The 435,862-nt window shown below is 48.4% G+C and overlaps 169 protein-coding genes and 10 non-coding genes across 179 annotated transcripts; 79 read left to right on the forward strand and 100 right to left on the reverse strand. All coding sequences in view use genetic code 12, as the record gives it.

Moving 5' to 3' along the window:
* Positions 1-1,088: 1,088 nt before the first annotated feature.
* OP4 (Op4p) lies at positions 1,089-2,072 on the reverse strand (the record flags this gene model as incomplete). The annotated part of the gene is made up of 1 exon (XM_025480238.1): positions 1,089-2,072. One exon carries the CDS (start codon positions 2,070-2,072, stop codon positions 1,089-1,091), a length of 984 nt encoding a protein of 327 aa, XP_025334538.1.
* A 3,915-nt stretch (positions 2,073-5,987) lies between these two features.
* CXQ87_001707 (uncharacterized protein) lies at positions 5,988-8,168 on the reverse strand (the record flags this gene model as incomplete). The annotated part of the gene is made up of 1 exon (XM_025480239.1): positions 5,988-8,168. The coding sequence occupies one exon, from the start codon at positions 8,166-8,168 to the stop codon at positions 5,988-5,990; it is 2,181 nt and encodes a 726-aa protein (XP_025334539.1).
* Positions 8,169-8,652: 484 nt separating this feature from the next.
* PRE10 (proteasome core particle subunit alpha 7) lies at positions 8,653-9,469 on the reverse strand (the record flags this gene model as incomplete). Its single annotated transcript, XM_025480240.1, has 2 exons — positions 8,653-9,420; positions 9,467-9,469. The coding sequence occupies 2 exons, from the start codon at positions 9,467-9,469 to the stop codon at positions 8,653-8,655; spliced, it is 771 nt and encodes a 256-aa protein (XP_025334540.1).
* Positions 9,470-10,361: 892 nt separating this feature from the next.
* On the forward strand, positions 10,362-11,531 carry CXQ87_001709 (palmitoyltransferase; the record flags this gene model as incomplete). The annotated part of the gene is made up of 1 exon (XM_025480241.1): positions 10,362-11,531. The coding sequence occupies one exon, from the start codon at positions 10,362-10,364 to the stop codon at positions 11,529-11,531; it is 1,170 nt and encodes a 389-aa protein (XP_025334541.1).
* A 411-nt stretch (positions 11,532-11,942) lies between these two features.
* PRX1 (thioredoxin peroxidase) lies at positions 11,943-12,608 on the forward strand (the record flags this gene model as incomplete). Its single annotated transcript, XM_025480242.1, has 1 exon — positions 11,943-12,608. The coding sequence occupies one exon, from the start codon at positions 11,943-11,945 to the stop codon at positions 12,606-12,608; it is 666 nt and encodes a 221-aa protein (XP_025334542.1).
* A 796-nt stretch (positions 12,609-13,404) lies between these two features.
* CXQ87_001711 (uncharacterized protein) lies at positions 13,405-14,277 on the forward strand (the record flags this gene model as incomplete). The annotated part of the gene is made up of 1 exon (XM_025480243.1): positions 13,405-14,277. One exon carries the CDS (start codon positions 13,405-13,407, stop codon positions 14,275-14,277), a length of 873 nt encoding a protein of 290 aa, XP_025334543.1.
* Positions 14,278-14,334: 57 nt separating this feature from the next.
* On the reverse strand, positions 14,335-16,692 carry CXQ87_001712 (uncharacterized protein; the record flags this gene model as incomplete). Its single annotated transcript, XM_025480244.1, has 1 exon — positions 14,335-16,692. The coding sequence occupies one exon, from the start codon at positions 16,690-16,692 to the stop codon at positions 14,335-14,337; it is 2,358 nt and encodes a 785-aa protein (XP_025334544.1).
* Positions 16,693-17,043: 351 nt separating this feature from the next.
* On the reverse strand, positions 17,044-18,240 carry ILV5 (ketol-acid reductoisomerase; the record flags this gene model as incomplete). Its single annotated transcript, XM_025480245.1, has 1 exon — positions 17,044-18,240. The coding sequence occupies one exon, from the start codon at positions 18,238-18,240 to the stop codon at positions 17,044-17,046; it is 1,197 nt and encodes a 398-aa protein (XP_025334545.1).
* Positions 18,241-19,319: 1,079 nt separating this feature from the next.
* On the reverse strand, positions 19,320-20,702 carry CXQ87_001714 (uncharacterized protein; the record flags this gene model as incomplete). The annotated part of the gene is made up of 1 exon (XM_025480246.1): positions 19,320-20,702. One exon carries the CDS (start codon positions 20,700-20,702, stop codon positions 19,320-19,322), a length of 1,383 nt encoding a protein of 460 aa, XP_025334546.1.
* A 1,755-nt stretch (positions 20,703-22,457) lies between these two features.
* CXQ87_001715 (glutathione peroxidase) lies at positions 22,458-22,943 on the reverse strand (the record flags this gene model as incomplete). The annotated part of the gene is made up of 1 exon (XM_025480247.1): positions 22,458-22,943. One exon carries the CDS (start codon positions 22,941-22,943, stop codon positions 22,458-22,460), a length of 486 nt encoding a protein of 161 aa, XP_025334547.1.
* Positions 22,944-23,228: 285 nt separating this feature from the next.
* Positions 23,229-23,945, reverse strand: CXQ87_001716 (uncharacterized protein; the record flags this gene model as incomplete). The annotated part of the gene is made up of 1 exon (XM_025480248.1): positions 23,229-23,945. The coding sequence occupies one exon, from the start codon at positions 23,943-23,945 to the stop codon at positions 23,229-23,231; it is 717 nt and encodes a 238-aa protein (XP_025334548.1).
* A 768-nt stretch (positions 23,946-24,713) lies between these two features.
* On the reverse strand, positions 24,714-25,301 carry OCA1 (putative tyrosine protein phosphatase; the record flags this gene model as incomplete). Its single annotated transcript, XM_025480249.1, has 1 exon — positions 24,714-25,301. One exon carries the CDS (start codon positions 25,299-25,301, stop codon positions 24,714-24,716), a length of 588 nt encoding a protein of 195 aa, XP_025334549.1.
* Positions 25,302-26,384: 1,083 nt separating this feature from the next.
* CXQ87_001718 (dolichyl-diphosphooligosaccharide-protein glycotransferase) lies at positions 26,385-26,855 on the forward strand (the record flags this gene model as incomplete). Its single annotated transcript, XM_025480250.1, has 1 exon — positions 26,385-26,855. One exon carries the CDS (start codon positions 26,385-26,387, stop codon positions 26,853-26,855), a length of 471 nt encoding a protein of 156 aa, XP_025334550.1.
* Positions 26,856-27,245: 390 nt separating this feature from the next.
* RAS1 (Ras family GTPase) lies at positions 27,246-27,968 on the reverse strand (the record flags this gene model as incomplete). Its single annotated transcript, XM_025480251.1, has 1 exon — positions 27,246-27,968. One exon carries the CDS (start codon positions 27,966-27,968, stop codon positions 27,246-27,248), a length of 723 nt encoding a protein of 240 aa, XP_025334551.1.
* Positions 27,969-29,198: 1,230 nt separating this feature from the next.
* Positions 29,199-30,200, reverse strand: PHO23 (Pho23p; the record flags this gene model as incomplete). Its single annotated transcript, XM_025480252.1, has 1 exon — positions 29,199-30,200. One exon carries the CDS (start codon positions 30,198-30,200, stop codon positions 29,199-29,201), a length of 1,002 nt encoding a protein of 333 aa, XP_025334552.1.
* A 1,734-nt stretch (positions 30,201-31,934) lies between these two features.
* Positions 31,935-32,789, forward strand: CXQ87_001721 (uncharacterized protein; the record flags this gene model as incomplete). The annotated part of the gene is made up of 1 exon (XM_025480253.1): positions 31,935-32,789. One exon carries the CDS (start codon positions 31,935-31,937, stop codon positions 32,787-32,789), a length of 855 nt encoding a protein of 284 aa, XP_025334553.1.
* Positions 32,790-34,609: 1,820 nt separating this feature from the next.
* GPD1 (glycerol-3-phosphate dehydrogenase (NAD(+))) lies at positions 34,610-35,759 on the forward strand (the record flags this gene model as incomplete). Its single annotated transcript, XM_025480254.1, has 3 exons — positions 34,610-34,891; positions 34,915-35,613; positions 35,634-35,759. 3 exons carry the CDS (start codon positions 34,610-34,612, stop codon positions 35,757-35,759), a joined length of 1,107 nt encoding a protein of 368 aa, XP_025334554.1.
* A 236-nt stretch (positions 35,760-35,995) lies between these two features.
* SET2 (histone methyltransferase) lies at positions 35,996-38,186 on the reverse strand (the record flags this gene model as incomplete). Its single annotated transcript, XM_025480255.1, has 3 exons — positions 35,996-36,902; positions 36,938-37,594; positions 37,615-38,186. The coding sequence occupies 3 exons, from the start codon at positions 38,184-38,186 to the stop codon at positions 35,996-35,998; spliced, it is 2,136 nt and encodes a 711-aa protein (XP_025334555.1).
* A 405-nt stretch (positions 38,187-38,591) lies between these two features.
* Positions 38,592-41,717, reverse strand: CXQ87_001724 (uncharacterized protein; the record flags this gene model as incomplete). The annotated part of the gene is made up of 1 exon (XM_025480256.1): positions 38,592-41,717. One exon carries the CDS (start codon positions 41,715-41,717, stop codon positions 38,592-38,594), a length of 3,126 nt encoding a protein of 1,041 aa, XP_025334556.1.
* Positions 41,718-42,716: 999 nt separating this feature from the next.
* UGA11 (Uga11p) lies at positions 42,717-44,222 on the reverse strand (the record flags this gene model as incomplete). Its single annotated transcript, XM_025480257.1, has 1 exon — positions 42,717-44,222. One exon carries the CDS (start codon positions 44,220-44,222, stop codon positions 42,717-42,719), a length of 1,506 nt encoding a protein of 501 aa, XP_025334557.1.
* Positions 44,223-47,196: 2,974 nt separating this feature from the next.
* Positions 47,197-48,498, forward strand: CXQ87_001726 (serine/threonine-protein kinase; the record flags this gene model as incomplete). Its single annotated transcript, XM_025480258.1, has 1 exon — positions 47,197-48,498. One exon carries the CDS (start codon positions 47,197-47,199, stop codon positions 48,496-48,498), a length of 1,302 nt encoding a protein of 433 aa, XP_025334558.1.
* Positions 48,499-50,619: 2,121 nt separating this feature from the next.
* Positions 50,620-51,984, reverse strand: ADAEC (Adaecp; the record flags this gene model as incomplete). The annotated part of the gene is made up of 1 exon (XM_025480259.1): positions 50,620-51,984. One exon carries the CDS (start codon positions 51,982-51,984, stop codon positions 50,620-50,622), a length of 1,365 nt encoding a protein of 454 aa, XP_025334559.1.
* A 7,718-nt stretch (positions 51,985-59,702) lies between these two features.
* CXQ87_001728 (putative metalloreductase) lies at positions 59,703-61,208 on the forward strand (the record flags this gene model as incomplete). Its single annotated transcript, XM_025480260.1, has 1 exon — positions 59,703-61,208. The coding sequence occupies one exon, from the start codon at positions 59,703-59,705 to the stop codon at positions 61,206-61,208; it is 1,506 nt and encodes a 501-aa protein (XP_025334560.1).
* A 106-nt stretch (positions 61,209-61,314) lies between these two features.
* Positions 61,315-61,386, reverse strand: CXQ87_001729. The gene has a single exon. It is a non-coding gene; the product is annotated as a tRNA-Cys (tRNA).
* Positions 61,387-61,622: 236 nt separating this feature from the next.
* On the forward strand, positions 61,623-65,214 carry CXQ87_001730 (uncharacterized protein; the record flags this gene model as incomplete). Its single annotated transcript, XM_025480261.1, has 2 exons — positions 61,623-63,880; positions 64,284-65,214. The coding sequence occupies 2 exons, from the start codon at positions 61,623-61,625 to the stop codon at positions 65,212-65,214; spliced, it is 3,189 nt and encodes a 1,062-aa protein (XP_025334561.1).
* Positions 65,215-65,920: 706 nt separating this feature from the next.
* On the forward strand, positions 65,921-66,991 carry MNN10 (alpha-1,6-mannosyltransferase; the record flags this gene model as incomplete). The annotated part of the gene is made up of 1 exon (XM_025480262.1): positions 65,921-66,991. One exon carries the CDS (start codon positions 65,921-65,923, stop codon positions 66,989-66,991), a length of 1,071 nt encoding a protein of 356 aa, XP_025334562.1.
* A 1,712-nt stretch (positions 66,992-68,703) lies between these two features.
* SWI1 (Swi1p) lies at positions 68,704-72,219 on the forward strand (the record flags this gene model as incomplete). Its single annotated transcript, XM_025480263.1, has 1 exon — positions 68,704-72,219. The coding sequence occupies one exon, from the start codon at positions 68,704-68,706 to the stop codon at positions 72,217-72,219; it is 3,516 nt and encodes a 1,171-aa protein (XP_025334563.1).
* A 285-nt stretch (positions 72,220-72,504) lies between these two features.
* On the forward strand, positions 72,505-73,830 carry CXQ87_001733 (uncharacterized protein; the record flags this gene model as incomplete). Its single annotated transcript, XM_025480264.1, has 1 exon — positions 72,505-73,830. One exon carries the CDS (start codon positions 72,505-72,507, stop codon positions 73,828-73,830), a length of 1,326 nt encoding a protein of 441 aa, XP_025334564.1.
* A 1,155-nt stretch (positions 73,831-74,985) lies between these two features.
* Positions 74,986-76,796, forward strand: PEX5 (Pex5p; the record flags this gene model as incomplete). Its single annotated transcript, XM_025480265.1, has 2 exons — positions 74,986-75,295; positions 75,322-76,796. 2 exons carry the CDS (start codon positions 74,986-74,988, stop codon positions 76,794-76,796), a joined length of 1,785 nt encoding a protein of 594 aa, XP_025334565.1.
* A 945-nt stretch (positions 76,797-77,741) lies between these two features.
* HIS4 (trifunctional histidinol dehydrogenase/phosphoribosyl-AMP cyclohydrolase/phosphoribosyl-ATP diphosphatase) lies at positions 77,742-80,306 on the forward strand (the record flags this gene model as incomplete). The annotated part of the gene is made up of 1 exon (XM_025480266.1): positions 77,742-80,306. The coding sequence occupies one exon, from the start codon at positions 77,742-77,744 to the stop codon at positions 80,304-80,306; it is 2,565 nt and encodes an 854-aa protein (XP_025334566.1).
* Positions 80,307-80,892: 586 nt separating this feature from the next.
* CXQ87_001736 (uncharacterized protein) lies at positions 80,893-82,116 on the reverse strand (the record flags this gene model as incomplete). Its single annotated transcript, XM_025480267.1, has 1 exon — positions 80,893-82,116. The coding sequence occupies one exon, from the start codon at positions 82,114-82,116 to the stop codon at positions 80,893-80,895; it is 1,224 nt and encodes a 407-aa protein (XP_025334567.1).
* Positions 82,117-84,107: 1,991 nt separating this feature from the next.
* CXQ87_001737 (uncharacterized protein) lies at positions 84,108-85,805 on the forward strand (the record flags this gene model as incomplete). Its single annotated transcript, XM_025480268.1, has 1 exon — positions 84,108-85,805. One exon carries the CDS (start codon positions 84,108-84,110, stop codon positions 85,803-85,805), a length of 1,698 nt encoding a protein of 565 aa, XP_025334568.1.
* A 44-nt stretch (positions 85,806-85,849) lies between these two features.
* On the reverse strand, positions 85,850-86,881 carry MDH1-3 (malate dehydrogenase; the record flags this gene model as incomplete). Its single annotated transcript, XM_025480269.1, has 1 exon — positions 85,850-86,881. The coding sequence occupies one exon, from the start codon at positions 86,879-86,881 to the stop codon at positions 85,850-85,852; it is 1,032 nt and encodes a 343-aa protein (XP_025334569.1).
* A 1,575-nt stretch (positions 86,882-88,456) lies between these two features.
* Positions 88,457-91,198, forward strand: CDC54 (MCM DNA helicase complex subunit; the record flags this gene model as incomplete). Its single annotated transcript, XM_025480270.1, has 1 exon — positions 88,457-91,198. One exon carries the CDS (start codon positions 88,457-88,459, stop codon positions 91,196-91,198), a length of 2,742 nt encoding a protein of 913 aa, XP_025334570.1.
* Positions 91,199-91,403: 205 nt separating this feature from the next.
* CXQ87_001740 (uncharacterized protein) lies at positions 91,404-91,838 on the reverse strand (the record flags this gene model as incomplete). Its single annotated transcript, XM_025480271.1, has 1 exon — positions 91,404-91,838. The coding sequence occupies one exon, from the start codon at positions 91,836-91,838 to the stop codon at positions 91,404-91,406; it is 435 nt and encodes a 144-aa protein (XP_025334571.1).
* Positions 91,839-91,957: 119 nt separating this feature from the next.
* Positions 91,958-93,082, forward strand: CXQ87_001741 (uncharacterized protein; the record flags this gene model as incomplete). Its single annotated transcript, XM_025480272.1, has 1 exon — positions 91,958-93,082. The coding sequence occupies one exon, from the start codon at positions 91,958-91,960 to the stop codon at positions 93,080-93,082; it is 1,125 nt and encodes a 374-aa protein (XP_025334572.1).
* Positions 93,083-93,153: 71 nt separating this feature from the next.
* Positions 93,154-95,118, reverse strand: GSG1 (Gsg1p; the record flags this gene model as incomplete). The annotated part of the gene is made up of 1 exon (XM_025480273.1): positions 93,154-95,118. The coding sequence occupies one exon, from the start codon at positions 95,116-95,118 to the stop codon at positions 93,154-93,156; it is 1,965 nt and encodes a 654-aa protein (XP_025334573.1).
* A 1,881-nt stretch (positions 95,119-96,999) lies between these two features.
* RAX2 (Rax2p) lies at positions 97,000-100,971 on the forward strand (the record flags this gene model as incomplete). The annotated part of the gene is made up of 1 exon (XM_025480274.1): positions 97,000-100,971. One exon carries the CDS (start codon positions 97,000-97,002, stop codon positions 100,969-100,971), a length of 3,972 nt encoding a protein of 1,323 aa, XP_025334574.1.
* A 309-nt stretch (positions 100,972-101,280) lies between these two features.
* On the forward strand, positions 101,281-101,352 carry CXQ87_001744. Its single transcript has one exon. It is a non-coding gene; the product is annotated as a tRNA-Trp (tRNA).
* A 113-nt stretch (positions 101,353-101,465) lies between these two features.
* PEP1 (type I sorting receptor) lies at positions 101,466-107,418 on the reverse strand (the record flags this gene model as incomplete). The annotated part of the gene is made up of 3 exons (XM_025480275.1): positions 101,466-106,095; positions 106,905-107,288; positions 107,321-107,418. 3 exons carry the CDS (start codon positions 107,416-107,418, stop codon positions 101,466-101,468), a joined length of 5,112 nt encoding a protein of 1,703 aa, XP_025334575.1.
* A 463-nt stretch (positions 107,419-107,881) lies between these two features.
* Positions 107,882-108,307, reverse strand: CXQ87_001746 (uncharacterized protein; the record flags this gene model as incomplete). Its single annotated transcript, XM_025480276.1, has 1 exon — positions 107,882-108,307. One exon carries the CDS (start codon positions 108,305-108,307, stop codon positions 107,882-107,884), a length of 426 nt encoding a protein of 141 aa, XP_025334576.1.
* Positions 108,308-108,375: 68 nt separating this feature from the next.
* Positions 108,376-108,457, reverse strand: CXQ87_001747. Its single transcript has one exon. It is a non-coding gene; the product is annotated as a tRNA-Ser (tRNA).
* Positions 108,458-109,270: 813 nt separating this feature from the next.
* Positions 109,271-111,763, forward strand: ARC19 (Arc19p; the record flags this gene model as incomplete). The annotated part of the gene is made up of 2 exons (XM_025480277.1): positions 109,271-110,995; positions 111,251-111,763. 2 exons carry the CDS (start codon positions 109,271-109,273, stop codon positions 111,761-111,763), a joined length of 2,238 nt encoding a protein of 745 aa, XP_025334577.1.
* Positions 111,764-111,889: 126 nt separating this feature from the next.
* DAL81 (Dal81p) lies at positions 111,890-114,694 on the reverse strand (the record flags this gene model as incomplete). Its single annotated transcript, XM_025480278.1, has 4 exons — positions 111,890-112,095; positions 112,119-114,138; positions 114,171-114,413; positions 114,443-114,694. The coding sequence occupies 4 exons, from the start codon at positions 114,692-114,694 to the stop codon at positions 111,890-111,892; spliced, it is 2,721 nt and encodes a 906-aa protein (XP_025334578.1).
* Positions 114,695-116,959: 2,265 nt separating this feature from the next.
* Positions 116,960-119,807, forward strand: CXQ87_001750 (glucan endo-1,3-beta-D-glucosidase; the record flags this gene model as incomplete). Its single annotated transcript, XM_025480279.1, has 3 exons — positions 116,960-118,356; positions 118,383-119,049; positions 119,199-119,807. The coding sequence occupies 3 exons, from the start codon at positions 116,960-116,962 to the stop codon at positions 119,805-119,807; spliced, it is 2,673 nt and encodes an 890-aa protein (XP_025334579.1).
* Positions 119,808-119,854: 47 nt separating this feature from the next.
* CXQ87_001751 (palmitoyltransferase) lies at positions 119,855-120,964 on the reverse strand (the record flags this gene model as incomplete). Its single annotated transcript, XM_025480280.1, has 1 exon — positions 119,855-120,964. One exon carries the CDS (start codon positions 120,962-120,964, stop codon positions 119,855-119,857), a length of 1,110 nt encoding a protein of 369 aa, XP_025334580.1.
* Positions 120,965-121,057: 93 nt separating this feature from the next.
* On the forward strand, positions 121,058-121,972 carry CXQ87_001752 (uncharacterized protein; the record flags this gene model as incomplete). The annotated part of the gene is made up of 1 exon (XM_025480281.1): positions 121,058-121,972. One exon carries the CDS (start codon positions 121,058-121,060, stop codon positions 121,970-121,972), a length of 915 nt encoding a protein of 304 aa, XP_025334581.1.
* An 831-nt stretch (positions 121,973-122,803) lies between these two features.
* Positions 122,804-124,435, forward strand: TRM1 (tRNA (guanine26-N2)-dimethyltransferase; the record flags this gene model as incomplete). The annotated part of the gene is made up of 1 exon (XM_025480282.1): positions 122,804-124,435. One exon carries the CDS (start codon positions 122,804-122,806, stop codon positions 124,433-124,435), a length of 1,632 nt encoding a protein of 543 aa, XP_025334582.1.
* A 1,001-nt stretch (positions 124,436-125,436) lies between these two features.
* On the forward strand, positions 125,437-127,347 carry PLB3 (lysophospholipase; the record flags this gene model as incomplete). Its single annotated transcript, XM_025480283.1, has 1 exon — positions 125,437-127,347. One exon carries the CDS (start codon positions 125,437-125,439, stop codon positions 127,345-127,347), a length of 1,911 nt encoding a protein of 636 aa, XP_025334583.1.
* A 4,553-nt stretch (positions 127,348-131,900) lies between these two features.
* CCE1 (cruciform cutting endonuclease) lies at positions 131,901-132,866 on the forward strand (the record flags this gene model as incomplete). The annotated part of the gene is made up of 1 exon (XM_025480284.1): positions 131,901-132,866. One exon carries the CDS (start codon positions 131,901-131,903, stop codon positions 132,864-132,866), a length of 966 nt encoding a protein of 321 aa, XP_025334584.1.
* Positions 132,867-132,928: 62 nt separating this feature from the next.
* Positions 132,929-135,202, reverse strand: CXQ87_001756 (phosphopantothenoylcysteine decarboxylase complex subunit; the record flags this gene model as incomplete). The annotated part of the gene is made up of 1 exon (XM_025480285.1): positions 132,929-135,202. One exon carries the CDS (start codon positions 135,200-135,202, stop codon positions 132,929-132,931), a length of 2,274 nt encoding a protein of 757 aa, XP_025334585.1.
* A 1,433-nt stretch (positions 135,203-136,635) lies between these two features.
* Positions 136,636-137,136, forward strand: CXQ87_001757 (signal peptidase complex catalytic subunit; the record flags this gene model as incomplete). The annotated part of the gene is made up of 1 exon (XM_025480286.1): positions 136,636-137,136. One exon carries the CDS (start codon positions 136,636-136,638, stop codon positions 137,134-137,136), a length of 501 nt encoding a protein of 166 aa, XP_025334586.1.
* A 1,319-nt stretch (positions 137,137-138,455) lies between these two features.
* CXQ87_001758 (uncharacterized protein) lies at positions 138,456-139,481 on the forward strand (the record flags this gene model as incomplete). The annotated part of the gene is made up of 1 exon (XM_025480287.1): positions 138,456-139,481. One exon carries the CDS (start codon positions 138,456-138,458, stop codon positions 139,479-139,481), a length of 1,026 nt encoding a protein of 341 aa, XP_025334587.1.
* Positions 139,482-139,571: 90 nt separating this feature from the next.
* CXQ87_001759 lies at positions 139,572-139,644 on the reverse strand. Its single transcript has one exon. It is a non-coding gene; the product is annotated as a tRNA-Thr (tRNA).
* Positions 139,645-139,653: 9 nt separating this feature from the next.
* Positions 139,654-139,727, reverse strand: CXQ87_001760. The gene has a single exon. It is a non-coding gene; the product is annotated as a tRNA-Asn (tRNA).
* A 758-nt stretch (positions 139,728-140,485) lies between these two features.
* CXQ87_001761 (uncharacterized protein) lies at positions 140,486-143,714 on the reverse strand (the record flags this gene model as incomplete). The annotated part of the gene is made up of 2 exons (XM_025480288.1): positions 140,486-142,738; positions 143,052-143,714. The coding sequence occupies 2 exons, from the start codon at positions 143,712-143,714 to the stop codon at positions 140,486-140,488; spliced, it is 2,916 nt and encodes a 971-aa protein (XP_025334588.1).
* Positions 143,715-143,906: 192 nt separating this feature from the next.
* CXQ87_001762 (cysteine protease) lies at positions 143,907-145,331 on the reverse strand (the record flags this gene model as incomplete). The annotated part of the gene is made up of 1 exon (XM_025480289.1): positions 143,907-145,331. One exon carries the CDS (start codon positions 145,329-145,331, stop codon positions 143,907-143,909), a length of 1,425 nt encoding a protein of 474 aa, XP_025334589.1.
* Positions 145,332-146,812: 1,481 nt separating this feature from the next.
* CXQ87_001763 (uncharacterized protein) lies at positions 146,813-148,852 on the forward strand (the record flags this gene model as incomplete). Its single annotated transcript, XM_025480290.1, has 1 exon — positions 146,813-148,852. One exon carries the CDS (start codon positions 146,813-146,815, stop codon positions 148,850-148,852), a length of 2,040 nt encoding a protein of 679 aa, XP_025334590.1.
* Positions 148,853-148,908: 56 nt separating this feature from the next.
* Positions 148,909-150,537, reverse strand: CXQ87_001764 (uncharacterized protein; the record flags this gene model as incomplete). The annotated part of the gene is made up of 1 exon (XM_025480291.1): positions 148,909-150,537. The coding sequence occupies one exon, from the start codon at positions 150,535-150,537 to the stop codon at positions 148,909-148,911; it is 1,629 nt and encodes a 542-aa protein (XP_025334591.1).
* A 110-nt stretch (positions 150,538-150,647) lies between these two features.
* CXQ87_001765 (uncharacterized protein) lies at positions 150,648-152,687 on the reverse strand (the record flags this gene model as incomplete). Its single annotated transcript, XM_025480292.1, has 1 exon — positions 150,648-152,687. One exon carries the CDS (start codon positions 152,685-152,687, stop codon positions 150,648-150,650), a length of 2,040 nt encoding a protein of 679 aa, XP_025334592.1.
* Positions 152,688-154,774: 2,087 nt separating this feature from the next.
* CSP37 (Csp37p) lies at positions 154,775-155,905 on the forward strand (the record flags this gene model as incomplete). The annotated part of the gene is made up of 1 exon (XM_025480293.1): positions 154,775-155,905. The coding sequence occupies one exon, from the start codon at positions 154,775-154,777 to the stop codon at positions 155,903-155,905; it is 1,131 nt and encodes a 376-aa protein (XP_025334593.1).
* A 322-nt stretch (positions 155,906-156,227) lies between these two features.
* PRS (putative proline--tRNA ligase) lies at positions 156,228-157,703 on the forward strand (the record flags this gene model as incomplete). The annotated part of the gene is made up of 1 exon (XM_025480294.1): positions 156,228-157,703. One exon carries the CDS (start codon positions 156,228-156,230, stop codon positions 157,701-157,703), a length of 1,476 nt encoding a protein of 491 aa, XP_025334594.1.
* A 2,084-nt stretch (positions 157,704-159,787) lies between these two features.
* Positions 159,788-161,896, forward strand: PIN4 (Pin4p; the record flags this gene model as incomplete). Its single annotated transcript, XM_025480295.1, has 1 exon — positions 159,788-161,896. The coding sequence occupies one exon, from the start codon at positions 159,788-159,790 to the stop codon at positions 161,894-161,896; it is 2,109 nt and encodes a 702-aa protein (XP_025334595.1).
* A 544-nt stretch (positions 161,897-162,440) lies between these two features.
* On the forward strand, positions 162,441-163,928 carry PTC2 (type 2C protein phosphatase; the record flags this gene model as incomplete). Its single annotated transcript, XM_025480296.1, has 1 exon — positions 162,441-163,928. One exon carries the CDS (start codon positions 162,441-162,443, stop codon positions 163,926-163,928), a length of 1,488 nt encoding a protein of 495 aa, XP_025334596.1.
* A 1,329-nt stretch (positions 163,929-165,257) lies between these two features.
* SAS3 (Sas3p) lies at positions 165,258-167,735 on the forward strand (the record flags this gene model as incomplete). Its single annotated transcript, XM_025480297.1, has 1 exon — positions 165,258-167,735. One exon carries the CDS (start codon positions 165,258-165,260, stop codon positions 167,733-167,735), a length of 2,478 nt encoding a protein of 825 aa, XP_025334597.1.
* A 28-nt stretch (positions 167,736-167,763) lies between these two features.
* Positions 167,764-168,909, reverse strand: CXQ87_001771 (3'-5'-exodeoxyribonuclease; the record flags this gene model as incomplete). The annotated part of the gene is made up of 1 exon (XM_025480298.1): positions 167,764-168,909. The coding sequence occupies one exon, from the start codon at positions 168,907-168,909 to the stop codon at positions 167,764-167,766; it is 1,146 nt and encodes a 381-aa protein (XP_025334598.1).
* A 37-nt stretch (positions 168,910-168,946) lies between these two features.
* Positions 168,947-169,555, forward strand: CXQ87_001772 (uncharacterized protein; the record flags this gene model as incomplete). Its single annotated transcript, XM_025480299.1, has 1 exon — positions 168,947-169,555. The coding sequence occupies one exon, from the start codon at positions 168,947-168,949 to the stop codon at positions 169,553-169,555; it is 609 nt and encodes a 202-aa protein (XP_025334599.1).
* Positions 169,556-169,663: 108 nt separating this feature from the next.
* Positions 169,664-175,305, reverse strand: CXQ87_001773 (ATP synthase subunit beta, mitochondrial; the record flags this gene model as incomplete). Its single annotated transcript, XM_025480300.1, has 3 exons — positions 169,664-171,059; positions 171,744-171,821; positions 172,823-175,305. The coding sequence occupies 3 exons, from the start codon at positions 175,303-175,305 to the stop codon at positions 169,664-169,666; spliced, it is 3,957 nt and encodes a 1,318-aa protein (XP_025334600.1).
* A 593-nt stretch (positions 175,306-175,898) lies between these two features.
* PRO3 (pyrroline-5-carboxylate reductase) lies at positions 175,899-176,729 on the forward strand (the record flags this gene model as incomplete). The annotated part of the gene is made up of 1 exon (XM_025480301.1): positions 175,899-176,729. One exon carries the CDS (start codon positions 175,899-175,901, stop codon positions 176,727-176,729), a length of 831 nt encoding a protein of 276 aa, XP_025334601.1.
* A 100-nt stretch (positions 176,730-176,829) lies between these two features.
* On the reverse strand, positions 176,830-177,255 carry CXQ87_001775 (uncharacterized protein; the record flags this gene model as incomplete). The annotated part of the gene is made up of 1 exon (XM_025480302.1): positions 176,830-177,255. The coding sequence occupies one exon, from the start codon at positions 177,253-177,255 to the stop codon at positions 176,830-176,832; it is 426 nt and encodes a 141-aa protein (XP_025334602.1).
* A 146-nt stretch (positions 177,256-177,401) lies between these two features.
* SUB2 (ATP-dependent RNA helicase) lies at positions 177,402-178,913 on the forward strand (the record flags this gene model as incomplete). Its single annotated transcript, XM_025480303.1, has 2 exons — positions 177,402-177,628; positions 177,836-178,913. 2 exons carry the CDS (start codon positions 177,402-177,404, stop codon positions 178,911-178,913), a joined length of 1,305 nt encoding a protein of 434 aa, XP_025334603.1.
* Positions 178,914-178,977: 64 nt separating this feature from the next.
* On the reverse strand, positions 178,978-179,844 carry CXQ87_001777 (uncharacterized protein; the record flags this gene model as incomplete). The annotated part of the gene is made up of 1 exon (XM_025480304.1): positions 178,978-179,844. One exon carries the CDS (start codon positions 179,842-179,844, stop codon positions 178,978-178,980), a length of 867 nt encoding a protein of 288 aa, XP_025334604.1.
* A 1,034-nt stretch (positions 179,845-180,878) lies between these two features.
* MET15 (bifunctional cysteine synthase/O-acetylhomoserine aminocarboxypropyltransferase) lies at positions 180,879-182,191 on the forward strand (the record flags this gene model as incomplete). The annotated part of the gene is made up of 2 exons (XM_025480305.1): positions 180,879-181,265; positions 181,286-182,191. The coding sequence occupies 2 exons, from the start codon at positions 180,879-180,881 to the stop codon at positions 182,189-182,191; spliced, it is 1,293 nt and encodes a 430-aa protein (XP_025334605.1).
* A 37-nt stretch (positions 182,192-182,228) lies between these two features.
* CXQ87_001779 (uncharacterized protein) lies at positions 182,229-182,907 on the reverse strand (the record flags this gene model as incomplete). Its single annotated transcript, XM_025480306.1, has 2 exons — positions 182,229-182,272; positions 182,295-182,907. The coding sequence occupies 2 exons, from the start codon at positions 182,905-182,907 to the stop codon at positions 182,229-182,231; spliced, it is 657 nt and encodes a 218-aa protein (XP_025334606.1).
* Positions 182,908-183,227: 320 nt separating this feature from the next.
* Positions 183,228-184,886, reverse strand: ECM7 (Ecm7p; the record flags this gene model as incomplete). Its single annotated transcript, XM_025480307.1, has 1 exon — positions 183,228-184,886. One exon carries the CDS (start codon positions 184,884-184,886, stop codon positions 183,228-183,230), a length of 1,659 nt encoding a protein of 552 aa, XP_025334607.1.
* Positions 184,887-185,937: 1,051 nt separating this feature from the next.
* CXQ87_001781 (uncharacterized protein) lies at positions 185,938-186,360 on the reverse strand (the record flags this gene model as incomplete). Its single annotated transcript, XM_025480308.1, has 1 exon — positions 185,938-186,360. One exon carries the CDS (start codon positions 186,358-186,360, stop codon positions 185,938-185,940), a length of 423 nt encoding a protein of 140 aa, XP_025334608.1.
* A 1,624-nt stretch (positions 186,361-187,984) lies between these two features.
* CAR2 (ornithine-oxo-acid transaminase) lies at positions 187,985-189,277 on the forward strand (the record flags this gene model as incomplete). Its single annotated transcript, XM_025480309.1, has 1 exon — positions 187,985-189,277. The coding sequence occupies one exon, from the start codon at positions 187,985-187,987 to the stop codon at positions 189,275-189,277; it is 1,293 nt and encodes a 430-aa protein (XP_025334609.1).
* An 83-nt stretch (positions 189,278-189,360) lies between these two features.
* CNH1 (Cnh1p) lies at positions 189,361-192,018 on the reverse strand (the record flags this gene model as incomplete). Its single annotated transcript, XM_025480310.1, has 3 exons — positions 189,361-190,630; positions 190,699-191,939; positions 191,983-192,018. The coding sequence occupies 3 exons, from the start codon at positions 192,016-192,018 to the stop codon at positions 189,361-189,363; spliced, it is 2,547 nt and encodes an 848-aa protein (XP_025334610.1).
* A 1,233-nt stretch (positions 192,019-193,251) lies between these two features.
* On the forward strand, positions 193,252-194,016 carry CXQ87_001784 (gamma-glutamylcyclotransferase; the record flags this gene model as incomplete). The annotated part of the gene is made up of 1 exon (XM_025480311.1): positions 193,252-194,016. The coding sequence occupies one exon, from the start codon at positions 193,252-193,254 to the stop codon at positions 194,014-194,016; it is 765 nt and encodes a 254-aa protein (XP_025334611.1).
* A 53-nt stretch (positions 194,017-194,069) lies between these two features.
* Positions 194,070-194,153, reverse strand: CXQ87_001785. The gene has a single exon. It is a non-coding gene; the product is annotated as a tRNA-Tyr (tRNA).
* A 423-nt stretch (positions 194,154-194,576) lies between these two features.
* CXQ87_001786 (uncharacterized protein) lies at positions 194,577-196,922 on the forward strand (the record flags this gene model as incomplete). The annotated part of the gene is made up of 2 exons (XM_025480312.1): positions 194,577-195,692; positions 196,008-196,922. The coding sequence occupies 2 exons, from the start codon at positions 194,577-194,579 to the stop codon at positions 196,920-196,922; spliced, it is 2,031 nt and encodes a 676-aa protein (XP_025334612.1).
* Positions 196,923-197,061: 139 nt separating this feature from the next.
* Positions 197,062-199,530, reverse strand: CXQ87_001787 (putative zinc metalloprotease; the record flags this gene model as incomplete). Its single annotated transcript, XM_025480313.1, has 1 exon — positions 197,062-199,530. The coding sequence occupies one exon, from the start codon at positions 199,528-199,530 to the stop codon at positions 197,062-197,064; it is 2,469 nt and encodes an 822-aa protein (XP_025334613.1).
* Positions 199,531-200,960: 1,430 nt separating this feature from the next.
* On the forward strand, positions 200,961-202,732 carry CXQ87_001788 (uncharacterized protein; the record flags this gene model as incomplete). Its single annotated transcript, XM_025480314.1, has 2 exons — positions 200,961-200,984; positions 201,014-202,732. 2 exons carry the CDS (start codon positions 200,961-200,963, stop codon positions 202,730-202,732), a joined length of 1,743 nt encoding a protein of 580 aa, XP_025334614.1.
* Positions 202,733-202,928: 196 nt separating this feature from the next.
* Positions 202,929-203,488, forward strand: SPC2 (signal peptidase complex subunit; the record flags this gene model as incomplete). Its single annotated transcript, XM_025480315.1, has 2 exons — positions 202,929-202,957; positions 203,005-203,488. 2 exons carry the CDS (start codon positions 202,929-202,931, stop codon positions 203,486-203,488), a joined length of 513 nt encoding a protein of 170 aa, XP_025334615.1.
* A 23-nt stretch (positions 203,489-203,511) lies between these two features.
* On the reverse strand, positions 203,512-206,692 carry CXQ87_001790 (uncharacterized protein; the record flags this gene model as incomplete). Its single annotated transcript, XM_025480316.1, has 3 exons — positions 203,512-203,575; positions 203,659-204,405; positions 205,002-206,692. 3 exons carry the CDS (start codon positions 206,690-206,692, stop codon positions 203,512-203,514), a joined length of 2,502 nt encoding a protein of 833 aa, XP_025334616.1.
* An 84-nt stretch (positions 206,693-206,776) lies between these two features.
* On the reverse strand, positions 206,777-210,472 carry MUC1 (Muc1p; the record flags this gene model as incomplete). Its single annotated transcript, XM_025480317.1, has 3 exons — positions 206,777-209,800; positions 209,839-210,097; positions 210,141-210,472. 3 exons carry the CDS (start codon positions 210,470-210,472, stop codon positions 206,777-206,779), a joined length of 3,615 nt encoding a protein of 1,204 aa, XP_025334617.1.
* Positions 210,473-210,576: 104 nt separating this feature from the next.
* On the reverse strand, positions 210,577-211,041 carry CXQ87_001792 (nucleoside transmembrane transporter; the record flags this gene model as incomplete). The annotated part of the gene is made up of 1 exon (XM_025480318.1): positions 210,577-211,041. One exon carries the CDS (start codon positions 211,039-211,041, stop codon positions 210,577-210,579), a length of 465 nt encoding a protein of 154 aa, XP_025334618.1.
* A 2,996-nt stretch (positions 211,042-214,037) lies between these two features.
* Positions 214,038-214,730, forward strand: CXQ87_001793 (uncharacterized protein; the record flags this gene model as incomplete). The annotated part of the gene is made up of 1 exon (XM_025480319.1): positions 214,038-214,730. One exon carries the CDS (start codon positions 214,038-214,040, stop codon positions 214,728-214,730), a length of 693 nt encoding a protein of 230 aa, XP_025334619.1.
* Positions 214,731-215,999: 1,269 nt separating this feature from the next.
* Positions 216,000-217,556, forward strand: CXQ87_001794 (uncharacterized protein; the record flags this gene model as incomplete). Its single annotated transcript, XM_025480320.1, has 2 exons — positions 216,000-216,700; positions 217,019-217,556. 2 exons carry the CDS (start codon positions 216,000-216,002, stop codon positions 217,554-217,556), a joined length of 1,239 nt encoding a protein of 412 aa, XP_025334620.1.
* Positions 217,557-217,948: 392 nt separating this feature from the next.
* CXQ87_001795 (mitochondrial 37S ribosomal protein uS17m) lies at positions 217,949-218,677 on the reverse strand (the record flags this gene model as incomplete). The annotated part of the gene is made up of 1 exon (XM_025480321.1): positions 217,949-218,677. The coding sequence occupies one exon, from the start codon at positions 218,675-218,677 to the stop codon at positions 217,949-217,951; it is 729 nt and encodes a 242-aa protein (XP_025334621.1).
* An 89-nt stretch (positions 218,678-218,766) lies between these two features.
* HIS5 (histidinol-phosphate transaminase) lies at positions 218,767-219,966 on the reverse strand (the record flags this gene model as incomplete). Its single annotated transcript, XM_025480322.1, has 1 exon — positions 218,767-219,966. The coding sequence occupies one exon, from the start codon at positions 219,964-219,966 to the stop codon at positions 218,767-218,769; it is 1,200 nt and encodes a 399-aa protein (XP_025334622.1).
* Positions 219,967-220,467: 501 nt separating this feature from the next.
* Positions 220,468-221,316, reverse strand: CXQ87_001797 (uncharacterized protein; the record flags this gene model as incomplete). The annotated part of the gene is made up of 1 exon (XM_025480323.1): positions 220,468-221,316. The coding sequence occupies one exon, from the start codon at positions 221,314-221,316 to the stop codon at positions 220,468-220,470; it is 849 nt and encodes a 282-aa protein (XP_025334623.1).
* Positions 221,317-221,744: 428 nt separating this feature from the next.
* SEC72 (Sec63 complex subunit) lies at positions 221,745-222,350 on the forward strand (the record flags this gene model as incomplete). The annotated part of the gene is made up of 1 exon (XM_025480324.1): positions 221,745-222,350. One exon carries the CDS (start codon positions 221,745-221,747, stop codon positions 222,348-222,350), a length of 606 nt encoding a protein of 201 aa, XP_025334624.1.
* A 218-nt stretch (positions 222,351-222,568) lies between these two features.
* CXQ87_001799 (translocase) lies at positions 222,569-225,983 on the forward strand (the record flags this gene model as incomplete). Its single annotated transcript, XM_025480325.1, has 2 exons — positions 222,569-225,952; positions 225,978-225,983. The coding sequence occupies 2 exons, from the start codon at positions 222,569-222,571 to the stop codon at positions 225,981-225,983; spliced, it is 3,390 nt and encodes a 1,129-aa protein (XP_025334625.1).
* Positions 225,984-226,049: 66 nt separating this feature from the next.
* Positions 226,050-227,294, reverse strand: CXQ87_001800 (Golgi transport complex subunit; the record flags this gene model as incomplete). The annotated part of the gene is made up of 1 exon (XM_025480326.1): positions 226,050-227,294. The coding sequence occupies one exon, from the start codon at positions 227,292-227,294 to the stop codon at positions 226,050-226,052; it is 1,245 nt and encodes a 414-aa protein (XP_025334626.1).
* Positions 227,295-227,896: 602 nt separating this feature from the next.
* On the forward strand, positions 227,897-228,946 carry CXQ87_001801 (H(+)-transporting V0 sector ATPase subunit d; the record flags this gene model as incomplete). Its single annotated transcript, XM_025480327.1, has 1 exon — positions 227,897-228,946. One exon carries the CDS (start codon positions 227,897-227,899, stop codon positions 228,944-228,946), a length of 1,050 nt encoding a protein of 349 aa, XP_025334627.1.
* Positions 228,947-229,147: 201 nt separating this feature from the next.
* Positions 229,148-230,446, forward strand: CXQ87_001802 (uncharacterized protein; the record flags this gene model as incomplete). The annotated part of the gene is made up of 1 exon (XM_025480328.1): positions 229,148-230,446. The coding sequence occupies one exon, from the start codon at positions 229,148-229,150 to the stop codon at positions 230,444-230,446; it is 1,299 nt and encodes a 432-aa protein (XP_025334628.1).
* Positions 230,447-230,601: 155 nt separating this feature from the next.
* CXQ87_001803 (uncharacterized protein) lies at positions 230,602-231,471 on the reverse strand (the record flags this gene model as incomplete). The annotated part of the gene is made up of 1 exon (XM_025480329.1): positions 230,602-231,471. One exon carries the CDS (start codon positions 231,469-231,471, stop codon positions 230,602-230,604), a length of 870 nt encoding a protein of 289 aa, XP_025334629.1.
* A 113-nt stretch (positions 231,472-231,584) lies between these two features.
* CXQ87_001804 (uncharacterized protein) lies at positions 231,585-233,255 on the reverse strand (the record flags this gene model as incomplete). Its single annotated transcript, XM_025480330.1, has 1 exon — positions 231,585-233,255. One exon carries the CDS (start codon positions 233,253-233,255, stop codon positions 231,585-231,587), a length of 1,671 nt encoding a protein of 556 aa, XP_025334630.1.
* Positions 233,256-233,799: 544 nt separating this feature from the next.
* On the reverse strand, positions 233,800-236,245 carry CXQ87_001805 (uncharacterized protein; the record flags this gene model as incomplete). The annotated part of the gene is made up of 2 exons (XM_025480331.1): positions 233,800-234,144; positions 235,031-236,245. 2 exons carry the CDS (start codon positions 236,243-236,245, stop codon positions 233,800-233,802), a joined length of 1,560 nt encoding a protein of 519 aa, XP_025334631.1.
* Positions 236,246-239,366: 3,121 nt separating this feature from the next.
* On the forward strand, positions 239,367-240,110 carry CXQ87_001806 (uncharacterized protein; the record flags this gene model as incomplete). Its single annotated transcript, XM_025480332.1, has 1 exon — positions 239,367-240,110. One exon carries the CDS (start codon positions 239,367-239,369, stop codon positions 240,108-240,110), a length of 744 nt encoding a protein of 247 aa, XP_025334632.1.
* A 901-nt stretch (positions 240,111-241,011) lies between these two features.
* On the forward strand, positions 241,012-242,088 carry CXQ87_001807 (uncharacterized protein; the record flags this gene model as incomplete). Its single annotated transcript, XM_025480333.1, has 1 exon — positions 241,012-242,088. One exon carries the CDS (start codon positions 241,012-241,014, stop codon positions 242,086-242,088), a length of 1,077 nt encoding a protein of 358 aa, XP_025334633.1.
* A 134-nt stretch (positions 242,089-242,222) lies between these two features.
* Positions 242,223-243,151, reverse strand: CTP1 (Ctp1p; the record flags this gene model as incomplete). Its single annotated transcript, XM_025480334.1, has 2 exons — positions 242,223-243,089; positions 243,134-243,151. 2 exons carry the CDS (start codon positions 243,149-243,151, stop codon positions 242,223-242,225), a joined length of 885 nt encoding a protein of 294 aa, XP_025334634.1.
* Positions 243,152-243,565: 414 nt separating this feature from the next.
* On the reverse strand, positions 243,566-244,639 carry TFA1 (transcription factor TFIIE subunit; the record flags this gene model as incomplete). Its single annotated transcript, XM_025480335.1, has 1 exon — positions 243,566-244,639. The coding sequence occupies one exon, from the start codon at positions 244,637-244,639 to the stop codon at positions 243,566-243,568; it is 1,074 nt and encodes a 357-aa protein (XP_025334635.1).
* Positions 244,640-246,662: 2,023 nt separating this feature from the next.
* Positions 246,663-248,186, forward strand: HCM1 (Hcm1p; the record flags this gene model as incomplete). The annotated part of the gene is made up of 1 exon (XM_025480336.1): positions 246,663-248,186. The coding sequence occupies one exon, from the start codon at positions 246,663-246,665 to the stop codon at positions 248,184-248,186; it is 1,524 nt and encodes a 507-aa protein (XP_025334636.1).
* Positions 248,187-248,275: 89 nt separating this feature from the next.
* Positions 248,276-248,722, reverse strand: BUD31 (U2 snRNP complex subunit; the record flags this gene model as incomplete). Its single annotated transcript, XM_025480337.1, has 1 exon — positions 248,276-248,722. One exon carries the CDS (start codon positions 248,720-248,722, stop codon positions 248,276-248,278), a length of 447 nt encoding a protein of 148 aa, XP_025334637.1.
* A 55-nt stretch (positions 248,723-248,777) lies between these two features.
* Positions 248,778-248,870, reverse strand: CXQ87_001812. Its single transcript has one exon. It is a non-coding gene; the product is annotated as a tRNA-Ser (tRNA).
* Positions 248,871-251,945: 3,075 nt separating this feature from the next.
* On the reverse strand, positions 251,946-252,038 carry CXQ87_001813. The gene has a single exon. It is a non-coding gene; the product is annotated as a tRNA-Ser (tRNA).
* Positions 252,039-254,488: 2,450 nt separating this feature from the next.
* Positions 254,489-256,128, forward strand: CXQ87_001814 (uncharacterized protein; the record flags this gene model as incomplete). The annotated part of the gene is made up of 2 exons (XM_025480338.1): positions 254,489-255,862; positions 255,889-256,128. The coding sequence occupies 2 exons, from the start codon at positions 254,489-254,491 to the stop codon at positions 256,126-256,128; spliced, it is 1,614 nt and encodes a 537-aa protein (XP_025334638.1).
* Positions 256,129-257,973: 1,845 nt separating this feature from the next.
* On the forward strand, positions 257,974-260,268 carry CXQ87_001815 (uncharacterized protein; the record flags this gene model as incomplete). Its single annotated transcript, XM_025480339.1, has 1 exon — positions 257,974-260,268. One exon carries the CDS (start codon positions 257,974-257,976, stop codon positions 260,266-260,268), a length of 2,295 nt encoding a protein of 764 aa, XP_025334639.1.
* Positions 260,269-260,514: 246 nt separating this feature from the next.
* Positions 260,515-263,877, reverse strand: MET10 (sulfite reductase subunit alpha; the record flags this gene model as incomplete). Its single annotated transcript, XM_025480340.1, has 1 exon — positions 260,515-263,877. The coding sequence occupies one exon, from the start codon at positions 263,875-263,877 to the stop codon at positions 260,515-260,517; it is 3,363 nt and encodes a 1,120-aa protein (XP_025334640.1).
* A 1,310-nt stretch (positions 263,878-265,187) lies between these two features.
* On the forward strand, positions 265,188-266,930 carry CXQ87_001817 (FAD-binding oxidoreductase; the record flags this gene model as incomplete). The annotated part of the gene is made up of 1 exon (XM_025480341.1): positions 265,188-266,930. The coding sequence occupies one exon, from the start codon at positions 265,188-265,190 to the stop codon at positions 266,928-266,930; it is 1,743 nt and encodes a 580-aa protein (XP_025334641.1).
* A 339-nt stretch (positions 266,931-267,269) lies between these two features.
* Positions 267,270-267,671, forward strand: CXQ87_001818 (uncharacterized protein; the record flags this gene model as incomplete). The annotated part of the gene is made up of 1 exon (XM_025480342.1): positions 267,270-267,671. One exon carries the CDS (start codon positions 267,270-267,272, stop codon positions 267,669-267,671), a length of 402 nt encoding a protein of 133 aa, XP_025334642.1.
* Positions 267,672-269,309: 1,638 nt separating this feature from the next.
* Positions 269,310-269,786, reverse strand: CXQ87_001819 (uncharacterized protein; the record flags this gene model as incomplete). The annotated part of the gene is made up of 1 exon (XM_025480343.1): positions 269,310-269,786. The coding sequence occupies one exon, from the start codon at positions 269,784-269,786 to the stop codon at positions 269,310-269,312; it is 477 nt and encodes a 158-aa protein (XP_025334643.1).
* A 93-nt stretch (positions 269,787-269,879) lies between these two features.
* Positions 269,880-272,345, forward strand: CXQ87_001820 (uncharacterized protein; the record flags this gene model as incomplete). Its single annotated transcript, XM_025480344.1, has 1 exon — positions 269,880-272,345. One exon carries the CDS (start codon positions 269,880-269,882, stop codon positions 272,343-272,345), a length of 2,466 nt encoding a protein of 821 aa, XP_025334644.1.
* Positions 272,346-272,491: 146 nt separating this feature from the next.
* On the forward strand, positions 272,492-273,091 carry SNL1 (Snl1p; the record flags this gene model as incomplete). Its single annotated transcript, XM_025480345.1, has 1 exon — positions 272,492-273,091. The coding sequence occupies one exon, from the start codon at positions 272,492-272,494 to the stop codon at positions 273,089-273,091; it is 600 nt and encodes a 199-aa protein (XP_025334645.1).
* A 120-nt stretch (positions 273,092-273,211) lies between these two features.
* On the reverse strand, positions 273,212-273,577 carry CXQ87_001822 (uncharacterized protein; the record flags this gene model as incomplete). Its single annotated transcript, XM_025480346.1, has 3 exons — positions 273,212-273,226; positions 273,249-273,371; positions 273,416-273,577. 3 exons carry the CDS (start codon positions 273,575-273,577, stop codon positions 273,212-273,214), a joined length of 300 nt encoding a protein of 99 aa, XP_025334646.1.
* Positions 273,578-273,707: 130 nt separating this feature from the next.
* DJP1 (Djp1p) lies at positions 273,708-275,129 on the reverse strand (the record flags this gene model as incomplete). Its single annotated transcript, XM_025480347.1, has 1 exon — positions 273,708-275,129. One exon carries the CDS (start codon positions 275,127-275,129, stop codon positions 273,708-273,710), a length of 1,422 nt encoding a protein of 473 aa, XP_025334647.1.
* A 655-nt stretch (positions 275,130-275,784) lies between these two features.
* Positions 275,785-276,747, reverse strand: CXQ87_001824 (mitochondrial 37S ribosomal protein uS5m; the record flags this gene model as incomplete). Its single annotated transcript, XM_025480348.1, has 1 exon — positions 275,785-276,747. The coding sequence occupies one exon, from the start codon at positions 276,745-276,747 to the stop codon at positions 275,785-275,787; it is 963 nt and encodes a 320-aa protein (XP_025334648.1).
* A 115-nt stretch (positions 276,748-276,862) lies between these two features.
* Positions 276,863-278,269, reverse strand: CXQ87_001825 (glycerophosphocholine acyltransferase; the record flags this gene model as incomplete). Its single annotated transcript, XM_025480349.1, has 1 exon — positions 276,863-278,269. The coding sequence occupies one exon, from the start codon at positions 278,267-278,269 to the stop codon at positions 276,863-276,865; it is 1,407 nt and encodes a 468-aa protein (XP_025334649.1).
* Positions 278,270-279,550: 1,281 nt separating this feature from the next.
* On the forward strand, positions 279,551-280,672 carry NOP13 (Nop13p; the record flags this gene model as incomplete). Its single annotated transcript, XM_025480350.1, has 1 exon — positions 279,551-280,672. The coding sequence occupies one exon, from the start codon at positions 279,551-279,553 to the stop codon at positions 280,670-280,672; it is 1,122 nt and encodes a 373-aa protein (XP_025334650.1).
* A 2,425-nt stretch (positions 280,673-283,097) lies between these two features.
* Positions 283,098-284,216, forward strand: CXQ87_001827 (zinc-dependent alcohol dehydrogenase; the record flags this gene model as incomplete). The annotated part of the gene is made up of 1 exon (XM_025480351.1): positions 283,098-284,216. One exon carries the CDS (start codon positions 283,098-283,100, stop codon positions 284,214-284,216), a length of 1,119 nt encoding a protein of 372 aa, XP_025334651.1.
* A 203-nt stretch (positions 284,217-284,419) lies between these two features.
* SLK19 (Slk19p) lies at positions 284,420-287,248 on the reverse strand (the record flags this gene model as incomplete). The annotated part of the gene is made up of 1 exon (XM_025480352.1): positions 284,420-287,248. The coding sequence occupies one exon, from the start codon at positions 287,246-287,248 to the stop codon at positions 284,420-284,422; it is 2,829 nt and encodes a 942-aa protein (XP_025334652.1).
* Positions 287,249-288,170: 922 nt separating this feature from the next.
* On the reverse strand, positions 288,171-288,243 carry CXQ87_001829. The gene has a single exon. It is a non-coding gene; the product is annotated as a tRNA-Ala (tRNA).
* Positions 288,244-288,252: 9 nt separating this feature from the next.
* On the reverse strand, positions 288,253-288,326 carry CXQ87_001830. Its single transcript has one exon. It is a non-coding gene; the product is annotated as a tRNA-Ile (tRNA).
* A 1,328-nt stretch (positions 288,327-289,654) lies between these two features.
* Positions 289,655-294,193, forward strand: MDS3 (Mds3p; the record flags this gene model as incomplete). The annotated part of the gene is made up of 1 exon (XM_025480353.1): positions 289,655-294,193. The coding sequence occupies one exon, from the start codon at positions 289,655-289,657 to the stop codon at positions 294,191-294,193; it is 4,539 nt and encodes a 1,512-aa protein (XP_025334653.1).
* Positions 294,194-294,623: 430 nt separating this feature from the next.
* CXQ87_001832 (aldo/keto reductase) lies at positions 294,624-295,496 on the forward strand (the record flags this gene model as incomplete). The annotated part of the gene is made up of 1 exon (XM_025480354.1): positions 294,624-295,496. The coding sequence occupies one exon, from the start codon at positions 294,624-294,626 to the stop codon at positions 295,494-295,496; it is 873 nt and encodes a 290-aa protein (XP_025334654.1).
* Positions 295,497-296,054: 558 nt separating this feature from the next.
* CXQ87_001833 (acetyltransferase) lies at positions 296,055-296,747 on the forward strand (the record flags this gene model as incomplete). The annotated part of the gene is made up of 1 exon (XM_025480355.1): positions 296,055-296,747. The coding sequence occupies one exon, from the start codon at positions 296,055-296,057 to the stop codon at positions 296,745-296,747; it is 693 nt and encodes a 230-aa protein (XP_025334655.1).
* Positions 296,748-297,322: 575 nt separating this feature from the next.
* On the forward strand, positions 297,323-297,787 carry CXQ87_001834 (uncharacterized protein; the record flags this gene model as incomplete). The annotated part of the gene is made up of 1 exon (XM_025480356.1): positions 297,323-297,787. One exon carries the CDS (start codon positions 297,323-297,325, stop codon positions 297,785-297,787), a length of 465 nt encoding a protein of 154 aa, XP_025334656.1.
* Positions 297,788-297,813: 26 nt separating this feature from the next.
* CXQ87_001835 (uncharacterized protein) lies at positions 297,814-298,182 on the forward strand (the record flags this gene model as incomplete). The annotated part of the gene is made up of 1 exon (XM_025480357.1): positions 297,814-298,182. One exon carries the CDS (start codon positions 297,814-297,816, stop codon positions 298,180-298,182), a length of 369 nt encoding a protein of 122 aa, XP_025334657.1.
* A 152-nt stretch (positions 298,183-298,334) lies between these two features.
* CXQ87_001836 (pepsin-like aspartic protease) lies at positions 298,335-299,629 on the reverse strand (the record flags this gene model as incomplete). The annotated part of the gene is made up of 2 exons (XM_025480358.1): positions 298,335-298,409; positions 298,433-299,629. 2 exons carry the CDS (start codon positions 299,627-299,629, stop codon positions 298,335-298,337), a joined length of 1,272 nt encoding a protein of 423 aa, XP_025334658.1.
* Positions 299,630-301,298: 1,669 nt separating this feature from the next.
* On the reverse strand, positions 301,299-304,702 carry CXQ87_001837 (uncharacterized protein; the record flags this gene model as incomplete). The annotated part of the gene is made up of 4 exons (XM_025480359.1): positions 301,299-302,309; positions 302,342-302,629; positions 302,865-304,595; positions 304,625-304,702. The coding sequence occupies 4 exons, from the start codon at positions 304,700-304,702 to the stop codon at positions 301,299-301,301; spliced, it is 3,108 nt and encodes a 1,035-aa protein (XP_025334659.1).
* Positions 304,703-305,078: 376 nt separating this feature from the next.
* Positions 305,079-306,626, reverse strand: CXQ87_001838 (E3 ubiquitin-protein ligase; the record flags this gene model as incomplete). The annotated part of the gene is made up of 1 exon (XM_025480360.1): positions 305,079-306,626. One exon carries the CDS (start codon positions 306,624-306,626, stop codon positions 305,079-305,081), a length of 1,548 nt encoding a protein of 515 aa, XP_025334660.1.
* Positions 306,627-307,235: 609 nt separating this feature from the next.
* CXQ87_001839 (uncharacterized protein) lies at positions 307,236-308,525 on the reverse strand (the record flags this gene model as incomplete). The annotated part of the gene is made up of 1 exon (XM_025480361.1): positions 307,236-308,525. The coding sequence occupies one exon, from the start codon at positions 308,523-308,525 to the stop codon at positions 307,236-307,238; it is 1,290 nt and encodes a 429-aa protein (XP_025334661.1).
* A 595-nt stretch (positions 308,526-309,120) lies between these two features.
* CXQ87_001840 (protein serine/threonine phosphatase) lies at positions 309,121-311,584 on the reverse strand (the record flags this gene model as incomplete). Its single annotated transcript, XM_025480362.1, has 2 exons — positions 309,121-310,925; positions 310,984-311,584. The coding sequence occupies 2 exons, from the start codon at positions 311,582-311,584 to the stop codon at positions 309,121-309,123; spliced, it is 2,406 nt and encodes an 801-aa protein (XP_025334662.1).
* Positions 311,585-312,380: 796 nt separating this feature from the next.
* CXQ87_001841 (uncharacterized protein) lies at positions 312,381-314,213 on the reverse strand (the record flags this gene model as incomplete). The annotated part of the gene is made up of 1 exon (XM_025480363.1): positions 312,381-314,213. One exon carries the CDS (start codon positions 314,211-314,213, stop codon positions 312,381-312,383), a length of 1,833 nt encoding a protein of 610 aa, XP_025334663.1.
* A 239-nt stretch (positions 314,214-314,452) lies between these two features.
* CXQ87_001842 (ubiquitin domain-containing protein DSK2) lies at positions 314,453-315,505 on the reverse strand (the record flags this gene model as incomplete). The annotated part of the gene is made up of 1 exon (XM_025480364.1): positions 314,453-315,505. The coding sequence occupies one exon, from the start codon at positions 315,503-315,505 to the stop codon at positions 314,453-314,455; it is 1,053 nt and encodes a 350-aa protein (XP_025334664.1).
* Positions 315,506-316,769: 1,264 nt separating this feature from the next.
* ASH1 (DNA-binding transcription repressor) lies at positions 316,770-317,996 on the reverse strand (the record flags this gene model as incomplete). Its single annotated transcript, XM_025480365.1, has 1 exon — positions 316,770-317,996. One exon carries the CDS (start codon positions 317,994-317,996, stop codon positions 316,770-316,772), a length of 1,227 nt encoding a protein of 408 aa, XP_025334665.1.
* A 2,776-nt stretch (positions 317,997-320,772) lies between these two features.
* MTR2 (Mtr2p) lies at positions 320,773-321,352 on the forward strand (the record flags this gene model as incomplete). The annotated part of the gene is made up of 3 exons (XM_025480366.1): positions 320,773-320,806; positions 320,866-321,308; positions 321,341-321,352. 3 exons carry the CDS (start codon positions 320,773-320,775, stop codon positions 321,350-321,352), a joined length of 489 nt encoding a protein of 162 aa, XP_025334666.1.
* Positions 321,353-321,397: 45 nt separating this feature from the next.
* Positions 321,398-323,122, reverse strand: CXQ87_001845 (uncharacterized protein; the record flags this gene model as incomplete). The annotated part of the gene is made up of 1 exon (XM_025480367.1): positions 321,398-323,122. One exon carries the CDS (start codon positions 323,120-323,122, stop codon positions 321,398-321,400), a length of 1,725 nt encoding a protein of 574 aa, XP_025334667.1.
* Positions 323,123-323,587: 465 nt separating this feature from the next.
* On the reverse strand, positions 323,588-324,376 carry RPS4A (40S ribosomal protein eS4; the record flags this gene model as incomplete). Its single annotated transcript, XM_025480368.1, has 1 exon — positions 323,588-324,376. The coding sequence occupies one exon, from the start codon at positions 324,374-324,376 to the stop codon at positions 323,588-323,590; it is 789 nt and encodes a 262-aa protein (XP_025334668.1).
* A 634-nt stretch (positions 324,377-325,010) lies between these two features.
* Positions 325,011-326,930, reverse strand: GYP5 (Gyp5p; the record flags this gene model as incomplete). The annotated part of the gene is made up of 1 exon (XM_025480369.1): positions 325,011-326,930. One exon carries the CDS (start codon positions 326,928-326,930, stop codon positions 325,011-325,013), a length of 1,920 nt encoding a protein of 639 aa, XP_025334669.1.
* A 174-nt stretch (positions 326,931-327,104) lies between these two features.
* On the reverse strand, positions 327,105-328,319 carry CXQ87_001848 (uncharacterized protein; the record flags this gene model as incomplete). The annotated part of the gene is made up of 1 exon (XM_025480370.1): positions 327,105-328,319. One exon carries the CDS (start codon positions 328,317-328,319, stop codon positions 327,105-327,107), a length of 1,215 nt encoding a protein of 404 aa, XP_025334670.1.
* Positions 328,320-329,989: 1,670 nt separating this feature from the next.
* Positions 329,990-330,790, reverse strand: GAL4 (galactose-responsive transcription factor; the record flags this gene model as incomplete). The annotated part of the gene is made up of 1 exon (XM_025480371.1): positions 329,990-330,790. The coding sequence occupies one exon, from the start codon at positions 330,788-330,790 to the stop codon at positions 329,990-329,992; it is 801 nt and encodes a 266-aa protein (XP_025334671.1).
* Positions 330,791-331,783: 993 nt separating this feature from the next.
* Positions 331,784-335,763, reverse strand: SGS1 (ATP-dependent DNA helicase; the record flags this gene model as incomplete). The annotated part of the gene is made up of 2 exons (XM_025480372.1): positions 331,784-334,831; positions 334,870-335,763. The coding sequence occupies 2 exons, from the start codon at positions 335,761-335,763 to the stop codon at positions 331,784-331,786; spliced, it is 3,942 nt and encodes a 1,313-aa protein (XP_025334672.1).
* A 3,280-nt stretch (positions 335,764-339,043) lies between these two features.
* On the forward strand, positions 339,044-339,667 carry ZSF1 (Zsf1p; the record flags this gene model as incomplete). The annotated part of the gene is made up of 1 exon (XM_025480373.1): positions 339,044-339,667. The coding sequence occupies one exon, from the start codon at positions 339,044-339,046 to the stop codon at positions 339,665-339,667; it is 624 nt and encodes a 207-aa protein (XP_025334673.1).
* A 2,330-nt stretch (positions 339,668-341,997) lies between these two features.
* Positions 341,998-342,602, reverse strand: CXQ87_001852 (uncharacterized protein; the record flags this gene model as incomplete). Its single annotated transcript, XM_025480374.1, has 2 exons — positions 341,998-342,017; positions 342,053-342,602. The coding sequence occupies 2 exons, from the start codon at positions 342,600-342,602 to the stop codon at positions 341,998-342,000; spliced, it is 570 nt and encodes a 189-aa protein (XP_025334674.1).
* A 1,244-nt stretch (positions 342,603-343,846) lies between these two features.
* Positions 343,847-351,963, forward strand: GCN1 (Gcn1p; the record flags this gene model as incomplete). The annotated part of the gene is made up of 3 exons (XM_025480375.1): positions 343,847-345,394; positions 345,511-345,873; positions 345,901-351,963. The coding sequence occupies 3 exons, from the start codon at positions 343,847-343,849 to the stop codon at positions 351,961-351,963; spliced, it is 7,974 nt and encodes a 2,657-aa protein (XP_025334675.1).
* A 233-nt stretch (positions 351,964-352,196) lies between these two features.
* On the reverse strand, positions 352,197-353,690 carry CXQ87_001854 (uncharacterized protein; the record flags this gene model as incomplete). Its single annotated transcript, XM_025480376.1, has 1 exon — positions 352,197-353,690. One exon carries the CDS (start codon positions 353,688-353,690, stop codon positions 352,197-352,199), a length of 1,494 nt encoding a protein of 497 aa, XP_025334676.1.
* Positions 353,691-356,254: 2,564 nt separating this feature from the next.
* Positions 356,255-357,301, forward strand: RBT1 (adhesin RBT1; the record flags this gene model as incomplete). Its single annotated transcript, XM_025480377.1, has 2 exons — positions 356,255-356,296; positions 356,339-357,301. The coding sequence occupies 2 exons, from the start codon at positions 356,255-356,257 to the stop codon at positions 357,299-357,301; spliced, it is 1,005 nt and encodes a 334-aa protein (XP_025334677.1).
* Positions 357,302-357,459: 158 nt separating this feature from the next.
* Positions 357,460-360,339, forward strand: JAB1 (COP9 signalosome catalytic subunit; the record flags this gene model as incomplete). Its single annotated transcript, XM_025480378.1, has 3 exons — positions 357,460-357,548; positions 357,572-358,739; positions 358,894-360,339. 3 exons carry the CDS (start codon positions 357,460-357,462, stop codon positions 360,337-360,339), a joined length of 2,703 nt encoding a protein of 900 aa, XP_025334678.1.
* Positions 360,340-361,169: 830 nt separating this feature from the next.
* Positions 361,170-363,069, forward strand: DOT4 (ubiquitin-specific protease; the record flags this gene model as incomplete). Its single annotated transcript, XM_025480379.1, has 3 exons — positions 361,170-361,675; positions 361,702-362,749; positions 362,794-363,069. 3 exons carry the CDS (start codon positions 361,170-361,172, stop codon positions 363,067-363,069), a joined length of 1,830 nt encoding a protein of 609 aa, XP_025334679.1.
* Positions 363,070-363,467: 398 nt separating this feature from the next.
* Positions 363,468-364,091, reverse strand: MOH1 (Moh1p; the record flags this gene model as incomplete). The annotated part of the gene is made up of 1 exon (XM_025480380.1): positions 363,468-364,091. The coding sequence occupies one exon, from the start codon at positions 364,089-364,091 to the stop codon at positions 363,468-363,470; it is 624 nt and encodes a 207-aa protein (XP_025334680.1).
* A 1,196-nt stretch (positions 364,092-365,287) lies between these two features.
* On the reverse strand, positions 365,288-366,154 carry CXQ87_001859 (mitochondrial 54S ribosomal protein uL22m; the record flags this gene model as incomplete). The annotated part of the gene is made up of 1 exon (XM_025480381.1): positions 365,288-366,154. One exon carries the CDS (start codon positions 366,152-366,154, stop codon positions 365,288-365,290), a length of 867 nt encoding a protein of 288 aa, XP_025334681.1.
* A 1,240-nt stretch (positions 366,155-367,394) lies between these two features.
* On the reverse strand, positions 367,395-368,012 carry CSH3 (Csh3p; the record flags this gene model as incomplete). Its single annotated transcript, XM_025480382.1, has 1 exon — positions 367,395-368,012. One exon carries the CDS (start codon positions 368,010-368,012, stop codon positions 367,395-367,397), a length of 618 nt encoding a protein of 205 aa, XP_025334682.1.
* A 1,232-nt stretch (positions 368,013-369,244) lies between these two features.
* Positions 369,245-369,838, forward strand: RAC1 (Rho family GTPase; the record flags this gene model as incomplete). The annotated part of the gene is made up of 1 exon (XM_025480383.1): positions 369,245-369,838. The coding sequence occupies one exon, from the start codon at positions 369,245-369,247 to the stop codon at positions 369,836-369,838; it is 594 nt and encodes a 197-aa protein (XP_025334683.1).
* Positions 369,839-369,998: 160 nt separating this feature from the next.
* Positions 369,999-370,658, reverse strand: NOP6 (Nop6p; the record flags this gene model as incomplete). The annotated part of the gene is made up of 1 exon (XM_025480384.1): positions 369,999-370,658. One exon carries the CDS (start codon positions 370,656-370,658, stop codon positions 369,999-370,001), a length of 660 nt encoding a protein of 219 aa, XP_025334684.1.
* A 116-nt stretch (positions 370,659-370,774) lies between these two features.
* Positions 370,775-371,092, forward strand: CXQ87_001863 (uncharacterized protein; the record flags this gene model as incomplete). The annotated part of the gene is made up of 1 exon (XM_025480385.1): positions 370,775-371,092. One exon carries the CDS (start codon positions 370,775-370,777, stop codon positions 371,090-371,092), a length of 318 nt encoding a protein of 105 aa, XP_025334685.1.
* A 38-nt stretch (positions 371,093-371,130) lies between these two features.
* On the reverse strand, positions 371,131-372,564 carry CXQ87_001864 (uncharacterized protein; the record flags this gene model as incomplete). Its single annotated transcript, XM_025480386.1, has 1 exon — positions 371,131-372,564. The coding sequence occupies one exon, from the start codon at positions 372,562-372,564 to the stop codon at positions 371,131-371,133; it is 1,434 nt and encodes a 477-aa protein (XP_025334686.1).
* A 1,248-nt stretch (positions 372,565-373,812) lies between these two features.
* On the forward strand, positions 373,813-375,177 carry CXQ87_001865 (putative oxidoreductase; the record flags this gene model as incomplete). Its single annotated transcript, XM_025480387.1, has 1 exon — positions 373,813-375,177. The coding sequence occupies one exon, from the start codon at positions 373,813-373,815 to the stop codon at positions 375,175-375,177; it is 1,365 nt and encodes a 454-aa protein (XP_025334687.1).
* Positions 375,178-376,178: 1,001 nt separating this feature from the next.
* Positions 376,179-378,626, forward strand: NPR1 (serine/threonine protein kinase; the record flags this gene model as incomplete). Its single annotated transcript, XM_025480388.1, has 1 exon — positions 376,179-378,626. The coding sequence occupies one exon, from the start codon at positions 376,179-376,181 to the stop codon at positions 378,624-378,626; it is 2,448 nt and encodes an 815-aa protein (XP_025334688.1).
* Positions 378,627-378,865: 239 nt separating this feature from the next.
* MRPL19 (mitochondrial 54S ribosomal protein uL11m) lies at positions 378,866-379,299 on the reverse strand (the record flags this gene model as incomplete). The annotated part of the gene is made up of 2 exons (XM_025480389.1): positions 378,866-379,168; positions 379,207-379,299. The coding sequence occupies 2 exons, from the start codon at positions 379,297-379,299 to the stop codon at positions 378,866-378,868; spliced, it is 396 nt and encodes a 131-aa protein (XP_025334689.1).
* A 996-nt stretch (positions 379,300-380,295) lies between these two features.
* Positions 380,296-384,603, reverse strand: CXQ87_001868 (uncharacterized protein; the record flags this gene model as incomplete). Its single annotated transcript, XM_025480390.1, has 5 exons — positions 380,296-381,196; positions 381,222-381,340; positions 381,389-381,416; positions 381,452-382,320; positions 383,278-384,603. 5 exons carry the CDS (start codon positions 384,601-384,603, stop codon positions 380,296-380,298), a joined length of 3,243 nt encoding a protein of 1,080 aa, XP_025334690.1.
* Positions 384,604-385,757: 1,154 nt separating this feature from the next.
* GCV2 (glycine decarboxylase subunit P) lies at positions 385,758-388,829 on the reverse strand (the record flags this gene model as incomplete). The annotated part of the gene is made up of 1 exon (XM_025480391.1): positions 385,758-388,829. One exon carries the CDS (start codon positions 388,827-388,829, stop codon positions 385,758-385,760), a length of 3,072 nt encoding a protein of 1,023 aa, XP_025334691.1.
* Positions 388,830-389,786: 957 nt separating this feature from the next.
* On the reverse strand, positions 389,787-391,163 carry TEF2 (translation elongation factor EF-1 alpha; the record flags this gene model as incomplete). Its single annotated transcript, XM_025480392.1, has 1 exon — positions 389,787-391,163. One exon carries the CDS (start codon positions 391,161-391,163, stop codon positions 389,787-389,789), a length of 1,377 nt encoding a protein of 458 aa, XP_025334692.1.
* Positions 391,164-391,675: 512 nt separating this feature from the next.
* On the reverse strand, positions 391,676-393,217 carry SDS24 (Sds24p; the record flags this gene model as incomplete). Its single annotated transcript, XM_025480393.1, has 1 exon — positions 391,676-393,217. The coding sequence occupies one exon, from the start codon at positions 393,215-393,217 to the stop codon at positions 391,676-391,678; it is 1,542 nt and encodes a 513-aa protein (XP_025334693.1).
* Positions 393,218-396,256: 3,039 nt separating this feature from the next.
* Positions 396,257-398,703, forward strand: OLE1 (stearoyl-CoA 9-desaturase; the record flags this gene model as incomplete). The annotated part of the gene is made up of 2 exons (XM_025480394.1): positions 396,257-397,701; positions 398,553-398,703. The coding sequence occupies 2 exons, from the start codon at positions 396,257-396,259 to the stop codon at positions 398,701-398,703; spliced, it is 1,596 nt and encodes a 531-aa protein (XP_025334694.1).
* A 665-nt stretch (positions 398,704-399,368) lies between these two features.
* CXQ87_001873 (uncharacterized protein) lies at positions 399,369-399,895 on the forward strand (the record flags this gene model as incomplete). Its single annotated transcript, XM_025480395.1, has 2 exons — positions 399,369-399,473; positions 399,518-399,895. 2 exons carry the CDS (start codon positions 399,369-399,371, stop codon positions 399,893-399,895), a joined length of 483 nt encoding a protein of 160 aa, XP_025334695.1.
* Positions 399,896-400,562: 667 nt separating this feature from the next.
* On the forward strand, positions 400,563-401,609 carry ADH2 (alcohol dehydrogenase; the record flags this gene model as incomplete). Its single annotated transcript, XM_025480396.1, has 1 exon — positions 400,563-401,609. One exon carries the CDS (start codon positions 400,563-400,565, stop codon positions 401,607-401,609), a length of 1,047 nt encoding a protein of 348 aa, XP_025334696.1.
* A 212-nt stretch (positions 401,610-401,821) lies between these two features.
* Positions 401,822-403,850, reverse strand: TKL1 (transketolase; the record flags this gene model as incomplete). Its single annotated transcript, XM_025480397.1, has 2 exons — positions 401,822-403,743; positions 403,775-403,850. 2 exons carry the CDS (start codon positions 403,848-403,850, stop codon positions 401,822-401,824), a joined length of 1,998 nt encoding a protein of 665 aa, XP_025334697.1.
* A 1,692-nt stretch (positions 403,851-405,542) lies between these two features.
* OPY2 (Opy2p) lies at positions 405,543-406,727 on the reverse strand (the record flags this gene model as incomplete). The annotated part of the gene is made up of 1 exon (XM_025480398.1): positions 405,543-406,727. One exon carries the CDS (start codon positions 406,725-406,727, stop codon positions 405,543-405,545), a length of 1,185 nt encoding a protein of 394 aa, XP_025334698.1.
* A 958-nt stretch (positions 406,728-407,685) lies between these two features.
* Positions 407,686-409,485, reverse strand: NOT5 (CCR4-NOT core subunit; the record flags this gene model as incomplete). The annotated part of the gene is made up of 1 exon (XM_025480399.1): positions 407,686-409,485. One exon carries the CDS (start codon positions 409,483-409,485, stop codon positions 407,686-407,688), a length of 1,800 nt encoding a protein of 599 aa, XP_025334699.1.
* A 269-nt stretch (positions 409,486-409,754) lies between these two features.
* LTP1 (tyrosine protein phosphatase) lies at positions 409,755-410,189 on the reverse strand (the record flags this gene model as incomplete). Its single annotated transcript, XM_025480400.1, has 1 exon — positions 409,755-410,189. One exon carries the CDS (start codon positions 410,187-410,189, stop codon positions 409,755-409,757), a length of 435 nt encoding a protein of 144 aa, XP_025334700.1.
* Positions 410,190-410,645: 456 nt separating this feature from the next.
* Positions 410,646-414,108, reverse strand: MED15 (Med15p; the record flags this gene model as incomplete). The annotated part of the gene is made up of 2 exons (XM_025480401.1): positions 410,646-413,444; positions 413,488-414,108. 2 exons carry the CDS (start codon positions 414,106-414,108, stop codon positions 410,646-410,648), a joined length of 3,420 nt encoding a protein of 1,139 aa, XP_025334701.1.
* A 1,517-nt stretch (positions 414,109-415,625) lies between these two features.
* Positions 415,626-418,558, reverse strand: DIP2 (snoRNA-binding rRNA-processing protein; the record flags this gene model as incomplete). The annotated part of the gene is made up of 2 exons (XM_025480402.1): positions 415,626-418,036; positions 418,069-418,558. The coding sequence occupies 2 exons, from the start codon at positions 418,556-418,558 to the stop codon at positions 415,626-415,628; spliced, it is 2,901 nt and encodes a 966-aa protein (XP_025334702.1).
* A 471-nt stretch (positions 418,559-419,029) lies between these two features.
* On the reverse strand, positions 419,030-421,189 carry PLB5 (Plb5p; the record flags this gene model as incomplete). Its single annotated transcript, XM_025480403.1, has 1 exon — positions 419,030-421,189. The coding sequence occupies one exon, from the start codon at positions 421,187-421,189 to the stop codon at positions 419,030-419,032; it is 2,160 nt and encodes a 719-aa protein (XP_025334703.1).
* A 1,479-nt stretch (positions 421,190-422,668) lies between these two features.
* Positions 422,669-424,358, reverse strand: CXQ87_001882 (uncharacterized protein; the record flags this gene model as incomplete). The annotated part of the gene is made up of 2 exons (XM_025480404.1): positions 422,669-423,049; positions 423,114-424,358. The coding sequence occupies 2 exons, from the start codon at positions 424,356-424,358 to the stop codon at positions 422,669-422,671; spliced, it is 1,626 nt and encodes a 541-aa protein (XP_025334704.1).
* A 1,857-nt stretch (positions 424,359-426,215) lies between these two features.
* On the forward strand, positions 426,216-428,717 carry SSY1 (Ssy1p; the record flags this gene model as incomplete). The annotated part of the gene is made up of 1 exon (XM_025480405.1): positions 426,216-428,717. The coding sequence occupies one exon, from the start codon at positions 426,216-426,218 to the stop codon at positions 428,715-428,717; it is 2,502 nt and encodes an 833-aa protein (XP_025334705.1).
* A 178-nt stretch (positions 428,718-428,895) lies between these two features.
* DCK1 (guanine nucleotide exchange factor DCK1) lies at positions 428,896-435,022 on the forward strand (the record flags this gene model as incomplete). Its single annotated transcript, XM_025480406.1, has 2 exons — positions 428,896-434,538; positions 434,783-435,022. The coding sequence occupies 2 exons, from the start codon at positions 428,896-428,898 to the stop codon at positions 435,020-435,022; spliced, it is 5,883 nt and encodes a 1,960-aa protein (XP_025334706.1).
* Between the last annotated feature and the right edge of the window lie 840 nt (positions 435,023-435,862).

Below are 435,862 nucleotides of genomic sequence, written 5' to 3' on the forward strand. Positions count from 1 at the left end.
GACTTACGAGGGTGGTGCCGACCGGCTCCTCGCATGCTAGACCCGTAGGCCACCTGTTAAAGCCGCTCGTCGCAGGTGACGGTGGTGGAATGTCGCGGTAGAAGGGGGTGTCACGTGGAGGGAACTACAGACTTCGTCAAGCAGGCCATTCCCCATTGGGCGATCAGGCCTACCAATCGGGCCCTTCAAATGCACGGGCAGACGCCGGGCTTTGACTGTGCTGATCTACGGGCTGTGTGTCGCCGTGAGACACCAATGTCTCGTTGAGTCATGTGCGTAGAGGCACGTGACCAAGTCAAGGCAGCATCTTCTCCGCATTCGATGGAAGCTTCGCTTAAAGGGGCACCTTTGTTATGCACCCACCGATGCACATGCATCACCATACATTCCCCGATTAGGCAAAGGCTCACACTGTACGCCTATTCGAGCCATGATCTCTAACCCATCTAAGCGAAAAAGGATTCAATCCTACAGTCATGAGAGTATCTGGGCAAATTCCCCATTTCGACTCTGCAAGAGGTTTCTAACCGAGCTCGTAAAAACCTAGCAAACCCGCCCTAAGCCTCTGGTTTTTCTTTTTCTTTTTTTGCAACCACAGTGTGGATAGACTTTTGGCAATTGGCCCATTGAACAAGAATTATTGTGTCGTATATTTTAAAAAAAAGTACATGTTTTTACCGAAACGAGAAATGGCCCCTATGTCACCCAAAGCGGGCAGGTCCACAATCAACTAACACAAAGATGAATGTTCAATAATAGCCGAAACACAGGGAGTATTTTTAAATTCCACCAAAGCGTTTTTCACGATGTCGAGGTTGCTGGTGTTATATTCTTCGTACTTGTGTGCCCCGATTTTTCGTAATGTCGTGCCACAACAAGCATTCCATTCTAGAAATAAACTTCTGGCTAAAAATATCCGATCCCTGAAGAGCACTACTCAATTGATTAAAGAGGCTTGGTAAAGAACCTCTCTCGCTTGTAACAATGGATCCACAAATCTCTACAGTTCTCTTGTCCAATCATAAATTACTACCTAGGCCGAATTAACTGCGTCGAAGAAAACCAAAGGGTATGTGCTCACCAGGAGCCTAGTAGAGTCTTCTCTGCACCATGGTGGTGGGCACAGATCTCTTAGCATTGGCAGAAGCCGTCTCGGTACCGGATTTGCCAGAAGCATTGTCAATGTCAGACACGGAGGCCTCGCCGTTCTGGATCTTCTTACCCAAGAAGTTGGCAATGTCCTTGGCAAAGGATGGGCCGTGCTCAGAAATGAAGTTAAGACCAGCCTGCAAGATACCGTTGTCCTTGGACCAGTTGAAGATGTCTTTGGCGACAACGACACCGTTCTTCAAGGCAGACGTCAAGAAGGAGATGGAAGCCTGAGGGTCGGCAAGAGCCTTCTTCACCAAGTTCTGGACAATGCCAGTCTGTCTGATGGCGTCGACGACGGTCTGGGCAACGGAAACAAGGTCACGCTTGTCGTAGTACACGTCAGGGTTGAAGTTGTGCACCTCTGGGAGCGCCTCTCTCTTGTCGTTGTTGCTGTTGTCTCTGTTGGCAAGGAAAGTTTTCAAAAGGTTCAAGCCAGAAGAGAAGACGGCCTTGGCCACGTTGAACAAGGCAGATCTCAACTCCTCGCTGTTCCAGATGTCCGAGAAGATCGTCTGGAGCAAACCAGACTGCCACACGGCCTTGATCAAAGCGGGGCCATGGGCAATGGCGCCTCTGACGGCGGATTTGATCAAGTCACCCAAGACACTCTTGAGCTGATCGTCCTTGGTGAGAATTTGCCACACATCGCCAATGATGCCCGAGTTGGAAAGAGCAGAAAGCAAGTCGCCAAGCAAGTTGTCGGCTCTCTTGGAGAGCTCGTGGATCTCGCCGTCGTCCTCAGACAAGGAACGCTTGTGGTTCAAGGAGGCGATTTCATCCAAAATCAGCAAAGCCTGACCGACATCCTCCTTCTTGACCAAAGAGTGGGTGAATTCGGTGTTGTCAATGGAGGTTGGGGCGGCAGAAGCGAAGGAAGCTGAGGCCAAGATGGCCAAAAGAGTAGGGGTGGAGTATTTCATGATAGACGGGGCGATGTGAGGTGGGAACAAAAAACAAAAAAAGGCGAGGGATCCTGCTGCTTAAGTACCTGTGGAAAGTGGGGACGATCTGCGGGCGGTTTCTGCCGGGTGTTTCAGAAGAGGATAAAAGGGTATGGGCGGTTGGAGATTTTGCAGCACTTCCCGAAGCGGTAAAATGAGGTGCGTGGAGGTGCGCCATGGCCTGTATATAACCAAATGGACAATCCGCGCGTATGGGATTTTGGCACCGCCTGTGTGCAGTCCGCATTGTACCTTCCGCATCGGGCAAACATCAGCCGTGGCCAGGCACGACACAAGAATAGCCAAGCAGTAACCGGTGTCGAGACGGCACGAGGTGACGGCACCAAAGGGTTTATTGTGGTGCACGGGTTTTGTGTTTATTATGGGGATTCAATTATAGGGGCCTTCTTTGCGGCTATCCGAAAGGAGGGGCCCGCCAAAAAACCCCAGGGTGCCAAGAGCCGCAGCATTGTTCGATTTCCAACAGACGGGAAATCTCGTCACAAAAGGCAAGCGAGGCGAAACCTCCATAGTGATTTTGCTGGATCGAGAAGTCGCTCGTTTTGCGTGTTTCCCTTTTGGTCAGCCTCACGGTCTCAATGTCGTTTTTGCTGTGGTGTGGCTAATCGCCCAAAGAAGCAACGATCGTGAAAAAGGAATACCCGGCTTAGAAACGGCGACAGATTGTGATATTAGAGAGGTGATATTTTAAGAGGTTTAGAGATGGAAAATCAATGAATGAAAAAAATCAATAAATGAAAAAAAGTAGAGAACCGGCAGAAGGTACCAATTGATGGAAAGGAGGTGCCAGAATTGGAAGAAATGGCCGCACGGCACTATTGCCTTTTGCAGATGGACCAGATGCATGATGGAGGTGACAGAGATGATAGACGGTGAAATGTCGTTCTTTTAATAGAAGGGTGTAGGGAATTTAGGGAATTTGAATTTGAGAAGAAATTTCCAAAAGTGCTCAGATCAGCTGTTTCGGATTCGACGCTGGTGGCTTGCGAGATGAGGGCATTTTTTCCATTCCTAAAATGTCCATGGTGAAAGAGGGGCCTTCAGTCGCTAATCTAGGCGAATTGCGCTAATCATCAAAACCTCCTTTCGGGATATGGCCCATGTGACGACGGTTATGGTGCCTGTGGACGATCGTTTTGGAAATTCAGACGTACGGCGCTGGTTGGTCGTTTGGTAAGGTCTGGTGTGGATTTTGTGATTGCTTTTTTGGGAAAAGAGCTGATGGCTTTGATGGAGATTTTTCTGATTGGGTGGTTGGTTTTGTATGGTCTCCTTTGAGATGTCTTATGAGATGCGTTGACGGTGAAGCTTAATATCCAACCATGGAGGATTGACGATTGAGAAGAATGGGTCGATGGAATTTATGAGGCTTCTTGTGAAAGCTTGATTTTAAAAGCTTTGGGCCAGAAAGGACTCAATTCCAAGCCTCGTGGTCAAGCCACCCAAAGCCACTGTAATATTGCTACTTTATCCGGATGTGATGCCGGTGAAGATTTGTTTGTTCTTTTTGGAACGATCGATATGGTTGCTCTTGGAAATAAGATCTGATTTTGTCCTAGTCCTATCCATGGTCAATTTTCACCTTTCTACTCAATTGAGCTCGTCAGCTATACCCGTTGAACATCCATAAATTCACAATGTAATCAGCTAGGGGCCAAACCCTAAGGATTTCCTATCCAATCCATCCAGAATCTCCCCAAAGCATACCTTAAACTCCTACTACCTAAATCCTCTTCAATTGGACCCCACTAAACTCTCATCCACCTCCTTCTAACCATCCATTTACTCTAACCGTCCCAACCAATCCTAACCGCCTCCTATTACCCTTCATACCCTCTAAAACCTCCACAACCTCCACATGTATCCATGACAACATCACGTTGTGTGCCCTTGCATCGGATCTTGAACCCCGATCGATATTCGTATTTGCACCCACAAAAACCTCTCCCCAATTCGCCTAAACTAACCGAAAACGACTATCCTGAGCTGCTGGCTTCCAGAATCATAACCAAAATGCAATTCCATCTCGTATATCCCAAAAAGGAGATGCGATGGAATATAACGCCTTTTGCAACTCAATACCAGTCAACCCTGCCATATCCTCTTGCTTCCTTTGGTTTTTTTTTCCTTTCCCAATAACCAACCACCGTACCTGGAAGGCTGCTTTAATATGGGGCATGTTACTCGAACAAAGCTGCTCTGGTCAAAAAAGGCATCAATTCTGCTTGGCAAAAAGCGGAACAACCGACATCTATGACACTTCGGTCTTGGCTGTATTGTTCCGTGATGGGTTCACGCTGAGGGCCACTAGTTCGATTTTTTTGTTGTCACGATGGTGTTTTGGGAAATTGACCTAGTTCCGTTTTGGGTAGTTGTGTTGATACGATAAGTCTAAGCGATGCAGCCATCGAACGATGGTTTTGGAAAGCGAGACCAATGGAGGTTATGGAGTTTGATTGCTGTTGATGGTTTGGGGTATGTGTTTTTGGTTTCAGAATTGGAGGGAGCTGTTTCAAGGCCAATATTGAAGCGGTCGGACTTGTTTCATAATAACCGCCTTGTCACTCTGAATGTCTCGTCAAATTCAACTACAACATGTGAAACACTATTGTTGACGGGCCAATAGTAGCTTGGTAAGTGCAGTGAATGTTCCATGTGGGATTCTGATAAAAGAGCCTCCAGCGCCTTTAAAGCGGGATGGTCCCAGAAATTTGGAAGACTGTTCTAAGTTGCATTTTGCTGCCATGTTCAAGTTCTCCAAGAAAATGACCAAGGTGGACTCGAAGATCGATGATATCCACAACAGCTTGAGTGTGAGGTACAAGACTCTCTGGTTTAAGACACTCTTGAGGTCTGGGATTCTGAAAGCCTTTGACGATGGGTTAGCAGCCACAGGAAAGCCAGCAAAATAGGGACATTTAGATCTCGAGGCATCGGTTCATGCTTTGCTCTGTCAAAGTTGGTTCATGATCAGATCTCATTTGGCTCATATGATAGGCCCATAGTCACTCATTCAGGATGAATAGAGCCATTTGCTATTTCCAAAAAGCTCTTATCCTCAACCCCTATAAATTGAAGGAACCGTTGTTATGGCTCTTTCTTTGGTAAATTGAGTGAGGAGTCCATCTCGACAAATACCAGTGAACAAAATTCAAGGACGCTTCTTCCAAATCCACAAAATATCCAATTCTTGCCACTTCCAAATAGGATTCAGTGGAGCACCTCTGCTTCACTTAACTACAGTGGTGTCTGCACCAGACAACAGAGGCTTTGACACCATTCCAACCGCAACTACTCAAACAGCAAGGGCTCTTTTCAAAGGGGCTTTCTGAAAATACAAATGTCACAGAATGCTTCGTTTGCAAGATTTGCGGATCTTCCACGGCACATTCCACATTCTAGAAGAGGAATTGGCCCAGCAGAATGAGCCAATGCCGGAGATGTGGATGTATGAGGTGATGATTTTTGATTCTTTTTAGGTCAAATACGCTGTGGTGGGATTGCATGTTTCTTGGGAAGAAAATTCACTTTGAGGTTCTGAAAAATTTACAGTGGTTAGCTCCTTCAGATCTTTCTATTCTAGATCTTTTTGTTTCCTTCTTATCAAACAACTAATCCAAGCCACGGCTCAATTTGGTTGTCAGGATGCGTGGCAGCTTATACTGCCTATGCCGTGTGAAGAGGTATGTGAACCAGGTATGCACTAGGTATGCACTTACGATGCTGTCAATCGGGCTCGAAGCGGGCCGCTTCGGCATTTATAGTAAATTTGGAAAAACACAGAAAATGAAGGATCAGGTTCCCCGAAGCCCATTCTCTGTCCATTTCTTAAAGTACGTCATTGCTTGACCATGCCAGCATTAAATTTTTCTTTCAAGCATTTTTGCCCACAGCTTCTCTAAGACGGTTGATTTCTTCCTCAAGCTCATTAAACCTCCTCTTTGCCAGTTTATTCTCGTAGACTCTGGCTTCACGTTCTGCTTTCCACCTAGCTGTGAGCTCCTCAAGCCTGAGGTCGTATTCAGGACTGCCATCTCCTTTTTCATTTTGTCTTGAAAGCTTGTCATTTTGCTCTTCTAGTTGCACAATTCTCTTGCTAAGTTGATCAATGTGCTGCTCGTTTTCTTTCGCTCTCTGCTCTTTTTTGAGCAAAAGAGTGATATGGTCGTCAACAGAAAGATCAGCTGCCTTAGCAAAGTACTGAAACAACATCCTATGACATTCAAGTAGATCCGAAATCACATCGTCAGAATAGTCGAGAATCGATGCATCACTTTTAGTGAGGAAGTCCTTAATCGTTCTAATCTTCTCAATGGGCTCATTGATAGAACTATCGTCAACCAAGCGATCAAATGTATCAGCAAGTTTGTTAAGCTGATCTATGTCAAACTGATAAAGCTGGTGGAACCTGGCTTTGGCGTCCTCATCAATGGTGGGCTGCGCAATCTCATCGTCAAGGTGAGCATCTTGCAATTTCTCAGTGAGAATGTCAATGTTGCCTTGTAGCTTACTCTTCACCTGATTGAGTTCTTCAACCTGGTAAGAGAGTCTGGTCTTCTCTGACTGAAGCTTCCGTTGCTTCTCAACAGCTGTGTTTAGGCTGATCTTAACATCCTCTAGCTCAGATACCCGATCTCGAAGCGCTAGCTGTTCCTTCTTCCTATTATTGAGCTGTGTTGTTAGAGATGTGATGGTTGAGCTCATGTTTTGTTTCGTCAGCTTAAGCTCCATCTTCAACTCTTCATGCAAGCGGAAAAGGTCATCGTATTCCTGGCGAAGATCATCAAGCTTCCTACTCTCCGAGTTAGCGTAGGTATTATCCACCACGGAGCTTTGTCTGCTGGAGTCTTCACGCTGGTTGATTTGCCTTTGGAGATCATCAATCATAGCCTCGTATTTGTTGAACCTGGCCTCGACATCTTTGCCAAATTTGTGGGGTGTGACATCCACAGCTTCCTGAAGCTCCTCGACCTTGAGCTCAAGATCACTGTATTTGGCCTTCCATGAGGCGATCTCCTCGGTTTGTTGGCCTAGAAGCTTTTCAGTCAGTCGTGCTTCGGTTTCGTAAACCTTTATCTTCTCTTCAAGATCTGCCACTTCCTGACGTGAGCTCTCGGAGTCTATAAGGGATCGAAGCAAGGGGACCGCCAGGTTTATGTAAGATGCAGAATCATGATGCTGGACTAACTTCTCTGGAATACCAGAAGCCAGAAGAAGCTTCGATATCTCGTCCTTCAAGTCCTCGAAAGAATTGTGCAACTGATCGGCCCTCTGGTCTGCTTGACGCCATTTTACCTGACTTTCCTCTAGGTTAGCGTACAAGTCTTCCACCAAGGTCGACATCTCCTCGTTTTCCTGTCGAAGTTTCGCCACAGTCAGCTCTCTCTCCTCCCATGTTTCGTGGAAATCAGTGATGTCCTCGGCATCAATCTGCTTCTTGTCGATCAAGTCTTGGAGAAACTTGTCGTAGAGCTTCAACTGAATCTTGCAGTCTGTGAGCTGCTTCACCAAGTCTTCATGCTTTTGTGTCGAGGAAGAATCAGCCACGGTTCCCAAATTAGACCTGTTGAAAGCCAGGGCTTTTCTGATAGAGCTGATGCTTCTCTCTCCATTCGTCAGAAGCCACAGCAGGAGCTTTCTTGCGTTTTGAGTAAACTTCCCGTCATCGAGATCAATGGCCAAGTCAAATTGGGCCTTTGTGTCGTTCATAAATGATGAGTTCTGGAAATCTTGACTATTCATATCCTGGCTGGAACGTGTTGAACTCTGAAAGCTCACCTCAGCTTTAGGTGGTGACACAAAAGGTGACAGTGTTGGTCTGTTTGGGGAGCCTCGAGAAAACAGTTTTGAGAACGACTTCCTCACAACACTCTCGTTTGCAGCATCGTCGGAGTCGTCAAACTCAGATTCGTCTTCTGTTTGGTTACTTGGTGCAGCTGATCTGGAAGGATCCGTAAGAAACGAACTCAGCTGGGTCAGCGGCACCAGCGACTCAAGCGCTCGGTTGCTATTGGCTAGAAAGCCAGATTTGGCCTCTTCTGCTAGGCTAGTCATAGCAGCTTTTGTGTGAAGTTGTAGCAAACGGGTAGTGGTTGTAGCGTGGTGATGTTTACTTTTCGCACCCATATACCCAAATACCCCAGACCAGGCATCGGGAAGGACGTAAGGTGATTATTGGCAGGTCCAGAAGGAAAAACAGTAAAGGGGCTTTCTAGATGAGTAGCTCTGGAAAAACTCTTCAAAATAGTGAGAGTTTTGCGTTTTTATCTAAAACTTTGCATGGTATTCAGCATGAACGCAATGGCATGTTTCGCAGCCAATATTAGCACTCCGATACACCAATTATATGGAAGAAGCATAAAGGAAGTCATGTTGGATCATCTCATAATGCCAATCCTTGATTTCCGTCATCATCATTGCAAATTGTAACCCATAATAGCCTCACTCTAGCCGAAACCACTTCTTCCAAATCGGCTAGCAACTCCCCTCTCTCGCTATTTCTACACTTCCGCTCGTCATTACATTTAATCATTCTACACTAGCTGGCCATCTCGGTGTCCTCGTCCTCGTCGTCCTCGTCGTCCTCCTTGGCAAACTTGACCGCCTCCTCAAACAAGTCCTCGGGCACAAACTGGTGCAACCCATTAGTCTCCTCCGTCAGACACCACGACATCTCCAACTCGAAATCCTTGTCCTTGTTGTCCTCGTGGGCCTGGTATATGATTCTGGCGGCATGCTTAGCAGCCTCTCTCACTGTCAAGTTTTCGAAGTCCAATTTCTCCAACTCAGACTTGGCAGTTTGTCTGCCCTTTCCTGTGGCAGCTCCCGTGTAGCCCCAGTAGGTTCCACTGGGCTCAATCATGTACAAGTGGGGTCCGTTATCGTCAACACCACCCAAAATCGAAACCACGCCAAACGGACGCACAGAGTTGTAACACGTGTAGTTCTGGACGTAGATACCCAAACGGTCCATCAAATGGGGCACACTGACAGGGGTCTTATATATGTTCTTGAAGGATTCAGCCTCATCACGGCCTCTGTTCACGAAATGACGTCCATCCGGTAACAACCCAGAGTAGGCCACACCAATGTGTCTATCTATGGTCTGGATTCTCTTGTTTTTGCCTGGAACAAGCAACTTGGAGTTGACAATCTTCTCCACCGCCAACACTATGCCGTCTTTGGCCTTGATGCCTATGGAAGTACCTCCGTTCTCCACTGCCTTCATGGCGTACTCCACCTGGAAGTTTCTGCCATCAGGAGAGAAGACCGAGTTTGAAAGGTCGTAGCCGGTTCCGATGGAGGTCTGGATGTTAGTGGTTTTACAGGTTTGGCTTGTTCAATTGACATACCATGTTATCGTTGAAGTGTAGAGATCGCCACTGTCGATATTTGAGAACTTGGTGCCAGAGAGGTCATGTGACCCACTAGGGTGGTGCTTTCAAAACAGGGTATTGGGCTGAATGAATGGGAAAACTTCTTGGGGGGTATAAACAAGAGAAGACAGAAAAGTCATTTTTGTTCTTTTTCGTTGTGGCTGTAGTATTGTACCATGGTGTTCTGGGTTGAGGGTGCTCAAGCAAGGTTGAGATTTACCAAGCCACCGCTGGGGAGGTCAAGACGATATCTAAAATAATCAAAAATAATTTACAGTAATATATCGAGGTTTTTTTGCACCAGAATTTAACTCTTATGCTTTTTGCATTCTATCAAATGTACGGTGCCGTAGCCAATCAATGGCTGCAACTGTACACTTTCACACTATCAAAACGTATCGCTGAATGTAGCTGACAGAAGTCAGCCTTATTCCTTGGTGGTTTCGAAAGAGGTCACGTTTATCAACAGCAAGTCACCATTGTTACAATTCTGACCCGCCCATCTTGGCTATATCAATCTTACCATAGACAGTCGCATTAGCCTCAAGAACTCGTAATCAACTTCACCAAGTTCCAAAACTAACAAACCCCTTTTCCTCCTTTCATGTGTACCCCCTTTCCCTGAACCAAAAAAGACCAAGCCTCCCCACCAAATTCCGCCGTTACCGTGAATCTGACGCACCCTCGGACTACTCCATACCGAATCGCACATTTTCATCTCCATCACCATGTGGCAGTTCAAATGGCCCTGGCTCGGCGTGGCCGTATGTACTCAAATCGCTACATTTACGAAACTTTCTAACCACAGATTCCACTGCTTCTTATTCTGGGCATCGGCACAGGCTCGTTGTTCTTTGTCTTTAGACACCATATGACATCAGAAGGTCAGCTCGCGTACTTCGGCCTTATGGTGGCCGTTGGGTTCTCCTATTTTCTAGCGGTGGTCACTTCGCCAGGAAAACCACCAAAGGACTATAAACCACAGAAAAACCAATGGAAGGTTTGGTGCAACAAGTGCAATCTTTACAAACCTCCTAGAACCCATCACTGCAAACAGTGTCAGACGTGTGTTTTGGCAATGGACCACCACTGTCCGTGGACAAACAACTGTGTTGGTCATGGGAACATGCCCCATTTCATGAGATTCTTGTTTTGGGTCCTTGGAGGAACGGGATACACGTTTTACTTGCTTTCACTTAGAGCCCTCGAGTTCTACGAGGACCGCGATCTCCCAGCGTACCTTGTGGACCGTTCCGAGCTTGCCGCGGTTATCATTCTTCTTTTGGTCGATGGCTTCGTCTTCTTTGCCATTTCCATTTTGGCTCTTCGGTGTGTTTTCCATATCGCCAGCGGAAAGACCCAGATTGAGGTATGGGAGATGGAGCGGATCGAGGCCCAGTTCCATACCGAGCGTCTCTGGTACCAGATCAGGAAGAATTACAAGGAAGTTCACGGCGAGGAGCTTCCCGAACTCACTTCATGGAACATCAGTGCACGTTACTACGACGGCGATCCTTTGGAGGTTGACGAGGACGTTCCATTGAGAGAGCTCGGGCAGGAGGCCGAGGAGGCCGAAGCGTCGCTTATTCCCGAGGCCTTCACTCCCGACGACGTTATCTTCCCTTACGATCTTGGCTTTTTCAAAAACTTTGTCAACGCATTGGGCTACCCATGGAGTTTCATTCTCTTCTGGGGCCTGCCTCGAGGAAACGGCTACGAATTTGAGTGCAATGACGACGACGACCAATTGAATCTTCCTTGGCCTCCAGATGGAGGTTCTACAGACTTTGTGGCTAGGGAATACACCGATGACGAATTGCGTGAGTTGGGTAACCCAACACTTATCAAGAAGCATTTGGACCCTCGCAGCCGCATGCCTCGGAGCGAGTGGACCAACGACATGGGCGAGACGCTTCAGGACTTCGGTGTGGACGTTGACGGAGAGGACGATTTACAATTGGAGAAGGGCTCAATTGGAGACTGTGAAGAAGAAAGCGAAGCGGGAAACACCATCAATGCGGCCGAAGTGGGACGCACGTAATTTACGGGTTTGGTAGTGCAAAAAGAGAGTCTGTTCAAGGTTGCAAACTGTGGAGTCATTGTGCAAACAGAAGAACGCAACAGCGGTGCAGCTTGACGTGTTCTCGCGCAAGCGAAAATACTAATTGAGAGAGAGACCTGAGGGCAGCCACCTACCTCGAAAACACCACAACACCATAACACGAGCATGTAAGGTGAGTGAATTCCTCGTGGAAATCACGTAATTCGAGCATGACGCTTTTCTTTCAATTTTATCGCTTTTTCTTGGGCATTGCTGAAGGATGCTGGGTGCACTTGAGTGCGTTAATAAAGTGATGGCACGTGAGTGCGGGTGATTTGGACAGAATGGCTGCGAATTCTCCAGCCTGCGGTATAAAAACGCTGGTCGGTCCCATTGCTTCATTATCCAACCATGACTGAAAAAACCACCTTGAGATTGGGCTCCGTCGCCCCAGACTTCACTGCCGAGACCTCCAACGGCTCAATTTCTTTCCACGACTTCATTGGTGACTCCTGGGCCATTCTCTTCTCCCACCCAGACGACTTCACCCCAGTGTGTACCACCGAGTTGGGTGCTTTCGCCAAGTTGCAGCCTGAGTTTGAGAAGAGAAACACCAAGCTCATTGGTTTGTCTGCCAACGGTACCGAATCCCACAAGGCTTGGATCAAGGACATTGATGAGATCACTGGCTCCCAGTTGACTTTCCCAATCATTGCCGACCCAGAGAGAAAGGTTGCTCACGCCTACGACATGATTGACTACCAGGATGCCACCAACATTGACAACAAGGGTGTTCAGTTCACCATCAGATCCGTGTTCATCATTGACCCATCCAAGAAGATCAGATTGATCTTGTCCTACCCTGCTTCTACCGGTAGAAACACCGCCGAGGTGTTGAGAGTCTTGGACTCTTTGCAGACTGGTGACAAGCACAGAGTCACCACCCCTATCAACTGGGTTCCAGGTGACGATGTCATTGTCCACCCAACTGTGTCCAACGAGGAGGCCAAGACCTTGTTCCCTAAGTTCCGTATCATCAAGCCATACTTGCGTTTGACCCCATTGGAGAAGCAGTAAGTGCTATTGACTAGCCCTCTGTATAGATAATACGTATTTTGATTGCAGTGTAGAGCTGGGACGTAATTGATGTGACGATCGCGCCACAGTTTTTCGTCCCCAGAAGAAGGCTTTGGACTCATTGACATGGTACATAAGCTGTAGGAAGGTTTAGCCGTGCTTCCATTGATGCCTTTGGGAATATCTCCCCGCATTGAGTTTACGGCATCTCTATAGCACTAGCTCGATGGTCCTATAATAGTATTGCATGAGTCCACAAAGCAATAGACTAAAAATGGGACGAATTTCTTTTGAATGCTGAATCAAAATCTAGAAGAAAACCATCGTGTCCGATTTATGCTTCTTTTTTGTCACGCCAAGTCAAAAGCTGTTGTATGCTTCAGTGCTTCAGACTACTGATAAGAGTGGCTGCGAAAACCACAACCTCTAAGTGTAGCTATCATGAGGCAAAGAAAGGCGAAGCTATTTAAGGAAACCGTTCCACTCAATGATTAAAACCAGATTGATTAGAAGAGTTCTACACCTTGTCTTACGTTAATTATCTTGTCGGTATCCTTGGCCGGACTACAAAGCTCCTATACAACCTAGAAGACACTCATCAAGGCAAGTTGAACCAGACCAGGGCAATTGCCCAAAATTACTTTCTCTTCCTTTTGACCGAATAAAATATTTCCTCTTTTCCTGAATGATCACAGTCATCCCAACATATGCCCTGTTCCTTCCTCTCAATCCCAGTACTGAGCATTTTCGCACATCAACATCACCACTCCACTCTCATCAACTGAACCAACAAGCCATGAGGTCCACATTGCGGCGCTGCCTGCTCCCACTCCGGAAAACAGGCTCTTTTAGGAAACTGCTCCGTCCTCTAGCGCTGGTCGCCCTACAATTACCAAAACCGCTTCCTTTGCCTTCAGGTCTTCACTGTATAAATGGGCTACCCCAAGGGCTGGTTGCTTTCCTGGAGAAAAACGACTTTGATCCCGAGGAGCAGGAAAGAAAGGCCAACTTGGGTGCTCTAGTCGACGAAATGCGCCTGCTTGTGCCCGGAATGGTTCATGAAACGCTTCCAAAAAGCATAGTGCTGCCCGATATAATGCTACGGATCTGCCCTTCACATTTCGACCAGATGAACGCTTTCTTACCGAATATAAAGGGGCACGTTTCGTATTACGCCACCTGCAAAGCACTCCAGTTGTTCATGACGTCGGTAGTCGTGAACCCTAATGTTCAACTTCACATCCAGAGCTTACGAACCACCACCGCCTCAGACTTGCCTTGCGTTTACCCACACTCACAGAAGATCATAGTGAGATGGACAACCTGTCCAGAAGGCTGTACTCACCTAAGAAGAAAGGTCAATGGTAGCCACAAAACAGGAGATGCTAAGCTAGGCAGCCACCGATGGTCCAGAATCGACACTGACAAGTTTGTAGATGCTCAGGAGAACCCATACAACTGGCTGCTTTCTTCATCGTTGGCTGGTCTCACCAAAGGCATTATCGGGCTCAAAAAAGAGGAGGAGGATTTGGAGAGGGTGGTGCTGGGCATCTTTATCTTCGAACTTAACACAAAAAACGATCATATCGTCGCACATACCATTGAGGATATGGATGTTATCGAGCGCAGGGAACTGCAAGGCGTTGATGGCAAACTACGTGTGTGCTAGGCTTCAAAGACCGTGACGGCTACTTTGTATATAGAACCATCTCATCGTATATAGCATTCAAATGAGACCAAAGAATTTGGATCGCTTCTCCTCCTCTTCTCCTACCAAGAGAAGAGCTCGTCTAGCCAAATATGAGGCTCGCTCATGTTTGCCGAAGGGCCTGCCTTCAAATTTCGAAACAGAATCCCAAAATGCCTCACTGTTCTTGTCGCTGTCAACTTGGAATCTATCTTTGGTTTGTAGAACACCGAGAAGGTTTGTTGTGAGTGCAAGCTGTCTGTTCATCAACGTTCTGTTTTCCAGCAAATCGAGCATGATCTTAAACTGGACAAGCAAAAGCATTGAGAGAAGAAGGCTTCCCACGGTAGCAAAAATGCCAAGCGGTGAAGTGAATGAAAAAGAGACCTTCTCCTTCTTTTTCTTTTGCTTGACCACTTTCGGTTGTGGTGCCACTCCCTCCTCCTTCTCCGCCGCTTCGACATCAGCCTTAAGCGCTGGTGGGCCAGAAGCGAGGAAGGTGTGGTCCGAAATCTCCTTGTGTAACAGTTCTATTAGATCCTTTGCAGCGGCTGCTTGTGCAGATTGCGTCAGGTTTTCAACCATCTTCTTGATCCAGGAGGAGCCGGTCCACTTGACGTGGTATGCTATGCGGACTCTCGTGGTATTGGCCTCACCCCACGTGAAGTAGTATCTTGTCCTCACAGTGAATGCTCCTCCAGAAGGCACATCTGGAGTAGACGTCACAGAAAGTAGCACAACATAGTCTGCAAAATTGAGATGCTCAATGATTTCACTCACGATACATCGCGTGGACTTGGGACCAATCGAGTAGCCCAAAGCTCTTTTGTAGACATACTTCCTCTCCAACTTTGTGGGATCGTCTTCCATGGGATGGTAGTCGTCGTACTTTGTGATTTCTGAGGCATCATGAGTCTCGAGGAACTTCGAGTGGAAGCTTGTATCGTTACTTCCAAACAAGATATCAAAAACCGTTCCCATAGGAGCCGATATTGTGGCCTGGCAAATCTCACTCTCGAGATCGCTATCTTCGAAAGTTTTGCTCACGCTAGTTGGGTGGTGTGTTTCTGGACCCATGTTCTTGTAAGAACTGTCAGGTTTCAAGCGCTGAATTTTTGTCGACACTATTTCTGATTCTTGTGACGGGGCATCATCATCTAAGCTTTGTTCCGTTTCAGGAGAGTCGAGCGGTGTCTCCGAGTTGCTATAATCGCTCTCCTCGTCACTCTCAGATTCTGAACTCGACAGCGCATTAATTTCGCCATTTCGAATCTCTGGAGCGTCATCCTCGTCTATAGAATTGATGTAAGAGTCTATCTTTCCCTCCGTGCTGGAGGAAGGGTTATCCTTTGATTTGATGGGCAAGGGTGGAGAGGAGTCAAGCTCGGATTGTTCTTTGCCTGTGGATGCCAGCCACACTGTCCTAAGAAAGTCGTATGTCGAGTCTCGGGAAAGGAAACTGGCAAAGTTGTGCTTTGCCTCCTTGGTCTCGATGGAAATGCCGTTGGGAAAGAGACCCGCAGTCGACTTCTTGTCAATGCGCTGAATATCTTCAAACGGCACAATGAGACTGGTGACCCAGCCCAACAAGTTCGAATTGAAGCAAAGCGAGTGTTCGGTGACGTATAGTCTTCCTTGTAGCAAAATCTCTCTGCTCAAGGCACAGGCAAAGTCGTCCAAGAGCCGGTCAGTCAAGTCAAGACTTCGAAAAAGCTGGTGAAAGTCCACATTTCTTTTCATCGTAGCGTACCTGTAGTGTGTGTCCTTGTACTTGTCAGCCACGTACAACTTCGGATCGAACTTGTCTCTCTCTAGCTCGTTCTGCTGGTCGACAAATGCCGGCCCGAGACCTTCGGACACGGTCTTCTTATGGCCCTTTCGGTAGGCAATAATTTTGGGTGATGCGGCGAAATCGCCTGAGCTTTCTAGTGCCGCTGCCGCTGCCATTTCGCTGAGCTGAGCGCTCTGGGAGTCCTGCTCCTGCTGTTTCTGCCATATTTTGATAGAATTGCTGAGATCTGTTTTCGGCGTTAGCGGCGGGCTAGAAGAGCCGTCGGCCAAGGCGTTGGTGGAGCCCTCCTTCGACATGACTGAGCTGGCATCTTTCTTCGTTGTGTGGGGATCAGCAGGCACTGCTTTTGGCATGAACCCGCTTCCCTTGCCGATGGACGCTGAAGACGGGCCCGGCAGACTGGCTGACACGGAACGAAACAGCATGATATCCGCTTTGTTTGTGGAATTTTTGGGTAGTTTCCGTCCCTCTGGCAGTTCAGGCCCGGGTTTATGGCCATCACTGACAGACCCGTCGGGACTATCCTCACCTCCTTCGCCCTCTAGAGGTAAAAGTTCAGTAGAAGGCGGAAACGAGTAGGACCATGCATCGTCATCTTCTTCCATGGCGGTTAGTGAGAAGAATCGTAGTACGTGGTATAATGGACTGAATCAGAGGTGAGTCCGTATCATTGTGCAGACCGCCTAGACAGAGCGAATGACGTTTTCTTGGGTGCGATTCACTTGACTACCACAAGTGAAGTACTACCACTAATGGTGACTACCACAGTGAAGTACCACCACTAATGGTGTTCTACAAAAAAACTCGTCGGACTGTTTATTCAACAAACAGGTAGTCCTATGCAAATTAAATACCTCAACCAAAGCCTGTAGTATAAAAAGAAAAGGCATGAGCAGAATTGAAGGGCCCTGCTAGTCGTTCATGACCATGGCAGGAAAAGAGCGCCACAAAGCAGCTTACTGGTTCTCGGGACGCAACTTTCTCACCTCCTTGCCGACCTTCCAGATCTCCATGTTTCTGATGGTCTCCAACTCCTCCTCCAATCTCTCTCTGTAGTCGGGGGCACCGTTGAAGTCCAAGGATCTCTGGGTCTCGGTACCGTTTCTCACAGACTCGTACAAGTCGCTGAAGACTGGCTTCAAGGCATCCTTGAATCTTGGGTACCAGTCAAGAGCACCTCTTCTGGCGGTGGTGGAGCAGGCGTCGTACATGTAGTCCATACCGTACTTACCAATCAATGGGTAAAGAGACTGGGTGGCCTCCTCAACGGTCTCGTTGAAAGCCTCAGATGGGGAGTGGCCGTTCTCTCTCAACACCTCGTACTGGGCCAAGAACATACCGTGGATACCGCCCATAAGACAGCCTCTCTCACCGTAAAGGTCAGAGTTCACCTCTCTCTCGAAAGTGGTCTGGTAAACGTAACCGGAACCAATGGCAACAGCCATGGCAATGGCCTTCTCCTCGGCCTTACCGGTCACGTCGTTCCACACGGCGTAAGAGGAGTTGATACCTCTGCCCTCGAGGAACAAGGATCTGACGGTTCTACCGGAACCCTTTGGAGCAGCCAAGATGACATCAACGTCGGATGGTGGCTCAACCTTGGTCAAGTCCTTGAAGACTGGGGAGAAGCCGTGCGAGAAGTACAAGGTCTTGCCCTCGGTGATCAAGGGCTTGAGCTCGGGCCAGGTCTCGGACTGGGCAGCGTCAGACAACAAGTTCATGATGTAGGTACCCTTGCCAATGGCCTCCTTGACGTCGAACAAGTTCTCGCCTGGAACCCAGCCGTCCTCAATGGCGGCCTTCCAAGAGGCACCGTCCTTTCTGACACCAATGATGACGTTGAGACCGTTGTCTCTCAAGTTCAAACCCTGGCCGTAACCCTGAGAGCCGTAACCAATCAAGGCCAAGGTGTCGTCCTTGAAGTACTCCAACAATTTCTCTCTTGGCCAGTCGGCACGCTCGTGGACAATTTCCTCAGTGCCACCAAAGTTGATGGTTTTGAGGCCACGGGTGGCCATTGGGGCGGTTCTGACAGCAGTCTTGGTGGTGGCTCTGGTAGCCAAAGCAGCAAGAGATCTCTTGGCGGCCATCTGCTTAGCAGCGGCACCGGTGGCCTGGCGGGCCATGCGCATGGAAGCGTTTCTGAAAGACATGATCAGTAAAAAAGTTCTTGTTGGTGGGAAAAAAAAGTCCTGGGATTGGGCGCTCTTTATATGTCGACGAGGCCTGGACAGTGAAAAACTTTCCTCCCCGGTGCAGGCCCGGTTCCGGCCCCGCAGTACCGCAACGCAGCGGACGCATTTTACAATCGTGCTTCGCCAATTGGAGGATGTCAATGTGTCATGTCGTGTATTTTCTGATTTCTGAATGAGGTTTTATGAATTATGAATGTGTTTGACATCTCTTCAAACACCGCTGGGCCGCGTCTATTACTCATGCTTTGGCTGCAGGCTTGTAACCCGGATGTCCGGTGATTTTGTGTGACTTTTCAGGTGTTGATGAATTGAGGTAATGGTGATGGTGGTGATCTGAAGCAGAGAAGGTTTTCCCAATTGTTTGTCTTTTAGTATGAAAGTTGCTTGAATGAGTAGGCTGGATCCGAGGATGCATGCGAATGATTCACAGAGCGAGGCGATGATATCTTAATTACAAGCATATGCTTGACTTTTTCTAAAAAAGAACGGTTTTGATATCATAAGTGGTTCTCAAGTGTCCATATCATTACTTTATGTTTCAATTATTTCAGCTTTCTACATTGTGAAGGCACTTCGTGTCTATGCTCTTAAACGTCTAGATCAGAATTCTTTGCAAACTACAATCACGGCTCAAGCGTATTACGCCGCATCTTAATAAAAGAGCTCTAGTGATCACTTCGAGTTTTAAATCACTTCAAGTTTAAAAAGAATATGACTCTTTCACGTGGACCCTGGCAGTCATTGTTCAATGCGTTGATAGGAATCATCACTTGCACCTGTCAAATCCTCTGAACTGATTTTTCACTTATAAACCCATCAATGCAGATAAGCCCCGCCTCGAAACCAAAACCGCAGTATTCAGAATATGAATATATTCATCAGCTCCGCTACCGCAAACGGCCCGATTAGGCATGAGTCACCTGGACCGGACCAGGTTCTGTGCATTATCAGCGGACCGGTACCGCGCCGGTTGTGTGGGGTCTACGCGCTGTTTTTGATTCATCATTCATTAGGGCTTCGTTACTGTCATAAATGCCTTATACCATCACCTCCTTCTCCACTATGCGAATGTTCCTGCCATCCTCATCCACTGCCTTGTTGCTCTCTTCGATTGGCATTGGAGTCACGCTCTTAGTGCTCAAGCTGGAAAACAACTTGTTGAACTCAGTGTCGTCTAGCTCATCCTCCAAGTCGTACCACAGCTTGGGCTGGTACGTCGACTCCACGAGCGACGGCACAGGAATGCTATGCTGCTTGACCAGCGGAACCTCGACCGCAGCCACCGCCTGGGTGCTCATGTAGGTCTCGCTGGCCTTAGTATCCTTCTCTTCGATCTCCTCTTCTTCCTCATTGTACTCCGTTCTCTTGGTAGAATTGGTGAAGCCATCCATATCAAAGAGGTCCTCTATGCCATCGTCTTCGAGGTCATAAAGCTCGTCTTCCTCCCACACGGTCAAGCCATACTTCCAATTCTCCTCAAGATCATTAATAAAAGCTTCGAGGTCTCTGCGCTCGATCTTGCGCACGTAGCTATCAATATCTTCGTCAACACCACCCACCTTCAAGAGGCGGGTGAAGATTCGAAAGCAGTTCTCGTTCATCGACGGGTAAATGTCGTACAACACCTCGGGTTTGTTGTACAACACGAAGTTCTTAAAGTTGAAGTCACTCTCTAACGACTTCTTAACTGACTTGTTCTTGCGACGGAAAGTGTCAGCCGAGCCCCAGACGTCGTCGTTTGCACGAACAGGCTTGAAGGGACTCGTGCCGAACACAGCCGTCAAAAGCGTCACGCCAAAGGACCAGTAGTCTGTGTAGCGACAGTCGATCTTGTAGGACGACTCTGCGAGAGCACTGTTGGCAAAGCACTCAGGCGCCATGTACTTCTCTGTGCCGACGTTGAAGTCGCTCAGAAGACGAGAACGTGAAGCCAACCCCCAGTCACAGATCTTGACGGATCCGTCCAGGGTAAACAAGATGTTCTCCGGCTTCAAGTCCCGGTGGTAGATGCCCTTGGAGTGGGCGTAGGACAAGCCCAGGTACATTTCCCTGGCCAACTTCCATACGTCCACGGCACGCGGGTGGGACGCCAGCTCGGCGTGGATCACATCGTACATATCGCCGTTCTCGCAGTACTCGAGCACCAAAACAATGTACTCGTCGGTTTCAAAGTGGTCCACGAGCTGGCAGATGTAGGGGTTCTCCGTTCCCAACAGCTTGAGAATGGCGGTTTCGTGGCGGGCCATTCTGGCCACCTCTTTGCTAGACTTGAGCATGGCCTTCAATGCGACCTTGGTTCCTGTCCTGACGTCATCAGCTAGGGTCACCTTTCCGAAGGAGCCCTTCTGGATGTTGGACACGAAGCGATACGCATCGTTGAGGAGGCCCTGCTGGGCTTCATAAGCGCTATGGGTGGTCATGGTGGAAGAAGTCGATTTATGAACAGGAAAGTGTGCTGGGTATTAACAAGGGAAGGGGCACCTATGAACAAGTGTATCGATGAATGACGTAGTTGGATTTGATTGAGTGAAGGGCTGTAGTGTGATTGATTGATTGATGATTTTGTGATGGATTCGAGGAATCCGATCTTGCCAGCAAGACGATATATATGTGGAGGGGAAGTGTAGGTGAATAAGTGCGGGTGCGATGCTATATATCTGGGGTGGAAGATAGGAGAAAAGTGTGGAACCGGGAATGCAGATTAGTCACAAGAGTGCGGATCTGGACCGATAACGGCTCCACCGTTGGGTCAGCAAATAGACGAAAAGAATAAGAGTTTTGATACTTTTGAAAATGTTGTGTTTTTTCTGATCTCCCAAAAATCAAAAACCGCTACGTGTTTCCCAGTTGTTTGCCCTTTCGGCATGGATCGGAATATTGCATTTCGGTGGGCTGACTGTGGGGCAGATAAGCTGGTCTAGTGCGCCTACACCGGTCCGCTTTTTGGGTCTCAGTACACAACATTCTGGGTGCTTCCACCGGGTTCCACGACGTCTTGTTTTTTCATGTGGTGTAGTTTTTCGTTTTTTGGAGAGTTTCAAAAATAGCTATTCTTCAAAAATAGTCGATCTTTTGGGGCGGTTCTTCGAGAATCCATGGCCTTCCTCCCCTCCTCAATCTCATCTGAATGCGCTACCGGTATGGCTCAGAAGCCACAGGGGTGCTTGCCACAGCGCCACGGAGGTCATGAAACGGTCGACTGGGCCAAAAAGGTGAAATTACAGAAAATCAAAAAAATCGATCGGAGCTTGGCCTTTTGTGCTCGCACCTTAGGCTGTGGTGCTTCTTCGCTGCATGCTGGCTTACAGTGAATCGCCGTAGGACGGAGGTGAAGAGGTGAAAAAGAAACAAAATGAGCAATCCAGCCAATCGCTTTGTTTGCTTGAAAACGTGTCCAGGGATTCCCAGGTCATGTCTTTGTTTGATCCAGCTTTCCTCATTGTCTGGCTAAGGGCTGGCTAAGGGCTTATCAGTGCATCGGCCTGTGAAGTTTGGCGATCCGCATAGAGCATCTGCTAACGGTGCCAGGTGGTGGTTCATTTATGGCTACGTCTTTTTTTATTTTCTATTATCATTATGACAAGTTCCCCTTTACCCCTTTTTGGCTCGATTGTTTGAATCGCTTGTTTGGCTCCTTCGACACGGATCATCCGAGCCGCGTACGAACGTTAGGAGGTGGCTTGGGGAAATCGCTTATCGCATTTTGCACCCAAACAGATAAGTGGATCTGGCGGTGGGGACCAGGAATCCGGGAGGTTATTTGAAAAGTGGTGGTTTTTGGATTTCTTTCCAACATCTTGTGTTTATAACTTGCCCAGATTGTGTTTTTTGGTGCACCGCTTATTCCTTCTGTTGGGCCAAGGTGGACTGATTCTGATGCACGGGCATTTGGGATCGCTCGGTGACGAAAAGCCTATATTTCGAAGGTTACCCAAAATATAGACCAAAGAATTGATTGAACTCTTGATTCAGCCAAAGTATCGAGTTTTCGATTTTCTAAGCTACTCTGTATTCACAGCCTCTCTCTAAAAACTCCGTTGCGCAGAAAAAAGCTGGAAGCATGACTCCTACAAAATATCTCAAACTTAGACCACCACGTAAATCTACGTCACTTTTAGCCATTCTACAGTCAAAAAATAACACAATTGTCCATTGACACCACTAAAATACAAACATTAGGCCTTCAACAACGCCTCGATCTTGGGCTCCAACGACTTGGGCTTGGCAAGCGACGAGAAACGCTCCACTACATTGCCCTCCTTGTCAATCAAAAACTTCTCAAAGTTCCACTTGATTCTCGAGAGGCCCAAAAGACCGCTCTTCTGCTCCTTCAACCACTTGTAGACAGGGTCAGCGTTGTCGCCGTTAACCTCAATCTTCTTGAGCACTGGGAACGACACACCGTAATTGAGCTGACAGAAAGATGCAATCTCCTCGGAACTGCCGGGCTCTTGACCACCAAACTGGTTACATGGGAAACCGATGAACTGAACGTCCTTTTCGGCGTACTTCTTGTTCAATTCCTCCAACTCCTTGTACTGTGGAGTGAAGCCGCACTTGGAGGCGACATTGACAATAACAACGACCTTGCCTTTCAAGTCGGAGAAAGGGAATGGCTCGTCTCTGGCATCCAATGGTTTGAAATCGTAAAACTTAGACATTATTCGAGAATTAATATAGCGCACTCGAGTAGAAATGATGGTGGCAAGATTGGCTTATTTATCCTGAGCGCTTCGCTTCCATTGTAGGGATGAGTAAGCGTGACCTCACCGCACGTGCATGGGGGCCCCACGCAAGTTTAGCCTTGGAAGCTTGACTGCTGAATCCGGGATTTTCAAAAAAATAGTAATCAGTGATTCATTAAGCTCGTTTGTTCATTGCAGATACACTTAAACACATGCTATAGCTGCAGTTGTGCGTTTACGAGTAGTTCTTCCCTGCAGCACTTAGTGAAGGAAGTACTCTCCCACAAGACCAATGGCACTAACGACGAATGCAGCACTGGACACAGCGAAAGCAGTCTTGTAAGAATTGCGTTCTGTCTCCAAGTGGTTGAGGTACTCCTTCTTGCTCAACGCCTCTTCGACCTCCTGCTCAATGGCTGAGGTGGTTGGCTGGATGTCGGTTGCTGGCTGCTCTGGCGAGTTTGGCGTGCTGCTAGCAGGCGTAGTAGTGCTAGACAGCGAGTCGCTCACATGGATGTATGATTTGTCCAAGGGGCTGTCGTCACTAGAGCGCACAGGTGCAACGGGTTGCTCGGACTTTTTCTTCTCTACAATCTTCTTCTGGAGACAAGCACGCTTGACGATCTTCACGTCGGCGCCCAATGTCTGTAAGTGGTACAGGGCTGCCGCCAAGGGGGCGCCCAAAGCACAGTACAAAAGATATGGGTGTCTGCCAGATGGAGGCGAGTACTTGTATGCTGTGGAGAACAAATAGGCCGACAAGGTCGCCAAAAGGATGTTTGCAGTTCCAGAAACAACCACATTCTGCATCACCAGCCTCAACACTGATGCAGCGGCTGTGGAGGAGATCGAAACCTGGTTGTTGATCTTACTGATCAAATCAGGGATCTTTTTATACGACTGAAATGCCAAGTTGCCGCTCAAAAGCCCCAAGGAAGAGGCCCCAACGACCTTAATCACGGTAATGCAGGTTCCCATCTTGGTGTTGTGGGTGGAATTGTAAGGGGATGAAGCCAGGGGGGTGACGCTGTAACTTTGAGGAGACGATAAACGAAAAAACTGTTTAAATAGTCTTTGTTAAAACGGCACTGGAATAGATATAACCGCTATTTATGGATTTACTGTCTTTCCAACAAGCAGTGTGAAGCAAAAGCAAATAAGATATCGAGGGGTGGGTTTGCCTCCACCGCGAAGATGAGGGTGGTGGTGCACGGGTGTAGATATGGCACCCCAGATAGAGTCCGACCGGGGCAGTCATCTCTGTGGTGGGAGAAAGAGTCAGCGAACGAATTGAATAAGCTGTATGTGAATAAATTAACTTCGTTTAAGATTGTTGATGGAAAAATGGTGAGTTCTGGTCCCAAGAGGCGAAGAATGACCAGAGTGTAGAAGGCACCTTATTAAGCCGATTTGCTTTTGTCTGTACATGATATCTCAAGCGGTCACCAGCTTCGAGACTAAGACGAAGGTTCGAGCATGCTAAAAAGGGCAGCTGCAAGTAATGCAATGCCTCTTCCACAAAACCAAGCGTATAGGTGTGTGTTCTGTTCAGTGTTGAGCGATTGGTAGCTTCCGATCCGATCCGGTCCGATCAGAACATCCAGCTTTTCCGAAAAGCTCGTTAATATCCCGAAAAGCTCTTTTAATTCTTTGTAACTGCCACGAAGCTAATAGAAGACGTGACAGTGGATAGCAGAACCAACTGTTGCCTTAACTGTTCAGATCAACGGAATCTCCTTATCGCCTCTACCTCAAGTACTCTGGAAGCTTCAGCGGCTCGACTTCAACCGTCAGCACGTCAAAACTCTCTATGAGAAGCTCCACCAAGATCCTTCCGCCACGAGCACCCGCAAAACGACGATATTCCTCCGAAACACTAGCCAAGTTCCATCCTTGCAATCTTCTTAAACAACCAATCACAGCGCCCGTCCTATGACGGCCCATTCCACAACAAACTAAAAGAGGGTAATTCTCTTTATTACACACGAGCTCCAAGGCGTTCTTAATCGTCCTTTCGTCCAACAGGTCCCACGGGTTGATGTTGGAGTAATTGTAGTCGTTGATCATGCCGACAAACTCTATATTGATATTCTGACGAGAGCAGTAGTCCAAAAACTCCTCTGCTGGTTCTTCACTAGCGAGCCATATGATCGTTTTCAAGTTCAACTCCTGTAAAAAGGATTGGTTTATCACCAGCGGTTGGCCAGACCGATATAGCTGTTTTTCCACAGGGCAAAAGTTTAATGGCGGGATAATTCGCAGCACTGGCGCCGTGGTTATGCGCTTAGGCTGTAAAGGATCAACAGGGTGGTCTTCCAGGGCTATTTGGGACATGCAAAGATTGGTAGGTATGGATTGGAGGATCCCAAGACTCGGCTCGTATTGAGGCGGGTCACGTGGGGAGGAAGCAAAAATCGGGGTAGGTCAACGGGGGTGGGAAATTTACATAAAATATTTATTTTATCGAAGAGGTTGAGGTGGAAGTTTCTGGCTGGACTGGGGAGGTATTGTGTAATGGTGGTTGATGGGTGGAAGGTGGGCGTAGTTAATGACAGCATCCTGGGTATAAGGTGAGGCATGGAATAACCTATTGCAATGGCAAGGGAGTTGACAAGAAGTGGATCAAAATGAGAGATTTAATTGATATCCGATGGTTTCTATGTTGTTTCAGGACATTTCTCGTTTGGACTATGAAAAAAGGTGGAGTTGGTGGTGCAAGGCGAAACTGAACACTAACATGCGTAAGCAATTCTTGTGCAATTGCTCATTGATTTCACTAATAAATTGTGAAAACTGTTCCCGACATTGCAATTCGCTATAAGCACTGTAGTCCTCTGCCTTGCATTAGCAGCCATGTAAACCCTGTCTTTCGGATATTCGAAGACTTAAGATGCCCAGATAATCCCATGTCTGTTTCGCCCTTTTTGGCCCTGAATTAGAAATACTATTTTATAGATAAGTCATCCTCTTGAGAACCATGAAGAGGCCTTTACTAATGTAGAAGATTACAGTGTCCTGACTGGTCAAGCACTATCATGGACATACCTAAACAGCAAATCAAGTGCCACTTCTTCAAAAAAATTTCATACCAGGAGCTTAATGGAGCATATTTATCAAAACTATCCTATCCTCTTCTCAGCACTTTCACCGTCTCTACACGTCTATGATACCTCCACCATACAACTTTTCGCAGCCACCTCAACCTTTCAGCACCCTCCAACAACAACCATTCAACAATTACGATATAAAAAACAACCCAAATATACCTTATGTTCAGCCAGTCCAAATTAACAATTCTATTAAAACCATCCTCCCTTTAACCACCTCCCACTTAAACAACCCCCCCCCCCCCCCATTCTCGTGCACCGCACTACCTTCTCACTTAACACGCTGGGACCGTGTTCTTCAAAAACCACCATGGCCAAAAAGGACGGATCCAAAAAGGCGGCTGCAGCGGCCCAGGCGGCGGTTGCAGCTAATGCCAAAACAGACGATGAGATCGTCACAAAATCAAAACAAAGCTCGGTGCTGGGCTCTGTGAATGACGTGGTTGGTGCTGTTCAGGCAACCTACAAGGACTACCTCGAGACGTTAACGCCTCGCCTCAAGTTGATCGACACGTTTTTGGTGTTTTTGGTTGCCGCGGGCGTGTTGCAGTTTGTGTATGTTCTTTTGGTGGGAAACTTCCCCTTCAATGCCTTTTTGGGTGGGTTTATCTCGTGTGTGGGTCAGTTTGTGCTTACGGTGAGCTTGCGTTTGCAGTATGCCACTGCCGACAAGGACCGTGCTAGCAGTGTGTTCAAGGCGATATCGCCCGAGGTGGCGTTTGGCGAGTACATTTTTGCCTCGTTGATTTTGCACTTTATCGTGTTCCACTTCATCAACTAAATAGAGATAAACGGATATGTGAGATAGTGTAGGGGCTGGAGGAAGAGGGGGTTTATGAGCGATTGGCTAAAGGCACATTGATGACATCTGGTTAAAGTGGGATCTCAAATTTTTCCAAACGGAGCTATACTCTTTTTCAAGATCTATATGCTGTTGGATAGATCTGACGATCACCAGCCCAATCTTTCGACCGAATCGTGTCAATTGAAGCCCTCATTAGTTACCGGAGCATAAAGCTCAAATCTAACTGCTACACTCAAGCCTTTCACTCAATGTATATTGCAAAGAAACTCACACGAGCGGAAGGACGACAAATCCACCATGCCTCCGGCTCGCAGATGAACTTTTATTATTAATACACTTGCCTCGTCAGTCGTACGGCACAGCCGTTTACACAATCACACAGCAGCCGCTCTTTTCCTTGGGCTGCTGCGCCTGGGACAGGCTCTGGGCGGTTCTCCTCTCAGAGGCGGCCGCTGGTTTGCTGGGCTGCGCAGGCTTGCTGTCTTCAGCCTTGGACGCCTGGACAGCGTCGGTGTTAGCTGGCGTGGAGTCGTCAGCAGCCTCTGGGGCTGCAGCAGGCTCAGCTGGTGGACTGGCGGGAGCGGTCTTTTCGTTGATGGAGCGCACCAACCCGTAGAAGGCCTCCTCGACGTTGATTCTCTGCTTGGCCGACGTCTCTAAGAAGGGGCAGTTCAAGGCCTTGGCGAACTCGGCACCTTCCTCGTAGCTCACCTGTCTCTCAATCTCCAAATCGGACTTGTTGCCGACAATCAACACGGGCACATTGTCGGAGTCCTTGACACGCTGGATCTGCTCGTAGAAGGTCTGTAATTCCTCAATGGAGTTTCTAGAGTTGATCGCGTACACCAACAAGAAACCCTCGCCGGTTCTCATGTACTGCTCTCTCATGGCCAGGTACTCCTCCTGGCCGGCGGTGTCCAAGATATCCAACACCACCTGCTCGTTGTCGACCGTGCACTGCTTACGGTACGAGTCCTCGATGGTAGGGTCGTATTCATCCACAAAGTGGGACTGGATAAGCTGGATGGTAAGAGCCGATTTTCCGACACCACCGCCGCCGACAACGACCAACTTGTATTCTTTTACCATGACGAAATGCTGCTTGTGGAGTTTGCGCAAGAAGAAACGATTGACTTCCTGATAATAATGCCTTTGTTCCAGGTGGTTTAAATCCCGATCCTATGTTGGCGCACCATGGGAAAAAAATGCTACAGAGGTACGGGTGTGCTGTCGTTGGTCTGTAAGCCCGCGAGCCATTCCAAGCTTATTGCTGTGGAGCAAAACCACATTGTAGCTGTAATGAAGGCATTGCTCAACGAAAATGCTGCAAATTCGCCTTCTCCTGACCATTACCTGACAATATTGAGGGGCAATTCTTCTGGGCCCCTATCCAAATGGAGAAAGGTTCACACGCCTGGCGCCTTTTTCTCCCTGCACGGCACATGCATGGACCAAAGCCAAGAGCAGACCATTTTAAGATACCAGCCTCTTGAAGGTAATCGACGAGATCTGGGAGCAATATCCGGCCGATAAGCCAAGTTTTGGAAGTCAATCATAGTAGATTTCGCAGTTGTCGAGGTCCGTTTGGCCCCACAAAAATGCTTGGATAGTGGTTTTTGGAGAAGTACATAGACGCCTCAGACGCCCAAAGTTGACGACGGAGGTGGGGCTGGTTGTGGCTTGTTTGCCGAGCCGTGGCATAAACTTTACCGTTAACGCTTTGAAAACCGTGGACACGGCGTTCTCTATCGCGATAACAACGCCAGGGTGTGACCATTTCGCAGCCAAATCGCCCAAACTTTCCATGCGGCTTTTCAGCACAGCCAAGGACATGCGTGGAAGAGTCATCTGTGGGGATGGTAGGTGGAGGAGGGGTGATGTTCCAGAAATGAGGCGTAATCGTGCGGTGGAGCAGACAGTGGGTTTCTAGGTTGGTTGCAACGAAAGTGGGCTCACGAGGTTTCGTGTAACACGCCACAGGAGGTACGTCACTGAATGGTTAATGGTCGTTGAAATGTTGCCGATACGGTGTATTGAAAAATCTGGGCGGTTTGGTTCTGAGCTGTTCTGCCAAGGTAGGTGTAGATTGAAGGGCGATAGGGTAGTAAGACGATGAGGAGATAGGATTCATGGAACTGTTCGTGCGGGATTGATGCATCAGTTGGCCAGGGACATGTCCAATGGATAATTTCCCGTCCAATTGATGCTCACCGAATCTCACTTTCATCCGAAACTTCCATCTGGGCACTGGCTTCAATTGGAGCTCTTGAGCCTCAAAATTTCCAACACTTATCCCACGCTCCGTCAGACTCCACCCCCTCATGCCCTCTGTGGCTTCCGCTTCATCTTCGCCAAACACTCGTCACAATACCACTTACCCTTGGGTGGGTTCTTGAATCCAATACACGGCAAGTGGAACCATTCTCTCTTACAGGTCTCTCCGTCGCAACCCACCATCTCGCCAAACGAAACCTGGTCACAGTAGCAGTAGGTAGGCTCGCCCGAAGGACCCAGGCCCTCGTCGTCGCCTCGTCTAGGCTTGTTTCCTGCTCTCTTCTTCTCTGGAGGTACCAGACTCTTATCGTCCTGCGCTCTGCGCTTTTTGGACCCCACGCCGTTACCGTTGACAGAAACAGACTCCAAGGGCGTCGTCTCGCGACCATTGCCTCTGCGTCTCTTGCCGTTATCTTCATCGTCGTCCTTATTTGCTTTTCTGGCTGCAAGAGCCTCTCTACGAGACTCCAGACGCTGCGATTGGGCCAGTTTGGCTGCTTCGGCGGCCGCGGCGGGATCCTGAACCATAGCCCTGTGGTTCAATGGCCCTAGCCTCACCAGCTCGGGGATCTCGTTGTTGCCAATGATCACCTTGTAGTCGTTGTTGATTCTGTACATGTGCTTGGCCATCACGTCGGCGGCCACCGAGGTCACATGCATCTTCTCTTCCAAACACGGAATGACCTCGAAGACCCGCTTGCGGATCCGTCCGAGCCGTTGTGTCTTGTCTTCTCTACTAAGACCATCCTGAGCTCCGTCCTTGTGGAGATCTTCAATGTAGCTGGCGACTTGTCTGTTGATGGCCGGAATCGAGTTAATGCACTTGGCGTCGATCTCCTTGAGCAAGGTCATGTACTTGACCAAATCCATGGGCATGGCTTCCAAAGCGTCCAGGATATCGTTCAATCCTGGGAGAAGCTCATTGGCGTTTGTGATGTTGCGTGGTTTCTGCTTGAACAGGTTGAAGTACTTTCCTGCACCCTGCTCGGCCTTGGCCTTGTTCACTAGTCTCTGTGACTTTTGTCTGGCCGGAAGATCGTGGTGCATGGTTGGAGGTTGATTGAGAAGAGCCCCGGCTTTTCAGCATCACCAAGGTCGTGCGCTGCCCAAAACACGTTTGGGTTGGGATAGAAGCAGGGGAAGGCAAGACATTGGTATTTTTTATATTTTTGACGTAGTCGCTTGAGGGGCATTTGGGTGTTGGCTTGTTTTGTGGTTGCTTTGTTGGCGCATTGACGAGCAGTTGTGTGAGGAAAGGGAAGGTGGTAGATGTAAGTGATTCGAGATAAACTGGTGTTATTTTAAGATTGCGATTATCGCCCTATTATTTTTCACTTCGTTACGGTACGAAAGAGGATCCTTGGTGTGGTATCAAATTGGAGTGGAGCTTTAAATTAGTACATGGCTGCGAAATAAGTGCTTCTATGGTATGGTAAATGGCTGCGAAAGGAGTGGGATGGTCAACCCACCATACATCATGACCTCGGGAATCACCTTAATTTCAGAGTGTCTCAGAGAGACGAAATCAACCTGAAGCTAACGACATTCTGTAATGTCTAGTCAATCCCAGCCAATGGGACCAAAGTGCACCTCTTCTTTATACCAGTATGGATCCTAATACGGACGCATACCTTCCAAGAACTACACTATAGCCAGCACAATCAAAAGATCCTCCCAATTTGGACTCACCAAATAGTGGCTGAAGTACATCCACTTGCATCCCGAAAATGCGATCTTCATAGCAGGCTTTCTCCACCGTTGCATGCCGAATGTATGTTTAGCTTCAAGCTTGATGCTTTGAGAGATGTTTTTTGACTTTAAGCTGGCATTCACCAAACAATGCCCTGTCGATAAGGTTTCATGGTCGTCAATCGGGACAGCTGCGGCAACAGTGAAGCGTTTTTTAGACAAGCTAAAAACGTTTGGCTACTAGGTTCAGCCAGCCAAACTATGGACAATGGCTGCAAATAGGTATAACCTCTGACGACATTTTAATGCCTGCAAGGACAAACGACATCAAATAAGCTCCCAACGAGAAGCCAATCTGCACATCCAATAATCCCCATTGGATCCCGCCAATTCTTCAAATCATAGACTATCTCCAGTACCACCTCAGGGATTCTTATCGGAGGAGCTGCATATGCAAGTGATGCAGGAGACACATTGACACATGGTTAAGATACCCACACTGGCGAGGGCACGGCACAAGTCCGAAATACACACTCCCGCGATCTTCGGCATCCACATCACCCCCAGTGAGCCACATTCCGATTGTATGGCGTTTAAACGGTGGCACGTGACCGGTCACGTGCGCAGACACGCGGCTCGTCACCAGAATGACACAATTAATTGCAAAATGTCACGTGCCCTACAGCACACTAGCAGCCTTAGCATTCAAGAAACATGAAATTTGACTGGCCTATGCCTTAGAATTTGCTTCTTTCGCTGTTGCTGTGGCTGTTTTTGTGACATATACCGCACATTTCATTTTTCACCGCCCGTTCGGCTTCGCCACTTACTACACCCGGTGCTTCCGTGAAAAACCAACTCCGAACTCGAAGGCCAGGAGGCAAACAGCAAAAAACTGAAAACAACAAACTCGGTTTCTGGGGATTTCGGAGAATTTACCTCCCCCACCGCATTATCAAATATAGTGCCCCTTTCGTGCTGCTGCAGGGCCAAACCCACGCTGCGAGCCACAGTTCCTACCATATAACCTGTCCCAGCAGCAAAGTATATGCCTCTCGAGCGACCAGATCTTTATTTATTACTTAGTTCACTATGAGCTTTTCCATGTTTGGCGAGGACTCCCCACGCAGCATCCAGCTGCCGGATAATTATCTAGTGGGAAGAAATAGTCCTGTGGTGGTGGAGCAGAATGTCAGTTATACCAGGGGAAATCCTACTCATGGGGTTCAGCAGAGTCTGCTTCCGCTGGATCCACGCAGACTACCGAGCAGATTCCGAAATAACAGCGAAGCTAGGGAAAACGGGAACGGAAACGGGAATGGAAATGATGAGGATGCAAGATTTCTTCGTTTGGCCCATGAGGCCTTAGTAGCTTCCACGGCCAAGCTGGATATGCTTGTGGATCCGACGATCGAGGATCTTTTAACGAGACTTCAATATGCGCTGCTGCCCCACGGGAACCCGATAAAACGGTCTCAGAACATCACAGCTAACGAAAATGGTCAACTTATGATTCAGAACTTCTACGATGGGTTCCCCAACATGAGCAACGATATCTTCACGGGCACGCACAACCACCCGCTGAATTCTAATAACTCAGGCTGGAACTTCCTTCTAGACGAAGAAAAGAAGAAAAGTGAGATCAAACAAGAGGCCGAGGAAGAAGAGGATAAGGTTCCGGCGCTAGACAGAAAAAACAAGCTTCAAAGAAAGTTCCCGTGCCCGGATTGCGATATGCTGTTCCGGAGAAGCAGCGATCTCAAGCGCCATGGAAAACAGCACTTGGAAATCCCAGCCAATATCTGTCCTTCTTGTGGCAAAGGCTTTGCTCGAAGAGATGCTCTTAAACGGCACCAGGGCACGCTTACATGTAAGAGAAACGAGCTCAAGGGCTTGTACGAGAAGAACTTGACATATCTACGAGAGCAGCAGCAGGATAAGCGATAAGTTGGGAGAATTGAGGATGCGTAAGTCACGTCAAGTGCTTGTTTCACGTCAAGTGCTTGTTTCACGTCAAGGTGGGCTTGTTTCACGATTGCCTGCGGACAATGCGTTTTTCGAAAGGCGCTAAAGATTCCGTGGAAGCATTGCTTGAACGCAAAATCAAGTGTGGCTCACTTTGGATTCTGGTGCGGTGGGATTTGTGGCAGCGGGACTTTCGGTCCTGAAGCGAATTGAAAGATTTCAGAGAAGCAAAAGGAGAAGTCATTGTTGGGTGATGGATCACATAATACCCTGGGGTTGTTGCGAGACCGCCACAGTAACAACTTCGAGATTGTGAGTTCCAGAGATGCAACGGTGATGCCAAAGCTAATTCAGCAAATTCACCAAACTCTCAATTACCAATCCAATTGAGGTGAAGGGAATTGGGCGTTGTCCTACGTTTATCGGCTCTTCAGGTTCCTACAAATGCCCGTCGCCTGGCTCAGATCCGGCGATGGAGTTGCTAAACCTTTTAGCCAGATAAGCTCATTGTAAAGATCACTGCAAAATTCACACTTGGCGTCTCCACCCGGCTTCACCCGATCAGATCCAAGAGAAGATCGGCTATAGGCTGCTCGGCGATAGGCCACGCTGCAAAGTATAAAATAATCCACCATCCCCACCTGCAAGTCGTAAAATCACATCTCGATCAAAACCCAGGATTCATCCACGGGTGACAGGGTCTATTTTCATAGGCGGTTGCTTTGTAGGGTTAGTGCACTTTTCGCAGCCAATTAACGTTATCGGACGAATGGAAGCGGGCCCATCCAACGGTTCGGGAGGTTGTTCCGAGCAACAGCAAGGACTAAGGACAGAATAACAAAGCACAAGAAAAAAAAAAAAAAAAAAAAAAAGAAGGAAAAACGTAACAGCAGCGCTTCCCCTCCGCCGTTGGGGCACGTCACATGGCATGTCACTCACACGACACCGAGGCCGACTGGCGGTTGTTCCGTTTTCGCTGCGTTGAAAAAAAAAAAAAAAAGAGCCAAAATCACACTCGCGCAACGTCATTATACGCCCGGATAAACCACCAGGGAGTATCCATCTAACCAAGTTTTTTTAAAGAGTAGTGAAAAATCTGTTGGCTTCACTGAACAGAGCGGCCCGAATTGCCCCCTAGCTCCTTTTCCCCATCTTTTTTCCTATCCTTTTCCCCCTTTTAGACCACATTCGTGGACCCTCCCTCTGACTTCCTCGGTGCACTGGACCACGGCTTTTCACTTGGCAAACCCTCCACATTCACCTGTGCACCTGTGTTCCTGAAGGGCCCCAGGTCACGCTGACCCCAGAAACACCCCGGAAACGGCCCCAGAAATCCACCTTCAAAAGGGTCGCCGTCGGTGCTACCCAACCACAACCCAAAAGGCAACCCAAAAAGCGTCCCCTCAGTCACGGGCCCGGCGTCAGGTGGTGGTTTTTCCAGAACAATGTGGATTTTTTTTTCTTCTTCCAGGGTTTGTTAGTATCGCCTGTATTGTGTAGTGACGTCTAGGCGGGCCATGCTGTATTTCGCAGCCATCCCTGGGACCCCAGGCGGTGGAGACCAAAGCAAATGAAACCAGTTAAAAAAAAATAAAGAAAACGGTGGGAAATCCCCGTTTATATACTGCCTCTCCTTACTCCACCCTTAAAAGTTTAACACTTTTCTTCTTTTTGGATGGTCCCTCCTGCCGCCTCCGTTGTGCCGAGGTCGGTACAGATTCCATGGAGCCCGGTGAGTTTCTGTTTTCCCGCGCGGCACTACTTAAACGGCTGCCTTGCCGGAAAAATCGCACCTTATCATCATGTCTACTCCAGCTCAGAGATTGCAGCATCTTGCTCAGATTATTGGTTCCAGAACCCTGGCCGAGAGCCTGTTGCTGCCTCCTTCGCCTTTCAAGATCGCCGTCATCGGCTCCGGCAACTGGGGCACCACCATTGCCAAAATCTTGGCTGAAAACGCTGCCGCCAGACCTCACTTGTTCAAGCACTTTGTCGACATGTGGGTGTTTGAGGAGAAGGTGGACGGCAGAAACTTGACCGAGATCATCAACACCGACCACGAGAACGTGCGCTACCTCCCTGGCGTCAAGCTTCCCAAGAACTTGAGGCTCTTCCTGATGTCGCCAAGGTGGCCGAGGATGCTGATCTCTTGGTGTTCAACTTGCCCCACCAGTTCTTGCCCAAGGTGTGCAAGCAGTTGAAGGGCAAGGTCAAGCCCACCTGCCGTGCCATCTCGTGCCTCAAGGGTCTCGAGGTGACCCCTGAGGGTTGTAAATTGTTGAGTACCGTCATCACCGAGGAGTTGGGTCTTGCCTGCGGTGCTCTTTCCGGCGCCAACTTGGCCCCTGAGATCGCCAGAGGCAAGTGGTCCGAGACCACCGTCGCATACACCATCCCCAAGGACTTCCGTGGCGCTGGCTATGATATCGACCTCAACGTGCTCAAGGTCGCTTTCCACAGACCATACTTCCACGTGAACGTTGTTCAGGACGTGGCGGGTGTTTCTGTGGCTGGTGCCTTGAAGAACATTGTCGCTTTGGCCGTCGGCTTCGTCGAGGGCTTGGGCTGGGGTGACAATGCCAAGGCTGCCATCATGAGAGTCGGCCTTTTGGAGACCATCCAGTTTTCCCAGACTTTCTTCCCTCAATCCGAGTCTGGCACCTTCACCAAGGAGTCCGCTGGTGTTGCTGACTTGATCACCACATGCTCTGGAGGTAGAAACGTCAAGGTGGGTCGCTACATGGCTGAAACCGGTGACTCTGCTGAGGTTGCTGAGAAGAAGTTGTTGAACGGCCAGTCCTCCAGGGTATCATCACCGCCCGTGAGGTGCACGAGTTGTTGACCAATGTGAACAAGACCGGCGAGTTCCCCTTGTTCGAGGCAACCTACCAAATCATCTACGGTACCGAGAGTATCGAGAACTTGCCCAAGTTGTTGGAGACTTGCGACTAGATAGATAGAGAGGAGCTCTGCTCCGGGTAATTTATATAAGAATGATAGAAGACGAAACAGGAAGTTTGGTGGAGTAGGGAATATTTGGGAATTTTGGGTATTGGGTTCGGTTGTACCCCAAATTTTTCACCCCACATTTTATTGCACATTATGTGCGGCTTTGGGTGCGAATATATGAACTCCATCATCTGACCCTCGTATATATTCTACAGAATATTATCAATAATTTATATTTTTTACGGCTCCTCATGCCGCCTGCTCCCTCTGGTCCTCCCCTTTTCTGTCTTTGGCCGCTTGTTCCTGAACTTAAGCAAGAACTTCTCCATGAAGCTGCCGGTGAAATCCTTGAGTTTTTTCACTTTAGCCTTGTCGAGCTCCTTGGGTGGTGCCGTTTCCTTTTTGGCCTCTTTGCTGGCGAGAATTTTCACCAAGTCTCTGGCACAGCCCTTGACGTTCTCGTGCCCGATTTCGGCCTCGTGCTTTTTAATCATGTTGGGGATGTAACGGGCCAAGGTTTTCGTCCAAAGTGCCTCCACAGACTCCTTGGTGAGCGGTGTTTTGGACTTGGAGTAGGCCATCTCCAACTTTCTTCTTCTTTGCTTGATTTTTTCGAGTTTGTCTCGTTTGGCCTGCTCCGCAAGCCTCTTCTTCTCCTCGGCCTCCTGCTGCGATTGTTGAATAAGATCTTGGAGCATCTTCTCTCTTTGACGAATCTCGTTGTACTGCTCTTCCTTGAGCTTTTGTAGTTTGCTTTCTTCAGACGAGTAGTCGTCGTCTCGCTGCATGGGTTTGCCGTTTTTCTGTTTAGGCTTGCCAGTTTGCTGCTGCTGAGGCTGTTGCTTGACTTTACTCTGCTTAGGACCCTTGGGAATAGAAGGGCCTTTTGGCACAGAATTCGTGGGTCTCTCCCATTTCGAAATACCCAACTCAGAGTGATAATAATATGGTGTGTTGGTGTTGGGGTCGACAGCTTGCTGCCACCCAGGAGGCAATTCCTCCTCCTCTACTTCACTGTGAGGCAGCTCATGAGTAGTAGGTTCTGTGACATCCTCGTATCCCCAGGTAGGAGATGCCAGACGGCCAGCTCTTCCATACAATGGAGACATGGACCCTCTGGCGACATTTTCGTTCTTTCCTGTGTTGCTCCTGTTCTTGGGATTCTGTATGCCATTTCCAACTTGCTCCAGTCCGCAAGAAGCTCAGATCCGGTTTCTCTGATTTCATCATTCAGCGTATCCGCCACGATCTTCTTCACCACATCCTCAATCTGAGACAGCTCGATTTTGTTTCTTGTCATTGAGGGCCATCTCTTCAAGATCTGGAGCACCTTTTCGGTCAAGTCGTCCTCATCAGAGGAGTGGTCCTTCAAAACCTGTGAAAGCGTCTTGTAACCGTGAAGACGCACAATGATGGAATTGAGCTTAGCATCTTCCGTCAAATACACACGGTCGATGATCTTGGCAATGATGTTACGATCCTCTGCTTTCATCAACGCAGCCATAGCCTTGTTGACGTCGTGCTCGTTCAATCCCTCAACTTCTAGACTCTTCACAAAGTCTTCATTGATGATGGCATCTGGGTCCTGCTGAGCAAGACGAGCCTGCTTATTACGCTTCAACCAGGCCTTTTCTTGAGCTCTGGTCACACCCAAAGCTTCGGAAATGCCTTCAGGAAGAAGAAGTGCAGCATCCGTCTGCGTCTTTCCTCCCATCCAGCCGAGACAGTTGGAAGAGCCACAATAACAAGGCTGCAGCTGGGCACCATAACGGTCAACGTTATAATCGAACGTGATTTCCTCGCCTTCTTTGATCAGACGCTTAGCGAAAATACCCATTCTCAATTTGTCGCCAACGACCCACTTATCAACATAAGCGTTGGGGAACAAGAATGGTTGCAGAATCTGGCTAAGGATCCCCTGTCGGTGGCATCAATGAAGGCATCTTTGGTGAGCATCATAAAGTAGAAATGGCGTAGTTTCCTGGTGTCGTAATCGATCATCCTCTGTCTGAACGTCTCTTCGTCCACAACTTCGCCAATATACTCGTAAACAAAAGCACCCTCTGAGATTGGCTGCTCAGCGACCAATCCATAGCCTTTTTTCTCTGTTTGGATCACCTTGACATCACAGTACTGCTTTTTCTGAAATCGCTGGTTCTGGCAGTCTTTGCCACAGAGACACAGTTTGTTTGTACATTCAACAGACGTGATTCTGTTGATACAGTGGCTGTGTTCGCCACATGCCATGTTCATTTCCTTTTCATCATCCCAGTCTTCTGAACAATCACATGCCATGAGCTCCTTCAGGCCTATGCTTCCTAGGCTTCTTGATAGATACGAGCATTCCTGAATTTCTAGGAATTTCGACTTGGCCTCTTCTGTTTTGTCTTCGGCATCTTTGAAGAGCAGCGGCGTCAGCTCTTTGGACATGACGTATGCTGGGTGTGACTGGATTTGAATGAATGAATGGAAACAGAAAGGAAAGGTGTTTAATTAGCAATCCAGCAGAAAAGAAATGGGGAAATGTGGTTTTTAAATAGATCTGCTGTTCGGACAGTTGTATAGCCGGTTTTTCTTTTCCTGTTTTTCTCCAGTTTTCCAGTTCGCGCTTTTGGATACATAATTCTCGAGGCGAGCTTGGATCACCAATAGGGAGTATCACGAGAGAACATCGAGTTTCGTGGTGGTTTCATTTTATTACATCATTAGATCCAAATAGTTTGCTAGTAGCATGTTTTCGGCGATCACATAGGCTCCAAGGCAGAGAGCATCATAACATGGAGGATAATCAACGGTCGTGATCGACCCGCTTTTCTCATTTAGTCGAAGAACCACCTACTGAAGGAGGTTCCCAACTGTCGCAAACAACGCAAAGTTCAAGTCTTTCATGGTTTCATCCGAGGCGCTCTCGTTGTTGCAAGCGTTGATCTTCGCAACTACTTCCGTCAATCGATCAAGAAGCAGCTCTATTTTGTTTATCTGATCTCTATCACCGCTGTTTCGATGCGGCGTAAATACCTTCCTGATGGTAGTTTTATAGCTAGTGCCTTTGTTGGACTCGTTGCTTCCGTTATTGTTCTCGAAGCCATGGAAGTACGACGAGGTCGGAGAATGTGAAGACACTGGGGGCGTGGTATGGCCATGGCTGAAAGCTGGCGATGGTGCCATCCAGCCAGATGCCGTGGACGACGACCTCGACTTGCCCTTATCTCCTATATTCATTTCAATCACCTTGATCTCTCTCGCACGTAAACTGATCATCACCGACCTTGTTGTGACTCTAGAGTAGCCGCAGTCATTATGGTAGAAAAGCAAGTCATTCTTCATAGCACCCATTACCTGGGTCTCGATCTTCAGACTTATTGGGCACAGCTGCATGGTGTACTCTGGTCTAAACTCCTCGACGAATGCGACATTCGGAAGCAACGTCTTCTGCTTGTACACTTTCTCGTCGTTGTGAGCCTCATACTTTACTTCCATCGTGTTGCTGTTGACGCTTTCATACTTGAAATTGGCATTGACGACGTTTTCACACTTCTTGCGAATAGTGTCTCTGTTTGCGTCAAGTAGACTATTGGCACGGTCATTGGCAAGTGGTACCACCATCGAGCATCTCGATCTTTTGAGATTAAGGGATGGAAACTCAGTTGGATGCTGTGATTTACCACTATCATTGGATGTGAGATTGTGTAGATCAAGCATAGACTGGGCCCTTGAGAGCTTCGCCCGGCCTCTTCCAGTAGATGTTGTGGCAGCGTCCCATTGGAAATCTTCTTGTTCAACTGCGGGGGAAGGCGAATTGAGCGAATGATAAGATGGTCTTTTGCTTAGATCTGGAATGTGACATGGGTCATGGGTATCGTTAGCATGATGATTAGGCTCTTGAAGATTATGCTGCCCTGCAGCAAACGAGTTTCGCCATTTATCGAGAAATGACGATCCAAACTTCGAAAATGAATAGTTTGAGGCGCTTGAAGAGAGTGACGAGTTAAGCGACGATGAAAGGTGTGCCATGGATGATGAAGTTGACATAGCTGGCTTGCCGTGAATGGGTATATGCTGTGTAGTTGAGTACGACATTTCCAACAGAGGCTTCTCCACAAATGAAACACTCGCCGCTGGGCCAGACTTGCCTGGTACTTCCCAACCTTTCTGGGAAGAAACCAGGACAGACAAGGAGTCATCTGACGAATCTGCGATGCTGTCACGAGTTGGATGGCCCTTCTTGATTGGAATCGGCTGTGCCATTGGCGTACTGCCTATTTCAGGAGTACGAGAGAGTTCTCTGATGGAGGCGGTTTCTGGAATAGAGCCAGGAGTGGCCGACGGATCCAGAAATGGCGTTGTCACACGTTTGGGCTTCTCTGCTGCGCTGTGGCTGTGATTATAAAACGTTTCTTGAGAAGAAGGGGAGGTGTAATGCTCCACTTCCGCTTCATTGGGATCAACGTGCTGCAAGCTTTTCTTGTAGTCATCGTCGCTGATGCATGCCTCGAATTGGGCATCGGGTATAAGTCCATTAAGAATAAATATAAGCTTTTTGGCCACCATTGAGTTGCCTGTTACAACCAAGACTCTGGTGAGTTCCTTGGTGCCATTGGTTTCTGCGCTGTCAGACCTTTGGGATAACGAGTCTCTTAAAGAATGCAAGAGGGCAAACAAGCTGGCCAAAAAGGTGTTGGAGGGCGTTCCTTCGACTTCGTTGTGAACACCATGGGAATGTAGGTGGTGGGTATGCAGATAGTTGTGGAAATGTGAGTTTGATGCAAAGTTGGGGTGGTTGTTTTGTACAATGTTCCGTCCGTCCTTGAACTCTAGCCAGTTGATCACTTCCAATGCCCAGTTGACCAACAAGGCTTTGAAATGAGAGCCTGTGTGGACGGAGGAGTACCGCATGATACTGTTTGAGTTGATCAAGCGTGGGGTGTTGTAGTTGAAGTGGATTAAGCGGTAGAGCTTGTGGAGCTGGCGTGGGAGGTCTGAGTCGGCCTGGAGAAGCTCTGAGGGAAATGATACTCTGCGATTGGCGATGTAAGGACACATGCCGTTGACCGTGGAGTACTTGATCAACATCAAGAGTTTCTTCGTGACCATTGTCTGCAAGGAAACGAGGTACTGCGACAAGGCCTCCCAGTTCTGGAGCACCACTTCGTCAACCGACTGGTCCAGCGAGTAGGGTATCACAATGCCGATGGCGAAGCGGCTGTTGACGGTGTATTTCGACACGCCTAAGGAAGGCAGATCAGGCGAGGACGACGCAGGCGTGGCCATTGACAGCGGGAAGGCGTAGGTGGTTTCCTTGATCGGGTAGGTTGGCTTAGGCAGCCAGCTGGGGTCATCCTCGGTCAGCGACTCGCCCATGGCGCCTCCGGTATCCGGAATCAGAAACAACTTTGTCACCAACACCGCCGAGAAGGATCCGTGCACGGAATTAAACTGGGGCAAGAGGTGCACTTTGGTAGCAGTGTGCGTTTCCGACGAAGGAAGGCCTCTTCCGAACATGTACTCATTGAGCTCCGAAACATTATGGAGCAATTTCGACGTGAGGATGTTCTTGGACGAGTGGTTGCGGGAAAACAGCAAGTTCGAAAGCGTCTGGGACAAGTCCTGGCTCGGAGAAGCCGGAGTACTGGTCTCCTGAGACCGAGGTCGTGAAGGCAGCGGCGCCTCCAGTTGATGGGCAGAGCTGGGGTTCGAACCAAGGTCCTGGCGGTCTGCGGAATCAAAAAGCACCTGTTTTGCCCGCAAGTTCCCGCCGTCCTGGGCCACAACTAACCGAAACCGCCTTCTGCTGAACTGGTGGGGCCGGATTTGCCCGAGCCTCAGCAGCCCATACAAAATCTCCCTTGTGTACGAGTCGTCATGAGAATTAGCCGATGCAGGGGTCTTGGGAGCCCCCTGAGGCGGATTGTGTGGTAAAGGTCCAGGCAGCTGTTGCTGCTTAAAGAGACGTCCTAGCATGGTGAGCCATTCTGGAAAGGGGAGATTTGGACGAAAATGGTAAAAAAAGGGGTTTTCCGGGGAAGGAAATGCAGGAACGTGGGATGTAGACGTGATGTCTCAGAAAAAGGTGTAGTAGGGTACGTAGATATCTGCCCAATCGGGACGCCTAGTAGTAGGTTCCTGTGCAGGACGTGGTATCATGGGTGGGTTCAGAGGGTCAGCCAGATTGGGCAATTCCGAGAGGAGGCCTATTTATTGAAAGTTGGGGATATGGGGTTTTGGTGACTTGTAAATTCTATAAAGTTTTCTGGCGTTATAGGTTAAACGGGGACCCATGGTCACGCGACCGTTACGAGCCGTTGAGATAAGCGGCTTTTCCAAGACTTTTTCGTCTGGGGTAATCCAGAGCACGTTTCCGATAGGTGACTAATAAATAGAATCTCGAAATTAGCCTCGAAATCTTCGCTGGTGATGTCATTGGTGTTATGCTCGAGAAAGAAAATTTCTGTTTCTGGTGACGTCTCTAGTTTTGCAGCCAGCCGCAGCCATCTAAGACATGAGGCCTTTTTAACCGCAGAAAGACGTATGGGCGGTGACATTTGCGCTTCCATACGGACCAGAACAGCACGGTGACCTCATCCCTGCGGCTTGATCTGTCCTGGAACATGCTGCAGATGCAAGAGATGCTTGAGGCTGGTGAGTATCTGTGAAGCCTTTGAGGTAATGAAGAAGGCATGAATCTGGTCATTCAGGGGACATGGAGGCAATGCCATTGTGGCTGGTGTCCGATTTTAAGGCTTTGGAATCGGACAGAGATCTGGGGATTTTCACGAATTCATCAAAAAAGAGAATGGATCGTTGCCTGGATGCCCAGTTTTAAAATGTAGTCGGAATTTGGCACAATCGTCTATACTGAAACAACAATCCAGGTTACTCCCCTCACGCATGTCTTACATCTAGCGAGGAATCTTCACTCTATTCAAGCGTTGATCAGCTCCATTTTTAAAAACCAGACGCCTATATTTGGAGAGCATGCTCCAAAGCGTTCAAGAACACATTGGCATGCGAAGGCTCAAACACCAAAGAGGGCCTCAAACGAACAGACCTCTCGCCACATCCTCCAATGTTCACACCAGCAGCACGCATCTTCAACAACAACTCGTTTCTATGAGTAGGACTCTCACAGTCCCAAGCAATGAAAGTACCAAAGTTCTCGCCTCTCAAGTTGAGAATCTTGTCCTCGTACTTCTCGGCAAGCCCCTCGAGCTCCTTGTAGAGGTAGTCACCGGTAGTAGCGGTTCTTTCCACCAAATTGTTCTTCTGAACCTCCTGGTAGATGGCCTTGGCAAGAATAGCCTTGGATGGGTCGCCACACCACGTGTTGAATTGTCTATAGGGCTGAGAAGGCTGCAAGTTGGGGTCTGAGAAGTAGAATCCGGCAGCCTGGAACTTCTTGGAAAAAGTCACCATGTCTGGAGGGTCCTGGAGGTTCCAGTGTTCATGGGCCCAGAACTTGCCCAGGGCACCCACACCGGTCTGGACCTCGTCGACAATCATGAGGATCTCGTGTTTTCTGGTGAGCTGTCTCAAGCCGTGGAAGAAAGCAGGCGATGCGTGGTTGTCTCCACCTTCAGACTGAACTGGCTCCACGATGATAGCGGCAATGTAGCCTGGAGGGTGGCTTGTGACGATTTCCTCGAATTCAGCCAAACAGCGCTCCTCCTCGGCAGCGTTTTCCCTGACGTGGTCCTTCAATGGGTACTTGAGCTGGGGGAAAGGTGCCACAGGCCAGTCGAATGCAGGGATATCCAACTTGTGAAGGGCCTTGGAGCGTGTGGTGGAAAGAGAGCCAAAAAGACGGCCGTGGAAGCCCTTTTCAAAGGACAAAATGGCTTTGTCTGGCGAACCAGGTGCCTTGTTGAGCATCACAGAGCGCAACTCCTCGTCGGTGAAATCCATGGCTCCACGTGCTCTGGCAGCCTGGTACATGAACGCCGCCTTGTAGGCAGTTTCATTAGCACACGAGCCGGAAAGCGCCGTCCACACCTTGGTCATTCCTGGCGGAGCAGCGGCCAAAATACCCTCCTCGAGAATACCCGCGTAGTCGAGCTGAGGAAAACACGCCAACGCGGGTCTGTTGACCAAAGCGGAGGCCATTTCGGGCGACGTGGCCGCGGCGTAAAGCTCCGGGTTGTTGTAACCCAAGGGAATCGACGAAATCTGACAGTACACGTCAAGCAACTTGTTGCCGTCTGCATCAGCAATGTAGTTCCCCACGGAGTTGTAGAAGTCTGTGACAAAGTACGCGGCTCTGTTGTCGAAAACCGATCCCAAGTGTTCGTTTGCCGCCAACAGCTTGGGTCCTGGAACCGACTCGGTGATCAAGGAGGGACCCTTTGGCTCGTTGGGGTAGTATTTTGCAGCCACGGAAACCGAGCCGCCAGGTGTTTCTGGCGCGTGTGTAGCGGCGCTGGCGTGGCCCCGCACGCTTCTGACAGCAGCACGTGTCACGTTTCTAAGCATTGTGGCAGTTTTGAAGGAGAAATCGTTGGAGATTAGAGGTTGCTAAAGGGAGGTTTATATAGCGCTGATAAGGACCTGCACACAAGGCGGTGAGGCGTCGTGGTTAGCGGGGGTCGAAAATGGGCCACCGATTCCGAGCGGACGAGGGATCCCGAAGGGCTGTTTTTTGAGTAGAAAAAAAGAGAAACTCGGGATTTCGGCTCCGTTTGGGAGGCAGTTTGGAAATCACGCATATTTCCGAAAAAAAGTTGTTTTATTTCAGGCAAAACCGGTGGATCTCGGTTAGCGAGAAAGTGGTACGGCTGAGCTGCGCTAAGAAGTGGGCTGTTTTGGCTTTGACTCTGACGGGCAAAGACTTGCCAAACTTGGAACAAAAAGATATGAACAAGTTCAAATACACATTTATTTCATTTGCTATATATACAGTTTTGTTGGCGGCTATATTCTACAACTACTCCAGTCCACTATGTGTCCACTGTCGGCTGGCTATGTGCTAGATTCCGATGGCTGCAAATGCCCAAACGGGAAAGACGAGCAGCCACGAAAATCAGTCCTATTTGAATTCTTGACTTTATCCAGTACCATACCTCTACTTTTTTTTTGGAACAATTTACGAAAATGGGCCGCTCCCGGGGCTTTTCACCTTTCTGCTCCCCTCCCCATTGTCCTCCATGATAACCATGTCTTATGTAGGTAGGTCTAGATGGTTTTGGAACACCGCTGGAAAGACGCTTGTTGATCTAAGTTTTCAAAAAAACCTTTGTCACAATGTATGTCTCGGGCTACACTAGAAATGTCCGTAGCGGTGCGTGGTGACGAGCTATGGCCGCATTTCAACAATGGTTTGATTGTCGATGCACAGCTAAGGGGAGGCACAAGCGTTGCATGTCAGATCAGGTAGGCTAGGCTTTGGCGTGCATTGTAGGGTTCACCCTGAGGTCATTTGTGGAATTTCGAGACTTTCCACAGGCTGTTGAGATTTGGCACTTGCTAGGATCAGAAATTGGGAAATTTTCAGTGATTCTTGTTTTACACTTCAGCTTTTTTTTTTTTTTTTTTTTTTTTTTTTCTTCGTGCTCCTGTCATGCGGAGATCTAAAGCGGCGCTCAGAAAAGGCCGTCCTTCCATTACCTACGCAAATTGTCTGTAATTCTGTTTTCTGCTGAAGCTCTTTGTTCACACCAATCTGAGATCTGCCTTCGAGCAAGACGATTCTCCAAATTTCCTGCAAATATAGCACTTTTGGAATTGATTCAGTTGGATATGCTCCAAGTCTCAATTAGCTTACCGCAGTAACGTAGCTTTCCCTTATGATCAATGTAAGGATGATCTGGTTCCTCTTTTATGGCATTGACCAAGTCTCCCATGTATTTAGACGTATCGGAGACAGGCTCCATGGCTTCAGAGAAATGTTATTTTACTCTCAAGGTGGACATTTTGTTTCTCATGTAGTTTCTCATCGCATGAAAAGCTGAACGACAGCAGTAAGCTGGGAGCTGGAAATTCTGAACTTTGAAGAAGGCTTTTTTGTTTTATTAAAAGCTTCACAATTTCTTCTGAACCATATTCCGTAGCTCAACAATCTAGCAGGCCGTTTTTCTCAGGTGCATTGAATAGGTGAATGTCACCAACGACCAGCTAACTAAACAATTTACCTGACGATAACTAAAGGTATAATTTTAGAAAGCGAAGCTACTACTGAAATGACTATTAAGAGCTCTCCAGCGCCTCTTTTGGAAAATATACCGAATATTTCTCGCTAACTGTAACATGTACATCTACAGAAGAATGACGCTAGATGCTCTTACATCACGTAAATGCCGGTTTTTAATGCAAGGCACTGTGGCCGAAGGGCATGGGACATGATTGCTTCATAAGGCTTTTCGAGGCAGGCGTACGAAGTGCATGCTTCATGAGAAGCACGGCCGGTTTCGAAAGCATAAGTTTTGAAAAGCTCAAGAAATGAAAAGCTCCAGAGATGAAAATTGTCAAGGACGAAAAAGAAAGAAGAAGAATGTTGAACATTCTTCTTTTTGGAATAACCTTTTCTTCCAAAATCTCAGAACTCCTGCCAAAAAATGTTCTTCATCAAAAGGTCAACATCTCTTCTGTCATACATTTTGAACCACGTAAGAAAAACACCACATCTTTTCTTTTCTTCTGTTTTGTTTCCTCTTCTTTATGTTCCAGCGCATAAACATTTCTTCGAGGCAGCGTCCACTTGTCTGTCGATCCGCCATTCTTTTTCTCAATGGATCCGTCGCTTCACAAATGAGGCTCACTTAAACAATCACGTTGATGATGCTTCACGTTTTCTATGCCTGATACTCCATGCAAAGTTGGCTGCAAAAAGCTGCAAACGCCCTCGAAGCCCGCTCGTCATGCTACCCATTGGAATATTCGTCTTTCTCATAAACCATGAAGCTACGACTTTGCTGTTGCACGGTTCTAGTGTGGCTTTGCCAACACAGTAAACCAAACCAGGAGTACTGGAATCGAAGACAAAAAAAGACAAGCATTTTGGGTTTGTTGGCAGAAGTGAGGTGAGTAGAGGAAACGATTATTGACGAGCCTGTGGGGAACATCCGGAATCCCAGCAAAATACATCGAAAAAAAGACTGAATATGGTCATTTAAATTATGATTCTTTTGTTGCTCATGGAGCTTTTCTTTTTTTGCCGATCACCTCCACCGGCGGATTCGACCTTTTTAATTTTCATCATCTCCACATGTCATGATGGCTGCAAAAGGCGCAGTGAGGTCCCCATTCATCAAACCACCAAACCTAGCAGCACAAACCGCGCACCTGGCAAACCATAATCAGCTTTGATCCAAAAATGAAGATATTCTCCAAAACTGCAAAATCACACCCAACCGATCACTTCGGATCCATGGTTGGTGGTTGTGGCTGAGGCGGGTGCAGGACGGCAATATCAGCGTCACTATCGCAACCAACTACTACTCTACTTTTTCCAATGCCTGAGGACGGACACATCAAAAAGTTCATCAACAAGATCAGCGGCCAGCCGGAACTGTACTCCCGCAAGGCACGCTACACGTTCGGCAAGACCTTGGGCGCCGGCCTGTTTGGAATTGTTCGTTATGCTAGAGATAACCAGACGGGCGAGGACGTGGCGGTCAAGATCATTTTGAAGAAGGCGCTCAAGAGCAAGGAGCACGAGCAGTTCATTGTGGACGAGCTTTCCTTGCTCCAGGAGCTCAAGCACCCACACATTGTTGGTTTTAGAGATTGGTTTGAGTCCAAGGACAAGTTCTACTTGGTGACTCAATTGGCTACAGGCGGTGAGTTGTTCGATAGGATTGTGCAGCAGGGTCGGTTTACGGAACGTGACGCGTCCGTGGTGGTGATCCAGATGCTTGAGGCGCTCAAGTACTTGCACGATAGGAATATCGTCCACAGGGATATCAAGCCTGAGAATGTGTTGTACCTCAACGAGGACGCCGATTCCGACGTTGTGCTTGCGGATTTCGGTATCGCCAAGAAGCTCCAGGACCCGAAGGAAAAGCTCATGTCGTCGGCTGGCTCTTTCGGGTACGCTGCGCCAGAAGTCATCACCGGAACAGGTCACGGAAAGCCGTGCGATATCTGGTCCTTGGGTGTGGTCACCTACACCATCTTGTGTGGCTACTCGCCCTTCAGAGCCGAAAACGTGCAAGACTTTATCGCCGAGGTCAGGCACAACAACGCCGTGGTGTTCCACGCGGACTACTGGAGGTCTGTTTCGAAAGATGCACGTAGATTTATCATCAAGGCGCTCCAGTACGACCCGGAGCGCCGTGCCACGGCCGACTCGCTCTTGGAGGACCCCTGGCTCGTCAGCGCCAAGCAGCACAGCGAGGCCGATTTGTTGCCCAACTTGAAGCAGAACTTCGACGCCAAGGGCAAGTTCCGCCAGGCGATCGAGGTGGTCAAGTTGGCCAACCGCATCAAGAAGCTCAAGGACTTGCAGACCGAGGAGGACGACGACCCCAACGAAATCAATCTTTTCGGCGACGGCGGGTCTGTCGTCAGCGACAGCGAGCTTCCAGACACCAAGCTGGGCGAGGCCCACGACAGTGAGGTGAAGAACAAGAGCGGAGGCCTTTTCAACTGGAAGAAGATTAGCGAATCGCTTGCCGAGGCTGAGGGCAAAAAGCCCAAGGACGAGGATAAGTCGGCGCTCACGTCGAGCGCATTCATCCAGTTGGTCCAGGCAGCGACAGAAAACAAGGAACGAGTCACGGAGTACCAGAAGCGAGAAGACGAGGCCAAGTAGACAGGCCCCGGCTCCGAGAGAAAACCCGGTCGTTTTGGAAAATAGAGAAAATCACAATACATGCATGCGGAGCTGGCGATTGCTTTCTCTACTTTTGTGATTTCGGCCATGTTACACAAGCCTTGTAACAACCCCTCGGTGCACAGCTTCAAAAGGTGAAACCCCTAACGCCAGAATCGGGTTCAGGGATGTGTTGTGAACGATGCATTTCACGTGAGACAGCTTTTGAACCCTGCCAGAGCAGTTTAGCCGGGGTTGCATGGTTTAGGTGAGACAGCGTCAAGCAGGGTGCGCTAAGCAGAGACAGTTGAAGAGTGCCGCTACTATTTCAGAAAAAAGTCCAGACTCCCGGCATAATCGGGGAGTTCGACTCGTGGGAGGAGAAGGCCTAGCTTTTTTTTTTTTTCAGTTTTGAGCCTCGAAATTTACTGAGGCCCACGGAACAAGCGCTATTAACCTGGTTAGGCACTGCGTCTGTGGGCCACCTTTAATTTTAAGGTTTCCCTTTGTCCCATGCGGTATTTGGTGATCATCGTTCGGCGGCTGCAATGGGATGATACCACCCTGACCTCGATTCAGGAAATAACGGTTTCGGTTTGAGGCTGGTGAAGCTGTAGCGCCCTACATGGATAACTTCCGCCAATGTCCCGATTTGAAAAAATGGGCCAGCGGCAAATTTGCAGGGCAGGCGCCTCGGGATTCCTCTGGCTTCCGTTTCGTGTCTTACCCAGCCACGGCGGGTCTTGGACAGGTGCTGGTCGGCTAAAGAGAACGCAAAGTGTGTTTTGCTGCACGGCGGCTCAACCCAGCCTGCAAAAGAGCCCTGTTACTTGCCACCGTTTAGAGAAATATTCGGGAGGAGGTGTAGAGGGGTTAAGACGATTTGAAGCATGGTGGTTATGGCCAAAATCCGTGGTGTTTCACTGTCGCTCTTCGCCTAAGCGTTTGCTCAATGCATGTCGAGGATGTCATTTGGAGCACAGACACACCAAGGCCAAAGCATTGGATGCTAAACGGGAAAAAAAAATGCTTAAGGGTCACTGCCGAGTTTGGAAGTGTGGCTGGAAGGCAGAGAGTTGGGTGCTGATCTTGATGGGGACGAAGGGCTATAAAGCTTAATTGTGCTTCTACGGTTTTTAGTCTTTTTTTGATTTCTTTTCAAATCGTGCAAGCCGCCGGGTTTCCGATTTCCAAGGCGGTCTTGTCTCAAACCTACGGGAAGCTCCCAAGCACCGAAGTGAGACACTGGGATTTAGACGCCGATTGCACATTCGACGCACAGTGGGTACTTGTGGATTCACGGTGAGGTGACGAGGATCCCCCGGAACTCCGGCCAGAATAGGCCCATTTTGTCGCCTCCGGGATCTCGCTATGTATGACTGTTTCATACGTAATTTTTGCTCAGAGGCTGCGAGTAATTAGCTGATTTGGGTGGATTGGGTTTGGATGGGAGTTTCGGTTAAGTGATGCACCAGATGCGTGCAACAAGCGGAAGAGCAATTACGGTACAGTGAATGAAATGGGTTTCAGTGGGTTCAATGAAATGGAGCTTTTTTTGTGGTGGTTTTGGTGGTTTTGGTGGTTTTGGTGGTTCTGGTTTTCGAAGTTGTGGTAGTGAGATCGTAGTCTCACACTGGCCAGTATGGCACCAGCACCAAAATCGACTAACAAAAAGTGCCACCGTCGATTCTAACTTAATAGTTTAACCTTCACCCGAATGAAGTACGCTAAGTAGTATTTTTCAATTCTTCCATCTCTTCTAGTCTATCTTCTAGTCTCTATCTCTATCTTCTAGTCTCTATCTTCTAGTCTCTATCTTCTAGTCTCTATCTTCTATTCTCTATCTTCTAGTCTCTATCTTCTATTCTCTATCTTCTGGTCTCTATCTTCTATTCTCTATCTTCTGGTCTCTATCTTCTAGTCTCTATCTTCTATTCTCTATCTTCCAGTCTTTACCTCTATCTTCCTGAATTTCTCTCTTCTGGTCTCTATCTCCATAATTTCCTCTCATCTACACTTCGCTGTCATTAGCCGTGAAATTAGTCTATAAACCGTACCGTGCCAGAGGCCCAAGTCGTAATCAATCAAAACCAGTCGTAACAGGCAGAACCAGTCGTAGGCTCACAAGCCCACGTTCAACATCTCCGTCAGAAGACCCAAGTTGAGTGCATCGTTGAGATCCGAAGCATCGGGCTCCACCTTCAAGAAATCCTCGTCCAAGCCGCCAGTGAGGTCGGTGCCGGCACCGCCAAACACATCGGTACTGTAGCTGCTGGCGGCACCAGTAAAGTCCGCCATGTCGCCAAAGGGCATTTCTTGCATTTCCGGAGCAACGCCGGGAGGCGCCATGCTGTCGTCAAAGTGGTAGCCCAAGGAGCCCTCAGCGTGCTCGGGCATGGTCGCCAACTGCGGCATCGCCAACGAGTCTTCGGGGTAGTAGTTGGGCTTCAGATGGGAGAAAAGCGAGTAAGGCCTCTCGACACCGCCAGCGGCGCCGCCACTCACGTAGCCCTTCTGTGGCACTTGTGCCGCCATGGTCAAGTCTGTGTCGCTAAACGCTCTGGAGGCACTGAAGTCGGTGGGGTTGCCAAACTCCGTCTCGTCGAGCGAAAAGGCAGGATTCACCATCGTAGGCGGCATGTGGGGCGTCTGGTACTGGGTGGTGAGCTGTCTCTTGGGCAGCGGCGTCACTTCGGGCGTCTGTTCCTTGAAGTCGGATCTGGCTCTCTTGCGGGAAACAGGCAGTTCCACAGAGGAAACCGACGACGCCGCCAGCTTGTCTCGGAGCAGGAGGCTCAGGCTCAGGCTCAGGGCGGAATTGAGCCCCGAGGGTCTCTCGTCGTGGAGATACTCCCAGCACATGTCGCCGTAGGTTTTGGGGGTCATGCCGGTAACGGACTTGAACACACGGTGAAAGTGCCAGGCGGAAAGCTTGGATTTGGCGGCAAGCTCCTTGAAGCCGAGAACGCCGCCTCTTCTCTTTCTCTTCTTCTTGCCGGAATCGGAGGATCCGTCATCCAGAGCAGGCGAGTTGGCGCTCGAAGGCAGTGGGTTCATGATGGAAACGGCAGCTGCAAGCGCCAAGTGGCGGCAGGCGAGATCCACAAGACGGTAGTGTTCCAGGTTGTTTTTGGACACGGTGCCCACAGGCTGTCTCAAGTCCTTCTCGTCCTTTTCGTCCAAAGCAGGGAGCGAGAAGCCAATCAGGGCATTGACGTCGTTGACCGTCTGGATAAGGAGCTTCACGTCAATGTGAGGAGTGGTAGTAGGGTCGCAGTGTTCACAAGGAAGGTAGCCGAGGTCCATGGCTTGTTGGCACTCGTCAACAAACTCAATCTCCAGCTTCAATTCTGAGACAGGGTAGGCGTCGCAGTCGGGGCGGCAGAACCTCTTGTATGTCTTGTTGCAGACAAGGAAGGAGTTTGCGGCAAAGGGATCCAGAAACTGGTAGGCCTTCCACTTGGCGGACTCAGAAGAATATACCATGGTAGTAGGGGGAATGGTCGGGGAGAGTGTGGTAGGAGATGGGCACTTAAGATAGACACTAGGAATAGATGGGAGTCCAAGGGGGTTCGAAGTGTCGATATGGTTCTTGAGGCTGAGGAGAAAAAAAGGTGCAATGGGGATTGGGGCGGTATTTATATATTGGGTAGCGGGAGCTCCAAATGTGGGACAAGGAAAACTGTAGCTGCGGGAGGACGTGCATGGCTGCTGCGTGCATGCATGCGTATGGATGCGTGCATACGTATGTACGCATGGTGAGCATCTCCAGAGGGCCTGCAGCGCGGCTGTGATGGCGGGATGCATGAGCTGCCCAGGGCCCGCTGGGGGTTTCTCCAAATACGACAATGACACTCGTTGCAAGTGCCCCACTACGTCCCCAAGTACGGTCTGCAAAACTTTTAGGAATGCCTCACTTTGGACTTCATATGAGGCGGGTCGCACACGGGTGACCCCGGGAGGGAGGGGGGGTGCTGTGCCATCATGCTACATGCAGGACGCCTCTCCTTCTGCCTGGAAACATGCGAGGTGCACCTTCTGCATATATTGTGGCATCTCAAAAGTCTCTCACACTCGCTGCACGTCGGGCGGCCTGCACAGGCCCCACAGCCAACATAACCTCCCAGCGTAAACTCCACGCCCTTACCTCTCCATAGCAGGAACGGGGTCTTTTCCGCGTGCAGCCGATAAATAAGCTGTGGCCATGCTTTCCCCCAAATCCGGGCCGTCCAGCCGCATCCGCCTCAAAAAGCCCTCCCGCCCATGCTCCACATCCCGCCATTGTCCGGTGCCCGATCCGCCCTGGCCTGTCCTCCCCCATTGTCCTCTTGAAATTGGCTGCAAATACGCCTTCTCCCCACCAGTTTGCAACTTGTCTCACCTATTCTTACCCTCTCGCCCTCGCCCTGTTTTTCTCCGCCCAGTATCCCGCCAGCGTCATCGCAATGACATATAGCCGACTTGCAGCCATGGCATGTTCCACTCTTGCATGCTCGCCTCGTGGCTGGTGATGCACTGTCTCACGTACGTGTCTAAATTTTGCACGGATCCCCGTTTGTCTTACATGGATTTGGCGGTGGCGACGCATGAAGGGCACTTTCAGGTGCTTGACAGACGAGCCGTAGGCGGCAATACTTACACAGCTACCTTTTTCATTTGTTGAGACGCATGTTTTAGGCGGCTACTCTTTTCGGTTAACCTGTACTACAGACTTGTGGCTAGGGCCGATGGGCGCTAAGGGGAAACATAGGGTGAGACATAGTATGTATTGAAGGGAAGGCTGAAAGTGGACTCTGCCAAAAACGCCCGCAGGGTCCGGGGAACCCGACAGTTAAACTTTCAGGGTTTCGGGAGGTGTTGACGGCGTGGCTACAGAGACAGGATTCGGAAATAGGGTGCTGCTCAAACGGCTAAATGGCCCCCCAACCCGCCACAAGCAAGCAGTGCTATAGGCGCCCAACGAGCTAGAGCCGCTCTGCGGTGAAACAGCAGGAAGGAGTGCCCAGGAAGCCTTCTCCATTTGGTTGGTTTCCAAACTACCAATTTTTCGGTGTCCGCCCGAGTTGTAGGTGGATTGGTGATGGTGAGGCGGGAGGGGCACGTACATATCTCACTGTCAGTGAGGGCAGAGGCTTGTGGCGGCCACTGCACCTGTGACGAAATTCCCACGCACCCTGCCATCGTGCATGGGGCTTGTGGCTTGTGGAATGTGGCTATGTTTATCCGGCCGCACGCCTGCGTCGCTCCTCTTACGTGAAAGAATGGCGTGTACTGCATATAGGCCGCTGCCCCAGCATGCTTCCATCTCCATTTGTATTGTCTGTGGCGGGTGCCTAGCGGCGGCTTTTCGCTATCGGCTGTGGCGGATGGCTTCAGTAGTACAGGGCTAACTACTCGATCCGGAGTGGCACCGTGGAGCCGCATGTCTCAGATCTGCTACAACATCTCCAACGCACTCCAGCTCGAGATAACGGTCCCACCTCGTACATTGAAAACCCTCAACTCACTTGCGGTGATTCCCTCCGCAAAACACCCTCCAGGCCAGCCAGTGACGCAATTAGCCACACGGCCCGGTGGAGCGGTACAAGCGCTTATTTGTCCAGCCCAGCCTAGGCCCTCAGGGTGCGGCACAAATCGGGAAAACCCTGCCTCCACGAGGCAAGCTCAACGGCTTTAGCCATCGCTGCGTCACCACCGAGTCGTCGCTTTTAGCACTTGCCACAGCGCACTTGCCACAGGCGCTGCCCAATTGAGCAGCCGAGTCGGCTATGACGTAGTGGAGGAAACAAAAGCGACGTAATGGCAACAGAAATGACAAACGGCGTCTTTTCGATGACGCCAGCGGCCCGGCGCCGTGGCTAGCGGGTTTCACTGCCTGCCGTTTGTGGCGCCTGTATCGAAACCAGGGCTGGTTTGTAGTAAGGCTTCTGCCTGATGAGCTGGGGACGGATTACTTGTGGCTGTGAAGACATGGTTCACCGGGAGGCTCAAGCTGCCATAGGAAGACGAATTTTTGCTGGGCCACATGTGGCGGGTGGGACCAACTTATATACGTTTGGCGCCTCCTGTGGCCTGGTTTCTATTTGGTCCGGCGTCTCGGAACACCGCCGGAGTCCGAGGGAGTCCGTGCCGCCCACCGGAAGCCAAACGAAGCTTTGGTTACTTTTGGTTTTTGCTTTGTTACTTTTAATTAAGTTAATATTTGATTAAATGGTGGTGGAGGAGGCCTGGGGTAGTGGCTGCAAATTGAGGATGGAGGTGGCTTGGTTGCGACGTGGCGCCCGGTTCGCTTTCTACATCTACAGTAGCGAATGTGTAGAAACCGGCTTGCAACGACATACTTCACAATGGGCGGACCACTTGTGAGATAAAACGACTTTCTGCATCGGACTGATAAATGGCCCCGACTCTGTATCGGACTGATGGCCACGACTTTTCTGTATTGGACTGACGGCCACGACTTCTCTGTATCGGACTGATGGCCACGACCTTCTGATAACGTGACCGCTTGAGGCTGGTGAAGGTTGATTAATAATCACACTATCAAGGCCATGTGGTGTGGCTAGGGTCCTGGGGAAGAGGCCGGAACCCCGAGGCACCGGGGCCCCGGAAGTGATTATTTTTTAGGTACGCCCACGACACAAAGAGATCGAATGAGATGTATGCGCATACATGGGCCTCGGAGTTCCGAAACGTCGTGGAAGACGAGCGCAGGGCGTGCATGAGGGGAGGCCGGTTTTGATAGAATCTTGCCTCAATAATAAGGATCCCACATCAATGGGGTGTGTGTGGCTTATTGCATCATCGAATTCGATAGAAAAGCGTTCAGCCTCCATGTGAAATTGTCTCCTCCCGCTGGTCACACCCTTGAGAGCGTGCGTCATGCCGAGCTGTGTCATCATGCACTCCCGCTGCAGTCCTCAAGCAACCGTAAGCGACACCCGGCCGCATCAATAGCTTAGAAGCTGGATCCTGAGTTCCCTGCATGATCGATGGTTATTACTCGCCATCTGTTACGGTGCTATGTTGAGCGCCTAAAGAGAAATATTTTCTTAGGCTTCTCGGCTTCGTCGAAAATAACGGTTCCCGCGCATTCCAGTGGAATTCCGCATTTTCTTGTTTGGTCGAATTTCAGCACGTCATCGTCGCAACGCCTTTTCCGACCCTGCCCACTTTTCCGACTTCCGATATGGCTCCAAGTGGTATTATCTATGGCATTGTCCAAGCCCGCAGATTTGGCACATTTCCTATTGTCACTGTGGTTACTTATGCGCGTGCATGCAACTGAAACGTAAGGCCGCTTACATCCCATTGATGCGGCCGGAGTGGTTTCAATGGGCATTTCTTGTGTCCATTGTCAGGGTGGGTGTGTATATGCAGGTCGCTCTTTCGGCCAAAATTTCGCTAACTCCTAGAAAAAAAAAAAAGTTTACTCCATTCTGCAGTATGTTCTAGAAAAGTATCGAAGATAAGAGAAAGAAACTCGACGTGGGTAAAAATCAAGCTGCTCACTGTCACATTTGATGTTCCACATGCAAGGGCTTATGTTTCACTGGATGCAAGTGAAAACCATCGGGCCACTTTATCAAGCTTATCCTCAAGCAGGCATCTTTAGGCGGTAGGGTGGTTAGCACGATACCGGGTATTCTAGCTCGAAAGGGATTGGTTCCTAAGACAATGCAGTTTCGGGGTACTAAGCACTCAATTGCAGCATCAATGGAGGGAGTATACAGCTGGATAGGCGTTGTTTTACAGCTCCGACTTGGCAGACGCAATTGGGTGAAGTAGTCGGTGGTGTATTCTTCGAAGAGTCTATAGAGGTGTAGCTGTAGCGATTTGGAGGTAGGGTGTAATGCTTAATTGGGAAATGTTGGGGTGGGCTCAAAAGACATCCAATCAAAGCTCAATCTTTCAACGTTTCTTTTTTCTGAAACTTTCTTCTAGAAGGTTGTCAGACCACTTCTCAATCAAAGGCTCCACCACACATAGCCAATGCTCCTATCCAAAAACAACAATGTAGACTCGAGCCACACAGACCAGTTTGCTTCTTCAGCAAACCTTATCTCCATCGTAGTTGTCGTGGGCTATCCATTGTGGATTGATCTGGAACAAGCTAAGGTAATGAGATACCACCTGTTTGTTTGGGTCTCCTCCAGCACAGTAACCGAAATGGACTTTAAATCTACAATCAACAAATCCGAGACATTTGCATCCCCATTGACTCGCCCCTCTCGTTGACTGGACCTCTAAAGTCATCGCTACTCACCCTCCCATGTGGACATCGCCCAAATAACTCTCCCATGTGGACACCGCCCAAAAATAAAAAATCACGGCACTGCCGGCGGTTCAAAACCCTATTGTCGCTGTTTGTTCTGCCGGAAACGCCTCCTTCTCTTACACCTCCCGAAACCTTCCTGGGCTCGGGCGATCCGCCTCAAATGTGCTTCCAAATATCCTATTGCAGTGAAGTCATGCAATGGCACCATGCGACTACGAACCCTTCCTCCCCATCTGAGAAAAAGTTGCCCCACCGGTCCTGCCCCGGGCGGCGTCTTTGTCGTTTTGCATCCTCGTTACAGAATCCGGAATTCCGGGCATTGTTCCCAGAAGGCTTCATCCATGGGGCGGCACCGAAACATATCCACGGGAGCGGCGAGGCGGCCGCCGGTGATTTTTGGGGATTCAAGGCGGTCAAACATTCGGTAAAAAGAGGGTTTCTGTAGGGTTGCCCAAGTGTAAACGACAAAGTGGGCGATTTTGCACAAGTGAGAAATTGTCTACAACTACTTCAACTGAGGTGGTTCTGGAAAAGGAGGGAAAAATTCCAGGAATGCAGAATTTTATTTTCCAGGCCTAGACTGGAGCCCCAAGCCCTGGTAGGATTGGTGACGTTACCATTGGCAATGTGTGGACCATGACGTCGAGGATTCCCCATTTTTCTTGCAAGAATAATAGAAAATTTTTTTGCCAACAACCAGCCACTCTCGTGATGTCCGGGCACGCCAGGGAATACTCGGGGCTTGGTAGCGCTGAGTGAGTTCTTCCAAGATATTCTTCATTTGGTCTCTGGGTGGTGATGGTTTTGTGAGTTTCAAAACAACCAATACTTCATTGGCCCAGCGCCACTGTGGATTACTAGGCACCAAAGTTACGGGATCATTACTACGGTCACTAGTTCCAGAATCCATCAGCCTGAATTGCGCCACAACAGGAAGAGGCTTCCGTTGGTGCTCTACTTGGGCCGTTGGAACTCACACTCAAACTTGAAGATTTATGAACCAATCAGGAAGAGCCTTTCAAACCAAGGAAGAGCCTTTCAAACCAAGGAAGAGCCTTTCAAACCAAGGAAGAGCTTTTCAAACCAAGGAAGAGCTTTTCAAACCAAGGAAGAGCTTTTCAGAATATGGAGAAACGGCAATTGAAGTGCCCCAGTGGTCACTACCACAGACACCTACAAACGGGGTTTTGTCAGTGACGCTTCAAGACGTCAATCGAGGCTAAAAAACACCTGACATTACCAAACAAGACATACCAGGATAGCTCATCGAAATGTGCCTCTTCATAGCCACCCATGCAAACAGACCGACTGGACCATTGAAATCCACATCTTCCTCTATCTAATACGGGTGACTCCCCGTGTACAAGCCAACTCGACATACATCCACCCGATTCGACATACATCCACCCTCCCGGTCCATATGACCAGACCATCGGCCGTGACGTCCGCCGATAAGCCTACTCAGCCTACAAAACGGAAAAACACCAATTTCCGAAAACGCAACGCTGGCTGTGTCCCCAAAAGTGGAGGATAGCTTGCAGCTACAGATATTAGCATTCTTCACTTGCAGACCAGCGGGGTTTCTCCATACTCCATACTTTCAAAATATCATGGATAGGAGAACCTTTCCCATGTGACCAGGGATCTACCCACCGTTTCACCTAAAGATCGACGGATTACGCCATACCGCTTGTGGCCACATGGTGCAAGCAGATCTTCAAGATCGGGACCACTAGTCGGATCGACACCAAAAGCTTCGCTGGATCTTTTCTTCTTCCGGTGTAATACCGGAATCTCCCTAAAGTTACCCGATGCATATACACTAGTTCAGCAATAAGCCTCGGCGTGGCCCAAAGGGTAAGATAAGGGCGGGTTGACGAAAAGAGGAAAATGCAGAGCGTATAACACGCTGGAGGGTTTTTACATTTGGCTCCCCAAGGAATACCGACGGTGTCGAAACAAAAATAGATGCGGCTCTCCTGCAATAGGCGCCCAAGCTGTCAATAGAGTTTAATTTCTCAGGTAGTCGTGTGGGGAAGTCTCACTGACGTCACAAAAAGTTCTGGATTTTTCCATACCATTATATAAGCTTTCCTGGACCATCACTCCATGATAATGCAGTTCAGGGTTCAGGGTTCAGGGTTCATTCAGGATTCTGCTGGAAAGAAGCATGGAAGTTTGGTTTGCAGAGGAATTGCAGGGCGCATTCGCCACAAGTGGCGCAGGCTGCACGCATCTGTATATGCATGCACCTGTGCGTGTAGACAGCGTACTTGTGGCTAATTCAGGGGAGGGCGGCACGCTTAGGCCTGTACTTGTGGCTGGGGCCCTGCCGCGCTTACATGCCTCGGAAGTGCGTACTAATTTTGGGGTATGTAGGGTGGGCCCTGTGCTTGTGTGAAACGTCATTTCTTGGGGCGTATTTATTTATTTTTTTTGACGAAGAAACAGTGGAGCCTTGGAACGCCAGTTTTGTGCAGGATGGAAGATTCTTTCCACGGGGAACGGAGTCGATTCACCGCACGACACCCGGGAACTTTTCCTTCACGAGAACATCCGTACACCACCCCTCCACCAAAAGGTCGGCGCCGGACCGGCTCGGAAGTCGGGAATCGGGAAGGTGAGCAAATTGTTGGTCACGTGATGTGTCACGTGTGTTCCACTTTGTGGTCTATGTGCAGTACTGCAGCTCCAACCAACCCGCCATTTACAGCGCCCAGTGCCAGAAAATGCATCAATTTCCTCAGAAACCCCATTTTTACCCCCTACAGTGCCCTAAATCTGCCGATCGGCTTCTTTCGCCCCGAAACCCCAACGGTTACACTTTGTACCACGAGCATTGGCTATAGCGAGGCGCCGCATGCAGGTTCCAAGAAGCTCCAACACATAGAACCCCATTTCTTCACCAAAAAACCCCCAGATTCTCATGTCTTTTGAACCCCGGCATGCCGGTCACGGCCACGGCAACCACTTTGCCAATGTCAAGTACGGTCACATCATCTTTGGCATCTCGGTGGCCTACGCCCTCTATGTCTCTGTGGCTCGTTACCTATATCTAAGGAAATGGAACAAGCAGGCTAAAGCACCCACGGGGTTGGTGAGATCCGCCGCTTACGGCAACTTGTGGGTCAGCGTGGTGTTCTGGACGTTTCTCATTCTTTTTCTTTCGTTCATCAACGTCGAAAACCTCGCCCTGATGTGGATCATTGTCATCAAGCGCTTGGGTAGAGTAGGCTACTGCTTGGTTCCCTTGGATGCGGTTCTAGCGCTCCGGCCTGCGTGCCTCGGGCCCCATGCGCTGTATTTGGAGCATTTGGCGTTGCACAAGTGGCTTTCCAGGGTCATTGTGGTGGCTACCACGGCTCATGGAATCGGATACTGGGTCAAGTGGATCATTGAGCTGCGGTTCTGGGCGCAAAACGTCAAGTACAAGAACTTCCTTGGCGTGGTGCCGTTTTTGATGTCAGTGCTTCTTTTGGCCGTTTCGATCAGACCGGCTAGACGGAAGATATATGCGTTTTTTTATATCTGGCACAACGCCACGGTTTTTGCATTCACCTTCTTCATGCTCTGGCACGCCAGGCCGGGTGTCACCGACGTGCTAATTTTCAGTTTCTGCATCTACGGACTTCAGGTTTTCTTGCGGATCAAGTTCACCCATCGTTTGGAGAAAATGACCATCGTGGACCCGGAAGACTCCCAGTTGCGTTTGGTGAAACTCCAAAAACCGGCAAACTACCCTGCAGAATGGATCCCGGGCTCCCACCTCCGTATGTCCTGGAAAATCACCAATTGGAAGTACTGGGTGTACCCTACGCACCCGTATTCGATCGGATCCTTGCCTGGTGATCCCACGATAGATTTGGTGATCAAGAAAGGGTTCCGTTTTGAGATGTTCTCGTCATTGGAGTACTCAATCTCGCTGCCGTACTGTTCTGTGCCTCCACCGCTCTACCAGACCGCCGACAATGTCCACGTTATCTGTGGTGGTTCTGGTATCTCCTTGGGTGTGCCTATCTATCGCTATCTCAAACAGAACTCCTCAGTTATCACGAATATGACGTGGTGTGTGAGGAACGACAACGACGTTTTTGTGCTTCCCAGCACGATGGACCCTATCGACGTTTACGTCACAAAAGCTGAGACTACGCTTTTTGTCAATAATAACCAAGAGGAGGACCACGGCCTTTTGAACAAAGACGTGGAGCTTGAACTGTTAGATGGCTCGGGCACCTCCAGCCCGCCAGAACTGGCTGTGAATTTCAAAAAAGGACGGCCGATCTTTGACGAGATCTTTGCCCATTTTGGCGATACTGCCGAACCAGACAACAAGTGGATCGTGGTTTGTGGACCTAGTGCATTAATTGAGGCTGTGAAGAAGTGGGGCAAGGTCAACCATGTGCATGTTTTCGAGGAGTTGTACGATATGTAAATAAAGTAATGGACTGGTTGCAAAAAAATCACGTCCATTTTTTCGAGGAGCTGTACGATATGTAAATAAAGTAATGGATGGTTGCAAAAGGCAAAAAAAAAAACGAAGCTCGCACTCAGGTTCGAACTAAGGACCAACAGATTTGCAATCTGCTGCGCTACCACTGCGCCATACGAGCTTTCTTACAGGCAGGAGGACGCAGGAGCTATATGTTCAGGCTTCAGACGTTTTTTACTAAAACGTGGAATCTCCAATTTTCGAGGATACCATGATAAACCTCATACTTTCAGAAATCTGAAGTTCAAATTTGAGCCCCCCAGACCCCCTGAATCCCAAGTTATTCCCATTATCACCAAACGGGTTCGCACTATCAGACCACCCTTGCTAACTACTACAAATCCAACCACACCAGCAATGTCGGTTCTCGAACCGTCCATACCTCCTGCACAGCTACATGCCGTGCCTTCACCGTCAAAGCTCACCTTCCAAGACCTACATATGCTCCAGGATGTTCTGCTGGCGTATAAACTGCCCCTAGCTGTTATAGCGCATGTGGATCTCAATGCCTTCTATGCTCAATGTGAACAGATACGCCTTGGAAAGACCATCGATGACCCTGTGGTGTGTGCACAGTGGCAGTCTCTAATTGCTGTTTCCTATGCTGCCAGGAAATTCGGCATAGGACGTATGGATACTTTGCAATCTGCTTTGGAGAAATGTCCAGGTCTAGTGGTAGGCCATGCTGCTGTATTCAAGAAAGGAGACTCCCATTGGCAGTATCTCAAAGAAGCTCCCGACCAGGGAGTGCACAAGGTGTCGTTGGATCCTTATCGGAGAGAACTGAGGAAGATCTTCAAGGTGCTACTGCGTGAGTGTGATTCTGCTGAAAAGGCCAGTGTGGACGAGTGTTACTTGGACTTGAGCCGCATGGTGCTACAAGAAGCGAGGAGCCGGTTTCCCGTTTTGGATAGCGTTTTCGAGAATTCCAAGATGCAAGAGGCTCTACCGTCAGTTCCTGGTTTGGACGACCCAGGATATGAAGGATTAGCCTGGCTGGGGAGGATTTACGAGACTGAAACAGAGGCCAAGGCTGCAGAGCTTGACTTGCCGCAGGAGTCGTCCAAAAGAGATAATTGTGCTGTTCCTCCAGAAATCAACGACTGGGATGATCTCTTTATGCTCATTGGAAGCAAACACCTCTGCAGAATCCGCCGCTGTGTGTACGATGAGCTTTCTTTCACGACATCCGGGGGCTTGTCGTCTACCAAAACTATCGCCAAGTTGGCTGGTGGTTTCAACAAACCTGACTTTCAAACAATCATACGACCTTCTGCAATCTACAGTTTTCTCAAGAACTTCGAATTGGCAGATTTCACCCTCATGGGCGGCAAAACCGGCGAAGTCATCGTTGAAAAGCTCGGAGTTCCTCCAGAACAGAACAGTATCACCTACATCAGAGACAACTACACTCTACCTGAGATCCGTCAGACCATGCCATCCGATGAACTGCTTATGGCGAAGGTCTATGAGCTCGTGAGGGGCATACATCACCAAGAAATGAAACCACGAACGGTAGTAAAATCCATGATGTCGAGAAAGAACTTCCTACCGAGAAGGCCTGTCAAAACCTTAGCTGACGCCTTCGACTGGATCAAGGTCTACATCGGTGACTTGTACGGCCGCTTGATTGAGCTTGACGACGAAAATATGAACTTGTCCATGCTGCAGGGTGATGGCAAAAATCAACGGTATATTTATAGGCCCCGTACGGCCAGTGTTCAAATCACCACGCAGCTGTGGCTGAAGCATTCCAGGCAAACTTCGTTCCCAGTTTTGAAAAGTCTAGATAAGTTGCGGCATTCCATGGAAACGACGGGATTCAGATTGCTTGCCGAGCTTTTGGATGGCACCAAGGCAGCAGAGATGAATCCGCTGATCAATTTCAAAGAGCTTCGGCTCAACGACAAGCATGATCTCTCCAAAATAGAGATTCCCTCTTTGGCAAATATGGGTTTTGTCATCACTAACTTTGTGAAAACCTCCGATGCCAATTTGATCGATTCATACGGTGGATCCGGAGCTGCTGAAATACCCACGCAAGAGGCAATAAGGCAGGCCTTCGAAAAGGCCGAGGAATATAAGCCAAAACCTCCCCCACCGCCGCCTCCACCGAAAGTGAAAAAGAAGACTGACCTATCCTATGTCAAGAAGCTCTTTGAGGATTATCACAAGGAACTGGAGCACAAGGAGGTTGAGCCTCCGAAACCCGTGAAAGCCGTCTCTGAATTTAAGGAGGATAAGGAGTACGTCAAAAAGCTATTCAATGACTACAAACAAGCTAGTCCAGTTCCCATCCAAGAGGCCGTTTCAATTCAAAAAGCTGTTTCGAAAACCCCCTCTCGATCTGCATCGCCTGAGTCCGAGCAACCCAAAAAGCAGTCCGACCCGCTTCTCAAGGAGCTTATCAAAAACAGATTTTGCTCTCTTTGTGGTACTGCTGTGGAGGACGTATTCGAACATAAGGACTATCATGTCGCTATGGAGCTTTCTCTGAAACTTAACGGAGACCAACCTGCGGCGCCGGCGCCAATGGTCAAGACTCCACTGGTATCACCAAAAAAGCCGAAATCCAAAGGAAAGAAGAAACAAAAGCTTGATAAGGGTCAGACCCGGTTGCCTTTCTGAGGTGCGATTTGCAGTCACTGCTATGGGGTTACACCACATCAAAAAAGATTCACTTCTCACAAATTCCTACTTTTGCATTTACGAATTACCTAATATCCCTAATTTCTAATTACAATATTGACGATGTCCAGACAATTCTGTGATCTCCAGATCTGGGGTCTACTCCACTCAACCATTTACCTGCAGTCCACTCAGTTCTCAGACCTCGGAAGATTTATCGAGCATCCAGATTCAATCACTACTACTTAATTCCAGAAATGTCCAAGGCGAACGAAAACGCCTTGCCGTTCGCCGACGCGGCAACAATAGGTATGTGGATTTGAAAATGATTTTCATTCGGGGGTTCTGAATTTCCGTTTTTTGAGTGTGGGGTACTAACATCATAGTAAGGGCAAACCAGAAGGATAGCTATTTTGAAAACCTGCTCCGGTCACAGGTAACCGATGCTTTACACATATTCAAAGGACAGAAGTTTGTCAACATACATCCTGAAGAAATCGGAGTGGCAACAAAGCTGCTCTATTTCCTCTTGACTACCCTTATCGGTGCCAGAACCTTGGGTGAGGAGTACGTGGATCTTGTCTACGTCAACAGAACAGGTAAAAGACTCCCCAAGTTGTTGCCCAGGGTGGGCTTTATTTTGCTGTATGCATTGTTGCCCTATGTGGTGACGAAGATCATCAAGAAGCTAAAATCTAGGTGGGGCTCGGAAGACTCAAAGAACGAACCCTGGTACAAGCAGCTACTCACGTCATATCCAAAGCTCTTGGATACTATCATCAATGTGCATGTGGCGGTCTTCTACTTTGAAGGTTCGTTCTACTCCATCTCCAAGCGTATCTTTGGTCTTCGGTACGTTTTCGGTCACAACAAGGACCCCAAGAAGCTTCAGAATACAGGAAACTACTCTGCTTTAGGTGTTATTATCTTGCTTCAGTTCGCCATCAAGCTTCTCATAAAACTCAAGGAGTACACTGACGAAAACAGCAAATCAGAGGAGGAAAAGAATCTCGCTAAAGCAGATGCTGAATCCCACGACAACTTCAAAAGAGTGCAGCAGCTAGAGAGTTTGAGACAGCATTTTGACGACGACATGGACGAAAAGATCAACATTGATTTGAATGACCCTAAGCAATTGCCTTACCTCCCAGAGAGTGCAAGAAGCTGCATGCTTTGCCTCTCGCCTATGGTCAATCCGTGTGCCGCCAATTGTGGTCATATGTTCTGCTGGGATTGCATTGTCGACTGGACTCGTCAGCATCCGGAATGCCCGCTTTGCAGGCAGGTTTGCCTTGAGCAGAACCTCTTGCCGTTGCGGTGAGCTCGCCCTAATGGAGTTTTGAGATAAGCCTTCAACTGTCTTGATTCTTCGTCTTAATTATGCGCCGCCCAGGACACTGGGTATAATTGGATTTGCCTTGTTAGGCCATTGTGCTCATCTTATCGTTGACGCCCTACGGTGGACAAAACCTGTGCTGCATGGGCTTGACAGGGCATTTACCCTCATATGATGGACAATTATATCTTCAATGGAGACTAGATAACGAAAGATGTCTTTTAGCTCAAGGATCTCAAGGAACTCAAGCATACCTACACAATGATAGTTCTCACTCTGAGTTGGCGACACGGATTACGTCCTACAGGAAATAGTATCTATCACGTTCACATGAACTCTCTTGGCGATTGAGTCGTAGAGTAAGCAATGTGCATCGTTTTATTGCTTCAGAAAAATAGGCTACTTATATGATTTTTGACGATGGTCATAAGCCGTCTGCCTTCTCTACTGAAGCTCTTGTCTCACCATTCCCTTCGCACACATTGAGTTGCTTCAATCGCTATATTCAAACATGGCTTTTATAAATACCTTCTGTTCACCAAATTTAAAGGAAATATTCATTTACTTGACCCTCCAAGCTACAATAAATCACGATTTCTTGCAGCCATTTGGTTCCTCCTGCATACACCCCCATGAACATCAACAGATCAAAAACCAAAGCGCTCAACCAAAAATATCACGAAAATCCACCATGAGTTTTCCGCTTGAGCACTCGCGAGGTTACGAGCAGGAACGTGTTGAGTTCACCGTGGGTGACGACACGTACCTGAATACGTATAAACCTCAAAAAAAGCTGTGGACGCTGGTCCCAAAAAGGATACTAGGAGGAGTCGCTGAGGATCTTTCGGATTTGATCGTCACACACAAAAAATTCACGCTATTGGTGGCGGTTTTTCTATTCCTTTCGTTTTTTACACTGATGCCTTACGTGCCACATTTGTTTAATCAGGGAGATCCCAAGGTAGTGATCATATTGGCTGCCAATGAGGGTGGAGGTGTTTTCAAGTGGAAAGGCCCTCAGGAATGGTCAGTCGAGCGTTCGCTGATTGCTAATAAAAAGGCATATGCCAAGAGACACGGCTATGGTCTCACTATCAAGGACATGACGCTGAAGAAGCGTTATTCTCATGAATGGAGAGAACTGTGGGAAAAGGTGGATTTGATGAAACAGGCCATGCGCCAGTTTCCCAACACTGAGTGGTTCTGGTGGATTGATTTGCATACCTACATCATGGAGCCCCACAAGTCGTTGGAGCTGCACTTGCTTGACCGCTTGGACAATGTGACTTACCGTACGTTGGACACGTTCAACCCTATCAATTTGAAGGTGCCCTTGCCGTACGTCGACTACACGGCGCCTGTGGATATGGTGATCACGCAAGACTGTGGTGGCTTTAATTTGGGCTCTTTCCTCATGAGACGTTCAGAATGGTCCGACATGCTTCTAGATATTTGGTGGGACCCAGCCATGTACGAGCAGATGCACATGCAATGGGAACACAAGGAACAAGACTCGTTGGAGACGCTATATGAGACTCAGCCGTGGATTCGTGAGCGTGTTGGCTTCGTCCCGTTGAGGGCTATCAATGCATTTCCTCCAGGAGCCTGTGCCGACAAGGCGGACGATCCTCAATATTTTTACCACCGTGGCGATTTCCTCATCAACATGGCTGGTTGTGAGTTTGGAAGAGACTGCTGGGGTGAAATGGAGCACTACAAGGCGCTCCTGCGGAAGCTACAGAAGTGGTGGAGAATCTGGTAACTTCTGCTAAGGCCCATGAATGGATATTATAGAGTTCAATGGCCTTGAAATATATTCAATGCAATGGATTAAGACAAACTGTGTCTCTGATGAGAATTTTGAAAAAAAAAATCACAGCAATTATGAAATGGTGGATCATGCCGACAAGCCCGATATTGTGCTTTACCTCCTGAGACCGACTATAGCGGGGATTTAAGGTTAAGTCGAGGTACCTCTAATTTCGGTTATGAAGCGAAGGGCTTCGAGTGGCATTGTTCTGGAAGTTCGACGGCCCTACGACTTTGTCAAAGTGCATTGCCGTGCATTTTCTATTGTCATGCAGCACATAACCTTGTGGTTTTGAGGTGGTTTGGAGCATCTTTACTTGAGCGCGATGCAATGCCCGGTTGTGAATCATGAACGCCCAGTCTATCGTAAACGCAAATTCTGTTCATTGGCGATCGGAATGCATTGTATCCAAAGTTAAGGCGTTGCTGTTGCCCAGATCGTTTCTTTTACCGGCTTTTCTTGTTATTTCGATCTGATAGGTATTTGGATTCATTCTTCTTGCATCGGCCTTACGGTTGCGATGAGGTCAAGAGCTCAGCGATTCGATGTTAATTGCTTTCGTTTGCAATGCTGCAAATCCGATGGTCATGCTTGATCAAGGCGGGCCGATCCTCTTAAAGTGACGGACCGATCCTCTTAACGCGACGGGCCGTTGGCTGATGATGCGACGAGCTTGTCTGTCGAAACTTGGCTGAGCTGCGTTCTTGGCTTGTTGCACACTCTGCACAGGTTTTACACTATTTCAGATGACCTTTTTTGAAGCATGGCGTGCATCGTTTCGACCCTAGAGGTTGTAAGGCTGTCAAGGTGGCGGGCATGTGAAACGTGCTTCAGGAGGTGATCGAACGGGAAGCTATGGACATTTTGTGTTGTGTTACATGATGCTGTGTCAGTTGAAAGTGGCAGACACTGTCGAGCGCATCGCTTTTATTGAGAAGATGAGTATTTTGCTGATGCTACGATGGAAGCTCCTTTTTTTGGTCGTCTCTCGGCCTTCATCGCTCGAAAGGAAAACTCCAATTCATGACTTGAACGCTCGGGATATTTGTTGTTTTACTTCCTGATAAGGTTAATTCCCTGGAATGCATCTTCGTCTTAGAAACCTTTCTTAAGGTAGATTCACAAAGAGGATGTTGCAGTCGAGCTCAAAAGGCGAAGAACCCTCTGCTTTTGACAAACCTGTTGATGTCTCACTCAGATGTGTTGAGTAACTGCCACGCCATACAACCTCCAACCACGCCCCTCAAAAATATCACCCCACAACAGAACATAATCGGCTGATTTGCGTTCATCGAAAACTAAATCCAAATTTCAATCCCCATGCTCGTGATTTTTCCACCCCTCTGGTTTCTGCATCAACACGGTTGCAACTCAGCCGCGCCTCGCATATAGATACATCAACACGGCCAAGCCGAGAACCCACAATTTGCGGCTTTCACCCACGAATCACAACTAATAAACCCCGTTCTTACTGCCCTAAAATAATCTAATATTCAAAATAGTAAGCCGTGTTCTCCAAACTACAAACCCGGTGTGGTCACGTGACCTCGCACGGTCTTTTCACGTCAAACTCCTCCAGTCAAAACCAACAACCACCATCCAATGTCCAATTTCTGGTTCAAAGACGACGCCTTCCAAGGCCCGGGCAGCAGGGAGACAATGACATGGTAGGTCCCATCTTTGACGAGCCGCTTCCGGGCGCCAACAACATGGCACCACAAAACCACCAAAAACAACCTCAAAGCCAGCACGAGGCCAATTTGTTTGCACAAGGCGACCAGGGTCTCGGGGATTTTGGAATGAACCAGGGAAACCCGGGCATGGACGGGAAACTGCCGCAGATGTTCATGCGGAATAACGAAATGATGGAGGGTAACGGTAACTCGTCGCAATTGGATAGACAGAAGCAAGAGCAGCTTTTAAAAATGAGACAGCAGATCATGCACCAGCAGATGGTCCAGAACCAGCAAAAGGCTCAGCATCGCCAGCAGCCCGAGTTGGCCGGGGCCCGAAGCCTGTCTGGTATGAACAGTGAAGGTCAGTTCCAGGGCAACTTTCCTGGGAATATGGGCCAGAACGTCGGGCAGAACGTGAATCAGAACGTGAATCAGAACTTGAATCAGAACTTCGGCGGCTTCCCCGGCTCTGGACCCGGCATGGCGCCTCAGGGAGCCCAGAACATGCAATTCATGGGTAACCAGATGAACCAGATGGGTAGAGCTTCGCCTGCCATGAACCAGCAGAAACCGGGCAACAACCAGGGCTTGGGCCCGAGCTTGGACGGCAAAATGAGCGCAAACCAGAATCTCTCGCAAAACGTCAGTCGGGAGAGCTTGGAAGCTCAGGGCCCAATGGGTTTCCAGAACCAGGCTCCGAAGAACTTCATGGGCCAGGCTCCAGGAGGTACTCCGGGTGCTGAGAGCTTCCCGGGAAACGCCCAGGGCAACCCCAACGCTCCAAAACTTACACAGTCCCAATTTGCTCTGTTGCAGTATGAGCTGTTGCAAATGACGCTTTCAGACTTCATGAACCGCCGTGGTACACCCATCACGCAGCCTCCCATGGTAAACAACAAGAAGATCAACTTGCTCATACTCCACTTGTTGACGAGAAAAATCGGAGGCGCCCAGGTCGTGCTCAGACACCTCCAGACGTTGAACCAGCCTTCACCGCAAATCACCGACTGGACTAACTTGTGCAAAAAGTTGGGTCTACTTGAAGGCATCGATGTGCTGAGTAACCTAATGGCCAAGCAACAGATCGAAAAGCTGGTTGGTACCGTCTATTTGCAGTATATTCTTCCGTATGAGCAGCACGACCTGACAGAGGAAGGACGCAAGGAGCTCCAAGCCCGTCGTGTGCAATTCCAGAGACAGCTATACATGCGCTTCCAGCAACAGCAGCAACAACTTCAAAGACAGCAGGGTCAACAGCCCCAGAATCAGGCCGCCAACCAAAACCTACTGCAGAGACCTCAGCAGCTCCAGGAAGAGCAGATGAAGCAACAAGAGAGAAACCTGCCTAATGTTAATCAATTCCAGGGCCCACCTGCCCAATCTCCTCACACCGGGTCTATGCCCACCCCAGGTATTCCTCAATCCGGCAGAATCTCTCAGCCTGTGGATGTCACCCAGCCATCGCCCGGTCCTGGTGCTATGCTGAGAAAGCAGTCGCAAGTTGGCAGGTCGAATCAAGGCTCGCCTGCTGTTCTTCAATCTCCCTATCTTCAACAACAAGGCCTCTCTCGCTCTGGAAGTGTGACGCAGCGCCTGGCCTCAGCCCAGCTGAGATATGAAGCTTCTGGAACACCAAGAAGACTGGTGGTTGCTGAGCCAGCGCCTGAAGTCGTCAGCGGTGACCCCAACACTATCAAGAAATACGTTCCTGTCAAGGAAAGTACCGATACCTACGGAGCTGTCACTCTCAAGAGTGTGTCTGATATCTCAGCGGAGATAGAGCTTACAAAGCCGGTGTTCTTGTTTGCGCCAGAATTGGGCTCCTTGAATATCCACGCGCTTACAATGTCCCTCAAGAACTACTCGGTGACGAACCCAGGTGAGATTTACTCGGCGTTGAACACATTGCTTGTGACTACCACCGACGCTAACTGTCAATTCAAAGTCTCCGATAGCCCTGAGCTTCTAGATGCGTTGACTAGTGTGGGTCACAAGGTGTTGAGTCAGGTTACTAAGACGGCTGGAAAGCCCGAGATGTATGAGGATGTGAAGGCTCAGGCTAAAGGCCCAATAGACTCCATCTTTGAGAAGTACGTGAAAGCAGGCGAAATGCAGGGAGAGGATATTGTCTACAATGTCGATTCCTTGACTGCCGAGTTGGTGGAGGACGAGGACTCAGACATCGAGGTTGATGATGTCTTCTCTCCAGAGCAACATGAGTCAGAGCTGCCAGAAGTCACCAACGAGTCCACCGATTACAGTGACTTCAATGTCCCTGATTTCCTCACGGGTTTGCTCGCCTTCAGAGAAGAGAATAAGCACTACTTCAGCAAGATTCAAACAAAAAGTGCCACCGACGAACAGATTTTCCTCGTGGATTTGTTGATCACGGTGACAATGACCTTGAGAAACCTCTCCTTCACTGGTGACAGCAGAGCTCTCATGGCCTCAAACGCTTCATACCGTGAGTTGATCTTCAAAACAATCAAGGCTGTCTTTGTCCACCCAGACTATTTTGTTTTCCAAAGAAAGAGGTTCTGCTTGCTTAAAGACTCTCTTGTGATGTTGGACCAGATCGCATTCCACATGGAACTTGGCAACCTTGAAGAGGCATTTTTGACATTTTTGCTTGTCAGTGCCTTTGCGCCAAAGCTTAATGAATTTGAGGATCAGCCAGGCAAGAGTTGCTTGATTCCTGCTGCTCAGATCGATGTTCACACGTACTTGCCATATGGAGTTGACGCATTTGCTAAGCTCTTGGTCAGGGAACCAAAAAGCAGAGCTTATATTCAAGCCGTGTTGACTGGCTCCCTTAATGTGATCTCGTCGTCAGATCACCCCAGTGCTAGTTCAGTGGTTGTTACTCCTGAGGATCATCACGAAGCTAAGAAGATGGTCATGGCTTACTTCAAGGGCGATGAGCAAGCGCTCAAATCGGGAACGTTGATTACAAGGGCATTCAAACTTATGATGAGTATTGTGCCTTTCACAGTGAGCGGTATCGAATTCACCAGATTTGCTTTGCAGCGCTCTTCCACAACCTTACAAGCGCTTTTTGGCGCCAAACTTATCATTGATTTAATTCCGTCGGATGAAGTGAACTCACAACTCAACAGGCTCCCCCTTTGGTGGTTAGCCGACAACGTACAGCTGCTCATGTTTAATTTTACCAAAAACACTCTCTCGCTTATCACGGAATCGGTCAAGTTCCCGAGACAAACCCAAGAGCACAAAATTCTTTCATGCGTCGGAACTAGGTCCCTTAAGGTGGTGAACAGCCTTCTTGGGAATGCCGCAAATATCAAGAGAGCGTTAGACGATGGAGAGATTCAGGACGCTACGGAGAGGGAAAATATTGAGAATGCTTTGGTCAAGTTGAAGGCACTTTACAGGGTTCAACCAGAGAGTGAATTCGTTCTTAATACGCTTTTAGCAGCCTCGATCGATCCAGACGTTGCGCAGGAAGTGGTAAGACTTCATGGATTACTTGACCAATTCCAGTAAACAACCTATCAAGACATTATAGATAAGCGGCAACCCCCAAGCAATGATAAGCCAAATAAGGCTGTCAAAGAGGGCCGAGCGCACAACGGACTATCTTCAACGGAATAATTGATTTAGAGTTGCACCCGTACACCTACTATCAACGAAGGACTCTGCTGCTCAATATGGTAATGGCTCGCGGCGCCGATAAGAATGGCTGCAAATCCGACTAATATATATATACGCCCGCCCACGGGTCAGACCAATCTCCAACGTCTGAATTGATACATTCTCACAACATCAAAAATGGCTACAGCTCAAGTTTCCAAGCCTGCTCCTCCTCCTATGGACGATCCAAAGGAGTCTCTTTTGCCTGGTGAACACACTCTTCCTGCCTCTTGGTGGACCTCCGATAAGGTTTTTGAATTGGAGAAGAGAGCCATTTTCAACAAATCCTGGTTGTTCTGTATCCACGAATCCAGATTCAAGAAGCCTGGCGACTACTACACCTTCAACTTTACCGGCGTCAACTTTTTCATTATCAAGTCCAAGACCGACGGTAAAGTGAGAGCTTTCCACAATGTCTGCCGTCACCGTGCCTACCCAGTTGTTCAAAAGGGGAAGGGTTCTTCTACTGTTGTTGGTTGCAAATACCACGGCTGGTCATATAACTCTGATGGTCAATTGACTAAGGCTCCAAATTTCGACAATGTTGAGGGCTTTAAAAAGTCTGAAAACTCCTTGTTCCCCATCAAGACCCACGTCACTCCACAGGGCCTTGTTTTCGTGAACTTCTGCCAGGACCCTGAGCAGTTCATGGAATTTGAAGAATTCTTTGAGGGTGTCACCGAGGAGATGAACGAGTTCGATTTCACCGACTACGAATACCACATGTCCTACGAGTTGGACGGCGACTTCAACTGGAAAACCTTGATGGACGGCTACCAAGAATGCTACCACTGTCCTACTGCCCACCCAGGCTTGAACGCCGCCTTCAGAATGGAAACATATAAGGTTGTTCCAAAAAACAGATACTGCCGCCACTATGCCGAGATTGTCAGAAACGAGCCCAAACAAGAAAAGGCTCCTGAGAGCTCTGGCTGGTTTAACTTTGGAGGTAAGAAGGCTGCTCCCCCTAAAAAGGAAGAAAAGAAGAACGTTGGTGGTGAGTTCAACGGCTTGTGGGTGTACTTGTACCCATCCAACGGTATCAACTGCTACTCTCCAGCCTGGTACTCTATCCGTGTTCTTCCCATCAGTGCCACTCAAACGAAATTGCAGTACGACATCTACACCAAAAAAGGCCTTCCCGAGGACGAGAAGGTGCAGTTTGTGGACTTCTTGCAGTTGGTCGAATTGGAGGACTTCCAGTTGTGTCAATTGACGCAGAAGAACTTGAACCAGGGTATCTATTCCTCTGGTTTCTTGCACCCACAGAAAGAAAGAGGTGTGTTGCACTACCAGGGTCTCGTGAGAGACATGGTGAAGGACCACTTTGCTCTTGAAGAAAAGAGAGGCGGATTGGTGAACCCTGCATTTTTGGGCGGCTCCACCAATGAGAGCGTCAGAGAATTGGAGGCTCTTTGCAACAGGCTCGAGTGTGAGAGCGGCGGCAAGGAGGTCGAGTGGTGATGAAGTACGAAGGCGCAGGTTTGCTGGTTGGATCTGCCGAACAGGGAAATAGTTGTTTGTGTTTAGAATTGAATGATACTTGATGAAGATGGAGAGTAGGGCGTTTCGGTGTTGTATTGACTGAACAAAAATATAGGAGGAATGCGTGTTTTTACTATCGTTCTGTGGAAATCTCTAGATTCTGTGAACGCTTTGAATCAGCCAAAGATCGAAAACTTACTTCTAGATCTAGAATCACGCTGACACATCACTAAAGTCGGATATTTCTTTGGATGGATATGCGATTTTTATGCAATACAATAGTTCTAGTCAATTGAGAGCAACGTGCAGAAGTTAATCGAATTTCTTTCTATTCTACTAAGTTTTTCAGAACAGAGCTGCCTACTACCGTGGGTTTCAACTTTGCATACATCACACACCAAACGTCACAAAAATAAATGCCCTACCCAAAAATCAAAAACTTTCTCCACCCTCAAAATTCGAAGACCGTAAATATCCCTCAACCTTACAAAAACCCTCTTAAAAGAAAAAACAGAATTAACCAGCTCCCCTCCTTTGCATCCTCGTAAGCATCACCCTGAACCGCCCATTGTTGTCTGCACATTTGATTTGACACAATTGACACAGCGCAGTCGATCAGACAATCAACTAAAAAATTCAAGCCCCATACAAAAACCCCTTTGAACGTTTTTCTATAAAAATCCATCAATTCCCGCAACTTCCCGAGATCTCTGAATCGTGGGACCATATTTTTTCGCAGCCATTCCTACACGGTCTTCCGTGATGAGTAAGCGGATCCAGCGATATTTAGAATTTTTTTTAGCATGGTAAAGAATAAAATGATAGTTTTTTGAAAAAAAGGTTTTTCCCGGTAAAATCAGCCCTAAATCCGCCTTATCGGTTGCACCCGCCCTTGTGTCAATTATCACAGGCTCTGTTTGGTCGTGCGCGGTTCAAAATATGGGGGTCTGGAGTGACGTTTTGCCTCGGGTGTGGAGATCACCACCGAGGCGATTTTTCTATAAAAACCACCCAAGCTGTCTTTTTTTTTTTCTAGAATCGGTCAAAACCAAGATTTATTAAAAGTCAGCTAGCGTTCCGGAAACCCCCGCTGTATATTTATTTTCCAAACCGAAACATCTTTACTAATCAAGAATGTCCTTTTTCGGTGGAGCTGACTGTTCGGTCAACGGCAACGCTGTGGCCCAGCTCAACAAGCATACTCAACAAGACCGTTCTCTCCAGAGACAGACAAACCAACCTGGCCAGGTTTCGAACCAGGGTTTCAAAAATGACAAGATGATGAACCAGAGAGACTTGGAGCAGTTCATGGGAAGCGGATCGCCTTCGCCACTGCCTTTCCAGTTCCAGCCCATGCGTCACGAACTCAACCGAATCCAGAGTCTGCTGCAGCCCTCTGCGGCGGCAAACCAGCAAAACTGGCTCAACGAGTTCAACGCTCAAAGTCAGCCGGTTCAGCACCACAGCCAGTCTACAGGCACCGTCCCAGAACCTTGAACAACACACAGTGGGCTTCTGAATTCGGCCAGGCCCCTCAGGCTCAGCACCAGCAGAACCACATGCAGCAGAATAGAATGCCCATGATGAACTACAGACCCATGATGGGTATGGGCATGAACCTGATGGGTTCGAGTCTGATGCAACAGCAGCACCAGCAGCAACAGCCTCAGGCTGAAACCGCAGATGCTTCCGTGGACTGGGACAACCAGTTTAAGGAGATCGAGCAGCTCAGTGCTGATGCCTCGGCTGCTGAAGAAGTGGCTGCCGAGAAGGAGGATGTGGAGGCCGAGCCTGTGATTGACGACAAGTACCAGGCCACATTTCAGGAAGTGTGGGACCTGTTGAACCTGGACTCGATTGAGAACGACTTCATTTCCCAGCAATACGAGGAGTTCAAGAACTCCCAGGGCGAGACCTACCCTCCCAGTATGTCACAGTGGGAGAGAGACTTTGCCAAGTACGCCTCCACCAGAGCCCACTTTGGTGATTACAAGTTTGAGTCGAACGAGCAAAACCAGTTTTTGGACTTGCCGCAAACTGAGGATCCTTATCAGATTGGTCTCCAGTTGATGGAGAATGGCGCCAAGTTGTCCGAGGCTGCATTGGCCTTCGAGGCCGCCATCAGCCGTGACCTGAGCCACGTTCAGGCCTGGCTCAAGCTTGGTGAGGTGCAGACTCAGAACGAGAAGGAGGTGGCTGGCATCACCGCTCTCGAGAAGTGTCTCGAGTTGAACCCAGAAAACTCCGAGGCCTTGATGACCTTGGCCATCTCTTACATCAACGAAGGCTACGACAACGCCGCCTTTGCCACCTTGGAGCGTTGGATCGCTACCACATACCCCGACATTGCCGAACAGGCTCGCCAGGAGAACCCAACTATCTCCGACGAGGACAGATTCACCTTGCACAAGCGTGTGACTGAATTGTTCATCAAGGCTGCTCAGTTGTCGCCCGAACAGGCCAACATGAACGCTGATGTTCAGATGGGTCTTGGTGTGCTTTTCTATGCCAACGAGGACTTTGACAAGACCATCGACTGCTTCAAGGCGGCTCTTTCAATCAGACCAGACGACCCAGTCTTGTGGAACAGATTGGGAGCCTCTTTGGCTAACTCAAACCGCTCCGAGGAAGCTGTGAATGCATACTTCAAGGCTTTGGAGCTTAGACCCACGTTTGTGCGTGCTAGATACAACTTGGGTGTTTCGTGCATCAACATCAGCTGCTACAAGGAGGCAGCAGAGCACTTGCTCAGTGGTTTGGCGATGCACCAGGTGGAAGGACAGGAGTCGACGCTTAGTCACAACCAGTCGTCGTCGTTGATGGAGACGTTGAAAAGAGCGTTCATTGCCATGGACAGAAGAGATTTGGTTGAGCTCGTCAAGCCAGGTATGGACTTGGAACAGTTCAGGGCGAGTTCAGCTTCTAGTGAAGTAGGTAGTAAATAATGCATGATATCAGGATGGACTTGTAGGGTCGGTTGGAGGCTGCTCAGCATGGCTAAAGCAATTTCATTGCCGTAAGTTTATCACAAGATTCAATGTAACGCAGAAAAGGACGCCGATATTGAAAAGTTGTAATTAAATAAAATCCCGTGGAAAATGACTTCCAAAAACCTCTGATTTCATTTTCCAGAGGCGAGGTGCTCATGGGTTTTACTCATCTTTCGCAGCCTGGCCACGAGAGCTTACCAGTATCAAGCAATGGCATGGTACATAATAGAATTCGAATCACCAAGAAATAAGAAGACATTTCATTTGGGAAAAAAAATATTTCAATGTCTGGAATTTGAGTAGGTTGCCTAAATTCATAAATCGGGCATCAACGGCGATGATGTAATACCCTTACAGAATCCGATTCGTCAATCACCTAGCCACCTCTCTCCCATCAAAATACAAAAACCAAGTCTTCTCTTACTCATTGAAAATTCAATTCCAATATAAATGGCCATCACTGCCTTATTCAACCCACCATGGAAAACCCCCAGCACCATCCTGTGAATACCACCCCACATGGACCCACATGGCCTACGCAATCACCAAAATCCACAACGACACCTTTATCCTCTTCAAGTAATTCTTTTTTTATTATAATTTCCAAAACCTATCATCACTCCCTCCACCACCGCCCTCCCCTCTATCCAACGGTCTCATCGCTGACGCTCATCTGGCTGCGAAACGCCCAAGTCTCCAAAACCTCCCAAATCCACGCCAAAAACACCCCGTGAAAACCCCACCAAATCTGCCCAACCCAATTCCATTCCCCTCCGCCAATCAAATTCCCCTAAATTCCCCTGCCAACCCCCTTCCCACCATCTCTCCAAACCTCGATGACTCAGAGGCCGCGCATATCTTATCTATCTTGGCTGAAAAATACCCACAACTTCAACCACCATGACGTTTCCCGTGCTCCCACTAGCAGCCACGGCCGACGACGCTGCTGCGTTTGCGGTCACTGGAAAAACGCTTGTGCCGTTTTCCGCCGTGAAACCTGAAAAATACCTTCTTGCCCGTTTTCCTTCCTCGGTTACGGTGTCGGTGGATGCCTCCAATGACGCTGTTTCTGCCGACGAGGCGATTGCCTTGTTGAACGTGGGCATTTCGCAGATTTTCGTTGATTTCGACCGCTTTGCCGCCTTGGTCGCCGCCGGCGTGCCTCCAGCCCGTCTTGCGGTGGAATCGTCTGCTCCAGAGGTGCTCCAGCTGAAAGCTGCTCTCGTTGTCAAGGAGCCTTTGGACAAGGACACGCTTAAGAGTTTCAGCAACAGCGGCAACAGAGAGGTCTTCTACAGAGGCGCCGTGGACCAGAACAGCGCCCAGACCTTGGCCGCTCAGGGCTACACTTTGGTGCTTCCTACTTCTCAGTTGACGGTGGCCCCAGAAGACCCCGCCCAAATCTCCATTTCGTCCGTTTTTGTCGCCACCTTGACCACAGACAGACCCGACGGGCTCTACACTACGCTTGTCACGACCCCTGCGCCGCTGTATACGGCTTTGGGAGTGGTATACTCCTCTCAGGCTTCCATCAAGGCCGCTATAGCTGAGGGTCAGGGTGTATACCAGTCCAGAAAAAGACCAGACGAGTTGTGGTACAAGGGCAAGACGTCTGGCGCCACACAGAAGCTCGTCAAGTTGGAAAAAGACTGCGACAACGACGTGGTGAAGTTTGTGGTGGAGCCTAGATCGGGCTACGGTTTCTGCCACTTGGAAACCAACTACACATGTTTCCAGGACGGTGAGCTCCGGGAGCTGGCAGACTCGAGCGGTGTGGGTTTGGCCAAATTGGACGCCACTTTGGCCCAGAGAAAGGCCAATGCTCCTGAAGGCTCCTACACCAAGAGGCTCTTCAACGACGATAAGTTGTTGGTTGCCAAGATGAAGGAGGAGTTGGACGAGCTCATTGAGGCTGGCGAGAAGAAGGATAAGAACGAAGTGGCGTGGGAGGCTGCTGATTTGTTCTACTTCGCCATGACCTGGGCTGTCAAGCACGGTGTCTCTTTGGCTGAGATCGAGAGAAACTTGGACATCAAGCTGATGAAGGTGACGAGAAGAAAGGGCGACGCCAAGCCCCAGTATGTGGACGAGCCTGCGGCGAAGAAGAGAAGGACGGAAACGGAGGAGGAGGTGCCATCTTACAAAATGAACATCGTCAAGGCCTCCGAGGCCTCTTCTGAGGAAATCACCCAGGCTTTGACCAGACCCAACCAGAAGACGTCGGATATCATGAAGTTGGTGCTTCCGATCGTGGAAAACGTGCAGAAAAATGGCGACAAGGCCTTGGTGGAGCTCACGGCCAAATTCGACGGTGTGGAGTTGAAGGAGCCTGTTCTCAAGGCACCTTTCCCAGCAGAACTCATGGACATTTCTGCCGACATGAAGGAGGCCATCGACTTGTCGATGCTGAACATTGAAAAATTCCACAAGGCCCAGCTCCCCAAGGAAGAGGTCATGACCGTGGAAACCGCTCCTGGTGTGTACTGCTCTCGTTTTGCCAAACCCATTGAAAACGTCGGTTTGTACGTTCCTGGCGGTACCGCTGTGTTACCCTCTACGGCCATGATGTTGGGAACCCCCGCTAAAGTCGCCGGCTGCAAAAACATCATCCTTGCATCTCCTCCACTGCGTGCTACTGGAAAATTGACCCCAGAGGTCGTCTACGTTGCCCACAAGCTCGGTGCTTCTGCTATTGTCATGGCTGGAGGCGCCCAGGCCGTCACAGCATTGGCTTACGGTACGGAGTCCGTGGTGAAGTGTGACAAGATTTTGGGTCCAGGTAACCAGTTTGTCACTGCTGCCAAGATGCATGTTCAAAACGACACTCAGGCGCTTTGTTCGATCGACATGCCGGCTGGTCCGTCGGAGGTGCTTGTTATTGCTGACGAGCACGCCGATGCTGACTTTGTCGCTTCTGATTTGTTGTCCCAGGCTGAGCACGGTGTGGACTCTCAGGTGATTCTTCTTGGTGTTGGTTTGAGTGACGCTAAGCTCGCTTCTTTTGAAGAGGCTGTTGCCAGACAGGCGGAGGTGCTCCCCAGAAAGGAAATTGTGGCCAAGTGTTTGGCCCACTCCACCACTTTGCTAGTTGAGACTTATGAGGAGGCCTTCAGATTGAGCAACCAGTACGCACCAGAGCACTTGATTTTGCAGATCGAAAACCCAGAGTCTTTTGTTCCTGGCCAGATCGAAAACGCCGGTTCCGTGTTTGTCGGTGGGTTGTCGCCTGAATCCTGTGGTGACTACTCCAGTGGAACCAACCACACATTGCCCACATACGGTTACGCCAGACAGTACTCTGGAGTGAACACGGCGACATTCCAAAAATTCATCACGTCACAGAACGTCACCGAGGAGGGTTTGAAGAGCATAGGCAAGGCTGTGATGACGCTAGCTGCCGTGGAGGGCTTGGAGGCCCACAGAAACGCTGTTCAGGTGAGAATGGACAAGCTTGGCTTGCACTAGGATTGCGGTACATATTATGTGAATAGAAAAGTATCAGATTGAGTTAGGCGGGGTGTAGTGGGGAGGTGTTGGATAGGCTATGTGATGATCGATTGAGGAAGGGTGTTGGATACTTCAATGAAACGTTAGGCTGACGCTTTGCGGTGTCAATTAATAAAGAGATGAGAATCCATGAAGAGATCCAAAAGAAAAAGAGATGAATTAGACGAGTGAATGGAATCCAATTGAGGTGTCATTTGGATAGCAGAATTCAACCATGCCATTAAAGAACGACTACAATATAAACAAAAAGTCTGAGATGTCTTGATTATCAGTACCAGCTTATTCGCTTCTGTGCACCAAATTACTCTTTTCTGTTCAACTTTCATTTTTCATCAATATTTCATATCCAGCACTGAACTTCCATTTTTCATCAATATTTCATATCTAACACTGAACTTCCATTTTTCATCAATATCTCATATCTAACACTGAACTTTCATTACGAGTACACTCTCCACCTCCACTAACTCCTCATCCAAGATTGCTCACCTACAAGCCCCACTCTAGATTCCTTATATTGTCATAATGCTACAGACACACTGCCTCAGAGCTTGCCACGGTTCTTCTCCTTCTTCTCCGCCTCGTACACAGCATTCTCGTACCTGATGTACCCAACAAGACATGGCGAGTCAAGGTATGGGAGGATCTGGCACCCAAAGAAGCCTGCAAGGTCATTCTCAAAGTCAATCCAGAAGTACAAGCTCGCCAAGCCAGCCCAGTAGATCGAGCCCTTGGGCCGGCCAGTGGGCAAGTCATTCATGTTGTACGCTGTGCCTGTGAGGGTGAAGTTGTCTGGAACAAAGTCGGAGGGAGCCTCGCCGGTCATGGCTGTATCGAGCTCCACATGGACTCCTTCAGGTAAATGAGCCTTGATGGCGTATTCTACTGTCTCTTGCTTCAAGATCCGGGCACCGGTCTCCACACAGAGACCCTTGTTGAGCCAGATTCTCATGAATTGCAAGAAATCGCCCACAGTGCCAAAACAGCCCTGGCCACCCATGTCAATGCTGGGTTTATGAGGAACAGGCTTCTTCTTCAACACACGCAACGAGCCGTCGTCACGACGCATACTCACAGGAACCAAGGCGTCCTCGTTCTCGATACGGAAGGTGAACGAGGAGAGGCCCGCTGGGTCAAAGATGTTCTTCTGGAGGTAGTCAGAAAACTTCATTTTCGTAGCAGCCTCCACCACCAAACCCAACCAGTCCAGCGAATGACCATAGCGCCACAGCGTGCCTGGCTCAAACACCAAGGGCATCACGTCGGTGGAGAACATGCGTAACGAAGGAGTAGCGCCGGTGTGTTCTCTGTGCTTGTTCATGACAATGTTGAAGTAGTCCGGGTCGGTGAACATGTAGGCAAACCCCGCTGTGTGGAGAAGCAAGTGGCGGACGGTGACGTCGTTTTCGGGTTTCCTTGGTGGCGTCTTGAACTCGCCTGTTTCGTCGTCCACCTGGCCTGGATCTATGAGGCCGATTTCACCGATCATGGGGAGGTACTTTTTGGCTGGAGCGTCCAAATCAATGACCCCCTGCTCGTATAACTGTAACACAGCCATCGCCGTGATGGTCTTGGTGCAGCTGAAGAAAGCAAGTCTTGTGTCGGTGGTGACGGGGTCCAACTTATCGAACCGCTTGACGCCTTTTGCAGCAAGGTACTTTGTTTTTTTGGAATCCGTGTAGCCGGCAACAAGGCCGTTGATGTCCAGAAGCAGGTTTCCATCGTGGGGGAGCACGAGCTCCTCGAGGAGGTTGTCCACCTGGTTCATGAAGAAGAAGTAGTAGGTCGGAGGAATTCACACGTGAAAGGCCGATAAATCTGGGGTAGCCCAAAAAGACGGTGTCTGGGTGAAATAAGGAAGGGAGAGTTTTTGGGAAAACGGGTCCTCGGAATACGAACAATTGGTCGTTTTGAGGCGATTTCGGGAATTTTACGTGTTTTGGTAAAGTTGGTGTGATTTTTCAACTGAGCCAGTGTGGGGTTAGGCTGGATTTGGGCGCACGGTATGGGAGATAAGGTGGGCGGTTTTAAAACAGAACTAATTCCGAGGGCGAGAGGATAGAGATTTTTGCATTGTGTGGGAGGGCCTCTTTTGTGATTTGCTTAAGGTTTGAATCTCGGGGATTTCGTGGGTTTCGTAGTTTTCGGATTTTTCATTTTTTCACCGGCCCGGAAGACTGGCACTGAGGGGAGCATGAGATGCTGAAAAGTGCAGTGTGAAAATTGGAGGTGAAAGTCAATTGTGAATTTTGAAGGTATGGAAGGGTAGTTTTAAAATCCAGCAACTTCACGCTCCAAAAGGACGGTTACCTTATCGTACGTAATCTCCGGATGTGGATGTGCTTCCTCTTCCGCTTTGGGGAATGGTCTCACGACCGAGGGTGGCCAAGTTCATAAACTTGTTTCAATTTAGTACTGCTTTGTATTGCTGAGTAATAGGCGTTTTGCCAAATGGATGATGTGAGTGTTTTGAGTGGGCAGATGGTGGATATCAGGCTCATTACAGGAATCTAAGTAGGGGTAGTCACAAGGAACTGTCTTCTGCTTTTTAAACAATACTCGGAATTTTGAAATTGGCAAAAATAGCTTTCTTTAATTGGAAGAGTAGTGTCCTCGATCTCTCAATCCTGGGCTTGAAGGCATACCGACTGTTGCAGACTTCCATTAGTTAAGTTGTAAAAAGTAAAAAAAACGATACCACAAAAGCCTGGGGATAACGATTCATGTCATTTACAAATTACTGACTCATGGCAAGAAACTTCTTCATCCAAAGTTTCCCAATTTTGATGCTGATCTCGGCAGCCAGCTAGCCGAGTATCAATACGTATTCTCTATTTGCTACTGGAAATCTTGCTACTATCTTCTTAGTAATTTCTACGCTTCCGAGCTCCGCTTTGTCAATCCTCTCACATCAATAAGAACCTATTTCAAGAAAGCCCACTCCCATAATTTGAGGAAATCCATCAACTATGCCCCCAAAGGATGAAGCAGCATATCATCACTAACCTCACAATTCAAGTCGATGATTCAAAACCGTTGGCTTGCAAACCTTCTCTCGAGGCTTAGCCGAGACTAAATCAGAATCCAACACATTCATCGTTATGGGCGTTATGGAGCATGCTCTTCATTTGCAGTAACCACCAGCCGAAAGCATTTCTCCATTGGTCGACATCTGATCGTGCAGTGGCAACTGCAAGGAACAGCGCTGGATCTTTTTGTAACCTTATGCTCATGTGATTGGCGTACTTGAACATCGACCTTCAATTCCGAATTTTCACTCATTCAACGAAATAGAATAATTGTAGATGACAAGCCCGCTTTACACTAAATGCTTCTCGGATTAATCCTATAGCAGCATTTCCCAAAACTTCAGCGGACTCGAATTGGGCGATAGCCGAGGCGTCCGCTCAGCGGCTATACCGTCGATAAGGCGGTTTCATATCACGGATATGAGCTAGCGGCTGATTTCCGGTGAAAATTGAAAAACAAAAAATCATGAAAACGAGAAGTTCTCGTCAAATGCACCCCCGTCAAAGCGCAAAAGCTTATCGCTAGCGCAATGCATTGTGGTTCCACATATCACAATGGTAGTTACCCAAAACCGCCTGTGCCATGCTTAGCAGCTGCATCGTGTAGTCAAGAAGCAGGTCCAGACAGCCGACGAGATTGCTTCTTCCGGCGGAAATCGATAACGTCTTTATCAGTCGATGTTCTTCCCATATATATACTGATCAGCATCATCACCACAGAAGCTCAAGCATGATCGACTACTCCGTGGTGCCGGGCACCGGGTTCTTGGTCGACAGCCAAAAGGACAAAATCCACGAAGTCATCCTCATCCCCACGCCATCCGATGACCCTAACGATCCACTAAACTGGTCACCCAACAGAAAGAGACTCCACATGTTCTGCCTTGTCCTTTACACATTTGCCGTAGGAATCCCAGCAACGTGTATTTATTCCATATTGCCTGAGATCTCCAAAGGCACAGGCATCAGCTTGGGAGACCTCAATGCCGGCACTGGGTACTCGTTCTTGTTCATGGGTTTGGGCAATATCATATTTCAGCCTTTGGCTTTGCAAATTGGCAAACGGCCAACTTACCTTATTTCTTGCCTTGGTGGACCATTTTTCAATTTGTGGCAGCCCTACGTCACCTCCAACGGTGAGTGGATAGCGTCCAAGATTCTTTCTGGTCTCTTTAATTCACCCATTGAGGCCTTACCGGAACTTTCCATTTCCGAAGTTTATTTTGAGCACGAGAGAGCCACATACATGGGAATCTACGCCGTGGCGCTCTATGCCTCCAATTATATTGCACCTTTGGTGGCTGGTTTCATCAGCCAGAACCTGGCTGGTATTGCTGAAGGCGGATGGAGATGGGTCATTTTCTGGTCGATCATTTTCGCCAGTGTCAGCTTTGTTTTTCTTTTCTTCTTCATGGAGGAGACGACGTACGAAAGAAAGCTCAAGGTGGCCAAGGACGAGTCTGGAGAAACCTTGGCTGTGGTGACTTCTGGTGGTCAATGGGAGAAAACGAAGCCTGTGGTTACTGTGAACTCGCCTGTGGTTACTGTGAACTCCAAATCATCTCTGTCTGATAAAGAGCTTTTGCAAGCGGTTACAAATATCGGAAACCAGGCGGAATTGGTCTCGGTGGATAATGCTCCAGAGTATCAGCCCACGAAAACGTTTATCCAGAAACTCTCCCTCACACTGGGTATCACGAAAAAGTTCCTCATGTGGGAGTTCATCAAAACCACCATTTACATGTTCCGCTACCCCATTGTGCTTTGGTCAGGTTTTCTTTATGGCTCCACGCTTATTTGGTACACTGTGCTTAATGCAACTTCAGCTATGGTCCTCAGTGCTCCACCATACAACTTTTCCAGTGCCATGTGTGGATTGGCATATGCTTCTCCGTGTGTTTTCACAGTGCTTCTATACTTTTACGCCGGCTGGGTCGTCGACTGGTTGAAGGTGAAAATCGCCAGAAAAAGAGGCGGAATCTCTGAAGCTGAAGATCGTCTTTGGGCTTTGATTCTTTATATGATTTTGGGCCCTAGCTGCCTTATATTATGGGGAGTTGGCGCCTATCACGGCATCCACTGGTTTGGTGTTATTATAGGCTTTGGAGTCACAGCTGGTTTGTGTATCCTTGGTACTGTCAATGCCGTTACCTATGTTGTTGATTGTTATCATGAAGTTTCTGGTGAAGCAATTGCAGCGGTCGTGATTATCAGAAATTGTATGAGTTTTGCCGTCAGCTACGGTATTACGCCGTGGGTTGAAAACCAGGGGTTGCAAAACACCTTTATTGCTGCTGCTTTCATCTGCTTGTTCTGTATTGGAACATTCTTTGTCATGATGGCAACCGGCAAGTACTGGAGATCCAGAACGGGTTCTCTGTACTGGGCTTTGGTCGAAAAAAGGAGAGGTATGGGTATCTACCACTAGAGTATCAATAGAACGTATACCGTCCACAGTCCGTAGTATTAGCACTAAATCTTGGAGCCAGCCACAAAGTTGGTGCCCTGGGCTATCGACAGTTGCAAGCCGCCCAATGCCACCTTGACCAACTCCTTTTCGCCGTCGGTGACCTTGAACTTCAATGGGTCCTCGAAGGACAGAATCTCGCCAGCAAGCAAGTGCACAGGCACAGAGAAGAAGCTCACGTTGTTCAACTGGCTTTGCAAGTCGTCGCCGTCTCTCAAGCCTGGCAAGTATACGTAGGCCGAGTCGGGGACCTTGACGGAGAAGCCTGGGCCGGAGATAGAGTCCAAGATGGACTCGGCAAATCTGTAACCGGCGTAAGCCATCGACAACGTGGCCGAACCAGCACCGTTCTTGGCCTTCACAACCTCGTCACCACCAAACTGAACACGGTGAACGAACTCCTTGTATTGCAGAGCAGAGAGCTTGTCGACCTTGGCGCCAATGGCTGGGTCAATGTGGGTCAAGGGCACAATGGTGTCACCAGAGTGGCCACCAATGACGGAGATCTTGCCCTTCAATGACTCGGGCTTCTCGCCAATGAGGCCGCCCAAAAACGTTTCCGCTCTGACGGAGTCGAGCGTGGTGACACCGAAAAGCTTCTTGGGGTTGAACACGCCCAACTTCTTCAACACCTCGGCGGCAATTGGCACGGTGGCATTAACAGGGTTCGAAATGATCAAGATCGCAGCGTTGGGACACGTTCTGCCGATGTTGGCAACCAAATCTCTCACGATGGAGGCGTTGATGTTGAACAAGTCAGCTCTGGTCATGCCTGGCTTTCTGGGCACACCGGCGGGGATGACCACCACGTCAGAACCCTTCAAGGCTTCCACGACAGCAGTCTTGTCCTCCTTGTTAGCCGGCTGGTGGCCAGTAACAACCGCAGGGGTGTTGATATGGCTCAAGTCGGCAGCCACACCTCTGGCATTGACGATATCGTATAGCGACAACTCCGTCACACGGGTGTTCAATTTGAGCAAAAGGGAAAGAGGCTGGCCGATACCTCCGGCAGCACCACAAACGGTAACCTTAGTCATAATCTAGTAGGGATAGGTTGTCGAGGATTATCTGGGGTAGTAGGTCGTTATATAGTGTTCGCGGCCCGGGCTCGTCACATGGCCTGCACTCCCCTCACCTGGGACCGAGGAGCTGCCAGCCGTTCCTACGGGGCATACCATTAAAAGGAATGGTGTTAGAAAAGAAGAGGGATTTGAGGTTTTTAAAAAGTGCGAGATCCTTTGGTATTTATGGGTTTTTCAGGAAGGGGGTGTTGGATGTGGCTGCGAAAACGCTCCGGGAATCTAGGAAGGCAGGGTTCTATCAATATAAGAAAACGTGCAGTCCCTGGAGTTTCAATAAGCCAAAGAACAAGTTAATGTTTGCATCTTTTTTTTATTTTCTTTTTATTCCTTTGTTTCGGAAGGTCTCGATAAAGATCGGTGTAGAGAGGGGGTACATCATGGCGGAAAAATCGGGAGATTTAGCTTGACCTATAACGGTTATTGTGAGTGGGGTTGGAACCGAGCGGAATGGTCGAGTATGAAGTCAGGTTAACAAAGGTGAAGCATTGATTTTTGAACATTTTGTGAAAACGTCAATCCAATTTGTGAAAAGGTGAATACAATATTCTGTAGTCTAGTATTGGTAAGTGTGGTTCAGGTATTGCCGGGTGAAAAATTATGGCGGCGGGGTGAACAACTTACTGGACTGGCTTTTCGTGGAAGAGCGATGACGTCATGAATTGGATTCTCTCTATATAGACTTTTATTAAGACTCCAAAAAAACACAGGGTTGTTGAATCAGCTGAAGTGACGTTGATAATATGTATAACCTTAAAATTTGTATCGACTGGTAAACTGAGAAAGGTTCTCGTTCAGAGTAAGTTATCGCGAAAGGTCAATTTACACCCAATTCTTCTGTTCATAGAATTACAGACAGCTCAAGTTGGAAGTCGATTGGTTTGCAAGACTCGTCTTATCGCTAATGCTTCTTCAAATAGGCAAGCCTCTTCACATTGTCAAAAGGTCAAAATAGCGAGTTTGAACTTCCATCTTCGAGATCAAATCACACTTCTGAAAGGGTTGCTACCGAGTGAGAGGTCTGCTAAATCTATGACTTCCCCTAAAAATCCTTCAAATGAATTGACTATCCGGATCAATTGGCATGTCGTCACTTCCATTCAACAGCCCCATCTTGTCTGAACTTTTTTGAAATGTCTCTACTTTTACCTCAATTCGAATCTTCATCACTTTTTTGGCTCAAGATCAACCTGCAAAAGCCTCATAAGTGTGTTCTAATATTATGCCTATATCGGAGAGTAAGACACCGAGGCAGCCGCGTCTGTTCAGACGCGAACTTTTCCAAAGTGCCCCATCAATTTTCCGCCGCAATATATAAAGAGACAATTTTTTCTCATATACCCAAATAATACTATCCAAATAATACAAAATCCAATTTCAACCACCAAAAAATCTCTCCCCAGACTCCATACCCCAATCCCTCTCTGCCCTTGCACCTGCACGCACCGCATTGGGATTAATTACGCGCGTCGCGAGAAAAACGTTACTACCTTTCTTCAACCACATCCACTTTCTTTCAAAAACTCCTAAACCATGTCATCTCCGCCAGTGAGTCCTTCTATGGAAGACTCTTCGCCTCCAGCTCTGACGCCTGTGAGACCCTCCAATGGAGACTCCACCCAGGCCCTGGGCTCCTACCTGAATCTGGCTTCCCAAAACCAGCCGCTAGAGCTGGCTTCGTCGCCACTTTTCTACGACCATTCCTCCGATCCCAATCGCTCCTCGGACTCGAGAAAGGTCTCTTCCCCGCTTCCATACACCTCGTCTAGTCGTGGAGGTGCTCCTCTGAGTTCGAGAATTCGTTCAGATGCTCTTACTTCGGACGTTGACAGAATTGTGAGGAGGCCAATCAGATCCGACTTGTTCGGTGACGCCTCTCCTAGAAGAAGAATGTTTGACGGTGCTCAGCTCTCGAGTGAACGGAGTAATCAGCTCGGCTCGCAGGTGGGCTCGTCGCAATTGGGCTCGTCGCAATTGGGCTCTTCGCAGCCAAACCATGAAGATTCGGCTGAACCAGTCAGAGTTATTTGGGGTACAAACGTGTCGATCCAAGATTGCACCAACGCGTTCAGAGACTTCCTCATGCTGTTCAAGATGAAGTGCCGCAAGGTGGCTGACGGCGAGCCTGTTTACCCAGAGGACTCGGAGCTCTACTATGTGGGCCAGCTTAATAATATGAGAGACTTGGGCACCACCAATTTGAACTTGGATGCCGCTAACTTGAAAGCCTACAAAGGAACGAACAGGCTCTACTACCAGCTCATCAACTACCCCCAGGAAGTGATTCCAATCATGGACCAGACCGTCAAGGACTGCCTTGTTTCGCTTTTTCTGGACTCCTCTGCCGTGCCAACCTCCATTGACGATATCGAAACCAACATTTACACCATCAGACCGTACAACATCAATGCTGTTCCTCGTGGTATGCGTGAATTGAACCCAAATGATATCGACAAGTTGGTTAGCGTCAAGGGATTGGTGTTGCGGGCCAGTGCCATTATTCCCGACATGAAGGTCGCTTTTTTCAAGTGTAATGCTTGTGACCACACTATCGCCGTGGAAATCGACCGTGGTGTTATCTCCGAGCCTACAAAGTGTCCTAGACAGGTTTGTGGTCAGGTCAACTCCATGTCCCTCGTTCACAACCGTTCCTCCTTCGCTGATAAGCAGGTTATCAAATTGCAGGAGACTCCAGACTTGGTTCCAGACGGACAAACTCCACACTCCATCAATTTGTGTGTTTACGATGAGCTCGTGGACACATGTCGTGCTGGTGACCGTGTGGAAGTGTGTGGTATTTTCAGATCTTTGGCTGTTCGTGTCAATGCCCGTCAAAGAGCATTGAAGAACTTGTACAAGACATACTTGGATGTCGTCCACATCAAAAAGATCGACAACAAGAAGTTGGGCGTGGACCCTTCGACCATGCTGCAGAGAGCTACTGACACCAACGAGGTTGAACAGGTGAGGCATTTGAGTGCTGAGGACATCGACCGAGTGAAGGAGATTTCTCAAAGGGACGATTTGTACGAAGTGTTGGCCCGCTCTTTGGCTCCATCTATTTACGAGATGGACGATGTCAAAAAGGGTATCTTGCTTCAGCTTTTCGGTGGTGCCAATAAGACTTTCCAAAAGGGTGGTAGATACAGAGGTGATATCAACATTTTGCTTTGTGGTGATCCTTCCACATCCAAGTCCCAGCTCTTGCAATATGTACACAAGATCTCCCCAAGAGGTATCTACACCTCTGGTAAGGGTTCTTCTGCAGTCGGTTTGACAGCTTACATCACTAGAGACATTGATACTAAACAGCTCGTCTTGGAGTCTGGTGCTCTTGTGCTTTCTGATGGAGGTGTGTGTTGTATTGATGAGTTCGACAAGATGAGTGATGCCACCAGATCAGTGTTGCACGAAGTCATGGAGCAGCAGACTATCTCTATTGCCAAGGCTGGTATCATTACGACATTGAATGCCAGAACCTCGATCTTGGCTTCAGCTAACCCCATCAACTCTCGTTATGACCCTAACTTACCTGTCACCAGCAACATTGACTTGCCTCCTCCATTGTTGTCCCGTTTTGACCTTGTGTACTTGATTTTGGACAAGGTCGACGAGTCCATCGACAGACAATTGGCTCGTCACATCACCGACATGTATTTGGAAGATGTTCCAGAGACTGTGTCCGCCAAGACGGTGCTTCCTGTTGAAACCCTCAGTATCTACATTCAGTATGCTAAGGAGAACATCAACCCACAGATTACCAGCGAGAGTAAGGCCGAGTTGGTGAGAGCCTATGTCGATATGAGAAAGCTTGGTGATGATGCCCGCTCTTCTGAAAAGAGAATCACCGCTACCACCAGACAACTCGAGTCTATGGTGCGTTTGGCCGAGGCCCATGCTAAAATGAGATTGAGCCCTACCGTTGACCTCATTGACGTGAAGGAAGCTGTGCGTTTGATCAAGTCGGCCATCAAAGATTATGCCACGGATCCTATTACGGGCAGAATAGATATGGACATGGTGCAAACCGGCACAACGACCGCCCAGAGAAGAATGCAAGAGGACTTGGCTAACGAGGTGCTCGGCTTGCTTGACGACAGCAACAACCAGCAACTCCGGTTCACGGAGCTTGTGACCAAGCTTAATGAGAAGCTGAGTATCAGAATCGAGAACAGCGATCTCAACGAGTGTATCAGAAGGTTACAGCTGGAGGGCAAGGTTGTGGAGACTGGTGATGCGCAAAGAAGAAGTATCAGGAAGTTGGCAGTTGTCTAGAATGGGTTCATAATTAGTATTGGGTAATGTATTTGTATCAGAGTGGATTTGTAGACCTGGGAGGTTGATAAGTCTGAATGCTAAAAGGTCGAGCCTACAGTCAGCTCCATTCGTATCACGTTTACTTTGCTATATATCCTAACGGTCTGACCGTTACTCAAGTATCACTCACTCACCACCTCGATTATATGTACATGTGAGTCCATCAAAGGAACTTTGCCGATTGTGGTTTTTCTGCAACACCCTCACTTGGGATCTCCTGTCCCTCCTTCTTTTCCCCTGTTGACTCCTCCACTGGCTCATCGGCCATCCGAAGGATCTCCTCAAACTGCTCATCCATCTCCACATCAGTCACCGAATTGTACTTATGCCTCGTGATGGCGTTAGCAATCTTTAGCTCCTGAGCAACGTCAACAGGCTCTCTTCTGCGAACCTTCCCCGTGACATCCTCCAAGATTCTGAACTTCGCCTCGTAGGCACCTTTCAAGGCTTCAAGCTCCTTACGTCCTCTAGTGGCCTCAACCACCACAGAACCAAACACCAAAGTAAGAAATAGCGATTTGAACACCAGCGGCAGAAGCAGATCACGCCACGTGGGCCGTGCGCGTGGCTGCACTGTGGTATACGCCCTCCTGAACATTCCGATGTAAGAAGGTGTAGTAGGAATTAAAAGTGTTGATGTCGCGCTGAGGAATCAACACCTTACTTCACTTTAAAGTTCCCACTTTCCGCTTCCACCTCACTCCACCTTAGTTCATAATGAACCCGCCGAAAGTGGCGTCCATAGTCACCGTGGCCGTTTTGCTGCTTCTGCTTCTCAACGCCATGCTCAAGTACTATACCTACTTTCTGCTCATAGTGGCTGCTCATAAGGATGAGCCCACCCTGGACTCTGAGGTTCCTCACCCTCATGATCTATACGTGCCTTTTCTCACGTTTATTCCTACTCGTCTGCCCGTGGCGCTTCGGCCCTGGGTACTTCTTACAGCATCGTTCATTGAGGAAAGCTTCATAGGTCTTGCCTTGGCCGCAGCTTCTATATTCTATTTGGGCTGGTACTTGGAAGCCCGTTGGGGCGCTAGGGCATTTGCAAAGTTTGTTCTTATAGCTGTTCTTGCATGCAACATGGCCCTTTACTTCTGGTACGCCACCAAAAACGCTTTTGGCCAGCTGTCCTCGGTGCCTCCTGTGGTGTCTTCCACGACGCCAATTGTCATGGCCTGCTTGGTTGCCGTCAAGCAGAGAATTGCAAATCACTACATCATTTTATACAAAAACTTGTTGCGGATCAAGGTGACGTTCGTGCCTTTCAGCTGGTACGTTCTCTTGGTGTTGGCCGGTCTCATTTGGCCAGACTGGCATATCTTGCATTGTGAGGCATTGGCCGCCTTCGCCATCTCTTGGACTTACTTGCGCTTTTTCAAAGATGGCGCCAACGAACGCCAGTCCTACTTGATTCCGTTTTCTATAAAAACTCCGCATGTGGAGGCTCCCCTGGCCTCCCCAACCAACCTCAAGTTCGACGAGAACCTACCGAAGGGAGACAGATCCGACCTGTTTGCGCTCTCGACATTCTTCCCCAGCTACCTTGGTCTCTTGGTTAAAAAGCTCAGTGACACTGTGTTTAACTTTGCCGTGCGCCAGGGTTTGCTCAATGCCAAAGACTTTGTTGGTCACGACGAGGACGACGAGCCTCATGTCGGTGGTATGAACTCCAAGCTCTTTAGTTTATCCCGTCTCAAAGGCGCAGAGAATGTCGGTATGGTGCCTGCTGGTGACAGATTTAAAAGCTTCTTTGGCATGAATCCTCAGGACGAGTCCAGCGACAGCATCAAGTTGTCAATGGACAAGAGAAGAAAACTTGCCATTCGGCAATTGGAATAGTCGACCGCTGTTGGTGACATTTGCATTAGTTCTATAAGGAGCTCGAAGCTCGTTGTAAATACGGAAAAAACCTACTTCAGCTTTAGTTTGATGACCCCAAGGAGGCTTTCTGGCCTGTCGTACCACTCTTCGGTCAATTCTGACACTTCAAAGCACTCCGAAACGTTAGTCATAAGCTGCCTCACGTACTCCTTATCCTTGAGCTCTAGCCACTCTCTCATGGCCAAAAGATACCATGCTGCGCTTTTACGGAACCGCGTAAGCCCAACAAGAGCATTGGGCTTGTTTGCATAGAGCTTTTGCTCGTTGACATACAAGTCCTCCTCCGTGTCCTCCTTTTCGTCAGCTATTTCCTGTGTGTCCTCTTTCACCTCACGTTTGGGGAGAGTCTCATGCTTTTCACTTAAGAGCCATTTAAATTCGCCAGGAACTAAATGATTACGACTCGAGGAATAACCGAGTCTTTCGTAAAGCAAGGCCCTTATTACCTGAGGATTTTCCCCAGATGATGCAAGGTGAGAATCGATCTCGCCCATACACTTAAGATAGTAGTTCTCTATTAAGTCACCAAACCACCAGGGAATATTGAACATCATCCCCATGCTGAGAAGTAGTTCGGCAACCACCAAGTAGGCCCTGATGGCGTACGTTTTGACGTTGAGTCGTGACTTGAATGTATAGGAAAGATTGTCAATGTATGGCTCAATGATGTCATGACGGATTTTTCGTAAGGTATTCTTATCGGGTGCTTGTGGTGGAGTGTCTGAGGCAAGCGGCTGGGTCTGTGTCAATAGAAGCGAAATGATGCACATTCCTTGTGTGGATGCAACATAAACCCATGCCTTGTCGTTGATGTAGTCCTTCTTGATGAGGTCATATGTGGAATATGCGTACTTAAAGTCTTTGAGAATGAGTGACCAATCGGCAAGCTTTCTTATCGCTTGTTCGGAACTGGACCTGTGGTAATAGTTCTCTTTGTGATTGAACTGGCTCTTTTCGGTCTGATTGAGATCACTGGAGCTGTTGTTGTTAAATAGTTTTCGTGACACTGAGAAAAATCTGCCCGTAATGGACTTTTTAGGCGCCAATATCAGGTCGCCCCAAACACGGAGCTTAGCTTCCATGTGGGGAATCAAGTGACGGTTAATGAATTCATGGCATCGGCTCTTGAGCACTGTATCTAGGGCTTTTGGAAGCGTGAGGTGTGTGTCGCTATCTGTTAACTCCTTTGAATGCTGCAATTGAACGCTTTGAACCTCCTCCTCGATGGTGGCGCTCTCCAACTTAGAAATCTTCACATATGCCGTGTCGTTTGAGGCTACCATCAGAAGTGGCACTGCAGTTGACGAAACGGAAAGGTTCGTCTGAAGCTTGGTTTGGTATGCATTGACGTCCTGCTCCAGGACCATCTGGGAGTCGTACACCACAAAGATGTGAATCAAAAGGTCAGATATCTGAAAGTACTTTGGGAAATTGTAGTTGCGGAAGTCCACAATCAACTTTCTGATCGTGTCCAAGGTATCAGTGTGGTAATCAATAACGAAGATTTGAGACACTGGGTGATTCAATGTGTCAAACAGGACGATCTGGTTGGAAGAGATTACCATGCGGAAGAGCTCAAGGTAGAGCTTGTCATGCGGCCTTGCAGATATTGAAGTTGGCTGGTTCAGGTTCTTGAGTAGTAGCTCCAAGCTGGATATGCTGAATAGACTCTTGAGCTTCTCTGGAGACGAGCTAGCATCATGCACCATCATTAGTTCTGGAAGCGAGGGCTCAAACCGCACAGGAAACAGGCTATATGTTCTTGTTATCAATGAGGAGTTGGTGATCTTGAACCGCTGGTTTGGCACTGAGTACCTGGCATTATTGCCATATGGCTTGAATACCTGGAGAACCGATAACAGGTCATTGAGGCATTGTCGCTGGAAAAGCACATCTGCGTTGTGGGTGGATTGTACCGAGACAAGCGGCAGGAAATTATGCTGAAGTAAGAGCTGTCTGACCGTAGTGGGGTCAGTTCCAGCAGGAAATAGCATTGCTTTGGGAGGAATCCCAGAGAGCGGTTGATATACGGTTCGGCCTCCGTACACCACGAAGCCGGCGTCACCAAAAAAGGCAGGAAATAAGAGATTAGTGGTTTATTGGTTGTATGGTAAATTTTTTTCATAATTGTTGAAAGATGCTGCTAGAAAGTTGGATCTTGTGAGAGTTGTGGAAGTGTAGGTGGGTTGACTGGGTTGGGAGGAGGCTAGACTGGTGCACGGCTAATTCTACAAAGGTGTAAAGAAAAAAAAGGAGGGCACATTGCTGATCTTTAATCAAGCAAAAAACATCTTTTATTGTTCATTTCCGTAGAAGTCGAAATGGGTTCAGTTGCTGTGAGTCGGCTTCTTTGTTAGGTGGTCAATGGCTGCGAAAACCCCATAAACGAGGAAGTGACGAAAATCGGCACAATGGGCTCAATAGGGAATCTGTCGTATTTCATAGGTCAATTGACTAGTAAATACGCTGGATGATGGACTTTTGGGTGAATCGACTGGGTTTTGGATTTTTGGGAAGGTTCTTACTTTTTGTCACTTCAAGGTGTATACGCTACTGTATTGTAAAACCAAAACCTTATGGTGTAATTTGATTGTTCTTCAAACTGCTTTCTACCTCATACTCTGCTAAGAGCTAATAAGTAAGCTTTCAAACGCCTTTATCGACAGTATTTTGATAGATGGACAATTGGATGCGTCAATTCATACTGGTACCTTGATTCCAGAACACATCTCCAGCAACGGAGCGACTGTTCTCGAACATCCAAAGTTCCGAACGGCGAGCTTTTCGAAATTAGAGTAAATCCATTGATTTACCTTAGTTTTTCCTTATTTAGCTTCTACAGCCGTGTCAGTGTATCTATCCACCTCACTGCAATGTCACACCCACCGAACTCCACCCACCGAGACCGTAGATTCACATTCTTTACTTCTTTCCAACTTCGCCCCAAGGGTCCCGCCTTGAAGTTACCCAAGTATGTGCCGCAGCGTAGCTTCGTGTATCGGCGCTAAGCCAGAATGGTGGACCATTCCGTGCCGAAACCAGCCAATGCGGTGTCGTTTTCCAGCGAGACGGAAGGAAGGAGAATTTGAAGAGAATTTAAAGGGAAGAGAAAAACCGAAATTGTCGACCCGCCTTCAGTGCTTCACCTGAGAATCATTCGGACTCAGTCTAACATTTCGCAGCCACAGCCGCTCGCATTGAAATAGACCATACAGTTAGAGAGACCCCAAAGTGCTAAATGCACGGTCTAAAAGAAAAAGTAGGATTGACGTTATTCTTCTTCAAAATTGAAAAATAAGTTTTGGCACCCTTCAAAAAATCGAAAACCACCCTGTTGACCTCAGGAGAGGCTAAACCTCCGGGTGCACAATGGCACAATGCTTGGTACACGGCGCGGCCTTCCACATACATGAAACGGCACTTGCAGGAGCGCCCCGGCTGGACCTTATTCCTTGAAGGTTCACAAAATCCAATTGCTCAAACACATCATATAGTACAAGTTTTTTTTTTTCGATTTAATGTAACCTTCGAGGGCCTGGTTATACTGCTTAACGCTACTGGTAGTCGCCTCCTGCATACACCCACAGCACCTCGTGTATCGCTGCCTCGGCCTGCGGCATGTTTACATTTTCGCCCAAAATGGCGGACCTGATCCTCGTCAATTCCCACCAGCCGTTCATTGCAAAATTTTATTTTTCCTTTACAAGCCCTCCATTAGATACCTCAAAAAACCACCTGACAAAAAATTGAGGCATTCCTCACTGACACCGGCTGCGAAGCGTCGTAACCTACATATTTTTTCTCACCGCGACATCAGTGGTTTTTTTAGCATCAACATCTTTTCGCTCACAAGGAAGACCCCCCATTCTCTCGTTATGAAAATCCTACCGGTGCTTGTCTCCTTAGCCGCAGCGTTCGAGCTGATCTCCTTGCCAAATATCCACTTTCTGGACCTGGGCGGCGCCATCGGCTTCTTGGGCTCCTTTGACGCCTTGTCCTTCTACTCATACCAAAATGCCTCCTCCAATCTCCTTCCTTCCACAGGGCTGTCGTCCATATACCTTCGAAATATCACCGACAATGCAAATATGAAAATCGGCACCATCGACGGAGGCCTGGTGTCGGAAATTCTGCCTGTGGGGTCCGACAGCGTGCTCCTCACAGGCACATTCACGTCCTTTAATAACGAGTCATACACCCCTCCCATCATATACAACCTCACCAGCCGCGAGGTTTCCAGCATATTTTCTGAGTCCAACAACCAGAAACGAGACACTCTCGACAGCGGCTCCGTCAAGGTCACATATGTCGACAAGGACCTAATCTACATGGGCGGTGACTTTGAGTTCAACAACACCAGAGGCGCCGCTGTGTACGACACAGCCTCTAAAAAGCTCAAGCTGCTTCCATTCAAGGGATTCGGCAACGACTCGGTGGTCAACTCCATCAGCAAAATCGATGGCGAGTCAAAAGATGACGGCTCCATCATATTCGGCGGCTCCTTCGACACCTTGGGCCTCCCCGAACTATTAACACTTAATATGTCGACAAACAGCTCGCATTACAACCACTCTAATTCCACAAATGTGTCGCTAATATCAGCAGAGCAAAAAATCTCTCTAAAGCATGGTGAATTCACCTCCATCAACTCCGACAGTGATCCCAAAGGCATAATATGCCCGGACTCAGGCAGCAATTGGAGAGTACAGCCTAACAGCGGCGGCCAATGGTCTGTTCAACTACCGTCCGCCATGGCAGGCCTCAGTCCCACCAAGGTGAGGCTCTATTTACCTGATGATGGTGAGAACGGTATAAAGACGTTCCGTATCTACACGTATCCAAACAACGGTATCATGAACCTTACCTATGTCAACCCAGAGACCAACGAGCTAGCGTATTGCGACGCTTCTTGTCCCTTGCCCAAATCCAGCGACCTCCAGCTGCTTGTCGATGACAACAAGGACAATGGTGAGGACATGATGGATGATGATGACGACATCTTCGTGAATGAAGATGGTTCATTCTCCATGTATTATGACAGCTCCACAAAGGCCAAGAACCTTGGTTACGGAAGTAACTATATGGAGTTTGCCCTTGTGAATGATATTAGCATCGACAGAGTTGGCTTAACCGTCATTGACTGGTTTGGCAACTATGGTGAGCTTGCTGGGTTTGAGCTCTACACCAATGCTATCAGTGTTTACGGAAACGACACACTCAATGACTCTAACTGTGGTTCAGAAGAGCTGATGTCTCGTAACTCCGCTGAGATTCAGAGCGGAGACTGGCAGTCCGTACGCTCCTTAGTGGACTCCGTCACCGACACAGACTATCTCGTATCAGTTGGAAATGACAATGCCGGCATCACCCTTTACCCAAACATCTCGTATGATGGTGAATATTCGCTCCTTTTATATACCCCAGGATGCCAGGCTGACAACTCATGCGATAAGAGATCAATTGTTAATGTGACTGTCTTAGACACCGAACTGACTGCTTTGGAGAGCAAGTTGATTTATCAAAACAACTACAATGACAAATTTGACTACCTTTTCTTTGGTCACATGAATGGATCTTCTAATGACGATGGCAGAAACAGAATCAGCATCGAATTTCATGATGCTATCGATTCATCTGTCACAGACCCATGGATGGTTGTTGATCGCGCTGTGGCGAATATCGTTTCCCTCGATAGTTACAGTCAAAAGAATCACACAAACCGTACCTCTCTTGAGGAACGAAGAAAGCATGACCTCCAGCACATATACCTCAATGGTTTGTTTGAATACTCGTTGGCAAATTTCTCGCTGTTTTCAGAAGACCTTGTCTACTCTAAGCTGAACAATGAGACTATTATCAAGAGGACTAACCGTTTTGTGGGCAACTCATCGATAAATGAAATCAGCGGAAAGCTTGAGAAAAAGTCAACTGTGGACCAAATGCTTCTTCAGAGTTCTTCATTGCTCCTCCTTGGTGAATTCAGCTCAGACAATATCACACTCCCAAACGGCAACCTCTTGACTTTTGAGATTGACGAGTACAACCTGACTCTGAACCTGACTGAAGCAACTTTGAAAGACAAGAGGTTTGTTAAAAGGGATGACGAGACAATTTCAGGCGCAACCTTCAACTCGTCCATTTCAAAACTTGAGGACGTGGAAGGTGGATTCGTTGCACTTGGTGCTTTTTCAGCTGAGGCTGACGATGATGATTTCAAGAATCTTCTGGATGGTAACAGCTCCACATCGTCGTTCAATAATTTTGCCATTCGCTCTGGAAGCGATTGGCTATCTTTCGGCAACTCGTATATCGACGCGGAGTTTGATCAATTTGTCAATTTTACCTTCGACGGATCAGAACTCTTCGTATTCTCGGCGGATGAGAACAACTATCGAGTATGGGATACGACTGACAGCCGTTTCTTAGATAGAAATGACTTGAATGTCACGACGGCCGCAAGTCTTTCCCAAAAGGAGCAGCAAGTTTTCGGTGGAACTTTCTTCAACTTGATGGACTATTACGGTGCAAATGAGGCATTTGTTACAAACAATTCTCATGTGAACAGCTATGGACTCAATATCACTAGAGGAGAGATTTACAGATCATTTTACGCCAACTCCACTTTCAGTGTATTGGGTGGTAAATTTGATGTCAACAACACAAGAAGAAATATTGCATTCGTGAAAGATAACCAGACTTTTACAATTGATGACTCAAACTGGGGCGAGCAAACTCTGATTGACTATCTTTATGTGGATTCTGATGTCGATTATTTGTTTATTGGAACAAATGGAAGCGTTGAAGCTCAGGGTACCAACGCAACAGGTCTTGTGTTGCTCCATTTGGCAAACCAGTCATTCTCATCAGTTCAACCGGCCGATCTTTCAAGTAACCTGGGCCAAATCCAGGTCAATGCAATGGCCTTCTATGATGATGACGAAAAGTTACTCGTCGGCGGCCGCTTCGACAATGCTGGCTCATTGGAATGCGAAGCGGTTTGCCTTTACGATGTCGCAAACACACGTTGGGAGAGCCCATCGAGTGACGGAATTGCTGGTACTGTTACTGATGCGAAATTCTTCGACACTGATACGGTTCTTCTCAGTGGAAACCTCACGGTGAACGACACAAGTGTCACGTTTGCAATTTTCGATTTCTCATCTGGTCAATTCACTTCGGCGCCTTCAAATCTCGCAGACATTGGTGAATCTAATGACTATGTTCGCAAGTTCATCATCAATGAGCGAAGCAGCAAGAAGTTGGAGAGTAGGATGACCGCTTACGGTGACAACTTCTTGAAAGCATTCAACGGGTCTCTGTGGTCAGACATCACAAACGGTATCGACATCAATGATCAAACCAGCTTCACTGATATGAAGTTGCTCCTGCTCCTGTCCAAAAACAAATCCAGACTGCAAGCTTACTTTGACAACGACAAGATACTTCTTGTATCTGGCTTGTTCAACCTTACTGAGTACGGTCTCGTCAACGCTGCATTCTTTGATGGCAGCCTGTGGACTCCTTACGTTTACACACTGGTGCACGGAAATGAAGCAGGTGTAATTCAACTGTTGCTTGTCAAGGATACCTATTCATTCCGTTCCTCTAAAGACTTGAAGACGAGTTCCAAAAACCTTTCGAAGGGTCAAGTGGTTGGTGTGTCATTGGCGTGTGCTATTGGGTCCACCGCCCTTATAGGTTTACTCTACCTCATCCCAATGATGTATCTCTTCAAGAAGTCGGACAAGGAAGAGAGAATGAGTCAAAGAATCCATGAAGATGAAATGATGAACGTTGTGAATCCCGAGGAGTTATTCCACGAGATTGATTTACAAAGGAACAATTAATAGAGAGTCGCAAATACTATGCATTAATGAGCCGTATTGTGGTGTAGATTCGTCTGGTGCTTTTCACAGATAGAGCGGAATGCACTTTTATCGCCTCAATTTAAGTTGAGAACCCGCAATTTAACAAATATGAAAGAGGATCAAACATTGATAATTAGAGCTCCAGGGGCCGCCAATCAATTTCTGGAGAAGAGAGAGTTTTATATAACTAAAGTTTATACAGGTATCATGTAAAATGTCTAACAAATCGCAAGAAAAGTGTTCACTTTTAACTGCATATATTGAGTGCACTCTATATGTATACTATACGATGCGGTGGCTCAATGGCAGAGCTTTTGATTCCAAATCAAAGGGTTGCAGGTTCGATTCCTGTCCGTGTCATTTTTTTTTTTTGGATGTTGATTTCACTTTCGTATTCGAGTTCTCTTATTTTATACATCAGACCATTCAAGCGTCTTCGTTCTATCCCTTTAGTTGCGCTATATAGAAATAAGTTAATCTTCCGCTCTGCGCGAGGACCGGTCTTCGTCAGATTGGTCGTCGATGTCAAAGAGCCTCTCATCCGCTTCGACATCTTCATCCGCTGGAGGCTCATCAGCGTAATCAGTGAACTCCTCAGGGTCTTCCTGGACGTCAAAGTTCACATCATCCGCATTCTCCAACTCATCTTCGTAGCTATTATCAAAGTTACCAAACAATTCATCTTCATCATCAGGAACACGGACATAACTTCGGCGACCTGGACGGCGACCGAAAAGTGCCAGCGAGATTCTCTCGAACATAGCTTTGTCGATCTTTCTGATAGTTTTGAGTGCAGCCACCGTACCGGCGACAGCTACTATTCCTCCTTTGACAATTTTGTTGACAACGACATCAACAGCGTTGTCTTCGATGGGTTGGAAATCATCATCGTCATCTAGTCTGATTTGACCGAGCCTCTCAAAACCACCGTTACGACGGATTCCTCTCTCGTAAACAAACCATGAGGCAAATAGGAAGGCAGCGATAAAGATGACGATGGGAGCGAAGATTACTCCCAAAATTCTTCCACCACCGAGACCGATGCCATAATACCTGTTATATTCCTCCTCGTGACCAGGACATGGGCTAGTATCAAGCGAGTCGAAACCTTTTCCACCAACGCACAGAGAGAGCGGAATCTTCCTGTAACCTGTGGGCTCGAAATACTGGAAACCGCCTTCTTTCTCACACATCTCTTTCATTCTGTCAGCAGGAGACAAGCCGTCAACTAACTTGCATGTGCCGTCACTGTCTCTGTAATAATTGTAGTCACACTCGTAATCGGCCCTAGTGCACTTACAATTTCTGAGCAGTTTCACACCATCCTTCAAAGGTGCCGCACCAATGAAGCAATCCGTAGTAGTCTTTTTACGACGCAAGTACTTCACTTCACGTCCGAAGAAGCAGTTGTCCTTGGACGAAGGACGTTTTGGACCCCAAAACTCGAAATCACCTTTATCTGGATTATCCAAATCGAGCTCGCATTGTCTGTTGAAATACTTGGTGAAGTCGATCGAAAAGGAGTAGGTCGTATGGAGATCCCTCTTTTCACTTGCAAAGATGACAAATTTAAGCGCTGTGTCACTTTGAACAGTCGCCAAGTCGAGCACAACGACGTTCTTATCGGTGAACTTGAATTCTTGCCACGTTTCTCCGCTATCAGTGGAATAGGTAAGAGTGTTTGTTTCCTTCAATTGGTCAACTAGAAGCAAAACAGTTCCTTGATCTCCAAATTCCCACATGTGCTGACCCTTCACAACTTCCTTCCAAGTGAGGCCGGCATCATACGACATAAAAGTAGCGAGATCGTTTTCTCCCAAGTACTCTCCCACATTACCGACGCCAAAGAGAACTCCGACAGCCGAAGAAGAGCCATAGGTGTCAGTAAAATCAGGTCGTTCCGTAAAGCTCTGCAAGTGTAACGAACACTTCTCAATCTTCAGACCCGAACATTTGTACTTCTGTCCCGCACTATCGACATTAGGTGGGGCCAAGTAGTACCACTGACTACCATCGTTGAAGGAGATGTTAGTCTTGAGTTTTTTCTTCTCATCCTTTCCAGGATTGCTGACAGTGTTGGCAATGATAATTCCTTCTAAGGCTTGAAGTCTATCATAGTCAACAAAACCAAATTTGCCTCTGTTAACGTTTTCTAAGGAAAGAATGTATGATGTTCCATTAGAATTGGATTTAAGAATAGAACCCACTTCCCTATCATTCCTATCATCTGTAGTAACGTGCATGAAGATTGATTCGTCAGCAGAATCTAGGATATTGTAGGCAGTTTGGGCTTCCACCTTGAAATCTTTGGGGAACAAGGAGTCAGCGAATGTAGAGCCGTCCATAGTGACTTTGGCACGCATTTCCTTCATATCGTCGAGGATTGTAGCAACGATCAAGTAGTTCTTTTTGAGGGCATAAGAAGCAACATTATCGAATAATACTTTTGAGTCCTGGAAGAATGTCGTCGAGCTAAGAAGTTGGGATTTCTCTCCTGATGTGAGACAGTAGATCAAGTTTTCATCCGTAGCATTATTCAATGAGACATAATCGCAAAACTTTACTCCACTCTTGAGTTTACGGAAAGTGTCACCCGTGTCCTTGGTATAATATGCTGTTATCTCACAGCTGGGGTTTCCTTGTGGATCACAACCATCGGTGCCGTACCATATGAACTGTGAGGAGTCTTCGGGATGGAAGGATGGACGGAAACCACGTGTGGGGACGAGTCTGCTTGGGGCCTCAAGCTTTTTGAAAGAATTTCCACCATCAAGGGATAAGTAGAAAATATCGTTGTTGGTCACCAAGAGAGCAGTGCCCGGAACGCTTCCAGTTGTGAATGAGATGATCTTTTCATAGGCGGGAACTTTAGTGTATGTTTTGCCACCATTATTGGAGGCATAAATAACATCATTCGACGTTCTGACAAGAAGATTTTCACGAGTTTCATCTTCGGTCTTGACGTAGGCGTATTGCTCGAGACGACCTTCAAAGTCATTTGGTATACTTTCCAATTTCTTTTCCAGTGGCTTATCCACATCCACGTAGTCCTTGCACTTGAATTCTTCTTCTGAAATAAATTTCTGATTGCCAGGTTTACAAAGATTTCCGGCCATGAGTTGCTTATCGGGAAGCTTCACCGTCTTTGACTTCTTACCAGAACATGCCTCCTTGATTTTCACATCATTTGGAACGCACGCACCTTTCGATGAAAGCTGGAAATATTTCGAGCATTCGAAGTCAGCATCAGTGCACTCGCATGGCTCTTCCTTGACCTTTATATCTTCGAATAACTTGCTGACATAACATTTGGCTTCAGGCTTTCTCCTCATAATGCTCTCTTTGTGGCCGTAAACACACAAAGGATTATCATCGACGACACGAGCGTACACTTGCTCAAGGTCTTTCTCCTTACATTTTTTACCGCCGTAAACATCAGAAAGATCAAGCAGATAGAAAACTTCTTCATCCTCATTTCCATTCTTTGGTCCAGTAACAAGGAATTTTCTGCTCAGACCATCAACAGTCGTGATGAGGAATTGTGGCCAGATAGTTGTGTCAAAATTCTTTTCTTCCCATGTGAGACCTTGATCAATTGAGTAATAGTATCTCTTTGTACCAGGCTGAGTAGGGTCCTTCTTGTTCAAAAGCGGTACAGCTATAATGACATTACCCTGATCACCGAAAGAGAACAAACAACCGACGTCAAGAGCTTTCTTCCAGGAGACACCTCCGTCCCTTGAAATGTACGTCTTTACTTCCAGGAAATCAGGCGAAATCTCACCAGCATTTCCAATTCCGAGTACTATGTTAGCCGTTGGCCCAGTAGTACTATAACCCTCACCATCAAATGTCGTAGTATCGAACAAATTTAAGGAACATCCTTTCTCGATCTTACAGCTCTCATCATCAAGAACTCTCAATGGCTCCCACTCCTTACCATCATTGAGCGTAATTTTACTCGAAATGGTATAAGGGGGCATGCCTGGAGGACCAGGAAAGAGGCCCTGGTCCGGTGAGTCGACCCTTCTGAGTTCGGCAGAGAAGTACATACCGTCAAAGTTCTCTATCTTCACCGGACTTGTGAAACTGACCTTATCCGCGATCTGCTCGAAGTTAATACCTTGAGAATCTGATCTGAAGACGGTATTGTGAGGAATTGCTATATCGTTCATCAGCATCACCAGCACAAAAAGGGCCAGCTTAGACGAAGGCAAAAACTTGATAGCACCTCTATTTGTTTCAAAATTGAAATTGGACTTATCGAAAGTTTCACCATCCTTAGACACGTAGAGCGTAACCTGGGCCGAGGGCTTATACATGTCTTGCAGCACTGTGACGACCATGAAGGAAGAGTCGATACGGACATCAAGAATACGACCTCTTTGAAACCCTGAATCATCCAAGATTTGCTCGGACGACTTGAAAAAGTCCTTACTCTTGACGATGCTGGATTTCATCACATGCCCAAAAGAGTTGTGAGTGTTGGTGGCACATATGATGGTTTTCAGGTCACCTTTAAAGTCAAAGTCCTTGTTCTGTTTAGCGAAAGTACACAGATCAGATTCTATTGGAAGTCTCTGGATCAGCTTGAGCCCGTTGGCGGAGTAGAAGAAGACTCTCTTGCATTGGTGATGCTTTTTTGAGCAGTCGGTCACCTCAAATAACACCAAGTTCTTGTCATCGATGTTGAAATGCACAATTGGCTCTCGCATCAATTCAATTGCGTGCCCTTCTGTCTTGAACTCGAACAGCTTCCACGTCTTTCCTTTATCATTGGTGTAGAACTGTTTCGTAGTTCCCGAAAAGGCAAGGGCCCTATCTTTGAAATTTGGATCAGCGTGGAACTTCTTGGTTTCCACATCACTTAGCTGTTTCCATTTGACGCCGTCGTCATACGAACCCCAGATACCGTCGCCTCTGGCAGCCACTATGTGGGACGAATCGTCAAAATAAAGCATGTCTCTTGTGAAGCCCTTGAAGGTACTTTTGGCGACCTTCGGCTCATATGAAGCCACTAGGCTCGCTGTTGCTAACCAGAGCAACAAAAAGAACTGCATGACACTGAACAGTAGAGTAGTATCTGAGTTGGTGATAGTAGTGCTTGGGGTATACAGGACCGGCGCAGTGGACAGATAGGAGAGGATTAGTAGCCATTGGTGTTTTTGTGGTATTTTTGGGAAGGAAGGGATTTAGTGCTTTTAGTTTGTCGAATTTACACAAGTCAATTTTAAAAGGCAAAATTTAGTTGATATTTTGTTGCAGGCTTATTGGTCCCGTGGGGTGAGACTCAGTGAGGAATACAGATAAGGATAACAGGTGGCAAGGACCTCTACAATAGCCATTGGGACGGTAGATTGAAATGACTGTTTTTTTAGTATTGAATAGTTTTGGACCCGGTAAATGGCGAAGGGAGAGAGATCGGAGATTTCGGGTTCTTGATCACTCTAAGCCGTACAAGGCGTATGCGCCTATCTTATGGGCCAGATATTACTCAATCGTCCGCTTTGAATACTGTGATTTTGCTTACTCACAGCTTTCTTGGGAATAATGCCTTGTCGCTTACATTTGCAGATGTATCAACCTATCTGCCTTGCGGTGAGACTGGACCAAATCTCGATATAAGTCAGAGAAGCTAGTGCGCTGCTCCGTCGATCAAGTTTTGCTTTCTGAAGCATTAAATACTCAGAATTCACTTGGTCCACTAGTGTGTGGGCCACGTGGGGGCCTTCAGCCCTCCCATTTCAACTGAGTTCTTGAGCTATCATGGCCCAGCATCACCAGTCCTCTCTTTCCAACGATGAGGATGACGAGTTAATTCTCTTTTATCTGTCTGTTAGCACCACACCCTTTCATTTCAAGCACTATTCAACGTCTAGCGCTAGCTAAGTTGCGCTAATCAAGTGAATCACAAGTCAGCTAAGTCGGAGGTCACAAGCTGGCCAAGGTACGGGCTCGAGTTCTTGACCTTAATAGAAGCATTGGCATCGTATTCCAGCCCGAGGTGATCGCTGAGTGCAAAGTTGAAGCTGGCCAAACTGGTGACAAACACATCCTTGTCTTCAGGCACGATTCTGATCACAGCGTCGAGCGCCGGCGGTTTCTGCTGTTTAGCTAGAATGTCGTAATGTCTAGCTTCGCCAACAATGCCGTATAGTTCCGCTAGAGCTTTGTTTATGAGGGTTCGCCATGTGAGGAGGTCGATATTGAGCTCGTTGTAAAGCTGGGGTCTGGTTTGTTCAAGCGCCGGATCGCATGTTCTGGAGTTAGCATTATGTTCAACAACTAGCTTGAAGCTATTTTCACATACACTGAGAGATGGAGGTACTCCCACTGTGGGGGAATTTCGGAAGCCATGGAGGTGGTTTTGGTGAGTGCAGGAGATGAGTATGGGGTAACTGGGTCAGAGATTGACCAAAGTGGCATGATGTGATTTTGACAGTTTAGAGGGATTTTGGAGTGTAGCGGTTGTTAAGGGCATGAAATGATTGTAATGGAAGTATTTTGATTGTATTTGTGAGTGGTTGGTGGTAGGGTGTGGTTGACCTAATGGGTGCAAAATGCGGACCTAGTGGTCGATCTAATAGGTACCTTCGGAAGAACATTTATGCCCATGGACAAAATAAGTTCTGCTTGATTTGTATACATATATGAGATAATTGAAGAGTTGGTTTCACCTAAATGGCACTCAGTTCTCTGGTACCTTCTCATGGGTTAAAGACCGCCTACAAACCAAGAGGGTCCCGAGACAAGATGATCAGTTTCTCTTTATAATAAAATTGACCCATTATCTCTTAGATCTAGCTTCAACCATTGCTTTCCTGCCCAATCCTTAAAATCCATTTATTCAGTATACCCTATGTTCTTTCCAGCCTCAATATTCACTGAATCACTGAGGCGGAAGCTGGAATTGAATGCTATCACTGGAGGACTCCGATACCATATCAGCAGAAGACTGCTCCTTTGACGAACCAGCCGGCGGTTTCCTCATGTAGGGCTCAAAAAATTCCGTGTATTTGTATTGGTAGTTGGAGTCTCCAGGAAGCGGTGAGGGTGATTTTCTTTCATAACCCCTGTATCGATTTCTCTCTTCAATTGGAAACGGAAGAGGCACAGAACCTTTCGGAAGACGCTGTCCGGGCTTCAATCTGATTATTCTTGATCCTGGAGGAAACAAATCCGGGTACATATAGTGTGGGTTACAATGAGAAGACGGATGGAAGTAACTCAAAAAAGGGCTTTCATCGACGGGAACCTTGTACTCATGACGAAGTAGTTTTAGTTCGACAGCTGTGTACGTGATTTTGGTGTTCATGATGAAGAAACACAGAAATGGGTGCAAACGGAAATGGGTGCAAAAAAGAGGCCAAATCGAAAAAATAACGACAACTGCAGGATTCGAACCTGCGCGGGCAAAACCCAAAAGATTTCAAGTCTTTCTCCTTAACCGCTCGGACAAGTTGTCGTCCTTACTGGGAGAAGTTGCCAATTAGTATAAGTTCATTGAAGTTTCAGCATTTTTGAATTTGGTGATTAAAGTCTGTCAATCAATAATTTGGAATATAACATGTTGATCTGCAGATTTTAAGCTTCTTAGGGCCTCTGTGGGCCTCAAAAATGCGATTTTCAGTCGCGCAAGGAAAAAAAGCTATCATTGAAAGAGTATTGTGAACCTACTACTCTTCTTTTCAGCTCTCTATGTGTCTAGTGATGGAGAGGTTTGACAATCTGCTTTCCTAAAACTCGGTTCTGGAGCAGATGGGGAAGTCTAAGTGACATGCCCACTGTTCAAGGTGAATTGCTAAGAAGTCTGAACAGAATGGCAACACTTTTCAAGCTGAAGACATACAATCTACGACTTCCATCAAATCGGTTGAGCTGCAAGTTGAAAGTAGGCAGATTCTATATCACCCGCTACCAGAGGAGATGCTGTGTCCAAGAAACAAAGTTTCTCGTACTCAGAGAGACATGGCTAAGCAAAGTTTTCTAGAAGATAGGAAGATGTGAATTAACTTGTCGCTTCCGATTTTAGTGGTCTCCATGCGCTACCTTGAAAGTGCCCGCAGTGGTACGAATGCATTTTGCAGCCATTCGCCATGTCTCACACTTCCAAGGAAGATCCACGAAAACCACAAAAACTGAAAGCGGACTTATCAATCACCAGATTCCCAAAGACTGATCAGAAAATCAGAGAACCTCTTCTTCTCCATTGATCAACCCACCCATCGCCTTATCAACATCGCGCGCTCATTCATCTCTACTACAATCAGATCCACAGATGAGTACATGGCAAGAGGCCCAGGACGACCAGGGCCGAACGTACTACTACAATGTTACCACTCACGAGACCTCCTGGGAAAAGCCTGCTGAACCCCTGAGCCTGGGATCGTGGAAAGCCTATAAAACAGAGGATGGAAGAGACTACTACCATAATGAGGAAACTGGGGAAACGACCTGGGAACGGCCCAGTGGGTTTGGCGAGCAGGGGGATGTCAATATGGAAGAGGAAGAGGAGAAACCACCGCAGGAAGAAGAGCTTTCGGAGTTAGATAAGGAATTGCAAACACAGAAGGTGGACTCTGGCGATTTGGAGAAGTACAAGGATGTGCTGGAAGAGGAAGCTCAGGAACTTTACTTTGGCATGTTGAAAGAGAATAATGTCGATTCCACGTGGTCGTTCGAGAAGGTGATTCTGACGTTTGTGAAGAATCCAGCCTACTGGGCTGTCCGAGACCCTCTGAAGAGGAAGCAATTGTACGACGAGTTTCTCGTGAACAAGCTACAGCTCGAAGCTCAAAACAAAACGCAGGCTATAGAAAATGCCAAAAGCAACTTCACGCTGGTTTTGGTGGAGTACCGTGACCAGGGCAAGCTTCATAAACACTCTAGGTGGGTCACATTGAAGGACACATTGATCAAGGAGGAGAATCCGATATTCAAACACTCTGTGCTTGGAGATGGCCAGCTAAGGTCCATTTTCAACGATTTCGTGAAAGAGCTCGCAGAGGAGGAGGAGCTGAAGCTTGAAAAGAGAAAGAGCGAAGCATTGGCTGAACTAGAAACGTACCTTAACCAAGTGGTCCAGAGTCTCGATACGAGTACACTCACATGGGAAAAGCTCAATTCCATGCTACAAAATGACTCTCGTTTCAAAGCCAACAAGCACTTTGCAGTTCTAGATCAACTCGACATTCTCGAACTATACATGGCCAAAGTGTATCCAAAAATCGAGAACGACATCAAGACGCAAATCACCAAGGCAGAAAAAGCCAACTACAGAGCTGACCGTAAGGCTCGTGAGGCGTTCAAGAAGCTTTTGGTTAAACAGGTCAAAATCAATGCAGGCACCTTGTTCAAAGATGTGCTACCGCAGTTCGAGGATGAGGACGCTTTCATAGAACTCTGTGGCCGTAACGGATCCACACCACTTGAACTTTTCTGGGACATTGTGGACGAAAAGAGTCAGGATTTGAAGGTGAAGAAGGATCTCGTGGAAGCGGTTTTGCGTGAATCCAAGATTGACTATGACGAAGTTCTCAGTTCGAAGGAGACATTTGTTGATACGCTTACAAATATCAAAGACGACCGTCTTTCTGCCTTTGATTTGACTGATGTGCTGGAGGACGGTGAGGTGCTGGTAATCTATAGCCAGCTTGTGCACGCTCAAACCATCCTAGCTCAAAAAGCGAGAACGGAATTCGAAAAACTGATAGCAAACAGAGCCCACGACTTGGCTAATTGGCTACAACAGAATCTCGCGGATATCAGCATACTAGTGGTTGCAGAGGAGGAAGTGGACGAGGACAAGACGATCATTTACAAAAAGGGCGACAAATACAGTCTAAAGAAGCATCTCGATGACTTGCAGCAATGGTCAGACGAGCTAAGTAAAACCCCCGTTTTTCAAAAAGCAGAGTCAACCGCATCAAAGGTCTACAAGAACCACCCAGCCAAGAAAGCGGCACTCCTCGGTAAGTTGGTGAAAGAGAGCATCACTGACCTCGTGGCCAAACTCAACCAAAAGCTGGACAGAAAGAGGCCTGCACCAGAACCAGAAAGTGATGCGAAAAAACAGCGACCGGAAGAAAAAAAACCTGTTTTCATCAATTATTAACCCGGTCTTGTCTTCTTCCCACGATAGTAGTGCACATAACCGCTCACTATCAAGACAAGTTCTCCGTTGTATCGCTGTTCTCAAGCACCACCCAAAATGGTATGTCAATTGAAACACATTGATTCGATATGTTACTAACGCCAGTCTCAATCGTTGAAACCTTACTTGACTGCGGTGAGAACATCGTTGACTGCAGCGATCTGTTTGGAGGATTTTTCCTCTCAGCTCGTTGAGAGACACAACCGTCCGGAAATTGAGGTCGACAACAGCCACAACCCAGAGCTCATTCTTAATCCCGTGACGATTTGCAGAAACGAGAACGAGAAGATCTTGATTGAGCCTTCCATCAACTCTGTGAGAGTGTCCATCAAAATTAAGCAAGCAGATGAGATTGAGCAGATCTTGGTGCACCAGTTCACCCGTTTCTTGACACAGAGAGCCGAGAACTTCTTCATCTTGAGGCGAGTGCCTATCAAGGGTTACGACATCTCGTTTTTGATCACAAACTTCCACACTGAACAGATGTTGAAGGACAAGTTGGTGGACTTCATCATTGAGTTCATGGAGGAGGTTGACAAGGAGATCAGTGAAATGAAGTTGTTCTTGAACGCTCGTGCCAGAGTCATTGCCGAAAGCTATTTGACTCCCTTTGACTAGAAAAGTAAGGTTTTGAAAACCTCTATAATAACGAAGACATAGTACGAAATAACGTGTAGTAATACATAGTAGAGCAGGAAGTGAAGGAGGGATGCAGAGAAGCCGTCGGGTAGGGGATCCACAAGATTACTTGCGGTTGGTCAATGGTGAACGGGTCACTGCTGGACTGTCGCCTTTTGAAGAGGCTCCCTCAACATGACTTGCAACCTCAGAAACATGGCTAGTTGAGCTCTGTCTGCGATCAGACTCTCCACCACCGGTTCCTGGGCTGTTGTTACCCAACATGGATCTCTGCTGTGTCATGGCGTCTTTCGGGACATTCCTTGCGAATGCTGTGGGGAATTGTTGATGTGACTGCCTCTAGATATGGAATTGTTGGCACTGAAGCCAGGGGTGTTGAATGCCTGTGGCGAATCGTAGGGTGAAGCCACGACGGGACCAGACTGTCTGTGCTGCTGGGCTGAACTTGGCCTGATCATGCCGTTACCAAAGTTGGCTTCTCTACCACCCTTCTGGAATTGTTGATTAGGAACGTTGAAACGGCCAGCCTGTTGAGGCTGGCGATGGTTTTGAATGGATCCGTTGACGTTACCGTCCACGGATGTTGCTTGTGAGGCAGGTGAACCGCTGTACTGAGAATTGTCAGCTCCCCTAGTGGGGTTCCGCATCTGCTGCTCGTAGAGCTTATTATAGTCGATGGTAGGTACTTGAGGGACCATGCCTGGTTGGTCCTGGGAATCACTGAGCAAACCTGGGATATGCTTGAGAACTAAGTCGAGCTGGTCGAGTGCATCGCCCACTTGAACAAAGCCCTTGGAGGAGATCTTGAGGATCCATCTGTAATTGAATATCTGGTCCTTGTAGAAGTCGGCCTCCTCTTTTGTAGGCGCTGAAACGAACAAGAGGGCGGCAAATGTGCCGATCAAGGTGAAGTTCGCAGATGATGATGAGTGCCAAAAGGAGTGAATATGTTCCGGTTTGAGGTCCCTCACAAACTCGATCGACGCCAAAAGTCGTGTTTTGGCCGCTGTTCTGCAAACATCGACAAGTTCTTTGGGAACTGGTTTATTGTTGACTGTCATCTCATGCATGGTGGTGATTATCTTCCTGTGGAGTGTGAGCTCAGTGGCGAAGTAAGATAATTGCAAGTATCCATTGGGACAAAGCTTGCGGGGCTGAACAGAAGTCATTTGAAGCTCGATTGGAAGAGAGTGATACCACGTTCTTAACTTCAATTGAATGGGCTTAGCAATCTGGAGAACCTCATTGATATCAACAATGTCCTTCATGGCTTTCATGGAATAAAGGGATTTGAGAATTCCTGATAGAATCTGCGAGAGGCGGACTAAATTCATGAAGTTCTTCTTTCCGTTGTTGATATCGGAAGAGCCCTCCTTGAGATCGCCGTCGCCAGCCTTTTCAGGGAAGTCTTCCTCCTTGAGCTCCAGAACCACCCAGTCATCTTCGCTGATATGAGAAGGTCTAGAATTTTTCAAGGACAACCACTTGTCTTCCATAAAGACTGCCCAAGCTAGACGCTTCCTCAAGCCTCTCTCCCATTTCGGTAGTTTCCACTTATCGCAGTCGAGAGCAAGACCAAGTTCTTCAGACATGGCCACAACCTGGGCGCAAAGCACCCAGTCATTGTAGTCCAGATCGGAGAAGGACGAGTTTAACGAGGCGCTCGCATTGGCCACAGAATCTTGGCTGTTGTTGCTGGCGCCATTGGCTTCTCTGAAAATGTGCTTGCACTGAAGCAAGAGAAGACCTGCCTGGACAGCACTGAGTTTAGGGCGTTTGAGAATTTCGAGCATGAAGTTGTTGAGCGCAATTTTGAGCATCATGTCGAGATTTGGTTTGGCGAAGCGGTTCAACTGCGGATCATAGTCCCACCATTGAATAGCCAAGGCGTACACTGCCGCTAACAAAGGAGCGCTGAACTCCCTGTGGGTTCTCGAGTACTTCTCCAAGAAAACCTTTTTATGCAAAATGGGGTACGAAGGGTGGATTATGCGGAAGTAGAGGTCGATCAAGATCTGGCCGTGTGGAGCCACGAACTTCTCGATTGCATCGACATCGTTCGACATGTTTTGGTAAGAATTCGACGACTGATCGTCTTTCAAGATAAACTGGGTTTTGTCGCCGACCCTGCGTAGCGAGATCGTGTCGCTCAAGTTGACCTGCTCAACACGATTGGCCTTTCTCGGGTTAGCAGCCTCTTCCTCGCCCGGCTTCTTCTGCGACAAGATCACATCCAATAAACTGTTGTCGAACAAATAAGATGTGGGTCCGATGTAGAAAGACAGCCTGGGGAACTGGAGTGACAAGGTCTTCTTGAGAAGGGAGTTGTTCATCAGGGAGTAGTCTTGCACGGGCTGAACGTCTCTGATGGAGACATTAGGGGCACGATGTTCATGCCGTAGCCGTTGTTCCGTGCGTACTGATCTGGCGTGGAGACCCTGCTTTTCTGTTCCTCCTGGAGCTTTTTCCGCTTGTTGGGCTCATCGGAGTCCTGTCGAGGCGGCAGGTTGTACGTACACGTAATGGACTTGGATTCACACTGGACGCAGTTATTAGCGCCTGGAGCAATCACACATTTCGTTTTCCTCCGGCGGCAGTGGTCACAAGGTCTGCTGCGAGACTTGTTGGCCTTGGTCCCTCCGGTTTCTGAGGCGGCACGTACTGGTTGTGGATATCCATATTGGGCACGGGGATCTGGCCCGGAAGAGGCACCATGTTCAGCCCGCCGTGGAAGTCAAACGCCAGAAGCACCTCGGAGTTGGCGTCTAGGATCAAGTTCAGGTCCCAGTTGACATCGAGATATTCGGCGCTATTTTCGTCTAGGTGGCCGTTGGGCAAGCCTGCTGTGTTGGAGAGCTCCAGGGTATGGTCGGGCGGCTCTGCGTGCGATAGCCTGTCCTCTGAGTTCATTGGCGGTGATTACTGATTCTGAAACAGTGGCAGATGAGGTGGGATTCTTGATGAACAGTGGAGGTTTTGGGGAAAAAAGTAGATGTCTGGGAAAAAAGACAAAAAGGCGACTGCGTGGACTTTAAGTATGCCAGCTGGACAGCTCTGCTAGTTCCAGGATCCTGGTCTGCCGTGGTCTTAAGGTGAGGTTGTATTATCGATATGATAACCAGGGGGCGCACACGACCATCCAGGAGAGGAACGGTGAAGATCTGAAACACGGTTGGGTGAAAATGGCAAGAGAGGGAGGGAGTTATGGGAAGTTTGATGTTTTTTGAATTTATGGGATTTCGGGCTTTTTGGGATTTGGTTGATGGGGTTGAATGCAGCCATCGGAGGGATGTGACAGACGGGGGTGAAAAGTTGACTTTTCCGAGAAGAAGAAATGATAGGACGGGGGACGATGGAGAGTAAAAAAAGATGATTGAAAGGTGATGAAAAAAGTTAGTCTTCTAGATGAGTTTGAGCTGTGTTTGATGGTACGGTTCCTCTTTCGCAGCCAGTCCTAGAATAGACAATGCAAGGTCACACGGGAGAGATAGGGGGTTTGAAAAACTTAAACTGTTGCACAAAAGCTGGGTTTGAAAAACTTTAAAACTTTTCCACAAAAGCTGGGTTTAAAGGAACATGCCGTTTCTTTTTGTTTTATACCCCTCGTCTGGGGGTTGTCATGGATGAACACTAAGGGCATCGCCATGAGGCGCAGACCCCCAGAGTCCGTAGAAGTGCATTATCTTCATCAGCCGTGCTCTGATCCAGAAAGTGAGAATGATGAAAAAAGAAGCAGAATTTGTAGGAAATTCGGTAGAAGTATGGTGAGAAGTTTAAGAGACTAGACGATGATTGTGGATACATCGTGAGTGTGAAATTTCGAAGGCGATGAGGTTCCGTGTATTTCCGTCGGCTTGGCAAAATAATGGCTAAGGGCTCGACTGAGTATTTTATAGTTATGGGGAAAACACGCAAGTTCTTATGAGCTGATAGGGATGGTGACTGCCCTATTGTAGTAAGGCTGCATGAAGCAGATAAGCGGATGCACCAATCAGATTAGCAGATACGCCTTGTGGACTAGTCCATAGCAGGATGGATTCTTTTGGCTCTTGACTCAATAGGAGGCTAAAGTGGATTTTACTCGGAGTTTTCTTTGTTTGCTCAAACAATGATCCATATCCTCATTTCCCCATGGATACCAATGAGAGCGCCCATCTCCCCAAGGTCACAATTACACTCCTTAAAATTCCAGACTTTTCCTCTCAATCCAACGCTTCTCCATCTTGCAAACTTTCGGCTCGTACCTCGGCGTTCTTGGCAGTCTCGGTTTGTAGCCTTGCACCGTTGATAACCAGGCGGCGCAGGATATTGTGCTTTTGGCCCCTGACAGCCCCAGATGCCAAGACGCTCCGTGCATGGAGAGCTTGGTAGGTTGCTGTTGAATGGATGGTTGGTTGTGGAGGTGGAGGTTTCAAGTATTTGAGGAGAGCGGCAATGAAGCAATGAATTACAGAAAACGTAGCAATGGGACATTCAGGGATGCAAAAGTGGTCCTGTAAGGGTGTCAAAGGAACCTGATGTGAGGGGCTGTAGGCTTTCTAGTATTGGTTGCAAAATACCTGGGTATCACAATGTACAGCTCTGAACTGTGACAAAGGAGACTTGACCTCATAATGAGAAGAGAAGTGATAGTAACAATTGATAGTCTTTAGAAATAAAATCCTGTTCTGCTTATCTGTGTGTCCTTTTATCTCTGACTTGGGATGCCGAGAGCACTTCTGAGACATCACTATGGAACTAAAACAAAAAGCACAATTTATTGCTTCAAAACTCCAGTCGGCAATTGAAACAGCTGCATTGAAAACAAAATTGAAACCAGTTTCGCTACTCCTGTCCTGGATCTCGAGATCAACCTGGATCGTTACTGAGATGTGGCTGCAAACAGCACCAATACAGCTTCCAGACAACCTCCCAACCAAAACCACGAAAATCAACTTTCGAACCCCTAGTAGTAAAATTATCGAAAAACTGAAAACCAAATAACCCAAATCCCACACCTCCCACCTCAAATTCTTAAATGTGCCATCACCCTGGGGTACCCGGCCAGGGGCTGGTTGCGAAAAGTATATAAACCCCAGCACTTCCCACATTCTTTTCCCCTACATACCACTTTTTCTTTCTGGCCCATAGCACTTCTGGCCCCGTAACCCACACCTCTACTTACCACTTCTAGCCATGTCCAACATCTTTGCTTCTGCCATCGCTACCGACGAGCCCATCGATCTCTTTGAACGCAAGGACGGAGAGACCGGTGTACCCAACGGCGTTTCCAAGGACCTGCCACTCCAGACAAACTCGTTCTACTCCAACTTGCTTGTGGAGAATCAGGACTGTGCCGTCTGGACCCACCCCTACAGCGTCTGGAACAACAAGAAGGATAAGCGCTTTGGTCTTGGATTGTACCTTGCCAGAACCTCCGACAGGGTGTTTGGCGAAGGCGATCCTGCCGAGTACTTTACCCATCCTGTTGGCGAACAAAAGCTCGTGCTTTCCTCTTCTGACTTTAAGGAGGAGCCTGAGTTCTCGTTGAGAGACTTGTCCAAATTTGCAGCCACTGCTCGGTTTTCGTCCAAGTCAGAGAAGGACTGTCACCTCGACTGTCCTTTGGTCCAGGGCATGGGATTTGTTACTGGCGTCTACAGCAACTGTATTCCAAAAATTAGCTCGAGTGTCGGCTTCAAGTCCATCGATGGTGACAAGAGTCCTCGTCTGGGTACCCAGAAGTACAAGATTGAACTCGAGGATGGCACCCAGTGGTTCTTGTACGTCACCCTCTCCAACGAGGACTCTGTAAAGTTGGCTTTGAAGGGCAAGAACGACATTATTGCCGAAAAGTCCGTTGACGGTGTGTTCCAGCTCTGCTTTGCTTCGGATGTTGATTCTAAGCACTACGACTCAGCAGCAGGCTGTTACGCCAAAAACGCCAGTATCGAGGCTTCCGCTGACGGCTACAAGTGTTCTTACTCTTTGAAGCTCGACACCGAGGGCAAGCTGAACAGCAACTCTGCTCTTTTCTTTGCCTTGCCTCACCATGTTGCAGCTTTTGACTCAGACACAAAGAACAAGGCCACATCGCTCAAATTGCCCACCACCACCAAGGGCGAGGCCGTTGGCGTTCTTCTGAACAAAATCACCATGGAGGAGAAATTGACCATGAAGGATGTGGCGTGGGATCCAGCCACCACTATTGAAGGTAAGAAGGCCAATTTCTCTGATAATGCTCTCAAGGCTATCAAGGCTGCAGCACAGGAGGAAGCCGACAAGGACGTCAGTACCGAGCTGGACGGCGATTCTATGTATTTTAGCGGCAAGATCCTCGCCAAGTACGCCATTGTGCTTTCGGTGTGTCACAATGTGTTAAAGGATGATGGGCTCACCGACAAGTTGTTGCAGAAGATGAAGGACGCCTTGGACCGCTTCAAGTCCAACAAGCAGAAGTATCCTCTTTTCTACGATACCGCTTTCAAGGGTATTGTGTCGCTGGCGACGGAAAACGAGGACTTTGGCAATGGCCATTACAACGATCACCATTTCCATTGGGGCTACCACATTCAAGCTGCCGCCATTACTGCGTTTGTTGACCAGGAGCGTGGGGCAGGTGGATTGACGAGGTGAAGCCCTGGGTGACGTCGTTGGTGAGGGACATTGCCAATCCTTCTTCTGACGATAAGCACTTCCCTGTGTTCCGTGCTTTTGACTTTTACAATGGTCACAGCTGGGCCAAGGGTCTTTATGCTTCTGCAGACGGCAAGGACGAAGAGAGCTCGTCTGAAGACTACAACCACGCCTATGCGCTCAAGCTCTGGGGTAAAGTGGTGAAGGATGAGAACATCGAGAGAAGAGCAGACCTCATGTTGGCGATCATGAGCAGATCCATGAACAGCTACTTTTTGATGGCAGACGACAACAAGGTGCAGCCTCTGAAGTTTATTGGCAACAAGGTCACTGGTATCCTTTTCGAGAACAAGGCCCACCACACCACCTACTTTGGCACCAACGAGGAGTACATTCAGGGTATCCACATGATCCCCATCAGTCCTGTTTCGTCGTTCATCAGAAAGCCCGGGTTTGTCAAGCAGGAGTGGGAGCAGAAGCTCAAGAACCTTGTGGGTAACTTGGACGACGGCTGGAAAGGCATTTTGATGTTGAATGCTGCCTTGTTTGATCCAGATACGGCCTGGAAGTTTTTCAGCTCGTCTGACTTCAACAAGAAGCATTTGGACGACGGTCAGTCCAAGACATGGTCGTTGGCCTACTGTGCCGGAGTCGGGACATCTTCGTAAGTACTAATCACTGAGCCTTGTGTTTTCTCAGGCTCGGTGTAAAATGGGTGCAAATTGAATGCGAAAAATGTGTAGTAACATCAACACTTCGATGGATGGGGAAACGCCGCCTAGACATTGGAGATATTCAGGACGATGCTGATATCTACGATCGGCTTGTGATCCGGCAGAAGCAGAAGACCAAGAGGCCGAAGAAGCAGGAGGATCCTTATGACGATACTGAGAGGGTTCAGCTTCATGAGAGACTAGAGAGGGTTCAGAACAAGGGGAGGGAGAAGAAGGAAAGGAAGAAGGTGGAGCCCATTGACGATGCCGAAGATCGTCCAGCATTGGTTGAATCCGCAGAATTGGCCAATGAAAGGCTGGTGTACTCAATTCCCAATGTGAAAAGCAGGTGCCGTGAGATGCTAGACAAATACGAGGATTTGGAGCTACACCTTTTGTTTGCGGATAAGCTGGTGAATGACGAGTTCAGGCGGTACCTAGGGCTAGTGGCTTCGGATTCACACGAAGATCCTGGCCTTTCCAAGATTCGAGAAGCCCTCTTCGTGAAGGTACTCAAGGACAGTATAGCCAAGCAAGATGCGAAAAAGAGCATGAAAGAGAGGTTTGTGGAGAGGTACAGCAGCCGGGAGGAGGCAATTGAGGAGAAGCGAGATCCAAGGAGTATTCGGAGGACGGCCAAAAAGTTCAAAGTGCCTCCCAGCCTAAAACAGCTTCTTGAGGGTAAGCCCGGTTAACCTGGGCTCCGTATGCTATTAATTATGCAGTGGTGGAATTCACCCACCTAGGTCGTCCACGGTATCCTGAAGAGCCGGTCCTGGACGTTGTTCCAGAACCCCCGGTCATAGACATTCACCAAATCGTGCTCCACCAGTGAGATCTTCCGTAGGGTGTATTTGGGCTCCTCTTCAGCAGTCAACAAAATGCTCTCGTCGTCTAGAGCAAGATAAGCTTTGGTATAGTCGCCCTTCCGGTCAATCATGGTGGCCTGTTCGGCAAATTGCTCGAGCTCTACAATATAAAACAAGACGCCAAGACGCACAAGGTGCTCGATTTCGCCCCACTTGTCGGCCTCGCTGGTGGTGACGCCCAAGTACAAGTAACGAATGTGCAACACGGTGAATACTGAAGTGATGGGCACGAAAATGGCTGTAAGAATGGCCAAAATGCCCGCTATGCGATTTTGGTCGGTGGTACTCGTGATAAGCTTCCACCAGCCGAGCTGCAGATACTGTTGCTTCTGAGCCTGAAGCATCCAGAAACAGAGAGCACCTCCGTAAGCCATCAAGTTGACGTTCAGAATGAGGTAGGCACAGAACCAGCGGTAGTTCCGGAGGCCAATGCAATTGTTCACCCAGAGGCAGTGGTGATCGTATAAAAGAACACACTTGTGGCACGTGGAGCAGTGTTTCGATCTAGCCGGTTTGGGCAAGTTGCAAGTGAAGCACTGTTTATCGAAGAAGATGAGACCGTTTGGCCGGAATATTGTCGTGGCCTGGTGAACGTTTGATGCAGTGACTCTACCAGGATCCACAAACGTCACCAATGCCGTTGACGCTCCCAAAGCTGCAATAGACACAGCGATCCAGAAGTTGTACAGGATGGAGTTCTTGATCAGAACCGGGAGTTGTCCATACACATTGGCGAAGAACAAATTCACACAGAAACAAATAATCCCCACATAAAATAGCGGAATCAGCCACCGCAAAACCAGCCCGACTATAGGATTCCCAGTGGTGAAGCCGACCACCCAATGAGCAGCGTTCCCATTGGCCCGGTTCACCGCCTTATATAGACGATGTAGCCAGGTTCCTCTGAACCGAGGCTGGTCTCCAAAAAGAAGCACCGCCACAAGCGTCCCAAAAACGATTATTAGCGTGCCCAAGAGAAACATCAACTAGTTGGTCTTCGCATCCGTACATATATGGATTGTCAACACTTCTGCGCGGTTACTACTACTACTACCTACCACTACTACGTCACCACTATGACCGTAAACGACGACATTGTCTCCCAGCGAGACCTTGTACGGCACGTGCTTGAGGCCGTGCCATTTGGCAAGAACGAACAAAGACCCAGTTTCCTCGATGTGTACAATATTTCCACAGAAGACATGGCAGCGTTAGACTTCTCTGAAGCAGCATGGGACCTGCGTTTCCCAATTCAGGTGAATAAGCTTTTGAAATTGGGAATCTCTTTTGGAAACCTTCTCAAGATGCTTGAAAACGAACAGAAAGCTCTGGAGGCTAAGGAGGCTCGTGACGCACAAATGGCTAAAAAGGCTCCTACCCAAACAGTGGACCCGTTCAGCGACGACTACGACGGCTTGAAGGGGAATAAAGTACAGGTATACCATATCCGCTTCGCCCAGAATTTGTTCCACATTCTCAAAAACTTCGACATTGGCACTTCCCCATATTCTGCCCAAAAGACCAAACTAACGCCCGTGGATAGTGACCAAACCTCGGCTAATGGCTCCCAAAACAGTCTGAACGGCGTCAATGCTTCACCTATAAAGCTCAGCTCGCGTCAGTTGCTTATCGAGAAGCTCGAAATTAACATCCGTCTTGACGCGTTGTTCACCTACAAAGTCGTGCTTCTCCTCCTCCTCCAGATCTACGACATCCTCGAACTGCTGCTACGAGAGTTGCCCGAGGCGCCTGAGAAAGGCGGCACGCGTGATGGCGACACTTCTTCTCTATTATCGTATACATCGCTTAACCTGAGTGGTACGCCCAACTCAGAGTTTGTGCTGTCCACAGACGACTATGTGCGTCTCACCAAGGCGATTTTACACCGTGTTGACGCTGGCATCGTGAGTCCTTTCGTGCAGACCTTGGTGACCGAGCTCGTGGACACTAATGTTGCTGGTGCTTTCCAGACTCTCATCACCAACATCTAATTATGGAAAGTACCAATTGGCAAACCTCCTCCAGAGCACATGTGCTGTGCGCCGCCCTAGAAGCTTTCCCACAAGCGGCACTATGACAAAATTGACGAGTCCCTCGATCTGCTTGATAGACTCTTCCCACTGCTCTTGCGCCGTGAGGTAGTATTCCGAATCCAGCTCGGAATAGTAATCGATGTCCGTGTCATCTTCATGGGGCTCTGTTTGAGCGAGATCGGCAAGATCCAGGGTGTCTATTAGCGTGGGATAGGACATGAGTGGTTGTTGAGGTAGTGGTTCGGTTTTGACCACTGAGGAAGGTGCAGGAGACAGCGACCAGGAGACACCCGTTCAAGGTGGATCTCCTCCAAGGCGGTGTACCATAAAAAGAATGAAGGAAGAGCAGCATGGGCAAACAATTACAATGTCGAGTTTATGGGTACACTGATTTTTGCGTATCCACAATTCGACCACGGAGAGGTTTGCCGCATGTTGCCGGTGTGGCTGCAACACTAATCACAAAGAACGCCAGCATTCACGAGAGCAAAGACTCTACAAAGTTCAAAACCCTCTCTTTGCTTTCAGAATGCTTTTGCTATGTTGTTTATGCCGGTTGGGCCATGGGGCCTTGTACTTACTATGTATTATGACATACACGACTATGACGAGCCGTGGAGGGCCCGCCTCCACGTAGGCGGCACATTGTGCCAATCAAACCCAAAACTTACAAAATATAGTACCAATTCATTTCCCATTTTGGTTGGTCTGGTTTCACTCAGTATGGTGATGATCATCGCGATGCGAAAAATTGGTATGCTTCGTTTGATCCCCAGATTCCTCCGCAAAATGGCCATCAACGTCGAGGACTACAACGTGATCAAGGAGGGCAAAGCCCTGGTTCTTGTGCCGAAGCAGGAGACGGTTTTCTACAACCACATCCAGCAATTCAACAGAGATCTCTCTGTTATGGCAGTGAGAGCTTGGTTGGACCAGCATAATGAGACCAGGCTGAAGAAGAGAAAGATTGACGAGAACGGAGAAACCAAGGCTGTCGAAGACAAGAAGTTTGTTCGTATTCTCGAAGCTCTCTCAGCCTCAGGGCTCAGAGCATTACGGTACGGTCATGAAGTGCCCCAAGTATCCAAAATCATCGCCAACGACTTGCTTCCAGCTGCTGTTGAATCCATCAACCGTTCGGCCGAGTACAATGACCTTCTGAAGTTGGTCCAGGGCCACGAAGGCGACGCTATAGCGTACATGGGCTCGATCCCTGAAAAAGACAGATTCCATGCTGTGGACTTGGATCCATACGGAACAGCAGCGCCATTCTTGGAAAACGCCGTGAGAGCCGTATTGGACGACGGTTTGCTCATGGTCACATGCACGGATGCTGGTGTTCTCGCTGGTAACGGGTACCCAGAGAAGTGCTATGCTTTATACGGAGGTAGTAACTTCGGCAACACCAGCTTTGGTCTGGACACCAACCACGAGGCTGGTCTTCGACTTATGCTTTCCACCATTGCCAGCGTGGCCGCTAAGCACAAAAAAGCCATTGAGCCTGTGCTCAGTTTGAGCATCGACTACTACTTCAGAGTGTTCGTGAGAGTCAAGACCAGTCCAGCCAAGGTCAAGCAATTGGCCTCGACCATGATGATGATCCACCATTGCATTGGCTGTGGCTACCGTGTTGAGCAGAGAATGGGCCGCAACACAGGAGGTAAGTTTCAAACCCCAAAGGCAGCTTCTGTGGGTCCTAATTGTCCATGCTGCAACAGTCCTTTCCACGTTGCTGGGCCTATGTGGGGAGGCAACCTCCACAATCACGAGTTTATCGATAAGGTGCTAGAAATCAATTCCAGTGCAGACAAGCAGGTGTACGGCACCACTGAGCGTATCAAGGGTATGCTCATGTTAGCCAAGCAGGAGCTCGAGACGCCGTTCTATTTCAGTCTAGGCCGTCTACCCAGCTTATTTAGAGCATCCACGATCCCAATTACAGAATTCACTCGTGCTGTGGGCAATTTGGGCCACGATGTGTCGCTCACGCATGCCAAAGCCAATGCCATCAAGACCACCGCTCCGTGGGAAGACATTCTTTTAATTGCGGCCAGGTGGCTACGTAAGGGCAACGAAAAGAGACTCGAGGAGCTCAAGGCCAGCTTGGACAATGCCAAAAACGAGGAAAAGAGGAAACAGAAGGAGGAGACCATCAAGCAGCTTGAAGCCAACCCCAACGGCAGCTCGAGTCTCAGCGAGACGCTGGCAGGGTACAGAGCGCTCCAGAAGCTTGAAGATGACAAGAGAGAGGTCGATTTTGACACCAACAACGAGGTGAGCGATAAGATCCACAGGCTCCGGAAAATCAAGATGTTGCGGTACCAGGAGAGCCCGGCCAACTGGGGTCCCAAGGCACGTCCTGGCAAGAAGCAAAAGACAGACAAGCAGGAAGACAAGAAGGAGGAGGAGGAAAAAGAGTAGGCTTTATCTTGACAAACGTTATGTGTCAACGCATGCACCGTGCAGATGGGGCTTAGACGAGGTGTGTTTGGAAGTATTCTCCCCGGCGTCCACTTGATGAATGATCGATAAAAGAAAATAAAAGCGGCCACAGATCAGGCGATATATGGATGGAAGATAAGGAGGGACAATTTGAAGATGGTTGATGTAGAGAAGTTGGATATTCCGTTGGACCTTGGTTGCTGCATTACCAAAGGTGCATCAGCAATTAGAAGCCTGAGCATTTGTAGATCGGCATCAGCAGTAGTCCTGATGCAATGAAATCTAGAAGCGGATTTGGCGAAGTCGGGATAATACCACTACAGCAGCTGAACCGGAAAAACGGCGAATTCTTCAAACGGCCATTTTCGAAACATCAAAGCCGAAACACCGAGCCGCCGAAACACCAAGCCGCCGGAACACAATGCCGCCGAAACACCAAGCCGCCGAATCATCAAAGCCGTAAAAGCCGCTAAAGCCCACTACCACGCCCCGATCCTTCAGTTGCGGTCCTCGCTCACCCACTTTCAGACAAGCGCTGCACCTCCAGTGTCTCAGTTGAAAAAAGTCGATAAAGCTGGAAATCCAATTTTTTATTTTTTTTCTTTTCCACCTTTTCAGTACTTTCGCCGTCAATGGCACTTTCACCTCACTTACAGACGCCCATTGTTCCCAGCCATTGTAACTGCCTCATCGTTCCCCGGACTCAGCCTACTTCACTGCACGGCGCGTACTTCGGGGCCATCGGCTCAAAACGAAGCCCACGAAATGCCAATAATTCCACCAAAAAAGCAGCGGATCATGGTCATTTAAATAGTGTTCCGATCGGGTCCCGGCGGAATAAGCCTGCGTCTTGACACATCGGGTGGGGCCTTCCTCGCAGATATTTTCCTCTGTTGCGCTCTGATGCTTGTCATCGTACATAAGCTTCAACAGCCGCAATCTTTCTTCCACAACATCTCCAATAACATCTCTTCTTTTTCATGAAGTGGCTGGTGTTAGCTTTGGCGTGTGCCGTTCCGGCGTTTGCAAAGTCCCCGACTGACCTGTATGCCCCAGGCGAAATCGACTGTCCTTCTGGCAGTCTTGTGAGAGGATCCCAGAACATCAGTGAATGGGAGGCCGATTGGATCGAAGAACGCAACAAAATCACCGACAACAACCTCCGGTACTTCCTCAGTGAGCTGAACATGACCGACTTTGACGCGGACGAGTTCTTGTCCAACACCACCGACGGCAGATCCATCAAGATCGGTGTGGCCTTTTCCGGTGGTGGTTACAGAGCCATGTTGGCTGGTGCTGGTGAAATGGCGGCTTTGGACAACAGAACCAGAGGTGCCAACGAAAAGGGTTTGGGCGGTTTGCTCCAGGCGTCCACCTACCTCACGGGTTTGTCGGGAGGTAACTGGTTGGTGGGTACCATTGTGGTGAACAACTTCACCTCGGTCCAGGACATCATTGATGAAAACGAGCTCTGGAACTTGAAGCACTCCATCGTCAACATGGGCGGTTGGAACCCCATCAAGATTTACAACTATTATAAGGACTTGGGCGACACCGTGGGTGATAAGCAGGATGCTGGCTATGAAACGTCCTTGACGGATACATGGGCCAGAGCCTTGTCCCACCAGTTTTTCACCGAGGACTCTGGCTACGGCGCCTCTTTGTTGTGGTCTGATATCCAGGATATGAACGCCTTCTCCAACCACGAAATGCCTTTCCCTATTGTTGTTGCCAACGGTAGAACTCCAGGCACCGAGGTGATCTCCGCCAACTCCACCGTTTTCGAAGTGAGTCCTTATGAAATCGGTTCCTGGGATCCTTCATTGCAGTCCTTCTACCAGACAAAGTACCTTGGAACCAAAGCCAAGGAAGGTGAGAACAACGGTACTTGTGTGGGTGGATATGACAATGCCGGTTTCATCATGGGCACTTCCTCCTCCTTGTTCAACCAATTCGTTCTTCAGATCAACACGACTTCTTTATCCAGCGCGATCAAGTCGCTTGTCAGCTCGCTTCTCAAAAAGGTCTCCCACGAGGAGGATGACATTGCTGTCTATCAACCAAACCCCTTCTACGACGTCAGCAATGCCACCTACAGAAGCATTGTCAAGAATGACACTTTGTACTTGGTGGACGGTGGAGAGGATGGCCAGAACGTGCCATTGTACCCACTCATTCAGCCTGTCCGTGACGTGGATGTCATTTTCGCTTATGACAATTCTGCAGACACTGACGCCTCGTGGCCTGCTGGTCTTTCGTTGATCAAGACGTATGAGAGACAGTTTGAGAAACAAGGTAACGGCTCTATCTTCCCATACGTTCCTGACTCGAATTCCTTCATTAACCTTAACCTCACAGCCCGTCCAGCATTTTTTGGCTGTGATGCTAAAAACTTGACTTCGTTGCTTGACGATGACATGGAAGAGGACGACATCTACAAGTCGCCTTTGATTGTGTACACCGCTAACAGACCTTTCACATACTATTCCAACAGAAGCACATTCAAGCTTTCTTATGAGCAGGCTGAAAAAGTTGGCATGATCAAGAACGGTTTTGAAGTGGCCTCCCGTTTGAACTCCTCTCTTGACGATGAGTGGAGAGCTTGTGTGGGTTGTGCCATCATTAGAAGAGAGCAAGAGAGACAGGGCATTGAGCAGCTGGACCAGTGCAAAGAGTGTTTCCAGCAATACTGTTGGGACGGATCTTTGGACGACCGTCAACCTTACGTCAACTTCACCACCGAAGGTACCACGAACGGAACCGAGGATAACGGCAACAGAACCGTCAGTGGAGCTGTCTCTCTTTTCGCAGCCAATGGTGGCAGCTTCGAATGGCTCAAGCCTGTGGGCTATGCCGTTCTTGTGGCCCTTGCGTTCTCCATCAATATCTAGACGATTAGAGCCACATCATTGATTAGAACCCCATTTTTGATTAGAACCCCATTAATATCGAATAGAATCAGTAGACAATAAAACTTTGCAGCCATAGAGTGTAGGCTTCAAATGTATCAAACGGAGGGCTTTGATTAGAGCTCCGAGAATCCGATATTTTCACCGAGACCAGAGCAAGCATCCTGCTTAGGTCCGGTGATTCTTTCGTCACCTATGGTGCAGAATGGTAAGTAGAATCACATTCACCACTTCACCATCCCAACCAATGAAAACGAACCAAAGCGGACCAAATGGACCCAAAATGAACCACCAAAATTAATTGCCAAATTCACCAAAACTACTGGGGCAACCTACCAGCATTATGGGAAATCGCAACTACCACCCAGGATCTACACCAATTACAACCCAGCAAGTGTGACCCACGAGGACCACTTACTCAAAACTTTTGCCCCGACGATCACCAGCCCAACTTGCAGGCTCTACTGGGATCTGGGCGATCAGATCGAAGCCTCCAATTGTTTCCATACCTCAGATACTCACTCTTTAGATGGGAGGCTTGAAAGGTTGCTATTTTCAGCAACACGGCAATGATATCAGAGAACGTCTACAATGAAGGATATCGAGTGGACCACACTTTCATTACGAAAGCTTGCTCATCTCCACATGCACAGACCCGAGGAGTTTTGCACCCTTTAGCTACCCGTCTGTATCTGACTCCACCCTGCTGCTTTTGACTTCTCCGAAAACAACTCCACCCCACTGCGCTGCGGCAAAAAGAGACCAATTTGAATTCAGCCTAGGACCAAAGCTGTAGAGCACATGTAGTGGAAGAATTTATCATACGTTTTTAAAAATTCGATACGCATTAATCAGAAATGAAGAAAAGAAACCGGGTGGGTCGGGCGATTGACAGATGCAGGGCACATAACCGGCTGCGCCGAAAAGTGACTTTTTTGCGGCATGGCTGGGAAAAAAGCTTAAAGGCAGAAGTGTCAAAGCTACCATAAAAGCCTAGAGAATTCGATCGAGCAGCTACTATACAAACTGGATTTGCAAGTAAAAAATGTACAGGGGCACGGCGACCAGCCTCCTGGGGCTGAGCCCGACTTTGCATCTATAATTAACATTTTGTAGTTGGACTGTAGATTTACAGAGGCAGTGCTAAGCGTCAGGTGACAGAGGGCTCACGTGGGTGGGGTCAAGAAGCGTCAGGTTGGAATTCCGGTTGCAAAAATAGGAGGCTGCCGGAAAATCTCATGACAGGGGACGTGCACACAGTCGAGCATTGTTAAAATAGTAAGGCGCCTGCATAGGAGCCCACGTTGCACAAGGAGCAAATTTCGAAATGAAGGCGTCTCGAGCACGCTGCAGGACTCGGTGAAGAGATTTTCGAGCCACAGCTTAGGTTCCGAGCCTTCCAGTAAACACAGACTGGAGTTTCTACACTAACAAACTATTGCCGATTATCCATTAAAAGCTCTATTATTAAATTAACTTAACCCACTTACAACAACATGGCGACACCAGCGGCGGCGGCGGCACCGAAGACACCAGCACCGAAAGCCTGGGCAGCACCAGAGTCTGGAGAGCCGTTGGAACCGTTAGAACCGTTCTTGGAAGAGTTGGTGCTGTTGGAACTGTTAGAAGAGTTAGCAGCGGAGACGGCGGTAGCGGCGGTCAAAGCGATGACAACAGTGGAGAATTGCATTGTAGTTGTGATGAAGAGGAAAAAGAAGAAACCGGGGGATGGGCTCGGGTATTTATAATGAACAGGGCAGGCGCTGTCTGCAGTCCATGTGGTATTGAGGCGGGAGGAACCAGCAGGATGTTGACAGAGGCGGCCACGGTCTATGTGCAGGGCTGCAGATGTTGCAGGAGGCGCAGACGCAAAGTGCTACGCCCTGGGGCCACGAAAAAAAAAAGAAAAAAGAAAGAAGAAAAGAGTGCGATGGAAAAAAAAAAAAAAAATTAGCATACCTTGCTGCAGGGTGCCATAGCGTGGCCGTCACGGTCGCCCAAAGGAGAAAAAAAATTCCAAAGCGGTTAGCGTATCGGCGGCAGACTAGCAACGCCACAAAGCAACCCACCAAGCCAACCCGAAAAAAAAAAGTGAAAAAACAAAAAAAAAAAACAAGAAGCGGCAAAGCCTGAAAGTAAGTTAAACGGCCCATCTGCCGCCTCGTCAAGATGAAACTTCATTCTTTCTTTCGACATTTCCCTATTTCGTCGTCGCCAGCACCGTCACATAAGAAAAGGCACCACTTCACGAAATGCACCTCCGCCTGTTTGGCTGCGAAATGAACCTCCACCATGCGCACATCTCTGAGTCAGACAACCGTGGCTCTGCGAAGCCAATGACGCATTTTCACACCGAACCCGAAAATAGACCAGCAGTGGAGGGCATGGAAGATGCACTTTCGAGGATTCCAGGGGACACCTTGGGGGGCGTATTAGGGGAACACATTAGGGGAACTTTTCGCTGAATGTGTCATGCGCCGGCATTGCACCTTCCACAAAAGTTCAACCCACCTGAGATTGAGGAAGCTGGTTTTCGATGAGATTGAGGAAGCTGGTTTTCGATGAGATTGAAGAAAGCTGGTTTTATTTACCCTCCCCTTGTGAATTCCCTTCTTTTTCTAAATCTCCTCGAAATTTCTCTAACCTCCCTCTTCTAATCTCTCCTTCCCACACCCGCCGTATCTGGTAACCGCCGGGCCTCAGCTCCAAGCCCGTCGCTACTATCTAAGCAGATAGCGCTATTCCAGCAGCCCACCACTGCTGCTTCTACAGAGTAACTTCAGTCACGCCCGGCACAATATGGCACCCCTGTGGCCTCCGGACGTTTTGTGGCATTTCCAGCACCACTGCGTTATCAGCACTGAGTTGAAATTACGCTGAGCCCGAAGTTACGCTGAGCCCGAAATTACGCTTTCGCCTGTTTTTATTTCACCCTATGGGCCTCATTGGTCAGCCCCACGGAACAGCCCCGCCGTGCCCCTGAGGGCTTAACTCGACACCCAGCGCCAATAAGAGCCTACCGTGGTATCTGCCGCCGAGCAGGATGAAGGTTGCTGCACCAAAAGGTCAGCTTTACGGACCAGGCGGAGCAGGCGGAGCAGAAAAAAGAAAACGGTATACAAAAAACTTTGGAAATAACTATTCCTTCTTGGTTTGCCATGTTCCCACTTTTTTTTTGGTTTGCTTATCTGGGCGGCCACGCTGGGCGGTTATACGCCAAATCCAAGGATAGCACCACCGCGTTCACGCACCGTGTCTGAGTTGCAGCCATTTTTTTCTCAGTTTTTGGGCACCACGGTGATTTTTACCTCTTCAGGTAAGGTGGGGCTCCGGAAAAAAAACTGAGCGGTTCCTCCACCTCCACTGTAATTAAGGCATCGAAGCTGCGGGAGCCCCACGCGGCCTTGTTTCTTGGTATTTTTTTCGTTTTTTTTTTTTCTTATCAAAGTCGCTTCTCTGATTCGTCGCAACCGTCCGCTCATTATCCTGCTCTTGGCTCTACGGGATCTTGCAGCCAAGCCAGCAACGTCCGGGCCTCCAGAGCAAGAGATTTTCCGAAAGTGCCGACATCGCCTCCGGATAAACTGGAATTGGCGATTCAGATTTCGAGGCCATAGCAAGCATATTTGATCCGGATTGGGACGTTTTACGGTGGGGTTCCCGAAGTGGTCAGATCAAAGCCATGTTTGTAGATGGAGGTCGTTAAGCCACCAACCAGCCGTTTTAAGTTCTTGGGTTGGTCTTCGATCAGAAGAGATTATTTTGAGATGTAGTTGTGGGCGTTTTGCACAATTGACTCTGGGTATCCTTTGCCAAGGCAGTAAACTGGTAGTTCACGGACGCCTTGATCTGATGGCTCACTTGAGCATAGGGACCAGAAGTGGCTTGACCAGAAGTGGCTTGACCAAAAGTTGTTCCGTTAACTCACACGACGGTATTTGGCCAAATACGAAATTACAGTTGCAGCAGGTCGCTTATGGGGGATTCTCTGGCAGCGATTGCTCAACGTTCTGAAGTTGTGATTAAACACAAAACGGTGCCGCTTTCTGCAAGCTCAAGGGGCGGGTTTGAGGAAAAGCAGATGAGAAAATAGTGGTGGTCTCGAGATTGTAGTTAGTGTCATGTTGCTGGTTGCTTGAGAGTGGTAGTACTTCATCATCATCATCATCGACATGAGCCGAACATCTCATTGAACCATGCATTCCGGCTGCCTTTCGGCTGCAATTCAGCTGCCATTCAGGCTACAATTTATCGAGTTCAATGCTAATGAATCTAAAAATCCCGGGACTTATAGTATAATAGCCATCTATCAATGGCCTCCGCCTAAGGCTAGCCCACACCGATTCCTAACACCCCTATCACCCACCCAAAATTCTCGATTTACCTAAATTCCAAATTCACCAAATCTGTATAAATCCCGTGAATATCCCAAATCTGTATAAATCCCGTGAATACCCCAAATCTTTGTCCCATCCCAAACCCCCATCACTCCACACCCCCATAGTCTATTTACCAAACGCGAAACTCAAAACAATATGCTCCAGCGTCAAAAGCTAGCCACACTCCATGGCCTCGCTCTACATTGTGGATATCCGGCAATCGGCAATAAAACGGCCCGTGTGAAGGCCATCGAAGAGCTGTGCTTTTCTGTAAACACTCAACCACTCAACATCTTGTCTATAGACATAGGCATCAAGAACTTCTCATATGCTAAGCTTCTGTACGCGGGGGTTCCGGCGAAGCTGATCGGTTTGTTCGACTGGAATCACGTAAATTTGCATAATCGGTTTGGTCTACCGGAAGCCAATTCGTCTACACTGCTTCTGAAGTCGTACATGGCCCAGTTGGCTGTTCTGGTGGTGGATCAGATCTTATTGGGCGAATGGGTTCCTTCGTTGATACTTATGGAGAGTCAGAGAACGCGTTCAAATACGAATCTGGCAACTTTGCCCAATGTCTTGTTGAACTATACTTTGGAACACATGATATACGCTGCGTTTGCAGCCAGACAGCATACCCATCCAGCCTTCAAGGATGTGCCCATTGTGGCCACAAACTCCACAAAGATGGTGAATTTTTGGATCAATCGTTTCGTGAATAAAGACAAGAGGATGACTGCAACATTCTCCAAGAAGCTACGAGCTGGTCTCTTATTCGGCTGGCTTTCAGATGCGAAAAGTTCGCCAATCGATCTTTCCGAACTATCATCGAGGCTTCCAGACGACTTTGCCAGCTTCAGCTACCGAAAGAAGGTCTCAGCGTTTTTGGACTCATTTTCGTTCGAGACGCTGCCAGGGAAGGCCGACGATTTGGTCGACTGTCTCTTATACAACATAGCCTCTTACCAGCAGCTCCGACACCACCTTGAATTGCAACCGTACATCAAAGAGGAAAAAGATGTCGAAGAGCTCGTTCATCGCTGGGACGAGTCCCATATCGCTTACGTCAAACCTGTGGTTGATGAGTTCGATCTTGAGTTCAGACCAGAGTATGCCTCATGATCACCATCTGCATTTGCATAATATACACCAACGCTCATTACTTGTCTTTTCTTTGTAGATGATCAGATGATAGATTGTGCTCCTTCGTTGACGGGACTGATTCTTTGGTGGATCTCGTTGGCAACGTCCGACGGCGTATCCTCAGATAACTCGAACATAAGGTCATCATCATTCTTGTCGGACTTAGTCCTCTTTTCTTTCTCTCTCTCGACGGATCCACGTCTGAGATCCTTTGCCTTGACTGTTTCGTTATCTTCGTCTTGCTCGTCGAGCTCATTAGTGTCATCTTGATCGTTCAGATCACCATCGTCGTCGTCGTCATCGTCGTCGTCGTCATCATCATCATCATCATCGTCATCATCATCGTCTTCGTCGTCATCGTCGTCGTCATCGTCATCATTGTTATTATTATTGTCGTCGTCATCTCCATCGTCATCTTCATCCTCGTCCTGCTCCTCCAAAGTCACATCAAGACCTTCCGAATTTCGTTCGGCAAGAACTTGCTTGATTCTAACTCGGAGTCTCTCGACGATATCAATCCACTCACGCATACCACCCATGCCGATGTCACCACACACCAAAACCTTTTCAACTGGCTTCAAAATCTCCATTCCAAAGCCATCATCTGTGGTAGTGATCATCTTGAGCTGCTTAGCTGTCATGGGATGGGTATACATGAAAGTGTTCATAGCAGGAGCAACCAAAATGGGTTTTTTGGTTGCACTTGAGCCAGAGATGGCACCGGTAGGGCCCCAAGATCTGATGATCGACGTCAACAAATTGTCGGAGATACCGTTGGCGATCTTCGCTAGCGTGTTGGCACTCAACGGTGCAATCAACATGATGTCGGCCCATTTACGGAGCTCGTTATGCAAAATCATCTTGTCGTAGTGATTCTTTGACTTTTTAGATGGTGCTTCATAGGTGGATGCAGTTGTAGTGGTATTTGAGTTATTCCACTCAGTGAAATTGGCCCACTCGTCATCGTCTCTCCAAATCTTCACCTCGTTGTGGATCTTCAAACCCTTGAGGAAGTGACCTGCTGCTTTCGTGACCACAAGCTGGATGGAAAGTTTTTGCGTGCCAAATATCTGGAAGAGTTTGTCAATGATCAAAGGCACTTTAATAGTAGCAACACTTCCAGTGCAACCAAGAAGAATATGAAACTTTCTGTCATCTTCCTTGGTCAAATACTCTTGGAATGGAACAGGTGGACCAACAGGAGAAGCCACCACCGTCTTGTTAGACCGCTTGGTGGCTGAATTCTTTCTTTGAAGCGCACCGCTAATTCTGATTGGCACAGCACCTGATTCCGAGTGATGAGCTTGTGGGCCTGGCGAACGACTACCTGACCTCATGCTTGAGCGAGAGCCAAAGTAAGAAGGTCTAGATGGAGGGGGCGACGGCGTGCCTCTGCCATCCAGGTTAGCCGAAACAGGAGAGTCGTTGCGGGACGATCCGAGAGACTGATGCAGTAAATTCAGTGGGTGAGTTGCTAGAGCCGGGTGGGGGTTGGAGAAGTTCTGAGCGTTGTCTGCGTCATGGACTTCACGATTCGTATGGAGCTTTTGGAACTGATTCACGAGCTGTTGCTGCTGCTGGTCAGCATAGTTCTGATGCTGTTGAAGTTGATGAGTGCTGAGGGCAGAGCTGTTTCTGCTGAGGGCCGCTGGGAGACCGTCGCCTCTCAAAGAAGCTTTTCTTGAAGGCGGGTTTCCGGAGTTGATGCTGTTCACTGTAGGAAGCTTTTGCTGCAGTGTCAAGTTGGAGGTCAGAGGCTGCGACGAGATGGTGAATCTTCTTGATCTGTCGGAACCATACTGATCCGAAAAGGAAACCAGGTGGTTTCGAGACCTTGGGTCAAAAACACCACCGGGATTCGTGCTGCCCAATCGTAAAAGCGGCGGCTGTGGAACTGGCGTCTGAGCTTCAGGAGACGGAAGACCCTGGTGAGACGCTGTGTAAGGGGAATGGCAATTCGAGCCGTTTTGTGGCGAAAACAGCAGATGTGTAGGCAGCATCGTGCCGTAGCCTCCCTGATGCAGCCTCTGTGAAGCAGCATGAGATGGCGTTGTTTCTTGCAGAGCATTGTGAGCATTTAGCGATGATTCAAGCTGGGAATGGAACGGGAAATGAGACTCTCTGGTCAGCATATGGAGTTCGCCAGGCGAGGAGACCAGAGACGACAGAGGCAGCGATGTTTGGGAGGCCCAGTGGTTTCTGGGTTGGGGTCTATTGGGTTGAGTTTCATGAACATGGTAGGTGGAGGTGTCGATGTTGGGCAATTTTTCGTGTTTCTCGGGATTAGAGCCGGGCCCGTCTTTGGGGTAATCCATGGTGGCCAGGGCTTTTCTGGTAGTGGAGTGGAATAGAGGAGGTTGCTGGGGAGAGTTGCTGACACTGATTTTGTGAGGAGGAAAAAAGCGCACTTGGTGAGGGAAAGAGCAGTGGTGAAAAAGGGCAAACAAGAAAAAAAAAAAAAAAAAAAAAAAAAAAAAAGGAACACCGAAAGGAGTTATGGAGTCATGAACTTGCGGCCTGGTTTGGGTGGCAATTTGCTTGAATAGTTGAATTCAGGAGGTGGTTCTAACACCGGCTTATTCAGCACCTAGCAAGCTGGTGCTCAGTGATCTATGGCCAATGGGCAGAAGGGAAATCAAAAAAAGGTTTGGATTCTCAGGCATTTCGGTGTGACGAAAAAAAGTCTTTTAAAGTTTACAACACTACAATGGCCTTCTCAAGATCCTCGCTCCTTGGCTGCGAAACAGAGTAAAGTTAAATTCATGAACCACGAACTCCAGAAAGTCGCAACCCCTGGGTCCTCTGGTAACCGTACCGTAATTTGCCCAGACCACCGCAAAGCAACATAGTACAAGCGTATGCTTGTGGGCCTAAATATGGTATACATCAGATCCTCATCCGATCGTCTAACTAGTCCACCGCGGCTTTAACGGAACAATGCACATAGATATTGATTCAGATATGGTTTCCAGGTGAAGTTGGCCGGGTTTTGACCGATCTGAGTCAAGTGCTTAATTTGGAAATTCAATTTTGAATACTCTGAATCAGCGTTCTGGTTCGGTTGCAAAATGCCGCTGAGCCGCAGGGCCGTTAATTCATGCTGGTGCCAGAATTCCCATTGGGTATTCTGCAATGATTCAAAACAGCCGGATTTGCGAGGTAGACGGCTTTAGGCATGGCTTAACTGTGGCTCTCTGTGAGCATGCACCTCTAGGCACTATAGCGCAATTCGGGAGGATATGGAAACAAAACGATCTGAATTGAAGTAATCTTTTATTGGGGCGGCTTTATTTATGTTGCTGTGGTGAGCTCATATTATCTTAGGCACAGAGATTCGGGTATGAGAGTAGCGTGAGCCTAACAGCATAATCACGGCATGTGCAGCATAATGGTGCGTTACATGTCCATGCTGGTGTTTATTCAATGCACTTTCGGAAGGAATATTTATTTGCATCAAGAAAATGTATTGGCCTATGTTTGGAGTGAACATCGTTAAAGCGTCTACACATGGCTATGAGTGCAGAACGCATTCCCTCAATAACACTACCACAAAACTCTAACAAAGTGTACCTCAATCCTCAATCCTCAATTTCTCAATTCCTCAATTCCCTTATTTATGTAATTCTCCGAATTACTTAAGCTTCCAAAACCTCCTGGTCAATCTCCACCCACCCTCTCCCATAGTGGAGTGCCCTCCCTCCAACTGGGCGCGAAAAAAGACAACCAACAGCCTAACCTCAACCACTCCATGAATCTCCGTCAACAATTGACACAGTTCCTCACGTTGGCCTACGTGTTCACGTCGGCTTTCGTCATGTGGAAGGGCCTCAGTGTATTTGCCAACTCCCACTCGCCGATCGTGGTGGTGTTGTCGGGTTCCATGGAACCTGCGTTCCAAAGAGGTGATATCTTGTTCTTGTGGAACAGAGACAGCCAGGCGAAGGTGGGCGATGTGGTGGTCTACGAAATCAAGGGCCACTCCATTCCAATCGTCCACCGTGTCCTCAACGAGCACCACAACGACGAAAAGCAGCTTTTGCTAACCAAGGGTGACAACAACGCATTGAACGACTTGTCGCTTTACGCCAAAAAGCAGGCCTACTTGAATCAGAAGGAGGACCTCGTGGGCACCGTCAAGGCGTACGTGCCTAAGCTCGGGTACGCCACGATTTTGATCACCGAGAACAAGTATGTGAAGTTCACGCTTCTTGGGCTCATGGGCATATCCGCTGTTCTCAGCGGCGAGTAGTAGCATAGATATACGATGAATTGAAGCTTCTGTAGGGGTGGTTGGATTGTGGTTTGACGTGAAAGAGTGTTACATGTGCTGCATTAGGATTTCCACCAGTGCCTATAGAGATGGATGTGCAGATGCCTAGTACATATGGGCACTTAGTGTTTAACAAGATGTGACATCCCAGCAGTAAACTGGCACAGGATTCGATTGGTCGTCGAAATTGACAAAAAGTTGGCTTAAGTGGGGAACTTCACTTGAACAGTAGCCGACATGTGCTGTTTCACTCTTATCGTGGTAAACGCGAGATAAGAGATATTGGACTTGCAGCCATCTAAACGGAAAAAACCCTCAAGCCATGAAACGACAAGTTCACAACCAAAGATTGGAATAATTCCCAACTCACATATTCGAATGCCGATTTGGCCTATTCTGCCAAATGAAGCCATCTTTGAACCTCTAGCCAAATCAACAGCCACCTTTTTGATCAACCAATCCCTTAAACCTAGCCCGCCTGGACCAGACCAAGTCCGACTCGAAACCGGTATGCCCCTTGAAAAACACTATAAAGTTAGCGCCATGCAGCCCGACCCATCAGATCTCAACCCTGCCAATATCCAGCGCCAAGAGATCCATGAGTACCAAAATCGATTACTTAAAAGTAGCGCTTCCAGCGAAATCTTCAAAATTTGGAAAATCCGCCAAATTCGGAACACCGGCTTGGGCGGCTGACTTGAAAGCTTATCTCATGGGAGTCTGACGCATCGGTGGTACCCATGATGGTGCAGTGCGATTTGCAGCCACTGTTCACATGCCTCACCTGAGGCTAGGATGAGCTGATGAAAGTGCCCCAACGTCGAAATGCAAAAATTTCGTAAAGATCAGAAATGTCACACTAGCGCTTTGTAAAATCCCATTTTTGGGTGGGCATCTCCTCGGGTGAGCTTATTTGGCCGTGCCATGTTGCAATGAGCATTTGTTTCTTATTCCAACGGCCGACAGATGCGAACAATGGACTAAAAAAAAGTATGGCGCTTTGATCACCCCGAACCACGGGGACTCGATTCGACATGGTTAGACATTTTTTCAAAAATCAAAAAATACCACCTTCAAAAAGAGCCACGGTTTCGGCGCCAAAGTCGTGTTTATTTTTCCGATCCACCGCGTCCGGACCACTTGGGCTCCCCAGACAGAAGAAAAGAGCGCATGCATGGTCCCGATGTCGGCATCCACACCAGATATAAATCCAAGCCCTGCACTCCTGATAATTCTGTGCTTTGATCTGGTTCTTCTTTTGGACTTTGGGCTGTTTTTCTTTATAGACTCCTCCAGAAATGCCTTTTACAGACCTCCCCAGCGAGATCATCCACATGGTCCTCTCCCAGAAGTGCCTAGGTACCGAGGAGCTCCAGCCGTTCCTTCGTTGCAAGAGAACCTCCACAGCTGCCTACCACAGACTCCTATCGGGGAGAAACATCAGCATTACGTGCCTGGACAAGCACGTGGACATGGCCGACCACTTCGATTTTGGCTTTTACGGGGTATCATCTACTTCAGACGTGGGGACCTTGCAATGCCACTTGCACCACTGCCTCAAACCAGCCAGACTGAGACTCGGGGCTCTCAAGAGGTCTTCAAAAATCACGCTAAACATGCGTTTTGACGGCACCTCCGTTGCCCTCCTCAGAAACTTGACCCACCTAGCATCGCACTTGGCTCACTCAAGCCCCAAGGAGCTCCACTTGCATGTCACATTGGCCTACGAGGGCAACGAACCATCCAAATCCATTTTCTCCGTCCTCAAGTGTCTAGCTGCTATCCCCCACTGCTCCAGCCACCTCAAGTTGTGCCTCCAGGCCCACCACCTTCTGTTTTTCGCAGCCAATATGTCTGAGCTTGACTTGACGAGTTTGAACGTGAAGACCCATGGGGAGTTTGCAGAACTGAAGGAGCCGGTCTCCTTCGATGTCAGCGGTATCTCCAAACTCAAAATTATGTCCAATTACGCCATTCCAAATTTGTCGTTCACTGGCTGCGAAAACTCGGCTCTCCAGACATTGGAGTTCCACCTCCCTATCTCAGCTCACTCCCAGTGGATCGAAGAAAACCAGCTCAAAAATCTTCAATTCTTGGAAGATCTTCGGATTTTCTCCGTCAACGACTGCCACTCCTTACAGGTCTTGTTGTCCGGAACATATACCCTCCCTCATTTACTCAACTTGTACATATCCTTTACTGAGCTGATTCACGATATCGACTGCTTTGATTTCGATACCTTTGCTCCATCCTTGGACTTTTTATTTATCCAGGACCGCCGCTCAACCAAGACATGCAACAAAGTGTGCAAGTACACTGTATAGACTAATTACACACCGTGAGCACCCTCACCGAGATGTAGAATCAATAGCCGCCAACAAAAAGAAAAATAACACACTAGGAGAAAAAAGAAATGCCTTCAGCCAGATTCGAACTGACGATCTCCTCATTACTAGTGAGGTGCCTTACCAACTTGGCCATAAAGGCAGCTCGAAACGACCTCGGTGAGGGTCGAACTCACGATCTTAAGATTAACAGTCTTACGCCTTAGCCAACTTGGCCACGAAGTCTTTCAAGTTGTATGACAGAACCGCGCAAACAGCTATATAAAGCCATTTACATGTTATATGCAGGTGCCCAAATTCGTCTAGACCTTCAGTTTGACCACAGACCTCTAGAAATTGCATCAATGAACATATTAAGGGGCTAATATGTAGAGAGTTGTTCTTCCTAGCATCCACTTAATTGATTAATTAGGTTTCGACAAATTTGTCCAGAAGCACAACCGATCAAAAGGTGGGATAAATTTTGGAAAAGCCTTTACAAGGAAGAATGGCTCAAACACAATGACTTCGGAGCTATTCACCATTTCAACTTCGGATCATATGTGCCAATACATGACAGAGAAAGCTCAGAACAAGAAAAATTACTTGTGTTTAAATCAACAGCTGCTGAATGAAATGCTCTCACACATATACAACGAGTGTGCGGTGTCACGATTCTGGTGGCAAAGAGTGGGGTTTACAAATGAAATGAATCTCAGAGAGATGCTAGCCCCTGAAGACACCTCCTTTGACAATATTCGCAACTTGAACTGATTTGTTAAGGTGGTGAAACTGGATTAGTGGTTGTGTTTCTATAGCGATATAGTTTTCGGCTTCGAGTAGAGGGAAATTCTCTGTCAGAAGTGTCCGGCTAATACATTCTATTAAAAATATAATGGTTTTCAGATCCTGAATGTCTCGAGCGATTTATCTCATATCCTCCAATCAACTGAATTCATCTACTTGGTTCCGTACCCTACCTTGTTGACTATATAATGCTTAGACTAGATGGCTTCAATTCTGGCAGTGTATGAGTTTGTGCAGCCGACGTTTCTGACCAACACTCTCTTGGTATCCTTCAGCTTTGCACTAACGAACCCGATACCAGTTGGATTACCTTCACTTAAATTGAACGTTCCAGTTGTTATAAATCCAATGAGCTCTTCGAGCTGCGGTTCCTTAGCCTTGCCTTCGGGGATTTCGTAGATTCTGGCAGAGTCCCTGATGATACCCTTGCCGGTCAAGGTCACTCTTCTTTGGACAACAGGCAAGGATGGGAACTTCGAGACATCAGGCTTGAACGTGCCCTCAACAATCGCTTTGTGGGTGGGGTCATTTTTCTTGTACCACGTTATTGGAAGCTCGCTCATCTTCATGGGTTTTCCTGAACTCTTCCATTCTTCCCTAACTGCTTCGATAACCGTGAGAACGTCATTTCTGTCAAGAATTTTTCTGAATCTAGCGTCTGTGAATTCTCCAAAAGGATGCTTTCTAATGAAGTCCTTCTCGATAAGAGGGTATGTGAATGTCCACTTCCTAAGGAAGTACCAGTCACCTCCTGCTAATTCAAGACCTTGTTCCATTGGAATTGGCTTTCTTTTGCTGGGCGGCATCTTGCTTCTCTTGATGTAGTACGCCTCCTGTAATGCTTCGTTGTGCTTGTAGCCTTCCGGAAGTAAAGGAAAGTCATGTGGAAATGTTGGTCTTCCTTGCTCAAAGTTAATTTGATGCTCTTGACGAAGTCCACCCGTTTTGACACCAGGAATTTGGACGAGCTTGCTCCAGAGAGGCTGAATCCAGAACCATGGAGCTAACACAGCCCACGTCTGATTAGCACCTTTGGTGATAAGCAATGGGATTTCACTGCTATTCTGAATCCTTTGGGAAAATGGGTCTGCGCGATCAAACTCTCGTCCAATCTGTTTGATTGAAAACATATCCTTGTAGGAATCTGTTCTTCTTTGGCTTTGAAGAAGGCCCGTTATCGCATCAATGTCTATGAACAGTTGCTTCAGGGCAATGACCAGAAGAAGGTCTCTGTTGTTTCTGGGAGGTTGTGGAGGAGTAATTGGCCGTTTCCAGCATCTAGGATCCTCAACGTAAAATGCAAATGTAGTGCCCTCGGGTATGAGAGCAGAGTCGTTGGAGTTGCTAAAGAGCAACCAGTTCAGTGATGTAGTGTCTTTTGCACCTTTTAAATGAATGGTTTTGCTGAGTATCTGGAGAGCTGTAGGGCCCGTCAATTGTAAACTACCAATGGCGTAACGGCAGTCGGTCACGGTTGCTTTTAAAGCTTTGGCGAAATTGACTAAGTGATTGAAAACCTGCTCATAGACAGAGGGGTGAACCCGTAAGAGGAGCAGTTTATCATGGACAATGACCATGCCTGGGCAAATCTTTTGGTTGGCTGCAAAGATCCACCCAGAGTAGGCTTTCTCGCCTTTTAAAAGCCATTGAGGCACTGGCGAGTTGTATTTGGTCAATTCCAGTAAGACAGCTTCGATCCCCGTTATATCCACACAATCGATCACCATCTCACCGTAGTAGGAAGTGTCAAAGAGTACAGTTCCCTGTTTAGCGGCTCGACTGGTAGCTCTGAAACATTTCTGGTTCGGGCTAAAGGGAATTTGGAACCCCCATTTTTTCATCATATGGAACCGCTTGGCATGCCATATATGCGTAGGTTGCCATGTATACGTTTTCTGGCGACTTCCATACTTCACGTTTCCCAGAGGTTTAGGCGCTAATGTGCCAGTAGAGCAGTTATCAACTGCACCGACAATATTATTCAACGGCTTGAGCTTCTTTCGTTGTAAATCAGTCAACTGAACGTTAAGCTCTTTGAGCCTCTGGGGTATAGTTTTCCCAGTGTTTGCCGCTGCAATTCCTCGAAGCTTTTTAATTTTCGAGGCCACCAATAGAAGCTTCTTCTGTTGTTTAAGTCTGTACCTTTCTCGGCCTCGAGGCTGTTTTTCCTTTGGAGGAACGCCATTGATGGTGCTCTGCATCTCTCTCAATGCCTTGTTCCTCATTCTCTTGGGTACTCTCTTCACGTTATGCGAGGCCGTTCTTCGACGAAGTGTCCTGGGAAGACTCTGGAAAACTCGGTTAGACGAGGCATATTTGGTGTTCAATTGACTGTGTTCGAATGCTTTGATCTCATACTCTCTTGATGAAAGGAACTCTGGAATACTAAGGATACCGTCGTTGAAACTTGGATCGACTATCTCTGTCCTAATAGCCCTGCTGTTGTAAAGCTTCGCTTTTCGAGCGTTTACAGGGGTTTTGGTGGCATCTCCTATGGTACAGATATTTGGAAATTCGAGATACTATAGATATTCTCATCGCGCGCAGTATTCACTGATTTCTATGAACAGTTAAAGACGAGCCACACACGCTAGATAAATAGTCATTTCCAAAAATTTCAATTTACGACTTATTGAGTTAAAGCTACAACATTTGGTACCGGAAGCTGGATTAAAATACTTTTATATGATATGACGTAAAGTTAGGCTTAGTCTTCCACTCTGCTGCCTGAATATGCTGATGCTCAAGTTAATAGTACGAAACGCTGTAGAGCGTGGGTAAGTGAACATGGTCGAGCTGCCATTGCGCTAGGATCTTCATGATCTCGTCTTCCATTATAACAGGATACTGGTCCTCGTCGCCCTCGTTGATCTTTCTCTGTTTCTCCTTCTCTCTATACTCATGAATCATCTTGACCAATTTGACAATGCCTTTACCACCGATTTTGGCGTTCTCGTTATCGTCTTTAATGTCCACATTGATCACATGGACTACCAGGCGAACGTCTTTCTCTTCAGCCTCTTCGGGCTTGTTGTTCATTCTCATCATGAGGTCCTCAAGCACGGAATCAAAGCACCTCTCCTCACAAGTAATGACAAGATCAAACTTTCCCGATGCTGCATTGGCGTGCCATTTTTCTGGTGCTTTCTTGACTTGTCTGTTTCTGTCCAACATGGATATTAAGCCGTTTGCCTCATACATCTTTCTATAGTCCTGTGATATCAAATCCTGGTAGATTCTCTCATATGGCGTACCAAATTCGTAAACATTGGGTTTGTCTATTGAAGGTCCTGGAAGTTTCACTGAAGAACCCGTTCCGAATGAGCTGACATCGAATCCGGCGTCTCGAAGTTGTTTATGAGATTCCATGGATCTATTGTTATTAGATGCACAGACCGTGCATATTCTCATAGTGTCGGTAGCCATGAGGGTGTAAAATGTGTTATGATTATTTCTAAGTAAGTAGTATGCTAGACCAATTGGTCTGTTGGTGATGCTAGATACACCTCGAGTAGGGCGTGTGTGCACTACCCAACAGCCACTGCCTTCTGGGACCCTGTTTTGAGCATCATAAATAATAGTTTGAGAGCCGGGCCTGCCGGTATTCCCCTCATTACATTAATTCTCATCCTCTAATACTGTGACTTTCGAAGGACCCTCGACAATGTCGTATTTCGCAGCCATGGAGTGCGATGTATCTTCAGCTCCCTCCTCCTCTGAACCGAAATCGTCCCCGATATCGACAAAATCACTGAGATCACCCGCATTTTCACCCTTTCTGTCAGTCTCGGTGCTACGCTCATGGGTAGAATGCGATACGGACCTTCTCGCAGGGGCACGGTCGTGGAAATGAACGATCTTGTTTCGTCCTTGTAGTTCGGTCTTAAGTGACTGATAGTCATCGTACGATTCAACCAAAAGTCCCACAACCATAGAGGGATCAAGTCCTGATATAGGCACAGTGTTGCACGAGAGCGGCTTGTAAGAACCGTTGGTCTCGTCTACCTGCTGCGAAGAGTGGGGATCCAAGTAAAGAAGCAGTTCACCTTGGTAGCCAAAAAAGTAGTAGCTTGAAGAAGGCTTGCCTCCTGAAATACCCATGGAATTCGTTAACGACAAAAGCTGGAAAAGACTTGGGTAGTAGATCGAGTTGATGGTCTCTATACCGAGACGGATTGGGAACAAGAGAAGAAGCGGACTCATCTCTTTTAGGGCGGTCTTTATCTCGTCATCATGGAGGTCACAGCTCTCGCAAATCATGACATTCAAGCGAGGCACAACCGAGACAGTCGAACCGGAATTCTCATTAGCCTTGGTACAAAGACGTTTAATAGACAAAGATGCGGCACTAGGTCCAAACCACTGCCCTGGTTTCACCTTCAAAGGCAGATGAGACGCCACCCCAACAAAATTATGCAACGAAAAGGGGCTGCTGTAGGAGTCCTGGAACAAGGCAACCACCTGGCTATTGATGGCCAGCCAATCTGGCGTATTACCCTCGGCAATAGCGGCCCGTACTAACACCGTCTGAAGCGTATTAGCTAGTAAACACTGGGCCGTTCTGATCATGCATCCCCAGCCCACGTCTGACTTGAAGCTGTTGTTATCGAAGAAGCCCGTAAAGGCACCATGGGGGTTCACACCGTGGACTATCATCGAGCCTAAAAAGGAAAGTGGACTAGGCCCGTCCAAGGATCGAGGGATAGGTTCGAACCCCGTTCTATAAGTAAACCAGAGCCTGCGTTGGATTGCATGCTCAATCTCCGGCAGAGTTAGATTGCCCGTATAAGAGGTCCCCATGATGACTACGGGGCCGTTAATCTCATCTTCCAGTAGTTCTGGCGATCTGAGTCTCTGCCAGAACTGGGCTAATGCATTTTGGAACGTGTTGGGCTGATCGGATGTGGTGGTTTGTGATTCTGTGGCTGCTTGTGGATTTGTTGCATTTTGAGCAATACCGACATCCTTGCCGAGGCCCGAGACATTTACTTCTGATTCACGTGAGGACGTAGTGGCGTTCTCCTCCAGATGGTCGAGTGACATCGAAACGTGGAGGAAGAAGGTATTGATGATAATAGAGCTGGCTGCGGGAGTGCACGCTTGCCATGCCCTTATCGTTATCAACACCAGGGTCGTTGGGAATGCAATAAATTTTTTTGTATTTTTTAAATGATTAGTATTAATTGATTTTTAAGAGAAGGCGTGGTTTTGTTGGCTGTTTGGTATTCTGACGCTGTTAGTCTGTGGTGGTGGTACTTATCAACCTATACTAGCGAGTGGCGGTGAGCGCTTTATGACCCCCCTACTATCGTTTTATGATATTTTTGAATCTGTAGTGTGAATAATTGGAGGACGTTAATCAATTTTCGAAAGGTCAGATTTTTGGATTAGTGGTGCAGAGTATTTACACACTGCCACCGACATAGCATACTACTAACAAAGTCACTCATCAGCACAATTAATAGAGATTGTGTTAGACATCTTTACCCAGGGGTTCTTTTGTAATTTTTGTTGTCCACTTTGTGTGATGCATTTTAATCGTTAACTGTTGGTGGTCACATTAGGTCATGAACTCGATAAAGTTTACTGGACCTAGCTTGACAACCCATTCAACTCAGATACTTAGTGTCAAAAATGAAACGGTCGAATAATTCTTCAAAAACTTGTCGACCTTCGATGTCGGAACGACTGACCTTTGGGGACCAACGTCCCGGTTTTAGCCATACACCTGAAGCCTGGTGGCTCTGATGAAACACACTTTCTCCTTGTATCCAGCTGCATGTCGAAACTACAAGCGCAATTCTCCAAACCTCGTGCAATTGAAGCCCTGCTTTAGGGAGTTCCGTGTGCGGTTTCGAGCCAATTGGTCCGGTCTCCAAACATACATTCTGCGTGGTAGCCTAACCATTGTGGTACATGGAAGATTTTAAGGGTCAAGGTACCGTGGCTCTTGATCCTCGAGAAGGTCCGGCCAATGGAACAGAAGTAGGAAAAGGGATGTACTGTTTTAGATGGTAGGAAAAAGGATCGAATCTAGATTCGAGCTGAAATCGATGGATATAAGGCAATTGCATGAACCTTAGAAGTCAATTATATCCACGGTGTAGTAAGAAGATTTTAGGCGAGATTCATTTGGAGTAACGACGACCGAAGTTTTAGATTTTATTTAGATCTTTTCAAAAATGAACCTTTTCGACTGTGGAATTGGTTCCAGCCTCTACCTTCAGCTCAGCGACTAAACTGCAGAAACCACATACATCGATGTGACCTCATCGATCCAGGGTCCCCACCTCGAAGTACCATGAACCCGAAATCTACAATTTCAAAGGCAAAACCTACTCAACTACTCCAAACTTTTTTATGCAATTAATCAATTCTTTTACTTTTTTTTAAAAAAAATCCATTTTCTGCCCTTCCACGCTCATGTACCAGCCTCTTGTGGCAGGGAATAATTGCTGCGCGAATACTACATATCGCTATAGTAGAGCCTCTGAGTCCGATAGTGCTACTCTTTTCTACATTACATGCCACGCAAAAAAGGAAATTTCAAGGGAAACGCCCGTGGGGGATCGCTGAGAGGTGGTCGTGGGGGATCTCGTGGAGGCGGCCGTGGAGGAACTAACTACGGCCGCTTCTATCTCAGTAAGTCTGCCAAAAGGAAAGGCAGAGGCAAATTGAATCCCAGATCCCTGGGTGGCTACGAGGACCCTGAACTCATGGACCTCGGCGCAGACGAATATATGCCAGTGGTTGATCTAGAGCCTCCGGCGCCACTGTCGATGAAAGCTCTTTCTAGAAGACCTAACAGATCCATGGTGGAGGAGGCTAGATACACCGATAGACACCTGGGCCAGACTATGAAGGAGCCGCTTCGAAACAAGCCTTTGGTGTTTGTGAAGTCTGTGGAAGTGTACGATCCAAGCAAGTTTACGGTGGACCGTCTTTTGAAGAAGGAACCTTTTGAGATCACCCAGGAACTCGAGCTGCTTAGGGTCGATGACAAGGAGGAGAATGGTGGCGTTGACGAGGACGTGTCAAGCGAGTCTGAAGCTACAGAAGCATCCAGCGAAGATCGTGAATCTGGCGACGAAACTGCCAAGGAGGAGTTATCTGAAAGTGCTAAAGAGAGCGATGGCGAAACGGAAGCAGAGAAGGAGGCACGTTCCTCTGACGACTGCCAGGAACAGGCAACCATCGATGTGGAAATGCATCTGGAATCTGACGACGAGACGACCTCGGTGGAGGCCTCGGACCCGGACGATGATGAGCCCTCCTTCGTTATCGACGATCAAGGTGACGAAACGATATCTGCCCTCTACAGCGCACCAAAGGCTTCTACGAGTGAGGTGATCCAGGAGGCCCGTCTCAGAATGCCCACGTCGGAACCAGATCTGCTCAACGTCGATCTCGCTGACCCCGTGGCCCATCTTGAGCACGATCCATACTTCTCAGTTGGTAAGGTTCTTCTTCGCACAGAGATTGACGAAGATGGCTCTCTTGCAGCTTCCATACCTCGTGGCAACGTCGACAGGAGCGGCACAGGGTTCAAGGAGCTCGACAGCGACTACTATGAGGAATATTCAGACTCTGATTCAGAAGGTGCTTTCGAGGACTACTTGGCTCAAATCATGGGTGCCAATGATGCCCATGACGACTACGACAGCATGAGTGAGGATGGCGCCAACGGAGTGTACTTGAGTGAAGACGATGGTCTCGATGGAGTTCATGTTTCTGATGAAGATGGCCTTGAAGGAGATGACGACGGTCTTGATGACATCTTATCTTTCGCACAAAACCAGCAAAAGAGCTTTGCTGACATTGATGTACCTCCAACAAAGACGCTTCGCGCCAAGGGCCGTACCAAGAAGCTCAGACTCGAATTTGAGGAGGCTGTCGATGCCGAGCTTCGTGAGTCACTCCTCGAGCAATTCCAGTACCAAAAGACATCAAGGCGAGAGAAAAAGCTACGCAAGAAGGAGAGACTCAAGAACGAGGGTCTTGAGAAGAAGGACCTCTTTGTCAAGTATGACTACTCCCTACACATCCAAGACATTAAAATGGAGTTTGAGGATTTCTTGCAAGATGCTGAAAGGGAGAACATGAGCTTCCCGCCCTTGGATCCACATGGTAACAAGACAGTTAACAAACTCGCAAAGCACTACAACATGAAGTGCACAAGGTGTGGAAACGGCCGCCACATTTTCATGAAAATAAGCAAGGCTCGCAAGACTTTCCACTACCTTCCCGACTACAATCTGATAAATTACGTTATGAAGCAACGCCCGATCTTCAAGAGGTCTGACGTCAAGAAACGGACCAGAGAGGAGATTGAAGAGGCCGATGAAAAGGCAAGTGGCAGACGCGGCCCCAAGAACAGAGCGTACGTTAAGGAAGGTGACGTTGTTGGTGGTGAAGCTCCTGAAATTGCCCAGAACAACATTGGTAGACAGTTGCTTGAGAAGTTGGGTTGGGTTAAAGGTGAAGGTCTTGGTGCTCATGGAAACAAGGGTATCAGTGTTCCTCTCATGGCTACAGTGAAGAAGTCCAAGACTGGTTTGAAGTGATGACGGTGGTTGATGCATTATATAAATATAGACATAGAATTTACGACTCCACGACCTTATTTACCCTTCTTCTTAGACTTCTTCTTAGACTTCTTTGCGGTAGCATGGCCCGAATCTTCGATATGCTTGAAGAGCTGATTTCTTGATGCAAATGGTTCGTCACAGACCCCACAAATCTCTGAGGCAACCTTTGGAGCCTCTGGAATGGGCTCTTGTCTCGTTGGCTCCTCCGACTTCTGTTTCTTCTTCTTTTTAGTCTTTTTCTTGCCTGTATCCCAGTCGTCCTCGTCGTCATCTATCTTCATTCCATTAGCGAGCTGAGCAAGCTCATCATCAAGGTTCTGAGTTTTCGCAGAACGTCTTGACTTTGATTTCTTCTTGGGTTTGAGTTCTTCCTCCTCGTCCTCGCTTTCTTCACTATTGATTTCGTCGTCCACTTGTAAGTCGTTGAGATCCGTCTCCATTTTTGGTTCTTCAGACTCGACCACAACCGCCTCAGAAACCTCCTGGTCGATTTCATCATTTATATCCTCCGATGACTCAAAGTCACCCCCATTATCAAAACCCAACTCAACCCCCTCTCGAAGCAATTCTTCTCTGAGCTCTTGCACAGCCTGCTTGTGCTTCTTCGAGCGCTCGTGGGCATCCATTTGGTTCTGAGATTTGAACGTTTTATTACATGCCACGCAGTCGAATAAGTTCTCGTTGGCGTCTGCAAATTCGTCAAACTCGCTATCAGTAGTGGTATCACTGCCCAACTCGTATTCTGCTTTGAGCAACTCTTCAAGCTCATCTAGCTCCTCACTGCTGAACTTCTGCCAGTCCTGAACCTCAAAGTCATTCATCTCTGCGAGCTGCTGGATGCGCTGCTGCTTGGCTTGTTTCTCTAGATTCTCTCGCTCTTGCTTCTTTCTGGATACTTCAAACTTCTCCACACCCTTCTTAACACGAGGATCTCTTTTCTTGACAAATGTGACAAAACGCCTGACGGTCTCGTTGTACTCCTTTCTGGCGTTGTCCCGAGACTTCTTGTTTTCCTTCTCCATGAGCCTTCTTGTCTTTCTATCAGGAGCAGCCGAATACCGGTACTGGTCCATCCAGGAGAACGATTTGACCGTCAGAAAGCCACCCCATGTGCTGTAGAACTTCCTCACAGAACTGGCGTAGTCTGCGTGGGAGTTCCCGAATCTAGGAAACAAGAGGACAGATTCATCCAAGGCAGCCACATTGGGAGAGTCATCCATGTATTTCAGATGGCTGGAGAGCTGCTGGTATTTAGCATGAGCGACTTCTTCGGAGGCCAATCTTTCAAAAACTCTAGAGGCAACACTGTAGAATCCAGCTAGGGAATCATCTATCCTCAGGAAGAAAGATGGATTGAAGTATCGTAGAAGCTCCTGGACGGAGATGCTGGGAATGACCATTTCAGGGACGTAGTCATCGTCAAACTCGTCGTCATCTCGAAGAATCTGTGACTTGTGACTATCGTACCATGCTCTTTCTTGGGGATCTGAGAGAACCTCATATGCTGCTCTAACCAAGGCAAATCTGGCATTTGCTCCTTCCACATCGTGAGGATTTTTATCTGGATGCAACTGGAGGGCTTTTTTCCGGTAAGCCTTCTTTAACTCATTTTCGGTCGCCGTCAGTTCCACCTGTAGAAGCTCATAGTAGCATGTCTTCATGGTGGTGATGAGGCTGGATTTCGTTTATCTACACTTCGCGCTGGATTTTGCAACCACCGGTTACACCTTGGGTTTCCGAAATAATATTTTTTATTTTCCTCTTTCTCTATTTACCAGCCTTTGGAATGATAGTCGTCGTTGTCATCCTCAAACATCAATCTTTCCTGGCCCCCAAATAAATCCTCCTCGCTGATCACCCGCTCAGGTAGCGGCACTTTCCCAAGTCTGTGGTCTATGAGAAGTGAGTCCTTGAGGGAGCCACTCACTTCGACTGAAGGCTCGAAAGTTTTGGTAGGGATCGACAGAGTCTTCACAGACTTGCTCAACATTGGTGGCTCCTCCGATTCCTCTGGCAATGGAGCCGAGGTTCCAGAAGTGGCGGACTTGTCACTGACAGAGTCCTTCAGAGCCTTCAAGCTGTCGTTGGAAACGGTTCTGTGGCCGCCTGGTCTAAGTCTGCGGTCGTGTTTGGACTGGCCAAAGAGCGACGTGAGACTGAGGGAACTCTTAGAGAGGAAGTTCTTGAGAGAGCTGCCGTGAGGGTGAACGTTGGAGTATTTGCTCAAGCTGGATGATATGGTACACTCGCAGTTCTCGCAAGACTTCGGAGCAGAGGCTTCGCTGATGCTGAGGCTGCTGAGGTTTGTGGTCGAGTTGGCGTTCACCATGAAGTTCAGAAGACCAACACTGGAGGTCTGCTTGGCGAATAGAGCACCTGAACTATCTTTGGCGTTTGCGTCCGTGGCAGAATCCTCCTCCTCAACAAAAAGAACAGGCGAACGCTGCGACAGCTTGGAGATATCGGAGTAGGATGCATACCGCTTGGAGAACATGATAGATGGACGGAGTAGCTGCTTCTTATCCTTGGTATTCGAAGAGGCACTGGCGTTAGCCTTGTCGATGGTGATGACGCCCGTAGTGGAGGACCTCTTGAGCACGGGTTTAGGCGCTGCAAGAGACTCCTCATTGAGAGAAGTGGGCTTCTCAGCCATGGAGTTCAAGAACAAGCCAGACAAAAGCGACCGAGGTTTTGCGAGGGGCGATGGCTTCACGGTCTCTGTAGACAAATCAGCAGCATCGCCTGGCGACGAGCGGGCACCTGGAACAGGCATGGGCGTCACCTTGGCGAAAGTGAGTGGTTTGGTGGGCAGACCCTGGAGGTTCTTCTCGTCCTCGGACGATATTGAGATCCACTCGCTCTCGTTATCAGACTTCATGGAGCGGCTCAGCTTGGACACTGTGGACGGCTGGCGCACACGAAGCTCATGCAAATCGTCTCTTTCCTCGTCTTCAGAAAGCTCAGAGGAAGAAACACTGGATACGTCATCTGGAGAAGCTCTGCGGAGGTTCTGGGCCGAGAAGAGCGAATCCTGGCGCTGAAATGGCGCCTTTAGCTGGCTTAGCGGCGGAGCTAGGTCAGCTTTTGTTTCCTCTGGCTGGCCCTCGACTTTTGGAGAAGATGTGTTTGCCTGAAGCGAGCTCGAGATCTCGTGAGTCGTCGCCAGCGTGTGGCCTGTGCCGCCTGAGGGGAACGCCAGCGTTCTGCTATCACTGCTGGAGCGTGCTGGGGAGGGTGTGTTTTCGATGAAGAAGATGTTCTTCTTTGGATCTGGCGGAGTGACTTTCGGCGCCAGCTGGTCCAGCTGCAGCAGGGTCAGCTCCAAGTAGCGTGAGCTACACGGTCCAGAAGGACGAGGAAGCCGTTGCCGTCGACACGACTCGGAACGACTATGGTCCGAGTTGGTATGCAGCAGGCTGAGGCCATGGTAGTTGTGGTAGTCATCGTCTTCGGACAAATCAGAGGTGTCGTCGCCAGAATCGGAATAGTTTTTCGGCTCCTTCAGGAACAAGGACGGGCGGCTGGGCGCCTCGGAGGCGTATATCGTGGGAGCCTTGTGGGAGTCTTTGGACCGATGGGGAAGCGGCGCTTCCGGGAGAGCCATGGCGAACTTCAGCCTGACACGTTCACAAAAAAACCGTTCGTTGAGAAGACGCCAGTGGCGGTTGGCAGCACGGGTGGGTTCACCAGAAACACTGGGCTGGGAGGAATGGGCGTTTTTCCAAAGCTTAAATAACAGTAAGTGGTCTGGGGCGTCAGACGGGAGATCAACGGCAGGCAACGAGGGACAGGGCGTGCACAAGGAGGCCATATAGCCGTTGAGTTTTTCGAAAAAAGGGGCCTTATCAAGAAAATCGAGATGCTGGCGCTGGCTGGGAAGAAATGCCAGTGGAGAATTTTCACAACCACACCAGTGGGCAGCTTGCAGTATCAGTGAGTGATCACCAGGCTGCCTGTATCTCCCCCACGTGAGCCTCCATCAGCACACCAAGCCATGATTTTTTAGGTTTGACGGGTTGGGCGATTTGGTAGTTGCTACGAGAGAAAAGCAGGTTTAACAGTTTTTGAAAATTTTGGGTTTTTTGGCGGTTTTGATGGACATGTTTCGTTCTCGATGGGGTCAGGCGGGCTTCGGGATTCGCGCTATCGCTATCATGACGGGTGAATGACCTTGGCTGCCTCCGCTGCTCCTATGTTACGGGTGTTTTGGGCGGCGCACGACGGACCGGTTTTTAACGGTTTGAAGATTTTGGGAATTCGGTGATTTTACAAATTTGGCATTTTTAGACTTGCAGTGAAGAGAGGGATTTTTACGATGTGGCGGTCTGCGGCGTGGGCGGGTGGATCTGAAAAATTTCTCTAGCAATGCGATGGCCCAGTGAGCCCATCGGTCATGAAGAAGGCGATGCGCCGATGGCTTGTAGTGTTTTCACGTGATAACAGAAGATTTCTTGAAAAGAGGTGGTTTCTTGGTGTTTTTGGTTTGGAGGTTTTTGGAGAGGGTTTGGTTACGGGTGCCTTGCGAATGGTTGCAAATGTGTCAATGTGAGGGAGACATGGTCCAGTGGTGGCCCAACTTCGATCGCACGATATGTGTAAAATTTTCTCATTTATGAATCTCTTTCAAATCGCTTTGATCTCTGTATCCCTGCACCGGCTTTGCTTCGCTTTGTTCTGCTTGTCTAGATCTGTCTACTCTTCTTCCTCCTAATCTAATGCAACCGCTGAGGCTCAGGTTGCGAGTTTTGCACCCACGACACAGGGTCCTGCCAAGCGGATCAACCAATGAAACAAGCGAATTCTAATCAGTTTTCAACAATTGGCATCCTTTAGAGCCACTTCGACTTCAAAAACCCCAATTTCGTGGAAAAGTCTTAAACCTCCTTCTGCCCCTCTTTGTGTGACGATCGCTAAGCGAGAAAATCGAAGCTTTTAGGCGCCGGGACATGGATCCAGGCTTCGCACTTCGTGTTGCCATACTAATTCGAAGCATTTTTCAAAGTTCGATTCACGATTCTATAAGCTTCGTTCTCGGAAAGAACCGGAACGCAAATTGCAACAATAGCGATGGTGACAATGGGGACCACGGGACGAACGTTGGCGACTGCAAAGCGGAGAAGAAGCTAAAAACGCTGGTTATGAAAGTAGCATGATTCAGGTGGGACAGGTGTTTCACTTGCTAATCATCTGGTTATCATGTGCTGGGTTGGCTTAACGGGAAGAGTGTCACCGTTTGCTTCAATTGACAATTACGAGAACGATAGAGAAACAGTAGATTCATAAATTTCAAATCACTCACAAACCACCACAGATCTGCTTCTTTTTTCAGCACCTGTCCTTCTATTTCTCGTCACTGGCCTGCACCTTTAAATAGCTCCAGTGTGTGCCTGACCCTATGACCTCAGTCACAAGAACACGCTTGCTATCCCGGTCCACGAAAACATAAAAAGTAGGTAATTTTCGGGAATGATCCAAAAAGTAGACAATTCCCAAAATCCAGATTCTCGAGCCCAGCGTCCTCGACCTGCCTTTTCCGGAGTTACCCATGGCTGCAAACTAGCCACAACTGCGCCGCACATGCACCACCCGAAAGCAAGCAAACTCAATGGAACCAGCGATCTCCACAATGGCGGGAGCGTTTCGGCCCAAAATTGGCCAAATCACTCAATTGACTCAGTTTAACAAAACGGCGGATTTGCAGCCTTTTATATCCCAAGGTGGCGCCACAATTGGCAGTAGACACCCCCACCTTGCGGTGCGCAAGTCTACCTTAGCAACCATAGGGCCCCTCAGGCAAAAAAGCCGTGCCCTCCAGTGATTCTATGCCTGAGTATAAATAGGACCCGATTCCCGGACCGACCAGCCATCAGCTTTTTGCTAAACAACTTTCCGTAAAACATGTCCAAGAAATTGCTCGCAGGTTTGGTCGTCGTGGGCGGCGGCGTGTGGTACTACGACCAGAACATCCACCCCATCTTCTCCAATGACGAGAAGTTGAAGCACCAGGTCACTCAGGCCAAGAAGGATGCTACTCCAAACGAAGACACCAACAGGGAGCTCCGCAAGCTAGACAACAAGGCGCGTGACTTTGGTTCCCAATTGAAGCAGACCGCTTCCAAGTCCACTGAGGATGTCCGCCACAAGGCCGACTCCACCCTCGACTCGGTCAAGGACCTGGACTTGTACAAGAAGTGGTCCAAGAAGTTGGATCTGTACGGCGACGACGTGAAGCTTGCTTCCGAGGAGATTGAGAAGAAGCCTGTTGGTCACCGTGTAGCTGCCAAGTACATTGACTGGGTCAACTCGTTGGGCCAGACTGAGGACGAGAAGTTGAAGGAATTGGCCAGCTCCAACCCTCGCAGACAGCACGAGATTCGGGACGAATTGAACCGCTCCAACCAGACGTGGGGCGAGTGGTGGTCCGGCAAGAAGGACAAGCTCGACGACAAGGCTGAACAGGCCAAGAAGGACGCTGAGCAGAAGAAGGACCTGTGGTTCAACTGGGGCCAGGAGAAGAAGGACGAGGCCCGTGATAAGGCTGAGCAAGCTAAGAAAGATGCTGAAAACAAGAAGGACTCCTGGTTGAACTGGGGCCAGGACAAGACGGATGAGGCTCGCAACAAGGCCGAGCAGGCTAAGAAGGACGCCGAGAACAAGAAAGACTCTTGGTTGAACTGGGGTCTGGACAAGAAGGACGAGGTGGAGAAGGACGCTAAGGACGCCAAAAAGGACCTCAACCTGACCTGGGACAAGCAGAGCAAGGAGTGGTCTGAGAGCCTCGAAGCTGGAAAGCAGAGAGCCTTGGACGAGTACTACCGTGCTAAGAAGAACGTCGAAGACTTGACCAAGAAGGCCAGCGAGAAGACCTCCAGCGCCCTCGGTAACGACAACAAGAGCCCTGAGGTGAACCCTGACGACCGTTACTTGACCAAGGCCAAGGACGACCTCCAGAACGCTTTCAACAACTTGAGCAAGTACGGTGGTGACTTGGTCGACCAGGCCGACAAGGCCATCCGTGGCGGCAAATAAGCCCCCGGCTAGATGCCATAATTAGTAACAATGTTCATGTAAAGCGAGAGTGTAGATGTATTTGCTTCTATGTACGTGCTGATCATCGCGAATCGCAACTACTATGATTCCATCACTGTGTCTTCGACAGGTCTACAAAAGCGTACCTAGACTATATAATATACCCAATGAGTTGCTTAAAGCAGAATCGCTAGGTCTGGTTCCCACTCACGAGCTAGTTTCAAAGCTAGGTCTCGTTCAATACCCAAAAGCCGGTCTAGTACATTGGCTACCTTCTGGAAATGCCATCAGACAGAAACTTGAAGGGCTTATAAGGAATAAAATGAATGGCACAGGAGCAGAAGAAGTTTCTCTTTCTGCCATTTCCCATTCGGCTCTCTGGGAGCAAACAGGCCGTTGGGGAGGTCATGAACTCTTCAAGTTGAAGGACTCCACAGGTTCACACTACTGTTTAGTTCCGACTTGCGAGGAGGAAATCACCCATTTAGTGAAACAGGGACTTAAATCATACAAAGATTTGCCGGTGACGTACTACCAAATCAACACGAAGTTCAGGGATGAAAAGAGACCTCGTTCAGGGCTACTCAGAGGAAGGGAGTTTGTCATGAAGGACGCATACTCCTTCGACTTGACCGAGGAAGAGGCATTGGAGTCTTACAATAAAATGATTGAGGCGTATGCTTCTGTTTTCAAGAAACTCAGGGTGCCGTTTGTCAAGGCTGAGGCTGATTCTGGCGATATTGGTGGTTCGCTTTCTCACGAATGGCACTACGTTCATGCTTCTGGCGAGGATACACTCTTTACGTGCCTGGAATGTGGCAATGTGCTGAATGTCGAGAGGACATTGTCGTATCCTCATGAGGAGCAGCAACACGACGACGTCAGAGTTAAATACTTCACCACTGACGATGAAAAAACACTAGTGTGTGCTTACTACCCTGGCTCTAGGGAACTTCAACCGCTGTTTTTGACCGAAGAAATTCCTGACATTGACCTCAGTGGAAGGCTCAGTGAGGAAGAGGTGTTGGCGTTGTTCAAGGACGAAGATACCTTGATCAACAAGAAGATCGTGCGTATCATGGACCTGAGGCTCAACCTGCGCCTGAACTTCCCTGACTTCCCTATTAACTTCATCAACCGCTCTTTGATCACCACATTGGCGGACGTTCCTATTGTGGCTGCCGAAGAAGGCGAGTTGTGCCATAAATGCGAGGAAGGCTCATTGACCTCAAAAAGAGCCATAGAGGTCGGTCACACCTTCTACCTTGGCAACAAGTACTCCAAAGCATTAGAGTGCCAAGTGGAGGTACCAGTGGATGGGGCCATGAAGAAGCAGGATGTTCTCATGGGGTGCTACGGAATTGGCATCTCCCGAATCATTGCAGCCATTGCTGAAATCAACAGAGACAGCAAGGGTCTCCGCTGGCCTGCGGCAATTGCTCCATGGGAGCTCACCGTTATCAATTTAAAAGAAGACAGCAGCGATTTCCTTGCTGCGTCTTTTGAAGGCCTCGATTGGAAAGTCGACGCCAGACCCAAGATCGGCTTGGGCCGCAAGATCAAGGATTCACAGATGATGGGCATTCCGCTCGTGGCCGTCGTTGGCAAAAAATGGCCATTAATAGAGATTGAGGAGCGTGGCAAAAGAGTGGCTCTGGAAGCCACCAAGGCGCTCTACGATCAAAAGACGTTCGAATGGGAGCTCACGGGAGACCTCGATTCGGACACTACAGTCAAACATCTCGTGCACAGCGACCACGCTGGCGCCGTTGTGAGAGCTATTCTCACGGACATGTAAATACTAAGCATCAGATTGTTATACAGATTAGGAGAAGAACTTGCCGGAGATCTTGGCGAAAACGTGCAAGATGATGACGGAGAAGATGAAACCGACAGCCAAAAAGAGCACAACCAAAGGGTCGACTCTCAAGCCCTGGGCCTCGTCGGTGAAAAGCTTCAACATCGTGGCGGAGGAGCCTCCAGCACCAGCAGCTCTAGTGGACAAGGGCTGGTCCTTGGACTCCTTAGCCTTTTTGCTGGCGGCGTTCTTTCTCTTAGCGGCACTTCTCAAGCCACCGGGGCCACTGCAGAAGAAGAAGACTGTTGTTAGTTTTGGAAATTAATAGATGGTGGGGAGTTCACATACCATTTTGTAGTTAGTAGGTACGAGTAATTTTCGGTGTTGAGAGATCGTTGGCGTGTAGAGTATTGCATGCAGGACGTGAAGGTTCTCCAGTTCAGAAACCCAGAGAAATCGGTCAATGTAGGGGTGGTGATATTTTTAAAGATGATGATTCTTCAAATTGGGGGCTATTCTGTGCCGATATGACTTTTGTTTTGTAGGTGCTTTGAAGGCGGGGTAGAAACAGGAACTGTGACCTCACCAGTCGTCAGGTGGGAGGCAATAAAGTGAGGCGTATTAACAAATATGGCTTAGTTACGGAGGGGTGTTTAATTGGGAGGTAGTAAGAGCTTTGTGACTCTTCTCAAAACCATGAAGTTGAAAGTCACTGTCAGTCTTTGAAATATGGATCCTCACAATCATAAAAAGTCTAGACCGCTTCTCGTTGCCACAGTGGTCGGATGAGTAAGAGAAGTCAGGTAAACAAACATAAAGACACAATGGAAAAATCAAGAGGAGGACAATTAGACTTTTCAAAGGCTTTGTCGCATGGTCCATATTAGGTTACGAGGTTTGTGGTTGCGAAACCGAAGAATATGCATCAGAAGGGAGTACCAAAACGCCTCCTGCAAACTACCATTGAAAAACTCAAAATATCAAAAGCTCAACCAAGCCCAAAATCAAAATCTACACATTTGCTAAAACTCCCCTCAAACGGTGCACCAGAAACACGGTGCCCTGTTAGACGAGCCGCACTATGCACAGAACCTGTCTATGATAAGCGAGAGAGCGGTGTTTGACACGGACATTCTCGACGAAAAGGTCCTGTTTTTTGCCGAAAAAGTCCTGGTTGAAGGTACTGGAAGCAAAGCTTCCCGAATGTTGCAAATTCGGACGAATCACGGCGGATCCACGATTTTTCAAAAAAGCGGGCCTCTCCAATCCGTCGGCAGCAGCGACGTAGAAATCACAAATTTCTGCACCCTTCTTCCTAGCTCCAAATCTCAATCAATCATCCAAAAATCCCTCTCAAAATCGCCTTGGTGGACCACTTTTTCACCCCCGGTTGTGCCTGCAATGTGCTGTAGCCTGGCTGCGAAAGCTCCTCCAATCACCAGCAAGGTAACTAAGCAGCCTCACGACGGCCTGAAAAGATGAAAATTTTTATAAGATTTGTCCCGAAAACCAAATCCACCGTTTTGGCTGTTCCCCCTACGCTGTGATCCACCACATTCCGGTGCTCCCTTGTTTCTTCCAGTATACGCCTCTGCGTCTAGCTGAGAAGAGAATATCCCCCATCAGTTCCCCCACCTTTGCCCCCAAATCCCCCACGTCGAGACAAGACAAATAAAATGCTTTCACTTTTCCAAAAATCAAATCTCCCTTCAATTCGGAGAACATGGGCACCAGCCACGGCGTTGGTCTTGGGTGTCGTCACGTGCCGCGCCCTTCACTTCTGCATTTACTGCGTTTTGTCTGGCTGTCCGCCTGCCAACCTCATTAAATTTTCTCACCCAAATCACTACTTGGTCTTCTTATTTCCAGAACGCCATACCACTTTTCCCATAAATCTTCAGCACAGGCCGTCGCAAACAGCCTCCTGATCATCCCCCACGTTCCCCCACACACCCCACCTTCACTTCTTTCAGACACTTCGCCTGTCTGACTTGCTAGTTGATCTTTGACAGCTCCAAGCAGCACCAGCAAAGTACACGTTATCGTCACTGTCAGCTCTCCGATTCGCCACTAGCACGGGCCACATGGACTTGAGAAACCTCTCCTCCACGCCTAACCAGTTGGACTCGGTCATGCAACGCAGACCTTCGCTTTCGTCTTTATCCTCCGCATCAGGGTACGCCCTGCTGAGCTACGCCGGCGCTGCCGCTGGTACTGGCCAGACTGGCAACGTGCCTGGCGTGAATCATATGCCCCAGCCGCCCCTGGAGAACCACACCCCTCAGATGGCCCTGTTAAAGCTCAGCGGTGACCAGGGTACGAGAATGTACTCTGGCATCCTGAGCAACCTGCTGAGCACCAACTTGGCCTCTGGATCGGGCATTCCGCCAGCCTCGATGGTCAGTAATGTTGTTCCTTGGGTGGAGCAGCAGAAGCAGCAGCAGTCCTTGACGATGAACTTGGACAGCGGTAAGAAAAACAGAAAAGAGGAGCCCGACGCCTCTCCCAACATCGCCCCCATGACCACCACGTCCGCCAACGCCTCTACTATGGAGGATGATGACGACGAGTTGATCCCCACCGCCATCGTGATCAAGAACATTCCTTTTGCGATCAAGAAAGAGCAGTTGTTGGACGTGATGACCAAGCTTAACTTGCCCTTGCCTTACGCTTTCAACTACCACTTTGACAACGGCGTTTTCCGTGGTTTGGCGTTTGCCAACTTCACATCCACTGACGAGACGTCGATGGTGGTGAACCAGTTGAACGGCCGTGAGATCGGAGGAAGAAAGTTGAGAGTCGAATACAAAAAGATGTTGCCCGCTCAGGAGAGAGAAAGAATCGAGCGGGAAAAGAGAGAGAAACGCGGCCAGTTGGAGGAGCAGCATCGCTCCACATCCAACGCCTCTTTGGCCTCTCTCATCAGTGCTGCTTCTACTACTGCAGCCACCAAGAACCTCAGTGTGAACGGTGCCCAGTACAACTCTCAGACTGAGCGTTTGTTGATGCATTTCCCTCTGGGCAACACCAACATGCCCCCACCACCGGTGGAACTCAACTTCAACGACCCAGACGTGCTTGAGTTGTACTCCCAGTTGCTCACCTACAGAGACGACAACTCCAAGCTCATCTTCGAGTTGGCTTTCCCCGCTAATATCTCATTACAGCACCGCAAGGTGTTTTCCCTCTTGTGCTCCTACCTTAATTTGTTGGAGCTTTACGACAACGGCTTGATCATCATCCGCAGAAAGCCGGGCCAGCAGACTATTCAACAGCGCCAACAACAGAGCGCTACATTCAACCCTCATCTCCACCATCAACAGCAGGGTCAGGCACCAGCAGCCACCACCCCACAGCACGCACAACCCCAACTGCAACAGCAGCAGCCACAACAACAGCAGCAACAACAGCAATCCGGGCAGCAGGGCCAGACCAATGGTGCCGGCCACCCCCACTCCAACTCGATGATGAACATCAACCAGTTGCCTGCTTTGCTTAACGGGTACCCCAGCAACTTGCAAACCCCCAACCCACATGCACCCGAGTTGTTGAGGTCCCAATCCCAGCTGGCTTTGCCCTTGACTAGACTTAGACAACTGAGCTCCACTCCTGTTCAGCAGCAGTACTCTCAGTACCTGTCTGGAGGTATTCCTGGTCACAAGAATGCCGGTTCTTCGCAGGGCAATGCCAAATACCAGTCATTTGTGGGCTACGGCGGCGCTCCATCTGGAAACCAAAATCAGGTGTCGCAGCTCAGTACGCCCAACTCCAGCAGCGCCGCTGCGTTGTTGAGATCCTCCAACAACCGGTCTTTTGTCGATGTCAGAAGCACCCCTCCGCTTACTGGAGCCATGCCATCCCAGTCCGACTCGCCCACCCCGCAGCACCCTTCGACCCATGGTACTCATATTTACCAGGGTCAGCAGGGCCAGAACTTCTTTGGCCAAGGAGCCCAGATCAGTCAGCCAGGTACGCCATTGGGCAATGCTGATTTGAACAACCGCTTTGCTCCGTTTGGCCAGCATGCGCATCTCAACGGAAGCTTTAGCTCTTTGCAACCAACATCCGCCAACAGCGAGGAGTTTTCGCTTGGAGGTGATAACATGGCCTCGAAGTTGAACGGGTTGACATTGGGCAACGGCTACGAGCAGAGCAAAAGCAGCGGCAGCGGGATCTGGGGGCCCAAGAAGTAAAGTACTTCACGAAACTTATAGAACGCCATGAGACACAAACAAAAAGACGACATGACGAGGCGTGGGCCCACGCCGAAACGAGCGATGTTTTATGTTTAATGCACTTAATGAACCACAGGGCGGCTGTCCCCAGACAGCTGTTCTATTTATTGACAAGAGGTGTAGCACCCGTACTTACTCTTCATATATACTTTTAATGACGTATTTTACACATTTTTATGTATGGTCCACTGCTAATATTAAACAAGCGGGGCTAGAAGGGTGGCTGCAAACCAGACACCGGGGTGGTCCCGAGTCACGTGATAAGACGACGTTCCGGAGCCCTACTTAGCCTTATCATGAAATTATACCAAAAAAACCAATTCCAAATTGCCCTCCGTCTTTTTTCATCTGATAATGGAACTTTTTGTATGGCAGCCGGGGGCTCGGTGTGTAGTGCGAGAAAAGTGAGAAAAAAAAGAAAAGCAAAAGCATCGATTGTGAGGCACCTCGAAAAGATAAAAATCCACCGTCCACCCCCCACCACCACCAACACCTCCACACCATGGGCCAGATACTTTCCCAGCCAGAAACAGAGAAACACTCCGAGAAAGACAGCGACAAGTACGTGGCTTACGGCTTGAGCTGCATGCAAGGATGGAGAATCAACATGGAAGACGCCCATGCCACGATTATGAATTTGAAGCGTCAAGAAGGGGACAGCGGCGATGAACACGCAGCTTTTTTCGGTGTTTACGATGGACACGGAGGAGAAAAAGCCGCCATTTTCACGGGTCTCCGTTTGCACGAGTTGGTGGTACTGACCGACGCCTTCAAGGAGAAGGACTACGTGAACGCCTTGAAAGACGGCTTTTTGCTGTGTGACCAGGCCATCTTGCAAGATTACGAAACACGCAACGACGAGTCCGGCTGTGCCGCTACTTCCGCCATCGTCACCCCTCGCCATATCTACTGTGCCAACGCCGGTGACTCCAGAACCGTCATGTCGCTGAACGGATACGCCAAGGCGCTCAGTTACGACCACAAGCCTTTCAACGAGGGCGAGAAGGCGCGTATTTGCGCTGCTGGTGGCTTCGTTGACGTCGGCCGTGTCAACGGTAACTTGGCTTTGTCCAGGGGCATTGGTGACTTTATGTTCAAGAAGAACGACGAGTTGCCTGCCGAGGAGCAGATCGTCACCTGCTACCCCGATGTTATTCACCACGAGATTGACCACGCCAAGGACGAGTTTGTCATTTTGGCCTGCGACGGTATCTGGGACTGCCTAAGCTCTCAGAACTGTGTCGAGTGTGTCAGAAGAGGTTTGTACGAGAGAAAGCCACTCACGCAAATTTGTGAGGAGATCATGGAGCTCTGTTGTGCCCCAACCTCTGACGGCCTGGGCATCGGCTGTGACAACATGTCCATTCTCATTGTCGCCCTCTTGGACCACACCAACAACGAGAGCTTGGACCAGTGGTACGACCGTGTTATCGCCAAGATCGAGAAGCAGCAGGAGACTGTCAAGGCCAACCCTGACTCTGCCGAGGCCGCCAACTACGAGTACGGCCCAATTTCCCCACCTTACAACGACTTGTACAAGGAGATCTTTGGTGAGTTCTACGAGATTGGCCAGCAGGCCAACAACGACACACGCGGTGGCGCCGGCCGTGACTCCATGTTCGGCCAATCCATGTTCGGGAACATGGGTATGCGCAACGGTAAATCTGCTGACGATGATGACCTTGACAGCAACGACGACGAAGAGAATGCCAACTCGGGCCCTGCGGGTCCTGCCACTTCCGCCAGCGACGGCCTCAACAACGGTGCTATTTCCTTGCAGAAGTTGTTGTCCAGCAACGTGATCACCAACGAGAACGGTGTGATCTACTTGGACACCTCCTCCGCACAGTCCTTGTTGGCCTCGTTCGGTATGCCCACCGGCGAGCAACTGGATGAAAACGGATCTGATGAGGACGACAACGTGCACGAAAAGCATATTGAGGAGGTCGACGAGAGCGAGTCCGAGACCCTGAGCAAGACCAACGAGTAGATGAGACGACAAGTCGCTACACGATGACATGACACGACCAGTTATTTTTCCCCTTGGTGCCAGCTTCATAATCGTTTTATTTTCTGTACCCGGTACGTCCATGTATCACTACGTCGCCGAAATTGCAAGGCCACTTTTCTTCCATTCTATTTCTCAAATACTGGTGGCCCATGATTACTAGAACCTGTCAAATAGGGTGATTGCTTTGTATATTTAATGATAACGTCTAATTATATTGAGTAGGCGATAAAAGATCGTCAGTGTAATGAGCGTGTGATAACGATTCAATGGCTGTATCCGAGTAGCTCATTGAAGTGCTATAGAGATTCCAAGACTTTCGGAAATTCGAAAACGGAAAGAAGAATCACAAGCCGTGGAGTAACAGCGCAATGCACTATCTCGCTTACGCATATCGCAGGCCCTTGCATGGTCAATACTTGTGAATTAGCCGAAGAGATAAAGTTGTCAAAAATCTATTCAGTGTATAATAGCGGTCTTATTTGAATCAGTTGGATCTTCAGGTGTATCATACCTCTTCTGGCATTATTATAATCATTCAATAACGAAGACCATCACTTCAAAAGCAACAGAAAGAATGAAGCTTCAAGAACTTTTGAAAATATTTCACATAGTAGAGAAAGATCGTTTTAGTGAGACCAATTGAACTGTCTGCAAAGTAAGGTACCTCAGTGGAAGGCTTCCCTGCAGTGAACCACGAACGCTATGCATAAGAGGGACTCTAAACATACACTGAAAAAGACCATAAAACGCATACTTCCCAAAAGGATTGTCAAATAGACTTTCCGTAGACATTCCCCATATGGATGGTTTCCGTAAAGCCAAACTAGAAAACTCTTCCTTAAGTTCAAATTTCCAACAAACACGAAAATAACCAAAGTGCACTCGAGCTTCCTGCAAGACCACCTTCATCTTTCCAACGGTCTACCATGTATGTTTTCGCAGCCAGATCAATACGCAGCCATATCAATTCTGCAACAGCACCACCAAAACATCAACAGAACCAGCAAACTAAAAAAAAAAAACTAGCTAGTCCAAACAAAATGGAAAAGGTACCTTTTCAATAAACGAGAATATTTTTCCACTTTCAAGAAAGCCAAACCCTATTTTTCTGTTGACTCTCCTCCACCAGTGCCTCACTAAACGCGTAGAAACCACTGGGGGATTTTCTGCAGTACACAGCGCTAGACAAGATCTCACGAGCCATCTCTGAATAACACTCCCACGACAACCCATCCACCCTTATTTTTCAAATCCACCTTTTACTAGATCTTCTGGGCTCTCACATCTTTATGGCCGCCGCCCGTCCCGATGTCCTCGCACCAGCAGAAATTGCTTGATCAGCTCAAGATCACAAACAACAAGATCTATGAGCATTTACCGACGGAGAGACGACGTCCTTCTCTGAGACCGCTACCGAGAAGACGAGAACAGAGGGTTTTGCCGCTGCTACGACAAGAGTCCTTTTTCAGTGGTCTCGAATTCCCCAAACCGAGAAAACAAGGCCGCCCTAGGTTGTACCTGGCCACGGTGATTGAGCTGACAGAATCCTCGTTTGTTGTCAAAATCAAATACAATGTGCGTAATCGCAAGGCGCAGAAGCTTCTTGGGGCTGGCTCCAGGACGCCTGTGGTGGAGGAATTGTCTGCATCGAGAACAACTCGCTCGTTGAATCAGAAGAACCGTCAGGTCAATGGGTCCAGCCTAAAACCGGCGAGAGTCGTGGAGAAACGACTGAGAACACCGAAAATCAGCGTTACACCTGAAATTCCAGAACTTGACGAAACCGAAATCAAAATACGCAAGAAAGTTGCTTCTCCAGTGCCTCGGACCCAGGAGTTGCCCTATAAGGGTGTTCTCCCGTTTCCCGATTGTACTATCAATGAAACTGACCCCACTGCGGAAGATCGAACCTTGTTTGATCGATTTTTGGCTGAAGGTAATCAGCGCAGAAAACAGGCCGAAGCAGAGATCTTCCAGGACTCTGCTACTGAGGACCGCAGCGTGGGGCTCCTCAAGTCTCAGATACAGAAGATCCAGTTCCGTGATTATGTTATCGATACCTGGTACTCGTCGCCGTACCCTGAAGAGTACTCTCGTCTGAAAATCCTATACATCTGTGAGCATTGTCTCAAGTATATGAGATCTCCTGTCTCATTCGAGAGACACCAGCTCAAGAACTGTAACCTGTCCAACTCGCATCCACCTGGTGTGGAAATTTACAGAGATACAGAGAGCAGAGTGGCTGTATGGGAGGTTGACGGAAGAAAAAATATCGAGTACTGCCAGAACTTGTGTCTCCTCGCTAAATTGTTCCTCAACTCAAAAACATTGTACTATGATGTCGAGCCGTTCACCTTCTACGTGTTGACCGAGCTTGACGAAAAAGATCCATCCATGTACCATTTCGTGGGGTACTTTTCCAAAGAGAAGCTTAATAACTCAGACTACAATGTCAGCTGTATTCTCACCTTACCCATCTACCAGAGAAAAGGATATGGAAACTTCCTCATAGACTTCAGTTACCTCTTGTCCAGAAACGAATTCAAATTTGGCACCCCTGAAAAGCCCCTTAGTGACCTTGGTCTTCTCAGTTACCGCAACTATTGGAAGATCACTGTGGCCCACACCCTCAAGCTGATATATGACGAGTATTTGAAGGAGGGTAGAAAGATTGTGCTTTCACTTGAAATTTTGTCAAAGCTCACAGGAATGATTCCGTCTGACGTGGTTGTGGGTCTCGAACAACTTGAGGGCCTCATCAAGAATCCCTGCACTGGAGAGTACGCTATAGCCCTTAACTTGCCAAAGATAGAGGAAGTGGTGAACAAGTTTGCACTGAAGAATTACGTCACATTAAAGCCAGAGTTGATCTTATGGAAGCCAATGATCTTTGGACCCTCAGGAGGTATCAACTCTGCTCCGGCTACTTTAGCACAAGCACCTCCAATTGAACAACTGCTCAGTACCACAGGACAGCCCATTGTGCCACTCAATAACAGTATTTCCATGATATCAGACTTCATGAAAGATGACATCAATAATCCTTTCTCGTACGAAGAGGAAGCTCAAAGAGAAATCGAGCATTACTCCAAGGAGCTCCCAGAGGAAGAACCCTCAAAATTCAATATTAATGTGGACGAGTTTGTGGTGTGTCATCCAGAGTTCGAGAACGGAATTCCCATCAGGCAAGCAAACGCTGGTAATGAGAAGGCCGTCAAGGAAGCAGTCGAGGAGCTTGACATATCGGATGAGGAAGAGCTGAGTGGGGAAGAAAGCGCAAAAGATCCTGGGTTTGACACCGCTTCTGAGGCAGCCTTGGAGGATGAGGATATGGATGAAGAACCTGTTAATGACGATGGCTTTGAGGAGGAGGAAGAGGCTGACGAAGCGGCAGAGGATGATAGTGAAGTTGAAGAGGAGGAAGAGGAGGAAGAGGAGGAAGAAGTGATCAGGCCCAGGTCCAACGGAAGGGTGCTGCGTTCGTTGCGTGGCCAGCTGAATGGCGATGTCTATGATGACCCTTCAGACATTGAAATCCTCAGTGATCCGGAAGACTACCAAGCAACTCCCGAATCTTCGCCAATCAAACCGAAATTACGCCCCACGTCACAGAGAGAACCAGCCACTCCACGCAGAACATCTGCCCGTTTTGCACGCACCGGCACCAAAATCCCAATCACACCTGATCAAACACGCCGGCTTAGGCTGGCAATACAGAATAGCATCAGCAAAATTGCATCGGCCGACACCGTCGGCACACTACGTCGTTCTTCACGCAGAAGATGATGTGTATAATAGTGTCTAATAAAATGTATTATAGGTTGAAAAGAGTGCATGAGTTTTCGTAGACAGTGTCAATGAAGCCCATGATCTCCTCGTCCGTTTTTAGTTCGTAGAGAGAGGCCATAATGCAAGCGACGTGGCCCACAAAGACTGGTTCATTTCTGGATTTCATTAATGGGTAAGCGAATTCGCCAACTTTGGTAGATGGAGCCTCACCTAGATTTTCGAGTCTCTTTTGCGTGGCCTCGGTATGTTTGTAGTAGTTTTCTTTCTTGATCGAAGGATAAGGCAAGAAATCATCAAGCTTTGGCTGTTGCTGTTTTTTGCCTGGTGGCGGCGTCGAAACGTCTGGGACTGGAATCTCAGGGTAGAATAAATTAGGGTAAGGTTTCAAGAACTTGTGAGACGCATGGCTCTTTCTGATTTCGCACCACGGAGCGTCCGTTTCTATAAGAAGACGGTCCATTGGGATCTCTTTGGCGACCGCCAAGTTCTCCTCTGTTTTCAAGGAACATCCGTTGATGCCAATGAAAAAGCCTAGGTTGAGAAGGTTCTGGAGCTCGTCAGTAGATCCAGTGAAAGAGTGGACCACTCCAGTAACGCCGTTTTTCTCGACAAACGGGCGAATAATATCCACAAAATCGTCACAGGCCGCCCGCATATGGAGAAATAATGGGAGCTTTTGCTTCAAAGATACAGCGACCTCCAACTGTCTTTTGAACATTGATTTCTGCTGCTCCACAGTCGAATAATGAAGACGGTCGTAGTCCAAGCCAATTTCACCAAACGCCTTAATGAGACCTCTAGCATGACCGTCCTCAGCGATCTTCTTCAACTCTTCCATCTTGCTCTCTGTAGACTCCAAAGGATCAGCATTTTCCAATGATCCGTAGAACTCCTGAGCAACCGTACAAGGGTGAACACCCACAGTCAGGCCAAAACTTCCCTTGTGCTTTTCCACCAAATCCAAGTGCTCTGTGCTTTCAGCTACCGAGGAAGCAGTGATGAGCATCTTCCTCACATTGAAATCGAAGGCTCTCTCGATAACCTGCTCCACGTCGGCCGGGTGCTTTGGATTGGTGGATCCGTTGTAGCACCCCTGGAACATGGCATCGGAAAAGTTCACGCCAATGTCGAAATACCGTGGTTTCCAGTGCACCATACTTAGTCTTCTCATAAGTAGTAGCTTTTCGCACCCACGATTATCAACAACCATGAGTCTTGAAGATGTGCTCAAAGCGCAGGAGCTGGACTTGGCAAGAGAAGCCGAGGTGGTCAGGGTGCTCAATTGTGCTGAAGGAGACTACTTTGCCGTTTTGCAAATCAACCCGTTGCATGAGCCCAGCAGCATAGATACCAGGGTGAAGAAAGCATTCAGAAGGAAGTCATTGTTGATTCACCCAGACAAGGTGAAACATCCAGAGGCTTCCAAGGCTTTTGATTTGTTAAAAAAGGCAGAGTCGGTATTGAACGATCAGGAGAGCAAAGAAAGGGAGGGTTTGGTTGGAGTATATGAGACCATAGCCAACAGTCTAGATATAGACGTCATTGAAGACTTTGACAGTAAGGAGAATGGCCTAATACGGGAGAAGGTGGCTCAGACTCTAGAGCATCAAAAGAAGGACAGAGAGGTGGAGCGATTGTACCAACAAAGAGAAGAAGCTCAGAAGAACGAAGAAGTCAAGAATGCTGCCAATGATCGAGAACTACGAAAGAAATGGGAAAACCGCTGGGAGAACGACAGAGACACCAGGGTGGAACTGTGGAGAAAGTACAAGGTGGAAAAGAAGAAAAAGAAGAAGCCCAAGAAGGTGCTTGTCTAACGGCTACAAGGTAGATAGTGCTAATGAATATCTTTTGCGAACATCTAGTGAACGTTAAGTTATTTTCGTTTATGGTACGTGGCGTCATACTTAATGCAATCGCAACGCTTATTTGGACTCGGCAGCCAACTTCTCGGCCTTGGCAACAGCGTCCTCGATGCCACCAACCATGTAGAAAGCGTTCTCGGGCAAGTGGTCGTACTTACCGTCCAAGACCTCCTTGAAGGATCTGACGGTCTCCTCCAATCTCACCAACTTACCGGAGATACCAGTGAAAACCTCGGCGACAGCGAATGGCTGGGACAAGAATCTCTGGATCTTTCTGGCTCTCTCGACGGTCAACTTGTCGGACTCGGACAACTCATCCATACCCAAAATGGCAATGATATCCTGCAAGGACTTGTAGGCCTGCAAGGTCTGCTGGACACCGGTAGCAACATCGTAGTGCTCCTTACCGACAACAGAGGCATCCAACAATCTAGACTTGGAGTCCAATGGGTCGACAGCAGGGTAGATACCCAACTCGGAAATACCTCTAGACAACACAGTGGTGGCATCCAAGTGAGCGAAAGTGGTAGCTGGGGCAGGGTCAGTCAAGTCATCGGCTGGGACGTAGACAGCCTGGACAGAGGTGACGGAACCCTTCTTGGTGGTGGTAATTCTCTCTTGCAAAGTACCCATATCGGTGGCCAAGGTTGGCTGGTAACCGACAGCAGATGGAATACGACCCAACAAGGCGGACACCTCGGAACCAGCCTGAGTGAATCTGAAAATGTTGTCAACGAACAACAACACATCCTGACCTTCTTCGTCTCTGAAGTATTCAGCAATGGTCAAACCGGTCAAAGCAACTCTAGCTCTGGCTCCTGGTGGCTCGTTCATCTGACCGAAAACCAAGGCGACCTTGGAGTCACCCTCGAAGTTGATGACACCGGTCTCCTGCATTTCACGGTACAAATCGTTACCCTCTCTGGTTCTCTCACCGACACCGGTGAAAACGGAGAAACCACCGTGGGCCTTGGCAATGTTGTTAATCAACTCCTGGATAAACACGGTCTTACCGACACCGGCACCACCGAACAAACCAATCTTACCACCTCTGGCGTAAGGGGCCAACAAGTCGACAACCTTAATACCAGTCTCCAAAACCTCAGCAGAAGTAGACTGCTCAACAAAGGATGGTGGGTCAGTGTGGATAGGGTTTCTCTTCTTGGACTTGATTGGTCCTCTCTCGTCAATTGGCTCACCAATAACGTTGATGATACGGCCCAAGGTCTCACGGCCAACAGGCACGGAGATAGGAGCACCAGTGTCGGTGACAGATTCGCCTCTGACCAAACCGTCAGTACCGTCCATAGCAATGGTTCTGACGGTGTTCTCACCCAAATGCTGGGCAACCTCCAAGACCAAGTCCTGGTCGCCGTTCTTCAACTTCAAAGCGTTGAAAATGGCTGGCAAGTTACCATCATCGAAGTGGACGTCAACGACGGCACCAATGACGGCTCTGTGTTGTTAGTAATTGAAATGCTACTTGTTGGCGGGAGTGCCGAGACTGGTGAAAAAAGCGCGAAGCTCGCACCTGATTGGTCGGTGACCACGACAACTAGTGGACCGAGCTCTGGAGAAGCTTGGGCAGCTCAGGGGAATGCATTGGGAGTATTGGCGGTGATTTTGGCGCTGAGGATTGATGTTCCCGGCATGATCGGGAAAAGCCGGGTCTAGCGGACGCTTTGAAAAAATCGGATACCGGTCGACGAAGTCGACGAGCCGACAATGAAAATGCCTCCGATTGCATCAATTGGCCTCAGTGGACCCTTAGAATAGGCCTTGTGGCGCTTTGAAGCTGTTCCAGACGAGCTAACAATCATTTTCAGTGGGAAGTTGTTGATGGTCGATCTGGACAGAAGCCGACGAAGAATCGGGCAATCGCTGCCAAACCAGCATTGGCTGGAGCCCAGTTCATGTGGTGATCAATGGGAAAGCTCTCCCGCTCTTTGGAGCTCGTCTGCGTCCATTGAGCTTGACTTTCCATGATCCCACGCCATCAAAGAAAACCGCTCCACAAACCGCCAATCTTCAAACCACAAACACACACGCCACCCCCTGTCGTGTCAATTCACCCCGTCTCTCTTCACTGTGTCTTCTCCACACTCCTCTACCGATCCACTGGATCGTCCATTATACATACCTAACCTTACCACTGCCAGCGGCAGCGGTGGCCAAGGACCGGTTGAACATGAAGTTTCTCTTAGCAGCGGTGAAAGCGCTGCGCGACGCGGTGGAGAACATTCTTGGAAGAACCATCGTAGATTGTTGAACCTGTTTGATGTTTCACGCTAAAGAAAAGAGAAGGAAAAAGAGCGTCCACGGTGGAGTTATATGGTTTTTTCGCACTGTCGCACACCACAGGTGCTCCATACCGGTCGGCGGACATGGGTGCGGTAGGCCTGACCAATGAGAGGAGGTTCTGGCTTTCCGGCCGCGAAGCTGTTTTTCATTGGGCGGGTGCGGGTTACCCGGACGGCTGGTGGAGGTGATACTTTGGAGGTGGAGGCTTGGGCGTGGGCAATTGAGGTCTGGGAGAGGGATATTTGTGAATTTCGGGTGAAATTGAGGGGGCCCCTTTTTTTCTGGTTCAAGGGGCCATGTAGCGCCGGATTGGTGGACCCGAGTTGGACCGAGAGGGACCTACAAGGTGGTGGTGAAAAAGTGGATTTACAGTGGGGAGGGAAGTTTGTAGAATTTGAGCTACCTCTTATGAATTCATGAAAAATTAATTTTCCTTTCCGCTGCCTTGTGACTTGGCTGTGTGGCTTCCGTGGAATGGCTTTCCAGTTTGGCTGCGAAAAACGAGATCGGAACAGCTGCATGAGGCCTCCCGGGTGTTCAGTTATTGGGGTGACGACATTGAAATTTTTTGCAAATTGAGGAGTTTTCTTCTGCTGGGCCTTTTAGTCGTCTGATTGACTCTTTTTTCTTCTTTAGCTAATGAGTTGACTGGATGATGCTTGGCTTCCTCGGTTCAATCATAACAGTACTAGATCATATGTATGCGGATTCATGTCTCAAGGAACATGATACAAAATGGGCATTGATACAGAATATTGAATTACGACGCTAGAATGATCAATTTCATTGGAAGGTACAGAGATGTAAAGTTATTCACTGACTTTTTAATCTCAATAGCTCCCATGATCTGGCTTCCCAATACGCAACTACACTTTGACCAATATCGTATACTTCATTCCTTCATTCCAAATTGAATACTATACCACCTCCGTCTTCACTGTCGTATCAGCTGGCACAGCTACATCTCGAGCCTTCACACCTCCCATCTTCACTTCGTAATATCTTTGCTTGGCAGCAGTCAAGATCTGATCCATTTCTTCAAAAGACTTTTCAAACACCACGAGAGATCCCCGGGGTGCTTTCTTTCCACGCTCTCCGCAAACCAGAACGCAGCATTCGAGACACAACTTGACATTGTCCAAGCGATTGAGCTGCTTGAATAAACTGTTGTATTGAACTTTCTTCATCTGGCTCATGTCTTTGTGCTCAACCACCTCGGTTTCCTCCTTGACTGTCTCAGGCAGCTGACTCTTTTGCAGGATTCTTGAGGAATGCCTTCTTCTTTTGACTCCGGATGCCTCTTCTTCGTCGGCCTTTCTCTTTGCCTGCTTTATGAGTTTGTCGAATTCTTCATTGTATGGCACCTTTTCTTGAAGCTCCCCTAGCTTGCCTGCGGAAATCGTAGACGCAACGAAATTAGCCTTCTCGTCATCGTTAAGCTCCTGGAGTTTATTAGGCGAAGCTTCTCGCGTAAGGAGATCTTTCACCTCTAGCGTGTGAGCCTCCTTCTTCTTTCTGCCTCCATACCATTTACCAAAACGGTGTGCCTGGTTATTTATGTTGCAGTATTGGTACGAAGCGTATGTCCGGCAAACATCACATAATACATCGTCTTCTTCGTCAAGATCAGCGACCCTTCTAGTGCTGACTTCTGGACCTGGGGTGAGTGGGGTGGAGTTGAGGTTCTTCTTTCCTTTCTTCTTGGCCTTGGCTGCCAGGAATCTCTCCTTATCTAGATCGCTCACCAAGCTCATATTTCTTCCCATGATTCTTTCGTAACATCTAATGGACTGCTCCACAAGCTTCATGCGGTCCATCGTGATATCCTTATCTCCTCGGATAAACTTGCTCAAGATATTTTCCACCAATTGACAATGGTCAAAAACATTCTCCTTCTTGATTGATCTGTAATCTTGAATAGACTTCTCCCCTAGCTCTAGCCATGAATCCATGGTAAAGTTGACTGCCTCGTTGAAGTTAAAGCCGCTGTTAAATCCAGCATGGTAAACTCTGGGGAATGTCACCACAAACTCATTGGGTCCTTGGTCAGCATAAACGCAAGGAATGCCCTTTTCAGCAAGCTCACTTGGGGATATCAAAGTGACAAGCTGATGTAGCAAGTCAGGCTGCCTCTGGAAAAGATCTGGTGCAGATTTCTTCATGATCAGCTCGAAAGCGTCAGCATGGCTGCTAGGAAATCCATACCATTTCTTCACATTACCGAAATGGCAGTAGTTGGCGGACAAGGTATAATGGTCCTCCACGTGCCAGCAGAATGTAGAAAGGAGCGAACCAACATAGATCCATGGAACGGTCATTCCAGAGATACTGCTGTTGATATAGTTGAGCAAGGACCCTTCAGCAAATGGAAGCTTGGTCAAATTCCAAGGATCATTGATATAGCGAGAGGAGTCGGCATTTGGGTCGTATGGTGATTGTGGTACCTCAGGGGTGGGGAAACCACTGATTTCTCCAGGTTTGAGATTGTGGATGTCGGCGCCATACTTGACTTTGATGTCGGAGTTTTCCGCCTCCACCAAACTCCAAAAAATTCGTTCAATGTCGTCCAACAGAAGAGGTTTTCCCTCGGTTTGATACTGTGAAAGGAACTTGTCCTCGAATTGTTTGCACTGTCCCACAAAATCCCAAATGCTGTACTTGATTTCGGGTCTTTCCTCAAAACCATAGGCTCCGTTACCCACTAAGCATCTATCGCAGTACCACGATCCCAGCGGAATCTCCTCAAGTGGCGGCTGAAGACACTTCATGTGATAAGGGTTGTTGCAGTGATCACATAATAAGGTCAGAGTCGGAGAATGGTTCTTGCGGCAAACGAGACAAGCACCTTCATCCTCTGGGTCACTTTCTGGAAAGTCAAAGTTCCCCTTGTTGGTAGAGAGGTACTCGGCGTACTGCTTGACATTGTACTGCCACTGATCCACCAAGATTCGGGATTCGGCGTTAAGCCCGAACAAGAGGTTCAACTTTGCCAAATCATCTTTCGAAATATTGTCAAAATCCGGGGATTCCCCATGTTTATTGAGCACGGCCAAGTACAAGTCGTAGAAGTAGAGCTTCTTCTCTCCTGCCCTGAACCACTGCTTCAACTCGCTGCGGCGCATCATTCTGTAGAATCTATTCATATTATCGGTGAAGAATTTTCTGCTTCTTGTCGTTATTCCCAAATCACTGAGCTTTTGAATTCTCGTGTGGAATGTGAAGTTTGGCGATAAGGAGAACGGCGGTCTCCAACCAGAGGGAGGCACGATTTTCAACAAGCCATATTTTTCACCCAAGGCCCGCACGTCAGGGCTAGATAAGTACTGAATAGGACTTTTGAATTCAGCATCGTTGGGTCTGAGAACAGGACAAGGCTGGAGAAGGGACTTGTTGAAGGTCATCCTGGTGGCTGCAAAGGGCCTGTGGCGGTATATAAAATTCGGTAAAAAGTGGCTGGTTATAAAAGTATAGCCCTAAATTGTATTTTCAGATAGTTTTCGGTGTTCAGAACAGCGTGGTTGTGTGGTTTGCCCAAGCGATCTGAAAAGCTTCGTTGAGAACACTCTTGCCTTTTTCAGAAGGCAGATTACTTTTTTGCGTCACCTTGCAGGAGATCTCAATATATGAGACACTCTTTTTTAAATTTTTTGATGAGCTGTTTGAAAAACTGAGCGAAATCAAAAAGCTGATTAGGTCGTGGTGAAGCTTAATTTGTGAAGAAGTGCAAGGGTAATGTCCCGAAATCCGGTCCAGGACTGTCTGGGCCGATTCCGGTGTGCAGACAATCCTCACCCTGGGTCATACGACTGACCTTCATAACTATAATTTTACAATGAATTTGGTATTGTTGTGATCCTGAAGATCCAGGGATTACAGTGGTATAATTTTCATGCCCATATTCTGTCTCTAGCGTAAGTTCACTCACCATTCAGCTTCTCCACGTTCGCGGCTCCACATACACTACAATTTCCAACTACACCTTGCTTTTCAGATCATGGCCATTCAAGACGGATATACCCTTTTGGTGCTCGGCGCCGGCGTCATGGGCACCGCTGTTACTGCGGCTGTTACCGATTCGAAAATGAAGCCATTCCCAGGAAAAGTGATCTTGTGCTCTCAGCTGGAGAAGTCTGAAAAACGTCTCAAGAGCCAGTTCACCCAGGACTTTGTCGAGGTTATTGTCGATGTGGAGAAGAAAAAGAAGGCAATTGAGACTGCTGATGTTGTTCTTTTGGGCTGTAAGCCTTTCCACTTCGAGGCGGTCCATGCCCAGGTCAAAGACAACCTCAAGCACAACCCATTGGTCATTTCCCTCTTGGCTGGTGTCACAATTGACAACTTGTCCATTTTCTCCGATAAAATTGCCAGAGTGATGACCAACACTCCTGCCCAATTTGGCGCTGGAATGGCTGCTGTGGCTCTTTCTGAGAAAGCCAGTGAGTACAAGCAGTTCGTCAACGATTTCGCTGGATGTGTGGGAGCTGCGCTGGAAATCCCTGAAAAGAACATGGATGCCGCTACAGCTCTTATTGGCTCTGGTCCTGCCATGTGCTTGCTCATGATGGAGGCATTGTACGATGGAGGTGTCAGAATGGGTCTTACTCACGATGTCGCCAAAACTGCTGCTGCTAAAGTCATGGAAGGCACTGCCAAGATGGCTCTTGAAACCGGTGAGCATCCTGCTGTGTTGAAGAGCAAGGTTTGTACTCCTGCTGGTACCACCATCGGTGGTTTGTTGAAGTTGGAAGATGCCGGTGTGAGAGGTTCCATTGCCAGAGCTGTCGAAGAGGCGGCCAACATCTCTGCTTCATTTGCCAAAAAGTAAGCTCTGCAAAATACATGAGCCGAGCCTCCTGCTTTCCCTACATGGGTTAATGCAAATGGGTATTATGTACATACTGAATCTCTAGCAATCTCTCGTGCCCTTAATGTTTGAACATCTTCATGAACAGACCCATGTCCTCGGGCGAGATCTTGATGCCAGCTTCGTCAAAGGCGTCCTTCAACTTGGAAATAAGCGCTCTGACCTCCTTATCAGCAAAGAGTCTCATAACCTGGGTCATAGATGGAGGCTCTTGTGGGTTGAAACCTTTCTTAACGATGATCTCCTGAAACTGATTCAACAATTCTCTGATGTGTGGGTGTTGCTGGACCTTGCTGACCACGTCTTGGACCTTGAGGACGTCGTCATCAGGCAAATCGTTCTCATTAGACGAAGAGGCGAATCTGACAGACTGAGTTCTTGGCAACGATCTCAAAGAAACCGGTCTCAAAGCATTTTGCCTAAAAGCCAATCTGGCGGCTGGTCTGGCCACGTTTCTAAATGCCAAATTTGAAACCCTTGAAAGCATTTCTATGATGTACAGCTGATCTATAGTGAGCAATGGCTGGTTGCAACTACTTGTAGTAGTGGGTTGTGCACGACCGCGACCCGCACTATTCTTCGAAAAAAACTATCTCGCTTTACCAGCGCCTAAAAACACTACCATCAGAAACCATGTCTCACGAAGGTCAGGAAGAATTGTTGGACTACTCTGACTCCGAGGAGATCGCCGTTCAGCCATCCGCGGCTACCACCGAGGGCGATGCCTCCAACAACAAGAGCTCCGACAAAAAGGGCTCCTACGTTGGTATCCACGCCACTGGTTTCAGAGACTTTCTTTTGAAGCCAGAGTTGTTGAGAGCCATTGGTGACTGTGGTTTCGAACACCCCTCCGAAGGTTCGTATATTCTATCAGCGAGCTGAGGACGAAGCCGGTCAAACCTAGACTTATGAGTGTCATTTGAACATGAATGGCCACTTCCCACCCCATCAGTGCCATGTGGCGTGCATTACGAATTCACTTCGATTTGGATAAATAAGCAACCAAGGTGATCGGCTTTGCCCGCAGCGCAACGCGTCTTAAACAAATTTCCCCCACTAACATCCAGTTCAGCAGGTCTGTATCCCCAGTCTATCTTGGGCACTGACGTCTTGTGTCAGGCCAAGTCTGGTTTGGGTAAGACTGCCGTTTTCGTCTTGTCGACTTTGCAGCAGTTGGACCCAGTTCCAGGTGAGATCTCTACCTTGGTCATCTGTCACACCAGAGAGTTGGCTTACCAGATCCGTAACGAGTACGCTCGTTTCGCCAAGTACATGCCTGATGTCAAGACCGAGGTCTTCTACGGTGGTACCCCTATCGCCAGAGACTTGGAGAAGTTGAAGAACAAGGAGACTTGTCCCCACATTGTCGTCGCTACCCCAGGTAGATTGCACGCCCTTGTCGAGGAGAAGGGTATTCGTTTGAACAACGTCAAGTCCTTCGTCATTGACGAGTGTGACAAGGTCTTGGACTCCTTGGACATGAGAAGAGACGTCCAGGACATCTTCAGAAACACTCCTCACCAGAAACAGGTGATGATGTTCTCTGCTACTTTGTCCCAGGAGATCCGTCCCGTCTGTAAGAAGTTCATGCAGAGCCCCTTGGAAATCTACGTTGACGACGAGGCCAAGTTGACCTTGCACGGTTTGCAGCAGTACTACATCAAGTTGGCTGAGAACGAGAAGAACAAGAAGTTGTCTGACTTGTTGGACTCTTTGGAGTTCAACCAGGTCATCATCTTCGTCAAGTCCACCTCTAGAGCCAACGAGTTGAACAAGTTGTTGTGTGCCTGTAACTTCCCCTCGATCGCCGTCCACTCTGCCATGAAGCAGGACGAGAGAATCGCCAGATACAAGTCCTTCAAGGAGTTCAACAAGCGTATTTGTGTCACCACTGATGTTTTCGGTAGAGGTATCGATATCGAGAGAATCAACTTGGCCATCAACTACGACTTGCCAAACGAGGCTGACCAGTACTTGCACAGAGTCGGTAGAGCCGGCAGATTCGGTACCAAGGGTTTGGCTGTTTCTTTCGTCTCCAGCAAGGAGGACGAGGAGGTCTTGGAGAAGATCCAGTCCAGATTCGACGTCAAGATTTCTGACTTCCCCGAGGAAGGCGTTGACCCTTCCACTTACATGAACACCTAAGCTGGCACGACAAGCCCCAAAAAGTCTGTATTATCTATAGCTAAAGAATAAAATGAAATGGTTTTCACGCTTTGTAGCGCATGCACACGGTGTCGACGATTCGAAATACCTCTCGTAGATCTGATTTGGGTATAGGAAACCACTCGACGTGCACCTTATATTCGCTCAGTGTCTCTTCCTTGCGTTTGAAGAATTTCAGAAGACGACTACTTCCTTTTTCCTCCTCTTTTGCTTTGTCAATGCATCCCTGGCAGTAAACCGTACCACCGCCGTATCGTTGTTTAAGAAAGCCGTGAATTTCCTGTTCAGCTTGCCAAACGCTTCTCCCAGCGTAAAAGCCTTTGTCCGATGGCTGGAACGTGTGATAAAGATACTTATCTTTTCTGATGCTGAGCCTTTTGAGCTTCTCCACCAAAGTGAGATCCTTTCCCTCGCTACCTGGGTGTAGACACACTAGCTTGTGGTTGCACTGTTTCTCCCATTGCAGAAGTCTCAAGTCGACAGTTTTCGTGGTCATGCCGACTTTGACAAACATGTATTCCAGGTGCTTCGGGGAGAAGTTCACCCATTGTCCTTTCTTCTCCAGCTCGAGGTTTCTCGTCTTGAAGAAGTCCCCACCATCTCTGGTCATGAGCGATGCAAGTGTGAAAATATAGATGAAGCCCGGTTTGTGTATCACATCTTTCCCAGGCCCTCTTTTCTGAGGGGACCTTGATTTCACGGGCAGTCCTCCGTACGGCGTTGCTTTTGCCAGCGTAACCACAATTCTATTTGGCGTCGATGCCCTCAGCTTTTGTGGGGAACCTTTCGGCGTGTATGCTCCATTCGAGCCTGATTGACCTATATGGTAGTGGCAGTAAGCACCGTCTTTCACCATGATCTTACATCGTAGGCCCAGCTTAGCCGTGCCGTTGCATTGTTGGCTGGACATGGAGTGGTTTCTTCAGATCAACGCGTAGTGAAGATCCTGTAGAGATGAGCCGTGGTAGGCCACAATGGGCTTCGAAGACATGGAGTTGCAGATTCGAAAGTGGAGAAAATATTTTTTTAATGTGAAATGATCACTCTTGTTCCTGTGAATCAGCGTTCTTATATTGATTTTCAATTTTTTTCATGAGTAACGTTGGTAGCACTCAACTCTAGATCCCACGCATTTTGTGGTTTTTCAGTTGCAGTTACCGAATCGAGCGATATTCGAAGATACCAATGAGCCTGAAAAATTCGAAATTCTGCAGCTATGGCGTTAAAACAAGCGCAAGCCAGAATTGGGAGCCAATTGTGATTGTACAAAAAAATCAAACCCAATTGACCTGGGTTTCGGAGTCGACTCCGTGGGACCCTGGAGCCACAGACAGGGTACGTACCACACTCGACATTCCCAGAAGCAAAATTCCGCTATTGTCTCCAGAGCCACAACCAACTAAAAGTCAGTTGAACACCCTAACTGGCTTTTGATTAATCCTCTAAGAAAATTGTCACCCAGATGTCAATACTACTATGCTGCACGTCCCTGCGGCTCAAGGCTAATGCATTGGGTGCAAATATCCCATCTGGACCAGCCACAAAGCCCCACTGATGCTTTGACGAGACATCGATTTGAATCATTTTACGAAAAAAGCACTTTTTCTCCTACCGTCCAGAACAATGTCCAGTTTCGAAGCCCCCATTGGCTCTTGCCGAAATGTCGCCGAGCCCGATCGCTCTTCTTCCCTCCATGCAATATACCACACACCCAAACCTAACAAATGAAATAATCAGTACGAAACTTCCATAACCGACCAAAATTACCGTGTCTCTAAAACGCAAATTATTTTTTTCACGTTGGAGCCACCTTGAGCGCCACAGTGTGGCGGGACAATGCACCAAGGTATCGGTCCCAGACAATACCGCCTCACGTGCATTTGCATATTTGGGCCCGGCCCACTATATAACCAGCCGTTTCCCCGATAATTTTCAGCAAAAACCATGCCTTCTCATTTTGACACGCTTCAGTTGCACGCTGGCCAGGAGGTCGAGAAACCTCACGGCGCCAGAGCACCCCCTATCTACGCCACAACCTCCTACGTCTTTGACGACTCTAAGCATGGAGCCCAGTTGTTCGGTCTCGAGACCCCCGGCTACATCTACTCTCGTATCATGAACCCTACCAACGATGTTTTCGAAAAGAGAATTGCTGCGTTGGAGGGTGGTATTGCCGCTTTGGCAGTGGCCTCTGGCCAGGCTGCCCAGTTCATCACCATTGGCGGTTTGGCCCATGCTGGTGACAATATCGTCTCCACCTCGTACTTGTACGGTGGCACCTACAACCAGTTCAAGGTTGCTTTCAAGCGTTTGGGCATTGAGACGCGGTTCGTCAATGGCGACTCTCCGAGGACTTTGCCAAGTTGATTGACGACAAGACCAAGGCTATCTACGTCGAGTCGATCGGTAACCCCAAGTACAATGTTCCTGACTTTGAAAAGATCATTAAGATCGCCCATGACAACGGCGTGCCTGTCGTGGTGGACAACACCTTTGGCGCTGGCGGCTATTTGGTGAGTCCCATCAAGTTGGGTGCTGACATTGTGGTGCACTCCGCTACCAAGTGGATTGGCGGACACGGTACCACCATTGGCGGTGTCATTGTCGACTCCGGTAAGTTCCCTTGGAAGCAGTATCCCGAGAAGTTTCCTCAATTCTCCAAACCCAGCGAGGGCTACCACGGTTTGGTGTTGAACGACGCCTTGGGCGAGGCTGCCTTCATTGGCCACGCCAGAATTGAGTTGTTGAGAGACTTGGGTCCAGCTTTGAACCCATTCGGCTCCTTCCTTTTGCTCCAGGGCTTGGAGACATTGTCCTTGCGTATCGAGAGACAGTCCCAGAACGCCTTGAAGCTTTCGCAGTGGTTGGAGAAGTCTCCTCACGTCAAGTGGGTCTCCTACGTTGGCTTGCCTTCCCACGAGAGCCACGAGTTGGCCAAGAAGTACTTTAACACCGAGCACTACGGTGGTGTTTTGGCCTTGGGTGTCAAGGACTTGGACAAGAAGGTCGAGGACCCATTCCAGGAGGCAGCCGCCCAGGTTGTGGACAACTTGGAGGTCGCTTCTAACTTGGCCAATGTTGGTGACTCCAAGACTTTGGTGATTGCTCCATACTACACTACTCATCAGCAATTGAGCGAGGAGGAGAAGGCCAGCTCTGGTGTCACCAAGGAATTGATCAGAGTCTCGATCGGTACCGAGTTCATTGACGATATAATTGCCGACTTTGAACAGTCGTTCAAGAAGGTGTACGGTTAGACTATGTATGACCATGTGAGGATACAATAAATCCCTGTCAAGAGCGTATGGAACGCAAGAAGGACAGTTGTAATTCCAAGACTCCAATGCAATCCGTAGTCACGTAAGTATGCCTCGATGAAAGGCGAGCCCACTCCATGTCCAAAGAGAAGTATAAGCAAAAGGACAAAGAGAGATCCCTGGAGTATGAGGCTCATTACCTCAAAGACTCTTCTTGCGTTTCCGTTGAAAATAAAAGAAAGCAAGTCCATGAGAACAACTGCAAGAAAATTAAAGGCAGCCACGAGCCACAATGTCTGGATTGCAAGGGAAAGCTCACTAATCTTTTCCAACTGGAGCATCACCAGGACCTTGCTGGAGTCCAAGTTTGCCGAATCTTCAGATTGTTGAATTTGTCTGATGACTCGATTGATTTCTTTAATTGCAGCCTGGTATAGTTCTTGAGTGTTTTCGCCAAACTCTTGTGGATTTTCAACTTCTCCAATCAACCCAACCTGAGTTCCTATGTCGAGCACAAGCATACTGGGAATATCCATACCTCGACCTCTATAACAGTCGAAATCCGAATCCGAATCTTTGAATCGACACATTCCCATTGGACTGAAGGTGTAGATGCATTTTTCGACAGGCCAATCGTGAGGAATGGTCGATTTGGTACTACCACCAAGATCCTCTGAGAAGTACGCAAAAAGCTGGAGACCATCGTTGGCAATCATAGTCCAAGAAGCAGATCCTTCATCAACTTCTAGCTTATTTATAGCGGTAGTATAGGGAGATGGAAATAGACTCCCAAGGAATAAAAGAGATCCAGCAATGAGCCATATCCAGAAGACCACTTGATGAGAGATAGTTGTGTTTTGAGGAATAAAATAGCCATTGCCTCGAGCGGGCCGATCCACTATTGCAAGCTCTTCAAGATCATCTTCCTCTTTCATTTGCAAAAAAAAACTAGTGTATTAGTGAAATATCGATTTGTGTCAGTATATATGCGAGGTATGCGAATAAGTCCCTAGCTCCAATGAGTGTCTAAGACTGTCTAAACGATTTTGTTTATAAATTGATTGTTATCGAGCAACTGCATCTCCTGCTCATCTAGAACAGAGATGTTGTCGACTGATCGTTCATAGCTGTTGTTAGCATCTGGGATCAACATGTTTTGGTGAGGCTGAGATTGGAGGCCTCCGCCTGTGTTACTTCTAGAGTGGTTAGGTGTGTTCAATTTGTTGAGAGTCGATGCCCGAGACAATGACCCACCTTCAGCAACACCAGGTAGCGTTTGTGGATACTGGTGGTTCGAAAAGTGATTCTCTCCGTAAAGAAGATCATGTGTGGTTGACTTCTCCGGAATCCAGTTCCGGTGAGGCGTTTTTTTAGACTTTGAGCTGTCCTTGCGTCTGCCAGAAAACTTGCGGGTGATTGTAGCACCTAGCTTTCGAAGCTCAGTTTCAGTGTGGACATGGCTGCTCAGCTCAGCCCTTTCGGGTTCAAATGTCTGTTCGCGGACCTCGTAGTCATCGGGCGATGCAAATGGTCCGTTGTCGTGGTAGCTAGTGCTTTCCACTGAGGTGGATCTAGGAGGATGGTCATGGTCATTTTCAAAGTTTGCTGCATCATCGAAGAGTCGAGAAATAGACTTCTTCGTCTTGTTACGCTTGAGCTGTCTCGAGACCTGATATGGCTTGACGACGTAGGCGCCGTCGTTATCGTTTGGATCGTCTCTATAGTGGTATGTGATCTCGTCGTCAGAATTGTAGCCATCATCCGTAGGGTTTGAGCACCATAAAGGCAAGGCCCACAGAAGCATCGTGAGCACGGAGAAGGCGAACGTGCACCATAAGAGAGCCTGGAAAACATCTCCCAAGATCATCTTCACACCGTAGCTGGACATTCCCTTTGCAATCTCCTTCTTCATAGATCGTAGTTCGTTTATGGCAATAGAGGAAGCCACGATCATGATTATACCAGCAGCAACAGCTAGAAGCGCCAACCCGTTCATTGTGATAGTGGGAATAGACGATAGGTCCTTGGCGCCGCCTCTGTTGCTGTATAGGACAAGACCGTAAACGATAATGGCCGCCTGGGCCAAAACCTGGAATATCATGACTGGCTTGAGAACTCCAAAACGCTTGTTACGCGCTTCTAATCGATGGGAGTATTCATCGTCCTTCTTGTAACTCGACTCGTACGCGTAAGCCAAAATGATATCAAGGCCAGCCTCCAGCATGATAGCTCTGTAATCAAAGATACCGATACCGTCGTACGACTGGCAGTCCTCCGTGATGTTACCCTTCACGTGGGTGACATAGTCATAGGAGATCATGCAAAATTCATTAGCACCAAGCAAAATGTACTGGGCAGCGTCCTCCACCTGTTTCTCTGTGTATTGTGTGAGGATATGGATTTCGGAATCCGTGAGTTCGTTGTCAACAGGCAACAAGTCCTGATTTAAGGTGCCTGTGGATGAAATGGAGCTTCTTAACGACTTGTACAAACCCAACGCCACATCTAAATGGGCACAGTTGATACGTGCCAAATAGGTGGATTCGATATCGGAGGATGCAATCAAGTAGGCGATACCAAAAGCGATGGTCAAAAGCGACGTTCCCAAACGAAAGAACTGAAGGATTCGTTGTTGGATCGATAGGTTATGGAAAGGCCGGGATACCAGACTTTTTAAGCTTCGAAAGAAGCCCATGATGGATGTCGTTCACCAGCACGTGAACTGTGTTTTTCTATAGCCCTGGTAAAGAGCGTTTATGTGGTTTCTGGTGGTGAGAAGCGCTTAGTAGGCTTGAGGTTCTCGAAGCGAGGAAATGCAGTCCTGTGAGATGATAAGAATAGAACACACCTGAAGAGAGGTCTACAGGGGTAGATTCTTTTGGTGGGTCAGTCCAAAATAATCCTGATTATAGATCGATTCGGGAAAAATTTCATCTATTAATTATTTCGTGGGGGCCCGGGTTTCGGAGCTGTGGCATCGCATGTACTGCTCCAAGTAGGAGGCTCACATATGGGTGCATTCTTGGCAGCTGGCGATGAGAATCGTGTTTGATTGTCTGATTTGACGCAAATAGAAGACATTGTAGTTGGAAAGGGTGAAAAAACCGTCTCAGGGGAATCACCTTCTTTAGACTTTGAGATGCATACGTCAGCCTCACGGAGCATGAATTACACAAAATGGAGCCAGGCGGAGCAGAGAGGTGGTGAAGGTTTAAGAAAATGAATGAATTGCAGACTTTTATAAGTTTTGATTACATTTTTGTTTATACTTTGGGAGGAAGGCTGGCTTGGATGTTGCAGCACTATGCGTGTGGCTTAGGTGTATAGTAAGAGTCTGCCAACGGACCAGTTGGCTTCTAATCGAAATAGTTGGTCTTTGCTTCCTAGGTAACGTAATCAGCATGAATTCTGTTTATTGAATTCTTGGAAGATTGCACCAAGGAATTGCACCGAAGATTGCAAACACATTTTCAAGACTTGAACAGAATCAGCTCTCAGCCACATTCAACGGAGAACACGTTGTAGATACTTGAAACTTTCAAAGAGTTATTCGTGAAAGCCAAAAATAGAACAGAAACACTTAAAGGAACTACGATGAAAAACCTGAATTAGTAGTCTCTGGTTCCTTCGCTCCTAAGACTCCACCACACTCGGCAACACGCCTACGACAAAACTTACGTCAAAAATCTATCTTTATTACCTTTTTAACTTGTTCATTCGTGAATCATATAAAGCAACCGGTGCCACTAAAACTCCTCGTCGAACTTCAACTGGCCGTATGTGCTGTTGTACTGTTCCAAAGAGGGCTTGTTGGTACCGAAAAGACGAGGCTCGTCCTCCTCGAAACCTCTCTTACCATTGCCCTGCAATGGCATCGTTTGGAGTGGCATCGAAGCGCCCCATTCGGAGACATTGGAGCCTGACTGGAAGGTCGAACCCTGATTCGTCAATGGAGGTGGCATATCCATGTTGTTAGGAAGAGGCACTCTGTTGAAAGTACGTTGAGGCATGCCACGGTCGTAAGAAGCCTCGTGGGAAACAGAGTAGCCATCAGCGACCAGCTTTCTGATTCTCATGCCGATGGTAGCCAACGAGGCGATGTCTGGGTTTTCATGCTGAGGCTGGAAGCCCTGAGTCTGTGAGCGTTTCGTAGGATGTTCCATAGTCATGAGAATGAAGGGATTGTTTTTGTTTATATGGGTTGAACGAGGTGTATCAGATGACAGGGGTGAAGTCGAGATCACTTTTTTTCTCCTTCCTAAACGGTGTAAATGAGCACACGTTATGTGGAGGACGCATCATGGGCCCAGGTGTAAGTGGACCGATTCATAAGAGGAGAGGTTTTTGATGCGTTTGAGTTGACTGGGGAATTTGGCTTTCTGAAGTACTAAAATTGAGAAATTATGAGTTTCATGATGTGTTGATGTTCGTGGTGCCAGGTCAATGACGTGCTTTCGCAGCCACCGATAAGGTGAGGCTCATATCGGAGGAGTTACATGAACGGCTCAAGCCTTTGGGGATTGAATTTTTGATTTTTGAAGAGATCACGGGCTTCTGGAATTTGATCAAGTGTATTGCTAGAGGAGTTTCAAAATCGTGCAAAGGTTGACTGGTAATGTTTCAGATGGCGCAGCATGCAAGTGAAGCATTGAGGTTTGTGGATTTGAGATTCTGCCATGAGAGGTGTCGAGGCGATGCAATCTTAGAAAAAGACTTTTTATGGTAAGAGAAAACAGCCCTACGTTTTTCTCGATAGTTGAATTCATATATATGACAACTTTTATCTCGAATTGGTTGTGGGTAGAGGTCTGATTCAGCACGTAAAGGGTACGAAGAAGAGATTTACTCAACGATTCGAGACAAGAAATATCAAAAAAGCGGATTAGAATCTAAGTGGTCTGCAGCGATATTCCTCTAGGGCGTGTGACCTAGACTGTCTTCACAATCAAACAATATTTACCACAGTGACTACCGAAGTGATGACTTTTTGAGGACCCTACTACAAAACCTCAATTAACGTTGTACATCCTTCAACTAAAGCAATCAATTGAGGCATGGCTACGCCAAATTCACGACAATTATCCGAAGGTCATGATGCTTAGCGCCAAGCCCAGCAGCATTCCACAAACGTGGACAGGTAATTCTTCAAAAAGCAAAAAAAGCAACAATACTTCAAATCGATTCGAATATCGACATGCAGATCGAGATCAATGGAGGCGTCTCCCTTCAGATCGGCTCATTCCTGTCAGTAAAACCATATTCCGCTTTCGGATTTCGCAGCCATTCAGCAATACCCAAACGATCTTCAAAGGACCAATTTCCAGTGATCAAAAAGTATTCAAATCACACTTGATTCACCCTCGCTTTCTGAAAACACTCGCTACAGAAAACCCAGACTTGCCTGCCCCTCATAGATCCAGCCCATGTGGTATGGGGCGCATCTTGCTCGGAGTACCACGCAGCGATAACCACCAATACCAGATCTCCAATCATCCAGCATTGATTAAACTTGAAAAGCACCCACACACCACAGACACTCCCACCCCTCTTCCAAAAAGCCAAAACTCAAATTGCCCCAAATCACCACCCAATACGCTTTTTCCAAAAATCCCTCCTCGGGGCTCGCCTTGAGTTGCACCTAGGGGACGGCGATTTCTTGCCGGAGCGATCATGGTTCCCCAGGCGCGCCCAGAACGGCAACCCACGCCGCGCAGTGCACCTATAGGCAAGATAGAGCGATGGAGAACAGTATAAAGGCAAGCCGAATCCCCAGACTTTTTCCCGCAAACCAAAATGTCTATTTCTTCAGCAACAGCCAAGCAGTACGAGGAGGAGTACTCCGCCCACAACTACCACCCTCTCCCCGTGGTCTTCCACAAGGCCAAAGGTGCGCATGTGTGGGACCCTGAGGGTAAAGAGTACTTGGACTTCCTTTCTGCCTACTCTGCTGTCAACCAGGGCCATTGCCACCCCAAGATCACCGAGGCTTTGGTGGAGCAGGCCAACACGTTGACCTTGTGCTCGAGAGCCTTCTCGTCCGACGTGTTTGGCCAGTTCGCCAAGTACATCACCGAGTTCTTCAACTACGAGATGGTGTTGCCCATGAACACCGGTGCCGAGGCCGTCGAGACCGCCCTCAAGTTGGCCAGAAGATGGGGTTACGTCAAGAAGGGCATCAAGGAAGACGAGGCCATTGTCTTGTCCGCTGTCGACAACTTCCACGGCAGAACCTTGGGTGTGATCTCCATGTCCACCGACTCCGAGGCCACCACCAACTTTGGTCCTTACCTCAATGGGGTGGGTCCTCAAATCCCAGGCGAGCCACGTGGCACCTTGTTGAGATACGGTGTCATTGAGGACGTCGAGAAGGCTTTCAACAACGCTGGCGACAAGATCGCTGCCATCTTGTTGGAGCCTATCCAGGGTGAGGCTGGTATCGTGGTACCTCCTGCCGACTACTTCACCAGAGTGCAAGAGCTTTGCAAAAAGCACAATGTCTTGTTGATCTGCGATGAGATCCAGACCGGTGTTGCCAGGACCGGTAAGATGTTGTGCTACGAGCACTACGAGAACGTCAAGCCTGACGTTATTCTCTTGGGTAAGGCCATTTCCGGTGGTGTCTACCCCGTTTCTGCTGTTTTGTCCTCCAAAGACATCATGCTGACCATCACACCTGGCTCCCACGGCTCCACATACGGTGGTAACCCATTGGCTTGTCGTGTGGCCATGGCTGCTTTGCAGGTTGTCAAGGACGAGAACTTGATTGAGAGAGCCAACACCTTGGGCTCCCTCTTGCGCCAAAAGTTGGAGAGCTTGCAGTCCGAGGCTGGCGGCATCATCTCCGAAGTCAGAGGCAAGGGCTTAATGTCTGCCATTGTCATTGACGAGGCTAAGACCAACGGCAGGACCGCTTGGGACCTCTGCTTGCTCATGAAGGACGAGGGCGTTTTGGCCAAGCCTACCCACGACAACATCATCCGTTTGGCTCCTCCTTTGGTCATCTCCGAGGAGGACTTGCTCAAGGGTGTGGCCGGCATTAAGGCTGCCTTGGCCAAGTTGCCAAATGCGCCAAAGGCTGCTCATTAAATAAGATATGTAAAATTACCGGTGGCTGCTAAACCATGGATGTAATGCCAAATGCTATATAGAGCTAATGCTACCTCATTAAATTAACGTTCTTCGTCACTAGCATCTCTTTCGTGCGAGAGTTGTCCCAATGCAGCTAGTCTTCTTTTCTTTTCAACCTCGGTCTCTTCATCCTCCAGCTCGTTGTACTCATCAGTGTCGCACGGCTCTTCTTCCTTGAGGACGACATGATTACTGTCCACACCAGTCTCAGCCTCAATAAGACCACTGAGTTTGCGTTGCATCGAGTTGTTGAATTTTTCTTCATCGTGGTGTGGCGATTCTTCATGGGGGATCACAACTTTCTCAGACTCTCCAACGGGAAGAGGAGAGTCAAGAGCCGATTCTCTGGCTGCATTTGCATCAGCTGGTGACGGTTCTTTGTTTTTGATACCCACAAGAGACAAAGCCTTGTTGACGATGGAACCCAGTCTTGCTCTGGTGGTTTGCTTGTTTGGATTGACGTGCTTGTTGACTCTGTAACGTCTGACGACTTCACCGTCGGAGTTTTCAATAACGATTAAATTATCAACCTGGTGAGCAAAGAATTTCTTGCCTCCATCTTTCTTGACGAACGCCTTCTTTTTACGACTCATTGTTCTTGTTATTTTCTTGCCAATGGATTCACCACTCTTGGAAGAAAGTCCCAGGTTGTGGGACGTGGCTGAGAACTGCGACATATGGCGTCTCAATGAATTCATGGAATGGATACTGACATTTTCTGCATTCGATGGTGTCTCCTGGCATTGTTCAAGAGCTCTCATTGGAAGGCTTTGTATGATTTCACCTTCCTGATCCTCTACTATGATATGGTTGCCCTCCTTATAAATAGCGGCGGGAATTTGGTCAGTGTCTGGATCAAGGTCCTCAAGAGGCTTACCTGAATCGACAGCGATTTTGTTTCTGACCTCTTTCAATGTCTCTTCATTGATATCATTGTCAATGTTCTCGTTCTTCTCAGCAAACGTAGAAGAGGTATCGCCAGAATCGCCACCATCGCTTTTGGTGGGTCCTTGGGAATGTGATTTGCCCAACTGCAAAACCTCAGTTTGAGGACGATGTCTTCCATCGTCGGTGGTTTTGCTCTCACGCTTATTGTGCTTCTTCTGCATTCTCTTCCTCCTAGCGCCTCCAGAAGGTCTAACTTTGGCTCCAGTTTGAGAAGAGGCTGTGTCTTCTGGTTTGAGATCAGGATGGGCCGTGTCGATACTGTGCAAGGAGTAGGAAGTAGTAGTTCTGTCGAGCTTCTGCAAACGAGACATCCAGGAAGGACCTTGATCATGAGTATTGGTTGTGGTCATTGTGATTGCCATTCTGTTCAAACGTTTGCCTAGAGTCAAGACGGCCACCGAGGAGCCATGAACAATGATCGAGGTGATAACGATGAAGCAGACGATAGGCCAGATACATTTGATGAGCTGGTAATGGGGAATGTTTCATCGGTGAGGTTTGCCAATGGGGTCTCCTCATTAGTGTAGTGAGCTTCCAAGTCACCTCTAGCAAGAATGGCGGCGAAAATGGCACCCACACCGATAGGGCCAAAGTGGCCACAGAACAAAGCTTCTCTCCATGTCTTGACATCAGGAGTGAACGGCTTCAAGGCGAGCACGGCTGGAATTCGTCTAAGGAAGATGATGACGAACGCAAGAATGATCAAGCGCCAAACGTCAAGACCGAGATCACTGTTGTTGAAATCAGGCCAAGGGACGATAGCACCAAAGTAAACGAAGAAAGACAAGTTGAGAAGCAAGTCAATGACGGTCGAAACATGCGACTCTTCAGTTTTTCTAGCGAATTCACCGTTCCAGCCGAACGCTGTGCCGGCAGCAAACGAAACCAAAAGATCGTCAACACCAAGCATAGAGCCGACACCGGCAGACACGAAGGCGAGGAAGACGAAAAGCGCCAAAAAGGACTCTCTATCGATAAGATCCTTGTTTTCAGCAAATGCCACCGCCTTTCTTAAAGAGTATCCGAGAAAGACACCCAAAACAACGCCGAAGCAACACTCCCAGAAGATTGTAAGTGTAAACCAGTCCTTGACAACCTCTCTAGCGTGATTTGCCTGAGTGACCAAGTTGAGCGCAAGGAAAATAAACGGAAAAGCCATACCATCGTTACAGCCCGACTCGGCCGTAAGCAAGTTACGTAAATGTCCAGGAACTCTCTCTGCGAACTTACCCTTACCAACGACAGCAGCAGCCAAGACAGGATCAGTAGCAGTCACACAAGCCGCCACCAAAAGACCATCAGCAAAGTTGAAATGCGGTATAAGGGCCCAAATAAAAAGACCAACAACCAACCAGCCACAAGTCATGACAGGTAGCAAGAAGATGGTGACACTGAGCCAGTGTTTCTTCATGTATTTTCTAGGAAGTTCGACCGCCACAGCGACAATCTGGATACACAAGACAATTCTGCATATCTCCAAGGTCAAATGGTCGGAATTCGTCCAGTTGATCGGGTCTAGCCAGTTTAGACAGTGAGGTCCGAAGATCAAGCCGGCGATAGTCGCCACGGTGGCTTCACCAATGTACAACCGTTCCTTGACAAAGAGAGACGCTAGCGAGAAGAGCGTACTGAAGATTCCAACACATGCGTAAGCAATATGAGACTGTTCAATCTGGGGTTAGTAAAAATATGGCACATAAACGGAAAAACGGGACCGACATACCTCTAGCTGGGACCACATTGGTGTACATTTGTTATCGGAAAGACGGTTTTCGTGATGATGTGTGGTAGGGGAGTATGCAGGCCGCCAAGAAACGAACAAAGCTAGAGAAGCCGAATGACAGGTATTTGACGTCTGGGGTTGCAGGTGTACTATTTGAAAGATGCTAATCGAGGAGATTTTTTTTTTTTTTTTTTGGAAACTTTTACTTGTTTTCTTATCAGACGGTTCAATCGGCCTAGGGGTAGTCCGGGGTGATGCATCAGGCAGGCTTAGGTAAGCGCTTATCTAACAATAGATGGTATCGTTTACTTTAGTCCACACAATGGGTATCAAAATCGAGGCGTTACAGCGGTCTATGTGAAGTGTGACTCCTGATCCGAAGACGATCTTTTGTTATTGGCGAGAGATAGAGGTGGAGAATGGAGGGGAATGTACGGGAAGCACGCAAGCAAGGCTGAGGATGTCTCACAGTGAGGTCACCGTACAGAGGGTGCCAATGGAACACTAAAATGGGATGGCAAGTTTTGAGTCGCTTTAAGGAAATTGAATATCTCTCATTTGTGGGTCTGTGATTGGCCGGCGCTTAAATGGTGGGAAGTTGAGGAGGCAAGCAAGCTTGTGCTGGTTTGTAGCACTAACGGTGTTGGTAGGGAAGAATGAACACAAAAGCTTCCGGTGCGACGGTTTGGGAATATTGTTTTTTTTGAATGGGATAGAAAAAATTGGGTTGTTTTGACCTTGCTAGGTACAAGGTGTTCCTTGGAGGAATGGTCACTGTACGTCTCTTTGTTGTAAAACTGTGATGGAAGACACAAGCTGAAGTCAAACGTTGATGAATTTTTTACCTGGTTTCCATTTAAGTTCTACTCCTCATCTAAGCCATCCAGATCTTCCATTTTCATCTTTCCAAAAATAATTCATACATTGACCCTACGCCAACACTTGAGGCATTGTGGGCTAAGTGGCTGCGAAACGGCTGCAACGAAGGTTCACTTGCTTACACCAACACAATACCAAACATCTACCACTTCCTTCCTTGTATCAAAAATTCATGATCTACCCCAACTTATCAAGATCATCCTCGCATGACAAAAATGACTTTGATCTGCCAAACCGTTGGGGTGGTACAGGAGGCACTGGTGTACACGATACTCAGTTGGATCCACAGTTCTATTCTCATCAACTCCACTAATAGATATAGATCTGGGCTAAACCTATACCACAAAGTCAAAAGACCCACTCATAGAAAAACCAGCCCGCCATGACAATAGAAGGAATGTGGATCATCGGCTACGGCCTGCTCATCTTCAAACCTCCTCCACTTTACGACTTCAGAGTCACTGGAACTCTTAAAGGCTACATTCGTCGATTCTGGCAGTCCTCCTCGGACCACAGAGGCACTCCAGAAAGCCCAGGCAGAGTGGCTACTCTCATGTCATTGCAAGACCTCAAAGACCACTCCAGATTCCACAATGACTTGTACACATATGAGCTCAACCCAAAGGTTGGTGAGCTGAATATCGCTACGGAGTCAGTGGCTAATCTTCCCAGCGAGGCTTTGGCGAACAACATTCATGATGTGAAGCACAAAATCGACGAACTTGAGGAGGACGACTTGAAGGTCTGGGGTGTGGCATACTACGTTCCACCGGAACATGTGGAAGAAATGAAAGCGTACCTTGACGTCCGGGAAAAGAATGGATACACGCTCCACAAGGTGAGGTTCCACGTCCACAGTGTTCCCAACGAGGCCGAGGCGGTGGTGAGCAAAATACCAAGAAACCAGGACGGAGACTTATTTATCGAGTCCTTCATCTACATCGGGACTATCGACAATGAGGCGTTTGTTGGTCCTGAAACCGTCCAGGATACTGCTGCGGTTATCAAGAAGAGCAAAGGCCCCAGCGGTCTCAATTTCGAGTATTTGAGCAAACTCACAGAGGCTGTCCATGCTCTTGATCCGCAACTGAGGTCGCGAGACTTCTACCTCGAAGATCTAGTAGCCCTTGCAGCACCCCAACAATAAAATATACTAATAGAGCATATTGAAAAAAAAAAAAATTAAAATGTAAAAAGAAATCTCCCGGGGGTGAGTCGAACACCCGATCTCAAGATTACAATCACATTACAGTCTCGCGCCTTAGCCAGCTTGGCCACCGAGAGGATTTCTGAAAGGCAATGAATGCAGGTTTATTATATCGTCTTTTATAAAAGCAGTATGTATGCAGGATAACATATACAGGAAGCTCAGTATTCGAATATCAGGAGCTGTAGAGCTTTCTTTCTTTGGGGTTCGAAAACGAAACTAGAAAAAAGGATTACAACATCAGTGGAAGTTGTATAAGGGGCAATTGAGCAGATTTCACCTAAGAAAAGAGATGAAAGTAATACAATAATGTCTGGTCCCATTTCATGGGACGCAGTCGCGACCTTCAATCAGATGAGTCACTTGATAATAAAGAAAGTGGCAAAGACCTACTACCCCAATTGAGCATCGGTGGCAAACATTGTGAGTCAAGTGAAATGAACTGTTCAATCAATCGTCTATATATTTCAGGAGAGTCTACCTCTTCATTACCATAGACCATGATTGTCCCATCTGTAAATTCCTTAAGTCCCACTTACGATCACTTCACTGTGGCAGATGAAGAGCTCAAGGTGATGCCTGTGGATGAGATGCAGAAAGCTATAAGTCGGATTTGCATTTCAAGCAGAGCTGTTGTGAAGATGTCGAAGACAAAGGATGAGACCAACTTCTTGCTTCATGGAAGCCAGGAAGGCGTGAAGAAGGCCAGGACACTCATCAAGCAGAAGTTTCGAAGCAAATCTCAGATCACATTTGATATTCCCTCAAGATCACGACGTGCTGTAGTTGGAACAAAGGGAAGCACAGTGAGAGCCATCAAAAGAAAGAACAATGTTGACATCAAAATTGACCGCAGGCGCTTGTGTAAACCATTCGATTTAGAGAAATATCATGATGGTGATCAGCTTGCGATTTTCAAACAAGACCCGTCGGGTGATGTTCGTTATGTCGCTTCGGTGGAAGTGAAGGTGATGGGCAGCCAAGTGGATTGTATGGCAGCAAAAAAACAAATTTTGGAAGTTGCACTGCTACAAGTTGTCGAGTTTTGTCACTTCCCGCACGGATTATATCGTTACGAAGCGAGAAAAAGGGCCGAGGAGTGCTTCAATGATGTATCCATTTTTACTGGCTATTCACCAATTGATACGTTAGCAGTGGAAGGCCACAAGGATACAGTGTATGAAGTTATGAAGCTTCTTCGCTCCTTTGCCGATCTCGAATGTGACTCGATAGTAATTCCTACTGCATTGAGGTACACCGGTTTCATGAGCTCTCTCCAGAATGTTGAAACAGAAGATTTAAAAGAAAATGAAAAGAAGGCCGAAACGAAAATAATAATCAAGGGCCAAAGAGCGGATGTAACGACGGCTTGTCAGATGATTGTTGAACACATTGCAAAATATTTTTCTCATAGACTCATGTTGATAGATCTTCACGGTGGTAACATTGAACATGTTAGGAGAGTGTTGTCGTTGTATCAAGTAAGGGAACGGGCCAAAAGGTTATTGAACGAGAATTCTGTTTTTGGTGAGTATCCAGAGAAAGATTTTCACAACGTTGAATACATCGAGGTGTTTGGACTCCAAGAAAAGGATGTGATGCTTTCTATCAGTCAAGTAGAATGTATCATTGAATCGTTGAAGCCCAGTGACCTTTACCTCTGCTTTGATAGAAATCTCATCTGGAATCTACAGCTTCCAAATGATATTAGAAGTAAGTTGTGGGAAAGTCTTCCTGAACCATGGCGGGAGAAGGCGGTATTTAATGTGGGAAAAGATTTTTTGGCATTACATCGCAGGCATTTGGTATGCCAACACGCTCTCTTTTACAGGCAGCTACCGGAATCGGATTTCAGATCATTTTTGGAGGCATTAAGGCGGGAAGTAGAAAGCAGATCGAAAGTTGTTTTAAATGTCCCTTCAATTACACAGCCGCTTCTCAAGGTGAGCTACCTAACAGATGGATGCAAAATGGAGTTCCATTGTGACGGGGATGAAGATTGCAAGGACATGATAACGTTGTTTGACGAAACTGAGCGGGTGGAGAAGACCGTCACTCTCATCAACCAGATTTTGCAGTGCGAGAAAGAGCAGCAGGTATACACCGTGGTATTCGAAATTCCGTCTTTGTTGGTTTATGATCTCAAGAGTTACTACTATTTGTCTGATTTCAAGGAAAAGTATGGCATAAAACCGCACATAGTTAGGAAGGATGGACAACCCAATAAGCCAACTTGGCTGACGAGCACCTCGGACGTGTCTATTGTCACACTTACGGGTAACCGGGTCTATGTTGATGCCCTCAAATGTGAGATTGAAGAGAAGGTCAGGAAATTCATCCCCTACATGTTCACAGAGGTGTGTGATATCGATGAAAGTTTCTTTGCTCGAGTCAGTGGAAGGGATTTTTCCAACATGCTGGAATTGGAACGGCTGCACAAAGTGAAAACCAGCTTAGGAACAGCCGTGTTGACATATGGCTACCTTTTTAACGATTCGAGTGGCTCTTTCGATGATCATCATCGTGTTCAGATAATGGGAGGATCGAGTACACTGGTAATCCAGGCTAAGGAGAGTCTCCTGAGACTTTTGGAAACAATCAAAAAGTCCACTGAAACAGCTACATTTCGAGTACCGAAAGTACTACGTTACGACATTCGAAATCAACTAGATATGTCGAGATATGATAAGAAATGTTCGGGAGTTGATTGCGAGTTTCGAGATGACGAAGCAGATGGCTTCATCACGCTAGATCTTCATGGGTGTCAGCCCGACCTCAGGAACGCGGTGGAAAGAACAAATAGCGTGATAACAGAGCATATAGAGAAGGAAAAAGACAAAACATAACCAAAACACCGTAATCAAACTGTAAAACACAAACGAAGGGTGGCAGGCATGACAATCTGGTCATCAACCAGCAAAATGCCATAGTGCTACAATCACTTCCCAAAATCCATTCCATTCAACCACACTATGTTACACAAAATTAACCCCTTGGGTTGATCGCCGTACAAGCAGATAGTATCTGACTAGCAACGCGGTCGATCTCCGTTTGAACTTGCCCAAACTTACCCTCAGATGCAGCATCACGAACCATTGGGAAACTATTCCAATGATACTTCAAAGAATCGTCAGTAGAAGGTGCATCAAATGGTGCTCCGTAGAGGTAGTTAGCGTACCCAATTCTCGGGCGCTGAGCATCATTACTGAGGAAGTATGAGTCAAATAACACCATATTTTGATTCATCAGACGTCTGGTGGCTGCAAACACTGGTGGCTCCATAGAGCTTGCGTCGATAAAGTTCTTCCATTCATTCTGCTGAACTCGTAACAGGTGTGCGTCACGCAGGAGTTTGCCGATTGCCTGCTTCAAATTGTCGAAGGTAATCTTCGTATTGACCGGAGAAGGGTATGCATTTATCTGATCCGCAACGTACTGTTCGAGGTCCTTCTCATGATCAGCCAATTGCCGGGCAAGCATTTCAAAGTCGAAGGGGATCATTGGATTCTCAACAAGCTCGAGTCCAACTCTAGCAATCACCTCGACTAATTGCTTATGCTTTTTCACTCCAGGATCAAACTTCTTATCGGTGAATGCTTTAAAGTTATCGACGCATGTTCCTTCGACGAACTCCTCACCCTTGAATGATATATCCATCGCTGGCATATTGATCTCATTTATGAAAGGAATGTAGTTTCTCTCCTCCAACATGCTGTATTCGATGTCGTCTTTGCCATTATTTTGAGCCTTATAAAGATCGTAAAGAGTGCCAAGAGAATCACCCTTCTGAGACTCTGTGAGGTGCACCTTCTTCATAGCGTCTTTGACAATGTTTTGAATAACAGGGTGCGCCTGGATGGACAAGGTGTCTCCAGAGACCAAGCCGTTTATATCGACGTAGGTGTAGCCTTCACTCATGAGCGAGTCTTTACGAGTTTCCACCCACTTAGCACTGCCAGCGAGGTTATTCTCTGTTCCATCAAATGACACAAAATACAATGACCTGGCTGGAGTCCAGTTGTACTTTCTTTGAAGGCCAGAGAAAATCTTAACCAATTCAAGCAATGCGGCGGTGCCGCTAGCGGAAGACATGGTTCCGTAGCATGAAGAATCACGGGCGGCTCCAAAAAGGACACCCTTTTCAGGTTGTTCGCGGCCGGGTATGTGACCAACAATGTTCCAAATTGGATGGTTGATGCGTTCCGTATTTTTAACTTGAAGCTTGATCTTGGGGTTCTTGTCGATGCTACCGGAAAAGTAACCATCGCCGAAGTCAACACCTTTGTCTTTGAGCTTGCTTACAAAGGCCATACCATCCTTCCAGCTAACGGGGATGGAGGGAATCTTGGCAGTCGCTTCTGAATGCTCCCAGTCGGTGTTGGAGAAATACGTAGCGTGTTTCGACCAGCCTGGCCTGAGAACATCACCGGCGCTGTACCTCCAGAGACCGACATTCGTCTTTTTGATAGCATCCTCCTCAACTTCGCCTGCAAACAGCACCTTTGGTGAGATAAATACCACAGCCTTCACGCCTAGTTGGTGCGCAGCATAGACCTTATTTGCCTCAGGAGTGACACCTCCGTGCTTGACGATAAGCACAGTGTTTTTAAGGTCGATCTTAGCGTCCACTATTTTTTGCAAATCTTCAGCATCGCCGAAATTTCCAAAGATGAAGGGGGCCTCAATCTCACCGTCCAGACTAGGTGAGTTTGGGTTGAATGCCATGAGTTGCTCGTGTCCGCTCTGCGGACCCAAGGACGCCCTGATAGACCCGTCGGCCAACCTGACGTACGAGTCACCAGTGGGGAAATTAAGAAACGTCTCGAGCTCGTGGAAGTCCACGTTGTTGATGCCATTATTGTGGAAGTAGCTTTCGACGTACCGAGCCAAGGCCAAATCGCCCATGGTGCCGGCCATGTGGGGCATCGAGCTGAGGTACTCCAAGTTCTCTTGGAGCGTTTTGCCCTCGATGTAATGAGCCAAGGTGTCGCCTAGCTTATCTGTGTCGTAGAAGTGGCCGGAAGAGAAGGCGCCTCCGGAGGTGCCGTTGATTCCCTCGGTGTCCTCATTTTCCGTAATGACAAAGATCAACGTCACCACAAAAAGCACATAGAGCAACCGCTTGACCACCAAGGGGTTCCCGAGCTTGAGCAACTGCAGCTCATACAGCCTCTTGAAGAAACTGTATCCTTCAGCTACGGGCTTCATGCAGCGGACCATCGGATCCACAACCTTGTCTCTGAAGGTGAATGCACAACGTTTGCTGACAAACACGAACCGTTTGATCACGCTGTCACGTTTGACCGGCTCGTAAATTTCGTCGTCATCAATCTCAAACTGTTCAATCGGTGGCACCAGGCTACCTGAGCCCAGCGCAAACGCCGTCTCGTCTTCCTCCTCGTGAACATACGCAGGCGGAAGTACCGGCATATCGTCCACCCTTTCGTAAGACATGAGTTTTTGTTGATGTCAAGGAAAGAAGGAAGGTAGTAGGTTGGGAGATAGTGGAGGGTTGATGGTGCGAAAGTGTAGGCGCAGGTCGGAAGAGGAGATACCGGTTTTCTGGGGGAGCGGTCTAGGAAATAGGGGCGGGGGGACGAGGGAAGAGGGTTTTTGAAGTTGAAGTTTTGAGGTGGCGATTCCTCTATTTATATGTGTTTTCGAGGTGGCTGAGGGCGGTTCGTTGTGGGCTGTACCGAGGGTATAACTGATTCGCAGCCAGTAAGGTGGAGGGTATGAAGAGGCGGTGATGAAAACAATTTCGATGATTATTTAGAGATTTGTTGGATTTATCGAGTTTGAAATTAGAGAAGTTCGGGCTTTTTGGGGTTTAGAGGAATGGTGAGATATATGGTGAATGACCAGAGACCGGGGCATAGTACTGATTGTGGTGCGTCGTATTTAGTAGATGGTTCTTATTTCCTCGATATGATGAGCATAATTGCAAATTCCTTGAATTCAGATATTTTCTGTATGGTTCTTTTGTCACGTTGCAATGTTGTAAAATCAACAGATTCTGTTCAGTATGTTGGCATGTTTTAGCACCACGACAGTAGGATGTCTAGCCAAGCCAAGACTAGCGGCATTTTGCACCTTTATAGCCGGGAACCCGGGCCTCCTTTTTAAAGAGCATTCAAATTGAAGACGACTCCTGCTGTTTCGCAGGTTTCCCGATTTTATTTTCTAAAGTTTTATTTTGTAAAGTTAAATATTGTACGAAAATACTCACTAGGCTGGAATGGCTGCAAACCTATGCAACTGCGAACGAGCAGATACCCAGTTTGGAACAATGGGCACTTAGCAGTAGGAAAGAGGAGACAGAATTTCAAAAATTCAGCCCAAAGAGATAAGATCCCGAAAATAGTTCGTATATTAAGGGAATCATCTCAGGCTTTGATAGAGTCTAGGAGTATGAGCAATTATGGGACTACAGGTGCCACAGCCACTACTTAGCCGATACCACGAAGATCATGAACACCGACAAATCCTCACTCATTCGGTCATCAGAGCATCTACTTAAAAACTCTCTAAATCAGTATCACGAAGAGCACCTGAATCGGGATCTGACTCAGCAAATTGCGACTGATAGCGCTCACTATGGAATCCCCACCACGTCCACTATTTCCATACACCACGATAACTTTTCCACCAAGGTTCAAAAATCCTCAGCCATCCCCTTGATATAAATACCGCCCTTCCCCAAAAATCCAAAAAAACCCACCCCATGGCAATCGGCCTTTGACCTCCAACTCCCTCCCTCGTGGACTCCTGCACCTGCTGCTACTGCCCTTCGCAACCGACTCGAATCAGCTACTCTTCTTGTGCCTCGGCATAACATGAATACTGGGCTGTTATGAGCGACTCCAATTCACATAAAGCCCCGAATGGCCAAGGTTCAGGTGACCATGGTCACGGGCATCGCCATTCTCGAAGACAGAATGGCAACGACTACAAAGCCTTAAACAACGACATTCTGCCTATGGAACGCCAGGCCCGGCTGGGGAAGAAGGTGAATGCCAATCTGCGGAAAAACCAGATCTCCATAAACCACTTGTTGGACTTCCAGCTGTATAGAGACCTGCCTGAGTACCAGAAGCTGCAGAGACCTAGACAGAGGAGACGGAGCTCTAATGGGCCTAAAAAACAGCACTTGTTTCTCCACGGCATGAGATTTATCAACGTGAATTACAAGTTTGTGTTGGACTACAGGAAAAACTATAACGTGCAACAGATTGACCCGAATGTGCCCGTGGACACAGACGATATTCTCCGTATCATAGTACCCAAGGGCAATGCATGTCCGATTTGTCTTCTGGAGGACTTGACCGCTCCGCGGATGATCACGTCGTGTGGCCATATTTTGTGCTTGACGTGCTTGCTATCGCTTTTGGAAAGCGAGGTTCCGGCTCTGATGAAGAAGGAGAGCAAGGTGATTGTGGAGAAGTACAAGGACTGTCCGTTGTGTGGGTCCATCATCCGGCAGAAGGACGTGAAACCAGTGAAGATCGATAACGTGGATGAGCGGTTCGAGGTGCCCAAGATTAAGGACGAGGTGGTGCTTACATTGATGAGCAGACAGCCTCACCGGGTATTTCCGTTACCACGTAACTTTGAAGAGCTTCAGGAAACCATTGATACATTCCCGTGGGCAGCACAACAGGATCCAGATCTAAGCCAGTATCTGCGGTTCTTCAAGGGCGACCTAGCATACCTCGTCAGTATGTACGAGGCTGAAAGGGAGCAGATCAAGGCCGCATATGAGGAGGAGAAGGAACTTTACCAGGACGACGGAAAGTACATGCGAATGGCACTCAAAAACATTGACGACGATCTTGCTCTTTGGTCGTCCAAATTCAATACAGACCTCCCTGAAAACGCAAAGGCACACCAGGCCAACAAGTCGAACGGGCATGGCAGTACTTTTTACTATTACCAGACAGGTTTCAAGTCTTCAACAGTGTACGTGCTTTCGCCTCTTGATATCAAGGTGTTGAAGTCGAGCTACAACAACGACTACGCACAGCTACCAAGCTCGCTAATAGCACAAGTTGAAAATATCAGGTACGAGGAGCTTAGCGCCGAGACGGCTCTCACCAAGTACAAGTACCTACTGCATTTGCCCCAGGGCACAAGTATCGGATTCCTCGAGTGCAAGTGGCAGAATAACGAGTATATCAGCAAAGAGACGTGGAACACCTTCAAGGGCGATCTCACGAAACGAAGCAAGCAGTCGAGCAAGAAGTTCCACCTGGAGGAGTCCAAGAGACGCCGTGCGCTCAACGACGAAGAGAGACGTACCAGGGAATTCTTCAATCGTGAAAACAATCCACACGAGGAACACGACTGGATGCCTCCTGCCAACTTTGGCAGTCTCAGTATTTCCGATTACCGTGACCTTCCAGCGCTCAGTGCCGAGTCTCAGGATCTCGAAAGCTCCCCGGAGGAGCAGGAACAGCAAGAAGCTCAACGGTTGCAAAGAACCGTGTGGGGCACCAGTATTCCACATTCTGAAATCCAGAGTCTTGAAGGCGAGGAATCCTGGGACGCCGAGGAGATGATCCGTAAAGCAAGGGAGGAGATGGAGAGACAGGAGGCCAGTGACACGGGCAAGAAGAAAAAGAAGAAGAAGAAGCTTATCTTACTTTCTTCCACATAGACATAGACAGCATACCCGGAGTGCAATGCATCGAAACTGCAAAGTCTTCGATATACGCTACTACGATTGAAGAGACAATAAATAAACATATTTTGGGCGGTTCCTAAATTTTTTGGGTCTATAGAAATTGTCAGTGTAGGAAAGTCTGTGGTCTCCATATGGAGGTCTGGACACATCGCGAAGTAGTAACTACACCATGTCCAGTGGAAAGAAGGTGAACCTCAAGTATGTAACGCCCATTCTTCTCTGAAACGTTATTCTAACTGCATCAGTTCGGTCACGGAGCTCAGGAATGCTCTTGAAGAGCAGCTTCCGGTTGTTTTTGGCCACTTTGGCTTTGAACAGTCCTTCACCTTGATAGATATCAAACTCGGGCTCGGCTGCATAACCGTGGCGATTGCCGGTTTCCTTTTCTGGTTGGACAAGAATTACCCCTTCAAAGACACATACTACGTCATTGCCGGCGCCGTCGGCTTATATTTCCTTGTGAGCTGTGTTTTGCTCTACTTCACCTCGGGCCCAGGATACAAGAACAACAAGTACGCGGGCACCAAGAAGCAGGACAGAATCGTCTTGTACGGATGGACGACCAAGTACGATCCAATTTACAACGTCAAGGTGGTGCTCAATGGCAACGAGCAGGGCGCCGTGACCAAGGAGATCCCGTTCAACAAGGTGTTTGACCAGTTTGGCTACTTCAACCAGGAAGCCGCCGTGCGTGAGTTTGGCGACTTGGTCGAGAAGAAGAGCCAGTAGTGTATAGCTAAGAATCCGAAAGTTTATCGTCCATCTGGGAGAACCAGCGGCAGAGGTCCTGGAGAAAGAGCGGGAGGACCTTGACCACTGGGAGCCAATTGGCGTAGAAAGGCGAGCAGAATACGCCTTTTTCCCCCACATTGGCTTTTTGTAGAATTTGCCTTGCCAACTGGATATGGTTGACAAGCGGCGCAAAGAAGGTCCGGCTTGGGGTGACGTCTTTGAACATGTCTGTGGTCAACTGACCGGGTGCTACCAAAAGTAGACGAATGTTCGGTAGGCTGGCGATCTCTCTGGAGAAGCTTTCGTGAATTTGGAAAATAGCAGCTTTGGAAGCAGCGTAAACGGACCCGTTCTTAGGAGCCAATGCCGCCAAAATGGACGAGACCGAAACCACATAGAGCTGCAGGTGTTTGTAGTGTCTGATGTGATGGGAAACGATTCTTCGGAGCGCCGTGATTTGGGCAAATGTGTTGACGTTGAAGGTATGGCGAATGTCGCTGTCGCTCAGATTCAAAAGACTGCCGCTGTTTCTGACTCCAGCGTTGTTGATGAGTACTGAGACATGCTCATGTCTAGCATCTAGAGCGTGCAAAACGCCCGTCAACGTGTAATTGAGGTCGTGTTCTCTTGACACGTCGCATCTGTGAAACTCCAACGGCGCCAGACCAAACTCAAACTCGGGTTTCCGAACATCTAGCACAATCACCTTTCCTACCTTGTACTCAAAAAGCAACTGCTTGACCAACTCAAGGCCAAGTCCCAGAGACCCTCCGGTGATCAAAACCACGTCGTTCTGGCCAAGCGAAACCCATTCCAGCGGGAGCTTGTAGGCCTGGCCATACACAGCCAAGGCGTCTATGGTGAAGAGGAGGATGTACCCTAGGACGTAGACCCAGTGGAATCCGCTAAAAATGCTGGGGTTAGTGGGATTGGGAGGAGCAGACGGAAATCACGTACCTAAATAGGAAAAGAAGCGGGTATAGAAGCCAATGGAGCCGCACCGCCTCGTGCACTAGCGTGTCCACTGTCATTTGGTTGTTTCTTGTGGCTGCGAAAGTGTTGATGCGATATGGAGGTGTAGGATAAGTCTGGGCGTGGGAGGGGCATACTTAAATGGTTCATAAAATTTTAGGATTTGAGGTAAGAAATTTATACTTGCTTTTTTATTTGATGATCTGGCCAGGTTATTTTTTTTTCCAGCTACTCTGCTGAAAAGCTGGGTTTCCAGTCAGACGAGTTTTTCAGTGCACTGAAATTTAGAAGGTTAGTAGCCTGGAGCTCTGGTGGAGTAACGCCAAAACAGGTAGACTACAAAATTAAGAAAAAACAGTATTTATTTGAAATTCTATGCCATTGGCTTTAAATCTAATAGTGAATGACGTCATTCACCTGCTTAGTCTCTTGCAGTTACCTCCCTCGATTCAATATACCCACCCATTCGACTCCGACTCTAAGCTCCTACTCCCATTTCCCAATTTATGCTATCACGATCCCATTTCTATAAACTTACCCTTGTTTCTTCGAAGCAACATCGAACTCGTACCCACGAGCAATTCCCGAGGTACCCTCCTCCGCAATAGCTCCGCTTTCGTCATAGTCACTTTCACTATCGTCCTCCTGGTCTCTGAAGTCACTTCCAAGACCTGTCCATGCTCTCTGCTGAAGATGAGTGGCTGAAGTCAGAACGGTGTTTCTAAGCGCAACAGCCAGCGAAAGCTTCTGGACAAGAGCTGTGGAATCCGTTTCCGAGGTTTTTCCCTTCTGAGAGATCTGAAGATGCTGGAGCTTCCGAAGTGGCTTCGAAGCGCTGGTGAATTGTCCCGTGACAGGATCAAAAACAGGAGCATCATCGTCAGAGTCGTCTTCTTCAGCCTTCTCCTCTGGTTCCTCCCCGAGTTCACCCAAAATGCTCTTGAAGTCGGTGACCCACTTGCCTGTCCACGACAATTCGTCGCTCAATGCTAGCAATAATTCATATGGGGTAACAATGGCCTTGAAGTACTCGTTGTTCTGGTCCACGATGATACCTTGATGGTCACATCCGAGAACACACCAAAGGTCAATGGCTTCGAAGTTTGCCAACTTGGCAACATTAGGCTTACCAACCACAAATATGTAATGCTTCTTACCCGCCTCCTTGAGCTTCTTGCCCATTCCATTGATCAATTCTCTCGTGTTGCTCAATGAAAGCGTATTCACGAGAATGCCAATAGTTCCGGCAGTACGAGCCATGTGCATGTATCTGTAACGACGCATGAGGTTGGGGTATGGACCCTGGGAGATGGTGTTTTCTGTAGGGTCAAATAGCGTCACCAGCAGGAACTTGGTGGTGAGTTGGAGGAGACGAGGCGTCTCGGGAGCAGTTATATGGAAAAGCTCGTACTCTCCGAGGATGCTTTCCTCATCCTCTATGCCGTGGAATACTCTGTTGAGAGCCCGAAGTTGGCTTTCTTTACCCTCCAAGGGCTGGTATCCTAGAATAGGCGAAGAGCTTTCCACGTCAGCCACAACCAAGTCTGAGTAATCTTCAAGCTTCTTCTTTGCCTCATGCAAAATGTAGGTGTGTGGGGCATCGGCCATCAAAACAATCTTGGTATCGGTTTCAGGGAACCGCTCACGGAACAGCTTCACCAATTCGTCTGAATCAACAAATGGCTTACCGAATACGTATGCACAGGGGAGTTTGCTAACAGCGTTCAAACAGGCGTCACCAAAATGTATGAGGAGATCCGACTTGACATGTTCAGCAGCAACTTCGTCTACACAGCATGATGAGTACGAAGTGTCTGCGAGAATCCACAACTTCTGGCCCTCACTAGGAGATGTAGTGTTGTCTTTGCAGCATGATGATTCGCCACAGCTTGTTGAACAGCTTTCTGATTCCTTGAGATTAAGGGCTGCCTCAGTGAGACCTAGCTTCCTTTGTAGCTGTTGAGCCACAGCAGCAGCGTCACAGACCAACGAATCAGGAAATTGAAGAGTGGCTCTTTTGTATTTTGGTTCGTCCCCTTCCTTTTGCTCGAGGAATGCCGCCACCTCATCGAGGTTGTAGTAATCATGGATCTTGTCAAGATAGTTCTCCCCCGGCTGGAGATGGAGATGAGTTCTCTTGATCTCAGTTTTGTCTATTTTCGCATAGCTAAACGTCTGTTCGTCCTGGGCAGTCGAGAGCGCCGGCGCTACGAGCTCGGCCAGAGGCATGGTGGGATATTGCTGGGTCTGATGAGATACTTTTTTCAAGCAGAGCATCACTTCGCACTCCACACTCGTACAATATCAACACCCTCACTCAGCCCACCCAGCAGGCATAGGCCTGTAGGCGGCCACAGAACCCTGCGTGATATTGCCGATTTCGTATTCTCCTCTCTTGACGATCTTGACACTGCCCACATTCTGCTCGGCTACATAGATCTTCTCTCCCACCTTGTCAATCACAACAGAGGTATGGTCGGGGTCTCCAGCGGTCTGCGTAGACCCAGTAGCTTTGTTTTCAAACTTGGCACTGTTGAACTGGAGTATGTCACCACGGCGTACCTCGTCAAGTTGTGGACGCATCATCATAGGGCCGTTGGGGGTTCCATGCACTTCAAGTATAGGGAGTCCGTGATGGTAGTATGTGGAAACGAAGGCCTGGTTGCCACATCCTTGCTCCAACGCAAACTTGGCAAGATCCCAACACTCACCACGACCAACTTGTTGACCTTCATGGTGAAGTGAGTAGCCTGCCACGTTCTCACCATACTGTTGACTGTAGGCAACAAGATCAGCATGTTGAGGAACTCTGGTGTCGATTGGAGAGGGCATGTAGTGATCGATAGCCACATTGGCCAGACTGATGTCCTCATTGACCCAGGTGAACTTATACTTGATTTTTGAAAGGTCCTTGAGACGAACGTTCAACTCCCTGGTCGATGTCTTCTTCATACCACCAGGCCCGCCCTGGGTCGAGTACATGAATGAGGTGGAGTAGTTAAGACCTTCAAGGGATTTGGGGAGCAGCATGGGCTTGTCCGTTGCCATATACCATCCCGTGCCCATCTCAAGATCAAGTTGCGGGGGACCAGAAGGCACAGGAGCCGGTTGAGCAGAAGCTGGTTGACTGGAGGCAGCTTGTGGAGGCAATGGAGCAGCTTTCCTATCATAATTACGTTTAGGCGGCACGGGTGCCTCAGGTTGTGCAGCGGGAGCAGGAGGAGTAGGCTGGGCGGGCTGAGCTTGTTGGACTGCCGCCTGACTTCCCTGTGGTACAATTGGCACTATAGGAGGCTGATTAGCTTGGGAGGCGTCAGACAAAGAAGAGTTCGTTGGTTTTGGGGGAATTGCATTGGATGGCGGAAGACCACGAGAAACCGGACCATCGCTTGAATTAGATTGCACTGACTCTCTTCGTGGTAAAACTGGAGGAGCAGGTTTAGGAGCCGGAGTGGGTCTTGAAGCTTCCTTTTCTGTCGTTGGTTTTGGTGCCACTGGCGGTTTTGGTGCAACAGCCGGTTTTGGAGCAACCTCTGGCTTAGGAGCTATTTCTGGCTTAGGAGCCACCTCTGGTTTTGATGCAATCTCTGGCTTTGGCGCAATCTCTGGTTTGGCCAGCGCAGGCTTCAGCTGAAACGATGGTTTTGCAGGCTTTGGTGGCTTCACTGGCTTAGCAGGTTTTGGAGGTGGAACCTTCTTTGATGGGATTGCAGCTTCGGGTTGCGTTTCACCACCGCTTTTCAAACGAGCAATCTCTGCCGCAAAATTGGGAGCACCAGATGGGGCGGCAGTTGGAGCAGGAGCCGCTGGTGTGTCCTCTTCCTGCTCAGCAAGGGTATATGGTGGTGGAGGTGAATTGGCCCGTGGGGCCTCTCTTGTGGGAAGACTAGGAGGAATAGAAGACGCTGAATTCTCGGTGTGAAGCGTTGGCTTTGTCGCCGGTTTTGGAGGAGGAGCCTTGGTTGGTTTATTTGCTGCAACGGAACCCGTGTCCGTTGATCTGTGAGGCAACTGAGGTGGAGGACCAGTAGCGGGTGTCAGGTTTGAAACCGGAACCTGAGGTGGAGCTGGAACCTGAGGTGGTGGTTGCACCTGTGGTGGAGGCTGGGGTGGCATTACCAGAGCAGGCTTGGGTTTTGTTCGTGGCGGAGGCGCCTGTCCTTCTTTCCTCATTGGCGGAGGAGGAGCGAACAGCGTAGGATCTGGGGCCGTGCTCTGATATCTTTTGATAGAACCAGGCTGAGATGGTGCATCTGGCGATTTGGCAGACTCCCTGGAGGGAAGCGAAGCATGCAGACTGGCAGGCGACCTTGGTGTGACAGGAACCGAGCCTCCGTTTCTTCCCTTGTGGATAGGCGGAGGAGCGAACTGAGAGAGATCGTTGTCTCCTCTGAACATGGACACTTTTTTCAGCTCGCCCGTGGAGTCAGAAGAGATTGCCTCTTGAGCTGGTGGCTGCTGAACCTGCGGAACTTGCTGGATCAGAGAAGATGTCGAGTTTTCTCTCGGTGGAGGAGGCGGAGCTCCTCTTTGCTCTGCTCCTGGCGCCTGCGAGTAGGCTGGTGTGGTTGCCGGAGCCTGTGAGTACGAGGGCGTGGTACCTGGAGCTTGAGCATAGGAAGGGGTGGTACCAGGAGCCTGCTGATAGCTTGGAGGGGCGCCCAGTTGCTGATCTTGAGCAGGAGCTTGAGCAGGCTGGTACGGTTGTGGCTGAAACGACTGTGGTTGGTACGGTTGGGGTTGATACGGCTGAGGCTGATAAGGCTGCTGTTGCTGCTGTTGCTGTGGAGGCTGTTGATAACCCTGTTGCTGATAACCCTCTTGCGGTTGTTGAGGAGGCTGGTAGCCCTGTTGAGCGTTCGGTTGGTATTGCTGCTGGGGCTGAGGAGGTAGCTGGGGCTGGCTTTGCTGGCTCAGTTGGCTATCATACAGAGGCCTCTGAGCTGGAGCAGGGTATTTCGATTTCTCTCCTGCCTTAGGCACGTCGTAAGCTCCAACGTTTCTTTTAACTGGGCCAGGCAAGGCAGCTAGCTTCTCCTTGTCAGGAGGCGTGTATTCATAGTGAGCACTGGGTCCAGCTTCGGACTCGGTCTCTCCAGGTGGAGGTAATCCTTTTCTTTTCGCTTCATTCTTCTTATACGTGTCGTAGCCGGCTTTAGACACTGCTTTCGTGCCACGTCCAATTCCTCGGGCGGTGGCCGACCCAAATGCCTTAAAAGAGTCTTTATTATTGTCCAGAACGACATTGTCTGGTTTGGAGCGGTTTTGTTGATGTAGTAGGAGGCGGTACAGATCGTGGATTTCGTGATCGCGCATACCAGTTGGCTGCGGCAGAGGCTCAGGAAGGGTCTAGGTGGGGAGTATATTTAGCCGACGATGGGGATCAAAGGATAACTGAGAACGCTGCCGACTGCAAGTCCGAAGGTTAAAAACACAGTGGCGAAGCCGCCCGCTGCTTCCTTCTCCTCGTCGGTCGAGCAGTTGTCACCGATAACCATGAAGCACGAGGTGCACAATTGGCCATTGGAGAGGCCAAAAAGAAACTGTAGCAATATGTACCAGGAGTCCGACGAGATGAGTGGCGTTGAGCTACCGGGTGGATGTTGCAGGTCAAGAACAACGGGATGAAGACCACTCGGGCCACAGCGTAGACGATCAAGCGGTTCGGGTCTTTTACGAGGAAGGCCGAATTGGCCATGCCGCAAAGCACACGGCCAGCGAGATCGCCGATGTTCCAGATGAGGAAGACGACGGGATGTAGATGCTTTTTTTAAAAAAGAGGTTCTCGGAGTTCTCCCGAACTGATGTCACCGTGGATGCGAAAACAGGGAACACCAAAGTGATGCAGAAGGTGAGGAAAATCGTCATCACAATGAGCTTGAGCTTTTGCCACAACAAGCCGAAGGGGACGTGCTTCTTTGGCGTGATGTTGATGGGTGCTTCCTCCTCGCCCTCTTCCACGGCAACGTAAGCATAGGCATTCTTATAGCGATTGGCCAAACCAAGCATGAAAACGGCGAGAAAAGCCACGAGGCAGGCGCTCAAGAAGTACAAGGTAAGTCCTGCGTTCCGAGACTTGTGTGGGTGTGTTTCCTCTAGTTTGTCCTTGCCAGTTAACAAGATGGAGCAAATGAGGGCAAGCGGCGGAGGGCACCGGCGATGGCCTGTCCGACCATTACACCGTTGGTGTATATGCTTCCAAGCACATTTGCGGAGGCCAAGGCGCCGTTTTGGGCCAAACTGGAGGCCATAGCACTGAGCAAAACCGTGAGCATGAGGAGGGCAAAGAACGTATAATCTTTCATGAAGATGAAGAACTCGGCAAAACACGTCAATGCCAAAAACGCAAAGATCGCCACCGTCACGACCATGCCGACGAATATACGTTTATGGTAGTTCACGCCTTCCTGCTTCTGCGACAAGTAGTAGGAGAACAACATCGTCGTGATTGTTGACACCGACATGAACGTTGATGAGAATGCTTTTGAAAGTCCCGGCGTATCGCTGAATCTGTCTCCATAGTAAGCAGAAGCCGACAAGTAGCAGTTCCACGGCCAAAGTAGCGCTACACCTATCATGGTATAAGCGGCATAAGTCAACGTTGAAAGGCGTAACTGCACTTTTGAATTAAATCTAAAAACCACCGCATCATGGGTGCGAGCACGGTCGTCCTGTTCTGACATGTGCTCTAGTTCGAATTCTTCTGTCAATATATGTCAAAAGAAGAGTAGTACTCTTCGCGTCTTATCAATACAGACGCTGTGATATGTCAATGGTTGATGCGCGATAAGCTGTGTGCCCTACTACTGAAGACTGTTCTTCTGCACTTGATGGAGTGTTTTGTGTGGTGGGTATAGGAAGGCTCTGTTGGATTAATTTCCTTTTGTTTCATTTCCTGATGAACATTGGTGAATGCGGCTTGAAATTGTGACACTATGGCAGTTTGGGGTTCCATGATGGGGTAGCTCATGAACTCCAAGCTGTAGAGGGACCATCGTGGGATTATAAAATTAAGCTTTCTTTGGAAACAGAATTGTAACTCTTCTGCTATCACTCTCAGTTATACAGAAAAACACCTTTCAAGCAGTGAACGCTATTAACATGGATGGTGTGCTACTTAGTACCCTCTTCATCAGCTCTGGTTCTACTCCAGCATCCAAACCACATTTCGCCGATTTAGGATTTAATGAAATCATATATAATGTAGAAGGTGGAGGACTATCCACGAAAGCTTCGGAAAGTTCCATTCATTAAGACGTTAGAATAGGGTCACCTGGTTCCCAAACAACCAATCAGACAATCAATGCAACTCATGACGGAAGTGAAACTGTTTATCACTTCTGATTTCTGGGAGCCAAAGGAGTTGCTTCGATGAACTCTCTACAACTTTCGCCACACCTCATCGAATGCTAAAAGCTGTTGCACCCAAGTATCAATACCGAAAGCTAGACAAATAGGTGAAGTTGTATTGGGAATGAAGTATGTGGTGGTGATCCTCTTAGTAAACGCACCAAGATATAGATTCAAGCACAGAATTGAACCTTGGACAAAACAGATGAGCCCTGCCATCGCAGCCCTATTGTATCATTTATATGCTTCGAAGGTGGCTATCCAGTTAGGAGCCACTCTACTGGGCCGCTTCTCAAGTCTAGACTGATGTTTGAAATAATAATTGGAGACCTCAGCTGTATTTCGGTAAGGGAGAAGCCAGCACTAATAATGGTACAACAAAAATCTGACATTGATCGAGTGAATCTTACTGTTCTAGAGAGTATCTTGTCTGAACAACCGAGGGCTGCGAACTATGTGGTATCTTTTGACTTACCAGAACAATTTCAGTCTCGATATAGCTTCTATTATGTACTATATCACTAAGGATCAATAAGGAGGGGCTTTGTTAATTTACGAGCTATTCAGAGAAATAGTCGTGATTGAGGATCTGAAAGACTCACAGTATCACACACCATCACTGGATACCACTGCAGACCCTACCATTACAGCGCTCTTAGACCATTCACACTAAGATCTCTTTAATTGTTTAAAAGTTCACTCTACCTTGGCTTTTCTATTACCATAGTTTTAATCCAACGTAATCCAAAAGGACTAAGGACCCTTCTTCTCAAGATACTGGTATATCATGCAACAATACCTTTCGACCTACATATACCATGTGGTAGACTTTCGCTACACATTCGCTTGCATGAAGATATTAGGCTGGCTAACAGATTGCCACATATCAAGAATTGAATGACACTATAGCATTGAAACAAGAGTTTCGAACACCGTATTGGTTACTTAATAGAGGGATGGTTCAGTAAATGTGCACTATGGCGAGGAAACCAATTATTATTTATGCAAGGGACCTGCAGCTCGGCGACACACATAAAATCGCTTTTGAGCCACCTGGTTCTCCAAAGGTCATGTCAGCAATCTCCAGAAGCCATAAATAAAGCATGATTGTAAAATCTTTTGACAAATAATACTTAAAGTCAAGTTAATCATCATTGAGGAACGAACTGAACGATGAGACACGCAGCCTCGCGAAAAAGATCTTGCGTCAAACATGCATGTCGGAGCGTCAACCGACAATAAGCTTGCAAACTGCCATACATACGGGTCACAGGGGTTCACAAAATGTCGTGACAAAAGGAGGCTTCGGCCTATTCCTTAAGGTCCCAAAAAATTTGGAAGTTTCTCGGCTATTGGCGGAATTGCCCTCCACAATGTTTATCACACCCTTTAGAATGCGGTTCAACCAAAGGGTCCGAGGCAATAGAAGAGACCAAAGTCTTTTAAAGTTTAAAACCTGAATAAACATGAAAGTTCGTGATTGTAGTATCAGTCTTGAGACGATTCAGAAGCAATTAGCTCAGGACAACGTCGTAGCTCGTGTTAGCTTCTCGTCTCTCTTGTATCACCACATAGAGGAAGGAGCCAGTAAAGCAACTTCGTTGATGTGATATAAACATTCAACAAGAGCTCTTGTCTTATTACCTTCTTAGGATCTCAAGTTGCTTTCCTGGGCGATGTAGAACTTCAACTCATGGACTCAAAGTGGCGCGTATAAAAGCTGCAAAAACAGAACTCTTCTTTCTCTTCTACCTACCACTTCTTTTTTTCTTGTGTGAGTAACTTACACCTCCAACCTCTAACCTGGCTTCTACCTTTGAGTAGTTGGCAGCATCTCTAATTACATCAAACAGCAGGTGTCTTTCGTAAAGATCTAACTTTTAAAATGGAAGGACAAGACCCTCCAAATAGCCCTCAATCTGCGCATGGTTCTACGGCAAGATACTCACGAGGAACAAGCGACAGAGCTAGTGAAAGCGTCGTGCCGTCTTCTTCACAACACGATCAGCCAAACGGGCCGGCTACGCCAGTCACTAGGCCTACTAGAAGGTTAAAGAAGAAGTATAGGACCATTCTCCGTTGTATCGGCATTTTACTTCTTATCATATTCTTGGTACTCGGCTTTTGGACTCAGTTCCGGGCCACGGACGAGAAAATGGTCTCTCGAAAGCTGTTTGAGGTCTATTGCTACGGGCCTTCGATTAGCGAATGCGGTTCTCAACCAATGGTCATTGCTGAAAAGTACAAGGAGAAGATTTGTAACGTGAGCAATAAGGAAACCTTCTGTAACAATCACACAAGCCATGTTTTTCAGGATTATGACTCGGAATTGACTAGAGAAAGTGATAAATGTGCTATCGAAGGTCTTTTCAAAACTTTCGAGGAAAGTCAAGAGCTTGAAGCAGTGTTCATTCCACACACAGTGTTTAACGATCGTCTTGCCATAAGTTGGCGCAATCTTCAGAGCAAGGATGATCGTAATCCCCAAGAAGTTCTCAATGCGAGACCCTGTCAAGAGCAACGCAATTTGGATCGAGAATGCTACAATGCACAATTTTTCGTTTACAAACATTTCTGCCTACTGAATGCTTCAGATGCCTCCGACTCTTCCGACGTATCAGTCACTTTCTTCACCTTGGCTTTCATGATTTTGGGTATCATGATCAACAGAATGGGTGCTCCATGGGCGAATAGACTTATGTTTCTGTTCTTCACAGTGGTAACTTTGTTGGCGGGTATTGTCATTGGGTTCGCCCTTGCGCTGATGGACGAGAAACTGAAACTCTGGATTGTGGAGAAAGTTTTGTTCGCCCTACTTGTTGCATTGGTGCCTTCACTTCTAGCTGTATGGGACAAATGCGGCGAATTCTTGGAGGAAACATACCCGGAATTGTTTGAGGCTGATGTGCCCGAGTAGGCGCGCCAGATCTCCTCAACCAGTAGGTTCCCTCGATTCGAGAACTTGAAAGTTGATTTATGTGCGAGAACTTGGGTTCTGTCGCGCCTCGTCTGGTCTCAAAGTTTAGCAGCTTAGTGGAGATGCTCACCCTTTTTATATGTTATGCGATGTCAATACTATTCAATACTAGCAGAAGTAGAGCCATTTCCATACTCTGGCTTCAAGTCAATGGAGAAGTCACCTTAGTGCAATTGAATAAACGGTGTCTCATCGAATCCGAGTAGAAGTTGAGTACCCATAGTAAAGATCAAATGATTTGCTCCACAAAGATCAGAGAAAACAAGAGAAGTCTGTAAAAGTATCCGCTAGTAGCTTTATGCCCCTACGCATATGCAATGAGTGACACGGCACCATGAAGAAAATTTAATGCAATCTGAAATTATGCGCTTGTTATTTTTTACTGGGTATTTATCTCCTCACCGATACTTCATGGGTTGGATTTGACGGCACACCTTTATCAAGTTACTCCTCGAGGATGAAAACGTTTCTTTTACTTGTCGATGTTTATTTGAATTTGCTAATAGCCTCATGGTTCCGAAAACCATGTAGTTCACACCTTGTTATACCCGGAGAGATACGTGCATTTGACCTCAAAGATGAGGCCTACCTTACATTGCAGGACTAGGAATTGGATAATTGATCATCTCCCGTGAAGATTGCTCACGAAAATAATTCTGGCAGCATTTTTAGCCCTCGTCGGGACTCGTTGAAAATACCCCAAACTCAACACTTGCTTTGGTTTCGAAGACCATAGACAAAATGGATCTTTTCAAGGCATTCAGCGGAAAAACATCAAGACAAACCCCAGAGAAGAGGGGTCCAGTTAAGTTGGACACATATTTCCAAATCAAGAGTTTTGGAACTGATTTTAAACGTTTCGAGGCGGATTTCTCCACGGTGGTAGAGCAGAACCCTTATTCATTCAGAACAAAAGGTGTAAACATCTTGGGAGAGTTACACCAGGTGACAGAAATCCGCCTAGTTGCTGAAGAAGCCAGCTCTTATGACCCTGAGCAAAAAATCATTATCGAAAATGCTCGACAGAAACACGGCGTGACATCGTTCGGGGCAGGCCCCCATCCGGAGCGAAATAGGGTCATGTTTCAAGTCTATCACACATATGTCACCTTCAACTGGACAAACGTCGAAATGCCCAATCCCGCAGTAGGAACTTGCCTTTATGTGGTGGGGAAGGAACGGGTATTTTTTCCCGGCCCGAAGTTCCCAATGTCCCATCTGCTCCGTGGCGAAGGCTCGGAATTTGACATGAGTTCAGTTCACAAAATCACTGATGATGTTTCTCTTGAACTCAATGCCGAGTTCTTTCACCAACCGTGGTTTCTTCAGATGTTGCATCATCGCATAGTACTTCCTGGGATGTCGATACCTGAATTCCTATCACTATCACTCCATCTAGTAGGCGATACAAAGACGGACGATAGATTTATGGAGCCCTTTCACATTTCACAAGTATGCATCGAGCTCCAGGAGTTTGTCAGCGTGCGGAAATATGTTTGTTCGTTTGAGGATGTTCGTACCATGGTAGTCAGCAATACCAGTCCGAACGAATTGGCCAGTCTTGCACATCAAGAAGTCGTCGTCCCACCTGAATGCTATGACTGCAAGCTACCGGAGATTGGCCCCACTTTTTTTACTAATGGTTTCACGAGAAGCTATGGCTTGAAGATCACGATGAAGTTGGTTCACAAGAGCATCCCCGGTATACTTGCGTCCACATTCCTTGAGTTGAATGTGGCAGAAAAGAAAGAGGAACGCATAAACTTTGAAGAATGTCCGGGCCTGGAAGTTTCGGATATCTACTATGATATTGCGCCTCCTTTGAGTCAAGAGGCGCTAGAGAAACACATGGCAAATAATCAAGATCAGTTGCGAAGTTTCAGTGATGACTTTGATCAATACCTGCTCCTGTCCCATCGGAATGGTTCAGCGGGATGCCTTTTGTTTTTCATTGAATCTTCCCGTAGTACTTGCTCGAATCTCGACTCGACAGACTCAAACGGCTTCATTGGATATTTCAAGAAATCGCTAAGGTTATATTATGCAAAGCTAGCGTGCAAAGCATATTTTGGTGGTATATACCAATGTGGGCGGGGAGAAAAACAAAGCAATCCAGTTCCTGGAGGAGATGTGAGTAATTCAAAGAAGCCTTACGCAATGGGTTGCCTAATGGTGGGAAATGATGTTGTCGAAGCAATCCCCCCTGAACAGTTTCATCGACGTGTAAGGGCCTTGGATATTATAGCATTATTGGGAGATGAGAAGGTTCCTCTTGCTTCGCGTATCGTAATGCCTGACGATAAAGTTTCCAAGTCTTTTGGGTTTGATGCAATTGCAAAACCCGGAATGAAGTTGTCTGACATTATCAGTTTCACTTATATTCTTCCGCAAAGTTTCCAAGCCGCTTCTCGCGAGAATCAAGTGGAAGATTACAGCATGAACTTCACGTATGTTGAAGTATGCCTCTTTTCAATCGAAAGATCAGGGTTTACTATTTTGAAAAGCAAGAAGGTGTTGCTTGAGAAAACTAAATTGCCATCGATACGATGGAGTGAGTTCAAGGAGAGCGTACCTGGTAGTCTCTCTGCCTGTGCTTTTATTCTACCAGAAGAGACCTTTGATGCGGTAATTCCCCTTGATCTACAGCCTTCTAAAGTAAGCTTCCGATATTCTCGACAATTCTTTATCGAAGTATGGGTGTATCTCACTGTTAATGGAAAGGAACATGGCAGGCTGCGGAAATTTAACTTGTTTATTGCCAAGTAAGAAGTGCAATGGCAATCAAACGCTTGTCATTCCACCCGAAACAAGACTTATAAAGCGAATTCCTCATAACCTTGACTGGTGTGGTCTCAGTGTGGCTTTGTTGAACAGTCTTGGGCATTTTTATCAAACGCTGATTTCTTTTCCGTTTTCCACCACTCTTATTCCCTTTCTATGTAGTGCTGGCTGCAACATCGAAGAGATAAAGGTGGTTACACGTAGATCAACCATGACTGTGGTTTCTGCATGTCAGATCGAGTCCCCCATGGTAACAGCTCAAGGCTCTGTCCTAACTTCATTTCTCCAATATGTGTAGTTCATGTGACGGTCAGACGAATACTACACAGTCAACAGCTCAGGTAATCCTCCCATTATATGCTACTATTTACAGGTGTCTAAAGGGACACAGGGACATCGTTTCTGGGGTCGAGAACCCACTTACGCAAAATGTTCTTCACCGTGTGTGGCTTCAAGTCGGTGCTTTTGCCCATCTTCTCCAAGATCTCCTTCCTTTGGCCTTCGAACGAGCTGCTCATCAACTTTTCAAGAATGACGTGGATATTGGCTAGTCTGTTGTCGATCGTGCTGAGGTCCCTGGCAGCATTATTGATTGAAAGTGGCACCACTTGTTCGGTGGATGGCCACAGCGTAATGTTGTACCTTCTCTTGATTTCGTCGATCGACTTGAGGTAAGATTCCCTCTCGCCCTCAGGCACCTTGGAGAAGGCCTTGGTCAAGGAATCTAGCTGTTTCAAATCCTCAATCTTTTTGATATCTTCTTCAAACACCGCTCTTCTGTCGTTGAGCTCATCTCTCTTTTTCTGCTCCTCAGCATACACTTTCTTCTTGGCCAACTCCTGGTACTTGGCGAACTGCTGACCCTTATTGATCTTGATTTCCGCAATGGCGAAATACTTTCTTTCGGTCATCTTGGGAATAGACTCGATTCTGACGATATCGCCTTCTTTGCAGAGATCTCCCTCGTCGTGGACGAGGTAGTCCTTTCTTTTGAGCACCTCCTTGTGGACCCTCTTATCGTAACCCTTGGCCTGAACACGGACCTTCACGGTCTTGCTCATTTTACCTTGGGACACGACCAATCCCACGAAATTTTGCCTGGCCATGGTTTTTACTTGGTGTAGGTTGGAGTACCTGAGCTGAAAAAATCTACACTGCGGCGTGCGCGAACCATAAATATCTACATGCCCGTAGCTCACCTCAAGGTGGGAAGAACCAGGGTGATTTTCTCCACCAAGGTGACATTTTCCTCCTCCGTGCCGATTGACAACCTCAAGGCGCCGGTGCAGTTAAGCTCCTTGCCCCTGAACCGCACCACCACGCCGTTCTCAACCGCCAACGTATTGTACAATTTCGCAGCCACCTCGTTAGAGGGTGTGCCGGTAGAGTCGAGAATCTGTATGAGCAAGAAGTTGGCATCCAAGCCGCCGATGTTTTTGCCGATTCCGTCGATTTTCGAAAGCGTCTCCAAAAGCTTTGCTCTCTCCTCCTTGATTTTCTTGACGTAGCCCTGCATCACCTTGAGCCCGTCCTCTGCTTGAGTGGACCGCACCGCTACTGCGGAGGTCAAGGACAGAATGTTGTATGGGTACTTCATGGCGTTGAGGAAGCGGGAAAGGCCAGGGGTTGCAAACGTGATACCAAGTCTGACACCCGCAAGACCGAAAGATTTGGAAAGCGTCTGGAGAACCACCAAGTTGGGGAACTGGTTCACCAAGGTGGATACAGACTGGGAGGTGTTTGGAGCAGTGGGGTCAACAAAATCGATGTAGGCTTCGTCCACAACCACCAAACCGTTCCACGACTCCTGGGCTCTTTTGAGCAAATCTACAATCAATTTGCAGTCGATGAGCTTGGCGGTCGGATTGCCTGGCGACGTTATGTAGATGAGCTTGATAGAAGGGTCTGCGGTCAATTTCGCCAAAATGGCCTCCACGTCGATCTGGAAGTCTGGCGTCGTCAATGGCACCGTAGCCATCTCAACGTCATTGACGGTGGCGCAAATCAGGTACATTCCGTACGTGGGCGGACACACCAAAAGCTTGTCCTTACCAGGCGTGCAAACGCACCTCAACAACATGTCTATGCTCTCATCTGAACCCACACCGAGACAGAGGTTGTCGGCCTCGATTTTCCTGGTGGAGCTCTCCACGAGCTGATTGGGTGCCGAGTTTCTGAAATTGGCGATCTGCTGCTTCAACTCCAACTGGTGAGGGTCTGGGTATCTGTTGAGCTCCAAGGCCAGTTCCCAGGTGGAGATGTTGCTGAGGGCTGGGCCGTGGGTGTTTTCGTTGGCGTCCAACAAGACGCCTTCTTTGAAGTCATCACGTGCACATCTGTAGGGCTCCAAGGTGCGGATATTGGGGCGAATGAGTGTTTCGAGGTTGAAAGACATGATGGTGATAAGTGGTTATCGCGAAAAAGTGGCTGCGAAATCTATGAGTCAGGCGCCAAGGCAGGGCGGTGATGTTGATGGTGCACTGGTCGATTGCCTTGAAGGGTTTTGGAGAGTTGGATTTTGAAAATGGGCTATATTTATGAATGGCTTGGTTTTGTTGATTTTTGGATTTCTGTTGGAAGTTGCATGTGCGGTAGATAAGGCAAGGCTGATCGGACAGGACCCTGGATATTGGTAGGATTCTAGCAACGCAGAGAAATTGTGAAAACACGGAGGTGGGGAAACTCCTCAAACCTACATTTTGTTCAGTTCCAAGGCACTAAATATCAATTCTTGTTCAAACCTCTCGCCTACTTTATGGATCTTCTCACCATACCCCCGCTCAGAACATCCTCTCGAAATCATCACTACCCGATAACGGCGAAAACACATCCTCCTCTGCCGTACCACCAGCGGGCCTATGAAGCTTGTTCAGACCCTCAGAAGGAGAAAGAAACCTCACCTTAAGCCCTTTGGTCCGCTTCTTCCCAGCGCTATACTCAGCTTGAGCTTACCTTTGAGCATATGCATTCTTCTTTTGGCGTTTCTCCATTCACCCCATTTAGTACGTGGCTTAAGCTCCTCATCGGAGGATCTCAAGGCCTCGTGCTTATACCCGTTCCATTCGGCCGGAAGAGTAGAGTACTCGATTTTGGCAGCGGACATGTCCTCGACGTCTGTAATCGAAGGGAAGTCCTCAAGGGTTGGCTGGTGGTTGTATGGCAGAAATACAGACGCCTCTAGCCGATCGGTGGACATTTGGCTTCGGATGAAAAGAGCAGCGAGACTTCTGCTAGTGAGCGATCGAGATCTGGAGGGTCTGAAGTTGCTGAGCTTTTGAGGAAGAGTGGCTGCGTTGGATACTTTTGGGGAACCGCTGGAGTCGTCGTGGGTTGCCGAGTCTTTCGCCCCAACAGCTGTTTCAGTGTGAGGCTCATTGTGGTCAAAAACGTCATCTGTAGTGACTTTCGTGACTTTTCTCTCTGACCATGTGCCAAATCTCATGGTAACGACCCTTCTGAACCAGTGGTTCCGTTCGGTTTTGGGCTCGTCCTCTGCCTTCATCTTGACTTTCGGCAATGGCTTTGGAGTCGTAGAAGTTATGCTTTTCAGTTCCTCTTTTTCAGTATCCTCTTCCTTGTCCAGTTCGTGATCGCTCTTTGGGTTGAGATCCATAGGAAGCTCCTCATCATCTTTGAGTTCGTAAGAGTCAAAAAATTTCATCAAATGGGCTAGCGACAGAGCCAGAAGGCTTTCTGTCGATCCAGGGTCTACTAGGTTCAAGGGTGGTTGAACCACTGCTGCCATATTGGTGATTGTGAACAGAAGAGAAATGGTTGCAAAAAGAGCACTTCGCAGGAAAGGATCCAAATGAGCCAATATACACTTTGAGAAACGTTGGAGCCTGAAAATGACATAGAAAGGCTTTCATCTGATAAATGCACGGTTTCACTGTTATATGTTGATATTATGTTAATCGGCTTCTTTTGATACATACTAGGCTGGGGAGTACCTCCCAACTACTTTCGGAAATATCGTACCTTCAAGCCACCAATGGACAACTTTTCAAACAATGAACTTACTTCCGTCATTCTTGATACCTAAACGACAATAAACCATCTCCTGACTAAATTTGATTTGACCATCCTCCTTCTCTACTGGCCTGGTGACAATTGTGCACCCGTGCACCAGGTGCTCACCTACACCTGTCGAAAAGCTTCACTATCAACTACACCATGGAGTTCGATATTAGATATGACCCTAAAACCAAGGGGGTTGTGTTGGCCGAGGAACCTCAGGAGGTAATTCCTGCCCTCAACCTCGAGCTTGAACAGCTCAGCACGCTCACAACCGAGCTTATTGGCATAAACGACCCATATCCTCCAAAACCCACTGGAGAGTCCTTCAACAAGGATTTGTCCAAAATGATCAAAAAGCTCTATGAAGGCGGTGTCCAGAGCTTCAAGCAGGAGAAGTTTGTGGACCTGGCCAAGCAGTTCACCATCGCCATTGAGGTGATCAACAGAAGAAACAAGTTTGAGGTGTTCCTGGCCACTTTGCAGGAGCTCAGTCTCCTCTTGATGAGCAGAGCTGACGCTTACCTCAAGTGCAAGGAGTATTTGAAGGCTTTCAACGACGCTGACATGTTGATAGGCATGATGATGACGACTCCAGAGAACTTTTTGCGTAGAGGCGTGGCCAACTACTTCTTGGGCAACTACGAAGACGCCAGAGCAGACTACCAGCGTGGCCTTGCATTTGACGAAGACAACGAGAGGCTCATTACCGAGTTGGACATCTGCTTGGACAAGATCCTTGAGGAGAATGGTGACTACCTTTGATCTGCATCAAACATCCCCTCAATCTGGCAAGAAAGAGACCCATGCAAGGTTTTCAAATCAGATGACCCTATGGATGCTGGGCGAGGTATATTTTTACTATTTCCCGCCGTGTACAATAGAACTCCCTATATTTTTCATGTAGTCGAGCTTATCTCGATTCGCACCACATCATATAAACAACTCACATAAACAGGACCAAATAGCCTTGGTTCACGACAATGCTGGTTCGTTCCACCGACGTGATCGTGGTGTCTTCGGACGACGAGAACAACAATGAAAGCTTTCCTGAAACTCTACCGGAGAAAAACAGCATACCTCGTCAGATCAGCTCCACTTCTCAGGAGCCTAATAAATGGTGGGAGCTGCTTAGCCAATACGATAACGAGGGCAAAAGTCATGATGATAGTGCTCTAGAGACGAGAGGAACCAAGAGAAAGGAACCTGATACCCGTGATGCACCAGTAGGAGGTTATGCAAGTGGAGAGTCCTCAGGGGAAGAGAGGAAGTCGAAGTACTTCAACCCACATAGACATCAGGTGGCGCTTGAGCTGGACACAGACTCCGTCATTGTCATTTTATCCAGTGACGAAGAAGGCGATCTGTCCGTGGCAGGTGCTGATTACTCAGGTGAGAAGGAATCTCCAGTTCAGAATCCCTCGCCAGTCTTCCATGATAGAGTTCCATCGCCCAGCGTGGGTAGCTCCCCTCTTTTGAAACAAGCCGAACAGATTCAGCAAAATGGCCGATCTCATAATATAGAACAAGAGCAGGTGGAGCAGCAGGTGCCAAGTTTACAGCAGTTTAACGGTGTACAGCATAGCGCTAATTTAGAGCAGAATCACATCTCCGAACCCACACAGGCTACCGTGGAGGATAACAGCATGGAGGACTCCGACGACGAAATTGCAGTTCTCAGTAAGGAAGAAGCAGAAAGGATGGGTAAGTTCAAGGCCACGACGTTTGAACAGCCCCCAGTGCAGCGACCTAACGATTTGAATCTGGCCTACCAAAATGCTCTCGCAAATACCTCATTCAACCAGCCAGTGCCACTGGTGCAAGCATTTACTCCTCAAGTATACTCACTGGATCCCCTAGAAGCACAACAAGACGCCAAAGCTGCAGAGTACTTCCTTGCTCAGCAAATGCCACAGCTTGAGACACACTCAATGAGCTTGGATGCCCAAATATCGAGGTTTAAGAATATAAGAGACTCGTATTTGAGGCACATGAGTGAGGCCAGAAATAGTATGGCGGCACTTTCGTTGGATGATACCGATCGCAGAGCAGACTTGATCAGAGAACTCAACTCGTCGCTTCAGGAGGCAAACATTGCAATCGAGCGGGCAAAGAAGATCAGAAGGTATAAGAACATCTTGCTTGATGTCATGGCCTACAAGAGAAGAACGATGCACATCAATCCTCGCCAGCATCCGAGCCAAGGTCCCCAAGGATCCTTCTTCAACTATTCCGTTCCCCCATCTCACGCGCCGCCTAATATTCATGCGCCACATTTGCCAGCTTATAGACCAGGTGTTCAAACGCAGAACATTTACGAGGACACTGTTCATCTTCAGGAGCTTTTGAAAGATGTGGGTAATGAGGAGAAGATCGAGGGCATGGCTCTGACACCTTCTGAGCTAAGTGTGCAATTGTTAGATCACCAGAGACGTGGATTACATTGGCTCCTTAAACGTGAAAAGGAGGAACAAGGTAGCATTCTTGCGGACGATATGGGTCTTGGAAAAACAGTTCAGACCATCGCACTTTTGATGGCGAACCCACCATCAGCAGAGGACCAGGATCGGAAAACTACTCTTATCGTGGGACCCGTTTCCCTTTTACGACAGTGGAACGCTGAACTCAGGGCTAAGATTAACATGGAGCACAAACAGAAGGTTGCCTTTTTCCACGGTACTGACAAAAAGAAAATCAACACATTCAAAAAGTTGCAAAGGTATGACGTTGTTTTGGTATCTTACACAACTCTAGCGTCCGAGTTCAAGCAGCATTATGCCCAAGTATTGGAGGAGGCAATGTTATCCCATGGCCAAAATGTCATCCCAGATGCTAACCTGGGAGGAACAGTGTATGCCTCTCCATTTTTCTCTCGTGACGCTAAGTTTTATAGAGTGGTTCTTGATGAAGCGCAGTACATCAAGAATAAGGTCTCGCAAACTTCCAAGGCCACAGCTCTTGTCAAATCGAAGCATCGTCTCTGCTTGACAGGTACGCCAATGCAGAATAGTGTGGACGAGCTATACCCCATTCTTCGATTCCTTAGAACAAGACCCTACAATGACGAAGTGAAATTCAAACGTGATATTGCAGTGCCTATGCGGTCTAATGCAAATGAGGCGGATGAGTACGACAGAAACGTTTCAATGAAAAAGTTGAGAGCAATTCTTCTGGCAATTATGCTTCGCCGGACGAAGGATTCCAAAGTCGATGGTAAGCCTCTCATGGTATTGCCCAAGAAAACTGTCAAGAAGGTTGTCATTAGTATGGATGCAGAAGAGGCTAAAGAATACAAGGACCTCGAGTCTGGAATTCAGAAGAAGGCAGAGCGGCTTCTTAACTCTAAACACAAGAATTCACACAGCAATATTCTTACGTTGCTTTTGAGGTTGAGGCAGATGTGTATTCACGACATCTTAGTTCAAGTTGGAGAGTTAAATGCGGCGGAGAATAAGGAAGGGTATGGCGGAGTTCAAAATTGGAAGACAATGTATGCCCTTTCCCAGAATTTTCCCGAACATGTGAGGCATAGGATCGCAGAAGATTTGAGAAAGAGTGATAGAGTAATGCCCGTTGATCCCGACGATTTTGATGAAGGCAGCACACAGTTGACTTGTCCTATGTGTCTTGACGTTGTCGACGAAACAGCAATTGTTCTACTACATCCATGTGGACACATGATTTGTGATGGCTGTGTTGGAAATTTCTTCGAGCAAGACGCTAATGACGATGGTACAGTGTCATGTACGATTTGCCGGCAACCCGTCTCTGAGAAGTCTTTGGTGAGCTATAAAATCTATGACCAAATCGTCAACGAAGACCTCAGCTTCGACGACTTGAAAGCACAGTACGGCCTGGGAAAGGCGAAGAAGACTACAACGACTGAGAAGATTAATAAGATTATACATGACAATGGTGGGTTTACCTTGTCAGCAAAACTTCAGAAGACGCTCGATCTTATACGAGATGTGGTCAAATCTTCGGACGATGAGAAGATCATTGTCTTTTCTCACTTCACTGGAACTTTTGATCTCTTGGCGAAAGCTCTTCAAGACAGTCACATTGAACACTTGCGCTATGATGGAACCATGAACATTGATTTAAAAAATACGACGATCAAACGGTTTTATCAAGGGAGCGAAAGAGTCTTGCTTATATCACTTAAGGCAGGTAATGTCGGTTTGACTTTGACTTGTGCGTCGCACGTCATTATCATGGACCCCTTCTGGAATCCTTTTGTGGAAGACCAGGCCATGGATAGAGCCCATCGTTTCGGTCAACAGCGACCTGTTAACGTTTATAAGTTGCTTGTGACAGACACAGTGGAGGACAGAATTGTCAACTTGCAGGACAGAAAGAAGGAGCTCGTGAATTCGGCACTCGACAGTACAGAGTTGAAGAAGAGCAGTGCTCTTGGAAGACAGGAGTTGGGTTACTTGTTCGGCTTGAACAATATGGGCCCAGTCAGGACTTAAACTTCTTCAATTTGGCCAAATTCCTGGCCCAGTCTTCTTGCGCTATAAGTGAAGGCTCCTTGACGCAAAGTTCCCAAGTGATGAGACTTTCGAAATCAAGACCGTACTTGGAGAGCGATCTGCATAAGTATATAACTTGCAAGATGACGCCGTCCCTCAAGCTGTTCAACTCCACCTCGTCAGCAGTATTTTCGCCTTCTTGGACCTTTGGAAGATGCGTGCGGAGCTCCTCGACCATCAAATACACCAATTTCTTTATGTACATGTGCAACAAGAGCTTGTCGTCGTTAGTGTCGGACTTTAGACCCGTTGATAAAAAGATGGCGTGATAGATTGATAGCGAATTGTAGAGATGCTCACGGTAGATCTCAATGTAGCGCTTGAGGTACGTGAGTTTCTTTAATTTCAAAAGCGGTTGAAGGCTGGCAACCTCGTTCATGATGAACTTGAACCTCGAGTTGAGATAAATCAATTTGAGCGTCTTGTTGCCAGAGATCGTTTGGTCATTTTCGTCTTCTTCAGAAGTCACAAGATTTGGTCTGTTCAAAATCTGGAAGATCTTCAAGATGTTGGACTGCTTCAAGTTCGTATTAAGGAGCTTTATGAGGCCCCTCACCATGAGCTTCAACTCGTTATCAACCTGGGTTTGTAATTGTTTGAAGGTTTTCAGGTTAGGAAACTTCACGGTTAGCATCTTGACCAGTGTCAGGATTTCCAATGCCTCCTGGTAGTTACCCTGCATTATGCAAAGGCCACAGAGAGTTGGGAGTTCATATATATCAAGGATCGAGTCCATGTTATGCAAAATGGAGTTGTTTGCTGAGATAGCCTGACTGACTTTCTTGACCGCCTTGTTATCAACAGCTATTTTGTTTTCAAACCCCTGTTTCATAGCGGCAATGTTCTTGTTCAAGTCCTCACCAATGGTGTTATGAACGAGCTTGACATCCTCTGTAACACCAACAATCAAGTCTCGGTTTTCGTTTGCGATAGTTGCCAATTGAAGCTCGATCTGACGCAGCTGGTGGTCGAGCTCGGCAATCTCCTCCACTAGGTTCTTTCCCTTGGTTTCAGTGGAAGATGTGAACATCTCAGTGGATAGTAGCTCCGAATTGACCAAAAGCTCCTCAAGGTACTGCTGTGTATCTTTCTTGAGCTCTGGGTCTTTTTCAAGCATCCCAGCAAGCCCTGGATCAAGCCCATCCTTGAGGGTGTCGAGAAGAATCGACGACATGGTTCTTGGGTTGTGGTATGTGGATGTAGCGCGCTGATAGTGGTGGTATACTAAGAAGGGTTGATTTGGTGAGGTACACGAGTGAAAAGAAAGGGGTAGAAAGGGATTCGAAATGATGAGGTACAAAGTAATTGAGTTTCTTATAATGTTAAGTTCTGTCGAATTTTAATGGAATTGACGAAATGTAGAACGTGTCGAATAAGCTGGAGTGCAGGTAGTTATAGGAGGGACCCATGAAGTGAATGATACTGAAGCATACTTAGTGTGATGGCCTCTGTTTTTTCGGAGAAGTTCAACAAATTGCATTCCTGAATGATAAAAAATTTCAATTTAGCAATTGACAATGATTGGGGAGAGTAACAGGCGGAATACCACTTTCACTCACATTTGCAACCATTACCGTAAGATTTCGATTTTGCCATCAATCGACAAATCACATAATCAAATGCCTAAACCAAATGCACGCCAACCCAAAAATTTCAAAAAAATATCAGTTTATGCCCATTGAGGTCGGAAGGCTGAAGGGGCCAATTTAAGGTCCTGCATATAGCCTTGATACTACCCACACATCAATCTGTCCTCACCTCCAGCAAACGTCAACCATGGAGGGTCTCTTTTTCAACATCGACTACGGGTATGTGGAAGGTGTGGTACGTGGGTACAGAAACGGTCTTTTGACACAGTCCCAGTACGTCAACTTGACACAATGTGACTCTCTTCAGGACTTGAAATTGCAGTTATCTGCTACCGACTACGGCAACTTCTTATCGAACTACGGCGGGCCGCTTTCGACCTCAGTGATGCAGGAGAGGCTTCTGGGCAAATTGTACCAGCAGTTTCAGTACTTGAGAAGCCAGAGTGCTGGTACCTTGACCAAATTTTTGGATTTCATCTGCTACGGCTACATGATTGACAATGTCTCCTTGATGATCACAGGCACGCTTCACGAGAGAGACTGTCAGGACATCTTGCCCAAGTGCCATCCTTTGGGCTGGTTCGAGACATTGCCCACTTTGTCCATTGCCACGGATATCGAGTCGTTGTACGACACTGTGTTGATTGACACGCCCTTGGCTCCTTTCTTCAAGGACTGTTTGACGATCAACGACCTTGATGACTTGAACATTGAGATCATCAGAAACAGATTGTACAGAAACTACCTCGAGGCTTTTGTTGAGTTTGTCCAGAACGAGCTCACTGGCCCTGATCAGGAGATCATGACACGCTTGTTGAACTTTGAGGCCGACAAGAGAGTCATCAACATTGCATTGAACTCTTTGAACAACCCAGACTTGACCCCTGAGGACAAGCTCTCGTTGTTCCCCTCGTACGGTCAGTTGTACCCCACATACCACAACCAGCTCTCCACCGCCGAGGACGTGGAGCAGGTGAAGAACATAGTTGAGCTGATTGGCGAGTACAAGGAGTTGTTTGGAGACGCTCTGAGCAGCGGATCCAAGAACATCGAGGACTGGTTCTACTGGTTGGAGATGCAATACAACAAACAGGCGTTCACGCAGCAGTTCACCTTGCTGACGGTGTGGGCCTGGTTGCGTTCCAAGGAGCAGGAGGTGAGAAACATTACGTGGATCGCCGAATGTATCGCTCAGAACCAGAAGAACAGAATCGATAACTACATTGCGGTCTACTAAGGGCCCCAATTGACGCTTGGTCTTCCAGCTCGACTTGACCTGATGCATACTACCGTGTAAGTTGCAATCAGATTGCCTATGGTGAGTTTCACCCTTTTCACCCCTCATAATAACTAACGACTAGAACCTCTTTCAGCAGCACGTCTGTTTCAATAAAATGTTAGCGCGCACCCTGCTACTACTTCTATTCTACTACTCCAGATGTCCCAGCTATTTCTACCGTCTTCGCCAGAACCAGGCCTAGAGTCTACTCAGAATCAAAATATCACATTCTCCGCATCTACATCCCATGTGGGTCATATCGCAGATCTACTAAATACTGTCACCTCCATCAGCTCCCATGCGTTGATGATCATCTCAGATAACGGCATTGTAGTGTTTAGTGAGTACAACCACATCACCAATGTCCAGTTGACGATAGATCTGAGTTTGTTTCTGTCATACACCTTGCATCTGGATCAACATTCAGACGGACCCAAGGAACTACGATTGGGTGTTGATATTCAGTTGATTGCAGATTCATTTACAGCTGCCGCGTCTACATTGGCACCCAAATTCAAAAATTCAGCATCTAAGCCGGAGACTGTTCTTTGCTATATTAAGTATGGAGGAGAAGGCCACCCATTGGTGATTGAGTTTGAAGATAGACTCATGAGCGAGAAGATCGAGTTCGCTACTTTCTACCTTGACATGGACTATCCGTACGATAAGACGGAGGAAAGTGGAGACTTACTTGTTCGTCATGATATGGTTCAATTTGAACTTATCGTCAAGAGCGACCTCCTTACGGTCCTTCTCCAAGACTTGCAGCATATCAATACCGAGAACTTGTACATCTACGTCTCCAACGACGGATCCAACAAACGGGAGACCAATCAGCTCAATTTCATTTCAAGCGGTGCCATTGGGTATCTGAAGCTTTTGTTTCCAAGCGCCAAGACGATGATGGAAAAACTAGAGATTTTCAAGGTGGAGAATGGAACCATGGAGCCTACCAAAGACTCGGTGCTCTCATGCTTCTCCTTCTCACCGTTTATCAAGATATTCAAGGCAGTTAAGCTCCTGTCCAAGTGCAAAATCATGAAGGACGTATCTGGTATACTATCCTTGCAACTCCTTTGCAAACATCCTGGAGTGGCCAACTACCCTGGCTCCCTTATTACATTCAATATTATAGAGAAAGCATTGGTGGGCGACGAGTTCGAACAGCTGAACGCCGCCGACGTCAACGGTGTTTTTGATGACAATCATTATCATTACGTTGAAAACTATGACCAGTTGGTGACTGAAGACGTAAGAGTGGCTGAACCATCGAGGGTCCCAGCACAGGCAACTGTGGAGCCACCAGAGCTCAGCACTCTTTCGTATGCATCTTTCAAAAAGCCTCTGCGGACCGAAACACCGTCAGGGCAAGCATCAAAACGGCAAAAGCCGTCTCGGGAAGAGGACGACCATGATGTGTCGGTCCACGGGCCCGTAGAAATTCCAATCTTCTTATAAATAGGTAATCTTGAACGCCATTCTGAAGGTATCCTGCAATTTCTGGAACACATTGATCCGTCTTGTGCGGATGAAGCGCTGAGCAATGAGACTGGCGATGAATATGATCACTAGAACCGGGTAGTTCTTCTCGCAGAACCTTCTCGTCAAGCGCATTAGGTACTCGAGACGATGACGAAGTTGTTGAATGCTACTGTTGCCGCTGCTAGGGGGCTCCTGCTTCGTCTCTCAAGCTCCTCGGTGCTCTCATGCTCTCTCTTGATCTGCTTCAAGGACTTGTACTTCAAACTGGCATTTTCCTGCTCAGCTTTCTTTTCGGCTTTCTCATCGGCGAGACGTTGGGCCTCCTGGGCTTCACGCTCCTTGGCCTGCTTGTCCCGAAGCTTCTTTTCCTGCTTCTTAACTTCCTGCAACTCCTTGATGCGGTTTCTGCCCTTCTCGGTGTCAACCAAGGGGTTAGAATCGACAAGCTCTTTGGCTTTGGAGAATTCATCTGCATCAGGCAAAACGTTGAAAATGTACATGTCCACAAGGCGCCTCAAGTACTTATCGTTGGAAGCCCCCAGGAAATCGAGAAGCGAGTACAAGTTGTCAAACTGCTTGACCAAGAGGCGCTCATCGCCCTGCTTTATCTCATTCTGACACAGGTAGTTCACAAGAAACACTTGGTATAGCAATTCGGAAGGCACCTTGGCCACGCTGCCGTAGATCTCGTAGAGGGAGTCGAGGAACTGGCTCAGTCTGAGCTTGCCAATCAACTCCTTCTTTTCCTTGCGAGGAAGCTGGAACGTCCCGTCTTTCGAATTCAACAAAAGACCGAGCTCCGTCAAGTACAATGTCACGATCTTGACGAACACGTCCTCCAGGATAGCACCCTTGGCGAATGTTCTGTAGGCAACCGAGTGTAACTTGGATATGATCTGATAGGATTTCTCAAAGTCCTTGTTCATGAAGAACTTGACCGCCAACTTATAGTCGTTGAGGATAACCGACTGTGGCGCCGACGATTCAGATAAGGATTCCATGGTTCTTGTTGAAGAGTAGTTACTCCACAGTACTGTGCACAGTCGACGCTGTCAGATGCGCACTAGCCTCGGTTGGCTGCAAACCCGAAAGTCTTATGACTGATTTTCTCAAACTAGTTTTGGTATTCGTCCTCGTAGACAGGAGGGGTCCAGCCTTTTTTCAAATAGTACTTTTCACGTCCAAAGTAGAAAACGGCGCCGATAAGAAGGCACCCTGTTCCAACCACCGGGAAGCACCAGTATGGAATAGTAGAGTTGACTGTACCCTTGGGAGGGGGAAAGAAGGGCAAAATAGCCAAAAAGACATTGGCAACAAGGAATAGAATAACACACACCCACGACGCCGAAAACGACTTGTGCTTGGTGGTGAGGTGGGAGTGGCTCAGAATGAGGTCGTTGAACTCAGTGAAGCCCGATTCCTGTTCTTGCGGGTTGTATGATTGAATGGATGTGCTGTCCAAGTCGGTATCTGCGGAGGTGGAGACCTCCAGGGGCAACCCTTCGCCGTCTATAATTTCCAAGTCTTCGATGTAGCGCATTCTGCCCCATCCCTCCTTCTCGGCATTGAGCTTTAGGTATACAAGCCCACCTGTGATGGCCACATTGATCCACGTCCCGGGATATATGTACAAGTTGACGACGAATTCGTAGACGTCTGCGCTGGGCGGGCCCACAAGAATCACCACGGTGACGAACCAATGCAAGATAAGAGAGTAGTTGAGGTTTTCGAACGTTTTGGAGAACGGGAGGTAATTGTTGCGTGCAAGCTCCTGGTTGACAATGGAGTGGGCAAACGACACCACCATGACGTTTCCAAGGGTCAGCAAGGCGATCATGAGCGGGAGCATTTTGGAGGTGACAGACTCTCCAAACACTTTGTTGAAGAAAATGCCGGCAACAAGCACACCGCTGTTCAAAAGCTCCTCCTTGGGAATCACAATGAGGTAGCTGATGATCACCAAGAAGTAGAGAATGGTCACGAGGAGAACGGCCATGGGAGCAGCGATAGTAAGAACATGGTAAGGGTCTGCGATCTCAGAAAGCACGTAATTGGCATTTTCCCAGCCCTTGAACGAGTACACAATTTCAAGAAGAGCCACTGAAATCGAGTAGAAGTTGCTCAGAAGACCCGTATGCAAATTCTGAGCTGGGGGAGCCTCCGGAATGCCAATGACGTCTATAGCCACAAGGGAGCCAATGGCGATGATAAGCATCAAGATCACGATTTTGAACATGCCCAAGAAATTGAAAAGCAGCGTGGCCTGGTTCGGGAACTGGATGTGAAGCCAGATGCACCCGGTGATGCAAACCACACCGATAAGCTTAGAAGTCCAGTCGTCATCGCCCACCTGGTTTCCCGAAACAGCGTACCAGATGTATTTTCCGAATGCAAAGGAATTGCCCGAGCTGAAGCCCAAGAAAACCATCTGAAATGCGTAAACACAGCCCGCAAGGCCCTTGGGCAGCTTGAACACCCTCAACAAGTAGTTCTTTTCACCACCGTTCTGCAAAGGGAGATTGAGCGCAAACTCTAAATATATAAGGAGTCCGCTGAAGATAATGAACGCCCCAAGCACCCACAAGCCAAGGTACAACGGCACGTTGCCGTCGCAGTACTTGAAGATGATGGAAGGCGTGCTGAAGAGGCCCGTTCCGATCATCTTATTGGTGATGAGCGAAACGCAAGAGATAGTTCCCAATTTTTGGGTCTTGCGCCGCTCGGAACGGGGAAGACGGAGGTACTGTTCCAGTCCGGTCAGCACCAGCGGAATCAACGTTGGCATGGTAACTGTGGATGGTTGTGGTGGTTTTCGCAGCTATTCTTGCAGATGCAGACACAGGGCTGGTGGGTGATGATGGGGAAGGGTGGAGTTTTTGAAAATTGGAAGGTGGGAGAGAAATTGGGGCTTGGAGAGGTGAAGTTTGAAATTTTGGTTAGAAAATTGAATTGTGTTGGTTGTTTGTGGGTTGTGGTGTCTGCTACAAATGGCTGCAACATTCGCACCGGGCAAGTTGGATCGAGGTTGTCAGGTAGGAGTAGATGAAGATTTTATCGTCGCATGTTTATCCTGTTTCTATGACATAACAAAAAAACGAAATAAATTGTCATATTAGCAATGGAGGCAAGATCTTCTAAATGGGCACTATGACTGGTCTAGTGGAATGCTTGGGATTCTCAGTAGAGTATGCTCATGTCTTGTTATTTCGAGAAGTAAGATGTTTATGTGGAGGCGGATTCGTAGTAAGAAATGAATGATAGCGATCATGCGGAGTTTGAAACCGAATAGCACTGGCAGGATGAATATTGACATACTCAGCCGCATTGCTTCAGGCCAGAAGATCAGTGGAAACACACATGAGCAGTTTGACATTCACAACGTGAGCTTCGGCACCAGTGTACCATGTAAAGCTATACATCTTATAGGCCAGGTTTGTTGTATTTGGTTTCTCAGCACTGTCTGTCTTGTCAACTTGAGTAGAAGTCTTTCCAAGTGGCAAGTTATTCACCAGAACCAGCTTTGAAGTCTCGTTGGCATTCGATTGTTTGTTCTGCCCATATCTGTGATCTTCAATTTTGGGTCTCTTGTTGTTGCTAGCCTTCAGGTAACCCGATCTATCTGGGATTCTCAAAATCTTCCAAGCCAACTCCTTCACCGTCCGTTCAATTGACGTCTGAGATTTGGAGATGCACTGAAACAACCGAGTGAATCGAGGAAATCGGAGAATTTGATAAATCGAGAAGGCAGTATTCTGGGAAATCAACCGTTTTTAACCTCGGCTCCACTTTCATCGAATTATTGGTTCATATCAGACATTCATGGCCATTTCTCTAAACTATTAAACCTGGACTACTCTGATTCGCTACAAGGGTCGAAATCTACTTCTCATAAAAGCTTCCTCTGCTCTGGCCAGATTAGAAAACTTTTCACCCTGCCAATCGATCCTGTCTTCTACCTCTCGTTGGAGCTTACAACGAGCCAACATGCTTGTCTAAGCTCAAGGCTGTGGCTGTTGAAAACAGACTGCTGCTCTGTAGCCCCAATGTAACATGGATTCAGATGCTTTAAAATGTATGCTGACGGTGCTTTGCATGTCGACTTTGGAATGGAATACGGGAAATAATCTTGGTGATTCATTTAGTATTCACGGCGTTGATTGCGCCATAAAGTTGAGTCAACACTGTTTGCTTTGAACTGGTTTATGATTGATAGATTCGTTTTTTAAACAAAAAATACGCCAGCTTCACCATGAGTTCAAGAGCTTCTGTTAAAAAATGTTTCTTCCTTTGAATATTTTTAAAATTAAGAAAATGGTTTGGACTCTGCCAGTAGTCACCCCTATTCGAGTGGAGTGACGCCCAACTTTTGCTAAATTAAGTGGCAACAAAACGGGATGTAAACAAAGTGCACTTCTTCCGCCACCGCCCTTTCAAAATCATATTCTAAATGAAATGTAAATTTATAAAAAAAAAATCTGTCGACTTACGGGAACAGTCTTGGTAAAACCTTATTACAATCTCTTGTTGATGCTCTATTATGTTTATTAATTAACGAGTGACAATGCCAAAGACATCGGGTCCCAAATTGTTGCCCTTGGTGACGTGATTCACAGCCACGGCTATTTCACAACGATCAAGCGCCCGGGCCTCAAGCTTGTTGTGGTAAAGTTGGCTAACATCGTCCTTTTCGTGAAGCCTGTCCTGGACTGAAGGTTGGATGAGGATTGCCAGCAACCTCATGAACTCGAGCTCCAGAAGGGGCTCGGGGCGACCTTCGTCGGACATTTTTATGTATGTAGTTTGGCCCTCGAGTCCTCTTTTTCCGGAAACGTGTGGAACACTGAGGATCTTGCCCAAGTGAGATTCCACCTTGTCGCCCACAACTTGGAAGAAAGTGGGGCCCTTGGCGGTGGCAAGGCAGTGAGAGAACTTGTGGTTCATGGAGGGGAAATTCACGTTGAGCAGGAGAGACAGCGTGAGGGTGGGCTCCACTTCCTCCACGAGCTCGACGATTTTTCTGTTGATGTACTGGACGTTTCTGGCAACAGGGTTGGCCTTGAAGGAGTCCTCGTACTTGGCCTCCTCGACATTAAAGTACCTCTCGTCGCCGTAATAAATATGGTCGTGGTCCTCGCTGGAAACGGAGATCACAGGGAAGCTCTTCAGCTGAGCCAAAAGAGCCAATGCCTCGGCCTGGTTTTCCATTTGTTCGAGGTCCTCCACCACAATGTCTTGTTTAGAATTAGCAGATGTCAAGTGGAGGCCCTCGTTGGGTCCCACAATGACCAAATCAGGAGTAAACGTGGGGAGGTGGTTGGGGAGGATGTCGGAAAAAGCGACCGAAAGAGCCTCGAGAGGCTGAGCATCGACATACCAAAAGTTGGGGTTGAGTGGATCCTGGCCGTAAGCGCCTTCCTGAACGATGTCCTGTTGTTGAAAAGCCTCGTCGAATTTGTCGGACTCCCTCTGGGAGATGGTATTGCGGACCCCACGGGGCACCGTATTGAGCTTTTTGATGTTCTTGTGGTATATCTGCTGTGCTGGCAGGAGGTGGTTGAAGTCGCCTCCTTGTGGGGCGCCCACGACGATTTGTCTTTTCTCCAGCTCCACCGTGGAGTATTCAGTGTTTGGGTTCAACGAGGCCACCACCTTAACATTATGGCCGTCTTCTCTGAGAGCCCATTCCAAGTACCGAGGGCCCTTGGCGACCCACGAGTCTGTGGTTGTGATGAGGATGTTGGCGGCAAGAACCACCGGTAGTAAAAAAAGCTTCATGCTGTTTCAAAAAGCTAAATTGAAGGGCACGGCCTGCTTTATAAAGGGCATTTGATTAATAGCGTTTTTGCATCCACATGGGGCGCCGGGAGTGCATGCAGAGCGCACGTTGTGGATGGCGTATGCAAGCGCCCCAGGCTTCGACAATAAGCGAATTATTAGCCCACATGGGTAGACAGCTTTTCGTGCGCATGATGGTGTCAAAAGACAGAGAGCGCAAATTGGCAGATTTTGGTGAAGTTTTGGAGAAGTTTTGGAGGAAGTTTGAGAGAGTGGGATTTTGAAGATTTTTGAAAAAAATTCTGCTTATGCCGCCGCAGGCTCGCTTCCACATACGTCTGCTGACGGTTTGGGAAGTGCAGCACCGGTTATGTAGCTTTTGCAACAAGGCGTACGGCAGTCGTGGTGGAAAGTGATAAAAAAAATGGATTCCGAGGACTTCGAGAATATCGAAGTAACACGAGATATTTCTATTTTGGGTGGTTTTTATTTTTGGCCAGGGTCTTCAATCATGGCACTCTTCCCTTTCAGGTTCCATATTTGACTTGTTGCGGCTGCCGCTTGCGCCTTCTTTGCCTCTTGAACCACGTCAAGATATAAATAATCCAGTCAGAAGATGCGTCTATTCCGGTAATTGGCTGACAGTTGACTAGAAATGGTGGGCTTACTCATTTTTTGTTTGTTATGGCAAGCTCCTGATTACTATGGCTCACCAGTCTGGACGGTCGGTCATGTTTGATAACACACGAACGGCGTACAGCTAATCCAAAAAAAAAAAAAATAAAATAAAAATAAAAATAAAAACAAATTCATTCAACCGCCTCGTACAAGCCAAAGTCCCCATTCGCCGTTGCCTGCGCCTGGTGCCAAACGCCTTTTCAAGCCTATTCCGAAAAAGGCATGTTTAGCGATCTCGACAAATGCAACAACAACCTTATTTCCCAGCGGAAACCCTAAACCTAACGCTGTCGCAACGACGACGTCAATCAACTGGCGAAAAGGCCGCACAGGTGAAGGGCGGCTAAATGGTCTTTTTGACGCAGCAAATGAAAGAAGCTCAGGGTTCAACCATGGCCTTCTCTAGCGCTGTGCGCCATGTACTTGCACGCCCATTACACAATAAAAGGACAATTCCGGTCCGGGCGGCTGCTTTGACAGGTAGGGGGTGATTTTTGAAAAGTGTAAATTTTTAGTTGGTGGGTCTGATTCTTCTGCGTTGTGTGCGATGACAAGGCGTCGTTTTATGGAAGCTTTTGCAGTGCTTTGAGTCACTTGAGTGTCAAATGACAGCTCCTGAAAGTTGAGATAGCAATATTGTATTTTTTCGTTTTTTGAAAAATTCCGTAAGCTAAAAAGAAACTTCTTCGCCCTTCAAATTCTTCAAAGGCCGGGGCCTCGTTCACTTCAAGTGCAATAATGGTGATATTCATGGATTTTGGAGTTTTCAAATCAAAATCTAGCGATGACCCAGTTTTGCTTTGTGCATTTTGGGGTCTTTTTGATGAGGAATAGGGGTCGGAGGCCATCATAAAGAAGAAGCGGGACAATATTAAGGTGAACTTCGTTCACAGGACAATGATTAATACTGTTGTTTTGAGAGAGACTCTGACTGGTGACTACAGTGTGTGGAGCATATTCTCAATATAAGCTCTCAAACTGAGCTTAATTCCTGTCTCGGTCTTGTCATTGTTAATTTTGAGATACTTTTTAGCGACCCCTAGATCTTTCACTTTGTTGACAGCAACTTTCACTTCCTCCAAAGCTTTCTCACATTCACTGGCAAGTAAAATATCATCAACATATAATGCAAGGTAGGTGGTCTTCCCTTTCTTATTCATAACATAACATGAATCATAAGTACTCCTCGTGAAATCGATAGACGTGAGAAACTTGTCAATATTCTTATTCCACACATATATCACCCAAGGGGCTAATTTACATTTTACAGTTACATAACCGGTGAAATCATAACCGGTGAAATGGTTGCACAGGGCTTCAGCACCGGGCTCCAGACCTTCCCAATAGAGAGTTTTGTGGCCATTGTTAAGCATAGAGTGTACGTCTTGATAACTCGTGCGATACTGACAAAGAGAACCAAGCAAATTCAACTTTAAACGGCTTCCTATTCGACTTAATTGAACACTTTGCTGCTACCACACAACAGCAAGCGACGTAGTTATGCGAGAACAAGTGCTTCGAACACCCACCGAAGCCACAGATAGCAGTGTTCATATGCTGACTTTCGTTTATCCTTGACAATACTTGTATGACTGGAGTATCAGCAACAAATCAGCAAGAGCAATTGAGCAAACAAACTGAAATTTATCAATTTTCTGCTCTACTTATCCTCCAGCTACCATTAAGACCATCCTGGAGATATCGTCCATACACTAGACAAAAGCTGCGCTATGACGAAAATCTCGGAGATAGCGAAGATCCGATAACCCAGGATTTCTTCATACGGTTACTTACACAGCTGGCTGTGAAAGCCAAATGGCAGCATCTGAAAACCATCACTCGCTTGAACCTCATGCTACTATAGCATCTCCACACTTCATTGTGTGAACCTCGGTTCAGACATGTTAGCTCCGGAGGCCGGAGTTTCAACGCAAACAGTCGTCTGGGGAGATCTAAAGCCATTTTTTTTAACTTTGCTAGGTAAAGACCCTCAAGAAATCATTTTTTGAGTTCGGCCCCAGGTTTATTGATGTTGTGCTGAAAGGCTGATCTGTATGGCTTGTGGAGCCTCCTCAACAGCCCAAACCCGCCAAATACGAACCATTCCAACCGAAAAGTAAACTTTTCCATCGAAACAACATCAATCAATCCAAAACATAAAACCATCTTGCAAACTTTAAATCCACTTTGCAGCCATTTCGTCACACTCAATGTATGCGCTGCAAGATCTCAGTAACTTTTTTTCCGGCTCCGATACATGATAAGCACCCACTCTGCATGTGACAGAAAGTATAAAACACCACCAGTCTGCCATTGAAACCCACAAAATGCCCTACGCTTTAGTTTCAGGAGCTTCCTCGGGAATCGGCTATCACTTGGCCTTGATCTTGGCCCAAAGGGCTTTAAGGTGTATGGTGGAGCACCAGAACACACGCTTAAGTTGATGGAGCCATTGAAAAAACACGGAGTGGTTCCTTTTGCTTTGGACATCAGAAAACCAGAAAGCGTTCAGGACGCCGTGAAGTTCTTCAGGGAGCACTCTGGCAGTGACTCCTTGGACATTTTGTACAACAATGCTGGAATTGCTGATGGCGGTCCAGGTTACGACTTTGACGACCAGGCCATGTTGGACATATACGCCGTCAATGTCACGGGCCATGTGTTGATGACCAAGTACTTTTCGCCTTTCGTCATCCAGGCCAAGGGAGCCATTGTGTTCACGGCGTCTGTGGCTGGTATAGTTCCTCTTTGCTGGACCTCTCTTTACTGCAGCACCAAGGCCGCCATTGACGCCTACGCCAAGGGCATTCGTGTGGAACTCGAGCCATACGGAGTTCGTGTTTACTCTGTGATTACCGGTGGTATCGATACGGACATTGCTAAGGCCAAGAAGGGAGACATTTCCAAGAGGATTGCTGATTTGCCTTTCCACGTCGAAGGTCTTGAGGAAAGTGTTCGTGCTAGTGCCGATATGACCAAGGGCGGTACCAAGCCTAACGATTACGCCAGAAGGGTCTTGAACAAGGTGCTTGCTAAGCACAGAGGATTCAATATCTACGAGGGTCACCGTGCTGGTCTTCTCAGGTTTGTGCTGCGTTGGCTCCCGCTCTGGTTGCAGTATTTCATTCTTGGGTCATTCTTCAAACAGAGAAAGCCTTTGGCTGAGCTCAGGAAGCGTTATAAGTAGGTTTAATGATATGGTAGGTCAATGAGTTGTGGGTAGAGAGTTGGTGGTGGAGGGAGTGATCAAGGGCAATGAATGTCGAAAGTGGAGTTGACTGAATTCAAGATGACTTGAACACCTTGTGAACGCATTTCTGATCTCAGGGAAGGTTACGACAGAAAGCTTGGGCTACCTCACGACTAGTAACTAAAACTAAGTAACGACATGTAACTAGGCAAACCAGGCAGTACATATAAAGAGAAGTTATCCAATAGAAAACTTATCAGGCTGTGATCATGGACAGCTATAGTCATTAGCCTACATTACCAGAGAAACCAATCCCCCTACCAGAGATACCAATCTCCCTAAACTAGAGCAGATCTCGCAAATCCTCTAAATAACCAATCTATTCTCGACACCCAGGTAACAAGATCCCATCGCCATACTCCATCTTCCCTGTCAGAAAATGAAAATTCAACTGAACCCTGGTCTCCTCCCTACAATGAGTATGGAACCCCGTCAGACCCAGGGGTACCCACCAACCCCCAATTACTCTATTTTTCTTGAAAGTACCCCCAAATCACAATTCACCACACATATTTCAAAAAACGCAACCCTCTAATATTTTTTCCAGGTTCTTCCCATAATGGCCTGTAGTGTGACCTTTGCGCCCTTGCCCAGCAAAATCACCAGGCAGGCTCAAGGCCAAACCGAGGCCACCAATGACAGCTCGGAACGCTCCAAAAGGGGCCCTTTTTTGAAAAACACCAATATATAAAAAAAGCACGAATCGACCGAAAACCAAAAATCAATTTATTTTTCTCCGACCCTCTGGATGCCCATCCCTAGGCTATATCTACCGCTGCATGCCTGGCTGTGCGCATTATCAACACCTTTCTACTACCGTCTTTCTTATAAATCGCCGATGGTGCCTTCACCCCCGGGGAAATACACAAAGCTTGAGCAGCTGGAGTCGGATCTGGATGCAGAGGATAACCAAAACAAGCCGCTAGTGGGCCTGGAAAACGCCGAATCTTCTCTGGTGACAGAATACGAGGATGCCGGTTCGCCCCCAGGTTCGCCTATATTCGTGCAAGATGCAGCGGAAGGCAGTTCGGCAAATCTAAGAGAACCTGAAACAGAGCCCTCCCGGTCGTCCGATTTGGAGGAGCAGCGGCTGCCGGACCACGTCCGCTTGTCTCCATCGCAGAGGTTCAAGAATGTCTTACACTACATGTTTCCCGTCAAGCAGACATACCAGAGACTCAATAACGGTTTGACCACCGGACGCCTTCAGGCCAACGTGCCGGGTCGCTTTGTCGGCCAGGGAACCGACGGTGTGTTCAGAAACCTCATGGCCAAGCCTGATACCCAGGCGGAGCTCAACACTCAAGAACAGCACCCACCCACATACGACGAGGCTGCTGCAGACAGCACGCCCGAATACTGGGAAACCACGATGATCAGCCCCATGTACGAAAACGAAGTGTTTGTCCAGGGCTTGCCGGTGGGCAACTTGGCCAACTTCGTATGGAACGCCCTTGTCACTGTGGCTTTCCAGCTCGTGGGCTTCATTCTTTGCTACCTCCTCCACACGTCGCACGCTGCCAAGCAGGGCACCAGAGCCGGCTTGGGCCTCATGATCCTTATGTTTGGCTGGGACAGAATTCCCTCCAACTTTGGCCGCGCCGACCAGATCCCGGTCCGCTACGAGCCTGAAGACCCTAATATGATAGATATCACAAAGTCGCTGTCGATCAAGGCCGGCAGCAAAGTGGACGAGTTCCACCTGTCGCTTTTCAACAAGCTGGACTTTGCCAAGTTGGAGAACACCAAGACGCCCTACTTTGCATACGGGCTCATAGCATTCGGCATTTTCATCATGCTCAAGGCGCTGTTTGACTACTTCAAAGTAAAGCAGAAAGAGAGACGCATCTTGGCTCCACAGGGTCTGTCGGAGGTCAACACCACAACCGAACCAGCGAATTCCCAGGAGGAGTGAACCTCCCAAGCTATACTGTAGTGAGGCACTCCGAGCTGGTCTCGTTCCCGCAGCCGTTCTTTACATACGTATAACACTAATGCATCGCTGCCTGGCAGCTAATAAATTACTATTTATGGGGTTTTCTTTTCTTTTTAGTTCAAGAGCACCAACATCTTTTCGTAGATGGTGAACACAATGCCTCCACTCAACATCAAACGGCCCAATCTCGGCGTGGCTCCTTTCCAGAAAGTGAGCAAGCCCTCGTCCTTGAATATTCTGACAAAGCAGTTCATCGTCGACGTATAGAGCTTGCCAGCGTCCAACGACTGCATTCTCGTCTTCACTGTATCTATAGGCATGGTGGTGTAGACTGTGACAGTTCCTGCGATAGCGCCGACAGCAAAGGTGGCTGCAGACGACAACGGTTCGTTGGCATGAGTGTTGGTAGCTTGTTGGACCATGGTCTTGATTGCATTGTAGGAACCAAGACGAACAGCAGAATTGGCACCTTGTCTCATGGACACGGGCACAACACCAGCGTACATGCCCTTGAAACCCAAGTCTCTAACCAACTTGACGGTTCCTGAGAGCAAACCAGTCTGGTACTTGGGCTTGGCTGCCTGCTTATCGTCGATCAATGCGGTCTTGATGGCCTCGAATGGAGTGACTGCAACCACAGACTCCAACAAACCAGCACCCAAACCTGCAAGAACACCTCTTGGTCCAGAGAGCTTGCCGTTCTTGTCTGATAAGAGCGCCTTGATGGAATCGAAACCAAGGAAACGAACAGAGGCCTTAGCGGTGTTACCCACAATGAAAGCAGGACAACCCACGTACAAAGCGCCAACGCCTTGGGTTTTGGCAACGTTGGCGATTAAAACCAATGGATTCCTGGACGCCGTGGATGACTTGCTCACAAGCTGTAGTCTGGTCTTAGCGAACTCGAATGGGTAGGTTACCACACCCTCGACAGCACCAGCGGTACCGCCTGCAACAAAAGATTTGAAAGGATCGACTTGCTGCGGTTAGTTGGAGATCGTCATATTTTTCTCGATCAACATACCTTTTTATCGGATGCCATTGTGGAAGAAGGCCGGTATCGGACAAATTTTCGTTCGCAGTCAACGTTAACTTGAGAAAATTATATGGGGTCTCAATGCGACTGGTGCGGCGCATAAGCGGCGGCTGCGAAATGCCCACTATTACTCATTCTGTGATGATATCCAGATATGATAAGGGATAGCTGGTGTTAAGGCTGGAGGTCATTTGTAAAATGCTGTGTTTAGTTGGAGGAACAAGGTTCAACAAGACTGTGTATTCAACAGAACGTTTCCATCCTGGGATTGTGTGGGAGAGTCCAGTTGAGACCGAGGTTGTGAAAAGTGCTCCTTTGATGAGTTCAGAGCCTCAGTAATGCTTAGATGTTTCGATCATCTAAGGCACTAAAAAGGCTTGTAGCTGCAGTTTCTATGAATCCGCAGACGTTTGATGCCCATCACACATCCTCAAAGTCAAACTCATCGTCGTCCTCATCTTCCTCATCCTCTTCGGCCTCTCTTTCAGCCAAGTCAGCATAGTATGCTGCAAGCACATCCTGTGCGTCCTTCTCTTTCTTAGCAGCAGCCTCAACAGGTGGAGAGGCAGAACCAGCACCGTTTTCTGTCTTGACCTCAGGCTCCTCCTTGATCTCAGTCTTGGCCTCTTCATCGCCATTCAAGTCTTTCTGGCCAACAGTGGATGCCGAGTGCCACGAGGGCAAGGCGTTTTGCTCCAACTTCTGTCTTCTCTCCTCCTTTTCTTGTTGCTCTCTTTCGTAGTTCTCGTCGGAAGCGGTAATCGAAACATGCAAAGTGGCGTTGGCCTTGGAAGCGGCGTTTTGTAAGGATTGCGACATCTGGCCCTTTTTACCAGACCCACGGCCAGACAAGTTGTACAAAGCAGCAGAGCCGGACTGTGCTGGAATGGCCTTGGTGAGCGCAATCTCAAAGTTGTTGTCCTCAATGTTGGAGTTGTCGATTTTCTTCAAGTAGCTGATGATGGGGTCTATTTGGATCATGAGCTTCTCAAGTCTTTCCTGTTTGACGCTGGCCTTGAGGGAGGAGTCGTCCTCGACCAATACTCCCGAACACTGGTCACAAATAAACGACGACTTATCATCGCTCAATAATGAAATCGCATCAAGCTGAGATACCTTTCTTCCGCATCTAGGGCACAAGTACCCGTGAGGATTGCCAAAAGAGGACATCTCATCCTTGATGGTGGACACTATTGAGTGCACTTTCCACTTGATGGCATCGATGGCCTCGGTGATGTGGATGTAGTAGTATGTTCTGTTTGCTAGTCTCTGTTGATAGTTCTCTTCCTTCTGCACGTGCGTCAGAAGAAGTCTGTCCTCTACCAACCTGGCGCAGTAGGCTCTGAGTTCTTTTCGAGGAATGCCCAAAAGATGGATCAAGTCATCTTCCGAAAGAACCGAATGTAGCATGACGGCATCGGCGACGAGAATGCATGGCCGGGAATGGAAGGCACGCACGACAAAGCGGATAAGCGACCTGGTGATGTCGTCCATAAGGAGTGTGGTGGAGTTGAAGAGACTTGATCATTTGCTGTATGTAGGCGCTTTGACGAGCGTCCACTGGGATGGGTTTAGTGGGAAAAAGAGGGTTTTTGGGCAGTGGAGGGGGTTTTAGGGGATGCTTTTTTTTGAATTTTGGCAATTTGTGGAATTTTGGGGTGTTTGAGGGAACGGTCGATTTGTGGTGGTGGATGGTGGTTTTGCGTTGTTCATGAGAATGGCTGCGAAAAGTGAGAATTGAGAAACCTTGTGGAAAAGGAGGTGTGAGTAAGTAAATTTTTTAAAGGATTGGTATATTGAATAAAAGGTGACCAGGAATTGGATTTAAGGGATAAAGAATGATAAATATGCTATATAGTGTGGAATATGCTATACGGTATATGTACGAGGTCAGGTCAAGGTTGTGTTAGCCAAAGTATGATATGGACTACTCTGATGGCTGGTCCTTCATGTCAACAAATTGACCATAGATTGAGAGATTTTAGTTACATTATACCTATAGACTAAGTGTCTACCTGGGAAGACCAATCAATTTTACAAACTGAAATCAACAAGTCTATGGATCACATAGAAACCACCTAAGCGACACAGCCAGTGGGACCACGACTACAAGAACGACTCAGTCCTGCGAAGTACTTCCAAGCACAGCATTGCTGCTGTTGCGCCTTTCCAGCTATTATTTCCAAGAAATTCGCCAAAGTTGCCAAATCCATATCTCCATCTTCAATCGAAAACAAGAGGTGACGAAAACGCATCTACACCATCCCACCATCGCCTGCTCCTCCCCATACACCTTCTCCCAGCTTTCTCATCACAAGACCCCTCGACAATCAAGTACCCCTTGTCGTGAAATACGCATTGCCAGATCACAATAAACTTTCTTCACAATACCAAGAAAGCACATCAATGTGAGAAGAATACAGTGTCGCTGGCGTTTCAGAAACCCAAATAGATAACACCATCTGCCTGAGTCTACACGGCCTCACAGCGCTTAAGTTCACGTCTATCTCCCAGCAGCAGCAAGCAAGCAAAACGGTATACCACAAAATGACAGAATCGTTTCGCAGCCTTCCACACATAAATGAATTAGCCCAATCGATAACCCCTCAGTCAAGCCATAACCTCAAAGCCTGTTTTCGGAAGCTTCCCCGGCCTCGCACCCCAAAATCACAGATTCTGTTGATTCCTGATTTGTCAAAAGTTCCCGAACCATTTCTTCATTCCGTGGCACCCGCCACACATGGCTGCAACTTGCTTATCTGAGACACGCCTTTAAGGCGGGACGCAACGTGATTGGACAAAAGTGCTCCTTCAAGATGCCCAATCTGCCTGAACAAAGAGACGCCAACGTTGTGGGAACATTCCACGAGGCTGCCAATTCGGGCCGATCTAGGCCAGGGGACTGAACAAAGTGACTGAAATTTTCAACAACCCCTTTTTAACGATAGAACAAAACTTGTCTACCATATTCAGTTTCCAAATTCCCTTCCTTTCTTCTGTTCCTAGGGGCTCCCGCCTCATGGCTGCAAAGTTGCTGGGACGCAGAGGAGTTCTTCGCTGCAATCCCCTTCGCTGTGTGCAGTGCGACGCGCTTTATCGTACATGTCCCCCGATTGTCTGGCCACGCTCCCACTGCTTCACGCCGCGCTTCAGCGCAGGGATTGATAGACAAAGACGGCATATAGCGCGTCTGTGTGCACGCCACGCGCCCTCCCGCAAGCCGCACGAACCCAGACCGCGTTTTGCTCTTTTCTAACGGCCCACCTCTTCGCTTCCTTATATCCTACCTTACTTCCAGCATTCGTGCCACATCCAAGAAAAGCTTTGTTATTAACATACCCACATTCAACCAAAAGGAATCATCATATCATCACCATCCTTTGCTTGGGCGCCCACTACGATCCCCATATCTCCCAGTGCTTCCGCTGACCTCCCTTCTGAACAACTCACCAACCTCCCATCCCCTACCTTCAACACTTAGCCCTCCGCAATCACGCCGGCAATCCTGTTCCCTGAGATGTCTAGAAGACCCCTTCACAAACACAGCGTGAACGTGCTCACCGATACTCCAAAGGCACACTCCAAGATCACCACACCCCCTAGATCGGTCCACCTCAAAAGGAACCACACTGTTCTTGAAACGCCTGTCCGCCCAGATTCCCATACCCAGGGCTTGTCCATGAATAACGTGCTTTTGCTGCCGGCGTTTTCGTCGCCTCAGCCGCCACAACCACCCATTTTTGACCACCAACTGCTGCTGTCTCTGTTAGCAACGTCCGATGCCAGCAACACGTCTTTGGCGCCACCTCCACCGTTTGCTTCCACGTTCCCACAGAGCCAGAATTCGTTTGGAAGCTCGTTTGGCAGTGTTTTCGAAGGCCCAGCGCCGCCAGCTCCAAAGAAGAAACTGAGGCCCAAGAAGCCCAGAAGAGAGGCCGCCGACACGTGTTTTTCCATCGATAGCCATGAAAAACCTCCATATTCGTATGCCACGCTCATAGGTATGTCCATTCTTTCCCACCCAGCCAAGCAGCTCACGCTTTCCCAGATCTACACCTGGATCTCTGAAACCTTCAAGTACTACCGCCGTGAGGACGTAGGCTGGCAGAACTCCATCCGTCACAACTTGTCGCTTAATAAGGCCTTCGTCAAAGGTATGAAGTCCAAGGACGGCAAGGGCCACTTCTGGTGCATCAAGCCCGAGTGCGAGGACCTCTTCCTCAAGGCCAAGAACAACAAGAAGAGTTCTTACCACGAGGTGATGGACCAATTGGCCGTGGCACGTCGCCGCAACTCAGTGGCCTCGATCCCTCTGTCGCCCACTGCCGAAGAAGACAGGCGGAAGAACGAGGAACCGGCCGCTAAGAGGCTCAAGACCGAAGACCCACCCTCCAACTCGCCTTTGGAGAACAACCTCCTCAGGACTCCGGTGGTGAAGGCCCAGCAGGATCAGGACAAGCCTATCTTGGCCGAGAAGCACATGGCCTTCACGTCTAGCTTCAGCTGCAACCTGAACTTCGAGCTTCTGCCCGCCCACCCAATGGAAACTGGACCGCTCCTCGAGCCTCTCACACCAGCAGCCATCACCAACGTTGTACTCCAGCAGACTGGCTCTGCCTCGAACGTGCAGCTTCCGTCCATCACTCTCAACAGAGTGGCTCCCCCACATATTCCCCAGCTACAGCCTTCCATGCAAAACACCACCACTCCTCGAACCGCTGGCTCGGCTCGTACACCCATTGCAGCCATCAAGACGCCTCTTCGGACGTTGAAGACGCCTCTGGGCAGCACCTTGGTCCGCAAACTCTGGCAGTCTCCTTCCTACCTCGAAGAGTTCTATCACTCGCCTTTCGGAACCGGCAGAGCATTGCTTAACTCATACGATGACGACGACATGCTCATGCGAGCATTTGACAGCCCAGCCACGTCGCGAGACGGCCGGGTGAATCTCATCAACGAGTTGAAGCGTGCTGACGACGATGAAAAACGTGCCGAGGCGCCTTCGAGCGATGCCACCGATATTGATGGCGATGACGAGTAACGAGCTGCATACTATAGGTAATTGGGTTAATTTTGGGTCTAGCGCAGGCGGGCGCTATGTTTGATTTTGAAATGTTGATTTGTGTATTATTACTCCTTGTCAGTGCTGGCGCATCCCTGGCACCCGCAGGTGATGCAGCCTTCGGATTCCCTCTGCTCTTCCTTGAGCTGGTTCCGTGGCACTCGGCATATACACGTGCTGCCGTGGTTCTTTTCTTTCGCTATAATACAGTTGACGCAGCACAAACGTTCGTAGCCTTGCTTTTTCCACTTGGCGATCAAGTCGGCATTGACGTATTTCTGTCGAAGCAAGTAGTCGTAGAGTTCCTTGGATATGAGCTTTCTTTCGTAGTACATGCTGTAGACATAGCGGCTTATCTGGTGGTTGAGCTTTAGTATGGGCCATAGGGAGGAGTGTTTTGTTTCTGTTTTGAGGGCCTTGCGCTCGGCCTCCTTGAGTTTCACTTGTAGTTTTTCAATTGTGGGTTTGACTTTTTCATAGTCCTCGGGGACCTTTTTCGTCTTGACTTTTGGCATGTTGTTGTTTGGAGATGAGATGTTGATAAGAAGCGCGATGAGTGCAAAAAAATAACGACATCAGCAGGATTCGAACCTGCGCGGGCAGAGCCCAATGCATAGCTCGAGAAGTTCGAGTGCATCGCCTTAACCACTCGGCCACAATGCCTAGAATCGCAGAATTTACTGCGCAGGCTGTAGAGATGAACTAAAATGAACTGAGTTTCTATTCTCATTTTCGCTCAAAAATTGGCAAAACTTCGACAAAACCCTTTTTAGTAAAATTGATAGCCAAATCTTATGATAAACCGGTTGCTAAAGCTGTTGGACCACCTTAAACCACCCAACGACAAGAGTAACACCGGATCAAAGAGACTAGGATGAGGAGAGAGCTGATCTTCCAATAAGCACCATAAAAGTCATAAGCGGCCCTGATTTGCATTGTCTGACCAACCTACCGCTTTTGCGTGCTTTTACGATCACAAGGGTCCCACCAACCGCATAAATCTTGAATAGAAGCACAATGGACACAGCATCCAACAAAGCCGGCAGTGCAAAAATGTCGTCGAAATCAAGAAACCGGAGACCAAGACTTCTGGCACAGGCTTGTGTGGGACACATTCGGCAGCGTAACCAAGCAATTGAGTGATCCATAGAAGCACAGCCTTGAAGTCCGAAGGAGGTTGGGTAGGAAAAAGTGGACAGCATTGACCAAGACGGACGCTCAAGGCGGTAGTATCAAAAGCGACAAAGACAGACCGAAGAGTCAAAGAAAAACTGAAGACTCGAAAATCGTGGTCTACGCCAGGCCGTTCCCATAACACCGAGCTCCACGGCAATTGAAAAGTTGCTGAAAGCCATCCAATGAGCTCTTTTCCGGCCGTTGCTTCTGGACAATCAGACAATGCCGATTGTTCATGGAAGCTACACAGCCTGTCACTCCGTATGTCACCACCGATGGGAACACAATAGCACGGTGGACAAAGCAGGGATCACAAAATCAAGAAAAATGGATTTGAGGAAATCAATGGGGCCTCAGGGTGAGCTGAGCCCTGGAGGTTATGGCTGCGAAACAAGCCCAGACCAAGCCGCCGCCGCCAAAGCCGAAATGCACCGTATATCTGAAGGACAACTTCGAAACAAACAATAAGGCTAGCGAAAACCCATGTCGAAATGACAACCTACAATGCTCTTTCATGTGCACGGCGCCTCAATGGTCGTTTCATCCGGCCCCAGCCAGCTCGGCAACCGTACTTTTTGTATCTGTCATTTTGCAAATCCTTCCTCTGTTTTGCAAATCGAATCAGGTGGTGCCAAAAAGTGCCATTTTCCCCGTGCCGAATCGGGCCCTGTGCCTTCCTGTTTTGCTCCGATCCCAGTGGCTGCGAATACGATCGTCAGCCTAGCCACCTTCTCTGGCAGATGCAAACCGCAACAGCAATTGAAGATTTGCAGATGTCGTCGAAGTTCCTGGCGATCCTATGGAGTGGTGCTTTCCTGGCGGTTCAGATACGGCCGTGGCTTGGGAAGAAGTCTTTGGAGTTGTTTTTGAGAACATCTCTGGGGTCTGTTACTGTACTTCTGGGACTGTTCAGCCTCTGATTTTCGATAGACGGGCTCGAGGTCGGAGCGCCGATTCATGTGGACGGAAGATGTTTTTTGATTTTGCCTGTGTCGGCTGTGCAATGAATTTGGGCCGTGAGCTGATGGTACAGCATTGATCGTCAGGCGACCATGAACGGTTTTCGAGCCGAAAAAAGGAAAGAAAGAGATTTTCAAGATGAACTAGGCAAAGAATAGTGCAATTATGGAGGTTGAGAGGTTGGAAATCAAAACCCGATTTCGTACGACTGGACCGCCTCGGCAATACACGGCGGACCAGGTGCTGTTTACTTTGGCAATTCGCCCTACGCCTCAGGCGGTGCCCGGTTCGCTACAACTTGACGTAAAGGCCCCAAAAAGATGCCCCAAAAGGCGAGTCCAAAAGGTGCCCCAAGCCTAGAAAATGGACCGCATTGTGAGCCAAACAGTAAACAACACGGTGGGTCAAAACCAAACACACCACAAGCAAAACAGCCAAAGCCGAACGGAGATCTAGATCGCTGAGCAGGCGAAGTGAGTCAGTCTAGTCAACAACCAATGCACTGGAAATGGCCACAGTGGTGGGTATGCTGATTCGATCGACCAGTGCATGCCCGGTGCCCATGCCCAGTGCCAATGCCCAATGCCCGTGCCCGGTGCCCGATGCTCATTTTACAGTACCCCCATGATGCCACTCTCAAAATGGCGAAATGGAAATTGGCAAAATAAAAATTGGCAGAATGGCTTTATGCAAAATGGAAAATGGCAGAATGGCTTTATGCCAGTTGGCAACTCGCCCCACGGCGCAAGCCTTGATCTAGATCGCCTCGTAAAAAAACCGCCCGCCATCGAGCCACAAACCCAGCGGTTCCCTCCGCCGTCCATTCAAGCCCTCCTACGCCCTCCCATGCCCTCCTACGCCTCGCTTTGTGCCCAGTTTTCGCCTCTTGCGTGCTGAATCTCTTGCGTGTTCGCGGTTTGCAGCCATTCAAGAAATTCTTCGCCGAGGCCGCGGAGCGATTAGCGAGCCATTGAGAAATTGGCGAGCGAAAATGAGAAATGGCTGTGAAAGTGGGAGCACATTCTCAGTCGCCAGTACCAGTGCCACAAACAAATTGACTATTTCAGTTCACTGAAAACTCCCAATGCATGGGCCCCTGCACTGCTCCATTTCTTCATTTCTTCTTTACCCCTGGCTGCTGCACACTTTTGGCGTCTTTTTCCCGATTCATCAAATACCTTCCACAGGCTGGGCGGCAGATTTGTCCGCGATACGGTTTGGCCCTGGCATTTGAAAAATCCTTCCTTGGCCTACGCGCCTTGAATCTTCAATGGTGAGGCGCGGAACACGAAAATGCAAAAAACGTTTGACCGTGACGCAGACGACATTTTTGCTGGCCAGGGGCCGCAAAACCCTAATTAATTCAATTTCGGGAAATCAATGCTCTTTGTGTGCCGTGGTTACGTCCTTGTAGCCCGTGCTGCTTATGTATACCGATGTGTGGTGGTTCATGGTATACCGCGTAGGCGACAGGCTTAGAAGCACGGTTGGCCCGGCCGGGCGACCAGACGAGATCTAGCTCAGTTTGGCTAGATCCAGCCCACACAATGATTGCAATGCTTTTGCAGTTGGCAAAAACAAGTGTAAAAGATAAAAAAATAACGACATCAGCAGGATTCGAACCTGCGCGGGCAGAGCCCAATGCATAACTCGAAAAGTTCGAGTGCATCGCCTTAACCACTCGGCCACAATGCCATATACAAGGAAATCGTGAGTACGGGTAATATATATGAGGCAGTTTGGACGAGACTCAAAAAGTGCAAATTTCGAAATATTGAATGGTTAGTTGGACTAGTGAAGAACAACTTGTGCGGCCGAGAGCTCGCTAGCGCCAAAATTGGGCGAGATACGAATTTTTCAAGATTTTGGAAAATCCAAGGAAGCCTGATTCCCCAAGGTCCAAACCCCAATGGCTAGTTTTAAGCTGTTTAGGTAAACAGTAAACAACCAATACCCAGCCAAACGAAGCTGGCGCCATTCGGCACCAGATTGACGCTTTTGACTTTCGTAAATCAAACCTTGCACCATGAGCTCCAATTCACCGATAACAGCACAATCATCAACAACACCAGCCTCCCCTCTCTCCCGCAAGAAGCTATTCCACAAAGTTTAATCACTGGAAAACTCTCCAAAACTGGTCTGTGAGGATATCGTTTCCTATCCCATCAGGGTCCAAGGCTTATCATCAAGCCAACGGCACCGTGAGTTTCAGGTGCCCTTCCCGAATTGTGGCCTTGGCTGCCGTTTTTGAAAATAAGAAAAATACAGCCATTACGAAAATGTCGGTCGGGTGGTCAAGGCGGGCCCGTGGGCAAATTAGCCTCTCTACTTTTAGCCTTTGACTAGCCAAGTGCAGCGGCATCTTTTCAAATAGGAAAGCCCAACAGAGGGCCGAAAATAGAGCTTTAGGGGGCTAAAACAGCACAAACATTCGGGCCAGATCGGGCTGGACGGACTTGGAAAACATGGCAATCATCAAGAGTCAGAGTGCAAGTTTGAATGAAAGGGCACAAAACCCCAAACGGCCTTCTTCGGTTCTCGAACCCGACGCTCCGGCCGAGCTCTTGACCATCGACAGCAACAAAAGTGGAAGGCACCGAAGGACCTGGTCCAAACCAGAACATGAAATTTCAAAAAATAAAGCGAGAGTCAATTTAGGATTTGCAAGACATGTACGGTCTTTTGTCCAGGCACCGGGGAACATTAGGGGAACCACGGAACAGAGTTTGAGACCCCTGGCCGTGGTTAGGAGAAATACGGTTGCACAATGGCTCGTCATAATTCGTAATGGTTATGGAATCGGCACCCTGGAGGAACCAGCAACAAAGGGCACCCCTTTTCCACAAAAACCCACTTTCTAAAAATATCGCCTGGCTCGTTGAGGCCTCTAAAAATGTCTACACCCTATCCTTGCTGCCAACCCTGATGGCCGGGGTACTGGGGTCCGAGAAGGCGAGTGGCATGATAGTAGCTGTCGGGAAGCGGAGTTCCAGGCTCTAAGCCTGGACACATTTAGCAACGAGAAGACTGTTTTTGTAACGAACCAAGCAACAAGCAAAGATCCCAGTAATAATAAGCAAAGACACCCAGTAATGTATCTCGCAGCAAATAGGTCTGCTGGGCGCCTAAGCAGCGGTTAAACCGACATTAGAGCGAATGTCGATAAGAACGAGAAACACATTGTAGAATTGTCGAAACTCCGTTTTGGCGTTTGTTGTGATCAACTCTTTTTCTCCAGATCTTGACAGCTTAGCGTATTGTCCTTGGGGGTTGCCAAGGTTTCGCAGCCAATGGGCGGAAACAGAGTAGGAACGGAATGAGCTCGATTGAGCCTTGCTCCATCTCAACAGAACAGAAGATCGTGCAATCCAAGCCCCCTATACGCTGCCCGGCTGTTTACGAGATCAGCAGGCCAAAACATCAAATCCGCAAGAACCAAAAAAAGGATGCCGATTGCAAAAGCCATCCCAAGCCCTGGGCTCGCCCTGGGCTCGATGCCTGGACATTTCAATAGGGGCGTTTGCAAATGGACAGAAAAAATTACGATTGTTGAGGTGCTTTGAGAATTTCTACGCCTGGCTCTGTACGACTTCAAGGCTCGGCAGGGGCTTATACTGGTTGCGGTTGCAAATGGCTATTTTTGACGCTGTTTCGATCTGATGGATGCCAGGCCACTGTTTTCATTTCGCACCGTGCCTGCCTTGGCGTTAGGCAACCGATTCGCAGCCAGCAGGCACGGCCAACAAGCGGCAGAGCTGCGCCTCCTTGGTTCTTATAACTAAAAAAATAAAAAACACCAATACATGAAATTTCATCAATTCGGCAAATTCTGTTCCGCCTGAAAAACCGAGATGTGCAATGTTCACGGGAACTAGGCACCCCTGCCCAAAGCCCCATGTCGCAGCCTCTGCAGGGTGACACGCAGCAAACTGGTCACCTACACTACAATGCGCCTGCACACAGGACCACTGCAGCCCGCACGGCCCACAGCTTGCATGCTGCAAACGCGATCCCACACACACTCCATCCGAATAGCTGCAAAACCGGCCTTCCACTAACTTCTCCCTCCATTATATAAACCCTCCTCCTGCCCCTTTCTTGGGGCTTTTTTTTTATCTCATCAAAACACATCCATTCGCTTTATCATGAAGTTTTCTTCGCTCATCTCTGCAGCTGCCCTCACCTCGGCCGCTATCGCTAAAGATGTTTCCTGCCGTGTCAATGGCCAGGAGGTCGCCCAGGTTGACTTGGACACCGGTGACTGTCCTTTCTCCATCCCAAGCGAGCTTCCTGTGACCTTCAGATTCGACGCTGAGGATGACTACGAGGTTGACGCCTACTACGTCCAGGCTGAGCAGAAGTACTGGAACGACATTGAGAACGCCGGTAGAACCGTTGACGTTCCTGCTAAGGAGTTGTACGGCAAGGAGGCCACCGACTTGTACCACGTTCACGCTGAGGAGTCTCCATCCTCCAACTCTACTGCCGCCTTGAGAAGAAGATTCAACGCCCAGATCTTGCAGGCCAGAGACGAGAAGGATGACCTTATTGCCTCTATCAAGAACCAGGACGGTGAGTCTTCCTCTGTCACTGTTGAGGTTGTCGACATTGACGCCCCAACCACCAGCCCAGCTCCATCTGAATCCACTGCCACTGAGACCAACACCGAGACTACCCTCATCACCGTCACCTCTTGCGAGGACGACAAGTGCCACGAGACCACCGCTTCTGCTACCTGGGGTCCAACCACCACTACTGTTGACGGTACCAAGACTGTCTACACCACCTGGTGCCCTGTTGTCACTGAGACTAACACCCACACCACCATTGTGACTGTCACTTCTTGCGAGGACGACAAGTGCCACGAGACCACCGCTTCTGCTACCTGGGGTCCAACCACCACTACTGTTGACGGTACCAAGACTGTCTACACCACCTGGTGCCCTGTTGTCACTGAGACTAACACCCACACCACCATTGTGACTGTCACTTCTTGCGAGGACGACAAGTGCCACGAGACCACCGCTTCTGCCACCTGGGGTCCAACCACCACTACTGTCGACGGTACCAAGACTGTCTACACCACCTGGTGCCCTGTTGTCACTGAAACTAACACCCACACCACCGTCGTGACTGTCACCTCTTGCGAGGACGACAAGTGCCACGAGACCACTGCTCCAGCCACCTGGGGTCCAACTACCACCACTGTCTCTGGTGAGAAGACCATTTACACTACCTGGTGCCCAGTTGAGAGTGCTCCAGCTGAGACTCCAGCTGAGCCAGCTCCAACCACCAAGGCCGGTGAGACCACCCCAGCTCCAGAGCAGCCAGCTCCATCTGCTCCAGCTCCATCTGGCGAGGCTCCAGCTCCAGCTCCATCTGGTGAGGCTCCAGCTCCAGCTCCATCTGGCGAGGCTCCAGCTCCAGCTCCATCTGGTGAGGCCCCAGCTCCAGCTCCATCTGGCGAGGCTCCAGCTCCAGCTCCATCTGGTGAGGCCCAGCTCCAGCTCCATCTGGCGGTGAGGCTCCAGCTCCATCTGGTGAGGCCCCAGCTCCAGCTCCATCTGGCGGTGAGGCCCCAGCTCCATCTGGTGAGGCCCCAGCTCCAACTGACGAGGCTCCTGCTCCAGGTGAATCCACTGTGGCTGGTCCATCTACTTTGGTGTCTACTCCTGGTGGCGCTGCTCCAACCGAGTCTGCCATCTCCTCCTACGAGGGTGCTGGTGCCGCTGTCAAGGGCTCTTTGCTCGCTTTGGCTGCCATCCCTCTTGCTTACGTCTTGTAAGTAGGCTGACGAGTTCTCATTTCTTTTGCATTAACGCTGACAAGTGTCGGTGAGACATGCCCTTTTCCAGGCTTCACTTTTTATTACGGTTTTCACACATTTTTTCCCCTTTGCCTTTGAGCAGGTTAGCTCATTTACTTTCGGCGAATCTGAACCCCAAAATTCATCCGGAACATTTAATTTCCCCCTTCTAATACACCAATCGGAAAACTTTCCTCGTAGTCGTATCGGTACGCTTGCTACCGTTTGCAGCCACCAGGGCTCGCAACTGTGCGCGATTTTCTGCACCAGCACTGCAGCAATGGTCTGAGTAGGAGACGGGTGTCGTGCGTGACTCATAAATCCACCCACGGGGCTCGGCTTTTCTTGTCCATAGCCAGTGGCTGAGAAATATGCGGATGTTTGAGCGTCTTGGTTTCGGCGGTTTTGTAGAAGCATTTCGGCTAAAATGACCCCAAATTCCGAACGCATGCAACAATGCAAGCAAGTCCGTTAAGGCCCATTGTTCAGTAGGCATTGGCATAACAAGGCGAGGCAGAAATGGCCTGATAGTAAGGTTTGGCACTTTTCAACAATCACGAAAAATAGCGTCTTATCGAATTACTTGGGGATGCACGATAACGAAACGAAAATAAACAGATGTCGAAGAAAAACGGTGACAATGGAATTTTGGGTGTAGCTTAGGGGCTGTGTTTCTTGGATTTATGCGCTATCGGAGTTGCACCACCATGGTCAAGGTAAGATTTGTTCAAAAAAAGCATGAAGGCAAAAACTAATAAACAATAACTTCACAATAAAATCAACCTTCAATAGACGATCAACCTATTATTCGGCTAACCCCTTGTGGCTCGCTGGTGGGGACTGGACAATCGAAAGGGGCCTATAGGACAATGGGAGATATGATCCGAAGAATGATCGGTAATTTAAGGTACGCAATTTAGTGCTGCTTTAGTTTTACCCCTTAGCCAATAGTGAATAGCGATCACGGAGATATTGAAACCTGGTGTGGCTTTGCTCTGAAGGAGCGACACTCGTATTGTGAATCTCACAATGATACCGCTTTCGTGCCGTGGATGGAGGAGGTGAATTCCAGCGATCTGCTAATTGGCATTATTAAATACTTTATAGTGGACACCTCCTTTTTAGCGGACGGTTTCGGCAGGCTATTGTCCCTGGAATAAGCGGCTGAGACGACGCAGACCTCATGGCAGCGATCACCATTCTCGTAATTTGGTTTTAGATTTTCATTTAAAATTAGACTGGGATTTGGGGAGAGTCAAGGCAGTTGCACAATTGAGGTATCCGATAGTTCTATGATAGTTGAGGCACCACGGATCGTGATTTTATTAAATTTTTAACAATCTAGAAGCTTTAAAGCCGGTACTTTGACCAGTATACCCACTAAATGACAGCTGTTTCATGAGAGGACGATAGAAGGATCTGAGCCGCCTTCACTTGGCCCATTCTTGTCCACATTCGTCTCAATCCTCGACGCTTTTGGAGAATGATGCTAATATTAGAAACGACTAATATAACTCAAAACGCTTTTAAAACGACGAGACAGCCTGGACCTTCGTCAATCGGCCTTTTTCATAGGGTTCTCTGGACTGGGTGCAAGCGACCGGCACACAAGCCGGTTTTGAGACAAACGGCTGCAAATAAGGTGTTTGATATTCTGTCAATACTGCATACAACCGTTTGAGAATGGTGAAGCAGCCGATATTTTTTGCAGCCATTTAATTCTCATCTCCCATTGGGAGGTTGATGTTTCAAAATGAGGATTTGAAACTACCGCCCAGAGGTATAAGTAGCCCTTGCTTTTCTTGGATTTTTAACCCAAGAACCATGCTTCCTCTTACACTTCTTCTAACCTTGGCTGCCGCCGAGTACATCACTGAGACCAAAGTTAGAACGCACATCACCACATTGACATCTTGTGCTAACAATGGTTGCAACAATGGGGAGGGACCCCCTGAGGAAGTTATAACCATCACCAGTACTCATGTTGACTGGGAGACCACCACCTGGTGTCCAGAGTCCGAGACTACTGAGGAACCAGTACTTGAGACTTCTGTTGAGGAGCCACCTACTGAAACTCAACCTGATACTCCACCCGAAGTGACAACTGAGTGTGACACTACACCTAACGAGCCTACAATTGAAACTACCACTGAGCCATGCGATGTCTGTGAAACTCCAGAGACAAACACTGAACCATGCGATGGTTGTGAACAGCCTGATACATACACTGAAACCACTTCGTGTGAGACGCCAATTGAGACGCCAGAGACTGAGACTACTTCTTGCGAGACGACTGAGACGCCTAGTGAGACCGTCGAGACTGAGACACCTGTTGAGACAGGTGAGACTGGTACCACTTCGTGCGAGACTGAGACGTTTGAGACTGAGAGTTTTGAAACTGAGACTTTCGAAACTGGCACCACTTCATGTGACACCGAGACTTTTGAAACAATCTCCAGCAGTTTCAGCACTGAAATCACTTCTGAAACAACTGACGAGACCACCTCCGAGAGCACCTCTGAGACAACTCTGACTTTTGAAACTTCCGAGTCGAGTTCCACTGAGACTGAAGTCACATCTTCCATTGAGATTCCTTCATCTCATGGTATTCCAGAGACTTCTTCAGCTCCAGAGACATCTGAGTCTTCTTCCGAGTCTTCTACAACCGAGTCTTCAACTTCCGAGTCTTCCACATCAGAGTCATCTTCGACTTCTGAGTCGTCTTCAACAGAGTCGTCTTCAACCTCTGAGTCTTCTTCAAACCCTGGCACATATTCTTCACCCGAGACTTCGTCGGAGCAGACATCTTCAGTGCCTGCAACTTCCTCCAAGCCTGAAACCTCGTCTGAGCCTGAGACCTCGTCTGAGCCTGAGACCTCCTCCAAACCTGAAACGTCATCCGAATCTACCACCTCATCTTCATCATCGTCAACCTCAACTTCGGTGCAGCCAGTTCCATCGACTTCGACTGTGCCTCCTGTTACAATCACCCTGACCATCCCATGTCAGGAGTGTGACGGCGGAATCACTGTTTCAACATTCACCAGCTCGGTTCCCCCTCCAGAACCCAACACTGTCGTTACTACCGAAACCGAGTCCTGTCTGACCGATGTTCCAGAAACTGAAACCACTCCTGAAACCACTCCAAAATCTTCGAAGCCTCTGACTTCCACCGAGACTACCCCAGCTGAATCGAAGCCAACCCCCGAAGAGTCCACTCCTGCTGAATCTCAACCAGCTCCTGAAGAATCTACTCCAGTTGAATCTCAACCAGTACCTGAAGAATCTACACCAGCTGAAACCACACCAAAGCTGAAGACAACTTCCAACACCACTCCAAAGGCTTCCACTCCAGCTGAGCCAACTCCTGAGACTAGTTCCTCCAAGACCAAACCTGAAACCTCAACGAAGCCCAAGGAAACCCCAGCCGAGTCTACCCCAGTGGAATCTCAGCCAGCCGAGTCAACCTCAGAGAATCCAAAGACCCCTGGTACTACTTCTGAAACACCCGCTGAGACAACACCTGCTGAGACATCCCCAGAAATGCCTTCCCCAGAAACTCCAGAGACTCCCGCTGAAACAACTCCACAAGAAACCACCCCAGCTGAAACCACCCCAGCTGAAACCACCCCAGCTGAAACCACCCCAGCTGAAACCACTCCTAGGAACGAAACTCCAGAAACACCACAGTCTGAAACCCCAGAGACAAACCACACCCCAGACGAACCAACCACATCCTTGACTACCAGCATCACACTGACCCACTACGTTCCCAACGAGACTGGCCATTCTGAAACTGGCAATACCGAAAAACCAAACACCTCCACTTACTCTGAGCCTCAACCTGATGCCACTGAAACACCTACTACCCAAAAATCGTCTTCGTTGAAGGGAGAGGTGACCACATCTGATTCTTTCACCCCATCCACATTGACAAGTGCTCCAGTTCCTAGCTGCTCTGGAGAAAACTGTTGCACTGGAGCAGACTGTGAAACAACTGTTTCTGTTCAAACTTCAATCACTCAGTCAGAGGGTCCAAGCATTTCTTCATGGGAAGGTGCTGCTTCTGGAAAATCCTTTTCCTTGATGGCCGTTGCCGCCTGGGTTTTCCTTCTTTAACTTTAATTCCTGATTGTGCATTCGTTTTATAATCAGTGTTCGCTTTTCGTTTAAATATATGATCTAGAGACGAGCAAGTAGAGATTCACAAAAGTCATACAATAATTAGGCAAATTATCGGTATCATCACGAAAAGCCTTACCATCATAACTACCCCAAATCAAGCTAGAATCATACATTCTTGTCACTCTACTTTCTACACCAAAACTTCATCTGTATGTTGAATACACTGATCTAATAAATAGTCTAGTACACCTCCAAGATGTAACGACCGTCCTCCTTCATGTCCTCCACGACCTTGGCCACATCCTTGATTTCTTGACCGGCCTTTTCAGCACCATGCTTGACAATATCCTCCAAACAGGCAGTGATATCAGGAACAGGCCAGGTTGGACCACAAAGGTAGAACGAACCCTCCTTCTTAACAATGGCATCGGTCAAATCCTCAATGGAGCTTCTGATCTTGTCTTGAATATAAATCTTCTGAGGCTGGTCACGAGAGAAAGCAGCACCAATGTGGGTCAAAATGCCCGCATCCTTATAGGCCTCCCAGAGCTCACCGTAAAGATACTCCTCCTTCTTGTGTCTGGAACCCATGTACAAGTAGATTTCACCAATCTTGTGGCCCTGCTCCTGCTGCCAGATCTTCTCCTCAATGAAGGCCTTGAACGGAGCCAAACCAGTACCCAAACCGGACATGACAATAGGCTGCTCAGGCAACTTAGGCAATTTCATGACAGAAGGCTTGACGCTGACCACCAATTCATCACCGATTCTGAGATCAGACAAAAACTTGGAACAGTGACCATAACGGGTTCTGCCCTTGCTGTCGACCCAGTCAACCACCACAATCAAAAGATGAACCGAGTTGGGGTGCATCTTCTGAGAAGAAGCAATGGAGTACTCTCTTCTCTTCAAAGGAGCAATGATCTTGACCAAATCCTCAAAAGCAGGTCTGGCAGACTTGAACTCCTCAAGAATGTCAACGTAACTAGCAAAGTCGACTTCCTGTCTCTTCTTCAATTCCTCGGCACCAGCACCGCTGGCCAAGTTCTCCAAAGCAGCCTTCTCCTTTTCTTCAGTGGCATAAGGAGCCAAAGATTCGTAGAAACGCTTGGGTGGTTTACCCAAAAAGTCCACATTGTCGGTCAAGGCCTGTCTAGCAGATCTGATCTCCAACAACGAAGAGTCGTCCTTGTTGGTCACCTCAACCAAAGAGTCACCGTCCACACCGTAGAACTCCAAGAAAGACTCGACCTGGTCGGCGTTGTTTCTGCCGTGAATACCCAAAGCCTCACCAATCTCGTACTTCAAGCCGGTGCCGGTGACATCAAACTCAATGTGGAAGATGTTTCTCGAGTATTCAGAAGGAGTCAATCTCTTGTTTTCCTGGACCTTGACGACGAAGTTCTTGACTGGAAGGTCAGGTCTCAAGTCCTTGGTCACACCATAAGCCTCAGGGAAAGCAAGCTTAACAGCGGCATCCAGCTTACCCTTGTGGAAGTTGTCTTCAGCACCAGTGTCTTCAGCTCTAGGGTTAGGGAAGAAGGAAGATTCTGTTGGGAAGAAAGGCAAAGGTTCTGGCTCCTCTTCGGCCTCAGCTTCCTTTTCAGACTTGGTGTCGCCGTTGTGGTCTTCCTTTTCGGCCTTTTCGTCAACCTTCTCGGTTTCAATTTGCGCTTCTGGAACAACTTCCTCAAGATCGACCCACTCCTCTGGAATTTCAACTTCCTTCAAAGCGTTCTTCTCGTCCACAGTAGCAACGAACTTGTCCAAAACGGCAGCCAAAAGCTCGAAATCGTTGCCGTTAGCCTGCAACAACTTGTTGACGATGAAACCGTCCAATTCAGGCAAAGCTGCTCTCCAGAAAGCCACCTGGGTCAAGAAGTCAGCAGAAAAGCCCTTGGTGGAGTCACTGACAGCGTCCAACTCCTCAATCAACGAAAAGTCAATAACAGTCAATGAGGAGCGAGATTTGGCCAAGGTGCGCTTGAAGTCAAGAGGCAACTTCTCCACAAAGTCCTGTTCGATATTGTTGTTGATCTTCTTGTGGTTGGCCAAGACGATTTTAGCACCTGGCTTGGCGGTAGCCAAAATGTCGTAGTGGTTCAAGATGGAGACGTCCTCGATCAACACAACATCGGCAGCATCCACCGAAGTCGAAACAGTGCTGTTTTTGGCAGCGCTGACCACCTGAGCCTGAGCAATTCCGCCTGCAACAGAAGTGTCGTACTTGTTTCTGTACGAAACAGTCTTGGAGTCATCCAACGACAATGAAAGCGCCAACTTGCTGCAAGTCTCCACAATGTCGCTGTTGTCACGAGTCCAGAACAAGAAGGAGCCTTCAGGAGAGGTGTTGGCGGTGATGTTAGCTGGAGGAGCAGTAGGCTGAGAAGCCAAAACAACAGCAGGGTCCACAGAAGCGTATTCGGAAATAACCTTCAAAGTTGGAATAGGAGCCCAGACAAAGTTGGCAGGGTGAACAAACTCCTCAACAGAAACAGATCCAAAACGGCCTCCAAGGAACAAAGCAGCAGCAACATCAGCCTTCAAAGTAGAGCCATTTTCAGCCGAAACAACCACAACCTTACGAGCCGAGGAAGGCACAGAAGCGACAAACTGCTCCTGGTTAAATGGGAAAGGCACTCTGACCTTCACCAAACCGACAGGAGCGGAGGTGGAAGCCTTGGAAATGACACCAGAAAGCTCTGAAGCCTCGTTGGCGCCAAAAGCGACAAAAACGGTTTCTGGGTTGGCGTGGCCCTCGTACTCAAAAGGCTTCAAGTTGGTGCCGGCGACCTTGTTGAAAACCTCAAAAGCAGTGGAAACAGCCTGGTCCAAGGAAAGCTCATTGGCAGCCAAAGAAGAAACCAACTGCTGGTACAAACGGCCCACGTCGGCAACAGACAAAATGTCCTCGTACTTGGCAAACAAGCGGGCGAATTCAGGACCGTCAAAAACGTGCAAAGAAGGGCTCTTGAGCAAAGCAGCCAAAAAGTGGGAAAGCACCGTGGTGTACTGCAACTCCAAAGCCGAGTGGGCATCCACAGGGCCAATCACAGGGAAGCCGAGGTTACGGGCCACAGCCAAGGGAGTGGCGTAGTTGGAGACCAAAGAGCTGGTTGTTTCATCAAAGTCGATAGCTGAAACGTTCAAGCTCAAGGGCAATTTTGCAGCCACAGCCAAGGTAGGCTGCATGTATGGCAAAGCGTTGGCGCCCAAAACGGCCGTGTGGGGGCCAGTCAGAGAAACGTTGCTAGCAGCGTATCCCAAAATAGCATTGGCCGAACCAGCTCTGGGCTCGAATCTGTGGAATGGAGGAACAACACCCACAGCATTCTGTCTCTTGAAGTGCAGAGCCCAAAGCTGCAAATGAGCATCGACCAAGTTGGCAGCGCCCACGGTCTCGTACGAGAAAATGGTGCTGGACAAGGCGTACACAGCCTGGGAAATGATGGTGGCAGGGGAGGTGTAAGCAGTGTTCTTCAACAAGTGAGGATCAACCGAGGCACCAAAAGGGTTGGCCTTGACGACGTGGGAGGACGCGGCAGACGCGTCGGAGGCCGGGGAAGGCGACTTGGTCCCGTTGGGGATCGCGTGGGGGCTCATAAAGAAATGGGTAGTTTTGAGTCTTGAAGTTTTAAATGGAATGGAGCTGATGGGCTGGAAAATTATGGGCGGTCACGTGATATGATGTATTGCACGTGATCTTATCGCTCATAAATGGCTGCGAAAAAAGAAAATCCGGGGGTCGAGGGGCGTCGACAGAGCCTCGACAGAGCCTCGACAGAGGGGTGGATAAGATTTAAAGTGAAGGGATTTGCTTAATTGTATGAGAAATAGCGAATTTTGTGGATTTTCAAGATTTTTGGACTGCACTTTTTTTTTAAACTTCGTTTTGATTTGGCATGGGTCAGCCGTGTGAAAGCAGGTGACTAGAACCAGTTTCAACATGAAAGATAGCAGATACAGCCAGAGATGGTAGGATGGAGAGCTTGTCGGAAATTTCACCCAATCAGAGCTAGACGCTGTTATTTGAAGAGGAGGGGCGGTTTTTCGTAGTTTCGACCAACCAAGTCTCACGACTTGTCTCCTCATCCTCGTGAAACCTCGGCATTACGAAACATTGTATGAAGAGCACCAAACACTTGATCTCTATAGCTTTCTTCAGGTTTTTTCCTGCAATCTCTCCAAACATTATACGGATCCCGTGCCTTGATCTTCCTGAAGCGGGTTCTTAAGTAGCGCCGACAAAGTTTATGAACTTTCTTTACTGTTGCAAATGATGGAAAATGCGTTTTGGAGTCAAAAGTTGCCAAAAAACTCCTCCAATCTCTAAACCACATTTTTATTGTTTCAGCTTTGCCCACGACTAATCAATGACTAATCTCAATCGATTGCCCACTCGTAGCTCAAAAAATACGTCCAGTTGCTTTACCTCCATTTGCCGAAGATCGAGCATTTCACTAACCTTATATTCAAACCTTGTTTGTCCTCGAGCCGCACGGTTTGACATATCTGACATCGAGCCGCAAGCAACCGACGGCAGAAACGGCAAGTTAAAAGGCGAATCAAAAATCCTAATCTATCCAAATACAAAGTCCGAAAGTGATTTCACAAATTCCTTGAACCACCAGATCCTGGCTTTCACTATATACGCACTCATCTCGCAAGCGCGGAATTCTGGGGTAATTTAGTCCATCAAACGGCACCACCAATCAATAAGAACGATACCAACAACTTTTTCACAATAAGGAGCAACTTTGCAGACGTTTTTCTGCACACTTTTCAAAAATCTCGAATGTCACAAAAACCCTCTATTCGGCTGGGTAAGTCCGATAAGTACCGCACTGCATCTATATCGGCCCGGACTGTGGCTGCATACTTAAACTGACGAAATCCACCAGATCAAAACCACCATGTTTTCTCGAGCGTTCCGAGGATCCCGTGCTAGTTTACGGCACTTTTCCACAAAACCGCCTCCAAAAAAATCCCTCCAATGGACGGCAGGCATTCTCCTCTTCTCTAGCGGCCTTGCTGCTGGAGGCTACTTTGCTGGAAGACACCAGAAGAAAGAACAAGTTTCGATCCAGGACTTGCTGGCGTCCACAACGCCACTTAGCTCCGTGGAAACTCCGAAATACGCCAACGACGACGAGTTTGCCGCTGCCCTCAAGGAGATAACCAAGATCGTCGGAAAGAAGAACGTCACCTACGATAAGGATGTACTTGTGGCACACAACGACTCATCCTACAGCACCCACCACCCACCTGAGCCTGAAACACAAAGACCCAGCATCGTCATTTACCCCTCTTCGACCCAGGAGGTGTCGGATGTTTTGAAGGTGGCCCACAAATACAGGGTTCCTGTTGTTGCAAATTCCGGTTTGACTTCCTTGGAGGGCCACAACATGCACACACGAGGCCCCAATTCGATTTCTCTTGCATTTGGCAATCTCAATGAGGTGTTGGAATTCCACCCTGATGACCTTGACGTCGTGGTCCAGCCCGGTGTGGGCTGGCAAGATCTCGATGACTACTTGCTTGATCTGGAAGACGGAAAACACTTGATGTTTGGTCCTGACCCGGGTATGGGAGCGGCAATTGCAGGTATGGTTGGTACTTCTGCCAGTGGAACTAACGCCTACAGGTACGGTACCATGAAAGAGAATGTGGTGAACTTGACCGTGGTACTTGCAGATGGCACTGTAGTGAAGACTCGCCAGAGACCGAAGAAGTCCAGTGCCGGCTACGACTTGACACATATCTTTATCGGCTCCGAGGGCACGTTGGGCATAATCACCGAAATCACAGTAAAACTTCAGCCTAGACCCAAGGAGGAGCTTGTGTGTATTGCATCGTTCCCTACGATCAAGGACGCTGCTTCCACGGCACAGAGCATTATCAATAAGTCGGGCATCCAGGTCAATGCGTTGGAGTTGTTGAACGAGACGACCACGTCTTTCGTAAACGCAGCAGGCACACTGTCGAAGAAGTTCTTGGAGAAACCCACTTTGCTTGTTAAGGTCGGTGGTGTTTCTGCAAACACAGTTAACGAGCAGCTTGAGGTTGTCAACAGAATTTCTGAAGAGAATAATGTGATTCAGTTTGAGCGTTCCCAGAACAAAGAGGAGAACGGTGTTTTGTGGACCGCTAGAAGACAGGGACTCTGGCTGACACTAGACTATGGCTCTAAAGTTTTGGCCGATCCAAACGACGTTAATGTTTGGACAACCGATGTTGCTGTTCCTGTTTCGAAGTTAGCCCAAGTGGTTGACGAGACCAACGAGGATTTGACAAACTCCATTTTCAAAGGCAAGTTCTCTGTCATGGGCCATGTCGGCGACGGAAATTGCCACTTCTTGATTCTCTACAACACTCCCGACTATATGGAGTGCAAGAAATACGTTGACAGAATGGTGGACCGTGCTATTAAGTACGGCGGAACTTGTACTGGAGAGCATGGCGTTGGTGTTGGTAAAAGAGCATACTTGGAGGCAGAATTGGGCAAGAACGCTGTTGACTTGATGAGACATTTGAAGTATTCATTAGATCCAAGGGCTATTCTCAACCCTGATAAGGTGGTCCAGATCGATCCTCACGACAAGCTTGACGAGCAGCTCAACTCTGGTCATGTTCATGAGGTGCAAAAGTGCTGCTAGACGAACCACCAAATAGCTTATAGATAGTATAGTTAGTCTAAGCAGTGCAAAAACAAGGGGTAGAAAAAAAAATACTTTTGATGTGAGGCTGCTGCCTTGGTGGATTGTATAAACTTGACTATCCGATAGAGATTATACAACTGAAGTATGAGTATGCTCAAGTACATAAAACTAACAGAAGGTATGAAAGAGCCTTTTCAAAAAAATGGCTCACTGTTAATTTCGAGATTTACGTTCTTTACTTTTGCCTATACTTTTACTTCTAGATCCACTAAGACCACCTGCCTAGTGCACCTACTACACTGTGCGAATTATCACCACTTTCACCTACAACTCAACATGAGCGATCTGGGCCTGCAAACACCAAGCGACAACACTGAGGCGCAACAGCTCCTGTATATTACCACCAAAGACCACTCTTTCAAGCAACATGCCAACAAGCCCCGTGGCACAAAACGTTACAAAACTTCAAAGCAGTTGATCACCGACGAGATTCGGTACCTTCAAAGCAAGAAGCTTGAAATCGACACGCCCACGTGGACGTCGATCGTTGCACCTCCCAGTTTGAAGCCCCAAAAGCATTACTGTGATATCACTGGTCTTGAAGGTAAATACAAGAGCCCAGCAAACGCGTTACGGTTTCATAACGTTGAGATATACCAGGAGGTGATCAAGCACATGCCGCCGGGCGTTGATCAGGAATACTTGAGTTTGAGAGGCGCCAACGTTGTGCTCAAGTAGTGAGGTTGACTGAGGGAGATGAGAAGGGTTTGGGATGATCCGTCTATTCCTGGTTCGTTGAAGAAGGATGTGATCGGAAGCGAGAGGTGAGCTAGGAGTCATTGAAATTACAAGCAGGCGTAAGGGTGAATGAAAGAGAAGCGGTTGAACGGGTAGGCTGCGAGCTGTTGATTTGGAAGTTCAATTACGCAAGTTTTGGAACTAGAGATTGATTGTAGGTGACGCCTGCGTTTAATGAAGTTACCGCTCAAGGAAGTGGGCATTACTTTTGGAGCAGTATGTTAGGTCACCGCAGTGCTTTGATATGTGAGCCGAATGATTTAAAGTGCATCGGCTAGGGCAAGAATTATATGAATGGTTATTTAAGAGGTGGAAACAGTTATATTTACGCCAATTTGAGAGGCCATTTTGTTGACGACAAATGATGAAAGCAAACCGGCGTGAAGACACTCAGAACTGGTCAGTTGATGCAACAGCGACCAGTATGTCCAACAGCTGTTTCAGTGCTACTTCACCACGGAAATCCCAGCCGATCGTATAGGTTTGTCGTGCAGCCAACTCACTCTGCAGCATACGGTGCTGGCTGTGAAGATACAGATCCAAACAGGTACCGCAGATCAACAAGTGATGAGCAGAAACTATTACCGATCCAGCCCCTAAGCCTAAGGTGAAACTCCTGAATTGCTATGTGGCGGTATTTCCCACAAACTTTCCGCCACATCATACCACAACCCTGCACGCATAATGGTGGTGCCCTGGCTACTAACTATGTAGATCCCCTGCTGTCCAACAGCACTGACATTCGACAGCACTGACAATACTGAAAACTAAAGGCCAAACCTCAAACCCAATGCCTACCTGAGTCCCCATCCACCCACTCCAAAAACTCCAGAAAATCCAATCCATTTGTGTACTTACTGAACCCTTTCCATCCATGCCCAGCCTTTTCAGCCCAATGGAGCTAGCCGCTCATCTGGAACACACTTCCCCAATCCATGTGACTAGATGGTTTCTCGCACCCATGCAGCCAATGACAATGAAAACATATTCGTCCGGGCCGGCTAGGCTCCGCATCGGAATCGCCTAATTTGCACACTGTGCTTCGGGCCGAGAAACGCCGTACCGAACAAAAAGCACCATTTTTTTAATTTGCTTTGTTCTTGAAACTCCACCTTGGCCCTGGGGATTTAGCCAACTGGTCTTGGAGCAACGGGGTTTTTTGGCAGATATCCGCCGATATGTCCATGGGGCCAATGGGAGCCTGGGTGTTTGATTTCATGACCCGAGCGGCTGAAACATCACCACTTCTGCGGTTAGACCGGTACCGCCAAGACCGCATTGTTATCTATTTCATCTTGCAGGGTGTAGCGGTTCCCAATTTTTCAGGAGGAGAAGAGCAAAAGTAAAAAAAAAATTTCAGGGTTATGAGAGCTTTCTCCAATTTTTTGGTCATTGCGCCCTGGGGTTTGGAGTAATTTGGCATCGTTTGAACCGTATCTATGAATCGATGAGCCCGTCATCGCTAACCTATACACCTAGCCGGCCTTCAAAGCACCGCTGCTATTCAGAAATGGCTAGCCGCATGCAACGCTTGCTATGCTAATAAAAAAAAAAAATACCATTCCGTTTCTCCCCCGTTTACGGAGCAACCGGCTTGGCTGGAAAAGCATCCACAATGGCCTTGACACCACTGTCAAACCGCTTCGTCTGCAAAACATCCTCTCCCTTTTCCAAATCCGTGAACGGATTGCAGATCTGCCGCAAGTAGACCTTGTACAACTTGGAAAACACCTCCTTCAAGTCGGCCAGCAATGGCTCACCTTCTCCCACACCCACAACGATCTTCAACCCGTTGTTCGTCTCCATCCCGTAGACCATCACTTCATCTTGAATGAACAAAAGTAGAATGCCATCGTGGCTTTGCGGTTGCTGCTGCTCCCTGAGATTCAAGGACATGGGCAGCAGAAACACGTCTAGCGCCATATGGGAAAGAAAGTTGTATTTCAAAAAACGGTTGGCATCGTCTTTGCCCAAGGAGTCGCCCACATCGAACAGCTGAATGTATAAGGGCTTGTCGTCCCGGGAAATCAAGGAAACAAAGTTAATTTTGGCCATGGCGGGTTTTAGCCAAGCTTCTGTGACTTTTCGCGCTGTGTGGTTGGTAGGACTTCTCCATACTTCGGACTCACATCTGAGGTGTCCTCTACCATGACCGACGTTTCTTCTGAAAACAGGAAAGTCGACGAGTTTTTGCAAACTTTGGACAAGCTTTCACAGGAGAGGTTGATGGACGACCAGAAAAGACAGTGGCAGTTGGAGCGGGACATCGAGGGTCTTAGTAACGAAAGTCCCAAGCGGCCCTCTTTGAGCTCCAGGGCTTCCTCGGCAGGACACGATATCAAGGAATTGGTGTTCAACAGAACCTCCAGTGCACGTAACAAGTTCCAGGACAAGTGGAAAAACAGAGAAAAATCGCTGGAGTATGCCTCGGACGAAGAGTTCGATGAGGACGGCTACCAGCTTCCTTACAGGCCCAGAACCAACAGAAGACAGTCTCGCAGGGCTGCTAATAAGGACATGGAGATCGAGCTTCCTCGGAGAAACAGCTCCTTGACTCATCTTTCTGACGAGGACATGGACCTTGACTTTGGTCTCAAGAGGCCTGTAGCGAGAAAGACGTCATCGTTGAAATCGTGGGTTTCCAAGGAGTCTGAGGAAAGCATTGAGAGTCCTAGGACACCCAAGGGGGAGCGTCCTGGCTTTATGAAGTCGATGAAGGGCTCTTTTTCAGACATGCGTGGGTCCATCTCAGAGATGAATGTGAAGGGTTCGCTTTCAGACATGAAGGGATCGTTTAGCGAGTTGAAGAAGAAGAAGTCCTTTTCGGAGATGAAGGGCACGCTCAAGAAAAAGAGCTCTTTCACGGAAATGAAGGGCTCCTTCACTGACATGGAGCGCAGAATCAGACGCAGAGGTGTCAGCGAAGAAGGCAGGGAGTCAGACGACTCCAGGGAGACCAAGGAGAAGAAGATCAGCAAGAAGGAGGCCAGAAGACAGGCTCGTATCTTGAACCTCGAGGACCGTACCAATGTGTGGAGAGCGGATGAGTCTGAAGAGGAGGAGGAGGTACCCAAATGGAAGGCAATGGCCAGAGCCCAGAGGCAAGACAACTCTTGGATTGCCGAGGAGGACGAAGAGGACTCGGAAGAGTCGGAAGCTGAAATGCCCACCAGGTCTGTCAGGGAGTATCTTCACAGCCGTCAGATGTCTGAGGACTCTGAATTGGAGATGCCCACAAGGGCAAGAAACGGAAGACTCAACCGGGTGATTTCGGAGGACTCCGAGGTTGAATTGCCTACTAGAGGCTCACGAAACGGACGTTTGAACCGCCAGATCTCCCAGGACTCTTCTGAGGTGGAGTTGCCTACCAGATTTTCCAGGAGTGCGCGTCAGAACCAGATATCTGAGGAATCCGAGGAATCTGAGGTGGAGTTGCCTTCAAGAACTTTCAAAGACACTCGCAAGAAACAGGCTGTATGGACAGCTGACGACTCAGACGAAGATCCCATGTCAAAACCACCCAAGCCTGCTAAGCCAGCCAAGCCTGTGAAGCCTGTAAAGGCTTTCAAGCTAGAGGAAAAGGAAGAGCCCAAGGAAGCAAAGAAGCCTTGGTCGAAGCCAGAAGCACCCAGACCACGGGCAGTTTCTTCCACGTCATCCTTTAGCAGTGCCACATCTGCTCCCAAACCAAAACCAGCTTTCAGCAAACCTGAGCCTAAGACGTTCGCTAAACCAGAGCCAAAGGTAGAGAAGCCAGAGCCAAAGAGCTTTGCCAAACCGGAGAAGCCCGAAAAGCCAGCTGTCAAGAGCGTCCCTCCAAAACCAGCCAAACTTTCCTCCAAAGCATACGAAGAGAAGGACTCGCAGGAGCTCAAGGACCGTATACTGAAGCTTTCTCCTACAAAGGCAAGCGCCCCTGCCAAACCAGCTAAACTCTCCACCAAGGAGTACGAGGAGAAGGATTCACAGGAGCTCAAGGACCAGCTTGAAAAGCTCGCTAACAAAAAGCAGCCGCCAGCAAAGCCAGCGAAGCTCTCTAAACCTGCCTTCAAAGACGGCGAGGTAGAGGCAATTGGGGCCTTGCATTCTCTTAAACCAGCCAAACCGGCTGCGTTGAAGACCGCCCCAAAGCCTGAGGCGTTGCAGAAATTTTCATCGATGAAAGCAGAAAAGACCGCTCCCAAGAACTTCCAAGCCGAATTATCTGGTATACTTCGCTCCAGCACCGAACCCTCGTTGCAGAAGGGTCCCACGAACGCCTCCTCTGTCTCATTGACTGAATCGAAACCTCCCACGACGACCCTCAAAAAATCATCGACCGAGCCTACACTGAGCCAGATTTCGCATATCACCAAATCTAGATCCAAGGGCCCTAAGAGAAGGTTGCCCAAGTCCGCATCGCTTACGAGCTCACTGACTTCCGAAAAGTCTGAATCGGAATCTGATCCAGAGCCTAAGTCCAAACCTGAGCCCAAGCCTGAGCCTATGGCAGCCGAGAAACCAAAGGGTAAGGTGCCTCCTGCTAAGCCTGCGAAGAAGCCGCCACCAATCAAGGCCAAAAAGCCAGACATTCTCGCCAAGCCACGTACCGTTAGCGGCGAACTATTTATCTAATTCACCAAAACCAGCCTATCCTGAGTACGAGTTTTGCAACCGTTGAGCCTGGTTTCCTGTACATACCCTCCTACTGGTATTGCTCGGCACCCTACCAAACTTTTGTGTGCGCGGGAATCATCTGCTCTTCATTCCTCCCAATCACCATGAGCAATATCTATGACATCTTGACCTCCGACAATGGCGGTTTTTCTAATACTATAACAAAATGTATCGATTATCTTGAACAGCATGTTCCTGGATACGCCTCTAGGTCCTCGTGGCTGGCGTATTTCAACGACATAGCTTCCACCAGCAGAGAAGAACTCATTGACGACTTTTCCAACTTGAGGGTGACTCCAGCCACAACTACGGTTGTTTTGACGACATTCTTGACGATTTTGGTCGCCAGTAAGCTTTTAGGTGGTTCGCCTCCTCCTAAAGAAACAAAAAAACCAAAGAAGAAGAAGAAGAGTAAGGCCCAGATTGCCAACGCTCAAATTCAGACCATTTTGGACAATGTGGAGGAAACATACGTGGCTCAAATAGATGACTACATTGAGAACTTTGGCCAATTGAGCAAGGACAAGAAGGAAAACACTTACAATTACATTCAGGAAATGTTGTTGAAGGAGCTTTTGAAGCTAGACGGTATTGATATTGCAGGCAACGAGGTGTTGCGTGACAACAGAAAGAAGGTGATTCGCTTCATTCAGGAGCACCAGTCCAGATTGGATCAGTTCAAAAAGGACAACCAAACTAGCTAGAACTCGTGGCTGGCGGCTAACTTGGCACGCCGAACCGCGGTGGCCCAGTCGGATGATCTGGGAAAATAAATGTCTTTAATTGTTTCTTTTCTCCCAACCAGAGGGCGTGCTGTGTGTGGTCTAAAAGATCAAAGCCTGTCTGTGGATGAACCAACACAGATAAGGAGCCGTGGTGCTGGACGAACCAGCTGAGGATTTTGCCAAACACATCCACTCGGGCAACGTCCACCTCCCAAAACAAGTCGTAGTGGGGCCCAATGGCCTTCTCCACCTTCAATTGCTTTACTATAATTGAGCCCTCTGCGGCCTCCTGGGGAAGTCCACCAAGATCTTGTTCTTGAGGGCGTGTGCCTCTTCTGAAGTTGCCTCATCGTAGTAGACGTGGAAGTCCCAGAATGTGACTGGAGCCGTCCACGTTAAATCAGGGTACTTCGGCCTGGTGGCCACCTCGGGATCGTCCTTGTTCAAATGTGTCAAGTATTCCATGTAGTGATAAGGTGATACTGATAGTTTTTCGCACCCAGAGAGCCACACAAGTGTGGCTCACCCAAATTGAAACCTCAGAAAGCTAATTGTGGACAATCAAGACGGACCATAGTATGACTCAGCTCTCTCTCTATTTGGTGGCGTTTTCGGCCTCGGACTTGGCCTCGGCTTCGGCATCCTCAGGTGTCTTCTTCTTTCTCTTCTGAGACGCCTGGGCGACGATCTCTTCGTACATCCTGGCCTCTTCGTCCTCAAGCTCTGTCCTGGTCATTCCGCTGAAAACCTCGCCAACAATTCTAAGTGCCTTGGCTCTTGCAACCCTCTTCTCTAGTGGCACCTCTTCATCGTAGAGTATGTTGTCACATACACCACCGGCAGTGCCCTGGATCTCGAGCTTTGAACCAGCCCAGGCCAAAGCCAACACTTTACCCACAAGGTAGTTTTGCATCTCAGCAATTTCCTCTGGGGTGTGCTTATCAGGAACCTTCTCCTCCTTAGAGGTCTCTGTGACAGTGCCGGCCTTCTCCTTCTCCTCCTGAAGCAGCTGGAGCTTTTCCTCTAACTCCTCCTTCTCCTTGCGGACCTTCTCCTGCTCCTCTGTGGTGGTGGCTGCGGCCTCGGCCTCCTTCTTAGCATGGTACTCATTGTCCTCTTGCATTTTGGCAAACTCCTCGAAAGTCAGCTGGGCCTCCAACGCCGTGGAAACGGTCTTGAAAGTGTCTCTGACCACACTGCCTTTCTCCTTGACGGACCACCAGAGCCCACCAATGCTGCCCAAAAACGTCTGTTTCTTCAAAAAGATCTTGGACCGTGTTTTGTAGATCGACCCAAGGGTATGCAAAATCTGCAAGCCAAACGACTCCATCTTGAGCGACTCGGCCTCGTACTTGAGCTTCTGTCTGAACGAGTCGGCCACGTCATCGGCCATGTCTGTTTCAGTGAACAAGGAGAGCTTATCGACCAATTTCTTGGAGAGTTCGCCTCTCATCTCGGCCCTCTTGACGTTGCACTCTTCCTCGAACTTCTCAAGCTCCTCCTTGCGGCGTTTCTCTTCCTCCTCCTTGTGCTTCTTCTCTCTCTCCTCCACAGTCAAATTCGAGTCCTCATGCTCAAGGTACAACTTGTTCGTTCTCTCGTTGATGTCCGAAATGGCGTCAGTCTCCTTGGCCTGCTCCTTCTCTTTTTCTTCATCAGCGAAGCCATGGAGCTCGGCAGACTTCTCCACCTCCTGTAACAAGCTCAACTCGCCAATCCAGTCCTTGAACGCCTCTCCACCGAAAACCATAGTGAAGAACTCCAGCGGGTCCTCGAAACCCTCCAGAGGAATCAGCTCCTGCTTTCCAAACTTGTCATACTTTTCTCTCAATCTGTCGTCCAGCAAAACCTGGTACGCTTCTCCAACTTCTTGGAAACGTTCTGCTGCGGTAGGGTCGTCAGGGTTCTTGTCCGGATGCAAACGAATCGCCGCTTTTCTGTATGCTTTTTTGATATCGAGCGCTGTGGCCGAGGGCGGAAGCCCTAACAAGTCGTAGTACGCTGTGTCGGCGACCATATTGTGGATTCTAAAATGTGGTGGTCAATGAGCTAGATGATGTGGGTGCGAATCGCTGCCTGTGAATGCTGAAGTACCGAAGATTGTGAGGGTAAAGGGCAGAATGACAAAAAAACGGGAGGATTTTTGAAAGAGGCTGTTTTTGGTAATTTGACGGGATGGAAATCGTGAAAAGTCGCTTTGGTCGTGTGACCAGGCCAATCAGAGTGGTCCCGTTTGTCTGATGCCAAGGGCACATTATGGTAATGTTCAGTATCGTCAGCGTGACCGCCCAGAATGCCAAATATCAAATCATAGAGGAATTGAGCAATTAAAGATTTCTAGTCAAAGGTTTTGATTTTTGAATCGAGATAGTCTACTTTTCTGCCTGATATGTCTATAATACGTGAGTGTTGGGTCGTGGTTCTGTGTGGCAAACCGTGAGCAAACGGCGGTGTAACAATGGGAAACAGAAAAGTGGCTTTTAGAGGAACTTCTAGGAGTAAAACAATATAGAAAATAGTACGGAAAATTTAGGTTGGTCAACCCATCAAATACCTTTTTGACATTTCGCAGCCATTAATCGACAAATGCAGTTACCTCTTTTTTCCCAGGACACTTCACTTCCACCGCCTACATTGTCACCTCTTATTTACATGAATTGATATATGCCATCTTATGCCGAGTAGTACACCTTCCTCAAGTCGACAATCTTCTTGCCTCTGCCGGCAGCCAACTCCTCAATAGGTCTCTCCTTGGTCAAAGCCTCAAAGAAGCCCTTCACCGTGTTCATTCTGTTTCTGGATCTGGTGATCTTTCCTCTGAGATCCTTGATACCAGCAGCCTCACAAACCTCGAAAAGCACTGGGTTCACTCTGAGACCGAAACCAGCTGGAGCAGACTTTAACGATAATCTGACGGCGTGGTACTTGTAGTCAATCTCACCAATAATTGTTCTGTCTTCGTAACGGGCGATAGGCTGAAGGTTCTTCACGGCATTGAAGAAACCCTTCTCCAAAGCAGTCTTCACACCTTGTCTAGATTTACCCTCACCCATACCCACCATACCGTTCTTGTCACCGACAATGGTCATGGCGTAGAAGTTTGGAATTTTACCCTTCAGCGTCTGCAAAGACACTCTTTTGATGAGAACATTGACAACATGCAAACGACGGATGTAGTCTTTGTTGTAGCCGGTTAAAAGAGCCACTTTTTCGATTCTGGCGGCACGGAAGTTTTGCTGTGGGCTCAGCTTCTTCTTCTCATCAACCTGGAAACGCAACTTCAAGTCGGAGGTATCTGGGTTGGCTTCTCTAGGAATATTAGCGTATGGAGTCATTCCGACACCCTGGTTTGGATACATGATGGGCTCATCGAACTTAGGGTCGGTTTCCGTGTATGTCTTGCTGGCTTCTGGAGCAACTTTAGAACGTTCACCCTTTCCGGCCTTTTTCATTTCAATATATGTCTGTGGATCGACCAAGGACTCTGTGATTTTGAGACTCTGTAGCATCTCGGGAGTGTAGAACTTGGTAAGGTATTCATTGGATTTGGCTTTTTGAAGACTCGTAACAGAGCTCGAAAAGAGCCTTATAGGAGCTCTTTCTAGCCCTAGGCGGGTGAAAGACGTCCTGAGCATGGATGGTAGCTTGATGGTAGTTGAAATTTTTTGTTCCTCACAAAATGTCGAGGTGGACTGCAGACAGCACCTACACCCAGGGCCAGAGGTTGCAAGAAATAAATTAAAAGTAAGGTTATTTATCCTTCTTGTCCAGAAGACTGAATTCGGCAATGTGTTCCGTGCTCGAGAGATTGGCACCACTCTGTGGCGAGAATTGTGGTGTCAGTCGCAACAGTTCCTGGCGCTCCACTTTCTGCTGCAAATCCATCATCTCTGACTTGAGACGGTTCACTTCCTTCTCGAACCGCTTGCCAAAGACCTCAATGTAGTAAGTGGCGCCGTTGTAAGCTGACCACACGAAAATAAAGGCCACGAATCCTCCGCATGCATGCTTGTACTTGAACCAAATCGGGCACGGAAGCATTGTGAGCATCTGATATCCGAACTGGATCAAAGTGAAAGCGGCAATTTGCATCCATGTGTAGGGAAGGCCGTTGACAAAACGGCCCAATGTGCTATCACCATTCTTATGCTTGAGATACGTGAAGGACGTAACTTTACCCTTGGCGATCTGGGACCGTTTACGCACAGTGATGAAGTAATGGTAGCACACCTGCCAGATGGTGTAGTAGATTGACGTCCACACAAGGCCGTTGGCGAAGTTCCATTTTTCGATGTTTGCAATGCCGGGGTATCTTTCAGCAATGTAGGCTTCTGGGAGCTCGTGTACAAGCACGAACATTGTAATTGGAGGCATGATGTGAATAAAAGAGCTTGTGGTTTTCTCGATCGAGTGCAACACAAGCGAGTTGCGCCAGGTGATTACGGCAAAGCAAAGCGTTCCCAACGTCAATGAGAAGCATGAGATGAAGAGCGATTCGCTTTGCGGAAACACCCAGATAAATAGCACCACCAAGAGGTTGACGTAGTAGCACAAGTCCGCAAGGTAGTACTGGAACGACAACTTAAAGTAGGTGTAGAAACGAATAGGCATTAGGGAGCAGAAGAGCACCGTGTGGAAAACGGGAAAGTACTTTGGGTACTTGCCAATGATGAAACCTGCTGCAGCGACCAAAGCAACGGCAGCAGCGTAAAAGCCCTTTTCCGTCAGAGAGCTCTGCAAGCTCTCGTGCATCTTAGTGTCAAATTTCGTCAATTTGGCATGGAGAGACTCCTGGTACTTGGCCAACTCCTGCGAGGTGAACTTCCTGTTTCCCTTTCCGTCCGGGGTGAACTTCTTGAAGGTCTGTCTGGTCTTGTCCTTCATATCCTTGAGACGTTTCTTCGTAGATCCACTGACCTGGTCAAAGCCATTGCCGAAATCAAAGTCCGGCATCACCAAGAGCTTGGACAAATCAATGAAGGACACCAGGGAATCCAGGCGTACTAGCTTGCCTGAGCTCACCAGACTCCGATCGTCTAGCTCGGCCTCCTCCTCAATATCATCTATAGCAGAGCTGTCCAACTCGTTTTTCTTGTTCAAGTTGTCCACAGACAAAGGCTCGGCACCCGGTGCCTCTGCTGTGTTTTGGATAGCCATACCGCAAGTAGTTGATAGTTGTTGCGCGCGAGTCAGCAAGATAAGAGGAGGTGGGGGATGACTCGGAAGGCAATATGAGCAAACGGGAAGAAAAAGCACTACAGGAGGAGAAAAGAAAAAAAAGCATGTTTTATTTGTTTTGAGTGTGGAGGTGGCACGTTGGTGTGCACGTGTGGGTGCAAACGGTATCATTGTCGCTTGACAGGTGTGACAGCTGTGGTGCAGACATGGGTAAACAGAGATGAGGGATTTTTATTGGAGTTTTCTGGAAAGAAATTGGTTTTTATTTGCCTTGGGTAGATTCTCTTTCGTTTTTGGCTTTTTTCTGTTTTTATAGGTCGCCGTGTTTCTGTGGTTTCACGGTTTGTGTCATGACAAGCTGCGTGGTCTGCGTTTTGCAGCAGTGGAACCGAGATTGTTGGTGATTGCGAACCACAACAACGTGAAGAACAATGGCAATCTGGTCACGCTAAACCGTGGTTTTCTTTGCAGATCGAGAGAAGCAGCGAGACTTTCCTTATAGGAAATAAAAAAAAAAAAAAAAAAAAAAAGCATGAGGAATTTGTTTGGAGAAAGAGGTGTTTCGTTGCTCGGGTCGAAATTATGCATATATTGCGACGTCAGGGATGTAGGGGATGGTGGCAGTGTTTGGGAAGATCCTGCAAATATGAGGAAATGTATTTGGAGGTGAAGGGAAGAAAGGAAGATGTGGAAGGTGGCTTTATTTGTTCGTTGAGACAAGCTTGTCGGTGTATTCCGGTGGGCCATAGAGTCAAGTAGAGGTCAAATAAGTCCAAGTCAACGAGGACATGGAGTTGTCTTACAATTTAGAAATCAAAACTGGCTTTGGAAAATTTGAATCTGGAAAAACCTTCATATATGGGGGATTCGTATTCGTGCTACAATGCATGGTGTGCTCCGAATGGCTGCAAACTCTGCATTTGGAGCCTAATGATATGAGATGCACCAGGGTTCCATTTATGAAGCTACAAAGTAGAATATGAAAACAGATGGCAGTGAAGTAAATTGGAAAGGTCTTTAAATTAGTATATGGTATAGCTTCAAGATTCTGTCGGGTCCGCATACACGGCCTAACTATGGTAGACACATTTCAGAACAAAAACACCGCTACTGAATTTTGTGCTCTTCAGAGGGATCGAAAGATTAGTTTCAAAAATCGTTTCATCCAATCAACTTCCAAAAGAACCAATTACACCACCACCTCTCCATCGACCTGGGGTACATCCATGCTCATCGCGAAAAAGCTCCATCGCATACACTATGGCTGAGGAGACCAAGAAGGAAAAGAGAGAGCGGAAGGAGAAGAAGAAGCAGTTGAAGGAGAAGAAGGAGGAGGCTGCTGAAGAAGCAAAGAAGGAGGAAGTCAAAGATGAGTCTCCGGCTGCTGAAGACGACGAAGCTGCTGCTGATGAGCTCGAAATCGATTTGAGTGCTGGTGTGCCACTTTCCAAGAAACAGCAGAGATTGTTGAAAAAGGGCAAGTTGAATGTGGAAAAGCTCGCCAAGAAGCACCCTACACCCAAGAGAGCCGACGAGGAGGAGACACCCAAGTCTAGCAAATCGCCCTTTGGTGTGTGGATTGGAAATCTCTCTTTCGACACCACCAGAGATGACCTTGTCAGATTCATTGTGGGCAAGTCCCAGACTTTCGGAGACGACTTGGTGAAGATCTCCGAGGAGGACATCTCGAGGGTCAACCTCCCGAAGAAAAACGGCAAGATCAAGGGTTTCGCATATGTGGATCTTCCCAGCCAGAAGCATGTGGACAGCGTGGTGCTGCTTAGTGAAGCCAACCTCAACGGCAGAAACTTGCTTATCAAGAACTCTACATCATTCGAGGGCCGTCCCGAGGGCGATGGCCAGAAGGCGCTTTCCAAGAACCCACCTCTGAGAATTCTCTTTGTGGGTAACCTTTCGTTTGACACCGCCGAAAGCGATTTGGAGGAGCACTTCAGACACTGCGGTGACATCGTGAAGATCAGAATGGCCACCTTTGAAGACTCCGGCAAGTGCAAGGGTTTTGCATTCATTGACTTCAAAGACGAGGAAGGCCCCACCACGGCTCTTAAATCCAAGTTGGCCAAGAAACTCATAAATCGTCCCTTGAGACTCGAATATGGTGAAGACAGATCGAAGAGAACTCCAAACAGAGTCCGTGAACAGGTTCAGGAGGGTGAGATCAAGGAGGCAGCACCTGTGGAGAGACAAGAAAGACCAGCATTCAGAGAGAGGACCGAAGAGACACCAAGACCTAAAAAGAGAACATTCAACGATACACCAGTTCCAGGAAAGAGACTTAAGTCCTCTGTGGCTCTTGCAAGTGCACAGAGAGCCTCTGCAGCCATTGTTCCTTCTCAGGGTAAGAAGACCACCTTTGATTAGGAGGATAGCATTTTACGAAGTAAGGGTCATTGATTGCTGTGGATAGGACGGTTGTGATTAAAACGTATAGACAAATGCAGGGAAACTAATGTATTACTGGGACTTTGAGCTGCTCTCGTATTAGGTGACATAGTTTATCAAACGCTCAAATTTTTCACAGCACGAGACTGTGAGAGTTTCCAATCCACATAAATATAGTGAACAAAGCAATGTAAAAGCATGTAACTGCTGAAACGGCACCCAAAATCTCTATGTAATCTGAGTGGACAAATGGCTTGACTGGCTCTCCAGACCTCTGCAAATCGAGCCTGGACTTCAAATAAAGATGAACAAAAGCAGCAACCAATAACACCTCTATGAGTCTTCGGATGGAAGACGAGATCATTTCAACCCGTTTTGGTTTCTCCGGAGGGTACTGGATGGCATGTACGACATTGAGTATGGGATTTTGAATTTGTAGAAGGATAAAAGTAAAATTCCAGACACGTATATGCCAATTGTCATCTTCATTTATTAATCTTCCAAGAACCAAAGTCGCAAGGATTGCCGTAGCTAGCTGTTTGAGCTGACCAATTTCGCTCACTGTGTGTGGAGAATTATCAGCAAGCACCATGACAAACCCACCCGATTTTAGTCTTCAACAGTATTTTCGTCACTTGAAGGAGGCTGCCTTGGCTTTTGAAACTCTAGTTCAAGTTCCTCCTCTGTGTTGCAGAATGAAATCAATCAGTCTTGTGGCTCAATTGAGTTGATGTTCCCATATGCATGCAATGTGGACCACAGGGTGCAATTTTTCAACAAAAGTGACCGTGGAATTTGGCATCAGCGGCCAGTCAAGTAAATATTTGCATTTCCAGGGTACGTATGTTGTTGGCCTCAATTGCCGCTGAGCTTTTGTTTACAACTGTTTTACATGGTCGTAGGAGCTACTCAGCAGCTCAAGACTTCAAGCCCGTATATATACAATTATCGACGAACTTTGTGTTTCACAACTTTGGTTCTTCTGTGGAGTTCAGGAGTTGCTGTTGCTACAGCGGGACCGGTAAGTATCATTGGATGGAGAAGCCAAGGTCCTCAAGGTAGGGCATCTGCTTCCATGGAACGATTAACAGAATCTTCCAACTCACTTGAACGCTTTTCCTCCTCGATTCCATCAACCGGTAAGCTTTGCATCTGAGAGTCGAACTGGCCTCTTCCAGTTGCCCACAAAGCGAACCGAATAATGAGGTACTCATAGCCTAGGGCAGACGATATGATTGCCACAACTTCAAACACATCCCACTTCAGTTTTGGAGCCACGAGAACATCGTGAAGTACAGCCATACGCCACTTATACGTAATTGACAAGAAGTCATGTACCAAAAAGCTCGTCGTACATGTAAGTACGAAACAAAAGGAAGCATCTATGCCATGGTTTAAAAAAAGACGATCTCCCTTTCGTTTGCTTTCCATTGCTAATACCACTGCCAGCAGTATGTGGGAGCTTTGATATAAGCTCACCACAAATGTCCATCCCCGTCTGATGAAGAGATCATCGAGAAGAACAGGACCTGGTTCCGTTTCAGGCAGCACAAAGTAGCAGTAGAGGACCGTGAGTCCAACACAAAGGCCTGCCAGCGATAGAGGCAGAGACCTGTTGCTTTTTTGTGTTTGTGGCATGAAGAAACAAGTAGTTGTCAGAAGTTGCACTTTGTCAACGCACGATCGAAGAATGGCATCTGGTTGCGAGCATATGCCACGACGGGACCTGCCTATTTCGCTTTGTTTGATGGGGGTTTATTGCAAATCGGTAGGTCGAGATTTAGGCCGTCCATTGACTTGAACCGGGCGTTATTGAGGATAATTGAAGTTTAGTCTCTTCCACACATTTCCGGTGTATGCCATGCGGCCACAGTTCACCACAATCCATCAAAAGCAACAATTTCCAGAGCAACAAATCACCAAAGCGCCAAATCACCCAGAAAACAAAACCACCTTTATCTCCAGATAAACCCGAAAAATGCCTTTTTCAGTGGCTAAATCCTCCCCTCCATAGTCGAGATGCGCATGATAAGTCCGGGGTATTTTCAGCCGCAGAATCCAGCAGCTCCGTAGTCCACAGAAACTACACACATACAAAATATACTCGTGGTGCCACTATATCAGAAAAACTACAAAAAGCCCAATTTATCCCTCCGCTAGCGTGCCCTGCAAAACGGCCAAATATCCGTAAAATGTGGAAATTCCTAAGCTCTGCCTCGCTAATTCATTCCTCATCTTGCGCCCTAATCAAACCTTCCCTTACATCACTGCACCGATCACGCCAAACAGACCCCTCCTCAATGGGCAGTTCCGCATCCAAAGCACCCCCGCATGCCCCTCCACACTATAAGAAGAGCAGGGTCCCCGGGGAAAACGAGAAGTTAAAAAAATTGCACCGCCTCCGATGCTCCTCTCGTCTATACGCTTTTCGGCCCGCACTGGGCCCGTTTGCAGCCATTCCTTCGTTCGCTTCAAGACCTCCATTCCTTGGTCCCAGAAAGCCGTTGTATACGAAACACACGGTGGACCGTTGCTCTACAGAGACGTGCCGGTTCCAAAACCCAAACCCAACGAGTTGCTTGTGAACGTCAAGTACTCGGGTGTGTGCCACTCGGACTTGCACCTCTACAAGGGCGAGTGGCCGCTCAATGTGAAATTGCCCTTGATAGGAGGCCACGAAGGCGCCGGAGAGGTGGTGGCTATGGGAGAGGCGGTCAAGGGGTGGAAGATTGGCGACTTGGCTGGTGTCAAGTGGCTCAATTCCTCCTGCCAGCTGTGTGAATTCTGTGTTTCTGGCCACGAGCCAGTGTGTCCTTCTCAGGTCATTTCAGGATGCCACCAGGACGGCACCTTCCAGCAGTACACCGTGGCTGACGCTATCCAGGCTGCCAAGATCCCTCAAGGCACGGATTTGGCGGAGGTGGCTCCCATTCTCTGTGCTGGACTCACAGCATACAAGGCACTCAAGAGAACCGAGGCCAGACCAGGCAATTGGATCGCTGTCGTGGGTGCTGGCGGTGGTTTGGGCAGTTTGGCTGTTCAGTACGCTAAGGCCATGGGTTTCATGGTGTTGGGCATTGACGGCGGCAAGGACAAGACTCAATGGGCCAAGTCGTTGGGTGCACATGAAGTGGTGGATTTCACCATGGTACCCGATTTGCCCAAAACAGTCGTTGGCATCACTGGAGGCGGCGCTCATGGCGTGGTAAATGTTTCTGCGTCACTGGCAGCTCTTCAGCAGTCGTTCTTTTACGTGAGACCTACGGGAACTGTGGTTTTGGTGGGTATCCCCGGAAAATCCACCGTCGAATTACCTGTGCTTCCCACCGTTGGCAGAAATTTGAAGATTGTCGGGTCCTTGGTGGGAAACAGGAAGGACACACAAGAGGCAGTTGAGTTTTTCACCAGAGGGTTGGTGCAACTGCCTGTCAAGGTGGCTGGCTTGAGCGAGTTGCCTAGGATTTTCGAGGAAATGGAGAAGGGGATTATCATGGGCAGGTATTCTGTCGATACGTCGAGATAAGGACTCGACGAGGTGTTAGGCGTTAGTGGAGGATTTACGAATAAACGAGATACGAGACATTGCGTAGTGCTACATCCGAAGACGTGAATAATAATTAAACATGTTATATCAGTACAAATGAAATCAGTCCATCGTAACTTTTGGCAATGCATCGGACATGGCAATGGCTGATTCGGTAGAAAAATAGCAAAGCGTCATAGTGCTTACTGTATGAGCTCCTTGTTCTTTTGGAGCAACTTCAAGGCCTCGTCCTCCGCAACCTCAAGGTATCTTGGGTTGCCCTTGTTTCTCTCAAACTCCTCGTCAGAAACCTCCTCGTACACAGAGTACAACTCGGTCGAGCCAGAAGAAACGTCAGCTCCACTGTCCTGGTTAAGGAGACCCTTGCTGTTCTGCTGGGAAGCAGCCTCTTCAGTGACTGCACCGCCAGAGGCACCACCGGTCAAGGCCTTGCTGGACTCACCGGCTTCGTTTTCCTTGTTACCACCAAAGAGCGTCTTGAGTCTTCTCTTGGTCGAGCCCAGCTTCTTTACCTTAGGTCTAGAAGCATCCTCTGCATCCTTGGAGGTGGATGCCTCCTTAGAGCCACCGAGGTTAGGAGCAGAGCTGCCAAAAGTCTTGTCGTCAGACTTGGAGCTAGAACCAACAGCAGCGCCAGCAGCACCACCGCCAAGAGCGCCCAAGGCACCTCCAGCAAGAAGGCCACCCTTACTCTTCTTCTCCTTCTCGGGCTTCTCCTCCTCATTGGATGGAAGAGGCTGACCGCTTGTGGAGACTTCCTTGTTCTGAGGAACAATGGCGGAGTTCACGCCCGAGTCGTGCTTGGGAGTGGCATTCTCAGAAGTGACAGCAGCTTTGGAACCAGCGGCCTTGCTACCGTCAGCAGTGGCCTGACCAGCAGCACTACCGCTAGCAGCTGCGGCCGCGGCGGCACTAGCGTTGGCGTTGCTCTGCTCTTCCTGGGCTCTCTTTCTCTCTTCCTCGAGCTTCTCCCTCTCTTCGTTGAGAAGACGCTGCTCTTCTTCCTGCTTCTCCTGCTGAATTCTTTTCTCCTCGTCAGCCTTCTTCTTCTCCTCCTCCAAGCGGATTCTCTCTTCCTCGAGCTCCTTCTTGTATCTCTCGGTCGCGGCAGCCTCCTTGGCCTCCAAACGCTGTTGCTCGTGCTCTCTGTGCGTTTTTTCAGCCATGGCCCTCTTCTCCTGCTCCCACTTGGCGGTCTCCTGCTTGGCGTCTCCGAGTCTCTTGGTTCTGGACTTCTTGTCGTCCTTCAACTCGTTCAACTTCAGGATGTGGGCAGCAAGAACACCGCCCAAGACGCCGAGCTCACCAGCCAAGGTGGCATGTCTGGCTCTCTTGTCGTCGAGCTCCTTGTTGCTGTCCTCGATCTTCTTGTTCAAGTCAGCTCTGGTGCCGTCATGCTGGGAAATAATGGCAAGCTGACCAGTGTGCTTTTCCTTCAAGTCGTCCAAAGCGCTGGAACGCTCGTTCAACTTCTCGGTCAACTCCTCGAGCTTCTTGGCCAATTCGGGGTTCTTCTCCTCCAACTCGGCCTTCTTCTCCTTCAATTCCTCAATCTCGGTGGCTGTAGTCTCCTGGTTCGTCTTGGACTCCTCCAACTCCTGCTTCTTGGTCTCGGTCAATTCCTCATGGTTCTTGATCAAAGTCTCCTTGTCGGTCTCGTGCTGCTCAACAGCCTTCTCCTCACGCTCCTGGAAGTCGGTCTTTGCGGTTTCGATTTCCTCGTGGGTCTGCTTTTCGAAACGCTCGGCTTCAGTGTGAGCAGCCTGGATCTGGTTCTCCAAACCTTGGAGCTTCTGCTCAATCTGCGAGTCGAAAGTGGCTCTCGTTTTGGCCACCTTCTCCTGATGCTTGCTGAAGTCCTTGTCGAGCTTGCCCTGGTGCTTGGAAACCTTGCTGTCGTACTCCTTCTGTTTAGTGATGTCGTCCTCCTTCTTGGACTTGTTCACCTCCTCGTTGATGGTGGCAATGACGGGAGCAACACGCTTAGAGGCAATTTCCAACAATTGGGCCTGTGTCAAACGCAAACCACTGCCCAATTCGACAACCTTGTTAGGGTCGTCCAAGCTCTTGGCCACAGAGCCAATGGCATCAGCGTTCAACTGCTGGTACTTGTTCAACAACACAGGCTTGTCCTTCAACCTGTCCAAAACCTCCTGGTTGGGCAACTCGACAGACTCGTACTTGGCTCCGTTGGGAACGTCAACCTCAACTGGGTTCTCCTTGACCTTCTCGACAATGTCGTCGTCACCTTCAGTGGTACCTTCAGCGAGGTCCTCGGCCATGAGCTCCTTGACAGCAGAGTGCTCATTGTCGGCAGCTTCCTCGCTTTCCTTGGCTTCCTCGCTGTGCTTAGCAGCAACGTCCTTGCTAGTGGCCTCCTTGTTGGAGCTTTCGGGAGCAAGAGGCTCGATTTTGGCATCTGCCACAGCAGCCTCAGGAGCGGCACCGACGGTCTCCTTTTCGGTCTTTTCGGTTTCCTCCTCGGCAGCCTTCTCCTCGGTTTCTGGCTCAGCCTCGGTGGCCTTCTTGAAAGTCTCTGGAACCAATGGCTCAATCTTGGACTCATCAACCACAGCGGTGTCTTCCTCTGCGGCAGCATGGATCTCTTCACTAAGGTCATTGGCTAATTCCTCCTTCTCGGCGTCCTCGAGGTCAACAGCGCCATCGGCCTCATCTTCGGCCTCCTTGGATGCCAGTTCCTCCTTCTCTTTCTTCTCTTCGGCCTCCTTGGCCTTCTTCTCCTTCTTCAATCTCTCCTTCTCCTTCTTCTCGGCAAGCTCCTTCTCTCTCTTCTGGGCATCCAAGGTCGGGTGCAGGGCGAACTTCTTGGGCACCTTGACCTGGGAAACGGAGTTCAGGTCCTTGAATTCCTGGTAGACGTTTTTCTTACTGGCTGAGCTCCTGAAGGGGGATGACCAGGAGGAAGCGGAAGTTAATTTCTTCAACATGGAGGGCTGCGGTTTACCGCCGATGACGTATTCCTCGCTCTGCTTCAGTTCCACTTCTGACATGGCAATTGTGTTTGAGGAGGAAGAATTGATGGTGGTTTGGGGCAGCAAGTGGTGAAGAAAATTGGGGGTATGTCCCACCGGCCGGAAGTGGCGTGCACGTGACCCGCGCTAACAAAAGCTCACCATTTCCGAGGGCAAAGTCGGGCAATGACGCTATGGTGCGGGTCGGTGATTGCTGGTATGCAACCCAGTCACTTCTCTTTCTATGTTTTCTTCCGCCCATTATGGAAACCGCAATGCGCCGTCTCTTCCACAGCACCCACTGTGCAGGATGGAACATTTTCTGCTGCACTGTTCCGTGGCCCTCCAACCAGGGACATCCAATTTTTGAAATTTGAGTTTTGGAATATGAGAGTTAAAGGAGGAGGGTTGGAAATTTCAAAAAATAATGGAAAAAATTGACGCCAAGGCGGTCGAGCCGTACATGCTCAACAGGTTATCTGCTATCGGTGCGACGCACTCGTGGCTAAGGCCCACTTTGGCGTAATAAGTCACTTACATGGGTTGTTTATTTTTACGTTTTCTTCGAACCTTTTTTGCCCTTTTACCAACTCAAGTAGCGTTTCTCAAAAATAGACTTCCGGTACTCGACAGATAAACTCCAGGCTGAGGCGCATCCATTGTGTTTACCGAGGGAAGCCTTCTGGAATGTATTACGTAATGAGGCGGAAACGATGAATTCAAACGCTGATTCAGCGACACAATACAGCTCAAATCACATGAATTCAAGTAGTTACAAAAAACGGTCATTTCAAAAAATGCAAATGCAATCCTATGCTGGTCCAGGTCGAGGATCATGCAAGAGGCCCGCATTAAACCGGTCGCTGTAGCTGTCAAAGCCACGCTCGTGTTCCATCCAGCACCTGAGAAGAATGTCGATTGAGCTGGACAATAACAATGAGAAAGCGTTCATCGAAAAAAGTGGACGAGTCCGGATTCGAACCGGAGACCTTTCGCATGCTAAGCGAACGCGCTACCAACTACGCCACACGCCCTTGAAGAAATGGTCCCTAGCAGGATCGAACTGCTGATCTTGGCGTTATTAGCACCACGCCTTAACCAACTGGGCCAAGGGACCATTTGTGGTAATGTGAGAACGGAGGTGTTGTATGTCGCGCATTTGGTTGGTGATAGCAAAATCGCGAAACTTTCATAATTTGATGAGCTTCTTATATTTAGTTTTTCCGGAGAAGTTTGCTGACTGAATTTGAGACCCGGAGTGACCATATTGACAGAGATATCGGTATTTAAGGAATCTGGGTGTTTGAGTGCCACTTTCCATTATATCTGTTGTCATCGTACGCTTTGACATCCAGAGATGGATACTGATTGTTCGACAGGGTCATGGAACTCGTAATCACCCATTCTAAGCTGTTTCCAGGGACGTTTGTACGTTGTGGCTTCGACATTTCCTTTGACTCAGCGTAAGGAGCACAACTCGGTCTGGATCACAAATGACACATATCAAAAGAATTTAACTTTAACTTGGACGGAGACGTCAAGTGAAGGTAGATCTACTACTAATTGACACTGAGGTCAGTCTCTGTGGCCTAGAATGTCTCGACACACTGTTAACCCCCATGCTTTCTTTACCAAGGATGCCAGCGTTCGGAATTGAAAAATGTCGATATCATACTACCTTCACCCATTGTCATTATTCCAACTCGCCAATTTCGATCACCAGTCGGCAGCCATCCGGAATACACCTCATCAATGATATGAAATAACGCAGAGACATTACGGTAATGCATCATTCATAAATTCAATGCCGCAATTGCAGGATCTCGATTCAATTGGCTTCCTTCATTACCGCTAAAAAGCCGTTTCGGGAGCCATCCGTAAATGTACCACCCCAGACAATACCCCAAACGCACCCGGAGACTACCGGGTTCTCGGACTTAACGCCGAGCTTCACCCTCAAACACCCACAATAAGACAATAGTTCCGAAATTCTTCGCCAGAGTCACAAAACCGCCAAAAATCCAACCCTTGCTTTCTGGGCCCCTGAGGCTAATCATGAGACGGTTGATTGGCGCTATTCTATGCAAAATAGCCAGCCCTCTACTGGCTGCGAAATGCCCCTTGTATGTTCCCCACAGAGCACGTTTTCGGGACACTGAACAGATTCATCTGATTCTTCAGCATTAACTGAAGGAAAATATAATCGAATCCTCTTCTTTTCCTCTTTCCCTTCACATATCCATCACTCAGACCTTGACCCCGGCAGATCTTCTGTGCGCACTGATAGCCGAAGTAAAAAAAGAAGTACATCTCAGACATTTCGGTGAACTAGCTCCTGGGCTACCATTTGTTTAAAAACATACCACTCCATCATTTGCTAGCATAGCACACCAATCCGCCAATCCTGAACGCTAATTGCCATTTTCTGACCAACCTGTTCATGGAATGACGACCTTTCTACCCACTTCCAGTGCCTGCCACTCGTTGCAGCTACCACCGACAGAGAAAGATGACAGACTCAACTTGAACGTGCGGACAGGTTCCGCTCTGATTCTTCACAATTCTTTGGTCTTTACTTTTGGAGGTCTCACGGTGGGGCTAGATTTGGCCGACAAGATTGATGCAAAGCATATCCTGAACACCTTCCTACTGAAACTTGGACCCAACAAGCTGAAAAAGATCCGCAAGTACCTTTCAGGAGAGCTTTTCTACTTGGATTTGCTTTCGAAGACATGGCTGCGCGTGCTGCTTCCCGAACAGTCGCTTAGACCGAAACCTCGTCTATTTCACGAAATGGCCAAGGGGAACAACTGCATTTATATTTTTGGGGGTCTAGTATTTCCCGATGATGGTGACGAGCTGACCGACGAAATGGCCAGTCGCTTGGTGCCTTGTAACGATCTCTGGCAGTTCGACTTGCGTTCCAAGTCCTGGTCTAGGCTCCATGATGGGCTTGAAGTCTCGGTAGGCGTACCTCTGCCTCGTTACTGTCACAAGATGACGCTAATAAATACGCTTCATTTTGCGAGAAAAAAGGATCACTGCGGTTTGATTATCGCCGGTGGACAGGGCGCAGACTCACGGCCTTTGTATGACAATTTCGCTTACGACCTTGTGGAGAAGAAGTATGTGGATGCTGGCAATCCACTCTTTTTCAGTGCATCGTCTGGAGACAAACAAAAAGATAAGGATAGTGGGCTACTGCAGTTCGACTCTGTTAGCAAAGACAAGAACGTCAATGTGAATTACCTAAACAGTGTCATTGTCAATTTCTCTGAGGAGGTTGAACACCACCATCATCACCTTCATCGTCATACACACGGCCATAGCGAGCGAAGAGAATCTGAAAATCACGGCCCCATCGTCCAAGACATATCAACCGCGGAGGAAGAATCCATCATCCTATACTCCCCAACGACAGATTTGCTGGACAATCCAGACGTCAACCCTTTACTTTCCTTTAGGATCGGCAAGCGTATCTGTCGGGGTAAGGTGATGCCACTTCACAATCAACGGAACAACGAATCCTCCTTCAGTGAGCAAAAAGCTAACATACTACGCCGAACCGTCCCTCATAATCTCAGCTTCCCCACAGGAGGTCTTTTTGGCCAAAATCTTGTCATTGTTGGTTTCTTGCCTAATGATCTTGATATCTCGATCTTCATCTACAACAAGCCCACAGGCAAGTGGTCTCGTCTCAACATATTCTGTCACCACGACTACGGCTCCCACAGGTTTTGGGGTGGCTTTGCATGGACTTCTCATCACAAGGTTGTGCTTCTAGGTAATTACGTGACATCCAGGACGACCAGTAGCGTTCGCTACTTTTCATCCATGATCACGGTCAGCTTGCCTGTCACCAACATACTTGCATCTTTCGAGATGGCGGGTAGTCATTTCCATGGTCCAGATGGTAAGAAGTATCTCACCATGGAAACAAGCTCAGCCGAAGATTTTGCCTCTGCGAGCTCTTCAGCCGAAGATACGTCATCACTAAGCGAGCTTGAAGATGATGATATTCCCGACTTCAATCCAGCCAGAAAGTTCTCGACGATGTCGTCCAAGAGTGACAGCAAGGCACCTGTTAATAACAGAAGTTTCAACGAGTACGTCCACTATGCTGCACCCAAGGTGAATTACACTAAAATCAGATCCGTTTTCCCACCTGCTGCGATCACGCTAGGCAGAAGTGCCTTTGATAGGTATGGTGACATGATGTCTGATTTGGAGTTGATTTCCATTAGCGGCGATAGAATCCCAATCTCCATGACTGTCTTGAGAGAAAGATGGGGCAAGTACTTTATCGATCTTCTTGCCAAAGCATACGTTGGTGCTGTTGACAAATTTGAGTTCGACCAATTGCAAAGCGAAACCTCACAAAAACTAAGAGCTTCCAGAAGCAGTGGCGGAAGTCTGGAATCCAGGAGTACTAGACACGGTGCATCTAGTGATGATATCTCAAGTAATGAACCACTTGCTGACAGACCAGAAAAAACGTTTCATGTATCTATTCCATCGGTGAAGCCATCACAAAAGGAACCCCCACAGTTCAGACTTCCGTTCCAGGAAGCTTCCTCGACAACTTCTTTAGGGTCAAAGGATACAGGGTCAATTGATCCACACAAAAAGGTTGCAGAGCGCAAGGCGTCTGTCTCTTCCTATTCATCGACAAACTCACTCCTTGCCTCGCAGTTGCAAGATATTCCTCCCCAATTGCCAATGCCCAATGAACCATTGCCTGCTGTTCCTGCTACACCCACAACATTTAAGCCTGGATCGAGAAAGAATTCAACTGATGCGACTTCCCCTCGTGCCTCGCTTCTTCATACTTTAACAGTCTTGAGAAATATACCATCCCATGGTGGTAAGTCGCCAAGAGCTTCTCCATTTGCGTCCCCTCGAGGTTCGGTGTCTGCCTCCCTGGATCAGCAAAATACAGAAATTTCTGTTCCAACCATGAGCAAGACAACTTCTCTCAATAAGGTTCAAGATGATACCTTGAGAATGCCAAGCGACACTATTGACTTTGCATCGGAAAGACGTGCGTCCTCTTCCACGAGAGCATCGTCGAATTCAGACTCGCTGATGAAAAAGAATTCTCTGGCAACTCTCACAGCTGAAACACCAGCAACTGCCAGAAGTGTGCATGAAGAGACGTTTGAAGACGAAGATACCGAGGGACATCATCACCATGCCTTGTTGGACTTTGACAACAATGATGCCGAGTCATTCAAGATGGAGCCCTCTTTGATCCCAAGAAAGCTCTACATTCCATTTTGTACGAGCTCGCTTAAGGCTTTTGCTGAGTATATGTATACTGGGCAGGTTGGCAACAAGTGGACATTGAGACCTTGCCTTCTTGATTGTATGCTTATCGCCAGATATTTCAAAGTGCCTTTGCTTTACGATTTAATCAGTGAAGTGTTGTACGGCATCATTGGAAGAAAAGAAGCTCACATTATCAAAGAAGGAAAACGTCTCAAGAAGAAGTACTTTGAATGCTTCCAAGATCTCGGAAGACATGTTGACCTGAACCTCAAACTTCCAATTGATGAGTACGAGGGTTTCATGGACACTGTTGATGACGGATATTTGGATATTGCATTGTTGAGAAAGTCTTCCAGTCTTCACAAAGCTAGTGTCTCGAGTCAAGGTAGCAAAAAGCGGAACACATCGACACAAGCAAGCATTCCAGAGGAGAAGACTAATTTCAACGATGGGGATTACTTCCAATCGAGAAGTAGACGTTTGGGATCTGAAGAGCCAAAGTCGCCAAAGTCAGGCCAACTTGAGCCTTCAGAGCTGACACCAGTCGAAGACTCCAAGTCTGAAGGAGATGAGGACGAAGATATCTATCAGAGTGATATCCACTTCCTTGATTTCAGCGATGACAGGAACTTTGGCGTAAACCCTAGGTCTAAGTCTGTCTTTGATCGTCTGGCCTACGACTCGGTTACGTATTTGACAACCGAGGGCGACGACGAAGAGAAGGAAAAATCGCTTCTGACAACCTTGGAGGTGCTTGTTTCGCCTGATTCACCACCACCGAGTGACTACGTGATTGACCTTATTCACGGTATAGCCTCTGTGTGCACCGATGTCAAGCTCATGTTGCGTGCTCTCAATGTGAAACATATGTCAAAGGCATTGAAGCAGACAGAGCAGGACTACGAGAAGCTTGCACGTTTAGCACGCCAAGCACAGACCTCCGAGGATGACACCCAGCTGCAATTGACTGTATCTCAGCCAGGTTCTGGAAGACCCTCCGTTGCCACATTGAGACCTGCTTCGGGTTCCGGTAATGTAACACCATTTAAGCGTACGCCTACAGCCGAGTTAAGTGAACTGGGTCCTTCCAACGCCCAGCCACAAACCATGAGGTCATCCACCTCTCTCAATACGACGACTTCTGCGTTCAAGTTTACGCCGCTCAAGTCCAGTACAACGGGTGGAAGGACAAACTCAAAGAGTCTGCTTGAGGACAACAAGGACTTGGACAAGCGTATTGCGCAGATCATCAGGCAAGAAGAGAAGACTAAGCAAAAAGCCGCTAAGGAAGAGAAACAGAGAGCTGTCAAAGAAGAAAAACGTGCCGCCAAGGAAGCCAAGCGTGTCGAGAGGGAGAAGGTCGAGAAAAAGGAGCGAGAGCTGTTATCGCAGGTGACGCTGAAGCATGCGGCTACACCGCTTGAGAGGAACAGCACCGAGCCGCAGAATTTCTACTCGTCCAGAACCCGTGACGACGATGCTGCATCTCAGTACTCCAAGCCATCGATTGCCTCGACCTCCAAGGAAAAGAAGGGTGGCTTCATGCTGCGTATTGGACACAAATTCAGACATCCTGAGCCGCCCAAACAGGCTGATTCCAATGACAGCGATGTGAGAAGCATTTCCACCACCCGATCGTCCAGCAGCCAAACTTCCGGCAGCAGCAAGAAGTCGAGTCGTCGGACAGGTTTTTTCGGACTACGCAAGAGAAACTAACCGTCATATAGCAAATGCTGCAACTACACACCATGTAGGTGACGCGATGGTTGATGCTGCACAAAAAGAAGGTTGCCTCACTAAAGCGGTGACATTTGCCTCCAGAACAAGGAGATCCATTGTTGAGCGTTTTGTGCAAACTGTGACATCCCGAGGTCAATCCATATCACAAAAAATCGTGGATTATTCTTCTCGAGGCATCCTCGATGAGAGACCAGACTTGATCAAGAAGCCTCTTCTGAGCCACAAACGCTAGTCTAAAAATCCATACTGTGGTTGCGCCGCACCTAAATCTAGCGCAATTTGCAACCACCGCAAGTCACCACAGCAACAGCAACTGGACCACCACGGAGCTCCGCTCATAACCTGTTTTACAAAGCGGTATAAATTGATCCCGGATTCGAGAAAGTTTTCGGACTAACCAAAAATTATGGCCCCATCTCTCGACAAAACTTCCTTCCCATTGAACGACGGCACCAAGATCCCAGCTATTGCCTTGGGTACTTGGAGAACCGAGAACAAGGACGCTATCAATGCCGTCAAGATTGCTTTGCAGAACGGCTACAAGCACATTGACACTGCCTCCATCTACGGTAACGAAGAAGGCGTTGGCCAAGGTATCAAGGAGTCTGGTGTTAAGAGAGAGAACATCTACCTCACCACCAAGTTGTGGAATACCGAACATGTCAACCCAGAGGCTGCCTTGGACAAGTCCTTGGAGAGGTTGGGCACTGACTACGTTGACTTGTACTTGATCCACTGGCCTGTCAGCATTGAAGAGGAGAGAGCTGCCAAGGCCGAGGACTACGACTTTATCCAGACCTACAAGGCCTTGCAGCCATTGGTCAAGACCGGCAAGGTCAGATCCATTGGTATTTCCAACTTCACCAAGGAGAGAGTCCAGAAGTTGTTGGCTGACAAGGATGTCACCGTCAAGCCAGTCGTTAACCAGATCGAGGCTCACCCATTGTTGGTCCAGCCTGAATTGACCGACTACTTGGCTTCTGAGAACATTTTGGTCGAGGCCTACTCGCCATTGGGTTCCGATGGCTCTCCTGTGCTCAACAACCCAGTTGTGAACGAGCTTGCTAGGAAGTACGGTGCCACCTCTGCTCAGATTCTTGTCTCCTGGGGTGTGCAGAGAAAGACTGTGGTTTTGCCAAAGTCTGTGCACGATCAAAGAATCATCGACAACCACAAGACCGTTGAGTTCTCCAAGGAAGACTTTGAGAAGTTGACCAACTTGAGCGGCAAGTACGGTGTCCACAGAACCAACAATGTTCCATGGAATGTTTTTAACTAGAATGATTAAAGTTACGACCTAGACCAATGAAGTGAAAGATTGAATTGGAACTGTAGATTTTCTTGCTAGAACGAAGTATAGAACGATGTTCTTGAGAGAGATGCTTCAGTAAAGGTTGATGAAGAAAGAATGAAGAATAGCAGTCCATTTTCGTCTCTCAATAAATTTTCACTTCACAAAATAGACTTTGTTCTTTGCGCAAGGAATTGGGTTTAGTGCAGAATTCGAGTAAACACAAGTCAAGACTACTCAAATGCAAAACTCCGCAGTGCTCATACCATTACTAAGTTCAACGTACGACCTTCGTTTGCCCAATGATATTAGACACCGCAAGATGTGTAAGAACCCGTGATTTTCTTTATTTACTGAGTTTACAGAACTTCCCACACTTCAAGTGCCGCTTTAGTTCTCAATCGGAGCCTGGAATAATTGCGGGGCATTCTTGAGTCTTTCCGGCCGAAGCTGCAGGTGGTGCGTTTTTACGAGCCATGAATATCACGATTATTCTTGTCCTTTTCGCCAACGAATACTACTTCTTTTTTTCCCCCATTCCTTGAAATGCCGCAGAATAATACCGAAGTTAACAAAGAGCTCGTCGAGTGGGCCTATGCCAACCTCCTGAACTTGCCCAGAGGCGAGCAGTACGAAAGGATGATTCTGGGTGTTACCTACGATTGCATGAACAAAGAGCTCTGGATGGCTAGAAACCTCAGCACGGAAATGGCACTTGATTACGCCAACATCCGCATGAAAGATTACGACTACGATCTCGAAAAATACTACGCTGCTCGTTATGAATACTTGGGAAAGCTCTTTGGAAAGGTCGAGCCTGATCTTGTCCTAGAGGCACCTTTCTACGTGGACTACGGCTGCAATACCAAGTTCGGCAAGAAGAACTACTTCAACTTCAACATTACCCTCTTGGATTGCACCCTCATTACTTTTGGCGATAACGTGATGACAGGCCCTAACGTGACTTTCACCACGGCTACCCATCCCACTGACCCCACATTGAGAAAAAAGGGCGACGAGTATGCGTTCCCCATTACAGTTGGAAGCAACGTGTGGTTTGGAAGCAACATTGTGGTCTTGCCTGGCGTGACCATTGGTGATGGTTCTGTCATTGGAGCTGGTAGTGTGGTAACGAAGGATGTTCCTGCCAACACTGTGGTGGTGGGCAACCCTGCCAGGGTGATCAAGAAGTTGACGCCCGAGGACAACATCGAGGAGCTCAAGGACGAGTTGAAGTAGGAGCTGCATTCGTGTGTCATTGTATAGAAAGCATCTGCATCAACAGTTAGGCATTGTAGTGAAGAGGATGGTGAATTACCGTAGCTGATCGAAGCGGAGGTTCCAGAAGCCTCAATTGGCAAATGTATGATGCCATTGAGGTTGCCATTATTGTTTAGTGGACGATCCATTTAGTATTGGTTTGACTATGGTACGATGGGCTCTACGATCAGGCACTGTTATGTTTGAGGTGTCATACTTTAGTGGTTGTAGAATAACAAATACTCGGACATAACTCAATCAATGACCTCAAGACGACATTCCAGGGTTTCGATGATTATATTCTATCTGCCATGTACCATGTTCTTGTGATACACCTTCCTACAGTGCACCACAGCAGAACCACCGATAATCACCACAAACCTAAACGCTCTGGATCAAATCTAAACAAATACTTCTTTAAGAAACTCGCCAACCTTCCCAATGAACCCTCTTCATGTTTTGCAATTCACCTTGTGCAACACCACCGCCTTCCAGGCTGACCCGAACCTGCATTCTCCAACCTCACTACTACACCTTTCTTTATTCACCACAACATGTCCAATTACCAAAGCGGCCCAGACCCGCTGGACTTTATTATTCCAGATGAAGCTGCACCCCAGCCTGCTCCTTCACAACCTGCCAGCTCCGGGTTCTCCTGGGCACCAAAAGTTGACCTTTCCTCGGCCTTCAGTCCGTTTATAAAATCACCCCAGTTCCAACAAAACAACACAATCCGTGAACGTCAGTACTCCGGTGGCGACACTTTGGACGAACCCGTGTGGCACACTTTGAAACGTGACTTGCTCCAGATCGGCCGCCGTTTGGCTGTTGTTGTCTGGCCTGCTCAGCTTAAACAATTGGCATACAAGAACCAGCAGAACTTGCTTAATTTTGCCCTGAACAACGGCGTTAGACTTCCTTCACTGCTTTCACATGCTACGCTGGTTCCAGAGGACGATGAAGACTCTCAGGGCCTGGACGACGTGGCCGTTCTAGACTGGGACTTGTGGGACCCTTGACATTTTCATTGGCCTACTCAGTCACCATGGGCCTTTTGGCGCCAAAACTGCAGACCAACGTTGTTTTCTCGGGAACATTTTCTTTTACGTGGCTCTTCTACTTGGTTGTGGGCTTGAACATCCAGCTTTTGGGCGGCACGATCTCCTTTTTGTCGGCAATCTCAGCTACAGGGTACAGCATGTTCCCATTGGTAGTTGGAGCACTCGTCAATGGTCTCCTTATCAAGTGGCGCTTGATCCGTTTGATCATTATGTTCATTCTTAACGCCTGGAGCGTGTATGCTGCCCAGATGAGCCTACGGTGCCTGGGAGTGCTTCCTGGAAGAGTCTTTTTGGCAATCTACCCGGTGGCCTTGATGTATGCTGTTCTTAGTTGGCTTGTTGTTATTACATAGTCTATGAAAGTAACAGGATGAATGCTAGAACCACGAGACAGCTGATGTGCGGGAGGCTGGAGGCCAGATTATGCTGCTCGGGTTGAGATGTGTTGTTGCGAGCTCCAGAGCTCGAAGAGGCCACTGCCACCAGGGATGCCTTGGAAGTTGTGCTACTCAGAGTAGCCGACAGGCTCTTGGTCAGACTCAGGCTTTTGGTCAGACTCAGACTCAGACTCAGACTCAGACTTGACTTCGAAGCTGCTTCCACCAGGTAGCCTTCTACCCTTGGGGCGAGGCCCACACGGCTGTGCTCGAGATCAAAAATCGTATAGAACTCACTGAGGAAACTGGCGCCGAGAATCCAGTTGTCCAAGTCCATGCCTTGCACTTTCGATGCACAGTACCCTTGGAGAACCGTCAGCTCGTATGCCAGAGCCTTGATGTTGCCCACAGGGAGGCTGAAGCTGTGGTTGTCAATGACGAAAGATACATTGCCTGTGGCATTGCACCTGAATGCAAAGTTTCCCTCTGAATCACCAATGTAGTCTGAGCCGAAGATGGCCTCATGGAAAGCGGTGGCGTCTTTCATGGGGAGAGCCATGCCCGTAGTGCCCGTGTCGATGATGGCACTTCTGCAGCCGTTGATGACGCTTTTCTTGTTGGAATGCACTTTGGTGATGTTCAACATCCAGAACAGCTGGTCGTTGGTGAGCACGTCACAGTATTTGATATCGGAAGTTGCCAATTCCGTAGAGTATTTTGTGGCGTCCTTGCCTGCGATAAACAAGCCGCCTAGCGTTGCGTTGGACATTGCTCCATCAAGCACAATGGCGAATTGCATGGCGTCAATGTCGCCAGAGTAGTAGAGCTGGTGAAGCATGTTGGATTTCTCCAGATCGTCGTAGCGGGCCTGGACGCCGAGAATGCCGCTTAGACTGAAATTTTCAAAAAAATCAGGCGCCGTCAGTGCCAATCCGAAGGAGTAGTTGGTGAGTTTGAGCAGGTCACCTAGAACGAACTCGAGGTCGTTTTCAGCCGCATTGACCATCTCGCCGTTGACGTGGCTGCCCGAGTATGAAAGGGAAAATGACTTTGAGGTTTTGACGGGATCGGAGTATTTGACACCGTTGGAACAGGCGCTGCTGGTACACGATTCGTTCATGATCCACGAAATGCCGCTGCCAGTGTCCAAAAGAAGCGGAAACTTGCTCTTCCCCTTTTCGCCGCCGATTTGCAGATCTAGATAGTAAATGGACCTGGCCTTGTCGGTCTTCAACGGAAGCACCGTATCGCTAAACTGAATGGAAGCCTTCAGCGACTGCTGGATCTCCTGGACCTTGTGGATCTCCACAAGAGGCTGGGCGTGCCTGCCTGTCAGGGAGACCGCCTTGTCCATGCCTGGAACACGGAAATCGGCCACTGGAGCGAGAGCTAGCGCTGTGGGGAGAAGTGTCCAGAGAAGCATGGTGGTGAAGGTAAGGTGAAAAATGAGATCAAGACGGGACACGCCAGATCGCGGTTGGGAAGTGAACTGGAACGAAAGGAAGGGAAAAATGCCGAAGAAACGGGGGAAAGTGAAGAATCCGCTGGGTCTTATAAAAAAAAAAAAGAATGTACTACAAAACTTGGTCGCCGTATATGGCGTGGTTGAGGGGCTGGGTCTCTGGCTGCGAGTCAATGGCGCATTGTGTTTGTTTTTGTCTCGCGTAGCGAGGCGGTGGAGCCGCATTCAACGTTCTGCGAGAGGGCCAGGCGTTTATGGTAGTATAGCGGCGGGAAGAAAAAGAGAATTTGGGGTTTTGAATTTCGGAATGCAACGGGGTTTTATAGTGTTTTTCAGATCCTGACTTTTTGCGTTTTGGACGTTGCGGGCTTTTCGATCAGCGTCTTCTGGTCGTCTAGCTGAGCCGTCTGGGTGCGAATTTGGCGCCCAACTAGACCAATCGAGAAAACCCAGCATTGTCCGAACCCCACGGCCAAAAATAGCCTGATCCGGTAGGCTTCGGTGGTTTGAACTTTCTAGTATTCAATCTTTAATCTTTATGGTTTTTAAGAAAAGTCAACCGCCGATTGACTGGTGGTCCCGCACTTCCTGGGGTCTGCGGCGTTCTCACCTACTACGGCTGCAACGGGAATTCGAGGCTGGGCTTCGCTCGGCAATTGCACTTCGACTCGCGAACAAAGATACAATAAACATTTTTGGAACTGATATATAAACAAAAAAACATTGAAAATATCGGAAACACGACCGTCCTAAACTCGTTTCTGGCCCGCTGCCCTGCGATTCTAGAAGACGCTCGGAATAGTAAACACGGTTTTGTGACACTGTGCCTACAGCCGACCCGAGGGCCACTAACCTCTGCTGCCGCCTTGATGTTCTAGAAGATCGTGCAGTGGATGGCCCTAGGTTTGGAGGATTTCTGAATCAATTCAGGATACGGATTGGCGTCATGGTAAGGTCGTTCTCGTATTTCGCTGCCTAGATACTGGTTGATCAGGGTGCAAATCCCATGCTGATCTGTTGTGGTATTGGCTCCACGTGGAGAGAGAGTTAATGGAAACTAGGCTGTGGATCTACAATAATGCCCCAATGAACTACGTTGTTTCCAGGGGAGCTGTGGCGTTGACAGAGGTCCTCATTTTCATAAACTGTTTTTGCATTGCTTTAGATGAGGCTTTGATTCGAAGCCATTAACTGCTATACTGACGAAATTTTCACTATTTGGGGGTGCGAACTTTGAACCGCTATATCTCGCGAACCAGCGGTGCTACACCGATTTTGAGCACACCATCGTGATCGCCACCACGCAATCTCCACAATGAGGCTATTTTCGAAAACTTTCATTCTGGTCAAGTATGGCCATGCCGAATAACTCAAACGGGTGTCGTAGATCATATGATTTTCTTTTGCGTTGGACTAGTCGGTTAGCTCAAGCGCCGAGCGAGGGTTCGACTCCCTCAGCAGAATAGACATTTTATGATGAACAACATGGATGTGAACAATCTCTGAGTGGCCATAAGGTCGCATAGATTAAAACACCTGCCTTCCTACTGAGAATGTTATTTTTTTTTTGATTATTCTTGTTGCTTGTATTATTACACGATGCCAAATGATATGATTAGTTCCTCACAGTCTAGGTGCTCTGCTTCCGCCGCTTCTCTCTCTCCATGGCAGCGATCTTCTTCAAGTCGTCTTCACTGGGCTCGTAGATGTGCCAGATGGTGTAGTGCGGTAAGCCTCCCACGCGGAAGCCCATCTGCTTGGCCATCTTGCCAAACGCCTCGGTCTCAGCATGATTCAAAAATGTAAACGCAGGGAAGTGGACGCCCTGGCGGAAGATCTTGGCCTTGGCGAGAATGGACACACCGCCAACACCGTCCAAGTCAAGCACTTCGTTGGGATTACCATTGGCGTCTCGGAGATAGGCCAAATGTACACGCCACGTTGGGTACTCGGCGTACCCTTCAACAATGACATCATCCTCGTCAAGCTTCTTGGCTAACTCAAGTGCCGGCTCTGACTCAACCCACGAGTTGAGATCGTACGGTTGTTCGTTGCCCAAGAACCCGGGCAATGGTCTCCAAATGTTAGGCACCATCACGTCATAGTCGAACTTCATCAAGTCTTGGATCACAGATCCAGGGCAGGTTTCGATATCAACGTCTCTCCAGTACACCCATGAGTGGTGAGCTCTCAAGGCGCTGGCAGTAAGCCAATTTCTTGCCCGGCCCATCAACTTTCTACGGATACCCTGCACCTTCACGGCGTGTCTATCACTGAAGCCCTGGCCAATCACCTGGCCAAAGTCCTTAACGTAAATGGAAACAGACCGGAATGGCGTTCTATAGCCCTTGTGCCATGTCTCAGGCGAGTTGTACGCCTTGCGCACATTCTCCATATAACCCTGGTCCATGTAGTTCTCATACAAGTCGTTGGTGCCCCGAACAAGGTTGTTGCGTTTGTTCTGCTCTGCAGCTAGAAGCTCGTCGGCCAACGTGCCGTTCTGCAATGAAATGGAGTACTTGAAGACGGATTCCAACGTGGTGTCACCAGGAGAGCAGTCAGAAACCAAAAATGCAATGTCAATCAACGAGTGGTCGTAGGTCAAGTTCATGATGTTTTGGAAGGCCATGGGCAACACATGCTCGGCGTTTCTGAGGGCATCAAAAACAACACCACCTCATTGTGAGCCTCCCCTGCGGTAGTGCCCTGGTAGTCGTTCAAGTCGTGGATGTGAACGGTGTCTTTATAAATCTGCTCGGCCTCTTCGGTGGTGGAGGCATCTTCTGGCTCGACCTTGTGGACGCCATCTTTGGTCACCTTGTATAGGTCGTAATCCTCGGTCAAGACGGCCTTTTCTTGAATGGAAGGGTTGAATCCATTGTTTCTCTGGAAAAACGTCCACACCAATAGTAGGGCAACTGCCCCTATGAGGAGGCCTCGGAGCATTCCCTCGAGGGTCGTCTGGGCCGGAATCGGTTATTGTGGCTGCGGGTTAGAATTCTCCATTAACGAAAATCACAATCAACATACATTGGAAGGTCTGATGCCTTGTCCTTGAAAACCATGGCGTGTGAGACCTGAGTGAGACGTAGACTGGCGAGCCAAACAAACGAAAAGTTTAGAAATAGCAGCCAGATGTCGGGCACTGTCTGCAGGATCCCTTGCGCAATAAAGCCCCCGTCTGAAACCACTACACCACTTCTTGGAGCCCATTCTCTTCCGGCTTAAACCAGTGCTTCTTAAGTGTGTCCCAGCATGCTCTGGCAAGCTTCAGGGCCGCCTCCTCGCTTCCGTTCGACCGACCCTCAATGTACACCTTGAGCTTGGGCTCGGTTCCGGACCCTCTGCAAGTGAAGCGCACCTGCTCGCTAGAGTGCGGTGGTTGCAAAACGGCTGTAATCATCTGAGACAGTGGGTCTACGGGGAGAATCGGAACATGGTCTGGGGTGGACAGCTCATAACCGATAGTCAAATCTCTCCATTCGGTGACGTTAAAATCGCCAAGAGTGGATGGAGCGTCACCCGGGAATGAGTCCCGAATTGCCTGAAAGATACCCGGTGTCTTCAGGGTGTCGAGCTTGTAGTAGCCATTGCACTCCTTGAACCAGCCGTACTTCTGGTAGATCAGCTCCAACTTTTCAATTGGGTCCTGCTTGCCGTCGCCAAACCACTCCTCGTAGAGTTGAAGCCACATCACGGCCGCGGAAATCCCGTCCTTGTCATTCACCACACTGAACATGTACCCGATTGCCTCCTCATAGCCAAACGGCACAAGTTTCCCGGCCTTTTTGAGGTCAATGGCTTTGTTGCCGATCCACTTGAAGCCAGTCAAGGTGTCCTGGAAATGGCATCCGGTTTTTTCGGCCAATGAGCGCAAAAGCTGGGATGACACTGTGGAGTTGAGGAGCCATGTCTCACTCAAATCAGCTTTGCTGGTACGCTCCTCAACGACATAGGCAGCAAACAAAATACCGATTTCGTTACCGGTAAGTTGCTGCCACTTGCCGTTTTTGCGTTTAATGGCCACACTGAAACGATCGGCGTCTGGGTCGTTTGCAACCACAAGCGATAAGCCCTGAGCCTCAGCGCGGGCTATAGCCAAATCTAAAGCACCCTTTTCTTCGGGGTTAGGGAAAGGCACCGAGGGGAATTTGGGGTCGGGGAACGCCTGCTCAGGAACAACATCCACGTCGGTCTGCTTGGCGTGGAATTTCTTGAAGATCCTCGAGAACATCTCAAGACCCACTCCGTGCATTGGGGTATAGACAAACTTGTAGGAAAGCGATGATTTCCGAATAAGCTGCTCCGTGGCGGCCTCCACGTATTTAGCAGAGAGCTCTTCCTTCACAAGCACAAGCTTGCCCTCCTTCAAGCCCTTCTCGAAGTTACCCTTGACATCCCATACTCCGCGGTCTTTCCACGGTTCGAGATTCTCGTCAATGCTCTTAGCAATGCCAGCATCGTGAGGTGGGATAATCTGGCAGCCGTTTCCATAGTAAACCTTGTATCCGTTATCCTTAGCAGGGTTGTGAGAAGCGGTAACCATCACACCTGCTGATGCTTTATAGAAGTCTATGCCAAAAGGGACCATAGGCGTGTGAACGTACGCCTTGTCGCCCTCTCTAGTTTCTGGGTCAGATTCGTCAGAAAGACTCTCTGCTGTTCCCAAATAGTAAACGGTAAATCCGCTAGCCAAAGCTACACTGGCGGTGATTTCAGCGTATCTCTGCGAATGGAAGCGGTGATCGTAACCAACGACCAAAGAAGGGTTTTCCGTCTTTGACAAATACGAAACAAGACCCTGGGATGCTTGCAAGATGGTCACGTCGTTCATGTGGGCAAAACCCAGCTCCATTGACGAACGGAGCCCTGCAGTTCCAAAAGCGATTCTCTTTCCGAGTTTTCCATCCAACTCCTTGTACTTCTGCTGTTCTTGCAAAGTTTGGATTTCTTGACGTGACAGCTCATTGGATCCACGGCAAGCCACTGGGCCACCAATCCGTCAATCTTCTTTCTTTGTTCTTCGGTGTACATTGTAGTATTTCCCAGAAGTTTCGATGCGATGCGCACCTGCAAGAAGCGGTACGAGGTTGACAATATGAGCTGATCGGAGTTGCAAAACATGGAGTATTTATATTAAAGAGGAATGAATGGAAATATACTTTTGTTGAGCAGCGATGATAGGGCTGTCGGCTTGCGGCCAGTAAAGCGGGAACATGTGCTGAATGACACTGTCTTTTGAATTGATACAACGTTACTGCAGCCTCTGAGCCACTCATCCCGCTATTGACTTCACGTCCTGTTTGAGATCAGGAAACCTAGAAGTTATAGTACAAGATAGCTAAGAATCCATAGAAACAAATCATGGGCCGCTTCCAGAGGGTCTGCTATCTTCGGACATGTCCTTACATTAATCATGACCGGGTTGGCGAAGAACAATTCTTCGTATCGTATAGGACGACAAGGCAAGGTATGTGGCAATGCCGTTGTCGTCGTCCACGTATTCAATCAGATGCACGGGGTTTGTGGAATTCAACTTGAGAGTATCAACATCCCACTTCTTCGCCTTCTTATCGTAGGTACTGAAGAAGATCGCCCCTTCGGCTCTCGCAGATACTGCAAGCACTTGAGAAGACTTATCTATAGCAAACTCCACTCTATCGCTGTACTCGAATTGCTGCACCAATGAGTTTTTGCGTAGATCGAACAATTGTACAACACCTTTGCCAGACTCATTGGAACCGACAAAAAGCCAATATCCGTTGTAGGCGAATTGAATCTTATTGACCCGTGGGTACTTTGTGTTGATGCTGGCGACCCTTTCGTTCGTAACAATGTCATAAATCAAAACCTGACCAGGATGGCTAGTGCCAATTGCTAGTAGTCTGCCATCAACATGAAGGGCCTGAAACGTCATTTTAAATGGGACTCTTTCAGACTTGTAGACCGGACGATTGTGGCTGAATACGGTCCAGTAGTCTGGCGAGAACCCAATCGACACTGCGACCGACGGATGGGCGACGATTTTGTGGATCTCGCCCGCCTTGTGGTTAAGAGGCTTTGGTGGAGCTCCGTTGACAGACTGAATGTAGATCGTGCTGTTGTTGCATGCGGCCAAGATCTGGTCTCCTCTGCCAGTGAAGCAGATATTCATAATAGGGGCTCTCTTATGCATCACTTTACCCTCAGGGTAAATGAAGATGGAGTTCTGGCCGAATACGGCAGCCTTGCCTGTAGACCCAACAGGAAGCAGCCCAAAAGGACGCTTTATTTCGTGATCCGTTTCGGTGGTGAAAACTTCCCAGTTTCTGGCATTCAGAACATCCACCGTGACCTTGTTGTTCTTGTGTTCCCTGAAAAGTCGTTCAGCGGCCTCCAAAATGTTCTGAGCAACTTCCTCGGGCAACTCCCTGGTTGAAATACGTCTCTCCAACGGCACTTCTTCAGACAGCCTCGACTCTGTCGTCCTTGAATCTGCTGACTCCTCTGTCTTCTCTTCAACTCCATCACTCAGTTTCTCTTCCACGGGTGGATCGCTCTTTGCAAACGACTGTGAAAGCTCAGTCAACGCCTCACGTGCTTCGTCCCTCTCCTTGAGCGCCTTGTTAGCTACTCTCACTGCAGCATCGTACTGATACAAGGAAGCGCTAAGCTCTTGTCTAGTGTTGTTGAGCTCCTTACGCAAAGTGAATGTCTCAAGAGCCAATGCATCCCACTCGTTCTGAAAAGCCTGCAACATGGTAGGAATTGAGTTGAAAGCGGCGGGTCTGGGTGGAACTATGACTGGATCTTTATTTTGAATCACGATGAGTTCCTCTGCTGTGAGAGCCTCTTCGCTGATGGGATCTTTCCCAGTTGTGGATATGTACAGCTCTATGAGTCTTTTTTCGAAAATGCATCCGCTTTTGGGCGACACGACCGGCTCCTGGGCCTCCTCGCCTGAAAGGGAGCAGAGCATGATGAAGTTGAAAAGATGCGAATTCGCACAGTAGTAGCTGAGGCATCAACACTTGAGCTTGCGGCAACTGCAGTGCCATAACGGGGAAAGTGATAAAAATAATTTTTCGAGATAATTTATTCAATTTGAAATTTGTCTGATTGTTTCGATTCTTTGGGAAAAGTGATGGGCTCCAGAACAGTTTTGCAAGAAGGTGTGGGATAGTGAGCTGATAACTTATGCGAATCTGAGTCAGAATCCACCCTTGAAGATTATTCAAAGAGGAACTTCTGACTGTTAACCTGAGGCTGTCGATGGGATTGGAAAATATATTCAACTCTTTTTGTTTCAATTTGCATGCATTTGATTTTCTGTTTCGTGTGTGAAAAATGGCTGCGAATAACCAATTATTAGCAAAATGTAAACCTCAATGCACGATGACAAAACAGTTCAGTTTTTCAACATCTCCACGAATCGATTTCTAGTAAAGCCAATTTAGAAAATCAAGCTGCTTCTGCGTGAAATGAACGAGTTCACCAGACTTCTACCCATTACTATCCTACAATAATCAAGTCCAAATCATGCCGCATAAAATAAATCTGACAGCTACGCTGCCTAACAAAGGTGACCCTAGTGATACCCCTTGTGTTCGTAAGCCATTGGTGGCTCTTGCACTCTCTTGTATGAGCGTCTGGTTCCTGAGAAACAGCCGCAACAGTAGCCAACGGCTGCGAAAACAATTGCCAAAAATGATGCCACCATGGCAGACCATGCAAACGCATAATATTGCACCGACAAAAACGACTTCAAGCCAAAATCGTCGATCTCATCGTTCACCTCAGACCTCACAAACATGTAGGCACCAGTACTCAAACCGGCGCCAAGAAGTATGCAAATGAAGAAGAGCAACATGAGCATGAAGTTTAGGCATGAAAGACAGCTGTTGTTGGGTGAGCAACAAAGACCAACAGACTGGAAAATAAAGGAAATAAATGCCAAACCTGTACCAGCAATAAGCATGGCCAAAGCTGCCTTCGTGACGTTGTTGAGCAAAGTGAGTTTGTCCTTCAAGTCACCGGGTAAATTGAGGTCCTCGTAGTCCACAGATGCAATGATCGCAAGGAGTTGAGCCTTGATGGTGTTGGAGAGCTCTTGAGGAAGACCGTTGAAACCGTCCACAGAGTTGGTAACAGCGTTAGTCATTTCACGCTTGACAAGGTCCAAAGGGTCGAACTTGAAGCCAGGCTTGGGAGAGCTACACCAGACAAACTTCACATCGTCCTTGTTGAAGTTATCACCAAATTTACCCAAGTTGTCAAGGAGCTCATCGGTACCATTCACGCCGTTCATGTAACCTCTGCAGTAGCCCCAGTAACTGACACTGTAGTAGTCAGCCAATCCCAAGTCACGGTAATCCAATTCAGAAACAACACTCTCAATGTCGATACCATCAGCGAGACCAGCTGCAATGGTTGCCAAGGAATCAGGGATGGAGGCACTAGCTGCCAATTCAGAGATCTTACTGGCAATTTCGGCGGTATTCACGTCCTTCGTGGCAGATGCAGCCTGTGCAGTGAGACTGTCAACATTGATGCCACCCACGGCTGAAGTAATATCACCGCCAGCATTGCCGAGTGCCGACTCAATGTCGCCAACAACGTCTCTCTTGGGGAAAGCAGTCACGAGGGATTCAGTGGCAGTAGGCGTTGGCTTGACATCCACGTATCTAGGCATCTTCGCAAAGTCTCTCTTCAGGTTAGCACCAGCAAAAAGCTTACCCACATCTAGACCGGTTATTTGGACGCCGATCAAGTAGTTCTCAGTAAGATGGCTCTGGTTCTTGTAGGAGCCCACGATGGCCCACGGGCATAGCACAATAGACGCTATGGTAAAGAATAACACCAAACAACGGAAAAACATGGTCGCTTAGATTGATTGATGAAGAAACTCAGCAAACAGCATCTTATATAAACGCTGCTGGGGAGATGCAGACCTGCACAAATAGACCGCGTGCTCAGCGTACACAAATGATTTAAGCTGGATCGGCGAGGCGCGGGGGATGCAAATTGGGATCACAGCGTCATCTCGCTTGCGATCTACCAACGGCTTAGTTGCGACTAACCTTAATAAGGGGAAATTTTCATGAACCTTTTTTTTTTTCGTTGAACATGTCGGTGAACCTTCGACTGTTTGATTTCTGTTCCTGTTCATTGTTGCAATTTTTCTGGATCTAGCCGCGCCGACCATTATTCGTTGCTAGTCTGGGGGCTGGCTGAGTGCGAGTGTGTTGACATGCTGACAAAAATAGAAACTCGGCGCAAAATGGCTGTTCATCATCACCAACACAACTAAGGACCCTCAGCCTGCAACTGTGCTTAACCGGGGCCGAGCCTTCGGTTCAGCCCTGTACCGTTGCAGCTGTTATTAGCTCTGGCCCCTATTTTTAAATTCTTGGTAAATGGAAAACCCCCCATTGTGTAGCGTGCTCGTCTAGCAGAAAGCTTTGATTGTTCCTCTATTCATCAAGATTATCGAGTTCATCCAAAAGCTCTTTCTCGAGCTCGTCGATGTTGTCACCGTCCTCTTCCGTCTTGCGTTTTTTGTGATCACCGTTACTATAGTCATCACTTGCGTCTTCGTTATCACTGTCATTGTCCTCTGGCGCCTTGCGCTTATTCGAATAGAGACTCTTAACGAAAGACATACCTGCGCCATTGCCGCCGTTGTTGGCTGCTTCCATGCCGCCCAGAATTTCGTCCCCCTCAGCCTCGAAGTCGTCCCCTTCTTCATCATCATCACTGATTCCAGCCAAGAAATCATCAACTTCCGCGTCAGCCTCGTTGAAATCGTAGTCATCGATCGAAGATAACGAGCCCTGGCGTGGTCTCGAATCGGCTGCGGCGCTGCGAGCCTGATCTCTTTCCTGTTGTGACCCTAATGCTGTCTGGTATTTCGTGACATCGTTCTCTGAAACATACCAATCCTGCTCGGGAAGCTCTATCAAGTAGTCACTCTCAGCCACAGGCTTCCACAGGCTGAGGCATGCAAAGAGCCAATCTGGGTTGACCACTTTAACTCCGGGAACGGTTTTTTTAGCAATTCGGACTTTTAGTGTGAGTCCGGTCTTCATGTATGAGGCATTGGGGTCACGACAAACAACGTGAGTTATTTCTGGTAACACTTCGTTCACAACCTTCATACCGAATTGGCGACACCAAATGACGATATCAGCGTTGTTCATGTTCATACCCAACGGTAGAATGCCTGAAAGTAAGACAACCACTCCATTCAAGCAGTCAAGTTTTAGCCGCGGTATTATCGTGGTAAGATCAGGGCGACCGAGTGCCTGATTCTGTTGAAAGCTATCAAATGCTTTATAGTACTGCTCGTGAATATAGTCCAATGCTTTTTCGAGGGTGATAAGTTCGGCGTCGTCGTCGTACAAAATGTGTTCTTCCTCCTCTTCCTTATCGGGCTCGGAGTTGTCCTCATGATCGTGTGCTATTTTGTCCATTTTGTGTTGAAGTTTCGCCAATGGCCTGTCATGTTGTTGTTGTTCAAGGTTTTGTGTACGTGATATCAGCTGTTCGAGAAGCAAATTTTTGTTGTTCTCACCTCCGCCTAATTCGACTAGACGATCCACTGGTGAGGAGCTCTCCGAATCTGAATCGTGCGAGTCTGAGTCGCCGGTCTCGTCTGGCGATGAGGATCTTGAGTTCGGCGTGGCCGAGCTTTCCAGACCATTTTTGCCAACATCTGTTGGTTGGTCCTCTTCTTCTTTTGGCTGGCTGCTTCCAGGTTCACTGTCACTGCCGTCATCCATTTCACTGTCTTGTGTTGAGTTCTGGAGGCGATCGTCGATTTCGGCTGGTTTGTTGTCTTTCTTGTCGTCGCCCATGGCCTCTTCGAGTCGAGCAAGGCTCTTTCTGTTTTTTGTGGGACCCACAAGCTGCCCATTTTTCTTTGGCAAAAAGCTGGAGTTGATATCGCCAATGCCAACGAAGAAATCGTACGGAACAACCTTGATAAGGTTAGGGTCCCATTGCCATACATCGCCTCTATCGTCAATAATCACCACCATCAGCTGATCAACAGGGAAAAGTCGTTTAAGGTTTTTATGCGTTAATGAGCCGCTCTCGTCACGACTCAAAATGCGGTCGCCAAAATAGATGCCCTTGGGATCGATAATGGAGGCGATAGCTAAGGCGTAGTTTCTCGTAGCCATTGTGTAGATATGAAGCTCGTAGCGTTCAGCAACATTGGCCAAGAACTCCTTGAGTCCAGGCCGCAACTTGACGTAGTACCAGCATTTCGTGGGTCCTGGTCGGGGCCCATCCAGCCTGGAGGCACAATTGGCTCTTCTTCAAGGCAGAATGACTGCACGTCCTTGACAAAGGGGTAGTTAGGATTCTGGGGTCTTTTTGCCATTCGCCCACAGTGGGGTCCACCGTAGCATGGATCACGGTCTGGTCAAGGTCAACCACCAAAATGAGCTTCTTCTCCTTAGCCAACCGTTCAGTCGCGTTATGTTCGATCTTGGTCGCCTCGTCATAACTGATACGAAGCCCCGTGTTATCATGAGACATGGCTATCGTGGCCCTATCTTCGTAATTGTAGCCAGTGTAGTCCTTCTCGTCTTCCACGGCTTTTCCACAGAGAGCACACAAACCACCGTATTGCACGTCATGGGTGCAAGGTTCACGGATCGAACACACTTCAATGCCGCTGTGAGTGATTTCCTCGCCCACATGAACATCCATCAGGGTGATTTCGCCCTCTATAGGGCTCTCAAACAGACCGATTCTCTCCACACGGATTTTCGGTGGATTTTCTTCTTTCGAATTGGGGTCCTCCTGGTAATCCCAGTACCTATACTTGAGCAAAACAGCATATCGAGACACGATTTCGCCAGGTCGACAGGCAATCGCCGTCACGGTCACTGGGAACGGTGCAGATGCTGGAAGCGATACCGAGGTCATTGAAGGAGCGGTATTTCTCGTTATCAGCAATAAATGAGTTTGGGCTTAAACTATATTATGGTCAGGATGCCTGTTTTCATGGACGTGGCCGGAAGTTGTCAATTTGCAAAATTAGCTGTTAGCTTGAGCTGGGTATCTTGTGTTTGTGCTGCCATTGTGTATGGGTGCACGGGTTTCCTCCCGAAGACCAGGCAAGGCCATTGTGTTACAGCAACCATTTAAGAGGTGTTAGAAGAGTAGGTGTTTAGGAATTGAAGGGTAAGAGGAATTTGTGAAATTTTTTTATTTCGTGTTGATGAGGCGTTTTTGGTGCTGGTGGTGTAGATGCTGGCTGAGACATGAGAGGACACCAAAGGCTTCAAGAAGGAAGCAACAAAAAGGTGCAGTTGAATTGTAGAAGCATTGCGGACTAAAGAGGACTATATGGACTTTGAAGAAGATTTAGATTAATTTGATACAGTCGTTGGGCGCAACGTGATGACTGGAATGTGGCTGCGTTTCGCAACCGTTTCAGGAATAGTAGGGTCCATGGTGGAGAACGGAGTTTTCACAAGGCATTGTGAAAGTAGAAGTGTGACTATTTGATGGAGCTTTCAGAATTTGTCTTAAGGATAAGAAAGGTGGATTTGATGGGTCTTCGGGAATCAGAACTTACTGACCAAGTAAAAGCGCATAATCATCAGTTATGAGCAGATCTGGAAATCGCTTGCTACTAATACAGTGTTGAATACCTATCGCTCATCTGGTAATAGACACCCACATCAATTGCTTGATCTCATGCTTGGTATTATGCTATTTACATGTCGATCATGTCGTCTTCCTCGGACTCCTCAGAGACCTCGGGTGGGAAATTCATCTCGAACGTAGTCGTCGTAGCGGGTTCTTGTGGCTGCGTGATGTTGTTGTTATTGTTGTTGTCGAAATTGAGGTTGCCCACATTGGTGTCTTCGTCACTGTCGCTGTCGCTCAGCTCGAAGCCATCCATTCCATCGTCAAAAGGAATTGGTGCTGGCAAATTCGAGTTCTCGTTCAATGCGTTGTCAAGCTCATTTTCAAGATCTCCCACGTCATCTTCGGCCTCTTTCATATCGAAATCACCCTCGCCCTTTTGCTCTGCAGCTTCACTGATAGGTTGAGCAGTCTGGTCGCTACTGCTGGATGGCCTTTTGCCCGCAACGTCGGTTCTGTTCTCCACGAGTTTGAAGTCATCACCAAAATCGAGCTCACCAACATCATCCTCCTCCTCACTCTCGTCCAGCACATTGGCGTTGGGGTTGAATGCAAAGCCGAATTCGAAAGACCCGGCATTCTTCTCCTGCTCTTTCTCTTGTCTGGCTCTCTCCTCAAGCAACTCGGCGATCTTAGCACGCTTCTTTTCATGAGCTTCCTTGGTCGCCTTGACGACTCGCTTTAGGCTCTTTTGTAGGAACAGCTCGTAGAATGCATTGTCTTCGGCTGTAGGCAAAGCCGTGGCATATGGCGAATACTTCTTTTCGCGCTTCAAGAGAATATCATCTTCTCTCTTCTTTCTATGTGCTGCAAGCTTCTTGGCTGCTCTTTCCTTGGCTGCCTTCCGCCTCATAGCGTAGTCCACGAAATCAAAGCGTTTGGAACTTGTAGGGGGTTTGGGTTCTTCAGGAGCAGGCTGACCTTCATCTTCCTTGGGCTTCTCTTTTGTTTCACTCGCCTCTGCATTTGCCTCTTGAGGTGACTCCACATCAGTTGCATGGCCCTCCCCAGAAACGCTCATGATATCCTCGTCATCTGAATCCAATTCTGAAAGCACAGCCTCCTCTGGCACCTCGCGGTCAATGAGCTTGTACAAGGACCCCTCGTTGAGTCTCAGCTCTTCCACTAACTTAAGCTTGATCTGCTTGAGTTCAGTAATGGTCTTCATATAGTTACCCGTGTTTTGGTATGTGTAGTCCGGCGGAAGCGTGGGAAAATAGTCAGGAATATATGATGGCCTCAGCAGCTGTCTTGGGATTAAGGAGGCCACCTCATGCTGGTCGTTGGCGTGGAACACTGCGGATGGATCGTTTTTATCTAGATGGAACTCTTCAGCGTAGAAGTCATCCAAAAGCTGATTGGCTTGTCTGTCCAAAGTGTTCTTATGCAATTTAGTCGCCTCAGGCAACACCCGGCATCGCTCGTACTCCAGGTACAAAGAACCAGGGCTAATACAGTTATTGTGGAAACAAATATCCAAATCATGAACTCCAGGTCTCTTGTGTCTCTGCACTTCCGTGTACTTGTGAAGCAGCCCTATTAGTTTATGCAAGTATTCCGAAGCCAAGTTCCCCAATTCGTCTATGAACTCTTCTGAAAACTGGGGCTTTGCTTTATGAGTGGTGACAATCAAACCAGCAAACTTCCGTAGCTGAAAGTCCATTGGTTCTATGCAAGCAGTTTTATCGTCGTGGGGAGCAGTGAGATGCAGTAGATGGCCCAAGTGGCGCTTATCTGGTTCCACATAGTCGCTTTTTAGACTTTCCTTGATAATACGAGCTCTTTCCTTATCGAACTTCTTTTTCTCTTGTGCTTCTTTTTCTATTGAATCTCGACGGCCTGCGTTCCGTGTTCTATGCGTGACATTCGTCGGCTCCTGTGGTTCTGGCGATTCTGCCATTATGGTGTTGTGGAGGAAGTAGCTTGAGAGTTTGTATTGGTGATACTTCGGTGCGCGCACACACAGTACTACTAATATTTGGAAAGCCACTGGCTGTATACTTCGTGACGAAATTCGTAGATGTATCAAATTTAGCTATTCGTAGCCCATCCAGAGCATTGCTGGCGGTGAGGCTTCACTAAGGAGGGACACTGGGTTAGTACGCAGAGGCAATTGGTGCAACATTGTAAGGGGAGCACTTAGAATCCACCCGACAACAAGTACTCAATCGCTCCCTGGACACTGCCACCACTTCTCCTGAGCGCAGCGACGTTCTGGTCAAAGTCAAAGAAGCCCATGTCGTTGAGCTGTCTCAACTGAGCCTCGTAACGCTCCTCTGGAGGTCTGTCGTCACGAGGAGGAGCAGCACCAGCACCAGCACCGGCGCCAGCACCACCGAACATGCTGAAAGGATCAGCAGGCATGCCGTTAGGGAAAAGAGATGCAAGTGGGTTGGCACCCACACCTGGAGTCTGACCTGGAGTCGAGCCTTGGCCTTCAGTCTGGCCCAGCGTCTGACTCTCACCACCCTCGTTGACAGTAGGGTTGGCGCCTGGCGCAGGGAAAGCCAGAGCAGCGCCCTCGGCACCGCCGCCTTGCATGTTTCTGAGGTTCATCATGCTGCGCATGGTTTCCGGGTTGGTGATCATTTCACGGAACATCGGCAGCTGGAGCATCGTCCGGACCTGGGGCCCCATGGCACGGAGCTGTGGGTTCTGGTTGATCATAAAGTCCAACATCTGCGGGTTCAGCAAGAGCGAGTTCATCTGCTCTTGGAACATCGGGCTGCTCATCATTTCCAGCATCTGATCTGGGTCTGGCATCTGTCCCATGCCGCCGTCGGGGCCAAACATGGAAGCCGAAGGAAGCTGTGTGTAGCCAGCGTACCTGGCGCCGGTCAAGTCAGCCAATGGGTTGAACGAACCCTGACCAGCAGCAATGTTGGAAGGCACATTCTGAGGAGAGGTGGATCTCTCTGATTCGGCAGCAGGCTGGGTCGAAGAAGCAGCAGCTGGTTTTGGTGCCGACAGCTTGACCATATGAACAGCGTGGCCGTTTTGGATCTTGTAGGAAGCCACGGTTTCCTCGTCCTTGAGGACCTTACCAGAGTAGATCAAACGCTGTCTTTCCGGAGGCACATCAGCCTGGACGGAGATAAGAGCCTTGAGGTCGGCGATGGAAGCAGAGGTCTCCACGGAAATCTCGTACTTCTTGTCGCCCGACGACTTGACGTTGATGGTGATTTCAGACATGGTGGTTGAGATTAGGTGAGATCAAGAGATATAGGGCGGGTGTGCGGGTTTCCATACCCTTCCATAGAGGTTCCACGGGGTGATCTTGGGGGATTTAAAAAAAGAACAAAATGGGTTAGAAGAAGTGGAAGAAGTGGATTTGGGGTCTATTTATATGTTTCTTAAGGAGGTGGCGTGGCTATATCCGGGGTTCTAGGGTCCGTGGGGCGGTTGCAAAATGCGAAAGACTTAGGTGGAGAGGACAGGCAGGTGTTTCATGACCGTGATTTTACGGAAATGACTTTTTATCGATATATGAATTTATTAGTTTTTTAAATTGGCTGTTGTAAACAATGTTCATTTCAATTGATCTGGAGTTGAAACCAGGGATGAATGTAGTATGGTGTGGACCAGCGGTCATGGAGGTCGAGAAATCACCGAATTATCCGACACTTTGCAAAGTACATTCCAGATTTCTTTAAATTTCGAGTCTGAATTTGAATACCACAACTTGGCCTATCCTGGCCCACAATAGGATTGCGCTCCGAAGTTTGCCACTGTCAGATTATGTAATCGTGACATAATGCCGCTGAATGTGAATTGTGGAGCACTTCTAGGGAGAGTATTGACAAGTAGATTTTGGAACATTTGGACGAACTTAAAGCAGCTTAACGGCTCTCAGGCTGAAAGTGTTAGATTGAATTGTGGAGTGGTCATCATAAACTGAATGCATCCCATCTAGCTGTCTCACTTTCGAGTCCAAACTGAATAGGTTGTAACAGACCAAGTGAAGAGATCTTCCAAGCTAGATTGAAACACACCTTTAGATTGAAGGAGTTGTAAATTCTAACGAACGTTTAAGCTAAAGTGCACTGGCTATCAAATCGACCACTAGAAGACTATTCCATTCGTGCTCACCTAGAGATATTCATACGTATCACTTCAGCAAAGCTGCAAAACCAACAAAACCTCACTCCTACCACTCTCCTACTCCTACAACTCATTTTAAAAATCTCTCAATTGAAACATGGGTCGAGAACACCGTTCTCTATGCAAAGAGCGCTGTGCGCTATATTAAAGCCCTGCGGTTGTCTGTGGCAAGGCGACTAATCAATAGTCAATCTCCTAGAATGCTGATAAAATTACCTGAAGTATGGTCACGAAGGGTCATGCGAAGGGCACACCTGTGAATGCAAATCTGAAAAGTCAAGGAAGCATCTCCTCCAATGATGCTTAGTGAAGTAGCTGTAATTGAGCGCCTCCACTGCACCCAATTTCAACCAACTCACTTCACCTCGACCTTCCAGCCGCAGTCCAAACAGCTGTATGCCTTTTCGTCGCCAAAGTCTGCTTTGCCCTTCGTCTGCATCAACAGCCACTCACCTTTGGCTGGAATCTTCTTACACTTTTTGTTCAAGCAACGGGCCAGCGTCTTCTTGTAGCGAAGGCCGCACGAGTTGCACAATTGGCCCTCCTTGATCGACCACGATGGTCTCCAGCATGGCGACTGGTCAGATCCACAGGAAATGCATACTCTGGCAGCCTGCTGGCCATGGCGAGGAGGCAGTCTCATGAGCTCCGAACGAGACTTGTCCTTGACCGAGGGTGGGGTGATGGGAATGAACTTTGTCTTTTGCTTCTTCTTCGGACTCGAGGGCTCGTTTTCCGTGAAGGAGTTTTCTGGGGTGAAGGGAACGGTATTCACGGTAGCCACAGGCGGTCTGTATTCTGGCTGGTAGTAGCTGGCGCCAGCGCCAGCGGGGCGAGAAAGCTGGATAAGCGATTGGGCCAATTCAAGATATTCCGGGTACCGTTCCACGTCGTTCATGTATGTCTTGTTGAGGTAGGTGTAGTTTGACTCGTAGGGAAAGTTGATTTTGCGCTCGGCGAGGGTGGGCAAGGACTTGCTGATTCTGGAGTCAAAATGGGGTTTCACGCCCAGGGAAAGCTCACTGATGGGTGGGAGTTTGACTGGCTCTTTTTGGGTGTTGGGCTGTGTCGCAGTAGTAGCTGCAGTGTCGTTTTTCGCAGCCATTTTCAAACCAGCACCTCCATCCACAGGCCTATTATGAGCATGGGCCTCAAGGTAGCTGTATGAATTGAGAAAAGACGGTTTGGCTCTGATCAGATCCAAAAGCCCGTAGCGCCAGTTTTCGTCGTGCGGCTTGTATGTGTCGAAGTAGTCGAGCAGCACTGTGGGCACAATGGGGTCCTTCGCTCTTTCCAAAGCAGTGGAAAGGCTGGGAAGCGACACTCTTTGCGGTGTTTGTTTAAAAAGAGCGGCGCTTGGAAGCACGGCGGTGGCAGGAGCCGATGGCGGCGAAGGTGGAGCCGTTCTGGACCGTTTGGTCAGTTCATGCTGGGGCTCCGAGTCAGCGCCCAAGTCGCTGTGGGAGCGTTTTTTCGAGTAGTTCAGCAGAAGGCCAGGCGGCGTGAGCAGGCGGAGCTTGAGCAGGTTGAGCATGGGGCTCCTGGGGTAATTCAGGTCGAACATGGGGTGCACCACGCTCATGGGTGATGCAGATATTAGCGAGATGGACCGGCCGATTTAAGGCAGGACAGAACCACGGGGTGGGACAAGGGGGTTGGGATCACAGGTGGGTTGGTGTGATCACAAAAGGGTATGGGTTGGTGTGATCAAGGGTATTGGTGACCGAGTAGCTGCGATTGGGTAGCTTTAATGGTGATGAATGACGGTGTGATCAACGGTGTGATCAATGGGTAGTCAATGGGTAGTCAATGGGTAGTCAATGGGAATGCCTAGTAGCTGAGTGGTCAATGGGAATGCCTAGTAGCTGGTCAATGGATTGTAGCTGAGTGATCAATATATGTAAAGCTAAGTGATCAATGGATGTTGGTGACCAATGGATGTTGAGTGACCAATAGATGTTGGTGACCAATGGATTGTAGCTTCGTGATAATGGATTTGAGTGACCAACTGGTGGTTGAATGCTAGGGTATAAGCGAAAGGAAGGAGTGGGTTTTTCTTCAAGAGAACAAGATGGCTGCGAAAAGCGTGGAGGTGCAGCGGATCCGGCGCCTTAAATCAGGCTGGAGGGCAGATCAACGTCAGATCAAGGGGAGCGGCCGGATTGGGAAAAAAGTGCAGCGAAGAAACCCAGAAGGTTGCCGGAACGCAGGCTAGATGGCCGGAAACAGAAGAAACGCTGGCGAAAGGGCAGGACGCTGGACGCAAGCGGCAGTGGGTGCTGGCTGAAAAAGACTGTTTTTGTGCAATTGACGCTGGCGTTTATGCTGGCTATATATGAGGATGCGGCCGTGGGAGTATTTTTTGGCCAGGGCAACGCAGCATGGCCCGATTCAGCGGTAGGCTCGCTGAATGCGGAAGGTGGTCCCAGCCAGATGCAGCGACGGCGCGGGAGCGTGCTGCTTTCAGGTGAGACGAGGTGGCCTGTATGCAGGACCCGAGAACGGTTGCAAAAATGGAGGCCCTCTCAGACGAGGCTTCCTGGGGAGGTGTGGTTATGGGAATTGGAGGATGGGGAGGAATCGGAGTCTACGGCTATGGCAGTGGATGCTGGATCCCCTGCACATAAGCAATTGGCTAGCCAATTGCCAGAACCCCTTTCCTCTTGTCCACCTCTCGTCCCCTTCCTCCTCTTTGCTGCCCTGGCTGGCTGGATCACGTCACCAGGCACAGATCAGATCGCTTCTCTGGATCCATTCCACAAGCAGTACGCACGGCTCCTGAACTGGCCAGCGTCCTTATCTCATAAAGCCAAATGCGGAATGGAGGCTATTTTTGATCTGGCCCCAAATTCCCCGTTTTTTGTCAATTCCCTTGTTTTCGTTAATTCCCCGGTTTTGGTTAATTCCCCGTTTTTAGTCAATTCCATCCTTTTACGTCCTTCCCAATCCGATCGCCCCAATCCCTTTTGGGCTAGCAAGGGTGAGGCTGGTTCAGGAGCTCTTGCAGCCAGATCGCGAGTATCCCATTTGGTTCGTTGCTGGCACGCCTTCACACACACTGTAATTTCTACACTTTTCACTACTTCATTCAAAAGCCTTCAGTTTAATATTCTATTTTCTAATCCTTCTTCTCGTCGGCCTTCTCCTCGGCCTTATTTGTGGCGGCACCAGCTCCAAGGCCTCCGGCTACTCCTCCAACAATGTGGCTCACCTGACCTCCTCCAACAGCGTCAGCAACCTTGTTTCCGCCGATTGATCCGACAAGTCCAACTCCAATATCCTTAGCTGTGCGTGCTGCGTCACTCATAATGTGCTTGTTGCAAATCTGCTAGGGGGGCCACTTGGGCTTTTTATAGCTGGACCTTGGTTGCTGTCCTGCGCACCGATAAGATGGAAGCTTCTTTGCTACGATGACGTGCTGCCTGTGAAAGGCACAGCCGCTCCGACGATGCAGCCGTGAGGATGCCCGTGGATGTCGTCTTGTGGCTCCTCGGGTATTGAATTAGGCTTGCTGTGGATTTGCGTAGTTTGTGGCGCCTGAGCTTGTAGTCAATTGTGGATTGCGGTGGAGGTTTTTGGTTTTGTGACGTTTGGGAGATAGGGGAATTGATTCGCTTGCAGCCGAGGACAATCGGTGTCAGGCTGGTGGCTGTGGTCCTGGCTCTGGTTGTTGCATGTGTAGGTAGAAGTAGTCTGGTCAGGTTAAGCAGCTGAGGCGTTGCTAACTGCAATTGAAGCAACAGCGAAGCATGTACATGCGTTCACTTTGACCAATGTAGCTGGCTGAAGTAGGCTGTATCTCTTGGAAAGCATTGCAAGAACTGTTGAGTTCGGTGATAGGGTTTGCCATACACGAGGCCTTTTGAGCCATGAGTCATACCAGCCACCCCAAGTGCCTCGGATATTTTCTCCATAAGCCAGCCCCGAGCCGTGGCCAAATTGACTTCTATATGGGCATTGGATCCACCTTTGGTTCGTCCTTTCCTCGAACACTCGATAAGTGCGCCGATTCACAACACAAATGTGCACTTTTGAATTTCTCAAAATTCTTTTCAGCGCATGAGCCTCTTTGAAGATAAATTCGAAACTCCTCTTCATTCAAAGGCCCTTTATCTATGGTTCCATGTATAGCCAGTGTGTTATATGCAGCACCTTAGATAAACACCCACTCAAAACAAGCCATGATCGTGCCAAATAACAAACTCAGGTAATCACTTGTAATAAATGAATCTCTCAATTTCCCTCAACTCCGAACTTTTTTTCATACTTCCCGGCGTGGACGGTTCCATCAAGATATCATCGTACACACCTGCAGTACACTACCCCATCAAGAATTTCCACTCTATCACACAACCACAATGAACTTAGCAGCCAACTCACAGCAAGATCCAAGTATGTATTGTGAATCCCGTGGCGTTCCAGGCCATCTAACCATCCAGCACAACCCATAGAGCCTTTTTTGAAAAGCCTTTTGGCGTCTTTTGACCTTCTGTATTTCCCAAGCGGGCCTAGTGCTCAACCACAATTCCCCAACGTCGAGGCCTATGCTACCCAATTTGGCAAACAGCTAAAACCCGCCTGTGCTATAATATTTGACGGTCACCCGTTGATACCTCAGGCACCTGCTAACGATGCTCGGTTGGAGTTCCAGAAGAAATGGCTTGGATGCCCATTAACCTCACACCAAATGAGCTCCTACGACGCCCATCTAATCCCTGGCACAGGCTTGTATTCCGTTACTGTGAACGGCAAAGTGCGTTTTGACGAAGGAGGCAAATCCAGGCTAGGGGAGTCGGCTGATCTTGTACAGACGCCCAATGGCCCTGCCAAACCAAGACCCATTTGGGGTTCCTGGTACGGTTTCAACATGAACATGGTGATCGATGAGGCCGTGGTCCGCGGGTCCGAGGCCGAGCTCATCAACAGTTTCAACTATAGAATCACGTACAAGCCCGACGACAGCATAATTAGCATTTAAGACAACTAGATCTCATTTTCGGCAACGTAGTCATTGAGTAGCTGTCCCAAGTACCGGTCAGAGTAGAACTCGACTTCTGGGAAGGGGTAGCCAAGCTGCTCAAACACCTCCTTGACGTTGGGGGTGATGAAATCGTAGAAAACTACATCCACTGGTGCCTTACGACCGTTGTGCTTGAGCTCCACGCTTTGCACGACATTGGGGATTGGGTAGTTGATCACGGCCTTGTGGACAGTGTCATCACCCTTGTTGCCAAAGTCATCGTACGTGACGTAACCTTTGGTGAGCTTCTCGACATGGAGGTCTAAATCATCGTACTGCGACAAGTCCATGACCTGCTGATCACGCTTCTGGAAAGCCTTTGGAGTCTGATGAGGAGGAGCTAAGGGTTCCTTGCTAGCTGCAGCCATGATGTAGCCTCCCTGGTTCAACTTGGGGGTAATTTGGACCGCAATATACTTGGGAACCGTCACCTTGACCCATTTATTCTGGAAAGGCGATACAATGTAATGTGTGTCCAAAGTGTATGGGCCCTTGTACAAATCGTACCGCACGGATCCAGTGTTGATAAGGATAAGTCTCTCCTGGCTCGTTTCCACACCCTTCTCTGCCTCAAGTGTGGGAAGCACCTTTTTGGCAAGCAACCTGAACAAATTCTTTGGGTGTGACACGGGAACGTAGTCCATGTAATAGTTGGAATTGTTCACGTAGCCAATGACATCATCAAGACCCAAGTCCTTCCTTGCCAGCGCTATCAAGGACTTAACGTGGTTGCCTTTCTTAGTGTCGAAAGCCTCAACAGACTTGCCGGAGTGGTACCGGAACAGGTCTGTGTTGAAGTCAATGTAACGTCTAGAGTAAACCTCAGAGGCCTCGTTGCCTGTGGCGTTCAAATTGACCCCGAGGAAGCCCACAGTCTCACAGAATCTGCCACTCTGAAGAGCCACCAGCTTCTCGTCGTAAACCACAAAATCACGAATATGGCTGTGGCCACCGAAGTACTCTATCTTTGTCTCTGGATAATGAACCCTAAGCTCGGCGTGCAAAAGCGCCAATTCGTTCCAGTCCCGGTCCACAGGCACATGGGTCACCACCACAACGGTGTCCACCTCTTCGGCAGGAAACTTGTCGAGGATCTCCTGGAACCAGTCCTTCTCAATCACCTCGGAAATTGGCGTGACCTTGGTCTTTTCATTGTACCTGGCAAAATCAAACATAAACCCGAGTGCAAGCACCCTGGTGCCCTTGACCTCTGTCTTCCAGTACCTGTACTTGTTTCCAATTGGCACCCACTTTTCGCCGTCAAGGTACTCCACATTTGTGCTCACGTACTTCTCTCCGTAGTGCTTCGCCACAATTTCGTATTCCTGCTGGGAATTCTCTGCTAGATAGAGCTCATGATTGCCCAAAGTCAAAAGATCGTAGTCCTGTTCTATGAATATCGGAAGCGAGCGGGCGCCATTGGGACTGGTGATGTCCAGAAGCCCATTGCCATCGTGACGGTCTCCGCTGTCCACAAGAAGCAAATCCTGGCCGTTCTGTCGGGCCTTTTGTTTAAGGTGGTGTGCAAATGAGACAAAGTCACCCCAGTCTCCGGAGTAAGTTTTCTGGTTCAAGTGGCCCAGGTACCAGCCGTGTGTGTCTGTGGTGTGGAGAAAGTTGAGATCTCCAAAGGCGAGGTCTCTGAAGGTGGCAAGAGCGGCACCTATAAAGAAGAAGGTAGCTCTCATGGTTATCGATATAGATAAGCGCGAAAGCGTTGATAGTGGAGTGGGGGAGGGACTGTGTTAATACTGCCTACTTTGGCATTTTTTGTTTTGTAAGCTATCAGACAAGAATTCCCCCTCATTTACAAATTTTCTTGTAACTCAAGAATTGCAATTGGTGATTTCATGTATCAATGCAATCTTCACTACTGTGGCTGCGAATGGCTGCAAACCAGGTGGTTGTCATGTCAAGACAGATCTGGGTTTTCGTAAAACGACTATTTTAGTAATTTTTCCAAAGAGCACCAATCGACTCATTCGTCGTACTTTGCGGAGCTCCACTTTCGCTTCATGAACTCTATGGTGACCCATTGTGCCTCATCTGAAGCACTCCTCCCCTTTACTCGAAAGACACTTGCAGCCAAACCTGGCCAATTCGATCTTCTCTACAACTCTCTTAAAAATGTGTTCAGTATCAGATACTTACAATTACAAACCCAGCTGGGCTCTTCTTCTGTCACGCTCCTCGGTGATAGACAACTTGATACCCTTGCCCTTTGGCAAAGAGATGTGGGACTTGCCAGCCTCGTCACCAATGACGAAGACGTTAGTCAATCTGGTGACGAAAGTGTTCTCCAAAGCGTCCTTGATGTGGACCAAGTCGAAACCACCCTCGTGCTTCTCTCTGTGGGTAATAACACCAACTCTACCCATGTTCTTACCACCAGTGACCATGACCAACTTACCAGTGTCGAACTTGATGAACTCGGTGATCTTACCGGTGGCCAAGTCGATCTTGACGGTGTCGTTAGCTCTGATCAATGGGTCTGGGTATCTGATGGTTCTACCGTCGTGGGTGACAACGTATGGAACACCTCTCTTACCCAAAGCGATCTTCCTGACCTTACCGAGCTTGTAGGAAGCCTCCTCAGCGGTGATTCTGTGGACAGTGAATCTACCCTTGACATCGTACACCAATCTGAAGTTCTCGTTGGTGGCCTCCAAGGTGATGACATCCATGAAACCAGCTGGGTAGGTGGAGTCGGTTCTGACCTTACCGTCAACCTTAACGTGCTCTTGCATCAAGATAGCCTTGACCTCTCTGCCGTTCAAAGCGTACTTCAATCTGTTTCTCAAGAAAACGATCAAAGGCAAGCACTCTCTCAACTTGTGAGGGCCGGCGGAGGCTCTTGGGGCGTAGGTGCCGGACAATTTGTCCAACATCCAGTGGGATGGGGCCGCCAATCTCTTAAGGTGCTTCTTAGGTCCTCTAGCCATGATGTGGTTGTGGTATAGTGAGAAAAAGATTTGATACTTTTTTTTTTCAGTCTTGTGCGCAGCGGGCTCGAGCCCTATCACGTGTGTTGTGTACGCAGTCACACTCCCCGAGCTGTCACACCACTACCGTTCCAGGATAATAGAGCGTTTGGGAATAAACTTCAATGTGTAGTTTAGTACAATATATCAGTAACCCATATAAATTTTGATCAACCTCTGGTTATTGAAGTGTTTCATTATGTCCTCCTCCCGGTGCTTATATGTAGGCTTTTGGATGCCTGGACCACTTCATGATCAGGGCCATTTCTTGATATTAGGAGAATTTATTGATGAGTGATATGATTAATGGATTGGTTCAATAAGGCATTTGACTTTCTCCTCTTAATATGTTGTTTGTGGAAGTAATAAGGATTATGCGTGTCTCACTCTTTGGTCTCAGATACACCAGCATCAGTAAACTCAATAATGAACATAAAGCATATTTTAAGAGTCGATATTCTAAGCTTTCGAATTAGATGTTACTTCAAAGGCTCACTTTTTGTTAACTACTGCGTCTACCGTTTACCTATTCCCACCCTTTTCATTATCAGGAAGACATCTCCGTCTTGTCGTATTGCCGATTCGTATGTAATGCTCACCAAAACCATTTCTTGCCTCCCTTCTGCTTCAACTCCGAATCCACAGCCCTGTTCTGCAACGTCAACTCGTGGAACTGCTCTTCAAGTTCGGCAAATCTCTCGGTCTCCTTCGCATTCTCCGTCAAGAGATCCTGAATCTTCGAGTCCACGTCCTGCGGGAGCGACGAGCTCAGCTGTTCGACCTTCGCCTCAAGCTCTTTGATGTCTTTTTCTAGCGAGATCGCTTGTGCTTCTAGGTCCTCGATGTCACCGTAGACATCTGGCAACACAACCTTGGTGTTCACCAACTCCTGCACCACACTCATGTGGTCCTTGTTGATGGTGTAGAACTCTGTTTCGAGTTGCTTGATCTCGTAGCGTAACTGACCATTCTTCGTTCTGTACTCCTCGATCTCCTTGGTTCTGGCTGCATCTTTCTCGCATAGAAGCTCGAACTCCAGCTTGTATCTGTTGATGTCGGCAGGTGAGACCTCTACAAGCATGGCATCCTTAACAAATGCATCAAGCTTGTAGTAGTTGGCCCCGCTCTTGGTAGTGGACTTGCGGCCCAAAAGCGAAAAACGCTTGTTTTCCGGTTTTTCTGTCGACGCCACGAATTCGTCGCTGACATAAATATTAAAAAGATTGAGCTTCAAAAATTCGAGAAGGGCGTCGAAGTTGAGTCGAAGGAGGTTGCTTTCGTTTCTCAACATTAAGTTCACCGCCAAGCGGAGCACGGCCTCGATACCCTGTGTGATCACCATATCAAAGATTCTCAACACCACGTCCAACGGAAATTTATAGCTGAAGAATGTGAGGAACCATTGGGAGGCATACATCGACAGGCGGATGCCCTGGCGCACCAAGTGGTTGTATAATAGCGGCAGGCACTGTTCGAGCAAACGGTCGAACTGGTGGAGCAAGAGATGAAGGCCCTGCATTTCCGGGCAGAAGAGCTCCCGAAGACCGTAGTCCTTCATCAATGTGACAAGCAAGCAGAAGCACTCGGCCTCGTTCATGTTCATCACTAACGGTACCACTATGAACACCATACCCTGAGTGTACCCGACGTCAGGGTCAAAAAGCGAATAGACTTTGATCACGTTGAACAACTCGTCGGCCTTGTTGGCGGCGTTGACGTTTGTGAAGAAAGATGTACGAGACAAGTCTCTCTTGATGGCTCTCTCGTGCACGGAGGTTTCGTTCTTCAAATGGAAGTAGAGCTCCTCAAGCTGGAGGTTCTTGGAGCGGCTCACGAGCTGCCAGATGATGCCACGAAACTCCTTGGGGATCCCGTCCGCCACGGCCCGCTGCACCGTCTGGGGTTCGTCTTTGACCAATTCATCATAGTCCTCTACAACCCTGCCCCAAAACTCCCAATCGATATCGACACCACCCATAAGCTCGGGCGCTGAACCAATCGTGGCCTTGATGCCATTGAACGTGTTTTTGATGCTCTGGCGGCCCAGCTCGATCGCAGAACGTGCTGCTTCGTCTTTGGAGTCGAATTTGATACTAATCTCGTTTTGCCTTGCTGCAAGCAACGACGAAGGCGCTTCGGACGGTGGAGCCGCAGATCTGGGTATACCTGTTTCCACTGCTGTCCTTATCCCGTCCCTGGAAGGCAATTCGTTTGAAGTCTCCTCGGTTACCTGTTCTTTGGGCTCCTCGATATTTTCCTTCTTGGGGCTCTCTGGAAAAGCTCCTGGCGGAACAGACGCCTCCTTGACCTCTTCTTCCGGTTCCTCCGGGGCATGACGCTCCTGAGTATCGGTGAATTCGTCTTCATCCTCGTCGTTGTCCTTTTGAGACCCAGAACCATCTTGAGATTCCGTCAGGGAAAGCTCCTGATTGGTCGCCGCGGGCAGATTTTCGGCATTGGCGGCGCCATTTTCGGCCTGACTTCTCTGCGTCTTCTTCTTTCCCTTTTTCCCCATGAATAGTGGTTGGTTATCAAGAGAGGATTAGATTCTGTGCAGCAGGACCAAGGTGTATCGCTCGGCGTGCCAGGTGCAGGACATTTGCACCCAAACGGGTGGGTCTACAAAGTTAGTGAATATATCTCGTGATTTCATTCTCTCGTAACTCGTACTCGTAATCTCTCAGTTTGCTTACACGGCCCACTCGTGTTCTTCCACGATGTGCACCAGCGACAGCGGCGGCACAGGCTCGAGACGGACTATCCTTTGCAGCAGCTGCAGCGACAAGATATCCTGAGAGCTGGCGGTGCTGCCCAGCGATAGCAGCGGCAGGGGCATGTCGGAGGCGCTGAGGAACCAACTGGTGGTTTCTGAAGGGACCGACTCTCCATACGAGAACTCCAGCCCGGCATCACTCTCGGAGCTGCTGCCAGCAGAGGCTCCCTCGTGGATGACGCCGCCAACGACGTTCTTTTCCACCAAAAGCGTCTCGAGACGCTCTCTGTCGCAGTTGGGGAAGAACACGCGGATCACGCCCTCGTCCTGGACGACTTCTACCGGCAACTCGCCCAACTCACTCAAACGAGCCAAGTCACGCTGTACTTCGGCGAGCTTCTCTCTAAAACGGGCCAAATTGTCCATCATCTCGTCCACCACGTCGGTGGTCAACACGGTCTTGTCGGGGACGGAGAGCCTGGGGGCATAGCGAAAGTCGACGTAGACGCCAGAAACAGCCGGCTCGATCTCCTCGGTGGCCCAGCTGCCCAAGCGCTTGACCAAGTCGTGGTAGTGTGGGGAGCCCTGGATGCTTGTCTTCAACACCGCAGGAACGGCTCTGGAAATGTCTACAGTCAGGTACTCGGACTGCTGCACTGCTGGCTCCTTGCGTTTGAAAAGCTCAGCCACAGCACTCTGGATGCCCTTGTTCCAGCGCTGGTCCTCTTCCTCCTCGAACGCCTGGCAGAAATCCTTGTGTGCCAACTGCGTCAAGGAGGGGATCTTGTAAAGCTTAGAGGCCTTCAGGGAGTAGCTTCTTTGAGCAAAGTTCTGGGAAACAAGACCGGTGCCCACTTTGCGGCCGCTAAACGGACAGAAGCCCGAGAAGAAGCGGAACTGGCCCTTGCACGCCCGAGCCCGGAAGCCACGGCCCATGGTCCACTTGTCAAAAAGGCTCCAGCCAAACTGGTGGTTTGTTCCAAAAAACGTCAGGTAGCCTCTGTTCTGCTGAAACTGACCAATCACGTTCATCCGGCGGAAGCCCTTGGATCTGGGCACCACCACGGGGATTCTAGCAGGAGCCCTCTGGCCCCATTCTTGGCCCAAGTTCTCCTGGAGCTCCTCAAGCGCCTGTCTGAGTCTCTTGTGAATATTCCTCTTCAAGGCGGCGAGGTTTTTCAACGCAGACATGGCATACCAATAAATAGAAGGTTTTGTTTGGGAAGCAAAGTGAAAAAAGAAGGGAAGGTGGTTTTTCCTGGTGTTGCTGAAGAAAAGTGTGGATGTGGTTAGGGTCGTTTGGGTAGAGATGGCTGTTTTCGCACGACTCACTCACCCTTGCTAGCCCGAGCCGGATACCCCGCGGTTCGGTTTTAGGACGGAGGAGGCCAGGAGGGAGAGAAGATTTATTTATTTAAAAATTTTGGGTTTTCGATTATTTTTTCAAATCGACTTTTTAAATATGCTGCTTTTGGTTGGTTTTTTTTGTTGTGGGCCTGCTCTGTAAGACCTGACGTAATGCTCACGGCGACTCAACTTCCATGCTGTTTACCATTCAAGCCCGTGAAAACGGCTGCGGCAGATCCGCTACGCCGTGGTGTCCGGGTTTTTTCAGGGAAACTTCACCAGAATTTCCCGATTTTTTAATTCTCCCTTTTCTACTACTTCCTTTTCCTGCTTTTCTCTGGCGTCTTGTGGTGCTGGGTTCCCGCTGGTGGGTCTGGATTCGCTGCCATTCCCGGGGTGCGCGGATTGAGAACCGGCTGGGTTCGGAGCAGGAAGGAATGACAGAACAATAAAACGTGAATGGCGAGGTGGAGAAGGGTTCTTTTTGGCTTTAGGGTTCTTTTTCGGTCGCCAAGGTTTCAAGGGTCCTGGTGGGGTTTTCTTTATTGGCCCCGTGGACACTGGGAGTTCTTGGTGGTCAGGCTGAGTGAGGGATTTAGCATATGGTGCATTGACAGCTGGTAGAGCAAATCGGGAGGGTTTAGCCAATCCGCTTTGGTCTGGTGATTTTGGATGTTTCTGGACTAGTGATTTTGGACTAGTGTTTCTGGACTAGTGATTTCTGAAGTAGTGATTTCTGGATTAGTCGCTTTTTGACTAAGCAAATGATGTATAGTTGGATTGGAGGAGTCTCTGGGTCTGTATGGCATGTGGTAGTATACTCGTTGCACTTACAGCTCCCCATGAAAGTAGATCAATTTTTTCCTCTATGTCAAGCTATCTGCCTAAGAAGGCCTATTCAAAGACTAAGCGAATGCTTTTTTTTTTTTTTTTTTTGTTAAATTCATCTGATTAAATGGAAAACCCTATCTAATTTTACTTTGATTACCTGCTTGTGTCCAATGGATCTGATGAGTCTGCATCGGCCAAAACTCGTACACTTCAAAAAGCCAATCACCACTTCTCAAAACCACTTTCATTTTGTTCATTATCATTTCCTCTTAAAGCTTCATCCGGACCCTATCTCCTTACATTAATTCTACATGTCCCATTCATAATATGTCAATGCACTGGCTAATATTATACATTACGCGAGACGCACGCTGGTTTCCAGAAAGATCGCAAAACGTCACCCACCTACAAAAACACAAAATCGTCGTGAATATAAATAAGCTAAATATCATTGGACGCTTGTCTTCAATAAGATCAAATAGGTAGTAGATCATTTGGATCATCGAGAAACGGGCTGGATTGAACACATTTGACTCGTCGTCCACATAATGAAAATCTACTTCGCATAAATCGCCAATTAACCTACCTAGAAAATACTTCTTCTACATTGTGCTCAGCTTGCCTGCGCTACAAATCTCTTCATATGGATCGTGTATTGTCGTGATGGAGTGGGTCGTTAGATGCTAGAAGTCGGTGATGACTTCGTTGAAGATGGAGGTGTATTCTGGGGAGAAAGGGCTGAGGCGTTGTTTCTTTAAGCTGGGCTCTGGGAAGGCCTCGGCGTCGTAATCGTAGTTCTCGATCGAGTTCAATGAGAGCAACGACGAAGGTGACGTCAACGAGGGTCCCAGCGTGCTGTCTCTGTCTCTGTCTGAAGGTTGCTTCTTAGGCGAAGTGGGGATATTATTAAGCATGAAGTCGTCGATGATCTCCTGCTTGATCTTTACCTTGTCCCATGACTCCTCCTCGGACTCGTTGCACTCAGCATGGGAGAAGACAGAGTTGGGCGACTGGGCAGTCGACTCGTTCTTGAGGTTTCTTAGTTCTTCGACGTAGTTTGGATTGTCCATGAGCAGATCAATGCTCACATGAGATGGTAACATGATCCGAAGCATTTCAGTGACCTTGTCCAACTTATTTTCAACCTCGGTGAGGTAACGTCTCGTGAGAGGCAGCCTGACCGTCCTGGGCAGGTACAGACAGCACCATCCGTGTTGCTTACACTTGGAGCACTTTGGGTATTCTTTGGAACACTTGAGTTTGCGTTTGCGGCACGAATCACACGCCTGTTCGATGGTGCTTTCGTCAGCAGTCTCGGACTTGCACTCCGAATCGGCAGGTGTATCGTGGGCTTCATTAGACTTTGGATATGAATTGATAGTGCTGCGGGCGTATGGTTCTGAGCCTGTGAGGGCTTCGGTTCTGGAAAATAGTTCGTTTTTGGAGAGTGGCTCTAGCTTCACTGAATTTGATGTGTTGGCCATGATATTCCAGTTGCTGACCGATGGGGTATTAGGGAAGAAAACAGGTATTGGCTCGGGGGTGGGCCAATGAAGGGGAAAACTTTGGATAAAAAGGGGTAGCAGAGGAAGGAAAAGTGTTTTTCAGTCGGCCAATTTTTCTCGTTCCGCTTGAGAGGGGTAATGAATGTCTGGATTGAGTTTTGGATAGCCCCTCTTGCATGCAGGAGCAAGCTGCAACCCGCCTACGGAACAACCCACGAGTACCTCTTCGTTGCATAGGGGATCTGATTCAAGACACTAAGCCACACTGGGACAATCAATCAGCTAAGGCATCGCTGAGCGGCGCTTTGATTGTTTCGTAATTATTAAAAAGAAATGCAGTTTGGCCGTTTCTCCATCGGCCGTGGGTTGCCCAACAACACAATGACGTTGACGTGCTCTTCGATGACTCCGCTGTGTATGCAGGCGACCATGGAAGCCGTTGGTCGCTACTTTGCAGCAGGGACGAGCGGGTTATGGTGTCTTGCTCGCGATAACAAATCAAAAAGCGCGATGGCCAATGAAAAAGTAGCTGTGCAGATGTTGTGGTGCTCGGCGGGGCTCATTCGGCGCGGGTGGGGCTGTCGGCGGGACGAATGTGCAAGTCCGAGCCGGAACAATTCTCAGCGCTTTTAATTGTTCCGAGCGAAAATTTGCTGGGACCTGGACGAAGCCACATACAGTGCTTGGCGAGAAAGCACATTCCGTTTTTGGATCTCGGTATGCACTGCGAGGGCAGGCCGTATAGACGTAATTGGTCCCATTCATGCGTTCTGCCTGCGGGAAATTATGGTGCAATTTTGCATCTCGCCCTTCGTGATTTTTTTTAGAACCTCAAGGCGTTCGGGATCAACACATAAATGACTCACCTCGGCAAGGGGCTTAAGCACACACGGCCAAATAAAGTGGCTTTGCTGCGTACCCAATATTTAGGAATGCTTCATGTAGCTGCCGGCAACTAGAATCGTCCTTTAATTATATGGGCATCAGCCTGATTAGGCCAGGGTTTGAACCGTTGTTATTCTTCTTGTGTCCCTGACTCTTGGAACCACCTCTCCCTGTCTTGTGCCTCTTCTGGGATGGACCCTTATGTGATTGGGACCGCTTTTTCTGAGTAGGTGGAAAATACTGTGATGTGTGCTCACTGATTGTGCTGTTTCCTTGTGTACTCTGAGAGGGGTAATCCGGGGAGGCCTTTTTCCGTTCTCTGGCCAAGGCGCCCAAAGTCTTTTTGAAATACTGGAAATACGGCGCTTGGTCCTTGCTGATGTTATCAAGTTTTCCAAAGTCCCGAGCGTTTGTAGGAAGCTTGATTGCCATTTCTTTGAGCGCGTCGTCTCCGAGAAGGTAGTTTGGCCTGGCAAACCTGAGCTCTTGCAGCTTTTGATGACGGATTTTCCGAAGCTCGCCAAAAGCCCGCTCCACAGCATCCTCATTATTGGCATTGATCTGACCGTTGAATGTCTGCCTTGGAAGCGTGATCTTCGTTTTGGAAGCCTGGTAGAGATTCTCTTTTTCCTGCTCTTGATTTCTCATTTCACGGGCACTTACGAATGAATCTTGGTAACGGAAAGTGTTGAGACCATTGCCATTACCGGATGCAACGAGTCTGGTCCTTTCACCCTTCTTTGCCGAGTCTGCTTGCGCGAAACTAAGCTTGATTCGCTTCGATCCGTTCATCAAGGGCCTGGCATTAGGCCCGAGCTTGACATATGAAGAAGCAAAACCACCTTTCATAACCTGGTATTCTAAAAGACAACCTTCGCTTTGCAAGTGGAAGAAGATTCTCTCAATTGCACCTCTATCAAGCCCGTTTCCGAGACCATGGTACTGACTTTCGTGGTGGCCCATTTTCAAAATCTTTCCACTTCTAGAGCCCCTGTAAACGTCTTGACAGTGAATCGTTGTAACCTTGTCCAGCTGAATCTCTTGAACGAGCTTGACGATATTTTGGCAGTGTTCTGTAACATCCTTCACGACGGCTACAGTGTCACTGCAGCAGTTATCACACTTCTTGTTGCACTTTTTCGGATCAAACTCCTCGTTGAAGAAATGCAACACCTGCTTTCTGCGGCAATCCGACTTGTTCTCGCAATATTGCACAACCTGCTTCAATTTTGATAAGTGCGATTCCCTAGCTTCCTCTTCAAGCTTGTCGTCTCTCTGGATCAAACTCTGAAGACTTCGAGCGTCTTTATATGAATAGAACATGATACATTCACTCTCTTCACCATCTCTTCCAGCACGACCAGTCTCCTGGTAATATCCCTCCAAGGAACGTGGAATATACATGTGAATGACAAACCGAACATCCGGCTTATCAATACCCATTCCAAAAGCAATTGTAGCGCAGATCAATTGCAACTCATCGTGCTGCCATTTTGTTTGTACGTCGAATCTCTCATTGGGGTCCATGCCAGCATGGTAGAACATTGAGCGTATTCCATATTCATTAAGTTTCTGCGAAGTAGTCTCACAAGACTGCTTGGAGTGACAATAGATAATTCCTGTCTGTCCCCGCCTGTTTTGCATAATGTAGTCCCGGATCCATTCGTAGAGGTTAGATGGTTTGCTCTTCACCTCGTAGAAGAGATTTGTTCTGTTGAAACTCTGTTTTAGCAAAACGGGATTAGACATGCGGAGATGGTGGACAATATCTAGTCTCACCTTTTCGTTAGCGGTCGCTGTAAGTGCCATGACAGGGACTGTAGGGTACTGCTGCTTGAACATACTCATGCCTTTGTAGTCGGGTCTAAAGTCATGTCCCCAGGAACTGACACAATGCGCCTCATCCACCACGACTCTAGCAAGCATATCGTTTTCATAAAGCTTGGTGAGTACCTTCTGCACACGTACGGAGTTGTTGACCATCTCAGGCGACAAATAAACGAGATCGAGCTGACCTGAGGTGAGAGACTTGAAAGTAGCATTCCTCTCTTCACTAGAGCCCTTGGAACTGATCATCCCAGCACGAATGTTTTTGTCAAGCAAATGTTGGACCTGATCTTGCATCAAAGAGATTAATGGTGAAATGACAAGCGTCGTGCCCTTTGATTTTCCATTTCTCACGAGCGCTGGAAGCTGATAACAAAGGGACTTACCACCTCCAGTTGGGATCAATACGAAGACGTCTTTGCCGTTGAGAGTGGAACAAACAACCTCCAATTGGTTGGGACGGAAGCTTTTGAGCTTGAAGGTTTTCTCTAAAACATCGTAGACTTCGTTAATAAACTTCTCAGATCCAGGAAGCACCGTTCTCTCAGATTGGCTCAGCTTTCCGACGGATTTGGAGAGCTGAAGCAATTCGTCATCATCGTCACTGAAATCCTCATCACTAATAACGACTTGATTGGGCTCTACTTTGATTCTGGTATGAGATAACTCATTGAGCGCTGCCATATCTTCATCATCCATATCATCCTCCGATGGAATTTCGACAATCTCATCACGAGCCTCATTGAGCTGCGTGGTGAAGTCCATGGGGTTGGCTTCCTCCTCTTCGTCACTAACCTCAACTAGGTCAATCTGATTGTCCTCATCGGTTTTCTCTCCCGGTTGCGTGTTGTATTTGAGGCCGTATCTTTCAGCAACGTCCTGGGACAACTTGATATTCGCCAACTCGTCGTCCATATCGTTTCCTTCAGGCAGGCGTGGGGCACTGTCCTCGATCTCACTTTCGTCCTGGTCAGAATCAGCCTGTGTAGCTCGAGGACTAACATAGGTGTCGTCAATCGATTCAACATCATCTACAGCAATGAAGCCACTGAGATCTGTGTCTCTGTCGTCAGCCTGAGAAGATCTCAAACCGTCCATGTACTCTTCACCAAAGTCGTCCTCCATGTCGTCTTCATCCACGAACATAGACTGGCGAGGTGGTTCTCCATTTTCTTTTTGTCGACGAGTTTCCATGATGATCTGGCGAGCCTCTTCCTTGTTTCTTTCAAACTCGTTATCCTGAGGGCGGCTCTTTGCGTAGGCGAGAAGGGCGAGAAGTTGAACGGAGAAGTAGGAACCTCTGGCTGTCTTGGGGGCTGTGGTTCAGGCGAAAAGGGAATTTGAACATGATTTTCAGCTCTTGGAAGCGGCTGTGACGACTGAAGTGGCGAATCGACGCGGATGCTTGAAGGAATACCGAGGTTTGGTTGAGGTGCCTCAGAGAAGCTAGAAAGCTTCGACAAGTCGTCTTCATTCGGGAGCGGATCAAGAAACGTGAAACCCGCCCTCATACGCAGCTGCTGAGCATCTAGGGCGCTGAATTTGTTTGCAAAGTTCTTGGAAACCCACTGGTTTTTGGCGTCGAGAGAAAGCGATGTGCTCTCGTTGACTGAGTGCCTCTTCACCAACAAGTTGATCTTTTCCTCACAGAGCCGTATATACGCCTGGAGCTTTTCGACGTCGTTATCGGGTTTCGACACAGCTTTAAGCTTCACCGGCTCCGGCTGGACGGGTTTCGGCTGCACTCTCGGTAGTTGATCTAGCGTAGTCTGTGGTTTAACCTTAAGAGGCGGGAGTGCCTTTGTATCTATAAGTTTGAGCAGCTCAGAATCACTGAAATCGGACAAATCGTCGAGCTGGTTGAGCTGGGTGGAGGCCATATGCGGGCCTGGTGCTGGATCGTTGTTTCTGGATTGTAGGCCATAAGATGTAGATGTTTGAAGGCTGTTAGTTGTAGATGCTGCTTTCGGTAGACTAGGTCTGGAATCTGGAATAGACTGAAAGTTTGTCTTCTCTTTAGGCAAAGCAGTCCCGTTTTGGGAGTTTCCGTTGCTTTCAGGGACCCGATCAGCTCCTTGAGGACCTCTCGGTAGAGCTTGGAAAGGCATTTTGAAAGCTCCATCTCTTCGATTTTCCAGTCCCTGGCGTTCTAGAATCTGGACATGCCACGGCGGCGGGATCTGCGGCTGCGACGCGTCTACCCACGTTCGTAGCTCCTTGAGGTTGTTTAAAATCGCCATGGTTATGGGTGGTGTTTACGCGATGTTTGATATTTGATATGCGCGTGCGATGTGTTGATGGGTGGGATTTGTGATTTTATGAGACTGAAAAATGATGCTTTTTGGGGTACCGGGTGAAGGATTAAAGGTGTTTCGGTAGAATGGATGGTTTGTGGATTTGGAGTTGTGGGTTGTTTGGGTGAGAGATGTAAAATGGCTGCGAAAAAGGTGGTTGAGGTATATGGAGACGCATTGGTGGCGAATGAAGCAATATTAGAGATCAAAAAACAAAAAAAAAACAAAAGATCCGTATATCTTTCAAAATGGGGTAAAAGATGGAAGTATTGAAAGAGCTGAAATGCGGGTGAAGCGGATGTGTTGGTTGCATATATCATACATTCTGTAGTATTCCAGAGTGCACTGATGAAGACTATGACTTAGCAGTTCATTTTCTTTTTTGGTAGAATACTTCAATTTGGATCACTTATAGTTACAGCTGAATGCTGCACGAAATCGGAAGGCAGCCTACTGTATGTGGATGGCACTTTTCGGAGGAATCAAGCGAAGCTCTCACCATAACGGTCAACAAGAAGAGTTACTAAAGCCCTACTTGGTTCTATCTGAGATCTACCAAGAGAATCTTGAAACACGGTTTCTTGAACTACTCCCCATACAAGCCCAGACTCCAGAGTCCAGGGAGAAAGTTTCATAGACAGAGTTCAATCAACGCTTCCACAGAGTTGAATATGGCGAGAGTGAAATATGAGCGTCTCAAAGAAAGTGATATTCAGGACGACGAACGATATCTTGGGGAGGAGCGTGATGTGCAAAGGGACTATGAGAGGGAATCTCCTATTTGTGAATTGGGTATAGAGTGTTTTTTTGAACTGCTTATTTTGTCCAAGTAGAATAAAAACGACAACAAGTATTGCTTGTTGTGAGTTTCGATGTGGAAACGCAGATCACCCCTTTCAAACATCCTCATGTTCTCCTTTTGAATAATCTTAAGCAATGCCTTGGGAGTCGGGTTAAGCACTCCATTCTTTGAGAGAATGTGAATAGACTTTTCAACTGACACCACATACATAGAGACCTCCGCTGGACACCCAATACCAATTGGTATTTAAATCCATATCGGCGGAAGATGCCAGGCTTCTACAATTAGTATTTATACCGAGAAGGCAGAGAAGTCTGCCTTCATGTCAACTGTCACCTCCACCCAGCCAAGACCGATCCCACCACCTTGATCTCAGATCCAGCCGTCAGCATGTCAAAGGCAAATCCAAACCTTTCACTATTCTTCCGTGGAGCAAATCTCGTGATGGAGGGGAAACCCACTGGCCGACCAGCACATGAAAGCAAGGAAGGAGAGAACCGAGGGCGGCGAATCAGCCGATTCTGCGAATCAGCCTATGTGGTCAGCAATTGTGGTTTTTCCATGGCACCAGGATCCGACCACTTGTGGCTTGACATGTCAGAAATCAGACAATCGAGGGTCCACAATGGCATGTGAAAGCGGCGCCAGATCTTTGAGATAACCGGTGGAGGGAGAGCAGAGGCAACTTTCATTCTACTTTTCTTTCTTTTATTTTTTCACTTTTTTTAGAAGAAGAGATGGCTCAAAGGAAAAGGAGTTAGGGGAGATGGAAAACGGCGCTGCAAGGTGGGGTTTAGCGGGATCTTATTTTGTTGAGAGAGTCTAGTGTGCCTAACGCCGGTGCCGCGTGGGTGCAAAACACCAAAGACTGTGGACTCTAGAGTGTTATTTTCGTATTTTTGAAAATCAATGAATTGTAGTAGGAGAGTCTCATGGCAGACCGTGGTTTCTCCGGCAAAGCCCTGTGGCTTGGGATACAAACGGCAGAAAATGGGCATATGGAAAGCGAATATCGGCACAGCCAAGGAACTAGACGACTTCCGGTCAGTTTCGGTCGAGCAAGAGAACGGTATGCTGGTCTAGGAAAATTCCACTCAAGACGTGGAAGTCTAATTCAATGCACAGACGCAGCAGCAAGAAATAAACGAGCAACGGCATAACAAAGCTACACAAAGCCGGACCCCCAAGTTACATTATCACAATACGCCCATGGAATATCAAAAATACATCAAAGTTCCATGGCTTCCATGGCCTCCAGAAATGCAACATCGATTATCTAGGGCCTTCCACGGGCAGGCTACAGCGAGAAAACGTCATTTTCCAAAGTTGGGCTGCGGAGTCCGCGGGGTGGGAGGGTTTGGGGCGGTGAGAGAAGCCGGAAAAAGTCCGGAGGAAGTCGGAACACAAGAAAGTGGAAAAACCAGCCAATGGCCGCCGCCGGGCATTACCCCCGGTGCCGCAATCGAAAACGAGATTTCGATGGTGAAAATAATGGATTTTTTTTTTTCATAGCATTGTTTGGTGGTAGGGGTGGAGAATGCTGAGGTGAATGGAGGAGAAACAAGTCGCAGTCAATGAGGCAGGTGTCAACGGTGGCTGCGCAGAGGGGAATAGAGAGAGGGGGAAGCGGAGACGGTGTGAAAGTGGAAAGTTTTTTTTTAATTTGTAGTTGGAGGTATATTGGCTCTGTAGGTGTTTGGAGGGGTAAGGGTTTTAGGGGAGGGTTGGGGCAGGGTTTGCCGAGGGTGGGAATATGTGGTGGACGAGGGTGGGCCGGTGTCCGGCGATGCCCTCGGGTGGGGAGTGGAAGGTTTTGAAAAAAAGGTCGGTGGGCGATTTGTAACCGGGGTTTGGGCAGACCCTCGGAACTGGCAGGGGACCCTCGGAATTGGCAGGCTGTGTATGGTGATTTTTCGTCGCCGGCTCCGGTCGGAAATGGGCGGCGGTTGGGTGATTTTGGACTGTGTGCAGGACAACCAGCTTTAAAAGCGAGTGAGCATCAGGTGGAGACCGCCCTCGGCAGGGCCTCGGTGCCACCCTCGACCGCACCCCCGGAACACCAAACACATAGCGTCCCCTCGGTGGCGCCACTTCCCCGAATCGCATTCATATCCGACTCGCCGGATTATTTCTGCGCATGGCCTTACTATTAAACCCCATCGTCCCCCAGCCTCAGGTGCCGTTTTCTCCACCTCATCCTTCCACCCCCGGATTTCCCACCCCATCCCTACTATTAATTTCTACCGCTGCCCACCCCCGGCTCCCCTCGTCCATAGCCTACCTTCCCCCCGGTCTTCCCCTCGGATTAACTCAGGCCTTCTCCTCTCTTTGTTCAGGACTCCTCACTTGGTGCATACAGCCATCTATATATTTTGCACCCATTTCCACACGCCTTGACAATCCAAACCCGCTTTTTCCACAATAATGACCACCTTCCAAAGTCACTTCCAGTTCGGCCCGCTTCCGGACCACAAAAAGCAAACTTACACAGGCCAGGCCCTTCTGGACCCTCTGGCCTCAGACTCAGAAGACCTCTTGCCTGACTTATGGCTGGAACCTCCCAAAAACCCCGTCCCTGTTTCCTACTCCACATGGAACGAGCCCAATTGGCAAACCCTGATGATGAGAGACGCCTCCTTGGAATACGCCCAGCTGCTTCTCCCCCACTCTCTATTGGCGCCTTTAACCGAAGAAAACCTCGAAAGACAAGACACCAGAAACAGAGAAAGAGAACCCCGTACGTTCAGACAAGAGCGTGTGCCCAGTCTACTGAAGGAGTCCAAGTCGTCTTCGGTCAAGTCGGACGACAGGAAGTCCTCTCCCCGCCAAAAACACATCAACACCCAGCTCTACAAGACAGAATTGTGTGTTTCGTACATGAAGATGGGCGTGTGTCCCTACGGGAACAAGTGCCAGTTTGCTCATGGCCAGGAGGACTTGAAAACGGTGGAACGGCCTGCCAACTGGCGCCTGAAGCCCTGTGCAAATTGGGCCAAGTACGGTCTGTGCCGCTATGGCAAGCGCTGTTGCTTCAAGCACGGCGACTAGCTTTTATTTATTTCACGACTCACGATAAAAATGGTAATATATGCGGGACCAGCGGCGCCGCTGGTCCAGATAGACAATCACTGTAGGGCAAGTCCATGAACCAGTATTGCTGAGGCTGCTTTTCTGGAATCTCTCAGTGCCATACGACTGTTCTGCGGCATTACATCCCCGGAAATGGAAATTTGCTCATCATGGAATATCGCTCATCACACGGGTGGAATATCACTCGGAGAATATCACTCGGGGAATATCACCGGAGAATATCGCTCGGAGCGGAATTGGGTGGTTCAAAGTCGTCTGCTTTCGTTGTTGGGCGATTCCATAAATAGTGCGGTTTTGCGTGGAATACGTCATTTTGGTGATTCCGGACCAGGTGGGGCAATCTGGGAAGTCACCTGGAGTCACAGTCACCGCTGGCTGCAAATTAGCGCAAACCGATGCTGAGGGTCTCACCTGGGAAAATGCAGTTTGAAAGGCAAGAAGGCAACACAATGTCAGCCAAGGCAGATTGCAGTGCATTCAGAAACATCCGCCTACACCTGCTTCTTCAAAGTTGGCGAACCCCACCACATTCTCCACCATTCTCAACAACCAAGGTACCACCACCTCTCAACCTCCCCACTTTTCCAAAACTCTTTCTTGTCTCTCTCGCTCTAATGCCTCGGCTACTTCCCCGCTGTCGTCAGATGGTCCTCGTACACTTGTAGATCCCAACGGCGATCAACCGTGATACAGATTTACACCACCGTCAGATGGAGGATCCCCACTTTCGGCATGAATCACAACAGTTTTCGGAGGTAAGGTCCGTGGTTTTGAAAAGTGGTGATGTCTTTGTCGCTCCAGCAGAAACCTCTTTTCATATGAAAGCAACTGGTTGGATGGAGCTTGTGCCGGAACGGCTCCGGTTTGAAGCCACAGGGATCGTCAACTTGAGCTTCTATCGGCTTGGCACAACGGTGGAAGATATGACAGTTGTAGAGGCATTTCTGGCGGGCTCGTTGACGGGATCAATAATATCCATGGGGTACGCCACAGATAGCAAAGTGAGCGAAAGTCTTCGAATCTCTTGATCTCAAGACGGGCCGGTGTGCCATTGAAATGGGTCAAGGATAGGCAGACAAGCTTGAATCTACTGAGATTCAGAATGGGCTCTCGCCTTAAATAGGCTAGTAGCCATATAACCGCTGCAACTCATTGAATCACATGTAATCGACACATGAAGATGGATAACATGGTAGTTGATAATATGGAGATTGTAGGACACACACTGCATTGTATCAAAAATGGTTGCAACTCATGCCCCACAGTTTGAGGATAAACAAAACTTGCAACATTGCGCTCCCATTGTCAGCATTCACAAGTCAACCTAGAGACGCAAAACTCTCTCCTCACTTTTATTTCCAAAACAGCGAGCAAAAGACATTCATGAACCCATAGGTACCAAGTCTCAGATATGACGTCAAACACCTTTTGACATGCTCGCTTATCGCTGCAGTACCGTTTAAAGGTCAACAACTCTTTCTTCATGGGTGGTCTGATCAACGGGAAAAACACTGCACAGTTTGTCCCAAAATTTTATAAAGACGATTCCAAACTTCGGCGATTTGTGCACTATATTGTGTGTGTGTTGTTGCCGGTTCTGTTCCTTCTAGTGTTGGCAGAGAATGAGCAGCCTTTCTATGGCACAAAGGACAGGAACGAGCTCAAAATGCTAGGAATGTTTCTCTATTCATTGCTCAGTTGGAGAGTCAGCAATAAGTTTGGAATCCGAAATTCTGCCTTACTCGGTCTGTTTTTCTGGTCAGGACTCGTCTTAGCAAGGTTTGCATTATGTAAGACAGGCGTGAGATTCATGGACCCTGCCCTCTCGCTATTAACCGTTCTACTCAAGCAAACAACTTTGATCTCCTTGGGGCGCCTTACATTCTGGCACGTCCCTCACCTTCACTTTTTGGTATGGTTTTATGGGCTCTCACATTACCCCAAATGGGGCAACAAGTACCTTCTAGATGTATTTGGCCAGAATCTGCTACTTCCGTGGTTCTGCGGAGTCTTTTGGTTCGATCTTTTGTTTTGGCTTAAACCTGATTGGATCCAGCCGGTGAAGGAAGGCCATTTCTAGGACTAAGCTCTTGATGACAAGATGTTCACACAAAGGCCCCAATTACAGACTTCTGACCCAGACCTATAATTGTCATTGCATCCGCTGTGTGTCTTCGCAATTATCCTTGGCTCACCGTTATTGACACCTCGACTCATGGTGAAGCCTGATACACCGCACACTGCACGAATATAATCCGCAATCACTGCACCTCGAATATCCCAGCAAATTACCGCAGATACAACAGATCTTGGCTTTCGGCTTAATTACCCTCTCGCCCACACGTCTTTTCTTCGAACTTCCCTGTAGTAGCTCATCGTTCTGTTCAGCAAAGGAGAAATTCACGCCGAGAATCGTGTTGATCGATATAAGGTTCTTCTCTTCCTCAAAGTACGAGTTCAAGTTTCTCCTGGCTGCGAGAATCTTCTTGGTCGAGGGGGTATTACCCAAGCGGACCTTCTTTCCTCCCGAGGGCCCCGTGTGTATACTTGTGTATCCAAAAGTTTTTGGAATCTCGAAGTTGGAGTTTGGAGTCTCCTTAGAAAGCTCTCCCAACCTCTTCACAATGAGTTTCTCGAGTTGAAGCTGCTGCAGCGACTTGAAGTTACCACTGGTAATCGTTCCGTTGCTGTAGTTTGCCTGTGTTTGAGCATTTAGAAGATCCGTCAAGTTATAGTTCACTTTTGGACGGTTCTTTGTGTTTCTGTTTACATCCTCGGCAGCGTTGGGATCATAGTGTTTTGCTGCAGGCCGTGCCAGTAGGTTGATCAGCGACAGGAAATATATAGTCAGGCTGTTTTTATCGTTTTGTTTGGGGACCTCTTCTACCAACATGTTGGTTTCTTAGTATACTGAGGTCTGGTTGATGTATGGTGTGTGGTGCACGGGTGTCTACAGATTAGTCCAGGCAAGTGGCCTGAATCAAGACGTATTTGGTGGTTCTATTTTATCTTTTTTCTTGTTTTTTGCTTTTCAAAAGTTCCGGACTCAGAAGTTGTTTGAAGCAGAGGAGAAGTTCAAGTGCTGATTTACTCAGAACTACTCACTTATCAACCTAACCTCAAGGTGTACTAAGGTGTACCAATAGCAGCCAAGAACTGTATTGAAAAGATAATCAGGCAAATTCATATTAAATTCTAGGCCTTTGGTTTTGCTTTCTTGAGCGGAGTGAGAGAAAAAATTAGAGATGCGGTAACCTTATCGATGTGCTCTGAGTTTGACGAGACTGTTCAAATAGATCTGATGGACTAATCCAACTTTCCCGAGACTTTCGGATAAAACGGGCAATTCTTGGTAAGTCTACCCCTCTAGGAAAGAACCAAGCTAAACTACCCTTGATCACGAAGATACTCACTTAAGGTACCTTTGTCTTGACCTCACAGACACTACCACAAAACAGCGTTTCTGCTTTCGAGAGAATTGTATGATCTGTAAATCGCTTTCGGGAGACTCACCAGAGAACTCGCCAAAAGCAATAGTACAACTCCTTCCTCGAGTTTCACACCCCTAGGTGACTTGTACAAGCTGATGTAGAGCACCACTGAAGTACTAGAGCACTCCAACCAAGCGTTCAGAACTCGAATCACGATAGAATATAATGACAGGAATAAATGAATATCCCAAATCACCAATCATCATCCGAAATGGCCGCCCCACCGCCCCCTACAAATCCAGTCTTACACCCACCAGGCAAACCCAGTGGCTCATATCAAAACAGCCTCTGACCATACGTCACTTTGTGTGTGGTGAGTGGCCGTGACGTTGTCCACAGCGCCCGGTATCGAGTAGCGGCGAGCCGCATTGCTGCAACGGAGGTAGCCTATCTTCATCGACTGTTATAGTTGATGGAGAAGAAAAGCAGCGGATTTTCGCATCTATATACCAGTTGCCTGGGGCGGGTAACCTCCATCACCAGCCACCGAAGCCCTGGCCCAATTTGCAATTAAATAGAAAAAGGCTGCTTTTGTACTTTGTAAAAAATCTCCCTTCAAATTGATTTTTCTCCCCTGTCGCTTTCCTCTCGGTGTGTGTGTGAAACTCTCACCTCAATTTTTCACCTCAAAACCACTTCTTCATCTATGGCCGTTCCAGAGGCACAAAACTCCGTCGGTTTGGACGATCTCCGGGAAAACGGCCCGGTAATTCTCGCCGACTCCCTCACTAGCAGAAGGCTTCCGGCCCTCAGGCTCGTTTCTCGCCTTCTAAAAGACAAGGACAGTGGGCTTCTTGAAGACAAGAGTCTTCTTCAATCTTTGGCCACGCTGGTCCTCAAGAGCTACAACTACTACCAGGACGCTGCGCTGAGGACGGCGGCCACGGAGGTGCTTGAACTGTTGGCGAATCTCGATTCTGCCTACGCCAAAGCCTCCCACAAGTTTATATCCAATGTTGCGGGAAAACTGGGCAATTTGGCCTTGACCGACCTTGTGTCCTTGTTGGCGTGGACGTGCATGCTTCTTGCCACCGACCTGAAGGCGGCAGGGTCCGAATTGACCGCTTTGGCGTCGACACATGCGGTTCTTTTGGGCAGTATTGCTGGTGTTCAAAGAAAGGGCACACACACGAAAAGAGTGCTTGATTCGGCGCTAGCCCAGTCGAAGAATACGTTGATCAAGGTGCTTTTGCTGGGTGAACCGGCTTTGGTGGAGCATCTCGCTCAGAAGGTGATTTCGGACCTGATAGACCCTTCTGCTGCTACGCTATACTTGGCGGTATTGGCTGAAGCCGTTCACGACCTCCAACCGACCCATCCAGCTTACATTGCACGCTTGAAGGAATCACCTGCAAACGGCAAGGTGGTGGACTTTTTCCTGGAAAAGGTGCTTTTAGCGAAAACGGCCCCTCAGTCGTTTTCCATTGCCTACTTCACCAAATGGTACATTGGAGAGATTCTCTCTGCGGACGTCTTCACGCAGAAAATCCTCCCTAATCTCGAGAAGGCCATTCTTCGTTCATCGGAAATCGGTTTCTGTCACCTCGTTGAACCTCTCTTTTCCACACCCACAGAAGCCACCGATTTGAGTACCGTTTTTGCATCTTCCAAGCTTCTTGGCCACACGCTCAGCGGTGTGAAATCCACTAAGGAGCACGTCAGAGATAAAGCAGCCGAAGCATTGGCGTTGATTTTCAAAAACGCCTTGCCTCATGTTTCTCTTGCTGATTCGGGAAAAATCGTCGATGAAGTGATCAAGGCATTCAAGGGCACTACCAATGCCGAGGCCAAGGTGCTTTTTGCAAAGAGCTTGGGTGATTTGCGTGTGCCTGAAGAGCAAAACGGGAAGCTTTTCGATGCCCTTCTTCCGTTGGTTGCAAAAGAGCTGAACGAGAATATCCTCGCTGCTTTGAACACCGTTTTGATTGGAAACTACGTCTTTGCCTTGCGTAACAAGCAGAATCCTTCAGAGAAGGTGCTGGCTCAGATCAAAACAGGCTTGGCCAGTCCAAAGCTCAATTTGAGAAAGATCTGGGCGGTTTCTTTGGGAGACGCTCTTTATAGAGATCAGGAGGAGAACGAAGCCGTGGTGCTGTTTTTCGAGTCTCTTCTTCCCGAATTGACCAAATCTCTTCAAGAGGCTGTTCTGTCGCCGCTTTTGACCGTTTCCAACAAGGGCATTGCCTGTGCATATGTCGCTATAGCGATTAGTCGTCGTTTCAAGGACCAGATCCAGCTTGACGAGGAGAAGCTTTTCAAAAAACCGCTTGAAGATTCCCCGACAGCTTTTCCATTCTCGTGAGCTCCAAGGTGCTTGCCAAGCTCAAGGGCGTTGAACAAAAATGGTCACTTCGTGCACTTATAGCATCTTTTGAGCACACAGAAGAGAAGAACGTGAAGTTTGGCTCTGCGCTTATTTTCTTTGCCATTTCTGCCAATGTGGCTTTCGACGTTCGTATTGAGGCCTTGGAGAGTCTCCGTGCTTTGATGAACAAGAGCGGTGAGAAAGCCAGTGACATTGTCATTCCTGCTCTTCAAGAAACCTTGAAATCTGCCGAGGAGAACTCTCAGGAAGTCGCCGAATTAAACCTCGATTTGAAGCACCTCGCCCAGGTCCTCAACGTTTTGGTTCAACAGATCAACCCCGATTTGTCAATCAAGAACCTCATCCAAGTCATAATCGCCGCACACCACCCCAAGATCCCAGTCAAGGAACAGTGGATCGGAGTCGCCTTGAGAGCTTCTCTTGATCCTGGTCGTGTGGTGGAATCTCACGCTGACGAAGTCCTCGACCACCTTCTTAATACCCTTTCTACTGCTCCTATTGGAGGAGATATTTTTAATGCTGCAAAGAAGGCCTTTGTCACTGTCGGATTCGTCAATCCTGAGGTGACGGCGCCAAAGATTGCCGATATCCTTGAAACTGATTTGGATACGGCTACTCTAGATGAGTATGATGCTACCGCTATCAAGATCTGGAAAGCAGAGGAGGGCGAGGTTGTTGTGGATGTTTTGAACGATGGTAAGCAAAAACCAGCCGACAAAAACAGCAAGGACTACGAAACAAGGAAATGGGAGGAAAACCTCAAGAAGGAGCTTGCCCAGAAGAAAGGTGCCAAAAAGCTCACCAGAGAAGAACAGCAGCTTGTCAAGGAGCAGTTGGCTAAAGAACTGGAAATCCGCAAGAATGTGGAGGCCAGAGTTCGTATCTACACTAGAGCACTCCACATTGTTCAAGAGCTCACGAGTGGTTCTGACGTTTTGACGTCTGGAGGTACCCGCTGGTACTTGAACGCTGTAAACGGCATTTTGAGTGTTGTCAAGCATCCCTTGGCGGTGGACATTTTTGGCGATTTCGCTATTAAAGTATTTATTGACGGATCCAGGTTGATCAACAACAGACTCGGGGTTTTGAAGGAAATGACCGGTGTGGCTGTTTTGAGAGTTCACGACGTCCAGGGTATTCCAGAGAACTATTTGGAATTGTCTTTGATTGAATTGTTGAGCAAGGTGTTGTTCAGAATCAAGATCTTGGCCGACGACTGGTTTGACAAAACCTCCTTCATTTACGTTTTGCCAATGCTTACCCAGATCCTCGTCCAGGGCCGTGAATTGGCTCTCAAGAACTCCAAAAAGCGTACGGTTACATCTGAGTTCGAGGAAGAGGACCCTCAGGAGGAACAGCTTCTTTTGACTGTCGATATCATTTCCACTTTGGCTCAGTGTTTCAGCGACGAGACCATCACAAGAGACACCATTTTGAACTCGTTGCTTTCGTTGATGAAGATCCCAACGAAGGCCAAGTTGGCAAAGGAGTGTTTCTTGACCATCTGCCAGCACATTTCGATCTCGCTTTCAAAAGCTGATATTGACCTTTTTTTGAGCAGCATCATCACCCCAGATGTTTTTGTTAAGCACGCCATTTTGCAAGGTATCGATTCTGAGTTCGATTTGAGCGACGACTTGAGCTACTCCAATGAGCTTTGGATTGCTACCCACGATAATGACGCTGCTGTTGCAGAATTGGCTGCAACCATCTGGGACGATAACAAGTTTGAGCTTGTGGACGATGCTGTCAACAGACTTTTGAAGTTCTTTGGTCACGAGGACGCTGGTATGCGTTTGACGGTCGCCAAGGCCACGGCTTCTGCTGTTGCTTTCTTGAAACCCAAGGTTTCAGATGTTTTCGATACCGCCTTGGAGTTGTTGATCACCTTGTTCTATGAAACGGAAAATCCACCACCACCGCCTCTTGACAAGTTCGGTCTTCCAATTACCAACCACGCAAGCCAGAAGGATGCATGGGAGGACAGATCGACCGTTGCATTGGCCTTGAAGGAATTGGCTCCTATGTTTGAATCCAAGGAGTCTGTTGAAAAATTGTTCTTCTTTTTGGTTGACAGGGAGACTTTGGGCGACAAGGAGAGTCTCGTTGGACAGGAGCTTCTTGAGGCCGGTGTGGCTGTTCTTGAACATCACGGACGTACCCACGTTGAGCTGTTGATTCCGATTTTCGAGAAATGTCTTTCCCAAAAGGACGAAGGTTCCAAGAAACAGGACCGTATCAAAGAAAGTGTCATTATTCTTTACGGTACTCTTGGCAGATACCTTGATTCGCTGGACGACCGTTTGCGTATCATTGTGGAGAGACTTCTTTCTACTTTGGACACACCCTCCGAGGACGTTCAGTACGCTGTTTCTGAGTGTATTGCTCCTCTTGTCAAGTCCATCGAATCCAAGTTGCAAGACCACCTTGACACGCTTTTTGAGAAGCTCTGGAGAGGCCAAAACCTCGCCATCAGACAAGGTGCAGCTTACGGTATTGCTGGTTTGGTGAAAGGTGCTGGAATCCGTTCTTTGTTCAGCAACGACGTCATGAGAAACATCATGTCTGCTGCTGAAGACAAGAAGGGTGAGCGTATGAGAGAAGGTGTTTCATTTGCATTGGACTGTTTGTCCCAGAGTTTGGGTGCCAGATTTGAGCCATACGTTATTGAAGCACTTCCAATTATCTTGAAGTCTTTGGGTGATTCTAGTGCTGCAGTTCGTGAGGCTACCGATATGGCTGCAAGACAGATCATGAAGAGCTCCACCAGTTACGGTGTCAAGAAGATGATTCCGCTCACCATCTCCCACATGGACGACATTGCATGGAGAACCAAGAAGGGCTCTGTGGAGTTGCTTGGTTCCATGGCGTACCTTGATCCCACCCAATTGTCTGCATCTTTGTCGACGATTGTGCCCGAAATTGTGGCTGTTTTGAACGATTCCCACAAGGAGGTCAGAAAAGCAGCCGAACAGGCGTTGAAGCGTTTCGGAGAGGTCATCAGAAACCCCGAGATCCAGGCCATTGTGCCCGATTTGATCAACGCCATCGGCGATCCTACCAAGTACACCGATCTGGCTCTCGACAAATTGATCAAGACCCAGTTTGTGCATTACATCGACGGTCCTTCTCTTGCGCTTATTATCCACGTTATCCACCGAGGCATGAAGGACCGCTCTGCCTCCACCAAGAAGAAGTCGTGCCAGATTGTCGGAAACATGGCTATTTTGGTCGACAGCAAGGACCTTCTTCCTTACTTGGGCAGCCTTGTGGCTGAGTTGGAGATCGCCATGGTCGACCCAGTTCCTGCTACCAGATCCACCGGTGCCAGAGCTTTGGGTTCTTTGGTTGAAAAGCTCGGAGAGGAGCAGTTCCCAGATTTGATTCCTCGTCTTGTGGACACCTTGAAGGACCAAACCAAGACCGGCGACCGTTTGGGATCTGCCCAGGCGCTTGCAGAGGTGATTTGCGGTCTTGGACTTGCGAAATTGGACGAAATGCTTCCCGACATTTTGAAACAGGCCTCTTCGCCATACTCCCACGTTCGTGCTGGTTTCTTGCCGTTGTTGTTGTTCTTGCCAGTTTGTTTCGGCTCCCAGTTTGCGCCTTACTTGAGCAGCATCATTCCACCGATTTTGGCTGGTTTGGCAGACACCGACGAGGAAATCAGAGACACCGCTTTGAAGGCGGGCCGTTTGATTGTCAAGAACTACGCCAACAAGGCCATCGACTTGTTGCTTCCCGAATTGGAACTTGGTCTTGCCGATTCCTCCTACAGAATCCGTCTCTCCTCGCTCGAGCTTACCGCAGACTTGTTGTTCCAGGTTACCGGTATTTCTGGTAAAAACGAGCTCACCGAGGAGCAGAGCTCTGTCAACCGTAACCTCGTGGAGGTGCTTGGCCAAGAACGTCGTGACCGTATTTTGGCTGCTCTTTTCGTGTGTCGTTCCGACGTTACAGGTGTGGTTCGTGCTGCTGCTATCGATACCTGGAAGGCCTTGGTGGCCAACACGCCTCGTACGGTGAAGGAGATCATTCCAAGCTTGACACAGATTATCGTCAGAAGATGTGCCTCGAGCGACGAAACCCACAGAGTTATCGCTGCCACTACACTTGGAGAGGTTGTTCGCAGAGTGGGTGCAAATGCTTTGAACCAATTGTTGCCCAGTTTGGAAGAATCGCTTGTTTCTGGCGATACCGACGCCAAACAGGGTATTTGCATTGCTCTTACGGAATTGATCAATTCTGCTTCCGAGGATGCCTTGCAGAACCACCAGGACGTTTTCATCAGAATTGTGCGTGCATCCTTGGTGGACCTGTCTCCAGAAGTCAGAAAAGCCGCTGCTCTGGCCTTCGAGGCTCTTCAGAACCATTTGGGCAAAGTCGTCATCGACGAGGTCTTGCCAAACTTGTTGCACCTTTTGGAATCCAAGGAGGACTCCGAAAACGCTCTCTTGGCTTTGCAGGATATCATGGAGACCAAGGCGGACATTATTTTCCCGATTTTGATCCCCACCTTGTTGAGCCCACCAATCGATGTTTCCAAGGTCAAGGCGCTTTCCTCTCTTGCTTCCGTTGCTGGCCATGCCTTGTACTCTCGTTTGGGCTCCATCGTCAACACCTTGTTGCAGGCTGTGATCGATGCCAAAAAGAACGGATCTCCAGAGGAACAGGAGCAGGTCAAGGACTCTTTCGACAAGATTTTGCTTTCCATCGAAGACGACGAAGGCGTCCATCCAATCATGCAACAGTTGATGTCGTTGGTGAAACACCAGGATGCCGACAAGAGAGCTGCTATTTGCGAGCGTCTCGGTCCATTCTTCTCCAACACCAACCTCGACTACTCCATCTACGTGCCTGACATGGTCACCCAGTTCATTCTTTCTTTGGGCGATAAGGAGCCTGAGGTTGTGGCTGGTACTTTTGAAGCTTTGAGCGCTTTGGTCAAGGCCCAGGATAAATCGATGCTTGAAAAATTGGTCAAACCTGCCCACCAGTCCTTGTCGATTGCCGGCGTCAGAGGCGAAGAATTGGCTGGTTTGGCCTTGCCTAGGGGCCCCAGCTGTGTGTTGCCAATTTTCTCTCACGGCTTGATGTACGGAAATGCTGAACAGAGAGAAATGTCTGCCTTGTCGATTGCCGAGATCATTCTGAGAACGCCTGCTGCCAACTTGAAGCCTTTTGCAACCACCATCACCGGTCCTTTGATTCGTGTCATTGGAGAAAGAGTTTCTGCCGACATCAAGCTGGCGATTTTGACCGCCTTGACGAACTTGTTGGAGAAGATTCCGCAGTTCTTGAGACCGTTCATCCCCCAGCTTCAGAGAACTTTTGTCAGATCCTTGAGCGACGTCTCCAACGACAAATTGAGACTTGGAGCTGTCAATGCATTGGGCGTTTTGATCGGTTTCCAGCCCCGTGTGGACCCCTTGGTCACCGAATTGGTCCAGGGTACCAAGAACGCCGAGGACCAGGGCATCAAGACCGCCATATTGAAGGCCTTGTTCCAGGTTGTGGTTAAAGGTGGTAAGAATATGAGCGAAGCTTCGAAATCGTCCGTTATGGCATTGGTCGAAGAGGAGATCAACACCGTCAGCGACAAGTCAGCGGTGGCTTATGCCCGTCTTCTTGGTTCGCTTTCTCAGATCTTGTCTACTGAGGAGGCCTCCAACATCTTGCTGTCCAAGATCTTGAACAAGCGCCACGACAGCGAGGAGATGAAGTTTGCCGTTTTGTCCATCAACTCGTTTTTGAGAGACTCGCCCAAGCACATTTTCGAAACCGGCATGGTCGAAGAGATTGTGCACTTTATTGGTGAGTGCTCAGACAACACTGTTCCATACATCAGCGACAATGCTGTGATTGCCATGGGTAAGCTTTTGTTGCTTCATGGCGAGGTGGCTTCTCCTAAACAGGCTGGCGATGAAAAAGCATCTTCTCCATTTGAACTTCCCGAGGCTTCTATCAAAAAGTTGATTTTCCAGTTGTGCAAGTGTGCGCTCAAACCAGAGCTGAACTCGCCAGATTCCAGAAGATTGTCATTGGTTGTTTCGCGTACCGTGGCCCGTTTCAAGCTCCAGCAGCTTGTTCTTCCTCATCTCAACGAAATTGGCCCTGCTGTTTTCGCCTGTTTGAGAGACGGTATTATTCCTATCAGACTTGCCGCTGAAAAGGCATATTTGGCTGTTTTCAACTTAATCGAAGACGCCGAAATGAAGGCGTTCAACGACTGGTTTGCCGAGGCTTCCAAGGGCCCTATCACCACGGTTGTTGGTACTACTATCCAACCTAGATCCATTGGAGACTACACCAAGAGAGTTGCTTCTAGATTGGCCACTGTGGAAAGAGAAAGATTGCAGGATGGTGGAGACGACGAGGCCTTGTTCAGTGATCGCTTCGAGGATGAAAACGAGGTTTGGGCCGTTGGAGGAAATTAGATATTGTGCTGGATAGAACCGCAGCAAAAGCGCATAGCGCAAAAGTAAATACATCACTTGATAACGTTCCATAAGTAAAATCCATTAGTCAATTTTTTTATTAAGCCAATCCTTTGCGTCATGTTCGTATGGCACACTAGTGTACAGCGGACCTGGCGGGCCTGAAACAAGTCTATAATGCAACCGAGCGATGGCCTTACCATCATGTATTCCCGTATAATGAAAAACCCACATTACTCCTCCAACACCCGCTTGAGCTCGTCTGACGAGCCGGATGAAAACTGCTGATATGTCGTTCTCAACGGCTTGCTTTCTTTCATCGACAAGTTTGACGGCAAGTCAAGCTTGAGGCTCCGCAATGGGGGCAAATGGGTCACCGAAGGCTGGTCCACTTGCATGGGAGACTCGCCCGATTCGCCTGACGCCAGAGCCGTGGACGACGGAGGCGTGGTGTTCATCTGTCTGATGGCAACCGGGTTGGATGTTTGTCTCTCAAGCATCGACGAGGTCGAGTTGTTGGAGACGTTGCTGTGGTGGCCCATCGCGGGCGTCATGAAGAAAGACGACAAGTTGGTGGAAGAGTTGTTGGCGGAGATAATGGGGGTGTTGGCTGTGGAGAGGCCGAGGACAGGAGAGTTGGGCAAGGTGAAGTTCCCCGTGGGAGAACTGGCCCTGCTCTTCTTGAGTCTGGACTGGACATAGTCCAAGTCGGAGTCCTCCATGATGTGGTTTCTCGAGGGCGTCGGCTGGTGCACTTGGGACTTGTTGAGCGGGGTCATCTTCTGGAGAGCCAGAAGTGTATTAAGATGCGATTTGGGCGCCTTGGATAGCGTCGTGTAGCTGTTGCTGTTGGTAGGCCCGGCGTTAAGAGCCACGCTGGAGAGGTACTGAAGGCTGTTGGACGAGGAGGATGCGTTGAAGCCGAACTTGGGGACCTTGCCTGAGTTGAAGTAGTCTGTGAGAGATGGGAGCGAGCGAGAGTTGGGCGGCACCTCCTCGCCCACGGAAGGAGGTTGTGAGTAGGAGAATTTCTCCAAGGACTTGAGCTCCTCAGTGGCTGCGGAGGCCAAAAGGTCGATGTTCATCGTGGAGCGCAGCTGTCTTGGACGGGGTCTTATTCTTGCAGGGGTGATTTTGGGGGATATTTTGGGCGAGGAAAGGTCGGGTTTGGGAGGCTCCATTTCGGCTTTGGCGGGTGGAGACACGGCCTGGGTGGCGCTGGAGCCGTTAGCAGGCTGGGAAGTTGGAGGAGTGGAGCCCAGGGCGGTCTGAGAAGATGAGGCACCTTGGGCACTTGGCAGAGCCTGGAAAGCGTGGGATCCGTTCGGGAGACTTGGCTGGCTCAGTGGACCGCTTACTGGAGAGGCATCCCGCTTGACAGGCGACTCTTTCTGGCCGTTTTGCGGAGACAGAGGGGTCTGGACCTGGGTTGTCTGGACGGGCACCTGGGCAAACTGCAACTCCGGGCTCGAGGCCAGGGACGATTTGCTGAGGTTCTTGTTGCGTCTGGAGTTCGGGTTGGTGTGGATACGCAGGTGTCTGGTCAACTCGTCGGATCTCGAAAACTTCTTATTGCACCCTGGAAACAGACACAGGTGGGGCTTCTCGCCCGTGTGTGTACGGATATGTCTTGTTTGGTGCTCTAGACGGTGAAAGGCCTTGTCACACATGGGACAGCGGTAGGGCCTCAGGGTCGGGTCCTTTTTCTTTTCTGGCTTCAAGGACATCATGAGAAAAGGTGGGGGGTGCCCTATAGCAGGAAGATGGGGAAGAAGGGTAAGGGAGAAACCTGGAACGTGTGGTTTTTGAGGAACCCTTGATTTTTTGATATTTAAAGGCCACAGGCGGTAGAACGGTGGTGTTCTAGGAAAAGGTGGTGGTTCTTTGAGATCTGGGGCGGTGCCGTTCCCCCGCACCGGACGAGTAGAGCAGAGCAGAGGCAGAAAACGGTGCACCTAGGACGACGAGGCCAGGACCACGGGAACGGCTGGGGGTAAAAAGACCAAAAAGGGGCCAAAAAATACCGGGGGATCGTGCTCTATTTATATTCTTTTAGTTTTAAAAAAGAAACGAGATATGGTGGTTTTACGGTGCCCTGGCGAAAGCGCTCTGTGCCCTAGCTTCCCCAGGTTAACGAGCATTCTATTTTACCTCAGTGCCGTGGAAGCCCCGAGCAGAGCCCGAGCGCAGGCCCCAGAAAAAAGGCACAGGCAAAAAAAACAAAGATTCCACAGCGAAAACGAAAAGGAATTTGGATTTTGCAGATTTTCTGATTTTTTTGATAAACCCATTTTTCACGTTTTTGGTGTTTTTATCCATATTTAGCTTCCTCCCCGGAGAGACTCTGCGTTTTGTGTCGTGGAATAAGCTAACTTTCTGCCTCACGCCGGCCCTACAAATAGGCGCCGAGCCACAACGGCCGTCTCTCTTCCACCCGCACCGAAGGCATTGTGAGGATTCTTCAGAAATGAATTTTTTTAAGAATATAATTCAAATCGTGAAGATGAAGTTTTAGTTTTTTTCGGATTTGGAAACCCCACGTCTTCGATCTCGTGTGATAGCCGCGACGTGGAGCAAGCAATCTTCGTCTGTGGGGATATGTTTCTCTTTTGCCTCATCCTGGCCGACTCGGCCAGTGGTAGTCTGAGCCAGGCGCTTCTGGACTTTTCTTGTTTTGAGGAATCCAATGTAATTTTAAAATTACACCCAAAATCAATAAATTGAAATTCTTGAAATCCAATTCGTTTACTGCTATGGCTGCACTGGACGCCATTCTCCCGCCAGGAGAGGGCTTGTGGGTTACGGAAGGTGGAGAATAACGTACCATGCTTCAAACCGCGACCTCGGAAGGTTTTTCCGAGATAAGTGAAAAGATAAAGATTGGCTTTCCCCCAATTCAATGCGGTAATCCAGATTCAAAAATATTAAGAAACCTCATGTCTTCCCTTCCGTGGACACCTTCCAGCCACACCGCGTAGATACCCCAGATTCTCCAACTCCACTTTCTCCCCGACCCGCCAGGCCGAAAATTGCCCCAGCTACATTCCGTAGCCGTGGTTAACATCTTGGTTTTTTAGGTTTCAAGCAACCACAATCAATCTCCGTGGTGTTGCTTATCGGAGATTCCGAAATCCTCCGGCCACTACCACTACTACTACCACCGCACAACCCGACTTTCCCCGGCACACTTCACCAAAATCACACTCTCCAAACCAGGTCCGGTTCTCCGCAGGATAGATTGCTGCAAACGCCTCAGGGGCACGGATTCCACAGTAACTTTAACCGCAGGCGAGATTGCACAGCGGTTTTGTGGAAACACGGGACGGCTGAATGGGTGGCATTTGATATTGCACCTTCAGGGATGAAGCTTAGCGTCCATGTGGATTTTGCACCCATGGGGTGGGATCCGTGGAATGCAGAACGTGAAAGTTTGCGGCATTGTTCAGTGACAGGATTGGTATTGTTGTGGCACGGGGAGTGGATTTAGTGCTGTCTGTGAGGTGGGGACATAGCAGGGTTCTAGGCCTATCCACGGATTGTGTTGTGGTGATGTTGTAGGACATGGTAGGGCAGTTGTGTGGGGGTGACGATTTGTAGTAGTGGTGAGGGAGGGAGCAGATTGATGGATTATTGTGATTGAAAACATGTGAAGAAGAATTCAGGATACCGTGGGTCCAATTGACTGTGTTTTGGTTGTTTCGTAATGGGGTGGAGGTGTTGTTCTGAGACATCCACAGTATGGCTGCGAAACAGTGAGTAAGATACCACCCACCAACCATTGGAGAGATATGGTACTTGGTGGGGTTTCCAATCTTTTGAATGATGCAAATTGTCATTATTTCCAGATCTGCCTTCTTTTAAAGCCTATGTGGTTTGGGCAACTCTGAACCGTCTGATTACACACCAGGCCTATCCCTCATCAACAATCCAACACTCCACATATCCAGCACCAGATATCAAATATTCAAACCGATAGTATTAATTTTCTCAATTCAACCTATGCATCAGGATTCTGAGGTTTCCTGCCCTTTCGTAATCCCGTGGTGAGTACTCTCCAACCACCTCCATCAACTGCTCAAACGGTGCAACAACATCAACACCATCCCCAACCCAGTGCGACTGACTCCATAAAAAATAACCCCTCTCTTCTAAATCACCTGGAATCTCCTTTATTTATATCGCTCCCGGAGGGTCTCCTGCGTGGGGTGGCAGGGGCCTTCCCGATATGGTCGAATTTCACCTCGAGCCCAAGTATATAAGAACAGCATGCCCGCCCTTTTCCTCTCCATACATGCTTTTTCTTCTTTTTGCCACCGCCGCTCTTGCTGCTAGAGTATGCCCCACCCTGTAGCTGCCCCTGCTGCCCTAACACTAGGTTAACCCGGAGTTCGAGGACTGTACCGACTGTCTGGTGATCACCACTGCTGAGTCTTTGGCAGGTACCATCACCTATACTGGTCCGACGGAGGTTCCAGAAACCACAAGTCTGAAAACCCGTCAATCGACAACTCACGATGAAACGACTTCTGCTGAAACGACTCAGGATGCACCTACCCAGGCGGAACCGACCACTGATCAGGCTCCTGAGACACCAGTGACCCAAGCTCCTGCTACGACTTCAACAACAGCTACTTGGCTGGACTCTGGTCCAATTACAGAGGCACCCTTGTCGTCTGATTGGATCGTTTCCACCATCACCGTTATTGTTCCCCTGAGTTCTGTGGAAACAGTCACCCAGTGTCATCCAAGTGTCGTTCTGAAGACAGAGGTGGTGACCTTATCCACCACGTCTTCGGTAACCAATCTTCACACTGAAGAGGCACCTGATGCTTGCACTGCTGTTGTCAAGAGGGGCTTTGATTTCAGAAACGGCTCATACACCAAAGTCACTCAGAGCTGTTCAGGCACGGCTCATGCGACGGTGAAAGCTGCGGTCACTGTGGTGGTCTCCCTGTGGCTTGAGACGCTGGTTGAAGTTTCAACCACGTCTTCTTGCGAGGAAGCTGCCAGTACCATCACAGGTTCCGAGGTGATAACTACCGAGACAACCCTCACTGTTCCCAACCCCAGTGGCCCTGGAGTACCACCAAAGGAGAGTTCAAGTAACGAAGAACTGACTGGAACGCATGTCACTCCTAAATCCCCAGGTCAACTGACCCCTGTTTCCCTGGAATTCGCTGAATCTGTTACATCTGAATCTGGTACACCTTCTTGTGCCGCTACCACTGTCACCGTCACGGAGCCTGGAATATGTGCTTTTGCCAACGGTGTCGATCTACCAGTACCAAGCATTGCAACTCTGCTTTTTGCCACCTTCTTCCTTTTAGCCTTCTTCTAATCCGTTCTTTCGATCAGCCTCAGTGAGGCCCTTTTTTGCAGCCATTTCAGCCGCACGCACCCGGAAATTATATAAACCCAGAGATCGCACTCTTTGGGATTCTACCAACACCACTTTTTCTTTCGAATAAATTTCTTTAATTACTGTAAGCATTCACCATGCCATACTCTATTAACCCTAAACCCGAGCCCTTGCGCTCGTGGAACGCCAACGCCATCAACGTCCAGAACTCCTCTAGTGTGAAACCGTCAAAACTCTCCTCGTCTCTAGCAGAGTTGACACCAAGAAGGAGGACTCCAAGACCACGCCTGTTTTTGATGACTCAGAAGCTAAAGAGCTGGAGGGATCCAAGAATTCCAAGGGCAAACCATCCGCCTGTGTCTTCGTGGCAAGTCTTCTTTACACCAAGTCTGACGTGGAGTTGTGTAAGTCGGTCACGGACCACTTTGAGCAGTTTGGAAAGATCGTCAACGTCAAGGTCTTGAGAGACTACTCGGGTCGTCCATACGCGTTTGTTCAATACGACAACGACGTGGACTCGAAGAACGCCATTGCTCAGAGTCACAACACAGTTCTCGATGGTCGTGTCATCCGCTGTGAAGCCGCCAAGGTCAACAGAACCATCTTCATCACCACCTTCAGCTCTATCAGCAAGAATACCGTAATGGATACGCTCAAGGAGTTCGGCGAGACGGAGCTTGTTGTTGCTAGTGATCAGCACGGCAAGATCAAGCACGCTACTTTAGACGAGGAATGCCGTTTCTGGTTTGCCAAGTTCTCTTACCGTGACGACGCCATCAGAGCTTTTGCCAGCTTGACCGATGACACCGCTTATCATGTCGAATGGGCCAAGAACATCGAGGATCAGTGCACGAATGGCAGGTTCGACAAGTACACGGTCTTCGTTGGCCTGTTGAGCCGTCTCGCTACCCACAACGACTTGGAACGTCATTTTCAGAGACACGGTGCTGTCAAGTCTGTTTCGGTGATCCACAAGACGCTGGCGTCGTATGGATTTGTCACCTTTGAGGAGGAGGCCTCCGCTGCCAGTGCCGTTGCTAAGGATAACCACACCATGTTCATGGACAGAAACATCAACGTCCAGTACCGGGAGTTGAGCAACTACCCCAAGATGATCTTGTCCTCTGACATGCCTGTGGTGTTGGCACCCCCTCCGGTCAATAGTAAGTTCAAGGCTGCTGCCAGAGCCAAGCACGAGAACGAACCCCACGAGAGACCGAGAGCTCCCAGAAGGAGTTTCTCCGGTGGCCTAGACCTGGCCTTCAGAGCCAGAAGAACGTCGCTGTACACCCAATACAGGGACTACAACAGCAACTGGTCGGGTGCCGCAGATAGCTACAGATCGTGGCCCAGATCCAGATTTGGCACCGGCGGGCCCGATGCCGAATATCAAGACGACGGATCCCGCTACTACGTTGTCAGCCCCAGCGGGCGGAAATAGGTCTGCACCGCTCACTGTTGTTTAATGAATCATGTATCTTCCAAACCTGGAGCCGCGATAGTGCGTAGTACTGATATCACCTACTTTCAAAGGCACAATGCACAGCTGCACCCTCCACAAATTGGCCCAGAGTGCCTCTCCAGATAACAGCAAAACAATTAGCTACAGATTGAGTCAAGAGAAGCTTTCGCAGCTCAGTGATATCAGGCTCAAGTCGCTATATGACAGGAAACCAGACTACGCAGCGATCAGCAGTCAACCATGGAAGAATCTGCCCAAGTACTTCAAGAACGTGCTTATATCAGCATTGGCTCTTGTAAAAATGAGCATACATGCCAAGCTGGGCGGTTCAATTGAAATCATGGGCATGCTTACAGGCAAAATCATCGGAACATCCATCATCGTCATGGATGTGTACTCACTACCTGTGGAAGGCACGGAAACACGAGTAAATGCCCAAAACGAAGCTTACGAATACATGGTTCAGTACCTTGATCTTATGAACTCGGCGGGCCGAGAGGAGCACATTGTGGGCTGGTACCACTCGCATCCAGGCTACGGATGCTGGCTCAGTGGAATCGATGTTGCCACCCAAAGTCTAAATCAAAACTTCCAAGACCCCTATTTGGCCATTGTTGTGGATCCCGTGCAGCTGTCGAACCAGGGCAAAATAGAGATTGGAGCGTTCAGAACGTTGCCCATGGAGTACGAATCCAGAGAGGGCTCCAAGGGCAAGAATGTGAATACTCGATCGAAGGAGAAGATGAAGGATTTCGGTATCCATGCTGATCAGTACTATGCTCTTGACATTGAGTTGTTCAAGAGCAGAAGCGACGAAGAGTGCATCAATATGATCTTGAACAAGTCCTGGGCAGCCAACCTATTCTACTCAGAAAGTGCATTGCAAGAGTACGACAGAAGACTAATAGATAGAGTCAAGCAGCTCATGAGCGAGTTGAATTTTGCTCGTGAGGTGAAAGAGCCAAGGGTGTTTAAGCATTCGTTCGAAGCATTGGTCAATCGGCCTGTGAAAGAAGATTTACATTTGCGTCATTTGCGAGAAAGGTTGCTGTGTGGAGCTAGTCAAGGAGAGAGCGATGAGGAGGTAGTAGATGACGAAGGCGATGTTGATGGAGAGAATGACGAGGATGATGATGATGATGATGACGACGACGATGATGACGAGGATGACGGCGATAATGAAGACGACGACGAAGAGCAGGCCTCCAAGACTGCCAGTGATAGAGATGAAGCAGGTGACGACGAAGGCCAGATGGAAACGGAGGAGGAGCAAAGCATGGACGGGGAGCCTCTCGAAATCGGTAACGCCAAAAAGCGCTTGCACAGCACCGATGATAGCCGAACCAGTATTAGAGAAGGCGAGCGTCAGCAGTCGTCCACTCACAAGCGTCTTGCTACTGGCGATGTTTACATGAAGTTGAGCAACGAGCTCAAGGCGAAGACGCAGAAAGCACACAGCAAGTTGCGAGAGGACGAGCGTCAGGTCGCTGCGGTGGGCCATTCCGAGTTACTTCTGATGCTCGTGAAGCGGGCCCAGAGGAAGGTCTTCGGGTGAGGTGGGAGAGGTTTCTTTAGAAGAGATCAAGAGATGAGAGAGCCTTAGGGAGGTGAGCCCGATAGAGCTCATGAGCTGGCAGGTAGTACAAACTATATTTACTTCAGGTCGTCAAAGCGTCATTTGATCGGCGTTGGAGGTCAAGAGTCTCAAGGGCCGCTCTTGTGCAAGCCGTCTACTGGTCCACGGACCAGCCCCATCGAAACCACACGCGTACGGCTCAAAACCTCAAAGATCCAAAAATGACCACTCTCTTTCCAAATCGCCTCACATCATATTGGTGCCCGACCAGGACCCAACCCCCAAGGTCCCTCAGGGTCTAGGCTCATGCCTCGATGAGTCTTGTACATGTCCCACGACACCGAGGCCCTATACCACCGTCACACATTGGCACTCCAGAAATAAGCCCTCCAGCATTAGCCTGTCCCAAATCGTCAAAAGTGAAGCTTACGTTTCACGAAAGCTATTCAAAATATGTAGTGCACCTCTTTGCCCCTCTTGTCGTTTGTCACGTCACCACAGTCCATGTCTCATTGTCCATTTGTCTCAAAATGGGTGCAAAACGCACCCCAGCCCAGCCACCGCTCATCACCACGAAAAACCGCAAAACCTCCTTGCAAATATAAAAAGGCCGAAATCCGGCGCCAAAACCACCGCTGATTTTTTGAAATCCACCCTCTCGACCCCGCCGGGCCCCAAAACCACCCGTTTTCCCATCGCCTGGGGCATCGCGGTTGCTTGTTCCTGTGCCGACAGGGCACTTTTTATGGCGTTTTTCGCAGCGAGCAACACCCACAAGCACCGATTTGGAAGACATCACCAGGCACAAAATGTCCAACCCGTTGGTCGACCGCATCTTGGGCAACCCGCTCACGTTTGTTGCCGCCAAAGCGCCCGAGAAAGACGCCGAAAAGGAGAAAAACCCGGCCTACATTGTGCTTGGATCCAAGAAGAGTGTGCCATCGCAGGAAACACCGGTGATGAAGCCGAAGCGGACCATCAAGGTTCAGCCGCGTTCCATGGCCGATGCTATAGCCGCCTACACGGGGAGAAAGTACTTGACCAAGAAGGAGAAGAAGGAGAAGAAGGAGAAGGAGAAGGCTGAGAAGGTGGTGGAGAGCTCAGACGAGTCGCACTACGAGCTGGCTTCTGAGTTCCAAACAGACAGTTCGTTCCAGGGGTTCCGCAGTGAGGAGGATGTTGAGAAGCTGGAGGTCGAGGCTGACGAGAAGCTGGAGGTCGATGCTGACGAGAAGCTGGAGGTGGAGAAGTCCGTTGAGCCGGAGGAAGATGAGCTGGATGGGTCCTACAATGGCGAGTCTGAAGAAGAGGAAGAGTCGGAGTCAGAATCTGACGATGAAGAGGGGAAGAAGATGGTGGCGAAGGCGAGCCAGATCACATCGACAACGACTCCGAGAAGGAGTCGGATGCTGAGGCCTCCGACGGTGCTCCTGAGGATATGGCTCAGTTGAAAAGAGACCTTCTAGCAGATGCCCGCAAAACGCCTCCAACGTCGCCAGACCTCCCGGCTAAGGAAACTGAGTCCAAGAAACAGCCAATCACGTTGGCCAAACACCCCAAGGGCCACTACAACATCACGGAAACAGCACTTGACCGCGGTCTGAATGGATCCACCAGAATCGTCAAGAACTGGACGAAGAAGTTCCAGGGAAAGCACCCCGTGGGTCTCCTCAACTTTGGCGTCACATGCTACATGAACCTGGCCATCCAGCTGATGGTCCACATTCCAGCGGTCCAGCACTACCTTCTAGAAGTGCTCGAAGGGAAGCACGAGCTTCCCAATAGAAGCGTCACCAACACGGTGGCCGAGCTCTCCAGCCGAATGTGGGGATTTTCCTCCGGTCACGGCAAGGGCCCTCGTAAATTCGTGAACCCCAAAAAGGTCATCCAGAGGCTCTTTGACATCAACTGCATGATGAGCGAATGGCAGCAGGAAGACTCCCACGAGTACTTCATGAGCTTGATGTCGAGGTTCCAGGAGGACTCTACGCCCAAAGGCCGCAAATTAAACGAGTCCATTATTTATGATATCTTCGGAGGCCTACTACAACAGGAAGTCACCTGTCGCGAGTGTAACACCGTCAGCACCACCAAACAGGAATTCTACGACTTGTCGTTGGGACTTAACAAGAAAAGACGCAGTCTGGAAACGGAGGAGGTGCCCTGTGGCCGCTACTCCATCGAGAAGAGCATAAACGACTACTTTTCCACGGAAACAATCAAAAAGGACAAGGTTGACGAGTCCTCAGGCTACCACTGTGAAAAGTGCAAAAAGCGGACTGTTGCTACCAAAAAGTCCATGATTGAGCGCAGTCCAGAGACACTCATGGTCCACTTGAAGCGTTTCAAGTTCAACGGCCTGTCTTCCTCCAAGGTCAAGCAAGCCATCGTTTACCCCGGTTATCTCGACTTGGCCCTTACACAATGACTCAGGAGTCCACAAAGTACCAGCTCATATCAGTCATTGTCCACGAAGGCAGGTCTATCCTGTCGGGCCACTATATCTGCCACTGTCTTCAGCCAGATGGTCTGTGGTCCACGTATGACGATGAGTATATTAACAAGTTGGACGAACGCAAGGCCTTGACAGATCCCTCAGCATACTGTTTAATTTACACGAAGCTCACGCCAAAGGACGAAAGCAGCAGCGAGGAGAAGAAGAGAAAGAGCCATAGAGGAACACCGGCAGCCAAGAGAGCCAAACACTAGCATAATAGCATATTCGGGTAATGAGAGACGGAGAAGATGGATAGCGCTGTAGGGGTATTGGGGCAGTTGAAGAGGCAGTTGTAAAGGCCATTGTAGAAGTATCTAGTAGAATGGGGTTCAAAGATGTGTAAAATTCGGAACATTCATTTGCATTAATTAACACAATGGAAAATAAAGAAATGCCCGTCTGAATGATGTGTAATGTAATTGTCCTCTTCGATTTATGTATCTTCATTGGCGGTTTAGATATGTAATGCGGTGTTTCACCTGGACCACTATCAGGGCACAACTACAAGCCTAGACTACCTACGCCATTCAATATTTACCATTTAATAATCACTAAACCAAACCTAAAAACCAAACAATGTATAGAGAAGAGAAAGGTGTGGACGAGAGGGTTAGGCATCGACAAACACATTAGGGTCCTCGTCATGCTCGTCAAAGTCGTCCTTGACCGCCAGAAAGTGCAGCGAACGGGAGCCCGGTACTAGCCGAGCCAGTTCGATCTTGATATTAACCGTGCCAAACTTAAACTCGTCCGAGCGTCTTCTACGAAAGGAATCAACCAGTGACTCGTCGTCCACCAGAGACGCCACACTGTTGGCACTAGACCGGCGGCGGCGCAGCAGACGTGCCTGCTGGAGAAGCGATGCTGTCAGCAGGAGGTTGGGCACCTCTCTGATGAAGGCTCTCTCCACCACGTATTTGCCCTCCTTGTATGCCTCTGCGTACGCTGCCAGCTTCTTGTAAAACCAGCCCAAACGGGTCCGGCACTGGGAGCAGCGGATGTCGTTGACAATGTAGACGCCTGTTCGGAACTGCTTTTCCTGGTCGGGTCCGTCGGGCTGGACGTTAATGAGCTTGTCCACCAAGTAGGCGTGGCCAGAGGCCCCTGTGAACTGGTCAGAGATAACCAAGTTGGAAAGACAGAGGTGCGCCAGGCATTCGTTGCATACAAATATCTTGTTGTTCTTTGAGTCGTAGGAGGTGTTTTCAAAGAACTCGGTGGTCTTCAACCCCATGGTGGTAGTGGGGTTGAACCGTCGGAGGAATTGGGGTGTGTGTGAGGGGACCTCTAGTCGGGGACTATGAGGAGCAGACAAGTACGGGGTTGGGTACTTGGTACTGGGGTTCAAAATGTGGCAGTTACCGGGTGGGCCACTAAAATTGCACAGTATGATAGCCACGGAGTCCGATAACCAGGGTCTGATAAGGAATCAGGGGGTTAATCTGGGGTATATGAGTCGAGCGTGGGTGAGCTTTGACTCGCTGTCGGGTGGGTATTAAGGAAAAAAGCAGAAAAAGAAGTAGTATGAAGATTCCTAAATAGGCCGAATTGCAATGGCAGTGGTAGGGGGCCCAAGTGCAGAGGCATAAGCACGCACCTAGGAGTCATGTCGTAGTCAGGCGCTCCCAAAAATATATAAGCCCCGGCGGTCCCACATTGAGAAAAATGTTTGAAACATTTTTTCCTTTCCTCTCTATTCTTATATATTACCTCGAATTGTAGTTTTCCCGGGGCTTTCTGGCCCTGGGGGATGGGAAACTGTGGTGGGCTGGTCCGTCATAAGATTCCCCAAAGCGGCCTGGCCTGAGACAAAGAGGAGACATGGCACAAAGTCTTAGCAAACGCTAACAGTGCTACAGCAGGGTAAATTTACAAAAAGTCTCTGGCAGGAAATTAGCCTTTCTATTTGCCACCGGCCACGAAAATCACAACAGACAAATTGCCTTTTTTGATGCAATCGCTATGACATTTTGACTAGAGCACATTGCGGGATGTCGCGGTTGCGAAACGGGGCCAACGGTCTGGCTGATATCGCACAGCGGTTATACGGAAACAGTAGCCCTGGAGACCTGGGTTGCCCTTTCACCGCATAGTGCGTTTTACGGAATTTGAGATTTTTGAAAAAATGCGTTTTTCACTATTTGCTTCAATGTCACCGCCGATCTGGTGAAGCCTATTGGTCGCAGGGTCTCACGTTGCTCCGCAGGTGTACATTCTGGGCTCATTGTGCTACATGGTGCAAATGCGTATGTACATGGTCTATTTAGGGAAGCAGAGCTTCCAGTGAAGGCCGATCGTTGACGGCCGCTCCTAAAGGAGCCGAGGTCGAGATTCAGACAGGCTTTTTTTGTGCTGATCATCACGTTACCGGTCGGGGTAGCCCCGAACATCACGTAGCATGAACACCCCTGGAGGGGCAGACGGTGGCAATCACCACCGGTAGTAGGATTGCACCTTGAAGTTGAGTGGCTCGTTGTTCAACAACAGCCTTGGCTTGGCTGCCAACTGTTTCTGCTCCTTCTCCCACGCAAGCCTCTGCTTGGTCTGGCCGCCTTTGAGAATGGCTTTGAGGTGGACCAGCGGATGGTGGATGATACCGGTTCTACCACGACCTTTGATGTCAGGTCTCTTTCTCCAGTCACCGTCGGAGCCGACCCAGAGCGCCTGGATGAAGGCCTCGTCTTCGTTGATGCCCTGCTCCTTGGCCTGTTCAAGTCCACGCTTGAGCAACTTCTCCAACTCTGTAGACATCTTCTTGGGGTTGAAATGCAACTGGTTTATAGCGGTTTTGACGTTGTAGCCACGCACAAAACGGTTCACCACGGTGGCCTTCTTCATGGACGACTTGATGCGGTAGGACTGAATGTACACGGTGGGTTCGAGAATGTCAATCTCTTCGGCCGTGAGCTTCACCTTGTAAGCTTTGTCGCCGTCCTGAACAACGGTGTCGTTCTTGAAGAACCCGTTCTGCTCCACATTCAACTCATAGAGTCTTCTCTTAAGCGGGCTCACAAACTTGTCGCTCCTGAGCTGCGTTTCTCTGGCCTCCTTGAGGTAGTATTCTTGCAATTTGGTATCATCCTTAGGGGCGACGGTTCCGTCGACTCCTTCGCTCGGTTCCTCTTTCTTCTGAGGCACTTCCTGTTCCTTCCTGGTGATTTCACCAAACAAACTGCCCTGGGCAAGCTTTGAGTTAGTGAAATGAAGTGATCTGAAAATATGCGATTGTGGCGACCTACTGCTGTTGGTCCGTAGCACGGGGCTGGTTCTGGCGACCCACCCAAGCTGTCTGAACATGGTGAATCGGTTTCTATGTATGGTGAGGTTAGTCCCAGAAGACTTTTTCGCTGGATGTAGCGGTCTGCACACGACCTGGAATCGAAGGCAGAGAAGAGGACCTTATGATAGAAGGGGATGATGCTGGTCTTTTAGAAACTTGATTAGTTCTTGAATCCCTTTGAAATTTTTTCTTCAAATTTGGAGCTGTTCGTTTTGAGTGGGTGTTCATGGAAGGCACCTCAGACCGTACCTCGAATATCTACAAATGATCCAGGTAGTATTAATATCAGCCGAAAAGGTGAAAAAATCAACCTCCTCAACAAATCAAATCTCCTTTTGTCTGTATGTGTCTGTATTATGCTGTATTTACTCGTCGTCGTAACCCTTCAAGTTCTTGTCTCTAGCCCTCGTTGGCAAAGGGTAAACCAATGGAATGGGCTCGTGGTTGTCGTAAAGAAACTTCTGTCTCAAAGGCGTGGCCAACAACAAGATAGGCGCCAGGACTCCCAAAAGCACGGAAAAGAAGAAGTGTGGTTTGGTATGAGCGTGGTAGCGGGCCCACTAGGATGTTAGTATAAACTGGAAATAAGATGAGGCTTGGAAGCACAGCGATGCTTCGAGAAAAGCACATACTCTAATAGGCTGCTTGTAGTAGACGGGGTACTCGCCCCAGACTTTGTCAGTAACACCCATGGTTCTTTGAGGTTACTGTTTTATGAATGAGAAATCGCTTATTGGTTGGTTCTGGTGTATGGGTGTACACAGAGGTCAACCTGATGGCCCATCAAGTTGGAGGAACCTTGGCAGTTAGAAGGAGATTTTTATGTTATTGCCGATTTCATTCTGTCTAGAGAAGCTGATTATGACAAACGGAATAGCATAGTTTGGTGTTTCTGGAATTGTCAATTGTGTGATATAACTGTACTTTCGCAGCCAAAGCTATGAAACATACAGATTCCTGTTCTGACAATTTATAACAAATATATGATGTAAGAAACTTTCCCATAATTTATAACGTGATCTTACACCCAAAAACTTTTGAGTATACAACAATGCCAATGAACGGATGGCCTTAATTAATGACATAACTACTCTAACATACAACTCAGCTGCTTCGTATATATGTACATGTAGTGGCATTTTAATGCCTATGCAACCTCTCTTTTTTCATTTAATTCAAAAACTCATCTACCTACAATCCCTTCCATTACACTGATTTCGTCAATTGTCCTACTTACTTTCGCAAATCATCTATTGCTCAGGCAGTTCTCTTCTTAGCCTTGCTCTTGGCCTTGGAGCGAGTCTCCACACCAGTGGAGGCGGCCTCTGGCTGAATCTCGGCCTCCTTGGCCTCAGCAGCTTCCTTCTCCAAAAACTCTCTCTTGATCTTCTCATCGTACCACTCAGCGTAGTACAAGCCAGCCTGAAGGATGAGAACACCCAGCAAGGCAATCACAATCAAGAATTGCGAAGCAGCCATCACATTGATACCGGTATTCTGGTCAACCTCACCCCATTCACCGGTGATACAACTGTTGACACCGATTCTCAAGTTGGTCAAGTAAATCACGATACCCACCATCATCAAACCCAAGGTACCGTACTCAAAGTACTTGGAGTCGTCCAGTGGCTTGTACAACTTGATGAAACATCCCGAGAGACCCAAGAACATCACAAAGTGAAGAATATGGTGAATTCTCATGGGGGCGTTGGCCCAATTGGAGTAATGAGCTAACGATCTGGTGAAACCCTCAGCATCGTACTTCCACAAGGTGTTGTAGTCGTAGGCGGAGTTAGAGTAAACAACACCGAGACCGAAGGAGGTGGCGGCAATAATGAGGCCCGTACCAACGGGAACTAAGTCTTTGTAAGCCATGGTTATGGAGATGTAGCTGACGAAATATTCTTGGTGGTGAGGATGTGGGCAAAAGTGCACCCGTACACCACAAGCGGCACTCCACCAAAGTCTTGGAGAAAAAGCAGATAAGGCAATTGGTGGGTGGATGGTGAAGATTTTTGGATTTTTTGAGGGAGTTTTTGTTTGGATGATTGTATTTTTTTTGTGTATGGGCTTTTTGGGTTGGACATTGAAGAACTGTCAGGCGCTCCACTTCCCAGTGATAAAGACTAGGCGAACATGAAGGATTTCTGTGGCAATTGGCGAATCTATGAAGTTACGAATTTTTCACAAGGACTCAAAAGAATTCGACTTTTAGCATCTTTTGGCTCAATTGAGTATACCTCTAGGATGTTTGATGGTGAGTGATATGCCTTGGTGCCTCGAGATGTCTTGGCCTGATGCCTTGGCACCACAGTTTAGCGTGGCATTACAGTTGGAAGCCAGTGAGTTCGTAACGGCATTTAGTTACACCAGTAAAGGTTTCAACGAGCTCTCGTAGTACTCTAAGTCCTTTTACAAATCCAAGTACAGCTTGCAATAGCAAATTGGATTGCATTGTTTGGATCATCTCTCAAACTCCCAAGACATCCTTCACAGCCTATCATCGATACCAAAGTGAAAGTCCAAGAGGATACACACCAGCCTCGTCTAGTGTTGCAACCTTAGCGGAATACACCTCTTCCATAGCTACACCTTTATCTCCTCAGAGCTTATGATTCTCCAATTCCTCAAAGTTCAAGCCTTCCACAGATGAGCACCTAAGGACCAGCCGGGACGGTGAGCAGCAAGTGTGCCAGATGCAAGTCGCTGCAGCTAAACGATCTAAAAAACTACGGACTTGGTGAGCCCATAAAGCTGAAATTTCTTTAAAAAGTCAAAAACTCTTCTGTATCTGGAGCAACACTCCCATCGCTTTTTGTCCTGCTCTCTCCGGGTAATCACCCCAAAATAGACGAGGCTGGATGGCCCCATCGCTGCGATAGACGAGATCCATCGAGCCAGCCGCCAGGAACACATCTCATGTAAAAGCCATCTCGGGAAACCCCGTGCCACAACACCCATTTCCCAAAATTTCTTAAAAACTTTCAACAAGTGGATTCTGCCTCCTCCGAAATTTATACCCTTTTCGTCGTTTTAGTCGCCTCTATTGTCTAGCGCCTCGACTAACTACACCTTTTCGCGCACTTCAAATACATCACCAAGTGAACATGAGAGGCATCAAGGCAGTCGTGGTAGGCGACGGTGGCGTCGGTAAGACCTGTCTTCTTATCTCGTACACGACAAACACATTTCCGAATGACTACATTCCAACCGTTTTTGATAATTACCTGGCGCTGGTGATGATCGATGGAGAACCGATAAAACTCGGTTTATGGGACACAGCAGGCCAGGCCGAGTACGACCGGTTGAGGCCGCTCTCGTACCCCCAGACGGAGATCTTCTTGTGCTGCTTCTCGGTCGTGAGCCCCGACTCGTTCCAAAACGTCAAGGCAAAGTGGGTTCCTGAGATCTTGCACCATTCTCCCAAAGACATCCTTATCGTGCTTGTGGGCACCAAGGCCGACTTGAGAGAGGACTTGCACTTGCTTGACGAGTTGGCCGCCAAGAAGCAGAAACCCGTGACTACAGAACAGGCCGAGAAGTTGGCCAGAGACGTTGGTGCCGTGAAGTACATTGAGTGCTCTGCTGCGACGCAGCAAGGCGTGCTGGACCTTTTTGACTACCTGATTAGAGCCGTTTTGAACCCGCCGCTGCAGGCGCCTCCAGCCAAGGAGGCCCCGGCACGGCCGCAGCAGCTCTGACCCTAGAAACCGGCAAGAAACGCAAGGTGCGCAAGGCCAAAAAGTGTGCCATTTTGTAAACTACTACTTTTCGTTTCGCTGGCGGGGCTGTGTTGTATTATTTAGAGCCCTTAGTTGGGGCTATTAATTGCAGATGCTTATACTCGACTGCGCTGTCGGTCTACTTGAGGAGGGCAGCTCTGGCTGGATGCATGGCTGGCTGGCCTGGTGCTGGCGCCGGTGCTCCGGCCTCCTTGGCCTCCTTCTTGGCTTCGGCAGCCTGTTTTTTGATTCTTTCTCTGCGCTCCTCCTCTAGTTTTTCATTCTTCTCCTTCAACTTCTGCGTTCTGGCGTCAGAGTTACCTCCTCCTCCAACAGTAAGCTCGACATTGATCTTTCTGTTCCGCAACGTCGACTTGTGCATACGAAGAGCATGCTCCATCTTGCTCTGGATCTCGCTGTTGTCGTTGTCGAACTCCAAAAAGGCAATACCCTTTTCTTTACGGATCCTGATCCGGTCAGGATTGGCATTCTTGAAATGGGCCACCAACTCGGCCTGCTGGATGTCGTAGGGAAGATTCCCCACAAAAAGAAGAAAACGGGGCCCGGTGCCGCCGTTGACACCTTTACCCTTTTTGCCTCTTCTGGTTTTCCTCTTCTTCTTGGGCTGTTCTGGGTCTTCAGCTTTCCTCTTCAAGTCATTTTCCAGACTCTGCTCTTTTGTCTCGGTTTCCTTTTCTTTTCTTTCTTTCTTCTCGGCAACCTCAGCTTCTCTATCCTCCTTGGATTTCCTGAACAAAAGCGCCTTTTGCTTCTTTTTGCTCACCTTCTCTTCTCCCATGGTGTAGTCGATGCCCATCGCATTACCCACAGGCTGCGCACATCAACACACTGCTTAGATCCGGGTGATTCTTGGAAGCTACATTTATCAAAGTACAATTAACGTCTTTTTGGTCTATGGAAAAAGAACCGGTTGAACAGCCTGACCGTGGACCAACGCGGCCGCTGGTCCCGGACTCTAAACAACAAGGACAAGAGGGCAATGAAGTATCCCCTGTCAGAAGATGCAGATCCAACAACACAGAGGAGATGATTTCCACCGCCAAACGCCTCAAGCAGGGCAACTCTGAAACCGAGCAGGAACAGGCACGCCGTGGCAGGTCCAAGGAGCGGATTCCTGTAGCTCAGGTGGGCTCTTCTGGAGAGATCTCCCTAATGGGATGGGAGGTCAAGAAGGCCAACGGACAGAAAATTGTCATTCCCAAGCGGCGATGACTTTTTCGTCAAACACTATATTTATCATCAACAATTCATCACTTTTGCGTCTCCTTGTAGAGGTCCTCGTACATACCCTTGAGGTTATTGTATGCACCAGACACCTTTTCAAGCTTCTCCTCGAGCTCCTTGACCTTGGCCAGGTCGTCGTTCTTGGACTTTTCCTTCAGCTTCTCCTGGTCCTTCATTTCTTCTCTGTAATAATACTCCTGCTCTTCTAACTCCTCGAACCACTCATCCACCGTCTGCTTCTCCTCCACCACACCTGGAATTTGCATCGTGATAACATGATCCTCTGGCTTGCCCGAAAAGACGACCCTCTTGAGCGGCTGCAAAAGACGATGCTTCTTGTCGAACGACTGGTGGGTTTTGAGAAGTGCTTCCGAGTGGGTTTCCACATGGAGGTATGCAATGGGTGACTTGCACGGCGTGAACGCCTTGATCACCTGCTTGGTGACAACGTCGCTGACGAAAACCTGGCCGGCCGTGTCACTGGATATTATGCTTGTGCCGTCGAGAGATGTGACGAGTCTTGTAGGATGGTTGGCGCCATTTTGATGAAACACAAATGTTTCCCTGTGTTCTGGGTCTTCGGCAACCGTAATGACCTTTCCTGAGCCGCCTACTGCCTCAAGCGTATTGCTGATTTTGTTCACCACGTAGAGTGGAACCATGCGGATGGTGCCGTCAGAAAGACCAGCATAGAATGCTCTATCGGCGCCGTCTCTGGCGATACACTCGACGGGCGACGAAAAGACAAAAGCGGAAAGCATCTTCTTGGAAACAACACTGTACAATCTCACGGTCGAGTCCTTAGACGAGGTGTAGATCTTGACATCGTGTGGTGTAGGCGCATCAGAAACAGCGATATCTGTGATGGCCAACGTGTGGTCACTGAACGTTGCAAGCGGCTTGGCGTTCTCCTCGTCAAACGAAACCAAATCGGCTGTTCTCCAGACCATGACCCTCGAATCCAAACCTCCAGTGAAGCAGAAGGTGCTGTTTTTGGAAAACCTAATCACAGAGATCCCCTGGTAATGAGCGTCTTTCACGCAGAGCAAGTTGCCCAGCGCCAATTCCCAGATGTACAATTTGCCTGTGCTCGAGCCTGCCGCTAGCAACCACGGAATGTGCTGTTTGGGCTTGTTAAAGACTACCCCATCGTTTGCACCTCTGACCTCTGGATGCTCCGCCAATGCCAAACACAGCATGTTTTCCGGAACCGGAAACTTCTGATCCACACTTTCCTTACCCCAGGAGTAACAACTAATGAGCGCCTTGTCCTTGCCAGCCACAAAGAGTCTTTCTCCAGGACCCATACCGGTCAAAGCAGCACCGTTCATCGGGCAGTCTGCGTTTCTGAACGAGGCGTATGTGCTGGACTTGTGCACAGAGGAAGCCGCTGCAAGCGACTCCTTCAGGTGCTTGTCGTCCGGGCTGCCATGTGTCACGTAAAAGGCCACTTCGTCCATGAAAAGAGAGTTGGTGATGTCGATCTGCACAGTGCGATGAGATGGAGATGGACCCGGAGGTAGATGAGATGAGATGACAGAGGGTTATGGAGGGTAGTTGATGGAAAAAACTAATTTTGGGTATTAAACGGAGTGGTGATTTGAAGCTCTCTTTTTTGGAACTTGGGTTCGTGAATAACGTGGGTGTGTTGGTATGCTGCTTGGGATTATTTGGCTGCGAAATGCCAGAGGATGGGTTGAGTGAATAGAAAGTATTAATGTGAGGAAAAGAATAGAGAACGGAGAGTAGATATTTTACAGCTCTTGTGAGTGATATCCTGAAAGTCATCAAGAAGCATCTTATTTACAAATTTTAGGAGTATGAGTGGAATATGGGATGCACCATCTGGTGTGTCCTAGATGGTGGCAGATACTGATGGGAACGGAGCCATAGGTGACAATTGATCCATGAGGTATTCTGAAATTTTTCTCAAAATTGAAGATGATGTTACCTTCTGAGACTTTCTTGCATTCATGAACACTGACGTTCAGGTCCTCATTCACTTCGATTTGGAGGACACGATATGAGATGCACATACTTTCATGATCAGCTGAAGATGGGAAGCTAGCAAATTGCAATTAAGTAAAATTTGGAATTATTTTTGTCCCTACAACGAAACCTTCGCCATCGTAGAGCCCACTTGTTCCGAATTTCCATATCCTATCTTGGGCAAAGATAACCAGACGACCGTACACTAACGTCTTCACAACACAGCATTCCAATTATATTATGCAATCTTCATAACAAAATTCCTTGAACATGCCTCCTCAATTTCGTCAGTATGACGCGTCGTATGCCATAAAGCGTCAACCATGGACGTGGGCAATACTTGACTTCAAAGGCGAGGTTTTAATACGAACTCACAACTGTTTCCCAAATTTCACAAATACTAAAGATCAACAACACTCCAGGAGCATTTCCCTAAAATTTACCATTATATCCACTCGCTCAGGGTCCATCTCTATTTGGCTGCAAAACGGCCTGCTCACCATACCACCACATCTCCAACCCATCAATCTAAAACCACAGAACCTTAACACACGTCAAATCTGTACCAATTACCTTCTCCCAAACATCACATCCCTAAAACCACCAGAAACACCCAATTTTCCATCACTTTCCACAATTTAGCCGCCCGGCTGAAACACCCGTTCACCATCCACCTCTTCGAGCCTTTTGGCCTTCGTCTTCCTAAAGCCAACCACACTATGCCTATTGATATCGTCTCCACCGCCGTGTTTGACGGTCCCCAGGCCATTCCTGGATGGAACTACTTGACCACTTACGGCCCAGCGGTTGCTGTGGCTGCTGCTACAAAATACTACTTCTCTGGTGCCTCCAACACGTTCAAGAGAGAATTGCATGGAAATGTCTACATCATCACAGGCGGTACTTCGGGCCTCGGAGCAGAGCTCGCGTACGAGCTAGCCAACAAAGGAGCCCAGCTTATTTTGTTGTCCAGATCCACAGATGATGCCTGGACGGTCGAGTTCATTGAGGATCTCAGAGACAAGACCAACAACTTCATGATCTACGCCGAGCACTGTGACTTGAACTCGCTTCACCTGGTTCGTCTTTTCGCCACAAAATGGCTTGACAATCAGCCACCCCGCCGTTTGGACGGTGTCATCTGCTGTGCTGCTGACTGTGTTCCTAGAGGAAGAGACAGACAGGTTTCCGTAGACGGCGTCGAGACCCAGCTTGCCGTGAACTACTTGGCACACTACCATTTGCTTACGCTTCTTAAGCCTTCTCTCCATGTTCAGCCGCCAGATCGTGACGTGAGAGTCGTTTTAACTACATGTACCTCCCAGGCAGCAGGTCTGGTAGATAAAGATGATCTCCTTTGGGATTTCCGCCAGTACCCGGTAAATTCGCCTTGGAAGGTGTTTGGAACGTCCAAGCTTCTATTGGGAATGTTAGGCCGTTCGTTCCAGCGCCAGTTGAACAGCTACGATAGAAAAGACAAAGCGCCCTGTAATGTCAAGGTGAGCATTGTGAACCCGGGCATCATGAGGTCGCCATCGACCCGCCGTTTCATCTCCATGGGCACGATCTGGGGGTTGTTCTTGTACGTCCTTTTGTTCCCTATTTGGTACATTTTCTTCAAGGATACCGTCCAGGGCGTGCAGTCGCTTCTTTTTGCCATTTACGCTCCTATGTTGGGCGCCCAGGATGGCGGAAATATCATTCAGGAGTGCAAGATTTTGACCAAGACTAGGCCTGAATTGACGGACGAGGTGTTGCAGGATGAAGTGTTTGCAAAGACCGCCGAGCACATTCAACAATTGGAGAAGCTGTCTGCCATTGAGAGGAAGAAGCAGGAGAAGAAGCTCGGAATTGACAAGAAGAAAGCCGAGGCCGAGCAGAAGAAGAAAGAGGATGCCCACGAGAAGCCGCAGACGGAGGAGGAGTTGCAGTACAAGTTGGATGCTATCCGTAAGAGCATGGGCATTCTGTCGCAGCTGGGTGAAATGCCGCTTTTCCCTGAGGAGGGTGTAGATGCAGCAAAGAAGAACTATGCTCCTAAGTCTACTGGAAGCAAGCCAAAGGGCAAGGCCAGAAAGAGATGAAGAGCTTAAGTTGAGACATTGCGGCGGTTACACAAAGTTTTAAGGCTGCAAGGTTGGATGCCCTCGGCAACAATGCGACCGTGTCGAAAGGAACAACAGCCGCATCCATAACAACTCGTAATTGTGCTCAAGGTGATGGCTGCAAAATGTCTCCTTTTCGCCATCGTGGGGCCCACTTCATAAACCCTAACTCCACTCGGCGCAACTGAACCTAGTTAATGACCGAAGGGCCTAGAGGTGCCACCCTGCATGGCTTGGCTATCTCCTCGAGAAGCTTTTGTGGTTGGGAAGGCATTGTGAGTACCCCACAAAACGGAGACGGTCATGATGAGTAGGTGGGTGCGAAAAGTGACTCTGTCGCTCGGAAGATGCCGCTCCGGAGCCGAGAGGCCGATTATTCTCTTTTCTATATTGACTATTTTGTGATCTGACTGAGGCAGGCAGCCACAAGGCATGCATTGCCAAAGCTGCCCGGCGGCTTTTTTATTTATCTCAATTTCCCGGTCCCGCTGGCTTCGGCGCAAATACCGCTACTGCGCGGCTCTGGTTGCCATTGTGGCCCCTAACTGTGTGGCTGCGGAACGGTTTCAAGACCGGCATTGGCGGGTACCGAAAAAAATAAGGGAAGGAAAAAAAAAAACATAAAGATTGCAAACCCAAACAAAACAAAAATCACCCTCGCCCGCCTCCCACAGCCTTTTCTGCTCCCGCGGCCACCCGCCTCTTATCTCGATTTGCGCCCAATAGCAGCAAAGCAGATAGCACCAAAGCAACCCTTGACACATTTGGCGCGAAATCGCTACCCACGACAATAGGCACACAAACCACGGAAGCATTTCGGCTACTGTGTCTGATCACGTGCCACTTATCTCTCATCTGCTCACACATCAGTGGCCGGCGTTTCCCACACCTACTCACCGTTGGTCCCATCAACAAACTGCTTGTAACAAATACAGCCATACTACCTTCTGTTCTTGTCATAACCACTTTATAATAGATTCATGACGGACAGTAAACCCGGGCCGAGCCAGGCCAAACACCCGCAACAGGCGGTCAGTTCGTTGACTAAGCTCTTGAGCGAATCGAACTCCAATGTGGCTTCGAAAAACGCATCCCTGACCAGTTTAAACCTGCCTGGCTTCCTGGATACGAAAATATCCCCTTCGCCTGGAATGCACAACACCAGTTCCGACGATAGCGGCATTCAGATCAATGCGCTGACCAAGTTGAAGCACAATGGCGTTGTGGGCGGTAACAGCATTCTGCCTCGTCAAAACGCCGCCCCCGTGGCCCAAGCTGTGGGATCAGGCTCCTCTCCAGTGGTGGTCAATGGCGGTTTTGATCTGACCCAACAAGGACGTGATATCCCGTTTGGACGTTCATTTGGCTCCAAAGATCAGCCCATACGACCACCGACAGATTGCAAGAGTCCCCGTGTCAACCGAACCAACTCGGTCTCGCATACTTCATTTTTCGCCACGGGAGGCTACGGCTCAGAGAGTTTATCGTCGTCGATTCCATATGGCGCACCTGGTGGTCGTGGAAACAGCGTGGCTAGCACGGAACACGCCGCCAATTCTTACAAAGGAAACGGTTTTGCCAATGGCTCTTCCAATCTTTCCAAGGCATTGCGCAACGACAGCGCTTCCTCGGAGTCCTCAGACCATGTGCCTAACTTGCCAAACGGACAGCCCATCCTGTCGATCCACATTTCGTCCCCTCAGGTCAATTCAATGACCATCGAGCCACGTTTTGTCATTTCCAAACAGAGAGTTGCACAGGCTCAAGCTCAGGCCCAGGCCCAGGCTCAGGCAGCTTCTTTGTCCAGCTCAGGACGCCAGGGTTCTCAGCTGGGTCTTTCATTTTTCTTCTCGTCGAAGAACAAGGGCAATCTGCAAGGCAAGGGATCCTCCACAGATCTTGGCTCGTTCTACAACAACCCAACTCCAATCAACGAACACGCTGCAATGGGCACGTCTCCATCCAGTCTTTCATCTGCGGACTCTGCTAACATGTACAGCTCGTCCAAGCATAGCTCCATGGCCAACCTTAAAAGGTTCTTCAAGAAGGGCCAGTCTCCATCCCAACCCATCCCAGTTGGCAAAATGTCCACTTCCATGCGCTCAACTCACTCCGGCAGTGTTCCAGCATCTGGCTCTTTTGCTTCTGCTTACCCCAGCCAGTCAGGCGGATCTAATGTGTCCGAGTCTTCCTACTCGCAATCTCCAGTGACTGGTTTCGCTGTTGGTTCTTCTTCCGTCAGCAGAACTCCATCAATGGTTCGTGACAGAAGAGGATCCATCAATGGCCTCACCAACTCACAGTCACAACAGTTGCCATTCTCAAAGAGATACAGTAAATACGGAGAGAACCTTGGTGCTGGTGCCGGAGGGTCTGTCAGACTTGTGAGCCGTTTAGCTGATAAAAAGACTTTTGCCGTGAAGGAGTTCAGACAGAAGTATCAGAACGAGACAAAGCGTGATTACGCCAAAAAGATCACTAGTGAGTATTGCATTGGTTCGACCTTGAAACACCCTAATATCATTGAAACTGTGGAAATTTGTTACGAGAATGAGAGAATACTCCAGGTCATGGAGTACTGTGATTTTGATCTTTTTGCTATTGTGATGTCCAACAAGATGTCTCGCGAAGAGATCAACTGCTGCTTCAAGCAGATCCTATCGGGTATCAATTACTTTCATTCCATGGGTTTAGCACACAGAGACTTGAAGCTTGATAACTGTGTTGTGGATGCCCGTGGTATTGTAAAGATTATTGACTTCGGCTCCGCAGTGGTGTTCTCGTACCCATTTTCAAAAACGTTAATCGAGGCTCTGGGTGTTGTGGGCTCTGATCCCTACCTTGCTCCAGAGGTATGTGTCTTCAACAAGTACGATCCTAGACCAGTGGACGTTTGGTCCGTGGCTATCATCTTCTGTTGCATGATGCTCAAAAAGTTCCCTTGGAAGGTCCCAAAGATGATCGACAACAGCTTCAAGCTTTTCGCTACTCGTGAAGAGGGCAAGTCGTTGAGCGAGATGCTTGTTAGAACGCCAGACAATTTCAGCATGCCTGAGCTTGGCGCCGTGATAGATGAGGTTGATGCCGGTGATATCTTAGAATCTCCAACAACCGACGGCAAGCTGGGCGAAGGCATGTCTCACACATCTAGCGAGACTGGTCTCGGGCGTCTTTTACTTGCATTGCCTGAAGACTGCCGTCCTTTGATAGGACGCATGGTTGAGTTGGCGCCAGCTTGCCGTATCTCTATTGAAGAATGTTTCCAAGACGACTGGCTCAACAGCATCGGCATGTGCACAGTTGAAGAGCGCGTTAACAACGACGGTCTGTTTGATTACCAGGTGTTCAAGGGTAGTGACCACGAGCACACCACCGTGGATCAGTCCAAGGCCCACATAGCGGCGTTTGACAAAAACAAAAAGAAGTAGCATTCACCGCCTGTCATATAGTATAGAGAATTTGCATTATTTGAAGTATTGTATTCATTGAGCCAGTTGCAAGGGGAATTTCGTTTTCTGCTGGAGAAGACATGAAACGATTGTGAAGTTCAGCTTCCGACCCTCGTTGGAATCACTGACTTATTGCTATTCGGTGGATTATCAAATCATACCCAACACTCTCCCTACAGTTCCCTCGTCATTTCGTGTATTTACAGGTCTATCATACATTATGGCTCGACACGGACGCCGATGGCCTCGGCAGTCAGAATAATGCCTCCGCATATCTGCTGCAACGAGAGGTCCTTGTGTCTTTCGTCGGTCTTCTTGATCTTGGCGATCTCATATATATGCTTCAACGAAAGCGTCTCTCCAACAAACTCGTGGGTGGCTCTTCCGGAGCCCTTTTCGGCCTTAGCGGCCTTCATAAGGAGCCACGACGTAGGAGGCAGCTTCATTTCGAATGTGAAGGTTCTGTTTGGCTTGATCGTCATGAGAATTGGGATGGGGTTCCTGGAGCGTAGTGGGCGGATCTGGCGTTGAATTCTTTGCAAAAATCGATGGCCTTGACACCCTTGGAGCCCAAAGCGGGACCCACCGGTGGAGCCGGTGCCGCCTGTCCGGCGCCCACGATCAACTTGACGAATACGTTTTTGGCAGACATGACGATGTAGGTGAAAAAAAAACTGGTGCGCCGCGAAGTAGTAGGTAATTCCTGGGGGACCATAGAGGAAAGGGAAATAGGGAGAAAAGGTCACTTACAAATAAAAAGTGTCATCAGACGGGATTGAACATTCATGGATTGGTTGGTTTTGAAGAAAGTTCTGTTGTACTTCCTGTTGGGGGTAGGTGTGGGTATGATGAGGTCTCAATAGGCAAGTCTCAAGCTGTGGGTGTCTCCACTACTGTAGTGAACTCAGTGTGAGAAAGAAGATTCGGAAAACAAAACAAGATCCATCAGCAAATAGTTTCAAGTATTTCGTTTACCATAATTACTAAGGACTCTTATTTTGGGTGTTTGAGGTGACAGAGAGGATGTATCCTAGAAGAGTGAGATTTGCATCCATTGCATCAAACACCTTCTTCACAGCAAATTACTAAAAACGTCCTTTTCTGAAAACTCAAGTATCATTTGAATGTCATCAAAAGGAAAAATACTTGTGAAACCGCCGAGCTTTCTATACTGCAATCTTCTATGATGCGTTAGTGTGAGCTCATTGAGAGTACACTAGCAATGTCGTGAGCGACAACACTCTTTCCACCAGCGATACTTCTAAGCCCTACTGCTCACTCATGGCTTTTTTTCAAAGATCGTCTTCTCTGGCCAATCAAACTGCTCCATCCAAAACTCCCTTTTATCAAAGCCCGACAAAATGGGGGAGGCTTTTATGGCTTCCCCGGTAAACAATTCAAGCCCCTCCACACGTGCTACGGCAAAGTTTCGTCTCCTCTATTCGTCTTCGTATCTTATCTGAGGCCCACAATGCAATCTATTGTTAGAATTGGGAGCTCCTGGAATTTGACTTCTCTGGAAAGTGAAAAAAAAAAAAAATACAACGTTTATGAGCCACAAACAAACAAATGTCGATCATCTTTAAAATAAACAATTACTAAAATATTATGGAGAACAAAACGGTATTACCCAAATGACTTCTGTATGCTAAATTTCCTCGAAAAACCTCAGTCGAGAATTGTTGCTATAGTTCTCCTCATCCAATAGAGGAGCATGATTGTGTGCTTGGAAGAACATATCATCGTCTTCAAACTCAGACAGTTGTTCTCGTACATGCGTAGAACCCATCAGGGCATATTTTTGGTCGTAATCATACGAATCTTCGGGCATGGTGTCCATCCGATTCACGTCAGAGTTCATGCGTGAATGTCCCGGTCCTCTGTTACTAGCAGAACTCAGATTGAGCCCGCCCGTTCCATCGTTCGAGTTCCCGCCGGTTGCAGTTCCGCTACCGTGGAAGATGGAGTCTAGGTTATTACTGTTCGAGACACCGCGGTATGCAAAGTCGTCCGAAGTATCGTGGGCAGCGTTATTATGGCCGCCGACTCCGCCCCCAAGGAACGGGTCAGACAGGGCAGCTCTAGACTCTAGGTGTTTTTCAAGATCGTTGTAGGAATCGACAGTCGCCGCACCAGCAGCGCCACCGGCACCGATGCCAAAGAGCTTCTTGAATCCAGACTTCTCGTTAGAGTCGCCGGAAGTGTCGTCGGCAAAATCTGGAGAGTGGTTCGTGACTCTTGAGCGACGCTTCTTGAGGAACAAGAAGAGCACAACAAGCGAACCAATCAAAATAGTACCACCAATCGAGCCCACAAGGCCTCCAATAAGTTTAGCGTTGCGCTGTGACGTACCTCCACCAGAGCCGCTGTTGTCCGCAGACGTAGGCACGGCGACTAAAGAGGTGATGGTCGTGTCTGGGAGGACACTAACTGTAGAGTAGTAGCCAGCGTACTCAGACGACTCGGACGTAAACAGCGTAATAGAATGCAGGGCAGACGATGTCACTGAGGATGAAGACGATGAAGACTCAGGCTCCGAGGTGGTTTCGCTGGAGCTCAGGCTCGAACTCAGACTCAGACTCGAACTCAGACTCAGACTCGAGCTCAGGCTCAGACTCAGGCTCGAGCTCAGACTCAGACTCAGGCTCGAGCTCAGACTCAAACTCAGGCTCAGGCCCAGGCTCGAGCTCAGGCTAGACGACAGCGAGGATTCACTAGACGACTCAGATGAGCTCGAAGACAGTGACGAGCTTGACAGGCTCGTGCTCTCTGTAGTGGTCTCACTGGTGCTGGAGGGGAAAAACGAGCTCGACTCGCTCCAGCTGGTGCTGGGCTCCTCAGACGAGGAGGGTTCCTCTGAGTATGTGGAAGATGCAAAAAATGACGAAGATGAAGTGGGGCCAGAGCTCAGGGGAGGTTTCCAGGACGATGAGGGCTCCGTTGACGGGATAAACAGAGACGTCTCAGACGAGCTCTCAAACGTGGGCTCTGACGAAGACGAAGGGAGCGTCAGGGACGACGATTCCTGTGTCGACAGCAGGGGCGTGCTCAGCAGCAGAGACTCCAGCAGCGTGGTGTATGACGACATTGTCAGCTCAGGAGGATCAGATGACGACGGGCTAGACCACGAGGACGAGGAAGGAGGCAATGTGGGCGGAGCCAGGGAAGACAGTGTGAGGGACGACAACGTGGGAGACGAAAATGACAGGGATAGCGTCGGCAGAGACGACAGTGTGATGGGTGATGAGGAGGAAGTTGGAATTTCCAGCAGGGTGGTGTCAAAAGACGAAGATGTGGATGGAGTAGGCTCAGAGTGCACTGAGGACATTGTCAGCAGGAGCGAGGTGCTATAATTATCTGAGTGCGAACGAGACCCTGGGGTGGTGGACAGGGAAAAAAAGCCCAGTGAGGACGTGGGCGAGGACGCAAATGAGCCCAGGGAAGAAGTCTGAGGAACCGAAATGCTGGCAGATTGGGAGGACCTGGCGGACAGGAGAGACCCGGAAGACTGCTGAAAAGTCGATGAGGACGACGAAGAAATGGAAGATGGAGATGGAGACAGCGATGGCGTAGTCGTAGGCGGGAACGTCGGACCCAGCAGGAACGATTGAGTGGTCAGGGCGGTCTGGTTGAGGTCGGAGGAAACGTCTCTCTGAAAAATAACGATATTGTCCTTGCGCGGACGAAGGGCAGTATTTGTTCCATCGCCTGGCGGCGGGAAGGGGGCACTAAATATAACAGACCGGGGCATTCGTTTGGCGCGCGGCGGGAACAAGAAGAAGAGCAGAGCAGAGCAGCCTGGCCAGACTGAGCAGGGAGGCCTTGAAAGGGTCTGGTCGGGGCCCGTGAGGTGGAGGGAACGGACTGGAAAAACCGGAGACTCAGGATTTCAAGCAGGGGGATCGCCGCCTGATATAATCCCTGCCAGCGCTTACGACTCGCAGCGCCTTGAGGTAACCGGCGTGCCTGTGCGATGGTTGCTAGTGTCTCGGAATAGTGAGATGGACGGACCAAACACAGGAAAAATATCCACAAAACCACCGAGATGGCTTTGGCGACACGCAGCTGCCTGGGTACAAGGAATCAGGGATCCAGGGGGTTTCTGGCTTTGTGCTTACGCCACGGCGGCTTGGTCTGCGGGCGGCAAGAACTTAAATAATGGGGCAGTTCGACTTTGGATATAGCCTTCTTAAAAAATTTTCTCCTGTAATTTCCATTCTCCTCAACGTGGGGTTTTGCTCGGCTGCATCTCTGGGCTTCTTCTTCATCCCTGCTTGGATGCAAATTACTCGCAGCACATCTGCGTGCCGGTTTGCTTCGTGGCAGCAGTGCGCACGGCTTAGGCGCCAGAAAGCCTCCTACGGTGCTTAAGCGACATTTTGTGGGCCAAACGGGCCCGGACAAGAATCCCAAAAATAGGCGGGTTTTGGATCCCAATGAGATCAGTGGGCATGCCCGATTGCAGATGACCGCCGCTGGGGGTCCATTAATGATGTCATCCCCTATTGTCTGGTTTCTATGCAGCCTTGTTGCAACGCTTCCATGCATGGTGTGCCCTTCATGTCTGTAGAGCTTGGAATCCTTTTCCACTGATCACTCCAAGCCAATCGCCGCTGTTTCGCCAGCACACATTATTCACCTCTAACTCCTCAGTGTATGCCATTGCCGGCGTGTCCACCACAGTACCCACCTCCTTGTTGCCGCTCGTGAGATCCCACACAAGCGCCTGACAGTCGTCACCTGCCGTGGCAAGCCAGTTGGTGCTGGGGTGCCATTGTATAGTATTTACCGCCGCCTGACTCATACCACCGAACAGGCAATCCAATTTCACCACAGGAAGCCCGGGCATCCGCATATCTATCACAAGCACCTGATTCAGGTTGACGCCAACGGTAGCCAAGTAGTTCTGATCGACGTTGGACGTCAGGAGCTTGAGCAACGCTTGCGGGTTGTAGTGGGCCTGGGCGGTTGCGGGCACGGAAGATGCTAAAGGTGGGGCTCGTGTGGGCTCATAGATGATGGTGGAATGCTCCAATGACCGGAGGTCAAACACTCGCATAGATCCATCGTTACTGACGCTGGCAAAGACGTTCGTTGATTCGTGGAGAAACTTCACGTCAAACACCTCCAGATCATGCGCTATTAGCTGCGTCTTGACGTGTGCTGTGTCTCTGTCTTTGCCGAGTGAATGCGAGCGATTGAGGTCCCACACGGTGCATGTGGTATCCACGCTGGAGGTGATAATCATAGAGGGGTCCGCTTTGTTCCAGTCGAATGACGTCACGGGCGGGAAAGTGTTTATATCCTGAACGTCCCCATTGGCCAGGTTGGCTGTGGAGTTGTTCGCTAGAAGATGGGTCTGCACTAAGGGGAACCTTCCGTCCATCTTGAGCTTATCGGGGTCCTGTTCCACCTTATACAATCTAAGAACTTCTGACGACGCTCCGAGTCGAAGCACGCCCAGACTGGCCATCAGGGGGTCCCACTGGACATTGGTGAGTGGGTACTCCACAGCTGTTTCGGCGACATTGGTCCAATCAAAAGCTCCTCCTGCGCACGAGGGCAGATCTTTCGTTCTCAGCTCCTCAGAGCTCGAGCTAGTGTCCAGTACTGTAGGAGAACCAATCCCTGGATCCTCAGGGTCCTCCTTGTTGTTGTATAGCAGTCCGTGCACGACTTGGACTCGATTCAGGTAGCCTTCTCTAAAGGAACTTAAAACAACCCAATCGTTCGTGGGATCAGTGGACACCCAATCTGCGCAGAACAAGGGGTGTTGTGATGAGTAGTACGAGGCTCGAATGTTACCATTATCCTGGACGGCCTGTTCGTCAGGGTAGTTGGGATAAGCAAAACGGGATTGGTTTTGTCTGGGTGAAATTGGATACAGAGTGTAGGATCCTTGTTGAGACAATCCCGAAAGGGAGCTGCGCTTTGGTCTGAGTTGCTGCCAGTCCATTGTGAATTGGAATAGGCAATGGGATTGAGCTTTTGGAGTTGGTGAGTTGATGAAGCCTGATATCGTGGAGGTGGCCCAGTGTGCAGGTCGGATACAACCTACCCTTTCTGTGGAAAGAGGAAAGAGCTGTTTAAAGACGGGGAGATGGGATAATAAATTTCTATCAAAAGACAGTTTTCTGTTGTTATGTCTCTGATATTTACGGTTTTGGAGGATTCGTGTTCAATGCGGCTATGGACTCTCTCCAGAAGAGTCAGCGACTTGTATGCATCTCAAGGTTTAAACTACTGTGGACATTGAAGATCTAATGAAACTTTGTTTTTCGGTTTTTTGATACTATCATCTGAGACATTTGTCTGCAACGGTACCCCCAAAAAGTAGTTGCCCAATATCGTCTGATGCACGGCGGCTGTTTCGGAAGTCCATGAACCGTAGAAGCTTGGATTCATTCCAAGACGAGAGAAAACCGAGATTGACGATTTCAGGAACGAATAGTTAAAAAAGATCTGAGCTGAAGATAAACACAATGCTGGATCTGGTTTCGGGATGCACAAACCCTATGTAGCAAGGCGCCTAAACGGACATATACGGAATCGGATAAACTTGGAATTTTGGGAGATAGTCGAGGCAGAAGCGCAACCACAAGAATTGTGATTTACAGAAAAGATTGCCGATTTGCTTTGTCGATCAATGTCTCTGGTTTATCTTTTTGGACATAGATCTTTTGAGAGGTTGGGGCCAGTGACCTCGTCAAAATCTGATTTAACGAATGCATTGTACGAAAATGCTCTCGATTCCTTTGTCGGGAGTTTCTTCAATTAAGCTGAGAAGCATATTTTGCCTTGCATGCTTTGAAGATCAACGACATTGCCAATCCTTAAGCCACCATGTTTCACATATGAAGAAGGATTCTGGAATACCGCAAGGCTGAAATCATTCTTATTCGATTGTCGTAAGCCTCCTGGATTCTAGTGAAATTCGCTGATCGTAATCAAGAAATCCATGATTCAATTGCCATGAATCTTCTCCATGAATAAAGTTCATAAATGCCTTGATTTTGCTGTAACCAATTACAAGTAACCAAATAGCTTCAAACCACCGATGTCACCTACATTTCCGTCCCTATTACACTCTATTGTGATCTATTGTACAAACTAGTTTTCGTTGGCAACCTCCTCGACAGATGGACAGGTGCAGAGCAAGTTCATGTCACCAAAGGCATCGTCCAAACGGGCCACCGTAGGCCAGCATTTCTGTGTCTTCAAGAAAGGCAATGGGTAAGCAGCCTGCTCTCTGGTGTAGCCACGAGCCTCCCACTCCTCCTGGGGTGTGGAAACAATGTCGGCAAGAGAGTGAGGAGCATTCTTCAAAACCTGGCCGTGGGACTCGCCCTTGGCGTAAGCGTCAATCTCCTTTCTGATCAGCAACATGGACTCAACAAAACGGTCAAGCTCCTCCAAGTTCTCAGACTCGGTGGGCTCGATCATAAGAGTGCCGGCAACTGGGAAAGACATGGTAGGAGCATGGAAGCCGTAGTCCTGCAAACGCTTAGCAACGTCAATGGCCTCGACACCAACGCTCTTGAATTCACGCAAGTCGATGATGAACTCGTGAGCACAGTGCTTGGTGCCCTGTTCCTTGGTGGCTCTGGGGTCCACGAACAACACCTCGAACTGGTCCTTCAACCGGTGAAGCATGTAGTTGGCGTTGAGCATGGCAAGAGCGGAAGCGTAAGGAAGACCCTTGGAGCCAAGCATCTTGATGTACGAGTAGGAAACTGGAATGACAGCAGCAGAACCGAATGGAGCAGAGTTCACAGCCTGGATAGACTCAGCTGTGGCGTGGGGGGTGTCCACAAAGTGGTGCTTTGGCAAGTATGGAACAAGTCTTTCAGCAACACAGACAGGACCCTGACCTGGACCACCACCACCGTGGGACAAGGCAAAAGTCTTGTGGATGTTCAAGTGACACACATCAGCACCCAAGTCGCCTGGAGAGGTAAGACCAACCTGTGCGTTCATGTTGGCACCATCCAAGTAGACCAAACCACCGTGCGAATGAACAGTGTCAATGGCCTCTCTGACACCAGGCTCAAACAAACCGTAGGTGGATGGGTAGGTGATCATGATAGAGCAGAGGTTATCCTTGTGCTTCTCGGCCTTGTCCTTGAGGTCGGCAATGTCGATGGAACCGTTATCAAGACACTTGACGGGGACCACCTTGAGACCACACATGGCAGCACTGGCAGGGTTGGTGCCGTGGGCAGAAACAGGAATCAAACAGATGTTACGTTTTTCGTAGTCGCCGTTGGCCTTGTGGTACTGGCGGATCAACGAAAGACCAGTGTATTCGCCTTGGGCACCGGAGTTGGGCATCAAGGTGGTGGCTGCGAAACCGGTGATGTCGTTCAAATCGTGCTCAAACTCGGAAATCAACTCCTTGTAGCCCTGGGCCTGGTCGGTAGGTGCAAAGGGGTGGATCAAGGCGAAACCCGGCATCGACAAGCTCTGCATTTCAACAGTAGCGTTCAACTTCATGGTGCACGAGCCCAATGGGATCATGGAGTTGGCCAACGACAAGTCCTTGGACTGCAACAAGTGGAGGTATCTCAACATGGCGGTTTCAGAGTGGTGCTGGTTGAAAACCTCGTTGGGGAGGATCTCGTCGGTTCTGAGAAGGCTCTGTGGAATCTCTGGGAGGTTCTCGGGAAGCTGAGCTGGCTTACCTGTGAAAAGAGCCACCAAACCCTCGAGGTCGCTCTTGGTGACGGTCTCGTCCAAAGCAATGGAAACAGACGACTCGCCAGCCTTGAAAAGGTTGATGTTGTACTTGTCCAAGGCCTCCTTCAACAAGGCATCGGCACTGCCATTGACCTCCACAGACAAAGTGTCGAACCACGAGTCGTTGAGAAGCTTGTGTGGAGAGGATTTGATAGCCTCAGCAAGAACAGTGGTGTAGCCGTACACACGAGAAGCAATGTTCTTGAGACCAGCAGGTCCATGGTACACAGCGTACATGGCAGCCATGTTAGCCAAAAGAGCCTGGGCAGTACAAATGTTGGAAGTAGCCTTCTCTCTCTTGATGTGCTGCTCACGGGTCTGCAAAGCCAATCTGAGAGCAGGCTTGTTGAGTCTGTCCTTGGAAACACCGACAATTCTGCCTGGCACCTTTCTGGAGAACTTCTGTGTGGTTGCAAAGAAAGCAGCGTGTGGACCACCGTAGCCGAATGGAACACCGAATCTCTGGGAGTTACCCAAGGCGATGTCGGCACCAAACTCTGCTGGAGGCTTCAACACCGTCAAGGCAAGAAGGTCAGTAGCCATGGCGAAAAGGCCCTTGTTCTTGTGGACAATTTCACCGATCTTGGAGAAGTTGTGAAGAGAACCATCGGTGGCCGGGTACTGGACCAAAGCACCACAGACCTCCAGGCCAATCTTCTCAAGCTGAGCAACACCCTCCTCGGTGGTCAATGGAAGCACCACAACCTCAACACCGAGGTTGTTGGCACGAGACTCAATCACGTCCAAGGACTGGGGGTGCAATTTCGAGTCCACAACGTACTTTCTCTTTTTCGAACGCAGGTTCACAAAAGACATGGCCATGGCCTCAGCAGCAGCAGTACCTTCATCCAAAAGCGAAGCATTAGCGATATCCAAGCCCGTCAAGGACGAAACCATGGTCTGGTAGTTGAGCAAAGACTCCAAACGGCCCTGAGAGATTTCAGGCTGGTATGGAGTGTAGGAGGTGTACCACTCAGGCAGCTCCAAGAGATTACGCTGGATCACTGGAGGAACGATGGTACCGTGGTAGCCCTTACCAATGAAAGACTTGGCAATTCGGTTTTTGCCTGCAAGATCGTGCAAGTGCTTGAGCATCTGCTGCTCAGTGTAACCCTCCTGGGGCAGCACCTTCAAGGGTCTCTTCACCAAAACGTGTGGGGGAATCAGAGCAGTGAGAAACTCGTCCATGTCCTTGTACCCAAGCGACTTGAGCATGTGGGCAACATTGTCTGGGGTGGGACCAAAGTGTCTTCTTGCAAAAGTGTCCAACTCGCCATACGTTGGACCTTCTTTGGCTGGATTGTGCACCTGCTGGTAGTTGGCACTCAGGGTGTTAGCCGTAGCAAGAGATCTGCTGATATAGGCGGCCACGGGTGCTCTGGGAGCGGCTCTGAGGCGGAGCTGGAGCGGTCTGGCTGCACGTACCACGGCTCTGGCTCTAAACATGCTGAATTTGTCGAAATCTGAATTCTGGGAAGTAGCCGTTTATATACCTCTGGGCCGAGCAGAGTCAGGCGCGGCGGTGACTCCGACACATACCACCGGGCACCCACCGAGGCGATTTTCTGATTTAATAGAGAAGGGTATAAGTGAAGAGGATGTGAGTTCTTTATTGGATTCGTTTGATCTCTGATTTTTGTTGTTGTTGATGGGTTTTCCAGTGTAGCAGTGCTGCCGCAGTCAGGATGGGTCAGTGAGGCAGCTGCAGCTGTTTTTCTCCAAGAGTCGATGACTTTGTGGTACGTCAACGAATTGTAAAAAAACTTTGGGTAGAATTGAAATCAGGAGCTCAAGCCGTCTACGAATCAATACATCAAATCAAAATTTTACGTGCTTCCCATCACAAATCACTGGCACTTCCTCGATGAACCCTGAAAAATCGCATCCATCAGAGTCCAAATCGACCTAACCGAGTCCAACCGGTAGCGCCGCTTCTGAACAAACTGCATTTTCTCAAAGAAGCCATTTTTCTTTTTCTTCCCACTTCACTACTGAAATCTAATTTCCTAGATCGCGTGATTCAATAAGCTCAGTGCTTGACTCCATTGCATTGTCCCAACGCCTGGCCTGTGAAAAATCCCGGGGCATCGCGATCGTTTTTTCTTATCTCAAGCCTCGGCTGGGGAATTTCTTTTTTAGTATACAGAGTCAGAACTCAGAAATTCGAAGTTTTGTCGATAAAACTAAATATGCTTCGAGATTTGCCATCTTGATCAATCATTTGTATGATAGGGTTCCCTATGAGTCCTTAGCTCTAAAATATGGGGTAATCTGCGGCTGACTCTCTCATATCTCCCATATCACATATAAGCCGAACGGTAAACCGTCGCCTATCGATCTCTACGATTCTACAACTCTTCAAGCTAAATTATAATATTTCAATGACACTCAGTTGAAACTAGCTTATTTCTTAGCAGCCTTCTGGGCAGCCTTGGTGACCTTACCAGCCTTGTCGGACTTCTCGACAGCCTTGATGACACCGACAGCAACAGTCTGTCTCATGTCTCTGACAGCGAATCTACCCAATGGTGGGTAGTCGGTGAAAGGCTCAACACACATTGGCTTGGATGGAACCATCTTAACAATGGCAGCGTCACCAGACTTGATGAACTTAGGCTCCTCCTCCAACTTCTTACCGGTTCTTCTGTCGATCTTCTCAATCAAGGTGTCGAACTTACAGGCAATGTGGGCAGTGTGACAGTCCAACACTGGAGAGTAACCAGAAGAGATCTGACCAGGGTGGTTCAAGACAATAACCTGGGCGGTGAAAGACTCAGCACCCTTTGGTGGGTCGTTCTTGGAGTCACCACAGACGTTACCTCTTCTGATCTCCTTAACGGAAACGTTCTTGACGTTGAAACCAACGTTGTCACCTGGGACACCCTCAGCCAACTGCTCGTGGTGCATCTCAACAGACTTGACCTCAGTGGTGACACCAGCTGGGGCGAAGGTAACAACCATACCGGCCTTGATGACACCGGTCTCAACTCTACCGACTGGCACAGTTCCGATACCACCGATCTTGTAGACATCCTGCAATGGCAATCTCAATGGCTTGTCGGTTGGTCTGGTTGGTGGGTCAATGGCGTCAATGGCCTCCAACAAGGTCTTACCGGTGGACTTACCGGCCTTGGTCTCCTTCTCCCAACCCTTGTACCAGTCACAGTTGGTAGAAGCCAAGATCATGTTGTCACCGTTCCAACCAGAGATTGGCACGAATGGAACAGTCTTAGGGTTGTAACCAACCTTCTTGACGAAGTTAGAGGTCTCCTTGACAATCTCATCGTATCTGTTCTTGTCCCACTTGACGGAGTCCATCTTGTTGATAGCAACAATCAACTGCTTGACACCCAAGGTGTAAGCAAGCAAAGCGTGCTCTCTGGTCTGACCATCCTTGGAGATACCAGCCTCGAACTCACCAACACCACCAGCGATAATCAAGATAGCACAGTCAGCCTGGGAAGTACCAGTGATCATGTTCTTGATGAAATCTCTGTGACCTGGAGCGTCAATGACGGTGACGTGGTACTTAGGGGTCTCGAACTTCCACAAAGCAATGTCGATAGTGATACCTCTCTCACGCTCAGCCTTCAATTTGTCCAAAACCCAAGCGTACTTGAAAGAACCCTTACCCAACTCGGCGGCCTCCTTCTCGAACTTCTCGATGGTTCTCTTGTCGATACCACCACACTTGTAAATCAAGTGACCGGTGGTGGTGGACTTACCAGAGTCGACGTGACCAATGACAACCAAGTTAACGTGCTGCTTCTCTTTACCCATTTTTGTTTTAGTGAGGTGATACAGAAAAAGATCAAAAGGGGGAAATTTTTTTCCAGAGTGCGCCTTATATATGAGCGCTGATGGCGGTAGCAGTAAGGTGGGAAAATTTTTGCGGCGCCGGGTAACCCCTCATTGGGACTGTCTTTACGCTACGTGCTGCGATTTACTACATTCTATAGGACCGTTTTGCTGAAAAGTTTAACCCAATATAAGCTTTTTTGTTATTAACCATTTTACACCGAATCAAACTTGAAAACAGCTAGGTAAGGTTACCGTTATCAGCAAGCCAGGAAACCACCCGGGTGGGGACACGTGCCAGATGGTGCGGGCGCGAGCCCTGATGCCTTCACTGGTATCATTGCCAACATTAGGCAAGGGCTGTTAAGTTATGTAACCATGTATTATGACTTAGCATGCAAGGTCAATGCTCCAGAGACTAGCCCGTGCCACCTCTGGGAACATAGGTATAATCATTGTGCAGGTCGCTGCCATGCAATCAGTGGCTGCAAACCCTACTGTTCGAAAGCACTTTCTCTCTGCCCAGTCTGGTAGTTCTTTCTGAACATGTCCTGGTTTGGTTGAAGATGTGGTTGCGATGATGGTGTGGATGACGTGGTGTTGACTGACGGGAGGTGAGAGCTCTCAATCGACAGTCTGGTAGTAGACGTGGATGAGCGTCTTCTGTGGTTTCTAGCCGTCTGAGGATCGATCTTGATGCCTGACTTGTGCTGGGCAAATAAACCCAAGATGTCAGTCAATGTAACAACACCCACGAGCTTGCCGGGGCGTCCACTTTCGGGTTGGATGCCTTCATTTGAGAGAGCAGCCTCAACCGTACTTGGAGGTCCAGAAGCAGAACCTAGATGGGAACCTCTGTTCTCCACAATCCATAATCTGTGTGACTCTGTAGCAACCAACTTAGCAATTACGCGGCCCAAAGAGCTCTGCTGACTGACGTGAAAAATGGGGAATTGATCTTGGCCACGCTCAATGCCTTTTTGGGACAAGTTGTAGGAGATGAAATTGGTGACTGGCTTAAATAACAAGTGTGAGTTCTTGGTTGAAGAGACGTTTTTCACGTCGACAATGGAAATGTTACCCACTAAGGACTTGTTCTTGTCAATGACCGCAAGGGAAGAGACTCTTTCGTCGAACATTTTCTGCAATGCTTCAATCAAAGGCTGATCGCCCTGAATTGTTATAGGTGCTGTAGAGCCGATCTTCAAGTCCTGCAAGGACGAATTGAGTAAGAATTCAAGTGATGGGAAGCGTCTGGCGTTCTCCCAAAGGAAACGAATTGTTCTTCTCTGAGAAAGGATACCGGTGATTTTGTTAGCACTATCGACAATTGCAACACGATGAACACCGTTTCCAAAAGCCTCTACCGCTCTGAATAATGATTCTCCGTCCTTGAGTCTCACAAAGGGTGTTTTAGGGTGCAATCTCACGATGAAGTCCACAGGGACCTCCTCGCCTTTCTTGGCCTTAGCCACTAACTGGTGGAGCTTCTCGTGCTTCTGGGCTGGTGTCAAGGCATGGGGGTCGCCATGCTCGTCGGGAATGTCATCTACACACAAGTCGCTGATGGCGATCTTGTTCATGATCATCAATAGGTAGGTGTTCAAGTCCAGGTAGTCGAATGACAAGCAATTGGACAAGTCCGAGGAGTCTGCCGTGCACAGCACAGGCAAGGAGGTCAAATTGTGTGAAATCAAGGTCTCAAAGGCCTTCTGGACGGAGTATGTTCTGTTGATGGCCACGAGCTTGTTGGACTCGGCCAAGTCGGCCAAGATCACATCAGGCCAATCGTTACGAGCCGCTCCGCCGGCCTGAAACACTGACAGGGCTCTGGAAGATACAGAGGTGTTTCTGGACAAGGAGAACTCGTCAACCAGCGCCAGGTGGCCATCCTGAGGAAGCGGTGGTGGCGACAGCAACATCTCCACAATGGAGTGTTTTCTGGATACCGAGCCACTGGATGCGTGACCGGCCAAGGGCTGGTGGAGCTGCTGGTTAGCCTGGTGAGGCGACAGGGGCGATCTTTGGAAGGACATTGAGTATGGAGAGGGACGACCTTGGATTCTTTCGTATGAGGGTTATGACCACAAGCGGGGTCAATTATAGAACGGGAATAATGGCGTTCAGCTTTCAAGACGATGTTCTGTTCTCAAAGGGTGGTTGCTGAAGGAGGTTTGAGTGACTAGTTGCTAGCGTCAAACCTACAGACTCAGCGGAGTATTTGAGCTGTTTGCGTTATCAATGAAGGATGCCTGAACAAAGGATGGCGTTGGTTCAATTGAAAACGAGTTTTGTATGGAGAATTGTCGTGGTTGTTTGGAAAGATGGGGAAGTGAGAACGTGAGAAAAGTCACTGGAGGCAAACCGGTGAGGCTACTATCGCTGAGGGTGAGAAACCCAATACACAAATTTAAGCCTTGTGCGGGGCCAGTGGTCTGAGCAGCGAGCTGAAAAAAAAAAAAGGAGAGTTGGAGGGAGAATAAAAAAAAAAGAAGAATTTGTAGAAATAGTCATCGGAAAATGGCCACCTTTGGAGGCGTCGGGGTTGAGTTCCGGCCCAAACCGCTGAAATTGGATCTGTTCCCGATTCCAAGAATCCAAGAATCCAAGACCTAAATCTGCCTGGGCCGGGCTTTTCCAATGTAGGTCAGTGCTGGCTGCGAAAGCGATGCGGCTACCCAAATGGTGCCATTTTCGCCAACTTTTGACGTTTGAGCCGAGGGCGACGGAGCTTGGCGAATCGATCGAAAAATGGCAAATTTCGGATTTTTCAGCCTTGGTTCCTGTCGCTTGGTGTGCTTCCTCGGAGGCTCACTGGTACGGAGGGGTCGACGAAGCCCCTATTTCGGGGGGTTCAGGGATCCTGGGAGCAAAGACTATTCGTATGGTGTGACGAATTTTGATTTTGTGACCGAAAAGCTTGAGCTTTTCAGAGCTCCAGGGATTCAGCATGGCGGCGATTCATGGGTGTTGTGAAACTTTGGGCGTAGGTGCATGTCGCATCATCTGATTCATGACATGTAGCCGTTGCCGAGCAATAGTAAGCGTGGGCACTTTTTTGGATTACCTGGGTTGACGTAATTGGCTCGAGCTGAAAACCTGTGACCATTTATCCGGGGTGGGTCTGGGGAAACGATGTTGGGAATGTGGCATGTTCATGTCACCCGATTTGCACCCAGGGCCTCGATGAGCAAATTAGGCAGGATGGGTTTTAAAGTTTAGTGCATTTTTGGTCTATACGAGGCTGGGAAATTGGGAAATTTTGGTAGTGGGTGTTTTGGGTGGGGCATTGCTGCTCTCGGGTCGTCTCTTATAACATTCCTAATTGGTCGGCACCCTATTGGATGGCCCCGTGGTCCAGCAGGGTTGAATGAGAAAGCGGACTTTTTCAATGGACTCCGCTTTAGAGAGCAAAACGCAAAGATCAACAACCACAATAGTGCCACAGCCGTTTGGCCCTGGGCCAACAGAAAACGACTTTTTCTCTCGATTTGGCATCAATTGGGCTCAATGGGTCAATTTCGTTGATTTCCGACCCCCTCTTCCTCTTCTTCCTTGTCACCTCTACTCAACCACCGCCTATCTAAACCATCATCAACTCCACCTCCTTAACTCCACACCTCGATCAGTTCCGAGAATTGCGCATGGCGCCTGCAACGTTACCGCTTTTTCGTCTTTGTTGAAACCTTTCCCAGATCTGATTAGACCACCCTGCGTCTCCATTATCCAGCCGTCCGAGAGCGAGCCATTCACAGCGCCGACAATATCAGCAAGGAATTCAACGAAAAGAATATCTTCGAAAAGCTGTAGAAAAAATGTAAAAAAAGTTAGGAGACCAATTCATGAGATGACCATCGGAGTGGTCCCGAAATCAGGACCCTGGCCTCGGAGCGATGGTTGCGAACCGGAAGAGTCCGGTTGCTGCTTGAGCCTCTGATAATGCGCCACTGCGAGGGTCCGTCCAGACGGGCAAAAAAGGCAATTTTCCAAATCCATTGCTAAATGGGCTACCAAGAAAATCAATCGAAAAACAAAAAAAAGTGGGAATCCTTGCCACCGATGGCCAATGCCACCTCGTCATCCCATCTCGAGATCTCGCGAACATCTGAATATTTCATGGGCCTTCCGCGACCTAATCAGCCATAGCCTAGATCCCGTCCCCTAATTCAAATTACATCCCTTCTAGACTACATCTTTACCAATTACATTTCTAGACTTCAAAAAAGCATCAAAGTCCAAAAAGCAAAGGCTCTGCCGGTCAGGGGCAGGACAAGGTCGCCCCAATCAGCCCCTACACACTCGCTTTGTGTTCCTGCCTGGGGCTACAGCCTCGGACCGTTTGTTACTCTGCACAAGGAGGTCCGAGGCACCTATTCCGCAATAGAGCGAGATGCGTATCACTAGGTGTGGTGCCTTCTGATGCAATTGCTCTTCAATTGCTTTTCAGCGTTTGCAATTCATCAGAAACTCGTCTCCTTGTCCACAGCCCTTCATGCTCTTATCTGACTCTGTCACCTTATCGGATGCGCGGCCCAACAATTAGCGCCACAGCCAAATCCTGCCCGACTTTTTCGATTATGCATAGTCCAGGAATACAAACCAGCCTGGGCCTCGGAAATCCTCCCTTGTTGCAAAATCATTGTAGATCGCAAAACTCAGCCTTTTCTTTCTTGTCGTCCTAATTGGCGCACGGTCTATCCACAGATTTCTGGAGTTCCTGTCAACGCACATGGACGCAGCGCTACATAGGGGACCTATTTGTGATGCAATATTATAGAGCATCCCACGGGGCAACCGGAGAATCACTGGGGCCATCTGGCATAAAAAGAGGCTTCTTCACGCAAAAGAAACCCATTCCTTCAACTTCCGCTCGTCCAGCCATTTGTCCTGAACCTCGTCCAGGAGCGGCCTGCTTTACCCAAAAAACGTATCTTTCACACCTGCGGCCTGCAGACAATCCCGATTATTGTTCGCAGGCGCTTTTTCTTTTTCCGCCTGCTCGCACCCATTTAAAGGCTCTTAGCTGCCCCCTAAATTTCACATCCACGTACCTCTAAGCTAAATCTAACTCAATCATGGCTGATCAGTTGGATGCCGTGGACATCACGTCGCTTAATGCTCTCGCTGCAGGCACTAACAAGAAAACCCCAAGAATCGTCGCCGCCGGTTTGGGCGGTAAGTTGATGGGTACCAAGTCCTTGGTCAATGTTACTGCCGAGCAGCTTGCCTCCGATTCCAAGACTTTCTACGAGAAGGACGAGGCCGAGCGTAAGAAATGGTCCAAGCAGCAGCATATCTCGGACAAGCCATGGACTTTGTCCAACTGGCACGAGCACATCAACTGGTTGAACTTTGCCTTGGTGGTGGCCATCCCAGCCTTTGGCATGTGGTCCGCCTACACCGCTCCTCCCCAGTTGAAGACCGTGGCTCTTGCCCTTGTCTTGTACTGCTTTTCCGGTATTTCTATCACCGCCGGTTACCATCGTTTGTACTCGCACAAGGCCTACGACGCCCACTGGGCTCCTAGAGCTTTCTTTGCCTTCTTTGGTGCCGGTGCCGTTCAGGGTTCCATCAAGTGGTGGGGCCACTCTCACAGAGTTCACCACAGATACACCGACACAAACAGAGACCCATATGACGCTCGTCAAGGTTTCTGGTACTCCCACATGGGCTGGATGTTGACCAAGGCTAACCCAAAGAACAGAGCCAGAGCTGACATCTCCGACTTGACTCTGGACCCTATCGTCGTTTTCCAGCATCGTCACTACCTTATGGTCATGCTCGCTGCCGCTGTCGGTTTGCCAACCTTGGTTGCCGGTCTCGGTTGGGGCGACTTCTACGGTGGCTTCGTCTACGCCGGTATTCTCAAGTACTTCTTCATTCAGCAGGTTACCTTCTGTGTCAACTCCTTGGCTCACTGGATTGGTACCCAACCTTTTGATGATAGAAGAACCCCTAGAGACCACGTCTTGACCGCTTTCGTCACCTTCGGTGAGGGCTACCACAACTTCCACCACGAGTTCCCATCTGACTACAGAAACGCTTTGAAGTGGTACCAGTACGACCCAACCAAGTTGACCATCTTGGCTCTTTCCAAGCTTGGCCTTGCATGGAACCTCAAGACTTTCTCTCAGAATGCCATTGAGCAAGGTTTGTTCCAGCAGCAGCAGAAGAAGCTCAACAAGATGAAGGCTCAGTTGAACTGGGGTGCCGAGGTTTCTCAATTGCCTGTCTGGGACATGGCACACTTTAACGAGATTGCCAAGAAGGAGGGTCTTCTCATTATTTCGGGCATTGTTCACAACGTTAAGAACTTTATCAAGGAACACCCAGGTGGCCAGGCTTTGGTCAGAGCTTCTCTCGGGAAGGACGCTACCAAGGCTTTCAACGGCCATGTCTACGCCCACTCCAACGCCGCTCACAACTTGTTGGCTACCATGAGAGTTGCCGTTATCAAGGACACTGAGGTCAACGGCAACACATTTGACTTGCAAGAAGAGATGCTTGCTAAGAAGGAGACGTAGATCTCCATGGGCGTTATATGATACACTAGGACATATATAGGGTTGAATTAAGGAATAAGATATTATAGATGTAGATGGCATGATGGGCGGGAAAATGCATATCTCAGAATGGGGCTACCGATGATCACTCATGCTGAAGATCTGGGGATGTGAAGGAACGAGTGATGAACAAATCTTCTTAATGATGGAAGAAGATCACTTGTATATGCCTATTCCTCTTTTAGGTCCCCAGCATGATGGTAATTTTCACTCATTTCATCCACAATATGCCGATGTCCCCGTGCACTAGTACCAACCATAATGTACCCCAGCCAATCACAACAATGCAATATCCCACATTCTTCCGATCTCAATGACTCAAATAAAATGCACCCGCTTACAGCCGTCAGTGTAACACCACACATCAGGTTATTTCCTAAAAGCCTGATCTACAGCAGTGTGGAAAATGGTTCGATCGGTGCGACCCGAAAAAGTCCGCCCGAGCATAGAAGCTTCCACGCAGACCCTCGAGAGCTACACAAAATGAAATGATAGTATTCGAGGATTTTGAAATTTTTTTTGTAATTCTGTGATAGTGCAAGAGGTATGTGGTGTTTTTTGCCTTAAATTTTGAATTATGAGCCTACTTTCCCCTGTGTGTCTTTCCCAAACCTAGAGTGCCGCCTAGCCTTGTCAGGAGATTTGCTGGCACGGCTGCAGCTCTGTGGTGCGATTTTTTGCACCCAATATGACCACTTCCTGGCACCACCAGCCCAGGATCCCAGTATATAAATGCCATAAACTTTCTGAATAATTCATCTTCATCAATAACAAAAACAACAATAATCACAACAATAATGCTTCCAAGAACCTCCATGCTTCAAAACTACATGAGACGTGTCCCAGCAGTTATACAATGGGGAATCGGTGTTGGTTTCTTCTTGGGCTGGCCCCATGTCGTTATTGGCTACTCCAACAGGGCCCACAATGTTCCAAAGTTGAACGCCGCCTACCTTTAGACTATTTATGCATGTACAATAATTTACGATAGAATGATGACAAAGTTGTAGATGGGGGGACAAAGTTGTAGATGGGGGGCCCAAGTTGAAGGGTCATGACTTAATTCATCGTTGCACGTTGGGCAACTTGGCTCTTACGATTTGACATTCGTTTTGATGTGGGACCATGGTTGAACGCGGAGAATCGGTGCATTAATAGGTCGCAGCTGCCTTACTATATTGCAAGAGTCCTCCCGGTGCCAAAATCTCCACAATTCAATAGCTGTGAAAGTTGGACAGTCAACTTCTTCTAATGTAAGTCGCCTAATGGATGAACATTTTGATTCTTGCAAAACCACCGTCGTCCCATTTTTCTACGCTAACACAGTTCACACTATAGCCCGATTCTCGCGAGAAATACGGAAACTTTCCCAACTTACTCCACTGGCTGCGAATCGTCAAACTTCACCACTCTCCTTGAAAAAACCATCCGATCCATAAAAAATTAACTCTAAAACCCTCTCCCCACATTTCACAATACTAATCCACTAAAACCCCTGACTCCTAACCCCCCTCAACTACCCCGGATCTAATGTAGCCACCTTTCTCGGCGGCAGAGGCCTGCATTGAGCCACGTTCCCAGCTACTACCACCAAGAACCATATTCAAAGTACACCCAGCAAGCAATGTCCAAGCCATTCCAGCCAATCAGTGAGGTCCTCAAAGATAAACACAAGGAGCAGTCGTTCGACGACATCTACGGCGAACCTGAGAACTTCCTTGAAGTCGAAGTATGTATCCACTTGTGAGTATAGTCCAGCTCGTCTAACACCAGGTTCGTAATCCACAGACACACTACAGCAAGGACCCCTACACCGACTACGAGATAGTGTGCCGAACAAACATTCCAGCGTTCAAAAAGAGACAATCTAGGGTTCGTAGACGGTACAGTGACTTTGTCGCTTTCCGGAAGATTCTCGACCTGGAAACGCTGAGAGTAGTTATCCCACCTTTGCCTGGTAAGATTCTTCTCAGCCTGAATCGTTTCAACGACGTCAATATAGAGAACAGAAGGCAAGGCCTCGAGAAGTTCTTGAGGGTTGTCAGTGGGCACCCTATACTTCAAACCAAGTCTACAACCCTACGTGACTTCATGCAAAACGACCGCTGGGAGCCACGGTACCCTCTCGAGCCACGTGAGCTTCTTTCGTAAAGTTGAAACTCAAACAGATCGGTGACTTCCAGGGTATAACCTGAGAGGTGTCGGATGGGGGGTATATAAAGCCTGAAACCCCAGCTGGCAGGAACCATACACTTTCTGCCCCTGGAACTCCCCACAAAAGGCCCCAAAAGGGCCAATGGCACCGGTGTTTGACCATTGTTACCGCAGGTATCCCAACAACTAGGCTATGCTATCTCGGCCATAACTTGGGTTTTTGACATTTTGTACCCCTAAGAGGGTGAGCAGGGCGACTCGGTGTTAAGCTCACACGGTGCTCGCTGTTTGAACCACCCTCAGCCACGAGCCGACGCCAGCATGGTAATTACGCATTTCGGGAAGCTCCTTGAATCGTTTTGACTTTAATCGTCTGCTTCGCTGTTAGTCAGTTTAACACCTGCGGGGGCTCGGTATTAGGCTTCTCGCAGCCAATCCCCCTCCATGCTGAAATTCGGGCTTCCACCATGTGGAGTGGTCCTGAGGCTTACTGGAGGAGCTCGGCGTTATGCACCTACATGTCTCCTCCGTGTCGCTGTAATCTATGTTTCAGCTCAAAGCCCGAGACCGGACCTTCGAGTACCCCACAAACCTCGAACTATAAGAGACCCTTCGATTCTCGACATTCAAGTCCATCACCAAACAATCAAATCAGTCAATCGCAATGTCTGTCCCAAAAACCCAAAAAGCTGTTATCTTCGAGACCAACGGTGGTCCTTTGCAGTACAAGGACATCCCAGTCCCAACCCCCAAGCCAACTGAGTTGTTGATCAACGTTAAATACTCCGGTGTCTGCCACACCGACTTGCACGCCTGGCAGGGTGACTGGCCATTGCCAACGAAGTTGCCATTGGTAGGTGGCCACGAGGGCGCTGGTGTCGTCGTTGCAATGGGTGACAACGTCAAGGGATGGGAGATTGGTGACTACGCCGGTATCAAGTGGTTGAACTCTTCTTGTAACTCTTGTGAGTTCTGTCAGACTACTAACGAGTCCAACTGTGCTTCTGCTGACTTGTCTGGTTACACCCATGATGGTTCTTTCCAGCAGTATGCTACCGCCGATGCCATCCACGCTGCCCATATCCCCAAGGGCACCGACTTGGCTACCGCTGCTCCAATTTTGTGTGCTGGTATCACTGTCTACAAGGCTTTGAAGACCGCCAACTTGAGGGCTGGCCAGTGGGTCGCCATTTCCGGTGCCGCAGGCGGCTTGGGTTCGTTGGCTATTCAGTACGCTAAGGCCATGGGTTACAGAGTCTTGGGTATCGATGGTGGTGAAGGAAAGGAGGACTTTGCCAAGGGCTTGGGTGCCGAAGCTTTTGTGGACTTCACCAAGGTCAAGGATGTTCCTGCTGAGGTTGTGAAGATCACCAACGGTGGTCCTCACGGTGTGATCAACGTCTCGGTCTCTGAAGCCGCTATGCAGCAGTCTGTCGAGTACGTCAGATCCACAGGTACCGTTGTGCTTGTTGGTTTGCCAGCTGGTGCCAAGGTGGCTGCCTCTGTTTTCGACTCGGTTGTCAAGTCCGTCAGCATCAAGGGCTCTTACGTGGGTAACAGAGCTGACTCCGCTGAGGCCATTGATTTCTTCTCCAGAGGTTTGATCAAGTGCCCCATCAAGGTGGTTGGCTTGTCCGAGTTGGCAAGCATCTACGAGTTGATGAAGGCTGGTAAGATCTTGGGTAGGTACGTCGTTGACACCTCCAAGTAAGCAGGCTTGCTTGTCCGTTATGACAGTGTATTAAAATTACAGAACAGTTTATTTAATAAGCTTGTAGAAATCTAGCGAGAAGTGAATGTAAATAATTTGTGTTGCCTGTCCTGGCAAACCCTATCAACCAGGCGCCTTATCAGATTGATCAGTGCGTCGCGAACTACTTGATATCTTCATAGTCAATATTTATTTCACACAATCTATATGGCTTAGAAAGCGCGGTTCAATGGAGAAAGGATTGGCTTACCCTTCCAGAACTGGACAGTCTTAGCAGCTCTGTCGGCAATACCCTCTGGGGTGAACTCGAAGAACTTGTAAAGATCGTCACCCTTACCAGAAGCACCGAATCTGTTGATACCAAACTGCTCGTGAGAGTACTTAGACCAACCGAAGGTGGACAAGACCTCAACGGACAAGATTGGGACACCATCTGGCAACACAGACAACTGGTAGTCTCTGGTCTGCTGGTCAAAGGTGTGGAAGTCAGCGACGGAGACAACGCTGGTCTTGATGTTAGCCTCAGCCAACTTCTTGGCAGCGTCAATAGAGATGGAAACCTCGGAACCAGAAGAGACAATGATCAAGTCTGGGTTCTCAGCGGCGTGGATGGTGTAAGCACCCTTGGAGGCCTTCTCGATAGAAGAGCCAGCCAACTGAGGCAAGTTCTGTCTGGTCAAAGCCAAGACGTGAGGAGTGGAGGTGGACTCGATGGCGCTCTTGTAAGCAGCAGACACCTCGTTACCGTCAGCTGGTCTCCAGACAGAGATGTTTGGAGTAGCTCTCAACCAAGCCAAGGTCTCGATAGGCTGGTGAGTAGGACCGTCCTCACCCAAACCAATGGAGTCGTGGGTAGCGACCCAGGTGACTGGGAGGTGGGACAAGGCAGCCAATCTGACGGCACCAGCAGCGTAGGAAACGAAGTTCAAGAAAGTACCACCGTAGTTCTTGTAGTTGGCACCGTAAGCGGCAATACCGTTCATGATGGCACCCATACCGTGCTCTCTGACACCGTATCTGATGTAACGACCAGAGTAGTCACCCAAGCCGGTGTTTGGAGGCTGGAAGTCGACAGAGTCGGCACCTCTGGTCAAGTTGGAACCGGTCAAGTCAGCGGAACCACCAATGATCTCAGGGACAATTGGCAAGATGGCGTTCAAGACGTTCTCGGACAACTTTCTGGTGGCCAAAGGCTTGTCGTCAGCAGTGTAGGTTGGCAAAGCGTCAGCCCAGTTCTCTGGCAACTTGTTGTCAAATCTTCTCTGGACTTCAGCACCCTCCTTAGGGTACTTCTTCTTGTAGGTTTCAAGTTTGGCTTGCCACTCTCTGTAGATCTTCTGGTTCTCGCCAACGTGCTTCTGGTAGTGCTCGTAGACCTCGGTTGGGACAACGAAGGACTTCTCTGGGTCGAAGCCCATTCCCTCCTTCAACTGCTTGACATCGTCAGCCTTCAATGGAGCACCGTGGACAGAACCGGTACCGGCCTGCTTGGAACCGAAACCAATGGTGGTGGTCAATCTCACCAAAGTTGGCTTGTCAGCCTTCTTGGCCTCCTCAATGGCGTCCTTGACGGCACCCAAGTCGGTGTCACCGTGAGGAATCTCAATGATGTGCCAGCCGTAAGCCTTGTATCTCTCGGTGACGTTCTCAGTGAAGGCACAGTTGGTGTTACCATCAATAGAGATGTGGTTGTCGTCCCAGAAAGCAATCAAGTTGTTCAATTGCAAGTGGCCGGCGAGGGAAGAAGACTCGGAGGCAACACCCTCCTGAAGACAACCGTCACCCAAGAAAGCGTAGGTGTACGAGTCAGCCAAGGCGAGGTCGTCCTTGTTGTAAGTAGCAGCAAACTGCTTCTGGGCAATGGCCAAACCAACAGCGTTGGAGATACCCTGACCCAAAGGACCAGTGGTGACCTCAACACCTGGAACATCGTGGGTCTCTGGGTGACCTGGGGTCTTAGAGTTCAACTGTCTAAACTGCTTCAAGTCGTCAATGGACATGTCGAAGCCGTACAAGTGCAACAAGGAGTAAAGCAAGGCACAGGCGTGACCGTTGGAAAGCACAAATCTGTCTCTGTTGGCCCAGTGAGGGTTCTTTGGGTCAAACTTCATTTGCTGCCACAAAGCGTGGGCAACTGGGCCAAACCCAAGGGGCACCGGGGTGACCGGAGTTGGCCTTGGAGACGGCGTCAACAGAGAGAAGACGGATGGTGGAGATACACAATTGGTCAATGTCAGTCATCACGTGGAATTAGTGTTGATTTAAAAAAATGGAGAGTTCGAACTTCGGTGCGAGTAGTGGGATTTTTATATTGGGCATGGGCGACGGCTTTGCTACGAGGGTAACCGGGGGTGCACCGGGGGTGAAAGAGCAGTACACCGGTGGTAGCGAGCCGGTTGTTCTACGGTGTGGACCACAGGAGGACTGTTTTGGCAAATCAAGGCTTTCTATGATGGTATTGGAGCTGACCGAAAAAGAATCCACGGTAAATTCTACTAATTCAGCTTGACACATGCGGATTCGGTGAAGCGGGTCGTTGAGCGACGTTGGAAAAGACCTGTACACCAGCTTACATTATAGCGATCAGGCCTCGAATGATCCGGACAAAATTGCAGTTTTGTAGTCGTCTAAGGGTATCTGGAGAATCAGCGAGCTTTAAGGAACCCAAATCTGAAAAGAATATCTGGATACCGCCCATTTTGGTGGATCAAGCCGTTCCGCTGAAAACTGTTGGATTTACACTACCTGCAGTACGCCTTTGGGTGTCTCAGGTACTCCCTCTGAAAGAGCACCGAAAGAGGCCCTCGTTCTTGCACTTAAGAACCCCAATTCCTCGAAAACCCTCGATATGACGTTGGACAAGGCCTGGCCAAGGCTAGGGGCCTTTCACGTGATCCACCCATCTGATTGTCTCTCTGGCCTGAATGCACGCTGACTAAGTATCGTGGGTGCTAGACGACCGGGCCGGTGCGCACCGGTGGTATCTACCCTCGGAAGTCCGACGACACTGGAGAACCGTGGGGGATTCGGGGGAAACGTAAAATCGATCAAATTTTTAGATTACGGTGGTTAGTGAAGTGCCAGATTTCCTGCAGATAGAGATGTTCGTGTTTCGGACTTGGCCAGCCCATGGCGATCGCATCTGCGCCAAAGTGGATCGATGATCTGATAGCAAGTATAGACATGTAAGTTGGAAGCAATGCAGCGTGGGTCAAAATCGAACCTTCGGGAAGGTGTTCTAGTGAAAAAGGGTCCTGGAATGAAAAACGCGAGATGTAGGGCGAAGGTCGAGAGGGACAATAATTAGATTAGGACACCATTCAAGGTACACTAATCTAGTTGCACAAGCAGGATTTCATAATTCGAGTTGTGTGATTTAGATTTTGTGTTGAGAGTGCCTTGAAGTTGAAACGTAGGGAGACGCCTTTTGGTGTGTACTAAGGTGGTCGACATGCGTCCGGCAGATTTGGCTGCAAAATGTGGATATAGTTGAGATATGTGAAGAACACGATTTAATTGCTGCATTTAGAGGACATTGAATTGTTCTGTTTTAGGCTATGAGTGAGGTGAATTTAATGATGTCTTGAGGACTTCAGATCGACATTTTTTTTTAGATGAAGCTTTCTCAAACTCTAATTAACAAAACCATTCGGATTTTCCGAAAGGGCCGAGTGGATTGGAATAAAAAGACTAAAAACATTTCACTTTTTAAGTTGTTTGAAATCTTTTGATGAATATGTTAACACGTCAAACTGTTGGGGTTGCTAATTTCCGTTCTGAGTAATTCTCTCCAATTAATAAGATGAATAGTAATTAGGTGATCAAGACTCATTGATTCACGTTAGATATTCTCGCTTGAGAAAATTTAGTTCACAATCCGCTACAACGCAGTCACTATCATAATGTTATGCTTTATCAGTACATGCATGGTCCTCATACTTGGGGACCTTTTCCAATGTCCAAGATGAACGAGCCAGCGCTCAGGTCATCCTGCTCGAGGTCGCCGTCGATCAATATTTGTGGTGGTGCCACCACCTGACCCTCGGGTCGCCTCACACTTGTAGCTCGGTTAATCTCGCCAATGTCCAGATCTACATCCAGATCGACGTCGCTATCGCTGTTGTGGTCTAGCGTGTTCGTCAGCTCGTTCACGACCCGCGTGTTGGTAACGATGGAGTCCTTGTTGGAGTTCCACGTTGTGTTATGCTCCTCCTCGTCTTCTTCTTCTTCCTCATCACCTTCCTCTATTCGAGCAACATTAACGAGCTTCGGTTGCGCTCTGATGGCCGTCATGGTCGCCAGTTTCAGCTGACCTGTTCTTTCAGCAATGATGGACGCATTCTCAATGGTGTTTATGTCGGAGAATATCGAGTCAGACTCATAGGAATATATCGAGCGAGTGTTGTTCTTAGTAGGTCTCACCGTGACACCTGGAATGTATGCCACAGGTAAAATGTTGGATGCGTTGGTGGTTGAGATGGTGGTTGCAATAGAGTTTCTCTTCGATGAGTCGTTGTCTCCATATGGCAGCAAGTTTCTGTTCTGGGCCTGGCCTCTGGCACGGCCTCTCGCCAGGGCACCACCACGACGAGCGTATCTTGCTTGAGGACGCATAAAAGATTCATATGAGGAAACTCTGTGGTTCTTTTTGAGGGAGTTGTTGGAGTCCGTTCTTCTGGCTTGGGGTCTAACTGGCCTTGCTGCTGCAGCACCTTCCATTTCTCCACTGGATAAAGTGTTACGTGGTGAGCGAGTATCCAGATCTTCAATATCTGTCTTGTAATCATCCATGGCCAAGTCGTCCTCCAACATAGGGTGTTTCTTGCGGTACACCTTCTTGTAGTACCACAAGCCACCTAGTATTAGCGCTAGCACCACCACACCGCCAACAACACCTCCCACGATACCACCCACAGGCGTTCCTCCGCCAGATGACAGCCTGGAGCTGTCCACACAGACATTTTTGGGGCACTGGTCACATGTTCGTGATATCTGATGACATACCTGGTTGGCGGGACACGATGGACAAGGGTCTATGCTGGATGGACACACCAAACAGCCGTCCGAACCTGTCAGGCTCGACTTATCGGTTGATGTAGCACGTGGTCTTAGGGACATCAGGGTGTATTCGAGATGATGCCCTTGGGGAAACTTATATATGGTTTCTCTGATTCTGAGGTGTCAGAATCCAGGGCGTTTTGATGCTTTATTTGTTTATGCCCTGAAGCAAGCTTTAGAGCGGGATTTGAGTTTAGCTTTGGAGGCGTCGTTTCGTGCCTATACTTTCTGTCAGATCTGAGAGGCCCGTGGATCGTATTTCCGACGGGTTAAGTTCAGTTCAACAGATCTGGAGATTTGCAGGATCCCGATATGAAAAAATTGAAAACGGGGTTTGTCACGAACAGTGGGTTTCACGACGACGTCTCGAAAGAAACTTGGAGTAGGAGACGACTTTTTCTCACTTTTGATCTTCCTTTCTCCAGGCAGCTTGGCTAAGCCGCTTCTCACTGATCTAGATTCAGGTGAGGCAGAAGGGGGACAGAAAAAAAAAAAAAAAAAAAGAATTAAGAATTCAAATGTCAAGACTTATGAAAAAAACCGGGATCTCAAAACGTCGAATTTGTGGCTTTTTATAGAAATTTTTCTAAGATATCCGTTTTCGTTTTGCGGCTTCCGGTCCTAGGCACGGTTTTGTGCCATGCCCATCCCTTGAGTTCAAATGGTCCAAGTGCCCCCACTAGTACCTGTTAAAGAACGAAATGTAAAGTCCACAGCCGAAAAATAAAGGATTAAGCCTTGCAGTTACCAAACCGTATCAATTTTGTTACTGAAGGATTGAATTTTTGAAAAACCGTTCTGAATTGACTTGTGCTAAAAATACTCAAGCGGCTTTATAACAATAACACGCTCGTCGACCGCATACCAGCTTTTTTACCGGTATTTTCAGGAACACATTTATACAGTCGTCTGCTTCACGCGTCCCATACTTCTACACTTTATCTCTGTATTACCTGTATTCTTCGTAAACGTTGCCGTTCGCTATGCACGTCATGAATCACCCTTCTTCGATGCTCTCCTAAAACGTCTCCTGCAACTCCTTCTTGAAGCTAAAGTTGTCTTTGCGGCGGATCAACCAGCTGCTCTGGTAGTCAAAGTACTTGTAGCTTTCACCACGCTCCACTTCCTCGCCTGGAGCCAAAGACACAGAACGGCTCTTGGCCTTCTCGTCTTTCGAAAACCACTGCTTCGTTTCCGAGTTGAACACCCAGCCTCGCCTGCTCAACTCGCGAGCAGCGTTGTACTTCGCAAGATCGTCCTGGCCCTCGCTGTAGTAGAAACAGAAAAATAGCGTGTCGTTGTCGAACTTGGACATGATTTTAGCCGAGTTGAGCTCAAACATAGGTTCCTGAGGGTAGTCCACCGACAGCGGATGCACGTTCTGTGGGTTATATTGACGAGGCCTCTCTGCATCAGAGGAATCGGGACAATTGAGCAAGGAAGACTCCAAGAGTTGGCTGATCGCCAGGAACGGCAATGGGTTCGCTAATCTGTTCTGTGCAATGGCATTCACCCGCGAGGCTGCCTCGCTCATGTACTTTGACTCTTGCGTGAGTGCTGCTGGCAACGAAGGCAGAGCTTCAGATGGTGCTCTTGCAGTGGATCCAGCAGTCGAGGTGGCGACATTAGACAAAGCTGGCGACCCCTGGTTGTTCATGGCACCAGAGAGCACAGCAGCGGCTGTGAGACCAGAGGCTGGAGCCGCTGGAGCACTAGCCTGAGATGTAATAACCCTCTTTTTAAGCTCCTCAGCACTGGTTTTGGGTGCACTAGCCAGAGGAGCTGGGCTGCCCGACTTGGAGGACCCAAGACCTGGAGGAGGAGCACGTGCCAGCGCAAGAGCAGCAGCGGAAGGACCAGAACCAGTGGGTGGCTTGGCTGGCGCTGTGAGAGGCTGCGTATGGCTCAGTGATGCGGTAGTAGCAGAGGAGGAACTAGGTGCAGACACTGGCGCAGGAGGAGCTGCCAGAGAATGACTGTTTTCCTTCTTTGCCGGGCTCCTCGGCTGAGGCTCCTTTGGAGTTTCCTTCTCCTTGGGCTTTTCGATCTTTTCCACCTTTTCAGGCTCCTTCTCCTCCTGGGCAGTGGTTGGGAGTGAAGCGGCAGGGAAGCTTTCAGGACCCTCTTCAAGTTCTAGTGCCTCATAAAACTCATCATACTCAATGAAATCGGGCGCCTGGTTGTTCTCCACATAATAGTCTAAGTCGTCCTTGATATCGTCTATCCTTTCGGGCTTTAGCTGCTCGTTGGTCAAGTTATGAAGCACCAGTTCGAGCTTACCAATATGCATGTTGTTTCTGTCGATCTTCTGGTTCAAGTCGTCGATCGCCAGTTGGGCGTTGCCCAGCTTCTTCTTACCAGAGAACGTACTTAGCTCTCCACTTAAAAGTTCGTTTTGTCTGGCCAACTCTTCAAGAACGTCAGTCACGTAACGCGAAGCCTCGTTCTTCTTTGCCTCATCCACATCAGAAGCCCCGAGTTTCGTTTGCATTTCCAAACCTTCGTTTGAGAATTGCTTCATTTTGCTCACTCTCTCCACCTCTTTGAATCGTTCCATAGCGTTCTCAATCTTGCTTCGGCTATCCTGTAATAGGTTCTTATCGAGCTTGACAGAACTGTCACCTAGCCATTGCTTCACCTGGTCACGGGAACGTTGTAACTTCTTGATTTCTTTCCTCAAGTCACCTTCGAGTCTCTCTTTCTGACTCGCATTGTCGGTAGCGGAAATTTTGTCATGAATGTCGTCAAATATCTGCAATCCTTCGACAATTTTCTTTTGGAGCTTGTCGCACTCCTGTTGTAGTTTTCTAGAACTCATGGTGTGCTAGAATGAAGCGGTCAAACCTCGCTAGTGGACATTTGATGTCTTGGGTATCGCACGACCACATTATAGACCCAGATTTCTTCCATATCTTTCGTAGACCTTGGATTCTATAATCATATCTCTTTAAGAAATAAAATTCATTGTTTAGTTTTAAAACTGGCTTTATTGGTTACTGTAGATTTCTCGTTGAGGACGTACAACACGTCTCTTGCTACTCTAAACCGATTCAAACACGCAACTTTTTCTATTTCCATAATCTAATCTCAGATCTTGTTCTTTTCTCCAATTTCCTGTTTCAAGAACTCTTCAGAAAAGTGTGAGATCTGTCTAAAGTTGACTTCGAAGCCTTCTCTACCGCCATAGTATGGGTCCAGCACGATAGTCTTGAACTGGGGGTCAGTCTTCCACTCACCAAACAAAGCTACACGTGCTTTGCTGTCAGAGGGTTTCATGAACATCAAGTCCTCTTTGTTTGACTCGTCCATGCCGATCACATAGTCGAATTTGGCGAAATCTCTAACTGAAATTTGCTGCCCAGAGTGATTCACAGGAACTCCATTCTTACGACACGTGGCAGCTGATCTGGAGTCTGGACTGTCGCCGACGTGCCAGCCGCTGGTTCCATACGAGTCAATGAGTTTAAAGTGGTCACTGTAGCCAAGTTCTTTGACTTTGTGCTTGAAGACAGCCTCAGCCATAGGCGAACGGCAGCTAAATGTTAGTCAATGTTGGACTGATTTTTTGGTTTTGTGGAATTGAAACATACATGTTGCCGAGACACACGAAGGCGACGGAGATTTTCTTGTCGGACCCCATAAGCAAGTAGTTGAAGAACGGTGATAGTCTGAGATAGTGTGCTGTATGTGTGCAGGTGATTCGATTTGCAGCATAAGCTGTGATGTATTTCAAGGTAAGGCTAGTTAGGTCCTGTCATATGAAGGATTTCAGAATTAGATGCTAATTGTCTTCATACATTGTTGGCCGGTGCCGTGGCTGGTGCATCTCAATAATAGTAATGAGAATCTCTAAACAGTATCAATAGTATCGGAACACTACAATTTTTAATTAATCTCATTGATCATATCGATTATACATTTAAATATCCTACCTCCTTGTAACAGTCATTTTATTATTCCAATATCTAGCACCACCAATTACACCTTGGTCTGCTGCAACCCAGTAAGCCATTGCTTCCAATCATCAAAGTCAACCGGCTCGTACATGTACCGGTCAAAGTCTTCCGTCTTGACTTTCTTAGTATCTGCGTCGTCAAACAACATATCAATGTCGTCAGGCTCCTCACGCTCTCGTTTCTTGGAATTTGAGGCTTCCTGTTCCTTCTTGATAGCATCTCTCTCGACCAATTTGGCACACTCCTCCAACACTTCCATGTTGGTAAGCTCTTTAATAAAATCAACTTGGCGAAAAGCAGAGGTGATAGCCTCAGGCTTCACATTGCAGGTCCACTCGACCGAGTTGGGAGAAAGAGGAGACTTAGTGTTGTCCGTATTAGCAGCCTTAGTACCGTTTGTACCTTCAGCCTTGTCCGTTTCGAGAAGATTAGACAATGCGGCGAAGAAGAACTGCTCGGGGTTTGTCTTCGAGAGCTCCCTTCTAGAATCCAACTTGGAGTCGACTTGGTTTCCACCAAATACATCTCCAACATTTGGCTCCTTACCCATCACGTTGTTGCCCTTGTTATCACTATGAGGAGAGACATCAGTCGGCGTGCCCTTATTGCTGTTGCTTTGAATGACTTGAGGCGTTGGCATGCTATTAGGGGTCTTGATGGCATTAGCCAATGTAGCTGGCGTTGGTGCTGAGTTTCCTGGAGTAGGCATTGTACCGGCAGCTTTTGTGGATTTTCTTCTTCCAGCGGCGCCACTAGTGCTAGTCTTCTTTGCAGGTTTTGCAGCCGCCTTAGGAGCCGTTTGTGTTTGCATCTGCGGCGAAGTGTTCTGCGCAACAGGCATAGGAGAGATATTGGCACCTCTCTGCTGAGCATTAACAGCCTTCAGCCAGTCTGGCTGGCCCTGAGCGATTTGGCCATAAGTGGCATTACGTGCAAACTGCTGTTGCGTCTGTTGTTGCGGGACTCTTTGATTAGCCATCTGCTGCTGCGCTTGAGGAACTGGCTGCTGAGGTGGCTGCTGAGGTGGCTGCTGATGCTGCTGTTGAGGACTCATGTTCTGACCCATAGGCATTTGACCCATACCTGGAGGACCAAAGTTTTGATGGGCGCTTTGAGGCACATTTTGAGGCATGAAACGTTGGTCACCCTGTTGCATAGGTTGCATGGCAGAGAGAGGACGCTGATTCGGAACTTGAGCTGCTGGTTGGTTCATAGCAGGGCGCTGCTGAGCAGGAGACATCTGATTAGTTGTCTGGTCCAACTTTTGAGGTTGCTGCTGTTGCTGCTGCTGCCTGCGAGCTGCAAGCTCTTTCTTGACCGAATCAAAGTATCTCTGGAAGTACTGGACCACCTTCTCAAGCAATTCTGGACGAGCAAGGTAGAGACCCTTCTGGAAACCTTCGATGATATTCTTGGTCATGAACTTCATCTGTATTAGCTTCTTGGTTCCATTGAGGTCTCGGTGTAAAACGTAGTAGTATGTGAGGACATGGTCAACAGTACCATACTGCTGGCTTATCTTCGTCATGAGCTCCTTGAAACGGAACTTGTCAGAGTCAGTTAAGGTATTCGAATGATTGCTGAGATTGTGGTTGTCACTGCGTGCTACCTCATCAAAAAGAGATTTCAACTTCATCTTCATCTCGTCAGTGATGGGAGGAACACCCATTGGCCTTCTAGCCTGGTTCTGCTGTCCTGCCATGTTACCCATGTTGGCCTGAGATCCCTGCATTGGCGCCTTCTGCTGCATTACAGGAGAGAACATCGTCTGGTTAGCACCCTGGTTCATCATTTGCGAAGCGTTTGGCTGTTGCATGTTACCCATCATAGGAGACTGCTGAGGTTGACCCATACCCTGCTGCATTCCTCCCATTGGCTGCTGCTGAGACTGAGGAGGTTGTTGCTGCTGGTTCTGATTGAGCTGCTGTTGTTGCTGGTACTGCTGCTGAGGGAACCCGCCCTGGTTCACGTTGCCCATTTGCATCAGCAGCTGCTGAGGGGTGCGCTGTGGATGTTGCGGAGCCATATTCATTTGACCAGCAGCCTTGTTTGCCTTTGCCTGTTCGTTCTTGAACGCATTAGCCTTCAGATGGTAGATGAACTTGCGGATGAAGTTTTGCTTGCCAGCGTTGTCCAAATTGGGGGGAATCTTGCCTTCTTGTTGAGCCCTGCTCAAGTAGGCAAGCGCATCAGCCTGGTAGTCCATCATGTCCTGAGGGGTGATCTGAAAATTGGGCATCTTCATGGGAGCAGCCTGCTGCTGACCACCAGCCTGGTTGGCCATGCCCAAGTTGTTGTTACTCTGAACCTGCTGGTTTTGCTGCTGCAGTTGTTGTTGCTGCTGCTGCTGGTTTTGCTGCTTCATCATAGAACTCTGCTGGTTCTGCTGCTGCTGGTTCTGCTGAGACTGAGGCCTTTGCATTCCCATATTGAGCTGCATGTTCTGGCCACCTTGAGGTTTGTTGTTCTTGAACGCTGGCTGCTGTTGCTGCTGTTGCTGCATGCGTTGGTTTTGCATGTTCATCTGGCCCTGGGACTGTCTGTTGTTCATGCCATTCATGTTGTTCATGCTGTTGATGTTCTGGTCGGCGTTCTGCCCGCCGTTAGAGCTCACACGGCGCTGAGCAAGTCTGTGCTGGTGCTGCTGCATGACTATCAGAAGATGGGCGTTGTGAATCTCCTTGATCGCAGGCACACTGGCAGGCGGAATCGCCTTGTTCTGAGCAAGCTCGAAAATCCGTGCCCAGGTGTTGACGTTCGGGGCAAGTTGGGGATCTTGTTGAGGAGAGGAGGTGGGATGGGTACGTTTTTGATCATGGTGCTGAGCTGCTGCATCTGTTGGGACGTCAAGCTGGGTCTTCCACCTGTAGCGTTGTTCCCAGAAGGAGCCGAAGCCGGGCCGAGGAGGCAGCAGATCCGGTGTTCGTCGCCGAGGCCTGGGAACCCACGCTGTTGTTCTGCATCCCCATCTGGGAGCTTGGCCGGGACATGCCCTGGTTCATCATGCCGTTCCTCATCATCTGGTTCTGAGGGAAAAAGTTCATGTCGTTGTTCATGCCCATGCCCATCTGGGCCTGCTGAGCTTGCTGGGCCTGTTGAGCCTGCTGGGCCTGCTGGGCCTGTTGAGCTTGAGCCTGTTTGGCCTGCTGCTGTCTAGCCTGGAAAGCCTGTCTGTTGATGGCCTGGTTGCCCTGATTCGTCTGATTCGGGAGCTGGCTCTGGGGCTGCTGGCCCAGATTGCGCAAGGAGCCTCTCATCTGGTGGACCTTCTGCTTGATGGCCGTGAGATACTCGTCCCTAGAAGCGGCCTTCAGGAAAACGTACTTCTCGAACTCATGGGCCAGTTTGGAGGCTCCGGCCTCGTTGTAGTTAGCGCCTTGTAAATCCCTGAGCGTTTGCATAACGATCAGAATGACTTTCTGTCTTTCGTCTGGATTCTGCTCCAGGTGCCACGTGCCGCCCATCGGCGCTGCCATGTTGTTCATGATGCTGGCCCGAGTTTAGCAAGGGTTAGAAAAAATGGATTCGCACTGGCGGTTCAGGTGTAGCAGGTCTGCGGATGCAGAGGTGGGCGGGGGTAACAAAGCCAGGGGGTGGATTTGGCGAAAATGGGATAATTGTGTTCGGGGTGAGGCGAATTTTACGAAAAACAAGTTGGATTTTCAGAATTCCAAATGTGTCTTCTTTTCTACTGGGGGGTGGGTTGCGGGCGGAGCGGAGGTCCAGGTGTGCCCCACTATCTGCCTACCGGGCTTGCACCCATTGACAACCGGACGGGGTGACCAGGGGGGAATTTAATAAAAAAAGACAGAAAAAGAGATTATAAAAGAGGCAGGTTTTGCAAGATTTTGGGAAAACTTCTTGCAGTTTCTCTGGATCGTTGGTGGACCCTGGTACTCGGACTGCCTTGGGTGCAGCGTCATTCTCCACTTCTCCTGCCGTTTTTGATCGCCGAGCAGAGGAGTGACACACACGAATTTTGAAATAACCACAATATTACATTTTCCTGGCCTCCTCTAAAACATATCTCCTTCTTGATTTTCGTTTCAATCGGTTGCGTTTTCTCGAGATGGCCCGGGGACCCAGATCAGCAGCCGTGCTCTGACGCACGATTTTGCAACCGGCCTCGGACGACCATGGCACCATAGGACTGCGGCGTCGAGAATGCTGGGCAGAAAACAAACAAAAAAAAAAAAAAAAAAAAAAAAAAACAGCTTAGTCGAGTCAAAAAGAAAAACTTAACTTGAACTTCCATTTATTTGAAAATCAGCGAAATCGGCGCCCTTTCTCTGGACTGGCATTCCGCTCGCATTCTCGCCTACTTCAACGGGCCATTTCTCATCAAAACGAATCAAGCTTTTTTCTCGCCGGCCTCCGCGAAATTACCCTACCATTTGGCTTCACGCTGCCCCATTGGTTCATTCGGCCGAGCCTGCCTCATCCGCCCAAATGTGCCACCTACATCTCCGGGAACCTGGTCTTCCTATTTGAGCAGGGGACTTGTCGAGCATCCATTGTTGGTGGACAATAGCGCGGCATGGTGTTTCTTGGGTATGGCTGCGAAACGGAGCGGAACCGGGGAGGGCGAGGTGGTTTCAAGTCGACTTTTGTTGCACTTTTGAGAAAACTTTTGAAAATAGAGTTTGCAAATTCATGGTTGAAGAGCTTTTGAAAATCCCCCAATTGTGACCACTGCCTGGCGGGTTGCCTAATGTGGCGTCAATGGCGCATGGCTGCCTCACTTGATTGTGCGTCTCTCGTTTGCACGCATTTGACGTAGACTCAGCCAGCTAAACGATACATTTAGCCTATTGGAACAAAAACGCCGGAATTTCTCGAATTCTTCTTCCAAAACAACTTGTTATTTTTCTATGTTACTGCCCCACCTGCCGGCCTCTAGATCGGCCCTCCCCACCATTGTCTGCTCTCCCCAACGCCTCGAGACCTGTTCTATATTTATCAATCTCTAAATCCTATACAGCCAGAGGCCAATGTCCGTTTTTTAAACAGTGGCAAAGGTTCTCTTCACCGCACGCTTCTCTTCATGCTCTCTCTGCTCAGCCTCATCAATAAACTCTGTCTCGTGCTCAAGCTTCCACTGGTTGCGTTTGAACACCAACCCTTGCGTATTGTAACCAAGCTGGTTCGACGCCGTGGCCAATTCGCCTCGAAGCTGCTCCTTCACCTTCAAAAGATGCGTCTTGATCTTTGGATCACGCTGATTTGTGAGCTCTTTGGAGTTGGTCCTCACCACGAAAAAGAGCACCTTGCAGATCAACTGGAGGTTCACAAGGTTCTTCGTGATGTTGTCCTTGTTGGTCCAGATCTCAATGAAACGGAGAAGCTTGAGAACGTAGGAGAACGGCATCACAAGAAGCGCATCTTCGATCTGGGCTGCTCTGATCTTGGTCATGGTGTTGAGCACATACTCGCTTCCAGTGACACCAAAGGCAAGCAAGATGGAGTGGGGCGTGGGTTTTTGTGGGTTCATCACACCGGGCTTCTTGGATTTGAATTGCTGCAATTGCAACTCGTATGCCTCGGTAGCGTCCAAATCCTCAATACCGATATCTAGAGCCTCCATGAGCTTTTCACCAGCCTTGAGAGTTTCCGTCGTTTGCTTGGTCACCTGCTCAACACCATCACCCTCCTCTTCATCGTCGTCTTCAGCTTTTCCACCTTTCGTATCCACGGCCTCCAAAGAGTCCAAAACCTCATTCTCGTAAAGCTCGTCCATCTCCTTCTCACGCTCTTCTTCCAAGAACACCTGGTCGTTCGTGGCACTCCATATTCTGATGGAATGGTCATGTGAAGTGGAAACGACAAATGTACCGCTTCGACTGACACAGAGAGCCCATACTTCGCTCTGGTGAGCAGGAAGCTTCTGAATACACTGGAACTTGTCACCATCCCAGTACTTGATCATACCGTCCTTGCCGGACGAGAAAAAGTTGTGACTTTCTGGAATGAAACGAACGTTCATGATGGAGTCCTGATGACCAAAGATGGAGCGGTGGCAGTCACCAAAGTCCAAACCCCAGATCTTGATGTTCTTGTCTGCGGAGGAAGTGATGATAATTTTGCTGTCATGCGAGATATCGATGGAAAGCACAGGCAACTTGTGGCCGTAAAGAGTGAGGAACAATTTCAAAGAGTCCATAAACACAACTTGAACGTTGTTGTTCAACAACGAAACGGCAAGTAAACGAGAGTCTGGTGAAACTCTCACACACAAAACCTCCTCTGGCAATTCAAGTGTCTGGGTATGTTGGAGCTTCAATGTGGAGACAGTGTTACCCGTACCAGCGACCAACTCCTGGCTGACCTTGATGTTCCAGAACTTCACTGTCTTATCGTTTCCTCCCGTAATTAATGTCTTCCCGTCTGGCGTGAGGTCCATAGACCAGATAGCCGAGCGGTTATCGTCGGCTTTTCCGTTCACAACCACAGATTGGTTCTCATGGGCTCTTTCGACTCTGTCTATTAATGATGAGGATGCGAGATCGTAGAGCTCAAGATCACCGTTCTTGTACCCAACAACAACCAATGTGCCACCAGGAAGGAACTTACAGCACAAGGCGTAGCCGCTTTCAAGCGTGAATGTACGTAAAACGTTTTCTGTTTTGGCGTTCCAGATCTTGAGTTCGCCATTTGAGGCGGTAGCCAAAAGACGGTTATCTTCAGAAAGATCCATGGCCCTGATGTCAGTTCGGTGACCCTGATGGTCAATGGCATGAACCTTGACGGAGTGGAGCTCCCCGACCTGAGCTTTCCTGATCTGCTCAGGGAGCGCAATGCTATGATATTCGATGCTGTTGTTTGTCAATGATATAAGTAAGTCCATCTTCTTTCTGGAGGACTGGACCCACACGCACGACTTGATTTTGGAGATTGTTCTGACCGTGGTCAAGGGCGTGATGAGCATGCTGATTTCAGATTCACGGAGGGACTGAAGGATTTCGTCCTCGTCAAGGCCTTTTCCGGTGAGACGCTTGGTTCTCTTGGCGATACCCTTTTTGATTTCTTCAGCAGACCGTATTCTGTAGATCTCCGTCGTTCTGTCGGCATTCTGGAGATAGAAAACCTCGTAGGCGCTGGAAGAGTCTTTGATGGTTGTGAACTCAATATTGGTGCATCTGCCTTTGCTCTGCTTTTCAAACTCGCCCTTACTGGTGATTTTTTGGCCGTCTTCCTTGGATAAGTCCAATTCCCAGACCTTCACCTGGTCTTTGCTGCCGCATGTTATGAGCATGTCCTGGAGAGAATTGAGGCCAAGAGACCAACATTCTCCAGAGTGGGCCAAGTGGGTTTCCACACACTGTCTTGAAGATGTGTCCCACAATTTAACTAAACCGTCCTTGGACACAGAAACAATGTAGTCTTCGAACTCGTCGTCCTGTTTTTTCTCGGGTTCTCGCTCAAGAATGAAATGCCGGTAATCTGACTCTTGTGGCCCTTCAACTTGAACAAGCCTTCTTCACCAACCAAATCCCACATAATAATGGAGGAGTCAGCCGAGCCTGAAATGACTCTTGTTCCCGTTCTGTCAAATTGCAAAACGCTGATGGATGAGCGATGGCCAGAAAAGGTCACCATGACGGAACCTGAAGTCAAGTCCCATACCTTGATACTACCATCACTGTGTCCAGCTGCTATAATATTTGTGGGTTCGTGGAAGGCCAAAGCGACAACAGTGGCTGGTGGAGAAGATGTAGGGGCATTCGAAGCACCTGGAGTCAAACCATCTTTCAATCTGGTCATGAGTTCTCCGGTTTTGATGTCCCAAATCAAGATCTCTTCTAGACCTCCCAGTACAGCACGTCCCACGGACTTTGACGACTGGGTAGGGGCAGGCGGGAGCCATAACGTATTGGATGTGCCGCCAATGACACCAAAGCAGGCATCCTGCTCGTAACGGTCGTAGGATTTGACCATTTTGGGTATGTGCTTTTTGAGATGAGGTCTCTATAGTTTTTCAGAACTAGTGAGGACCCGATGAGGCACGTGATCTCTGGCGATGGGCACTCATTTATAGGACCTACAGAGTCGAAGGAGGGTTGAGATCTTATTTTTCTGATTATAAGTGATGAATATTTTTATGCTGTTGTTTAGGATTTGCTTTCAGATGCTTCTTGTAGGTGTGAGCCCCAATGGTAGTGATTTGCTTCAGCAAAGTGGGAAATATTGTGATACAAAACCCACGGAATAATGAAGTTTGCAATTATTTAAGAAGCTCACAAATCTTCAATCAATTCTTTTTTACTTCCCAGTCTGAAACCTTTTTCCTAAGTTTGTAACTGATGCCCTCTGAAGATCTCGACCATGGCTGCGAAAAAATGCACATCTACGCATTCCATACTGTTAATTCTGATAATACTGGTAGCTTTGTTTTCTATAAAACATTTTCTAAAGAATTAAAAGTGCCGCGAGACCAGCGACCGTCATACTTCCAAGCTCCATCATCACGGGAGCGCTTCCCCCCTTGGATGAACTACCACTTTCAGAAGCAGTCTCACTTGCAGATTCAGAGGAAGAAGTTTGATCAGCAGTCAATGTAGAGGATTCGACCGTGTTGGAGGTTCCTTTGTCGTCAGTCTTGAAGGCTGCTCCAGAAACGGCAGAGCCGATGCTCAGCTGAGGCGTGTCTTCGATGTCCCCTGTCCAGCAGTATCTCTCGAAACACCTCTGACATTCCACTGATTGCTTCTTGCCGAGACGCTCCTGTTGTCTACGGATGATTGCACATCCAACACAAGTAGGCCACTCTCTATCTTCACTGAAGTTTCCTCTGGACGAAACCTCGAAACCGTTCTGAATGAGATTGAGTTTCTCATCGTGGTCGTAGCTCATATCATAAGTACTGGTATTCGTCTCATGAGAGTAAGGACTATTAGGAATGTAGATGACCAATGGAACGTCGGTGACATTGTACTCAGAGTCATGCCATGCGACCAAGTCAGACAAGTTTCTGGCATCACAGCCAAAGAACACTGGTCTTTCATTGAGACCACCTCTGAGGAACTCCTGACTGGAGGGGACGAATGGGAATGGAGTACCATGGCCCTGCTTGGCAAATTGTCTTTGGAAAGTGTGAACAAAGGATGTACCGTTAGGCCAGTTAAGGTCAGTGTCAGCGGAATTGTCAAACCCGAAGATCACATCAACGTTTCTGGTTTTTTGAATAAGTGGGTAGAGAGGCACATTTTGCTGATCCTCACCACCGTCAACTAAATGCAAGCTGGAGTCATTCAAGATCTCGTCGGAGTTACCGTACTCGGATAAATAGAAGGGATTAGGTTCGTGCACGGCAATGTCGACTTCATTCTTCAGCAAAGGCAGCAAGATCATTTGAATAATTCTCTTGAGCGCCCAATTAATGTCGGAGTTTGGTAAACGAAGAAGACCTTGGTTGAAAAGGGACGACAGGGTACCCATCATGAATCCGGCATTGTCAAAATGGGATATACACTCTGAGGTGTTGGGCTTGCCGCCCTCGAGCTTGGTTCCCATATACTTAAGGTTAACAAAACTGCGGACACTAGGATCCCACGTACCCAACTCGTTAGGGGAAATCTCGTAGACGGTGGAGTTCTCGTTGATGATTATCGTGTTGGGGTTACGTCCGTTTGCGACAATAATTGGGTAAGGCATCAGATGGTTCTTGTAGCTATCCCTCTCTTGGATACCAGACCAGGTCATGTTTTCACCACCTCTTGGGACGTCATCCTCGTTGAAAAATTGCATGGACAAAGCACGGCCCCAGACGTCAGTGAGAGAAGTAGCGAAGCCAAAGTCGGATTTTCTGTCCAACGCTTCACGAAGGGCATTGTAGTAACGGATGTTACGAATCACATTCAAACCGTTAGGGTTGAAAATCGAATCGGAAAGGTCCCAGATGCCGCTATCCTCCTCAAGAATATCACCCACAGAGATCCAGTCATTGAGAATAAGCGTACCCAAAAGCCAACTTCCACCGGAAAGACCAGTCAAGTAGGTAGAACTCTGTAGAAGACCGCCAAGTCCTCGCAGTTCAGACTCCTTGTACCTGTTGTCGAGCGCCAAAAGCTGGCCTGCTCCACAAAGCATGGCTCTGTAGCCGCCTCCACTGAAGGCCAAGCCGATGGAGATATTGTGGGTATCCTTGTTGCTGTCGATAAAGTCCTGGGCATCGAAATCATGAAGCTGAGCAACATTCTCGAGAAAATCAACCAAGTTCTCGTTGGTGATTGCCTGACGGTTCAGAATGTACTTTGACTCTGCCTCGTTAAGCAGAGATGCGTTTCTGACAATATCGTAGTCGGGACACAGCGTTTGTTTGGGTGCATACTCGAGACCACCGCCTGTGCTTGTTTCTGTTGTGGCCACACCAAAAGTCGATGTGGAAGACTCCTCAGTGGTTGTTTCTGAAGATGAGCTGGATGAGCTCGAAGATGAGCTGGAGCTGGAGGAAGTAGATGATGATGTGCTGCTCTCTGAGGAGCTCACAGAGGAAGACTCATCCGAATCGCCAAAGGGCCAGATGGCTTGGGCAGTCGCTAGAAGCGCTATAGTGTAAGCCAAACGCATTAAGGTGTTGAAAGCTGATGTTCGACCGGTTTTATAAACCAGGCCCAGTCCAAATCCAGTAAAAAGCGATGTTGCTGCTGCGGCGAGGGCTATTTATACAGCATAGACGGTGGCTGCGAAATGTTCCCCAGATTCGGAAGTTTTCTTGTTTGGAATTACCCATCGCACAGCCAGGGCCCAAGCGCAAGAAATATTTGTCAATGAGGAATTTGCGGCCACAATGTGAAAACACGGCTGAGCTCGTTTACGCTATTTTTCGAAAAGCCCCGAACTCCTTTTTTACGTACTTTTTTCTGCGTGGTTTAACTATCGTGCGAGCTTCCCACCCCGCTGTAGATTGCTGATTTTTTCATTTTTCAGTCCTTTTTCTCCATATTCACCAACACTGCTTGCTCCATTACCAAAATCCCGCGCATTTTGGCTCCATTTTTGTAGATCGATTAGGCGGTTTGCGCTCCCGAAATAGGCTCTAAGGGTCTCGAGGCTTGAGTTGTTGCTGGTGATGCAAATAGACGCCGTGCAGTCAGCTTGTGTGGATATAGTGTTTGTAGGCTGTTGCTGTCTCAGATCAAGGAGCAAGCAGGGGATCGAGGTCTACGTGCCATATACGAGATTTAGCAAGGTTAGTGGGAAGGACTACCGGATACATGCATGAGGAGGTTTGGAGTGGGTGGGTTGGCTATTAGCTTCATGGACTTGGGTGTAGTGTAACAATAGGCTCCGCCTTCTCTTTCGGGCATACGGCCTTCCGACGGTGTTTTTCCAGCTGAGTTTCTGGTGGGGCGCAAACAATGCGTTTGAGTCTTGTCTAGTCTGTAAATACCTCTTGGCTTACCGATTCTGAAGTAATCCTCACAATTGGCAATTTCATATTGCTAGTCGTAAAATGGTTTTTGGTAAAGACAATTCTTTAATTGGATGATAGGGGCAGTTTGAGGCGTCGAAGTGCTGCTAGGTAAGTTGGGGCATTGTTGGACGTAGGGTTCGATACGAGTCTGGATTTGTGAAAGAGCGGAATATTAGATTGCGTGCATCTCGTGGATTTTGTGAATTTCCGTTATTCTAATTGCAATTGCAATTCTCCAAAGGTTCAATTGCTTGTATGTGAAACCAGTTGTGAGGTCCTCAATCATTAAAAGTAGTATCTACTCCAACCTACAGGCTTCGCCGCTCGCTTATCTACAATGACGTCAGTGTGGTATACACATCTATTGCAACACATATACGCTTTTTTTCTTCTTTTCTCTTTTTCAACAACAATTTTTTTCTTAGTGTTTTCTGTTTGCATTTTGTCTGAAATCAATCTAGTTCAGAGAGGTGATAGTCATCATGACATGTCGTCACTCTATTATCGTATACATCATATGGTTGCAAGGTCTATATGCGAACCAACGCTGGTTCTCCTTTGGCGGACTGGGTCCTTCCATATGGCAATGCAAGCCTCTCGGGCTGTCTATCTATTGTACAGCATGAGTAAAATTACTCCTCCATAGCAACGTCCTCGGCAGGCTCAGCAGCCTCATCGGCGGACTCAATGGTAATGGCAATCTTGTCGGTGTCCTGGTTAACCTCAACACCTTCGTTTGGGAGGATCATCTCCAACTCACCGTTAGCCAAGAACTTGGCCTGGATCTCGTCAGCCTTGATGATCTTGTCGAAGACAAAGTGCTTCTCGAACTGGATCTCCTGGTTCTGGAAATCCTTGATAAGGTCCTGTGCATCCTCGACGACCTCCTCATCAGAGTCAGACTCAGACTCGGAGGAGCTTGAAGAGGAAGAGGAGGAATCGGAATCGGAATCGGAATCGGATGATTCAGAGTCAGAGGAGTCGGACTCAGAGCTCGAGCTCCAGCTCCAGCTCTGAGTCAGCACTCTCGTATTCCTCATCTTCTTCATCCTCATCGTTCTCAGCAGCCTCAGCAACCTTGGCCTCTGGCTCCTCAGCTTCAAGAGCCTCGGCTATTTTGTCAACCTCGGAAACCTCTTCTTCGACGTCAGACTCCTCAGACTCTTCGCCAGTAAAGCTAAACTTTCCCGTGATCACCAACTCGTTCTTGGCCTTGGAAAAGTCGATCTTGAGGTCCTCCTTGATCAAGGATGGCAACCTGAGGTTTAACTTGTAGGTGTTGTCGTCAAGCTCAAGAACCTCGCAGTCCTTGGAGTCTTTAAGGTCTTTGGTCAAGTCAATCACGTCAAATTCGTCATCCAGGTCGTTAGCCAAGAGGTATTTCTGCTCAGGCTGGTAAAGTGCCAACTCCTCATCGGTAGAGTCGTTGTCGCTGTCGTAACGGTCTGGCAAGTCGAATCTATGCCTGTAGATTGTGATGCCTTCGTCGTCGGAAGAGTCCGAGTCTGAGCTGTCGGAGTCGGACAAGTACTCGTCCACGGCAATGTCGTCGTCAGAGGATTCATCGTCAGAAGAGTCGTAGTCGGAACCAACTTCGAAGAAGACGTCGTCGTCCGAGTCGCTCAGCAAGTCGGAAACATCCTCTTCGTCGCTGGAGTCGAGCTCGTCAGCAAAAGTTTGTCTGACATCCTCCAACTCATCACCAGTGTCGATTTCAAGGTCGGTAACGCTGTCATCGTCAGCCTCACCAGACAAAAGGTAGAGAGTCTTTTGGAGGTCCTCAATTTCAGAATCGAGCTCAACGTCAATTTCGCTGTCGTCGTCGGAGGCCTCAGAAACCTCAGAGCTCAAGTCAGAGTCGGAAGACTCGGAGTCCAGGTCGTAGTAACGGACCAAGTCATCGTTGACGTCTCTGAGAGCACCCTCAGCTTCCATGTAGTTCAAGGCGTCCTCGGCCAAGATGTCGTTGATGTCGACAACATCGTCGTTGGCGATGATGAAAACTTCTTCTTTGCCATCGGACTCAGACTCGGTGTCAAAGTCAGACTCATCGTCGTAGACGACATCTGCGTATTCGTTGTCGGAGTTGTCGTCAAGGCCGAATTCGTACACCTCGTCCTCAGGAGAAACGTCGTATTCGCTTCCACTCTCCTCCTCCTCTTCGGTCTCTGGTTCTTCGATGTAGACCTTGGAGTTAGAAGGCTGTGGGTAGTGGTAGCCAGAATATCTTCTGCCTCTGTGGCCCCTGTGGTGGGGTCTGGCCGGTCTGCTGCGACCGGCAGCTCTGTGTGATTTTCTGTTGTATCTTGGTTTGTAATACATTTGGCTAAAAAACGTGGATCTGAAAAATTGAGAAACGGTGCAGCTCTTATAGCTGAAAAAATTGCTGTGGTAGATATGCGATGAGGCGTGCGGCGCATGCGTTTGCCGCTTTGAGCGCGACGTCCAGACATCTCAAGCGAGAACACCCGTACACCACATACATCGAATCTTCCCTCACTCTCGGCGCTCTTCCATGGTGTTCCAGCAGAAGCTATCGTACATGAAAAATGTACTGGACTTGGAATTTTTCATGTATGAGGAGGGGTGTAGCTATATTTAGTGGAATGTTGAGACAAGAGTTCTGCATGGGAAGTGGGGTCTAATAACGCTTGGCTGCAAACTAGTCGCTAATGGAAAGGACAATAGGGGAACAGGAAGATGAAAGGAGGGTAATGAAATGAGGTAAGATTAATACAATTAGCAGGTTAGCGTTTGAAGTTGTGAAGCACGGTGGACTAAATGTGACCATCAATTGCCACAACTCTTGGCTTTCAGAATGGTACAATTTAGCAAGGTTTCTATGGACAATTTAGAAACAAGTTAGGTTTTATGAAGAGGGAATAAGGTTTGGTTTTTCAGAGATTGAATACTTTTCCATTAAACTAGGCAGTTATTCTTTGTACTGCGAAAGATGCCACTGTCCCAAATACTAGGGTAGAGTTCTAGGCCGAGATGAGCTCAGATTCCTCAGCTCACTAAATATATCTTGTACGCATCTCATGCGGTTTGCCACTATGTTACTGTTGCAGCCGCTCGATGAGCCCGTCAACAAAAAAGACTTGAAGTTTTTTTATATGAAAGACTTAGAGACGTTTCAGCTTATTTTCATGGAACGGTGTTTAGGGGTTCCAGGCATCTAGCGGCGACTTCGGCATTTGAACTTTATTTTACTGTACAGCACTTACTGGTACATATCTTCATGGCGTTGAGTTTCGGAACCATGGCAAGATTTCGCGACACAAACGACTATGGCTGGGTTAGAATACAGATTCCTTATAGTCAGGCTTCATAATTTTTTTCCAAGTTAGCTTATTCTTGAAAGGGACGAAGACAGCCCTTGCATCTAACCTGGCTGCAAAATGTCGCAAGCATGCATGAAGAGAAGAGGTTACCCGGCCAGCGACCTCCAGACTATATAAGGAGCGCGCACCCTGCCACCCAAACTTTTCGAATTAAATCTCTTTGCCATTTGGCTTAGATCAAGTGTAGTATCTGTTCTTCTCAGTGTAACAGCTGAGACGTCATCATTGATGACAAAACAATATTTTGTGATTTTTGGAAAATTCGGGGTCGGGCCTGTTGGGCTTGCTCACACCTGGCCCCACAGTGTCGTTACCATTGCACTACTCGGTTCCTGACGCATCTCTTTAAGCAGTTTCTGTGAGTTCATAGAAGCGGTTTAAAGAGAGAAGTTTGGGTATTGGCTGGCCCAAGCTTGGATTATACAGCCAGGGGTGAGACAACCCGACTTGAGTGATACGACTGGCGACAAGATGAGAGGAAGTTTGGCAAATAGGATCCCTAGTCCCGAGTCTCCCTTTAACAAATACTAGGAGATCCGTCTCTGATGTAAGTGTGCTCTTCGATCTTACTCTCGAACAACTAGTGAGGCTGATCTACAAGCCATGTCTCGACTGAAGTCAGGGTCTACCTTCGTTAACTTAGGAACTCGAACAAAAGCCTCCGTATATCCTCTATTAACTCGAATCCATCACATTTCATAAATCACTCTTCTCCACCTCATCTTCCATATTCAATCACCGGTCTTGGTGATTTCCTATCTCGTCCACCATCACGGTGCGCACTGGGCTATTATCTGACCTACTACTCAAATCACCAGATCTGTATACCCACACCATGCCTGAATCCTCGGCGGCCTCGAAGCTGTCGCAAGGATCCTCATATAAACCAGGCTTATTTCCTTCCCTACGACTGCGACATCATCGTTATTCTCAGGAAACCAGATCTGCTGACACAAATATGAAACATGACGCCCCAAGCGAAATGGAACTGTCGATGGATATGGGCAGTCCTCACGAGCTATTTCAGGCTCAGCCACAGAGCTATACCTCTATGGAGTTTACTGACCAGGACGACGAGGTCGATCTCGGGTCTCCTGAATCTGGGGTAAGTCTCAGTGATACCATTCTAGATAAGATGACAAAACTACGACAGCAAGCGAGTACAGAGTACGTGGCCAAGGATCCAAAAAACAAGAAGTTCAAGTACCTCGACATGTACGAGGATATTGCTCGGGCTGGTCCCCAGGATAGCGCATCTGTGTTTGAGCTTTCCGCTCTAGATGACTTCTCCCAGTATGTGAAAAGGGCAGAGCTCAACGATTACATTCTGCAGCAACTCCGACAGAACAAGCTCAAGCAGGATGAGAACATGCTCTCGATCGTGCAGCCGTCCGATCTAGAGAATAATTTTTACTCGTTTGGAAATGACGAGTCTACCAGCACACCTCTGAAGGTAGGCTTCAAGTTTAAGGCGCCATGGAATAATAATACCGACAGAGAGAAGAGAATCCAGAATGACTCTGACGTTTCCGAGCTACGGGTCGCAGGCGACAACTTGGAAACTAGCTCTAGTGGTGAACATAGTGGGCGCTTTCTTGAGCGTAAGCTCGAAGTACGACACTTACAGATGATATCTTTTGGAGGCACCCTTGGAGTTGGGTTGTTTTTGAACTGCGGCAAGGCTTTCACGATCGCAGGCGGCTTTGGTACTACTCTTGCTTTCATCATAGTTGGAGTGATAGTGCTAGCCACACTTGTGAGCTTTTGTGAGATGGTCACTTTTGTTTCCGTCGTCGACGGTGTTTCCGGATTGAACTCCCGTTTCGTGGATGAGGCGTTTGGCTTCACCACAGGGTGGCTATATTTCCTTAGTTTCGCCTTAGGGCTAGCAGGTGAGGTAGTGGCAGCCGTGATTCTACTAAGCTACTTCCCTGATTTGGAGATTACTCAAAGTAGGGGCTCTACCGTGGGCTTTGTCACACTCTTCTTGCTATTCTGCTTGTTGAGTAACTTATTCGATGTCAGGGTGTTTGGCGAGATCGAGTACTGGTCGAGTGTGATTAAGATGGTGGTGACCCTCATTATGATTATCGTAATGATTGTGATCAACCGTGGCGGGCTTGGAAATCACGGCACCGTTGGCTTCACTTATTGGGACCGACTGGCGTCAGATTGGGAACACAATTTGATATTTGGTCTCTTTCGTCCAACATTCGACCTACAAGACGATGGAATGTCGGCCGAAACAGAGGGTATAGGAGGCGACCTTGGTCGTTTCATGTCACTCTTGACCGCAATCGTCATTGCAGCGTACTCCTATAGTGGCACAGAGATTGTGTGTATCGCTGCCTGTGAGGCAAAGAACCCAAGAAAGGCATTGCCTTCGGCTACGAGAAGAGTTTTCTGGAGAATCCTCATTTTCTACGTCATTGCTGTTTTTGTTGTCTCGCTAAACATTTACGCCGGTGATCCCAGATTCTTGCGTTACTACTCAGGCACGACTGGCGTCAACCCCAATACTTTTGACGATAATTACGCTGTGCGTTACGTTGGTGGTAACAACTGCCATTTGCCATCGCAGGTTATTGGAGGTGTTGCCAACGGCTCACAAAGTCCATGGACCGTGGCCTTCCAGAGTGTGGGACTCTGCAACTGGAGTGCCGTTCAAAACGGCTTCTTGGTATTCTTTGCCTTATCGTGCGGAAACGCTCAGTTGTACGTTTCCTCCAGAACCGTCTACTCATTAGCCCTCCAACGTAAGGCCCCCGCAATTTTGATGAATTGCAACCGCTTCGGTATCCCTTACTATGCGGTGCTTCTATCCTTTGTCTTTGGTCTCCTCGCCTACACCTGTGTGTCAGAGCTGGCAACGCTAGTTTTCCAGAACCTCACCAGCGTCATCTCCTCATCGGGTGTCTTTGTCTGGTTTGCAATCTGCCTTTCATTCATCAGATTCTACTACGGCTTACGAAAGCGCCCCGACATAATCGACAGGAATGACAAGTCTTACCCATACAAGTCGCCCCTTCAGCCGTACAGTGCGATTGTGGGGCTTATAGGGTCTGCCGTGATTCTCCTAGCCATGGGATACGTGGTTTTTCTTGACGGACAATGGGATGTCATGTTCTTTTTCTCGAGTTACGGCACCCTTATTCTCGTGGCCGTGCTTTATCTTGGCTACAAGGTCATTAAGGGTACGCGCATTCTCAGCTTGGAAGCACTCGACTACGACTCCGGCAGAAGGGAGCACGACATCTACATTTGGGACGGAGGAAAGGAGCATGATGTCCGCAACTACAAAGAGTGGCCCCGTCGCGTGCTTAGCCATTTGGCTTAAGGCCGCAATTATTCAAAAGCGGTAATGCTCGATTTGGTGCCTGAGAGTGGTGCAGGCCTGGGCCGCTTTTTCTCACCTCGTCTAGCCTCATTGAAGCCTGAAACTACTTCCACCTCCATTTCTATATAAGCGGTCTACTTTTTCCTCGGCCCCTTAATTTAGAACAATTCAATAAACAATGTCGTGGACTCCAACCGAGGAGTTTTTCCACGGTCGTATTATCAAACCGTTTCTCCCCTTTGATAAGCACCCCAACTTGAAAAATGACAATTTCCGTAACTTGTACCCTGGTGATGAAGTTTTCGTTTTTGAAACCAAGCAATCAAAATGGGCTCGTGGTTATTCCTTGACCAGACCTTTCCCCAGTGACTTCACCATCACTTCTGTCAACTTGGACGAATTGCCTGGTCTCAACAGAAAGATCGTGGTGTTCCCTTTGAAGTACATGAAGGTGGTTGAACGTGTGCCTTTGAACATGATCAATGCCGCTGATGACTTCAATAATGTCCATCAGAGCAACAACATGGCTCCTACTTTGAGAGAAACCGAACAGTATGTCGAAACTGCCACCAGTGATCCAGGAGACATCGCTAATGGTGCCAATGGAGGCAGAAAGGTTCAACCTCCTCCCTTGCCATTTGAAACATTCACTTTTGCCAACGACTTGGTCGAGGAGATCACATACACTTTGAACTTGCTCACCTCCCACCTCTATGCCATGTACTCGATTGGTGAGTTCCGTTTGTTCCAGAAACTCACCCAGCTTTACCACGACTTGGATGAAATCAGAGTGAAATTGACCCATGGCGATTTGACCCGCAATGAGGTCCAGTTCACTGAGGAAACTGCTAACCATTTGTTGAGCTCCATCCCCAAGCAGCTCTCCTCCAAAGCCGCTAGAATCAACGACAAGTCTTATGATTTGGACAACAAGGGCACTGACGTCAATGGGTACAAGGCCATCTTGGCTAGAGATGCATTTACGGGTGATTTGTTGGATTCAAGGAACTCCAATCCATCGATCATGGCTCTCTACCAGCAGTTGTGTGCTTTGCTTCCTAAGTTCCCAATCAACGCTCATAACAAGCGGGACGAGTACATCCTCGATGCTACTCCAAATAAGAAACTTACTCACGGAAGTCCCTCCCACATTTTGGTTGACTTCAAGTCGGTGAGTGGCTCTTCTCAGTACCAGCCTCCAGGATTCGCTGGAATGATTGCGTACATGTACGTGAGAAACACCCAGAGAAGATTGACAGAGGCATTCGCTGTTCATACAGACACTGTCGATGAGTTGGTTTTCGTGGAGAAGATCAGTGCCGCTTTGTTTAGAAACATCCCCGCTAGTGAGGTGGAAAACAACAGGGTCTACTTGGTCGCTGTTTTAGTCGAGCAGCTTGACTTGCAGATCAACGATGCAAGCGCCAAGATCGAGCGGATCAATAAGGGAGTTGCTGCTGGTGTTACCGACATCACCAGAATTTTCTCGAGAAATCTGGGCTCTTTGACTTCTGGCGAATCGCACCAGTTCTCCATCAACTTGTTTGGTTCTCATATTTCCCATAAGAGAACCGTTGATACCTCCAGAATTGATAACAACGGTTGGGGTGAGTTGGTCGACAGAATTATCAAGGGCTCCAACCATGGTATTGCCGTGAACCCAAGAGCTGAGAAGTTGGTCGTGACTGTCAAGGAGTTCAGACACCAGCTTACTGACGATTCGCCTGATGAGGAGAATTTCCACTCCACTAAGGTCGATGCTTCGATGAAGACAGCTCCAATCGCCAAGATCAAACCTATTTTCTACGATCCTCTTGCTGAGAACTATGAGCGTATCTACCTCAAAATGGGCAAGGTTACTCTACTCAACCCATTGAACAGAGACGATTTATTGACTTTCGAAGTCAGTGCTCCCAACAACGATTCCATTACTTTTGCCAAGGCCTCGAACCAGATCGAGAAGCCAAAGTGGCAGTTTGTGTCTGTCTGTACTCACGAGGTTATTGGTGAGATTGTCAAAGTCAATGGTATCTCATTCAAGAACTCGACTCGCAAGCCCACCAAACTGGACTCACTCCACCTCGCCTTTTACATCAACGGTGTTTTGGCTGGTCATGCCGACATCATGTACAAATCTGGTAACCGCTTAGTGGAGTTCAACAAGCCAAGTGCCCAGGTCGTGGATGTCGTTTCGTTTTCCACCAAGAAGACACTTGCCCAGCTTGAAATTCACACCACATACATCGGTAAGGTCTTCAACACCGAAATCGCCATTGACAACTTGTTCCAAAACAATCGTTTCTTTGTTGGTACTCAGGCGGGTTTGAACGATCTCACCCAAACTTTGCTTGACTTCTGTAAGTTGGACATTGCTTCGTTGGTCAAGTTTTTCGCTGAATCCATGACTCGTTTGTTTGAAATCATTGACAAATGTTTGTCTGCCAACGATGGGCTCAACTACGAAATCGTCTTGAACACCACCTTCAAGGCTTTGGTGCATTTGCTCGACACCAACTTCGGTAAGCGTGATCAGTACTTATTCATGTTCGACACTTTCTTGGAGGACTACAAGAAGTCTACAAAACTCGGTCTTTTCTTGTTGGACAAGATGGCAGAAGTATTCAGCCTTGCTGAGTCCAACTGGAATGCGATGTCAAGATCTGTTTGTCGTATCCTTGTTTTGCTCACCAGATTGGCACTTGACCCTGTTTCCGAGGTCTCTGATAAGACAAAGTATTTGGAGGATATCAACAAGCTTTTTGTTAGTGCATCTCGCTTCCTTCAACTCCAAAACCCAGCCCTCATCAATGATCAGATTTTGGTGATGGAGTTGGTGGATTTCGTCATGGCTTACGAGACCGACTTTGAAGATTTCAAATTGTTGGCATTGGTCGTCAGATTTATCGACTCCATCAGCTTCAGAGGGCTCGGTGTTGATGATGAAAGCATCAACCAGAAGAAGACAACTGCCATCCTCAAGGACCATCGTTTCGTGATGACCAAATTGCTCGTCATTTACAGACTTTTCAGCAGCAAGGTGTCTCGTGACATCAACCATTTCCTGTTCTTGGTTTCTCGTTCAGTTACTTGGTGTATGGAAATCTTCCTCGGCCCAATTGACGTGGACGCCTCCAGACTTGCTTGTTCTATCATGAACTGTGTCTGTACCTTGGTGTATTCAAATCTCGATAATGACGATGTCAAGCAAGTTGCTTTGACCTTGTCGAAGTTCATCTTCCCCTTGGCCAGAACCTTCATTCGTTTCAACAAGTTTACCAGAAGTCATAGCTATTTCGAGCCAAAGAAGGCTTTCACTGCACTCTTCCCCTCAACCTACCCATTCAAAGAGATTTTCCTTGACAGTGTTGTACCTGAGGAGGTTGTGGTTGAGATTCTTGTGGAGTTAGCTGCAATCATCTGCTTTGTTTGTCAGATCGAGAAGACCGTGACATGCGACGAGCGTTTCAACCACTTCATGAGTTTAGAAGACGATTCCTTCTTTGACTCTTCCAAGTACTTGTCAAAGAATGGCTGGAACGAAAACGTCCTCACCGTTTTGCAGGCTATTGCTCTTATGAGACAAGGCAAATTCTTCCCTGAGGACAAATGGCTCTCATTGTATGGTACCATTGCAGAGAGCAGTTTGCTGTGCTTGGAAATGCTCAAACCTTTGATGGTGGCCAGTGCCATTCCAAGTATTGAAACTCCCGAGCAGTTTGATAGATCAATCTGGGGTAGTTATCTCAAGGCCTTGTTGAAATTGGCTACTTTGCAACCAGTTTCTATCGAGCATTTGTCCACCATTCCAAGAAAAGCTTGTCACCAGATCACTGGCGATATGAGAGACAGAATTGCTGATATCACCAACGAGGTTTGGGATGCCTTGGCCTGGAATGCAACAGAAGGTGACGTGGTGAGGTTCAACCTTACTAAATTTGGTGGATACCAGGTTGAGTTCATCAACAGTGACTACGGAGTGTTGCAAGACTTGATGCTTTTCGCTTTGCAAAGAAATCAAGCTTGTCAGATCGTGAGTATCAAGATGTTGTGGTCCATTTTGGTTTCTGAGCATGTCTTGAGTAACTCCATTGTCGATGTCGAAAAGGAGTGCTTGACAGGGTTGTACAATATCTACAACAGAAACGCTTACAAGCCAGGTGTTCCTGAACAGACAAGTCTAATTGAGAGAATGAAAACTACCATCCGTTTGGATCGTGAGGACGTTGCATACCCTATAGTGGTGAAGTTCATCTCCAATATCTCCGGCTTCATTGCTGTCTTGAATGACTTCAGCACTGTTCCTGTGGGTGCAGAGTTTGAGGACGACCGTACATTCCACAAGTTGAACATCAATGCTTACTTGAAACAGGCCAACAGACCCGAATTGTTCCACTCTTTCATCAACCAGATGTACGAAGACAACCTCAGAAGGAAGGACTACGTGCAAGCTGCATTGAGTTTGGAGCTTTTGTCTTCGACTTATAGTTGGGACCACTACCTGATTCAGCCTCCATCTTACAGGCCCAAGTTCCCAGAACAGTCTTCTTTTGATCGTAAGGAGAGTATTGTGAAATTGATTGCTCACAACTACGTAAAGGGTAACAGTTTGGAAAGAGCCATTGACACCTACAACGAGCTTCTTGCCGCTTACAATGAACACACTTATGATTTGAAGAGTTTTGCTTTTGTTCACAACAAGTTGGCTAAGCTTTACTTGGATTTGGAGGCCTCTGATAAATTGAGTCCTTCTTACTTTAGAGTCGCTTTCATTGGTGCCGGATTCCCTGCCAATATCAGAGGTAAGGATCAGATTTTGGAAGGCAAGCCATTCGAGCATATCACTTCTGTTCACGAGAGAATGTTGAAGATGTACCCTGGTGCCAGAATCATTACCGATGACGAGCAAGCCCGTGAACTCAGAAGCAAAAACCAGACCGGAAGATACTTGCACATTAACGTCGTGGAGCCTGTTTACGAGATTTCGGACAAGTTGCTCAATACATCTATCGGTGTGAGACAGTATGTCAGGAACAAGAACTTGAGGTACTTCTCTTCGCTCAAAAAACTCAGTGGAGCTACTTCTCTTTTTGACTTATGGACTGAGGAAATCACCTACGAAACAAGTGTCTCGTTCCCCACTTTGATGAACAGAAGTGACATCAGGGACTCGAAGGTGGTGAGATTGTCGCCTTTGGACAACGCCATCAGATCTATCATGACAAAGAACGACGACATGCTGCAGTTGGAGAGCATGATCAACATTGCTATTAAAGAGAAGGTCGATTACCACTCCTTGTTGAGTGATTTGAGCAGACACTTGGCTGGTACTGTTGATGCACCAGTTAATGGTGGTGTGGGTCAGTACAGAGCATTTTTCGAGGATCCTCGTTACGCTGGCAAGCCTCAATTTGCAGACAGTGTGAGACTCTTGCGTAATGCTTTCAACGACTTGACCATGGTCTTGAGTAGATGTTTGCACCTCCACGGAGTGTTGATCCTGCCCACCTTGAGGGCCTCTCAGACTGCATTGGTGGAGTCGTTCAAGCTGAACTTTAAGGACGAGATTGCCGCCTTGAAAATTAACACGAACTACGAGTCCCAAAGTTACGATTTTTCGAGCAACACGCACACTAGAGACCGCCAAGTCTCGGACAGACAGGGAACTTCGTCTACGAACGGATCTACCTTACAGCGTTCTGTGAGCAGACTGTCGAGGCTGTCTTCCACGCCATCCAACTCCACCGACCCCAGTCTTCTGAACAGTTTCTCTTCGAGTCAAACTGGCCCCAAGCAAAAAAGAACTGCTCTTAACTGGAGAAATGTTGCCCACTAAAGAAGGTTGATTTGGTGGTTTGTGGGTGGTGATGCACGGATGTTATGCGGAATCTCACAGCTAAAAATTTACTTCTCGCCTACATTACAAATTACTAAACAACCTCATTTGTCATGTTCAAGTTTGCCGCTCGTGCCATCCGTGCCCCTGTCATGAGAGCCCCTGTCTCTGTGGCTCCAACTTTCAGAGCCATGCAGCCAATCCGTTTTTACGCTGCTGCCCCATCACCAAGGAGGAGGTCACCACCAGAGCATTTGAGGCATTGAAGACCGTTGCTGCTCTTCAGGAATCCAACATCAACATCGAGTCCGACTTTCAGAAGGACTTGGGCTTGGACTCCTTGGACACTGTCGAGGCTCTCGTTGCCTTGGAGGAGGAGTTCGACATTGAGATCCCAGACAAGATCTCGGACGAGATCAAGACCGTGGGCCAGGCTGTCAACTACATCTTCGAGGAAGAGCAGAAGTTGTAAGATGGCGTCGCTGTAAATATAAATGTCACAAGAAAGGAAGCGTTTTTGTAGAGTGGCCGTATAGGTCTACAGTGTGAGCTGTCTCATCAAGGAATGCGGAGCAAGATGAACGGCTCGGCTAATATCAAATGATTGGAGGAACAGGAGCTTCCGTACTGTTTCTACTTAACTTCTCTTTCTCCGTGTCGTGGCCGATTTGGCTTGTCTGACCTTGATTTGACTGTTGCGGATTTTAGACAAGACGATGTGCTTTTCTCCGCAATTTCAAAAACCACAGTATTGGATCGATTCTCTCAAATTTCACTTGAAATCTATTACCCTTATCTAAATTTTGATCATTTTGCCACCTAAAGTGGCCCGTCCCGTGTAATGTCTATCTAGTAGCATGTCATTGGTCAGTGAGGTGCAGGTACCGATCTACCCACCAAGGAAGAATCTTCGATTATCATGGAACAAATTCCTGGTGATCATTGTGGAACGAAATAAGCCTAATCGAGCTTTTCGATTTACTTGCTCCAAATTTCACTAGTCCCAGGAGATATTTGACAATGTCAACTCAGTTACCATAGTAGCCACCGACCAGACCTCTTAATAAAGGGTTTCAATAGATCAAGCTTATGGACGTAGAGATGCTTTTGTGGTTAAAATAATCTATATTATGATGATGTTGCATTTCAATAAAACGAATGGAGACTAGCCGTCTGTAGTAAGGTCTTGCATGTAGGCCAGTTCACTAACAGTCTTAGAGTTCAACCTTCAACATTCAAGAATCAAATTTAAGTGAATGGGTTGTGTCATCAAAGTATTCCATAAGCGAAGTCAAAGACATTCGTCCAATAA

This window comes from Candidozyma duobushaemuli, assembly GCF_002926085.2.
Source record: "Candidozyma duobushaemuli strain B09383 chromosome Unknown B_B09383, whole genome shotgun sequence".
Lineage (NCBI taxonomy): Eukaryota > Fungi > Ascomycota > Pichiomycetes > Serinales > Metschnikowiaceae > Candidozyma > Candidozyma duobushaemuli.